Here is a 575,304-nt window from a genome sequence, read left to right as displayed (position 1 = left end):
TGCAATTTACGACCTGCTGAGCTGCCCGGACACCTGAGCAGTGCTGCGTGCAAGCCCTTTTTTCCTGCTTTTTCAACTGCAGCTGTGTCGTGCAAAGCAGCTGCGGTTGAAAAAGCAGGAAATAAAAGTCAGGTAAGAGCCCGGGAGGGAGGGTGGGCCACAACAGCAGCAGACATAGAACCGGTTCTATGCCTGCTGCTCTTCAGAACTACCAGTTCTACAGAGGTGGAAAGAACCGGTAGAAACCCACCCCGGCTCCTCCCCCTTCGTGCCACTTCTCTTCCCTGGCTTCACACGGGTCCCCCTGTCCCATCAGGGCCTTTTCTCCCTTACACAAAGAGTCGCTCAAACACAGACTGATTCAATGGGGTTTTATTGGTTTCCCTTTAACATCTCAAGTGCTTCAGATCATCCCACGGCGTAGGCGGTACACGAATGTTAAACCCGAAAAGCGGATGTGTGGCGAAACATCTACCTAGACACAGAGCCACCTTTTCAGATTCCTGAACCAAGGGTGACATTAAATGCTCGTCCGCTGGGAGAACTTTGGCAGGAATGGAGGGGAGGGGGCGTTTCTGCCCCTGACACCTTGACAAAGAGTGTTGAATATGCAAGAGAATACAGAGCCCTTCCAAAGCCCACCAAGGCAGCTCAGAGCCACCTCTCTTCCCGCAGTGTGGGAGGGAATTGGATTCCAGGCTGTTTAATGCATGCACACAAGAACACACAGCCTCACCCCCAGAGCCTGTCTCCTTCGGGGCATCTAGAAAGGAAGGAGCGGGGCATCGCCCAAGTCTTTCGGAAGCACTCAGCTTCGTGTTTTCATGCTTGGATTTGTTCCCAGATGCTATGTCTGGATCGAGGCCACAGTCCAAGGCTGTTTTCATGGTGATGGAGGGGGTGGGCGGGGAAGGAAGAGCCATGGGGGCCCAGCACCACTTTCCACCTTCTTGACAGGCCTCTAAATAGTCACCCTCAGAATCGTTCCCGGGGTCCTCTTGGCGTGAAGCCAAGCCCAGTATTCCGTCTTGGCAACTGAACGAAGAGGGAGGGTTCTTGAGGGCCCCCATGAATTCAGACCCAGGCCACAATCGGTTGGCCAAACAACTGGCAGTTTAGGATGCGGAACCCTAAACAGCCTCCAGTTCAGATCTAGGCTGCCCGTGGAGAGGGAGCACAGCGAGGGTTACTCTTTAGAAACAAGGTTTTGCTGGTTACGCCATCGAAGGGGAGGGTGGGTCACACATGCAGTCTCAATGTTACACCTCTGTACACACGGCATCTCCGGCGGTCCGATCCAAGGCCATCCAGGGACAGGTTGGGCTCAGACAGGAGTGGTTCGTCTGTTAGCGGGGTTGTTATGCAAAGATTCCTTGAACTCTTTAGGGAGGGAGTTGTGGATCTGTAAAAAACCGTGATCTCTCTCTGAGTTCAGCAAAGTCCCAATAGTCACCTTGGAAGGATCCCTGGAAAGAGTGAACATGGAGATGTCGGTGGATGGGATGGTGTTAAAGCCTTTGCCAATGGGAGACAGGTCCCTCGACCGAGGCTCTGTGGAGCGAGAGCTGGATCGCCGTCGGAACCGGTACCGATAGGTGGGCAGGCGGGCAAAGGTGGACTTCTTCAGGAGGGCCACGGAGTGAGATTTGGCCCGGATCTGGCGGTGCTTCTCGATGTACATGTGGACAGCAACAACACCAACCATCTCGGCAATGATGAAGGAGAGGGCACCAAAGTAGAAAGACCACCCGTAGGAATAGCTCTTCTTGGAGTCACTCTGCCCGGGGTCCCCTGCGTTGGCCGAGATGTAAACTATGATCCCAATGATGTTGCTGAGCCCTGAAAGGAAGAGCAGAGAGCAAGGCAACGTAAGTTGGGTCTCTGGCATCTGAAAAGAGATACAGTCCAGCTCAGCATCTGCTGCCACTTTCTGATGCTCTTGGTCAATGTTTTTCAACTTTGGCAACCTTAAGATTCTGGACTTCAATTCCCAGAATCCCCCAGCCACATCTCACATAGACAAACTGCAGACACCTTTCTAGTATCAGTGCTGTAAATAGACCTGTAGAGTTTCCCGTGAATTTACAAATTTCCATTATGTCATCCTTATGCTTCACCACTTAAGAGTGGCAGAATACAATCACAACCGGCAAGGTGTTCAACCACTGAAACCAGTGTGCATGGTGTTTATGGGTCAAGACAAGGAAATTCTGGGTCTATTTAGGATCCTTCCCCCATGCTTTCCTAGCAACGGAGGAGACCCCACAAAGTGCTTCTGTTCTGATGCCAGAACTCAGGAGAACTACCGTATTTGCCGGCGTATAAGACGACTGGGCGTATAAGACGAGCCCCCAACATTTCCACTCAAAATATAGTTTTTGTTATATACTCGCCGTATAAGACGACCCCCCACTTGGAGGCATGCTTTTCAAGGCAAAAAGTCGCCTCATACGCCGGCAAATACGGTAAGTTGTAACACTTGGGGTATTCTGGATATAATTCTTGATTGACACCCCCAACCCCTTTCCCCCAAACTTACAAAGCCACCAAAATGCTTTAGAGAGGCAGCTTCGCCTTTCTCAGGCTGGCACTCAATTCCTCTCCCTTTCTTTGTGACAGCCCCGCGTGCGTGCCATCGGGACTCCAAGGGTGGGGATGGACAGCTGCCAACTCTCTCTCTCTCTCTCTCTCTCTCTCTCTGTGTGTGTGTGTGTGTGTGGGTGTGGAGGGTAATTCGCTATCTCTGGCCTCCGCTCGGTTTTAAAGTCGCTTGGCCGGTTCCCAAGTCGCAGCGCGCTGGCCGGGAGACGCGGCGCCGGGTGGAAGCTCGGTGCAGGGGAGGCAGATCTTTCTCTTAAGCGGGGAGGGAGGAGGGGACAAGAGGAGGGACGGGATGGGACAGGGGGCGGGAGGAGGGCGCTCGCCTTCTTCCACCGCCCACCGGACCCTTTCTTCCCAAGGGGACCCTGGAAAGCAGCTCGGGAGCTGGGTGGCCCTGCCCAGCGGGGTCCCATCAGGAACTTCCTGAGGACATCCCCCCGCCCCCAAGCACAGCCCTCCCGGTCTTTCAAAGAGGGAGGGAGAAGCGGAGGAGCAAATTGCCGCCCCGCCCCGCTGCCCAGAAGGAGGGGCGCCACAGTCCACCCCCACCACCTTCTCCCCCCACTCCCTGGGCCATTACGCGCTCGGGGCTGGCTGGGCGAGCGGCCCGCCAGAGACCCTCCGCTCCACCCCCACCCCACCTCCAGATTGGCCTCCGCAGCGCCCGAGCCGGGCGGAGGGTGGGTGGGTGGGTGGGAGGAGGAGGAAGAGAGACTCCGGCTGGGCTTGAAGGGGCTTCGCAAGTTGCGGAGCTCCGCCCGTCGCTCTTGCACCGAGTGACAATGTATTTACCGGCGTATAAGACGACCCCCCACTTGGAGGCATGTTTTTAGGGCAAAAAGTCGTCTTATACGCCGGCAAATACGGTATATTTCCTGGTCCTTTTTGACCCTGGGAGCAGGGTGGGATGCTACTGGTTCTCCCCAGTTTGGGCGAACCGGTTGTTAATTTTATGGCTGGTTCGGTGACCTGGCAAATCCCATCCCTGGCTGGCTCCGCCCACCCCACCCTGCCCACCCCAGGAGTCCCCAGATGGCCCATTTTGGATTCCACGTAAGTGCAGGGCCCGTGTAGAGGCTTGGGGAGGGTGAAAAATGCTCCCCCCGGAAACTCCGGAAGGCCGGAAATGGGCCTGTTTCCAGCCTTCAGAGAGCCTCTGGAGCCCAGGGAGGCCATTTTTGCCCTGGAGACTTGAGGAAAGCCCCTCCCGAGCCCAGGGCGGGTGAAAACGCCCTCCCCGGTGGTGCAGGAAGCCGATTTGGCCACACCCACCCAGCAACCGGGCAGAGAACTGGTTGTTAAATTTTTTGAAGCCCACCCCCGCTGGGAGGGAGGTCCACCTATGGAAGATGTGGTCTGCATCTGTCTCGTACAAAACCTTTGAAGGGCAGCTACAGATCCCTCATGGAGAGGGAACTTCGTCCGTCGGAACCAAAGAAGCAATTGGACCTTTTTATCCTTTTGTTTTTAATATGGTATTAGCAATGGTCACCACCCATAATCACTCTATGAGAGAGCTGGGTAGTTCCTAAATATGATAAATAAATAAATAAAAATTCAAGTGACATCAAGAGGAACAGTGGGTGAGACGCTCTGCCCAAGGCCAGGGTGGGCTGGCATCTCCTGGATCTGTTTTTTTTAAATGTTGTATCTGATTTTTCTTTTAAAGAGGCCACAGACTTGGTTCAGACTTGGAATCAGAGGAGCAACAGGAAAAATGCAAGATGGATTTCAGTTATGAAGATAAGACGGTGTTTCATGGATGTGACCTTGAAGGTGTGGAAGCCCGTGATTAAATGTGTAACATGCATAAAAGGCATGTATAAAAATTCTGAAGGCAACATAAATATGATGTCATTCTTTCCGGCTCCTTTCATGACATCTGCACAGCTCCACATTTGGCTCTGTGAAATCACTGTTTTCTAAGTCTTGCAATTCAAAATTTGAGTTTATTTTTACTTTTGCAGTTTCTTAATCATTGAGCCCATAAAACTGGCCTCATGTAACAGTTCGATATCCTTTCCCTTGTCTAGCTTCGCACAGGCAATGTCCAAATGTGATTTCTTTACTTTATTAGATAAAGCCAGTCGAGGTAACTGCAGGCTGTTATTAGGGCTTTAGTGCTAAGAGCAGCCAGCGGTGGCTTAGGCAATAAACCATGGTTGAAATACATTATGACTTACTGTAAAGCACAAAAACAATAATTGTGGCTTGTTAAAACAAATCATAACTTAGTATAACGAGTGAGTCTTGTTTTCTCCGCCTTCTCAGTGGTGGTATGCTACCGGTTTGGCCCAGTTCCCCTGAACCGGTAGTAAAAATTACTACCCGTTGAGCCCAACCAGTAGTTAAAAAAAGCCTCCGACAATCAGTTGGGAGGATAAAAGACCCCAAAGCGAAAAGCGCACGGGAGGGTTGCTCCTGGCTTTTTGTTTCTTCCTCCTCTCAGCTGATTGGCTTGTTAGGTGCATACGTGCGCATGTGCACACACACAATCACCCAGCGAACCGGTAGCGACTAAGCTAGGATCCCACAACTTCCCCTTCTGTATCTTACCTGTACATTCTTTGGTCATCTGCTCTGATCCCCTGGTATTATATTTTTTATGGAAAATGCTCCAGCATGAAATCATCCTACTTAATGTTGCAAGGTTATTTCAAAGGGCCCTGAGCCAGGCTGGTGTCAAACGTGGTGAATTGCATAAAAATGGAACTCACCTGCGGAAACGAAGAAGATTCCTGCGCTCAGGATGACGTTGAGTTTGCTCTTGTAGAACTCACTGGCCGCCACGCAGAGCCCCCCGAAGAACAGGAGTCCCACGCTGAGGAGGGGGAAGATGCTGGAGGCTCTTACGGCACCTGGAGGGAGACAAGGAGAGGGTTGGGGGTCTGGAGAGGGCAGTTGCAGGCTGGTCCAGAGCGAGACCATCCCAGGGTGGCAGCAGCCTCTGCAGAGAGGCTAAAATGGCAGCGGTGACTTTGCAGTCAAAGCCCATTTTGCAGATGTCATGTGGGCTTCAAAAATTTTAGCAAAGGGTTCTCTGCCCAGTTGCCTGGGTGTGCGTGGCCATGGTGTGCATCGCCTAGTCGGCCTCCTGCACCACAGCGGGGGGACGGGGACATTTTTGTTTTCCCTGGGTTCCAGAGGCTTTTGTCAAGCCCCTGGGAGGGTGAAAAGGGCCTCCCTGGGCTTTGGAAGCCGGAAACAGGCCCATTTTTCACCTTCCCCAAGCCTCTGCATGCACCCTGCCCTTACCTGCATCTAAACCAGGCTAGGTGGAGACTCCTGGGAGGGGAGGAGAGGGGTGGGTGGGACCACCCAGGAGTGGGATTTGGGGGTTTTCTGAACTGCACAGAATCTTAGCTAGGGGCTCTCCTGAACCCCTGAAAACCCTCAGCAGCCCATCCCTGACGACATGGATAGAGACTTCGATTACGGCTACCAAGTAGACTTTTTCGGCCAGCGTAGAGAAACCAAATTGCTTGCTATCTCTTTCAGCAGACCAACCCAGCCATTGGGGGGGTATCAGCACATCACCTGTGTTGGGTTTGAGAAAAAGGCTAGAGGAGAGACACTGTTTGGATTATCTGCTCGGAATAACAGAATTGGAAGGGACCTTGGAGGTCTTCTAGCCCAATCCCTAGACCAGTGGTCCCCAACCTTTGTGGCATCACGGCTTGGCTGGTGGGGAGGGAGAGGGGAACTGGGCCACGTGAGTGGCAGGCCTGTGCGCGCACACACATGCATGCAGTTCACATCCTGCAAGCAGTTGGGTGGCGCGCACACACATGTGCACACAGCTCAGCTGCAAGTTGAGCTGCATGCCCGTGTGTGTGCGTGCCACCCCACCACTCATGTGGCCTAGTTGCAAATGAGCCACAGCCTGGTGGTGGGCTGCAGCCCAGGGGTTGGGGACCCCTGTCCTATATAATTCCAGACAAATGCTTATCCAATCTCTTCTTAAAAACTTCCAGTGTTGGAGCATTCACAACTTCTGGAGGCAAGCCGTTCCACTGGTTAATTGTTCTCACTGTCAGGAAAGTTCTCCTTATTTCTAGGTTGCTTCTCTCCTTGATTCATTTCCACCCGTTGCTTCTTGTCTTGCCTTCTAGTGGCAGCCCCTCAAATATTGGAAAACTGCTCCAACAGAAATTAGTTAATGAAGGTAAACATCACTAATTATTTCACTGCTTTAGAATGAATGCAGTGCTTAGCAAAGGGTTTAGGGTCCCTGTTTCAAAACAGGATTTGGACACACCCCAATTTGACTCCCCCCATGCGGCCCACAGTGTGGTTGCCCCACGTGTGGGTGAGACAGCCGTTCCTGACTGAGTCGCCCACCTCTTGCCCCCATCAGGATCCCTGAACTTACGCAAGAGATACTCAGCCGCATCCTGTTCATAATCAGCATCTTCTGGAAAATGATTGATCTGCTTGCAGATTCCTCGGAAGGTCCCTGAGGGGGTAAAAGCGGGGGTGGATGTAAGACTCTCGGAAGCACCAGGATGCTGGACCAGGCCAGCCAGGGCTGTGAAGGGCCCTGCATCTCAGGACAACATAGCCCCTCGGCCTGGCTCCAGGAGGGGAGAAAGAGGAGGCCGAGCTACCATGTGATGCTCTGGGACAAGGCACGGAAGCAACTCAAACTTTCCCCCAAATGCTCCCACATTTATGGCAAGTTCTGGAGCAAAGCGCTTACACGCACACCCAGCAGCCTCTGGCTGCGAGTAGTCCAGCAAAACACTGTTAGCACAATGGCTTCAAGGCAAGAAGTCCACGAAGCAAAGGAACAAGGCAACGATAAGGCAAGAAGTCCAGCAGACTCCAGACGTCAGCAACATCACACAAAATTCCATGAATTCAGCGCTTGTTCCTGACAAACAATCCTCCCCACAGTGTCTCCTTAAGTCTTAGTCCCCAGGTGTGCCTTGTGAAGAGGGGTGGGGCACTCTCCTCCTGAGTCGTCGGGTTGGCCTGTGCCATTCCTGACTTCTCTCCACTCTCCGTCCTCAGGGATCAGGAGGGGGTGGTCCTTGCTCATCGCCGGAGCTCCATCGCTCCTCATCTCCACTGCCTGCCCTCTCTCGGTCATCCTGTCCCCGTTCCTTCCTGCTGGCAAGCCATCCCAAGCCCCAGGGAAACCATGACGGTCTGGTCCTGCTCCGAAGCCCATGGGGCCACCCATCGACCTCCATTGGCTCCAGCCCCAGCTTGTCCTCCTCCGCGGACTCAGACTCTGGCGGGGCCATGACACACCGTCCATCCTCCCAGGCCATTCTAGAACCCTGCACAACGTTAAAGTCCTGCCATGCTGCTTTTTAACCGAGTTGGTCAAGCTCCAAGCCAGCCCAGCAGTTTGCACTGAGCGTTCTGTGCAAGGAGCCCCCCCTTGACGTTATTGCCCCCCTCTTGCCCCTTTAGCAGCCCTCGGGAGTTGTGCAGAGAATCACCCACCAGCAATGACAGACAGAGAAAATGGACCTGCAGCCACCACTGAAGGTGGGCAAGCATCCCAAACCCGTGTCCAGAATTCATTTAGCTGCTGATTTCTCATTCAAAATTTTAAACTCTTCTCCTGGAGAATCCTTTTAAAAGAGTTCTATAAAATTAGACAGAAAGCACTGACATACAGACAGATCCGGCCCTCCAAATCAGGGATCTCCAACCTTGGCAACTTTAAGACTTGTGGAGCTTTGCTTTGCTGGCTGAGGAATTCTAGGAGTCCATAAGCCTTAAAGTTGCCAAGGTTGGAGACCCCCCTGCTCTAAATCCCACCCCCAGGGTCAAAAGTCGATGCCGGGACCACATTGCCAGTAATTCCCAATCACCCCTGGTACAACTCATGCAATTCTTAGTCAATGGTGGTATGGGCTGTGCACCTTGAGTTTTACATTCCAGGGTTGCCTGAGGTGGGTTGAATTTAACACACTGTAAACATACATACATACAAACACACCAGTAATGGGATTCTACTGGTTCGGCCTGGTTCAGATGAACCGGTAGTAAAAAAAACAACAGCTACCGGTTCAGCTAAACCAGTATTTCTTTTTTATCCTCCCGACGATCAGCTGTTCTGATGATCAGCTGTGCTGGGATCCCCCTCACTGTCTTACTGCTTCGCCCAGGAGGCTTCCCTGAGGCCCAGGAGACCAAAAAATGGAGCATGGGGGGGGGGGGCGTGCTTACACGCTCCATATTTTGCCTTCCTGGGCCTCAGGGAAGCCTCCTGGGAGCAAAAACAACCCCCCACCCCGCCGGCCAGGAGGCTTCCCTGAGGCCCAGGAGGAAAAAAAGAAACTGCACGAAAAATGGCCACTCCCACCTAGCCACGCCCACAGAACCAGTAATAAAAATACGTGCATCCCACCCTTGAAACACACACACACACACATGCACACACACAGACACACACCTTGAGAGCATCACCTCAGCTCATCCCCTGCTGGCTGGGCTCCTTCTGGATTATCACCCCCATCACATACTCCTAGCTTTCCTGCAGGGCTGCTCCTCTGCTTAACACTGATTCCTTTATTTAAATTGATATTGCTGTTGTAACAGGATTAATCCCTTGAGGAGACAGCAAAGTTTGGCAATCTCTCCAAAATTCAATTGAAATTCGGTTAAGGAGGCTGAAAGCAAAGCGAGGCTTACCTCGCCCCCACACCTCCTCCCCCCTCCTCCTCCTCCTCCTCCCCCTCCTCCTCCTCCTCCACCCCTGAGCCACCCTAGTGCAGCTGGACCTAGCAAAGACCACCATGGTTGGTGCCCCTGGCCAGAAACCTCCCGGTATGCAAGTGTAGCTTTATTTTCAATAACACAAATCTCTAAGTTGCTCGCAAGCTTGAGCTGCTTCTCCTGGTTGTAACTTCTCTCCTTCTGTCTCCCCCCCTCACGGCAGATGGAATCGGCTTTTGCTGTGTAGGTAACATCTGTCTACTTGGAATCATAATCCACAAAAACAAAGACAATGACAAACCAATTCATGGATGTTCCTGATTTCCTAACTCTGAAGTGACCCCATGGTCACCTCTAACAGCACCTGGGATGACTCTGCCCTCAGGTTGTGACAGCTCCCACCTGCATAGACTCTCCCCCTCGGCCATGTTTTAACAGATTAACAGAGTTGGAAGGGACCTTGTAGGTCATCTAGTCCAACCCCACACTCAAGCTGGAGATGCCACACCATTTCTGACAGATGGCAGTCCAGTCTCTTCTTCAAAGCCTCCAGGGATGAAGCTCCCACAACTTCCAAAGGCAACTTCTGTTCCATTGGCTGGTTGTTCTCACTGTCAGAAAATCCCTCCTTACTTCCAGGCTATATCTTTGATTGATTGGTAATGGGTTCATATTTATGACTGTTGCTGGGTCCTGGGTTCATTGACAAGCAAAGTCAATGGGGAATCTAGATTCACTTAATGACCAGGCATTTGGATCTTTCCTTCCTCCTGCTGTATTTGCAGACATTATTTCTTGCTTGTTTAGTAAGGAACACTAGATCACAGGTTAACCATAAAAGATTGACAGCATTGGAAGGGACCTTGTAGGTCATCTAGTCCAACCCCCCCTGCTCAAGCAGGAGACCCTACACCATTCCTGACAAATGGCTGTCCAATGTCTTATTAAAAAGCCTCCAGTGATGAAGCTCCCACAACTTTGGAAGGCAACCTGTGTTTCATGGGTTGATTGCTGTCACTGTCAGAAAATTCTCCTTATTTCCAGGCTGAATCTCTCCTTGATCAGTTTCCATCCATTATTCCTTCTCTGGCCCTCAGGTGCCTTGGAAAATAGCTTGACCCCCTCGTCCTTTCTGTGGCAGCCCTTTAAATCTTGGAAGACTGCTATCCTGTCTCCCCTGGTCCTTCTCTTCCCTAGACTAGCCAGGCCCGGTTCAAATGCAGCATCCAAGCTTCCTGCATCAAAGCAAGGGACTCTCTAGGGCTGGAGGTGAAGACTGCCCTGTGGTGGGATCAGTTCTCTACATCTTGAGTGGTTGACTGACCCCATTTCTGGACGAAGCGCGAAAGGTCTTCCTGCGCATACTAATTGGGCCTCTTGGCCCTGGCAGCCTCGCGCTCACTTCCGTTGGAGTCCTGCTTCAGATCTTCCTTTCGGGCCATCCAATTTAACTTGCCCTTGGGCCAGGAGACAATCTTGCTCAGGCCTGCGTCCCATGATGGTGATAACAATGGACAAAGTTGCACAACAAACGTTCCCCTGCACAACCCCCTCCCCCCTGAAATCAGGCCAGCAAACAACCATGTTTGATCTAGAGATTGTGGCAGTCAGCCTGGAGCTGCGTTGGCAGAACTTAGAGGCCATCTTAGGATTGCTCTATAATTTAATAAAGGGAAAAAACCCACAAACAAATAAAGTGATCTTCCTCTGCTTGAATTCACTTATCAGTTTCCATTCCCCCATCCCTGCTTCCCAGTGGCCTTCTGCGCAACAAGAGCTAATTGCAATATCAGGAATATTGCCTTGTAAACAGTTAGAGTTCAGGCTACCTAGGAAAAAAAGTCTGACCACAAAGCAGCCTCCAAATTCAAATCTGATGTTTAGGCACACCTGGTGTCCAGTCCTCTCTCTTGAGAATGTATGTGGGGTTTGTTTCTTAAGGAAAAACTCACAGCCTGCTGCCTTCTTAAAAAAGTTTTGCTCGGGTCATGGCCCTCCGACAGCTCGTCTTCAGTTCTCTGCATTTAGGGATCTGCATTGATATTTTCTCAGTATTTCTTTTTATATCCTCACAGAAATAACTATCCTGCCCTCCTCCTCCTGCCTACACCACAGTCGCTGCATCCATTGACATTTTAGAATGCCAGCACTGAGCTTTGGGTTACGTTTCACATCTCTGATAGCTTCATTTTTTGTGAGTCCTTCATTGTGTCTCTGTTTAAGCAGTTGTCATAAAGGGTAGGGCTGTTTTCAGTTGTGGCAGGAATATTCCGTGGCAGTGCAGTGCATCATGCCAAAAATCTCCCCTCTAACAATGGTATAGGCACATGGTCGTAGCTAGTTTCAGTGAATCGTCTAGTCTAAAGAAAAGAAGGACTAGGGGAGACATGATAGCAGGGTTCCAATATTTGAGGGGCTGCCCCAAAGAAGAGGGAGTCAAGCTATTCTCCAAAGCACCTGAAGGCAGGACAAGAAGCAATGGGTGGAAGCTGATCAAGGAGAGAAGCAACCAGGAATTAAGGAGAAACTTCCTAACAGTGAAGACAATTAACTAGCGGAACAGCTTGACTCCAGAAATTGTGGGCTCTTCATCACTGGAGGTTTTAAGAAGAGTGTAAACAGTCACTTATCTAAAATGGTATAGGTTCTCCTGCTTGAGCAGAGGGTTGGACTAGAAGACCTCCAAGGTACCTTCCAGTCTATTTTCTATTCTATTCTATTCTATTCTATTCTATTCTATTCTATTCTATTCTATTCTATTCTAGCTTCTATTCCTATTCCTATTCCTATTCCTATTCCTATTCCATTCCATTCCATTCCATTCCATTCCCTTCCATTTTCTATTCTATTCTATTCTATTCTATTCTATTCTATTCTATTCTATTCTATTCTATTCTATTCTATTCTATTCTATTCCATTCCATTCCATTCCATTCCATTCCATTCCATTCCATTCCATACTACTCTATTCTGACAATGGAATACCAAGTGGCCTTCGAGAAACTTAACTGCCTGTTTTGCAGCTTAGTTGGTATTAAAACACCTAGACCCTAACGCCCCATTTATCATTCAGACAGATGCTAGTGATGTGGCTGTGGGGGCATCGCTCTTGCATTGAAATGAATAGGGTGCCCTACAACCGTGTGCCTATATACTTCCAAAAAATTCAACGAGACTGAACAGCAGTGGGCGGTCTGTGAAAAGGAGGCTGATGCAGTTGGAGGCATTTCCTGGGAGGGGGCAAAACACCTTTTGAGGTGTGGACTGATCATAAGAACTTGGAAGCCCTAAAGCCCCCTGGAGGCTGTTGCCCAAGCCGATCCCCTGGGCTAAATATTTTAACACTTTAAATTTCACCTTGTCTTACCTCCCAGGAGGAAAAAACTTCCTAGCAGATGCTTTGTCCAGAATGCCGCAAGGTAACAGCTGTAAGCCAGATGTGATCAGGCCAATCATTCCATCCTGCCAGCTTGCAGCACCAGTAACCACCAGGGTGGAAGCAAAAATGAAGACAAAGATGTAGAGAGGATTCTAAAGGCAGCACTAGATAATGACAAGTGGTTCCAAGACCACAAAGGTGAATGTACGGTGCAGAACAGTAATAGCCTGGGTAGGAGCCAAGTTATACATTTCCGAAAGTCAACGATGAGTAGTGGTAAAGAAAAGCCATGATTCTAAAACCGTGGGACATTTTGGTTTTGTAAAAACCCTACACTTAACCAAAGGGCAATTTTAGTGAGCATCACTTAAAGAAGACATTGAAAGCTATGTAGCCATATGTGTCTCGGCAAAACAACAATAGGGAACAACACCAGGATTCCACCAACCAGTGACCAGAGTCCAATGTCTCATGGAAGGAAATTTCTATGGACTTCATAGTGGAATTCCCCAAAAGTTTCAGGGAACACAATGATTTCAGTGATAACCGATCTATTTTTTAAACAAGTACACTTTGTGTGTTGTCAAAAAAATCCCTTCTGCACACACCCTGGCTAAGCTGTTTGTGCAGTATATCTATAAATGGCGTAGTATTTCATAGCAAATAATATCTGATTGAGAAATGCGATTCGCTTTAAAGTTCTGGCAGAAGTTTTAAAAACATTTAGGAACAACCCAGGGGTTTAGTTCCATCCAGAAACAAATGGAGGCTGTGAATGTATGAATGGGGCCCAAGAACAATTCAGGTATTATGTTAATAACCAACAGGACAACTAGATGTACCTCCTCCTGTTTGCTAAAGTGGTTTACAACAACTCCATGCATAGCAACACTGGTTTCGCCCCATTCAAAGTAGCTAAGGGACAGGATTTTACATCCATGCCTCAATTGCCCCTAGCCGCCCCTTCCATTGCACCTTTGAAGGATTATGGATTATGCAATTACAAAACACCTGGCCATTGATGAGAAAAATGCTAGAGGAAGCAAGGGAATCACATGAAAAACAAGTGGATAAAAAAACCTAAAGATTTTAAAATAGGAGATCATGTTTACCTGTCCATTAGATAGGTGCAATCCAAACAACCTTCCAAAAAACTGGGACCTAAGTATGGTCCTTTCCCTATTAAGAGGATTTTTAAGCCAGTGTCTGTTGAACTTGAGCTGCCTTAGATGTATTCACTGAATTTTTCATTGCAGCTGCCTTAAACCTGAAATCTTCTGCCCACTATGGCCAACACTGCCACCCCACCACCACCTGAATCTCTCATGATTGCGGATGAACAGCATGGAGCCTCTGTGGCACAGTGGTTAGAGTGCAGTACTGCAAGCTACTTCTGCAGCCAGCTGCCTACAATTTGGCAGTTCAAATCCCACCAGGTTCAAGGTTGACCCAGCCTTCCATCTGAGGTGGGTAAAATGAGGACCCAAACTGCTTAGAGAGGGCTGTAAAGCACTATAAAGCGGTATATAAGTCTAAGTGCTATTGCAATTTTGAAGTTAAAGACATATTAGACTCCCGTAGGCATTGTGGGAAACACCAGTACTTCGTTGCATGGGAAGACTTTCCTCTCTCCAAGACTATACGGGGGGATGTGAAGTACATTTGTGTCCAAACTCATAAAAACCGATTTCCACAACCGATATCCTGACCAACCAAAGTAATTTGTTTATGTAATCATGTGTTTGTTATTTTTTCCTTTCCCCTCTTTTCTCCTTTGCAGGCCCAATGCCCCTGTTATTGTGGGGGGTGGCATATCAGGTCCACCATCTTTGGCTTGGCATTTCACTGGTGTCCTCCCATCAAAGGAATGGGGGGAGGGGACAAATGGGCATGTGGGAATGGACAGAGAATGAAGAAAATAGTTTTGTATTGATGCACGAGAAACTCAGATTCCACCTGACTTTACTGCAACCAGCATCTTTTAGTAAAATACCTTTCACTTCAATCAAATGGAGTTGAGAGCTTTTTCTTTCCTAAGATATCAGACTGGGGCAGGTCTGTGTTCTGACCCACGCCTTTTTCCGATAAATCAAACACAAATTCAAAAGGAACAAAAAACTTGCAATGCTTTTACAAAATAATTAGCTGTGATAAGCACAAGCCTTGCCAAACTGTGCGAGACTGATAACAGACAAGAAATAATTTGCAAAATAAGAATCTTCAAATATAAACTCAGGATACTGGAATGTCCATGAGGCTGTAGTTTCAAAATGTCTTTGCCTTCTGCAAAGTACGCTTGTTTCACAGCTGGCTTTTATCTTCTTGAAGGAGGGACCATTACCTTGCAGCCTTACTCCCGAGTCACCCATGCTGTTGTAACTGCTCTTTCCTATGAGCAATCCTGTGTGCACATGCACTTGGCAGAGGCTCCTTGGGAACCTCCTCCTCATTGCTGCCAGCCCCCACAATCTCTGAAGGCAGCAGTCCACTCCCTAATGGTCCTGGCCCCTCATCTGAGTCCTCGCTCTCCTCAGCCGTCTTCACCTGCTGCCGGCTAACCACAACAGTCTGACATCCTGGGCTGTGTCAGTATATACTCGTATATACTAGCCTCTTCTATAACAACAAACCTATCTAATCAGCAAAACCCCAAATCAAAGCTTCATTTCTCCCCACCTGAAGCACAAAGTCCAGAAGTGGTTTCCAAGCAGAAACAAAGTTGATTGTGTTTTTTTCTGTAATCAAAACCATCCATTTCGCTACCTCTGCTAACTCCATCAACTTTTGCAGCCAGTCATCCATTGTGGGAATCACAGTATCCTGCTCTGGCTCTGCTTTCCCAATTTGGAAATCTCATGCTTCTTAGAGAATAAGCTCAGGGTGGACTTCAGGGTCAAAATCCAAGGTTAAAAAGCCATTCCAGGAGAGGCATGGGCTGAAGGCAGCAGAAAGAGGATCCATACAAATTCTCAGTCAGGACAGAAGAAGAGAACATAAAGGGATATTGGGCAAGAAGACATTAGAAAAGAAGGAAAAAGTCCCTAAAGGAGAGAGGCTTTCTGTTCTATAGTCACAGACACTCAGCTTATTCCTTCTTATTTAAACTGTTCCCTTTGTTTTCTAGTTTGTTCCATTGTAAAGACTCCCATAAGAGAGCTATGTTGCACACCTCCTTTTCTAATAAACAGTTTGATGGATGGTGCATTCATGCCTTGCATGCTGGAAAACAGTCGTAATATTTAAGCAAGCAAGCTCTACCATGACCCTTTGGGCTACAGAAGTGCTTGAAGACTCAGAGGACTCAGAGCCAGAGAACATCTCCTTCAAGGACACCCACTGAAGGGTTTGGCATAATTACCAAGAATTATAGAGGTTCTCCAGAGTTTGACCTGTCACAGTAACACCATCAGATTTTCCCCAAAGGTGGTTTTTCAAAAGGCAGCTGGATGTTTTTCCTTGAAGACATTTTGCTTCACACCCAAGAAGCTTCCTTGGTTCTGACTGAATGGTGGAAGATAGATTGATTTATATACTATACAGTCATCTGTTCATTAGCACTCTTTCTGAGAATCATTGAAACCACTGGAAGGTTATCTGTGCCCTCAGGATAACCTGAAAAGTGCAAATGGGTGTGGAGACTTATTGGAACTGCTTAAAGGACTGTGTTGTACACTGGAGAGTGATGATGTTGTATATCTCCCCTTCTGTTGTGAGAGGGCTGTACAATCTTAATGCAGATGGCCTCTTTGAATCAGAACTGAAGAAGCTTCTTGGATGAGAAGTGAAACATCTTCAAGGAAAAACCAAGTCTACTTGCCTTTTGGGACAACCATGACCTGGATGACTGAGAATCTTCTTGGACCATCAACTGTTGGTTCTTTGGATTTTGTGCTTTTAAGGAGGATGTTGAAAGGTCATGTGAAGAAAACCGAGAGAGGAGAAGAAGAGTTAAGTCTTCCTCAGTCAGCTCTGGCCCCAGTTATAGGAAGGGGAAACAAACTCACCAGCTGAAGAACAGGACCAGCTGGGACCAGTATGGGATTATGGTGCTGGGCATATTTCATTTGGAGCCAAAGAGGGGACTTCTATACTGCAATTTTCTTGAGAAAACATCTCAGGTCCCTTCTCCCTTCTCCCTCCCCTCTGAACTTCCCTCCCTCCTTCCGCAGCTCCTAGGTGTCATCGCCTGTGGTCTCTTCCATTCATCAACCTTGCGAGTGGCTGTGCCAATGGGATGGCACGAAGAATCTGCGAGTTTGGGAGCCCGACTGTGCCCTCCCCAAACACGTTGGCCGCCTACACCGAGAAGAGAAGCGAGTGGGATCCATCAAGTCACACCCACCCACCCACAGAGGAGCTCCTGAAGGAGCCTTCCCTCCATGGTGTTGCTTAGAAACCTGGTGAGAAAGTGCCAGAGAAAGGACATGCTGCAGAACGAAACTCATGCATAATTTTTAACAGAACCTTTTTAACTGCCGCTTCAGTCTGGCTTTCCAAAGTCTGCTCGTTATCAGTAAAACACTACCTGGCACCTCCACCAAACCCTGCACAATTCAGATTTACTGGGGCAGGTCTACAGTTCAGCTTCTCCAGAACAGTGGCCCACCTGAGCTCAGGTTTGGGCAACGTTGCCAGTCCTGAAGGCTGGCGTTTTTGCAAGACAGCGGGGTTTTTTGGGGGAGTTGGTGGATGGGGAAGGTAGGAAGCTACCTTTATGCATCTATCCACCCTTCCCACACATTTCCTCTATTGTCTACCACCTTCTTAATGAATTTCGCCAGAGCAGTTGGGAAGGAAGAAAAAATAGGGATGCACCTGCTGCTTGCTGACTCCCTGCAGATCACAGGGAGTGTCTGAGGGGAATAAGAGAATTTTGGGGCAACAGCAAGAGCGGGAGGCAGGAAGTGGGGAAACTGTCATCTGAAGCTTGTCAGCAATTATGTCCTCCTCTGGGACCTTTCGCACGCCTCTATTTTGCTCCCCAACATATTTAAGTTGACATGAGCTGTTTGTTACAAACTGTGTGAAAAAGGTGCCACAGGTGAGACCGGGCCCGCTCTGCAAAAGGCAGGGACTAATAACTTGAAGAGCAGAATATGCCGAGATTAAAGAAACTATTTTTGTATAAATAAAAGGAAAATGTTATCACCAAAGAAAAGATTTTTATCCATAGGAGCAAAAATATTCTGGTTTTAGTAAGCTGTTGGCTGCTCCTGAAATCATGTGGTTACATATTCACAGCAGTGGTGGGATTCAAATTTTTTTACTACTGGTTCTGTGGGCGTGGCTTGGTGGGTGGTGGTGTGGCTTGGCAGGCGTGGCAGGGGAAGGTTACTGCAAAATGCCATTCCCTCCCCACCCCACTCACCTGCTTTCCAGCTCCCTTCTCCTGTGCAGGGCAACCAAAGGAGACCCAGCCCATCAGCTGGGACTCAATGGGAGGCAGAGAAGAGATGGGGCAGGCAGGACCAGTCAGAGGTGGCATTTGCTGGTTCTCCGAATGACTCAAAATTTCCACTACTGGTTCTCCAGAACTGGTCAGAACTGGCTGAATACCACCTCTGATTCATAGCATTGGTTTATGGGGGCAAAGCTCCCCAGCTCCTCAAAAACCACCCCAAGCTAGTTTTGGCTAACATAACTGCCAGGGACCTTAAAGCATTGGTCCCTAACCTTTCTGGTTTGGTGGCCTGGTGTATGGTGGGTGGGTAGAAGGATTGCTCTGGTGAGTGGTAGGCATATGTGCACAGATGCCCAGCTCCATTTGTGTGCAAATTCATGTGGAAGCACTCGCCACTCATGTGAGTGGAGCTGTGCCTGCTACTCACATCAGTGGAGCTTTACATGCGTGCATTTCCCCTCCACTTGCGTGAGTGGAGCTGTGTGCGCACTGCGTGCTTCCCTGCCACTCATACTGCCCTGTTCTGGACTGGCTGTGGCCTGGGTGTTGGGGACCCCTGCCTTAAAGCACCATGAGTGCAACATGAAACAGTTAGTTCACTCTCCAACTAACCAACAGGAGCACAAAAAAAATGGCATCCAGTCTGTTTGGCTTTGCAAAACATACACATATTTGCAACTGGGTGGCACCAAGCCCCACCTCGGCCATCATTCTCCCGGCTTGTTTGTGAAGCAATAGAGAAAGTATTTTTTTGAACCTCTGAACAACAGAGAAGAATCAGGTGCTGGGACCAGGATGAGTCAAGAGCTCCAGGGAATGTATTGGAAAACCAGATGCACGTTGGCTTCCTGCTGAATTACAGCTGAGCAGGAAAGTAATGGGTTTAATTTCCTACGATTCATCACAATCACAACCCTGATTGTGTCATCCCAGGTCTGACACAAATTTCGTATGTTGGTTTCACTTCTTCTGCTCTTGGGGCAGCCCTGGGTCCCTCTCAGAACCAACCCACATCAAGGCTCCAGGCGTCCTTCTTCCAGATGTGGAGGGAGATATATGACAAGGGCAGCGCTACTAAGAAGAGCAACTTTGCGCACGGAGGGTCCCAACTTCCAGTTTGGTGTCTTGGTGGTTTGTTTTCCAAGAATCATGTTGGGAAACACCTTGATGACCTTTAAAAAAAACTGCTGCCAGTCTATATGTGTCCTTAGGTAGTCTCTCCCAGTCTGTTGTTGGCATTCATTTATCATGCAGAAGAACAAAGGAAGAAATACTTCAATTCCCATTATCCCCACCGAGGGTGGTTTTGGGGCATAGAAATCTGATGCAACTGGAGGGCTGCCAAATTGGGAAAATTTGCCCCACGGGGGGGAAGAAAAATCCAAAGGAGAGCCAAAACCCTAGATGGGAGCCAAGTACTACCAAAACTTCCCTCGGTCATCTAATGGCGCTCTCTGCTGAGAAGGCTTGTGGGAGCCTTTTCAACCAGAATCCATGCAAAAGCACCAATCTTGTTCTTGGGCAGTGGGCCAGTTGAATTCTTCCTTGTTCTGAGTTTAGAGGGAGAGACAAACTAAAAATAAGGATGAATTTTCTGACCCTGAAAGCCACGAAACCATTCCGGATGAATTGACGATGGTTCTGCTGAGACCGGAGCTAATGACTGTGGCAGGATGCAGGCAAGAGCCATTGAGGGGAGCCGCTTTTTGTAATTCCTTTCTGGACAAGGGGAGCACTTGGGATTGCCCACATGCGCTTCGTGCAGTTTGAAATGTATGGCTGTGAATGTTGGACCATAAGGAAGGCTGAGCACTAAAGAATGGAGGCCTTTGAACTCTGGTGCTGGAGAAGACTTTGGACTGCAAGGCCATCCAACCGGTCAGTCCTAGAGGAGATGAACCCTGACTGCTCCTTAGAAGGCCAGATGCTGAAGATGAAACTCAAAGACTTTGGCCACCTCATGAGAAGGAAGGACTCCCTGGAGAAGAGCCGAAGGCTGGGAAAGATGGAGGGCAATAGAAGAAGAAGGGGATGGCAGAGAAGGAGGGGGCTGGATGGAGTCCCTGAAGCAGTCGGACTGAGCTTAAATGGACTCCTGAAGATGGTGGAGGTCAGGAAGGCCTGGAGGAATGTTGTCCATGGGGTCGCAATGGGTCGGACATGACTTCACAACTAACAACAACAACTTCAGACAGTTGCTCCTTAGGAGGAGACTGCAAGCCAGTGGTCTAGGGCAGGTTTAAAACTTTGTGAGAGGAGGGGACACCATCTTGGCTCCAACCACAGCACTTTTAAGGATGCTGGATTTGCATACTTCCTTTTTTTAATCACTTGTGGAAATTGCTGTTAATATTTTGTAGCTGTTATGAACCTTTGGATTGGGTGAGTTTGCTTCAATTGTTAATGAAAGAAGTTTTAAATATAAGTTTAAGGAACAAGGAAGTTTTGGAATTAACAGCAAAAGAGTGATTAGAACAACGATTTCTGAAAGTTACAAATGGACTAAGGATTTGAAATAAGATTTCAAAATTAGTTATAAGAATTCTTCCCCTGGGAAAGTGCTGTTTTGAACTCTTAAAAAGTTACATAATAGGAAGAATTTTGAAGGCTGGATCCTAGAAGGAACCAGAAGGAACTAAAAATACATTGAAAGGAGAAAAACACTTTGATTTGATTTGCTAATACAGAGTGGAGCAAGATATTCAGCATTGGGTGTATTAAAGATTATTGGTGAACAATGGACTTAGAAGTTAATTTTAAGAGCGTTTGCTAGATAGATTGTGTTTAAAAGATGCTATGGAAGAGAACAAAGTTTTACATGTCAAAATTGACTGATTTGAAAGTGGATTTAGAAATTATAGGCTACAAGAATGATATGGAAAAAGATGCTACACTGGAGAGACAAAAGTCTGACTAATTAAAACATGTATAAAAAGGATATACAAATAGCAATCTTCCCCAAAAGGACCTGTAATTTTTCTAGATTGGATTTACAAAAGAGAGTTGTTAAAGCTTTGAAGAATTTTGTGAGAAGGAACAAAGGAAAGATGAAAAAAATCAAATTCTAAGACAATATTTGAAAAGATTAAAGATCAAGATTGTTAAAAATAAAAGGGAGAAATATAAAATTGATTCTTTTGATCAATATTAAAATAGATATGTTATCTCGGGCAACCTTCAATGGACTTTTGCTGATCAGAACTGAACGAGGCTTTAAAGATTAGTTTACAGATAAGACTGGATTATGGGAAAAGAGAACTTTTGTTGTATTTTAAGCTAAGGTGATAAGTTATACTTATGGTGAAGGGGGAAGTCAATTTTTATATATTTCTTTTCCTTTTCTATAACATTTTTCTTTCTTTTCTATTTTTTCTTTTCTGCACTTTTGATGTTTTCCTTTTCTTCTTTTCTTCTTATTAGTTTGTATTAGTTTGTATATTTTCAATTGTAATATTTAATATATTTATTATATTAAAAAAGAGAAAGCCATGAAGTAGTGAAACATCAGCCTGTCTCCAGGAATTCCTGTCTCCAGGAATTCACTGGAGAATTCAAGCAAAGACTGGATGCCATTTGCCTGCTCTGGACTGAGAACAGAAGATATCTGGGGTCCCTCCAACCACCTGAGGCTATAACTTTACCTTCACTACAAATGGCCCTCCACAAGGAAGGGCAGGCCAAGAAAGCCCCTCCACACCCTGCTGGGGATTAGAACATGGAATAATAGGGTTGGAAGCAGAGGTGGTATTCAGCAGGTTCTGAACAGTTCTGGAGAACCAGTAGCGGAAATTGTGAGTAGTTCAGAGAACCGGCAAATATCACCTCTGACTGGTCCGGCCCAAATCTATTCTCTGCCTTCCATTGAGTCCCAGCTGATTGGCTGGGTCTTCTTTGGTTGCCCTGCACAGGAGAACGGAGCTGGAAAGCAGGCTAGTGGGGTGGGGAGGGAATGGAGATTTTGCAGTGACCTTCCCCTGCCACACCCACCAAGCCACGCCCACAGAACCGGTAGTAAAAAATTTTGAATCTCACCACTGGTTGGTAGGGACTTGGAGGTCCTCCCTGCCCATGGCTGGAGATCTTACACCATTCTGGACTTTCTTTGGGCTTGATGGGATGGATACATGTGACCATAGAAAGGATAACAGAATAATAGAGTTGGAAGGGACCCTGGAGGTCCTTCGGTCCAACTCCTGTCCAAGCAGGAGATCCTATACCATTTCGGAGATGGAGCACCCAGAACTTCTGAAGGCAAACCATTCCACACACTGGTTAATTGTTCTCCCTGTGAGGACGTTTCTCCTGGAGAGACAGGACTGTGGCCAGCAAGCTGAGACCACAAGAGGCAGCCCTCAGGGGGGGGTTCCCTTGCTGCCCATCAGCTGGTTTCGTGACGGCACCCATCCGATTTATCCATGACATTTATCTTGGACTCTTAAGGAAGCGCCACTCCACCCTATTCATTAAAACCCTACAATGGTTCCCATGGCAACAGCTTAGTCATGTAGCATCCAGAAATATTCTCAGACTTTGCAGGAAACTCTGTGGGATGATAGTTAAGCCAAGAGAAGATTGCTTCCCAACTGGGCAAGCAGGCTCTTCAGGTCGGACTGCAGAACTGAGCCACAAAGACCCACAACAGCTGCCGGATTTAGGTCTGTCCATTGCTGCCTCTTGCTTGCCTGCAACACCACAGTTGTGCATTCAGATGTGACCCATCCCATTATCTGAACCAGAACAACCTGCTTCAATTCATCAGACCTTTTCTCAGGTACCACACAAAAGTTGGGCTAACCTAACCCTAGGAGTCACCCAAGTTTAACTCTTTTCCCACCATTTCAGAATAATCTTTTGCTGCCTTAAAAAATATATAATTCAAATTGAAGGTGTGCGTGTGTATTTGGGCAGAAAGAAGCAATGTTTGATTTGGTGTAAGAACAGCTGGAAAATATATTCAGAGGAAGGAAGGATGCATTTTAGAATACAGCCCTAATACAATTCTTCTTTTGAGGGGTTAGGGGTGAGTTCAAGGCTGTTCTTCTAACTGCTGAGATGGCGTCAAGGAAAGAATAATTGTCCTAATAATGAGGTGGAGCCCCCAATTGGAGGAGGCCACCAGTGTCAGTAGGCACTGAGAGTGCATGGAGGGAGCAGGCTCTCCCTACTTTACTTTGGATCTCTTAGGAGGGAGAAGAATCTCCTGTTTCTCATGTGTAGCACCTGCCTTACCTGTAGCAATAGCCCTCACCAGGCAGAGCTGAATGGAAGAGCTGTTGATGAAGACCTGGGATCCACATAGGAATTTATGAGTGGGTGGACAGATTTAAAGGCTATTTTTCTGGTTTGATGTCTACGTTCCTGATACTTTTAGTGTGGTTTGTACTCTGCCCTCTGTTTTGGAAATTCAGGAGGGAGAGAGAGAGAGAGAGAGAGGGAGGAAGGCAGGCAAGGGAGACCTTTCAGCTGCCCGTGGCTTTCATTTGCCCTGAAGGTGGAAAATATGAGAACATTCTGGAAAAGGAGGGAGCGAGAGAGCAGAGGTGGAGGCCTGGCGATGGAGGCACGGAGTTGCAAATGGCAATTGAAGCCTGTTTCATTCATGGCTTCTGAAGGGTGATGGGGCAAGGCAAGGAAGAAGGTAAGTGCTTCCAGGAGAAAGTGCATGTGGGAGCCAGCCCCAAGAGCTGCTGAGCTGGGGTATCTGGAAGGAATTTGAAGTGAGGAGAATCTTTCCATTATTATAAAGCCAGTGCATTCCTTCAAACCAAACAGATCTCCAAGAAAGGAAAGTCAGAGGTCCACGGATTGTTAAGATCTGTTAAAAAGAGCAATGAGGGAGGACAGGAGAGTTGGGGGAGGGGGGCTGAACCCAAACACAACCACAGAACCTCGGTTGGGATCTCTCTTTACCATCTCTCCCCCTCCCCCCCACATAATGTAAAGTGGGCAGTTCTGTCCACCTGGAGTCCCAGGTTCTTCTTTGTCCTCCCACGTGGCTTTGGAAGCCCTCACAAAGGTAATGGTCTGCTAGTCACATTTCTAGGCTCTATCATATCACAAGACCTAAAATGGACACCTAACATTAAAAACGTCATCAAAAAAGCACAACAAAGAATGTTCTTTCTGCACCAACTCAGGAAGCTCAAACTGCCCAAAAGGAGCTGCTGATCCAGTTCTACAGAGGAATGATGGAGTCTGTCATCTGCACCTCTATAGCAGTCTGGTTTGGTTCTGCAACCCAACAGGACAGACACAGACTTCAGAGGATAATTAGGACTGCAGAAAAAATAATGGCTACCAACCTGCCTTCTATCGAGGACCTGCATGCTGCATGAGTCAAAAGAGGGCTGTGAAAATATTTACAGACCCCTCACATCCCGGACATAAACTGTTTCAATTCCTACCTTCAAAACGACACTATAGAGCACTGCATAACTAGACACAAGGACAGTTTTCCCCTGAACGTCATCACTCTGCTAAACAAATAATTCCCTGCTTGTATCCTTATGATTTATACTGACTGTTTCCTAGTATGATTTGATTGCCTATTTGCCCATGCCTATATATAGTGTCTTAATGAATATATCTTTTCTTTTTATGTACACTGAGAGCATTTGCACCAAGACAAATTCCTTGTGTGTCTAATCACACTTGGCCAATAAAGAATTCATTCATTCATTCATTCATTCATTCCTTCATTCATTCATTCAGGCATGGACACTCCTTTTTGGTCCTTCATCCTTTTGACAACAGCTCACTGCGGTATGCCTTTACATACAGGCAAATGTAGGATTGCGTTTGAAGAGGAGGATTAAGCTCCCAACCAACAGACGAGAAAATGGAAACAACTCTCAACTTGAGACATGGGGTATTGTTGATCCACTGATGCAATTCTCCCTCTGTCTGATTCTACCCAATTTACATTGTATTTTGTGGAAATATTCTTGGAAGCAGGAGAGAGGTAGCAAACCTGGGCCTGGACTCTGCCTAATATTGTTGTGGAGTTTTTGAAGCAAAGAGCACAAGGACAGCAGTCCTTGGGTGCCTCCTTTACAAGAAAGTGGGACCCCGAACAATGGGAAAGCAAAGATATGTCTAGAAGTTGAGGGCTACAAGGCAGAAAATCCTAGTGGTCTGATTGTCTGGCTAGTTTTCGGAAGATAGGCAGGTCCTTGTCCCTGAATCTGGGATTATTTTTGTTGAGTTGGGATGGCAAGAGCTTTGTTTTCGGCAGGGAGGGTCAGTTTGGGTCTGATGAGGTTAGGCAAAGAGATGAATTGGTTTTGACCCTGGTCAGACCGAAAAGAGGTCTGTGTCTATGGCTGTGGGGGTAGCCTCCATTTTGATTGCTAGGGTTACGGTTTCCACTCCACTTCTCTCCCTGCAGGCCTGCCAGGTCATTTTGCTGGTTTGGTGAATGAATTTTCACCAGATCAGCCAAAGCAGGCCCATTCAAAAGTTATGTCTAGAGAACAGGTTTGACTACCGAGCCCCTGGGGATGACTAGAGACCTCTAGCTGGGACCTCCTCCTGAGTAAACTAGGGATTTCTCAAAGGACCCATTTGCTCCATGGTGCTTGACAACCTGACATCTAGAAGAACTTGGACAGGGGAGCCATTGGGAGGCAAGCTGGCTGTGTGCACTGAGGATTTAAAAATATGCCTTTAATTATTTCTGAAGTGGGGATGAACTTTATCAGTCACTAATCTTTGCCTTCATGAGTGCTCAAAAAGTAAATGATGATTAAACAATGATATAACATTTAAAACAGAACCAAGATGCTTGAATGTAAAATTTAAATCAATAAATTAAAAGGGGAAAGGGAAAAGGAAAGATTTGGGAAAACAGATGGGGTGTGGCCATTTTTTCCACTACTGGGGGGGCGGGGGGGTTCAAACATGGTTAGTCCTCCTCCTTCATCCCAGACAAAAGCCCTGGCTCAGGGACTCTTTAGCAGACTGGGGGGTGGGGGGCGGCGCACCCAATTCCAAGGGGTTCAAACCCTGAAAGAATTAGGGACAAACCCCCATTCTGCCAATCCAGGTGGGTAGGTGAGTGGACAGAAGCCAGGAAAATCAAGGCTGAGAGGAGGGAAATCTCCAGTTTTGGGGTTTTGTCCTGTATCCTCTTGAGAGGAGGGGAGCATCACTGAAACTAGATGTGAGGCTGACAATTTTTCTCTTGATTTTAAGGACAATCCTATGGGGTGTTGTAGCACTGTGTGTGACGGTGTGAGAAAGAGAGAGAGAGACCTGCAGCCGAGAAGAGAGCTGAGATTACCTTCCTTTGACATAATGATTTCCTTTCTCCTTCGCTGCCTTTCTGATCCTCTTCTATTCTGGAACCTTGAGATACAACATGAAGATTTAAATCCTCCAGGGATCAGGATGCTCCTTCTGGGAAAAGCCTTTCTAGCCCCATTTCCCCGTCTCTAATTAAGCTACTGGAGTAAGGGATTGTCCCCGTCTCCTCCTGGGTAAACCAGGGACTTCTCTGGAATAAAGGGGCCGCTGGCACTCACCCCGAGAATTCCAGGGAGGGCTCAGTCGGACCGGGGCTGGTTTAGAGACCTCCTGTGCAGTGGTGGGATTCAAAAGTTCCCACCACCGGTCCTGTGGGCGTGGCTTGGTAGGCGTGGCTGCAGGGGTGGGATCGTGCGACTCTCGCGATTGTGGGATTGTGTGTGTGCACACACCAAATGTGCACTTTGCGCACTCGTTAAAACAATAAAAACTAAGCTACTTCTGCTCTCAGCTGTTTAGCACATCAATCTGCTCTGCCACGCCAAACAGCGGAGAGGAAGGACCTGGGAGCAGGGGCAGGTGGGTCAGCTCAACTGCAGAGTGTCGGACAGGCTCGGAGCGAACCGGTTCTCTGCCAGCTGATCTTTGGCGCTACTGGTATGCCAGAACCAGTAGAATACCACCACTACTCCTATGTGAGCCACCAAGGCCCAGGCACTCATTACAGCAGGGGTTGCCAACCTTTTGGACCTCAGCGACCCCCAAACTCATAATTTTAAATCCCGCGGACCAGAGACCCTGGGAAAATCCCCCCAAAAAAGTCTGCAGGAAAATGTCTCACCGCCTTTTCCTACTGATCGATCATTCTTTATTTGGCATCGCAGGATACCGTCTCCAGCTCCATTCTTGGGGGGGAGGGAGAGAGAGAGACTTTTGGCTTCATGCAAGGAAAGCAGCAGAATCAGCAGAAGTCTTTCTTTCTCTCCTCCAAACTCCACCAGAAATGAATCTTTGTGAGACTTGTTGCGCCGGTGCAGCCTCTTGGAGCAGGATGCCTTACCGGGTCCCAAAGACTCATTTCTGGTGGAGTTTGGGGGAGAGAAAGGAAGACTTTTGCTGCTTTCCTTGTGTGCAGCCAAAAGCAGAAGAAGGAAGAAGCGGAAAGGAGCAGCCCGGTGGCCAGGCCAGGTACGTGGGGGGAGTGGGGCAAGTTCCCCCCCTCTGCCCTTTCCCCCTCCCCTCACTACCTCGTGTTGTTTGCAATGCAAGTGACACAATCCTTGTGTTCTTGTGGGCCATGTGGGTGGCGCAGCCTTGTGTTCCCGCACAGCCTGGATTAATTGCTTTGGGGGTGACATTTCTCTGTGGACCACCAAAATTGTCTCATGGACCACCAGTGGCCCCCAGCCCACTGGTTGGTGACCACTGCATTACAGGGATTTACCTGTTGACCTGATGACTGAACAAGCTCACAGCAGGGAAAACAGCCTCAGACAGCCTGGCTCGGAATCTGGAGTTGGTAGAAAGGGGGCTGGTTGTGGTATCATCTGGGTTTTTGCTAAGGACTGCCCAGTATTAGTTTTATTCCTTGTCTATTTTCATAAATTCCTTTTACGATCAATTGAGTAAATCAGTACTTTTCAACCTTGGTGAAGGAGTATAGTGATCAAACCAATATTTGCTGTTTGCTTCTGATATGATATACGCTGCTAGAAATCATTTATTAGGAATTAAGCTTTGTTATGTCAGGAATTAGTTGTCAGGAATTAATTCTAGATTAGTAAATTGTAGCCTTGATACTGGTTACCATTAGTACAAAGTTTGTTACCTTGCTTCTGTGTCTCGCTTCTGTTCTTGGCTTCGAAGCTTAGACACATCCTTGAAAATATAGAAGAAACTGTTACACAGGAATATCAGGTCCAATAGATAAAACAATCCGAGTAGGAAGTTTCCTGCCTCATAGATTCTGAATCCTGAAAGAATTCTGCTGAATAAACAACTTGGCCAGGGAGGGAAACCTCCCCCAGAGGAATGCTCCATAGATAAGGTAGACAGAGACGGGGACCTGAACCAAGAACGCTTTAAAGACCACGTTGGCAACAAATCTTTGTCTCTGATTGGGCAAACTTTGTTTCTAACAGGGTAAAATGTGTATAACACTCTGAGCCACTCTTGCTCTTCCTTACATGCATTTTGTCGGTATGTTTTGGATATAGTTTTGTCACCCAGCTTTTGCGTTGGCCATAAATAAAAGCTGATATTTTTGCAAGCCTATCTCGAGTCTCACTCCTTTTGGCATCTCAGTGGCAGGGGGAAACTTCTGGGACTTTACATTGACAACTTGAAGATGTCTGGACTTCAACTCCCAGAATTCTCCAGCCAGGGACACTGGAATCAATGATGCGAAACTGTTCTCCATTTACACACCTTCATCCTGCAATCACAATAGCCGCAGCCCTTGCACGCCCCCCCCCATTCTCTCCTGGCACTGCGCAACCCCCCTCTGCACATCCTTCTTCCCCAACCACAGATCAATAATCTCACTTATCACCCTCCTCACGAGAAAACGTTTACATCTCCCGCACTTCTCCCTTTCGGCTCGTTGGGTTGACGTTCCCTTCTTTTACATCTAGGTGAAGGCTTCCTGCTTTTCTCTGCCCATTTCTACTTGGCTTTTTTAAAGCATCAATTTCCCTCGGACTGCGCCTCCTGAGGCTGTGGGGGTGACAAAGATGCGGCCCGCTGAGGATAATTTAGAGCAATATCGCCCAAGATTTAGTGAAACTGGAGGTCAGCAAGGGAGCTGCTCCAGTCACTGGAGCACTTCAACAAAGCTGCCCAACTAATGATATGTTTGCATGACACTCTTTGATGATATTTATGTGTTGTTGGTAGCAACCAAGATTCTCTCAGAAACTGGTTTTTAATTTATTGCAAATGACCAGCCGTTAGGTAGCACTTGCAATCTGCCATCTCTGCCTTTTGTTTCTGTTTTGGGGAAAATTTATGTCACGCAACTTCAGTCCCAATTTGGTGCAAACCAATTTGAACCAAAGATGCTTTTCAAAAGGCAACTGGACTTGTCCCCCTCCCGGAAGACATTTTGCTTCTCATCCAAGAAGCTTCTTCAGTTCTGACTGAATGGTGGTGGATGGAAGGATTTATATTCCTTGCAGTCATCTGGCCATTAGCGCTCTTTCTGAGAATTGTTGAGACCACTTGGAGGTTTATCCGTGCCCACTACAGAGGGGGAGGGATACGACATCACCTATCTCCTGTTTACAACACAGTCCTTTAAGCAGTTCCAAGAAGGCTCCACACCCATTTGCACAACTCAGGTGACCCCGAGGGCACAGATAAACCTCCAAGCGGCCTCAACGACCCTCTAAAAGGATGCAAATGGCCAGCTGTCTGCAAAGAATATAAATCCTTCCATCCTCCACCATTCAGTCAGAACTGAAGAAGCTTCTTGGATGAGAAGCGAAAGGTCTTCAAGGAAAAACGAAGAAGGTCCAGTTGCCTTTTGAAAAGCACCTCTGGGACAACCGTGACCTGGAGGACTGAGAAGCTCCATAGACATAAACCAGTTTGAAGCAACTTCCAGCCATTGCAATCCCATCTTGCTTCCCCCCTCCCACCACCGTGCATCCTATTCCCTCCCTCCCCATCTTTTAACTATATCTTGATTGGGATTTCTATTTTTATCATTTTAAAGTTATTTGTTAGGTTTTAAATGTTTTAATCCAGTGTTGTTTGTTATGGGCAGCATAATCCATAACACCTTTTTGCCAGTCTGTTTGCCCTTTTTCAAAGAAATGGGTAACCTCCAATAACTCCACTGCCCTCCACTTCTTTCCACGCACCTTCTCACCTTCGTACCATATGGATTCTGCCTAGACAGATGGTTCTTGCTTGCTATACCACGACAGCCATTAGGAAGAGAGAAAATCTCAGAAGGGAGAAAGGCTAGGAAAAAGGTGAGACCACCGAGCTATCTGAGGCCCTAAGATGGGACAGGTGATGATATAGCCTGGCCTGGCTTGGACCAGAGCAAGGAGGCAGCCACAAGGCCAGAGTGGCTGGGTGGCCGGACTGTTTGAGATTCAAGAGCAGCAAACTGACCATTGCTCAGACTGAGAAACGAAATGAGAATCACTTTCTACCCATTTATATTTACTGAAAGCCTGATCTAAGTGTTTTGTTTGGGAACGGAATGACTTGCAAATGGCTTTACACATTTCTATATTTGCAGACTCATTTCCAGGTGCTATGTAACAATTACGATGTTCTTGGGTCAAAGCAAAACTTGATGACATCCTTTGTGGGTGTCTGAATAGCCTTCTACACAGTTCTCTAACCAACAAAGCATTTACACAATGGGTCTCTGCAAGTACAGGAGAACAGGAAAGGTCTGGGCTGGGAAATGGTCAAGTGGTCAGTCTGGAACTTTGGGCACTGAGACTCAGAGGTAGGACTGGGGCTGCTTCTTCCTTGACCTTGACAGTAACCAATGGGGGCCCAGGGGCAAGTGAGGAGAGCAGGTGGATTGACACGTGTGCGTGCGCGAACTTGTGTGTGTGTGAAAAAGCAGAAGGGGATGAAACCTGGTGCGTTGGGTATGTCCCTTTGCGTGCATAAAAAAAGGGAGAACTATAGGACTGGGTGAATGAACTGTGGGGGTGTATGAATGGATGAATGGATAACTTTCTAATATTAGCCGTCTTTTTAATGTAGAATTAGAAACAGTTTTAACATTTGACGGATGTATTTATATTTAGTTTCCTCCTTTTTATTGGTTTTTACTTTTTTTGTTAAGTTGGCTGCTTTCCCCCCCCTCCCTCATATATTTCTCCTTTTGCATTTGTAAAGATAATTAAATGCCCCCCTCCTCTGCAAATGCCAGACATTTACTGGTCCTCTAGTATTCTGCCTTTCTCATCTTAATAAAGAAAACAGTAGGATTTTCAATACAGGCAACAACCGCTGCCTCCTAATGTTGTTGAGCTGCCAAGGTGGGTGTACGTGTGCTGGCTTTCTGAAGTGGCTGTGGAGGACAAGAGACTTTTGGAGGTCTGTCATCAGATGTTGGTTTTGTGGGCACCAGGCAGAGGTGGCATTCAGCCGGTTCTGACTGGTTCTGGAGAACAGGTAGCGGACATTTTGAGTAGTTGGGAGAACCGGACAATCCCACATCTGACTGGCCCTGCCAACCCCCATCTCTTCTCTGCCTCCCATCGAGTCCCAGCTGATTGGCTGGGTCTCCTTTGGTTGCCTTGCACAGGAGAAGGGAGCTGGAAAGCAGGTTAGTGGGGTGGGGAGGGAAGGGGGATTTTGCATTAACCTTCCCCTGCCACGCCCACCAAGCCATGCCCACCAAGCCAAGCTACACCACGCCCACAAAGTCATGCCCACAGAACCAGTAGTAAAAAAAATGAAAATCCACCACTGGAAGAAAGACAGGAATGAAAGGAGAAGGAAGAGAGGAACACAAGAGAAGGAAGCCGAGGTGGGATTCAGCTGGTTCTGACCGGTTCTGGAGAACCAGTAGCAGAAATTTTGAGTAGTTTGGAGAACCGGCCAATCCCACCTCTGAATGGCCCCGCCCCCATCTATTCTCTGCTTCTCATTGAGTCCCAGCTGATCGGCTGGGTCTTCTTTGGTTGCCCTGCACAGGAGAACGGAGCTGGAAAGCAGGTTGGTGGGGTGGGGAGGGAAAGGAGATTTTGCAGTATCCTTCCCCTGCCACTCCTGCCAAGCCATGCCCACCAAGCCACACCCAGAAAGCCACACTATGCCTGCAAAGCCATGCCCACAGAACCAGTAGTAAAAATTTTTGAATCCCACCCCTGGCATCAGGGGTCTTCCCTTCAGGACAATCAAAACAAACAGTGACCCACCACATGCTTCAAACCCAGACCCCTCAACTGAGAGTCTTAATCTTGTTCCTGTCCACAGAGAATAACCATCAAGAGCTTAGGGACTGGCTTGGACAGGGTGACATACGATCTTCTTAGAAGGCACCATCCTTCTCAAAGCTCTAAGAAGGAACATGACCAACCCCAAAATGGAGAAACCAAGCAAAACACAACATATTGTTGACAGGGTCATATGGGGAAAAACTGGTGCCCAGAAAAATATCCCACAGTTTATTATAGAAGCAATGGTTTCTCCCACTGTCAATTCAACAGAGATCAGAGATGTGCGGACAAAAGCCAAGGTGGTGACCGTGACGATATGGTTGAAGCTCTGCTTGGCTGTAATGTCTGTTGTGACAAGCAGAAGTTTGATCATGTTGTCCTGGCACTCCCTTTCAGCATAGAACAGGGATGTCAAACTCGATTTCATTGAGGGCTGCATCAGGGTTGTGTTTGACCTTGGGGGGGGGACGTGGCGAGTGTGAGCATGGCCAGTTCGATGTCACTCCTGTTGTGGCGCCTGCAACCCTCTGCCAGTGAAAACGGAGCTCCGGCAGAGGGTTGCAGGAGGCCCTGGCAGCCAAAAATGGAGCTCCAGAGCCCATTTTCGCTGGCAGAAGCCCCACAGGCCAGTTCTTCGCTGTTTCCAGGGCAGCCCCACAGGCCAGATCTAAGTACCCCATGGGCCAGATTCGGGCCCCGGGCCTTGAATTTGACACTCCTGACATAGAGCATAGAATAGTGAGGTTGGAAGGGACCTTGGAGGCAGGGGTGGGATTCTACCAGTTCGCACCTATTCGCTAGAACCGGTTGTTAACATTCTAAGCAGTTCGAAGAACCGGTTGTTTGAAGAAATTACTGGGCTAATCCTGTAAGGAAGGCAGGAAGGAAACATTCTGGTGTTGCTTACAGAAACTGCCTCTCCGTTAACCCTTATTGCATTCTTGGCAGGACTAGACTTCCTGTCTCAGGAACGTCTCTGGAGTTTTTTTCCCTTCCTTTGCTGGTACTTTGCTTGTGTGGAGTGACCATTCAAAGTTACAATGGCACTGAAAAAAGTGACTTATGACCATTTTTCACACTTACGACTGTTGCAGCATCCCCACAGTCATGAGAGGCCAGGCGAGGAGATGCGTGCCTCGATGTGAGTGATGTTGAGTTGATCACGCCCAGCCAGTCACATGACCACCAAGCCACGCCCACCCAGTGACATGACCACCAAGCCATGCCCACCAACTAAGCCACGCCCACAGAACCGGTTGTTCAAAAATTTGAACCCCACCCCTGCTTGGAGGCCTTCTAGTCTTAACTCACTGTCCATGGCTGTTTTGACCAAACCCTGCAGACATCCTTAGCAGAGATACTTTAGGAGAGAGATATTCAAAAAATGGATGAGTGTACTAAGCTGCTGTAAATAACTATCACGAATCCTCCTCACTAAACAACTGAAGGCAGTTTCAAAATGGGTTTCTGAGATTCAAAACTGCTTCCAAAGCTGGATTTCGTTCCTTCAGATGCTTTAATTCCTTTTCAAAAGCTAAGATGACAAAGTCCTCTGAGCTTCTGCCATAACAGCTAATATACCTCAAAGACAAAGGCTGAATGTTTGATTCATTTGTCTTTGTGGAAGATCAAAGCATGTGAAAACTGTTTTGTCAAAGAGGTACATTTTCTGGGGAAAAGAGGAATGTTCTGATCAACCCTTTGAAGAAGCACTCGCTGGAAAAGGAAAGAATAACTGAAAAGAAATAAAGGAACCCTGAGCTGCCTGGAGAGATCTGATTACTTAATTTACAAATTAAAACAATACATTGATTATAAGATGTCCTGTGCCTGATTGCCTAATTCAGTGTTTCTCAATCTTGGCTACTTGAAGATGGGTGGATTTCAACTCCCAGAATTCCCCAGCCAGAACTGACCTAACTTGTGGTTTTCGAATTTTCTTTTCCCTTTCTCCCCCTCCCAGAATTTCCTCCCTTGCAGAGGAGGGAGATTGCTTGGACAAGCTGTCTCTTCCTAAACTGCTTTTCTTTCCTGGGAACCTGTGCTTCCCTGAAGGGTGCTAACTGCTCTGGTCAGCTCAGCTCTGCAACCTTGAGGAATTAATTAGCCCCCAGCCCCAGCTTGCACGGCTATATGAAACTGGCATGATCTTAGTCCATTTCAGCCCAAAGGCTTCCTTTTTATCCTACGCAGCCAGGCTAGGAGCCTGTTAAGTTTGCCAGTGCCAAGGTATTCCTTTCAATGTGTATTTCCCATGGCGTGTTTGCTTATTCTCTTCTAATCCCTTTCTCTTCAATGAATGGAAATACAAGCATTGATTTCCCTTTGCTTATTATTCCTGATTCCAAGGGGTGGGAAAAGGGGGGAAAGGGTTCTAAGATTTTCCCCCTTTTCCCAACTTCCTTGTGAGTCAAATTCCGGCACATGAACTTTTCTTCCCATTAGGGCTCACCCAGCTGATTGTGGTCGTATCCTCCTGACATTGTAGGTGGGGCAATTTCTTAATAAACCTTTTTAAAGCTTTATTAAAGTCCTGGCATCTCCTTTGGTCCTCCTTCATTATAAAGTGGTATTAATGCCTTGGTAAAGACCACACCTGGAATATTGCATCCGACTTTGGTATAGGGCCATGATGGTGAACCTATAGCATGCATGCCAGAAGTGGCATGCAGAGCCATCTCTCCGGGCACACCAGCTGTTGCCTGTTGCTCTTCTGGTTTCCAGTGTACGGCGGCTAGCTGGTCTTTGCGCATGCATACGTGCCAGAAACCGGAAGACCAGGCAGTCAGCACTCATGTGCATGCCGGAAACCAGAAGCTCAGCTTCCCAGTGTGCACATGCGTGCTGGTAAGCTGATCTTCCAGTTTCTGGCGCTTCCTCCTCCCAAGCATGTGTTTCCATTTCGGCACTCGGTGCCAAAAAGGTTCTCCAACACTGGCATAGGTCTTCCTGCTTGAGCAGAGCATTAGATGAGAAGACCTCCTACTCTGTTATTCAAATAATTCCTACACATTCTAGATTGTCAACATGGAGATTAACGGAAATACAAGAGTACCCTAAATTATTTATCCTTTCTAGAAAACACCCCACAGCAATCAATGGCCAAGCACTTCTACTTATGGTGTTAGAAATCCTCATCCTCCCACATGTGCACAACCCCCCAGTGATCCCTCTTGGATGCCTTGGAGTAGCCCAGAGTTGGTGCCATGTCTTGGGTTCAAGGGAGGGCCTGGCACCAAATCACTGCATGAAGCTGAGTGTCCAATGGGTCTCTGCCTTCAAAGTCAGACTCCTTGGTTTCTACACCAGACTGGCAAAGGAATCCCAGGAGCAGAGAGCCTTAGAATGGGGAGATGTGGGGGAATAGGACACCCTGTCAACTCATAAATCATTCCTATGCCTGTTTCTGAGTTGCCATAAGAAAGTGGGGGGGGGGGAGGCCTGAGGGACCAGTGTGGCAGATGAAGGCCAGAAGCACATTCCACGCTTATCTTGTGGAGATTTTAGCCTAGGCTACCGGATCTTCTGCCCTCGAAAATCCTTAATTGGAGAGTGAGATTGATGACATCCAGCCCTTGAACAGTTGGTGAATCTGATTTATGACACACCCAAGTGTGTGTGTGTGGGGGGGGAGACAGGGTCACAGGTGATAGTAAATTACGTGTCTCAGAGTTGGCTTCATATGAGTTAATGCCTGACATGTTGCTCCTAATAAATCTTTTGGATTCTTTTGAAGCTTGGCTGGAAGCTCATGATTTAATTAAGGCAATTGTTGGAACCCTGACACCCCCTCCCTACTTGGCCTTCCAGAGCCCATGTTGTCTGGATCAGCACACTGAACTTTGGCTCACAAGGGATTCTGAGAGGACCATACTCATCGGTGTGTGTGTGTGTGTGTGTGTGTGTGTGTGTGTGTGTGTGTGTGTGTGGTGGGCTGGTGGCCACCTTGGGAAGTTTGAAAATGGGTTCTTACAAAATGGCTGCCATCATAGCTATGAGGAGGGTGCCTTAGGTGAGGTGGGCAGTGCAGAAATGTAATAAATTAAGTAAGTAAATATAACCATTTATGGTTCTGGAAGGCAATTTGATAGCTTGTTCCCTGCCACCTGCCTTCTGCTCCTGGGCCCATCCCCTTTCAATGTTCGTTACTTTCTCCCAGCTTTGGGGGGCAAATGGGAATATTTCTAAGGATGGTTATAAATCCCAGTGGAAAGTTAGAACTAAAGATGATTGTCGAGGCTGGCAGTCTGCCTGCTTCCTGAGCGATTTAAAGTCTCTTTTAAAAACATAACGTATCAGCTGGGGCTGTAGTTATGGTGGCACCGAGGGATACATCTAGAGCTGCATCGGGACTACAGAGAATCAACTTAATGGGCAGTTTCTTTAACACTTCATGGATCCTCATATGATGTGATGGTTAAATATATTTCTGCAAAGTCAGACAGGCCAAGGAGCTCACAAGCACCACACGACATTTCTGTGGCCACATCAGTGATTCGGTTGCTTTTCTGACTGCAAATCTTGCCAAAGGTTCTCAGAGCCAGAATCTTTTGCTCTGAGCCTGCCTCCTCATGGGTAAGGCAGGAGCCCCCCTCCCCCCCGCTCCCCCCCAGCCTTCTCTGTCTTCCCCTCAGGCGCTTCTGAAGCTGCAGATGGAATGTTACAGTTGTTCTTCTCTTCCCTTTAAGGCTTTCCTACATCAGGAATGTGGGAGGATCCTTCCTTCCTTCCTTCCTTCCTTCCTTCCTTCCTTCCTTCCTTCCTTCCTTCCTTCCTTCCTTCCTTCCTTCCTTCCTCCCTCCTCCTCCTCCATATATGTCTGTCTGTCTGTCTGTCTCTATCTATCTATCTATCCTATCTATCTATCTATCTATCTATCTATCTATCTATCTATCTATCTATCTAATCTATCTATCTATCTATCTATTCATCTATCTATCTATCTATCTATCTATCTATCTATCTATCTATCTATCTATCTATCTATCTATCTATCTATCTATCTATCTATCTATCTATCTATCTATCTATCTATCTATCTATCTATCTATCTATCTATCTATCTATCTATCTATCTATCTATCCATCCATCCATCCATCTCTCTCTCTCTCTCTCTCTCTCTCTCTCTCTCTCTCTCTCTCTCTCTCTCTCTCACACACACACACACAATCTATATCTGTCTCTTTTTGTCTGTCTGTCTGTCCATCTCTCCCTCCCTCCCTCCCTTTCTCTGTTCTAATCAATCACTCGTCTATCTCTAGCATCTTGGAATATCCTCATCAAAGTCTGACGGGTTTTCAGCAATGTTGGTACCCTGTAAACTCCAGCGAACAGCAGGAGAGTCGAAACAAGAACAGCTGAGGAAAAACAGCTTGAAAATTTCACCCGTGGCAGGTGTGAGCCCTGGTCGATCTGCTGGGATGCCCCGTGCCTGGCTCCCCTGGGGCAGAGACCCCCTGCCCCAAAGAGAGGGAGCAGAGGTTGCCTCTCTCCCAGGTGTAGAGACCGAAAGCTATTCATTCCCCATCTGTTTCTCAGCACGAGCGAAGTTGACAGGCTTGGCAGAGGAGGGGGAAAAAAAGGGATTTGTTGCATCTCTGCATGTTTGTGTGGTTTGTGTGGTTTTGTGGCCGTGATCTGCAACAGCAGTGAATGGAGTCAAGAGCCCTTTATTGGGAAGTCAACTGCACAGGATTTGCGTGGTGGATCTCTGCCAACCACGGAGGTTGGCGAAGTGGCAACTGCAGGTCCTGCTGAGCATAAGGAGAATGGCTATCACGGCCATTTGCCAACGGAGGCAAGATGGGTCCCTCTGGCCACCGAAAGGAACCATCTGGAGAAGAGGAGAGCTGTGCCAGGCAGAGAGCACACCAAGAGTGGCAACTTGGAAGACCTTCGAGCTGGGAGGCTCTTCAGGCAGCAGCAAGAGAGTCACACGGTCTCTGAAATAATTGGGTTGATTGAGGGATGGAATTGGGTCCCCCTGATTCCCAGGAACCCAGGAACCCAGGGCTGGGCTATCTATCTATTTCTACAGGTAGTCCTCAACTTACGACCACAATTGGCCCAGAATTTCCATTGCTAAGCGAGACAGTTGTTAAGCAACTTTTGTCTCATTTGACGACCTGTCTTGCCGCAACTGTTAAGTAAATCGTTGCAGTTGTGAAGTCAGCAACCCGGTTATTAAGTGAATCTAGATTTCCCGTCGACTTTGCTGGTCAGAAGGTCGCAAAAGGGCTCCAGGAGGCTGCAACCATCATAAATATGAGTCACTTGGCAAGCATCTGAATTTTGATCGCATGGCAGTTGGCAAGACTGCAAAGGTTGTAAGGGTAAAAAACCATCGTAAGTCACAATGCCGTTGTAACTTTGAACAGTCACTAAATAAACTTGTAAATTACCTATACTGTCCTTCTAGTTTTGCTGATCCACAATTCACTTCAACTGCAGCTTGGTATCAGTTTACATATTCAACCTAAAACCTTTGCCCTGACATCCTTGACTTCAGGGGTGGGGTGCTAGAACCCCACGTTAATTTTACATCTGGTTCGCTGAACCAGGAGTTGCAATGACTGGCTGGCCCTGCCCATCTTGCCCCAGCCCTCCCAGGAGTCTCCACGTGGCCTGTTTTGGACCCCAGGTAAGTGCAGGGCCCATGCAAAGGCTCGGGGAGGGTGAAAAATGGGCCTCCCGCAGGCTCCGTTTCCGTTTCTGGCCTCCACAGAGCCTCCGGAGTCTGGGGAGGCCATTTTGAGGAAAGCCTCCGGAGTCTGGGGAGGGTGAAAAAGCCCCCCTCCTGCCATGATGCAGGAAGTTGACCATGGCCACGCCCACCCAGCAACCGGCCAGAGAACTGGTTGCTAAATTTTTTGAAGCCCTCCCCTGCTTTACTTCCAACCCTTAGTTTAGTGACCTTGTTGTAATGGCGCTGAAAAAAAATGGCTTGCAACTGGTCCTCGCACCCATGGCCATCACAGCATCCCTACAGTCCCCCGATCAAAATTCAGGGTGCTTAGCAACTGGTGAGTATTTACCGTGGCTGCAGCATATATGGCTGCCCTCTGCGGCCTTCCCAGCTGGCGTCTGGCAGTCAATGAGGGAAACTGGATTTGCTTAACAATTGTCTAATTCACTTAACGCAGCTGCTGGGATTCCTTTAACTGTGGCAAAAAGAAGTTATAAACTTGGGTGCAACTCACTTAACGACGGCCTGAACTTAGCAACAGACATTCCCAGCAGTCCCAATTGAGGGCATAACCCAAGGCCCTCATCTTTTTGTAGGCATTTTCCTAGACTGCAAGTAGGCGTTTTTTATGCGCCCATGGCTCTGCGTACTTCTCCAGGAATCCATTTTCATGGATCCTTTTTTTAGTTCCAATAGACATAACAAACCAGGTAATTCCTGAAGGCTTTTTTTGTGGGACAGGAGCCCCACTCCGGTGGCCAGTCAAGTGTCAGTAAGGATGCTCTATAACAGGGGAGTCAAACTCGAGGCCCACGGGCCGGATCTGGCCCACAGGGAGCTTAAATCTGGCCCACAGGGCTGCTGTGGGAACAGCAAAGGATCGGCCCGTGATGGCTCTGCCAATGAAAATGGAGCCCGCTGGCAGAGTTTTTAAGCTGCCACAGGCACCCCCAATGCTAATGACATTGAGCTGGCCACGCCCACTCTGGCCACGCCCCTGCCCTCCATGTTGAAACACAACCCCGATGTGGCCCTCAATGAAATGGAGTTTGACTCCTCTGCTCTATAAGCGAACCACTGAAAAGGACAACCTGACTTTCTATCTTAACCACTTGAAGTGACTTGGGGTTGTGACAAATGAGACAAATCCAGTGAGGGACCTAGTGGCTCAGTGGCTAAGATGCTGAGCTTGTTGATCAGAAGGTCGGCAATTCAGCGGTTCAAATCCCTAGCACCACAAAATGGAGTGAGCTCCCGTTACTTGTCCCAGCTTCTGCCAACTTTGGCTTTGTAACAAGATGAACACTGTCCCCCAGAGCCGGAAAACGACTTGCACGGCAGGGGATGCTCTGGAGGGAATGGAGTTATAAAGAGAAGCAGGAGCTCTGGCGGGAGTTCAGAGGGGGGGGAGGGAGAGGGGCCCCCACTTCCCACCTGCATGTAGGAGTCTGCGCTGCAGCAATGAATCATGTTCCCAACCTGGATTCTGTGGGATAATTACAACCTACTCAGGGCCGTTTAGAAAGTTGAAAACAATCTAGAAAAAGAAGGCATCAAACAAGAAACAAGAAAAGGACGGGCAGATTGCAAGATCGGCACTTTCCATTCAGGAATAATCGGGCTCATGAATCAAACTCCAGCCTCGAGGGTCGGGGAAGCCCCTCTTTCCTCCTCCATGATGGGCTGCAATGGGATGTCCTTTAGCCCCCCCCCTTCCTTGACAGAACTTATTTGCTGCGGAAAAACCTCCTGGTTTTCAGCTCCCAGCCTTGTTTGAAGTCTTGATCTTCCCTTTTTCATTCCCTATTTTTGTACCCTTCCCCTGAAGGAAGAAAAATCTCGCACGTATGCAGCTTTCTTCATTTCAGCTGCTTCCCTAAACTTCTGAACATTTATATGAGTCAGAGGATGGAGAAGCCTTCCTGGAAAAGGGGGTTTGTGGGGCCACAACTATTAATAAATCCTTCGGTAACAGCGCCCGAGGATTTCTGGACTCCCGACTGGTGTTCAGTCGGTCCAAGCAAATCTTTTAAGACTTTGGGAGGCTCCGGAAAATGAAAATAAATGAGGTCCTTTCCATTGATGGATCTGCTTCATTGTCATGCCCTGATAATTAGCTTACTAAGCAGAGTGCCCTGAGCTACCTTTTCAAAGGTTTTGCTATAATCCCATTATATTACATCTACAACATGACCATATTACAAGAACATCAGAAATGGTGAAAAATTAACTTTTATTAGGTATTCAGGAAGTGGTCAATGTAATTTGGACTTCCCAGACAGCAATATAATTATTAGAAAAAGCAAATGACATTAACGAGAAGAAAATATTACCTTAAAATTACCTTAGTTTAATTTTACTGTTTGTTTATTTATTCCATTTTGAAGTTACTTGATAGCAATTCTGGGCAGCTTACAGGTAACATAATTAAAAGCAAACAACATATATAAAAAAGGTAAACAATTGACTGGAGATAAAACAATATGAATCTCCTGTAGGCGAGTATTGTCCCACACGGCAGGAACTCTGCCTCTTGCGTCTTCCAAGATGACCCTGCATTCCCCAATGGGAGCTGGAGTGGACACACGCTGGCTGAGCTCACCAGACGGGGGGGTTCCTCAAGGAACCAGGCCCTCTTTACAATGGGGGCTGTTGGATCTGGGGTGGGGAGAGGGTCTTCCATTGGGCGAGGGCTCATTTTCAGATAACAGCACCTCCACCTGTGTCCCTACCCAAATCTTCCCTCTGGAAACATGCAGAAAACAGGCCAGGGAATGCAGTGGGCTTAGACCAAAGGTCCACATGCCTATATTTGCATGCAAACACAGAGGCAGAGAAGAATAACCTGGGAAGACCCTGGTGTCATGATTCCAGCAGTTACTCCAATTAAATCATGAGTCTCGAGCCAAACTTCCAAAACTGCAAAAGGATTTATTGGGAGTAAACATGCCGGCATTGCCTGGGTGTAGCCGACTCTAAAACACATCATTCATTGTCACCCTTGACCCTGGTTTTCCCCCACCCCTGGGTGTATCATAATTCATATTCTCCAATGGGGCACATCCATAGTCAAGAGTCATCAGTCATGCTCTCCAGTTAGAATTTAGTGCGGCAGAAACTTCAGTCACCTAGTTACTATCTCTGAAAAACTATTTATGGAATGCACTTTCACTTTCCAAGCTGCCGCACTGCTCCCCGCTCCCATTCTGTTGGCAACTCTAAAAAGACCATAGAAATATTTTATGAGTTGACACCTGGAAGCAGCTGCACTCAGGAGCAGGTGGCTCCTTCAGGATTCAAGGCGGTTGTAGGGCCAGATTGATAACATTCTACAGTGGATCTTCTACAAGAGGACTGAGCATCTCTTTACAGCGATGCTGCATAACTTATTATCTCTGATTCCATGGCACATGGTTTGGAATTATGGATATTTGTTCCAGAGAGGCAGATTTTCATTGAATGTAGACCAGAATTGCTTCTTACTGCCAGAGGGCATTCAAGAGTGGGTCCCTGAGTCTGAGAGACAATGGATTCCCTTCTCTGGATCGGTTTATCCAGAGGCTCTAAAGATGCCCTTCTTTGGGCTGTGGTCATCTGGAGCCCTACCTGCAGCCCGGGGTGGACTTAGTGGCCTCTGTCATTCTCTGATTTCTGAGAGTGGAGGTCCTGTGGGAGCCCACCTGTCCTTCAGGATCCCCAGGATTAAAGAAACTTTGGAGAACATGTCAGGAAATTCCTTGTGGTGACCCAGGACATGACACAAAAGTAAAATAAATTTTCTTTAATGCCTCCAACTTGGGCCTCAATGTCCAATTATCCTCGACTTGATATCAAACTCTTCCAAAAAACAGTCTATGAAGAAAATAAATGCAGTCCGAACTGTAAGTAAAAATAATTAGAAATAAAAAAAACCCAACACAAACCACACTGGAGTTATTAAAATGGCAGGCCAGGATGATAAATTGCAGACTTCCACATAATAACACAGCAAACACAGTTGGGAAGACGCCAAAACCCAGATAAGCCTCGACCAAGATAAAGCACGCTTTGCTTCCAACAAGGTGCTGTGTGCAAATGCCCTTCTTATATCCTGTTATCCCAGCTGCAACGAATGAAAGGTATCAGGGCCCTTTTCTCTCCCGTAAGCCATGTTGATCCCTTCTCCGTTCCTCCCTGTGTGCCCTAGGATGAAGAGGGGATGGCCCTGGGTCTTCCTTTGAATGCCCAGCCGGACTGTGCCCTTCCCCCATTTCTTCCACAGCCACCAGAGTCACACTCCCACTCCCTGTCAGCTCGTCAATCTCCCCCTCAGAGTCAGACTCCAACGAGGGCATGACATTCCTTGAATACTCCAAAATGCCCTCCATGTACCGACCATTCTGCAAGCAAGGCCTTTGCTGCCCTGATCACGAATGATTCTAGAAATCCTCGGGGGAAACCAAAGCAAATACAAATTTTATAGTTTTGTCTTTTCTTGGTCATAATCTTAAAGTCTCCCTTGAAAACACACCAAAAAATATCTAAGGTTAAAATATCTATATGTGAAGAAGAAATGGAGATTTTTCTTTGATGCCGTTCAAATTAATAGCAAAGACCGAATGACATCCCAAATTTGAGAACTTCATGGAGCTTTTTCTCCCATATCTACTTCTAGCCATTACATACATAACTTTGATTTGACTAACAACTTCAAAAAATCTTGAAAGTAATCGTAAAAGCCTTACCAGGATCAAAGCCGCAAAATTCTTTTACACTAGAAAGCAACATTTTCTGATCAGACATTTCAATTAGGACACCATGAACTTCTATGGTTTGCCCATAATTTGTTTCCTGCATAGAACCAAATTCTTTGATTTATGACCTTTATTGTGCCTGGCAATTACAGTTGTAAGTTGTGATGGTTGTAAGGCAGATCAATCCAATGTTATGACCCTTTTTTGTGGTGGTCATAAAGTGAACACAGTGGTCATAAAGCAAGCGTGGCAATCAGAAAGTGAATGCTGCAGTCATTAAGCAAACCCATTATTCACTATGAACCTGGTGTGCCAAAAACTGGAAGAAAATTGTGGTCATGTGACTATGGGGCACTGCCAATGGCTGTAAGCGCAGACTGGTTTTAGGGGGGGAAACGTAATCACTGAACCAGTAGTAACACTGGTTGAATCCCACCCCTGAGGATAACTAAGAAAATTGTGGAAAGAAGAGATAAAGAAATTGACTGGGAAGAGTGCAGAGAAGAGCAACAAAGGTGATTAGGGAGCTGAAGGCTAAAACATATTAAAGATTGGTTGCAGAATTGGATATCTCCAGTCAATCAATCCATCAATCCATCAATCAATTTATTACAGTCTTAGACCAGAGACCAGAATAGAATAGAATTGTCTAGTCTAGTGAAAAGAAGGACTAGGGGTGACACGATAGCAGTATCCCAATATTTGAGGGGCTGCCACAAAGAAGAGGGGGGCAAATTATTCTCCAAAGCAGTGATCCCCAACCTTTTTTATGCCGCGGCCCGGTACCGGCATCAGCTGGGCGCCGCCATCTTTTTGACGAAAAAGTGCTTCCGGTGACCTCACGGAAGCACTTTTTCATCAAAAAGATGGCGGCGCCACGCCCGTGAGCTTTTCGGGTAGAAATGGCTTTCTACCCGGAAAAGCTCACCGAAGCACTGGCGCCGCATCTTTTTGATGAAAAGTGCTTCCGGTGAGCTTTCTACCCGAAAAGCTCACCGGAAGCACTTTTTATCAAAAAAGATGGCGGCGCCCAGCAACCAGCAGCCTGGTAAGACTTGTTCCGCGGACCGGTACCGGTCCGCGGACCGGCGGTTGGGGACCCCTGCTCCAAAGCACCAGAAGGCAGGACAAGGGATAATGGATGGAAACTAATCAAGGAAAGAAGCAACCTAGAACTAAGGAGAAATTTCCTGACAGTGAAAATGATTAATCAGTGGAACGGGTTGCCTTTAGAAGTTGTGTTGCTCCATCACTGGAAGTTTTTAAGAAGAGACTGGAGAGCCACTTGTCTGGAATGATATAGGGTCTCTTGCTTGAGCAAGGGGTTGGACTACAAGACCTCTAAGGTCCCTTCCAACTCTGTTATTCTGTTCTGTTCTGACCATGTAATGCTGGAGGATGGTGTTTTATGGTGGTCACCATGGGGCCAGATTAAAGCCTTTGGGAGGTCCAGGTGCAGATGTTGCAAGGCGGGAAAAGGAAAGCCAAAGGAAAGCAAAACTAGTCCCCAGAACTACCTGGGAACACAGAAGAGGAGGAGCAGGAACAGGGGAAAGCTCAGCAGCATGAAAGATGAAATCAAACAACCACACACTGACAGGCATCACTGAATTGAAACGGAGTAGAATTCGACACCGGCCGTCAGAAGAGCGTTCTGGTTGCTCCTCGGGACACCGCAAAGGAAGGAGGGACAGGGCTGCTTTCATAGGAAGGAGAGAGCAAATTGGGGATCGAATGACCTCAATTAGACTTCGTGGACAACCTGTCAACATGACGATCATCTGAGTTTATGCTCTATCCACTGAGGTGGAAGAGGAGGAGGTTGATGATTTTGACGGTCAGGTTCAAGCTGGAATAAGATGCAAGCGAGATAACAGAATAGCAGAGTTGGAAGTCTCTGCCAAGCCCATAATTTCTGCTTTGCTAACAACCCAAACGCCGCCTTCAGACACGGAGATCGCCAGGCTGAGCACCCAGAAATGGTATGGAAAAGCTCAGTTGTAACAGCCAAGATATGTGGAGAGGGAAGGGAGGAATCGCTGGGGAAGAGATGCTTGTATGTGCAGGTTCCAAGTCAAGCCAAAGACGAGAACAAAGACCCACAATAGGATCTTGAACCCTCCAGTTTTAGTTCATCGGGAATCTCTTTCAAGTCCTGAACCTCGTAGATACAGGCCAGAGAGGGACAGAGTCCCCTAACTCTGTCTTTAGCCCAGATTTCTATTTTAGCCGGAACTCACTCCTACGTAGGGACCGTGTCAAGGTTCCGACTAATGAATCCCACCAATTCAGCTCTCCAAGACGAACAGCTTTCTCGACGAACTGTTTTATTGAGTACATCATTTCGGCACTCACGAAAACAAAACCAGCTCTAACTATTTCCCCTGGTTTCAGTACAATGAAAGAATAGATCGTTCCCTCCCTCATTGTCACAAGTCACACTGTCCAATTGGGTGTTCTGGCATCTCCCTGGCAACTCCTTCTAGTCTCTGGCTGACACCTGTGGAGGTGACCTTGGTTCCCACCATGGGACGATCTGTGGTTATTGCCTGGCCTGACATGCCAACCTCTGCCCCCTCCCAACTGTGTGGCAATCTGAGGAACGGAAAGATGGCTGCGGCAGGCCTGATCCGTTTCGAAGTTGACAGGATGCCTGTTACTAAAAAAGGGGATGGCCTCGTCCTTCCTTGGGGCTGACAAACTGCTGAAAACAGGCTGCCTATTGGAAAAATGCAGCTTCCCTGGTTCCTGGAAGCCTTGTGTGACTTCAGTGCTTCGCCGGCTCAAGAGAAAGCTGTCCGCCATTTTTAGTCACTGGCAGTGCACTCGTATCTTGGGGTTCGACCTCAGCCGGACGTTCTTAATCTGGAACGGACTGTAGAGAACCAGACAAAGTGTGGAACATAATCAAAGAGGTTGTTAAGGATGATGGTGAAACTGCCAAAGACCAAGAAACAGAAGAAAGCAAACTGGGGGGCAGACCAGAGGAGGAAAATTGCCAGGAAGAGAAGCCAAAGCCCAGAATGGCAAAGAACTCTGGAAGGAACTTAAAAAAGACTTTCAGAGAGTTGTAATGCAAGAGAATTTCAGAAAAGTGTGGTATTACAATAGCATTTGCAAAGGCATCAATGACGGAAACAGATATGGAACAAGAACTCTTGAACAAGATCTCCAAACTCAGAAGGGGGTTCCAATCTCAAATTGGGATGCTAAACTAGAGGAAGGTATTGGATAGATCATAACTGATTCAAAAAGATCAAAAGATAGAAGGAGAGTCTATGAAGATTCTCAGTTCATCCAGGTCATGGTTGTCCCAAAGGTGCTTTTTCAAGGGGCAACTGGACTTTCTGGTTTTTCTTTGAAGATGTTTCGCTTCTCATCCAAGAAGCTTCTTCAGCTCTGCAGGAGTGTACTGAAATTCTCTACAATCAGGTTGTTAACAACTAAGATACTTTATAAGATATTCCTTATTTACAAAAATGAGTACTAGAGGTTCTCTCTACTAAAAACAAAGTTATATCAGCCTTCCAGTCATTACCAAATTGGACGACCATAGAATTTGATGAAATATCTACAGAAATATGGTTCACAGGATAAGAATGAATAAGGGTTCTAATCAAACTATACCAGTGATGGCGAACCTTTTTGTTGTGGTGTGCCGAAAGTGCGTGTGTGCCGGCATCCACAATGCAATGTGCCCTGCGCCCCTGTGCATGTGCATGCAACACCTCCACCCTGCCCCCTTACTTGCACTGCGCATGCGTGCACCTCCAAGCTGATTTTCAGCCCATTTGAGGCTGTTTTTGCCCTCCCGGAGGCTCGAGGGAAACCTCTGCAGCCTCAGGAGGCCAAAAAACGGGCCTGCCGGAAATGCCGGATATACCGGAAGTGCCCGTTTTCAGACTCCAGAGGGCCTCTGGAGCCTGTTTGAGACTGTTTTCGCCCTCCTGGGAGGCTGAAAAACAGGCCCGTTTCGGCACTTCTGGTATTTCCGGAAGGCCCGTTTTTCGGCCTCTTGAGGCTGCAAAGGCTTCCTTCAAGCCTCCGGGAGGGCGAAAATAGCCTCAAACGAGCCAAAAATCAGCTGGGAGGTGCGCACGTGCGCAGTGCAGATAGGTTTGGCTGGGCTCGTGTGCCCGCACAAATGGCTCTGTGTGCCACCTGTGGCATGTGTGTCATAGGTTCACCATCACGGAACTATACCATTAAATCTGGAGAATGATGCATTGACCATCAGGTTGGGAAGAGTAAGTTAGCATCTAGTATCAAAGAAAGGAGGCCTGGCAGAGCAGGCAAGAACAATGCCATAATATTCTTAATTTCACAAGGTAGCAAAACAATCTATCGGAGCATCCAATGAAGATTAGAGCCCTGCTCAGAAAGGGAGACCCCAGTTCTTCAGTCTGGGTTTAGAAAAGGCCAAGGAACAAGAAATATTGTTGCTGATGCATGTTGGATTATTGAGAAAAGCATGACATCCGCACGGGCTTCACTGGTTATAGAAATGCCTTGGATGCACTGCTCACCTATGTGATGTGGCACATGGGAATCTTTTTATAGCAATAGCATTTAGACTTATATACTGCTTCATGGTGCTTTCCAGCCCTCTCTAAGCAGTTTAGAGAGTCACCCTCTTTCCCCCAACAATTTGGGTCCTCATTTTACCGGCCTCAGAAGGAGGGAAGGCTGAGTTAACCTTGAGCCTGGTGAAATTCGATCTGCCAAATTGCAGGCAGTTGGCTGTCAGCAGAAGGAGCCTGCAGCACTGCACTCTAACCTCCACACCACCGAGGCTCTTTTATCCAGGGGTGGGATTCCACCAGTTCGCACCTATTCGCTAGAACTGGTTGTTAACATTCTAAGCAGTTTGGAGAACCGGTTGTTAGAAGAAATTACTGGGCTAATCCTGTAAGGAAGGCAGGAAGGAAACATTCTGGTGTTGCTTACGAAACTGCCTCTCCGTTAACCCTTATTGCATTCTTGGCAGGACTAGACTTCCTGTCTCTGGAACGTCTCTGGAGGTTTTTTCCCTTCCTTTGCTGGTACTTTGCTTGTGTGAAGGGACCATTCAAAGTTACAATGGCATTGAAAAAAGTGACTTATGACTGTTTTTCACACTTACGACTGTTGCAGCATCCCCACAGTCATGAGAGGCCAGTCGAGGAGATGCGTGCCTCGAAGTGAGTGATATTGAGTTGGCCACGCCCAGCCAGTCACATGACCACCAAGCCACGCTCACCACCTAAGCCACGCCCACAGAACCAGTTGTTTAAAAATTTGAATCCCACCCCTGCTTTTATCCTCTTGTGAAACCTGTAAACAGGTCAGGGAGTCCCAGTCTGAGTGGAACCTGGTAAAGTAGATTTGACTCCAAGTTGGCAAAGCAATGAAACAAGTCTGTACACGTTTCATTTATGACCTCAATGCAGAATGTCTATGGTGGGAAGCTCAGATTATGAGCATGTTTTAAATCAGGAGGCAGAAATGTCAATAACCCGGATAGTGCTGCACTACTCTGATCGCTGAAAATGCCAACAAACTCTAGTAATGAAAATCAAGGAGCACGAGTATTAAATAATTAAAAAAAAAACAACTTAACGAATAGGTGGTACCTGGCTCAACCACAGTAACTGTGAGTAACTGGGAAAGGGATCTAGCTGTCCTACTGGATGGCAGGTAGTCCTCGACAATACATCCACAATGGAGCTCAAAATTTCTGTTGCTAAGCGAGACAGCTGTTAAATGCATTTTGCCCCATTTTATGACCATTCTTGCCTCCATTGTTAAGTGAATCACTGCAGTGGTTAAGTTAATAACACGGCTGTTAGGGAGCCAGTTGTTGCCAAATGTCTGAATTTTGATCATGTGACCATGGGAAGAGCAACAGCCTTTAGACTTATACACCACTTCACAGTGCTTTTACAGCCCTGTCTAAGCAGTTTACAGAGTCAGCCTTTTGCCCCCAACAATCTGGGTCCTCATTTTACCCACCTCGGAAGGACGGAAAGCTAAGTCAACCTTCAGCCAGTCGGGATCAAATTGCTGACTGTGGGCAGAGTTAGCCTGCAATCCTGTATTCTAACCACTGGGAAGGAAGGAAGGAAGGAAAATAGCAATAGCACTTAGACTTATATATACACCACAGTGCTTTTGCAGCCCTCTCTAAGTGGTTTACAGAGTCAGCCTCTTGCCCCCAACAATCTGGGTCCTCATTTTACCAACCTCGGAAGGACGGAAGGTGGAGTCAACCTGGAGCCTGGTGAGATTCAAACTGACAAATTGCAGGCAGCCGTCAATCAGCCGTCAATCAGCAGAAGCAGCCTGCAGGACCGCACTCTAATCACTGCGCCACTGCGGCTCTTAATGCTGCCGTGATCGTTAAGTGTGGAAAATGGTTGTAAGTCATTTTTTCCCCCAGTGCCATTGTAACTTTGAACATCATTGAACACTGAAAGCCAGGAGTGTGCTGCAGCTGCCCAAAATCCCAATGCAGTCCTGGGTGGCATCGACAGAAGGAATTCATTAAGATCATGAGAAATGATAGTATCACTTTATTCTGCACTAGTGAGGCCATGCTTGGACTACCGCATCCAGTTCCGGTTGCCACGATACAACCGGAGAAAGCATGCAGAGAAGAGCTACAAAGAAGATTTGGAGGCTAAATCATGTGATGGATGGTTGAGGGGGCAGGTATGTTTAGCCCATGGAAGAGAAGGCTTAGGGGAGCACGATAGCTGCCTGCCAGTACTTGGGGGGCTGCCACAGAGAAGAGAGGAGTCCTGCTTGCCAGATTCAGATACTGGGCCGTATCTAACAAAATGAAATTCAATGTAGAGAAAAGTAAAGTCCTACACTTAGGCAAGAAAAACCCAAAGGACACATATAGACTGGGTGAAACCAGGCTCAATAGCAGTCACTGTGAGAGGGATCTTGGAGTCTTAGTGGACAACCAGCTAAATAGGAGCCAGCAGTGTGAGGTGGCAGCCAAAAAAGCCAATGCAATCCTAAGTTGCATTAACAGAGGGATACAATCAAGATCAAGTGAGGTATTAATACCACTCTATAAAGCTTAGTAAGGCTTAGTAAGACCACACCTGGAATTCTGCATCCAGTTTTGGTCACCACACTATAAAAAAGATGTTGAGGCTCTAGAAAGAGTGCAGAGAAGAGCAACCAGGATGATGAGGGGACTGGAGGCTCAAACATACGATGAACGGTTACAGGAACTGGGCCTGGCTAGTCTAGGCAAGGACCAGGGGAGATATGAGAGCAGCCTTTCAATATTTGAGGGGCTGCCACAGAGAGGAGGAAGGGGTCAACCTATTTTCCAAGGCACCTGAAGGTCAGACAAGGAGTAATGGATGGAAACTGACCAAGGAGAGATTCAACCTGGAAATAAGGAGAAACTTTCTGACATTGAGAGCAATCAACCCATGGAGCAGAAGACGCCATCGGAGGTTGTGGAAGCTTCATCCCTGGAGGCTTTCAAGAAGAGATTGGAATGCTATTTGTCAGAAATGGTGTAGGGTCTCCTGCTTGGGTGGGGGGTTGGACTAGATGACCTATAAGTTCCCTTCCAACTCTGTTAACCTGTTATCTGCTTCTCTTGTCCCAGAGCAGGACAAGAAGTAATGGGAGGAATGTGTTAAAGAGAGAGCCAGCCTAGAACGGTGACAGTGAGGACAGTTAATCACTGGAATAGCTTGCCTACTGGAGTTATGTGTTGCGTAAGGTCTCCTGCCTTGGGACTAGATGACTTCTGAGGTCCCTTCCAGCCCCATCCTTTTATGTTCTAATGACAATCAGAACGGCTTCAGTGCCGTTGTAACTTTGAAAGGTCCCTCAAGGAATGGTTGCAAGTCTGTACTGAAGAACCATTTGACCATATCAGAAATAAGCATCATCCTTTCCTTCCTGACTGCTACACCTAGGTATGATCTTGTGAAATCAGTTAAGGAGGCCGGTGTTCTGTTTAATGAGAAACGCTACCTGCTGCTGCAGCTCTCTTTGGCGCTGTCTTTCTTCCCTCCCGCCTTTGGCTACAACTATCTTTACCAGCAGCTTCTGATCGCATTCGATGCACTGAAGAATTTGCTATCAAGAGGTGGAGAAGCTTCCGGGGGGAGGAGCAGAAGAGCCTGCCTGGCTCAGCTTCACAGAGGACGCAGCTACCAGCGGTTGGCTCTTCCTCCCTTCCTCCCCTCTCCATCCCTCCACCCCTGGAGGGAGAGAGGAAATGCTCCCATCGAAAGCATTACAAGACGGAGGAGGCTGCTTCGAGGGGGAAAGGGGAGGTGGGCCCTCAAGAGAGAGGGGAGGTTTCGAAGGAAGCAGGAGGAACTTTGCTGAGCCTTTCTGGATACCGCAGGGACCAGGAAGCCTCCATAGCAAAAACTGTCCTGCCCCTTTCTATTGTTCTCGTTCCCCCCCCCCAGGGGCTCCAAGGGAAGATTTGAACATCAAATATTGAACAGCCTCGCCTCCTTCTCCCAGCAGCAGCGTGGAAAGCTCCTTCACATTTGATGAGGGGGCAGAAAGAGAAATCCCTCTTCCAGATTGGGTGGGTCTCAGTGGAAAGCAAGGCAGAGCTGCCTCGGGATGGAGGGTCTCTAAGAGAGAAGAGCAAGTGGGCCCCAAGACATGCATTGGGGTGCATGCGCATTGCCCCTGGTTGCTCTTCTAAGCCTTGCCCCACCCGGAAGCAGAAAGGAGCAAGCAGGCCTGCTGTCCCTCACAAGCAATGGATGGAAACTGAAAATGGAGAGAAGCAACCTAGAACTAAGGAGACATTTCCCGATGATAAGAACAATCAACCCGTGGAATGGCTTGCCCCATCAGCAGTTTCCTATGGTCTTTATAGAGTTGCCAACAGAAAGGGAGGGGGAAAAGGGGTTTGAAAGAGCAGTGCAGCAGCTTGGAAATCGAAAGTCCATTCCATAAATAGTTTTTCAAAGATAGTAACTAGGTGACTGAAGTTTCTGCCACACAAATATCTAACTGGAGAGCATGATTGATGACTCTTGGCTATGGAGCTGTCCCATTGGAGAATATGAATTATGATACACCCAGAAGGTGGGGGGAAAACCAGGGTCAAGGGTGACAATGAATTATGTGCCTCAGAGTCAGCTACACCCAGGCAGTGCTGGCATGTTCACTCCCAATAAATCCTTTTGCAGTTTTGGAAGTTTGGCTCGAGACTCGTGATTTAATTGGGGGGAACTGCCGGAATCCTGACAGGTGCCACATCACTGGAGGCTTTTAAGAAGGGACTGGACTTGTTTGGAAGAGTATAGGGTCTCCTGCTTGAGCAGGGGGTTGGAAGAGTAGACTAGAAGACCTCCAAGGTTCCTTCGAATTCTTCTGTATTCTGTAAGTGATAGAGATGTCCCAGAGGCGATGGCCAGTACTGGAACTGTTTTTCCCATAAGGGCGCTTTCCCCAATTTTTGATGCAGTTTTAAAACCCCCAAAGATAACAATACATAGCCGAGTGAGCTCCAAGGCAGAATGCATAGGAAAATATATTTCTGCCCAACATATTTTGAAAATAATGATTGTTTTGATATGCCTTTCTTCTCTAAAAAAATGCAGATTGATACAAAAATTGTATGAAAGAGGAAAGCTCACAAACTATTCGTTTCAAAATAAATCACTGATTGGAAATGCTAAAATAAGACAAGAGGAAATGCAGTGAAAGGCTGCTGGTTCTGAGCAAATCCAACAGATAATCAGAGTTGGAAGGGACCTTGTAGGTCATCTAGTCCAACCCCCCGCCCAAGCGGGAGACCCTACACCATTTCTGACAAATGGCAGTCCAATCTCTTCTTGAAAGTGTCAAGAGATGATGTACCCATAATGTCAGCCTTCAAGATTTTCTCCCTTTGCTTTGCATCTTTCGGCTGTCATAAGTAACGGGGGGAGAAGGGGGGATATGGTTATGGGAAGTGAGCTGGAGGTGTTACAAAAAAGAACTGTATAAGCTGGGGGGGGAGGGTAGATTCTTGCTTAGGCTTCTATCCTATGCTATGCGCAGCTGCAACCCTTTATCAAACTATGTCAAGGTCAACGGACAGAAGCCTTATCACCACCTGGAGATGCCCACATGATGCTATACACAACTTTTAATTGGATGAGCCAATTGAACTATTGGGGGTGGGAACGTTGCCATCACTTTGTATATGTGATTTACACGCTCATTTTCTCAGATTCAGAATTCTTTTGCTGCTACCACTTGATTTCCAGTAAAAGATATCTTTTCTCTAATTAATGGAGTTTAAGTATTTCTTTCTTGGATTTTGAATGGAGCACCGCCTGACACATAACTTCCAAGGGCAACTTCTGTTCCATTGGTTGATTGTTCTCACTGTCAGAAAGTTTCTCCTTATTTCCAAGTTGAATCTCTCCTTGATCAGTTTCCATCCATTATTCCTTGTCTGGCCCTCAGGTGCCTTGGAAAATAGCTTGATCCCCTCCTCTCTGTGGCAGCCCCTCAAATATTGGAAGACCGCTATCATGTCTCCTCTGGTCCTTCTTTTTACTAGACTAGCCAAGGCCAGTTCCTGCTGATGCTGGGAGAGATTAACTTGGCGCCAGGTGAACTTGAGGCCTACATTACCATGTAGGTACATGAGCACATTTGAGGTATGCCTGTTTTAGAAAAAGCGCCAGGGAAGCAAAATCAGAATGACTCTATATCTGTGCAGAGAGTACAGGGCAGGCTCCATTAAAAACCCACAGATGTCCTAAAGCTGATCTTGGAGACAGCAGTAGCTCTCCTTGGAGTCACCAAACTCCAAGTGTCGGCAGGCAGGGTCTTAATCTTGCCTTGGATCATGGTGGAGGAAACCAATCAAGGAGAGAAGCAACCTAGAACTAAGGAGGAATTTCCTGACAGTGAGAACAATTAACCAGTGGAACAACTTGCCTCCAGAAGTTGTGAATGCTCCAACACTGGAAGTTTTTAAGAAGATATTGCACTGCCATTTGTCTGAAGTGGTGTAGGGTTTCCTGCCTAAGCAGGGGGTTGAACTAGAAGACCTCCAAGGTCCCTTCCAACTCTGATATTCTGTTAGTTCTCTGCGCTCCCTCCCCCTGCCTCAGTTGAGATTGTCATCATCCTCTCTCCCCTGGAAATCCTCCTCTTAATGGGTAGCCACTGCCCTAGAAAACAGAAATCACCTTCAAAATGATCTTGGCAGATTAGGCGAAAGGTTAAAAAACATGGAATCAAACTGAGCAGAGACAAATGCCAAGTTTATTCATAAACTGAATGTATAGGTAACTGAGAGATTCCTTTGTTTGCAAGAATTCTTGAAAAAAGAACTTGGAATAGTGGTAGATTGCAAACTGGACATGAGCCAACCATCTCTTGTGGTTGGAAAAAGCCACTGTAGGATGCATGAAATTATTGCAAATATAGCTCCACTTTGTTTTGCATTGGTCATACTGAACTGAATATTCGTGAATTCTGTTCACACACTTAAGAAAGCTTCCAATTTGACTGGGATGAGCAGTCAGGATGATCAGAGAAGAGCATTGTGAAGACATTGGGCATGTTTAGCAAGAAGAAGAGAAGAGAAGAGAAGAGAAGAGAAGAGAAGAGAAGACAAGACAAGACAAGACAAGACAAGACAAGACAAGACAAGACAAGACAAGACCAAAAGGAGTTATGGGATCCCTTTTCAAACACTTGCAAAGATATCCCACAAAAAAAAAATCAAGACCTGTCATCTCATAGTTTCAGACTGCAGGACATGAAACAATGGATTTAAGCTACAAGAAATGAGCTGAATGATTGGAAAACCTTCTAATCAGCAAGAGCAGCAGGAGGATGGAACCCATTAGCTGCAGAAGTGTTGGCCTTAAACACCTTTTCCAACTTTGCATCCCATAAGGCGAAACAGCCGCCGGATAGACCAGCCTGTCAATCTTTGGAAAGGTGACATATAAATGTAATAAACAAACACAGAATATGTTAAACAGAAAAAGAGACTGAGGTGCTTAATGTTGCTCTGGAAATTCTAGAAGGTAGAGATAAAGGGTTTGGCTCTGTGTTGGTCAGCAAAGGATCATGGGATCTAGATTATTTTTTCCCCAGGTTGCTTCCATAACCTACCAGGGATCCTTTGGCTGCATGCAATGAGATGAAAAAGTGCAGAGAAGAGCAATCAGGATGACTAGGGGACTGGAGACAAAAACATTTGAAGAACATATGAAGAATGGTTGCAGGAACTGGGACTGGCTAGTCTAGTGAAGAGAAGGACCAGGGGAGACATTAGCAGTATTCCAATATTTGAGGGGCTGCCAGGGGTGGGATACGACAGGGTTAACTACCGGTTCAGGATTTATGAGCTTCCCTGCCCGCTGTGAGCCACACACCTGTCATTAGCATGCTGCATGCCTAGAAGCAGCCTTTGAAACAGCCCTTTTTTCTTGTTTTTTTAACTGCAGCTGTGTTCGGCAGATGAAGTTGAAAAAATCAGGAAATAAAGAAGCGGTTCTATGTCTGCTGCTCTTCAGAGATACCGGTTCTACAGAGCTGGACAGAAACCCACCACCGTGGGCTGCCCCAGTGAGGAAGGGGTCAAGCTATTCTCCAAAGCATCCAAAGGCTAGACAAAGAACAATAGATGGAAACTGATCAAGGAGAGATTCAACCTGGAAATAAAGGAGAAACTTTCTGACAGTGAGAACCATCAACCCCTGGAACCGAAGTTGCCTTCGGAAGTTGTTGGAGCTTCATCACTGGAGGCTTTCAAGAAGAGATTGGAATGTCATTTGTCAGAAATGGTGTAGGATCTCCTGCTCGGGTGAGGGTTGGACGAAGTGACCTACAATATAAGGTCCCTTCCAACTCTGTTAATCGGTTAAAGATGCAATTGGAGGTCTTTGCTACACATCTGGAGAGTGCAACCTCAAAGGGGCAAAGGCTAAGATTTCCAACCCATAATCTGGATTGAGGCCATGGTATTTATTCCCCAATTGGCAGTCTCCTTGGAGACCGAATCACAGCATGCAGGGGGCCAGGAGTGATTCCCAAATGGAAGAGAACACCCCCTTTCCAGTCCTTTTCCTTAGCTGGGATCCATTGAGCAAAGAGGCAACAGCAGAGTCTCTTTTGGCCCAACTGGTGGTGGGAAACAAGCCCACACAAAACTCAGCTACTTTGTCCCCCCCCCTCCCCACTGATGGGTTGGCTGAGCCCCTGCCCCACCTGCTTGGCTGCTCCAGAGTGCCCAGGATGCAAGTCATCCTAGCCAGCCAGGGTTTGTGACTGAGGGTGGGGAAAGGATCCCGAGATGCTGGTCCTTTCTCTCTGGTGGCCTGATTGCAGCATCCAAAGCATCAAAGAAGAGTTTTTAGCAGAGATGGCTGAGGCTGGAGGAGAACGTGGAATCAATCTGGTTTGGCTTTTCCTGGCATCTTTCCCTCCTCCTCCTCCTCCTCCTCCTCCTCCTCCTCCTCCTCCTCCTCCTCCTCCTCCTCCTCCTCCTCCTGCCACTCAGACAGACAAGTGAAGATCAGATTAAATTACCCATCCATCTTCAGAGTCAGTTCAAGGCCAGCGTTGCCTCCTTCCCTTCTAAAGAGCCTTGATGTATGTGAAGCACGTGGGCACCGTCTCTGGCACAGGCCTGCTCTGGTGCCTGGTCTTTGGCAGCTGCGGAGACAGCGGCTACCTGCCTGCCTTGCACTGTGGCTCCCTCAGAGCCTTGGGCATCTCTTAGCCCTCGTGGCAGCTTCCCAGCCCAAAGAAGTCCCCTCCCCGCTTGGGTAAGGGGTGACCTGGAATGATCTCCAATCACAGGAGGGGGGGGGGGCGTGATTTCAAGTAGGAATAACTCATTCCTTGCCCTCCAACGCCTCGCTCTGTTGAGTCAAGGAGCTGAGCTGTAGCACAGGATGCAGGGAAAGCCACACTGGAACAGCAGTAACTATCCAGCCGATCTTTCCCAAGAGACAGCCCCAAGGTCCCCCCTTGGGAAGCAGGAGGCAAAAAAAGAAAGAAAGGTTGGCAGGCAGAGCTCCAACCCCAGCCACATGGACACCAGGATGATGAGGGGACTGGAGGCTAAGAAACGGTTGCAGGAACTGGGCACTGCTAGTCTAGGGAAGGGAAGGACCAGGGGAGACAGGAGAGCAGCCTTCCAATATCTGAGGGGCTGCCACAGAGAGGAGGAGGGGGGTCAAGCTATTTTCCAAGGCACCCGAAGGCCAGACAAGGAATAATGGATGGAAACTGATAAAAGGAGAGATTCAACCTGGAAATCAGGAGGAATTTCCTGACAGTGAGAACAATCAACCAATAGAACAGAAGTTGCCTTCGGAAGTTGTGGGAGCTTCATCCCTGGAAGCTTTCAAGAAGAGGCTGGACTGCCTTATGTCAGAAATGGTGTCGGGTCTCCTGCTTGGGCAGGGGGTTGGACTAGATGACCTATACAGTACAAGGTCCCTTCCAACTCTGATTATCTGTAACCTTCTGGATATTTTTGGCCATGTCCTGAAGACATCCCTGGTAAGTGGGATATATGTGCTTATTACGCCTGACCCCCAGCTGGCCCCATTCACTGGGCATAAGACCAGTTTCAAGGAATGGCTGGAGAGGGTCTTGCTTAACCAATCCCAATAGTTAGTGGCCACGAAAACACTATCTGAGTTCACCAAATCTTTACTAACAGATTTAACAGATTAACAGAGTTGGAAGGGACCTTGTAGGTCATCTAGTCCAACCCCTCCGCCCAAGCAGGAGACCCTACACCCAGATGGGCAGTCCAGCCTCTCCTTGAAAGCCTCCAAGGGATGAAGCTCCCACAACTTCCGAAGGCAACTTCTGTTCCATGGGTTGATTGTTCTCACTGTCAAGAAATTCCTCCTTATTTCTAGATTGAATCTCTCCTTGATCAGTTTCCATCCATTATTCCTTGTCTGGCCTTTGGGTGCCTTGGAAAATAGCTTGGTCCCCTCCTCCTCTCTGTGGCAGCCCCTCAAATACTGGAAGGCCGCTCTCCTGTCTCCCTTGGTCCTTCTCTTCCCTAGACCAGCTATGCCTGGTATCTGCAACCGTTCTTCCTATGTTTTAGCCTCCAGCCCCCTCCTCATCTTTGCGGCTTTTTACTATGGAGCTTTCCACTTTCACCTTGCCTGGAGAACCCCAGGATGCCCTTCCCAGACTTCAGTCAGGCTAAACCAGGTTGGGCAGCTCTCCTGCAGGATTCACCTGGTCCAACCCTTCAGATGGGAGCATGGCAAAGCTGGATGGCCACAGGCGCTTCAGGAAGATGGAGGTCACCATGCCTTTTCCCCCCCCCACCCCACCCCCCAAATAGCAAAACCCAAGTCTAATGTCTCTCCCACTCCTCCCGGCATGTTTGGCCCGCAGCAGCTGCAGCAGCAACAGCAGCCCTGAGCATCACTCTGTGGCATAATCCCAAGTGAAGCCTCTTTCCCTTCAAGGAGAGCCAGAGGACGGTTGGCCTCAGGGAGTCCCTCTCACAGGGAGCCTGACATGGTTTATAATCTGGAAGAGCTTTGGAACTTGGGTCTTAATGCTTCATCCTTAAACGTCTATGCACTATACGGTTATTTGTAATTTTCTAGAAAAAAGAAAAAAGGAGTTGCTCCAAAAAAAACCAAATAATTATTTAACACAGGGCACAATTTATCCTCGCAGCTGTTAGCACGTATCTCAAAGGGTGTGTTTGGTTAATGCATTCTAGGATTATAGCTTAGTAAAATGTGTTTTAATTTCAAATTTAATTTCTAAAATTCTCCGGATGTACCGGGTATATCTTTTCAATACTTTTGAGTGCTTTTATATGCCCACCGCATGTGGAAAAACGTACTTCTTCTATTTCACAGCATTTCCCACATTTGTTTCTGCATCATTTGTCTACCTTGGAAATTGTCTACAGAATGGTGTGCAATCTGTAAAGAAGTTTAATAGCAGTTTATAGAAGCTCGGAGGAAACCCCCAGCGCCAGCTGCAGAAACAACCCAGACTCACAAAAATGGTCCTTCATTGATCCCTTGTGAGTTTTATCTCACAAAGGCTCCAACCAAGATGCCAGTTTCTTATGAGGCCTAATCTGAGGGTGCTTAGACAGTTTTGAATGTTTTAAAGTGTCGTTTTAGGAATAGGTTGCTGAAAAACAGGTGGAATGAAAGGTGCTCAAGATTAAACCCTCATGGGGCAGGGAGTTAGGTGGGCACAGAAGGCCAGGCAGATGAGCCTCATGCGCCTGATGTTTTACTTAGGTTGAATAAGGCAGTTTTCTCCTCAACAAATCCAGAACCCCATTATTGAAGGGCCACTCTAGTGGTTGGAGTGCAATACTGCAGGGCTACTTCTGCTGCCTGCTGTCTGCCTGCAGTTTGACAGTTCGATCCTCACCAGGCTCAAGGTTGACTCAGCCTTCCATCTTTCCAAAGTCGGTAAAATGAGGACCCAGATGGTTAGGGATAACATGCTGGCCCTGTAAACCGCTTACAGAGGGCTGCAAAGCACTGTGAAGTGGTATATAAGTCTAAGGGCTATTGCTATTATGGAGATACTCGGCCTCTTGTCTTCTCCTCCAATATCTTTGGCCTGAGAGAAAGCATGAGGAACCAGCAACATTTAACATTTCCAGTCCTTTACCTACACTGACGTGGTGGCTCAGTGGCTAAGACGCTGAGCTTGTCGATCAGAAAGGTCAACAGTTCGGCGGTTCGAATCCCTAGCGCCGCATAATGGAGTGAGCTCTCATTACTTGTCCCAGCTTCTGCCAACCTAGCAGTTCAAAAGCACATAAAAAATGCAAGTAGAAAAATAGGGACCCTTTGGTGGGAAGGTAACAGCATTCCGTGTGCCTTTGGCTTTTAGTCATGCTGGCCACATGACCATGGAGACATCTTCGGACAGCACTTGCTCTTCTTTGGCTTTGTAACGGACATGAGCACTGCCCACTAGAGCCGGAAACAGCTAGCACATATGCACAAGGGGAACCTTTACCTACAGTGAACAGTCGATGTGGCTTCTCTTTATGGAATAAAGAGCAATGAGATCTACAGAACCAGGCAAACATCGTTCTCTGTAGCTGGATAGCAGTCTAGTGTCACAATACACCACACCATAACAATCTGCCAAGAATATGCCCCATGCCAGACACCCCCCTCTGCCCTAGAATCTCTTTGTGCATTTCTCAGCTTTCATCCCATCCTGCTTCTTCCTACCATTTTCATGCCAATCTTCATGAGTTTTCCATGCAGCCGTCATGGAAACCATTGTACACATCACAGTCGTCTTATGGTGGTACTGGCTGATCTATCGTATCAGCAGCTGCAAAAGAAGTTAGGTATTGGGATCTGCCCATCCGGATAAGATCCTGCCTCCTATGGTGACATTCAGCTACGTTGTGCTGGTAGAACTTCTATCCCTTCTTTGGTTTCCTGAGTTTCCTGCTCAACTAGTATCCATTCTGTGTCATGATTTGACAGCAGAAGAGAGCACTGATGGCCTGCTGTGGACCTCCCTACTGTGCAGCAACTCCTCCAATGCTTCACCTAGGCCATGTTGGCTGGGAAATCCTGGGAACCAAAACACACATCTGGAAGCTGCCCATGATGGATCAGGTGGAACCAGTTCCATGTCTCGAGCTTTAGTCAGGAGTCAGACTGGTGAAAAGGCCAAAGAAGAGCATCCCTTAGCATGTGTTCCTGTTGCAGCCTCTCTTCATTTAACAGATAATCAGAGTTGGAAGGGACCTTGTCGGTCATCTAGTCCAACCCCCTGCCCAAGCAGGAGGCCCTACACCATTTCTGACAAATGGGAGTCCAGTCTCTTCTTGAAAGTCTCAAGCGATGGCGCTCCCACAACTTCCGAGGGCAAGCTGTTCCATGGGTTGATTGTTCTCACGGTCAGAAATTTCTCTTTATTTCCAGGTTGAATCTCTCCTTGATCAGTTTCCATCCATTATTCCTTGTCTTGGTGCCTTGGAAAATAGCTTGAACCACTCCTCTCTGGAGCAGCCCCTCAAGTATTGGAAGACTGCTATCATGTCTCCCCTGGTCCTTCTCTTCACTTCATGATCCATGGCACTGACAAACCAGACCATGTCCTCTCTCCTATGGAATGGTGGCCCAGTTCCTTGAGGAGAGAAGTGGTGAGACTGTGAGAAGATGGTTCCAAGGAGAAGATCCTCAGGTATGAACGGCAGAGGGATGAGAATGTCCTTCGCTGGTCCTTTGCAAGCACCGCAGCTTTGCTTCCTCTCTCCTTCTGAAAGCCTGTCCAGTGTTGGGACATGGGCCTTCCTTTACCAAGATCAGTTGTAGGCATCACAATGACCTACTCTGAAACTTTCCTTCTACTGGGATTGCTATTTCCGGTTTGTTTTGCTGCAGTTCCTCTTCTCTGCTGCGGATAGGAAATAGCTCCAAAGTCCTAACAAAATGAAAGGCAGAATGTATCACTCATGTCATAAAGCTCTGTATGTCCCTGGCCTGCCTGATAGCTGAGAGTCTCTCCCATCAGCTATCTTTAATACCCAGAGGACAAAATACTTTTTGAGTAACAGGGAAATGATAAGCCAGGATAATTGTGTTGTTTGCTCATGGTGTAGGAAAGGAAAAAACCTTCTGGGATCACATACACGGAGCAGAGGCTTAAAGAGGACATGTGAACACTTTGTTTTGAAATGTGGTCTTTCTTGCAGCTTGCCCATGTTGGGCACGTCGTCTCGAAAGAAGATGTCAGAAGGAGTTGGGGTTCGTGAAGATCTTGGACCTGGAGTCCTGAAGGCCTGTGAAGGCTCTCCAAAAACAACGGTTCCTTTTTGGCTCCTTGGTTCTCTCTTGGTCTGCAGGAGGAGACTCCCTTGGTGCTCCAGGGACGCTGAGCTGCTTCTCCAGCTTCGTGCCACTTCTGTGCTCACAACTCTGAAGCTATGCAGGGGAGGGAGGTCACCCTGCGCCGGGCCCTTCATTTTCTGCCCGCCGTTTCTTCTGGCACCAGCAGATTTCAGTGTCAGGTCTTATCCTCCAATTCATCTGTAGATGTGATAGGGTAGAGGACAGCATTTGTATTGTCAAGTCTGCCAGGCTCGGCTTGGCACCTCACAGGCATCCTTCCATCAAAAGCGAGAAGGGGAGGGGGGAAAGGATAGAAGGGAGATAAAGTTGTGTGTGTACATGGTGGGAAATAGGGAGGGGGAATGACAGGTGGGGGGAAGACCAGAGGTGCTCAGCACCGGTTTGCACCAGGATCCAAGGCCAGGCATCCTGAGAAAGAATGCCGATTATCCCAAAACATCTCAGCGAGTTCTGATTGGCTGAAGATGGACTGGTCACGGTGGGAAGGCTGGGATGAGGGGAAACCTTTCCGTATCTTTTGAGTGCAGAAAATCCAGAGCTAGCTTGAATTTACTGCAGCAGCCAGCATCTTTTTAGTAAAAGGACCTTTCGTTTCAACCTATTGGAATCGAGGGTCTTTCTTCCCCAAGGGATCAAACCGTGGCAGGTCGGACAGGTATTCGCCATTGACTTCAACATGAGCACTCGGACATTTGTTTCCCGATGCAATCTTTTCCAAGGTGGGAAACGAAACCTGAACATTTTGAAGATTATGGGATCTCCTACCAGATTTCAAACAAAATGTTGCAAAATGTATTCTTCCCAGCCGTTAAGGCCGGCCTGAATCTGAAGCCTTGCCACGCCCCCTTGATTGTAGGTGAATCCACCTCACACATAAAATGATTAACACCTTAACTTCTGAGTCTGCAATGAATGGGATTCATGCCGATAGTGGTGGCAGTTAATGAAATGTGCAATTGTGGGTGTCCTTATTTAAATATCAAGCTTGGTGAATTCTCTGGTCCTTGTTCCCAAGGATGCAATTGGTCCAAGGATCTGAACTCAAATGGCCAAGGAGCCCTTCCCGTAAGAGCAATTCATTTCCCAGTTTGTGGCTTGCCATGATGCCTGAATTTCAGATGTTATAATGAGAGCTTAGATGCTATGTTTTCTTCTATCACACTGACAGCTGATTATTGAGCCATTGCTGAGTTCTGCCAATACGTACGAAGAGAGGAATTAGGCAGGACTCAGTTAGCAGGCAGGACTCTACTCTTAGCCCAGCATGACGCTGCTTGATCAAAAGGTTCAGTCCAGCTTCCTGCTGGTCCCTTACATCTCCCCTCCCTCTCTCCCCCACCCCTGCTTCCCTTCCTGAATGCCAAGATCTGTATCAGGTTGTGGCTAATTCTAACCAAGCGATGCTTGATAGCTGGGATTTTCTAGCATAGTCTGAGCCAGAGAATAGATCGTGCCTTATTCTGAGGTAGATGTGAGGTTTTCCTGTATCTATATCGGTGGTGGTATTCTACTGGTTTGGCCCGGTTCAAATGAACCGGTAGTAAAAAATGTTACTATTTGGTCAAACTGATAGTAAAAAAGCAGCTATTGGTTTGGCTGAACTGGTATTTCTTTCTTTCTTTCCTCCTTGAACGATCAGCTGTGCCGGGATCCCCCTCACTGTCTTATTGCTTCGACAGGTGGCTTCTCTGAGGCCCAGGAGGCCATAAAAACAGAGTGCGCAGAGCGGGTGCCTTAAAAAAAAAAGCCACGCCCACCCAATCACATGCCCATGCCCATCTAGTCACGCCCAGTTAGCCATGCCCACAGAACCGGTAGTAAAAATATTTGCATCCCACCCCTGATCTATATATATGAAAGCGAAATACCCCTCACGCATCATCACAAAATCTCCAGAACCGTAATGCTTACAAACTTGCAATTTGGCCCGTAGGTTCCTCTTGGCTTCTAGGGGCTCATTAAGAAAGGATTTTTTCAAAATGACTGTCAGAGCATTTAGAGGATTTCCTATATTATTATTATTATTATTAACACACTCTGATGCTAAGGCGTTCTACTCCCCCTCCCCACTGAAAATCTGTTCCCAATGGAAAACACAAGCAGAGGAGAGGAGTTTCAGTTTCACAGCACCAAGCAGCTTTAGTACGGAACAGTTGAGCTAAGCCACGCCCAGGCTCCTTACTGTCTCCTTCTTGCTCACACAGCAAATATGGTTTCAGTTTCCAAACAGCCCTCAACTCTCTCACACACTGACAGGACGCTAGCCAGATGAATACCGATGGATGCTGGTAGGCAAAGGCAGAATTCCCTCCCCCCTTATTTTCCTCCCCAAAAAGTAAACCCGACCATATAGTCTCGTAGCAAAGTACGGGTACAGAACTAGTATTATATCAAGTTAAAACTCAAATTAATATTTCAGTTAAATCATCGGGATCTTTAGCCCCCAAAGAGAGGCAACTACAAAACTAGGAGGAAGGAAGAGAAGGCTGAAGTACAAGGTCTCCTTGCAACGCCTTTCACCTTCTGTAGCAACTGGGTCCTTGATACCTTTGTCAACCTGAAAAATGATGACGTCAGTTGAAGCCATTCTCTCTCATGCTTACTCCTGCTTCATTTCTTGGTTGCCATTCATGGGACGGGGGGAGGGATGGGGGAACCTAGGGATGTGGTTCCTGAGCTGCTAGTCAAAACATCTACCAGCCAAGGCCTTGTCAACTGACACCTGTCGGAGCTGAGCAGGAACCTGTGCCTGAATTGATTGGCCCATGTGATCTAAAACAGGTCTCCAACGTTGGCACCTTTTAAGACTTGTGGAATTCTGGGAGTTGAAGTCCTTCAGCCTTAAAGTTGTTGCCAAAGTTGGAGACCCTTGTTCTAAGAGGTCAATGTAATCTGCAACTGATGTGGATGATCTACTTGATCGGAGGGGAGCTTTCTAGAAGATTGAATCGGGTTGCTGTTTGGAGACATCTTCAGGATCCTTCACATCAAGAACAAAAAAAGAAAAAAGAAACAAAACAGCTTCCTGCACATGATGATCAATTCCACCATACCCAGTTTCCTCCTGTGCTAGATTTCTACCTACAAGGCTGTTACTTTCTTAGCCTGAAGGGGATTTAACATTCCTCTCCTATAAGATTAAGCTAATGGTGATTACAACTACCCTGTCAGAAATCTTTCCACATATTTAGTCAACTGGGGGCAGAGACAGCTAAGAGTCTGTACTTGGAAAGGAATCTTAGGAAGATGAGCCAAGGCTGGCCCACCACTGACAGAATAAATCCGCCTTCTTAGTCAAAGACAGCCTCCCACAGCCCCGAGCTTTCTTCCTCCCAGGCGCTTCATTCAAGCAAAATGTCTGATTTAATCTCCAGTGTGTTGCAGCAAAAGCATTTTCATCAAGGACTTTAAGGGTGCACTGATTCCAGAATCTTCCCAAATTATCTGTCTGTCTATCTATCTATCTATCTATCATCTATCTATCTATCTATCTATCTATCTATCTATCTATCTATCTATCTATCTATCTATCTATCTTCTCTCTCTCTCTCTCTCTCTCTCTCTCTCTCTCTCTCTATCTATCTATCTATCTATCTATCTATCTATCTATCTATCTATCTATCTATCTATCTATCATCTCTCTATATCTATCTATCTATCTATCTATCTATCTATCTATCTATCTATCTATCATCTCTTCTGTCTATCATCTCTATCTATCTATCTATCTATCTATCTATCTATCTATCTATCTATCATCTATCATCTATCTATATCTATCTATCTATCTATCTATCTATCTATCATCTATCTATCTATCTATCTATCTATCTATCTATCTATCTATCTATCTATCTATCTATCTATCTATCTATCTATGTCTATCTATCTATCTAACCCTGCATATCTCTCTCTCTCTCTATCTGCATATCTATCTATCATCTATCTATCTATCTATCTATCTATCTATCTATCTATCTATCTATCTATCTATCATCTCTCTCTCTCTATCAATCTATCTATCTATCTATCTATCTATCTATCTATCTATCTATCATCTATCATCTATCATCTATCTATATCTATCTATCTATCTATCTATCTATCTCTCTCTATCATCTATCTATCTATCTATCTATCTATCTATCTATCTATCTATCTCTATCTCTATCTATCTATCTATCTATCTATCTATCTATCTATCTATCTATCTATCTATCTATCTATCTCTATCTATCTATCTATCTATCTATCTATCTATCTATCTATCTATCTATCTATCTATCTATCATCTATCTATCTATCTCTTAGTGAATAATCAGTATTCATCTTGTTATTAACCAAATCTGGCTTCCCTAATTCATGTTGCTTGTTGGAAACCTGCTAGTAAGGTTGCAGTTGGTGAGGACTTGACTCTAAGATGCTGCAACATGCCAGTTGCCCGGTGTCTGAATTTTGGTTATGTGATTGTGGGAATACTGTAATAGTCAGAAGTGCGAGGACTGATTGCAAGTCAGCTTTTTCAGTGCTGTTTAACTTTGAATAGTCACTACAAGTGGTTGTAAGTACAAATGGTTGTAAGTGGAAATGGTTACAGGAACTGGGTATGACTAGACTGGAGAAAAGAAGGACCAGAGGTGACATGATAGCAATGTTACAATATTTGAGGGGCTGCTCCAAAAAAGAGGGGGGTCAACTTAATTTCCAAAGCACCAGAAAGCAAGACAAGAAACAATGGATGGAAACTAATCTTGAGAGTAGCAACCTGGAACTAAAGAGAAACTTCCTAACAGTGAGGACAATTCACCAGTGGAACAGCTTGCCACTGAAGTTGTGGGTGCTCCATCATTGGAGATTTTTCAGAGACTGGACAGCCACTTATCTGAAATGGTAAAGGGCTGTGAGGGTGAACTTATAGCACGCATACCACAGGTGGCACGCAGAGCCATTTGCGCGGGCATGCGAGCCCCAACCAAACTTACCTGCACGGCACACGTGCATGCCTCCCAGCTGATTTTTGGCCCATTTGAGGCCCTTTTTTTTGCCTCTTAGAGGCTCGAGGGAAGCCTCTGCAGCCTTTGGAGGCCGAAAAACAGGCCCGTTTTGTCACTTCCTGTATTTCGGGAATTACCAGAAGTGACAAAATGGGCCTATTTTACGGCCTCCAAAGGCTGCAGAGGCTTCCCTCGAGCCTCTGGGAGGCTGAAAAAGGCCTCAAACAGGCCGAAAATCATCTGGGAGGCACGCAGTGCAGGTAAGGGGGCAGTGGGGGGAACCGTGTGCGCAAGCGCAGGGGATGTGGGGAGACCACGCACATTGCCTTTCAGCACAGGAGCCCCAAAAGGTTAGCCACCACTGGTATAGGGTCTCCTGCTTGAGCAGGGGGCTGGACTAGGAGACCTCAAGGTTCCCTTCCTGCTCTGATTCTGATGTTCTGTATATTCATACAGGTATGTTCACACACACATATGTAGACACACCCTTTCTTTTCATTTTTTAAAATATTTTAAATATTTTTTCACACTATTTGAAGGAACACATTCCAAACTTCATATCCGTCCATAAAGCTTTAAATACAGTTATTCCAAGGCCAATAACAGGATTATAAAACACCGAGGAAAAAGTGTGTTTGTGGATAGGAGATTCTCTTCTCAGAGGAACAGAATCAACAGTTTGGAGGCTGGACAAGATATCAAGGGAGTCATGCTGTCTCCAAGGAGCAAAGATCAAAGGTGCGACTGAGGCTTACTAAAATAATTCACCCCTCAATTATTATCCCTTTCTCCTCTTTCATGTGGGGACAAACAATACAACAAAGAGCCTGAAAACAATATCAAGAGATTATAAGTAGCTACGCATGAAAGGCTGCAACTGGGCTTTCTTGATTTTTTTTCTTTTGAAGACGTTTTGCTTCTCATCCAAGAAGCTTCTTCAGCTCTGACTGGATGGTGGAAGATGGAAGGATGGATATTCCTTGCCAGGCAGCTGGTCATTTGCATCCTTTGAGAGGGTCATTGAAGCACTTGGAGGTTAATCTGTGTCCTCAGGGTCACCTGAACAGTGCAAATGGTTCCTCCTAGGCAAGAAAGATTGATGGTGTTTTCATCTGTACTTCCAAGGAAGATCAACATCCAATGAAGAGAATGGAAGATTTTAGAAGTCATCCGCTGGCTTAAGGGATCGTGGTATCATCAAGAGAACTTTGGACTTCCAGACCACGATTTACATTACTTTCATGAAGGACTTTTGGCAGCAGATGGGCTAAAAGAACTGGAAAGAACGTGTTTGGAAAACAACTGGCTTGGCATATGTGAAGGGCTTTAAACTAAAATTGGAAGACTGGGGGAGACGATCTTTAGGACCAATCCCACGCATAAACCTAAAGTCCACTTGCAATCAAGGGGTGAGAAGGAAGGGGAACTCAGGTACAAAAGAGGGGTGTGGGAAGCAAACACAGGATCAATCAAAGAGGAACCAGATGCCAATTCACTAATGCTCAAAGTATGAGGAACAAACTGGGAAAACTTGAAGTCCCAGTATAGGAGGGCAGGTATGACAGGGTTGCCCTTTGTCAAACACAACCCTGATGTGGCCCTCAATGAAATCAAGTTTGACGTCCATGTTCTAGCAGGATTTAAACTGTTCAAAAGAAACACACCTAACAAAAGAGGAAGTGGAGATACATTACATGTAAGAACTGTTTCTACAGAAATGCACAAAACTAAGGATAACAGATAATCAGAACTGGAAAGGACCTTGTAGGTCATCTAGTCCACCCCCCACACCCAAGCGGGAGACCCTACACCATTTCTGACAGAGGGTAGTCCAGTCTCTTCTTGAAAGCTTCCAGTGATGAAGCTCCCACAACTTCTGAAGGCAACTTCTGTTCCATGGGTTGATTGTTCTCATTGTATGAAAATTTATCCTTATTTCCAGGTTAAATCTCTCCTTGATCAGTTTCCATTATTCCTTGTTGGCCTTCGGGGGCTTTAGAAAATAGCTTGACCCCCTTCCTCCTCTCTATGGCAGCCCTTCCAATATTGGAAGATTTCTATCATGTCTCCCCTGGTCCTTCTCTTCACTAGCCCGACCCAGGAACCGTTCTTCATATGTTTTAGTCTCCAGTCCCCTAATCATCCTGCTTGCTCTTCTCTGTACTTTTTCTAGAGTCTCAACATCTTTTAAATGTTGAGATAAAAATCTTCTTGAGTGCATATGGGTTTATATAAAAGGGACAAGGAATGATATTGCCATACTATAAGCCAAACAACCAACCAACCAGAGGAACTAGATGAACTGTTTGCTAATTGGTTAATTAAAGTGGGCAGAAAGTGTGCTACAGTAGTAATGGGGGACTTTCACTGTCCTGGCATCAACTGGGAGACAAAGGAGGTGATAGTTAGCAGGGAGAAAGCGGAGCTGCTTAATTCATTCTTTGCATCTGTCTTTATGCAAAAGGAAAAAAATAGTCCAATCTATCAAAAGCAATGCTGTAGAAGGCAGAATAGAAATACAAGCCAAAATAGGCAAGAAACTGGTAAGAGAATACCTATCCACTCTAGATGAGTTCAAATCACCAGGAGGAGAAGGATTGCAGCCCGGGGCTCTGAAGAAGCTGGCAAGCATGATCACAGAACCACTGAACAAAATATTTCAAAGATACTAGAGCACCAGGGAGCTACCAGAAGACTAGAAATGAGTTGATGTGGTTTCAATCTACAAAAAAGAAAGAAAAAAGAAAAAATGGATCCAAGAAACTACAGACCAATTGATGTCAGGCTCATCAATACCTGGATAGATCCCAGAAAAGATAATCAAGCATTTGTGACAATCAAGCACCCAGAAACAAATAAGATAAGTAATAGAAGCAGCACATGCTTGTTAAAAACAGGTCATGCCAGACAAACCTTACTGCCTTCTTTGACAAAGTGACTAAATTAGTGGAGCATCAAAATGCAGTGGACATAGTATACCTGGACTTCACTAAGGCATTTGACAAAGTAGACCACAGCCTATTTCTTGCTAAGGTAGAACAATGTGGAATAGATAGCATTACCACTAGATCAATTTGCAGTTGCCTGACCAACCACAGTCAGTGTGTAGTCCTCAATGGAGCTACATCTACATAGAGGGAGCAGGCAATGGGATACCTCAGGCCTTGGGGCCAGTGCTCTTCAACATTTTTATAAATGACCTAGATGAGGGGATTGAAGGAGTGCTCATCAAATTTTCAGACAATACAAAGCAAGGGGAAATTGCCAAAACTTTGGAAGATAGACTCAAGATTCAGAAGGAACTCGACAGACTTGAACACTGGGCCTATCCAACAAAATGCAGTATCTGCACTTAGGCAGGAAAAATCAAATGCCTAGGTCTAGAATAGGGGGTATCTGGCTCAGCAGTAATAACTGTGAGAGGGATCTAGGAGTTCTAGTGAACAGCCATTTAAATATGAGCCAACCTGTGTGCTACAGCTGCCAAAAAAGCCAATACAATCCTAGCCTGCATCAACAGAGAAATAGCATCAAGATCACAGGAAGTGAAACTACCGCTTTATATTTTTGTACTGTTGAGATCACAGTTGGAATACTACATCCAGTTCTGATCACCACAATTTTAAAAAAAAAATGCTGAGGCCCTAAAAAGAATTCAGAGAACAGCAGAAATAATAAGGGTTCCGAAGGCTAAATCATGAACAGTTAAGTGAACTTGTATGTTTAACCTAATGAAGAGAAGGGTTGGGGTGACATGATAGCTGTCCTCCAATACTTGAAGGGCTGCCCTAAGGAAGAGAGCATCGATTTATTCTCCATAACACCTGAGGGCAGGGCAGGAAGCTTTTAAAAGAGTGGTCCTACCTGGAACTAAGGAGAAATTTCCTGACAGGGAGAACAACTAATCAGTGGAATGGCTTGCCATCACTGGAGGCTTTTGAGAAAATTTTGGACAATCAATTGTCTGGAATGCTATAGGCCAGAATCTATTTTTCTGCTCCGGCTAATTTATAAAACATAAATCTGCGTTCAATTGCCCAGTAAACTTTATGAAAAAAGCCTACTACTTTATGGTCAAATCTTCTCTCTTTATTTTCTATCTTTCTTTTGTGGTTGTGTTAAATTGCAAATAGATGCTGATATTCTCTCAGTCGAATGTATTACAAAATTCATACATTCAATAACAATAGAACCAATGCATACCAACAGGTAAAACCAGCAAACACTATTGAAGTTAATTACAAAGTGCAGCTATTTTGGAAGGACCTAAAGACGATGCCATGTAAGGACACAGAACCGAGAAGCAGTCAGTTTTCTGAACTCTGATTTTGGCAGAATCTTGTGTCTCCCTTCTCCCAAGTAGTCCCATTCGAAGTTTTCCTCCTCAAGATCATTCTGGCTCTTATCTCAGCCAATCGATTTGCAAAGAAACTTCATTGCCTCGCGACGCTACTCAGGCTATTGACAATCCTGGGTTTTACACAAACAACATGCTTTACTTGTTGACCGAATCAGTTCGTTTCCTGGGTTGCACAAGATAGAATAGAATAGAGTTGGAAGGGACCTTGGAGGTCTTCTAGTCCAGCCCCCTGCTCAAGCAGGAGAACCTATACCATTTTAGATAAGTGACTGTCTCAACTCTTCTTAAAAACCTCCAGTGATGGAGTGCCCATGATTTCTGAAGGCAAGCTGTTCCACTGGTTAATTGTCCTCCCTGTTAGGAAATTCCTCCTTAATTCTAGGTTGCCTCTCTCCTTGATTAGTTTCCATCCATTGTTTCTTGTCCTGCCTTCAGGTGCGTTGGAGAATAATATGACCCCCTCCTCTTTGTGGCAGCCCCTCAAATACTGGAAGACTGCTATCATGTCACCCCAATTCTTCTTTTCTTTAGACTAGCCAAATCCTGCAGCCGTTCTTCATATGTTTTACTCTCCAGGCCTTTGATCATCTTAGTTGAATATCATGAATCATAACCTAACAAGCTGGCTGGATTTGCCGTCTCCTAAGCGGAAGAAAAGACAAGAATTATAGTGACATCCTTCTATGTGAATGCAGCTGACAAAGCAGGTGATCTCTGGCCCAGCCTGGGTATTGCTTCTTTGGGCCTCCGGTTTCCCCTGTTCTCAGCCCCCCAATGGTCTATTCTGCTCGAGATGCCTCCGATTCTTCCAAGAGACCCCCCACTTCTCTTCGGGAGACAGACTGGGCAAGAGAGGTTCATTTGACAAGAGCAGATTTGAAGAAATTCAGAAGGAATTCAGCTCAAATAATGGAATAATAAAATAATAATAATAATAATAAAGGAACAATGGATGGAAACTGAACAAGGAGATATTCAACCTGGAAATAAGAAGGAATTTTCTGACAGGGAGAACCATCAACCAATGGAACAGAAGTTGGAAGTTTGGAAGTTGTGGGAGCTTCATCCCTGGAAACTTTCAAGAAGAGACTATGGATTGCCACCTGTCAGAAATGGTGTAGGGTCTCCTGCTTGGGTGGGTGGGGAGGTTGGACCAGATGATCTGCAAGTTCCCTTCCAACTCTGTTAATCTGTTAATCAAATATTATTTTTCAAATAATGGTCTCGAAAACAGAACATTACTTTAGAGACAGCTCGATCTAATAGTGAAGGTGCCAGTCTAGAACCTGGGAGACGGTGCGTTCTAGACCCACCTTAGACATGAAAACTGGCTGGGTGCCTTTGGGCAAGTCTCTCTCTCTCAGCCCAACCCCCTTACAGGGTTGCTGTTGTGGGGGAAAGTGGAGGAAGGAGTATTAGATATGTTAACCACCTTGAGTTATTTATAAAAACAATAAGGAATAAATAAATAAAACAAACAGGTTGCCTTTCCATCCACAGGGAGCCAGAGCCTTCATATGGCTCCATGGAACTGCTGGAGCCCATCTTGGGAACACCATGCTTTAGGGCAGAGTTGGGGAACGATGGCGCCTTTATGACTTGTGGACTTCAATTCCCAGAATTCCTGAGCCAAATTATAGAGACAGCAGCAACAGGGCCCATGGCTTAGGGATATCGCATAATCACTTCCAGCGTGTAGTGGAACCCCGGGGCATAATATTCCCAGGTGATACTCTTCTTACTATGCCTGACTCTCACAGCCAGCAATTGTTCACAGACCTCTGCAGAACAGCAGCGGTATGTTGTAGTTGACGCAACCTCATTGGGGAAAAGTCTGCAGCCCTTCCTATCACCCATTTTAGGAATGAGCAGGGGCAAATGCCAGCTGTAGGAGGCTGCACCTCCACCTGGGAGGCTCTGGGTGCCAGCCCCAGCCAGCTTGTTTACGGAAGCTCAGGTGAGCCGTGCAAAATTCTGGCCAGCTCCCAGCTCCCCCTCGCTCTCTTCCTTCCACCAGTACCGCTTGCCCTGCTTTCTTCATTTCGCTGGAGGCAAACATGGCTTTCCAAGGATTGGATCAGTGAACAGGCCACGAAACAAGCTGGATTCAGAGGCAGAGAACAAGGGGAGGGGGCGCCACATCTTCTCATGACAGCCCCTTGCTTCAGCCCCCTGCCCTGTGGGCAACTGGCCTTTGCACTCCAGCCCCTGTCCTCGCCTGCCTTTTCTAGCTGTTGGCTTGGCAAAAATCCTTGTCCAGAGCACAGCTTCAGAGGAGACCTCAAAAGTCAGCAATCGTGTTACAGCCTACAATAGAAGAAGCACCACCCAGCAAGCCCAAGGCTGGGCCAACATCCTTGTCTGCAGAGCCTGGCTGGGATGCCAACGGCCTGCAATGCCCCCTTTGAGGCAGCTGCCTGGTCCTTAACAGAGACCCCCGATAGACCAATGGGGCAGGGAAACCTTGTGGTGGGACTGAGGGTACTTGCCCGCCCTGCCCATCTCCTTCGGGCCTTCGGGCCGGTCAGTGAGGGAGGCTGGGGCAGACTCTGACTTGGGGCTCCATTTAGGGAGAGCTGCCAGACCTGAGACGGAAACATTGGCCGCTGCTCTGGAGAACGTTTGAAAGTGGTTCCTAAATATCAAGACTGAACCGGGGAGGGAAATGTGGGAAGAGACGAATCCCCTTTCATTAGATTCAGTTTTAATTAAGAACATGTGCAAAACATTCTTGTTAGTCTCCTGCCAACCTTTGGGCAAGGAGAAAGGAGACAACTAAGAGAGCCAGGTTGGTCTCGTGGTGAAGCTGCTGGCCTCAAATGTAGGAAGTGTTGAGTTCTAGTCCTGCCTCAGGCATGAAAGTCGACTCAGGGACTTTGGGCCGGTCACTCTCTTTCAGGCCAACCAACCTCACAGGGTTGTTGTTGTTGGGAAAAATAAGAGGAGGAAGGAGTATTAGGTATGTTCACCACCTTGAGTTACTTATAAAGCGATAAAGACAGGGTAAAAATCAACCGATCGATCAATTAGATCCAAAGCTGCCCTGTGTTAAGGCACTGATCTGATTTCCTCTGGAGGCTCCTATCTACTTCCCTGGGAAGCCTCATCGGACTGCAAATCGGCAGGTATTCGCCAGTCAACAGCAAAGGTGGGTTTTCCTGCCTCTCCTTCCCAGTATTTCCTAGCGGCTCAGATTTCTGCCCCTCCCTCCAACCTGGTAGTTCCACTGTTCCTTGTTCTCCTCTCAGTAAATTTAAGCCCTGAATCTCCCTCCCTCCCTCTTGGCAGGGCTGGGCTCTTAGGAAACAGCCTAGGCATAATTGCCCACGACCCCATTCATAGCTTGGAAACAGAATTCCCACTGCAGAGAGCTCTCCAGCACCCCAAATTCCACCCGAGCATCTGCTTCCCCTCCTGGTTTCTTCCACAGAGTCCTCCCCTCTTCCTGCTCTTCCCCTGCTCCTTACGAAGGACCAGCCCTGTCTCCATCCACCCGAATGCGAGAAGACATTTGTTTCCAGCCATAAGCAAGTACCGATCAACAGCTGGCTTCCCAAATGACACGGTCTCTGAGCATATCTGCAGTCTGCCCATAAAGTCATTCAAGCCACATGCACAAACAAGGCTCTTTTCGGCCCCGTCTCCCCTCCCTTGCAAGCAGAGAAGCCTTTCCCTGGACCAGGATTATTCCTCACTGCAAAGTGCACAACATGGAGACTGGGGAAACAGCCGGAAGCCCCTGGCAGCCAAGACAGAGGCCATCTCTGTGCTCCAAGAAATAGTAGCCCTTGGAAGCAGGGAAAACTTCCCACCCCACTGCCTGACCCGTCTCAGCCACTGCTCAGCATGGGGCCTCGGCTTTGGATTCAGGCCACAGAGAGGCCTCCTCCCTCCCGCCTCTTGCCAAATGAGACCCAAGACTGAGTTAGAGCTGGTGCAGCAGGTGCGACTGATGCAAAGCCAAGGCTTAAGGTAGAAAGAGGTGTACTGGGGATCTTACGACGACTACGGTGCAGTGAGGTGTAGGGCTTGCAATAACAAATGTTGTTTGTAAGCAGGTGTGAAAAACGCAGCTGCACCCAAGGGATCAGTAAAGATCCACTTCTATTCCAAAGCATGAAAAGGGGAGAGAAACTAAGAAACACACTTATACCCCGCCGAGTCTAGTTGGAGAATGCTCAAGATTTTGCAACTCAAACTTCAGCCAGACCTGAAATTGAAAATGGCCAGATGTTCGAGCCCTGTTCAGAAGGGAGAGGGGCACCTGAGGCCCCATAGCTAAAGCTGTGGGGTCCTGGGGATGGCAAGGGACTCGTTGCCCAGGAAGCAACAGTTAGAATGAAGGACAGAATAACCAAAAGGTCCCAAGTGGGAGAAAGGGTGTGCCTCGGCTGCACATAAGCAGAATAGAGAAATGTTGGCCTGGAAGCAATCGAAGTTATTTCTTGTTGTGAGAGACCACAACAATCACAGATAGGCTGAGGACAAGCAGAGAGAAAAAGGATGTGTGTGGTTTTTTTGTTTTTGTTTTGCAGATGAAGAGAGCGCAAAAGCCAGACTTTCCTGCTCAACATTCGTAGGGGAGGGGAGCATTATGTCAACTCAAAACAGAGGAATCATAACACACTTTGTCTTTCCAGGCACACAAATGTATTGTGATGCTGACTGTAGCACTGATAGAGAGACAGCTGCTGTTTGTGAGAAAAATTACGATGGATCTAGATCAAATATGGAACTGCAGAGACACCACACTGTCAATATATTGCCAGGGCTCTAGTTTCCCCTGTTGCAACATATGGCTCTGTAGCTGGGTCACGAGAAAAGCCAAACAAAGGAAGCCGATCCTTTGAACTGTGGTTCTGGAGAGAATAGTCAGGAATTATGTTGGATCTCCAGAAGGACAAGCAAGTCAATACCAGATGGCGAAGTGAAATCTCACTGCTCACCAGAAGAATGAATAACGACGCTAAAGCTGAAATATTTGGGCATCACGTGTTGAAGGCGAGAATCCCAAAAGGCTGCGGTGCTTAGAAAAATGGAAGAGGCCAAATGAAGAGACCAGGGAGCTGATATTATGACCGGTGGTGGGAGCAGGAGCTTTCAAGAACTCTTAAGAAGTGGTTATGGATGGACAGTCTTGAAGAAATGATGCTCATCGAGTCACAAAGACTTGGAAGCAATCAAATGCCTGAACTACCCAAAAACTCCACCTACCCCAAAGAGAGCAGGTGGGGCAGGTGGGGTGTGTGTGTGTGAGAAGCAGCTGAACACGATGTGGGACCCAGGTGAAGTAGACAGGATCTATTAAGGACTCTGTTGAGAAAGAAAGCGACAAGTGGAATTGCCTCCTAACTCCATGGTGAGCCATTCTTATTCTTCGTGTGCTGCATCTCTAAAGCAGGTTTGATATTCAGCTGGTTCTCTAAAGCTGCCCATGGACTTTCATGCTTTGGCAAGTCATGAGGGACTGTCAGTCCCCCTCCCCAGCTAGCCCCCTACGGTGCTTCCTTCGCTGACTGTGGTCTGAGTGCCACCCCCTCCCCAAACATTCCTTTCTTGGAACAAGAGCCACTTGTGAAAGATGGCGGGAAGCTTTCTTTTCACGGGAAACAGAGACCTCTGAATGCTGTGGTGTTGGTCCATGGGAGGGGGCTGCCTCCATAAGAGCCCACGGGAAGGAGCAGCCCTCTTCTCCCACCTTGATTCCTGCTGCAGTTCCTGAGGTGTGTGTGGGTCTAGATGCATCCCTTCCTCTGTCTGGGGGGTTGGAAGACCAGTGGACAGAGGCAGGACTGCTTCCCAGAGGGGGATGTACACACGCAGGCAGGCACACACACATTGTACACACGCCTGGACAAACACGTTTCAAGGCTCAGCTTTGGGGAAGCTGGGGCTGCCTGGCTCGCAACAGACTTCCTTCCGAGGAACCCTGACACAAAAGACTGCAACCCGCTGTGCCAGGGGCTTCAGACGGAGGCACCAACCGGCCAAGTGGGGACTTGCTTCAGACCTGCAGACCTGCTGCTCCACCTCTTCACGCACTCTGCCTGTTGTCTGTCTTTGTGTGTGTGTGTGTGTGTGTGTGTGTGGTGCGTGTGTGTGTGTGTGTAGTGTTAGGACTGTGAGATTTCAAGTGGGTAACATGCAGAGAAAGGAACCTCTGGCTTTCCTTTAGGAGACGCCTATGGGGAGGAAGGATGGGAGGAAGGACCTCTAGCTCACTGCATTTGCTCCTCTGTGACTCCTTGCCGCAGCAGACCGGCGCCAAGGAGGAGCTACCCAGGAGCCAGGAGCCAAGTGGCCCCCGGGCGTCCGCAGTCCGCCCTCCCCGCGGCTGCAGAAGCTGCAAGCGCCCACCAGGCCAGCCTTGTCCGCACCCCGACAGGCAGCCTCCTTCGCGTGGCTTCGGGCTAATTTCGGCCGGACACGCGCGCAGGGGCAACAGGTGCAGCCCGGCCTGGAGCGCCCTCTCCGCTCCTGGCTCCGCCGGGGGGGTGCCGCCCGGCGGGACCGCCTCGCGCGGCGGCCGGAGCAGGTCAGGAGGCGGCCTGTCCCGCCCGGCGCCACCCACCGCCAGCCGAGCCAGGGCCGCCCGCATGCCTACCTTCCAGGCAGCAGGTCCGCCACAAGCCCGAGTGCGTCAGGACTTCCTCGTTCTTCCGGCTGGTGTCGTTGTCGCTGCTGGACTTGGTCCTGCAGACGCCGCGGGAGTAGAGCCAGTAGTCGGTGCCCACCGCGATGGTCATGAGGCTGAAGGCGGCGAAGGCGCCCAGGGTGGTGATCAGCATCTGGACGCCGCGCTCACACATCCTCATCGCCGCGCATGGCCCCGCGGGCGGGCGGGCGGGCAGCGCGCCAGCCGGCCGGCCGAGCCAGGCTGCGCTCAGCCCCGAGCAGGCGCCGCGCCGGCGAGCCGCGGCCCCGCTGCGGACTCCCTGCCCGCCCGGCCCCGCTGGGACGGGGCGCGCGGCTGAGGAGCAGCCCGGCGCCGGAGTCCCATCCCCGGGCGCGCTCGGCGGCGGGAGGGAAGGCGAGGGCTCCGGCGAGCGCGGCGCGCGGTCTGCGTGTGCCGGAGCCAGCGCCAGCCCGCCCGAGCAGCAGGCGGCGAGGGGAGGCGGCGGCGGCGGCGGCGGCGGCGGCGGCGCGGCTGGCGGGAGGAGGGAGGCAGGAAGCCCGTCACGGCAGCAGCGCCTCCCGCGCCAGCAGCCGGCCGGCCCCGGGAGCCCTGCGCAGGCGGCAGGCGGGGAGCGCTCCCGGCCGGAGGGTGCTGAAGCGGACAGCTCCCGCCCGGCCCCGCCTGGAGCCGCCGCCCCGCCCCTGCCGCCCCTCCCCTCCGCCGCCCCGCCCCGCCCCGCCTTTACCGCTGGGGAAGGGGCGCCGGGGGCTGGAAACGGGCAGGGAAAGACCCGGCGGCGCAGAAGCCCCCGGAGGGAGGCTGCTGATCCCCCCGGGACGTTCTCGCCAGGAGCCCAACCCGCGCCATCCCTTCCCCGGCTCCAAAGCTGGATCCATCCCTTGAGGCTGGTGTCGCTATCTGCCAATAAGCCCGAACACTCCCTGCGCGGCTTTGGTGGGTCGGGAGGGGGCTTAACCAACAGGTAAAGGGCCGGTGGCCCCTTGGGGCAGAGACGCCCACGGGCTGGAAAAGCGGAGGGCAGCCCCGGCTAGAGAGGATTCAGCCAAGGCTGCTGCAGCGAGCAGAAGCCCCCAAACTGAAACGGAGCAGGATGGAGTGGAGACGCTGCTCCAGGGGCTCCTTGTCCCACCTGCGTCCCTAGGAAGAACCATCAAGTGATGGAAAACCAGCCCGGGGTGGGGCTGCAGAGTCACAACGTCCCCCCGCCAGCCTGTCCTTTCCCTGGGTCAAGATTTGTGCGGTTGTTGATTATAGGGAGGTGAAGGAAGGGATTGGCACACGTGTTTAGCAGCAGCACTTCCCCATATTGTTTCCCAGCTCCCCCAGTTATTTCTGCCCTGCCAAGCCCCGGAGGAAACCAGTTGCCCAACGCAGCGAGAGGCAGGCGGGGGCAGGTCTGCCTTTAAAAGTCCAGGTTTCTGGAGCCAGGAAGAGCCAAGCATGCAGAACAGGAGCTGAGCTCCTCAGGCCGAGGGCTTTTCCATGAAAGAGGAATCCAACAAAAGGCTCAAACGGTGAGATAAAAAGTCTTGTGCATCTCTAGGAGAAAAGAAAAGGAGATTTCAGCGGAAGAAAGGGATTCCTGAAACGCCAAGACCTCCGTGGGCAAGAGGACCAAGGGCTCCCAACCCCAGTGGTCAATTCCTGCTATGGACAGTCATTGGAGGCTTGGCTCCCTGGAACACATTCTGATATTTGGATTTTATTGTCTGTCTTAGCACTAGATGCACCCCAAGGCTCTGGCAGTAGAATCAATCCCACCAAGGAGATCTTAGCAGCTCAGATGAGGGAGCTGGAGGCTAAATTTAGGGGGCTGGAGATTAAAACACACAAAGAAATTGGGTATCTCTCAAATGAAAAGAAGTGTCCCAGCTTCTGCCAACCTAGCAGTTTGAAAGCATGTAAAAATGCAAGTAACACCCCGCCGGAAGTCTTAGTTTTACATAAAATACTGGAAAGTGCGGAAATGGATATGCTTACGCTAGAAATGAAAGACAAGAAAACTCCGAATGTTACTCAATTTGGCATAAATGGTATGAATGATTAGAAAATAGATACAAGAAATAAGAAGAATGGATTAGTGTAATTAATATAAGAGACCTTAAGAGTATATATATAATATATATATATAGTAGATTTAGATATATATGGTAGATATATAAAATATATAAATATATAAGATAGAAATAATTATAGATAGAGATAATAGTTATTGGTTGATGTATATAAAATATAAGATGATTTATAAGATGACTCCATGTGTCGATGTCAAATCGCTGTCATAGATAAAATATGATTTATATTGGTGGAAAATATAATAAAAATTTATTTAAAAAAAGAAAATAAAAATGCAAGTAGAAAAACAGGGACCACCTTTGGTGGGAAGGGAACAGCATTCCGTGCTCCTTCGGTGTTTAATCCTGCCGGCCACATGACCACAGAGACGTCTTTGGACAGCGCTGGCTCTTCTTCGGCTTTGTAACGGAGAGGAGCACCGCCCCCCCAGAGCCAGAAACAACGAGCACGTACGTATGTGCAAGGGGAACCTTTACTTTTACCTTTACCTATCCAGAGGAGAGGACGAATATAATGAAGAGCCTGGAAGGAGACGCCCATGAGAAATGGCTGGTAGTCCTGGGTTGTTTCAGAGAAGGTTGCAGCCAGGGACCCAATAGTTGTCTTCAGCCACCCGAAGAGCTGCTGCCATATAGAAGATGAGAAACAGCTGCTGACAGTTGAGTTTAATTTACAAGAATAGAGGTTTTGGGAGGCCACTGAGAAAACCTCCCAGCCATAAGAGCTGTTTTGCAATGAAACGGGATGCCTTGAGAGGTGGTGGAGTCTCTTTCACTGGAGGGGTTTCAACAGAGGTTGAATGGTTGGGGGGGGATATAATGGGGGGTTCTTGCCTTGGATGAGAAGTTCAATGGGTCTAAGGGTCATGCCGGCCACATGACCACGGAGACGTTTTCGGACAGCGCTGGCTCTTCGGCTTTGTAATGGAGAGGAGCACCGCCCCCTAGGGCCGGAAACGACTAGCACGGATGTGCGAGAGGAACTTTTACTTATATCCCAAAGCACAACCATTCACCCCAATTCTCCAGGATGCCCAAAGAAACGCTACAGGAGGTCCTCTACTTACAACAGTTCATTCAGCGACTGTTCAAAGCTACAATGGCACTGGAAAAAGTGACTTACGACCATTTCCCATACTTATGACCGTTGCAGCATCCCCATGGTCATGTGATCAAAATTCAGATGCTTGGCAACTGACTCGTATTTGTGATGGTTGACCAGGGTCATGTGATCCCTTATTGTGACTTTTTGGCAAGCCAAGTCAAAGCCAGATTCACTTAACAAGTCTGTTACTAACTTAATGGTTGATTCAGTCAACAACTGTGGCAAGAAAGGTCACAAAATGGAGCAAAACTCACAACCACCATCTTGTGAGCAACAGAAATGTGCTCAATTGTGATCATAAGTCTCAAGGAACAATGGATGGAAGCTGATCAAGGAGAGATTCAACCTGGAAATAAGGAGAAAATTTCTGACAGGGAGAGCAATCAACCGCTGGAACAGAAGTTGCCTTCAGAAGCTGTGGGAGCTTCATCCCTGGAGGCTTTCAAGAAGAGACTGGACTGCCATCTGTCAAGGAATGGTGTAGGGTATACTGCTTGGGTGGGTGGGGGGTTGGACTAGATGACCTACAAGGTCCCTTCCAACTCTTCTGTTTTTATTCTGTTATACCCAGATGTGATTAACTACAATGCACATACTTTTGCTTCAGCCTTGATAATGTCAGTCTTACTAGATAGGCCAGATGGGAAGCGCAACCAATGAGCTTTCTTGGTGTCCTGTCTCCCAAGGTCATTCCCACACATTATTGGAGAGCATGGAAAATGAACGCGGATGGAGGATGTTGGGAAAGTCCTGCCCCAAATATCTGGGGTAGGAATGGTGTGGGTGCAAATTAGGCTTTTCTGGCACCTGACAGGGTGAACCTGTGGATATGCCACCTTTTATACACCTATCTATACTTGTGAACCATGCATATCATTCTCCTAACAATAAAAGCACTGTCAGAATTAGAGCCAAAGGGCCCGTGAGAAATCAGCAGGCTGGGGAAATATTAGTAAATGTAAAAAAAAAAAACACATCTTGCCCATCTCACACCCCGGAGGAGCAAAACCATCCCGACTGGCTCTTCGGCAGAGCCGTGGAACAATCCCCCCCCCGAGGATGGCTTCAGCCTCCCTTTGCTGCTGATTGGCTTGGATTATGACTCACCTAACCTTTTGAAACGCGCTTCTGCCAAAATCACTTTAGAACGGAAGATTTATTTAAAGCCTCTCTCTGTGTATGCATGATGGAAACAAATTATTTGCTTGGATATGGTCTTATGCACTATGTAAATGACATGCAGATATCAACGTGTCATTATTGTTGCTAAGTGTCTGGTAGACTTTATCCGGTTTGGCCCCTTCAGGTTCACGAAAGGCCCTTTGCCTTTAGTGGGAGGACTGTGGGAAAGGGAGGCTTGACTTCACCAGAGGGGCTTTCGGGAAGGAGGGTCTCTTCCCCAGCCTCAAATTCCAGCTTGGTTCTCAGGGCCAGGAAGAGCTGGGTGGGGGCTCCAGCAAATCTAAGTCTGGGTACCTTTTCAGTGGGAGTCATTCTCCCCTTCTACTCCCCTCACTAAAGGGAGAAACAGAATCACTGTCAGGTCTGTCCCAACTTGGACACTTAGGAAAGAAAGACCCTCGACTCCGTTTCCTTGAAGTGAAAGGTTCTTTTACTAGAGTCAAGTGGCCACAGCAAAAGCAGAGCTGGATCCCCACACAAAGGTTACAATTTACTCTTTCCCCTGGCCCTCCCTCCCCCCGACCAGCTCATCACTGTCTAACAGCATTTGTGTTTGATGTTATGGGAATGGTGTGGATATTTGGTGCTTCTCAGAGTAGTGTAGCATTCCATTCTCTCAGGCTATTTGTCCTTGGCCGCTGGCTTATTCCAGATCAACACCTCTGGTTCCTGTTAGTGTGTCAGCTTGTCTCCCCTCTCCTTTTCTCAACTCTTCCCATGCCCAACCGTTATACCTCCCCAATTGCCTCCTCCCTCCCTCGCACTTTATGGCAGGATGCCAGCAAAGGGAAGAAGCTGAAGATGGCAAGCCCGACAATGACAGAGTAACAAAGTTATGGAGATCTTCTAGTCCAAGCCCTGCTGAAGCAGGAGACCTTATACCCGTGGTGGTATTCTACCAGTTCAGCCCAGTTCGGGCGAACCGGTAGTAAAAAATGCTACCGCTTCGGCTGAACCGGTATTTCCAACGATCAGCTGTGCCGCACAATTTAGATTAGCTACAAAGCAGGAAATCATCAGATTCCTTTCTTTCTAGCAAATCTAAATCACGCGGCACAGTGGATCCCCCCATCGCTGTTGTACTTACCTCTCCAGGAGGCTTCCCTGAGGCCCAGGAGGCAAAAAATGGTGTGTGTGTGTGTGTGTGTGTGTGCTACAAAAGGAAAAAAACCCACCTAGCCATGCCCACCCAGTCACATGACCACCTGACCACGCCCACCTAGCCATGCCCACCTAGCCATGCCCACAGAACCGGTAGTAAAAAAAATTGAATCCCACCACTGCCTTATACCATTTCAGACAAGTAGCTGTCCAGAAGCAAAAATCCTCTAAATTGAACCTGGGTATCCACATTCTTCCTGATTTTTGCCCCCCTCCCCCAAGGTCATCCCACTCTCCTCCTCCATTCCTCCCTGGAAGTGCCCGGGTGTTCCTGCTTCTCAGGCAGATGGGATGGGATTCAAATTTTTTAACAACTGGTTCTGTGGGTGTGGCTTAGTTGGTGGGCGTGGGTTGGTGGTCATGTGACTGGCTGGGCGTGGCCAACTCAACATCACTCACATCAAGGAATGCATCTCCTCACCTGGCCTCTCATGACTGTGGGGATGCTGCAACAGTCGTAAGTGTGAAAAATGGTCATAAGTCACTTTTTTCAGTGCCATTGTAACTTTGAAGGGTCACTCCACACAAGCAAAGTACCAGCAAAGGAGGGAAAGAAAACTCGAGAGACGTTCGTGAGACAGGAAGTCTAGTCCTGCCAAGAATGTAATAAGGGTTAACGGAGAGGCAGTTTCTGTAAGCAACCCCAGAATGTTTCCTTCCTGCCTTCCTTACAGGATTAGCCCAGTAATTTCTTCTAACAACCGGTTCTCCGAACTGCTTAGAATGTTAACAACCGGTTCTAGTGAATAGGTGCGAACTGGTAGAATCCCACCCCTGTTCTCCAGCCCTTGCTTTGAATTCACCTGAAGAAGAACCGGGGAAACCAGGATTACGCACGAGTAAAGTACATCCTGCTGAGATGCTCTGATTAAGCTGATATTATTTGTTTGGTGTTTTTTTTTCAGTTTTTCTCTTAATGTGGAGGTTTTTTGTGATGTTTACTCTGGAGGGTTTATCTGTACAGCACTGTTACCAGCTGTGAGTGGTGCCCTACAAGTTGAACTTTACATAAGGTGGCACATCCTGGGAGACTCCTCGCCACCACACAGGGAGGGTGGGTTGATGGAGATGGACCAAGGAAAGCAAAGAGTTACAGTGGGAGGTTCAACAGAAACATCTTCAGTGGTGAGGGAAATGTTGGCCAATTAAAGTGGATCAAGAAAGGAATAAAACATAACTCTGATGGTATTTTTATTAAAATGTACCACTTAACTCCGCTTCTCACATCCCAAGGGCTCACACAGCCATATAGATTCACACAAGACCTTGAGGAGCCCCAATGCCAAAGGGAAACAGGCAATTACAGAAAGAGAAGTGATTCCCAGGGGGAAGCAGTTAGGGCCCAACAATTGTTAGCAGAGCTAACAACAATTTAATTTATTGTGGTGAAATGGTGGAAGGCAGAATAGCAGAGTTGGAAGGGACTTTAGAGGTCTTCTAGTCCAACCCCCTGCATAAGCAGGAAACCCTACCATTTCAGACAAACAGTTGTCCTATCTTTTCTTAAAAGCCCCCAGTGATGGAGCCCCTACAACTTCTGAAGGCAAGCGGTTCCACTAGTTTATTGTTCTCACTGTCAGAAAATTTATCCTTCTCTCCTTGATTAGTTTCCACCCATTGTTTCTTGTCTTTCCTTCTGGTGCTTTGGAAGATAGCTGGACTCCCTCTTCTTTGTATCCCTCAAATATTGGAAAGCTGCTATCATGTCTCCCCTTCTTTTCATCAAAGTAGACATAACCAATTCCAGCAACCCTTCTTCATACGTTTTAGCCTCCAGGCCCCTAATCATCTTGGTTGCTCCTCTCTGCACTCTTTCCAGAGTCTCAACGTCTTTTTTATATTGTGGTGACCAAAACTGGATGCCATATTCCAAGTGATCTTGGTCAATGGAAGAAGCTGCCCCACAGCAAGTCCTCTTCAGGAGGTCTCAAGAGAGGCTGGGTGCTCCGTGGGAAGAGATGTTTAGTGGATTCTGCTCTGAGCAGCAGCTGGAAGAAGATGATCTCTTTGGTCCCCCTTTGCTCCACGAATCAGAGATTTGGTTTCATGTATTTAGAAGGAAACTTATGTTGAAAAATTTTCCCACGTGCAAGAGTGCACAGTTCGGCTGCTACTCCTTGGATTGCAGGAGAAGCCGCTGATTAATTAATTCCCTGATTAACTCATCAGGGAAATGATTACGTCTATTTCCCAGAAGGTAGAAAACATCTGCTTTTCTCCTGGGGAAAGATCTCCAGTTTATAACTGCCCATGTTCCTTCCCTTCTCTCTCCCCTCCTGGTCCTTCCATTGTCTTACCTGTTCTTATTTTGTAAGCATGCGGGCAGCATCTCTCTCCGTTAATTGAAGGGAGCCAATTTGAGATAAATTCATCATGTGAAATATGAGATAAAAATACTAGAACTAACAAAAAAAAAGCCAGCTTCTTCAGCAGCTGTGCCGTATTGCTGACTCACCCAGAATTTGAGAATGACAGAAGATCCCACCCAACTCATGTTTATCCCAAGCAATTCTTCCGCAGTCTATTTTTGGAATGGTATCATTCTAAGTTCAGGGCTTTCCATGGATTCTAGTGAATTTTACCAGGTTTAGCACATTCCAGATGTGAAGACCCTTTCAGATTTTGACCCTGTCTTTTACGGAGTTGCTGGTTTATGACTTGCTACTGGGAGGAGGCTTAACTGGGGTGGGTAGCTGCAGATGTTCTGTTCTCGTGGATTTCTAGGAATAGAGGCAGCCCCGCTTTGCTATGGACTTCCTGAAGCCCAGAGAAGCCAGCTGCTAAGTAGACATCATTCTCTGGGAGATATTCCATGGCTGCAATGGATCTATGCCAGGGGTGTCAAACTCAAGGCCCACGGGCCAGAACCAGCCCATGGGGTGATTAGATCCGGTCCACAGGGCTGCCCTGGAAACAGCAAAGGACCAGCTTGCAGTGCCTCTGCCAGCAAAAATGAAGCTCGGGAGGGCTGCGTGTGCACCATCCCCTGAGCTCCATTTTCACTGGCAGAGGGTTGCAGGAGGCTGTTGCGGCAGAAAACGGAGCTCGGAAACCCATTTTTGTTGGCAAAGTGCTTGGGCCGCCACAAGAGCCCCTGACACGAGTGATGTCAACATGGCCATGCCCACCCTGTCCGTGTCTACCAGGCCCCCTGAGGTCAAACACATCCCTGATGCGTCCCTCAGTGAAATTGAGTGTGACAGCCCCGATCAAACTGTGTCAACCCATTCCCACAATGAAATGAGATGGGTGGAAAGAAATACGTTTTCCCTTTTAAAAAACCCTTCCTTCTTATTTTTGGTTTTACCACACAGCCAATAGGGTTGTTGTGCTGATTCCCTGTCTCCTGATACCTCAACTGATTTTTCAAAGCATTTCCAACATTTGATGTGAAGAGAGCATGAAGGGAGAAAGAAATAAGTATGTAAATATATAAGTAAGTAAGTAAGTTAGTTAGTTAGTTTTGGGGCATGACATAGTTCAAGAAATGCAAGAAATTTCAATTTTAAAAAGAAAAAATTATTTTTCTCTACTAACTAGAACTTTCTGGTCATTTGCAGGATCCAGGCCTTGGTTTCAGGCTGGGGTTCGATATAGAATTAGCACTGATTGTGCTTGTTGTTGTCTTTTGATGGAAGTGGGCTGGGGAATGATGTGTCCATTCTAGTGCTTTTTAATTTCTTAGCAGCTTTTGCTACAATTGACCATTCTATTATTTTAGACAGCTTTGGATCTCATCAATTAAACAGGGTTCTCTTGGAGTGACGTTTCCTGAGAGAGAGGCTTATCGCTGAGGGTAAAGGTTTGTTCCCCAAGCTTGTAGGTTGGCTTCCGAATGTTTTGTTACCAGGCAAGGTAACATCTTCATCTGCTGAAAATGTTACCTAGCTTGGTATTTACTTATTTGTTTGTTTGTTTTTTGTTTGTCAGACATGTACAAGATAACAAGTATAGGTATGAACATAAACACGAACAAAGGAAGTAAATACAAATAAATGGGGATAGTAAGACAGGGACGGTATAGGCACGCTGGTGCGCTTATGCACGCCCCCTTTAAGGACCTGTTAAGAATGGGGCGAGGTCCACGGGAGACAGCTTGAGGTTGAAGCTGTGAGGGGTTGAGGCTGTAACAATGGAGTCGGGTAGTGAGTTCCAGGGTTGATCACTTTGTGGCTGAAGTCGGATTTTCTGCAATCAAGTTTGGAGTGGTTTGCCTTGAGTTTGTAACAAAAACTTCGGAAACCAATCCAAAGCTTGGAGAATGAACCTTCACTGTCATCTACATCAGAGCTACAGATATTCACCACTATTGCACCACTAATGACATTTAGGGACTCACTAAAAGGTTCGTTGTTCTCCCAGGCTTGGTGAGGGGGCGGATGTAGAGTCTCCATCGCCTAAGTTGGGTGCCTTGCTCCATTGTTCTTCTGGTGGTCACTGATTTCTTCACATATATTATTTTACTTCTTATTTTAAGCCACCCATGGTTTTGCTCAGAACTTAGGCAGCTTCAGAACTGGATAAGCAAACAAACAAGGCCATTCCTGCTGTGCTTTGAGCAGCTCCTGATTTGGTCTGAAAGGTCAGGTTAAGTTTATTACCTGGAGTCAGCCAAATCTAACGCCAACCCTTTCTGCCTGCTCTCTCTAAACTTACAATTGTGCTCCTTGCCTTAGGGCTGGTTCTCCTAGATTCCCTTAGTGAAGAAGAACTTCAGGGCCAGTGAGTGGTTTTTGTTGATCTTTTGCCACAAAAAGATACCCATAAGTAGTTCTGCCCCCTCTATCTAATATTTTATTAACTTGCATGAAACATATTTATTCTTTGAACTCTTAGTGGCTCCTAACAGATGTTTCTTTAAAATATCCCTTTTAGGTGGACTTCAGCCAGAGATTTTTCTAAAGCTTATAGCAATGTCTAATATGGGATAATTGGGGCAGATACTCGCCCCCAAAAATGTTATTCCATTATCTGAAAAAATATAAGAAATAAGAAATGCATGAAGCAAAAAATGAAAATAAAGCTATATTTTACAAAGGATCTATGGAAAAAGTAACAGCCTTGTCACATGCAAAATTGGTGTTTGGTGGGAGAATCGGTGGACTGATTCGCCCATAAAAAGGCAGAACTTCTGCAAAAGGAATTAACTCAAGGTAAGTAACTGAAAATATTTTTTGAAATTATGGACAGTTTTAAATTTGTAGATATATGGAAACATAAAAATGGTGATTGCAAAGTATATACTGTACATATTTTTCTGAAAGATATAGAGAATAGAGAAGATTTTGGACTTCTAAAAAGCTTGTTATTTATATTGGAAAAGTAGAGATATTGCCAAATACTTTTTCAGTTCATAACGTAATAATCCTAACATACAAGAGCGCAATTAGAACATAAAAATGAGGCTTTGCTACAAATGGAATTAGTAATAGAGAACTGGGAAAATAAACTCAAAGAAAATTTTGACAATAATTTTGATAAGCACAGCATGGGTTGGTAGTATAGTCTTTATGAGAGGACAATTTATGCAGCAAAATAATAAACTGAAAAGCCAAAGAGAAGATGCAAACAATGTTAATGGAGGAAAAGATGAAACAGGAATAATTAAGAAGGCAAAAATGTCTAATTGAAAACTTAACTTTTATAATGCCAGCTTTCTATGTTAACAATAAGATAAAAAGAAATAAAATTGAACTTTATAAAAAAAGGATTTTTCAATTTTCAAACAAGCCAGGGAAATAGTTGACATATAAATTAAGAAAAGAACCTGAGAAGAAAATATTAAAATTATAAACTGGGAAAACTACAGTAACAGATCGTGCAAGTATGCAAAGAATATTCCACCAGCACTATACAAAATTGTATAAAGGAGAAGAGATTTCCTGGCATAAGTGGATGAATGTTTAAAGAAACAATCTTTTTCCAAAGATAATGGATAAACAAAAGTAGATGATAAATGGACCTATAACAGCAAGAGAAGTATGAAAGCATTCTAGCTTTTGTCTGCTCATTATGCATCCATTTTGAAGCAAGAAATTCAGGAGGATGGTAGCTATATATCATCAGATATTCTTAATTGGTTACAGTTATCTGAATTAATCTCAATCATGCCCTCCAGGTATGATGATGATGACAATCCAGTTATGTTGATTAGAGTCATAACATAACCAACGGCAGCTCTTGAATGGCCTACTTCTGGTAGTGATGGCGATGGGTTCTCCATCTTTGGAGGTTTTCAAGAAAAGGCTGGAGAGCCACTTCTTCAGGAGGGTTTAATATGTGTCCCTTCTGTAGGTTGAACTACTAGATGATCTTGGGGGGTCCCTTCCAACTCTACAGCTGTATATTAGTCTATGACAGTGTCCACCTTTCCAGCCCATCTGACTACAGAACAATTTTACTAGGGATTATGAGGACTTCAGGCCAACTCATCTCATTCTCCTTTCTCACTCAGCTTTAGAACAAGAATGTTTTGAGGGAGGCGGAGCTGGCGTCACGACGATACGGCATGCGATCTTGGAGATCTGAGATCGCAGCCGATATCTTTGTTCCTGGATGGTCCAAGTGGATCTAAACCGTCCCGAAGAGACGGTGAATGTAAAGAGCGCATCCTGTTGATCCCAGGGATTTTGCAAAGTCCCTGGTAGATCCAGGAGAAGCTCTTCTTGCCAGCGGCAAAGAGGCAGCCGTTAAAGCTGCTGAAGTTGGGACAGCTCCGAAAGGAAAGAGAACGGAAAGAGAGAGTGTGCCGGTTTGATGAGAACTTTTTCTTTACTTTAAGATTTGAAAGGACACCCTAAGGAAAAGAAAGAATCTGTAAAAGTTTTGACAGAAATGATTAAGCGGCGATTTTAAACAGGAATGTCAAAGTAATGGCTTTTTTTCATTGCTGGATTTTCTATACATGATCTTATATTTTGAAACTGGACTGGTTTTTTCTTTTTCATCTATTTTTTTTCTCCTTTTTGATTTTGTAACTATTTTAGGCTAGAGACTCCCATTTAGTTATTTCTTTTTTAAAAATATCTTTTTCTTTTCTTTATTAATTCTTATTGCATTTTGCTTGGAAAAGGAGGGGGAAAGTGAAAGCAAAGAAACTTTGTAACACTGCCAATATTTTATTTCTCTTGTGACCAGACAAAGCTGAGAAAGAAAGAACTGAGACTTTTTTTCAAGGACATTGCTATTCGATAAGATAGAGGGAAGAGCATGGGAGAGTATTATTGCAGGTGCTCTTCTGGGTTTCTATCAACAGCTGGAGTCTGGTGCTGAAGGTTATAGAAAAGAAAAGGTGATAAGTTTCTGGAGAAGAGTGTTATAACAAGAGCCTTGGATAACTAAACAAAGTGCAGTGTGTTTTCTTGATTTTTTTTAAAGCTGTGCTACCCCTCCTCAACAGTTTACGTTTTGAAATAGCTATTTGGACCTTTAGTTCTTTGGAACTTGTCTTTGCTTTTTTTTTCTTTACGCTTGTCTTTGGAAGTTATTTTTTTACGTTTGTTTTTTATTTTAAAAGAAAAGTTTTAGTATTAATGATTCCCTTCCTTTTCTTTTTATGGGAGTAGCCTTTTTTTTCCTTTTTCTCTTTTTGATTTTCTGGTATTTTTGTTTTTCCATCTACCTCCAATACTGGTCTTTTCTTTCTTTTTATCTTCCTGGCTTTCTTTTTATTTTTCTCTTATGCAGTCTTTTATATTTGAGACCTCTTAATTGGATTAAGGTGTTGAAGAACCTGAAGAATTTTTCCTTTTTTAAAGCTTTTTATTCTTCATTTTTCCATCTTTTTTAGGATTTTACAACTTTTTCTCCTTTGTGTATGTTTATGTTTTTTTCCTTCATTTTTGAATTTTCATTGTTATCTAATTAATCGATTGGATTAAGGTATACAAGAACCTGAAGAAATTCTTTTTTCTTTTTTTATTATTATTACTATTTGGTTTATTTTTTCCTACTATTTTTATTTGGAATTGCAATTGGTTACTTTACAATCGGATTAAGGTCTAGAAGAACCTGAAGATTTTGAATTGTTTGAAATGAGTAGGAAATTAACAGCTACCGGTTCTTTAACTTCTACTTCCTCCTCTCCACCATCTAGAGGACAACGTTCAATACAGACAATGTTAAGGCAAGAGAACAAACAAGAAAAAGAAAAAGTGACCCTGCAGATGATTATGCAAGGAATTCAAAACATTCAAACAAGATCAGAGAATATTGAAAAGAGAATAGAGAACATCGAACAAAGAACAGGGAACATTGAACAAAGAACAGGGAAACCGATGAAAAAGTCGAGAACATCCAACAAATGATGAGGAAGTATGATGAGAGACTACTAAAAATTGAAGAAGATAAACAAAGAGATAAGAAGATTGGAGACATTGATACCAGTTTAACTGTGGTTGAACAAGATAAAAGTGAGATGGGAGATGGACAGATCAGAATTTTATCTCAGATTCCAAAACATAGAGGAAGAAAAAGGACAAAATCTAGCTGAGATAATGATAGAAATATTGGCTGAAGCTTTGGAAATAACGGAAGAGAAGATGATGGATGGAATAGATGAGGTTTATCGAGTCTTCACAAGATATGCAATGAGAAATAGCCTACCAAGAGAAGTTCACATCAGATTTACAAAGAAAGCCATTAAAACGTAAATATTGCAAGTGGCAAGAGAGAAAACATTGGACAAAGAATATGCTATCAAGACAAAAGGAAGAACTGGCAGACCTATTGAAAATTCAGGTCACAAATAAGATCAAGTACTTGGGGATATACTTGACAGCAAGATGCAGTACACTAAAAGAAAATAATTATATCAAACTTAAACAGCAGATAACGCTAGATTTGGCGAAATGGGAAAATTTACAACTGTCACTAATAGGGAGAATTTCAACAGTCAAGATGAATATATTACCCAGAATTTTATATTTGTTTCAAACAATTCCAATTAGGCTTGGAAAAGAATATTTTGAAGATTTAAATAAAATTGTGTTGAAATTTATATGGCAAGGTAAGAAAGCAAGAATAAAGTTAAAACTTTTGCAAGATGCTAGAATAAGAGGATGATTTGGTTTGCCTAATTGGGAGTTGTATTACCAAGCTACAAATTTGATGTGGGTTAAGGAATGGATCACATTAAGAAATACTAGATTGTTGACATTAGAAGGACATGATCTGTTGTTTGGGTGGCATGCTTTTCTATGGTATAAAGGAACTAAAACACAAGGGTACTTTAGAAGACATTATATACGGGAGTCTCTGTGGTTAAACTGGGAGAAGATTAAAAGACAATGTTATTTGAAAATTCCAGTCTGGCTATCGACTATTGAAGCATTTTCTTATCCTATAATATACAAAAAGGAACAAACAGTTAGATATGGTGAAATATTGAATGAAAAGGGTGAACTTAAATCTATACAAAAACTAGAGGAACAAGGTATAAAGATGAATTGGTTTTCATATGCACAAATACATTCAAGGTATGATAAAGATTTTAAAATAGAAGGTTTCTATGATAAACTGACTGACTTAGATAAGATTTTGACAGGTACTGATGAAAAGGTGATTAAAAAATTGTATGGATATTTATTAGAAATTAAACTAGAAGAAGAACAAGTTAAAGAAACTATGATTGCTTGGGGGAAGAATTTTGGATATGGGATTGATCTAGAGAAATGGCAAAAATTGTGGTCTCAAAATTATAAAATGACAATGTCAACAGCATATAAAGAAAATTTGTATAAGATGTTTTACAGGTGGCATTTCCCCCCGACAAGAATAGCAAGAATGTTCAAGAATAAATCCGAAAAATGTTGGAAATGTGGCTCATATTACCATATATGGTGGACTTGTGCGGATGCTAAAAAATACTGGACTAAAATCCACACATGGTTGGAAAAAATGACAAAAAAGCATATAGACTTGAAACCAGAGATATTTTTATTGGGAATTTTACCTGAAATATATAGTAAAGATTTGAAATACCTGATTGTAAATGTATTAACAGCGGCTAGGATTGTATTTGCTAAAAACTGGAAAAATGAGAAAATACCATCACAGGAGGAAATTATTAAGAAAATATTGGAATGTGCTGAAATGAGCAGATTGACATTTGAAATTAGAGAACAGGATGATAAACAATTTTATAAAGTTTGGGATCTATTCTATCAATGGTTAGACAATAAAGTATAGTAATGAAATATGTAGACTTTTAGAAAATATTAAATATATAAAGATGTATTCTTTCCTTATTATATCTACAAAATGTTTTTAGGATAGATTTTGGATGATAATATGAATTGTCACAAAACAAATTAAGTAAAATATGATTATTTTCCAAAGCACAAATGAATAAAAGTATAGTCAAATGATTGATTAATAATGATACCAATGTATTTAATATTGGATTGAAAATATGAGATCATATACAATGTAATTGTAATTGAAGACTACGAAATGGAAGCACAAAACAATTTGTAAACCAACCGGCACACTGTATGTACATATATGGAAGATGGCCTGATGTTTTTATGTTTTGTTTGTTTATGTTTGTTTTAAAAACCAATAAAAATTTAAAAAAAAAGAATGTTTTGAGGGAATGAAATGAGAACACAATCTTAACAATTCTTCTGAATTACTTACAAACTTTGAACAGCATCAAGAATTCTGGATTTACTTTTAGACTTTACATTGTATTTGGTTGTTTCCCTGCCTCCCCCACCCTCGTCATGTAAGCCTGTTTGGAAAGCCCAACACAGCCCTTGTTGCACAGGTTTCCGGAGAACTCCGGGATGATGTGAAATGGATTGCAACATCTGTCTGCAACCACCAACCTGCTTCTCAAACTGTTTTTTTTTTCTTTGAAGAAATTGCTTTGGATATCTTTTACTTCTTTGGAACTGAGACTAGCAAGTTGTCAACCCTGAAGCTGACCTGACCTGTTGCCCCACTGCAGCTGAGGTACAGGGAGCAGGGAGTTGAGATGGACGGGATTTTGTAGCCAAAACAAAATACTTTCTCTTGGGAGCCAAGGACATTCTCACACCTGGTTGGAGGAAGGCAGAAGGATGCCACCTGGCTGCCAGTCCGCATCGTGTTTGGACCATGTGACTGAATGTTTTGAGAAAGTAGAAAAACTGACTTTTAATTAGATGGAAACCGTGGGAGTCTTCAGAGTCGGTTTTCCCCAGATTTGTGCCAATATGATAATTCCAATGAAGGTATTCTTTGAGGAATCGACCTGTCTTGGAGTCTTGCTTGCGATGGATTTATTACTTGGAACCCTGACATTAAACCAACTGTGATGTTGTTCTACGAACCTTCTAGGGCAGGGGTCTCCAACCTTGGCAACTTTAAGCCTGGTGGACTTCAACTCCCAGAAGCTTTGCTGGCTGGGGAATTCTGGAAATTTAAGTCTGGGGTTAAAGTTGCCAAGGTTGGAGACTCCTGTTCTGGGGTACCTGCTGTGGGAGGGGCTGTGTAGGAGCAACAGAGCATAAAGCTTCATCACTCAACTCCCACTAGGGTTCTCCCATTGGCCATTCATTTGATTCCCTAACTTTTGATTGAGAAACAGTAAATTCAGCCAATGGGTCAACTTCGTGGCTGGGTAGGACTTGAAGGCAGTCTTGGCTCCAGGCCAGCAGCACCTCAGTTTTAAGAGTGCTCCTTCCATTGCCCCCAAGCATCCCTGTGGATTTTTTCTGAAGGAAGCAGGTTGTCCTATAGATGAGCTGAAGGAACGGCAGCCATCTGGGCAGAAAGGCAAGCTCTACCCCACGGCAGCCTAAGCTGGTCTCAGTCTCCCTGCCTGGTCCTACCCAAACAGATGTCTTGTGCTAGAGGAAGTCAATGGGGAAGAGCTTCAGGCTTCATTAGTTGTTGCCTTTGAAAAAGCCGACTCACGCATTTTCAATTGCAATCATTAAACAGTGTCACAAAAGCCAAATATATCAGTTGGGACTAAAATCATGACAGCTGTCCTTTTCCTAAGGCTTTTTGGAAGCAAGCCATCCACGCTTCAATAGCTGGTGGACCTGGTCCACTCCACTGCTCTCTCCTATTGCTTTTCAGGTCCAGTTCTGGAAAATGTTAATGCCAGGAACATTTGAAGTGAAGGTGATAACGGAAGGCTCGTTATTCCATTTTTACAGTCCATTCCACTAAATGTGGTGTGCCAGAGCACCGGAAAAGTTGCCACCATTTTCAAGAGATTCCCCCTTCCAGAGAGAAATGTTGCATATGGAATTGCCATGTCCTGCCCTATTTCTTTACAGTTGACCCCACCAATCGTCCATCCCCCCCTCTCCCCCCAGCTAAATTGCAAAAGAGGCAGAGATGAGAAAAAGTTGTGAGACAGGGCAGACAGCTTTCTTGGAATGCTCCATGCAGTCCCTGTGCATCGCTGCATTTCTTTATAAAAGCTTTTTGTTTTGTTTTTGCAAACTTCTGTGTTTTCTTCTACAAATACAGTAAGGACAGCTAGCAATTATAAACATGACAAGTAAAATAATTGCAACATTTCAATAAAACAATGATGTCAACTCATAAAACATTCCTATGCCTGTTTTAGCAGTTGCCATAAAAAAGGGGGAAGGAAGGAAATCTGGAAGAGCAGTGCAGCAGTTTGAAAGCAAAAGTACGTTCCAACTCTCAAGATTGTAACTAAAATACTAGAGTTTTTGCCTGGGAATATATTTAATTGGAGAATGTGATTGATGACACCCAGCCTGTGAACGTGCTCAATTGGAGAATCTGGTTTATGAGACATCCAGGGGGAAGCGGGGAAAGAGGGTCACAGGGGACTGTAAATGATGTATGCCAGAGTTGGCTTCATACAGGGCAGTGCCAGTATGCCACCTCTAATAAATCCTTTGATTTAATTAGGGCGATAGCTGGAATCCTTCTCTTTCCTATGTCAGTCCTGAGACAGATTTTAGGGGAGTCTTCAGGGCTGCCACAGCAGTGTTAGGCAGGCTCTGGGAATGGGAGGTGGGAGACAGAGATAGTGAGGGATATGTATCATAACAACATTCTTTCCCATGGGAGTCAAGGACGTCCCCTTGGCTGAAGAGTTGAACGTGATCGGATTGGACCATGTGAGGCAGTTTCATTTCGAGGGGAAGAAATTTTGACTTTGGTTTGGGGTGGGGAAAATGCGGGGCTTTCAGATTTGGGTTTTCCCCAGATGGGCCAATATGGCATCTCTAATAAATCTATACCTTGAGGAAGAGGCCTGCCTCAGAGTTTTGATTCTGTTGGGGGTGTTACTTGGAACCCTGTCATCCCAGCTCTTTCCTAGCTTTGCTGGCTGAGGAATTCTGGGAATTGAAGTCCACAAGTCTTAAAAGTTGCCAAGGTTGGAGACCCCTGCTCTAGAGGCAGCACTTCAGATGCCTCTGGGGAAATGGTTTTCAGATGTAGGGGCATGGTGCCCTCCCTTGGCATAGCTTCCCTTACCTCTGGTCAGCCACCAAGTGTCCTTCAGCATGAGGGATACAGATAGGGTTCAGCAGACCTTAGCAACAGCCCTCCTAATGCAATTCTTTGGCCTGTCCATTCAGGGCCTCTTGAAGACATGGGCCAATAGGTCATTTGGGTGTCTCCTTTTCTTGGATCGGACAATCATTTGTCCAGGGTGTTACAAGGATTCCTGCTTTGAGCAGGGGATTGGACTCAGTCATCCAAGATCCCTTCTAGCCCTAAGACTCTATGATTCTGATTCTTACTGCATCATATCATACCAAATATCATACTCCTCTGTTATTTGTCCATTTAAATGGCACAGTAAAAATTGGGAGAACCCCAAGTACCAAAACCTGGGACTTTAACTGAGTAAGCTTTACGGCTAATCTTTGCTGCCTTCTAACAAGTCCCTGTGCTTTGGTTTATGGAAACATGACGTTTCATTTATTCTTAATTGTAATTATAATCATATATTGTTAATATGTATGCAAAGTTCACCATTCCATGGACAGACCCACCCAAGAAACAGTGTTGTGTCCTGCTTTGCTGGACTACAAAATCCCAACCATTCTGGGATTTCTTGATTTGTGGGCCAAGGAGAAAAATTGAATAGTGTGACATCCCTCCAAATTTTGTCCAGAGAAGAGTAAACTTTGCACGTTCCTAGCTCATGTTTTTATCATTTTGTCCTTTAATGACTCAATTAGATAATTACAATTCAGTAACAATTTTTGGCGAATTCTAGGGACAATATCCTAGGCTTTCAGGGGGTTCTATTCAGGTTTGACAGGTCCCCATGCTGTGAAATTATATTCCAAGCTGACACCAAATGAGTGGTTTACCAAATGCGCTCGATATCCACTACTGAAAAGTTGATTCAGATACGACCGAACTATCAGCTTCTCTTGAGGAAATACAACTTGAAGATCTTCATTGGAGCCATTTACATGGTTGCTTTCAGAGTCTCTGATGCTGTTACATCACAGCCTTCTTAAATCTCCTACATTTTTAGCCCAACAGGAGAAATCAGTTTTCAATTTGACAGGTTCACATAATATCTGAGGTTCTGGAAAGTTTACTAGTCATAAAAATGGAGAAGGTCAGCTTAGTTAATAACCCAATTGGCAGACCGAAAGTGAGCTCACTCTTCTTTAATGCAGGGGCCTCTTCTAGGGAGTCCAATTAAAGTCCCTCAAAATGCTGCTGTCCTGAGAGAGGGATGAAAGAAAAGAAGCAGATCTGGAAGTCTCCACCCCCTCATACTCACAGGTCAGCATTCAATTTGCTTCTCACCCCATTAATTTCCTAGGAGGAAGATGCAGCTGGCAAGTGGGTCAGAGCATTCCCATTGCAATCAAGTTGTGCCCGAGAGTCTTTCAAGATTCCTAAGAGGCAGGTTGTTGTATGTACTCACTATCCATGGAGGATGTGCTGAGATCAAAGGCAGCCTTTCCTTTGGCCCCTGAAATGGGCCCCACAAGGGGTAATGTACCACCCCACACATCAAAGACCTCCAGGCCTCTCTCATGCTTTGCGTGCCAGGACACCTGTAATCATCATCTTTGTCCAATTCCACCACCCTCACCTGATCCAAAATTCCAGTGTCCTTTTTTGGCTGAGAATAATGCATAATGGGATAACCGTTACTAACAGCAACCATGAAGAAAGAGGTTTGGACTAACGGTAAACAGTTCAATTAAGTTGCTGATAAGAATAATAAGAAATAGTATGGAAAACAGAGGTGTTCGCATCATAATGCCTCTCTATGAATCACTTGTAAGGCTGCATCTGGGTGACTGTGGGCCTTTCTGGTTGCCACGCCTCAAAAGGAGATAGTGGAGCTGGAGAAGTTTCAAGGGAGGTCAAGTTAAAGGGTCAAGCAGATGCAGCAGCTTCTTCATGAGGAAGGATGGTATCATTTGGGGCTTTTGAGTTAAGATACAAGAGAATGGTTGCGGTATACAAAATTATGCATGGTGTGGATATAGTGGACAAGGGAAGTTAGTGCCTCCTTTCCCAAATGCTACAGTCAGAGATCGCCCAATGACGTTGATATCCTGGAGAAGAAACCATTGGAGTTGAGAGGCAGGGGGATCTGATCCAGCATGGCACTACTTATCCTCTTAAGTTAGGGGTGTCACACTCGTTATAACTGAGGGCTGCATCAGAGTTGTGTTTTACCTCAAGGGGCTGGGGGAGGGGGCGTGGTCGGGATGGGCATGGCCAGCTTGACCTCACTTGTTGAGGCTCCTGCAGCCCTCTGCCAGAGAAAATGGATATTGGGGGGCCTGCGTGTGGCCTGCCCAGACTCCATTTTCGCAGCTCTCTACCAGTGAAAACAGAGGTCCCTGAGCTCCGTTTTCACTGGCAGAGCCACTGCAGGCTGGTTCTTTGTTGTTTCCAGGGCAGCCCCATGGGCCAGATCTAAGCACCCTGCACCCTGAGTGTGACACCCATCTTAAGGGTGTGAGACCACCTCTCTTATTTCAGTCCTGTCTCTCTTCATTACCCGTCATCCCCAGAGAGCTCGGTTTTCATTTTTGTGAGGGGGCAGGCTTTCCTGGCCTACCTCTGGCCCCCTTCCCCTCTGGCAAAGCAGCTCCCTTGGCACAAAGGCCAGCCTTTGGAAAGAGCCACATGGATCCAGCTGTATTATTTCAAGAAGCATAAAGGTGTAGTTACGGTATTGTTCATGAGCAGGAAAGCTGAAGGTTGCTTGGTCTTCTGGAGTGAGGACAGAGACAGCTGCGGGCATGTCCAACACAACACGGGCATTGAGGAGTTAATGCAGAGAGGCCACAGAGCCCCTGGTTCTTGGGAGTCACCATTGCCTAGTGATTCCCAGCAGCCACAGCTGGTCCTTGGGGACCAAGCACCCAGCCTCACAGTAGAAGAATGGCAATGGGACATGGAAAGAGGACACCAACGTGAACTAAAGATCACTGATTCAACCCATAAGCCTGCAGGGTTAGATAAAGCCCCGAACAGACCCAGCATGGTCTGAGGCTGCAGTAGTTTGGCAATTCATGGTTCAGAGCATGTGAATGTTAGAGGCCTCCTGAGAAGAGGACCTTTCTTGGACCTTCCATTTCTTAAATAAGGTAAATATGTGCTAGTCGCTTCCGGCTCTAGAGGGTGGTGCTCATTTCCGTTACAAAGCCAAAGAGCCAGCACTGTCCAAAGATGTCTCCATGGTCATGTGGCTGGCAGGACTAAACACCTTCAAAGGTGCACGGAGTGCTGTTACCTTCCCATCAAAGTGGTCCCTATTTTTCTACTTGCATTTTTACATGCTTTTGAATTGCTCGGCTGGCAGAAGCTGGGACAAATAACAGGAGCTCACCCTGTTACGCGGCACTAGGGATTCAAACCGCCGAACTGCCGACCTTTCTGATCGACAAGCTCAGCGTCTTAGCCACTGAGCCACCGTGCCCCTGTTTCTTACACTGTCCTAATTATTTTCTCTCTGCGGCCATTCAGGGATGTGCATGACCAATGTGTAGAAACGGCTGGACCACATTTCTCTGGGGCATCACCCTGCTTGTTCTACCTTGACTTTGAGATGTGGCAGTTTCTGCAATTCTATCTGAGCCTTTAAAGTGGCATTTCTCAACCTGGCCAACCTGAAGATATGCAGATTTTAGCCAGCAGGTTTAAGGCTCTTTTCCTGATTAAACAGAACCCTCTCCTTGAGTTTTGGGGAGCCCTGGAAAGGCAGCTGAGACCTGATACGAGGGGCCTGCATGGAATCTGTGGGTCTCATCCTGTAAACATACATCTGAGTGAAAAGAGCGTGTCACTGGGCTTTTAGCTTCTGAACATTATTGTCTGTTCCTTTGTACCCCAAAGTACCTCTGGTCCAGTGGTGGTATTCTACTGGTTCGGCCTGGTTTTGCCAAGCCGGTAGCGGCGATGAGCAGCGGAGACCGAACCAGTGCTCTCCACCGCTCTGCTGTTAGGCCCACCCACCCACCTGGGTTCCCATGCTCACCTTCATCCTCTGAATTTGAAGCGCAGCTGCTTTGCGCGGCACAACAGAGTGCCACACAGCAGCTGCTGAAGCAACCGGGAGAGTGCAACCAGGGGGTGAGTTTAGAACGCCTCTGCACCTGCGCAAAGTGCGTGTTTGGTGCGGTGTGCACGCAAAGTGTGTGCACATGCGCTTTGCATGCCCACCAAGCCACACCCACCGAACCGGTTGCAAAACGCTTTGAATTCCACCACTGCTGCTCTGGTCCAAAGCTTTCTGCTCGGAAGGAAGGCAGCCGCTGAGGAAGGAGCCACCTGTTTGTAGGGGCTGCCAAACACACCCACATTTGAACACCTTGCCGGAGTTTCAAAATGCAGCAGGCTGACATTTTAACGTTAAGAAAGAATGGAAACAAGAAGCCACCCATATCCAGCAAAGTGTTTTAACTCCACAGTAATATATTTGAAAATATGGTACATGCTCCCCAAATCAAGAATATCTACATAGAAGAATTCAAGGTGGCTTCAGGCAAAATGTGGAACTCATGAAAAAAAACACAACCCCACATGGGTGCTGAAGTGGCTGCAGAGCCTGGCCAGCCCCGACCGACTTCCTGGCTCCATTGGCAGCTGATTTCCTTCATCTCCCAAGAGCATCTCCGATGGGCTGGTGGAGAAAAGGAGGCTGGAGCTGCTCCCCTCCTGGTTTGGCTGGGTCACCTCGTTTGTTAAGAGCAGGAAGGTGGACTCTGCCTGCCAAGGACCGGCATTGCCTCCCTTTGGGCTGCACCTGTCACTCATCCCTGCACCCCCAATTCTGAGATATTCTTACAGGTATTCAAGTGAATTAAACCATACTCGTCTCAGTGGATTATTGTCAAAGGGTAGCGGTGCTGGGGAGATGGGCTCATGGTGTGGTTTTCGAGGGCGACTGGTTGCAAAAGGAGAGTCCCAAGACTGATTGCCATCCCAGTCCAACTTTCTGCAGCCCCCCGATTTTCATCTAGGCCAACGTGCCATCCTCCTTGTGGCTCGTAAGTCCTTAACTTCCCTGGGATCAGGTGGTCCAACGCCAGAAGTTCTCTCTTGCCCTGGTCTCCACTGAAATGGTGAAGGACCTTTGTTTCTCCATAGCTTTAGTAGAAGGAGGCAGAGCAGAACTACCTTCCCAGAATATTTACAAGAAATCTATTTTTCTGACATACACAGAAACATTAAGCCTTTGGATCAGAAGTGAACTTCAACACCAGTCAAACAAACAAACAAAGCAAGAAGGCACTCTAGGAAAAAAAACAGCCTGCAATTTGTCATTTGGACACAACACGAATAGATTTTCTTCTTTCTTTTTTTTCCAGAGACGCCTGCCTTCCTCTTTGGGCACGTTGGCATTTTTCAGCCGTGAAGAATGTTGGTACCAAGTAATACAAATACTGGCAAGATTCTAAAGATTCTCACTTGGAGAGAACACATATGGTTTGGTGTGACCAATTATGGAAAATGCTTGGAAAGAGTTTGTGTTGTTTCAGATGCCTGGAGAAATTAGTCAGCACCGAGATCCAGGTTGTATCAGATAAAATCACCCCAAATGTGCTGTCCGTCTCCTATGAACACACTTTCTAGCATATGCTCAAGTCACCAACGAAGGAGTCGGGGTGGGTGGGATTTGGTTAATTCTTCCAGAATGACTAAGACCATTTCAGCCTTGTGGAATAGGATTCCCCCCACCTTCCTCAGTAAATCAGGACCCCTCCCATCCTTTCGAATTGCTGCAAATTATTAAAGAGCTGATGTGGTGGCTGAGCTCTGGAGTGAGTGTGTGTGTGTGTGTGTGTGTGTGTGTGTGTATATGTGTATATGTGTATGTATGTATATGTATGTATGTATATATATATATATATATATATATATATATATATATATATATATATATATATATATATATATATATATATATATATAGTGTTGACTTAGTTGGGTATTTTCCCACGTCATTGTAGTTCTTTTAAAGTTGTAGCAGCGTTTCAGCAGAATCTCATCTGCCATCATCAGGCTTGATGATGGCAGATGAGATTCTGCTGAAACGTGCTACAACTTTAAAAGAACTACAATGACGTGGAAAATACCCAACAAGCCGAACACATAATGTACCCGCAAAACTTAAGAAAACATATATATATATATATATATATATATATATATATATATATATATATATATATATATATATATATATATATATATTTCTGAGGTTCTCAGGGTATTTGTATGTGGATCTTTGGTTATTCGGGTTTTCTCGCGTAAGATTGGAAGTATCTAGGCAACGTTTGATGAAGTCTCATTCATCATCTTCAGGCTTCTGTCTTCAGCTCTGTGCTTCTCAGAGTGAGAAGCACTCTGAGAAGCACAGAGCTGAAGACAGAAGCCTGAAGATGATGAATGAGACTTCATCGAAACGTTGCCTAGATACTCCAATCTTACGCGAGAAAACCCGATAACCAAAGATCCATATATATATATACACACACACACACACACACACACACACACACACACACATATATACATACATACATATATATATATACATACATACATACATACATACATACATACATATATGTTTTCTTATGTTTTTGCGGGTACTTATATGTATGGTATTCAGCTTTGTTCGGGTTATTTTCCACATCATTATATTTGTGCTTTTAAAGTTGTAGCAACATTTCGGCAGAATCTCATCTGCCAGAAGCCTGATGATGGTAGATGAGATTCTGCCGAAATGTTGCTACAACTTTAAAAGCACAACTATAATGACGTGGGAAAATACCCGAACAAAACTGAATACCATGTATGCATGTATGTATGTATGTTTAATTTTTACATTATAAGCTGTCCAGGGTAACTGTGGAGTGGGGCAGCCTCAAAACTGAAACAAATAAATAATAACATAAACCAAAGCTTGTTTTTAAAAGCCAGATTTAATCAAATACTGCAAATTACCTATAGTGACATTTAAATGCCTTCTTCTTATTTTATTTTCTCCTTTTTTGGCTTCTTTCTCCTGCCCCCAAAGCAGCAGAGCCCTAAGCTACACAACAAGTAAACCCATCAACTGTTATTAATTAGTGGTGGGAAGGAAATTTGGTTCTAAAGGTGTGTTCACAGCCACTAAAGAGGGAGATGGTCATTTTAGAAACAACTTTAGGACATAAAGTTCTCCACATTGACCGAAAATTTGGTTCTGCCCTGAACAACAGGGTTATCTGGTGTGTGTGTGTGTGTGTGTGTGTGTGTGTGCACGTGTGTGTGTGTGTGTGTGTGTGTGTGTGTGTGTGTATAATGTAATATGGTGCATAATGTAAAAGGATGAGGTTTTGATCCCATAGTTGTGGCCACCATGTTGACTTTTTGGACTCTTGGACACCTTGGAACAACAAACAAACAATAATATGGGGTCACAGCTGCAGGCATACGTGTGGAAGCTATGAAGCATGCTTAGCATTCCAAGACACAAACAGAATCAGGGTTTCAGTTTCAGAGAAATAGCAAAATACAAAGACAGAAGTAAGTCTGGTACTTTGAGGCCAGAGTCTTGAAATCTGACAGAAATACCCTGGCTAGAGATTCTGAGGATGCTAGCCACTCTTTACCGAGAACCAGTGGGGGTCTCTCCGTGGATTGGGGTGTCTCTACCATTTGGGCATACAAAGAGGAAGGGAGACTGAAAACAACCAGCCACCTGGTTGGCTCCTACCTGGGATCATGTGCACCATCAACCCCGGAAGACTAAAGACTGTGAGAGAACATGGGGTAGGTTCAGACGTACATTCGCGCGCGCGCGCGCACGCACACACACACATACACACGCACACACACGCACACACCCCATCCTGGAGTTCAGCCCTATGAATACAACAGTAGGAATATTTTCCAGGCGGCCTAAACATGAATGACAAACTCAGGATTAGTGTAGGAGAAGCCTGCAAACTCGTTCTGGTCCAAATTCATGATGAAGAGTTTGTCGGTGGGCGTGAGTTCCACGGGCTGCCTCGTGAACTCCTTATCGAAGTTGGAAGTGTCGTGCTTGTCTTTCTGTTGGGATGAAAAAGCAAAAGGGTTAAAAGCAGCGCCGGGGAAGGCACAAGGAGGAGCCCCCAGCAGAAAAGGGCCGCATCACCCAAGTGCTGGGGAAGGGTGAGGGGGTCCCACTGCCGTCGCCTGGCTAAGGAGCACCTCTCCAGATCAGTACTTACATGGAGGCTCTGCTGGTGCCGGATGAAGCCACCGCAAGGCTTCCGGAACAGCCAGGGGCCCAACACAGACGCAGCAGCAGCAGCAACGGAATGGAAGGGTCTCCATTTGCTGAGTGGCTCCACCCTGCAGATACCCTCAGCAAGTGGGGCCCTCAGGTGGATGCCCCTGTAATCAAGCTGAGAACTGCCCGAGTTCAGGGGCAGCGTGAGGAGCCACAGGGGGCTGTGATGAAGATGGAGCTGCTTGCTCCCCTTTCAAATTCATAGGGCCAGAACAACATTGTGGGGCTTACATGGTACAACGATCACAAACCAAATGCAGAGCTTAGAGTTGAGCACCTCGGGAATAGCTGTTCAAGGTTGACTCGGCCTTCCGTTTTTCCGAGGTGGGTAAAATGAGGAGCCAGATTGTTGGGGGCAAGAGGCTGACTCTGTAAACCGCTTAGAGAGGGCTGTAAAAGCACTGTGAAGCGGTATATAAGTCTAAGTGCAATTGCCCTCCCTCCCTCCCTCTCCTTCCTTCCTTCCTCCCTCCCTCCCTCCCTCCCCCCTCTCTTCCATGTTGGTGCATGGCTGGAATGCAGTATTGCATGCTAATTCTGCCAACTGCCAACAGTTCAATCCTGACCAGTTCACAGTTGACTCTGCCTTCCATCCTTCCGAGGTTGGTTAAAATGGGAATTGTTGGGGGGCAATATGCCAACTCTGTAAACTGCTTAGAGAGGGCTGTAAAAGCACTGCGAAGTGGTATAGAAGTCTAAGTGTTATTGCTATTACATAACTGTCAGTGAAATCCCCATTCTTTGGAGGTAAAGATACAAATCCTGCCAAGTTACATATCCTGAATCTCTGGCCAGATGTGCCGCCAAGAGATTGCTCACGGTTGGTTAGATTTGAATGCAATGGAAGGGGAAAAAAAAGATGAAGCCACACTAACCACATTCCAGGTGAATTAAACTGAAATAGGCCAATAAAATGAAATCTGATTTATTATCTATCCTAATTCCCAGCATTGCATCCAAATACCAAGAGCGGCCCTCGAGTTCCACTGATTTTCACAGGTCAACAATGAAAGGTTGACTTCCCAGCATCCCCATGAAAGAGCTTGGAAATTCAGCTCTCAGAAAGTGGCCTCTTTCATGCCGCCCCTGGTTTTTCTTCCACTCTAATCCCAAAGGTTCTTTTAATTTCTGAGTCATGAACTGTAATACAGAGACGAGAGGTGGTGATAGGGCCTCAGATATGCTCCTTGGAGATGCAGAAGACTGCAATGTTCCTCAACCTTGCCAACTTGAAGAGGTGTGGACTTCAAGTCCCAAGGTTGAGAAAAGCTGTGGGTGGTTCACAGAAAGAGGATGTTCCTGATTCAGTGGGGGCTTAACTCTGGGGCAGGGGGTGGGATTCTACTGGTTCGGACTGGTTCTACAGAATCGGTTGTTATGATTCTGCGCAGTTCAAGAACCGGCAAATCGTGCCCCTGGCTGGCCCCGTCCCTCTCCACCCACCCCTCCCTGCCCAGTCAGTCCTTATCGCACATGCGCAACATCTCTGACTGCGTTCTTCCCTGCCTAGTCACTCCTTAAGGTATTTCTTCCCCCCCCCTTGACTGGCAGAGCTAGGGGGAAGGGGTGAAAAGAGGGACCAGCCTAGAATTGTTATGTAGCCACAAACAAGCTAAGTCCAAACTCCCCCTTGAGTAATGCTGATCCTTATCTAACGCTAACCAAGCATGGACAGTTAGCTGAGAAGATCCCTGCGCCCAGGCTTTTAGCAATAAATCCGTTCAGATTGACCTAGTCTTTGATGCCTGACATTAACTTGGCATTTGGGATAAAGAGGGATGAAATATCTCACATTATCTCTCTTTTCTCGTTTCCTTTTCAACTGAAATAACCAGGTGTGTTATTTCACCTGCAACCAGCCTTGTGAATGCTTCCCATGCCACACTTCTTGCTGTAGCCACTTACCTCCTCTCGGGCCTGGAACCTGCAACTTCCCTCCAGCTTCCCCATTGGTTTTGATTACAGGAAATTACCTTGCCTAACAACTGTCAGAATCAGCAACCTGGGCTGCAGGAGCACAGTTGCTAAGTGATGTGGTGGTGCTTTAGGATTTCATCGCTTAGTGATGGAAATTCTGGGTCTCAGCTGCTCGAACTGGGTCAAGAACTACCTCTATTACCCCAATGTGGCCGTGTTTTGGTTCCCTAGTTAACTGAGACCCTCTGGGACAGGGGTCTCCAACCTTGGCAGCTTTAAGACTTGTGGACTTCAACTCCCAGAATTCCTCAAAGCTGGCTGAGGAATTCTGGGAGTTGAAGTCCACAAATCTTAAAGTTGCCAAGGTTGGAGACCCCTGCTCTGGGAAATGAAGTAGCAGGAACAGTGCCAGAAGCACTGATGGGGAAAGACAAAGAGGAGCTTGACTGATCATGAGGCTGGGTCTTTTTCTGGGCCTGCCCCTTGATGATAAGGGAGTTGATTCTCTGATTGCATTGTCAACCCTGGACTTTTCATTTTGGGGAGAAAGTATAACTTGTGAATCCCTCTGCAGTTTGGCCCCTGGTACCCCAACCAGATTCAGCCTGGTTGTTCGGATATGGAGGGAGGGGCTTCTTATTGTCCCATATTCCCAGTATGCCCAGGGAGCTAGAAGGCACTCCTTAAGGGATGGGTTCCCCAAGGTGATCGAGCTGCCCTGCCCAGGAGCTTTAAGAAACTATTATAGAGATTTTTTTAAAACATCACCAGTGCCTCCTTTTGTTCTTATTACTTCTGCCCCTGGATAAATTTTCCTTTCCTTTCATGATTTGGATTTTAAATTGCTTAAATTCTGCCATTTTCATTGTGACGTTGTAGCTGCCAAGAGTCAAGAGATTGGAATGGGACAAAAAAAAAAGAAAAACCCCAATCAAACAAAACAAACAAACTCGTGATACCAAAGGCCAATCAAATTCTGCTTTTTTCTTGTCTCGTCAGCAAGACACAAGGGAGATTTCATCACCAATTTCTGATGAGCGGAATTCTGTCTCATGGCTGTATTCAGGCTGCGCTCTTATTTGGCCGGTTATATAAGTGGGTGGTTGTTGTGTTTTGTGTGCATCTGTGAGGACTTTTTAGGACTTTTGGGTCATCATCAAGTAGTAAAAAAAATTGCAGGCCAATCAGCAACACATTTAAGAGAGTCCAAGGAAATCCACTCCAGGAAAATGTGCATCAGATACTAGCCCAGCTATATTAAGAGAGTAACCACAACACAATGGTTCTACAGGAAAGAAAAAGAACTTGAATTTTGTTGTTAATGAAAGGGCCACCTTAGCTGTGAGCTGGTACTTTTCAGATGTATTTCAGAACAATGATTGACTTCATTTGGAATCAATGCCAAAGTAACTAGGGTTGTTCTTTCTCGTTTGCTCTCGATCAAGCCAGCTTACATACTACAGTCTTGCTATTTTCATAGGTGACATGGGGGCAACACAGTGGTGGGATGCAGCCAGTTCTCACCAGTTCTGGAGAACCGGTTGTTAACTTTCTGAGCAGTTTGGTGAACTGGTTGTTGGAAGAAATCATTAGGGCAGAGAACCAGTAGTTAAGTTATTTGAATCCCACCACATACTGTGCATGGAATGGGACAATTCGCTGTGGCCAATTCACTGTAGCCACCTCACCTCAGTCAACTCTTTATAGCCAACTTGCCACAGGACAATGTAACCATTCAATTTAATTATTTAAAATAATTTTTTTTAAAAAGTCCTTCCTTTTGCATCCTCTCTTTGATGATTCTATTCCGCCATTTCTTCAATATTATGTAATTTTTGTCCTGTGGCAAGTTGTCTCGTGCTGAATTGGCCTTGGCGGATTATCCTGTGGTGAGTTGGCCGCAGCGAATTGTCGTAGACCCTGCTGAGCGACACAGTTCCCCATTTTGCTTTGAACATTTGTGTGAAAAAGAAGCACAGAGCTGCAGGAAAGAGAAAATTTCCCCTCAGCACAACCATGTGAGGTCCTAAAGCTTTCTACCTCACCCTTGCTCCACCTAGGAGAATGATCCACAATCTGGTGCTAGTCAGTTGTGTTATACAGACTCTCATCATGACAAGGGCCAGGGGAGTTGCAATCCAAGGCCCGAGACCGGGCAAGGCTGCTCTAGGCCAAAGAACAGCAGGACAGTGGCCCTTGTTATTGTAGGTGTGGTTATGTCAGTCATTACTGAAGGGTAAAGGTGGTTATTGATGAAATAATGTGGACATGAAGAAGCCGGAAGGAGAATGTTTCTGTCCTGAAAACTATGTTTCATCTGTTTCCTTAGAAGGGGCACAAAGAATGTATGACTTCTCCTGGATAACCTTCCCCATGGTTTTCTCATAGATACTCAAAGGGAAGCATTGGAGAAGCACAATTTGTTATTTGGATCTCTCTCCTGCTTCCTCTCCTCCATGAACCCTTTCTAATTGCCCCAAAGGACAGCTGTCTCCAAGCAAAGCTGTGGGCTGATGATGAGTCATGGGATGACCACATGCTGCCTGATGTGACAGAGAAGCGTTCAGGGAGGTGTGGGACCTTGGCCAAAGCTCCCACAGAAAACAGTGCTGTGGGCTTTGAAAGAGCCATTAAAAGAAGGTTGTGTTGTCTGTAAGCATCAGGGAAAACCGGAGGCACCTTCATCATTTGAACTGAGAAAAGAGTAGCCCTTCTGCTTTCCTTAGGCACCGTCAGAATATTTGGGAAGAAGTCAAGGTCATGCCATCTCCAGTGACGGATGCTTGGACAACCAACCATCCCACATAATCATCAAGTGTCGTCACTGACTTTGATGATGCATTTTTCAATTGCTTAAGTTCCAGAGTCCTGAGTTGATTGAGTCCTTGGATTGAGCAGTGAGAAGGAGAAGAGCATGATCACTTCAGACGTTCCCCACTTAGGAGGAGTTGGAAAGTTAAGCTCTTATCTGCAAGACCCAAGTTCTCCAGGTAAGTGTCACACAGGTCTTGTATTGCTCCAGAGTTGCATTGTCTCTGAAGGTCTTGAGCAGGGGTCTCCAAACTTGAGCAACTTTAAGACTTACGAACTTCAACTCCCAGGGAGCTGAAGTCCACAAGTCTTAAAGTTGCCAAGTTTGGAGACCTCTGATCTTGAGGAAACCAAACCAACTTCTCAATGGTGCTAGATTTTAAATTTTGAGTTAGAGGATAGCTTTTCAGGAATGGAGTTCAATTCCTGCTCAATGCAGGCAAGAACCCTAAAGAACCATGGAAAAATTCTGGGGTTTTCTATTCAGAATTTTTAACACTCTGATGCAGATTACCTAATATTTTGTAGAGTTGGAGTTAAAAAATCCCATATCTGAAATTTCAATTTCTTACAGAAATTCCTTTCCTTTTTGAAAAATTGAGGTTGACATATATTTCTAAGGAAGTATCCTAAATCTTGCTGAAAGTTCATTTTGAAGTTTATGATTAGATTTCACATGTCAAGGTCAACAGTTTTGGCCCTGATGGTTTCCAAAAAGTAATAAATGTAATGTTACTGTTAATGCTGTCAGATTTGAACATCTGAGCAGAGATTTTACTTCCAAATTATTCCCTTCTCATTGAAGACCTGTTTTAGAATAAATTGAGGTTCCCTCAAAATAAGGTTTACTTTTTATTTTATAACTGTATCTGGGGAAAAAAAGTTGCCAAAACATAAACAACTCAAAAGCAAACTGGTAGTTGCACACCCCACAAGCATGATGTGGGAAAGAACAGAAGAGAAATGTATGCATAATCCAAACTTTAAAAGATCTCTTTCTTTCTTTCTTTCTTTCTTTCTTTCTTTCTTTCTTTCTTTCTTTCTTTCTTTCTTTCTTTCTTTCTTTCTTTCTTTCTTTCTTTCTTTCTTTCTTTCTTTCTTTCTTTCTTTCTTTCTTTCTCTTTTTCTCAGAAACATAGACAACTTCAAATTCCAACAGAAAATATTTCTTATTCTATGAAGAACATTAGCCGGAACAAAAATATTTTACAGCTTCAGTCAAATTACACACAAACTTTTTGGATTTTAAATATCAGCTTAATTTTAGTAAAATACTAATTTTTTGACACAGATAAAGCACGGTGGGACATATGGAATTTGTTAATTTGGCAGCTGGACAAATGGCACCCCTTCCCCCCTCCCCCCCTCCCCCAAAATAGTTGCAAAGGTGCCACACAGGGTTGATATGAATTGAACATAAAAACTAACATGGAATGGTAGATACGAGGTTGACCATTGACTCCAAGATGGGAATTTTGATGGCCAGGCTGGGGCCTCCTGAGACAAAGTGGTCACGTTTTGCTTATCAGGGCAGGGCAACCTGAGCTAAAGGAACAATAAAAACTCCATAAAAACTCAATTCCAGCAGTCAATTCCCCCTCCCCAGGGGGACCCTTCTCATTTTCCTCTCTTCTAGCACCGAAAACCAAATCAGGGCTTCTGGCCAGCTCTGGAGGACCTTCCTGGTCTCCCTTTCCCTCCCCTGCAGCTGAATCCCACCTTCTACGGTGCCAGGTCACTTGGTCCAACATGGGCAGCGTTTCTCCATTCTTTCAGGTGCCCGTTTTTCTCTGAACCGAACAAGCCAGGAAGTATCTTTCGTCCTCTTTTCTTCCATCTGAGACTCTTGGGACTCCCTCTCCTCCATGCTGGGACCATCCAGGGATTCCCCCAGGAAATGTTCCCAGCTATCTACCACGATGTCGTCAGCCTTGCTGGGTGAGATCAGACAGCGTTTGTCTCTGCATATGATTTTCGGTTAGCCTTGGGAAGGCCAGATCCACTTCCAGGACTTCATTTATGTGTGACTTTATTAATGCGAATAAACGGAATAGTTAAGAAGAACATGAGAAATGGGCAATGACACAACTGACGGTGGGTGTTGTGGAATTCCTGGAGGGGGGCTGTGTAACTTCAAACATGGCCCCCATGGGGACAGAAGCTGCCTCCTCCTGCCTCCCTCACCCCATCTAACTGGCATGGATTCCTTCAAAGGGTCTGGAGGCTGTCCCAGCCCCCCATCTCAATCCCCTAGGATTCCTGGGAATAAGAATAATAAACAGCCTGGAGTATGAGCATCTACTGACAGGCTTCACGGATTAACTGAGGTTTGGGGACTAAATGCAGGCGGTACCCAAAGGCTTCTGACAGCCAGTTCTGAGTCATCGGGGTTTTTGCAGGTGCCATGGAAATAACAGAGAGGTGTCTCTGTCTGGATGGGTTTCACATCAAAGTCGCAATAAGACAAGGAGGCAGCGTCCCTCTAAGCTCGCGATTCTGCAAGGGACAAAGGAGCTGAGCCAAGTTCCATTTTGCAAAGCCAGACCACGTCCACTCCTTTTGCGGACTGCCTCCTTGGGAAGAAGCCAAGTGGGGCGGAGGAGAAGAGGGGAGCACCATCAACAGGTGCTCAAGATCCAGAGGCGTTTCGCTAACTTTAAAGGAAGCGGGTCTTTCCAACTCTGGCCTCCTGCTAAACCTCCAAGAGGACCTGATCTTTAGACTCACAGCCATAACACTCCAGGTGCTCTTTCTCCTCCCTTATGCCACGGATGCAACCACACTTGGTTGCAGCTCAAGTCTCTTGAAGGATGGTCATTCCAGTATCACCACAAAAGAAAGTAAAAATATCCAAAGCAAGACAGCTAATGGTTGCAACAGAGGATGCCACCACACAGCAGCCGGGACCAAATGGAGATGGCCATGGGTGTGCAAGGGGTTGGGGTTGGGGGGGGGGGGAGGGGGAGGATGGTCTACTTAGCTCTTGACTTCAGGCTTAAAATACTCAGAGTTAAGAAAGGTAAAGCCTTCAAATTCTGATTGGTCAATGTTCCTGATGACTTCCTGGTCAGGTGGAGTTAAGACAGGTGGATGGCGAGTGAAAAACCGGTCGAAGTTTTCAGCATTGCGTCCGCACTATGAAAGGGGAAGAAAAGAACTCATGGCAGGTGGCAAAAAGGAGCAAAGGAAAAAAACAAAACAAAAAAACAAACCTGAATGCAAAAAATTGGATGCAGCTTGTTATGTCCCTCTAGCAGCCTCGCCAACCCCCACCCCACAATCTGGGCTGCAGGCAAGTCATCCCTCATGAGCAAAATGAGAAGAACCCCAAAAGAATCAATGCAAAATCCTGATGGCCCCGGGTGACAGCAGGGACCAACCCAGGGTTACTTAAGTCATGGATATGCTGGGAAGCTGGAGACGGTCAGCTGGCCTCAGCAAGTAATTGCAGGAGGAGAATGGATGGCGAGGCAATTACTTGCACGGCTCTGCCGGGCACATGCAAGGCTGTACATGCAGAGCTTTCTCTGGCTGGTCAGAAAATAAATAGAGGCTGCCTTGTATTCTGATCCCATGCTGGTGCCCAGTTCACCAGGGCTTCCCATGCACAGAACCCCCAGAAAGTTTCAGCCAGGGTTGCAGGACGCTGAGCATTGAGCACCATGGTTGGTTTTCCCCCCTCTTTTATCTGCTTGCAAGCCAGCCACCCCACTGTGAACAGCGAGGGCATTTTGACATTGAAAAAGCATAAAGAAATTGAGCGGACAATTTTTCTGGAATGAAAAATTCTCCAGCCGTTTCTTCAGGGAAAGGTAGCATCGCAACCGTGCTGAATTTGGTGCCTCGGTGGGAGGAGGAGGAGGAGGAGGGCCATCCTGATGTCTTTCTTTGGGCTTTAACGGAGTTAAGGGGTCAGACTAGAAACCGGGAGCCGGGGAGTTCTAGTCCCACCTTGGGCGCAAAGCCAGCTGAGTGACCCTGGGCCCAGTCACTTTCCCTCGGCCGTAGGAAGGAGGCTCTGGCAAAGCACTTCTGAAGAACCTTGCCAAGAAAACTGCAGGGACTTTTCCAGGCAGTCTCCGAAAATCAGACACAATTAAAGGGAAGAAAAACATATTAGAGGCTGCAAAGCCTGTTAGGAAAATATTGCACGGAGAAGACGAGCATGTTTATTATACCCGTCTCTTCTCCCTCTGGTCATTAGTAAGAGCAATATATCACTCAACCCATAACAATTGCTCTGACACCCCCCCGCCATTTTTTTTTTTTTTTTTGCTTTGAAAGACATTTCAAATTTGCCTTTATAAACAGAATAACAATTGGAAGGAAAATGCAAGAGACTTTTTTTTGCCTGGCAACTGAAGGCAAACGGTGGGAATCCCATTTGACCAGACCTGCTTGAAACAGCCAAGCCGGAACCCCTTGAGAAACTCTGGAGAATGTTGCAAATGCACCCAATGAGGACCTTGGGTCCAGAGAACAAGGCGCCAGAAGGAAGGAAATGCTTCTCTAGCAAACCAATGCAGCCTCGTCTTATAGGTACAGACCTCCTGATCCAGAAAATCAGACATAAAGTGAATTGGATTCCCCGCTGAAACTTTTCCAGAGCAACAAGATACTAAAAACCTCCCAGTCACCCTGGAAATCGGTTTTAGGTTTTTGTGACCAGACAAGGATTCCGTGCTAGTCCGTGATTCAAACTCAACATTACACTGCAAGTGTGATTCTAACAGGTTTAACAGATTAACAGAGTTGGAAGGGACCTTGTAGGTCATCTAGTCCAACCCCCTCCCCCAAGCAGGAGACTCTACACCAGGGTGTCCAACCTTGGTAACGTTAAACCTGGAGGATTCAACTCCCAGAATTCCCCAGCCAGCTTTGCTGGCTGGGGAATTCTGGGAGTTGAAGTCCTCCAGGCTTAACGTTACCAAGGTTGGACACCCCTGCTCTACACCATTTCTGGCAGATGTGGTGGTCCTGTCTCTTTGAGTCTGGTCCCCTTTTGGGGGGGTCTGTTACAATTACAACCTTCTGGCAAGACAACAAAAGTCAAAGCAGCAGCAGATCCACCTGGCAGCATTTTAAAAGGATGGAGGAAATTCCCCCCCTGGGGGATGCCTGGTTTGAACCTAGAATTCCTTCTAGAAGGAATTCAAGTGCAATCAGCCAAACACAAGGAGAAGAAGCTCAAGCAGCCTTGATGCCACCTGGCAGCCAAAAAGAAAAAAAGAGTGAGCCATCCCTTTCTTTTACTTGCTAGAGAAGAATCGGAAGCGTTTGACTTATTTTCCCACAGCTGGGATTCTGCAACCCATAATTCCAGCGGCCGGATTGTGCCGCCTCCAGATCCTAACCATGGAAGCCGAGACGGGGTGCCGTAAATGGAAGAGACAGAGCAGCATTCGAAGGGCTGGTGGCGAGTCGAGGCAACAATGGGCTCTTCCTTTGTGGCTGCTTTCATCGAAGCAGCTGTAGAGGTTCCCTTGCTTGGCGTGAGGCTTCCGAGGAAAACAGTGGAGCGTCAAAGTTTCCCTCTTCCCTGCTCATGAAAGCTCACTCAGCCCCATTGGAAGCTCTTCATGGACGCTTTCAAGCTCCTGGATGGCTTTTTAGCTTGCATTGGCCGAGACAAATGGATTTGCGCCCTCCGTCAACTGAATGGTAGGAATCAAAAGCATTCAAGACTGACCCAAAAGTGTGGGTTTTTTCTCTCCAAAAGGCGGCTGGACTTTCTTGGTTTTGTCTTTGAAAACATTTTGCTTCTCATCCAAGGAGCTTCTTCAGTTCTCTTTGAGAAAAGAGATGGATCCTCATCCTTGGATGAGAAGCAATTTTTTTTCTTTTCATTTCATTTTTTTTATTTTTTACAACGTATCCATTTTTCAATTCAACAGTGTGTCATCTGGGTACATATATCTTGTGGACATATTCATATTTGAGATACATCACTTACTATAATGTCAATAGTTACATTCATATTAAAAACTACTCATCCTTATTTATCTTATCATTGTAATAATCTTAATGTATTTTACCTTACATTCTTTTAACTTCTTTCTTTATTTTCCAACCATTTATAAAATAAATCCCATATCATATAATATTCCGTTTCTTCTTGTTTTTTAATTGCCAACTTCATTTCTGCACATTCAAATATTTTCATAATCGCCTCTTCCTCTGTCGGAATCTTATCATTTTTCCAATTTTGAGCACAAGTAAAATATTTTCAAAGACAAAAACCAAGAAAGTCCAGTTGCCTTTTGGAAAAAAAGTACCTTTGGGACAACTATGACCTGGATGAGAATCTTTGTAGTCATTCATGACAAACCTTTGCAAACTGTCCAACCTCTTCAGGCCCTCACAGTTGCTGACTGGAGAAAGAGGATGTTGCCCTGAGCTTTTGGGCCACAACTACTACACAAAAATTCACACATACACCTCAGATTCCAAGAAGAGGCCAATCACAGGAGAACAACATCCTGAAACATGGTGTGATGACCTGGGGCATGGCATAAAGGCCACACAGTCAGATAATCAGTAGGAGTCCCTTTATTAGCTCCAACTTTGCCCCCAATGTCCTGGTTACCTTCCGGGCTGGAGAAAAACTCTCCCAGGAACAGCCTTTGGCTGCAGAGAATCAAGTCCAAAACGTGGTCAACAAAAACTATAACTATAAATCCAAACAAGGCAAGATGAGGTAATTATCTGGCAGGGCAAGAGAAGGAATTCCAGATGTGAAGGAACGGCAGTAATTCAACCCAGTTGGGAGGATGCCAGGAACACAGATAAACAAAGTCAACACAAGATAAACTCATGTTTGTTCCCAGCAGATGCCTCACTCAGCTTGCATCTCTTTTAAACTCTCTTCCCAGGTGTGAAGGGAATCAGGGCCCTTTCCTCCCACGTAAGCCACACAACCCACATTGCTCCCTTCTCCGTTCCTCCCTGCATGGCCTAGGATGAAGAGGGGATGGGCCTGGGTCTTCCTCTGAATTCTCTCTCCCTTGTTTTACCTCTCCCCTGTTCTGGCCGGCTGGACTTTGCCCTTCCCCAGTTTCCTCCAGAGCCTACAGAGCCACACTCCCACTCCCTGTCAGCTGTTCATCTTCCTCCTGGGATTCAGACTCCAACAGGGGCATGACGCTTGGTCGCTGCCTCCTCACCAGTCAGCCTGCTTGCAATCTCCCAGCCCAGCCAGCACCCATTCAGGACTCCCTTCTGGCATTTCCTTTGAGGGAAGCAGCTCCAAGCACAACCAAGACAAGAAGGTGACCAAGGGGGCATGGAAGGGGAGCGGGAGTGGTGGAAACAGAACCAAGAAACACAACATCCCCCTCACTCATATTATGGTGATTTCTTACCACATTTTCTGGACACTCTAATTTCCTTCTTCCTTTCCCCTGCTTCTCTCTCCAGAAATAGAACATATTCAATAGAGAGAAGCAGCTAATCTAAGACATCCATCTACGAGTCCCATATTTCCAAATTCAAATACAGCATTTGTAGTTCACATGATGACAAGCACAGCCTGGTTCCAGAGATGCTTCCTTGTCTTTCTTCAAGACACAGGGTGGCAATTTCAGCACCAATAGAAGCAGCGGTGGGCTGCAAAGTTTTTAACAACCAGTTCTCTGGCTGGGTAGGCGTGGCCAGTTGGTCATGTGACTGGGTGGGTGACATCACTCATCACACCAGCCCCGCCTCCCAGCCACTCGCCTCAAAGGAAGAGGGAGGATTCAGCCGGTTGGGGCTAATCCCATCACTGGCTGGCCCTGCCCCCGCCTGTTTTTCAGCCTTTTGGGGGGGGGGGCTTTTTGGGGCCATTTTCATGCCATTTTTGGTCCAGAAAATGGCCCGAAAAACAGCCTGAAAACAGTCCCAAAACCAGGCTGTTTTAGGGCTGTTTTTCAGGTCATTTTCAGGCTGTTTTTCGGGCTGTTTTTGCCAAAAACAGCCCCCAAACTGCCCCAAAACGGCCTGAAAATGGCCCCCAAAACAGAGTGAAAAACAGGTGGGGATGGGGCCAGCCAGTGGGGGGATTTGCCAGTTCGCTGAACTGCACCTAATGTCAACTACTGGTTCGCTAGGACCAGTGCGAACTGGCAGCATCCCACCTCTGCATAGAAGAGAATATTTGTAGTTCAGAGTTGAACTGTAGGGTCCTTGGGGGCTCTCTGAGCTCCGTGTTTTGCTTTCAGACATTTCACTTTCCATCTAAGTAGAACGGGGTTTCCTCTGACTTGTCCTGCTGGTGTTGATTAGTGTTCTTGGTGGTTGCTCGATTAGGGTGTTGTTTACTGTTGGATTTTATTTTGTCTGAGTGGGTTGTTGTAGCGGATAGCAAACACCACTCCCCACTAGCACCGATGATGTCACCGAGTTGGGTAATGAAACACCTGCAAGAAAACCACCAAGTTCTGAGAACACCAAGGATTCCACATCAACGTTTCCTTGGCTTCCTTCTGGCAAGGGATTTTGGCTTTTCCTTGACCCTCTTTTTAGCAGGAAAGCCTGAAAGAGGAACATCTGTGCGCATACACGCCTTCTGTGCAACAGGAAGGACTGGCATGTTCAGATGCCAGAGAATGTATAGGCCAGATGGTACTGAGGCAAAGCTGCCAACCAAGGCATTCTTCCAACCACTACATTCCTTCTGTCGGCCTCTTCAGTGTGGGGTGACAAAAGAAGATGGTTGTCAGAATTGCCAACACAAGGCAAGGAAATTCTTTTGCGCATTCTTTGGTCTTTCTTTCTGCTCAGTGTTGCAGGGATCCAAAAGACAGCAGGAAGCAGCTACGTTTGGAAAGGAAGGAAGAGTCCCTCCCCTCCCCCAGGTGCAGGAGGAGCCAAGCATCAAACCTGCCCCACGTTTGGCACTGAAAAGCTCCCGGCCCTGTTGAATTGGGTGCACTTGTCTTCCGAAGAAAAATACATTAAAAACTCTTTAATTATTGACTATGTAAAATGATTTACATTATAATATAGCTATCCATTCCTCCTTCTCTTGTTATTTTTAAACTGTACTTCTTTTAAGCATAGTCTTTTGAAAAAGCTGCTCTTCTGTGTTAAACAAAAGACTGCCGTGCCCAAAATATCTTTCCACAGGACTGGAGTCCCAGAAAACACGAATCTCTCCTACCCTGGCCAAAGAGAAGGAACTGGCACCTCTGTGATGTGATCTCTAAGTTCATTAGGACCAGTAAAACTGACAAGGGGCTCACTGCTTGCCTCGCCTTTCCGTTGGACTTTTGCCAACCCGCAGCTGCCCCCATGGTTTACCCAGGAGTAGAGTCCTCCTTGGCTCCTGGGTAGCCCCACCAGTCACCAGAGCTATGGTGAAAGGCAGAGGTGTATGTCGAAAGCCACCAACCATGGAAACCAACCAAGTCAGGGAAGAAGCCAGAATGATTCTATTTTTAAGTTGCACCGGAAGCTGAATTAAACCTCTCCCCTCTCCTGATGTACGTTTTGAGAAACGCAGGGATAATTACATCCACTTCATTTGCATTAGAGTTTGGAGGCACTCCGGAAGCCTGGAAAGTGGGTCCCCTTGTTCTGCAACATGGGAGGGGTGGTCCGATTTCGGTGGTCCAGTCCTGGAACGGATTCAACAGTCTGACCTGCTGCTTTGATCTCCAAGGCAACCAGGAAGCTGTGACGCTACATGAAGGCAATGGTGCACGTATACATTTAAAGAACACCCCTCCCAGCTTCAGAAGAGGGGCAAAGGAAGCCCCCCTCCCATTCACCACTCCAATCCCCATCTCCCTCAAACAGGCCAGGAAGGAAGGATGGGATGGTGGAAGATTTCTCTCCCACTATGATGATTTCAGCCTACAGCCCTGAGATCTGTTGGTGCTTTGTTGTCAAGGGCTAACCAAATCCAAGCTAGATTAGCTTTCAGAGAAAGGCTGCCAGTTTGGTCCAATTCAAAGTGGCTGTTTTTGACCTTTAAAGCCCTACATAGCATGGGACTAGTTCCCCGAGGAGCTGCCCCTTCCCAGTCACATCTACCCATCCCATCAGGTCTGGCAGGAAAGGCCTGTGGTGGGTACCATCTATGGTGGAGGTCTATCTTGACAGGATTTAGGGGACAAGCCTTTTCCTCCTCTGTTTGGAACATCCTCCCTCCAAAAGTGAGGTTGTGACCTTCCAGACAGCTCTTAAAACCTGAGGATCCGAGAGGGAGGCTATGCCCTGGCTGTCTTACATCGTATCTCCCCTCCTGTGATCTTGCTTTCTTCATTTTGTGCCATCCAGTTTGTTTTCACTGGTCTTATTGAATGTTTCAATCCCTGGTTCGCTGCTCAGAATCACTTTGCATGAGATGGGCAAAACTGATGGTAGTTAAGATAGCTAGCCAGCCAGATAAATCAATAGATTGATTTAATTCAATAGATTTAAATAGATCTTTAAATCAATATATTTAAAGAGATATAACAGAATAATAGGGTTGGAACGGACCCTGGAGGTCCAGAATTCCCCAACCTTTCTGGCTTGGTGGACCAGCGAGGTGGGGAGAGGGGATGGTTCCATAGAAGCAGGGGGGCAGCGAGCGTTCTGTTGGCCTCCTGTTAGTAAGAAGTTGGAGAAGAAAAACTCAGTCCTGTTTCCCATAAAAGACAACGCAGAGCGAGTGGCCTTGAGCAGCCAAGACAATTGTGAAAGTTGGAAGTTGCTCTCTGGGGCTGAGGCTGCTTTCTCTCCCATTCAAGTTCCTGCAGCCAATGCAGAATCATTAAGTATGAAATTGGATTCAAACCTATGCCATGGTGGCGCAGTGGTTAGAGTGCAGTACTGCAGGCTACTTCTGCTGACTGCCAGATGCCTGCAATTTGGCAGTTTGAGTCATAAACGGGGGAGAGGAGCACAGTCATTTGGGGAAGAAGTGCAGGAGGAAGAAGAAGGAGGCAAACAGGGGAGGGATTGGCACTGATAGGAACCAAACCTGTGAAAACTGGACTAATCCCTCTGCCCAAGGATACCTGGCCTGGGAAAGAATGGGAAGCTGACATCAAAGCGGTTCCCAAAACATCACCCTGGGATGCTACTGGACACTGAGGGACTAGTCCAAGGGAGGGGGGATCACAAAAGGGAAAAAACTTTGTAACTTTGCATGGGACCTCTTAGTTCTAGCCTGTTCTAGGCTGCTTTCACTGCAACTTTCCCTTAGTAAAAGAACCGATCACTTCAACCAAACGGAGTCGAGGGTCTTTCTTTCCTAGGGACCTGGCTGGGGCGGGTCTGACCAGGAGTTTTTCAATGTGCAGAGTTGAGATAGCTGTCAGCTTTCCCTTTGCACCATTTCCCGAATGGCCTCCACAAAAGCCAGAATGCCTATTGGGTTAAGAATATGGTATTTCTGGATCTCCGCAGAAGGTAACTCAGAACTTTTCTCTTTTGTGAAGGAGAAGTATCAACTGTGCTTTCTTCAATGGAAGATTAGAAAGTTCCTACCAGCAAGCCTCGGTCTCAGCATATGAACAGAAGTGGCAAAACAATGTGTTGTTTTTTTTAAAAAAAAAATAACTCAGAAAAAGCAGGGTGATATTTAGGGAAGATGCAAAGTGACTCTAGGCTGCTTCCTTTCCAAACTGACCTCTCTTTTAAGGAGTAAAATTACCTCCTTTTCAAGCAGAAGCAAAGACTTCTGTCCCCTATAAATATCACAATGAGCAGAAATGCCTGGAAATAAAACTGCCACTCTCGGTGCCACATTAATGTCCATACCAAACTCCAGAATAGTCCTCTAGAAGGAGGAGATTTATTTTTTACGGCTCAGTAAAGAATCACCTCCAGTATTTATAGCTAGGGGGAAATTGACTTGCATTTATTTACAGCTGCTGATATCAAGCTCAGAAAGTCTTTTTATTTCACCAGATCAGAATTTGCTTTCAATGCCAAAGATGTGCTCAAAAGTTTGAAAAACCAAAAAGTGACCCCTGCCACTATTTATTTTCACGTGTGTGTGTGTGTGTGTGTGTGTGTGTGTGTGTGTGTGTGTTGAAAAACACCACCAGGCCAAGAGCAGCCTGCCTGGAGTAGACCCCAGTCTTTCCTGAGAGCTGGCAGTTCTTGCGTCTACAGAATGTGATCCACTATAGAGCAGATCCCTTCTTTGCATCCTCTTCTCCTTAAGACCCAAACTGCAAACTAGCCTGGTCTGGTTGGAGTAGTAACTATTGGTGGTTAAGCATATTGAGACGGTTGAGGTTTAGTTCCAGGAACACAGAAGGGCAAAGCCAAAGAGTAAGGGAGTCCCAAGTAGAAATAGACGCAGGAGATGGATATGGAAGAGGACAAGTCGAAAGGAGAAGCGGGGGGGTAAAGGTTGGAAAACATTGCAGAGCAACAGGACATGAGAACCTTCAAAGAAGAAACTTCCCTTTGGTAGAACATACCACAAAGAACGGACCTGGCTAGAATTCATCTACTTACGGGCTTAGGTTTGGCTTGAAATTTTTTTTTAATTCTACCACAGTATCCTTCTAGACCAGGGGTGTCAAATTTGATTTCATTGAGGGCTGCATCAGGATTGTGTTTGACCTTGGGGAGACTGGGGGCCATGGCCAGCTCGATGTCACTCGTGTCAGAGGCACCTGAGGCGGCCCTTCCCTCAGACCCTCCCTCCCTCTCATTATAATCCTTCCTTCCTTCCTTCCTTCCTTCCTTCCTTCCTTCCTTCCTTCCTTCCTTCCTTCCTTCTCTTCTGTTTCCTTCTGTCTTCATTCTCCTTTCTTCTTCCTTCCCCTCTTCCCTTCTTTTTCCTTCCTTGCTCTCTTCCCATCGTTCTTTCTTTTTCTTACTTTTTCCTCTTTCCCTTTCTCCTTTCCTGTCCCTTCTTGCATGCTCAAATGCATTTCTCCTTTTGTTTTGTTTCGTTTTGCTTTTAGTTTGTTTTGCTAGCCCTCCACCAGCAAAAACAGAGCCGGGGGGCGTGCACACACACCCCGGGCCCCATTTTCGGCTGCAACAGCCTCCTGAAGCCATTTGCCAGCCAGTGAAAGCAGAGCCCGCTACGCCACCAGGCACAGCCTTCCCAAGCCCTGTTTTCTCTGGCAGAGGCCCTGTGGGCTGGTCCTTTGCTGTTTCCAGGGCGGGCCAGATCTAAGTGGGCTGGATCTGGCTGTGGGCGTTGAGTTTGGCCCCCTTGCTCTAGACCATCTTTCTGGAGTCATGATGTAGTCCCTCCTATCCAGAAGATCCACCTTAGAAAGTGCGGAAGGGTCTGTCCTCATAGCCCCCATTTTATGGGATGCTACAAAGTTCTCTCTTGCTCACTGTGCTACTCACACGGGCTACTCACTGGGTAGCTTAGGTGGACATTTCATCAGTGCACGGGCAATGCTCTGCTCAACTCTTATTTTCTATCTACAGTTTCCAGGGAAGTCGAAAGACTTTTAGGTTGATATATGAAAATAGTTTGGACTGAGCAAGCTAAAACTTAAATCCAAAATAAATATGGATACCTTTCAATAGTATAAAGCTCACAGTTAGATTTAGACAAGGTTGCTCTCCTTGGACAGATTTGGGACTTCTCTTCAAGTTAACCCTACATGGAGAAGCTTGGAGTGTGTCCTTTTGGCAGGGGACACGGCCATATCGAACTCCACAATGAGGCAAAGCCAGGGTACCTATCAGAAATATACCTTATCTAGCTCTGCTTATCATCAAAGTGATTAGAATGAAGATTTATATTGCAATATCATGATATAAACCCTGGTCATTCATAATTGTGTCCTGAACTGGACACAAGAAGGACACAGTTTGTGTTGCAATTTCACAACCCAACATTTTCCTCCTTTGGCCTCCCCCATCCCCCAATCCATCCAATAATTTTCACTAGGAGGGAGAGACGAGAAACAGAAGGGAGCCACCGGAAAACTTTCTATTCCGAGAGTCCATGTGCTCAGCTCTGGGCAACAAAGAGCTAATGCCCTGAATAGCGGCTGATTTCTCATTGTGTTTGACTGAATTATTGCTTCCTGCTGAGTAAGCAGAGGCTGCTGCGAAGACTGTAGAAGGAATATAAAAACTCCCAATTTCTCCGGAAAAAGGAAAGGGGGAGAGAACTAACAGAAAGTCGTCAGGCAAGTTCAACATGTGAGAGCTCAAGGAGAGGTTTCAGGTTTCTCTCCATAACACTCCTACTGAAAGCAAGCACAGGTAGGAATTCCATACACAAATCAGTACATTTATTGCACACACAAAAAAAGCTTACAAAGTTGTTAAAAAAAAGAATCCCAGTAAGTGTTGTACATGAGATGGAAGTGATACGGCGAAATTAAAGTTTAATTTTGGCATGTTTTCTTCTCCCTTCTAGTATATAAAGTGTGGTAGCTTTGAAGCCCTTCTCTCGATCAGAGGGGTGGTTTTCTTCTACGTCTCATCATTACAGGCTGTTTGCTTCTGGCCTCATCAGACTTGGTTTTCCCACCACTTTCCACCCCTTCTTCCTCCTTGGGAGAACTCAGTGCTATTGCATTCCCTTTCTTCTAGCCAGGCGTTTTCTCACGAACCTGAAAAATCCTCCTCTTCTCCATCTCCCCGTCTAGTCCTGCTAAAGCAGGGGTCCCCAATCCCAGGCTGTGGCTCACCAGCGGACCATGGCCTATTCGGAACTGAGCCTCACCAGAGGTGGGCTGAGGCATGCCTGCGTGTGTGCACAGCTCCACTCATGCAAGCAGTGCCCCAAAGGCTTCTCTTCTCTCTTGTGTGAGTGGAGCGGCGTGCGCACATGTAGGTGCCGGGCTGCTGCTTTTGCAGCCCAGTTCCTCTCTCCTTGCACCCAGTCGGGCGGCCAACCCATCTTTCCCAATGCTCCAAAAGCAGACCAGTCAGAGCAGAGGCTGAATGGGATGAGTGCACCCTGCTCAGCCTTGCTGACTTAGTGAGGCTGCCTGTGCAGGACACCTGATCTGCTCTTGAAGTGTCGGGCAGCCATGGCGAGGCTGAAGGAGCATGAGACCCTGTCCCCAAAGGGGACGATCTCATGCTGCTTCAGGCCTTTCATCTCTTTGCAAAAGCTTTTGGTGCAGAGAAGAAGCCTGGGGGACAATGAAACTGCACCCCTCTTCTCTCTTGTGTGAGTGGAGCTATGCACGCATGTGTGTGCACCAGCCCAGTTCCCCTCTCCCCCTCCCCAAGCTGCAAAGGTTGGGGGCTGCTGTCCTAAAGGAAAAACCATTCCTTGCTTCTCATCCCAGAGAAACAGGAGGAGACGGCAGGTAGCAGCCACCTCAAAACTTAGTAGTTCATATAACCACAAAGGCGTTGCTTGGGGTAGCATTTATGTCCTCTAATTTACCATTGCATTATGGTTGATGTGCTGAGGGACAATAATATTTGGAAGTTGATAAAGAGTTCTCCAAACTCAGAGTTGAATCTCTGTTGGAAATGAGATTGTTTGGGATGCTTTCAAGTCAGAAAACCTAACCGCGGGACAACGGGGCAATCTCTGCTATGGAAGGGAGGCCCCTACAAGAGATGAAATGAACCATCTTCATGAAAAGGTCAATGAATGACTATCCAGGACTTTGACATGTGTTAAATCAGCAATCTAATCCAAGGATGCCAAATCCCAAGGACTCTTATGGAGAGATAATGGGATGCATCAGACTGGCTGATTTGGTAATTAAAATTTTTGGCAAAGCAGCAGATTTGCCAAGAAGGATTCAGAAGGAGTCTTAAATAAGGTCCAGCTGGGCAGTTGTGATGATGCAACCATAAAACTTCCTTGCCTGGGTAGGAGGAATGTATAACTGGCCCCTCGGATGTCATTCTCCCTGATTCCAAGAAAAAGGGGAGGATGAATCTCTAAAGATCATCTATCTGAGCACCTAGGAAAGCATTCTGTGCTGCTACTGCATAAGGATCTGTTTGCTGTGCCTTCTGGTTCCCAGTGTATCACAGCACACTGTTCTTGGCAGATGTGGGAGGAAGGTCATAGGGACAAAATATTCAGACCTGCATGAAAGTCCATCAGCTTCCTTGCTCGGAACTAGGAATGTGGGTGAGTGAATGTTAGCCTCCCAGAGTTCTTGAGAGTCAGGAGGCATACAAGTTTAAATATTTCTCAAAAAATTTGAGGGGAAAGATAAAACCCGGGAATGGCTTACCACTAGAATATTAAAACAAGAACACAAAGGCTTGATTTTGGCTCCTCAAGAGCAAGCTATTCAAGGCCCCCAAACAGAAAAATCATCAAATGATTTAAAATACAGATTGTGGAAAGAGGCAGAAGAAACAGTAGATTATAGCCCGTGCAAGAAGATTGCACAAACTGATTATAAACAACACAACCCGGGAAAATTACAACTAAAAACAATACTTTCGAATTGCCATGTAGTTCTTTCAAGGAAGCAAGAGAATTGCATAATGAAATTGTCATGTGTAAAAACCCTGCCTCCAAATTAGTTCTTAATCCTGAACAACATATCCCTTGTCTGAGAAAGAAAATATCTTATTATGAATGTCCAGAAAGAGGTACACTGCCCCGAGGCTATAAAAAGGAACGGAGAAAGAAAAGGAAGGAACTTACAGCTTTGGGCTTGAAGGGAGGCTGGATTTCTTTCTGCTCGAGTTTGTCCCAATCAATATATCGGAAGAAGGCGTGCTCCTTGATATCCCGTTCTCCTTCCGGGCCACACCCCAACCGCTTAGCTGGATGCTTGGTCATGAGCTTGGAAAAAAGGAAGAGAACACGGTTCACCTGTCATCTTTCAGAATGAAAGCACCAGAGTCAATAACTATCATCCTCAACCCCTAAATATTTTCCACAATGTAATCCTGCTATCTGACCATAACAAAAACCTCTAAAGACTCAGCAAAATATTAGTGTTTTGAATCCTCAAGGCATTCCAAGGTGGGCAGCTCAACTTCAAGGAAAAGGTGCTCCATAGATGGGGTAACAACAGTAATTGGGACTGGAATTTCTTTCACTAAACAATGTGAACAATTCAACATCTCATGACCAAACCAAAATCAGGTAATTTCTGTTGCTGTTATTAACTGAGTCCCACAACAGCAGGTCTCCTTTGGGAGTCTCAGAGCACTGGAGTTTGCCATGTGTGAGTAGGAGAGGACCGGGAGCAACCTTCTTGCAAGCTTTGTGAAGGCCTCAGATGCATTGAAAGAAGGCAGCGCATGATTTGGAGACGTGTGCATGCAGCCTTGGGAAGAAGGCCCGGAGTGGCCAGCAGCTATCTCTGCTAGGGCCAGGCCAGGCCAGGTGAGACGCATATGGTCAACATATGGGAGGGAGAAGATGGTGAAAGTCAGCTGGAGAGACAGGGGCGGTGGGGGTTTTGTGCTGTGGTGTCAGGGTGGCTGGCTATGGTGTGGAGCTTGAAGTTGTACTCGTTGGTAGCAATGGTGGGGCCAGGAGCACTGGGCCTGGCACCTTCAGCAGTCTCAACTGGCAGCTGCTGCCCCTGAGCCTTGACGTCAGCCCCAGGGCCACCAGAGCTGCCCCCCACACTCACACATACATGACTGCATTTCAGGCACTTGGCAACTGGCTTGCAGCATTATGCAGTCACACAACTGTAATTTACAAGACATTTTTAACAGATTAACAGATTGTGGAAGGGACCTTGTACATTATCTAGTCCAACCCCACACCCAAGTAAAAGATCCTATACCATTTCTGACAAATGGCAGTCCAATCTCTTCTTAAAAGTCTCAAGTGATGAAGCTCCCACAATTTCCGAGGGCAACTTCTGTTCCATGGGTTGATTGTTCTCACTGTCAGAAAGTTTCTCCTTATTTCCAGGTTGAATCTCTCCTTGTTCAGCTTCCATCCATTATTCCTTTTCTGGCCTTTGAGTGCCTTGGAAAATAGCCTGACCCCCTCCTCTCTGTGGCAGCCCCTCAAATATTGGAAGACTGCTCTCCTGTCTCCCCTGGTCCTTCTCTTCCCTCGACTAGCCAAGCCCAGTTCCTGCAACCGTTCATCGTATGTTTGAGCCTCCAGTCCCCTCATCATCCTGGTTGCTCTTCTCTGCACTCTTTCTAGAGTCTCAACATCTTTTTTATAGTGTGGTGACCAAAACTGGATGCAGGACTCTAGGTGTGGTCTTACTAAGGCTTTGTAGAGTGGTAGTAGTACCTCTCTTGATCTTGATTGTATCCCTCTGTTAATGCAACTTAGGATCGTATTGGCTGTTTTGGCTGTCGTCACACACTGCTGGCTCCTATTTAGCTGGTTGTCCACTAAGACTCTAAGATCTCTCTCACAGTTGTTGCTATTGAGCCTGGTTCCACCCAGTCTACATGTGAACTTTGGGGTTTGTGAGGTTTGTGGTCCTTTAGGCCAGTTTCTGGCAAAAAAATGCCTCTAGGAATACATTGATTTGCTTAATGACTGTGCCATTCACTTAAAGACAGGTTCTCCCTGGAGAACCTGTTGTGTTACTGTAGTGTGTCATATCACTTCCCCTTGTTAGACACATTCCATTGACTGTGCCATTCACTTAAAGACTGACAAAAGTCATAAAATCTAGTCCAGTCAGATGGATGCCTTGACATATGACTTCTGGTTCCATTCTGGTTCCATCAGTTGAGGGCTATCTTTAATTCTCCTTTATTACAGGGCTACGATGTTAACTGAATCTTGCAAGTCTGAAAGTACAAATCTCCCACTGTCACTTTTTACCATCTGAATAGTTGGGATGGAACTTTGATGAAAGGTTTCTTTCTCTGCCTGTTACTTAGTTGCAGACTCTTCTCCCTTTTATCTGCTCATTTGGTTTAGGCAATATCTCTACTTCCCTCTTCCAAGGTTGTTCTTATATTCCGTCAGTTCCAGCCCAAGAAGACATCATACAATCCAGCCAAAGTTCACTTGTTTACTTGCTAACAACATAAAGAGAAAATCTTGCCAGACTAACCTATCCTACTCTAATCTAATGGATGAACCTAGTAGATTCTAGAGAGTGGCTATCCTAAACCTCTTCCTCTTCCCATGATTCAACTCCAGAGTGTGCTGTCTGAAGTCTCACCCCGTCTTTGGAAGGGGCTCCATTCTCCCTGGAGAACCTGTTGTGTTACTGTAGTGTGTCATATCACTTCCCCTTGTTAGACACATTCCATTACCTATTCCATTACAAGCACTGCTGCAACTTCCTGAAAGAATGGTTCTTAAAGTGAGGACTACCTGTAACTAATGGAAGATCCAGAAAGACTGGGGTTATCTGTATAAGGTGGCTCTTACGGATCAAAAGGCAGACTGGATTTTTGGCTAAATTGCAGTTTTCATGTAGTCTTTAACAGCAACACAAGTAAAGCCCATTGTAACAATCCAATCTAGAATGAATGAGGCTCCTAGAACTTCCTTCTCTGAAGTGGACAGAAACTCTTCTAGCCCAGCTGGTTATGGTTTAGCAGGTTACTGAACAATGTTCTGCTGATACAATATGGAAAGTGATGGTGTTTTGCATCTCTTGTCACCACATTTTAAGTTGGAGGATGAGTCAGAGTACAGAGAAGAGCAACCAGGATGATTAGGGGACTGGAGACTAAAACATACGATGAACAGTTGCAGGAATTGGGCATGGCTAGTCTAGGGAAGAGAAGGACCAGTGGAGACAGGAGAGCAGTCTTCCAATATTTGAGGGGCTGCCCCAGAGAGGAGGAGGGGGTCAAGCTATTCTCCAAAGCACCTGAAAGCCAGACAAGGAATAATGGATGGAAACTGAACAAGGAGAGATCCAACCTGGAAATAAGGAGAATTTTTCTGACAAAACAATCAACCCATGGAACAGAAGTTGCCCTCGGAGTTGTGGGAGCTTCATCACTTGAGACTTTCAAGAAGAGATTGGACTGCCATCTGTCAGAAATGGTGTGGGGTCTCCTGCTTGGGCAGGAGGTTGGACTAGATGACTTACAAGGTCCCTTCCAACTCTGATTTTCTGTTATCTGTTATCATAGGGCTCCATCATGTTCACTCTTGAATCCTGAAACCACTGACATTCTAGGTGTTGCTTCAGCTGCTTCATCTCCATAAATCAAGGAACCCTTAAGACGGGTACCCAGAAAACCATCTTATCCTGCACCCTCATCGTCTTGGTCTTGCAAAGCTCAATCAGGCACGTGGGAGGAACTGCCAGACATCTAGCAAATAGCCCCAGTGTTAGGCCAGATGTTGCAAAGTTGAATGAGATGCCCAAGGAAAACAATTTTGTCTGAAATTTCAGGAAACTACTCATAATCTTACATTTAAAATCCCCAAACTGTTATTTTACAGCACTGGGGAAATTTGTTTCTAGCCATCATCCGCAACTGGCACACGGAGCAGTTAACCATCATTTTAAAAGTTAGGATTAGAACTGGAAGGGCTGCTGGCCTCATGCCCACTACCCCTCAGCTACTTATCATTTGAACCCCCAGAAACTCACTTTCAAAAATTCTACACAAACCCTGGTGGCATTCCAAGAGGGGGGTTGTTCAAAGGGAACTAGAACATGGAACAACAGAGTTGGAAGGGACCTTTGGAGGTCTTCTAGCTCAACCCTCTGATCAAGCAGGAGACTTTATACAATTTCAGACGAATGGCTGTCCAGTCTCTTCTTTTTTTTTCCCCAAATTTTTTTATTGATTTTTAAAAAACAAACATAAACAAACAAACACAAAACATGAAAACATAAAACATCTTTTTTGAAAGCAGCTTGATCCCGGGTTACATCTCTTTGTACAGACACAAATTCAAGTTCATGCTCATTTTCATATACCGTTCCATATCTTATTATCATTCTACATTTTCTATATAGCTTCTCCCCTCTTTTAACTCTCTTAATTCTATTTTATTTATTTCATTTCAATTTAAATCATTATACTTATATCCTTTGTCTGTCCTGTTTCAGCTGTCTATTATCTTTTCTCATTAAAACAAAATTTCTCCTGTAATCACTGATTGGAATATGACGCCTTTATATCTTTCCCCTAAATTTATAACACTTAATATAATACATAACTTTCATTCAGATTCTGCTTAGTACATTCTAAAACTACGCACTATATTTTAAGAAAAGAAGAAATTATAAATGTATAATATAATTAAAACAACAATCCATGCCAGTTCAACTCTATCGTTAAAATTAATATTCATTTAAATCTTAAACATTTTACACATTACTTTTCAAATAAGTATCATGCTTCTATGGGAACACTTATAAATTTTGTGAAGTTACTTTCCCCCATTACACTTATATTTTAAAACATTGTGTCATTAAAATGTTCCCATTCCTTCCTAATTCAATTCTCTCATTTATTTCATTTCATTTATTTTGTTCAAAAAAGTTTCACTAAATTACACTGAGTATTTTATCCCATTTTTTAATCATATATTGTTCCAATTTTCTAACATTATTTCTAATACAAGTATAACAATACAATCTTATGTACCTTTGCAGAATCTCATTTTCAGTTATATTTTTACCTAAATAAGTCCTGTTTCTTTACATCTTGCTCCAAATCTTTGTAACTTCTCTTCCCTTCCTTCCTCCCTTGTTTCTTCACTCTACCTTTTTTACCCCCTTGTCTCTCCACCTCTATTTCCCTCTTCTGTGTTCCCCTTTTCTGTTGCTTTCTGACATTATATCCACTTTTCACCTTATTTTTCCCTTTTTTGGTTGTTTTTTTAGGTCTTAAATTCTTCATTCTCTTTCCCCACTTTCCCCTTTCTTCCCCAGATAAAGTTACTTGTTCATTAAAGATGGCTTCTTCTTTGTCCCAATCTTCTTGTTGCGTAGTCTTTTCTTGTAGTTTCTCATAGGTACAGATCGCCATTTCTAAGAAATGAAAAATGGAGCCAAAGGAGCCCTTCCCTTCCTGTTCCTCTTCTTTACATTTTTTAAATTCCATTTTCAGTTCATCCACAAGTGATGCCATTGTAAAAAAAATTTTAAACAACCACCCAATTGTTTTTAATCATTCAAATATAATTTCCAGAAGTCCCAAAGTCACCAAACAATCCAAATACACACAAGCTGTTTCATTTAACACTTTCTTCTTTTTTCACTTTCTCTTCCTGGGGTTACTATTTAGTTACAAAGTTCCAGTTAAAATGTATCTTTTAGAAGTCTTGTTACGATTTAACTTTAGATTCTTTTAAATTCCAAGCAGCCTCCTCCAGCCAAATCTTGCTCTTATTCTTTTCCTCTCCCTTCCCACTTACAGCAAAAAAAAAAAAAGTTTTTTAAGTGTTCAGAAATCTTTATTGTCCCCTTGGCATTTAATCCAGTTTAATTACCTGTTGGTGCCAAAGCGGATTTTTCCGATTTCTCATTCATCTGCTGTCAACGTAAGGAAGGAGAGTGAGAAAAAGAAACTTTCCCTTTTCACTTTCATTTGCTGCTTCCGAATCTTCTTTGGGAGCGATGTATCTTTTATAAGATTTAAATTCCAGGGTATCTCAGTTGTTGCTTCTTATCCCGGTCAGCCAAAACTTTCACTTCTTAACTTCCTCCTGCACTTTCTTTTCCGGCTGAGTGCTTCTTTGAGGCGGCCATTTCTGACCGCCGCTCTTGCCGCCTTCGGGAAAGGGAGCTTAGCCAGCTGGGGAGGGAAGATGTGGCTTCCCTCAACCCTGCTGAGATCTCCCCCCTCTTCGCACACCTCTACGGGGTGGCTTAGCCCCGAAGCCGAGTGGCTCGGGACGTTCCAGCGGCGAGCCCAGGCAGAAACCGCGCACGATCGTGGAGTCCTGCCTGCCGCCGAAGCCCTGCAAACCGGAAGTCCACTGTCCAGTCACTTCTTGAAAGCCTCCTGTGATGGAGCACCTGCTACTTCTGGAACCAAGCTATTCCATTGGTTGATTGCTCTAACTGTTAGAAATGTTCTCCTTAGTTCCTGGTTGCTTCTCTCCTTGATCAGTTTCCATCCATTGTTTCCTGTCTTCCTTTTTAGAGCTTTGGAAAATAGTTGGACCGCTTTGCCTTTGTAGGAGCCCCTCAAATATTGAAACACTGCTGTCATGTCTCCCCTAGTCTGTGATGACTCAGGGTGGGGATACAGAATAAACACAGTCACAAAAACCTGGTGAAGCCCCTCTTATTCCTTCACTTTGCTTCCAAGCTCCAAATATCCTTGACGGAAGACAAAAAACTCCCACACAAGCAGTTAGAAGATGGAGGAAAAAAACAACACAAACCAGGCAAGATAAGGGCTGGAGGACGTCCACAGATAACACACACTGGGAAGGACGCCAAACTCACAGAGGAACCATAAACTAGAGATATTTCCACGCTTTGTTTCCAGCATTCGCCCATACGCATATCCGTCCTCTTATTCAATTGTTCCAGCTGCAGCCCATGAAGAGGATCAAGGCCCTCTCCTCCCGAGTAGACCACATCTCTCCCTTATCCTCTCCTCCCTGCATGCCCTATAGGGTATAGGATGAAGAGGGGATGGGCCTGGGTCCTCCTCTGACTGCCCACCCAGCCTGTGCCCTTCCCCAGCTTCCTCCACAACCTCTGGAGAAACACCTCACCTCCACTCCCTGTCGGCTGTTCCTCCTCTCCACCAGGGGCATGACATTCTCTTCATTAAACTAGACATACCCAATTCCTGCAACTGTTCTTCATGTTTTAGCCTCTAGCCTCCTAATCATTCTTATTGCTCTTCTTTGCCCTCTTCCCAGAGTTTCAACATCTTTTTTTTTTAAAAAAAAAAACAAGTTTTTATTTTCAAGACAAACAATACATAAATACACATAAACACAAAACATAAAAGCATAAAAAATCTCTTTTCTGAAAGTTGCTTAGTCCCGGGTTAAAACTCTTGGTACAGACACAAGTTCAGTTTCATATTCATTTTACATATCATTTCATATCTTATTAGCATTTTCAATTTTCTATATAACTTCTCCTCTCCTTTAAATTTTCTCAATTTTTTTTCCCTCCTCTCAATTCATATCCTAATATTTATTATTCTTTGTCTGTTCTATTCCAGCCAATCATTTATTTTTCTTCTTTAAAAAAAAGAAGAAATACTTCTCCTGTACACTATATGGAGTATGATGCCTTTATCTTTTTCCCTTGTATTTATAATACCTAATATAAAATACATAACATACATTGGGATTCTGTCTGGTACATTCTAAAATTATACTATATAATCAAAAATAATACAAATCTATTCATTAGTATTGCTATTCATTCATATCTTAGATGAGTTTCAACATCTTTTTTATATTGTGTTGACCCGAACTGGATGCAGTATTCCAAGTGTGATCTTACTAAGGCTTTGTAAAGCGGCATTAATACTTCATGTTATCTTGATTCTAGTTCTCTGTTTATGCGACCTAGGATTACACTGGCTTTTTTGGCTGCTGTCGCACACTGTTGGCTCATATTTAAGTGATTCTCCACTAGGAATCCAAGATCCCTCTCACACTTACTGGCATTAAGTTTCACCTGATCTGTACCTGTACAGTTGATTTTCTTGCCTTACTTTTATCAAAACCTTACTTTTCATTACTGCAGATTTTTAAGAAGAGAATGGACAGCCACTTGTCTGAAATTGTATGGGGTCTCCTGCTTGAGCAGGGGGTTGGACTAGAAGACCTCTGAAGTCCCTTCCAGCTCTATTCTGATTATTATTAGTAGTAGCATTATCTATATTGAATTTCATTTTGTTAGTGATCAGGAGGTCGGTTTTGTACAGGGTTGTTGGTTTCAGTTGCATGCAGAACTGGCCGGTTCTGGAGAACCGGTAGTGGAAATTTTGAGTAGTTCAGTGAAGGTTAGTGGAGTGGGGAGGGAATGGGAATTTTGCAGTAACCTTCCCCTGCTATGCCCACCAAACCATGCCCACCAAGCCACGCCATGCCCACAGAACCGGTGGTAAAAAAAATTGAATCCCACCACTGGTTGCATGCACACTATCTGGAAGGATAATATGAACACAGAAATTCTGGGTTTGCCCAATGCTAAAATAAGTCCAATTTGCTGTATAATAAATCCTTGTTGTAGCTGATAGTGTGGATGAAGGTACACGGATGTTTGACTGACTTGTTCAGGCAAAGCTGATCAAGAGAAGAGAGCAATTCTGTGAACGAAGGTTGGAGCTTTAGTATTTCTGAAGGGGAGGGAGCGGGGCAGGGGGGGGAGCCTCTGCCTCCCCCTCGGAGGAGCCCTGTCTGAGCAGACCCCCCCCCTCCATCCTCAGCAGAGGCGCTGCCTTCCCCAGCAAGAGATAAGAAGCCCAGTCCGACTGCGGAGGAAATATCTACAAGTCTACAGCATCAAAGCAATTAAGTGCAAATGCTGCCACCCCGTTCAAAGAATAACGATCTGGTCTTGGAATCTCTTTTTATTAACACCGAGAACACGAAGGAATTGGCAGCCTCCGGCCCTGAAGGCTTTGGCTTAATGAAACAGCCGGTTCTAAGCAAAAGCGGAGAATGCACAATGGCTGTTTATCTTCCCCAGCCTCCATCCAGCCAAACCCTCTCTGGCAAGCGGGAGACGACGACGCAGCGAATCTGGTGAAAGCAGAAATGTTAATATCCTGGCAGTGGCGTTTGGCTTCCTTCCTTTCTGAGATGGAAGGCAGATGGTGGATCCAAAGGCTGGATAAGCCTCGGAGGAGACACCCAAGAGGGGACCAAGAAAAGCAGGCCGGCCTTCTTTTCAAGGCCTGTCGGAAGGAGCCACATGCCTCAGGAGAAGGAAAGGGCAAGGCTGAGAGTTCAGACCTGGCCAGGAAAGAGCAAAGAGTCTGCTTGCTACTGCGAGCAACTTACAATATGTTCCTCAGCCAAAAGACAGGCTTTAGCACATTGTGGTTCAATCAGAGGCCCAAGCTGATGGCCTCAGAGCGAAGGGGAAGCCTGCTGCACATCGGAAGGGGGCAACAGTTCCAAATCCTTTCATTTGTCTGCTTATGGAAAGCCTCATTTGGCCGAATGGGGGAAGCCCTCTGAAGGCAGAGGCAATAACACCAACCGGTGAGTAGATGTTGTGGCCTGTTGGCCGCTGACCCCTCCAGCAGCTGAATCAGAGGAGGAGGAGGGGTGTGGGAATCAGGGCCAGCATGAAGGCAACCTGAGAGCTCTGCGGGGAAGAGGAAATGGAGCTGGGAGAGAGAGAGAGAGACAGAGAGAGAGAGAGAGAGAGAGAGAGAGAGAGAGAGAGAGAGAGATGGAGGCAAAGCCTGGGCCGCCCGTCAGCCCTCAGATGGAGAGTCAACAGCCCCCATGTCTGGAGGTGGCTGATGAGAAAGAGGAGGAACATCTGGGTCCAGTGCCTGATGCGCAGATGCGCATAAGGCAGAGGAGAGGAGAGCAGTGGAAATCTATGGGCCGGTCCTTGGGATGGAAGAGCCACCGCTGCCAGCGAAGGCCCACCCAAGCTCTGGGGGTAAAAGGCAGGGGGCGGAGATGAATAGGGTGGCAGACAACTATTCTTCTCCCCTGCTGGACAGATTTGTTAGCCTGAGGTGAAAGAGAAACTTTTGGCTGGGACTGCTGGCACCCCTAATAAAGGAATCATTGATTTAACTTCAGAGGGTTTGTCGTGTTTGGGGAGCTGGGTCAGAACAGTAGAGCTTTGCACAACTCCAGGTCCCATCTAGCAGGAGCAGGATGAGGCTCGAAGGAAATTACAATGTGCAAATGACAGCCCTTGGCAAATTCGCGCATCCTTCTTATTTAATGATTCCCACGGAGCAGAATGAAGAGGCCGAGTGGATTGTAGCATCCGATTGCAGGGGGAAAGGCCTGATGGAAGAGGGCCGGGCCAGAAGTGCTGCCTTCTTCACGCTGGGGAGGGTGGAGAAATGGCCGTCTCCTTCTGCAGCCTGAAGAGGGTTCTGTGCTACTCCCCCCCCCCGGCGCTCTGTGGCTGTGTCCCTTGTCTCATACTGCACCAACCAGGCTCCCACACTCAGTGTCTCTTTATATACCCTGCAGAAGAAGCTCATTGGCAGAAGTCAGCTCGGTGGAATTAAACTAGTGCCATATGCGATGGAGGCGGAATGGCAAGTGGTTCCATTCCTGGATCTTCGTTGCCAAGCGCAGGGCTGCCTCCTCCTCCTCCTCCTCCTCCTCCTCCTCCTCCTCCTCCTCCTCCCATCCAGGAGGGAGGGACATGGTTTCAGAGGGCAAGACTTCTGCCCTGCATTGATGAACTTCTCAGTTGCTCCAAGAGGACCAGAACGAAGTTGTGTGTGGCTTTTCAGCAAACAGGAATTTCTCACATGGAAACACTGGTATTGAGGGGGGGGGGTGGTGTTTGCCAGGCGCAGCACATGTCAGGCAGCTTCGGCTGGTCTTGCCTCAGTTAAGCAAAGCTATTTCCAGCCAATTGAGACTCTGCCCGTGAAGAAAGAAGCCACACTGTTGGCTCCCTTTGGGAACACGCCAGTCAGATACGCGGCTACTCAACTGGCTGCAGCAGAGCCTGCCAGGAGGGGCCCCTGCTTCCTTCGCCAGGGAGCAGCCAACTGGCTGTTGCACTGAGGATGTGAGCACTTCCTTGCCTCTAAGATGGGAGGGGGGCCAGAGGGGAGGAAAAGCTTCTTGATGCTGCCAGTCCGTCCATCTGGAAACAGGTTGTTCCAAACGCCTCTGAAAGTCCCCACACAGGGGTGAGAGCAAGTGCTCCTGTTTATGTGTGACAAGCCAGGGGCTCTGGGGCAGCTAAAAAGAGACTCCAGAGCTGTTGTTCTACAAAGCATCTCTCCCTCTCTCTCTATGAAAATACAGTGCACACCTCTTTCACAGCCAACTCCATGTGCTAACAAAAAGGGAAGGTTGGGACCACTTCCACAAAGCTTGCTACTCGAGCTAATATACAGTCACATCTGTGGAAAAGGAACTCACCGTTTGAGCAGCATGGCAAGCCCTCCGGTGATTTCAGTAAGAACTCCAGATCCTGAGCAACGCAGTTTCTGGGGATAAAGACTTAGGAGGATTTAGAGTTAGGAGAGACTCGGTGCTCCCTTAATATTGTGTCCTGCTCAACCTGCAGTGCAACAGGTGTCAAGAACCACAGGACTGGGATCTGAAGTGCCAGGTGAGGGTTCGCCAGCCCCAATCTTCTCGGCATCTCCTGGTAGCTCAGGAGGCCCTAGGAAGATCTCAGAAGCTTCCGTGGTTGATCGGGGTCAGAGGTTTCCTTTGCTCAGAAGTAGCTGAGCAGCAGCCAAGCATTTCAGCTTTTCAAGCCCTCCCTCTGGAGGGGTCTAGAACCAGCTGGGCCTCAGGATGTGCACCCAAGTCCTCTTTTTTCTTTCCTGCTCTGGTTCCCTGTTCAGCAGCTGGAGGTCACCTCCTTCTCCTGGGGAATCGCTCCAGTCCTCTCTTGCAGCCAAAGTTGATTGCATCGGGCAAACCAACTTGAATGCTTTTGGGCCAACCACATCTCTCTCCAAGAAGCAGCGGAAAGATAAACCCGGTTGCTTTTCCCAGAGGCCAGCCTCCTTTTTCCCCCTGGGGCTGAGGGGGACGTGGTGGTGTCTCCCCAGGCCTGGAGGAGGCATGCAACCCCTGGTACCAAGAAGGCGCATTATAGGAAGAAATCCCTCCCCTTTTGTTCATTGGAGAACACCTGCTGCAGATGTTGCTCTGAATATTGCAGCCAGGGCTGCTGCCATGAGAAAGGAGATGGTGTGGCATCACCAGGTTTTTTTTGGGGGGGGTTATACTCAAGTTCACACTGTGAACGCAAATATAGCATTATGTAAGTGTGTGTCATATCTTCCTCCAGCCCAAAATAAAGGCAGCAGTGCGACAGGAAAAGGAGGGTGTCCACAGCCCTTGCCTGCTTCGGTTGCTTTCCATTCAGCCTTGGCATTTGCCAGAAGTGTGAAAAGCCATTACTGAAAATCCAGCAGATGTTTTAATCAGTCTTATCTCTTGCCAATTTGCAGGGAAAGGAAATAAAACTGATAGGAAAGTTCATCATGGTTATCTCTAAATCGCTCCCCCAGGAGAGCCAGGCGCAGCTTCCTGGAATGGTTTCAGACGCAGCCTGGCAGAGAGGCCGGCTCTGCCTGGGTTCCCACCCCCGACCCCCAGGACTCGCTGACCGCAGGGTCTTTGTGGCCCTCCAAGTAGAAGGGGGGGGGGGCTGAGACCTTGCCCACAGCAGAGAGGGAATGGAGGGGGTTCCCCCTCTTGGAAGCCCAGCTCCTTCTGTCCGAGGGAAGGGAGGGGCTGAAGAACAAGAGTTGCTTCCCTCCATTTTGCCTGGGCCAAGTTCCGGGACAGAGTCCCAAAAGGCCCCAGAGCCAAGTGAGCTGGGTGCAGAGGAGGGCTGGGCAAGATAGTGATAGCACTAGCGATAGCTCTAAGCAGTTCACAGAGTCAGCCTCTTTGCCTCCAACCGTCTGGCTCCTCATTTTACCCACCTCGGCAGGGTGGAGGGCTGAGTCAACCTTGAGCCCGTCAGGATCGAACTCCAGGCAGTGGGCAGAGTTTGCCTGCAATACTGGATTCCAACCACTGCGCCACCAGAGCTCATTCCTTGAAGGATGTGGAGACCTACAGCCTGTCCCACAGAGGGAAAACGGGAAGGAGAGGATGCCCATCTTCGAAGTCTAAAGCAGCGGTCCCCAACCTATCCAGTTTGGCAGACTAGCAGCGGGGGGAGGGGGGAGAGGGGATGGTTTTGTGTGAGTGGCAGGCATGCCCATGACCACACTCAACTCCATTTGTGCAAGGGGCAGGCGCGGGTGTCCGTCACTCGCAAAAATGAGGCTTCATGCACGAGCGCATGCGCCTGCTGCTCGTGCAAGTCCACTCACCCCCACTTGCATGGCGTGGTTCTGAACAGGTCGTGGCCTGGTAGTGGGATGTGGCCTGGGGGTTGGGGAGCCCTGGTCTAAAGGGTTGTCCCCAGGGCTGGGCTGCTGGGGGTTCGCAGGGGTTCGGGACAGCCCCTAGCTAAGATTCTGCGCAGTTCAGAGAACCTCCAAATCCCACTCCTGGCTGGCCCCTCCCCTCCCCTCCCCGGAGTCCCCACGCAGCCCGTTTTGGACGCAGGGAAGTGCAGGGGGCACGCTGAGGCTCAGGGAGGGCAAAAAATGGACCTTCCGGAAGTTTGGGAAGTCCAGAAATGGGCTCGTTTTCGCCCTCTTGGAGGCTCAAGGGAAGCCTCCGGAGCTATGAGGGCCTCTCCCTGCCATGGTGCAGGAGGCCGACTAGGCCACTAGGCTACCTACACCCAGCAACCGGGCAGAGAACCCTTTGCTAACATTTTGGAAGCCCATCCCTGGTTGTCCCATGGAGGAGGGCAGGACCAGAATCAGTGGAAGGAGATGCAGGTTAGCTCTTAGGAGGAATTCTTAGGAGAAGACAAAGGGTCATCGATCCCCCTCGCTGGAAGTCTTCAAACAGAGCCGGATTGCCTTCGATCTGAAATACTTTGGCAGGATCCTTCCTTGAAGAAGAGGTTGGGCTAGATTGAGATCTCTTCCCACTTTATGCTTCCATGACTCAAATGTAGCTTTGGCCAGAATATTTGCTTCCTCCCACGAAAAGCGAAACACGCATCTTCATCTACCTATCAATTGCTGCAGGTTCTGCACGGTCTGGGAAGGCCCCCCAGGGTCCGAGGTGATTTGGCAACAAAATTCCCACGGGGAACCTCAAGGCACCGAATTCAAAGAAAACCCAGACAGGCTTCTGCTGGAGGGGGACTGAAGGGCAGAGCTCTTTGCCCTGCGGTCCGGGAAAGAGAAGGATGGCTGCAGGGCAGAACCCTCTGTAGGCTTCGTCTGAGCAGAGCAGGACCACCCATCAGCCGAGGGGCTCCTCAAGGCCCCTCTGCATAGTCCTCCCCAGAGGAGCTCCCCTTACTGCAGCCAGGTGGGCCCAGGGAGTGATGGGCTCTGCTTGGTTAAATAGGTTTGCCCAGGGCCAAAATGCTGATGAGCGCTGATGAGTGGGGGGACTGAGAAAGAGGGCCATCTGGAGCAAGAGCCAACCACTGTGGGGTTCCCTGTGTTGCTTTTAGGAAAGGAGGCTAGAGTAATTGGACTGAGAATGAATGAATAAGTGAGTGGGTGGGTGATTGAATGAATGAATGAATGAATGAATGAATGAATGAATGAATGAATGAATGAATGAATGATGGAAGAAGCAACAACTAGCACTAGCACTGATAATATTACCTGGTTGGATAATGAAACATCTGCAAGAAAACCACCAAGCTCAGAGAGCACCAAGGATCCACCCCCCAATTTCCTGACCCTGAGCAACAAATATTCCCCTTTATTGGAGCAACGACTTGAATGCACCTCACTTTCTGAGAAGGTCAACTGCCCAACATCCCCACAAGGGGCCTCACAGGCCTCCCACAAATCCAGCCCCTGCAGAACAGCTTCTCCCCACCACTCCAGCCGGCCCCCGACCCAGCCTGGATGCCATGGTGCTTCAAAAGGGCCCCAAGTGACCTGCTCTTCTTCTGCAAAGGTCAAGGGCTTTACACCACTCAAGGGACACATCTGTTTTTCAAATGGGCCCCTCCCCAATGTTTCTGACCTGTGGGGGTGAAGGGGGTGGGGGGAGTGCTGGAAGGGATGCCTAATGGTGAGGAAGCCCAATGGTGGGACTTCCTCTGATCTTCTAGCAAGAGAAGGTCACTGTATGGAGGGCAGAAGGGAGAAAAGTGGCTGGATTTAAAAGAAGACCCAAGTCAGTCACACTGTGTTGGATTTCAATTACTTGAGGTTATTTCAGGATTACTTAGCCTTTACATTGTCAATTACTCAACGGGTGGAGTTGCAAACCTAGCGAGACCCCCTCACTACTGATCACAAGAGGGAGAGAGAGGGAGAAATCGGTCTCAGCTTTAGCTATTCCCTTCCAGCCTCTGTCCTGCCCATCTCCTGACCATTTTGGCCACTATTAGGTGAGACATTTTCTGGAAAATGCTAATTGATCTGCACGGTCCAAAGGATGGAGAGGAACATATTTCATTCAACAATGGAATTTCCACCGTAAGATTAGCCTTGAGCTGTGTTTTTTATACCCTCCAAGCTGAGCCAAGGAAATTCCACAGGGCCCCCACCCAGTGGTGGGATTCAAATAATTTAACAACCGGTTCTCTGCCCCTCGTGATTTCTTCCAACAACCAGTTCACCAAACTGCTCAGAAAGTTAACAACCAATTCTTCTGAAGTGGTACAAACTGGCTGAATCCCATCACTGCCCCCATCCCAGCCCTAAATCCAACTGGAGCCTCATAAAGTACTTCAGAGCCCCATCAGCCTCCAGAGGTGCCGGTTTCGTTTGCAACAGGATGCAGAAGAAGAGGACAGACAGTCGGCAGCCCAACGGAGCAGCTCCGACGGCTGTTGCAGCAGCCAGACTCTTCTCGTCTAGGAATGAGGCAAGGGAGCCAGGAGGCCCAACTTGTTCCATTCAGGGAAAGGGCTCGGTGGGAAATCCACGGCCCTCCTGGGTCACCCCATCATAGCTTCTGCTGCCTATCCACAACTCTGGCCCTCCCGTGCTGTGAAGGTGGGGAGAAACCTGCGCCCTCCTCCCCAACCCCAGGGGAGCTGTCGGCGTCGCTTACCCCCTTGCAGATGGCCACGGCTTCTTTGCTCATGGATTTGGGATAGGCCACGTTGTGCTCCATGATCGACTGGAAGAGCTCATCTTCATCTTCTCCTTCAAAAGGCGCCTGTGGTAATCGGGGAGCAGAAGAGGAAGTGGCTTCAGAGGCACCCACACTCTTTTCTCTGGGAAGGGGGCTCTGGGGATGCTCCCCCCAAAGGCAAACACGCCGTCCTCCACAGCACAAGGCTGGATTACCTGCCCTGCCAACATCTCATAGAGCAAGACGCCGAAGGCCCACCAGTCCACCGATTTCCCATAGGGTTGATAGGCAATTATCTGAAAGACAACAGAAACCACATCACCATTATAGCAAAGGTCCCCAATCCCTGATGCACGGCCCGTTGGGAACAGGGCCACACAAGTGGTGGGTGAGCATCTGAAGCTTCATTTGCGCATGTACGTGGTTGAGAGTGGAACCTGTCCCCCCCTCCCACTGCATGCTACCATGTGCAGCTGCCGTTCCAGGCAACCAAAGAGGTTGGGGACCACTGCATTATAGGACTAAGTCCATAGCCTTCTGAGTCCCACAGCTATGTGGTAGCAGTGCTTGGATAGGAAATGTGGATAGGAGGGGAACCGTGTCCATCTACGGTGATCAAATATCTGAAGGAGCCTTTTTCTGACTAGCCCATTTGATTAAAAGGCCAACGTTTTTCATGAGTTGCAGCTTCCAGTTCCAAGAAAGGCAAAGGAAGGCTGGTTGCTTGGGAGTCTTACACCATGGGAACCGATCCTCCACAAAGAAGGAGCTGCCGGTTTCTGAAAATGGCACATCGTCTTTCCACTGAGCATGATCCACCAGCACCTGCTCCCTTATCTCACTGTTTGCAGTCCTTATGCTACATATTTGTGGAATATTTATTATCTGACTTTCACAGCAAGTACCCACAGAAGGGAGTTTCCATGGAAATAGAATGACACAATCTACAAATAAAAGAATTCCACAAGAACAACAGGAGAGAACTATATAAATTTAACCAAATCTATACCTAACTTCCTCAAAGCAGTATTTCTCAGCCATGGGCATTATAAGACGTGTGGACTTCAATTCCCAGAATTCCCCAGTCAGCATGGCTGGCTGGGGAATTCTGGGAGTTGAAGTCTGCACATCTTAAAATGCCCACGGTTGAGAAACACCCCCTTAGAGCACCACCTCATTTCAAAGGATGAAAATATCATTAGGCCAGCTTCCACTGCTCGCATAAGAGGAGGCCAAGGGTTCCCACTCAGGAGGAAAGGTGTCCTTGAAATAGGATGGACTGCAATGAGGAAGCCAACCGATCCTACAACTCTACAAGGCTTTACTGAAACTTAACTGGGCCAAAACAGAGAAGCCACAAATGCAAATCGTAAGAGCTTGTGGTTTCTCTCTGTGGTGCATTAAAGCCTTTTTCTTGAATGTTTGAATTTCATACATCTGTACACGGATTGAAGTGTGAGGTTAAATGTGCATGTAATATTCCAATATACCACTAGAGATAATCCTCGACTTACAGTAGTTCATTTAATGACCATTTGAAGTTTCAACAGCATGGAAAAAAGTGACTTATAGTAGATGAAGCTAGTAAGAAATAAATTAATGCTAATAAATTAGAATTAGTACCATTTGATAAAACCACCCCAGGAATACTGCATCCAGTTTTGGTCACCACATGACAAAAAAGAGGTTGAGACTTTGGAAAAAGTGCAGAGAAGGGCAACTAAGAGTAATTAACTGTTCCAGGAACTAAGTATGGCCAGTCTAAAGAAAAGAAGGACCAGGGGTGACATGATAGCAGTCTTCCAGTATTTTGAGGGGCTGCCACAAAGAAGAAGGGGTCAAATTATTCTCCAAAGCCCCTGAAGGCAGGAGAAAAAGCAACAGATAGAAAGTAATCAAGGAGAGAAGCAAACTGGAATTAAGGAGAAACTTCCTAACAATGAGGATAATTAAACCAGTGGAACTTGCCTTCAGAAGTTGTGGATGGTCCATCAGTGGAGGTTTTTAAGAAGAGACTGGACAGCCACTTGTCTGAAATGGTATAGGGTCCCCTGCTTGAGCATGGGTTGGACTAGAAGACCTCCAAGGTCCCTTCCTGCTCTATTAGGATTTTGAAATGTTCCTGGTAGACAGTCACCTGGTCCTCCAATGGCTTTGGGACCACCACCAATCTACTCTCTATTCTTTCTAGGGAAGTACAGCCCACCGAGTGTTCCCAATTCTGTACCCAGGAATCTCCCAGGTACCTTGTCACGATTCACTTTCCGTGTTCTACATCCTGATACTAATTCAGAACATGCACCAATGGCTTCTCTTGGTTCGGATAATATACAGAAAAACAATTGTCATCTTTTCAGCCTATGATAGTCACAAAAACTCTCTCTGCAGACGTTAAAACCGCACTGCAGGCTGGAGAGCGTTCTGTGGCATTCACAGCATTACTGCCCCCCAATCCAAAACTCTTTAAGATTATCCAGCATGACGCCATGGCTGTGGGGGTTAAAAGCCCCCCAAACCAAGCAGAATTAATAGAGAAAACATTCCATCGCTCTTCCGCAGAAGTTCATCCATCAGGGCAACCGTGGCAGATTTTGTCCCCAAACCCTGCCTGAATCCAGAGTCAGAATAACGGATGTCTTCCCCAAGTGTCTAGAGCCGCAAGGACAGCCCATTCTCAACCATCTTACCTCCTCCCCAAACTAATTGTGACTGGGTAGTAATTGGCAAAATTCTCTGGATCCAGGGAAGGCCTCTACAAGAATGAAATTATTATGGTCCCTCATTTAGGGCGAGTAGATTTTGGAATGTAGAGCTGGCCTTTGGGAAGAGTAGAAAAGATTATTCAGTTCTGAGAAACTGGAATTCTCAAGGCTCTTCTCCAATATCAACCTGTTAAAAGCATCAACGCCTTTTCTGTCTTGCTTCAAAGCCCAACTTTATATTTCATAGTGACAGAAATCTATTGCCTGAACAATTCTGTTCTTGATAGATACAGACCACCACTTCTGAATATAACAGAATAACAGTTGGAAGGGTGCTTAGAGGTCTTCTAGCCCAAACTCTGGCTCAAGCAGGAGACCCTATATACCATTCTGGACAAGCGCCTGGCCAGTCTCTTCTTAAAAACCTTCAGTGATGGAGTCCCCACAACTTCTGAGAACAAGCCTTTCATTGGGTTCTCACTGACAGGAAATTTCACCTTCATTCTAGGTTGCGTCTCTCCTTGATAAGTTGTCGATCCTAAGACTGGCAGCTCTTCCTGCTTTATTTGTTTAATCCTCTAAGTCCGGGTCTCCAACCTTGGCAACTTTAAGCCTGGCGGACTTCAACTCCCAGAATTCCCTTGCTGGCTGGGGAGTTCTGGGGGTTGAAGTCCACCAGGCTTAAAGTTGCCACGATTGGAGACCCCTGCTCTAAGTCCCTTTTTTTCATTTTGCTCCTTGATTTTCATTATTGGGGCTTGTGAGTCCTTTCAATCTTCAGCTTTTCAGTGTAGCATCATTAACATAGCACATGTTATTGATTGTTCTTTGTCCAGTTTTAAAACCATGCTCACCTTCTTCCAAATCACATCCCTCGGTAAATACTCTGCTTAATATATGATTCTATTATGTTCCTTTCTGAGATATTTCTCATTCTGGGCTTTGGCTTCTCTTCCTGGCAATTTTCCTCCCCTGGTCTGCCCCCCAGTTTGCTTTCTTCTGTTTCTTGGTCTTTGGCAGTTTCACCATCATCCTTAACAACCTCTTTGATTATGTTCCACACTTTGTCTGGTTCTCTACAGTCCGTTCCAGATTAAGAACGTCCGGCTGAGGTCGAACCCCAAGATACGAGTGCGCTGCCAGTGACTAAAAATGGCGGACAGCTTTCTCTTGAGCTGGCGAAGCACTGAAGCCACACAAGGCTTCCAGGAACCAGGGAAGCTGCATTTTTCCAATAGGCAGCCTGTTTTCAGCAGTTTGTCAGCCCCAAGGAAGGACGAGGCCATCCCCTTTTATAGTAACAGGCATCCTGTCAACTTCGAAACGGATCAGGCCTGCCGCAGCCATCTTTCCGTTCCTCAGATTGCCACACAGTTGGGAGGGGCCAGAGGTTGGCATGTCAGGCCAGGCAATAACCACAGATCGTCGCATGGTGGGAACCAAGGTCACCTCCACAGGTGTCAGCCAGAGACTAGAAGGAGTTGCCAGGGAGATGCCAGAACACCCAATTGGACAGTGTGACTTGTGACAATGAGGGAGGGAATGATCTATTCTTTCATTGTACTGAAACCAGGGGAAATAGTTAGAGCTGGTTTTGTTTTCGTGAGTGCCGAAATGATGTACTCAATAAAACAGTTCGCCGAGAAAGCTGTTCGTCTTGGAGAGCTGAATTGGTGGGATTCATTAGTCGGAACCTTGACACGGTCCCTACGTAGGAGTGAGTTCCGGCTTAAATAGAAATCTGGGCTAAAGACAGAGTTAGGGGACTCTGTCCCTCTCTGGCCTGTATCTATGAGGTTCAGGACTTGAAAGAGATTCCCAATGAACTAAAACTGGAGGGTTCAAGATCCTATTGTGGGTCTTTGTTCTCGTCTTTGGCTTGACTTGGAACCTGCACATACGAGCATCTCTTCCCCAGCGATTCCTCCCTTCCCTCTCCACATCTCTTGGCTGTTACAACTGAGCTTTTCAATACCATTTCTGGGTGCTCAGCCTGGCGATCTCTATGTCTGAAGGCGGCGTTTGGGTTGTTAGCAAAGCAGAAATTATGGGCTTGGCAGAGACTTCCAACTCTGCTATTCTGTTATCTCGCTTGCATCTTATTCCAGCTTGAACCTGACCGTCAAAATCATCAACCTCCTCCTCTTCCACCTCAGTGGATGGAGCATAAACTCAGATGATCGTCATGTCGAGGGGTTGTCCACGAAGTCTAATTGAGGCCATTCGATCCCCAATTTGCTCTCTCCTTCCTATGAAAGCAGCCCTGTCCCTCCTTCCTTTGCGGTGTCCTGAGGAGCAACCAGAACGCTCTTCTGACTGCCGGTGTCGAATTCTACTCCGTTTCAATTCAGTGATGCCTGTCAGTGTGTGGTTGTTTGATTTCATCTTTCACGCTGCTGAGCTTTCCCCTGCTCCTGCTCCTCCTCTTCTGTGTTCCCAGGTAGTTCTGGGGACTAGTTTTGCTTTCCTTTGGCTTTCCTTTTCCCACCTTGCAACATCTGCACCTGGACCTCCCAAAGGCTTTAATCTGGCCCCATGGTGACCACCATAAACACTGCTGCTGCGCCAAAAGATCCTCAGCGCTTCCTCAGTGGCTGTCATTTAACACGAGGAGCCCATCATATGGCTCGTGGGGTGGTGGCGGTGGTTGCGGCCTGCTACTTAATGCAAACCATTACATAGTTTATTCATCTTAATTACATATTTCTATTCTAAAAAGATTCATGTATTCAAACATGAATGCAAATCACATGGTAATTGAAGTTAAATAGACAGAGACTCGATCAAGTTTATTGCCGGGAGAGAAGCTTCAGAAGTCTTCCTGACATCGCCAGTGCTCTGAAACGGGAACCAGTGATTCACAGGCAGCCTGGAGCAAGCTGGTCCTTCCCCCAAATGGCGGTTCTCCAGGCTTTGACGGGGGGGGGGGGGGGGGGGGTGGAGAGAGCCTCCAGAGAAGGCCACGGAAGTCACTTTAGGCCTTGCTCATCACCCTTATCTGCTTTGCAGCTTTTCTAAACCATTTTGCATTAATTGTCTCATAAAACACCCTAAAGAGCAGAATTATGTCAAGAAGGCAGTCAAATGATGTATGCAAAGCCGCTAAATCCAGGCAAGTATTTTAAAATAAAGGGTGCCACCTAAGTCCAGCAGCCCCCCCCCCTCCCCTGCCCCTTTTTCCTTTCCCTGGCCATAATCCAACTTTTGAGCCCTCGGGTGCTTTTCTCCAGAAAGGAGGCAGCGCTGGAGAGAGATCAGAGGGAAGATAAGTGGGGAAAAGCAGGAGGCCATCCTCGGATTCTCCCTCAGTTACTGGCCTCACACAACACCCTGAGCCAGCTGAGTTGGCTGCATTCACGCCACATGCTACGCCTGCTCTGCTTTCCTTTTTCTGTAGCTTTTTGAGTAATCCAGCTGGCTTCTCTTTGGGGTTCCTTCTGAGGCATGGGGACATCTGGCCAGTGGGGAGGCCAGGGTTAGTCTTCCGAAGAGCTCCCTGGTCTTGTGGTCCGTATTTGCCCAGCAGGAAGGTGCGTGTAAAGCAGGGGGGGTCAAACTCAAGGCCTGGAGGCAGATATGGAACAAGAAGAAGAACGTGGCCCAACCTGGGCATCTTTTAGAGGGCAGCTCCAGACCTCCTGGGATTGTAGCCAGGAGTAAGATTCAAAAATCCCAGCAACCGGTTTGCTGCCCAGTTGCTGGGTGGGTGTGGCCTACTGGAACTTCCGGGAGGGTTGTTTTTCACCTTCCCAAGGGTCCGGAGCCTTCCCTCGAGCCTCTGGAAGAGTGAAAACAGTCTCCCCCGACTCTGGAGGCCCTCTGGAAGTTGGAAACAGGCCTGTTTCCGGGCTTCTGGTACTTCCGGAAGGCTCATTTTCCCTCCTCCTAGAGCCTCCGCGCAGACCCTGCCTTTACTTGCATTGAAAATGGGCTGTGTGGAGACTCCTGGAAGGAGCAGGCTGGGGTAGGCAGGGCCAGCCGTTTGGTTCAAACACCAAACCAGATGCAAACCAGATGCAAATTTAACATCCAGTTCACCCAAAACCGGTCCAAACCGGTAAAATCTCCCACCCCTGATTGTAGCCCTGATGCAGCAGGAGGCATATGGAGTGGGGGAGGCTCTGTGGCCCCTTCATTAAACCTGAGATTTGCCAGAAAAGAACTTGGAGAGTAGACAGACAAACAGGTGTCTCTGCCTGCAGTTATACCAGAAATAAGGTGGAATTTATTTTTCGCCTTCTCCGTCGTCTCCAAGTGATGAGTCCATGTCCTATCTTTATTTTGCTAAAATTGCGGGGTGCAATTTCAGATCTTCCTCTTTCGTACATTGAAAAGCAAAATGTAAGAAAATGAGCATTTTGGGAGATGCAGCCATGTTGCCCAGCAAAGCACACGGCCAGTCCTTCTGTTCCAAAAGAGCATTAATCACCCTGGCAGGGCTCCCGTATTAATCTTGGCAGAACAAGGGAAAATAACACACATTAGGGATAGTAATTAAATGTCTCCCTGGGAAGGAAGGACACGCAAAATGGCTTAGCATCACTCGGAGAAAGAGCAGAACTATTTTCCTTGACTCAGATGTTCATACAGCTTTCATACAGATCTCACCAAAGTGATTTTTCTTATTGCCCATTTCTCTCCCTTGGAGGACAAGCACCAGCAACAATGGAGTTTTAATTAAGGTTCCAACCAATATTTACTCACTTAAGCATCTTCACCCTGGCTAAAAAATTAATCCCAATTAATCACAGCATGGCCCATGCGTGCAATGTGCATGCATGCAGCAAGTAGACAGCCTGGAAGGCCAAGCATTGAGGGATTGTGTATCCACCTCCGTTACTGTTGAATAAATAAGCAGCAGCGACCTCTCCGTCTGAGGCGCAGCCATGCCACACCACAGCATTCTTTGGGCTTCACTAAGAGGCTCTTCAAAGGCCTGAACTGAATTCACCAAATCTCATCAGCTTCTAATCAGCTTCTCTGCCCAGCAATCGGTTGGCAAAACTGCTCGCTCTCTTTCTTCAGCCATTTCCTTGCCTCCCGCTTACTCACACATCTGACACACGCAATGGCACGTAAGCCAGTTCTTGCCCCGTGGGCAGAGTCCTAGTCTCTGTGAGGCTGGAAGTGTGATTTTTTTTTCTTTACCAAAACTAACCTCCATTTCACATTATGCAGATTTGGGACCTCTCACCAGTTGGAGCCTTTGCTGAGAAGTAGCAACAAAAGTTTGTAAGACAGAGACAGGGAGATGCCTGTGGCTCACCTCGGGAGCAATGTAGTCGGGCGTGCCACAGAAAGTCTTGGTGGTGACTCCATCCCAGATATTCTCTTTGCACATGCCAAAATCAGCAATTTTGATGTGGCCCTCGGAGTCCAGCATCACGTTGTCAAGTTTCAGGTCTCTGGAGAGAGAGAGAGAGAGAGAGAGAGAGGAGAGAGGGAGGGAGGGAGGGAGGGAGGGAGGGAGGAGGGAGAGGGAGGAGAGGAGAGAGGAGAGGAGAGGGAGAGAGGGAAGAAAGAGAAGAGAGAGAAGAGAGAAAGAGTGAGAGTGAGAGAGAGAAAGAGGGATGGAGAGAGAGAGAGAAAAGAAAAAGAGAGAGAATGAGAGACAGAGGAAGTGTGAGAAAGACATCCCTGCGATCAGACCTTGAAGCTGAAATATGAAGCTTCAGCTCTATTCAGAAATGTATTCCATTGAGTGATATTTAGTTGGAAGTCGAATATAGGTAGTCCTTGACTTATGACCACTGGGACCAGAATTTCCATTGCAAAGCAGTTGTTGAATGAGTTGCGGCCAGTTTTTATGACCTTTTTGCCATTACTCCCTTTGCCTTTTTGCCACCGTTGTTAAGTGGATCAAGCATCCCCATGGTCACCTGAACAAAATTCAGGGCCTTGGCAACTGGCACGTATCTATGTTGGTCACAGTATCCGGTGGCCATGTGGTCAACATCTGCGAGCTCCACAGCTGGATTCTGACGAGAAAAAGTCCATGACTTCTCTCCAAACTTACTTAAAGACTACCGGATTCACTTAGCAACTGTGGCAAAAAAAGGTGGTAAAATTAGATGTGGCTCACTTTAACAATCACCATGCTAGCAATGGACGTTCTGATTGTAGTCATAAGTCAAGGACTACCTACATTGTTTGATGATGGCTGAGGGGGTGAGTGGCAGGCAAATGGTGGAAACAGGAGAATAAGTAGGGAATCATAGGCATTCAGAGATGCGTTTCCATAATTTTTTTTGGTCTTCTGTTGAAGCTTCTATCCCAGGGCAGTAGCTCTTTTGAATTCTACTGTATAGTACACTGAAGATGGTATTTAATTTCATTGTACAATGTGCAATGACAATAAAGTAAACTAAACTGAACTGAACTAAACTAAACTGAACTGAAGGGAAGTATGGAAAAGCCCAAGGCCCAGTCCTGTTCCTTTGAGCCTTCCCTGCCCTGGATGCCCAGGCCTTATCTAGCGAGCGAAGCCAGAAACAGGCCCATTTCTGGCCTTCCCAAACTTCTAGGAGGCGCGTTTTTCACCCTCCCCGAGCCTCCGTGTGCACCTTGCACTTACCTGCATCCAAAACGGGCTGCGTGGGGACTCCTGGGAGGGGTGGGAGGGGCCAGCCAAGAGTAGGATTTGGGGGTTCTCTGAACTGCACAGAATCTAAGCTAGGGGCTCTCCCGGACCCCTGCGAACCCCCAGCAGCCCACCCCTGCTCCAGATGCTTCCCAGGTGCCAGGCTACAGGGAGCAGAGCAGACGAGCCCCAAGAGTCCCTGGCTTGCCAATCCCCCCTCTTTGGCTCATCGGTCTGCTTGTGTCTCATCAAGGCCACCGAAGAGTGGGATGCCAAGGGAAGGGTGCCTCCAAGCCCTTCCACTGATCAAGACAACCCCAGTGGTGCTGCCCAGAGGAGGAAGGCTTTGGCTGGCAGTGGGTGTGGGCCACAGCAGAGCCCGGGGACTGTGAGGGCAAAGGTTGGGAAGTCATAGAGAGGAAAAGTGCCCACCTACCGATAAATGATCCCTTTGCAGTGCAGGAAGAAAAGGCCCATGGCGATCTCGGCTGCATAGAACCTGCCAGTCAAGAAAGGAGAGTAATGGAGAGGCCAGGAGGTGCCACCTCGGCCCCGGAACAGGAGGTTGACAGAAATCCTCTCTCTCTCTCACACACACACCCCCTCTGCCCTGGCACTGCCCTGGAGAGGCGGTGGGGACTTACACAGCGTGGGGCTCCTTGAATCGCCCAACCTGTTGGATCTGGTACATGAGGTCACCACCGTTGACGTACTCCATCACAAAATACAAGCGGTCCTGGGAGCAAAAGGGAGAAATAACGGTGGAGGATGCTGAACCAAAGTCCAAAGAAGCCAGCCAGAGCATCATGCCGAGCCTCTTGGGTGCCCTGCAAGCAACATTCTCTTCTCCCTTGGGAAGGCCCTGTGGGGCCTGGACCTCGAAGTCAAGGCCGCGGCTGCAGCTGTGCGATTGGAGCATGTGCCACGCATGTCAAAAGCGAGCACAGCTTTGATTGTGGCCCTCGCCTTGCCTCTGGTGACCTCCTCCTGCAGCCTCTCCTGTTTCCTGACTTTGCAGCCCACAGGAAGGAGCCCCCACGTCCTGTGGGATGCCATTCCGTGCGGCTGAGCCAAAGAAGTCGGGAGGACAGGTCCTCACCAGGACACCATCACTCTGTGGCAGCCTCTGCAATAGACAATTTAAATCCTGATGAAAGGAAGGATTTGGTTGCCTTTTTGGTATTAAAAAGTAAAAAAAAAATCCCTTTGACTTCCTTTTGTGGGATTAGACATATTGCAGGAAAGCACAGCTGGTACGAGAGAAGAGGGGAAGGAGTGGGGGGGGGGAGGGAGATGAGGACTTAAGTGGTGGGGGGAGGGAGATGAGGGAACCTTTCTAGATTAGAGGAGAGACACGGCAAAGCGGGAAGGGTGGATTTGGGGTTTGAGTTGTCTTTTAATTGGCCACCCTGAGCTCCTTGGCTCAGAGCCACCGTGGAGGGGATCAGGCCAAGGTTGTGTCCTGTAGGAATTTGCTTCCAAAGCAAGAGAGGCAGTGCCTTTGGGCCTGGTGGAGGCAGGGGCATCTACCCCTGGGGGTGGAGACAAAAAAGTCCAGGTGGCAGTCGCAACCATGCCACCAAAACCCTGCCCTGCCCTGCCCAGACAGCCAGAACAACGAATCAGTGGAAGGGCTTATCTTCGGAAGAGGCAGGAGCTCCAACAGTGGAGGTTTTCAAGAAAAGATTGGGCAACCATTTGACTGGGATGGCATAGAATAAGGGTATCCAACCTTGGGATTGTGGACTCCAATCCCCAGAATTCCCCAGTCAGCTATGTGGCTCCACAAGTCTTCAAGTTCCAAAGTTGAAGAGCCCTGGTCTAGGGTCTCCTGCTAGAGCAGGGGCTGGGACCCCAAGGTCCCGTCCAACTCCGTTACTTTGTTCTTCTGACCCCCTTTTTACACCAACTGCACATCACACGCATGTACACATGGAGCGGATGCCACGTGGCTGCAGGTACCACTTTAACGCCACCCTCCCACGGATGCCTTCAATGCTTAGGAGCCTCATCCAGAAACTCAGCCGGTGGCATCTCACAGACCCCTGGCATCTGTGGATCAGCTGGCAGCCTCTCAGGCTCCCGAAATATTGAAATATTAACCAATTGGTTAACCTCCCCCCCCTCAATACACCCCCCGCTGAGATGGGGAGAAGGTTCCTCTGCTACAACCTGTGATTATGTCCCTGGTCCGATTAGTGCTAAGCGCCGGGCAGGTCTGCACCTTCTAATCCTCTGCCAACACACTTCAGATTTCAGAAAGAGGCCAGGCGATGCAGATCTCAGCACGGCGGCCTTTCATCACCAAGATGGGAGAGTTCTGGCAGCTGACAGTGGGCTTTGCCAACTCCAAGGGCTGGGCTGATGTCTTGGGTAATCCTCTAAGCCTCCATTGTTGCCATCCAAGAGCTGCTGCCAAGGAGGGGCTGCTCTCCGCAAGCGGCCCCTCTGCTTTTATTAGCCGCCAGCTGGAAACGGCCGGAGAGGAAGCGCTTTGCACCTGGTGACCTTTGCTGCGTGGAGAACGGCTCGCTGCCTTGAGCCAGAGGTGGGGAAGCTCCTCCTTCGTGCCCTTTGCAGCCCCACCATTTCCTGCTGCCAACATCCAGCGTGTTAAATCGCAGCATTGCAGTAGCAAAGTTGGCTGCTTTGGGGGCGAAAAGGATCCCCCAAACTTAAATCACTTCTCCCGCCCAAATTGGGAAGGCTTCCGCCCCTCACTATGCAGACTCTCTGCTTCTCCCAAGGTCACTGCACCCTGATGCCTCCTGCTTTTGTAATCGTTTTACAAAAACATGGCCCATCTTCTGCAGGGAAGGTGTCAGCCTCCAAGAATCCTGGCTGTCTGCTTTCTCCTGCTCCACTTTATCGTGGTGGTTTTATACCTGTTGGCTGACGTTCTTTGAAAAAGGCGCCGTGAGGCAGGTTGGCAGATGAGTCACTTCCTTGCACTCCTGTTGGGCATATATAGAGCAGCCTTTCTCAACCTCAGCAACTTGTAAGATGTGTGGACTTCAATTCCCAGAATTCCCCAGCGATCTGTGGAAGTCCACATGTCTGAGAGTTGCTGGGGTTGAAAAACAATGATGTATAGAGAATAGGAAAGAAGACGGAAAGTAATCGAGGCTAACTGAAATGCAGAATAGAATTCATATCTGCAGATCACTCCATCCCTTCCCCCTGCCCCCATCCCTTGAGCCCCCTGCCCCCCCTGGCTTAGCCAGCCAGTGAAATTAGGCTGTTGGGATCAGGTAGGACTGCGGCTGTTAATCTGGCCTCCCTGCATAGGGTCCTTGGGGCTGGTGGGCTGGTGCTGAAGATCTTCAAACAAAGGGAATAGACAACTTTAATCAACTTCTCTGGAAACGGGTTCCAAGATGGCTCCAGAGTTCATGGCCACCATGTTCTAGCCTAGAAGGTTATGGGGCCAACTCAACACCATAGCGGCCCCTCATTAGACTTTTTGGATCTTGGGACAGTGAGGATATGATCCGCGATTGGGTAATATCAATCTCTTGATATGGTCATTCCATTAGTTTGACAGGAGCTTAGAGCCACCTCTGGAGCTCTGATGTATGGCTTGCCTGAGATCCTTCTCCCAGCAGGAGGGAATTCCCCTGGCTTTGGATCAAGTTGCATCTGTGTGTTTCTCTTTCTTGGCAGATCTAGTTGGGTTCCCTGGAGAAGGTTGAAGAAAAGATGGTTGGCTTACAGCTACAGGGGATGTGGGATGAAATGGACTATTTGGACCTCTCTTCAGATCACTGAGACAGTGATCCTCACGTTTTTAGATGACCTTTAGACTGGAGCGGAGGTAGTGCATCCATCTTAGCCTTTCTTTATCTTTCAGTGCCTTGATGATGGACCACCTTTGAAGTTTAGGAGTGGGAGTTTTACTTTATATTATTTCTCCTCCTTTCTCCATGGCCTAAAGCTCCACTCTCTCTGGGCTAATTGAACACCTACGTAAAGGCACTGAGCAGCGTCATCAGATAACACCATGCCAATAATACCCACTTATGCATCTTTAGCCTAGGCTGAGTAAATGAGACCATCAAGATTCCCTCCGTGTCTGGAAATTCTGGGTGTGGAAAAGAAGCATTCAGCTCAGCCTAACAAGACAGAGTTGCTGTGGGCTTTAGGACCCTGTGTGGGTGCTCTCCACCTTTGGTCATGGATGGGGTCACCATCCCTTCCACAGAACCGTTGTGTAACTGGAGCCTTCTTATACTTTTGGATCCTTTGTGCCCCACTTGTTCTTTTTTCTGAATTGGGAGTCCCTGACTGGTCCACTATGGTGAACCAAGATTATATGCGCTCATTTGGCCTTCCTGCCTTCTGTTGTCTTAAACTATCCACCATATCCAGTTATGCAGGGTTAATCCCCTTCCTTTTGGCCAGGAAACATGTCCTTTCTTTCTACCAGGGGTTTCTCGCTTCACCAGGACCTCCTACTCTGTACTTTTACTTTTCTCTCTTTCCTGACAGTCTTCCTTCCGTCCTTCCCTTATGTTTGCTGCTTCTTCTGTGTCCATCCTCAACCTCCCTGCTGCTGAACAGCCCCCATTGTCCAATCTCCAGAAGGCTTATCATTCTTGCTCATGTGACTCCCGTTTCTGCCAATGTCTTCTTTGGTCTTCACACCCTACACAAGGCAATTCTGAGCATCCAGGTTAAATTTCCAGCACAAGGAACACCCTCAAGGGGACAAGATTCTCAACTCAATTGGGGAACTTTTGCAGGGTGCAGGATGGAGGGCTGTGGGGGAGCTTACCATGGTTTGGAAGCAAGAATGAAGCTGTGTGAGGAAGGGGGGCTTTCCAGCCAGGGCCAGCACTCGCTTCTCCACCATGGTACATTCCACATCGTCATCTTGGATGACCACGTCCTTCTTCAGAATCTTTACGGCATAAAGTTCATCTGTTCCTTTCCTTTCCGAAAGCATCACCTGGAATCAGACAAAATAAGGTGTAAATGAGGATTCTGCCTGTTCATACACATAAGTTCAAGGCCCCAGGACCCCACTGTTTAGTCAGTCCCCAAGAGTCTATGACAATTCATCACGGCCAACTTGCCATGGCCAACTCATCACGCCCAAACTGCCACTGCCAACTCGCTGCAGGACAAGAGTTACACTAATATCAAAGAAATGGTGGAATAGAATCATTAAAAAAAGGACAAAATGAAATGTGAACAGCAAAAGGTTAAAATATATTTTTTATTTTAAATAATTAAATAGAATTGTTAAATTGTCCCACAGCAATTTGTCCCGTGGCGAGTTGTCCATGGTGAATTGGCTGCAGCGACTTGGCTGGAGCAAGTTGTCCCATTCCGTTTCCCAAGGAGGAAGCTGAGCAGGTTTGACAGCAGTCATAATCTGAATGAATGTTACTCGTGAACAAGCAAGAACAAGTGCAAAGAGGTATAGATTACATCTTGGAGAATAGCCCATCCCTTCCCCTGGCCCCACACTTCTGGTTTCAACAGACATAGAGAAACACTCATTCCTTGACCTGTGACCTACCCAAGAACACCTTTGAGCTGACCTGATGCTGAGAAGTCTCCACAAATGGAATGCAGGTTTTCCCACATAACCCTTTTTACACAGTGGCACAACCTGTGACTATTAATCTAATAGAAGAAGACAACCTGAATCCTGCCCAATGACATCCAAGCAGGAGGCTCAGGGGACCCCTCTGCAATCTGTCCATCCTCTGTGGTGGACTCATGGGCTGAGATCCAAGATTATAATGAGGATGATGATAATTTATTAAATTTATTATAGCTGCCCACTCCAGAAGACTGGAGACCTTTTTTCAAAGAGCAATGAATGTGATAGGAATGCTGTATTGTGTTTTTTTTTTACATTTTGTATGAGCAATTGCCTTCTCGTGGTGTGTGTGTGTGTGTGTGCGTGTGTGTGTTCCCTTTTCTTCAGTATTCTATAATTTGAGCAATAGCTTGAAATACTACAACCCCCAAATGATAAATGAAGGTATATGACACCCTCTCCCCACAAATAAAACAAATGATTTAACTTGTGTCAAGGTTGTGTAATAAATAACAATTGCACTTACTCTTAATCACTGAATATTTATTTCAAACACTTGCACACACCCTTGCAGCCTGATTGACAGCTCAAGAACTCCTAATTTAGAGAACTGGAACTATTAGTTTAACAAACCTTATTTCTCATTAAATCTTCTTTCCTGTCATTGCTAACCTTTGTGATTCAGGATTAGTTGCTGAAATTTATCAAGTTCTACTTGGCTTCCTCCTTATTTCTCTGGTGCCGGGCCAGAGGAATCGAGTTAAGGACTCTCTACCTGGTCAAAATGTGGAAGAAGTTCAGCTTAATTATATTTCACTGGGCAAACTTTAAAAGAGGAATCTGCCAAGAATCAATGTCAGGTCTTCAGCTGCTTCGTTTTGTTGGCAATGGGGAGGGAAGGAATTTGGGGAAGCTTGGGCTAGTGAGAAGATGATGAATTAAAGGGGGGAGGGAAATAGGAACCAGAGGTGTCAAACTGGAACAAACCAGCCACCAAGGACACCTGGCCTGGTAACCGAATGTGAACTACTTTGAGAAGTACCCAGCTTCAAAACGGTCCCCAAAACATCGAACTGGGATGCTGTTGGATACTGTTGAACTGGTCAAGGGGGGTGGGGAGGGTCAGGGAAAGGGGGAAATTGTAACCTTTCGTGCAGGAACACACAGATCCAGCCTTACTTTTGCTGCAACCACTTGTCTTTAGTAAAGAACCAATCACTTCAACGAAACGGAGTCGAGAGTCTTTCTTCCCAAAGGATCTAAGTTGGGGCAGGTCTGACAATCAGGATATTGCAGCAATCTACCCTTCTGCTTTGCTTAGATGCCATGGCTGTCCCTTCACTCATCCTGGCAGCAGAAGCCATGCTCCGGTTTCTAGGCATTTAGTTCATGCTGGCCTGGTCTTTCTGAGACATATGAATGGAGCCTCACTTAGCTGCCCTAATCTAGCTCCCTTTGGCATGGAGGAGAGCCCTTCTTCACATGGCCAAGCCCATGGATCTGATGTGAGACATGGATGGCACTGCTTTGGCATATAGGTGCAGTGGTGATCTGTGTAGGTCCTGCAAGTTCCTTGGAGATCATCTGAAGCTCTGTTTATCTGCTGCCCTTCAGACACCTTTGCCTCACAACCACCCCATGAGAGGACCTTCGCAGAAGGATGGCTAAACTGAGATCTCCGAAGGAGGCCCCTGACTGAGGAAGGCCAGGGATCAGATCCTTTACCTATTAATGAATCAATAAGTGCTCCCAGATCAACTGTAACTCAGGTGAGGCCCCCATATCCCTGAAGGTAAGGTAAAGGGTCCCCTGCCACATCCATGCCAGTCGTTTCCGGCTCTAGGGGGCGGTGCTCATCTTCGTTTCAAAGCTGAAGAGCCAGCGCTGTCCAAAGACGTCTCCGTGGTCATGTGGCCAGCAGGACTAAATGTTGAAGGCTCATGGAACGCTGTTCCCTTCCCACCAAAGGGGTCCCTATTTTTCTACTTGCATTTTCACATGCTTTTGAACTGCTAGGTTGGCAGAAGCTGGGACAAGGAACAGGGGCTCACTCCGTCACATGGCGCTAGGGATTCGAACCGCCAAACTGCCAACCTTTCTGACTGACAAACTCAGCGCCTTAGCCACTGAGCCACCGCATCCCATACCCCTGAAATTAGATGGCAAAATGGCCCATTTTGGCAGGACAATTTTCACTTGCTTTAGAGGTGTAACAAAGGATGGGAAAGCAAACAAGAGGTCACCATGACCAAAGGTCTCCATTTTGACTCTTAATTCCTCTTAAACAAGTGAAAAAAGGATGAAGCTATTCAGCCCTTCCAGCCCCATTCCCATTAAGAGCCATGGTGGAGCAGTGGTTACAACGCAGTACTGCAGGCTCCTTCTGCTGACTTCTGGCTGCCAGCAGTTCGGCAGTTCAATCCTGACCGGCTTAAGGTTGACTCCGAGGTGGGTAAAATGAGGACCCAGATTGTTGGGGGCAAGAGGCAGACTCTGTAAACCACTTAGAGAGGCCTGTAAAAGCACAGTGAAGTGGTATATAAGTCTGTTATTGCTAAGGAAGGAGGGAGGAAGGAAGGAAGGAAGGAAGAAGAAGGAAGGAAGCCATGTTGGTGCAGTGATTAGAGTGCAGTATTGCAGACTGACTCTGCCCACAGCCAGCAGTTTGAATTTCACCAGGCTCAAGGTTGACTCAGCCTTCCGTCCTCCTGAAGTGGGTCAAATGAGGACCCAGATTGTTGGGGGCCAGAGGCCGACTCTGTAAGCTGTTTAGAGAGGCCTTTAAAAGCACTGTGAAGTGGTATAGAAGTCTAACGGCTATTGCCATTCAGAGGGCTGTACAGTCCAGCAATTGGTCAGGAGGCTGAACTGGGCCCCACAACCAGGGCACAATTCAGCCTCCCGACCCGTTGCCTATCCTATCCTTCCTTGCAGTATATTTACCCTCATTCAGTCTCAGCTCTTTGCTGTTGTTAAATGCATGATACTCCCATCATTCTGCAGAGGGGGGGGGGAGGGGGGAGGGAGGGAGAGAGAGGGAGAGAGAGAGAGAGAGAGAGAGAGAGAGAGAGAGAGAGAGAGAGAGAGAGGAGGCCCTGTGGAGCAAATATCCATATCTTATTGGGAATCCCAACCTGGGTTTCCTCTTGAAGATGCAGCTTGATAAGAAGGTGTTTTTGTGGCCCAGAGGCTGCATGGAGATCCATAGGCATGCTTCATAAACTATTCACGAGGCCTCGAAGGCTCATGCGAAGGCAAACACAGCACCTTTGTCTTCTACATTAAAGTAGAAGTTGCAAAACTATTGTTGCAAAAGCATGTGGCTACTTTAATTGTCTCTGCCTGTCCTACAAGATCCAGCAGGGTGAGAACATAGAATAACAGAGTTGGAAGGGATCTTGGAGGTCTTCTAGTCCAACCCGCTGCTCAAGCAGGAGATCTTCTATCATTACAGACAAACGGCTGTCCAGTCTCTTCTTAAAAGCCTCCAGTGACCCACAACTTCTGAAGGCAAGCCATTCTATTGATTAATTATTCTGTCAAGAAAATTCTCCTTAGTTCTAGGTTGCTTCTCTCCTTGGTTAGTTTCCATCTGCTTTTTCTTATCTTGCCTTCTGGTGCTTTGGAAAATTGGTTGACCCCCCTCTTTTTTGTGGCAGCCCCCCAAATATTGGGATACTTCTATCATGTCTCCCCTAGTCCTTCTTTTCACTAGACATTCCCAATTCCTGTAACTGTTCTTCATATGTTTTAGACTCCAGACCTTTAATCATCTTAGCAGCTCTTCTTTGCACTTTCCCCAAAGTCTCGTCCTACTTTTTACATTGTGGTGACCAAAACTGGATGCCGTATTCCAGATGTGGTCTAACTAAGGCATTGTAAAGAGATACTAATATTTCAAGTGATCCTATCCCTCTGTTTATGAAACCTCGGATTGCATTGGCTTTTTTGGCTGCTGCCATACACTGTTGGCTCATATTTAAGTGATTCTCCACTAGGACTCCAAGATTCCTCTCACTGGTTACTGGTACTGAGCCAAGTTCCACCCAGTCTGTACCTGTACAAATTTTTTTTCTTTCCTATGTGTACAACCTTACTTTTCTCTATGATGAATTTCATTTGTATAAGGTAGGGTCCGGTATTCCAGTCCGTTGAGATCCATCTTCTGGGGTGTTGGCTATTTCTGCCAGCTTAGTGTTGACTGCAAATTTGATGAGTTTTGGGCAGTGGTGGGATTCAAAGATTTTTACTACCGTTTCTGCGGGCATGCCTTGGTGGGTGTGGCATTGCTTGGTGCGTGTGGCAGGGGAAGAAGGATACTGCAAAATCCCATTCTCTCCCCACCCCATTAACCTGCTTTCCAGCTCCGTTCTCCTGTGCAGGGCAACCAAAGAAGACCCAGCCGATCAGCTGGGACTTGGGAGGCAGAGGGTAGATGGGGTTGGTGGGGCCAATCAGAAGTAGGATTGGCCGGTTCTCTGAACTACTCCAAATTTCCACTACCGGTTCTCCAGAACTGATCAGAACCTGCTGGATACCACCTTTGGTTTTGGGTCCTATCAACTAGTCACCCTATGGGACCCAGAAGGCAGGGGTGGGATTCTATCGGATCAGACTGGTTCTGTAGAACCAGTTTTTACGGTTCCCAGTAGTTTGGAGAACCGGTAAAACAGACCCCTGGCTGGCCCCGCCCACTCCCGGAATCAGTTTTTGTTATTGCGCATGCGCAACATCGTGCGCGTGTGCGACATGCCCACCCACCAGGGCAGCCATTGCTGCCTGCCGTTCGCTGCAACATGAGCCTCTTCACTACTCTGCCTGCTCACAGGTTAGCCTGCGAGTGACGCTAGACCTTCCCCCACTGTCCCCAGGCCTCCCCGAGCCTCCCGCAACTATCTCTGGGGGTTCCCCAGGCCTTGGAAACTGGCAAAAAAACACTTGCTAAGCAACTGGCCATTAAACAAGGACCTGGTCATTAAGCGAGGACCACTGGTTTGCCAGCCCCATGACCATCTAGCCACGCTCAGTCAGCAAGCCACTCCCACCCTAGTCACATGACCACCCTGCCATACCCACAAATTAGGCCACGCCTATAGAACCAGTTGTTAAGAAATTTGAATCCCCCCACCCCCACCCCCGCCAGAAAGCACACCTTCTCTGACACAACACCTGCCTAAAGGCCTCCTTTGAAGATCCACTGGCTGTGACCCTGTTGGGTCCAAGGAGGCTGTTGGGTTCAAGAGTTGATTCTTCCCCCTGGATGACAGATACATAAACAGATGGTGCTTTGTTCCTGACATGCTGTGTGTTTGATCCTTTCACTGTTGCTTTTACGCAGTGACACAGTGACATTTCTAACCCTGTTAGATGCTCAGAGTCACTCATGAGTAGGCAGCTTTATAAATTGAGTAAGTAAATAATGAACCGCAGAGAGCTTCTGGGCTTCAAACTACTGTTGACATGCGCGTCGTCTAGTAGATTAATATTTTGTTTTTCCCTTTGTCCTAATTCCTTAACTCCAATCCTCCCTGCCTGGAAATAGTCATAGCTTCAGATGTAGAAAGAGACAAGATAGGGTTATTCTGCCTACCTATGTTCCATATTGTGTCATGGAATTTTGGGATGATCTGAACGATCTCTTGGGTTGATCTTGTGCCCAATATTTACCCCTAGTCAGTTGCCTGAGCCCATTAGGTCAGAACTTTGGACTGCCTTCACAAACTGACCAAAGACCAGCCAGCCACTTCTGAGAGCGTATAGTGGTATATGCCCAAGAATTGTAGAGCTGCCATCCTGAGCTTCAGCCTTGTTGTGCTACATGCCAGCCCGTCACAAACTATGCGGGGAGGGAACTGCTGGGAAGAGGAGGAACCGAAACGTCATGCTGTCCTGAGACGTTGGCTCATCGTCCCAAGGCCAGAGGCCTGGAAGGAAAACTGCAACTGCCTGCCAATCTAGCAGGGACTGTTACCAGAACAAATCCTTTGAATGTAACCAGACAATAGGGAGATAACAGGCGGTGGGGAGGAATAGGAAAGGGAAAGTTAACTAGGGAACCTTTGCGGGCAAACTTTTAATTCTGGCCTTGCTGTACTGTAACCACTTGGTCTTTATAAAGGTATCACCTTTTGCACAAATGGAGTCGAGGATCTTTCTTTCCTAAGAATACAAGTCAGGCAGGGTTGGGATTCAAATATCTTAACAACCGGTTCTGTGGGCATGGCCTAATTTGTGGGTGTGGCTTGGTGGGCATGTGACTGGGTGGGGGTGGCCAGCCAGGGGTGGGATTTGGGGGGTTCTCCAAATGGCACAGAATCTCAGCTAGGAGCTCTCCCGAACCCCCCTGCGAACCCCCAGCAGCCCTCCCCTGCCTCAAACTGGTGCTCAGAAAACTGAGGTGATTCCATAACCCTTTCCTCTCCCTGTCTAATAATGGGCTTTTTGAACTGGGACTGGAGAAAGGAAACAGTTTGGCAATCTCCCCCTTGTCCAAACTAGCTCCTTTGTGCCCGCCTGGGGCAGTCTTGGAGGAAGAAAACACCACTGGCCATTTCAAGAAAGGAGCCTGTCTTTTGCCCAGCAGACCAGCCCAGGTCAAGACGAACGAAGCTGCAATCCAGCTGCAGGTGCAGGACAGAGGCCAAGGCACATGCTTGGCAAGCGGAGTGGGGCCACTCAGCAGGGCAAGCCAGCCCGTGGCTCTCCTCCCAGGGCTTCTCTGGCCACTTCAAGCCAGTTGCCACGGCTTGTAGATTTATTGTAATAGACCCAAAACTGTAGCGCTTCCTGCCAGGATCATTTTCCAGTGTGAATCATATCAAAGGCAAAGGAAGCCTCCTGAAAGAGTGCCACCATCACCCTGCCAATTATTAAGACACACAGCTTCAGTTTGCTGGGACAATTGCTTTGGAAGGAAGCAGTGCCAGACCACCCCAGCTCACGTCTCGTTCCAATAGAATCGACACCTTCTCTGGAAATGAATTATTCTGGCACGCAGAGAATCCCCACCAGGGAAGCTCTGGAACCTGGTGAGGCTCCTCGGGATACCTTCGGGTCTCCTCTCAGCTCTCCCACCTGGCCCTCGGACTCCCCTGACAGGTGCAAGGTGGGAAATGCCCTCGGAGGAGCAAGGCAGATTCTCAAAGTGCCCTTCAGCTGCCTTCCACACCCAGAGCAGCTTCGGTTCGTTGGTTTAGCAATCATTTAGCAATCATTTGAAGTTACAACAGTACTGAAAAGAGCAACTTAGGTCTACTCCTCAGGCTTATGACCATTGCAGCATCCCTGTAGTCATGTGATCTAAATTCAGCTTGGCAAAAGGCAGAGCCGTGGTGGCACCGTACTGTTAGAGTGCAGTACTGCAAGCTACTTCTGCTGCCTGCCGGCTGCCTGCAATTTAGCAGATCTCACCAGGCTCCAGGTTGACTCTGCCTCCCATCCTTCCGAGGTGAGTAAAATGAGGACCCAGATTGTTGGGGGCAAGAGGCTGACTCTGTAAACCACTTAGAGAGGGCTGTAAAGTACTATAAAGTGGTATATAAGTCTAAGGACTCTATCTATCTTATCTATCTATCTATCTATCTATCTATCTATCTATCTATCTATCCATCCATCCATCCATCCATCCATCCATCCATCCATCCATCCATCAGCTGTGATGGCACAGTGGTTAGAATGCAGTATTGCAGGCTAATTCTGCAAGCAGTTTGATCCTGACCGGCTCAAGATTGACTCAGCCTTCCGTCCTTCTAAGGTGGGTAAAATGAGGACCCAGATTGTTGCGGGCAATAGGCTGACTCTGTAAATTGCTTAGAGAGGGCTGTAAAAGCACTGGGAAGTGGTATATAAGTCTGTTATTACTAAGGAAGGAGGGAGGAAGGAAGGAAGGTAAGAAGAAGGAAGGAAGCCATGTTGGTGCAGTGATTAGAGTGCAGTATTGCAGACTGACTCTGCCCACAGCCAGCAGTTCGAATCTCACCAGGCTCCAGGTTGACTCAGCCTTCTGTCCTTCTAAGGTGGGTAAAATGAGGACCCAGATTGTTGGGGGCGATAGGCTGACTCTGTTAAACGGCTTAGAGAGGGGTGGAAAGCACTATAAAGCGATATATAAGTCTAATTGCTATTGCTATTTATGACAGTTGCACTTTCCCATAGCCTTGTGATCACCTATCCCGGTGGCTTCCAAAATCAATAGGGAAAGCCAGATTTGCTTAATGACTGAATGATTCATTTAACACCCACAGCAAAAAAAGAAAAAAAAGAAAAAGGTCAGAAATCCAAGTGTGACTCACTGCCTCACTTAGCAACAGAAGTTCCATTCCCAAGAACGGCCATGTATTCCTAGATTCTAGCAATGGCTGAGCTTCATCCTTTAATAGCTATTTAAGCTCTTAAGTTGCAATTAAAAGCAGCGCGCCTGAACCTCTTCCTTGAATCCCCCTCTCTTGGGCAGAGGAATGCACAACTGTGTTCCTGCAGAGAACTCTGATGTGTCCATCGTGGTGCTAGGATGCCAGAGGGCTGAGCCAGTCTATGGGGCTGGCTTTATCGGGGCCAGAACCAGCTTCCTTAGGGCTGTCAGTTCTTAAATTAACTCTGAGTTGGGAAGGGCAGCCTCCCCCCACCCCAAGCACAGTTCTCCAACCTTGGCAACTTTACGCCTGGCTGGGGAATTCTGGGAGTTGAAGTCCCCCAGGCTTAAAGTTGCCAAGGTTGGAGAGGCTTGCCCTAAGGTACATGGCTACAGCTACAGCTCCCTTGGATTCTGTTCTAAATAGAGCTTGGCTTGCAAACAAGACAATTATTAGAGCTTTATTAATGTTAATCGTAGCAGCACTGAACACAATCAACTACTCTGACTATGAGGAATCTTACATCTGTGCATTGAACTTTTGTTTCCTGAGTGAAGAACTTCCCATTTGCCTTTATTGAATTTCATTCTTTTCTGTATATCTCAAGATTGCTTCAAGCTGTTATTTCCGTCTCTGAGAGCTTTAGCTAGCTGTGATCTTATATCATCCTATTCTCCCCCAGAGTCGCAAAAATCCTCGTCACAGATCAGCTCCTACATCAAGATAACAAACCAAAGAAAAACAGTTTCGTCTATCAATGGTGCGTAGTCAGATTGGAAATGAGGCAAATAATGTAAATCCTTATTCAATTGTGACCTAGCAAATCCTGAAAAATAAACTGGCAGGCGAGGCTCACACACAGCATGCTGTTGTACCACAGCAAATGGGATGCGCCAGAAAGCAATCTCTGGAGTGTAAAACAGAAAAATTTAAATTGACTAGACTTCAGAAACTAAAAGCCATCCCTGGAGGTCAGGCACCAGTTACCAAACCCTCTTCTGATGCACCCCCCGCTGCTGCTTATCTCCCCCACCCCCAGGTTGCATGTCTCTTGAGACCCCCCCCCACACACACACAACGCCAGGACAGTCTCTAATGCCTCTCTTGTCAGCAGGCAGGGCCATCCCACCCCCAGCCACCTGCAGCGTGGAAATGCTGCCATGGAGTGCAAAGCTGTAATTTCCGGGTGTGCAATATTAAATAGATATGGGAGGGCTTTGCCACCACTGTACATCTTTTAATAGGCAGGCCTTGTGCAGAGACGTGCCCGGGATCACACAGGCTGCCAGCCAAACCTTCTCCCCCAAAACGACGACGTGGCTTGGCATCGTTGGAGAAATGACTCATCCGAGAAGGCACACACACACACACACACACACACACACACACACACTCCTTCCCTTTGCAGAGCCTGCACAGCCCCCTCCCCAGTCCTGAGGCCCCAGCACAAAGGAGCAAAGTTCAGGAAGGGGTCAGCCAGCCTTCTCTTCCCCAAAGCTTGGCCCTCTTCTCCTTCTTCTCAATTTTAAAAACCCATTTTATTCATCTATTCTGTTTGATCTTCCATGTTCATATTTTTGTTACCATCTTTATCTTCATTAATTTTGAAACCTGTTAATACACTAAACAGGCCCAGTGTTTCATTTCCTGTCCAGAAAAAGGCTGCTCCTTCACATCAGCTGGGAAAACCTCGACGTTTTAATCTTGCAAAAACCTATGGCCAGATTGGGCATAACGTAGTACCAGGATGGGCATTGCCTCAGAGAGCTTGGTGCTCCCTTTTGCAGTCAGCAGTGGCACTTATGCCACGAATTGAGAAGAGGTTGGAAAAGCCAGGTTGCTCGCAGCTCAAGAAGCATTTTATAGAAAAGAAATAGCAGGCAAAGAGAATATCAAGAATTCTTAGTGTAGGAATATGGAAAACTTAAGGAAGTCAAGAGAACAATTGACTGCAGAGAGATTTAGATTTCAATGGTTTTCAGACACAGTCAAGAGAAAGATTTAATATAGATAAAAATAATAATAAAAATTGAACAACGTTAAGAGAGAATTCAAGATTGAACTATGCACAAATGATGAACCTGTGATTGCTAAAAAGTATTTGTTGAGACTTGAAACAGAAAAAGAACAACTTAAAGAGTGCAAGATAAAATGGGTAAGAATTTTGATTATAATATATGAATCGAGGGAGAGAATGTGGTGAAAGGATTGAAATTCACATTGTATTATAAGAGATTTTTTTTAATAAAATGATGCACCATTGTTATATGACATCAGAGAAATTACCTAAGGTGTATAATAGTACTTCTAGTTAATGGTGGTAATGTGAAAACATGAAAGGTCATTTTACTATGCATGGTGGACTTGTAAAAAAGCAAAAACATATTGCGGACAAATATAAATTACGATAACAAAAAAAATGTAAGGTCAATATTTAGATGAACCCAGGTTTTTTTTGCTGAATTTTATGGATAACCAATTGTAAAAGTCTCATGAAGATTGTTTTTGTATATGTGATTGCAGCAAGATAATTAATATAATTAATAATATATAATCAATAATTTGTAAAGAACGATTACAGGAATTGGGTATTTCTAGTCTAGTGAAAAGAAGGATTAGGGGGGACATGACAGGAGTGTTCCAATATTTGAGGGGCTGCCACAAAGAAGAGTTGGGGGTCAAACTATTCTCCAATGCAGAACAAGAAACAACAGATAGAAACTAATCAAGGAGAGAAGCAACCTGGAATTAAGGAGAAATTTCCCAATGGTGAGAACAATTAACCAGTTTGAAAAACTAGCCTGCAGATGTTCCATCCCTGCAGGTTTTTAAGAAGAGATTGGACAATCATTTGTCTGAAATGGTAGAGGTTTTCCTGCCTGAGAAGCGGGTTGGACTAGAAAACTTCCAAAGTCCCTCCCAGCTCTCTTATTCTTTTAATTATATACACAACACTGAAGAAATACTGAAACAGCCACAATGGAGGAGTGGATTCTGAAGATGACAGAACTTGCAGAAATGGCCAAACTGAGTTGCTTGATCAGGGATAAAACACTTAAGTACTTCTATAAAAATTGGAAGCCCTTTATGGGTTTCTTGCTGAAAATGAAAAAAGAAATGAAATGTTGATTTCTGAATTTGCTGAATAAAAAGGGTTGAAAATAGGAAGAAGGGAACTGCGTAACACAATTTAAAGAGGAAGGCAGGATAAGAAGCTTGTTTGTAACTACTGTAAAGAAGATTGATTTTTTTTTCTTTTTTTAACCTTTCCAAGTGTTTTTGCACTATTCAACATCTTTTTCTTAACTTATTTATTTCATGTGAATTTTTTTTACTTCTTGTAAAAAACTCTTAATAAAAATGATATATAGCAGGAAGCTCTATAGCAATAGCCCTTAGACTTATATACCGCTTCACAGTGCTTTACAACCCTGTCTAAGCAGTTTACAGAGTCAGCTTATTGCCCCCAACAATCTGGATCCTCATTTGACCCACCTCAGAAGGTTGAGTCAACCTTGAGCCGGTGAGACTTGAACTGCCAAACTGCTGGCAGCCAGCAGTCAGCAGAAGTAGCTTGCAGTACTGCATTCTAACCACTGCGCCACTGCAGCTCATGGCGGCCCTACAAAATGGACAGTTCATGTTCATGAAACATGAAGTGCCCATTCTGTAGGGATGTCCAGGACTTTGCCTCACTCCTGCCCTGCTGAGAATCTCCCTGGATCATCCGTTATGGTTGAGACCAGGCAGCAGTCTCCCAAGGAGACCTTTGCTCTGATTAATGAAGTCCGTGATCTTTTGGCAATCTCTCCCTCTCTGAGGAAGCAAAGCAGGCTGAAGACCGAACCGTGAGTCCCTCCCTTTCATGGTTCTTTGTTCACTTTTCAGTGAGCAGAGAAACCTTTGTGTACATGGACTAAACGTTTCTATCTTTTAACATTTCTCCTGGGAGGTTTGCAGATTCTGCAATCATAGGATCGAGAGCTGGAAAAGATCTTGGAGGTCTTCTAGTCCCTGCCTATAATCATTCCAGACAAATGGGTGTCCCATCTCTTCTTGAAAACCTCCAATGAAAGAGGGGTCAAAGGGACCATCTACACCAGGGGTGTCCAACCTTGGCAACTTTAAGACTTGTGGACTTCAACTCCCAGAATTCCTCAGCCAGCTTTGCTGGCTGAGGAATTCTGGGAGTTGAAGTCCACAAGTCTTAAAGTTGCCAAGGTTGGACACCCCTGATCTACACGAAGACTGAACAGCCCTTCTCAACAGTTTACAATACAGTCCTTTCAGAAGGAGGTTCCACACCCATTTGCGCAACTCAGGTGACCCCGAGGGCACCGATGAACCTCAAAGTGGCCTCAATGACTCTCAGAAGGAGTGCTACTGACCAGATGATTGCAATGAATATAAATCTTTTCAACCTCCACCGTTCTGTCAGAACTGAAGAAGCGAAACCGTCTCCAAAGCAAAACAAAGTCCAGTTGCCTTTTGAAAAAGCATCTTTGAGACTCTAATGATGGAGCACCCACAACTACTGGAGACGAGCCATTCCATTGATTAATTGTTCTACTGTCAGGAAATTTCTCCTTAGCTTTAAGGTTGCTCCTCTCTTTAATGATCTTCCACCCATTACTTCTTGTCCTGCCCTCAGATGCTTTGGAGAATAGCTTGACTTCCTTCTTCTCCATGACAGTCCCTCAAGTACTAGAAGAGAGCTATCATGTCTCCTCTGAGCCTTTAAGTTAAACATACCTATTGGACTTCCCTTAACTGTTCCTTAGAAGATTTATCCTGAAGATTTTGGGCACTGAGACAGAAGAGCCATTGAGGCCCATTCAGCCTTTGTTCATATGTCCTACTGGAAACTCCCAGTCAAGCCAACTTCCACCCAAGTTTCCATTCATGGCGTTTCAATCTCAAGACGTAGGCCTGCTGATATTCAACTGGCCAACAGAACCCAAACTGTGAAGCACCAGTTAGAACATTCTTTCTGCGATTGAGAGCCAAGCTGGCACCCAAAATCCTACAGAGCTGAGTGCAAATTGTAACCCAACTGGAAAAACAACTTTCTGAAAACAACTGAAAACAACAATTGTGACATAATATGGTTTCTGTTGTTTTGGCTTAGTGTAGTGTTTCTCAAATATGGCCACCTGAAGACGTGTGGACTTCAAGGAACCAAGGTTAAGAAACACTGCCTTAGTGTGTTAATCTGCCTCATGTTGTGAGTATTTGATAAACCACATTCAAGCAAACTATGGCTTAGCAGAAGGCTGGATCCCAGTCAACAATGAAAGAGAACCTGAATGGTTGCACACACCTTTCCGAAGCTGCCTTTTCCCAGCACCATCAGGAAGTTGAAGTCAGACAGCTTCATGCGGTCACGGTTCCCATTGTTGTCAAATTTGGAAATGGTGTTGGATGTCTTTTCTTCCGCAACTCTTGAGCCTGGGCCAATTCTGGCTCTCTAGAAAAGGAAAAGGCAATTAAATGAAGGCAATGGAAGCATTGGATTTGGCTAGTCTAGCGAAAAGAAGGACTAGGGGTGACATGATAGCAGCATTCCAGTATTTGAGGGGTTGCCACAAAGAAGAGGGGGTCAAGCTATTCTCCAAAGCACCAGAAGGACAGGATAAGAAACAATGGTTGGAAACTAATCAAAGAGAGAGCTAAAGGTAAAGGCATACGTGCTAGTCGTTTCCGGCTCCAGCTCATCTCCATTAAAAAGCTGAAGAGCCAGCACTGTCCAAAAACATCTCTGTGATCATGTGGCCGGCATGACTAAATACCGAAGGCACAAGGAATGCTGTTACCTTCCCACCAAAGGTGGTCCCTATTTTTCTACTTGCATTTTTACATGTTTTCGAACTGCTAGGTTGGCAGAAGCTGGGACAAGGAACAGGAGCTCACTCCATTACGGGGCACTAGGGATTTGAACTGCCGAACTGCCGGCCTTTCTGATCGACAAGCTCAGCGTCTTAGCCACTGAGCCACCGCATCCCTTTATCAAAGAGAGAAGCAACCTGCAATTAAGGAGAAACTTCCTAACAGTGAGGACAATTAACCAGTGGGACAGCTGGACACCAGAAATTGTGGGCACTGCATCATTGGAAGTTTTTAAGAAGAAACTAGACAGCCACTTATCTGAAATAGAATAAGTTCTCCTGCTTGAGCAGAAGGCTGGACTAGAAGACCTCCAAGGTCCCTTCCAGCTCTATTCTATTCTAAGCAGATGAAGACAAATCAAAGAAGTCACATTGTACATTCCAACATCCAGCGTGCACTAGTGATGGCAGGAACACCTGGAGATTTCGGATGGGTTGTTTGTTTATTTGTTCAATTTCTATGGCCGCCCATCTCAGTCAATGTCCACAACAGGCAGTCCTTGACTTATGACCACAATTGAGCCCAACATTTCAGTTGGGGTGAGACATTTGTTAAGTGAATTTTGCCCCACTTTATGACCTTTCTTGCCCCAGTTGTTAAGTGAATCGGTGCAGTTCATAAGGTGGTAACGTGATTGTGAAGTGAACCTGGCTTCCCCCACTGATTTCGCTCATCAAAAGGGAATCACGTCACCTTGAGAATCAGCAACGATCCTAAGTATGAACCAGCGGCCAAGCAAGTGGATTTTGACCACTTGATCACCGGGATGCTACAATGGTCGTAAGTGTGAAAAATGGTCCTAAGTCACTTTTTTCAGTGCCATTGTAACTTTGAATGGCCACCAAATGAACAGTTGTAAGTCAAGGACTAACCTGTACTTCTAAAACAATCTCTACAGCCACATGAAGACACCATACATAACTTCTTTTTTCTCTAATTGTGCTATTTGCTTCACAGCAATGAAGCAGCTTGGGAAAATCCTTCTTACCACCCGAGTTTCCTTGAGGAGAGAGAATTGCCATTGCTGGTGCTTTCTTATTACATCAGATTCCTCCCCCCTCTCTCTCTCACAAACACACACACACACACACACACACACACACACTTCTCCAAAAGAGTTGTTCACAGGGCCTCAGATGGGATGGAAGGGAGTGGCAGGGGACGGGGGAGAAGAACCCCTGCCAGTCCAGGGTCTTCCTTGGCAGCACTATAAGCCCTGAGAAACTGCACCCGGTTTGGCCCCGTGTTGGACCCGGAGGGAAAAGTCTTGTGGGGGCCAGGAGACAAAGTGCCTGCCCCAATTCATGCTCCCCACATAATGGACCCTTCGTTCCCCACCGCTGCACCTGAGGATCTCTCATTCCCTGGACAGAAAGAGAAGGAAAGAGGTCTGCCTAGATCAGCCCCCCCCCAAACTTGGCAACGTTAAGACTTGTGGGACTTCAACTCCCAGAATTTGAGACATCACTTGAGACTTTCAAGAAGAGATTGGATTCCCATCTGTCAGAAATGGTGTAGGATCTCCTGCTTGAGCAGGGGGTTGGACTAGATGACCTACAAGGTCCCTTCCAACTCTGATTATCTGTTAAGATCCTCAGCCAGCCGGCTGAGGAATTCTGGGAGTTGAAGTCCACAAGTCTTAAAGTTGCCAAGTTTGGAGACTTCGGGCCTAGATGTTGCCAGCACAGACTTTTAAGCCGGGTGGGGGTGGGGAGGGGGTGAGGACAGTGACTGAGGACCCTGGAGTGGTGGAAGGGGGCTTTACCTCTTACTGCTACTCCAGCTCCCAATCCCAATGGGTCAATTCTTAGCAATGGGAGGGAAATGCCCCCTTGCCATTCTTCCAAGGGTCTGCCCCAGGGGTGTGCTTCAAATATTTTTACCACCAATTCGGTGGGCATAGCTTGGTGGGTGCGCTTTGCATGCATGCACACACTTTGCACGCGCACCAAACACACACTTTGAGTCACCTCCTGCACTCCTGCACTCTCCCTGATGCTTCAGCAGCGGCTGCGCAGCAATTGCTGTGCCACACAAAGCCACTGCGCTTCAAAAGCAGGACATAAAGGTGAGTAGGGGAGCCCAGGTGGGCAGGTGGGCCCAACAGCAGAGTGGCGGAGAGAACCGGTTCGATCTCCGCTGCTCGTTGGCGCTACCGGCACGGCAGAACCATGCCAAACCGGTTAGAATACCATCCCTGCTCTGCCCCATGGGAACTGATGGGCATAGAGCAGCCACCAAGTCCAAGGAAAAAGGAACAGGCAGGGCTAACACATATCGGGCCACAAAAAACAGGGGTGCCAGGAGAGTAGATGTAAGTAGGGGGACCTACAGAGCAGGCTCTCTGAGTGATGTTTATTCACCCTTGCAGGCTTCACTGGCCCTGGAAATTCAGTGCTTCTTTTTCATTCCAGCTGCATCTTGATGATAGTGCAAGCTAGCTTCCCAATCAATCCTCAGCACCTGAAAACCTTTAAAAAAACCTGACTTGGACCTTTCCTATCACAGCCAAAAAACGCTGTTTCTGCATCTTTCGTTGAAAATAGTCGGGAAGAAAATATCATAGGCTCTGCCTGTCCTAGCAGGAACCCAATGCTGAACTGAACTCAGCGAACACTCAGCTTGCCAAAGAGACGGGGGGGGGGGGCTTCCTGCCTCTTGCCAGATCTCTCCACCACGGCTGGGCACTCAGGAGCCTCCTGAAGGGGTGGCAGCATCCTTCTTCTCCCGTTGAGCTGGGGGTGGGGAGCATAACTTACGGGGACATAATCCGTTAAACACACAGGCACATACAGATAGCCATCTCATAATTTATTCATTTTAATGTCTGAGAAATACGTGGCATTGGAGGCACCTACCGGGGTTCAGCCTAGTGTGAAATTCCATTAAGCTGAGTCAATTGGAGGCTCCTCCAGGCTCCAGCAGAAGCCCAGGAGGTCGGCTGGTGCTTCCCTTGGCGAGGGGTTTGCAGTCCTCCCCCAGAAGTCCCTCCTCCTCCTCTCCTTTTCCTCCTCCCCTCCCCTCTTCTTCCTCTTCTTCCTCCTCTTCTTTTCCTCCTCCTCCCCCTCCCCTCCTCCCTTCTTTCTCTTCCTCCTCCTCCTTTCTTCCTCCTCTCTCCCTCCTCCTCCTCCTCCTCCTCTTTTCCTCCTCTCTTCTTCCTCTTCCTCCTCCTCCTCCTCCCCTCTTCTTCCTCTTCTTCCTCCTCCTTTTCTTTTCCTCCTTCTCTCTTCTTCTTCCTCCCTCTCCCCTCCTCCCTCCTCTCTTCTTCCTCTTCCTCCTCCCCCTTTCTTCCTCCCTCTCTTCCTCCTCCTCCTCCTCTTTTCCTCCTCTCTTCTTCCTCTTCCTCCACCTCCTCCTCCTCCTCCTCCTCCTCTTTTCCTCCTCTCTTCTTCCTCTTCCTCCACCTTCTCCTTTTCCTCCTCCTCCTCCTCCTCCTTCTTCTTCCTCCTCCTCCTCTCTTTCCTCCTTGTTCTCTCTTCTTCCCCTATCCCTCCTCCTCTCTTCTTCCTCTTCTTCCACCTCCTCCTCCTCTCCTCCTCTCTTCTTCCTCTTCCTCCACCTCCTCCTTTTCTTTTCCTCCTTCTCTCTTCTTCTTCCTCCCTCTCCCCTCCCTCCTCCTCTCTTCTTCCTCTTCCTCCTCCCCCTTTCTTCCTCCCTCTCTCCTCCCTCTCCCTCCTCCCTCCTCTCTTCTTCCTCTTCCTCCTCCCCTTTCTTCCTCCCTCTCTTCCTCCCTCTCCCCTCCTCCCCTCCTCTCTTCTTCCTCTTCCTCCTCCCCCTTTCTTCCTCCCTCTCTTCCTCCTCCTCCTCCTCCTCCTCCCCTCCTCCTCCTCCTCCTCCTCCTCCTCCTCCTCTTTTCCTCCTCTCTTCTTCCTCTTCCTCCATCTCCTCCTTTCCTCCTCCTCCTCCTCCTCTCTTCTTCCTCCTCCTCCTCCTCTTTTCCTCCTTGTCCTCTCTTCTTCCCCTATCCCTCCTCCCCTCTTCTTCCTCTTCTTCTTTTCCTCCTCCTCCCCTCCCTCCTCTTCCTCTTCCTCTTTCCTCCTCCTTTCTTCCTCCTTTCTTCCTCCTCCTCCTCCTCTTTCCTCCTCTCTTCTTCCTCTTCCTCCACCTCCTCCTCTTCCTCCTCCTCCTCCTCTGCTGACATTTTGGAAGATGCCTGCTGATAGCATCCCTCCCCAGCCATCCCTCTGTTACTGAGGGCCAGTCTTGGACCACATCACTAAAGCTCTTTGCTGTCTCTTTTCCAGGCTGAATATGGTTCTGGCCACATGCCCAGATTTCCTAAGCACCTCACAGCCCCGACCCCACCAGCAATGTTGGGAAGGCGAACCCAGCCTTTATCCTAAACCCCTCGGCTGGTCAGTCATATTGGGACGCTTGGCAGAGTCCGGGGGGGGGGGGAGAGAGCCTAGAAGCCCAGGGTGGCCTTGGCAAAATTAACTCTCCTCCACCACAGGTTGGATGATGCAGAGAGGCTCCCCTCCCCCGCCCTCCCTGCCAGCGGCATCTGCCTTGAGTAAGCCGGTTGCTCTCGTTGCCTGTGGCTTTGCTCTCGCTCACGCCATTCCCTTCCAAATGTGCAGCCATTATTAAGAGTGTTAATTTCTCTTGAATGGAGCTCCTGGGCTCTTGTTTTTCCTACGGTGGTGGAAAAACTGTATTTCACTCTCTGTATCAAGGGCAGCGGAAACAAAGCCAGGCCTGCATAAGGCTGACAACACCAGGCTGAGATTGTAGGTGGGATGAATACGGGTTGGGATTGAGGGAAACCCGCCTGAGTTGCCTTCACGGTTCCTTCCTTCTGGGCCTTCTTGTTTCTCTTCCTCCCGCCTAAAACTCCTTCTCGGTTTCCTCTTCCTTCTCCTCAGAACAACTATGGGTGCCAAGGGCCACCCAGAGGTTTCCATCAGGGCCTCTGCCCTGGTGAGCCTTGAGGGCTTTCTGACTTGGCCCTTGGCCCAACTGGCGGGAGCAAGGGGTATCAAAAGAAGCCATGGCTGTGACCACCCACATAAAGCACCACCCATATTTTACAAGTATTGTGGTCACAGCCAGCCATCTTGACCCAAAGGCACTTTTTTTCAGGAGGCAACTTGGCTCTCTTGATTTTTTCTTTTGAAGACGTTTTGCTTCTCGTCCAAGAAGCTTCTTCAGCTCTGACAGGAGGGATAGTGGGGAAGGAATCTGCAAGGAATAAAAATCCTCCCATTGCCCGCTATCCTGTCAGAGGGGAAGAAGCGTCTTGGATGAGAAGTGAAACGTCTTCCAAAGAAAAAAAAGAAGGAAGTCCAGATGCCTCCAGAAAAAAAGCGCCTTTGGGACAACTGTCCTCTGGAGGACGGAGAATCTCTAAAGGCTTTCATGCACCTTGACATGTTTGGGCCCCGAGAGAGAGCGGGCGTGGGGCAACCGTTCCAAACTTGCAGCTGATGCTTCTAGCAAGCCGAGATAGTCCCATTTCCCTGGCTGAGCCAAATATCTCCAAGGGCCAGCCAAAACAGCTCCTGCCCCAGAGCCGCTTGGGGTGGGGTTGTTTTTTGTTTTTTGTTTGATATGACAGGGAGAAAAGCTAATTAAATGTGGAGGGAATAGTTTATCATGTTATTTGCATTTAAATAGCTCAATTCAGTTTCATTAAATTTAAATGAAAACAAATTTACTCTCTGTCCTACCTTGCCTATTCTTTTGGAGTATGGCTCCCATTGTTAATCCCTGTCACACATTTCCTGGCAACTGCCCCACTTTTACACGCAACTGGTCAGCAAAATCCTTGGGGTTGCCTGATTCTGCTTGTTCTGAGCCTGTGGCTTCTCTCTCCCCGCCCTTTTAGCTGGGAATAAGCTTTCCTGGACGGCAGGGAGATCAATCTGAGCAGGTATGCCCTGGACTGCCCTCCACACACCTTTGGGGGTTGCCACTTGTGGCCAAGGCAGCTTTATGCCCTGCAAGGAGGAATCTGACCCACGGAATCTCGGATCAGCCAGATTGCCTCAGCCAGGATTCCTGCTTCCTCCCCAGTAGGTTTAAATAGGAAATTATCCTGCTATTGGATACTCTGCCTTCCTTCGAGAGACCTCTAAAGCATCTTTCCTTTATTTCCCACCCCCAACCCTTTCATGACTGAGTTGGGCTGACAGCAAGTGATTCCAAGTCACCCAGGGGCTTTCTGTGGGGGGAGGGGTTAAAAATGGTCCCCCCTCCCCGGATTCTAGTGCAACACTTCAGCCCCTCCATCATATTCCCCCTTTCAGGGGGGATGTGTAAGATACAAAATACATTTCAGGGTTGTTTCAATTTATCTCCTTCCTTATAAATTTAGCAAATCATTTGCTGTCACTTCTAGTGGCCTTCTTGAGCTCCTTGCCAACTGTCCAGTTGGTGAATCCAGAAAAGGAAACTCCTGGGACATTATTTTACCAAGAGTATACAATTTTTACTGAATAAACCATATTTGGCACAGGAGAAGCAAAACCAGCTTTGGGTTTCCCATGCAAAAGCAAGCATAGTTAATTCTCCCTTTTCCCGACGGGGCCACCCACAGTCCAATATGTCCACCAATCACTTCTGTTCATTTTGTTATGGGAAACAGCCAGCCACGCTGGGACATCTGCTTGCTGTGTCCTCGAGGTGGAAGCAATGTCTCACGGAAGCCGACGGATGCTTGAATACCATTTCTCCCTCCCTTGCATTCCATCTACCCTCCCCTCCCCCCCCCCCGTTACTGCCAAGCTGCGAACGAAGTAAAATGTAGGTGAAAATGCGAGTCAGTCTTGACATGCTGACCCCCCGGAAGAAGGGTGGACCTGAAACAATAATAAACATACATACACATTATTACTTACAACCCAACTACTGCTGCGTTCCCTACTGGGGCCATTTGAGTGTTCTTAGTGTGAAACGTCTTGACTGCCCCAACATCTGGAGCAGCCACCCACTCAGCGTCTGCTAACGGGTAGCCTTTCCACAGTACTAGATATTGTAACTTTCCCTTGTGATATCTGGAGTCCAGAATGCTTTTGATCTCATAGTGCTCCTCTCCCTTAACTAGGAGGGAACGAGGAGGTGGTTCTTCGACTGGTCTCAGCCCAGATTCTGGAAAGGGTTTTAAAAGATTGTAATGAAAGACCAGATGAACCCACCTATTGCATTTTGGCAACTTCGGCTCCATCATCACCAGATTTATGATCCGGATGATTTGGAAAGGCCCTTGGTATTTGGACCTAACTTTTTGCAAGGTTGCCTCACGTTTAGATATTTGGTGGACAAATACTCCTTATCCCCTACTCTAAATTCTCTCTTCTCCAACCTGCTAACCTTTTTTAAATTTTCCATAGCTTTATTCAGCGCCTCACTCATGGTGGCCCATGTGCCTTTTAGAGTATCCATCCACCCAGCTAACTTGACTGAGGATGGGGCTTCCTGTGGGAGTTCTGGCATAGGCACGAACTTAGTCCTCTGACCACCTTGAAAGGGGTAAAACCTGTGCCTCAGTACACCGAGTTGTTATATGCCACCTCTGCGAAAGGCAGGAGCTCAGCCCAGTTAGTCTGTTAATAATTTACATAGCAGCGCAGGCATTGCTCTACTAATGAATTGGAGAGTTCAGCAATTCCATTAGTATGAGGATGATAGGCAGAGGTAATTCCCTGGAAGGAGCCTACCATTTTCAAAAATTCCCGCCAAAAATTTGAAGTGAACTGCCCCCCCCATCTGAGATAATCTGCTTCGGGACCCTGTGTGGTCTTTAGATGGTCTGTAGATGGTCTGTAGATGTGCTGCACAAACATCTAGGACCCGGGTTGAAGGAATCTTCGGACACACCACACAGTGTGCTTGCTTTGAGAACAGGTCGATTACTGTGTTCCCAGCACTCTCAGGCAACACCATGATAAAGTTCATGGATATCTCCTCCCACAGGTTAGCTGGGTGGGCTATTGACTGTAGCAAGCCTGAGGCTTCCCAAGTAGGCACTTCACGGAGGCCCATATGAGACAACTCCCCACATAAGTTTCTATGTCCTTTTTCATTTTTGGCTACCATCTTTACCAAATGAAGAGTCTTCACAAACCCAAAATGCCCTGCAGTTTCTGTGTCATTGCTCCACTTCAGGACCAAGGTTCTTTGGCAGGTTGGGACGTACAGTTTACTCCCATTCCATGCTAAGCCATCCTTTAACATCAGGCCATCTTTATATCTTTGGGACCACTCGTCTGCCCCCAAGGCATCTTTAGTGGTTGCATCGAAGAGTCTCCAGCCGGCTGCAGGGAGATTGTTCTCTGCTGTCTCATAAGCGCTGGGGCTGCGAGCTGTCTGGATGAGATAATGGAGTTAACTACTTCCTCTCAGGTACTCCCGTATGCGAGAGAGGGCATCTGCTAAGAAATTCTTCCCTGCCCCACCCCCCAGCAACTAATGAAGGGTGAAATTGAAATGATTCAAATACTGGGCCCATCGGTCTTGCTTAGGGGGTAGCTTCCTCGGGGTCTTTAACGCCTCCAGGTACTTGTGGTCTGTCGACACCTCAAATGGAATCTTAACTATCCTCTAAAAACTGCCTCCAGGTCAGAAGAACCCATCAAATCACGTAAGCCTCCTTATTCCAGATGCCCCACTGCCTCTCAGTATCAGATAACTTGTGAGACATGTAGGTACGTGGTTGCAACTCCCCCTTTTCATTCCTCTGGAGTAAAACCACCCCAACTGCTACACCGCTAGCATCCTCCTGGATCACAAAAGGCTCATCTGGGTTTGGGTATTTCAAGACTGGCTCTGCAACAAACAACCGCTTCAGTTTTTCAAAGGCCTCTTAGCAATCAATGGACCAATTTAGTGGCTGACTCGGTTTGGGTTTTTCCTCCCTCCCCATCTTGAGCAAGTTGGTGATGGGCAGGGATATCTGGACAAAAGTGTGGATGAACCGATGAACTGCCAATAATAGTTTGCAAATCCCACGAAGCTCCGTAACTGCCTCCTGGTCCGAGGGGCCTTCCATTCCAGAATTGCCCTTACCTTACCGGGTCCATTTCTACCCCATCCTTGGAGATGCGATATCCCAGGTGGTCTAGACTGGTCTTGTGGAAGTCAGATTTAGATAGCTTTGTGTGTAACTGGGCTTTACTTCTGAAGTACTTCCCTCACTGGCCTTACATACTCTTCCGTGGTCTTGGTATTCCATGAGCCACAATAAAATGGACAGTCTCTATGTGGATCCCAGCCTTGAGGCTCACTGGCTCCCTTAGGCAAGTTGTCGGTGCCCCTCCAGTAAGGGAGCCAGTAACTGGAAGAACCTCATGGGCTGCCTTAACTTCCTCAGCCTAGTTTCTCTACTGTCTGAAGGTTAATTAGGCACCAAGTGCACCCTAAGTCCAGCAAGGACGTGAACCCCCCTTACTTTTGGTGAGGGCACCAAAATTTTTACCCAGCTTGTCATAGGATGATGGTGCCATTGAGTCATTTTCCCCGTCGCTGTTGCTCTCGTAGAAGACCAAGCCGGGCTTGTTGTGGGTCAGAGTTCCCTCCCCTTTGCTGGATTGGGGAGAGACCTCCACAATGTGTTGAGCTGCCCGTGTTTTCTCTTTCAGCTTCACGGGTGGTTTTTTCAGCTTTGGCTGGGCCAGGGCTCACAGTGCAGAGGCTGGGCGTGGCACGAGGTAATTGGCCACTCCGTGACTTTCCTTCCCACATTGGATACACCCTCCTGGGCTCTGGTGGGGCTCTGGTGGCAGGGGAAAACACCCCCTCTTCCTCCATGGGGCACTGGGCATGTCGAGCATTCAGCAGGGCCAGTTCTCACACGCAGCTTGCTTCAAGTATTCCATCAGGTCAAGCTTCGCATTTGTGGCTAACTGGTACCATGCTTGAAGGTTGTGGGGTACTCCCCCCCCCCAGGATGAGCAGTTGTGATACAGCTCCTTGTTCAGTCCCTCGCAGAATTGATAGACCAGGAGAGCTCATGCCAATCTCTCAGGTAAGCCACCAGGCTACAAAAATCTTGGATGTACTCTCCCACTAGCCGCTTGTCCTGCTGTAGGGAGCAGATGTGGGCCTCTGCATGCTGGGCTGCTGTGGGGGGTCTTTGAATCTGTCTCACAGCGGCAGCTCTTGCAGCTCCAGAGCCCTCTCGTTGTGGAGAGACACCAGCCATCCTGCTGCACCCTCCTCCAGACTAGATGTAACAGCATTGACCAGGTACGCTTGTCCTGGTACATCACTCCATGGCATTCCATACAGTTCCAGACCTGGGTCAGGAAGTAGGCCAAGTTGTCGGGTTGCCCATCAAATGAGACTGCTAGGGGAGATGGTGGTGGGTCCTCTTGTATTAAGATGTACCCAGGTGGCAACCCCAGTACTGCCAGGGGTGCCTGAATGGGGCTGCATGAATGGGGCTGCTCCCGCCCCACTGGTGGGGAAGTGGCAGGGATGGGTGCCACCACCCTTTGGCTCAGCTGCAGGAGCAGAGGAGATGGGATAGGCAGTGGTCTCATGGCACTTGACCCCACTCCCGGGATTGCTGCCCTTGGTGAGGTGGCTCCCCAGACTTTCAGCCCGCTGAACTTCTCCCTCAGCTGTTCCTTTGATGAACTGAGATCTGTGGCTGGGAACTTCCACTCGTTTGGGTCATCCCACTCGTCTGCTCGTCTAACTTTTCACTTGCTTCCCCCGGGTCACCGTGACTCCATGGAGAATCGGTTGGTCCTCTGCTTCCACTGCCTTCCCTCCAGCCCTTGGGGCTTGAATAGAGTCCTTCTATGGCTCTTTCCCTCTTGAGTATGGGCTGTTGTTCCAGCTTCTTAGCTCTCTGTTTGGGGCGTGTGCCGGCTGCTTGCATCCTGGCTTCAGCTTGGGCTGCCGCCAGAATCTCTCAACAGGGAGCTTCTCCTGGCTTCACCTTCCGCCTCCTCTGTTTCTTTGTCAGATCTCAAAGCTGCCAATCTCCTGGTGGGGCCCAGGTAGGCTGCTACATTGACAGCTGCTTTAATGTCAACTGTCCAGTTGGTGAAAAAGAAATTCCTGGGGCATTATTTTACTAAGAGTATAAAACTTTACTAATAAACCACATTGGCACAGAAGAAGCAAAACCAGTGAAGCTGACGGATGCTTGAATACCATTCCCCCTCTCTTGCATTCTATCTACCCCCTCCGTCCCTGTTCTCAAAGCAAGCACACTTTGTGGTGTGTCCAAATATTCTTTCTCCCCAGGTGCTAGACAAGATGTTTGTGTAACCCATTTACAGACTACATAGGGTCCTGAAGCACATTACAGGAGGTGCAATTCACTTCAAAATTGTGGGACTTAGCACCACCTATCATTCTAGTACCAATGGGGCTACGGAATGCACCAACTCATTAATAGAGCAATACCTGCACTATTATGTAAATTATCAGCAGACTAATTGGGCCGAACACCTGCCTTTCGCAAAGGTGGCATATAACGACTCGGTGCACAGCAGCACAGCTTTTACCACTTTCAAAGTGGTCAAAGGGACTGAGTTCGTGCCCCTGCCAGAGCACTCATTAACTGAGTGGATGGATAATCTAAAAGCTGTGTGGACCTGCATGCCTGAAGCACTAAATAAAGCTAGGGAAAGCCAAAAAGGGAAGCAGATCAGAAAAGGGCCCTCCAAAGGGAATATAGAGTGGAGGATAACGTGTATTTGTCCACCAAATATCTAAACCTGAGACAACCTTCTAAAAAATTAGGTCCCCAATACCTAGGGCTTTTCCAAATCATCCGGATCCTGAATCCAGTGATAGTGGAGCTGAAATTGCCAAAATGCAATAGGTGGGTTCATCTGGTCTTTCATTACAATCTTTTAAAACCCTTTCCAGAATCTGGGCTGAGACCAGTCAAAGAACCACCTCCTCGTTCCCTCCTAGTTAAGGGAGAGGAGCACTATGAGATCAAAAGCATTCTGGACTCCAGATATCACAAGGGAAAGTTACAATATCTAGTACTGTGGAAAGGCTACCCGTTAGCAGATGCTGAGTGGGTGGCTGCTCCAGATGTTGGGGCAGTTAAGACGTTTCACACTAAGAACACTCAACGGCCCCAGTAGGGAACGCAGCAGCAGTTGGGTTGTAAGTAATCATGTATATGTATGTTTATTATTGTTTCAGGTCCACCCTTCTTCCAGGGGGTCAGCATGTCAAGACTGACTCGCATTTTCACCTATATTCTGCTTCGCTTGCAGCTTGACAAAAAAAGGGAGCGGGCGGAATGGAAAGCAAGGGTGGGGAAAGTGGCTTCCAAGCATCCGTCGGTTCTTATGAGACATTGCTTCCACCTCAAGGACACATCAAGCAGATGTCCCAGTGTAGCTGGCTGGTTCCCATAACAAAATGAGCAGAAGTGATTGGTGGATGTAACGAACTGTGGGTGGCCTGTAGAGAAAGGGGGAATTCACTATGCATGCTTTTGCAGAGCTGGTTTTGCTTCTCCTGTGCCAATGTGGTTTATTCAGTAAAGTTTTATACTCTTGGTAAAATAATGTCCCAGAAGTTTCTTTTTCCGGATTCATCAACTGGACAGTTGACACTGAGATGGAAATTGATCATAAAAAGAGGAGAGGTATGTTTCCTGTGAAATTTTGGGAGACATTTGTGTTGTTTTGTTGAGATTTCTGAGTATTTTTCTAGCTTGGGCCTAGCTACTGGACTTTCTGTTCCCTAGCAACCCGGGGGAGTGACGGCATCAGAGAGGCGGGACTAAAATACAAAATTAAAAATATTAGGGGTGAAAGATTGTGAGGAGGAGGAAAAGGAGGAGGGGGTAGGGGGTAGGAGAGGGGTGGTGTGAAAGCTGGCTAGGAGGAAGAGGAGGAGGGGCAGGGGAGAGGCTGTAAGAGGAGGAGAGGGAAAGGTGAAAGGTTGCGAGGAGGAGGAGGAGGAGAAAAAGGAGAATGAGGAAGATGCTTGAGGGTATGGATAAAGTGGACAAGAAGACATTTTCCCCTTCGTGAAAGAATCAGGACATGATCCATAGCACCACTTTGTTCAACATAAAAGAAATAAGAAAATTTACTTCACTGAAAGGGAGACTGGGAGGAGAAATGGGAGCTGGGTACAGTACCCAAGAGCACAAAAAACAGTTGCCCAGGGCTCCCTGGAGCATGGCTAGTAGAAAAGGCCACTTTCTGGTGACTTCAAGACCTCCAGCAATACCAGTAACTACTAGGGTGACAGCCCAGCCAACGGATACGGCACCAAGTTGAGGAGGGCTGGAATAGATTTTCTCATGTCCAAAGGGATGCTGGAGAAAGTTCAAGGATGGCACAGAGGGCTGGGCCTCCCAAATCTTTGGGGCCAGTAGGTATGCCCCGATGGAATACTAGAGGCACGTCACACAGGCACTCTCAACAAAATAGTTGCCCCATTGAATGCGGACAACTTCGAAACACCCATTTCTCAGAAAACAAAACTCTTTTATGTGCCATGGTGGCCCAGTGGTTAGAATGCAGTATTGCAGGCTAATTCCTCCAACTGCCAACAGTTTGATCGTCCCAAAGGTGCTTTTTTCAAGAGGCAATTGGACTTTCAGGTTTTTCTTTGAAGACCGTTTCACTTCTCATTCAAGCTTCTTCAGCTCTGACTGGATGGTGGGGAATGGAAGGATTTATACTACTGGCAGCCAGCTGGACATTTGCATTCTTTTAGTGGCTCATTAAGGTCACCTGGAGGTTTATCTGTGTCATCAGGGTCACCTGAGAGGTGCAAATTGGTGTGGAGCCTTCTTGAAAAAAGCACCTTTGGGACAACCGTGACCTGGATGACCGAGAATCTCCACAGACAACAGTTTGATCCCGACCGGCTCAAGGCTGACACAATCTTCCATCCTTCCAAGTAAAACGAGGACCCAGATTGTGTTGTCTGACTTTTTGTCATTGGAAAGTTGTCTGCAAAATTTCTCTGGGTTGGAAATGAAATGAAATGAAATGAAATGAAATGAAATGAAATGAAATGAAATGAATAGAATAGAATAGAATAGAATAGAATAGAGTAGAATAGAATAGAAAATGGAATAATAGAATATAGAACAGAACAGAATATAGAAAATAGAAATCAATAGAATAGAATAGAATAGAATAGAATAGAATAGAATAGAATAGAATACAGAAAATGGAATAATAGAATATAGAATATAGAATAGAACAGAACAGAATAGAATATAGAAAATAGAAATGAATAAAAATGAATAGAACAGAACAGAATAGAATCCTTTATTGGCCAAGTGTGATTAGACACACAAGGAATTTGTCTCCGGTGTAGAAGCTCTCAGTGTACATGCAAAAGCAACAGAATCACCACCGCCGCCATCATCATCATTATCACCACCACCATCATCATCCCAATAAAAAGAGGGGGGGGAGTTAGGAAGTTAATAAGGAGAGTAAATGATAACACTACAGCCATGCTGGGCACACAGAGACAGTGCTGTGAGAATTAGATGCTTACCAGAGTGGTGGCAGGAGGGAAAAAGCTCTGTCTCTGTGTCTTATATCTTGGCCTTGCAACGCCTCGTCCCGTGGGGAGGAGTGGAAAGAGTTGATGTCTAGTTTCTGAGGTCTCTAGATATTTTCTCAGCCCTCCTTCTGACCCGTGCAATACACAATCCGAACTATTCAGATATTTGCCCCATTAATGCCAAGGGCTCAACTAGCCAAGTAGACCCTGATCTGTTCCTCCTGGTGTGGCCGGGCACCTCCCAGAACGCAGGGCTAACCCAAGTTAACCTCTTGTGGCCTCGTGCTTGGCAAGAGCCATGAGAGGAGACTTCAAGGACTGGCTTCCCGAGAAACGCAACTCACCTCAAACTTCTGCCTGAATTCTTCACTGCCTTCTTCACCTTCAGCAGGGACAGGGACGTTGAAGTATTCTCCCTCTTCCTGGCTCAGGAGCTTAAACCTGGGGAGAGGAAAGGGGAATTGTCAAATGTGGTGTCTCCTGTTCTTTGCTTTAATTAGTTGTGCTCACGTTTAAAGAAAGGAATGATCCAAGCAAGGCAGAGCACAGGTATCAGAGGTTGACACTCAAACACCCAAGAACAGAAGTGGACGAGAACGGAAACCTGAGTGAGGACATTGGGATGTAGGCAATGCCTCTGAACCCTTTTCCCACGCCCAAAAACGCTTCAAAGAAGCAAACAGAACCCACAGAGAGGCAGAATGGGGCAAATGTCTCGTGCATGTTTTGATTTGCGGGTTGTTTTAAAAACGGGCAACTCTTTCTTTTTTAACTTTTCTGTATTTTGTATAAAATACAAAAAAAGAAAATGGGAAATTAAGGGAAAGAAAGGCAATGGGAAAAGGGGGTGTGTAAAATAAGAGGGGGAAGAGAAAAAGAAAGAAAAGGGAGGCATTGACTTCTAACTCTTCCTAGCACAGTACAAGATAAACACACTCCAACCCCAATGTTTTGCTTTCACACATTAACATATAACTAGCCATTTCTATAACACCAAATCTTTCTAATAAACAAAACCAAAACCAAAGTTTTGGGTTGTTGTTTTTTGGGAAATCGAATACTTTATTTAAAGAGGAAAATATGTTCTTATTTGGATATCACTTCTGGAATTTGTGTTTGTGAAGGGGGAAAAAAGGGCAATTCCTTCAAAATAGTTTCTGCCGCCCATTGCTCACTCCGGCTGCTCAAGATTGGGCAGCCGTGCCCACAGGGAAGGCCTGCATGACTCCAGACCAAGAGGGGATTTTCACGATTAAAAGGAGGAAGAAACGTCTCCTCTTTGAGGACGGGGAATGAGCAGACGAGATGGGATTTGCATCATGCACCGGCCTCTTCCTCTCTCCCGCCCTCTTCTCTGGGTACGTACCACGGCTCTTTAGAGATGAAAAATGAACGGGAGTTTTCCTCCTCGCAGTGTTTATTTAAGCCAAGTACTGTGACAAGGAAAATTACTTAGATCTCTACTTACTGGTTTTTAAAAATGCAATACGTAGCTGCTTACCATATATTTTACATGCTCTCTAATGTGCTCAGCTGGTGGAGCCAAACTGGACACAAGTCCGCAGGTGGCGAGGAAGCCAAATTGGGGGGGCTGACTGAGGACCTGGCTGGCAGCCAATGCCCAGAGGGGGCACATTGTCCCCAGCGGTTCTGAGACTCTGAAGGGCTCCTGACACCCCTGGCTGCCCGAGCCCTTATGGAATGGCAGCGCTGTGAAAGGGCACGGGTGTTGTGGTTCACCGGCAGCCAGTGCAGAAGACAGCAGAATCAGACAGTGGGGGCCAGTCTGCGAGTCTGGAGAGGACTCGGACGAGGGTCCTGTGTCCAATGCGGAGATGGCACCAGGACCATCTGGGAGTGGGGTGCTGCCTTCGGAGTCTGGCAGCAGCGAGGCAGAGGACCCAGGGGAGCCTGTTCCCAGTGCGTGAGTGAGCAGAGCTGCTAGAAGGTGAGAGCAGCTGAAACAAAAGGGGAGACTCGGGAGTAAGGCTGGGAGGTGATTGCCCCTCCCAGAAGGGATAAAAGTCAGGCCAAGATGACAAAACCTTTGCAGGAAGCAAAGTAGTTTGATCGGTTCAGTCATTGTTGAAGCTCTTTGTACTTTGGTTGATTTATTTTTTTGGGTACTTCGGTTGGTTTCTTTTCTAGTTAATTGGATACTTCTGTTTTTGGCAGCATTCCACAGAACTGAAAGGTGTGTGCTTATCTTGGGGGACTGTTTGAGATTAATTCCGGCTGGGAATGAAAACAACTCCCAGCATTGCAATAAAATAAGTCTTGTTTTTAAATTACGTTTGTGCATAATGATAGTTTACGAAGCCTGGGCCAGAACACTGGGCTGCACCCAAGTGGTAGAAGGCTTTCCCTTCCCTTCCTCCACCCCCAGTGCCTTCTCCCCCATAGCTTTGGCCAAGCCCACACATCCTGCTCAATCTGCTAGAGACTGGTGATGCCTGCTAACCATGCCAGCTTTCATTAGCTTTCACCCAGGCTGGATCCGGGCAGGGTGAAGCCCTAAGTTACAGGGAGCCATAAAGGCTTTTTTCTGGCAAGGTCTTGCAGAGAACAAGGCCACACCCCAACTGAACTTAATAAGAATGCCATCCAGATGAGTAACAAGCCCAGGTTGGCATGCAGAGACGGTGTGATTGCATGCAGAATCAAAGCGTATCTTAATCAATTACCAAAGGTTCATGTGAGCCACACAGAGGACTTAATTTATGGAGACCTTCATAAATGACATTGGAACTGTAGCAAATGAAAATAATTTTGAGAGGTGCTTAAAGCTATGGTTTGCTTAGCTTATGCTTCAATTCTGCCAAGTTTCCCTTTTTGTGGCTTGCCGTGAGGTGTGTGATGACAGACCTTTGTTTAGATTTTCATTTAATGCACTCTAATGCAACCTCAGAAAGCGGCTTAAAATCCCTCCCAAGTCTCCCTCCCAAGTCTCTCTCATTAACTGCCCAAGTTTGAGGGGTTTTGTCATTCCCTTGTTGGAGTCTGACTCTGAGGGGAAATTGAGCAGCTGACAGGGAGTGAGAGTGTGGCTCCAGTGGCTGTGGAAGAAATGGGGGAAGGGCACAGTCCGGCTGGGCATTCAAAGGAAGACCCAGGGCCATCCCCTCTTCATCCTAGGGCACACAGGGAGGAACAGAGAAGGGAGCAACATGGCTTATGGGAGAGAAAAGGGCCCTGATCCCTTTCATTAGTTGCAGCTGGAAGAACAGGATATAAGTGGGGCATTTGCACACAGCTCCTTGCCCGAAGCAAAGCATGCATAATGTTGGTCGAGGCTTATCTGGGTTTTGGCGTCCTCCCAACTGTGGCTGCTACGTTACCCTTTGAAAGTCTGCAATTTATCATCCTGGTCTGCCGTGTTAATTATTCAGTGTGGTTTGTGTTGGTTTTTTTATTTCTAATTATCTTTACTTTGGATTTGGACTTCATTTCTTTCCTTCGTAGACTATTTTTTGAAAAGTTTGATCTCCAGTCAAGGATAATTGGACATTGGGGACCAAGTTGGAGGCATTAAAGGGAATTTATTCTACGTTTGTGACTTTGTTATTTTTGTGTCACGCCCCAGATCATCACAGGTTTGGCAAATACACCAAAAGAATATTGTCACAACTCTGTCCCTGGATACCAACTACCACTTTCCATTAGCTTCATTAAACCTTCATTAGCTAGCATTTCAGCAAGGAAAAGAAATGCTAGGATATTCTGCTTCTTCATATGACAGAATAAGTCATTTACAACACCAAGATAATCTACGCGATTCAATCCTAGCATGATTTAATGTCCTAGTTTTACTGGGTCTGCCTATTTGGGAAGAGGAATCCGGAGCAATGCTCTCCCCACTCACCAAAGTGCCCTCTCTGTGCCAGGCAGCCAAGAAAACAAAGCGAGGGGTAAAGCCACAGGGCCAGAAGCAACTTTGGCACTTGCCACTCCTTGCCGCTGTGCCAGTACTTGAGTGAGGCAGCCCTAACTCAGCAGCAAACATCTGGGTGACAGCAGAAAAGTACGGAAATACATGGTTCGGTGTGAATTGCCTTTAATATACACACTCTTGCAAGCTGCTGATCTCACTGCCTTTCTGTGCACATTTTTGCAATATACAAAAATTACAAAATTAATATTAATTAACATACAATATGTCATTTTGTGAATACGTAAGTGCACACACCCCATAATACATGTTGTGCATCATTTATACTGCAAACCACATCACATTTGGAAAACCGAGGTTCAGATTAAAATATGCAAAATGAATAACATAGCATTAAAATATACACAGAATGAAATTCTCCTCCCCTTGCCTGAGAATCAACATGAAAAGTGCATCTCTTGATGAAAAGAAATGAGTGAGTTTACATTATTTATCCATCACTGGAAATCCCCAGATGTAGGAATCCATTTTCTGTTAAATTGTTCTTCACTAAGAGCAGCCAAGCCACAGTGGTGTTTCTCAAGAATTGGCCTGGCCAGATAGCATTAATTTGCCTTCCCTGCCCTGCCCCCCAGTTTAAAATGTCAATTCTGAACTTCACTTGAATAGGTACTAAAACCCTCCTGCCCACAAAGAAAAGGAGAGCCTGTCATTTCCTACATCTATTGCTGTACTTATATAACTATTCTTTCTTTCTTTCTTTCTTTCTTTCTTTCTTTCTTTCTTTCTTTCTTTCTTTCTTTCTTTCTTTCTTTCTTTCTTTCTTTCTCTCTCTCTCTCTTTCTCCCTCCATTGCTCTCTCTTTCTCTTATTTAGGAACTGCCCATCTTCCTCACAGAGGGACTCTGGGTGGTGTACAAGTAAATGTTAAAATCATTAAAAACTAAATCATCATCATCATCATCATCCTAGCCATTGTCTATCCCTGCAGGATGAAGGCCTCTTCTGCATGTTTTCAGCCAAAATGGTCCTGAGCTTTCTTTTGGCTGGGGAATTCTGGGAGTTGAAGTCCACCAGGCTTAAAGTTGCCAAGGTGTTGGAGACCTCTTGGTCTAGAGGACCCCAAGGTCTCTTCCAGCCCTATCATTCTATGTAATTCTACGTAGTGGGGGGCAGAGGTGTTTTTCAGCATGTTCTGACCAGTGCTGGAGAACCGGTAGCGGAAATTTGGAGTAGTCCGGGGAACCAGCCAATCCCACCTCTGACTGGCCCCACCCCAATCTCTTCTCTGCCTCCCATTGAGTCCCAGCTGATCGCCTGGGTCTTCTTTTGTTGCCCTGCACAGGAGAATGGAGCTGGAAAGCAGGTTAGTGGGTTGGGAAGGGATTTTGCAGCATATCCTTCCCCTGCTACGCCCACCAAGCCACGCCCACCAAGCCACGCCCACCAAGCCACACCCACAGAACTGTTCGTAAAAAAAAAATTTTTGAATCCCACCACTGGTGGGAAGGGACTCAGGGCCTTTTTAATAGTTCTCTCTCTAAGGTTGTTCAGCTCTTTGGAAACAAGAACTAAAGAAAGAAAAACGGAAGGCTTTTCCTGGAGGACAGAGATGAAGAAAAAGCAGGGAGATTTCACTTGGCTGAGAGTTGCTTGCCTGGCGATACTTTTTGGCTGGGCACCAATATCGCTTTGGGAGAGCATCTCCCGGGGGGGGGGGAGTCTCTTCGCCAACGAACTAATATTAGAGCAGGAGGCTGCTGAGGGAGCCCATTTGATGGAGAATCTGCTGTTGGTTCCCAAGGCTCCCTGGGAGGCAGAGGCCGGGTTGAACACCTGGTTTCTCTCCGGCACAATCCCTCCAGGAGGGGAGAATTCGTGGAGGGCAGCTATGAAACCACAGAGGTGGGGAGGTGGGCTTCCTAATCCTACCACGTCTTCTGGTTTTTCCCAGCCCACCTGAAAGCCCTTCAGACAACTATTCCAGGGCATCGCTCTTTTACAATTACATTTTCAGCTGGATTTACCTTTACTTTCAACATGGTGATCATATACAATCAGAATACTTACGTCCTTATTTAATTAAATCATTTACGAACAGGAAGGGTATCATTAACATTTTCTATTTTCCATCTTGATTGCGGCAGCTAAGATGGAAACAAGTCCCTGCATTACAATTTGGGGTTCATTTCCCCCACCCCCTCTAGAGAGGTTTTCCAATGTATTTGCCACCCTATGGAAATAGTCCGGTCTGTTCTTGTTCCTCAAGTTTATTTCTGACTGTTCTTACGCTTTAGGAATATTTCTAACATATAAATAGTTTTTAAAAAGGAAGCATTCTCATTTCCCCACCCTTAGACTATTACATTTTATCTTCATCATGGAAAGAAGGATGAAATACTGCATGTAGGGTGAAGATAGAGTCTCAGGACCTCTTCCAGATTTAGAAGGCAATGGCATCTGAAAGGGGGGGGGTCAAAACAAGCAAGAGCTCCAGCAGTGCAATCAACCCCCCATCCTCACTCTGCCCCTCTGTCCATGCACATTATGCTGATACATATATAAAAGGCGCTGGACTGAATGAAAAACTGCTGGTGACCTTCTACCGCTGCACCAGAGAGAGTATCTTAACTTACTGCACCACTATATGGTTTGCCAATTGCACAGGGGCAGATAGGAAAGCACTCCAGAGGGTGAACATCATTGCCCAGAGGATCATGGGTTGCCCTCTTCCCTCTTTGGAAGAGCTTTATGGCTCCTGCTGCCTTAAGAAAGTTCAAAACATCCTCAAAGATCCACCTCATCCTGGGCACCCCCTTTTTTTGAAGTATTACTATCTGGCAGACGGTACAGGATAATAATAAAAACAAGGACAAATAGGCTGAAAAACAGCTTCTATCCCAGGGCAGTAACTCTACTGAATTCTACTGTATAGTGCAATATTAATGCAATATCAGGGGTTTTCAATTCAATGTGTGGAGGGTGAAGGAGGTGTGTTTGTGTTTATTTTCATGGTCATGATGTGCACTGAAGATGGTGTTCGATTTCGTTGTAATGAAAATAAAGTAAACTAAATTAAACTGATGTGGGAAGCATCTTATAATTTGTCCACATATTTAGGAAGATTTTCTAAATAGTAAAAAAAAAAGTTTATAAATTTTAATCCCACATGATTTGCTTAATCTGCCCGTGTAGATTCTCAATCATCCAGGTCATGACTGTCTCAAAGGTGCTTTTTCAAAAGGCAGCTGGACTGTTTTTTTCCTTGAGGAAAATATTTTGCTTTTCATCCAAGAAGTTTCATCGGTTCTGGCAAGATGGTGGGGAGGACGGAAGGGTTAGTTCTGACAGGACCGAGGAGAGGGATCGGTTGGAAGGATCCTGTTTCTTTGCAGTCATTGAAAAAGTGTTTTACACTTTAGCTAAATCATTCCTATTTTTTTAGGATTACATTCTTTGGCTTTACACAGTGTCAAGATTGAACTGTTTTGCTTCTTTCCAACCTTTTCAACTTGCCAATGAATTGGGGGAAGGGAAGGGTGGAATGGAGTGCTGAGATTATGCGCACGGATCGTGAGAGCCTGGAAACCATCAAGGTCACCACTGCAGGTGCTTCAGAAGGAGATGGACTGTTCCCATAACAAAAGGGCATCTCATATAATTGGACAATGTGATCATCCAGAGACGGGGAGAAAGGGAAGCTCTTGTTTAACTAGGCAAGCGTTTGCACGAGAAAACCAGAGCTGGTTTTGTTTCTTCAGTGCCAAAATGGTGTATCCAATAAAGTTTCACTTTCGGGAATTTGAAGCTTCTGACAGTGTTTCTTTGTTTTGGGTTCACTAGTTGGATAGTTGACACATAGGTTTTCAGCATATACTTTTATTATTCTTTGGACTATTTATTACCAAGCAGTGTTTCCACTAAGGGGCTGCCACAAAGAAGAGGGGGGGGGTCAACCTATTATCCAGAAGGCAGGACAAGAAGCAACGGATGGAAACTAACCAGCCTAGAACTCAGGAGGAACTTCCTGAGAGCGAGAACAATTAATCACTGGAATAGTTGCCTGCTGGGCTCCTGGCTGCTCCCGCACGGGAGGTTTTTATGATGAAATTGGGCAACTATTTGTCTGAAATGGTATAGGGTCTCCTGCTTGAGCAGAGGGGTGGACTAGGAGACCTCCAAAGGTCTCTTCCAATTCTGTTATTCTGTTGAGATTGGATAATTATTAATTCTAGTAGTTCTTTTAACTTGTTCATTGGAAAATGAGTTGCTCCCTCCCTTTCAGGACATTGGACTAATTAATTATTTGCTTAAACTCTCTGTGGCATTCCAGATCCTCATGAGTTTATCTTTTACAGTGTTGGTCATGTAAATTCCAATTGACTGGCCCTAAAATTACATTTACTTGTAATTTTGGTTTTATGAACACAGATCTACTCTATAATTAAATTGATAATCCTAAAGCCTGGGGGTGGGGGAGGATTGCAATCAGAATTGCTATTCTTTGGGGCCTTAAAAGTACCTTTGCTTAAAAAGATTCTTGGTGGGCATTTTTTACCTTTTTGGTTGATTTCCTGTAGACATAAAGTATCTGGCTTGTTTTCCTTCAAGGTTTTATTAATTATTTTATGCTTAATTTGTGTCCATCACAGTTTCATAAAACAGCATTCGTTATTTTTCAAAAAGGGACAAGTGCATATCCCCAAATCACAGTATGGTGATTTGCATAATTTTGTACTCAGATACTGTCTTCTGGGGTTGTAAATAGGATGCAAACAGCCTTCTGTCGTTTCCCCTTAATCTCATAAATATACAGGCAGCCTTCGACTTACAAACCACAACTGAGCCCAAAATTTTTGTTGTTAAGTGAAACATTTGTTAAGTGAATTTTGCCCCATTCTATGACCTTTCTGTCAACTCATAAAATATTTCTCTGGTCATTTTATAGTTGCCAACAGAAAGGGAGGGGGAAAGGGGGTTTGAAAGAGCAGTGCGGCAGCTTGGAAACTGAAAGTGCATTCCATGAATAGTTTTTCAAAGATAGTAACTAGGTGACTGAAGTTTCTGCCACGCAAGATTCTAACTGGAGAGCATGATTGATGACTTTTGGCTATGGAGGTGTCCCATTGGAGAATATGAATTACGATACACTGGGGGGGGGGGAATCAGGGTCAAGGGTGACAGTAAATGACGTGTCTCAGAGTCGGCTACATCCAGGCAGTGCTGGACATGTTAACTCCCAATAAATCCTGTTGAAGTTTTGGAAGTTTGGCTCGAGACTCATGATTTAAATGGGGGTGACTGCCGGAATCCTGACACTTTCTTGCCACAAGTGAATCACTGCAGTTGTTAAGCTAGTAACACAGTTGCTAAGTGAATCTGGCTTGCCCATTGACTTTGCTTGTCAGGAGGTTACAAAACGGGATCATGAAACCCTGAGACGCTGCAGCCGTCATGAATACGAGACAGTTGCCAAGCCTCTCAATTTTGATCACGTGACCATGAAGATGTTGCAAAGGTCATAATTGTGAAAAACAGCCATAAGTCAATTTTTGCAGTGCTGTTGTAACTTTGAATGTCACTAAATGAACTGTTGTAAATCAAGGACAACCTGTATCACACAGAAGAATTCTTGAAAAATAAAGAGGAGAAATCTTTATTTCTTTCTCCGATTCCCCCTCTTATTTACTAAATTATGTATTAAATATTAAACATGAACCAGTATTCTGACCCAAACCCTTTTCCAATAAAACAAACACGAACCAAAGGGAACAGAAACCATTTAATGATTCTTACGAATCCCTGGTTAAAAGGCTGCTGCAAACTAATTAACTTTGATAAGCACACGCTTTGCCGAAACTGTGCGAGGCTGCCAAGAATAACAGATAAGAAATATTTCACAACACCAGCGTCTTCAAATACCAACTAAGATACTGCAATGTCCACGAGGCTGTAGTTTCACAACATCTTTGCTTCCTGCAAAGAACGTTCGCTTCACAACTGGCTTTTATCTTCTTGAAGGAGAGGCCATCACTTTGCAGCCTTACTCCCGAGTCACCCGTGCTGCTGCAGCTGCTCTTTCCTCCGAGCAATCCTGCATGCACGTGCACTTGGCACAGGCTCCTCAGGAACCTCCTCATGGCTGCTGCCAGCCCCCACAGTCTCTGAAGGCAGCAGTCCACTCCCTGATGGTCCTGGCCCCTCATCTGAATCCTCGCTCTCCTCAGCCATCCACACCTGCTGCCGGCTAACCACAACAACCAGTATTTCCATACGCAACGTGATTATTCTTCCGCATGATTCCCTCCTAAGTATTTATTCCTTTTTATTGGGATTCCTTTCCTCCTGAGTTGATCCTCCTTTCTAGTTGAGATCTCTTGCCGTGCTTGGTTTGTTAGTTCAAAATATACCAGCTCCATCTCATTCAACGTACAGTAGATGTAATTTTTTCTTCGCCTTTAAATTAAAAATCAAATCAGCGGCAGGTTTTCTAAGGAATCCATTCAAGTGTTTCAATTAACTTCTTTCTTGAAGACTTTTCAGTAGGCATTTCTTGATGAATGTGGACTTTGCAAGGTATCCTTTCATTGTCTTAGCCTTCTGCATAATAGATTTTTAAAAACCAGGAAGTAAGAATTTATTATTGCTCCATTTTTTTATTACTCAGGAATTTCTAGCACCTGGATAATCATATCTGGAACATATTTTCTGTATCCAGAGGATTCTGAGAATAAATAATTGCGTCGGTTTACTCCCACAGCTTATTTATCCTATTCGTTATGCAAATCTTTAACATTTTAATCCCAATGTTGCCATAGCAAAACTCATCTTCCAGACATATAATTCTGCCATATTAGCCCTGAAACCCTCTTTTGGCTGCCTGAATTAAATCTGAATTCCTTTCAAATTCCTTCATTTGCACGATCAGAAACACCTGAAGGCAGGACAAGAAACCAGTGGAAAGCTCCGACCTCAAACTAAGGAGAAATTTCCTGACAGTTGGAACAGTCAACCAGTGGAATGATTTGCCTCCAGAAGTAGGCGCTCCATCACCGGAGGCTTTTAAGATGAGACTGGGTAGCCATTTGTCTGGAATGGCACAAAGTTTCCTGTTTGAACAGTGGGTTGGACTAGATGACCTCCAATGTTCCTACAACTCTGTTATTCTGTAAAATGTCAACTTAGGAATTTCTTCTTGTACTTATGTAATTATGTTAAAAAATTACATTTTTTTTCCAACTCAGCCAGAATTTTAGTAAAGACGGAGGAACAGTTTCATTGCCTTCCTTATCTTACAAAACCTTCATATCACCATTACTGATTGTTTCTCCTGAGTTCTGTCCCCCCAAAAAATCTTTGCTTTCTTTTTTCTTCTTAGAAATGTAGTATCATAGATTTCTCCCTTTTAATTATTTTTCATTCTTTCGGACATCCTTGAACATTGAGCTCCGTCAGGAGAGGAATAAAATGTTTATTTCCCAGTGTAATTAAACTGGAGAGATGCAAGGCAGATCGAAACAAATTTATCCAGCTTAGCATGAAGGCTGCGTGGGTGGAACTGATCAAGCATAGATCAATTCTTTTCCATGTTGGATCCTCAGAATAAATGAACAAATCATCCAGATGAACTATCACCTATCCTAACCTAAAAGATTTATAAATCTTACACAGATGTACAGATTCAAAGATAAATCTAAAGGATTGTCACCCTTTCAAATTTTCCAGAAGAGATATTTATGGCTCTTCTTCATCCAAATTACAATATTGTGTGTTTTTTGACACTGGTAAAAAAAAAATACATGCTCTCTATAAGTTGTCCTAAGAATTCAGAGAACAGTGATTCCTAATGGTTACAGAGCCACAGAGGAACATGGAAATGGCCTTGACAAAGGTAGAAACACCAGCTCAGGTATGGAAGAGTTGAGTGAGTCAGAAAGAATGTTAAGATTGCTCTGCTTTGATTTTCTTGGCATAAGAGTAGCGGAGAGAATCTCTGTCAGGCTTTCAAGATACCTGTCTCGATCGTATTAGTAAATATATATGTTTAAAGATACCTGTCTCAAAGGTGCTTTTTCAAAAGGCAACTGGACTGTTTTTTCCTTGAGGAAGAACAAGAAAGGATGGGGGAGTATAGAAGGATCATATTTCTTTGCAGTCATCTGGTCATTAGTATTCTCCTTGAGAGCTCTTGAGGCCACTTGGGGGGTTTATCTGTGCCCTCAGGCTCACCTGTATCAGAGCGCAACTGAGTATGGAACCTTTTTGCTGAAAGGACTATGTTGTAGACAGGAGATAGGTGGTGTCTCCCCTTTGTTGAGGGTGGGCTGCTCAATTTTGGCCTCTTTTACCCCTCCTTCAAATGAACGGTCCTCTCCATCCAGAATGTGGACTTTGTTCCAAGAAAATGTCATACCCATTTGCACTCTGATTCAGGTGACCCTGGGGGCACCGATAAACCCCCAAGGGGCCTCAACGGCTCTCAGAGAGAGTGCAAACGTCCAAAAGATTGCAAAGAAATGTGATCCTTCCCTCTTCCCCACCATCCAGTCTCAACTATTAGTATTTTTCCTTCCATCCTCCTACCATCTTACATCAAAAAGCAACTGCAAGATGTGCTGCACAAGTAGACTAGATTTTTCCACCATAATGGCAGCAATTTCTAACATATTTCACGAATGTATTTTATTTATTGGCCACCCAACTCCAGCGGGGTTGCCCAAAGAGCTCCAAATGAATTTTGTGTCTCAGAGTTGGCTAGTTGTCAGGATTCCGGCAGTCACCCCAATTAAATCATGAGTCTCAAGCCAAACTTCCAGAACTTCAAAAGGATTTATTGGGAGTTAACATGTCCAGCACTGCCTGGGTGCAGCCAACTCTGAGGCACATAATTAATTATCACCCTTGACCCTGGTTCCCACCCACCCCACCTCCTGTATCCTAATTCATATTCTCTAATGGGACACATCCATAGCCAAGAGTCATCAATCATGTTCTCCAGTTAGAACTTCAGTCACCTAGTTACTATCTTTGAAAACTATTTATGGAATGCACTTTCTGTTTCCAAGCTGCCACACTGCTCCCCCTCCCTTTCTGTTGGCAACTTTAAAAAGACCATAGAAATATTTTATGAGTTGACACAAACACCCCCCTTCAGCTTTCCCCATTTCTTTTCTCACCCCTGTTTTTATTTAACCAGAGAGCCACCGAGGGCCCAAGAGACAAAGGCATCATACCAGCCATCCACTCCGGCTTTCTGCAGCTCTGAAATGCCAAAGGACAGAGATCCCATAAAGTCATTTCTGCTGGTCAGATCCCAGTCCCAGATCTCCACCGACAGTCGCCTGCCCTTGTCAGACTCTTTCAACTGGCTGGAAAAAACAGGGAGAGAAGGGGAGAGAACAGATATTAAGATACTATTTTCTGGGGAAGGGGCTGCTTTCACAAGCTTCCATGCATTTCACCCATGATCACCCATCATGGAGAAGTGGTGGTCTTCAAGGGTAGCCTGTGCCCTTCATGCTGACATTCTAAACTAGGGACCTCAAAACTCAGCCACTTTAAGACTTGTAGACTTCCATTCCCAGAATCCCCCAGATAGCTTTGCTGGCTGAGGAAATCTGGGAGTTGAAGTCCACAAGTCTTAAAGCTGCCAAGTTGGGAGACCCCTGGTCAAACAAATGAAAATGTTCAAAAATGTCAGTTTCTGATGCCACAGTGGTTATAGTATATTTTTCTGAGTTACACTGACTGGTACAGGAGAGAGGAGGAAAATCCCACTTCTTTATTCTTCTCTCTTAAAATGCAACTTTCCCCCCACCCCCACTTCATTAATTCTAGGAAATTGCAGGTAGTTAAAATCCTGCCTTGAGGCATCTGAACCTGCAAACTATAATAAATTAAGCAGGGATGGATGTGAGATGGAGACCCCTGAAAATCCCAGAAAGTTTAGCAACAAAAAACAGAAAGAAGATGGAGAATGGAATGATGGAGGGACATGTTAAATCTAGTTCTACTTTCCTGTGTGGCAGTAGATCTCTCTCTCCTCGGGCACCCTGACAGCTTGAAGCTCAGCATGGCTCCCTTCCTTGCCAGCACCGTGCCTCTTTGCAGAGAGGCAGCATTGGCACGGAGAGGGATTTGGGAATGGGTTCCGCCCCCACCAATGCTAGGCTGCAGCAGGCCCCATGCTGGGGGAGAAAGCTGAAAAGATTGCCAGGAAATTAAGACAGGGAGCAGAACTTCTTGGAAGCCTCCTCCTTTTGTAGTTCCATTTGGGTTACTCTTGTCTATGCTGTGAACAACAGAATAACAGAGTTGGAAGGGACCTTGGAGGTCTTCTAGTCCAACCCCCTGCTCAAGGAGGAAAGCCTATACACCATTTCAGACAAGTGGTTGTCCGATCTCTTCTTAAAAACCTCCAATGTTTTTGGAGTCAAAACTGTCCAAGATCTGCAACTGGACAAGTCTTTTCCTTCACCTGGCATGTGAATATGGGATTTTCTACCTGGGTCCTGTCTGAGTCATAGTCTCTTTCTGGTTACTTACACCGTGAAACCACAGTGAAACCACACATGAGCCACAGTGTCGCAGTACTGCAGGTTGACTGTTGGCTGTCTGCAATTTTGTCAGAGTGTTTGCAGCATGACTATTATTGTGAGACAACCCAGGGGCAAAACATAGCACACACAGAGGCATTGTCTTTTAACAGTGGTTTATATACAAGACAGCTATATACATACATACATACATACATATACATGGTAGGCAAATACCTGGCAAGCAATCAGTCTTCATTACTCTGCACGGAGAACCACAATGGAGACAGAACACAAGGAGAGAGAGGTACAACCTCTCATGGCCTCCTATATATAGACAGCTTCTTAAAGTGGTAAAACCCTATGGGACCCATCCTCAGTCTTAAAGCGGCAATAACCATGCTGATTCATCCTCATTGCATCAGCCTTACAACAGCTGATCAGCTATTAAATCTCAAGTTCTTGACAAATTTGGCAGTTCAAATCTCACCGGGCTCAATGTCGACTCATCCTTTCATCCTTCCGAGGTCAATAAAATAAGGACCCAGATTGTTGAGGGCAAGAGGCTGACTCTGTAAACCACTTAGAGAGAGCTGTAAAGCACTGTGATGCAGTATATAAGTCAAAGTGTTATTGCTATTGCTACAGTGGGGGATCTGGAGGAAGGGATAACTGGAGAGGTTTGTCCAGCAATTGACCTTTCTTGACTTCCTGTTTTAAGATATAGGTAGCAATAGCACTTATATACCGCTTCATAGTGCTTTACAGCCGTCTCTGAGCAGAGAGTCAGCCTCTTGCCCCCAACAATCTGGGTCCTCATTTTACCCACCTCGGAAGGATGGAAGGCTGAGTCAATCTTGAGCTGGCCAGGATCGAGCTCCTGGCAGTTGGCAGAATTAGCCTGCAATACTGTACTGCTTTCGAACCACTGGGCCACCACAGCTCTGGGTCCCCCAGGAATCACCCAACATCCAACCTTCAAATGTTGCATCTAGCAATACTCACAATTTGAAGGTCTCATTCCACTCAGGGTTCAGAGAACATTTGATGGTTTTAGTCTTCTGTTTGCTCTCGCTTTTTGGGTCAGGTATGAGTTTGAGCTTCACATATGGGTCTGACAAGCCATTGGGATCCATTGGAACAAGATTTTTAGCATCCCGTACTAAAACAGAAAGGAAAAAAAGACCCTAAATGGGCAACAATATCTATTTTCTCATGTATCTACATGCAGGAAAACTCAATGGGCTCAATTTGTGGTGACACGTCCTGCCCAGTGGTGGGATTCAAAAATTTTTACTACTGGTTCTGTGGGCGTGGCTTGGTGGGTGTGGCAGGGGAAGGATACTGTAAAATCTCCAGTCAGAAGTGGGATTTGCCGGTTCTCCAAACTACTCAAAATTTCTGCTACCAGTTCTCCAGAACTGGTCCGAACCTGCTAAAGACCACCTCTGGTCCTGCCACAGGTGAAGCACATTTAAGTCCTCCAGAATAATTACATACAACGTGGCTTATCTGCAGAAAAAATAAATACCCACCAGGCTGGAGAATCATTATTTTCTGTGCTGTGTTTGTGTGTATTCAGTACCATGGTAATTGACTCTCCAATTATCCCGCACTCCATGTGCTGGCAGATCTTTATATATTCATTTCTTTTCAGTTTTTATTTTTAACTCAGAATCTTTTAAAACAGAATTGTCTTTTGCTGCTCCTCTGAGTCACCCAGAGGTCTCTGGTCCAATTTTTAAAAAATCACTTCACAAGGACCGAAAAAAGAATCTTCCCACAGACTTAATCTGGCCATGTTATCTGTGCAGCATCCATCCCACTTAGGATGTCGGGAAGCAGTGACAGAGAGGGAAACTCTGCTTGTCGTCTTGGTCCAAGCCTGTTCTAAAAAGACACAATGTTCTCCTTAAGAAACAGCTGCTGGAGCTGCTCAACCATCCCTTAAGTGCTATTTATATAACGAAATGCAAATTAATAACATCCCCACCATTAATCTGACTTGGTCCAAGGAGGCAGGACTGAGTCCAGCCACTTTCAGCGTGCACTCAAGCATCTGTAGTAAGGAACACCCCATATCCAGAAATGTCAGGAAGGGGGAAGGAGGGAGGCTGCCATTTGGCTCAAAAATGTCATGAAGATGCCCATTCTTGAGCTATCAAAATGTCAATAGAAATGAGGAGCAACTTTGCTGTAATTAAAATGTGATGAGGCAAGGAACTAGAACCATCCTGGAATAAAAGAGATGACCATCACAACCTTCTAATAAATCCCTTGCAAGGAGTCTCGGCTGTATTTCACTAAACAAATGGACAATTATCTATCCATGTATATTAAGACAGGTGGATCTATTTATTCCCAACAGTGTAAAATGAAAGATTTTTGAAGGAGCCCAGAGGAAATGGGAAAAATGAATATAGTATCCCAATAATGCTTTCCCTTGAAAGAACAGATGGATAGATGGATGCCACTTTTTCAATATCAGCAGCTGGCAAAAGATGTATGCATTTCATGTATACTACATTGCACTGGAATTTTGCATAGCCAAACATGCTAATTGAAAGATTAGCCCTTTAATGACTTTTAGCAAATACAGGCAATCATTGGAGATTAGATAAAACTGGAAGGCCCAGATCAAATCTGTCCAAAATATTTGGGTTTTATTGAAGCCACAAAGCCCAGACAGCTGATGGAGGTCTATCAGCAGAAGCTGGATGCCATCTATTTGGGATGATTTCATTCGGATCCTTGCCTTGATCAAGAGTCTGGGTAGCTTTAACAGATTAACAGAGTTGAAAGGGACCTTGTAGGTCATTTCTGACAAATGGCAGTCTAATCTTTTCCTGAAAGCTTCCAGGGATGAAGCTCCCACAACTTCAGAAGGCAAGCTGTTCCATTTGTTGATTATTCTCACTGCCAGAAAATTTCTCCTTATTTCCAGGTTGAATCTTTCCTCGACCAGTTTCATCCATTATTTCTTGTCTGGCCTTCAGGTGCTTTGGAAAATAGGTTGACCCCTTCCTCTCTATGGCAGCCCCTCAAATATTGGAAGACTGTTATCATGTCTCCCCTGGGCCTCTTCTTCACTAGACTAGCCATGCCCTGCAACTGTTCATCGTATGTCTTAGCCTCCAGTCCCCTAATCCTCCTGGTTGTTCTTCTCTGCACTCTTTCTAGAGTCTCAACATCTTTTTTATAGTGCGGTGACCAAAACTGGATGCGGTACTCTAGCTGTGATCTTTGAAGATCTCCTCCAATGCCACGATTAATAAAAGCTCAGCCACAATGCACAGATCACATTGGGAAAGACACAAGCAAATTCAAGAGGCTACTGGCATCCTTAATGAGAAATGGCAGCGACACTATTTCCTGGAGAAGAACCCTCCCTTCAGAAAGGGAGAACGGTGCCCAAATGAGAGCAGAGCAGACAAATTTGCATAATAGAAGGCAATAACAGTTGCAAAAAGGATTACGGACATATACAACTGATGTAAATAAATTTTAAAAGACATGGGAAAATGCAAATAGCCAATCCCCGGAGAACAAAAGACTTGAAGAAAATCTGAAAGGGGATAATGAGATAGCACATCAGCTGAACACCGTCTGTGCACCAGTTTTCATTGAAGATGAAGGGCAGCCAGTATTCATTTCTCAACTGATTTTCTCAAGAATGTGTTTTAAGAACTCAGAAAATCCTTGTAACAACAATGAAGTCTGTATCTTTCCTGACAAATGAGAGCCAAACCCCTCGTGACAAAGCTGAGTAGGTTTCGTGGGAAGGAAAGTTGATAGGAAAACAAGCTCAAAATTCCAAAAAACTTGCTTGGGAATGTAATTTAAAACCCAGAAGAGGAAGAGCACCTCTGTCTTTTGAATCTTGTAACATTGTTTTGTTTTACAGTAGAGCAGGGGTGTCAAACTCAAGGCCCGTGGCTGGATCCAGCCTGCGGGGTGCTTAGATCTAGCCCAGGGGGCCCCTGGTCTGCGGTGTCTCTGCCAGCGAAATAGAGCTCCGTGGTCCCTGGCAGAGGGCTGCAGGAGGCCGTCTGAGCCGAAAACAGGGCCTGTGGAGCATGCAGAGCCCACCTGAGCTCCGTTTTCTCTGGCCGAGGGCTGCAGGAGAGCATCGGGATTGAAAATGGAGCTTGTGAGCCCGTTTTCTCTGGCAAAGCACTAGGGCCACCACAGGCGCCCCAGACACGAGTGATGTTGACCTAGCCATGCCCACCCCAGCCCCTGAGGTCAAACAGAATCCTGATGCGGCCCTTAATGAAATTAAGTTGGACACCCCTGCTGTAAGAGGCTTTTTTGAACAAAATAAATGCATTAACCATTGTTTGCCAATTTTGAAAGACTTTAGGGATTGAAATTAGAACCATGTGAAATTTTAAAAAATATCTTCGGAGACTAGGCTAGAAACCAGGAGCCCGTGAGCTCCAGTCCTATCATGGGAATGAAACCAACTAGATGAGCCTCACCAATCATTCCCTTTAAGGCCAACGACAAATCTCTTCCGAAATCTTGCCAAGAAAATGCAGGGATTTTTCCGGGCAATCACCAGGAGTCCACACAGATGATATATTCATTTTAATAGTCACAACTGATTCTAATCAGGAGAGTTTTTAAATTTTCCACCTTTTAAAACCCTTTTTAAAAAATTTCTCTATATAATTTTGTGCAATTATTGTGAAATATATTTTTGTTACTGCCTGACAAATACAGTCCCAAATACTTCACTGAATCCTTTGTTGTCTGGCAACCTGACTTTTTCTGTACAAAGCTTTCTCCTTCTTGGGATAAATGTCTCATTATTATCTTTAGTTTTTGTGCGTAATTTTATATCCTGAGAATTCACCAAAACCTTTAATTGTTTTCATCAGCTGTCTTATCACCCTTTGCAGCTGCATAATAGTTAGTACCACATCGTCCGCATAGCATTTTAATTTATATTCCTCTCCTTGAATCTTAATGCCTGATATTTGCTTATCTTTTTGAACCTTATTGGCTAAAATGACTAAAGCGATTGCAAAACACGGAGAAAGTGGACATCCTTGTCCTGTAACTTTGCTTACTGAGAAATCTGTAAAAAGCTTTCCATTAGTCATGATCTTTGGCCTTTGCTGCTTACACATTCATTTAACTCAAGCTTTAAATTTTTCTTCTGGATTTCATTTATTCAATACTGCAAATAGGAATGACCATTCCAAATTGTCAAAGGCTTTTTCTGATCTAAAAGAAATATTGCTGCTTTTTTCACTTCTTGCAGATTTTTTTCTATTCCTTTTATTATAAATCTGCCAGTGTCCTTGGGGTAACCTGCTTAATCTGGAATATAATTCTGTCAACCTTCAGCTATTAGCATAGCAAGAATTTTGTAATCAACATTTGATACGCAGATTGATTTTTATATGATGTGAGTTTTTCCAGATGATTGCTACCTTGTAAATCAAAGATACACACGCTTCTTTCTGTGTCTGTGGTATTTATTTTGTCTCTATCATTTCATTTTGGTTTAATCTTCCCCAACACAATTCCACTAGGAAATTGTGAAGAGCAGGATGAAAAAAGAGGATTGAAGCCTTAGAGTTACAGGAACATGGTTAAGGAAAATCTGTTTACTTTGAATGAGTTTAAACTCCAGAGACTGATGAATAGCATTCTAGGGTAGTGAAATAGCTTGCTGATGTATAGTTGAACTATTACATATTGCATTTAAGAAACCCAGGAGAACAGATGGATTTAAGTTACCAGAAGGCAAACTTTGTTTGAATTTTAAGAGCAAAATTCTGACAATGACAGCAGTTCAGCAATGGAACTAATTATTCGGAGATGGTGGTGAGCTTCCTGTCACTAGATACATTCAAACAGAGGGTGGACAGCAATCTGTTCTGGATGGTTTAATTCGGATTCCCAGAGGGAGAGTCGGGGTGGATTTGACAGCCTGAAAAATCCATTCCCATTCTACATTTTATAATTTCATTGCTTGAGAAACAATAATAGAATTAATTGTTAACAGAAGGAATCGTTTGTACCTCTTTACTGATGCCTCCACTATATGACTATTATGTTACTGCAGAGAGTTGTAGACCAGCATGGAAGTAAAACAAAGAAATGGAAGAAATGTACCTCAATAACTGTCTGGTTTGGCATAGCAACCAAACAGGACAGATACAGACTCCAACAGATAGTTAGAACTGCAGAAAGACCAACGACAAGCAGCCTGTTTTCCGTCTATTGCACGGGTCAGGAGGGCTGAGAAATATCTACAGACCCCTCACATCCTGGACATATTTTATTTCAGCTTCTCCCCTTGGGATGCCAGTATTGCATGCCAAAACAACTAGACACAAAGGTAGTTTTTTCCTCCATGCCATCTCTCTACTGAACACCTAATTCTCACAGCACAGTCCTAGGCCTAAAGATATTTACCCATGTAGTAGGACCGTACTACTATTATCATTCTCATCTTCTCATCTTTCTCATAGCTTCATCTTTCTCATCTTCCCAACTCCCTTTTCCTATTGATATTTATGATTTATCGTTTGTTGCATATTATGATGAACGGTTGTAACTATAATCTAGGATATATAACCTATCACAGTGATGGCGAACCTTTTTGTTTAGTTTACTTTACTTTATTGTCATTGCACCTCGTACAACGAAATCAAACACCATCTTCAATGCACATTATGACCATGAAAATAAACACAAACATACATCCTTCACACTCCACACATTGAACCGAAAACCGGCAACACCGCACCAGCACTGCATTATACAGTAGAATTCAACAGAGCTACTGCCCTGGGATGGAAGCTGTTTTTCAGCCTATTTGTGATTGTTTTTATTATTCTGTACCATCTGCCAGATGGTAATAGTTCAAAAAAAAAGGGGTTCCCAGGATGAGATGGATCTTTGAGAAGGTTTTGAACTTTCTCAAGGCAGTGAGAGCTATAAAGCTCTTCAAAAGAGGGGAGAGGGCAACCAATGATCTTCTGGGCAATGACATTAACCCTCTGGAGGGCTTCCTATCTGCCTCTGTGCAATTGGCAAACCATACAGAGGTTCAGTAAGTTAAGATACTCTCTCTGGTGCAGGGGTAGAAGGTCACCAGCAGTTTTTCATTCGGTTTTTGTTTCCTGAGAAGTCTCATGTAGTATATTGCTGGGCTCTTTTGACCAAGGGCTGCAATGTGAGCCCCCCAGGTCAGGTCCTCTTTTAGGGTAACACCCAGAAACTTAAAATTGGCCACTTGCTCCACTCAATCTCCATTGAGCAGCAAGGGCTGGATGTCTGATCTGTTCCTTCTATAGTCCACTACAGTCCACTCCTTGGTCTTATTGGTGTTGAGGACCAAGTTATTGTCTCCATACCACAAAAGCAACTGGTCCACCTCATCTCGCCAGGCAGACGCATCCCCCTGGAGATGAGTCCCACCACTGTTGTATCATTTATTTATTATTTATTTGATTTGATTTGATTTTTGTCAGTCGCTTACAAGATACAGGTATAAGAATAAACATAGTTTTGAATACATGAGATAGATACTTATAGGAAAAAGAAAAAGAAAAAATAGGACAGGGACGGTAGGCACGATTGGTGCGCATATTACTAGCATGAGTGGAAATGCAGTCATGCACATAAAGAGTATAGAGTAAGGGACTCAACACGCAACCCTGTGGTGTACCAGTGTTAAGAAAAAGGGCTGAAGAGGTCAGATTAGGTAATCTGTGAGTGGCCAGACAGGAAATCCATAATTGTTGTGGAGTGCCAAAAGCCTGCGTGTGCTGGCACACCCACAATGCAATGTGCCCCGCCCCCCTGTACATGCGCACGCAACACCCCCGCCCCACCCCCTTACCTGCACTGCGCATGCACGCACCTCCCAGCTGATTTTTGGCCTGTTTAAGGCCATTTTCACCCTCCCAAGGTTCTCTGCAGCCTTGGGAGGCTGAAAAACTGACCTTTTGGAAATACTGGAAGGGCCCATTTTCAGTCTCCGGAGGGCCTCTGGAATCCAGGGGAAGTTGTTTTCGCCCTTCTGGAGGCTCGAGGGAAGCCTCTGGAGCCTTGGGAGGCCGAAAACGGGCCCGTTTTGGCACTTCCAGTATTTCCAGAAGGGCCGATTTTGGGCCTCCTGAGGCTGCAGAGGCTTCCCTTGAGTCTTGGGAGGGCGAAATCAGCCTCAAATGGGCCGAAAATCAGCTGGGATGCACACACATGTGCAATGCAGGTAAGTTTGGCTGGGGCTTGTATGCCCGCAGAAATGGCTCTGCGTACCACCTGTGGCACGCATGCCATAGGTTTGCCATCACGGACCTATCACTTTGTTGTTTGTATGTACACTGAGAGCTTATGCACCAGAGACAAATTCCTTGTGTGTCCAAGCACACTCAGCCAATAAAGAATTTTATTTATTTATTTATTTATACAAACAGAAGAAGGCAGCAAAGGCTTGCCACTTCAGTAGAGTACCCAAGAAGACATGACCAGGCAATCACCAGGCATCGGATGGGACTTGAGGTAGGATTCTAATTTTACTGGGGAGTTCAAGAGGGCTGCACTGGAAGAAATGAAATATACATTGCAGAAATATGGCAATTTTTCTTAATGCAACACATAAGAATTGATTGCAATGACAAAAATTGACTTATGAACCTACAGCCTGAACATTGTCCAACAGCTTGACTAATTGTTGGAATTATGCAAATTCTTTGCTCAAACTGCATATTAGAAGAGATACTTATCTTGGTTAAGGGCCATACATAATAAATTTTAAAAAGTGGGACAAGAAATACGCTGAAAAATCAAAATGAATTTCAGAGCAGTTCAATTAAAGTGATTCTAATTGAGCACCTTTTCATTACCATTCCTTTGCAAGGGATCAGGCATTCAGATTTGTTGCACAAAGATAACATATTCCTGAAGCTAACATAAACATCCACAAACACTGAAATGCACCATTTGGGGAGACAAAACTTGCTTAACCCTGATTCAGTACTGTGAGCAAAGAAGGAAGAGTAAGGCGTAAAGAGTAAATACTGGGAGTTGCAGTCCAAACCATCTGGTTGAGGAAGGAGGAACTAAACACGGTTGAGGTAGAAGGGCAGGATGAGAGAAGGAGCCTCCCAAAATGACTCCAAGTAGAGAGCAAGCCTTGCTCTCTTTATGAATGCCTAGAGATGGCCAGCATTCAATTGCTCACTCCTTCAAACTATTTTCCCCAAATCTTCCAAAGGGAAGTTATATTTTTCCACTGATTGGACAAGTCCATGCAAGCTTTCTTCAAAACATTTTTGGAAGTGGTTTGCTTTTGCCTTCTTCCTAGTGTTTCATTTCTATAATAGAATAGCAGAATAACAAAGTTGGAAGGAACCTTTGAGGTCTTCTAGTCCAACCCCCTGCTCAATCAGGAGACCCTATAACCATTTCAGACAAGTGACTGTCTAGGCTCTTCTTAAAAACCTCCAGTGATGGAGCATCCACAATTTCTGGTGGCAGGCAGTTCCACTGGTTAATTGTCCTCACTGTTAGGAAGTTTCTCCTTAATTCCAGGTTGCTTCTCTCCTTGATTAGTTTCCATCCGTTGCTTCTTGTCTTTCTCTCTGGTGCTTTGGAAAATAGTTTGTCTCCCTCATCTTTGTCACAGTCCCTCAAATACTGGAACACTGCTATCATATCTCCGCTAGTCCTTCATTTCGCTATCCAACCATAGCCAATTCCTGCAACTGTTCTTCATAGGTTTTAGCCTCCATTTCCCTAATCATCTTTGTTGCCCTTCTCTGCACTCTTTCCCAAGTCTCAGCATCATTTTTATATCATGGCGACCAATATCTGTGGCAATACTCTAAGTGTGGTCTTACCAGGGCATTATAAAATGGTATTAACATTTCACATGATCTTGATTCTATCCCTCTGTTAATGCAGCCCAGGAGTTTCTATCTTAAAGCCTTTAATGACTACACCAAACTAGCTCTAACTTTCACTTGCATCCGACAAGGACAAGTTTATGCTTCTGTAGTACACCATTACAGCTCACAAACCATGCAGGTCGTCCCCCTTTCTGTCAGATCTCTGAGTTATATGGAGGTGACAGAACAGAGTTGCAGGGAGAAATGTCCTTGAAGTCAGCCCACAAGCATCACCAGTGCAGTCAAAGGGAGAATTAGGGGTCAGTCAATTCTAGAAATTTGGGGTGGAAAGATTAGCCCCTGTGCTCCTCAAACAAATACTTCAAAATAAATGTGCACAAATATGTATCACGGAAAACACATTTTCTTAGGACAGCCTCTTCCCGGAGTAGTTAATTAATGCATTTCTGACTTGCTTATCTAATTGCTGCATAATTTGTTCAGCTTGGCCCAATGTCTCAGTCCATCAACTCATTCAATTAGCAAGTATCAGTCTGTGCAATAAAAACAATCCCATGTGGGAAAGGGAGAAATTCACCTGAAGCAACCAGGAGAATTTGCCCTTCAGAATGGGACAGAGTAGTAGTACAATAATATCCCAGGAATACCCCAGTTATTCTACACATTCTGCAAAGGTCTTCACCTAAGCTAAAGCTCTATGGAGACCACAGCCAAGATCATCTGTCAGCCTTCAAGATGGGTGACAAAGTTTTCCTGTCCACCAAATACTCAAAAGTCGAAAAACTTGGTCCTAAATATGTAGGCCCTTTCACGATTGAACGGATCGTGAATTCTGTGACAGTCCAATTGACATTACCAAAAACTCTTCGATGAATTCATCCGATTTTCCATGTTAGTTTGTTGAAACCTGAACACACTTCTGGTCTGAGACCAACCCAGACTGATCCTCCTATACCATTGCTGATTGAAGGTGAACAACATTCTGAAGTTAAAGAAATTTTGGACTCTCGAAAATGGAGGGTCGCCTCCAATACCTTGTAGCTTGGAAACATTTCCTTCCTCCCAAGCTGAGTGGGTAAATGAGAAGGATGTTAGAGCCCCTAAGCTGATCAAAGACTTTGTATCCTGATACACAAAGTATCCTGATAAACCCTAGAAATGTATTTGATTGTTAATCAGTATCTTTTATGTTTTTCTTCCTCTCTTGCAGGACTAATGTCCTTTTTCTAGAGGGCCGAATGTCAGCCTTCAAGATCTTCTACTACTGCTTTGCATCTTTTGGCTGCCATAAGTAACGGGGAGGAAGGGGATATTGTCTGGGAAGAGAGCTGGAGGTGTTACATTCTTGTGTTGTGTAAATGAGGAGTGGGGGAGTATAAATTCCTGCTTTTAGGTTTCTATTACTCGCTTAGCTTTCCTTTCTCTGCGCAGCTGCAAACCTTTATCAAAATATGCCAAGGTCAACGGACAGAGGCCTCATCACCACCTGGAGATGTCCACATGATCATATTCAGAACTTTTAATTGGAAGAATCTTTTGAACTATGGGGGTGGGAACAACTTCATCACTTTGTATGTGTGATCTGCGTGCCTAAATTCTCAGATTCAGAATCCTATGGATGCTACCACTTCATTTTTCAGTAAAAGAATTCTTTTCTCTAATTTATGGAGTCTAAGTGTTTCTTTCTTGGATTTTGAATGGAGCATCGACTGACATCATCTTTGGTACAATGATGCTCTTCTGACAAAATGGTATATCATACCATACATACATAGTGGCATGGCTATATACTATACCATACATACTGGTATGGCCAGTCTAGAGAAAAGAAGGACTAGGAGTGACATGATAGTGGTATTCCAGTATTTGAGGGGCTGCCACAAAGAAGAAGGGATCAAACTATTCTCCACAGCACCAGAGGGCAGGACAAGAAACAATGGATGGAAACTAATCAAAGAGAGAAGCAACCTGGAATTATGGAGAAACATCCTAACAGTGAGGACAATCAACCAGTGGGACAGCCTTCAGAAGTTGTAGGTGCTTCATCACTGGAGGTTTTGAAGAAGAGACTGGACAACCATTTGTCTGGAATGGGAAATTGAGCAGGGGGCTGGAATGGGAGACCTCCACAGTCCCTTCCTGCTCTATTGTGGTTGATTGATTGATCGATCGATCGATCGACCGATTGAATAAACAGGACAGATTGTCTCAAACAGGGATTCCTGAAAGGACCTTTCAAGTTTATGACCTTCAGAATGGAAGATTAGCAGACAAAGAGTTGTCTCCACCAACATTTCCTCTAAGCTAGTGTTTCTCATCCTTGGCCACTTTAAGGGGGTGTATTTCAACTTCCCCATGGCTGGCTGGGGAATTCTGGGAGTTGAAGTCCACCTGTCAAGGTTGAGAAACACTTCACTAAACAGCAGAATTTCTGGCTTGGGCACCAGAAGGGAGGCTGCTCTCCAAGGTACTGAAAACGATTCCGAGTCTAAAGAGAGGGCAGTCCATGCTCTGCCTTCAGCCTTTGAGTGGCTGGAGCCCCCTGCCTCCAACTTCCTGAGGGCAAAACTACAACATTCAGTTGCAAAAATGGCATGTTATGGATTGTGTGGCTTCTATTTTTATTTCCCCCAAAATAAAACTAGATTCAACCTAGAAATTTCCTGACAGTGATAACAGTCAACCAATGGAACAGAGGTTGTCTTTGGAAGTTGTGCTTTATCCTTGGAAGCTTTCAAGAAGAGACTGGGTGGCCATCTGCCAGAAATGGTGAAGGTTCTCCTGCTTAGGCAGGAAGGGGTGGGGTTGGACTAGATGATCTACAAGCTCCCTTCCAACTCTGCTATTCTGACCAAGTGAAAAATGATCATGAGCCACTTTTTTCAGTACCATTGTAATTTTGAACAGTCACTAAACAAATGGTAAGTTGAGAACTACCTGTACATGGTAACTATACAACAAAATCCCATTGCGTCTTCCACCTCCAAACCTACAGATTTTACTTGAAATTCGAAGGCAGATGAGCCAGTTGCTGTGAGCATCCTCAAAAGAGTTGCTCTTGGCAGCCCCTGGGCTACAGGAGGAGGGACCCCCATCCCAAAGGCCAGATACCTTATTTGTGCAGCCTTAAGATAGCTGCTAAGCTGTGCATCATGTTCCCAGCAGTCTGAACGGAGCCTGAAGGAAGCAGCCCTAAACTTCACTGTCGTGTGCTGCCATCTGTGGCCCGAAATAGTCATTGCTGCATGAAGCAAAACATTCTTAATCTCCAATTCAAGGTCACCTCTAATTAAGTGTCACTTGGGACTAATTAAGTGGATAATCAAGGATGATATACTCTTTAACACAATTACTTACTATTTTTAGTCCCTCCAAGATAGCTTAAAAGTAGCAAAAGGAGAAATCTTTTGGCCCTCTCTAAGGGCAGATGGAGAAATGTATTTGATAAATAGAAACGATGTGTGGAATCAGGGGGGAGGGGCGGTGGTTTGGGGTCCCCCCCCCCAGAAAGGTAGGCAGTGCAGGCTCTGCTTACCCACAACTCCTCCCACCGCTTCTGAGCAACCCAGAGGGAGGATTGTTCAAGGCATTCAGGGTCACGTTTATAAAATAGGCGGCTGTAGAAATGGGAGGGAGGAGGGAGGGAGGGAGGGAATAGTACCCCAGTATCACAGGAATACTGTACATTAGAACTGTGATGGCATAAGATCACCGAAGATTGAGCCTGATGGCTATAGTTGGGATGGAGAGGCTTACTCTTTTTTTCAGATAGATAGGAGAGAGAGAGAGAGAGAGAGAGAGATAGATAGATAGATAGATAGATAGATAGATAGATAGATAGATAGATAGATAGATAGATAGATAGATGATAGATATGATAGATGATATATAGATATGATAGAGATAGATAGAGAGATGATAGATAGATAGATAGATAGATAGATAGATAGATAGATAGATAGATAGATTGAAAGAGAGAGAGAGAGAGATGATAGATAGATATGATAGAGAGATAGATATGATAGAGAGATATAGATAGATAGATATGATAGAGATAGATAGATAGATAGATAGATAGATAGATAGATAGATAGATAGATAGAGGTGATAGATAGAAATGATAGATAGATATGATAAATAGATAGATGGATATAGATAGATAGAGATGATAGATAGAGATAGATAGATAGATAGATAGATAGATAGATAGATAGATAGATAGATAGATAGATAGATATGATAGATAGACAGACAGACAGACAGACAGACAGACAGACAGACAGATAGATAGATAATATGGTACAAAGTCTAAATGTATAGATGTATATATCCATACATACATATACATACATATATACCCTGTTTCTCCAACAATACGGCCTCCCCAATAGGAAGTCCCAGCATGTTTTATAGGCATGAAATGAAATTAAGCCCTTCCCCATATTAAGGCCTATATCAAAACATGCAGTGGGGGCTTGCCGTTAGAAGTACTTTGTTGCATACTCGGATATGGTGCTGCCTGCATTGACCCGACACGAAGTGCACCACAACATCACACCCGCCCGAAGATGCAAGGGGGGATTAAGTCACCCCAAAAGACGACAGCCATTTTGGGGCTCAAAAAAAAAGACCGCCTTATTATATAGAAACATGGTACATATACATATATATATATATATATACATATATATATATATATATATATATATATATATATATATGGTATTCAGCTTTGTTCGGTATTTTCCCACATCATTATAGTTGTGCTTTTAAAGTTGTAGTGACGTTTCGGCAGAATCTCATCTGCCATCATCAGGATTCTGTATTGTGTTCATCTGTGAGTCAGACTTTCACAGCCGTTTCTGTTTTAAATTTGGTGCTAGCCATCTGCTGTGCCAGAATGGTTTTTTCTTCATCCTGATTGGTTGGGAGTTTTTAGTTTTTTTTTTAATCTTTTTTTTTATTTATTTATCTGTGTTTATTGGTCTTGGAGTTTGCTGTGTTCTGCTTGATTGGTGTTTCTAATATCTTCTGTCTGTTTTGTGGCTTTTTTTTGTCTTGATTGGCTGGCAACATTGTGTTTCCTGTATTGGAGGCTTTTAGTGCGGCTTGGCTCTGAATAAACGGATAGCTATCATTTATTAGGAAGCTAGGTTTCATCTGGGTGCCTGGTTGGGGTGTGTTTGAGCTGGAGGTATCAAGGGGAGTCTGTTTGTGCCCAGGTGTTTGCTTGGCTTGTGGTGTGGAGATTTTTTTGTTCGAGAGTGCAGGCTTCCAGATAATTGACAGTCTGGTGGAGTCATCTCTTCTATTCATGCTTTCAGGTCTTTTTTCAATCTCTATGGCTTCTTTGATAATTCTGTAGCTGGGGTTTTCTACAGTGGCTAGGGTTTTGGTGCCATTGAAGTCGATGCTATGACCTGTGGCTTTCATGTGTTGGACTAGTGAGGAAGTGTGTTCCAGCTTTTTTACTGCATTTTTGTGTTCAACTAGGCGGGTACTTATTCTTCTCTTGGTCTGTCCAATGTATGTGGCAGGGCATGATGCACAGGGGACTTCATATATGCCTTGGTTTTCCAGGTCAATTTTATCTTTGGGGTTTCTTAGGGTGGCTGCCTCCAATACAAGAAATAATTAAAAAGGAACATAGCACATTATTGTCCTGCTTCCTGTTCAGTGCTGAAGCTTTCCCTTGGTTCCCTTGCACATTTACTTCCATCAAAAGCCACAAAACAGACAGAAGATATTAGAAACACCAATCAAGCAGAACACAGCAAACTCCAAGACCAATAAACACAGATAAATAAGTAAAAAAATTTAATTATTATAAATGTGCTATAAAAATTTAAGTGAAGAGGAATATGAAAGAAACATGAAAAAATTATGGAAATATTATAAGTGTTCCTAGAAGTATGATACCCTATTGAAAAGAAATGTTAAAGATGTCAAAGATTATAACTAACATTAATGATAGAGCTGAATTGGAACAGAATAAGAATTTTATTTATTATTGTTATATATATATTTTCTCTTTAAGAACTTAGTGTGTATTTTAAGAATGTACCAAGCAGAATTTAACTGGAAGTTATGTGTTATATTGAATGTTATAATTGTAAAGGCATAAATTGAAGTTTAAATAAAAGTTGAATGGATAAAAATTAAAAGATACAAAGGTGTCATACTCCAATTAGTAACTACAGGGAAAAAATTTGTTTAATGAGAAAAGAAAATATGAAATTGAAACAGGACAGACAAAAGTATGAATATAATGACTAGAAAGATATTGAAACTTATATATATATATATATTATATTATATTATATTATATTATATTATATTATATTATATTATATTATATTATATTATATTATATTATATTATATTATATTATATTATATTATATATATATATAATTGAATTGAGGAAGGAATGGGATAATTAAAAGTAAGATTGAGAGAACTAAGGGAAGGGAAAAATTATTGAGAAAATGTTAAAATAGTAATAAGATATGGAATAGAACACCAAGATGAATATGAAATTGAATTTGTGTCTGTATGGAGAAGTGATAACCTGGGACTATGCTATTCTCAAAAAAAGAAATTTTATTTGTATTATGTTTTGTGAAAACCCAAATAAAAATTTTATTAAAAAAAAAAAAAGAATGTGCTATGTTTCTGGAGTTGTTTGACATGTGTGTGGATAAATGCATAAGAAATATTTGTGCAGATGTCAGAAGCCTGTTTGTTGGGGGTGTAAATGTATGTGGGTTGAGTTCGGTTTTTGAAGATGTCAAGTTGTAGGCTGAGAATCCAACTGATTTGCGGCAAATGTCAAATAGATTCTTTGAGGCAATGATAATTACGAGTCAAAGAATGAATTGATCAAAGGCCAAGGAAGTTGGCAGAGAAAACGGCAGCGGATGGCTGCAAGTTAAATGTAAATGGCCCACCTGGTAAAGCAAGTAACGAATTTGCCTGCATTGATTGAATGTTTACTAAAGATGAAGAAACAGATGAAGAAAGTTTACAATGTTTACAGAAAAAGAGTTGAAGGAGGGTTGGATATATCAGGAGAAATATGAAAATGTGTCATATGCAGTGAAAATGGATTGCTTGGCAAGAGAAGATGGGAGAGGTTCAAGAATTTGTGGACAGTAAATGAAGGTGAATTGAAACAGTGATTGAAATGAGTGGCCTTAACTCAGAATGGGCTACTATGGCCCCTTCATTACCGTGAACTTCAACTCCCAGCATTCCTAAGTCAACAAAGCTGGTTCAGGAATTCTGGGAGTTGAAGTCCACTGGTGGTAAATGGGCCATATTTGCACACCTTAAAGGAAAGAAGTTCACGGAAGAGGCTGATCATTGATAATATGGAGAGAATAAATGTGGGGTGGATGGAATGGCAACACAAATCTAAGAGGGAAGAGAGAAAGGACTGTAAGGAAGGGCCACACCTGGACAGATGCAACTGGATCCAACTGATGTCTTTCCAGGACAGAAAGACGTGGAAAAAAGTGGAAGGGCTGTGGTGAACAAGAAAATTGTCACCCATCTCATTTCTCTAATTTGATTTAATTTAATTGTCCATGGCCACAAAATGTATTTAAAGGGGGGGTCCAAGGTGAAGAAAAGATTGAGAATCACTGCTCTAGACACAACCAGTCTGAGGGACACAATAAACACACACACACACACACACACACACACACATACACACACACACACACACGGAGCAATGAAAAGGTAAAACCCTCCCATCTCCCTGGATTTGTGGGCCAACTGAAGGAAGGGGGCATTCAGGACAATGGTGCCCAGCTGCAGGCACCAGAGATAAGAAGTGAAAAATCCTTGAAAAAACACAGCATGTAAGGTTTTTAACAATTCTATTGAGAAAATATCCACAAGACATTAAAAGAACCTCAGCACAAATTCTCTCTGGGACCCAGTTGCAGGTGCCACTAACCACCCACAGGGTGTCTGAAATGGTCTATGACAATTCACCACCGTCAACTCACAGCAGGACAAAAATTAGCAATCGCCATAGCACGTTATCTGTCAACCCTTTTCTCTCTGGATGGACCTGTGCAGCCGTCACCCAGGAGCACGAAATCCCTTGCAGCAGGAAGGGATCCGGTCTTCTTCCCCTAAGCCAGACTTACCGAAAACCGTCAAGACCTCGTTCTCAATGTCCGCCTTGATATGTATCCGGCCTCGGCGCTCAGTGTGGTCTGTCCCACAGAGGCTTGGCACATTCATCACGCAGCGCTTGTGCACGTTCATCATGCAGGCTGGGGCAGAGAGAGAAATGGTGTCAGCCAAGGGGGGGCTGCTGGGGGTCCGCAGGGGTTCAGGAGAGCCCCTAGCTAAGATTCTGTGCAGTTTGGAGAACCTCCGACTCCCAGTCCAGGCTGCCCCCCCAACCCCCTCCCTCCCCGGAGTCCCCATGTGGCCCGTTTTAGATCCCAGGTAAGTGCACAGCATGCGCTGAGGCTCAGGGAAGGCAAAAAACAGGAAGTTCTGGAAAACCAGAAATGGGCCTCCTTCTGGCTTCCATAGAGCCTCCGGAGCCTGGGGGGGCGTTTTCACCCTCCCAGAGGCTCGAGAAAAGCCTCAGGAGTCCGGGGAGGACAAAAACACCCTCCCATCACCACCGTGGTGCAGGAGGTAGACTGGGCAACACCCACCATGGCCACACCCACCCAGCAATCGGGCAGAGAATCCGTTGCCAAACTTTTTGAAGGCCACCCCTGGTGTCAGTCCCAAACGGAAGGCCAGCGAGGGCGTCTCAGTGGGCCTCCATGTGTGGGGCTGCCCTGAGAGACCCTCTGCTCCTTCCTGAAGACAAGGCCGGTGGGGGGAGGCTTGAGGGCACCCCTCCCATCTCTGGAGGGCTGGGCCAGGGAAGCAGGTGTGGCTTTAGCTGCCGTCATGCCCAAGGCCAGGAGAGGAACCAACAGGGCGGAAATTGGCCAATTCAAAATGAGGAAGATTTTCTGACTCTCCAGGGCTACCAAGCAATGTAAAAGCCTCCTGGAGTCACTGGGGCTCCATCCACTAGAGACAAGAGTGGGTAGCCAAACATCTGGGATGATCTGAGGATTCCTGCCCTGGACAGACCAGGGGCTCAACTAGGTTTTCTGTAAGACATACAACTTATCTAGGATTCTGCCATGCTATTTTGGCATCCTGGGAAAATGCTCTTTAAATCTGGAGCCCCTCAGAGGGCTAATAGGGACTTCTTTTCATTGCATTTCCTTCTGTCTGTCTTTCCAAATGTTTCCTTCCCAAGAAGAAATACTTTTGAGGGGAGGGGGTTGAAGGAGGCCATGTCCTCCCACATTGTACCTTGTCAGACTAATATTTAAGAGCATCACCACAAAACAACTCCTGTTAACTGGGGTTCTGTGTTGTGATTCCTCAGCAGCCTGTGCAGATGGCAGCAGAATTGGACAGTGGAGAAGAACAGGAACCAGTCTGGGAGTCTGGGGAGGACTCGGACGAGGCTCCTGCATTCGATGCAGGGATGGGGCCAGGACCATCTGGGAGTGCTGCCTCCAGAGCCTGGCAGCAGCGAGGCAGAGAAACAAAGGGAGCCTGTTCCCAGTGCACGTATGCACAGAGCTGCTAGAAGGCGAGAGCAGCTAAGACAAAAGGGGTGACTCAGGAGTAAGGCTGGGAGGTGATTGCCCCTCCCATAAGGTATAAAGGAAGTGCAAGGGTAGAGACACCTTTGCAGGAAGCAAAGTTGTTCGTTCTGTTCAGATTAAACCCTGAAGCTCTGTGTGGACTTTGTACTTCGGTTAGTTTTTTTCCCCAGTTAATGGCACTTTAATTGTTGGCAGCCATTCAAAGGAGAGAAAGGTGGGTGCTTATCTCGAGGGACTGTTTGGGACTCATTACCAGCTGGGAATGAACAATATAATTGTTCCCAGCATTGAAATAAAACAAGAGTTGTTTGCACTAAGCGTCTGCTTAATTATGGTCTCAGGAAGCCTTGGTGAGAGCATTCTCCCTGCGAAGCCCCTGGGATTTCCTAAACACCTGGGACATGCCAGGGGTGCAGCCTTTCTCTCCGCCCCCCCGCCTGTTCCCAGGTTTCTGAATGCCTCTCTCTGGGACCTTCGGCTCCAATGGGAACACGAAGATTCCTGGAAAACAAGCTTTAAGGAAGCTGTGATAGGAATCCTTCAAGGTGTATTTTTCTGAATTCCCTCACCTGCCATGTGAGCACAGGCAAAGATGTGCCCTATTTAGGAGGCCGACGGCCCTTCTGGTGCATCCTTCTTGCTTAGGATCCACATACCAGAGGGAAACTCTTTATCCCTTCCTTGGTCTCTGGCATCTCAGTGCACTAAGGTAGGTGGCTGCAATTCATAAGGTGGGCACTAGGGGGCTCCCTAAGCTCATATTTTGTGACTGCTAGCCCATCTTTTCGGCAATTGGGAGTTTTCAACTTAGAATCAGAGAATCCTAGAAGGGACCTTGGAGGTCTTCTAGTCCAACCTCTGCCCAAGGCAGGAGTCTTTGTACCATCCCGGACAAATGGCTGCTCAATCTTTTCTTGAAGACCTCCAGCGATGGAGCACCCACCACTTGGGAAGCAGGCCATTCCAGGGGTTAATTGTTCTCACGGGCATGGCATTTCTCCTCAGTTGCAGGATTGGGTGTCTGTTTGATGGTCTTCCACCCATTACTTCTCCTCCTGCTCTTAGGTGCTATGGGGGATACCCGTCTTCTGTATGGCAGCTCTTCAAATGTTGGAAGACTTATGCCACCCCTGGTACTTCTCTTTTTAAGCTTAGACATACCCAGTTCTCACAACGGTTCTTCATATGTTTTAGCCTCCAGCCCCCTAATCATCTCTGTTGCTCTTCTCTGCACTCTTTCCAGAGCCTCGGCATCCTTTCTGTACAATGGTGACCGGAACTGGTACAGTCTCACCAGTACAATATAAAGTGGTACTAACACCTCACCTGATCTGGGTACTATCCCGCTGATGGTACAGTCTAGGACTGCATTGGCTTTTTGGCAGCTGCAGCACACGGCTGGCTCATCCCACAGTGATTGTCTACTAACACGCCTAGATCAGAGGTGGGATTCAGCAGGTTCTGACCAGTTCTGGAGAACCGGTGGCGGAAATGTTGAGTAGTTCGGAGAACTGGCCAATCCCACCTCTGACTGGAGAATTTACAGTCTCCAAGCCACGCCCACAGAACCCGTAGTAAAAAAAATGGAATCCCACACTGTCCTAGATCTCTCTCACAGGCCTACTACTGAGCCAGGGTGCCACCTATTCCGTACCTGTGCATTTGGTTTTTCTTGCCTAAGTGGAAAACCTTACTTTTCTCACCACTAAACTGCCTTTTTGCATGGATAGGGCCCCCTATTCCAGTCTGACAAGATCCTTCTAAATCTTTTAAACTGCTGGCTATTCCCCCCTAGCTTGGTGTTACCTGAATCTGATGAGTTCCTCTTCTATCCTCTCATCTAAAGAAATTATGAGAAACTCAACAGGTAAACATGACTACCTGCTGCCCAGTACTCTTCAAGAGGGCTGCTCCAGCTTAGTCAGTGACCGGAGTCCCGGTAAGACAGTCTGTGGCTCTATGGGGAGGGAGATGCTTTGCCATCCCCCAGAAGCCTGATGCGCCTTTGCTCCACACATTCAGTGCAGGAAGGAGAAGGCTGACACACACCAGCCCCATACCTGCACAAAGGAATAGCAGGGGGTTGTGAACCCAAGGGTGCTTTTTCCAAAAAGCAACTGACTTTCTTGGGCTTTTTTTCTTGGAAAACATTTCACTTCTCATCCAAGGAGCTTCTTCAGAGAACGGAAGAAACTTCTTGGATGCAGAAGCAAAACATCTCAGAGGGAACAAAAAAAAAACACCAAGGAAAAGTGGGGGAAACCCAGTGGGCCTGGATGACTGAGACTCTCCACAGACATGGGATTGGGAAAGGACCGGTGGGGGCCTGCTACCGGTTCCCCCGGATCAGTAGTAAAAAAAAAGGCCTCCCTCCAATCGATCGGCTGCCAGGAGAAAGAAGAGGGAAGCGCAGGAGTGGCCCCCCCACCCAGCCTTGCACTTTTCTCTTCTTGATCCCCTCAGCTAATTGGCACCACAGGCCTCAGCTGGGGTGCGGAAAGCTGTGCCTACTTGTTAGGTGCGCACGGCGTGCGATCACCAAAGTGGTAGTGGAACACTGCTGGAAAGAACCCCCTCACACAGATGTTGCCGTGCACACGGACTCCTCACCAGCAACCGGTAGAGAGAGACAAGGCTGGCGGGGGCTTCCTTGCATTCACCCCTCCCCAGACCTGTTTCCCCTGAGGCAGCTCGGTTCTCTGCTCATTGATCCTTTTCTCAGGATGCAGTCAGAGCTGCAGCTGGCCAGGTCCACAGCTCCCCCACGCAAGGACCCCCTCTCTTCCCTCTCTCCCACCTGCTCTGACAGGCTCCCAAGGACAGGTGAATGGAGCCGGGGTTTCCCTGGGACCGGAGCTCGCTGGCTGGGACTTACTGTCGCATTTCATCCCCTGGTGGATAAGTCCGTACAACAAAGAGCCGCAGTGATCGCAGAAGGTTGGGCTGGAATAGGTGTGGATTTTGAACTTGTGTTTGCTCCGAGGGTCCTGGAGGGAGAGAGAACAGTCAGGTGAGGTGAAGTCCCCCTCAGCAGATTCTGCCAGCTCTACAAGTAACTGCCTGCTAGCATGCAACATTACTATCACGATTGCTATTTGTGCTGGAAACCACGGCTGCGCTTTTTCAATCGCTCTCATTCGATTGGGTACAAAATAGATGGTTTTTCATTTACTTTTCCTGAAGAAGGAGGCCTGGTCAGTGACCTTTGCGTGGGTGCCATCTCCTCTTGCCGGGCTTCAGTCCAGAATGGCTGGAATCTCCCTGACTGGCCCCAGAAGGAAAAGCACCCCTTGCCCTAGGAACTGTGGCCAGCAAAGGAGGCCACAGGGGAGGGGGACTGAAAAGGCACCCCCATAAAGCCATTCCAGTGTTATCGGTGACTGAGCCCCAAAACATGGTTTGACATACATTGGAAAGCATCTTTAAAATGTGGAGGAAACTCTTTTTGCCATGGAAAAAATGCTGGGGGAATAATGAAAGTCCTGATCTTCACAATTATCTACCTTGCATTTTCAATGTTCAAGGTGACCTAGAGGTGGAGCTCTCCCCTCAACCATCACCAGGCTGTGAGTTCAATTCTAGGTATTTCTCTCTCTAGAGAATAGAATAGAACTGAGAATAGAACTGAGAATAGAACTCCGCATTGATGACAGGAAGGGCGTCCGGCCATTGAACACTCAACTCCATTCAGTTGCCTAGACTCCAGCCCACAATGGATTATGGGGGTCATTAAAAGGAGATGATGATTTTCATCATTCCAGGCACTTTCTCTGCAAGTGGCAGAGATTCTTCCCAGGAGCCTGATACAACCTCACAGTAAAGCTGCTCTCTAAAAAGAAAAAAACTCCAGGGACGGAGGGGTGAAACCAACCCCTCCCCTGCCCCCCCACTCAGCCTTCACTCAAGACTTCTGTCAGGAAGCAGCAACCGCACCCAGCTTGTGACCAGTTAGTGGGACTCCACGCCTGTTTTCACATGAGCTACCTGGGAGACCCCCTTCTGTAAAGGGGAGCAAAGACACTGCTGCACCCCAGAACTTCAACACCGTCCAGATTTCATTCCTCTAAAAAGCAAAATACCAGTGGAAAAATCATTTAGTGCCTATTTACAACACTTAAGTCAAGTTTCTTTATTTCAGTTATTGACCAGCTTTTAACCTTGAAGAATCTAAATTTTCTACCAGGCAGATTGTCTATTGGGGAGGTGAAAGGCAAAAATCTCACACCCATCACTTCACTGAGCACTTCCTTAACGCAGACAGTGATGTGGGCTGAGGTCCTCTGACCCAACAGGCACCAGACTATCCATCTTTCCCCAATCGGCTGCCTTCCAAATGCTTTGGACTACAATTCCCATCTCCCATGTTTTAGTCCAATATCTGGCGCACATGAGCCCAGAAAGACATCCTGCTCATTTCTTCTTACAGTCCGATTTTATATGACCTGATAAAAAGGCACAAGAGAGAAGCAACAAGAGGAAAGGGAGGCAGCCAAGGTGGGGCCACCTCAATGCCTTCTGAGAAGTGAATGGTCAGTGTAGGTGATGGTTAGCAAAGGTATCTTCAGGACAAGGTCCATCAAGGTTTCTCTCTAGTTCAGAGGTCCCCAAACTTGGCAACTTTAAGACTTGTGGACTTCAACTGGCTGAGGAATTCTGGGAGTTGAAGTCCACAAGTCTTAAAGTTGCCAAGTTTGAGGACCCCGGCTGTAGTTCCTACCAAATGGATTGTGCCAGCACCCTGCTTGAGCCCACAGCAGAAACTCCACTGCAAGAGAGTGGATAGCCATGTCTCCGGAATGGTCTAGGGCAGGGCTGAAAGTGCGGGTGTGCTGCAGGATGAAAGTGTGTGTGTGTACACACGAGAGCATGCATGCATGCCTGCACCCATAATGCAATGCACGCATGACCCCTCGTGTTCCCACGCCCCCCTGCACATGCGCACACATCTCTCGCACGCGCTCCACCCCCCACGCACGCATGGCAGATACCCGAAAATCAGCTGGCTGGCGGGAGGGTGTGCGTGCATGCACAGTGGAACTGAGCTGAGGCGACAGCTCTCTTGCCCACAGAGATGGCTCTGCATGCCGCTTCCGGAACCCGTGCCATAGGTTCACCATCATGGGTCTGGGGTCTCCTGCTTGAGTAGGGGATTGGGTTAGAAGACCTCCAAGATCCCTGTAAGATCCTGCCTCGATAGTCTTCCCAGGAAGCAGAACTCTTGAAACAAAAGCCATTTCAAAAGGAAGCTTTTACTGGGGGATTGTGATAGCAAGAGATGGAGGCAGGAACTAAGTTTTCCCGCTCAAAGTGTTAGATTAAACCTTTGCAGACAGAGCCCCTCCCAAAGTCCGATTCATCATCCAGCCAATTGGGAGGTGCAAAGATGTTATGGGAAACTCAGGCTGAGAAGGGGATAAACTCCGGTCTCCAAGGCAACGCTGCTGCTCTCCTCCAGAGACGAGATAAAGCAGCTGGCTCAAGGCACATTCCTTTCCCTCTCCCAAGATTTTAATCCCAAAAATTAAAGCAAAGCAAAGCAAGAAATAGAAACAGAAACCCCATACAGCAGAGGTCTCCAAACTTGACAACTTTAAGACTTGTGGACTTCAACTCCCAGAATTCTGGGAGTTGAAGTCCACAAGTCTTAAAGTTGCCAAATTTGGGGACCTCTGCCATACAGAGACCACCACCCCCAAGCCTCCCCCTCCCACCAGAAAGACAGCATCCCTATAGGAATCTATGGGGCCTGACAATCCCTTCCCTTCGGTTATTCTATCATTCTGCTTGTTTAAGGAAGATGTTCCTTCACAGGGATACAACCTATCTGTGAGGTGGATTCATGGAAAGGGACGGGCTGATTGAGCAAAGCAGCCCGAGAGCAGGCGGAGGCCAACATCAGAGGCTTTGGACTAGGACGTCTGTCTGTCTGTCCCAACCAGCCAGCCAACAGCTTCTCTGTTCTGGGAACCTAAGGAGGCCGGTATGAAGGAGAGTGGAGTGGAATCCTTCACCTGCTAAGACAGGCTCAGCAACCTTAAACACTCAAAGAGCCATTGGAACCCATTTCCCACAGAAAACACCGGGAGCCACAAAAACCTTCCCATGCCCGACTATTTCCTGAGCGGCCACAAGACTAGCATATATAGTTGAATTAAATGTTCTGTTTTCTTCTGAAACTTTTCTTTTCTTGAATTTACCCATGGTTGGCCTACTGGGAGTAATTTGACTCAATAAACCACGTGCCGGCATGTGTCATGCATATTGGTGGTTGTGACACATATTTTGAGCAACAGGGAGCCACAGCAGAGGGATGAAAGAGCCACATGCGGCTCCAGAGCCACGGGTTGCTGATCCCTGTGCTAGGATGTTCCTTGTAGAGCCGAAGGTCCAGAAAGGAGGCTGGAAGTTGCATGTCTACAACACTCCCACTCCTGAAGGGGCTACATAGATTATCCCCCCTCCCCCAATTCAAGGCTTCTTTTGTGGGGAAAATTCTGCCTCACCTGGTTCTTGCAACGCAAAGCGGAAGGGAGGGCAGAAACCTACCTGCTACCATGTGGCAAAACAGGCCGCAGCTCAGTGGTGCGTTTCAAATATTTTTACCACTGGTTCGGTGGGCGTGGCTTGGTGGGCATGCTATGCATGTGCGCACACACTTTGCGCACACGCATGCGCCAAATGTGCACTTTGCGCAGACACAGAGGCTTTCTGACTCACCTCCTGCAAGCCTGCACTCTCCCTGTCGCTTCAGCAGCTGCTGCATGGCCCTCTTCCGTGCTGTGCAAAGCAGCTGCGCTTCAAATTCAGAGCATAAAGGTGAGTATGGTAGCTCAGGTGGGCGGGTGGGCCCAATAGCAGAGGGGTGGAAAGAACCAGTTTGGTCTCCGCTGCTCATCGGCACTACTGGCTCGGCAGAAGTGGGCCAAACCGGTAGAATGCCACCACTGCCACAGCTCTAAGGCTTTATGAGAAAATGAGATTCTGAAGTGGGATTAGCTTGAAGACTAAGAGGCAACTGAAGTGATGGGATCGAATCCCAGGGCTTTCTTGTCAACGAGTCTGGGCCGACATAAATCAGGGTAGCAAGCCCTCCAACCTTGGAGAGACGGAGCTCTAATGGAATTTCACCTTCTCAAAGTGCGGAGTGGCGATTCTTTGGGCAACGGATTTGGCAAAGTTAATTGCTTCAAACTCTACAGAGCCTTCAGTCTAAACAGCAACCTTGCCTCCAATTCATTAATGTTCCAGATGCTCTTTTTAATGGCTGGGCTGACAACTGAGTAATGAGAAGCCAGGAAAAAAAAGTGGGGGTTAACAACAATTAACCTCTTCTCAGAAACCATCAAACACTCTAAATCACTAATTAAGCTACAGTATTTGGAGAAACATTTCTGCTTCCAAGGAAGATGACAGTTTTTAAGAGGCTAAGCAACACGGGGCACTTCAGTGGAGGATCAAGGATTAAGTTTACGATGGGCTCCTTCACCCTTCTTGACCTCTGGGCTTCTTGTAAAAAAAGGTGAGCCAGGTGGATTTAGTCTTGATCTAGGAGGCATTTCAGATGAAGTCTGAGTAAGACCACACTTGGCTGCATGATCACCATATTATAGAAAAGATGTTGAGTCTCTGGAAAGATTGCAGAAAAATGCAACAAGGATGATTAGGAGGCTGGAGGCTAAAACATACGAAGAACGGTTGCTTGCAGGAATTGGGTATGGCTAGTCTAGTGAAAAGAAGGACTGGAGTGACATGATAATGTCCAGTATGTCCAAGTGTTCCAATATTTAAGGGGCCAAACTATTTTCCAAAGCACCAAAAGGCAGGACAAGAAATAATGGATGGAAACTAACCAAGGAGAGAAGAATGCACTCGAGAGCTAAGGAGAAATTTCCTAATGGTTTTTATTTGAAAGCGTTTTGCTTCTCATCCAAGAAGCTCCTTCAGCTCTGACTGGATAGTGGGGAATAGAAGGACTTGTAAAAATATATATTTAAGGAGTATCAATTCTTCCATTCTCCACCATCCAGTCAGGGGTGAAGAAGTTTCTTGAATGAGAAGCAAAACGTCTTCAAAGAAAAACCAGAAAGTCCAGTTGCCTCCTGAAAAAGCACCTTTGGGATTTCCTAACAGTGAGAACAATTAACCAATGGGACACCTTCAGAAGCTGTGGGTGCTCCATCACTGGAGGCTTTTAAGAAGAGACTGGACAGCCACTCGTCTGAAATGGTATAGAATTTCCTGGTTGAGCAGGGGGTTGGACTAGAAGACCTCCAAGGTCCCTTCCAACTCTGTTATTCTGTTAAATATAGTCCAGCAAATGGATAGCAATCAGCAACACCACCTGATCAAGGGGCCAAGGTTGAGCCTCCAGTTCCCAATAGCAAAACGAGAGCTGATTCCGTAGTCTGGGCTGTATAAAAAAGCCAATTATCTAGGTCAGTGGTTCCCAACCTTTTTTTTGTCCCGCACCCCTAAAGAAATTTCACTCGAACCTCGCACCCCCTTGAAATTTATATTTTGCTCAAGGATAAATTATGCGAATTCTGAATAATATTTTATCAAAAAAAGATTGTTACTTTATTCTTTAATATAATTACCCGGACTTTTCTCGCACCCCCTGGAATATCGTCTCGCACCCCAGGTTGGGAATCCCTGATCTAGATGAACAGCTACCTCCACTGTACCGGAGGAAGGGCTTGTAGCGTAGTTTGTGACATAGGTCTCTGTCTTTAAGACTGCCTGCCCCCTGAGCCCTGTTGATAACAGAGTGCGAGACTGTGGTTTGGAAAAAAAACAAACTAGGGATATTTTAAAGCATGTTGCAATATAGTGTAGTCATTCACTGTCCTTCAAAGCAAAGATTCCCTGAGGCAGTTTACAACTATAAGTTTGGGAATGACAGCCATAGTAATAAAAAAGGACAATAAATAAGTCAGAAAGGCACAAAATACCCAGGTCCCTTTTGAACCTCCTGTCCTTAGTGCTGGAAAAAATGCAGAGAGTGGTTGCTTGGCCAGTCCAGCCATACGTGGGGGGCTCCAGGGACTGCAGGAACACAGTCTTTCTTGGCTTCCAATGGGTTGCTTTGTTCTGGGGTGGTGGGAGATGAATCAGAGACAAATAAGTTGCTCTCAGCAGCAGAAATGACCTCAGGGTTTCCTTGTCCATTTGGCAAAGATAGAGCCACAAGTTGCTGAGTCCCAGCAGAAATGAAAGAAGGGTTGGCTTGTATCTTACAACAAGGGAAGACCAATACGTGCCAATGTGCATTGCCCTAATAGGTAACCTCAACCCACCCATGGAAACCATGTGCATATTAAGATAATCTGTTGCATTCATTCGTTACGTTTGTAGAATTGTAGGGTGTGATTGGTCATTGGAAATCTTCTATCATGGCTTCTGGAGAAGGCAAAGTGAACTGAAGATATCTCCACAAAAGTAGACTTATGAATATTACTCAGTGAGTGGACCCATTTATTGGAAACTCTCCAGATATGGAGAGGCCAGGAGATTGCCTACATGTGCTCCAGATGTTTGGTCCTCACAAGGAGACCACAAGACAACAGTTTTCCACACCTTGAGCGCCAGATGACGATAATGGGTCAGCTATCTTGCTCACAACGATGGGAGAGATGTTTAAAGGACACCAAGTTTGCACTTTCTAATCATTTTTGGAAATGGCGTAAAAAGCATCTCAAAGCTATTAGAGGCCTTCAGAACGACAGAATAATTGGGTGAGTTTTATCTTCAACTCTGAACAAAAGACAAGTTAATTATAAGCTTAAATAATTTGTAATAAATAGAAAATATTAAGATTTTGATGTACAAAAGTTATAAACAGATTAAGGATCCAGATAAATTTGGAATATTGACGTCTACCATAAGATTTTGTAATTAATTATTTTAAAAAATGCCTTGCCAAGGGAAACAAACTTATTTTGGTTATTCTGATTATTGCAAGTCAAAACAAAGATAATTTACTTTATGATGTTAGAAACTGAGCACTAAAGGGAAGTAAAAATTCTAAATGGAAGGGAAAAAAATAAACAACAAGCCTATTCTTAATGTCAGTTAATACTGGAGCTTACAGAACCTTATAATATCCAAAACATTAAAGAAGATTGTTGAAGAATGGAATCAGAAAGCAGTAACTACAATATCAACATTGTCAGTGATGACGTCTGCTTCTATGGATAGACTGTGACCAAAGATGTTAATGAACCTTGACAGTCGTGGAACAAATTTTTCTGGTAAGACAGAGAAAGTACGAAAAGAGAGGCCACTGCTAATGACAGGCCAAGAGAATGATTTGAAAAGGATGTTGTACAGGTAGTTGTTGACTTACGAGCACAATTAAGCCCAAAATTTCTGTTGCTGAGGGAGGCATTTGTTAAGTGAGTTTTGCTCCATTTTACAACCAGTGGTGGGATTCAAATAATTTAATAAACAGTTTCCGTCCTAATGATTTCTTCCAACAACCAGTTCACCAAACTGGTCAGAAAGTTAACAAACTGGTGTGAACTGGCTGAATCCCACCACTGTTTACGACTCTTCTTACTTCCGTTGTTAAGAGAATCAATACAGTTATTACATTAGTAACATGGTTGTTGAGTGAATTTGGCTGCCCCATTGGCTTTGCTTGTCAGAAGGTTGCAAAAAGAGATTAGATGGCCCTGGGAGGCTGCAACCATCATAAATATGAGTTGGTTGTCAAGTGTCTGAATTTTGATCCCATGACTATGCTCTAGAAAAAGTGCAGAGAAGAGCAACCAGGATGATTAGGGGACTGGAGGCTAAAACATATGAAGAACAGTTGCAGGAACTGGGCCTGGCTAGTCGAGGGAAGAGAAGGACCAGGGGAGACAGGAGAGCAGTCTTCCAATATTTGAGGGGCTGCCACAGAGAGGAGGAAGGAGTCAAGCTATTTTCTAAAGCACCTGTGAATATTATCAAAGAACTGGGGCGAGGAAAGGGGTAAAAGGAATGCGGAGGCCGCAGACTTCAATCATGAGAATTCAGGCCCCACCAAAGACACTTTCTGCAGGTGTCATCCCAGACACAAACTATTCACAAAACAAAAGAACGATTCATAATTGGACAATGTGACCTGTCCAGTGGGAAGAAGGGAGAACTCTGTTCTTTATGCAATATTGTGCGGAAAAAGTTAGAGCAGGTTTTGCTTTAATCAGTGCCGGAATGATGTACTCAATAAAGCTTTGCTTCTAGGATTTCAAAGTTCCTGAAAGTGTCTACGTTTGTTGGGTTTGTTGGTCGGACTGTTTAACAGGAGTTCCTTTAACAGTTCCATGTAGGACTCAGCCTTCAGCCCCTTGCTCTATATGACTTTCTTTTTTTTTTTACACAGAATTATTATTAAAGATTTTTACATGAGGGAATACATAAAGGAAAGTTAAGAAAAAGAAAAAAAGATAAAAGGTGTGAGAGACAATACAGATAAAGAAAGGAGAAGTGTATTAAAGAAGCGACTTCTGATCTTCTTTATGGCAGCTACTTATTATCCTCCCTCCCCCTTTAAGATGACATTACGTGGTTATATTCTTCCTATATTCAACCCTTTTTAATCAGCAAATCCAGAAATCAACTCCCCCCCCCATTTCCCCATTTTTAGCAAAAAGACCTTAAAAGATTTCCAACCTTTAAAAAATGCTTATTCTTTTTATCCCTGAGCAAACAGCTCAGTTATGCCATTTTTGCAAATGCTGACACCTTCATAATCCACTCCTCCGTCATGGGTTTTCAATTATTTCTCTTATTATGTAGATATATTCATCATGCTGCAATTACCATATACAAAAATCAACCTTTGTGCGATTTTTAAATTGGTTTTCCATAAGTCCCAATAAAAAAAAGTTCCGATTTCATCTGAATATTTATCTTTAAAATGCTTTGTTAACATCTTACGATTAGTATCCAATTTTTGTTTCCTTTTTCACAAGTTCATTAAGTCCCATTACATTTTTCATATTTCCAATACTGGCTAAACTTAGTTATACTAAACTTTATACATCCTAGATGATTTATTTTTACTGTTCTAGCTATATTAAATCTTCCTCTTAATTGTGCATATGAAAGCCATTGAAAACCGAATCCCTCTGCAGGAAATTGTTTTCTTGATTTCTCCATGTTTCATCCTGTATTATTATGTACTAATAAACCTTGACATGTTAATCTTTTTTTGTTTTTCCTGCTGTTTTTTTTTCTATAAAAAGCTTTTTTCCTGAAAACCAATAAAGGATTTTTGGACACAGCTGGAGTTTATTCCACATTCTTAATAAGGTACTTCTAACTTTATAAAATCTAACATTAACTTTAACTTTATCGAACCATAAAAAGCTGTGTTAACAAAACCACAGTCTTTCTAATTCCAACTTTATCTTCTTTCTCAACAACATCCACTCTTTCATCCAAATTAAGGACGAAAAATATGAAATAATATAGAATTCATATTTGTAACAATGCCAGGGCATTTTACTTTTTTTCTATCTGAAACACAGTTTTAGCAATCAATTCTTTTTAATAATCCATCTCATACTTTTTGTTAACCTTTATTTTGTCATCATTAATTTTAAATCCATCTCATTTTTATATAAGCATGGTGGCTCAGTGGATAAGACGCTGATCTTGTTGGCTGGAAACCCAGCAGCCCACATTCGAGACCTGAGCTCCATATGATGGGGTGAGCTTGCCCCAGCTTCTGCCCACCCAGCAGCTTGAATACAAATGTGAGTAGATTAATAGGTACCACTTTGGTGGAAAGATAACAGTGCTCTGTGACACCATGCTGGCTGTCAGGATTCCGGCAGTTGCCCTCATTAAATTATGAGCCTCAAGCCAAGCTTCAAAAACTTCAAAGGATTTATTAGGAGCTAACATGTCGGCATGACCTGTATGAAGCCAATTCTGAGACATGTAATTCACTGTCACCCTTGACCCTGGTTTTCCCCCACTCCTCTGGGTGTATCATAATTCATATTCTCCAACAAACACATTCATAACCAAGAGTCATCAATCATGTTCTCCAATTAGAGATTTGCCGGGCAGAAATTCCAGTAGCTTAGTTATAATCTTCACAAGATAAGAATGGAATGCACTTTCGGTTCCAAACTGCTGCACTCCTCCTTCAAATTTGTCTCCCGCTCCCCTTCTGTTCATGGCAACTCTAAAACAGGCATAGAAATGTTTTATGAGTTGACACTGGCCACATGACCTCAGAAATGCCTTCTGACAGCACTGGCTCAATGGCCTTGAAACAGAGATGAGCACTACCCCCAGAATCAGCAATAACTACCCTGAGTAAAATATGCAGGGGAACTCCTAGGTGGCTTACAATAAAGCAAATAAAAAGACACATAATATAAAACAAAAGTAAAACAAAAGTAAAACACACAGCAGCTGGGCACAAACTGTTCCATGCAACCAGGAGACAGGCAGGCACTAACCCAAACCCAGATTTGAGCATAAAGCCACATTTTCAAGGCCTGAAAGGCCAATAGGGATGGATGAGATGGATGAGGCCAGTCTTAATTCCAACAGGATGATGTTCCAAAGGACAGGAATCACAGCAGAAAGGACTCTCTTTGTGGGCTTCACCAGCCACACTCCCTAGTCAATGCCCTTCCTGCCAGATTGGATAGGACAGATAGAAGTAACTGGGCAGAGGAGGTAACCAGGTCCTAAGCCATGAAGCCCTTTAAAGGTGACAACCAGCACCTTGAATTGCACCTGGAATCCAATGCAATTGTCATTGGGTAATGGGCCATATTAATTTTCATATCTAAAATGTTGCAAGACATTTTTCATCCTGTTAGGGTAATAAATAAAGGAAAGAAATAAAAATATATTATAGAGAGAGAGTAGAGAGTTACTCTATAGGCATGTCTTATATTGATGTTAGGCAGTTGTTTTCCTATGTACATAGAAGAATTTATCTCTATAGGCATTTCTTATCTTGCTGTTGTGGAAAATATTTCTCTAACCTTTGTGTTGTAAAACTAGCCTGCAATTAGTTACATCTCTCTCATATGAAGACACATGATTATCCCATCTAAATCAATCTGAATGGAACGTACTCCCTGGGAACGTAACTCCCTACATCTGGAGCAATAGACACCTTTTGAAGTATGCTGTTAATAGCCCTCTTAAATGGTCAATTGTGATCGATTAACACACAATAGGAGAAAGGATACTGAAAGATAAACAAGTGCCAGAGGACATTTGTCTTTTTTCAGGGAAGATGTAAATCTAACTTAGAGTGTTTTACAATGCAATTACTCTACTTCTAAAAGAATCTTAAGGTATAAGAAGAGTTACTTTCGCCTATATGCTTTGTAACTTTCCTCACATATCTGTGTGTATGAGAGGAGAGGAGAGGACTTACCTTTTTAATGATCAATAAAAGTTAGATTTTGTTCTTCAAAGCCTCTGCTTAAGTTCATTTTTTGGCACAGCATGATCTTAAGTTATAGCTGAACTTTACAATCCTATCATTTACAATCATAAGTATTTTATAATCAGTACTCAGAAAAGAAACCAGTCCATAATTTCAACACGTTGGGTCTCGAATTTAGGAACTTATATTCACCCCTGTCCAACGACCAACTTTTTCATACTCCTCATTGCATTATATAATCTCTGCAACATTTGCCACAAATCATTTGGATACTCAGCAACAGCACAGCATCGTCTGCATATAAAGCAAACACACACCAGTGTCCATAGCTAACACACCTTAGCATTCCTGGAAGCATTCATCCATCTCTAGAGACATTAACCAGCCAAGGGGACATCACACATCTTTGGTTTATTCCAGGGCTCTCCAACCTTGGCCACTTCAAGATTTGTGGACTTCAACTCCGTGGCTGGCTGGGGAATTCTGAGAGTTAAAGTCCACAATTCTTAAAGTGGCCAAGGTTGAAGACTCCTCTTTTACTCCCTCCTCACTGCTGAATCATTTGGCCAGTGCTCCTGCTTTGCTTTTGTCATAAAGAATTCTGATCACATTCAGCAACCGACCTTTCTCTGCTTGTTGCACACAAAAATTCCATAATTCAAGCCTGGGATTATTTGCCATGCATCGGGAATAGATTCTGGGGGTGCAGAGTGCCGTCAGGCATCCTGTCCCTGTGACAGGGATCCTCCATCCTCTGGCTCAGCGCTGACCTCTTTTTTTCAAAGCGAAGAGAATCTGATCACAATGCAAACCGATCACACGCCTCTGCTTTCTAAATAGCCTCGAACCAATTTCAGTTCAGATTCTGTAAGGACAGCCCCATGGTCTCCTTTTGCCAATATCTGGAACCTGGCCCAGCTCCAACCCTGAAAACCCGGATGGCCTGGATTTCATGGGGAGGAGAGAGGGGTGTTCCTTGGCACCCCCTCTTCACATAGTGCTGCATAGGCATAAGTGGAGGTGGGGGAAAGCTCCTTTCCCCCCCAAGAGACAGCAGAAGAGATTCCCCACCCACACTCTGCCCCACCTGGTGTCCCTGAGACTGGTTTGCTCCCCTCCTTCTTCATCTGCCCCCCCCCTGCCCCCAGTCCCTCTCCTCCCTTGCATTCAGACAACCTTCACTTGCACCTGGCCTGGCTGCCTCTGCTGCTCCCTGCCTGCATTTCCATGTTTGCTGCAGCAGCATTTATTTTATTTGCCAAACGCTTACAAGGTAATAGGTATAAGTATAAACATGAGTAAGAATACAGGAAATAGGTACGGCTAAATGGGGACAGTAGGACAGGGACGGTAGGCACGATGGTGCACTGATGCAGGCCCCTTACAGACCTCTTAGGAATGGGGTGGGGTCAATGGAGGTTAGTTTGAGGGTAAAGGAGTGGGGGTGACAACAGAATCAGGGAGTGAGTTCCAGACATTGACCACTCTGTTGCTGAAGTCGTACTTCCTGCAATCAAGTTTGGAGTGATTTACATTGTTTATATCTGTCGTGTGCTCTTGTGTTGTTGTGGTTAAAGCTGAAATATTCATTAACTGGTAAGACATTGTAACATATAATTTTACGTACTGTGCTTGTCCAATCTTAGCAGACAAAGTTCAAGGATGTCGAAGCCTAGAATCTCAAGTCTAGCATTGAGTTCTGTCTCTCGCTCCAGCAGCAAAAGACCGGCAGAGGCCGGGAAGGGGGCTGCACGATGACCCTCTGAGCTACCACACATCTATCAGGAGCCCAGGAGCCCCATCTTTAGCGGCTGCCAGGATCAGAGCCAGGGATGAGGAGGGAGCAGGCTGACTGCGGCTGCCACGGCCAAACCGCTCTGCCCTCCGAAGATAAGCAGGCTCAGTCCTGGATGGAATCGCAGGGCTGCGGATTAGACTGGGGAGCTGACCAAAGATCCTGGAGGGAACCACATCCATTGCAGTCCTCCAGAGTCCAGCTTAGCTGGAAAGAGTGTAGACTAGAGATAAATTCCAGACTGGAAAGGAAAAAAACTCTTCTAAACACGCCTCACAAGAAGCTGTTGCTAACCCCTTCTACCCGAAGAAGGCAGTAAGGAAAATGTACATTTAGTTATCCATATATTAACAGCTGCTAGAATTGTATTTGAACAAAATTGGAAGAGAGAAGAGATAGATACCTACAGATGAGAATGTGATTAGGATAATATTAGAATGGGCAGAAATGAATAGATTAATGTTGGCGATTAAGGAGAAAGAGCAAACTGAATACTATATAGTATGGGATCTATTTTACCAATGGTTAAATAATAAAAATGGAAGTTAGAAATAGGGAAACAAAATAAAGAAGATACGTTAAAAGAAAGAAGTAAATATTATGGCTAGTATGTTGAATATTATTAGGTTAATATTGTAGAATTAATATGTGGAATATTATTATTGTTAAAGATTGCAGAATCAATATTAATTCAATGAAGGATGTTGTAATTTTGATCACTGTTTAACAAAGATATTTGTACCCAGACAACACACTGTTCAACTGAAGATGGAATGATTGTATTTTTAAAAAAAATTCAAAAAAGAAGCTATTGCTAACCGAAAAGGAGCCAAATTCTCCTAGCCAATGTGAAAGAGAAACGATGCTCAAAGTTTCGCCCACAATTGTCCTTGGATTTCATATATGAGCCCCCTTTTAGGTCCCTCTTTACAGCTGGCTTGGAAGTTAGAAACGGGGGAGGGGGTGCCCCAGTCCTGGTGGGCTGGCAGAGACGAGCCCTCAGACTGGCTGAGTTGGGCATCCTTCGGCTTCCCTGCCCTGCATCTGGGCATCACCCCAGTAAGAGAGAGATTTGACTCCCTCTAAATCGGGGGGTCTCCAACCTTGGCAGCTTTAAGACTTGTGGACTTCAACTCCCAGAATTCTCCTAACCCCTGCCATACAGAGATCCCACCCAAGCCTCCCCCCTCCCACCAGAATGACAGCATCCCTGACAATCCCTTCCCTTCGGTTATTCTATTATTCCACTTTGCTGGCTGGGGAATTCTGGGAGTTGAAGTCCACAAGCCTTAAAGTTGCCAAGATTGGAGACCCCTGGTCTAAATGCTTCTCTGGCCTGGCTGCCTTCCCAGCGGGCTGTCAATCAAAGGAATAGAAAAGAGCTTGGCCGTCTGCCCCGCCAAGGGGTTCTCGCAGTCCTGGAGTTGGGTAATTCAGTGGCTATTTACGCCCATAATTCTGGATATGAAGAAATCACATGGCTGCCTGGGATCTGCCCCTGGAAAACCCGTGGGGGAGGGGGGCTTAAGTAGCCTCCCATGAAGGCCATGAGGTGTGATCCTGTTGGCAATGCAGCCTTTACTCAGGAGAAAGCCTTTCGGGGCTCCCTGGCTCTGGAACCGCTCTGGAAAGGAAACCGAGCAGACTCAGCTCTTTCAGGGCTCCCCGCTGCCCAGCAGATGCCCGGCACTGGGCCAGGCTGTAAAACCGCTGCTGGACCAGCCGCTTTGCCTGCAACCCGAGGAAAATGTCACCAGGCAAACTTCCCTCCCTCCCCAGCTTCCCAGGAATGAAGAGCCAGGGGGACTGGCTCCTCCCAGGTGGAGGCAGGTGGATGGCAGCGACCTGGCAGCACCCCCAATCATCGCTTCTCAAGGGAAGTCAGGATTCCAAGCTGGTAAAAAATACAACTAATGTGCATTAAATGCCTGGAACTAAAAGGCATCTAAGAATAAAATGGGTGCTGCTATTATCTATATGCAGAGAGAGGGGGGGGAATGAGGGAGGGAGGGAGAGGGAGAGAGAAAGAAGGAAAACTGAAGTGCTTTTAATAAAATCATATCATATTATCCAAGAGATAGTTGAGGGAGGGAGGGAAGGGAGGAAGGAGGAAGGGGAGGGAAGGGAGGAAGGGGTAGAGAAGGAAGGAAGAGAGAAGGGGAGGGAAGGAAGGAAGGAAGGAAGGAAGGAAGGAAGGAAGGAAGGGAGGAAGGAAGGAAGGAAGGAGAGGAGGAAGGAAGGAAGGAAGGAAGGAAGGAAGGAAGGAAGGAAGGAAGGAAGGAAGGAAGGAAGGAAGGAAGGAAGGAAGGAAGGAAGGAAGGAAGGAAGGAAGGAAGGAAGGAAGGAAGGAAGGGAGGAAGGAAGAAAGGAAGGAAGGAGAGGAGGAGGGAGGGATGCTGTATGTTTATATGGACAGGATCGAGAAAAGCCCGAATCCTGCTATGGAAACCAGCCAGACTCTGGACACATTTTAAGGCACAGCAATGAGCTTGGTGGCATTTCGGGGGTTTTTTTTGAACAAGCTTTCATTGTGGAATTTGTCTCATATTAACTTCAAATAATGTTGAAGGTATTTGTTTTATATGTGGAGAGGGAAACCATGGGGGGGGGAGTGTGGGGGTGGGAAACGACCAAGAATTTGCAAAAATGCATCCAGGTGCCTCTGCTTCCCCAGGGAGCTCCCTGGTCCTTCTCTTGGCAGGCACAGAATGCTTCCTGGGGCTTCCCCTGCTCGGGGTGCATCCGCTAGGCAAGGATACCACCAGGTGCCCCAACCTCAGGCAAGGTCGCACGGGAACCTCTGGGCAGGTGCGGATCCGACTCGGCCTCGGAATGGGGTGAAGAAGGGCTTCCAATGCTCTGCCGCTCCCTCCAGGTGAAGCCCCCGGTCCCCCTCCAGGCTGCTGGGGCTGCCTCTGGCGCTTGGGGGCCCTTTGGCTTGGTGCCCGAGGGCTCCCGCACAGCCTCCCTCGGGGCCAGGAGAAAATGGGCCAAATGATTCAGAAGTAGAGATTGGCTGTACTGTCTCGATCTGAAGGAGAATCCTGCCCCATCCTTGGGGCCTTGCACAGATGTACAGGAAGGAGCTAAACAGCCGAGGCCACATTTCCCTATCAGGATATTGGCAAAGGAGGCCCAGGAACTGAAGATCTTCCTTGAGGGGGATCCAGTAGGATTCTGTTTTTTTAACAATCGGTTCTATGGGTGTGGTTAGGTGGGCGTGGCTAGGTGGGTGTGGCCATGTGACTGGGTGGACGTTTCTTCTTCTTCTTCTTCTTCTTCTTCTTCTTCTTCTTCTTCTTCTTCTTCTTCTTCTCCTCCTCCTCCTCTTCCTCCTCCTCCTCCTCCTCTTCTTCTTCTCTTCTTCTTCTTCTTCTTCTTCTTCTTCTTCTTCTTCTTCTTCTTCTTCTTCTTCTTCTTCTTCTTCTTCTTCTTCTTTTTGCAAAATTTGGACAATAGCATCATGGAATGCCATGTTTAAAAGAGCCCCAACCTCTGCCTCTCCCCAGTTCTATCCCCACATATGCAAAAAATAAACATAAAAGGTTCCCCCGAGTGCAGGAATTTGGCTGCAAAGAAACATTTGGGGAAATCAAGGCCACAGCACCAGCCTGGAGAGAGGCAGCCAAGTCAACTCCAAAAGTCAATTATTGGACAGCATGTTAATGAGATGAAAGCTGGAGGCTGGCTGGCCTCTTTCAGGGTCCAAGACAGCCCCCCCTCCACCATCACCCCAGGTGTAGAAAGCTCTCCTTGTTTGGGGTGGGATGTCACTTTTTTTCATTAAGAAATAATACTTTGGAAATGACCATATTGGTCATTAGTTTCCCTGCATATTCCATTGGAGGGAAACTAATGCCCTATTTAACTGGATGGTTCAGTTTTAGTAAGAAGCAGATACAGGCATGTCTTAAATGAGCCTTGAGATTTATTTCTCTGTCTTTTGGACAGAGAAAATGAATGCATAATCAAAAGATTTATTATGGTTTACCCCTGGAAACCCAAACATACGTCTTCAACTATTTGGTGGAATTGATTAATCTAGATCAGCTACGGATAACTATAATGAATCGTGGCTTCAAATTATCAATATATTTATGTTTACGAAGTACATTTTGTGTGTTTTTGCTGCTTATTTTCAATTTCCTTCTTTTGTAATTTTGTTTATTCTTTTCCTTCATTATTTATACTTAGTTCATTAATTAAAAAATGAAAAACAAAAAAAGTTAAGTCTCCTTGGGCAATTAAATCAAATGTCAGGAGACCCATTTGGGAAGAAAACCTCCCTCATAAAAGATATGCAGGAACAGAAGTGAAAATAGAAGCTGCTGACAACATCATTTCCTTTGTGGAGGAAACCACCAGGAACAACCACCAAGAACAAATCAATCAATTAATATCCTGCCTTTATTGTTTTTATATGGATTCAGGGATGCTCCCAGGGTCCACCACCACCACCACCCCATTCCAAAGCTTCACAGGGAAGGTTTCACTCATTCTATAATGTATGCAAACACGAAGTAATTTATGGCCTCTAGACTCCACCAATTTTATTAACCTCAAGAAATCTCACTATATAAAATTATGATACTCTAAAAAGAGGATTGCCTGGTTATTTGTTTAATAATTAATAAATAAGCATAAAATACTAAATGTCTTACTTTAATATTTGATAACTGTATTTCTGCTTCACTGGGTTCCTTTGTAATATAATCCACATCAGTGTATTTCATTTTATGCAATTAAATACATAAAAAGTCCACCAGATTACAGGAACACAAGCGAGCAGTCAGACAAGGAGATCCAAAGTCATTGGTAGCCCCACATTGCAATGAACAAGGACATACTTTTGCAGTTACTAAGATTGTTGGCTGAGCAGGAACAAAAATAGCCAGGGAAATGATTGAAGCTGGGCCCCTTGTCAGTCAATAAGAGCGCTGATTTACCAGCAGCTTATCAAGTACTTAGGAGCCCAGCAGGGCTTGGCAGCACAAGGAAACAACAACTAATGACTTAATAGACAGCCATCAACACACCAAGGAACAGCTAAAAAGCCACAGACAGCCAAGCATCACATAAATACTATACATAGAATAACACACATTCGGGTGAGAGATAAGTTCCCTGAGGATGGTGTCCAGCATAAATCAGAAGACACAACCTCCGGCCCCAGTGACCAACCCAGATGGAATTCTGCAAAGAGACCACAGTTTCCCCAAAGGCTCCATGGCACAAAAAGGCGAAGAACCCCTAATCTGGGATGGTGGGTGATGGTGGATGGCCTTCCTGATTGTCTCTGCAGGAGGCTCTCTTGGAGATTCAACTTGTCCCAACATTTGGGAGATTTAAGAAAGCAATCAAAATTGGTTTATTTCAGGAAAGGAACAACTGCAACATTTTCCTTTTCCGTTATATGGATGTTTATGGTTCCTCAGACTTCCTGGGTCGGTCTTCTATTTCTTTCTCATTTATCCCATATATATACCGTTATCTTTATTCATCACAGTTATATATTTCTGAGTCAATCCAGTTTACCCACAAGACTGTAAAACTGCTTGGAGATGATTAGCAACTGAAATGGTATAATATAAATCTGATAAAACGTATGAAATACTGCTTTATAATGCCTTGGTAAGACCACACTTGGAATATTGCATCCAGCTTTGGACGCCACGATATTAAAAAGATGTTGAGACTTTGGAAAGAGTGCAGAGAACAGCAACAAAGATGATTAAGGGACTGGAGGCTAAAACATATGAAGAACTGTTGCTGGAATGGGATATGTCTAGTGTGATGAAAAGAAGGACTAGGGGAGACATGATAGCAGTCTTCCAATATTTGAGGGGCTGCCACAAAGAAGAGGGAGTCAAGCTATTCTCCAAAGAACCTACAGATGGGTCAAGAAGCAACAAATGGAGAGAAGCAACCTGGAATTAAGGAGGATTTCCTGATAGTGAGAACAAATAACCAGTGGAACAACTTGCCTCCATCAGTTTAGGACCTGGAATAAAACCTAGCTTATTTTCTTTTTCCTCTCTGCCTCTGATGACTCAGCTGTACTGATGAGGCAACACTTCTGCGGCTTCTGAAGGATTTACGTCTTTCATAAATAACCGTGACAGAGTTATGGACATCCGACTCAAATTGTTGTTTTTCTCTAGAAGGGTCCCTTGGGAAGACCTCCCATTAAGAGCTCCTCTGTCCCGTAATCAAATGAAGTCGAAGGAAATAACCTATTATGATCCTGTCCCAAAGCTCTTTGTTGAGAGTTTATTAAAATACACATTACATGGACTTAAAACACTTGGGAGAAGAAGCTAAGCTGCCTTTTAAACCACTTCTGCTGTCCTTGGGCTACGGGAGGGTGGGCCACTTCAGAACTGGTCAGAACCGGCTGAATCCCACCTCCTGGGCAGGAAGGGCCCTTCCATTTGGCCTTCACGACAGCAGGTCCAAAATCCTCTCCGAAGGATGAGAGGCCAGGCAGGCCAAGGGGAGCCTCCCCTGAGCAGCCATGGCTGGAGCAGAGCCCTCCGCTCCCTCCAAGAACACGGCTGAGCAGGGACGGAAGAAGGAACAGCGGCTCCTGGAGTTCCAAGAGGGCAGCTCTGTCGTAGGCACGAAGTGGGGCTCCACACAGCGCACGGAGGAGAAATAGAGAGGAAGACAAAGGCTTCCCCTGCTCCATTTGTCTTCTGTCTCCCCTCAGTGATGCCGCCAGGAGAGAGAGGGAGGGAGGGAGGGAGGGAAGGAAGAGGGAGGGAGGGAGGGAGGGAGAGGAGAGGGAGGGGAGAGGGAGGGCGGGAAGGAAGTAAGGAAGAGGGAAGGAGGGGGAGGGAAGGAAGGAAGGAGAGAGAGGGAGGAGAGAAGGAAGGAAGAGGGAAGGAGTGGGAGGGAAGGAAGAAGAGGGAGGGAGGGAGAGGGAAGGAAGGAAGGAAGGAAGGAAGGAGGGAGGGAGGGAGGGGAGGGAGGGAAGGGAAGGAAGGAAGAGGGAAGGAGAGGGAGGAAGCAAGAAGAGGGAGGGAGGGAGAGGGAAGGAAGAAGGAAGGAAGAGGGAAGGAGGGGGAGGGAAGGAAGGAGAGGGAGGAGGGAGAGGGAAGGAAGAGGGAAGGAGAGGAGAGAGGAAGGAAGGAAGGAAGGAGGGAGGGAGGGAGGAGGGAAGGAAGGAAGAAGGAAGGAGGGGGAGGGAGGGAGGGAGGGGGGGAAGGAAGGAGAGGGAAGGGAGGGAGGGAGGGAGGAAGGGAAGAGGAAGAGGAGGGGAAGGAAGGAGGAGAGGGAGGGAGGGAAGGAAGGAAGGAAGGAGAGGAGGAAGGGAGGGGGAGAGAGAAGGGAAGGAAGGAAGGAAGAGGGAAGGAGAGGGAAGGAGGGAGGGAAGGAGAGAGAGGGAGGGAGAGGGAGGGAGGGAAGGAAGTAAGGAAGAGGGAAGGAGGGGGAGGGAAGGAAGGATGGAGGGAGAGAGAGGGAGGGAAGGAAGTAAGGAAGAGGGAAGGAGGGGGGAGGGAAGGAAGGATGGAGGGAGAGAGAGGGAGGGAAGGAAGTAAGGAAGAGGGAAGGAAGGAGAGGGAGGGAGGGAGAGGAAGGAAGGAAGGAAGGAAGGAAGGAAGGAAGGAAGGAAGGAAGGAAGGAAGGAGAGGGAAGGAGGAGGAAGGGAGGAGAGGAAGGAGAAGGAGGGAGAGGGAAGGAAGGAGAGGAAGGAAGAGGAAGGAGCGGGAGGGAAGGAAGGAAGGGAAGGAAGGAAGGAAGGAAGGAAGGAAGGAAGGAAGGAGGAGGAGAGGAAGGAAGGGAAGAAAGGAAGGAAGGAAAGGGAAGGAGGGGGAGGGAAGGGAGGGAGGGAGAGGGAGGGAAGGAAGGAAGAAGAGGGAAGGAAGGAGAGGGAGGGAGAGGGAGGGAGGGAAGGAAGTAAGGAAGAGGGAGGGTTACAGAGGAATGACTCCAGTGAGTCCTCTCTCTTCAATAGGGGAGGGGGCAACTGCTAAGACTCTTTCCAGGATCTGGATATCGGATGCCCACGAGAAGGAGGGAGCAGCATTTACCAGGCAAGAAGAGCGCATATAAGGCTAACTGGTCATTAGCCAGAACCGTTGACCCGGCAGGGTTCCCAACTGGTGGGGCGGCTGTCCTGGGGCTGGCCAAGTCCAGAAGGAATGCCAAAGGGGCAGATTTGCTTGGAATCGCAAACCGTGAGCCGCCCATCAAGCAGCCCCTCTCGAGGCGAGGGAGGTGCTGCTGCCCGTCAAACCGCTTTCCAGCCCTCTGGCCACTGCTATCAAGGACATCAAGGGCCTCCTTGGAATCAAACCAGAGTCAACTGTGCCCTCTTGGAGAGTTACAGACAGCAGTCACAGCAAAGGAATTAAGTCTGATTCATTCCGGTTCCCAACCAATGAACGGGGGTTGCTGGGGGCTTTGCAGCATTGCAGGGAAGAAACATAAGCGGTGGCGGGGGGGGGTGGGGGGAGGCCTTGCATATAAGCCTCGCTGAAAGAAAAGGCTTTCCTTTCCATGCATGTAAAAGCGCCAACCTCACACCCTGTTTGTGGGTTCACTGTTCAACGGGTATTGCGCAAGAGCATACCATCTTCCCCTAGGACACCAAGACACAGAACATAATAAGAGTTGGAAGGGACCTTGTAGGTCATCTAGTCCAACCCCCTGCCCAAGCAGGAGACCCTGCACCATTTCTGACAGATATCAGTCCAGCCTCTTCTTGAAAGCCTCCAGCGATGAAGCTCCCACAACTTCTGTTCCATGGGTCGATTGTTCTCACTGTCAGGAAATTCTTCCTTATCTAATCAGTAAATTCATCATCTGAAGGCATATTGACTTGGAAATTGAGCTCAAATGGGTGCTGGGCTAGGAGGAGACCCCATTTCTAAGGGGTCAACCCTGAGGCTGTACCTCCAGACTGTGCATGGTAGCACCACAGGAAGCGACAGTGGTGAAAAATATGCTCTCACATTTCAATGCCGCCCCTCAGGAATGGGTGATTATTTTGACTTGCACAAAATCTCATCCTTTACACGGCAGAATTTGTACTGCTTTGTACAAATAATTAGGGAGTAACCACCAGTTCTGAGGTTTGACAACTATCAAAAGGAAACATTTAAAAATAACTCTTTAAAATGAAAGATGAAGCTGTTTTGTTCTTAGAGTGACATCCTCTGTCAAGCCAAATATGCTCTATTTAAAAGTATAGATAGATTTCTTGAATTTGACTGATTAACAAGGGTGGCTTCCTTGACATATTTTGACTTTTAAATCAGCTAAAACTGGATTTACAAGGCAGTAAAATTAGTGTTCTTAAAGTTCACAAAAAAAGTTGAAGTAACGATTTGAAAACTTTGTTTATGGACAAAGCAAGTTGACAAGAGAAATATTACATCTTTTTTTTTCAACATTAACTGAGTTACAGAAGAAATATGGTGAAACTAATACATGAGGTATGATTTCTGTATGAACTTGTATAAAACTGAAGTGAATATTTTCCTCCAACCGATGCTGGAAAAATATACATTAACAACCCATTTATCATTAACCCCCAAGATGAGAAAAATACCACTGACTCTATCAGATGTAAATTCATTAATTGATTTTGCCTGTGATATTGCCTTTAAAGGAAATGTTGGAACATTGAATATTCACATCTGTATGAAACTGCTATTTCTTGATATGCAAGATATAAATATGACATGGTTTTTCTTCTTTCGTTTTCTATAAGTACTGTAGAGAAGGTTTGTTTCTTTTGCTCCAATTAAACTGGACTTTTGTATGTAAGTATCAAAAGGAAAACAGGAAAAAAAAAAACCAGTTCCCAATTGTTATATAAAGTTGGAGAAACTCTGCTAAGCCCTCCTCAACCAGTAGCTCTCCAGCCTCATCTATAAAAAATTCAGAAAAGAGGAATCCACTTTTGCTTTAGGTCTCAACTTTGGCAGCTTTGAGATGGATGGACTCCAACTCCCAGAATCCCCAGCCAGGAAGCTAGAAGTTGGAGTCCATTCATCTCAAAGCTGCCAAAGTTGAGAGGTGTTGCTGCCTTACAAAAACAGTTCCAAGCCTCAGAGAGCTTCTACCAGTAGCAAATTCCTCCTGATCTCTTTGCAGGTTCACCCCCCATGTTTGCTTGACCTTAGGATCAAGAGAGAAGAAATCCATCTTCTCTTGCCCTTTTAAAAATTTGATTTTTATGATTTTTATTTTCCTTTATGACCCACAGTGGCGCAGTGGTAAGTGCGCAGTACTGCAGGCTACTTCTGCTGACTGCCAGCAGCCTGCAATTTGGCAGTTCAAATCTCACCAGGCTCCAGGTTGACTCAGCCTTCTGTCTTTCCGAGGTGGGTCAAATGAGGACCCGGATTGTTGGGGGCAAGAGGCTGACTCTGTAAACCATTCAGAGAGGGCTGTAAAGCCCTGTGAAGTGGTATATAAGTCTAAGTGCTATTGCTATTTTCCTTCCTTCTCTCCTTCTCTCCTTCCCTCCTTCCTTCCAGGTGGTTAGAATGCAGAATTGCATGCTAACTCTGCCCACAGTCAGCAGTTCGATCCTGACCGGCTCAAGGATGACTCAACCTTCCATCTTTCTGAGGTGGGTCAAATGAGGACCCAGATTGTTGGGGGCAAGAGGCTGATTCTGTAAACCACTTAGAGAGGGCTGGAAAGCACCATGAAGCGGTATATAAGTCTGCTATTGCTCTTTGCTCTCCTGCACTTGATGGTCTTCTTGTCATTGTATCTCCCATATCTTGCAAGTCGCCCCTTTTCATCCATCTATGGGCATTAGCACACAACTTCTCTGAAGTAAGGCGGGCAGCTATGAGCAAGGAGACCTTCTTCTCCCCACCAAAGCCAGCCCTAACCCACCCTCTGTGCCCCCAAACCAGCATGTGGCTTGTTCTGCCCTCTGAATGGTGGGAGGGGCACTTCAGAGACTCTCGGTTGTCTTCCCACATTCAGATTTGGAACTTGTTGTCAGGCTCCAAAGACCAAGCAAGATTCTTCTAAGCAGTTTGTTTTATTCTTCCTCGCCTCTAGACAGAGAACTTACCAAACGGAAACAGACTGTTTGTACCATTAAATATACTCTTGAGAACTCTTGGGGGAAGAGCCATCTTGACTCTCTTTCTCCCACACAAGCTATCCGAGCTTTGTTTCAAGGGGTGTGATTTAACCGGTGTAACAACCGGTTTGGTGAGCGTGCGCTTTGCGCACATGCCGAGGATTTGCTACTGTCCTCCTCCTGCAATCCTGCACTCTCCCTGTGTGTTAAATGGCTGGTGCAGGGCCATCCGCTGTGCCGTGCGCAGCAGCTGAGCTTGAGAACCAGGAAATAAAGGTGGGAGGGCCAGCAGGTGATCATCGGAGTGAACTGGTTCACTCACAGATGATTGTCGGAGATACCGGTTCAGCCGAACCAGGCCAAACTGGCAGAATACCACCCCTGCTTTGCTCTCTCTTGGTCTTCTGGGAGGCCTCCTTCCACCTCCCTCCTGGGAATGAAGGTGGCATTCCACCCCACTAGCAGGCCAACGGGGAAGGGAGCAGAAGAGACTCCCCCAGAGGAACTGAGCAAGGTGGCCTCACCCCGAAGGTGCCCTGGGGGTGAGGTCAGCAGAGGAACTGTCATCTGATGACCCAGAAGCATCTTGACATTGGAGAGTGGCAGCATCTGTCTCCAGGCCAGGAGGTGGAGAGAGAGAGAGAGGAGGAGGAGTGTGCATGTGTGTGCATGTGTGTGCAAGGCCAGATTCAACTGGAGTCAAAAAACGCCATGGCCTTCATTCACAAGACAGATCCTTCAAGTGCCAACCATCCCGACACCCAGGACAGAGCTCCGGAAGCTCTTGCAGGATCCCCTAATGATCTGCTCAAGATGGAGGATCAAGTAAGCAGGAGGGGAAGGAAGAGAAGTGCCTTGGGGGAAGTCTCCTCCCCACAACTTCCAGGTGGGAAAGCGACAGAGTGGTGGAGGCTGCCTTCAGTTGACCAGGCAGCCTACCTCGGTCAACCTTTTAAAGACCTGCTCCATATCTGCCTGGCAGCTGGCCTGGGAGGACAATCATCTGGCTGTATTTTGGTCTGCTCATCACCAAAGAGACTAAAAATAGAGGGAGAACAGAGGCTCATCAGCACCTCCCCATCAATCACAGTGGCAGCCTCTGAAATTAACTCTCCCCCACTAACAGCACATTGCTTCAAAGTGTGTGTGTCTGTGTGTGTGTCTTGCCTTGCTTGGTGCCCAAAATGTGGATTCTCTCCAGATTTTCTAAAGACTGCTGAAAGCAGAATCGGTATTTTTATTGTTAAATTAATTGCTGGGTTTCTAGCTCAAAGGGCCTCGAGGTACCATTTATAGATATGTATAAACATTTGGAGTATGACAGGAGAAAAATGGGAGCATTTGGCTCCAAACTAATTTTACATTTCCTTCTAAACTTTCAAAACTCTGAATGTTTAATTTGCCTTTTTGACAAGTTTTGAAATTGGGCCCTTTTCAATTCAGCTCTTTCGTTGCTCTCCCAAGAGCACTCCTGGATCAAACCATCCGTTGCATATCATCATTCCTGGCTCTATCTTGGGTTGTTTTGGCCATATTCTGCAGACCTCTCCCAAGCATGGCAGGGGGGGTTCCACAGGAAAACGGCCCCTGAGCAGAGACGATTCTTTTGGCATGAAAGGATGGGCAATGCCTTCCAGCCTGGCGTATATTCAGCAGTATTTTGAAAACCAAACCCAGAATATAGAAAGTATATCTGGGGACCACAAGCTGCAAAGGGGTTAAAGGGTCTGGGGGCAAGAATATCACAATGATGCCCAGGCCATGTGATCAAAGCCCCTCCCCCTCTGATCTTTTAAACCAGGCTTTTCTGGCTGGGGAATTCTGGAAGTTGAAGTCCACAAGTCTTAAAGTTGCCAAGGTTGGACACCCCTGGTTTAAACATCAGAACTCCACTCCCTTTGCAGACACCCCTGTAAATTAAGATAATTTTCCTGAGGTGGGAGGCCTGAAATGCATCAGGTGTCCTGATCCCGGACAGGCCTCGATTCTGTTCTCCAGGCTTAGCCTTCCCTTCCTTTTTGTAGATGGGCTAAAATACACACACACACAACAAGCACACACGCATGGCACTTAAACGGAATTAAGGACACCAGCTGCAAAGGCTGTGCAAGGCCTGAACATTCAAGTGTGAAGTGAACTTTCTTCCTGTTCAAATCAAACCACATGAAATGTGCAATTTTGATTATTAATTCTTTTTAGATCTCCAAATGGAGCCAATTGGCTTTATACCCACGTACACTCTGCCTTTAGATGGTGTAAATCACACACCCACTTTCCCTCCATGGAGTGTGACCCCCAAAGCACCCCCTGAGTATCCCCAGCTGGGGAATGGGCTCCATGGGGTCAACCACAACCCTAGGCTGGCCCTCTTGGTGTCACCCCCTCAACCGTTCCCTACATCCTTCCGGCTAGCTCTGCTGAGTTTACTCACGTCGGAGGCAGGTCCCTTGTCGGCCCCTGGGCAGGAGAAGGTAACAAACTCATGGCACCTCTTGTGGACAACGAAGCAACAAACTGCAACGAGAAAAGTGAGGGTGCAGGTTAATAGGGGGCTCGTGAATAAGTCTTCAGTCCGGCTTAGGGATAATCCTTGGGGTACCCCATGTTATCCCTGCCATTTCTTGCACTCCACATCCTGATTTTGCATTTAATGTGGATTTGTAAGGCAGAAGTAATTTGTTTTCCCGTCTTTTAAAAAAATAAGATGCATTTGTTTAACTTACGGATGTAACAAGATTCTCAACTTTATGTGGAGTGTGGGGTGGTGGTGTAGAAACAGACCTTGCAAGATTTTTCTCATGAAGGATTCTGCAGAGAAAGCCATTCGTCTCTGTGAATTAGTGGCCAGTAAAGTCAGGCTCTGCAGGGGCCTTTGCTAACTCTAGTGACCATGGGCCACAGCCAAGATGGATGGGAGCTGGAATCCAAAACACTTGGAGATTGAGGAAAAGGGCCCAAGGGATGCGATTAGATCAAGTGGTTGGTTTGTCTGCTACTCTAATCCAAACAACAGTCTTAGCAGATTCATTTTAATCCAGATTCAGCCCTTTGTGCCCAGGAACAATGAGGAAACAAGAGGCAGAGACTGATCTTTATCCAGGGGTCCCCAAACTCCGGAGTGAGTCCGTCACTTAAGACAATGGCACAAACATCTGACTCTCCTTCTGCATTTAACCAGCACTGCAAATCACTGATATGTCCAGGGAGACCTACAATTCCTGGGTGGTTCATATTCAGAGCAGTGGTGGGATTCAAAATTTTTGACTACCGGTTCTGTGGACGTGGCTTGGTGGGCGTGGCAGGGGAAGGAGACTGTAAAATCTCCAGTCAGAGGTGGGATTTGCCGGTTCTCCGAACTACTCAACATTTCCACTACTGGTTCTCCACAGCTGTCAGAACCTGCTGAATCCCACCTCTGCTTCAGAGGCAGAGCTAATCCCCAAGTGCCACAATCTGTTTCTTCTGACAAACTGGTGTGATGGTATCAGCGATTCTGTTCATCGGGCATCCAGATTCACTCCACCCTTGCAACGATGGGTCTGCGGGCTTTTTACCACCCATGTTCAGAGCAGAAGGACAACCATACATATCTATTTATTGAGTTCAGTGGTGGGATTCAGCCGGTTCTGAGCAGTTCTGGAGAACCGGTAGCGGAAATTTTGAGTAGTTCGAAGAACCGGCCAATCCCACCTCTGACTGGCCCCGCCAACCCCATCTCTTCTCCGCCTCCCATTGAGTCCCAGATGATCGGCTGGGTCTCCTTTGGTTGCCCTGCCCAGGAGAACGGAGCTGGAAAGCAGGTTAATGGGGTGGGGAAGGAAGGGGGATTTTGCAGTACCCTGTCACACCCACCTAGCCACACCCACAGAACCGGTAGTAAAAAAATTTGAATACCACCACTGATTGGGTTTATATGACCTCTCCCCTCAACCATGGAAGGGGACTCTGGGTGGCATGCAATAAAACAATACATTATAAAACCACTTTTATAAATATTATAAAATATTTGGTAAAACCACTAAACCAGGGGTGTCAAACTCAAGTCCCACGAGCCAGATTCGGTCCACAGGGTGCTTAGATCTGGCCCATGGTGCCTCTGCCAGAGAAAATGGAGCTTGGGAGGGCCACATGTGTTTTTGCTCCGATTTCGCTGGCAGAGGGTTGCAGGAGGCTGTCGCAGCCGGAAATGGAGCTCGGGAGTCCATTTTCTCCGGCAGAGCACTCAGGCCTCCAAAGGCACCCCCGACATGAGTGACACTGAGCTGGCCATGCCCACTCTGGCACACCCACCCTGGCCCCCTGAGGTCAAACACAACTCTGATACGGCCCTCAATGAAATCTAGTTTGACACCCCTGCACTAAACCAAAAGCAATTACACATAAATAAAAACAAGATCGCAACAAGATTGTTAAACATGGTGCAGCCAATGCGCGCTGGCTCCCTTCAGCCAGTACTGTAGGCAAAACATCAGTCAGGGAGGAAAATGCATATAAATGTGAAGGCTGAATACATAAAAATTGAGCTTGGCTCTCCCAAGTTTAAAGCCGTAAAGACCCCTCTTGCAAATGCCAGAATTGGCACTGCCAGCCCTCTTTGGGGCCCTCCAGATGTCTGCAAAGGACTAGCAGAGCCACCCGGGGCAGTTTGGGAGCACGTGGCCATCTCAGCAGTTGATCGATAAATCGATCAAGCCGTTCTTGTTGTCAGGCTGACTGTGGTGGATGAAGGGAAGCCATTTCGTTCCCAAGGGAGCTCCAGCTGCACCTGGCCAGAAGGGACCCCCGGCTGCAGCCTGAACGGTTCGATCGGCCCGCAGACTTTGCTGGATAGGCGCAAGGATGCAGAGGTGTGCCATGCAGAGGCTGCCTGGCACTGCATCTCCTCCTGCTGCCCCTGGACTTGCCGGCAGCCAAGCAGACGCCAGTGGGAAGAGAAGAGAGAGCATGTCCAATGGGAGCAGATCAGCAGAGCAGAGCCTCTGTGGCGCAGTGCTTAGAGTGCAGTACTGAAAGCTACTTCTGCAGCCAGCTGCCTTCAATTTGGCAGTTCAAATCCCACCAGGCTCAAGGGTGACTCAGGCTTCCATCCTTCCAAGTGGGGTAAAATGAGGAGCCAGATTTTGGGGGACAAGAGGCTGACTCTGTAAAACGCTTAGAGAGGGCTGGAAAGCACTATGAAGCAGTATAGAAGTCTAAGTGATATTGCTCTTGCTATTATAGCATCCACCCCAGAGCTGGTCAATTCTGTGGTGGCTTTTTTACATGTGATGCTAAATAAGAAAACCCATATGGCAGAACCCATATTCCCTACTTCATGTAGGGAGGGAGAGACCAAGGAGGAATACAAATTTGCCCCATTCACACATCTCTGATTGGACTGTGACTGGTACTCTTACCAATACTCCACCCAGGGAGGCTGTTTTTCCCTGGATCATAACTGTATCCATCCAAGGTGCTTCCTTGATGCCAAGAGCATTTGTCCCAAAACTCCCTTGGCTCTTGGAACCTTAGGGGACAACTAGCTAAATATGAGCCAACAGTGTGCAGCGGCAGCCAAAAAAGTGACTCCACCCTCCACCTACCCACCCCGGCATTTGCTGCTCCTTGGGGAAGCCCAAAGGGTTGAAAAATGCACAGGGCAGCTCCCCCCCCCCTTCCAAGACAGCCCAAACTCTACAGGTGCAAAATACATCCAAGGCATCTCAAGTTATCATCAGCTTTTCTCTTGGATAAATTACTGGGTTTCTTTCCTTCTCAATTTCTCAAAGAGAAAGGCAATCTGCTTCACTGATCTCCCTTCCCCCTCCTCACCTGAGCCTGCCCTTCTCAGCTTGGCCAAGCTGCCCTGGCCAAGGGGGTGGAGGGGGGGGTTGTTCCCATTTTGGGAAGTTTTCATGGCTTGCTAACATAAATTACCTTCCCTAAAGTATCAGCTATCTTTGAAGCCTGGGCGCCTTCGGGTGGTGAAAAGAAAGCTTTTTTAAAAAAAATCTTCCTCTGGTGGTTCATCAAGTGAAGATGCCATGAGGAAGCTGCTACTGGGTGGATCACATCTGCATTCACACACAAACAACACACACACACACACATTGTTTTGAAGACCTTTGTTTTCCCAATGCTTTTTACTTTGGCGAGTCTTGGGAACATGTCAGTTTTGATTCTATCAGAATGTCTTAGCAATTCTGTTTGCACTGTTCTGTTTTTATTTATTGATGGTTTACATCCATGTAGTGAACAAGCAGTTTTTCCAAGTAGAATTTGTTCCAAGCGGAGAACAGGCTGGTTGAAAAGAGGAGTGGAAGTCCGTGTTTTTTCTCATAATTGTGTGCAAAGGCCACTGAAACTGACCAAATGAATTTCCTCTGGCCTCCTCGCATTGAAATGTAGGAGCCTGATGTCCTCCTTCCTTTGGACTACTATTTTAAAAAAATGATAACAGATAATCAGAGTTGGAAGGGACCTTGTAGGTCATCTAGTCCAACCCCCCCAAGCAGGAGATCCCACACCATCTCTGACAGGTGGCAGCCCAGTCTCTTCTTGAAAGCCTCCAGCGTTGAAGCTCCCACAATTTCCAAAGGCAACTTCTGTTCCATGGGTTGATTGTTCTCCCTGTCAGAAAGTTTCTCCTTGTTTCCAGGTTGAATCTCTCCTTGTTCAGTTTCCATCCATTATTCCTTGTCTGGCCTTCAGGTGCCTTGGAGAATAGCTTGACCCCCTTCCTCCTCTCTGTGGCAGCCCCTCGAATATTGGAAGACTTCTAACCTGTCTCCCCTGGTCCTTCTCTTCCCTAGACTAGCCAGGCCCAGTTCCTGCAACCGTTCATTGTATGTTTTAGTCTCCAATCCCTGTGAAATCAAAGCAAAGAAAAGGGAAAGGAAGGGAAGCCCCTGAGAAGCATTTCCAAGTTTGCTCCCTTATACAGTCATGAGTGTCCCCAACCACCAGGGCAGTGGCGGGATTCAAAAAATCTTACTACTGGTTCTGTGGGTGTGGCTTGGTGGGCGTGGCAGGGGAAGGATATTGCAAAATCCCCATTCCCTCCCCACCCCACTATCCTGCTTTCCAGCTCCCTTCTCCTGTGCAGGGCAACCAAAGAAGATCCAGCCGATCAGCTGGGACTCGACGGGAGGCAGAGAAGAAATGGGGTTGGCAGGTTCTCCAAACTACTCAAAATTTCCGCTACCGGATCTCCAGAACTGGTTGGAACCGGCTGAATCCCACCTCTGCACCAGGTCATCCAGAGGCAGAAAAAAAGAAGGAACGGAAGCAAGGAAACGTTCCTGAGGGATGGACTGTAAATAGGGCACCTCCTCTTTCAAACCCTGGAAGAGAAAGGACTGGTGGTGGGAGGTCCTTTGTTCTCTGCAGAAGACAGAAAGGGAGGATACCAGCCCCACTGCAGGATATACCGAAATGCCCTCTGACCAGGGAGGCTCCACGTACCACAGCCAAGTGGGAGAGGTGGGCTGAGGGGAGACCCCGGAGGGAAGGAAGTTATTGGGGGGGTAGCCAGCTAGGATGCTTCTGTCTGGGTGAACCTGTAGAGACAAGGGGGGGCCTCAGATGGACAGTCCATGCAGGAATTCTCTCACTGCCGAGAAATGAGTGGGCTTATTGGAGAGACAACAAGAACGGTGCCCCATTCGGACACATGTGTTTGCAATAGCCTGACAGTCTAGTCTTGATCAAGTCATTGTATGTAATTACTCTACCATTGAGGCAGGCTATGTTTTTCGCAGACCGGTCCGCGTTCTTTTGAATCGCATATCTACTACGTGGAATTGTGGGAATGGGCTCTCTGGGGCCTTCTCTTGGCGGACAAGCTAGTCCACCCAACACTGTAGGCTAGGGACTTCCAATCTTGAACTTTAAAATGTGTGGACTTCAACTCCCAGAATTCCCCAGCCAGCATGAACAATTCTGGGACTTGAGATCCACACATCTTCAACAGCAGTGGGATCCTATCGGTTCTACTATCGGTTCTACGGTCGTGCGTGCCTGCCCTTCCCCCACACCCGCTGAGGCCAGCAACGTCAATCATGAGAAAAACGGGGCAGGGGCGCCTGGGAGGGCCAATCCTGCGCTTTTCTCTCCTTTCTCCTCTCAGCTGATCGTCAGAAGCTTTTTTTTATTTTTTACTACCAGTTCGGGCAAACCGGTCCAAACTGGTAGCACACCACCGCTGATCTTCAAGGTGCCAAGATTGGGAACGCTCTGCCAGGAATTATCCAGAACCAAAGACAAGATACAGGAGGAGGAAAGAAACAAGGTAATTTACAACATCAACGGTAACAGTTGCAACCATTGCTAGTGGGACAAACATCAGTCAGTTGAAAACCAGAATCCATGAACACCGGCTGGCGGTCCATTGCCACCCTGCCGAATCTCTAACCTCTGCCCACACTGACACCGAACAGCAATTGGGGCAATACAAGAGTCATCGGCCACGCTACCACCCGCCACGCCCATGAGTTAATCGAAGCCTGGCACCCCACAAGCAATTGCAGCAACAGACCTATTGACCTACAACCAGCCTATGAACCCCTTGGAATTGAAATCAACCACACAGCCAAGCAGAAACAGCACCGACCACCAACCATCCCACACAACCCCACAACCAGCAGTTCACCTCCCAATGACCCTCACCGGACCTGACCTCCCCATTTGCAAGACCCATCACAAGACCTTCACTTGACGTGTCCCATACCTGACCCATCACAAAACCCTCGCCTGACATGATCCTCACCTGACCTGACCATCACAAGTCCTTCTGACCACACAAAGTCCTTATAAGCAGAAGAACATGGATGCAAACATCCCTTAAACTCTGCTGAAGACGCTACCCAGCCTGGTAACGAAACACCCGGAAACCAACCCACAAGCTCAGAGAATGAACCTCCACCCTCCTGGAAACCCTTGCTATAGGCTCCAATACACCTGGGATGGAAGACTGAATGGACTTGCAACAGATGAACCACTTCCTGATGGTCAGAGACTACGAACAGACCGTTAGGGTGAAATTCATGCAATTTTGACCTGCCTGAGATACGCAGGTCAAAAGATCCTCTAGTGGCCTCCACAGGGTCATGCAGCTTTCATCAGAATGACAAAACTGTCTGCCCATTGCAGGTGTGTCTGTGGTGCTGCTCAAAGAGACGCGGGGGGGGGGGCAATTTGGGACATGACATGGCTGCTTTCATCAGCCTGGTTGCCCATTGTTGGGGACCTCCTGATGAGAAGCCTCTGCATTTTCTTTTCTTTTCCCTTGTTTTTCTTTCTCCGTCATTCATTCTGTTTAGTTAAATAAGAGAATTGCTTTTTAAACAATCGGAAAGTTTTTTTTTTTTTTTTTTTGCTGCAAGAATCAGACCACCCATCTCCAATTCTGGATCCCCAATGAGCAGCTGAATTCTCACAAGTCTTGGTTTCTGCTTGGGGTTAAAAGCAAAATCCTCACCTCTGCTGAGGAAGTTCTTGAGGTCTAGTTGTGCCCTTAAGTGGTTTTAACTCTCATGGTGCCTGCAGGAAGAGCCCAACAAATACCAGAAGCTGTGTGGATGCTTGGGGGTGGTGGTGTCTAATCTGCTGCTGTTAAGCATATAAACAGTTTTATCTGTTGCACATAAAAACCAGGCCGAGTTTCTGTCACGCTCATGGATGATATCTTGACTTTTTTGACCATGTCCCACGAATGCCCCATTGTGGGGTCCAGGAAAGCCGTGGTGGTTTTCCCCAAATGGCAAAGACTTTTATCCCTGTCAGGGACCTCCTCCTGTCCTGAGAAGCTGCTTCAGAGAACCTGCGTTATTTGGATATCTATTTCATCTATTTCGAGGCTGGCTTTTTGCTTTCTGCTTTCTGCAGAACCACTTCCTGTTTTCAACAGACCATCTCAGGTTTGCCTTTGGGAAAAAGCAGCCACCCACGAGACCAGCAGGTGCTTCCTTTGGCCCACCCAGCCACGACCGGTGCCTAGTGGTGCCCCGAGCCTGCTGCAGCCAATGACGCCAGGCGGTATAGTATCAACGGGGAGGTAGGAGAGCCCCAACCCAGCCAAGGGTCCCCGCTGGGCTCAGCTGGAGTCCACCAGGCAGCCAAGAGCAAAGACCTTGCTAGTGACACAGCTAACCCAAGTGCAGAGGCCCAGCGCTGCCCACAAGCTCTGAATTCAAGCCTGGAAAGGAAGCCAAAAGCCGAAAGCCAAAATAAACTCAGACAGATCCAGCTGTTGGCCAATCAGCAGAAGGCAACGTGGTTCACACTGGCAAAAGAGACGCTCCTGAAAAGCCCTGGGGCACACTTGCCCACTGAACATGGTGCAGTGGTGGTATTCTAGCGGTTCGGCCCGGTTCTGCCGAGCCGGTAGCGGTGATGAGCAGCAGAGACCGAACCGCTTCTCTCCGCCGCTCTGCTGTTGGGCCCACCTGCCTGCCTGGGCTCCCACACTCACTTTCCTCCTTTGCTTTTGAAGCACAGCTGCTTTGCGCGGCGCGACAGAATGCCACGCAGCAACTGCTGAAGCAACTGGGAGAGTGCAGCCTTGCAGGAGGCGAGTTGGAATGCCTCTGCGCCTGTGCAAAGTGCGCGTTTGGCACCCGTGCGCGTGCAAAGTGTGTGCACACGCACAAAGTGCACCCACCAAGCCACGCCCACCGAACCGATGGCAAAACTTTTTGAATCCCAGCCCTGACATAGTGGCGTTTACTGCAGGAGAGGCCATTGCGGGTGGGCAGTGTCAAGAAAGCAGTCGGGTGGCAGAGGAGGACAAAAGATGGCGGAAAAGATGGGAGCTGGGAAGAACTGGAGACCTTCCTCCTCCGTCTCACTCTGGTGGAGACCCTAGCCAGGTCCGGCCCCATCTCAGGCTGCAGCCTTGCCCAACATGCTTTCTGGGTTAACCCAATGCGGGGAACTCCTAGTTAATTAAACAAGCTGAGCCCACAGCACAGATAGCTTTGCAAACTAAGATGATTATTAACTAAATGTAATGTGCACTCTCCATTGCATCCAGTAGGGCTAATGAGTAGGTTTAAGACTGTTGCTTAAATGATATGTTGAGGTAAATAATAGCCGTAGAAAGAGCTCTACTCCCCCCCATTGGATACATCACCCCCTTCCCCCAGATGGTGTCGTGAATGGGTAGGAAAATGAAGGAGGACCACCTGGTGGCCTCCTTCTCATCTCTTCACCTCTGTGTTATGTACATAAAAGGGATAAGACTAGAAGGACCCAAAGCCCCTCCCTTGGGGACCCTCCACAGGGCTTGTGTCCACCAGCTCTAGAAAGGTGGGGTTGGTTGATTTTTTGGGTTGAGGTATTTTTCAAGAAGGTATTTTTTTTTTCCTCCCGATGATCAGCTGTTCTGATGATCAGTTGTGCTGGGATCCCCCTCGCTGTCTTACTGCTTCCCTCAGGAGGCTTCCCCGAGGCCCAGGAGGCAAAAGGGGGCATGCGGAGGGGGTGTGTGTTGTTGCTCCCCCTATGCCCCATTTTTTGCTTTCCTGGGACACAGGGAAGCCTCCTGAGGCCCAGGAGACAAAAAAAATGGGGGAGGAGGAGGAGGAGGAGGAGGAGGAGGAGGAGGAGGAGGAGGAGGAGGAGGAGGAGGAGGAGGAGGAGGAGGAGAAGAAGAAGAAGAAGAAGAAGAAGAAGAAGAAGAAGAAGAAGAAGAAGAAGAAGAAGAAGAAGAAGAAACAACATCCACCCAGTCACATGGCCACACCCACCTAGCCACGCCCACCTAACCACACCCATAGAACCGATTGTTTAAAAAAGTTGAATCCTACTGGAGCCCCCTCAAGGAAGATCTTCAGTTCCTGGCCCTCCTTTGCCAATATCCTGATAGGGAAATGTGGCCTCGGCTGTTTAGCTCCTTCCTGTACATCTGTGCAAGGCCCCAAGGATGGGGCAGGATTCTCCTTCGGATCGAGACAGTACAGCCGATCTCTACTTCTGAATCATTTGGCCCATTTTCTCCTGGCCCCGAGGGAGGCTGTGCGGGAGCCCTCGGGCACCAAGCCAAAGGGCCCCCAAGCGCCAGAGGCAGCCCCAGCAGCCTGGAGGGGGACCGGGGGCTTCACCTGGAGGGAGCGGCAGAGCATTGGAAGCCCTTCTTCACCCCATTCCGAGGCCGAGTCGGATCCGCACCTGCCCAGAGGTTCTCGGGCGACCTTGCCTGAGGTTGGGGCACCTGTTGTTATCCTTGCCTAGCAGATGCACCCCGAGCAGGGGAAGCCTCAGGAAGCCTTCTCTGCCTGCCAAGCGAAGGACCAGGGACCTCCCTGGGGAAGCAGAGGCACCTGGATGCATTTTTGCAAATTCTTGGTCGTTTCCCACCCCCACACTTTCCCCCCTCCCCTTTTTTTTTTAAAGTTCAGGAAGGTTGAAAGGCTTGGTGGGCAAGTGAAGGGTGAAGAGAACCGGGAGGCCTGCAGACAAAGTCCTCATTGTGTAATCCTCCAGCCTGATTCGTCAAATGTCACCACCACCCCGGTCCATCTGGACACACACACACACCCCACCTCGCATTTTCCCAGGGCTTCATCTGTCTCCTCTATTTCTTGTTTCCACAAAAAGGAAAAAATTGTGCAGGGGGAAAAGAGGGCATGTTGCATGCTTTGTTTGGACTGGCGAGGGGGAGGTCCTCCTTGTGGAAACTCCCCCCCAAATGTTATTTCCTCCAGGCTGAACAGACCCGAGTGACCGATGCCACCAAAGGGGATAATTTCTCCTTCCTTCATATCCACTTTCTCGATGCCAATGGGCAGGTCCAGGACCCACTGAAAAACGCCGCTTCCCCCAGTGCAATGACACGCAAGCCAAGAAGTGATTCCGATTCTCCACATTGATCCTATGTCCGATTGAAAAGAAATCCAGACATTGCAGCAGAGGCTTCCATGCCTTTGCTGGACTTTGGGAGAAGCCGCCGCTGCTGTTTTCCTGCCCTCCTGTCAAATCCTGCAAGCAGATCCCAGACTCCGGACTAGTTGCCAGTCTAAAGCCGGAGGGCAAAGAGGCGGGGGTGGGGGGGTGGGGGAATAAGGCTGGTTCAGAGTTTTGCAGCATTAATTCAGTGGCAGAAAAATAAACACTGTGGCAGATGCTTCTTTTAACGCCTTTATAAACATAATAAGTAGGTTTTACAAACCAGTTGTAGATTTCTCCACCATGGAGCAAACTCAGACAGAAACATGTTGCAAGTAACTTCAGTAGCAACTCAGGAGCTCAGAAACAGGCATCAGTTTCACTTTAGTTCAGCAGGCGAGCATTATACACAGCAGAGGAGAGAAGCAGTTTCATTTTCAATAGGCAGACTCAGAGCTCAACTGAGCTGCAGAGCTTAAAATAGAGCCATGCCTAGGCTACTTCTAGTTTCAGTTTCCAAACTGTCCTCATTGGCTGACCTTGTTACCATGCTCTAGTCCAGTTCATGAATATACTCTGACAAGGCTCTTGTTCTTTGCCCCCACCCCCACCCCCGGCCTTGAGAGCTGCACCATTGGCGTTCCTGCAGTAGCTCAGAGGTGGGTCTGCACAGGTCAGGCAACGGATCAGCCAGATGTTCCCAGAACCCCACTTCATGGAAAGGAAGCCCCCCCATTCTTTCCTCCTCACTCTCTGCAATGGAGCCTTGCAAAGAATCCCACACTCTCCTCTTTCTACAGAACATAGAGTAACATGGATGGAAGGGACTTTGGAGGTCTTCTAGTCCAACCCCTGCTCAAGCAGGAAACCACATAGTATTCCAGACAAATGGCTGTCCGATCTCTTCTTGAAAGCCTCCAGATTCAGGCCTTGCTTGCTCGCTTTTGGGTCAAGAAGGGGCAGGAGCATCTTTCCTTGCTGCTTCCCTGGAGGAGAAGCCACAGGGGACCAGCCAGGGGTCCCAGAGCTCCTAAGCAGCATCCCCGCTTCCTCCCCCAAGAGGTCAGCCATACAGAGGGCACCTGCTCGAGAGAATCGTGGGCCCTCCTCGGGCTTTGAGATGGGGGGGGCGCTACTTTTGCAGAGCCTCGGGGCTGCCTAAAGAGAGGGAGCTGGGGAGGCAAGGAATGGCAGTCCTTGGTTCTGGCTGCAGTCCAAAGGGTTCTGGTTGCAGTCCAAAGGGTCCTGCAATCCAAAGGATTCCAGTTCTGACATGCTTCTTTTCTCTGGGGTATTTCTAACCCATGAAACGGTTGAGAGCCTGAATGATTTGGGGCTGCCGGGAAACCATCTTTCATCCGTTTGGCCTCTTCTAACAGTGCAAACCTGTTGATTGCTCATCAGTCTTGGGGACAGAACGGCTTCATTTCAAAAACGTATCATCTACTCTGATTTCAGGGTGAAAGAAAGAAGCCTCTTGTCCCCTGCTGGACTATAACTCTCCCCCTCCCAGCCCTTGCCCACTCTTCGCCCATCTCTGCTGTCCAGAGAATTGGCAACAGCCCCTCCCCAGCTGCAGCCAAGAGCAGGCCCGCCCCTGAGGTCCCCCAGCCACCCCTTCCCCTCAGCCATGGGAGAGGCCCAGAGTAAACCCTCAGGACAGCCAGTGGAGAAGAAGCCGGGCGGAGGCCTTTGGGAGAAGATGTCATGGAGGACAGCCAGTTTGCCTAGGAGTGAAAGCAGCCGGCGAGAAAGCAGGCGACTGTGAATTCTAGCAGAGGTGGCATTCAGCAGGTTCTGACCGGTTCTGGAGAAATTTTGAGTAGTTTGGAGAACCAGCAAATCCCACCTCTGACTGGCCCCGCCAACCCCCATCTCTTCTCTGCCTCCCATAGAGTCCTAGCTGATCAGCTGGGTCTCCTTTGGTTGCCCTGCCCAGGAGAATGGAGCTGGAAAGCAGGTTAGTGGGGTGGGGAGGAAATGGGGATTTTGCACTGACCTTCTCTTGCCACGCTCACCAAGCCACGCCCAGAGAACCGGTAGTACAAAAAAATGAATCCCACCATTGAATTCTAGTCCCTACTTTGCCATGAAAGCCAGTGATTTTGGGCCAATCACCAGGAGACGGTGAGTTCTAGTTCTGCCTTAGGCATGAAAGCCAGCTGGGTGACTTTGGGCCAGTCCCTCCCTCTCTTTCAGCCCAACCCACCTCACAGGGTTGTTGTGGGGAAAAGAGGAGGAGGAACGAGAATTACATTGTATGTTTGTCACCTGGAGTTACTTATAAAAAAATAATAATAAAGATAGAATAAAGGTCCAATCAGTAAAATAATACTAGCTGGGCTGTGCCACTCTTCCCTCTCTGCCCCCAGTCTGCCACTCCTGAATAACTGGCACAGCCAATACTTACGGATGAGAGGGCCCAGCTCAAAAACCCTGGGGTGGGCTTCTGCGGGTTCTCCCCCACCAGTGACCCCGTGGTCGCCTGTGTCTGTGGCTGCCCAGGGACCAGCCCTTGTCCTGAGATCTGGTGACCACCTGGGACAGTGGTGGGATTCAAAAAGTTTTACCACCGGTTTGGTGGGCGTGGCTTGGTGGGCGCGCTTTGCACGCACGCACACACTTGGCATGTGCGCACGCACCAAACACGCACTTTGCGCAGGCGCAGAGGCATTCCAAGTCACCGCCTGCAAGCCTGCACTCTCCCGGTCGCTTCAGCAGCTGCCGCCCAGCACTCTTCTCTGCCGCGCAAAGCACCTGTGCTTCAAAAGCGGAGGATGAAGGTGAGCGTGGCAGCTCAGGTGGGCGGGTGGGCCCAACAGCAGAGCGTCAGAGAGAACCAGTTGGTCTCTGCCGCTCATGGCTGCTCCTGACTTGGCAGAACCGGGCCGAACCGGTAGAATATCCCCACTGACCTGGGAACTCTCCCCCAGGGCTGGATGGCATCCCCGCCTTCTCTTCCGTCCGACCTGCCCTCCCTTCCCTTCCTTCTAGCCCTTCCTTGCCCTCCCTGTGAACTGCCTTGAATTTGCACTTAATTAACAGCCTTTCATTTTAGAAACCATCCAGGCAGCCCAAGGATTTCAGGGGAGCCCCTTCCAACGCTCTGCCCCCAGCTCAGCCACGCCTGCTTCAGCTCGGGAGCCGCCCAAATGTATCTGACAGGATGGAATCTGGGACAGCAACTGCAAGAATCGATTAGCCGGCATGAACTAATTGCAGGACACCTTTCACTTCGGAAGAAGCCGTTGGACAGTTCTGGGTTTCCTGCCCTTCCGTTGCTGCAGTTCTCTTCTTGCCTGGCCTCTTCCCAGGGGAAGCATGAATTCCCAGTCCGAGGATGAGGCAGAAAGGCAGCGGCAGAGGCAGCTGGAATCGGAATGCCACAGCCCAGCGAGACATATGTGTGTGTGTGTGTGTGTGTGTGTGTATGATAAAGTGTGATTGTTTTGTCTAGCAGCCACTTCCATGACTGGCAGCCAAGGCCAGCAAAGAATTTTTACATGGAAGAAACCGCCAAAAACAAGGATTTGAGGTGAGATGGCTCAGAAGACTGTGTGATGGGAAAACAACCAATCCAAAGCCCAGGCGGAGGGCAAGGAGCAAGTTTAGCGGGCTCTAGGGATGGAGACCCTCTAGAAATGCAGAAATCCACTACAACAAACCAGATCCAACTAGAGGAGAGGCAACTGATTATTGTTTGTTTGCTTGTTTGTTTGTTATCTATTTATTTAACAGAATAACAGAGTTGGAAGGGACCTTGGAGGTCTTCTAGTCCAACCCTGCCTGAGCAGAAAATCGCATTCTATTCCAGACAAGTGACTATCAAATCTCTTCTTGAAAGCCTCCAGTGATGGAGCCCCCACAATTTCTGAAGGCAAATCGTTCCGCGGGTTTATTGTTCCCACTGTCAGGAAGTTTCTCCTTAGTTCTAGGTTGCTTCTCTCCTTGATTAGTTTCCACCTTTATATTTATATCCCACCTTTATTATATTTACAAGTAATTCAAGGTAATGTAATACTCTTTCTTCCTTCTCTTCTCCCCTGTGAGGTGGGTGAGGCGGGGGGTGAGGACTGGCCCAAGGCACCCAGCTGACTTTCATGGCTAAGGTGGGAACTGACCATCTCCTTCCTATCTTGGTGCCTTAACAACTACACCAAAGTGGCTCTTACAATTAATTATCCTTGCCTCTATTTTAAATTTTATATTCCATTTATGTTTAATATATGTTTATAATATTTTACTTCTACATGGCCTAGAGCCTCTATGTGAGGCAGTTTCTAAATATGATGACTAAAAAATAAATAAAAATTTCCCTTGGAATTTTAAAAAACCTGTAATGGCAGCTATCACATCATGTCAGGGGTGCATTAAAGTACTGGAAGAGAATTTAAACCCTACTCCCTCAAAACCCACACAAAAATGGTTATTAGACAGCCAGGCCATAAAGACTGCAGATATTCTGAAGCACTGGCCATTCTGAATCATAAAAGAGCACCTGAATTTGGCCCAGAAACTGACAGGCTACCGATCTAAGCTTCTTTTCACTGTAGTTCTGGGGTCTTCTGAACAAGCCTGGTTGGGCCAATTAAAACTGCCAATTTCTCCCCAGCAGAAGCTTTTCGAGTTGTGCCAAATACAAGCTGTGTTGAAGGCACTTCAAATCCAGGCTGGCGGGTAGCTATGAACGATGAGCTATGATCCCTATGAACCTACGCTACAGAGAACCGGTTGGTTGTATAAGGAATGACTACTCATCCACAGGAAGATGGAGGACCTATAGACAGCTGTGCTTCCAGGCAGCTAGTAATGAAACCTCCCAACTCAAATGTAGTGTTTCTGAACCTTAGCACATTTTAAGATGGGTGAACTTCAACTCCCAGAATTCCCCAGCCAGCCAGGCCTCTTCAAGTTGCTGAGGTTACAGAAACACTTCTGCCATTTGGATTTTCTTACGTACACAGGCAAAGTGTTTGATCAGAGCAAGCAACTCCCCTCCCTCCAACGTAACAAGACTCAACCGAAGAACTGGACTCTTTGGGCTGTAGGAGCTTCTGGAACCATTTTTATTTTGAAGCGGTCCATAGATTGGCCTCTCCCTCTTGCACAACTCTTTCAAAGTGCCAAACTCTTTCGAAATTATATTTTGGCTGCCCCCCACTCTTCTGACCTGGCCTCTCCCCTACGCCGTCATGTTTCTCCTGGGTTAATTATCCACTTTTGCACATTTAATCCGTAACCTCCCCACCTTTCAGGCTAGAAAGAATGGAGTGGGAACCAGGGTTTTGTGGGTGGGGGCGGGGCTCTTTATTTACACTTGTGTAGCAACCAGCCGATCAATGCCGAGGGCAGGGAGGGGGTGCCTCCCCCTTTTTCAGCCATTCAGCATGTTGCCTTTGAAATAGACAATAGGGCAGCAATGGGCAAGGTACATTTCCTTGGCCTCCCCTGCCACGGCTGCGTTCATTAGCCACGGAGCAGGTGCCCTGGGTTAAGGTGTGTGGGAGGGCAACCAGTTCTTTAAACAATCAACCCCATGGCTCCAACGGTTTCTGCCCTTTGCAGAATTTTGCATCGTGCAATTTCTCCACAAAAGGTGTCCGGCTGGCATGTTTTCTTTATGCCACACACCTCACCTGCAAACAGCCTTTTGCAAAGCAGTGCCAAGGCACAATGCACCTTCAGCTGTGGGCTCACTCTCCCCCCCAGGGGAGATTTTAAATTACACAGGAGCTGGGCAAAGAACTGGCACTTTTAAGCCCTGGCCAAGGAAAGTGGGTGGAGCCCTCAAATGCAGGACAGCGAGCCTAACACAGCAAGCCCAGGCCTCCCCAGCCCAGCGGGGAGTGGGGTGTGTGTGTGTGAGAGTAGGAGGCAGAGATCACCCACCACCACCAGAAGGGGAAACCACATCAGCAAGGGAGCGGATGGTATTTCAGACTGAGAAATTCTTTCAGGGACTGACCAGGGGAAAGCAAGGAGAGGCGGATACACAGAAATAGGATATGGAGGGAGTCATATTCTGCACCGATTCTGCCTTTCAGGGGAGGCAAAACCCACAAGCTTTTTGGTTCTCTGGAGACGCCAATTCATTGATTGCTCCCCTCCTCCAGGTTCCTGGTGCTGCCGGCTTGCCAGCTGCTTCTACAAAGGCTGGAGGAGGGGAATTCTTTCGAATGGCAGAGACAGAGATTACTGGCATGGGGGCAAGAACCATGACCACCATGGGACACCCCCCCACACCGCATCAGCCTCTACCCCCCATCCCATGGCATGACCCCTTTCTCCAATTCGTCCACTACGCTCATCCTAACTAGGGGTGCAGGGGGCTTCCCAGGTACAAGCAGTAGGGATGTGGGGACCCAGAAATGCTGTTTCTCTGAGGTGACCGCCATCTTGGAGTGGTCTTGCACCAAAGGTCTGGCTGGTACCAATTCTGGTGTCTTCTCCTAGAGTGGCCAAGTCAGAGATTTTCTGCAGGGTGGACGGTAGCATCCCCTGGATTCCTGATTGACCCCAGCACAGTTGTCAATGTCCTTAGCCCGTATTGTTGAGTTTATGGTTTGATTCTTATTTTGCTGTCCGAATGCCTTATTGCAAGCTGATGAAAACCAGTGTTACAGAATAACAGAATTGGAAGGGACCTTGGAGGTCTTATAGTCCAACCCCCTGCTCAAGGAGGAGACTTTATACTATTTCAGACCAGAAAATGATCTAAAATTTTAAATTAGAAGATGCAGCCTTTTGGAAAACAGCACTAGCACTTAGACTTATATAGCAATAGCACTTAGACATATATACTGCTTCACAGTGCTTTTACAGCCCCTTCTAAGCGGTTTACAGAGTCAGCTTCTTGCCCCCAACAATCAGAGTCCTCATTTTACCCACCTCGGAAGGACAGAAGGCTGAGTCAAGGATCAGTCAGGATCGAACTGCTGACAGTGAGCAGAGTAAGCCTGCAATACTGCATTCTAACCACTGCACCACCACGGGTCCTTATAAGCAGAGGACTCTTGAACTCATTGGGGTTGGCTGCCCTGCTGGTATTCGGGGGGATTTTGTTGGGTTTTGGTTTTCAGACAACTCCAGATGGGGCAGAGGTGGAAATGTACCGTAGTCTGTTTGTCAGAAGGAGACGGGGCCAGAAAATGACCCCTGGAGCCCAGAGCTGACTCTTTCATGTTAGCAGACGCTCTGCAACTGTAAGCTTTCCATGTCTCCCGGACTTCTCTGCACAAGCTTCTTCTCACCCTCCTTCTACATTCAGAAGAACACCCCCTCCCCCTCCCCAAGTGATCAGCAGGAAAGGAGGAGTCCCTGCATCGCTAGGAGATCCGCCCTGCTGCTCTTCAGAGCCCCCCTCCGCCTCCCAGCCCACCCTGCTCGGCTGAGTTTCTCTAACAAAATTAGAAAGAGGAAACCAAGAAGCCTCTTTGTCTCTATCGCCACCAGCAAAAGAGTTGGAGGCCCTTGGAAGGAAGTTCCTCTACGTGTTATCAAGGGCTATTTTAACCCACAAGGTTTCCGATGCTTCTGCTGCAGGGCCAATTATTTCTTCCTTCAAGGGAAGGGCGAAGTAGCCCTCCCCCCCCCCAGGCAAGAAGGGCTGAAAAGCCGCCCTCTGGGAAGGGAGCTGGCCGTGCCTGGCCAATGATGGACCCCCTCACGGAGGCCCCTCTGGCCTCCTGCACCAAACCCCAGGATCTTTCTCCACCCTTGTGCCACACACGCCCACATGCCCAGACACCACAGGGTCCGTGCAAGCCACCCTGGGCTCCCACATGACCCAGAGGCAGCGCCAGACAAGCATTCGGTGGCGCAGTGGTCAGAGTGCAGTACTGCAGGCTACTTCTGCTGACTGCTGGCTGCCTGCAATTTAGCAGTTCGAATCTCACCAGGCTCAAAGTTGACTCAGCCTTCCCTCCTTCCGAGGTGGGTAAAATGAGGATCCAGATTGTTGGGGACAAGAGGCTGACTTTGTAAACCACTTAGAGAGGGGTGGAAAGCACTATAAAGCAATATATAAGTCTAAGTGCTATTGCTATTGCCCTTCCTTCCTTCCATCCATCCATCCATCCATCCACCCACTCATTGTGCGCAGTGGTTAGAATGCAGTATTGCAGGCTAACTCTGCCGACTGCCCGCAGTTTCATCCTCAGCAGCTCAAGATTGACTCAGCCTTCCATCCTTCTGAGGTGGGTAAAACGAAGACCCAGATGGTTGGGGGAAATAGGCTGACTCTGTAAACGGACTTTCAAGCGGTATAAGAAGTCTAAGGGCTATTGCTCTTCAGCCCCAGCAAGAGAGGCATTTCTGTATCTTCTGAAAAGCATTTCCCTTCCCTCTCTCCCTTCAGGCGCCTGACTCTCCCCCACCTGCCCTGCTGCAGCTCCTTGCATCCCAAAAGGCGAGAGGGGAAGGACCTGGTCTGCCCTGGAGGACATTTTCTCCAGTAAAGGCCGCAGGCACAACCTGGGCTGGGCCTCCTCCATAGGTTTGCAAGAAGCCAGCATGGTGTGCGTGCGTGCGTGCGTGCGTGTGTGTGTGTGTGTGTGTGTGTGTGACTCTGCCTGGAGAGAATCACCCCGTCTGGCCATCCAGCCCCTCTTCCAGCCAGCAGCATCCCCACCTTCTAAACCTCACATCCGCCTGCCTGGGCAGAGTCCAGCAGGGCAAAGCCAAGCTCTGCTAGAGGGAAGGCATCACCGGGGCGGGGGTGTGTGTGTGTGTGGCTGGGGAACCTCCCCCCCCCTCCAGATGCAGCTGCCAAGCCCTTCCAAGCTTCCTCCACTCTGGCTCCCTTCAAGGAGCTCCCACTCACCTCCCGCTGCTTCATCTCCCCTATTTAAATCCAGAGCTTCACCTCCTTTGAAAAACGGCATTCAGCCCTTCCGTTAAATCAGAGGGAGGAAGGGGTGGAGGGGAGGAGCGGGGGGAGAACCTGATCCACTTTATTCACTTTGCAAAATTATCTCCTTCGATATTACTCCCCCTCTTGAGCAGCAGATCCACCTGACAGTCTCTGACACTTGGCAAGACTGGCAAATTATCATCCCAGGAGAGAAGAAAGGAGCCCCCCCCCCCTCCTTCCTCCCGCCATTAATCCTGCTATTAGGCTTTTTTCTCTCCGGCTTTGACAATAGGGAGCACCTGATTTAGAACCCAACTCGAGGCTGGGGGGTGGGGAGAGAGAGGCTGTTGCCGGGGCAACCCCTGGCGATGATATGTTGCCCCTCAAAGAGGTCCAGAAGTTGCCCCATCGCAGGGGGGTCACCTTCCCAGCAGCCAGGAAGGGGCAGGTGGGGGACTGGCCCAGGAGAGTCAATCCACCAGCAGCATCCCCTGCACGTTTGTGTGTCTTTGTGTGTGTGTGTGTGTGTGCATACTCAGTTATGTCCTGCCAGACCTCCAGATCTTGGTTGTCCCAAAGGTGCTTTTTTCAGGAAGCAACTGGACTTTCTGGTTTTTCTTTGAAGATTGCAGGAAATACGACTTCAGCCACAGAGTGGTCAATGTCTGGAATACTCTACCTGACTCTGTGGTTTCTTCCCCAAACCCCAAAAACTTTAACCTTAGACTGTCTACTATTGACCTCACCCCCTTTCCTAAGAGGTCTGTAGGGGGTGTGCATAAGTGCACCAGCATGCCTACCGTCCCTGTCCTATTGTTTCTTTTTATTTTTCTTACATGTATCCATGTATTCATAACTATGTTTTTACTTACACCTATTATCTTGTAAGCAATTGACAAATAAAAATAAATAAATAAATAAAATTTCGCTTCTCATCCAAGAAGCTTCTTCAGCTTCAGAGCTGGTGGAAGAAAATTCAAGAAGGAAAATGAGTGTGTGTGTGTGTGTGTGTGTGTGTGTTAGGCTGGGGCTGTAGAGGAAGAAAATCCTGAAAAAGTCCCCAGTTACTTATTAGGATTTATTACAGAAATTCAATAGAAGTCAAGGAAACCTGTGGTGATAATCATCCTCCCTGACAGAAATTGAAGAAAGCAAGTTGTTCAACAATAATGTTGAATCCGATCCATCATGATGTTTCACTTCTCATCCAAGAAGCTTGGTGAACTGAAGGACTGAAGAAGCTTCTTGGATGAGAAGCAAAACATCTTCAAAGAAAAACCAGAAAGTCCAGTTGCCTCTTGAAAAAAGCACCTTTGGGAGGAAAGGAGAGATCCAACCAAGACGGCTGCCAATAGGTTGCTTGGCCTGTTTCTTGCCTTAGTCGTCATCGCAGGGCAGCCATGTTAGTCTAAGGCAGCCAAAAGACCAAAGGAGTCTGAAAGCATCTTTTCTGACCCAGAATGCTTCTGTCTTCTAGCAAAATGAGTTGGCTGGAAAGGTGTTACCAGACTCCTTTGGACTTTGGGCTACTTCATCCTATCCTTTGTTCATTTCTCCTCTACAAGAGGCTCGTGGCGTTCAAGGCAAAAAAACCAGGCAGAGAGAAGGCATTACGATTCTGTAAGCAGAGCAGGAGAACAGAGGTCCCGGATCCGGTGACTCTTTCACCTGGACATCCAGAACAGAACAGAGTTGGAAGGGACCTTGGAGGTCTTCTAGTCCAACCCCTTGCTCAAGCCAGAATCCTACATATCATGCTGGACAAAGACCTCATATAATTCCGGACAATCTAGCTATGAAGACAAAACTACCGGGGGCAGGGGGAGAAACATCAGGAGCCCCAACTTTTTCTAGCATGGTTTAAAGAAGACACGAATAATTAACAAGCCCCCTCTAAAACCCATTAGATGGACCTCTGAATGGATGCAGGATCACAGAAAGGACAAGAATAACTCTTTGCTCCATTTGAACACAGTGGGTCCTGTTCTTCTGAAGATCAGTGGGAGGTGCTGAGGACTGTCACACAGGTGATTAGGGGGCTGGAGGGTAAAACATCTGAAGAACAGTTGCAGGAATTGGGTTTGTCTAGTCTGATGATTGTCAAGCCCGAACCTGACATATATGTAGCCATTTTAGTTAGCCTTGTTATATATTCCTTTTCTTTCTTTCTCTTTGCTGGTTATGGGGGGAAAGGTTTCGGGCTTGCCACATTCCTAAGATGGGAGGAGTGGAGATAGAGAGAGTTGTTTAGGCTAGGTGGTTCTCCTTCCTGTGGGAACGAAAGCTGACCCTGCTGAGACCTGGAGGTGGAGATGAAGATACCAGGCAATCGTTGATTTACTTCTATTGGGGAATGTGACTTTGGGTGGCTGTTTCTAACTTCCAATATTATGATGTGTAATTCCGAGTTGTGTCAGATCAGGAATGACAACAGACTTTGCCAATTTGATGCTTTCCTAAATAAAAAAAAATTGTTTTGGAACATGGACTTTGCTCTGTTCTTATTAAATGGATTTCATCACTTGGAAACCTGACATTGATAAGAAGGACTAGGGGAGACATGAATGCGGTGTTCCAATATTTGAAGGGCTGCCACAAAGAAGAGGGGGGGTCAAGCTATTCTCCGAAGTATAAGAAATAATGGATGGAAACTACAGTATCCGAAGAGAGAAGCAACCTAGAACCAAAAAGGAATTTCCTAAGGGTGAGAAGAATCAACCAGTGGAGCAGCTTGCCTCCAGAAGGTGTGGGGGCTCCATCACTGGAGGCTTCCAAGAAGAGGCTGGACAATCGTTTATCTGAAATGGTATAGGGTCTCCTGCTTGAGCAGGGGGCTGGACTAGAAGACCTCCGAGGCCCCTTCCAACTCTGTCCTTCTGTTAGAGGGCAACTCTCTTTCCAGGCTCACTCTAATGCAAAGGCCACGCCCCACCTCGGATGGATTTGCTGCCATCCCTCCTTTCCCTGAAGCCCAGGCTGCCCTCGCTGAAGGCCACCGTAGCTCCCTTGGCTTTGCCACAAAAGACCCAACAGCTGCTTTCTGGGGTGGCAGGCAGATTCCTCTCAGCTTCCAGTTCAGGAATAACCAGCAACCTTCTGCATGCAAAGCAGGGCTTCTTACCAGCCCAGCAGGAACACCAAGTAGAAGAAAATCCACGGAAAATGCAGCTTGGGGGTCTTGCCTGCCTCCCTGCTCCACCCAAATTGTTGTGGCTGCAGGCTGGTTTGGGTGGGTCATTGATCTGACACGGAGCTTCTGCCCTGGAAAGTTGCTGAGGGGGGGGATTTGTGCAGAGAAGAGAGGGAGCCAAGGAGGAGGAGGAGGAGGAGACCTTCGTGATGGACACAACAGCGTCAGTAAATCTGAAGACCTCACCAAGCCTTCCTCTATAAAGGGTTGACCAGAGAAGCGATCCTTAAGAAAAGGTCCTGTTTAATCCAGGAAAAGCCCAGTTGGTCCTCCCTCCATCTGCTGGTTGACTCCCTCACATTATGTGAGTGTGAGGGCTGTCTTGAAACAAGGCCAGTTTTGACTAATCTCCTTTGATTTACTTGTTTTGCCTACATTTCTTATTTCTAGTCCACTCATCTCCCTCAAAAGGGGGGACTCTTGCCTCGCCCTTCCCCTTCTGTGCCCCAAAGACCATCAGGTTGCCTTAGGTGGAAGGGTCTATCCGTAGCTCTGATTACAGGCTCTTGACCCTGAGACACGGCCTGATATTTAGTTCTGGGCCTTTAGCCTCTTGATGTGTCCCGTGGCAGTCTGGGCAAAAGTCCACCCTGGGCAGTTAGACTCTCTAATCTTCTGCCAGGTGCTTTGTTTGGGTAGCCTGGTTGGCTATCTAAACACAATTGCCTTGGCTGTTTCAGAACCTACAGAGTTCTCATTCAACCTGGCTACCCCAATTTTGCTTCCCACAAGGACTGTTGTTTGACCCTGGCTTCCTTATTGAGAGCCACATACAGTAATAGAGAGACCATGATTATTTAAAATACTAAAAAGCAAAGACATCACTCTGCCCACAAAAGTGTGCATCATCAAGGCTACGGTTTTCCCAGTTGCAATGTATGGCTGTGAACATTGGACCCTAAGGAAGGCTGAGCGCCAAAGAATGGAGGCCTTTGAACTCTGGGGCTGGAGGAGAAGAGGCGATCCAACCGGTCAGTCCTAGAGGAGATCAACCTTGACTGCTTTTTAAGAAGGCCAGATCCTGAAGATGAAACTCAAAGACTTTGGCCACCTCATGAGAAGGAAGGTTCTCGCTGGAGAAGAGCCGAATGCTGGGAAACATTGAGGCAAAAGAAGAAGAAGGGGACGACAGAGAAGGAGGTGGCTGGATGGAGTCCCTGAAGCAGTCGGCCTGAGCTTAAATTGACTCCAGAAGATGGTAGAGGACAGGAAGGCCTGGAGGAATGTTGTCCATGGGGTCACAATGGGTCAGACACGACTTCGCAATTAACAACAACAAAATTATTTAAAGCATCTATAATCCATTTCCCTGAGGATCAACGAACATGAAACCCAGTCAGTAGCTGCAAGAAGCTTCAGCTACCTCTCTGTTGTACCATGGACTTCTGTTCAACTATATTAATACTGCATACCTAGGCAATGTGGGTGCAGGTAGTCACTGACTTACAACGTTCACCAGAAGTTGTAATGCCACTGGAAAAAGTGGCTTACAAGTGATCCTCACACTTACGACAATCTCTATAGTTATGCGATCAAAATGTGGGCACTTGACATGCATTTATGATGGTTGTGCTGTCCCACTGAGTGTCCCAGGGTCCCATGGTTGCATAGCACTGGAAATTCTGATCCTCGTTGTGGTTCTAAGTTGAGGACTGCCTGCATACTAAGCATCTCATTCACCAATAAAGGAGAATATTTGTAGCTCAGGGTTGAAAGAAAGAGGGGTCCTTGGTGTACTCTGAGCTTGGTGGTTTTCTTGCCGACGTTTCATTACCCAACTAGGTAACATCCTCAATGCTAGGAGGGAGTGGGGTTTGCTTTCTGATTATGTATGAGTGGCAGTAAACAATATCCCAATCAAGGAGCTATCAACTTAGACAAACAATCAAGCAGTAAAGCAGTGTCTAATCAAGGAACTACCAAGAAGAAAACAACCCTCCCACCAACAGGGCAAGCCACTTGTATCTAAACTGAGAGCAAACTCTACTCCCTTCTAGCACTGATGATGTTACCTAGTTTGGGTAATAAAATGTGTGCAAGAAAACCACCAAGCTCAGAGAGCACCAAGGACCCCTCACCTCATTCACCTTCATCAGTCATACTGTCAACATACTTTAAAAGGTAAAGATCCCAGTGACTAAATCCACAGAAAATATTGGAAACATTTCTGTCTAAGCCAGTCTGGTGAAATGGTTAAGATGCTGGACTAGAAACTAGGGGACTTCCTGTCCACCGTCTGCTGCAGAAGCTCACTGGACAATGTTGGTCCAGCTACTCTGTCTCAGCCCGACCCACCTCACAGGGTTGTTGCTATAGAGAAAATGGGAGGTAGGAGTGTTATATAGTATATTGCCTTGAGTTATTCAACTTTCTTCAAATTCAAAGAAATACTGTAACATATCGAAGAATGAAGGAACCATTTGAAACTTCTAGAGATTGTATATGGAGGAGGACCACAAGAGGAACCTACCAGCCTCTTGAACATCTGCTCAATCTTTCTCATCCAACATTCTGGGCGAAGGAGGTTAAGATCTGCTTGATGCATTATCACATTATACTAAGCTCAATTAATATTAATCTTCGTTAGGTTTGTTATGGCTCATCCCAGTCTACCAATCCAATCCTTTGCTTCATTGAGCCCAGAGAATTATTAATTAAGTCACTGGCTTAACTATATTGGTGACTCCGGATTGCAGGTGGAAACCAAGAAGAATTTCAGTGGCAACATTTGTGCTTCTGCAGTAAGTGAGAGTGTAACTAAACTGAGGTGTATTGACTACTCAGTGGAAAGTCAAAAAAGAACATTGCTCCCAAAATTGATGAGCTTCCTTGGGTCAAGGTCACACTCAGACCAACACAATAAATCTTCCGGCCAGCAATCTTTCTCAAACTTGGCAATTTTAGGATGTATGGACCTCAACTCTCCTGCTGGCTAGAAAACTGTGGGAATTGAAGTCCACCTGTCTTTTCGTGGAAAGGAGTGATACATTATTTCTTGGAAATGTGAACTGGTAGTCCTGATAATGACAGATCAGCTTCTATGTAATATCTCTCTGTGTGAGAGATGGACAGATAGACAAATTGGGGCTTAAATCGTGGGTTTTTTCTTTTGCCTGTTCATTTGCCTGGAACAAACTCCTAGCAGCCCATTGCTCAGGCACCTGGATGTGGTTCACACACCATTGTCTTCTGTAATCACAGGGCCCTTGTCTCCTGTCTTGCCAACTTCACCTTCCATATATTTTCTAGATATATTTGGCCCAATTGGCAAAAGAAGGCTCAGGACAGTATGGGTTGGAAACATGTGGAAGAGGCCTTCAGTGGATAGACAATGACTAAATGATGGTGGTGATATTTTCTTGATATACAGGCTCAAACATTGGAAGGAAACACAACAAGCTTAGGACTTACCAAGAGAGAAGACTTATTAGGGTTTATTACAGAAAAACAAGGCAATTCCATAGAAGTCATGGAAACCTGCAGTGATAATTGTCTTCCCTGATAGCAATTGAAGAAAGCAAGTTGTTCAACAATAATGTTGAATCCAATCCATCATGACGTTTCACTTCTCATCCAAGAAGCTTGATGAACTGAAGGACTGAAGAAGCTTTTTGGATGAGAAGTGAAATGTCTTCAAGGAAAAACCAAGAAAATCCGGTTGTCTTTCGAAGAAACACCTTAGATACAACCGTGTTTGATAGTATTGAAGGCCGCTGAGAGGTCAAGAAGAATCCATCACCGCTATTAAGGTCTACCTCATGTCAACCTTTCTCTGCTCATTGTGTCCACAGAATGCTGCCCAGCAGCCCTGTTTAGCATCACCCACTCCCATTTTGGTAAAGGGGGCTATTTTCAGGTTCATTTTCAGGACCCTGCTGAAGAATTTGGGATATGGGGCAGAAATGGCATTGGTTGGGCTTTTGGATGACTCTGGCAGGAGTGGGAGAAGGTCCCTTCTCAGAGACCTTCAATACCATCAAACATGGTTGTATCTAAGGTGTTTCTTCAAAAGATAACTGGGCTTTCTTGGTTTTTCCTTGAAGACATTTCGCTTCTCATCCAAGAAGCTTCTTCAGTACTTCAGTTCATCAAGCTTCTTGGATGAGAAGTGAAACATCTTCAAGGAAAAACAAAGGAAGTCTAGTTGCCTTTTGAAAAAGCATCAGTCACTCATAGCCTGTTCATCTCCATTATGGACTACTGCAATGTGCTCTGCATGAGGCTGGCAGAATGCAGTGGTGTGAGCAATTTTTTTGGCACCCCTAGAGTTGTTCGTGTAACACCTCTGATGCACGAGCTGCATTGGGTGCCAATTAGCTTTTGGGTCCAATTCAAGGTGTTGGTTATCACCTTTAAAGCCCTTTGTGGCATGGGAGCAAGGATCCTCAGGTTACCTGAGGAACTGTCTCACCTTAATTATATTGTCCTGTCCCATTGGTTAAAAGAATTTCAACTAGTGAGGCCCAGGAAAAGACCCCTCTGCCATGGCCCCTGCCCTTCGAATCATTCTCCCTCCAGAGGAGCATTCAGAAAGAGTGTGAAGACCTGGATCTGCCAATTGGCATGGGGTGTGTGTGTGAAAAGGTGCTAGGCCACCCTGGGGGTGTTTTTAACTTCCACCTTTTTAACTTTTTAATTATTTAATATGTTCAGCTTCACCTTTTTAATTCTGTTTTAACTTGGTTCTTATCTACATTTCTATATTATGAGATGTTTGCTGTATTATAAACTGCCCAGAGTCACAAGTGAGATGGTCAGGGTAGAAAATGTGATGAATAAGTAAATAAAACAAATAATAGAGACACCAAACAATGAAGAATGTCTCTCTGTGTTAAAAATATCCAGCCCTGCTCAACAACACAACTGAATGAACTTGGCAGTGCTCTAGACAGCATCCAGGTTAAATAAATGGAGGAAGAAATAAAAGCTCGGCCGATACTGGTGCCAACTACTGATCACCCAACTGAGAAGATGTAAATAACGCCTTCCAAAAGCAAATTGTAGATCTTTCAGAGAGGCATGAAATAGTAGTGAAGGGGGACTTTAATTACCCCCAACATCTGTCAAGAGACAAGCTCTGCCAAGCGTGCTCCTCCAGGAAATTCTAAACTAACTTGCTGACAGCATTCTCCTTTGGCAGCGGGGAGGGGAAAGGCAGGATTTCAACTTTCCAGGGCCCGACAAACTGCAACCCAGGAGACTGGAGGAACAAGATAGTGGTCTGGCTGAATGCCCTGCCTCTCCCTCATCCCCCTTGCAGAGTGGATGAAGAAGCGCTGAATAACTGGAAGAGGGCAAACACTGTTCCTAACAGAAAGGAGAAGGAAGATTCAGCCAAATAGGATTGCAATTGAGGTGGACCAGTTGCTTTCGTGGTGTAGAGACAATAACTTGGTCCTCAACGCCAATAAGACCAAGGAGCTTATAGTGGATTATAGAAAGAACAGATCAGACCTCCAGCCCTTGCTTATCAATGGAGACCGAGGGGAGCAAGAGGCAGTTTTAAGTTTCTGGGTGTTACCCTAAAAGAGGACCTGACCTGGGGTGCCCACATTGCAGCCCTGGTCAAAAGGGCTCAGCAGAGATTATACTACCTGAGGCTTCTCAGGAAACAACAACAGAATGAACAACTGCTGGTGACCTTCTACCGCTGCACCAGAGAGAGTATCTAAACTTACTGCACCTCTGTATGGTTTGCCAATTGCACAGGGGCAGATAGGAAAGCCCTCCAGAAGGTTAATGTCATTGCCCAGTGGATCCTGGGTTGCCCTCTCCCCTCTTTGGAAGAGCTTTAGAGCTCCCGCTGCCTTAAGAAAGTTCAAAACATTCTCAAAGATCCATCTCATCCTGGGCACCTCTTTTTTTGGCAGACAGTACAGGACAATACAAACAAGGACAAATAGGCTGAAAAACAGCTTCTATCCCAGGGCAGTTGCTCTGTTGAATTCTGCTGTATAGTGCAGTGTTGGTGCAGTATTGGGGGTTTTCAGTTCAATGTGTGGAGGGTGAAGGATGTTTGAGTTTATTTTCATGGTCATGATGTGCACTGAAGATGGTGTTTGATTTCATTGTACGAGGTGCAATAACAATAAAGTAAACTAAAAAACTAAAACAATAGGATGGCAACAATATTGGGGAAGATTCCCCAGCAAACAACTAATTGATATGGTTTAAAAAAACCTCCCTTTTTAAAACCCTGCAATCCCTTAATTTGGGGTAGAGATGGGACGGCTGTATGGAGCTGAACATTTACCAGCCGGATGCCCTTCCTCGTGCCAGGCAGAGTTCGCAGCAGATATTTTTTTCATGGCGCCCTAGGAGAGAAACACCTGCCCCAACCTAGCACTGAACGCTCAAACTTCAAAGTGGGAGGTGAGCGTCTTCACCACTAGGCCACCACACCACTCAACTGATTGAGAGAGTAACCCACCATAAAACCAGTGCAGCTCTTTTTCTCAAATCAGCATGGATTTGACAAGCAAAAGTCTTGTAAAATTAAACTTATTTCATTTTTAAAAAATCTGATCGCTACCTCAGTCTAAAAACTAAAACAGTATAAATTAAAACAGAGCTAAGAGCCAGTTAAAACTATATGAGAAAATAGAAAGCTCTTTGATGTTAATTGGGCAGCAGCTGAGCCTTTCCTGGGGTGGGCCTTGCATAAGAAAGGTGCCCCCATAGATGGGGCTCTCCCCAGAGCTCGCCTCCTTTGAGAAGAGGAATGTGGAGGCAGTCTCACCGGACAGCCTTAAGGTCTGGGTAGGTACATACAGAAGATGCTCCTTTGGGTAACCTGAAGATCTAAGACCATTTAGGGCTTTAAAAGTCAAATCAACACTTCAAATTGGGTGTGGAAATGGACCAGCAGCCACTGTAGATGGTGAAGAATCAGAATAATGTGGGGCCTTTGGTGCTGTTTGCTTGTAGACTTTCATTACCCAATTAGATAACATTACCAATGCCAGTGAGTGTGGGGTTTGTTCCCTGTTTATTTCTAGTAGATTCCCCTAGCAGTGTTGGGAGGGTGTGGTTTTCTCCTTAGTAGCAAGAGCACTAGCCCTTAGACTTATATACCGCTTCACAATGCTTTAAGCCCTCTCTAAGTGGTTTACAGAGTCAGTATTTTGCCCCCAACAATTTGGGTCCTCTTTTTACCCACCTCAGAAGGAAGGAAGGCTGAGTCAACCTTAAGCTGGTCAGAATCGAACTGCTGGCAATTGGCAGAGTTAGCCATGCAATACTGCTTCACAGTGCTTTACAGCCTTCTCTAAGTGGGTGTACAAGTCAGCATATTTCCCCCAACAATCTGGGACCTCATTTTACCAAGGATGGAAGACTGAGTCAACCTTGAGCCAGTTAGAATTGAACTGTTGACAATCAGCAGAGTTAGCCTGAAATACTGCATTCTAACTACTATGCCACCATGGCTCAAGTAGTAGTTCCTTGATTAAGTATTATACACTAATCTTTAAAAAAAAACCATAATATATTGAAACACTGACAGAGCAAGCTACCGCATATAAACAGGGAGCAAACCACACACACCCTCACACGGTTGGTGTTACCTAGTCAGACAATGAAACTTCTACAAGAAAACAACCAAGCACAGAGAGCAGCAACGACTCCAGAATTCAACTGTAAACTATAGAGATGATCTTGTATTGGAATTGGATATCAACTAGTACCGTTTACCCTAACCCTGCAATGGCAAACCTATGGCACATGTGCCACAAGTGGCACACACAGCCATTTGTGCTGGCATGCGAGCTGCAGGAAAACTTACCTCACTGCGCATGCACGCTCCTCGGAGCTGATTTTTCGGTGGGTTTGAGGCTTTTTTGGCTTCCCAGAGGCTTGGAAAAAGCCTCTGCAAGACTTTTCAGGTCGAATAATAGGCCCGTCCTTAAAAGCCTTGCAGAGGCTTTTTGCAAGCCTCTGGGAGGCTGAAAAGGGCCTCAAACCAGCCGAAAAATCAGCTGTGAGGCACAGCTCAGCTAAGGGGGTGGCGGGGGGGTGGATTGCACGCACATGTGCAGGAGGCATGGGGAGGCACATTGTATTTTGGGTGCTGGCACGGGAATGCACGCACGCTAACGCGCATGCAATTTTTGGCACAGGAGCCCAAAAAGGTTATCCACCACTGCCCTAACCTAATATACATCACAGTTTTGTTGTGGTGAAAAATAGGAAGGGGACACTGTGTTTTGAGCACTTGAAAAAAGGATGGGATATAATAAGCAGATAAATAAATAGAAGGAAAATGCACAGGTGGCCATATGGAAAATGTTCATCAAGAGCTCCTCATCAAATGCTATTTGATACCTCAAGGTTCAGTGCTGGCATTGTACTTTAACTTTATCATTAATTACTTGGAAGAGATGAGGAGGGGCTTGTCCAAGTCATAGATGATGATCAGTCCAGATTTATCACACATTGCCTCAGTGCTGAGCATTTATTGTCATGAAAGGACAAAGGAGTGTGAGAAGCAACAAACCATATAGACTGCAAGATTTTTTCATTAATAAGACATGATAAAATATTTGTGAGAATCTCCCTTTGAAATGGTCAGAACCACCCAGCTGGTTGGAATATTATCAAATAACCAGGGTAACTTTAAAAGAACAATGAAACCAAGCAAGAACACTTAGAGACTTGATGGAATTTGAAAAACTCACAGCACAAACCTTGAAGTGTTTGTTGGATCTTGTTTATAAATACTTGATGAAGAATGACTTGGAAACTAAAGAAAGCTGTGATCAAATGGATGAAGAATTGTGCTGTCCTTGGTTGTTTTCTTGCAGACATTTCATTACCCAAATACCGAAAGAGCTTTCCCAGTTTATATTCTAGTGGCTTCCCTGTCAGTTGGTGGTCTTGGAGATTTTTTGGTTGGGCTGTTTACTGCTGGCTTCGTTTACTTTTCAATTGTTGTCTGATGTTGATCTTGATGTTAAGCTATGCTCATCTGGATGTTTGATTGCTGGTGGGAAAGTGTTTTTGTCTCCTTTTTGTGCTTGTTGATTGTTTCTTTTCCACAGTATGTAAATGTTGTTTATGCCTATGAGTCTGTTGATGATTGATTTGTCAGAGTGCCAGGCTTCTAGAAATTCCCTCGCATTTTTGGATTTGGCTTAGTCTAGGATGGTCATGGTTTCCCTGTCAAAACTATGGTTAGGTCTGTCCATATGTGGCCAAATTAAAGAGTCTAGGAAGATTCTCAGTCATCCAGGTCATGGTTGTCCCAAGAGGCAACTGTTTTCAAGAGACAACTGGATTTTCTTGTTTTTTCTTTGAAGATGTTTCACTTTCATCCAAGAAGCTTCTTCGGCTCTGTGAAGAAGCTGAAAAAGCTTCTTGAATGAGAAGCAAAATGTCTTCCAAATAAAAAATAAAAAAACCAAGGAAGTCCAGTTGCCTTCAGAAAAAAGCACCTTTGGGTGAAATTAAATAGTTTTCATCAAGTCTTCTGCTAGTTTTCTGTCTGTTCGTTCTGCATAGTGCTGTTGCAGTCTTTACAGTGTACACTGTACATGACTCCTGTTTGTATAGTAGATTAATATACATCTTAGATAATTAGATGCAATAATTGAGATGCAACAATAGAAAGAATATTAAATTCACAGCAAGTATTATACTGATTAAGTTGGGCAGTTCGTTTTAATAAACGTTGTTGGAAATATAAAAATTATGTTAGACCATTTTTCCATATTTGGTAGCAATGTTGTAAAACTTACTGAGTTTTGAAAATAATTTACTGTATAATGAAGTGAAACAACAAGTGAAAGAAGCAACGGATGGAAACTAATCAAGGAGAGAAGCAACCTAGAACTAAGGAGAAATTTCCTGACAGGGAGAAGAATAAACCAGTGGAATGGCTTCTTTTCAGAAGTTGTGGGTCTTTGTCACTGAAGGCTTTCAAATAGAGACTGGACACCCATTTGTCTGAAATGGTATAGGACAGGGGTGTCCAACCTTGGCAACTTTAAGACTTGTGGACTTCAACTCCCAGAATTCCCCAGCCAGAAAAGCCTGGTTTAAAAGATCAGGGGGGGAGGGGCTTTGATCACATGGCCTGGGCATCATTGTGATATTCTTGCCCCCAGACCCTTTAACCCCTTTGCAGCTTGTGGTCCCCAGATATACTTTCTATATTCTGGGTTTGGTTTTCAAAATACTGCTGAATATACGCCAGGCTGGAAGGCATTGCCCATCCTTTCATGCCAAAAGAATCGTCTCTGCTCAGGGGCCGTTTTCCTGTGGAACCCCCCCTGCCATGCTTGGGAGAGGTCTGCAGAATATGGCCAAAACAACCCAAGATAGAGCCATGAATGATGATATGCAACGGATGGTTTGATCCAGGAGTGCTCTTGGGAGAGCAACGAAAGAGCTGAATTGAAAAGGGCCCAATTTCAAAACTTGTCCAAAAGGTCCAAATGTCCAAATAGAGACTGGACACCCATTTGTCTGAAATGGTATAGGACAGGGGTGTCCAACCTTGGCAACTTTAAGACTTGTGGACTTCAACTCCCAGAGTTCCTCAGCCAGCTTTGCTGGCTGAGGAACTCTGGGAGTTGAAGTCCACAAGTCTTAAAGTTGCCAAGGTTGGACACCCCTGCTATAGGATCTACTGCTTACGCAAGGGGGTTGAACTAGAAGACCTTAAAGGTGCCTTCCATTATTCTATGTTCTAAGTTTTAAAACCTTAATTTCCTTTCTAACGTCCTATTTTTTTTCCTTTATACTGTATATTATCATTTCCACAACGTATGTTGATTTTGCTGCATATACGGTTAAGTGTTACAAGAATACTTCTCACTTCCTGGTGGAAAGCGCACGCTGTTCTTTCTGCAGGAGACAGGCTAAGTTTGAGGAGGGTATTCGAACATACCATAAATCTGTCATAGAAAATAATTCAATTTGGAAACCATTTTGGGTTTTGGATTTGGATTTGTATACAGGCTTGTACAGCGTCATAAATTTGGGGCTTTTTTAAAGTCTTCAGTTGCTCATATAAACATCATTGTTATTCTTAATTTCATTTTACGATTTATAGCATTGCTATTGATGCTGGTGGAGTACTCGAATTTTAACAATCTATATAGCTTTTATAATGATATAGCATATTCAGTTACTTAAAGCTGTTAAAGCAACATTTTAAAAATATTAGCATGTAGTTATATGACACATGCTAATATTGGGGGGAGGACTTGCTTTTCTTTTCCTTATTTTTTATCCTTTTTTTCTTTCTCCTTTTAATACATATGCATGTGTATCTATTTGCAGAAGATACAAAACTGGATGTGACAGAAAACAAAAACAAGACCGAAGATAATTTTAGTAGGGTAGACAAGTGGGCTGAAAGATAATAAGATTAAATTTAATAGAAATAAAGGCTTCATGAATCAAATGCAGAGGTTTTGGATATGGGATTTGGGTAAAAGCATACGCAGTCTTAGAATTGGAGTTGATTACAAACTGAGTGTGAATCAGCAGTGTGAAATGGCTGCTAAAAAAGCAAGTGTGATTTTGGGCCATATCAACAAATGGATAGATTCCAAGTCAAATCTTGATAAGCTCTATCATGTTATTCAGTGGTCAAAATCCCCTTCTCCAGTGTTGTGTCCATCTCTGGGTATACCTCATTTAGCAAAGATAGGCCAGGCAGGAATTAGTGGTCTCCAAGACAGATAGTCATTAGGTAAGCACTCACTAACCTCTTGGGTTCAAGGTCACCCAAAATTGGGCTAAGGAATGATTGGGAAAGATGACAGAAAGTCGGTTTGAACTAAAAACCCCTAAGGCAAAGGTCTCCAAGACCTTTTAAGAGTTGTGGACTTCAACTCCCAGAATTCCTCAGTCAGCTATGTTGTACTGGCTAAGGAATTCTGGGACTTGATGTCCACAAGTCTTAAAGTTGCCAGGGTTGGAGATCCCTGCTAAGGCTACCCCTGCTGAGTCTGTCACCTGCACCTCTATAACTGTCTGGTTTGGTTCTGCAACCCAACAAGACAGACACAGAGTTCAGAGAGTAATTAGGACTGCAGAAAAAGCAAACCACCTGCCTTCAGTCCAGGACCTGAATACTGCATGAGTCAAAAAGAGGACTGTGAAAATATCTACAGACCCCTCACACCCCGTACATAAACTGTTTCAACTCCTATCCACAAAATGACACTATAGAGCACTGCACACCAGAACAACTAGACACACAAGGACAGTTTTTCCCAAAAGCCATCACTCTGCTAGACAAATAATTCCCTCAACACTGTCCAACTATTTACAAAGTCTGCACTACTATCACTATTAATCTTCTCATCACTCCTTATTGCCCATCCCCTCCCACTTGTGACAGTATGACTGTAACTTTGTCGCTTGTATCCTTACGATTTATATGGACTGTTTCCTAGTATGATTTGAGTGCTTATTGTACCCTATGACTATCATTAAGTATTGCATCTGATGATTCTCGACTCTTGATGAACGTCTCTTTTCTTTTATGTACACTGAGAGCATTTGCACCAAGACAAATTCCCTGTGTGTCCAATCACATTTGGCCAGTAAAGAATTCTATTCTATTCTATTCTATTCTATTCTATTCTATTCTATTCTATTCTATTCTATTCTATTCTATTCTATTCTATCCTATCCTATCCTATCCTATTCTATCCTACCCTATTCCCTATTCCCTATCCCCTATTCCATTGTATTCCATTGTATTCCATTGTATTCCATTGTATTCCATTCCATTCCATTCTATTCTAAGCTACTTCCACCTTGGTACTAGCAGTGAGCTATCAATTTTTATATTCAGAACATTTCTCTCTGCAATAAAGATTATGCTTCAGCCATGGTTTATCTGTGAATCTTCTGCCAAGCCAAGTGGAAAAAAAAATCATGCAAACACCAAGCGGTGGTGCTTCATGATATCTGGGAATTGTGCCAATTCAAGGTCAAGAGAACATTACAGACCTGGAGAAACCATAAAAATTTAAAAGACAGGGAAGAATGCTGCAAGCTGATCCTTAGAAAGAGAAATAAAGGGATATGTGCACGTTTAGCATTAGATGAGTGAGTGGGGACATTTTAGATGCCTGAAGAAGAGTCACATAGAAGTCAGGACCTACTGTTATTTCTCGTGCCTGCATGTTGTTATGGTGAAGGAAAAGATTTCAGCTGAATTTTAGAAAGGCATGCCAACAGTAAGAGCAGCTCACCCATGGAACCAATGGCTCAGAAAAGTGTGGAGCATTAGACACGTGCAAGTGGAGACTAGACAGCATTCTGTCAGAGAGACTTTAATTTGGATTTGTCCCTAAATACTTCCTTCCAACTCTGGTTCTATGAAGACTGGGAACATTGAATGACATAGGGGGAAGGGTTCTTAATCTGGATTGTGCCTCCTCCTCCTCCTCCTCCTCCTCCTCCTCCTCCTCCTCCTCAAGATAGCTCAACCTATTCTCCAAAGCAGTGGTCACCAACCAGTGGGCCGGGGATCACTGGTGGTCTGCAAGAATATTTTGGTGGTTCACAGAGAAATGTCACCCCCAAAGCAATTAAACCAGGCTGCATGGGAACACACGGCTGTGCCGCCCACATGGCCCGTGGGAACACAAGGCTTGCGTCGCTTGCATTGCGAACAACATGAAGTAGTGAGGGGAGGGGGGAAAGGGCAGAAAGGGGGAATTTGCCCCACTCTATTCATGCACCTGGCCTGGCCACCGGGCTGCTTCTTTCCGCTTCTTTCTTCTGCTTTTGGCTGCATGCAAGGAAAGCAGCAAAAGTCTTTCTTTCTCTCCCCCAAACTCCCCCAGAAACGAGTCTTTGGGACCCTGCAAGGCCTCCTGCTCCAAGAGGCTGCACCCACGTGAGTTTGGGGGAGAGAAAGAAAGATTTCTGCTGCTTCTGCTGCTTTCCTCTCTCTCTCTCTCTCAATCCCCCTGAGAACGGAGCTGGAGACGGTATCCTGCAATCCCAAATAAAGAATGAAAATGGGGTGGGGATTTCCCTGCATACTTTTTCTGGGATTTTCCCAGGGTCTCTGGTCCGTGGGATTTAAAATTATGAGTTTGGTGGTCCTGAGGTCCAAAAGGTTGGTGACCCCTGCTCCAAATCACCTGAAGGCAGAACAAGAAGCAATGGACTATAGAAGGAGAGATCCAGCCTAGAACTAAGGAGAAGCTAAGACTCCACTCCTGAGCCTAATTTCTTCACAGAAACTACCTTCATGCCTTTTGGCTTGTTGAGCTCCTGCATTGTGTGAGGCTGACAGCCTTTGTGCTGTGTTTTTGAAGGATTAGCAGTTCTGGTGGGAACTACGGTCCTTAACTGGAACCAGAATTTATATTGCCAAAAAGGTTGTTCCGTGAGTCAGAGGTCTCCAACCTTGGCAACTTTAAGACTTGTGGACTTCAACTCCCAGAATTCTCCAGCCAGCTGCCGTGAGTCATTCCCAACCTTATGACCTTTTTGCCACTAAGTGAATCATGTTGCCAGACCTGCCCCAGTCTGATCTCTTAGGAAAGAAAGACCCTCCCCTTCATTTCGGTGAAGGGATGGGTTCTTTTACTGAAAGATGCTGGCTGCAGTAAAGTCAGGCTAGAACTTAATTCCCTGCATTCAAACGATACAGAAAATTTCCCCCAGATCCCAGCACACACACACACACACACACACCGTGACCAGTCCATATTCAGCCAATAACAGTCCACCTAGGTGTTTTGAGAACACTGAGGTCTTTAAGGCAATTTACCTTCTTCCTCAGAGTGCCTGGCCTTGGGTGCTGGCACAAATGAGCATATAAAAATATGGCACAAATAAGCGCATAATCGTGCCTACTGCCCCCGTCCTGTAAATTGTCCCCATTTATTCGTACCTATTTCCTGTATTCATAGTCATGTTTGTTCTTGTACCTATTATCTTGTAAGCATTTGACAAATCAAATAAACAAACAAACAAACAAACTGGTTCCAAACTCTCCTGCTCTTCCCCCCTCCCAATTTTCCATCACATGCACACGTAGTTTGACTGCCCATTTGTCCCCTCCACCATGTTCCCCCCAGTCTTTGATGCATGGCGGACCTGACACAGGTGGTTGTTAAACAAATCCAGCTTCCCCATTGACTTTGCTCGTTGGAAGTTGGCTAGGAAGATCACCAATGGTGATCACATTCCTAAATCCATGCTGTTGCTAAGTGACTGGATTTTGATCATATGACTTTGCGGATGCTGCATTGGTTGTTAAGTGTGAGGATCAGTTGTAATTCCCCTTTTTTCAGGGCCATTGTTACCTTGAACAGCCACTAAATGAATTGGTTGTAAGTCAAGAACTACCTGTATTTTTCCTTGGGGGAGCCTCAAAGATAGATAATTGTGTTTCTGCCATCCAACCTTGGCAATGCAAACTGGAAGTGTCCTCTCTCACATCCAAGGTGAGCTAAAGAATCATTTACAGGTAGTCTCTGACTTACAAACATTTATTTAGTGGCCAACGTTACGACGACAGTAAAAAAAGTAACTTATGACTGGTCCTCACAGTCTTACTTAGCAACAGAAATATTGGGCTCCATTGTGGTCGAAAGTTAAGGATGACTTACGACCCCAAAGGCTTACATGACAAAGGGCTGGTTATTTGAAGGACTACTTGCCTCCCATAACATCTGCCTAGCAAACATCGTCCTGCAGGCTTGGAGCATTCCGGTTCCTTTGATTAAACAGCCTCATCTCTCAGGACCCCCGGAAGCCCCCCTTCTCTGTAACAGCCCCTATCCCTCCAGAATGAGGTCCTCCCCCTCCAAAATCCAGACGGCCTCCACTCTGCTGTGCTTCAGAAGAGCAGAGAAGATCTGACTTTTCATCCAGGTGTTCAGCAAAGGAGAACAAGACCCCCTGCTTCATTGTGCTTGCCACCTTTTATCTCTACCTTTTATCATTTTTATTTGTAATTTCTTTGTTTTTTTGTGAGCCATGCAGAGTCCTTGACTTGGGCAGCATACAAATTACTATTGTCCTTAAGGTTGCACAACAGTTAAATCTCATCTTGGGGAAAAAAATAGAAGGGAGGTGACTAGTCATTTAGCAGCTGTTCAGATTTATGGTGCTGAAGGAAAGGCAGTTGCGACCAGACCTCCTACTTATGTCGGTCACAGTGCAGTCGCATGATTGCAACCTTCTTGGCCAGTTTCTTACAAGCAAAGTCAATGGGGAAACCAGCAGGAGGTCACAAACATCGACCCACGTCCTTCCTTAACAGTGACTTGCTTAACGGTGGCAACCAGAATTGCTAAAATTGTTGTTGCTAAGCAGTGCAGTCACATAATGTCATGATTTATGACTGCATCACTTAAGGGTGGACATTGCATCCCTAATTAGCATCGTTAAGTGAGGGCCCTGTAGTGCAATAAGCAAGCAAACAAGCCTGCAAAAATTGGTTTCCTTAAAGCTTTAGTTAGCTGGATGAATATCACACTTTCACCCTGAAGAAAAAAATGGCAGTTAAAAAAGACATATAATAAATTAAAAACAAATATAGTGCTACAAACTTGAGGCAAACTCAAAAGCAGTGTCTAGGTGTCATCTAAAAGCAAGGATTAAGACCCATAACCAGTCTGGAAAAAGACTAATCCTTCAGCAAGACTTCAGAGGTTTTGGGCTGGGAAGCTGCCAACTCCTTGAAAGGAACTCAGGGTCAAGAGTAGGAAAACAAAGTGACCAGGCAGTGCAAATCACCAGACAGTAGGTTTACTGTATGCTAATGCTCTCTACAAGAATCTGAACTACTAACAGTCAAAGCAACCTGGCGGTAGATAAGAGTCAACGGAATTCAAGGTGGCTGGACTTAGATCTCTTCTGGGCACGAAGGGACTCGAGACCGATGATGTGTTTGACCCCCTCCCTCAGGCTCTGCCTGGTCATCTCCTACACTCAAGAAGCAACCAGTATATGATAATATTATTAATGGATTATATAATTTGATACTTATTTGTATAACGTAATGAGGCATATAGATATAGCAAAAAAAAATGATTATATTTGTCTATGTATTTGGCTAAATGAAAATATGATGGAAAATATAATTTGGATAAATGTGATGAAGTCAGAAGGAAGGATGTGCATGAAATACATAGATATATACAACAATGGCAAAAGTAATATGAAAAGGGGTGAAAATAATGGATGATATCAATTAAGATGAATTTGTGGAAAATTAATGGAATGATATGATTTGATAAAATTTGCAAATATGACGAATATAAGAATATAAGATTAATGAATATAGAGAATGACTAACAATAAAGAAAACAATATAAAGCAATGTATGAGAATATAAAAAGGGTAATAGATAATGATGTGAAATTAGACAAGAAAGCTGTATCTATGATTAAGGTCATGTTTGATTTAAAATGTTAAAAGCCTGGAACCACACTGTTCACCTAAAGATGTATTTAAAGAAATAAAAATTTTAAAAAATCATTTGGGGAAAAAAAAGAAGCAACCAGTCCTCACCTTTCCATATTGGTGCGAGATGATTCCAACACCTTTTCTAAGACTGTACAACCTCAGTTCCAACAGTAAAGCAGAGAACTAAGGGCTGAAGATCAGAGGAACTGGGAGATGCATGAGAGTGGCCTTCCAGTGCGTGGACTTCCCCAGCCGCGAATCTGAAGGGTGACTTTTGAGGAAAATCAGCAAGGAGCCACAAGGGCAGGAAGAGGCAAGACTTGCCCAAAAGGGGTTTGACCTATGACCCTTCAAGAGGTCAACACTCAGGCAGGTATTCGTAAGGAGTCAAGGCCTTCTAACCTTTTTTTCAGTTTAAAGGATTTTGTCAGAACATAAAATTGGACCAAAGAACAAAAGTTAATATTTCCCTGAAGGAAAAGTCTTCCTCGAGTTTAATAATCATGGGGGTGGGAGGGGGAGCAATATGGCTCTGTATTTGCCATCTTTCCAGGATGTTTTTCAGTTTCTAATTTTCATTTTCCAGTGGTCTCTCATCCCAGAACTAACCAGGTTTGTCTGTCCCTGTTTGCAAGATCAGGTTGGCCAGATGCTGCCCCCTGTTATGACCCACTCGATAAACGTAAGGCTGACAGGGGTCTCTTGGATGCCCCCACCAAGGTGGATTCCTGGATATATTTGAATCCAGTAGCTTATCCTGCAGGCTTATGATCTTACTTCTGCCTTTAGCTTACTCTGCTTTCTTCTCTATTTTGAGTTTGTATTTGTCTGAGCTGCAGAACATTTATTTATGAGGCAGCCACATAAATAATCAGAAAGGTTCAAAACTTACCACTTTGGTGGCCCTGGCAAATTATTGATCCACCCTTCAATGAATTATGCTTAGGAAAAGTCGGCTGAAAGGGACTGTGGGATCAAGCTCACCCAATCTAGTAATGGAGGACAAGAACGGCAACAGAAATGAGGCATTACCAAAAGCCCTCGGGCCAGGGGTGGAGTGGTCCTCAAGCTTAAGGGTCATCGAAGAAACACCTGTATGACACAGCAGTACTGTGGGGTGTTGGTGGGAAGCAACAGGGGAGAGACGGGGCTTTGCTTATCTCCCCAGTGAATCAGAATGTCATAGTTTAGGTTCATTTTAGTCTTTAATGTCAACAGTCCAGACAGACAAGCCAACCCACAGAAGAAAGCAGCTTGCTGGCTTATTTATTTATAGAAAGCCCACTTCCACAAAGGACCTGCAGTGGTTTACAGTCAGAAAGCAACAAACCACCAAAAAATTTCATCCGCTATCACTGGAGGCTTTCAAGAAGAGATTGGACTGCCATTTGTCAGAAATGGTGTAGGGTCTCCTGCTTGGGTGAGGGGTTGGACTAGTTGGAAGGTCCCTTCCAACCCTGTTAATCTAATATCTAATATCTAACTAACTGAAAGTAGCCCTTGTATCAAGACCCTGCAGAATAGAGTTTGCAAGTTCTTTGTAAAGATTGTTGTGGTCCGCCAGCAGCCTGCGCAGCTGGTAGCAGAGTCGGACAGTGGGGAGGAACATGGGCCAGTCCTGGAGTCTGGGGAGGATTCAGACAAGGGATCTGTGTCCGACATAGAGATGGGACCAGGGCCATCTGGGAGTTATGTGCTGACTCCGGAGCCTCCAGAATCTGACATCAGCAAGGCAGAGGAACAGCGGGAGCCTGTTCCCAGTGTGCGCATGTGCAGAGCTGCCAGAAGTCAAGATCAGCTAAGACAAAAGGGGCGACTCAGGAGTAAGGCATTTATCACAACAGTTAAGCCTGGCAGTGATTAAATCACTGAAAAGATTGAGCCCAAAGAGACTTGTCCAAAATGGACTCTGCCTTCTGCCGAGGCACTTGGTCAGGATGACTCTCAGGAATGTATTGGGGAGTCTTTGTGATGAGACACCAAAGCTACGGAGAAAAGCCACTGGATCCAATACTAAAGTTCAATGCTATGACTTGCAAGCATCTGGCTTACTCCAGAGGAGCTTAGCTGTCTGACTTGAGGAATCGGGCAGGCAGATCCAGAGCAAGAGCTAAAAGATGAGACTCAGACTGGATGAAGGACAATCTCTAGATCTGTGTTTCTCAACCTCATCGACTCGAGGATAAATGGACTTCAACTCTCTAATCTCGTAGCCAACATCGATGAGTGCACTTCAATTCTGGGAGTGAAGTCCCCTCATCCTCAAGTTGATGAGGTTGAGAAATGGGCCCTACCCAACAAAATGAAATTTAATGTGGAGAAAAGCAAAGTTTTACACTTAGGCAGGAAAAATCAAAGGCACAAGTATATTTTAGGTGAGACCTGGCTCAAAAACAGTAACTGTGAGAGGGACCTTGGAGTCCTAGTGGACAATCATTTAAACATGAGCCAGCCGTGTGCAGCAGCAGCCAGAAAAGCTAATACAATCCTGGGTTGTATAAACAGAGGCATAGAATCAAGATCACGTGTACACCACTTTATAAAACCCTAGTAAGACCACACCTGGAATACTGCAACCAATTTTGGTCACCATACTACCAAAAAAAATGTTGAAACTTTGGAAAAAGTTCAGAGAAGAGCAACTAAGATGATCAAAGGCCTAGAAACTAAAACATATGAAGAACGGCTGTAGGATCTGGATTTGGCTAATTTAAAGAAAAGAAGAATTAGGGGCAACATGATAGCAGTATTCCAGTATTTGAAGGGCTGCCTCAGAGAAGCAGGGGTCAAATTATTCTCCAAAGCACCAGAGGGAAGGACAAGAAGCAATGGTTAGAACTCAAAAACTAATCTAAGAGAGAGGCAACCCGGAATTAAGGAGAAACTTCCTAAAAGTTTGAACAATTAACCAGTGGAACAACTTGCCTTCAGAAATCATGGGCGCTCCATTACTGGAAGACTAGACAGTCACTTGTCTGAAATGGTGTACGTTCTCCTGTTTGAGCAGGGGACTGGACTAGAAGACCTCCAAAGTCCCTTCCAGCTCTGTTCTATTCTTATAATTCTTCTATTCTGATACTCTAGATAAACAAGACAAGGAACAGGGGAAGACAAGGGAGGACCAAACTGGCTATGACTAAAGCTTAGTTAAATGAGAGGCGGGGTTGGATGACATTTCCTTATTACCTGAGGGCAGAACAGGTGTTGTGCAGGCCACTGGATTATGAAAACTGCTAAGGGCAATTGGGCCCAACAAGGACCAGTAATTGAATGCAACATAAATTTTTATGTATTTATTTATTATTATTTTTATTTGGTTTGTCAATTGCTTACAAGATAATAGGTATAAGTAAAAACATAGTTATGAATACATGGATACATATAAGAAAAATAAAAGAAACAATAGGACAGGGACAGTAGGCACATTGGTGCGCTTATGCACACCCCCTACAGACCTCTTAGGAAAGCGGGGAGGTCAATAGTAGACAGTCTAAGGTTAAAGTTTTTGGGGTTTGGGGAAGAAACCAGAATCAGGTAGAGGATTCCAGACATTGACCACTCTGTTGCTGAAGTCGTATTTCCTGCAATCAAGTTTGGTGCGATTAACCTTGAGTTTGTATCTATTGTGTGCTCTTGTGTTGTTATGGCTGAAGCTGAAGTATTCATTGACAGGTAGGACATTGCAATATATAATTTTATATACTATACTTAGATCAAACCGCAGGCGGCATAGTTCTAGGTTTTCTAGTTCTAGAATTTCAAGTCTGGTGGCATAAGGTATTCTGCAACGAGTAGAGGAGTGGAGAACTCTTCTTGTGAAATATTTCTGGACTTTCTCAACTGTATTAATATCAGATATGTAATGCAGGTTCCAGACTGATGAGCTGTATTCAAGTATTGGTCCAGCAAATGTTTTGTATAATCTAGTTAGTAGTGTAATATTACCAGAGAAAAAGCTGACGTAAGATTAGGTAGATTAAGCATGTTTTGTGGGGGTTGCAAACAGAACAGAAAGACACCAATGCAATGGGAGAGAGCATTAGAAAATGGCTTTTAGGCCAGTGGGAAATGATGGCAACCTCTTTATAGTCTATAAAGCAAAACACACCAGATCTAGAAATTTGATGTGAAGAGCCAGAAAGGTCCAAATTCAACTGGAACACAGTTGCCTTCCAGAGGTGATCGCTAAAGAGTTCCACTCAGGAGGAGAAATGAGGAGAAGGGCAAGAGAGGGAGAGCATCCTGCCTCTCTCAGCTTCGCCATTTCATTGTCATTATTTATTGTTACTTGACAAAGCACCACATGTTGCTTTAACATCCCTTTTCATGATCCTGCTGCAAATCTTGGACAGAAGATTGCTGGCATGTAAGAAAGCCATTCCTTTCCCTTTCAAGTTCTGCAGAATGAAAATGAAAGGACATTGCAGAATTCCTCATGGGAGCAACTCATTTGTCCAAACCGTTGATGTTTGAGGGGGTTGTGAGCTCTTCCCCCCCCCAAAAGGGAGGGGTCTGTAGAGCCTCATGTGGCCCATCCCGCTCTACAGGGTGGTTTGCATGAAATGTAGGATGAGTGGCAGATGAATGTGTTTAAATATCTCCAATGCGAGAAGCATTTTTCTGCAGGGTTTTATCACTGATGGCTGATTGGGAGGCATGCATGTTATTGTTTACAGGACAAGCACATAAGAACGTGTCCTGAAAATGACACTGAACATTGTAATACAACACACACACACACACACACACACATCTGCAGCATTTGCTCAATGTGTTCAACTTGGGTAGTACCAGTTTTACTTAAAAATGTAAAACTTATTTAGTTGACCAGTTTGATCTCATGGTAAAACCACCAAGCTAGAAAATGTGAATTCTAATCCGGCCTTAGCAGGAAAGCCAGCTGGGTGACTTTGGGCCAGTCCCTCCCTCTCTCTTTCAACCCAACCCACCTCACAGGGTTGTTGTTGTGGGGGAAAAGAGGAGGGGGAGGAGGAAGATATGTTACATAAGTTCACCACCTTGAGTTATTTGTAAAAATAATAAAGGCAGGATATAAATAAATAAACGCATAAATAAAATGTGACTTAGTGTACTATCCAAATTTAGCTCCTTTGACTACTTTAGGGTTCAACATATTGTACAAACCCAGAATATGAGTTTATTCAGTAACCATTTGCTATGTAAATGTGGCCTTTGGACCATTTTTATAAGGAACAAGGGCTGGACATTCTCCTGTCAATAGAATGAAAACAAATTTGCTTTTCCTTTTTTCCCCCTGGATGGACACAACTGACCAAAGTTTTATGTTGGCATGCTGCATGAAGTACCAGGCCTTCACATGAAACCATCCCATTATAGGTTTGTCTTAGCCTAGCATGCTGTGTCATCATAGGAGCAATGTCTTGCGAAGCCAGGTTTAGGGTTTAGAGTGTCATATGTCAGATCTGTGTATTTGCCACTCTTAAATGGAAGAAGAAGGCGGGTTGATACAAGTAATCCTTTTTTATGTAACCTGAATATCTTAAGTCTTGTATTGAATCTGTATAACTTGCACATGAAATACAACTGGGGGCTGGAGCCCAGATGCCTGGAAACTTGTCACCTCTTGGAGAGATAGCAAGAGGAGTGGAGGCCATAAAAAGTCCAGCTCCAAAAGAAACTTCCTGGGAAACTTTCCTCAACTACGTTCCCAGAAAAAAAAGGGGGGGGGAATTAACATGTTGTTGCTTCTGCGTATTGGCGAAATCCACACCGACTAAGGGGGGGGTCCTAACTCCCTTTATCTAAGCTGCAGGCCTGGAGGCATATTAGACCCTTCTTTGAACATCATCTGGATATCTTCCTTTTCAATAAAGAATTCCTTTTGAAGTACCCAGTTTTCAAAAGTTCATTCTTATTGTCTGAAGGGGGGAGAGTCTGGGCCTTACATAAAGCAGGGTCTGCAATAGTGATCAACCCAGAGAAGAAAAACATTTTTTTCTCCTTCCAAAAACTTCACTCTACCGAGGGGACCCTGCAAAAGTGTCTGGACATAGCAACGAGCAAGGGGAAGCCGAATGCTGGGGAGAAACTTCCACAACTACCCAGCCAGACCCCAACCGCTTTCCACCGCATCAGGGGCTACCTGGGAAGAGGTCTTTCCTAGCATGGCTCAGATTCCCCCCCACCGATGAACATGCCTGTGGCCAAGCACCTAAGGTCCAGCTCATTGCTGGAGTCCACAGAAGGCCACCCGAAAGAATTGGCCACGTTCACGCTGAAGACCAAGCCAAGAGAGACCTGGACCAAGACCTTCAGAACAGCCAAGCCAGTCCCACATTGCCCTCCTCGGCCCTTCTCCCTGCTGAGCGGCCCAGCCAGGAAGAGGGGGCCTGGGGTGGCCTCTTGGCTGGAGGTCCCTACCCCAGGGTTAGCAAAGGGCACCCAAGGGGGGGGAGCCTGCTTTTGGGGTTCCTGTTCTGTAGAGGGAGCAAAGTGTCTTGTGTGCATTGGCACAGCACCTGTGCGCCATAAGCCAGGCTGCCCAATGTCCGCTCAGATCCCCCCACCAAGTGACCATGGCTGGAGCCTGCTGAAATATAGGGAGTCCTCAAGTTACAACCAATCATTCAATGACCATTGCAAGTGACAACAGCACTGAAAGAAGTGAGTTATGTCCATTTATCACACTTATAAAACGAGCTGTGGTGGCACAGTGGTTAGAATGCAGTATTGCAGGCTAATTCTGCCCACTGCCAGCAGTTCGATCCTGACTGGCTCAAGGTTGACTCAGCCTTCCGTCCTTCTGAAGTCAGTAAATGAGGACCCAGATTGTTGGGGGAAATAGGCTGACTCTGTCAACCGCTTAGAGAGGACTGTAAAAGCACTGTGAAGCAGTATATAAGTCTAAGGGCTATTGCTATTTCCTCCCTCCCTTCCTTCTGCTCTGCCCACTGCCAGCAGTTTGATCCTGACTGGCTCCAGGTTGATTCTGCCTTCCATCCTTCCAAGGTGGGTAAAACGAGGACCCAGATTGTTGGGGGAAAGCTTTGCTGGCTGAGGAACTCTGGGAGTTGAAGTCCACAAGTCTCAAAGTTGCCAGACCCCTGCCTCAGAGGTTAGTCCAGTTCAGCAGCGCAGATGGATGGGTAGGGGCCCTAGCCTTTCCCCCCTCGTAAACAAACCCACACCGTGCACATATTTGCATGCACATTCACAAGAGAATGCCACAGGCCTCAGAGCCAGGGACCTTCAGTCAAACTCGGGGCAGTGCTTAGTCAGAAATAAATGTCCACATTGTCTGGGTTTTTTTAAAAAAATAAGATGCTGTCACAAAAATATTCATGGATCGCAGAGGGGTTTTCATGCTCCCACCCCTTCTGTTCCCCGAAGAGCTCAGATTCTTCAGTCAGTGGAAATATCAACCGCAGCCTGTTGCAAAACCTCCAGACGTAACTTCCCCTTTGCTTTGCCAGAAGCTTTAAGTTGGGCAGAAATTATTTGCAGGGGTTTGCATCTCCGGCTGTCCCTCGGTCGGCTTGTGGAGCAGCAGGATAACTTCCCCCAAAGGGGCTGGAAGAATTCCTGAAGTTGGACACTCTCTGCTTTCCCTAATTTGCTCTGGAATGCTGGCATGATGCTCCGTCCAACAGACCAAGACCCTCAGTTTTTCCCTCGGGCCCCATCTCTCTCTGAAGACTGTCAGAACGGGGCCAAATTTAAGGGGGGGAGGAGAAGCTGGTAGGAAAAAAAACTCACAAAGGGAAAGGGGGAGGGGGTTAAGCCGGGACTGTGGAGGAAGAAAGTCCCCAGTGCTTCCCTGTGAGTGGGGCACTTAGGTAGCAGTTTGGAATTCCCCACTGCTGAAGAAGCTTCTTGGATGAGAAGCTAAACATCTTCGTGACTGAGAATCTCTTGACTTCTTCGTGACTTTTAGCTACGCAATTTGGGATGGACACCCTTGGAATGGTGTGGGAGGAGGAATGAACTTTCATAAGAAAAACTGCAGGCTACGAGAACCAGGAGCACCACTCAGGTCACCCTGAGGACACAGAGAAACCTCCAAGCGGCCTCAATGACTCTCTGAAAAGGATGCAAACGACCAGCTGTCTGCAAGGAGCATCAATCCTTCCCTTCCCCACCATCCAGTCAGAGCGGAAGAAGCTCCTTGGATGAGAAGCAAACCGTCTTCAAAGAAAAACCAGAAAGTCCAGCTGCCTCCTGAAAAAAAAAGCCCCTTTGGGACAGCAGTTGGGAATGTTGGGGGTTCCCTTCTAAGCCCCTCCCTCCCAAGCACGGGATAAGAAGCCCACAGAAGGGGGGGAAAGAAAAAGACCCTCTAACCTCAATAGCTTCTTCGTTGCAGAGAAGAGAGTGCAGGCAGCACTCACAGCCACAGCTGCTAAGCCAAGAATGGTGGGCAAATGTATGTTACTACCCAGGATCTGCTAATCAGCCCTCGAGGAAGCTCGATGAGCATGACAGGCGAGAGATTTCTCTTGCAAGATCCAACACACGAGCCAGCAGATCCTCTCAGCAACTCCCCACAACACCTGCCTGGGTGGGAAAGGATCCAGGGGAAGGGCCCATCCGCCAGAGGGTTTCCCTAAACTCCCTCAGCCGAGAGAATGCGGGGTTCCTCCTGTCCTTCGGGTTCACATGGTCTCAAATGCACAACGTTGTTCACCACTTGATCAGAGCCTTTTTTGAGGGGGGGAGTCCAGCTAACCCCCCCCCCAGTGAAAGAATTCCCTTCTGCAAACCCTCCAGGCCCTGGACTTGATTTTTGGGCAGCCACATATTGATGGGGCATGATTGAGGTCCCGGGGGGGCAGATGGAAAGAAACCCCCCAAAAAACCAAGTTTTCGCCTCTTCTCACCATCAGCCTTAAACAGGAGCCCAGTTTTTGTTTTTGATAACCAAAGTTATCAAAAGAGGAGCTTCAACCCTCAGGAGTCCAAGCAGCTTTTCAAAGGTTTCTGCAGAATTAGTCTTTCAGCGGGAAAAGGGAAAGCCCTGTGGGATACATCTGGAATAATTCTTTCCCTTATAATGGATTCACACCATTCACACAGACTCATTCCAGTGTAATCCCAGGACACACCCAAGCCCCATTTCTTCCATCCAGCTCTACCAATGGGCAGGGGGCAAAGCCTGGGCATCCTTGTGGTTTTAGAGAGGATGGGAAGACTGAATGAGCCTTCTCCCCCTGGGCCCCTCTCTACCTCCTTCTCGACTTGCCGCCAGGCAGGAAACCCAGGATCAAGACTGATCTATTCTTCAAAAGCCATTTTTCTAATTGCTAAATATGGGAATGAGGCCTTTCCTGGCTGGGAAATAAAGCTCGGACTAAACTTAACGCTGAAAGATGCTGAAAGCACAAAACCTTCCCCTTAAAGAAAGTCAGCCTGGGAAGATGAGATTCAAGGTGCCTGATAGAGGAGCGTGGGGATGCATTTTGCTTTCCTTTCTCCAGTCAAAAATAGCCCACCCAATTTAAACCTGCTCTGAGCCGAAAGGGAAAAGGTGCAGATGAGCCTGCTCTCTCTCCCTCTCCTCCTCCTCTTCTCCAACTGTCCAACGCAGCCTCGTGAATCTGCTTTTCATTGCAAAAATAACGCAAGGAGAACGTTGCATTTATTGAGGCTTTGAGAAGGCAGAGCTTCCGATTTACGGAAGACATTCACTTCCGCCTCTTCGTGGCTGCCTGGAAAGAGAAACCATGAAAGAGAAAGGAAGGAGGGAGCGATCAAGGAGCCACATAGCTCTGCCTTTCCAAGGGAGGGCAAGAGAGCAGCACCGAGTTTGTTTCCACTCTTGCGTTATAGAAAGAGCCCTGTCCTGTTCAAATGCCAAGGATCTCTGACGTCAGATGAAGCCGTCTGGCTCAGAAAGCAGTGAACTCCCTTGCAGAAAATAAAATCCACAGAAGGGAGACAGTGTGGCTGGCTCTCTGCTTGGGGCCCCCCACTTCCACTTGAACCAAGCCCTCTTCTCCACAATCAAAAGCTTCCCCACTCTGGTTTGTTTAGCAATGAATAACCGCACCAAACTTGATTGCAGGAAATACGACTTCAGCAATAGAGTGGTCAATGTCTGGAATACTCTACCCGACTCTGTAGTCTCTTCCCCAAACCCCAAAAACTTTAACCTTAGACTGTCTACTATTGACCTCACCCCTTTCCTAAGAGGTCTGTAGGGGGCGTGCATAAGCGCACCAACGTGCCTACCGTCCCTGTCCTATTGTTTCTCTTATTCTTTTATTTTTATTATATGTACCCATTTCATGTATTCACAACTATGTATACACTTATACTTATTATCTTGTAAACAATTGGCAAATCAAATAAATAAATAAATAAATAAATAAATAAATAAATAAATAAATAAATAAATAAATAAATAAATAAATAAATAAATAAACCAGAACTGATTGGATTCACCCAAGTCGCCGAAGCAAAAGAAACCATGCTACTGTTGAAGTGTAGGGCTCCACCAACTCCATCTTTCATGGGCTCCTGGTAGCAACATGCAAGGGCTCTGTGGGAGCCAAAGGTTCGATCCTGGGTGCACCCTGTTCTTGGCAGGGTCAAGTCCAGCTTGAATCTTGGGGACTTCACAAACAAGGCCTGCTGTTTTCTGGACAATAGGAGAGGAGGCCATTGAACAATGGCCCAGGGGGACAAAGGCAATATGGCAGTCACTTTGCTTGTAACAGTTTCCCAATGTATGCTTAAGTTAAAACAAAACGACCAACTTTTGACAGTGTGAGGGACTTCTTGGCACTTCCTTCTGAAATTCAAGCCCCATCCTGAATTTTGAATCCACCTGTAAAGAAACGCTACAGCCAGTTACGTCTCCTGTTCCCTTTCCTCCTACGCACTAGAGGAAAAGCAGCTTTGAGGTTTAAGGGATCTGGAGAAGGAAGGATGCTGTCCTCCCTTTCAGTGTTCACCGTGGCTCCCCCCAGCCCACTTCCCAAAAAAGGCTTTTATGGGAAATCAAAATGCACAGCTCCATGGACTAGTGGACTTTGGGATGCACTTCCCAAAATTGCCAATAAATTATTGCACACCCTGGCTTAGCACAAGAGCAGGAAGAGCCTAGAGTAACAGTTCCGTGGTTAATAACTCTGCCCCCACCTCCTCCCCGGACCATGAAAAGCTACAATCAACTGAGGTTTGTTGAGACAATTGCAGGTTAGACTGCCTGAACTTCACATGCAAAGGTTCCATCTTTACCTGCCAGATGGGGAAAGCTGGGGGAAAATAAAATTGCAAAAATAAAAAATAAAAATAAAAAATCCCAAGCAATTCCTATATGTCCATGATGGCCCAGATCTGGTCTACTGTGAAGTTCACCATGTGGGCAGATGGTTTTGGATTCATCACAGGAGTGGCGGATGGGGAGGAAGAGGGGGAAGAATTTCTGCCCCGCAAATCTCTAGTTGTAGAACATGATTGATGACTCTTGGCTATGAACATGTTGGAGAATATGAATTATGATACACCCAGAGGCTGGGGGAAAATCAGGGTCAAGGGTGACAGTGAATTATGTGTCTCAGAATCAGCTTCATACAGGTCATGCCGACATGTTCGCTCCTAATAAATCCTTTTAAGTTTTTGAAGCTCATGATTTAATTAGGGCAACTGCCGGAATCCTGACACTCAGATCTTTTGAAGTGGAGGTATCTGGAACACGCAAGAGCAGCAAAGTGGTGCTGTACTTGGAGAAGGATTGCACAGAAAATTCTGTTTCTATTATTGCCCGGTCTCTTCTCAAAGTCCAAAACTCGGGTTTCCTCGCTGCTTTGCCTTTCCATCTGCACAGTGTTAAAGCAATGCACACAAGGGAGACCAGCAGCCTCCAACTTCCCTCTCCTCGTCTAGGGGGTCTGCAAAGGGTCCCAACTGCTTGACCTCAAGTGGAGCTCCAGATGCCAAATAGACAAAGTAAGACAGGGTCTTCTTCTGGCATTCCAGCAAATGTAAGGAGAAGCCCCTCTCACTGAGGCAGACTGGGCCAGGGCTGACCTCAACAGCCCACTCCTTGCTCAGGTTTCTTCATCAGACATAAGGAGGCCTCTCCCTCTTCAGCCTGACCTTGTGAGCTTAAGGTCCCAGCTGAATCCCCCGCTTCTTCTACCTTCAGTTCTCGGTAGCCATGGCCATCAGCCGGGGTGGAACAGGATTAAACTTTGCTTAGCTTTCCATTGTTTGGCTGCTTAATATGTTGTCCCAAGCAGGGAGCTCAATTAGTTTACAATTCAATAGAATTGTATAAAGTGGGGGGGGGGAAAATAGCTCAGCCGGCAACCAATTTTGGTGCGCTCTGTGGAATGTGGTTGCTGGGTCTTAGGTGCAGCCACCTTCACAACTGACTTCCATTTGGAGGAGAAGACAGAACCTCCTGGTGTTGTGGTTCGCCGGCAGCTGGTGCAGATGGCAGCGGAGTTGGGCAGTGAGGAACAAAGGGGACCAGTCAGGGAGTCCAGAGAGGAGTTGGATGAGGGTCCTGCATCCGATGCAAGGAAGGGGCCAGGAACATCTGGGAGCCTCCAGAGTCTGGCAACAGTGAGGATCCAGGGGCACCTGTTCCCAGTGCACATGTGCACAGAGGTGCTAGAAGGCAAGAGCAGCTGAAACAAAAGGGGCGACTCGGGAGTAAGGCTGGGAGGTGATTGTCCCTCCCATAAGGGATAAAAGTCAAGCCAAGATGATGAAACCTTTGCAGGAAGCAAAGTAGTTTGATCGGCTCCGAGTCATCCTTAAGCTCTGCGTAATTTGGTTGGTTTTTTCTTGTACTTTGGTTGGTTTCTTTTATAGTTAATTGGATACAATTGTTTTTGGCAGCATTCCACAGAACGGAAAGGTGTGTGCTTATCTTGGGGGACTGTTTAAGATTAGTTCTGGTTGGGAATGGAAACAATTCCCAGCATTGCAATAAAATAGGTTTTGCTTTTAAAACAAGTTTGTGGTTAATTATGTTTGACAACGCTTGGGTCAGAACACTTTGGCAGCTCAAGGGGGCTCTGCTGATGGACCTTGGGACTAGAAGATTGGACAAAGAAGTTGGCTGAAGCTGTTTCACAAGCCCAGGATATGCTTGCAGATGGGAATGACATTTCAAGAGAAAGGGCCATGGAGAGGATCCCCTCCCACTGGCAGCCCCATCCTCAGGCCTTCTCCCCTGAAGGGAAGACCCAGCAACCGCATTCCACAGAGCCCCCTGAAACTGGTCACTGGATGAGCTATTTTTTCACTTCAGACAATCTATTGACTTGTAAACTAATCAAGCTCCCTGCTTGGGACAACGTATTAAGCAGCCAAACAAAGGAAAGCTAAGCAAAGTCCTGAGGTCCATCAGCAGAGCCCCCTTGAGCTACCTAGGAGGGTCTGCCCAAGACCCACACCCTATCCTTGCCCGAGGAAGGACCCATCCTCCCTAACACAAAGCAGAGCCAGGAGGAGTGAGGAGAGGCACGGTAGTCCTGCCCTCACCCACTCACCATGGAGTATCTTCTCCGGCAACATTGAATTGTTAACTAGGGCACACAAAACCTTTGCCAGACCAATTCTCGAATACAGCTTGTCCGCCTGGAACCCACACTGTATATTGGACATTAACATGACTGAGCGAGTCCAGAGGTATTTCTTGGGAAATAGTTCTCCACTCCTCCACTCACTCCTCCCCTATGCCTCCAGGCTTGAAATTTTGGGCTTGGACAATCTAGAACTGCACCGCCTGTGGTCTGATCTAAGTTTAGTGCACAAAATTGTCTGCTATAACAACTTGCCCATCAATTACTTCTTCAGCTTCAACCACAATAATACACACAGGTAAACAACTGATACAAACTCAAGGCAAACCGCTCCAAACTCGATTGCAGAAAATACGACTTCAGCCACAGAGTGGTCAATGCCTGGAACGCCCTACCCAACTCCGTGGTTACAGCCTCAACCCCTCCGAGCTTCAACCTCAAACTGTCTACCATGGACCTCACCCCATTCGTAAGAGGTCCTTAAAGGGGGAGTGCATAAGCGCACCAGGGTGCCTACCATCCCTGTCTTACTGTCCCCATTTATCTGTATTCACTTCCTTTCTTCATATTTATGTTCATACCTACACTTGTTATCTTGTACATGTTTGACAAACAAACAAATAAACAAATACTATTTCTTCCTTTGGTCAAAGAGGACTATTCTTGGGCATCGTCAAGGCCTGAGGAGTCTGCTGGAATAGAGTGGGGAAAAGTAAGTGCTAGAAGTTGGGAGAAGGTGTTTTTCCAGACCCTGTTTGGGAACAGCAGTCGGCAGCCTCTGTTCTGATTATAGCTCCAAATATGACTGGAATGAAGTTGGTCCTTCCAGTTGACTTCCGACAATAGCGGTCCCCAACCCTTTGGGCAGCAGGGACCAGCATAGTGGAAAGCTATTTTTCCACAGACTGGGTGGGCGTGATAGCGGTCCGTGGCCTTTGGGTTGGGGACCCCTTGTCCTATAAAACAGAAGCTGAATTTCACCAGCCCCACACTTACGCCCCCTTCTTTTCCATTCTTTTCAATGGTAGCCCCAAGGCAGGGCGTCTTCTCTAGAACCGTGATGGCGAACCTATGAAATACCAGAAGTGGCAAAACAGGCCCATTTTTCGGCCTCCAAAAGCTACAGAGGCTTCCCTCGAGCCTCTGGGAGGCCAAAAAAGGCCCGAAAATCAACTGGGAGGTGCACACATTTGCAGTGCAGGTAAGTGGGTGGCGTGGAGGGGGTCGTGTGCGCATGCGCAGGGGGGGGGGGGTGGGGCTGTGCAAATTGCCTTCTGGGTGCTGGCATGTGAGCAAGCACACGCAAGCAAGAGCGCAATTTTCGGCACAGGGGCCCAAAAAGGTTAGCCACCACTGCTCTAGAATCCCTTTTAGGGCAGCAAATTGGTCTTGGGGGGTGGGGGGTTGCTTCAGAGCCACAGAAATTGCCTGAAGATAAACCTTGATTCTGCCCAAGCAGAAGAGGAGAATGAAAGAAGAGAGTCCCAAAGGGGCTTGGATGCAACTGGACTTCCTTGTTTTTTTTCTTTTGAAGACGTTTCACTTCTCATCCAAGAAGCTTCTTTAGCTCTGACTGGATGGTGGGGAATGGAAGGACTTATTCCCTTTCCCACCATTCTGTCAGAGCTAAAGAAGCTTCTTGGATAAGAAGCGAAACATATTCAAAAGAAAAAAGAAGAAAGTCCAGTTGCCTCTTGAAAAAGCACCTTCGGGACACCTAGAACCTGGAGGGCTGAGAATCTCTACAGAAAAGAAGAGAGCACCAAGGGCCTATTTTTAAAACGTCCCTTCCAGAAGGACATGTTGGTAGAACAGATGCCTGTGGTCAAAAATATCACCTTTCTTTAAACAGCTAAATAGATTTAGTCCCAGGATAAAATATGAGCAAGATATAAAGGACTTCTCTCCCCCTCCCTCCCTCCCACTCCCTCTCCCTCCCTCCCTCCCACTCCCTCTCCCTCTCCCTCCCTCTATCTTCCTCTCCTCTCCTCTCCCTCTCTCCCTCTCCCTCCCTCCCTCCCTCCCTCTCCCTCTCCCTCTCCCTCCCTCCCTCTATCTTCCTCTCCTCTCCTCTCCTCTCTTCCCTCTCCCCTCCTCCCTCCCTCTCCCTCTCCCTCTCCCTCCCTCTATCTTCCTCTCCTCTCCTCTCCTCTCTTCCCTCTCCCTCCCTCCCTCCCTCTATCTTCCTCTCCCTCCTCCCTCCCTCCCTCTATCTTCCTCTCCTCCTCTCCTCTCTTCCTCTCTCCCTCCCTCCCTCCCTCCCTCTCCTCTCCCTCCCCTCCCTCCCTCTATCTTCCTCTCCTCTCCTCTCCTCTCTTCCCTCTCCCTCCCTCCCTCCCTCCCTCCCTCTCCCTCTCCCTCTCTCTCCCTCCCTCTATCTTCCTCTCCTCTCCTCTCCTCTCTTCCTCTCCCTCCCTCCCTCCTCCCTCTCCCTCTCCCTCTCCCTCCCTCTATCTTCCTCTCCTCTCCTCTCCTCTCTTCCCTCTCCCTCCCTCCCTCCCTCTCCCTCTCCCTCCCTCCCTCTATCTTCCTCTCCTCTCCTCTCCTCTCTTCCCTCTCCCTCTCCCTCCCTCCCTCTCTGTTCCTCTCCTCCTTCCCTCCCCCCCAATTGCCACTGATTTTCTGACACTTTCTAGATTCATTTTTTCTAACATTTTCTTTATTTATTTGGTAAATGTATATAGTTCCCCTTCTCATATATGTATACAGGCTATATATACATGAGCAGTGTACAAAGTTTAAAAACAAAAAATCAACAAAATAATCAAATCCATAACAAAAAAATCATTTTTAAAAAATAGGGGGAGGGGAAAGCCATCAAACCACCACAATCTCTGGGAGAGGACAGTCAGTTTCCCTGCTAACACAGCTACTCAGTTCAACATCTTTAGATTTAAACCAGAACCTAGTTTGACAGTATATATAGTGAAGGATGTACAGAGAAGCTCAAAACGTAAATGTTTGATCCTCCTCGTCCCCAAATGGGATCTCCTGGGCAAAAGCATCTTCTGACTAACCCAGCAGTGTCTTCCTGGCTGTTTCTAAGGGTGAGATGCACAGGAGTTTCTTCTCTTTCCATTGGGGTGTTTCCTGGATCCAAGGCCAGCCTCTTTCCCAGCCCTGATCTCAAGGCAGGGTGGCAGATGCAGAGGCTGAGCCAGGCACAGGACAGGGGGGGGCGTGATGGAAGCACGCCCCCCCCCCTCCCGCGACACCCCTTGACCCCTTCAAGCGGCTGTCGCAGACAGAAGGATCGAAATGCAATTCTCTCTTGCAAATGCCACTGACAAAAATATGTACCAGATGCCTATTCTAATCTATCAGTATTTGACATCCTAGCGATACATTTTACACTCGGCGAGGTTTTTGATCTTGGAGGAATAACAACTCAGAATAAAAGTAACACCGGCTTGTGAGTGTCACACATTACGCCCTGTCATGCCTCAACGCCTTGGCCTCTGAAGTTCAACAGGCCCACATTTCAGAGCCAGCTGCAAAAACCTCTCAGGCTGTTTCCTTTCAAGCCCCATCGCAGACTGACTGCCTCGTTGCCCACCAGGACGGGGCATCGGCTGCAGCCAGGACTCCCCGCCTCTTCCCAGCGTTTGCAACGAAGCATTTGAAGGAGGGAGCTTTTGGGCTGCCTTTCAGGGGGTGGGAGGGTGAAGCCCCCCGTCTCTTGCCCTTGACTGGGGGGCAACGTGTGCTCCAAGCCAGCCATGCCAGATACCAGCACAGCAACCCTCGAGCCTGGTAGGCGCCTTTGCCAAATGTGGCAGCAGACATCCTTTGCCCTTGCTGCTGGCACCCCAGATTCCCCTGCAGCTCCTGGTGAATTTGGGGAAGGGAGGAGGTGTGTGAGCAACCACGGGTAGGAAAAGCCATAATCCCATTTTTAAGGTGAACACTTATGTAACTGTTCAAAGCTGGATTAAAATATTTGCTCTGCTCCCCTGCGACCGCTGCTTTTGACCCAAGGAAGAAAATGGGAATGTCATTCAGCGGAGCCAAGTTGTTTGAGGTGAGTCAATGTGTCTGGAAAGGAAGAGAGACAGCAGTGCACAAAGAGAGATGCCTCCCACTCAAAGCATGGGTGAGAGAGGGCAGAAGAGCTGGCAGTTCACAAGTTTGTGCCCAAATTAGTCACATCGAATTGCAGAAGGTTCTGCAGTCAATCAGATGTGGTTACTACTTTATCTGATGGAACCGAAAGTCGAATCCTTTCAGAGCGAAGGCTGAGCAGGAGACACGTTTCAAGGAGTCGCCAAAGGGCCCTCAAAGCAATCAAAGGAGGGGACTTCAATTCTTCTTCCCAAACTGTGCATTGGTTTGGCTCATCTCCTTTCTCAACTAACGTAACCGAATCACAGGATAACAGAGTTGAAAGCAGAGGTGGCATTCAGCCGATTCTGACCAGTTCTTGGGAACCGGTAGCGGAAATTTTGAGAAGTTCGGAGAACCAGCAAATACCGCCTCTGAACTGGAGATTTTACAGTCTCCTTCCCCTGCCACACCCACCAAGCCATGCCCACAGAAGCGGTAGTAAAAAAAATTGAATCCCACCACTGATTGAAAGGGACCTTGGAGGTCATCTAGTCCAGGGGACGCCAACCTTTTGGACCTCAGAGACCACCAAACTCATAATTTTAAATCTCGCGGACCAGAGACCCTAGGAAAATCCCCCAAAGAAGTCTACAGGAAAATCCCCCCACCCCATTTTCCTACCGATCATTCTTTATTTGGGATTGCAGGATACTGTCTCCAGCTCCGTTCTCAGGGAGAGAGAGGAGGGGGAGACAGAGAGAGAGAGAGAAAGAGAGAGAGACTTTTGGCTCCTTGCACGGAAAGCAGCAGGAGCAGCAGAAGTCTTTCTTTCTCTCCCCCAAACTCCGCCAGAAATGAGTCTTTGCCAGGGCAGCCTCTTGGAGCAGGAGGCCTTGCAGGGTCCCAAAGACTCATTTCTGGTGGAGTTTGGGGGAGAGATAGAAAGACTTTTGCTGCTTTCCTTGCATGCAGCCAAAAGCAGAAGAAAAAAGAAGCAGCCCGGTGGCCAGGCTAGGCACGTGGGGCGATTGGGGTAAGTTCCCCCTCCGCCTTTCCCCCTCCCCTCACTACCTTGTGCTGTTCACAATGCAAGCAATGCAAGCCTGTGTTCCCGCAGGCCATGTGGGCGGCGCAGCCTTGAGTTCCCGCACAGCCTGGATTAATTGCTTTGGGGGTGACATTTCTCTGTGGACCACCAAAATTTTCTCATGGGCCAGCAGTAGTCCCCGGCCCACTGGTTGGCAACCACTGTTCTAATCCAACCCCCTCCTCAAGGATGAGACACTAGGAGTGTCAAACTCAGGGCCCATGAGCTGGATCAACTGTGGGGTGCTTAGATCTGGCTGTTAAATTAGGCTGCCCTGGAAACAGTGAAGGACCAGCCTGCAGTGCCTCTGCCAGCAAAAACAGAGCTCAGGAGGGCTACATGTGGCCAGCAGAGGGTTGCAGGAGTCTGCCCCAGCTGAAAACGGAGATTGGGAGTCAATTTTCACTGGCCGAGTGCACCACGGGCACCCCCAAGACGAGTGATGTCAAGTTGGCCATGCGCCCCCTCCAGACCCGCTGAGATCAAACACAACCCTGATGCGACCCACAATAAAATTGAGTTTGACACTCCTGCACTATACAATTTCAAACAAATGACTGTCCAGTCTCTTCTTAGAAACTGCCAGTGATGGAGCATACACACTTTCTGAAGGCAAGCCATTCCACTAATGAATTCTTCTCTGTGTCAGAAAATTTCTCCTTAATTCTACCGTAGGTTGGATCTCTCTTTGATAAGCTTCCATTTATTATTTCTTGTCCTGCCCTAAGGTCCTTTGGAGAATAATTTCACCCCCTCTTCTTTGTGGCAGCCCCTCAAATACTGCAAAAATGCTATCCTATCACCCCTACGACTTCTTTTTTCTAGACTGGCCAAACCCAAATCCTGCAACCGTTCTTCATATGTTTTAGTCTCCAGGCCCTTAATCATCCTGGTTGCTCTCCTCTGCACTCTTTCCAGAATCTCAACAACTTTTATATAATGTGGTGACCAAAACTGGATGCCGTATTCTAAATATGGTCCTTCCAAGACTTTATAAAGCGGTACCAATACTTCATATGATCTTGATTCTACCACTCTGTTAATGTAGTCTAGGATTGTACTAGCTTTTTTGACAGCTGTTGCACACTGCTGTTCATGTTTAAGTGATTGTCCAACTAGGACTCCAAGTTCCCTCTCACAGTTACTGTTTTTGAGCCAGATTTTGCCTAATCTGTACTTGTACTTTTGGTTTTTCCTGCCCAGGTGTAAAATTTTGCTTTTCTCCTCATTAAATTTCATTTTCTTGAATAGGTCCCATTGTTCAAGTCTGTCAAGATGCTTTAGGATCCTGAGCTTGTCTTCTGGGGTGTGGGCTATTCCTGCCAGCTTGGTGTAATCTGCAAATTTGATGTTCCCCTTCGATTCCCTCATCTAAGTCATTTATGAAAACATTGAAGAGTACTGGTCCTAAGACAGAATCTTATGGTAACCCACTACTTCCTTCTATTTCCTCATCTAAGTTTAAATATAAACATGATCTCAATTCATATTTACCTAATGTAACTGAAAGTCAAAGTCAATTCAGAGTGAAGACTGTGCAAAATATATCTCCAGAAGTCAACAACATTTCCTGATAGGGGACGAATTAAGAGGAATTTCAATTCATTCAAAACTGCACATGCAGTTTTGGCATGCGACACATCCTTTCTCTCTAACATTATGAGCAATTCTGCAGTCTCCCTTGGTGGAATTCAAGGCCACTTGCACTCAGATCATTTATTTTTTATTTATTTTTTTATTTGATTTGCCAATTGTTTACAAGATAATAAGTATAAGTGTATACATAGTTGTGGATACATGAAATGGGTACATATAAGAAAAATAAAAGAAGAATAAGAGAAACAATAGGACAGGGACGGTAGGCACGTTGGTGCGCTTATGCACGCCCCTACAGACCTCTTAGGAAAGGGGTGAGGTCAATAGTAGACAGTCTAAGGTTAAAGTTTTTGGGGTTTGGGGAAGAAACTACAGAGTCGGGTAGAGTATTCCAGACATTGACCACTCTATTGCTGAAGTCGTATTTCCTGCAATCAAGTTTGGTGCGGTTTACTTTGAGTTTGTCTCTATTGTGTGCTCTTGTGTTGTTATGGTTGAAGCTGAAGTATTCATTGACAGGTAGGACATTGCAATGTATGATTTTATATACCATGCTTAAGTCAGACCGAAGACGGCGTAATTCAAGGTTTTCTAGTTCTAGAATTTCAAGTCTGGTGGCATAAGGTATTCTACAACGAGTAGAAGAGTGGAGAACTCTTCTTGTGAAATATTTCTGGACTTTCTCAATTGTGCTAATATCAGATATGTAATGTGGGTTCCAGACTGATGAACTGTATTCGAGTATTGGTCTAGCAAATGTTTTGTATGCTCTGGTTAGTAGTGTGATATTACCAGAGAAAAAGCTACGTAGGATTAGGTTAACAACTCTTAATGCCTTTTCGGCTATGTAGTTGCAGTGGGCTCTAGCACTTAGATCATTAGAGGTGAGTATTCCAAAATCTTGAACACTAAATCTTGCACGCTAAACCCCTAACTCTAGACTACAATGCCTTACATGCAACTACCCAGGTGGAGAGAAGGGGGCTGCCCAAAGAGGCAGAGGTGGCATTCAGCAGGTTCTGATCAGTTCTGGAGAACCGTAGCGGAAATTTTGAGTAGTTCAGAATCCCACCTCTGACTGGCCCCACCCCCATCTATTCTCTGCCTCCTGAGTCCCAGCTGATTGGCTGGGTCTTCTTTGGTTGCCCTTTACAGGAGCTGGAAAGCAGGTTGGGGGGAGGGAAAGAATGTGGATTTTACAGTACCCTTCCCCTGGAGTGGGGTGGGAATAGAGAATTTATAGTATCCTTCCCCTGCCATGCCCACCAAGCCACGCCCACCAAGTCATGCCCACCGAACCGGTAGTAAAATTTTTTGAATCCCACCACTGCAAAGAGGGCACAGTTCCACGCTGGACCACTCCTCACTACATTGGTGCCCAAGATGTCAAAATGTCTTTCTATCTCCGTTGAGTCTCCGTTGATCAAATCTTCATGTCAAAATTCTGCTCTGGGCTTGGTAATGTTCTGAGAAACGAAATATGAATACCAACCAGACGTGTACAAGGGGCAGTTCCCCAAGCAAATTATTAAAACTCTGAAAGCTTTAAAAGCATTAAAAGCTTTTTAAAAAGGCTTTAAATGCTTAAAGCAAGACATCTGGAGCACCATGAAAACCAACAGATTCACTGTGGAAACGTGGCAGCCTCAGCCACAATGGAGCAGTTAGTATATTTTAGCTTTGCTCATTCAAGAGGTCACACTGCTATTCTGCTGACGACACGGGTATTTCGAAAGCCGGTCCAAGGGAGCAGTGCAGGGAAGGAAGGAAGGAAGGAAGGAAGGAAGGAAGGAAGGAAGGAAGGAAGGAAGGAAGGAAGGAAGGAAGGAAGGAAGGAAGGAAGGAAGGAAGGAAGGAAGGAAGGAAAAGAGAGGGAGGGAGCGAGGAAGGAAGGAAGGAAAAGGGAGGGAAGGTGAGAAGGAAGGAAGGAAGGAAGGAAGGAAGGAAGGAAGGAAGGAAGGAAGGAAGGAAGGAAGGAAGGAAGGAAGGAAGGAAGGAAGGAAGGAAGGAAGGAAGGAAGGAAGGACAGAAGGAAAAGAGAGGGAGGGAGTGAGGAAGGAAGAAAGGAAGGAAAAGGGAGGGAAGGTGAGAAGGAAGGAAGGAAGGAAGGAAGGAAGGAAGGAAGGAAGGAAGGAAGGAAGGAAGGAAGGAAGGAAGGAAGGAAGGACAGAAGGAAAAGAGAGGGAGGGAGCGAGGAAGGAAGGAAGGAAAAGGGAGGGAAGATGAGAAGGAAGGAAGGAAGGAAGAAAGGAAGGAAGGAAGGAAGGACAGAAGGAAAAGAGAGGGAGGGAGGGAGGAAGGAAGGAAAAGGGAGGGAAGGAAGGAAGGAAGGAAGGAAGGAAGGAAGGAAGGAAGGAAGGAAGGAAGGAAGGAAGGAAGGAAGGAAGGAAGGAAGGACAGAAGGAAAAGAGAGGAAGGGAGCGAGGAAGGAAGGAAGGAAAAGAGAGGGAAGGTGAGAAGGAAGGAAGGAAGGAAGGAAGGAAGGAAGGAAGGAAGGAAGGAAGGAAGGAAGGAAGGAAAGAAGGAAGGAAGGAAAAGATTGGAGGGTTTATAGAAACAGCAGCAAATGAAGGAGCTGCAGGAGAATTTGCCTCCTAAAGCTTGAACTTGTTGCAGCCTAATGATGCAAACCAGAAGAACCATCCCATCCCATTGAAAGCAATGCTAGTATGCCAGAAGTCGGATCTGATCTATTCTCTCAAAAGAATTAACTCTCCTTTTCTGAAGAAGACATGTCTCCAAATTGCTTCTTCAGCTAATATGGTAGAACATCTAACAGACCCCCAGAGGGAGCAGGAAGAACAGGACCATCGAAAGAAACTGGCCAGCCCACAGGAAGGAGACTCAAAGGAACTCTGCCTTCGTGACATGGGATCTAAATCAATCAGCTTTCCAGATCCTATTGCATTACCCTACTGGCAAGAAAGGCCTTTCCACAAATCGAATTGGTTTTTATTTTCTGAGCTTGTCCACCTTGCAGGGTTTGACAGCCAGCATCTGCTGAGGTCCATTTGCTCCATCTCTGCTTCTGCCATTCCCAGTCCTAAACCAGAATTTGTCACTGGCTTACAAGTCCTGGCTTGTTGGACACAACACAAAGTAACTGTGTTTGTACATATCCCGTCCATGTTGCTCATTTCTCCATCTACGTTGAGGAGAAAGCAAAATGGAAATGAACACAGCAGGTGCAGATGAAACGTAGCTTGTGCACAATTCGATTTAATAAGCTAAAATTTCACGAGCCATTGGCTACTGAATAGAATAGAATAGAACAGAACAGAACAGAACAGAAGAAAACAGAACAGAACAGAATAGAACAGAACAGAACAGAACAGAACAGAATGGAGGAAGGAGAATGAAATGGAATAGAATAGAATAGAATAGAATAGAATAGAATAGAATAGAATAGAATAGAATAGAATAGAATAGAATAGAATAGAATAGAATAGAACAGAACAGAACGGAGGAAGGAGAATGAAATGGAATAGAACAGAACAGAACAGAACAGAACAGAATAGAATAGAATGGAGGAAGGAGAATGAAATGGAATAGAATAGAATGGAATAGAATAGAATAGAATAGAATAGAATAGAATAGAATAGAATAGAATAGAATAGAATAGAATAGAATAGAATAGAGGAAGGAGAATGAAATGGAATAGAACAGAACAGAACAGAATAGACTTCTTTATTGGCCAAGTGTGATTGGACACACAAGGAATTTGTCTTGGTGTAAATAATCTCAGTATACATAACAGAAAAGATACATTCATCAAGTCAAGAATCATAAAGTACAACACTTAATGATAGTCATAGGGTACAATCAACAATCCAATCATACTAGGAAACAGTCAATATAAATCGTAAGGATAAAAGAGACAAAGTTACAGTCCTACAATCACAAGTGGGAGGGGATGGGTGATAAGGAGTGATGAGAAGATTAACAGTAATAGTAGTGCACACTTTCTAAATAGTTGAACAGTGTTGAGGGAATTATTTGTTTAGCAGAGTGATGGCTTTTGGGAAAAAACTCTCCTTGTGTGTCTAGTTGTTCTGATATGCAGTGCTCTATAGCGTCATTTTGAGGGTAGGAGTTGAAACAGTTTATGTCCAGGATGTGAGGGGTCTGTGAATATTTTCCCAGTATACAGGTCCTCAATTGAAGGCAGGTTGGTAGTAATTGTTTTTTCTGCAGTCCTAATTATCATATGAAGTCTGTGTCTGTCCTGTTGGGTTGCAGAACCAAACTGGCAAGCATTTTCGGGTACGATACTAAATCAGGCTTTTTAAATATACTTTGTTCAAGAAATCATTGGACAGATTTATACTTCATGCTAAGCCAAAACCATAAAACCATGTTATCCAATCTCATTTGAAAAGCAAGCTTTATTAGTGATGGTCAGTATATACATCTAAACCAGGGGTCTCCGGACTTGGCAACTTTAAGACTTGTGGACTTCAATTCCCAGAATTCCTCAGCCACGGGAATTCCCCCAGCTATACTGGCTGGGGAATTCTGGGAGCTGAAATCCACAAGTCTTAAAGTGGGCATATCTGGAGACGCCCGACATAGATCAACCATTCCCTCAGCCTTTTGCTAGTATGTCCCACGTGTGGACTGCAGAAGAAAGAGGATTTCGTTTCAAATGGGGGAAAAGGCCACAGACAGAATTAAATTCTTATGTATAGAATTTATAAATATATAAAATTTTTAAATATATAAATTTATATTTATGTATATAAATTCTTATCTATAGGGCACTGCACACCAGAACAACTAGATATAAGGAAAGTTTTTTCCTGAATGCCATCACTCTACTAAACAACTAACTCCACAACACTGTCAAACTACTTAGTAAGACTGCATTACTATTATTCTTCTCATACTTCCTAGTACCCATATCTTCCCACTTATGACTATAACTGTGTTGCTTGTATCTTTACAATTTATATTGTTTTATTTGTTTCCCTAGTATGTTTTGATTGCGTATTAGTAACCTATGTATGATTTGATTCCTTATAATAACCTATGATTTAACAGATAATCAGAGTTGGAAGGGACCTTGTAGGTCATCTAGTCCAACCCCCCACCCAAGCGGAAGAACCTTCATCATTTCTGATAGATGGCAGTCCAGTCTCTTTTTGAAAGTCTCAAGTGATGGCGCTCCCACAACTTCCGAGGGCAAGCTGTTCCATGGGTTGATTGTTCTCACTGTCAGAAAGTTTCTCCTTATTTCCAGGTTAAATCTCTCCTTGTTCAGTTTCCATCCATTATTCCTTGTCTGGCCTACAGGCGCTTTAGAAAATAGCTTGACCCCTTCCTCCCTGTGGCAGCCCTTCAAATATTGGAAGACTGCTATCATGTCTCCCCTGGTCCTTCTCTTTACTAGACTAGCCAGGCCCAATTACTGCAACTGTTCATCATGTTTTAGCCTCCAGTCCCCTAATCATCCTGGTTGCTCTTCTCTGCACTTTTTCTAGAATCTCAACATCTTTTTTATAATGTGATGAACAAAACTGGATGCAGTACTCTAGATGTGGTCTTACTAAGGCTTTATAGAATGGTATTAGTACTTCCCTTGATCTTGATTGTATCCCTCTGTTAATACAATTTAGGATCGCATTAGATTTTTTGGTGGCTGCTGCACATGGCTGGCTCCTATTTAGCTGGTTGTCCACTAAGACTCCAAGATCCCTCTCAGAGTTACTGCTATTAAGCCAGTCTATATGTGTACTTTTGGTTTTTCTTGCCTAAGTGTAGGACTTTACTTTTCTCTACATTGAATTTCATTTTGTTAGATATGGCCCAGTGTTCTAGTCTGTCAAGATCCATCTGAATCTTGAGCCTATCTTCTAGGATGTTAGCTATTCCTGCCAGCTTAGTATCATCGGCAGACTTGGTAAATTCCCCTTCTACTCCCTCATCTAAGTCATTAATGAAGACATTGAAGAGTCCTGGGCCTAAGACGGAACCTTGCGGCCCCCCACTGCTTACTATCACTAAGTGTTGTATCTTATGATTCTTGATGAATGTATTTTATTTTTTCTTATGTATACTGAGAGCATATGCACCAAAGACAACTGTCAGCTCATAAAATATTTCTTTTTAGAGTGGCCAACAGAAAGGGAGAGGAGAGCAGTGCAGCAGCTTGGAAATTGAAAGTGCATTCCATAGATGTTTTCAAAGATAGTAACTAGGTGACTGAAGTTTCTACCGTGCATAATTCTAACTGGAGAGCATGATTGATGACTCTGGGCTATGGATGTGTCCCATTGAAGAATATGAATTACGATACACTGGGGGGTGGAATCAGGGTCAAGGGTGACAATGAATGATGTGTCTCAGTGCCGGACATGTTAACTCCCAATAAATCCTTTTGAACTTTTGGAAGTTTAGCTTGAGCCTCATGATTTAATTGGGGGTGACTGCCGGAATCCTGACAGCAACCAGACCACAATCCAGTGACTTCTGAATCCCTTCCTCTGCAGAAAGAAAAGGAATTCACGCAAGGGGCAGGTGAGCAAGCAGAATCCGGTAAGAATGGGAAGTTGGGGTTAGTCTATGAAATAAGATAGTGAGGGCTAAAGGAAAATGGGAAATCTCTAAAAAAAGCTGTGACAGATACACAGAGAGGCACATTCAGGAAAGGATAAGGATGGCCGAGGTGATCTCCAGAAACAGTGGGATCAATGATAGGTTAAAGCTCAGAATGAGATGAGGTTTGGGAGACACACCCAAAGCAATAACGAGGGTGTTCTTGAGTAGGTTGCTTTGTGCAATAACAATTAAAATTTCCAGCCATAATCATTACATTGGTATTAATTCTCAACTCTTAACTTACTGCTGATATACATAATATATCTAATTCATATAACAAACCTCATCTTAACTTGTTTACTTCTATAAACATATTTTCTACTCTAACTTTCCTATTTTTCTCTAACCATCGATAGAACGATTCCCAAGCCCCACATCTTTATTGTGTGCATTGCAAGATGCTTTAAAAAGGGACATGGCTTTGATTAAGTAGTTCTGACCAAAACCCTTTTTCAACACACACACACACACACAGAGGGATGTCCCTGGTGAATCAGCAACAATGACAATGAGAAGGAGGAACCTTGTAACTCCTATTTTCCATCTCAGAAACCACAAGTCTCTGGCTGGTCCTTCTTAGGGCATGGAGGAAAGGAGAGAAGAGCAGTGGAGGAAAGAGAAGGAGAGGCTCAGAGAGCACGTCAGTGAATGCAGCTCTCCCCGAAGGTAGGTGGGTTACATCCTCAGCCCCTGAGGGAAGAGCTGACTCTGAGAAACGAGGGGAGAGCAGCTCATACTTAGAAGAAAGACCAGGCAGACTTCAGCAGTCACTGAAATGCACAAGGGAATTGAGCAGGGAAGCATCTGCAGCTCCTCATCTGGATAGGAAAAATATAAGGCACAAATCTAGGATAGGAGCCAGGTGGCTTGGCAGTAGTCCATGTGAAAGGGATCCAATGTCTTCACCAGTTAAACATGGGTCAACAAGGGGGCTCAAGAGGCAAATGCTACACTGGGGGCAGCACCAAAAGGGAAGCCTGGCCTTGGGAAGGAGGCCTTGAAGATTGGACAGCTCCCACCACTATTTTTTGCTCCATACTTGAAAGAGGTTCAGCAACCTGTAATTGCAATTGCCCCCAACTCAAGGAACCCCACTGGAGAAAGTCAAGAGTACAGAGAAAAGCATCTAAGATGATTAAGGGCCTGGGGACTAAAACAGGAAGAACAATTGCAGGATTTGGTTATGGCCAGGCTAGAGAAAAAAAGGATGAGGGCAGACATGATAGCAGTCTTCCAATATTTGAGGGGCTGCCGCAAAGAAGAAGGGGTCAACCTATTCTCCAAAGCACCAGAAAGCAAGACAAGAAACAATGGGTGGAAACTAATCAGGAAGAGAAGCAACCCAGAACTAAGGAACAACTTCCTGACAGTGAGAACAATTAATCAGTGGGAGGACGCGCCATCAGAAGTTGTGGGTCTCCATCACTGGAGGCTTTTAAGAAGTGACTGGACAACTATTTGTCTGGAATGGAATAGGGCACAGGGGTCAAACTCGATTGCATCACAACATTTTTTGCCGTTGCAGAGCTCGGGTGGGCACGGCCTGCGCATGATGCATCCAGCCCACAGGCTGCCTGTTTGACACCCCTGGGTAGGGTCTCCTGCTTGAGCAGGGGGCTGGCTAGAAGACCTCCAAGGTCCTTCCAACTCTTGTTATTCTATTAAGAGCTTATTGAGGGAACCAAGATGGCAAGCAAAGGAGAACGCTTGGTAATTGCAAAACAGTGAATAGAGCCAAATAACTCAGAGGTTAAGGCCCATGGAGAGTTAGGACTCTCACACACTGAAGAGATGAAATAAGGGCCCGGGTGGCTTTTTGTGTCAATTAATTAGGGCTTGCAAAGTGGGTTAGTTTCTGAGAGCAGTTGAGCTAAACAGGTAAGAGGCTAATTACTGGCTCAGGTGTTTTAGTGGATACTTGGCCATGTCTCCTCTCCAGAATGAGTTTCCCCTCCCCCGAGATTCAAATGGCCCCCACCCGACTGGAGCTTTGGAGGGCCTTGAAAAACTGGATCTTTGCCTCAGCCTTTGGAAGCGTCTTTTCTTCTTTGCTCTGATCTGGCTCAGCCATTTCTGCCATTTTATTGCTTTTTTTAAAAAAATGCTCTTAACTATTTGTAAATTGCCCAGAGTTGTTGGGAGTCAGGTAGCAAATGCAAGATGAAGATGAAGATGATGGTGATGATGACGACATGACAGCCTCAGCCCCAGATACAGCCAAAGCCTGAATTTACTGCCTGGGTTCCCACAATTAAGTGCAGCCAGAGAGTTTCTGGCTAGGGCAGAGGTCCCCAAACTTGGCAACTTTAAGACTTGTGGACTTCAACTCCCAGAATTCTCCAGCCAGCATAGCTGGCTGGTGAATTCTGGGAGTTGAAATCCACAAGTCTTAAAGTTGTCGAGTTTGGAGACCCCTGGGCTAAGGGATCACAGCCAAAGTCTCAGCAAGTTGGGTGAATTAAGACAGCACCTTAACCCTTTGGACAGAACATGTTGTATGAGCACTGTAATTGCTTTGATCCTGAGCTTTAGGGCTATAGGAAGCCTGGCACTGCTGGCCCTTGGCTGAGCACCCTGGACCTAACTGCGATACCCCTCCAGTGCCCAGGCACAGCAGAGCCGATGTCCTCTTCCTGCTGCGTGGAGCTGTGTTACATGAAAAACCCTGCCTCATTCATGGTGGGTGGGAGAGAATCTTGCCAAGGAGAACTGTTTGGGTGGATTTCCCCACTTCTCTCGGAAACCAACTGTGTCAAAAATTGAAGACATTGCGTATTAGCAAAGATGCGGCTGTCAAACTGCCAAGACCAACAAAATGAGCATTCCTGGAGAACTAACTAGCTAGTGGACTGGGTTCCTTGAGGATTTCTTTTAGTTTGCCATCAGGTGCTTTACAGGACAATGAATTAAGGGGTTAGAAAAGGTCTGTGTGGCTGCTCAACCTCTACCCCAGGGCTCTCTTCTTAGCCCAGACCTGGTGCTCCATGGGAAAATTCAGCTACAGCATAGAGGAAGAAGAAGTTGCAGTGGTAAGATCCTGAGATTGTGTATCTCCTCCTCTTGGGTAGCCCATGGAGTTCTCATGAGTTGCAATGATCAGGACAAGTTTGGTTCTTGCAAAGGTTTGAGCCTTGGACTTCAACTCATTGAAGTCCACAAGTCTTAAAGTTGCCAAGTTTGGGGACCCCTGCACTATGTGCTTAGACCTCAAAGCATTGTTAGAGACCCACACACCCACTTTACAGTCGGTTTCTGTTGCTCCCTTCTGGGAGGAGGTTCCGAAGTATTTTTAACAGGACTACCTGACTCTGGAACGGCTTTGTTCCCTACGCCATTCGTCTGGTAAACTCGCAAGATTCGTTTCTCTCACCATGGACATGTACACATCTGAACTAGACTGTGTTTGTCTCTCCATGTCATATGTGGGTACATGGATAATTTTGTATTTATTTATTTATCTTGTCTGAAGGCACCCACAACCAAGGGGAACAGGGAAGAGAAAGGACAACCAGGGAAGTGGGAGGCTCCGTTGGGGCTTTGGGGGCTTTGGTGGGTCGGGGCGCGTCAGCCCCGGCTGCCCGGGGTGGGTTCTTAAGGGCGCCCCCGTCCTTCCAACTCTTGTGGGCGAGAAGAGGCAAAATGGTGGTGGCCGGTGCCGGGGGTAGGTAAGGGTGAGTGAACAGGTGCCGCAGGGTGGCGGGGCCCCCGGTAGCCCCCCCCGGGGTGGTGCGGGCCTTGGTTTTTTTTTTTGCTTTTTTTTGCCCGGTGGGGTCAGAGCGTGAAGTGAGTGTGGAGATGCCAGCAGCCTCAGCCCCGCAGCCAGCCTGATTCGCCTGGGTCCCGGGCCAGAGAGCTGGTAGGCAGAGGTCCCTTGGCTTTTGCCCTCTCGCGCGCTGGCTGGTTCTGGGCCAAGCTTAGTTGCGAGTTGGACCCCGCTAAGGGATCACAAGTCTCAGCAAGTTGGGTGAATTAAGACAGCACCTTAACCCTTGGACAGAACATGTTGTATGAGCACTGTAATTGCTTTGATCCTGAGCTTTAGGGCTATAGGAAGCCTGGCACTGCTGGCCCTTGGCTGAGCACCCTGGACCTAACTGCGATACCCCTCCAGTGCCCAGGCACAGCAGAGCCGATGTCCTCTTCCTGCTGCGTGGAGCTGTGTTACATGAAAAACCCTGCCTCATTCATGGTGGGTGGGAGAGAATCTTGCCAAGGAGAACTGTTTGGGTGGATTTCCCCACTTCTCTCGGAAACCAACTGTGTCAAAAATTGAAGACATTGCGTATTAGCAAAGATGCGGCTGTCAAACTGCCAAGACCAACAAAATGAGCATTCCTGGAGAACTAACTAGCTAGTGGACTGGGTTCCTTGAGGATTTCTTTTAGTTTGCCATCAGGTGCTTTACAGGACAATGAATTAAGGGGTTAGAAAAGGTCTGTGTGGCTGCTCAACCTCTACCCCAGGGCTCTCTTCTTAGCCCAGACCTGGTGCTCCATGGGAAAATTCAGCTACAGCATAGAGGAAGAAGAAGTTGCAGTGGTAAGATCCTGAGATTGTGTATCTCCTCCTCTTGGGTAGCCCATGGAGTTCTCATGAGTTGCAATGATCAGGACAAGTTTGGTTCTTGCAAAGGTTTGAGCCTTGGACTTCAACTCATTGAAGTCCACAAGTCTTAAAGTTGCCAAGTTTGGGGACCCCTGCACTATGTGCTTAGACCTCAAAGCATTGTTAGAGACCCACACACCCACTTTACAGTCGGTTTCTGTTGCTCCCTTCTGGGAGGAGGTTCCGAAGTATTTTTAACAGGACTACCTGACTCTGGAACGGCTTTGTTCCCTACGCCATTCGTCTGGTAAGCTCGCAAGATTCGCTTTCTCTCACCATGGACATGTACACATCTGAACTAGACTGTGTTTGTCTCTCCATGTCATATGTGGGTACATGGATAATTTTGTATTTATTTATTTATCTTGTCATGTTTATGTAATGTATATTGGAGGTGGTGACCTTTGAGAGCTGCATGCAACGAAATTTCATTTTAATGCATGCCGATTCATGTACATTCCAAGTGACAATAAAGTTAGTCTAAGTCTTGTGGGACCTCTCAGAACTGGTGCTGTGTGGGCTTCCGGTTTGCGAGGCCGGCAGCGGCAGGGTTTTGCGATCCCAGCGATCCCTGCCGTCAGCTCACTGTTAAGGTTCTCCGATCCGTTTGGATCTGGGGGATATAACTGACCCTGCAGGGGGCAGCTGAAGACAGGGGGATCTGGAGAAGGGGGCAAGGGGTGTCGCACCCCCTCCCCAGCCAACAAAACCCCTTTTCCCGAGGCGAGGAGCGGCGGTCAGCAATGGCCGCCATGAAGAAACCTGCAAACGGATAAGATTGTGCAGGAGGAAGAAAATCGGAGAAATTGTGAGAGTGTTTCTGGACGGGATAAGTTGCCAAGGGATAAGAAAGTTTCCTGGGGCTTGGAAAATTGCTACGGAGAAGGGCGCACAGAATTCAGAATTCTAAAAGGAAAGTTTTTTTTTTTTTTCTTCACTCTCCTTCCTAACGTGACAGCGGATGGAATAACAAGAGAAATCTGAAAATCTAGGTAATTAAATACTGAAGAGATAAAGATTTCTGAATGATTTTTTAAAAAAAAAAGACTTTAAAAATTTTTTTTGCTGTGAGTGGGAAGGGAGAGGGAAAAATTGGATTAGAATTTGAAAATAAGGAGAAGACTGCCTGGATTTTTAAAGAGCTATAAATACTAACAAGGCTTCTGAAAGATATATATTAAATGGAACTTTGTGATCAAACTCCAATCCCAGAAAGAGAAAGTGAAGGAGAAAGTGCTTAAAAGAATTAACCTATTTGGATTGCTTGGTGATTTTACTACTTTTGAGAATTATCTCTGATTAAAAGCACTTGGGTGGTTGCTTGGGAAAACTTTTTCTCTTTATAATGGCATTACTTGTGGACAGAAACTTTTATATCAAAAATATGAGAAAGAAAAGCAAGAAGGGAAGGATGTTTTTGATACTCTTTTTCAGTATTTAGAAATGGCGGTCTACACTTATGTAAAATTGAATGGACAACAGGACGACTGGGACAAAGAAGAAGCCATTTTTGATGAACAAGTGACTTTGGCTGGGGAAGGAAAGGAGAAAGAGAAAAAGGAAAAAGAGACTTTAAGACCTATAAAAGCAATCAAAAAAAGAAAAAAACAAGATGAAAAAGAGATATTATGTTAGAAGACAACAGAAAGGAGGAAAGCAGAGAAAAAGGGAGGTGGAGAGGCAAAGGGGTAAAGAGGACAGAGAGAAGAATAAGCAAGGGAGAAAGGGGACGAGAAGCCTCAATAGTAGAGAGCAAGATGTAAAGAAACAAGAGTTTTTTAGAGATAATGGGTAAACTTTATTGATAAAGGGATTCTAAAGGTACATAAGATTGTTTTTTATATTTGTATTTAGAAATAATTTTAGAAAGTTGGAAATAATGTGTAATTTAAAGTGTGATAAAATGTTTAATATAACTTAGTGAAACTTGTCTTAAGAAAAGGAAACATTTTATGAAATAAGGATTTGAGATATGATGTGGGGGGAAATAATGGTGGAAAATATAAGTATTCCCAAAAGGCATGTTATTTAATTGAAATGGATAAAATGGTTAAGATATAAAGGAGTTGGAGAGAAAGATACAAATGAATGTCAATATTAATTAGATTGTGTTATTTCAGTGGAAATTTTTTTTTGAAAGAGATTTGAAGTAGGAGAAGCAGGAATACCTTAATGAAATAATGATTTAAAATGTGTGACGTGGGGGAATAATTATGGAAAGTAGGTGCTCCCACAAAAGTATGTTAATTAATTGAAAAGTAATGTGCTAAGTGTTTATGATATAAAAGAATATGAATATTAATGAATAGATTAGTATTGGTATTGATAATATTGTATAATTTTAGAATGTACCAAACAGAATCCCAATGTAAGTTAGGTATTTTATATTAAGTATTATAAATGTAGGGGAAAGAGGTAAAGGCGTCATACTCCAATTAGTGTACAGGAGAAGCTTTTTTTTTAAAGAAGAAAGATAAATCGATAGCTGGAAATAAACAGACAAAGAATAATAAATATTATGATTTGAATTGAGATGAGATAAATAAAATAAAATTAAGAGAATCTAAGAGAGAGAAGAAGCTATATATAAAATTGAAAATGGTAATAACGATATGGAATGGCATATAAAATGAATATGAATTTGAGTTGGTGTCTGTACAAAGAGTTTTGACCCGGGATTAAGCAACTTTCAGAAAAGATGTTTTTTTATGTTTATATGTTTTGTGTTCTTATGTGTTTATGTTTGAATGAGCTAATAAAACCTTGGAGAAAGGTTAGAAAAGGACAATGGAGAGAAAGATAGAAGAAAATAAAGCAAGTTAGAAAGGGAAAATATCTGATTGTAAGGAAATGTGTTAATGTTGTTAAACTTTCAAATAATTTTTAGAAATTTTTAGAAAAAGGTTTTATGTTTATCTTGTATGTTTTGTATGCTTTTAAAAATTAATAAAATTTGTTTAAAAAAAAAAAAAGAAAAGAACTGGTGCTGTGTGTTCTCTATCGGAGTATCTTAGTTCCCCTTGCGGTTCCCAGAAAGAAAAAAATAGCCTAATGGCTGCACACAGTCCCATTCACTTCCTCCTCATCTCTTAAGGCAAAACTGATCCGAGAATGACTAAATCCCTTGGTCTGGAAGGAGAGACCAGAGTGGATCTGCAGGAGAGAAGGAAGAAGCCACTGTTCGATCGCAGTTCTCTCTTGGAATGCCAAAAGGTCCCTTCACTGACCAATTGACAAAGTGACAACACAGAATAACTGACCAACACTGCTTGTTTCAGAAGAGAGGCTGATCTCGGGCTGTTATTGACTGTGTTATATTGACTGTTTCCTGGTATGATTTGATTGCTGATTGTACCCTATGACTATATCATTAAGTGTTGTACCTTATGATTCTTGACGCTTGACGGATATCTCTTTTCTTTTATGTACACTAGAGCATTTGCACCAAGACAAATTCCTTGTGTGTCCAATCACACTTGGTCAATAAAAGAATTCTATTATTCTATATCTAAAGACAATACCAGAGATGTTCCTGGGGCACAAGAAACCAGAGCTCTCATCTTTGCAACCCACAACTTTCTGATATTGAGACAAGCACAGGATGCCCTGATCTTATGAACCATGGCAAACCAAATGGGGGAGTATTTTCTTTTGGTTTAGTATATGTTGTGTGAAGCCAACCACTGCAGCTTCTAAACTATGATTAATGGCTTCTTATTAAATGTGAACAGTGGCATCAACAAACTACAGTTGGATATGACGTATAAAGCCAACCAATATGTTTGGCTGGAAGATGGAAGGTCTGTGAATACACGGCCCCTCTTCCAAGAACACGCATGTCCTTCCTGTGCAAGGGGCCAGCCTTCCTAGCCCCCTCTGCAACCAGCAGACAGGAGCAATTTGGTGCCTGGGAAGTCTGCATCTCCTTTGTTAACCCCCAATCCTGGCTAGGTTCACCAAACATCTTGAGCTAGATCAGGTGAAGAGCTAGCAGATGCCTACATACAACATACCAGGTTTGGCTACTGTTAAGTTAGACTTGTTATGGATTCTTGTTGTGGCTTCAGCATGTTGTCTTATTCCAGCTTATTTGGTTAGTTCATAGTTCGATGTATGGTATGAACCCTAAAAATGGAAACGACAGTGCTCAGGTTCAGCCTAGGTGAACCGACAGAGGCACTGTTTCTCCAGAAAGTCACCGAAAAGGGACTATGTTGCTAAACCCTGATGGAGGAGAGCCTTTAATGCTGCCTCCAAATGCACTGATTAACCCTCAAATCAAGCATACTGTATATTGGTTCACACCCACCGTCAGCCTTAATAGCTCTAAAATGGGGATTGAAGCGCCTTGACTTCTCCTGAAAGGAGACCAAGGAATAAACGGTTGGAAAGACATGTTTGATGGAATAGCGTACGGAATTCTGATGAGGCAACGAAAGAGCCACCCCCCAGGGCCCCCGCTTTCTGCCTCTGCTGGTTTAATGAGCAAGAAATGAGTAAAGGGTCTTGCTGGGAGGGGGGGGAGAGGAAGCGGGAGGTTAGAGACCTGAGCACCGCAGAGCACCTAAAAAAAGAGGGAACTGAGGAAGGTCATTTAGACCAGGGGTCTCCAACCTTGGCCACTTTAAGCCCGGAGGACTTCAACTCCCAGAATTCCCCAGCCGGGCTTAAAGTGGCCAAGGTTGGAGACCCCTGATTTTAGACCTCCAGCAAAGAAACCTTCTGGGGAGAGTTTGCTTGCTCATTCCAGGCTTTCGCTGTTCTAACCACCGGCAGGTTTTCTCTGCTCCTGAGAAGGAAGAAAAGCCTCCTCCACAAACAAGCCAGCGGCAGAATGTTTTTAGTTCCAGATCAATGTCTAATTGAATGCCTATCAATTCTACTTTATGGCCGACCGTGAATGCCGCACCAAAAGAACGCTTAAGAAAGAAAGGCAGCTAGCAACACCACAGCCCCGATTCCCCATCTGGGATTGTGCTAGCATTGAAACACACACACACACACACTCCCCACTCGCCTCCAAGATCAGGACTTGGGAATTCCCTGTCCCGTGGGCTTTGAGGACAAATGGCAGAAAGAGTGGGCCAGGAGCCATGCCAGGAGGGAGAGGGCATTCAACCTCTGGCAGAGTCAACAAAACAAGAGAAAACTGGGATTTTCTCCTCAAGGAATGTGTGGTATGAATCCTAAAAAAACCCTCCTCTGCCCCCACCCCCGATCTTGACAGCTGTTGCTGAGACAGCCCAGCGGTCAGGATTCCAGCAGTCACCCCCAATTAAATCATGAGCCTCGAGCCAAACTTCCAAAACTAAACAAGATTTATTGGGAGTTAACATGTCCAGCATAGCTGGGTGTAGCCGACTCTGAGACAAATCATTCATTGTCACCTTTGACCCTGGTTCCCCCCCACCCCACCCCCTGGGTGTATCATAATTCATATTCTCCAATGGGACACCTCCATAGCCCAGAGTCATCAACCATGCTCTCCAGTTAGAATTTTGCGCAGCAGAAACTTCAGTCACCTAGTTACTATCTTTGAAAAGTTATTTATGGAATGGACTTTCGATTTCCAAGCTGCCGCACTGCTCTTTCAAACCCCCTTTCCCCCTCCCTTTCTGTTGGCAACTATAAAACAGCCCCAAAAATATTTTATGACTTGACACCAAAAAGGTCTGGCCCAGGACTGCATCCCATCTCTTCTAAGAGTCTGCCAGGTAGCCTTGGCTATAAGTGCACAGGTGCAGGACACCAGATTTCTAAGCTGGGTTCAGGTCCCAAGGGAGCCTCCGGATCTGTCATGGGCCTGGGAATGGCACAACCTGACCAAGCCTCCATGTTCAGGGGCGGCAACTGGAAGACTCAGAGATGCAGATACCGCACATGGTGGTTTTATTTTACGGTCTTTAGCCTTCCTTTCCCACATGCTGGAAACCAGATCTCCATTATTAAATTATCTCCAGTTCCAGGAGCCATGGAATCCCAAGAGGACACTGCAAGAATTATGTCTTTTGCACTGCAAATCCCAAAAGTGTATCTAAGAGCTTCACCTGTAATTAATTTTCTGACTCTCCTAATCAATACCACCAAGTCTTCAGAGCCTGCAGCGCTGCTCTTTCTGAAGCGAAGGCACTTTTGATCAGTTCACCAACTGCTGTTCATCGGAAACCGCCTCCTATGGCCATGATCCCCCCCCTCCATCTCCGAGATGGCTCAGGGTGGACCTCCTGGCCAAACAGGGTTTGAATGGGAGATGCTCTGGGTGCTCTTCTGCTCGGCCAGTGCATTTGAGGCCTCCATGTGCTGGGGAGGAGCCTTCTCAAACGAGAGAGTCCCCCTGGCCTGCTGGAGACCGTCAACGGCTACAGGCAAAGACAAGCTCCCATGTGAGCATGTGTGTGTGCACAAGCGTGCACACACAAACACACAGAGCTACCAGCCAGAAGTGAACGGAACTTTATTTCAACCCAGGCAGAAAATGCAGCATTTGGGATTATGGTCTTGACTTGTACAAATGGCTATTGGGGGCAGGCAGCACACAAAAACTGCATAGGCTGCTGCATGTGCTGGCTGACACACACACACACACACACCCCTCACATCTGCCTTCTGAAGCAGCTGCTCAACAGGCCTCAAGGCAGGACTTGGGAGAAGGTGGCTTAGCTGGGAAAAACAGGAGAGGCAGGAGGGAAGGGCCGAGTGCAAAGCAGATGTGTGACCTCTTAGAATCCTCTTGGCCTTCTAATCCTCCCCCCCCTCCCCCGCTGCCCATGGGATCCTATACAGAATTGGGGAATGGTGCCTATTATCTCCCCCCATGGGCCTAACGTTTGGATCTACCTGCCCAAAGACAGTAGCCACCCCCTCCCCTGTCTTCCACTCTCGCTGGTGGGGCTGGATAATCAAAGCCATCCAGAAAAAGGAAGCCCTAAAAAGGGTTGGAAAGAAGCTGTGCGGATCAAGGGGGCCCATCTCTAATGTGAGAATGCACCTCAGATCCATTGCATTCTCAAAACGACCCTTTTCTTCTCGAGCATCCTCAGAATTAATCTACTCCAATACAACGACCCTTTCAGGTCCTTGAGGATCGCATGAAATCCAGCTGTGGAGCATCTTCAATAAACTCAGTTTTGTACACACATCTCCTGAATGCTTTGGCTGCACTAACAGGGCTTGAGTAATACAATCTGGACTCCTCGGTGGAAAAGAGCCTGAGGAAGACCTCCTGACCAGAAAGGCAACCCGATGTTTACTATCCAGTTGCAACAGCATCCCGACTGCCTTCGTCCTGCAAGTAAACTGATCCTGGCAAAGGAGGAATCCTATCAAGAAATGAAAATCTTCTGTAAGCTAAATCCTGCATGATCTCAGAGGATCGGTTTGCCTCCCGGAGTTCTCCATCACTGGAGATTCTCAAGAAGAGACCTGACAGCCATTTATCCGGAATGGTGTAGGGCAGCGTTTCTCAACCTTGGTCAACTCAAGATGTTTGGACTTCAATTCCCAGAATTCCCCAGCCAGGAGAATTCTGGGGGTTGAAGTCCACGACTCTTAAACTTCCCAAGATTGAGGAACACTGGCGTAGGGTCTTCTGCTTGAGCAAGGGGTTGGACTAGAAGACCTCCAAGGTCCCTTCCAGCCTTAGGGTTCTATCTTTCTATGTTTTCTTCAAAGGAACTCAGCTAAATGGCGACAGCAAACTCAGATGCTACCATCCTAACCCTGTTGACCTTTCTTTGACCTGCTGCGTTCAATCCATCATGGGGGAGGTGGGGTTTCCACCTGGGTCAATACCGTAGTGGAGAGAAGGTTTACATGCCCGAGAAGACGATGTCTGAATCCGCCATGGCATTTCCTGGCCATGGCACCCAGAATCCCCCTTGTGTGAAATTCCACCCCCTTCACCTTCTTTGCACAAGAGAAACCACAGAAAACACCACCATTTCTCCCTTCACGGCATAGTTTACCTCCCAGCCAAACAGCTTTCGCAACTGGCTAACAGAAGAAAATATTCACATTACACACAAACAAATCAGAGCAGCGGCCAGAAAAGAAAAGAAAAGAAAAGAAAAGAAAAGAAAAAATAACTCCAGCCTCAAAAGAAGTAAACAAGGTTGCAAATCAATCCAGCATGTTATTAAAACAAGAGAAGTTTTGTAATTTCATATTTCAAACACGGCCATGATTTAAATTGTGGCAGGATCCCAGTTGGCCCCTGGGAAAAGGTTGCAACCTTTTCTGTACAGAAACGTGTTGAGCATCCACGGGAAAGGGGGCTGACTGGGGGGCACATCCAATTCACCAGGCCCAAAGCCTTTACCTACAGTGGGAAAGGACCCCCCCCCTTCTGCCTGGGCTCCCTCTCTCCCAAACCGGAGCAAACCATCCGTTTCTCCTCCAAGAAGCCAGCCAGGATGAGGAGCAACTCCTTGGGGCAGGCTGCCTCTTCCTCCTCCTCCTCCTCCTCCTCCCCCACCTTCTGCCCCCAGAGGACTGACAGAGAGGGAGGAAGCTGCGGGGGGGGGGGGAGCACCTCAATTGAGCTAAGGCAGCTTCTTCTTCCGCTTCCCCTTCAGCAGTTACCAGCCACCCCCACATCCTGGAGGCTGACAGGGGGTGGGCATCCAGGGCTGCTCAGAGGCTAGGCAGCTGGGGAAGGGAGGGGAAGGGGGGGGCTGCCTTTCTGAGCTTCATCCCAGCTCTCCAGCACCCATCGTGTGGGGTGTGTATGTGAAAGGGCTCCCTTTCTGAGTGGAAGAAGGAGCCGTTCGGCCGGAAGAGGCAGGCCCTCCCTGCTCGGCCTGCCAGAGGCCAACTAAAGAAGAGATGCAGAGCCCTTCGAAGGCGAAGGCGGAGAGTTGCTCGCCAGAGATGTGGGCTACAGAGAGGAACTCGCTTGGCGTCTCTGGTGGGCAGCATCCAGGCTTGCAAAATGGCCGTCCCCCCACCCAGAGCAGGGTCTCCAACCTTGGCCACTTTAAAGACTTGTGGACTGTGAATTCTGGGAGTTGAAGTCCACCAGTCTTAAAGTGGCCAAGGTTGGAGACCCTGACCCAGAGAACCTCTCCTCCTTGCCACAGGATCCCCTTGGACAAGCAACCCAGTTGGCCTGGGGGAGCCCCAGGTGGTGGAGACGGACAAAGTCAGCCACAACCAGAATTCAGCATGCGGCAGGATGCAGGCCTCGTTCCTGGAAGCCTCCCTTTGCTTTCAAACAACGAGGCAGCCTTTATGGCTAGGCCAGATCCAGAGCAGGGGTCTCCAACCTTGGACACTTGAAGACGTGTGGACTTCAACTCCCAGAATCAAAGTCCACACATCTTCAAGTGGCCAAGCTTGGAGACCCCTGCCTTGCTGGCTGAGGAATTGTGGGAGTTGAGGTCCACACGTCTTCAAGTGTCCAAGGTTGGAGACCTCCGACCCAGAGGACAGCGTCCTGCATGCCGCCAGGTTCTGAGCCTTCCCATGGGATTCGCCCACAAGACAAAAAGAGAAATATCTCGAGCTTGTAACTCACCCTGGCACTGGAAGCCTTGTTTTCCAAATCCCCTGCGAAGGAAAGAGAGAGAGATAACACCGCGTTAGAATTCATTCACGTGCCAACACGCTCCTCTTTAATGTGGCTTCCAGGTGAGCCTTTAACAAGGCTCAGCACAAGTAACACACACACACACACAGAGAGAAGCCAAAACCCACATGTCATCGAATGAGGAGGAGGATGACAAGATGACAGCCAGAGGAAGAAGCCACAAAGGTGGCCCTGGGTCCCTCTGCCGAAGAGGTCCAAGCACAGCTGTTGTGCTGGACAAGGGCAGCCTTCCCCAACCTGGCACCCCCACAGTTGTGTCTAAGTTCCATCCAGCACGGCTGCTGACCCAGCTGGCTGAGCGGTCATTGGGAAGGCCTGAAACGGACCCCAGCAGGGCAGCCACCACTGAGAAGAGGATCAGGGGAGTATCCTTTGGTTCCTCCTGGGGAACTGAGAGGAGCGGAGAGGGGACAGGCTTAGATAGGATAGGACTCCCATGCAGGGGGGGGGGGGAGGCTGAGAAGACACCACTGTAGACCCCTGCCACGAACTAGCAGACTTCAGCATGGTCCAGCGTAGGATATCCTTGAAATCTACACTTGGCTGTGGGGATCATTGGTCCTGCACTGGCCAAGAGATCCTGTGGACGGATTTAGCATATGCTGGGGAGACCCCAGTTAAAGGAGTCATTCGTGTTCACCCTTCTTCTCCTCCCCCCCCCCCCAAATTGCGGGTGATGGTAAGTGAAGATTTGGCATAGGGTTAAAGAACAGATATTCTTACATGTTTCGCCTCTCTCTGGTGACCCAAAACTCTCTTTTCCCTCCCCCTCCTGCCACCCGCCATGAGTTTTCTCCATCATGTTCTGTTTGGGGGGGGGGGTAATGTTCAGGACCAGCACAGAGGGCCTCCAGCTTCCCCTCCAGCTTGGCCCAAGAGACTGCGGGGAAATCTTCAAATGGAGCTGGGTTGTGGGAATCCAACCCGTGGCCATCACGCTTGGCCACAACACATCCGTTTGCCCCCCAACCCCCGTAGCTTACGGGAATGCAGCCCTTCCGACTTCTTCGCCTTGCATTGCGGCCCCGAGGACATCCCCCACCCCGGCCCATAGCTGGGGAAAGTTGCAGGGGCCCCGAAGTGGGGCGGGCTGTCAAGGGGAGAGGGCCCTTCGGGAGCGGCTTCCCTCCCCCATCAGCCCCACTTTCAGCCCGGGCCATCAGGCGCGAGCTGGCCTCGGACACGGAGAGCTCCAGGTTGGGGAAAGCCCGGCTAAGGCAGCTAACTGGGAAGGCGGCTCAGGTTTCGGGGAAGGAGGACGGGGGGGAGCGATGGCGGGCAGCGGGGGGATACCCGATCAGCGCGGCCTGAGAAGCGGGGAGCCAAAGTTGCCCGCTTGGCCACGCGGGCGGAGGGGAAGCGTCGGGCGGGCAGCCGACCAGGAGGGGCGAGCGGGGGCTGGGGGGGCGATGAGCCAAAGGGCGACGCCGGCGCCGAAGCCGTCCGACCGGCCGCGGGTCCGGAGGGGCGAGCGAGGGTCCCCCCCACCGTCTCCCCCGCCTCCGGGCGGGCTCCTCACCAGATGAAGTCGGTGCAGTGGCTGCAGAAGGTGGGCTGCTTGAAGAAGCGGGCGGTGAACTTGTGGTTCTTGACTTCGTGCACGTTCTTCTGGCGAAGGGCGCCTTTGCGGGCGAAGCGGACGAGGGTCTCCTCGCCCTCCGGCCCGGGGGGAGCCGGGGGCTCCGGGACCGTCGCCGTGGCCGCCGCCGCCGCCGCCGCCTCCTCCGGTTCGGTCATGCTGCCGCTCCTGCCGCCGCCGCCGCCGCCGCTGCTGCACGGATGCTGCCGAGCTGCCTGGCGCGGCCGCCGCTCCGCCCGCTGGTGCTGAAGCTGCGGCGGCGACACCTCTGGCCGCCACTGGGCAGAGGCAGCGCCGAGCCTCTGGCGCCCGCCCCCCGCCCCGCCCGCCGCCCGCCCCGCGGCGGCCCCCGCCCGCCCGCGTCTTCCAGCGCCCTCGCGCGGCCCCGAGCCCCCTGGGCCACTCAACGCCCCCGGACCGGCGCCCCCCAGTTCAGCATCCCTAGAGGAAGGCCAGGCCAGCGGAGATGAGAAGAAGGCGGCTTGGAGAGCGACCCGGGAGAAATCAGCAGAAGGGGGCCGAGGGTGGGTATGGAGGAAAAGTTGGGGTTCCGGTGGCCCCTGCAGGAATGGTGCCCGGACAGCTTTCCATTCGGGGCCCTCCCCGCCAGCCCCTTTGGGGGTGCCCAGTCTGGGTGGCCCAGGAAGCGCCCTAAGCTGCCTTCTGGCTGGGTTTGCATTTGATCCTGCATGGAGAGGATCTGAACTCAGGACCCAGAGGCCAAGGATTGTGTGGATGCAGCCAGGAGTCAGGAACAAGCCCCCCTGTGGAACCCAAGGATAGGATGGGTGGGTGGATGTGGCCAAACAGTCACGGTGGCAGCCACAAGATTATAATCAAACGTCCCCCCTGATTTTGATGTGCATCACCCATGTAACTGGGTTTCTTCAACTGCAGCCTGTGGGCCCCGGGAACCTCTAACAGGGGCCACAAGGCCGGTCCCTTTGCAGGTGGGTCCCCAGAAGCCTCTGCCAGCCCCCCATTAAAGGGAAAGCAGGATAGTTGTTCAAAGGGCCACTGAGATGCTCTTTGGGGTTCACAGCAGCCAAATCGGCCCTGGAAGTATTTCTCAAGCAGGGCTGGACTCTCCGGCCCATAAGTCACAGCCGGCAGCAGAAGGGCTACATCTCAGCCACAGCTTTTCTGCTTTGCTTTCCCCCCCTTGCTAAGGACGGGTGGGAGGGGCGCCCAAAGGCCTCCCAAAGGGGGTCTGTTGTTGCTGCCAGTCAGTGGTCAGCCTCCTCCGCAGGCCCCCATTCCTGCTGTCCGAGTTGGTCCCTGAGCTCAGCAGTAAATCTCCCTCTAGCACTCAGGAGCACAAAAGAAGCTTCCAGGGCAAAGGCCGGACACGGAAGTCACTTTCCCAAGGATGCCACATCTCAAGTCTCCCCTCTCCTGCCTTCCTGGCTCTGCCCAGAGATGGAGGGCCGTGGCCTCCTCCCCACCAGGCCCCGAGGCTGAGACCAGGTTGGCCAGCCCAGGTGTAGCATCTCAGCAACTAATGACGCTGCACAACATAAAGAAACAAGCCGAATTCATTGTTCTATAAGTTTCTCTCCCTCTCTTTTTCTCTCCCATTCCCCCTCTGTCTTCCTCCCTTCCCCCTCTCCTCTCTCCCTCTCCCTCCCTCCTCTCTCTGTCTCCCTCTGTCTCTCCCTCTCTTTCTTTCTCTTTCTCTCCCCCTCACCCCTCTGTCTCCTTCCCTTCTCTCTCTCCCTCCTTAGCTTCCAAATAACATATTGTTGAAAAATATATTTCCATAGTGCAGCAGTACAAAATACTTTCCAAATAGAAGTTTGGGTATTTTTTTTAAATTGTTTAAGAATGAGGGCCATGGCAGAACAGAAAAACTCCGCCAGTCAAAGGTCTTGGACCTGAGATCCACCCGAGGCTCCTGGGGAGGGGGTGGGGGGGTGGAAGTAGGCTGAGAAACTCGGCTTTCTTCCAAAATGGAGTGCCAGCTTCCTCCCTCCCCCTCCCCCTCCTCTGGCACAGGCAGTGGCCTTGCAAATGGCTTCCCTTCTGTCTGGTCACCTGTTCAATGGGCACCAGTGCAGCTTCCTTACCAATATAGATCTTGATAAACTTGGTAGATTAAAAATAAATCGAGTGGAAATTAATATAAATGATAATCGGTGGTAGTCATTAGTGCTTCCAAACGGGCGTGCCAGTTCCATTTGTCTAACCAAGGCAGCATCTGGACTGGCGCGCGATAATGAGGGAATCATTTCACCAGCAAATCTCCTCTGCTACGATGGGACGATGTGCGGATGAACCATTTAAGCGAGCAATGAGTCTCTCCTGGCTTTTCCAGCGGACGGCAACATACATGCGTCTGGCCAAGAGTCAAACCCCTGGACTGCACAGAAGGCAGAGTCGTTGCTGAGGCTTTGCTGGGGCGTAAACTGGGCCCCCGTCCTCAGAGACAAGAGGCCTGTATTTTTAGGGTTCTGCATGAAGGGAGGGCCGTGGGGTCCCCAGGGATGTATGGATTTTCTTGGTAACACTGGAACAAAACATTGAAGGCACAACTAGTGCAAAGACACACTGCAAAAGCTGAAGGGGCTCCTGGTTTGCTCCTCTTTGCCCACCAATCTGGGGCTCGAGAGGGGGGGCAGTGGGGAGAGAGAGAGAGAGGGAGAGAGAGAGGGAGGGAGAGAGAGAGAGAGAGAGAGAGAGGATAGAAATGCCCTTTGAAAATCCCAAATTTTGCAAAAACCAAATCCTGAGATCATTGAGGGCTGGTGTTTTACAAGCCAGTGATTCTATCCTTGTTCACAGCAATTGTGTGCCAGATTTTAACAGGTTTTAATAGACTTTTGATCAAGAACACCTTGACCAAATGGAACAGGCCAGCCTCATCCCTTTTTACAGGTGACCCATCTGGACTTTTTGGGGGGGGCTCCCTGTAGATCAGAGGTCTCCAAACTTGGCAACTTTAAGACTTGTGGACTTCAACTCCCAGAATTCTCCTGCCAGCTATTCTGGCTGGAGAATTCTGGGAGACGAAGTCCACAAGTCTTAAAGTTGCCAAGGTTGGGGACCTCTGCTGTAGACAGTCCTGAAGCCAGCCAAGGTGAATGAGGGATGGGTAGGAAGAGTCGACTGACACCCTTTGATCAGAATCCCAAAACTGGGCGCAACATCCGGAGGGGTGTGTGTGTGTGTGATGGGTACTCAGAGCAGCAAAGACAGCTGGGAAAGTCTCTGCTGCCATCCCATGTCCATCCTGAGTTTTGCAGCTCAGATCTAACCGGCCTCCTTCTTTGCCTGAAGTTTCAAAAGTTCTGGTTAGAACTTTCCTAATCAGGTAGGTGATTTCCCTTTGGGAATCAAGAGGGGTTGTTTTTAAATCAAGATTATCAAACCACTCTGCCAGAAGATAGAAGGCCGGGGATTGAAGTCATCCTACAGCATTATCCCAGAAAAGCATATTCATAGACGCAAGAATTTGACAGCTCAACTTTCTGTGTGGGTGTAAGGTATAGTTTGAGCCTGCAAAATATTCTCCCCCCCCCCACCCCCATTGATCCATGAAAGAAAGCAGAGCCAGTGGGAGGGGGAAGCAGACCCAGAATTCTCCTTCAAGGAGCAAACGCTGCTGCTGTGCTTGAAAAAGGGCTCTTTCTAGTAAATGTAAACATTTTAAATGAGTTTTAAAACCACCCTGCTTGCAAATTCACCCTGCCAGCCGCGAACAAAAGCATTTTGTGCAGGGACTTCTGGATTTCCAGTAAGAAGAGCAAAGACCCGTTTGAATGTTTAATTCTCAGGCTGCGAGCTGGGCCGTTGTGTGCAGGTCCACCCCGTGTTGCCTATGGCTCATTTTCCTTTCTTCACAGCCAGTTCCCCTGCCCTGCCCCCAGCTGCTTTGCCAGAGTATTTGTGGGCCAATTGCAGCTTAGGAATTTGCAGATAAACACTCCTCCACTTTGGCTTTCTGGAGTTTCAAAGACCGTTTGCACAGAAGGGCTGAGGAAGAAGCCATTCATCAGCCTGGGACGAGGCATCATCAAGACCAGCAGGAGACCCAGGGGTGGGATTCTACAGGTTCGCACCTATTCACTAGAACCGGTTGTTAACATTCTAAGCAGTTTGAAGAACCGGTTGCTAGAAGAAATTACTGGGCTAATCCTGTAAGGAAGGCAGGAAGGAAACATTCTGGTGTTGCTTACAGAAACTGCCTCTCCGTTAACCCTTATTACATTCTTGGCAGGACTAGACTTCCTGTCTCAGGAACTTCTCTGGAGTTTTTTTCCCCCTTCTTTGCTGGTACTTTACTTACCTTTGACTCTTCAAAGTTATAATGGCACTGAAAAAAGTGACTTATGACCATTTTTCACACTTACGACTGTTGCAGCATCCCCACAGTCATGAGAGGCCAGACAAGGAGATGCGTGCCCTCGATGTGAGTGATATTGAGTTGGCCACGCCCAGCCAATAACATGACCACCAAGCCACATCCACCCCATCACATGACCACCAAGCCACGCCCACCAATTAAGCCAGTTGTTAAAAAAATCGAATCCCACCCCTGAGCAGGAGCTAGGGACACTCCGAAGCCTTGGCTGCTCTTTGCAGCCTGCAAGGTCAGAAGAGACGCAGGTGAGCTCTCTGCTGTCTGCAGGGGGTCTTCCTGGTGCAACCTGCTGGCCCAGAGGGTTTTGGGGTGGGTGATAGAGAATCCTTGATGATGAGCAGCTCTGCAGCTTGGGGCCTCCTGGATTCATGGGCACCGCGGGAGCCCAGCTTCTCAGCGGGATGTCCCGAGAGACAATTTGGAAACTGAGGTTGCTACAGAGTGCCGCAGCCTGATACAAACATCTCCTTGGTGTTGGGGGCATCCATCAGATTCCAGGCTAGTGGTGGGATTCAAATTTTTTTACTACTGGTTCTGTGGGCGTGGCTTGGTGGGCGTGGCTTGGTGGGCGTGGCAGGGGAAGGATACTGCAAAATCCCCATTCCCTGCCCACCCCACTAGCCTGCTTTCCAGATCCGTCCTCCCGTGCAGGGCAACCAAAGGAGACCCAGCCGATCAGCTGGGACTCAATGGGAGGCAGAGAATAGATGGGATTGGCGGGGCCAGTCAGAGGTGGGATTTGCCGGTTCTCCAAACTACTCAAAATTTCCGCTACCGGTTCTCCAGAACTGGTCCGAGCCTGCTGAATCCCACCTCTGTTCCAGGCTCAACTGGAGGTGCTGGTTGTCACCTAGATGTCCCTTACAAGGCTTGGCCAATGTGTCCTTGCAAGAGTCTCTACTGGCCAGGGCCGGCCTGCACAGTCTATTTCTCAGTAGCAGCCTTCATGTTACAGAGCCCCTTACCAACAACCCCCCCCCAGGGAAGGGAAGCCCCCCCCCCTCGCTTGACGTTACTCGATCGTATGCTGTGATTTTGTACCGTTATGTTGCTGTTGTTATGAAACCACCTGGAGCTGTACGACGTTAGGGTGGTCTTGAAATCTGGCAATAAGCAAAACCAAGGAATTGGAGGCCTGCGGTTAAAAAAAAGGGACACGTAGTCCAGCTGAGGTACAGCTCTCCACACCTTCCTCCCTTGCAAGCAATCATTGCTTCCAGCAAGCCCTGCAGGCAACGGCATCCATGGCCTTTTGTTCTTTGAACCTCTCGCCTCTCCTTCTGATGGTCTCGTCGACGCCATCCAAGCATCACTTTCTTAGGCTCCCCTTGTTCACAACCGTTCAGTTCGTCCTTCAGAGGGTGGTTTTGCCACTACATCCATGCATCTTCAAGACAACCAAGACTTCTCTCAAAACGCTCCCTCTTTTATGCTTGACTCTCTCTTTTTCTCCGTCTCTCCTTTCTTTCTACCACTTGCATGTCTGCAGTCTCCCATCGCCATCATGCTGAACCAGTGGCTTCTCCAGCATGCCCAGTTCTCACTACCAACGAGGGGAAAGTTCACATGATCACAGCCTTTTTGGCTTTGTTCCTACAACAGACCATAGGTCAGCCACAACGTTTCTACCAGCACTTGAAACTCTTAGATCCCCTCCATCCCTTTCCCATCTGTGGGAAGCCCCCCCACCCCTTAGAAGAATGGAATATTTTGAGAAATATTTAAAAAGGCAGGATAAAATATTTCCCCTAAAAGAGAAATAAAAAAATCTTAAGGGAGACAGAAACTCAGAGATCCAGCTCCCTACCCCTAGCAGATATTTTGTGCCCATTAAGAAAAACAGAACCATCCTATCTACAAAACAAGACCTTCAGCTCGACTTCCGGTTTGAAGGGCTTTGGCGACAGATAGAAATCCGCGATCGTGCACGGTTTCTGTCTGGGCTCGCCACTGGAGCGCCCCGAGCCGGCTGGTTTTGGGGCTAAGCCACCCCGTAGAGGTGGTGAAGAGGGGGGAGACCGCCAGCAGGGTCGAGGAGAGCCACATCTCTCCTCCTCAGCAGGCCATTACTCCCTTTCCCGAAGGCGGATGCAGCGGTGGTCAGAAATGGCCACCACAAAGAAGAACTCGACCGGAAAAGAATGTGCAGGAGGAAGATAAGAAGTGAAAGTTTTGGCTGACCTGGTTAAATTGTAAAAGCAACAACCAAGGTACCCTGGAATTTAAACTTACAAAAAATAACATCGCTCCCAAAGAAGAGTCGGAAGCAGTGAAGGAAAGTGAAAAGGGAAAGGTTTGCCTTTTTTTTTCTTCTCTCTCCTTCCCTATACTGACAACTAAGAGACTTAAATAAGAAATCAGAAAAATCCACTTTGACATCAATAGGCAATTAAGCTGAAAATAAAACAAAATGCCAAAGGGATAATAAAGATTTCTGGACATTAAAAACTTTCTTTTTCATAAGCAGGAAGGGAGAGAAAAAGAATAAGGGCAGGATCTGGAAGAGGGAGGAGACTGCCTGGAATTAAAAAAGAATCTACAGTAAAACTTCAACAAGACTTCTAAAAGATACATTTTAACTGAAACTTTGCAACTAAATAGTAACCCCAGGAAGAGAAAGTGAAAAAAAAGAGCAAAAAAGAAACAGCTTGCATGTATTTGGATTATTTGGTGATCTTTGGATTTTTGGTTATTATATTTGAATGACTAAAATCAATCGGGTGGTTGTTTAAAAATTTATACAATGGCACCACTTCTGGATGAATTGAAAATGGAACTTAAAAAGTACAAAGAAGATGCACAAGAAGGGAAGGGTTCTTTTGGCTTCGTTTTTCAATTCTTAGAAATGGAGATTTGGAACTATGAGAAACAACAAGAAAAGATTGCAAAACAAGAAGACTGAGACAAAGAAGAAGCCATCTTTAATGAACAAGTAATTTTATGTGGGGAAGAAAAAGGAAAGGGGGGAAAGAGAATGGAGAATTTAAGACTTAAAAAAACTACCAAAGAAAAGAAAAATAATTTGAAAAATAAGTATAATACTGGAAAGCAACAGAAAAGGGGAATACAGAAGAGAGAAATAGAGGTAGAGAGACAAAGGGGTAAAAGGGGGAGAGAGAAGAAGAGAGGGAAGAAGCAAAGGAAAAGAAGTTACAAAGGACCGGAGCAAGATATAGAGAAACAGGACCTATTTATGGGTGAAAATCTAACTGAAAAAGGGATTCTGTAAAGGTACATAAGATTGTATTGTTATATTAGTAATAGAAATAACTTTAGAAAATTGGAAACAACGTATGATTAAAATGAGGGATAAAATAGTTAGTGTAATTTAGTGAAATGTTTGTGAATAAAATAAGTGAAATAAAATAAATGAGAAAATTGAATTAGGAAGGAATGGGAACATTTTAATTAGTTAATGTTTTATAAAATATAAGTGAAGGGGGGGGGAATTAACTCTGGAAAGCTTATAATTGTTCCCATAGAAGTATGATATTTAATTGAAAAGTAATGTTATAGATGTTAAGACTTTAAAGAATATTAATATTAATGATAGAATTGAATTAGAATGGCATGTTGTTTTAATTATATACATTTATAATTTTTTTCTTTTTTTAAGAATACAGTGTGTATTTTAAGAATGTATCAAGCAGAATCCGAATGGAAGTTATGTATATATTGAATGTTACAACTTTAGGGAAAAGATATAAAGGCGTCATACTCCAATCAATAACTACAGGAGAAATTTTGTTTAATGAGAAAAGATAATAGATAATTGAAACAGGACAGACAAAAAATATAAATACAATGATTTGAATTGAGATGCGATAATTAAAATAAAATTGAGAAAATTAAAAGAGGGGAGAAGCTATGCAGAAAATGTAAAATAGTAATAAGATATGGAATAGAATATAAAAATGAGCATGAACCTGAATTTGTGTCTGTACGAAGAAATGCTGCTTTCAAAAAAGATGTTTTATTTGTATTTTTTTTCTCTTTGTGAAAACTCAAATAAAATTTACAAAAACAACAAGAAGACCTTCAGCTCCAGGGTGATGGGATTAAGACATGACCCTTCAAGACATAATAGGATTAACCCACGACCATCTAGCAGAAGACGCAGAGCTCACTGCATTCCACAATCTCCTAAGGACATTGGATCACGTTCAGAAACTTCAACCAAACTTAGCTCAGACAAACACATAGGATTTGTACTTTGCCTATAGAGCCAGCTATGACCCCTACATAGCCGCTACATGGCCCCATGGGAGCTGACAACAGCCAATAGAAAATATGTTCTTGCACAGGAACAGGAAGCTCAAGTGCAAAGTCCAAGAGAAGGTATAAAAAACCCCAGCTCTCAACTCCATGTGGTCAGCTGCCCAGAGCCACAAACTCATGTGGTTCTGCTTCATCATTAAACCATCTTCCCAAACAACCTCCATGTTTCCAGTGTCTTTCTCCGGGCTTGGAACTGAACCAGATGGATATTTCTTCCAATACATCCTTGGTGTCAGGTTTCCAAGTGATGAAATCTATTTAAAAAGAAAAATGCAACGTCCATCTTCAAAAAGATTTATTTAGGAAAGCATCAAATTGGCAAAGTCCATGGTAATTCCGGATCTGACAAAACCCACTGACACTTAGTCAACTTCCTACTAAGTACAGAAATTCACACAATGGCCGATGCAGAGGGCGGATGGCCATGGGTCCACAGCAACCACCATCTGAATGTTTCTGGGCAATATTTCAGAAGGTAAGCTCCTCCTCCAGATGGGGGAGTTAGTTAGAAAGCTCCATGGGTTGGGCCAGACCAGGAATCAAAACAGAATAGAAGAAGGCCTCTTTCAACCATTGACCTGACAAAATCAATGAACATGCCCAGGACATCACCAAGAGTCACCCTTGATTCAAGGGAGACCTCACCGTTATATAAAACCAAGAGAAGGATTATCAGAACTGCCACCTCATGCCTCCACTTTGCATTCATTCAATGCCAATCTGCCATGAATTCTGGGGAAAGGGAGCTAGATGGGAGGGGGGACAGTTCACCGCTCACTAGACCTTCTGGAGACACAACTTCAAGGTCAGACAGCTGGGAACAGTCTGCAGCTGCATACCAGTGAGTACACAGTTGAAGAGACCATTCCCAAATTCCATCCATTTGGCTATGATTGGACATTCCATCCATTTGGCTATGATTGGACAATGGGAGATTAGCAGCGGGAAGTGACTTGAGGCAGGGGGGGGAGTTAAAATGGGAGATTTTTGGTGTGTGAATTTCTGTTCTCGCTTTGCTCTACTGTATTTCACTTGACTTTTAGTAAACTATAGTTTTTTCACCAAATGGAGTCAAGGATTGTTCTTACTTAAAGGTTTGAGATTAGGAAGGACTGGCAAGGATTTTGGTTCAAAACTGCACCCAATCATATCATTGGATTCACAGACCATTGGGGCAATGGGGTCCACAGCTGTCCTGCGCTGGATTCTTCCCCCCAAAAAGGAGATTCCTAAATCTTCCTCCCTTCTACAGCTGCAAAAAGCAGGGAGGTCTCTTAAACATTATTCAGAGTTTTGCAGTGATAATTCAACGCCAGAAAAATAAACACAGATGGCTGATGCTTCATTTAACGCCTTTATAAACATATTAAGTAGATTTTAAAAACCAGTTGTAGATTTCTCCAACATGGAGCAAACTCAGTCAGAAACATGTTGCAAGTAACTTCAGTAGCAATTCAGGAGCTCAGAAACAGGCATCAGTTTCACTTTAGTTCAGCAGGTGAGCATTATACACAGCAGAGGAGAGAAGCAGTTTCACTTTCAATAGACAGACTCAGAGCTCAACATAGCTTCACAGCTGCAGAGCTTAACATAGCTGCAGAGCTGCAGAGATTAATATAAAGCCACGCCTAGGCTATTTCTAGTTTCAGTTTCCAAACAGTTCTCATTGGTTGACTTAGTTGCAATGCCTATTCATTGGCTGACCTTGTTACCATGCTCTATTCCAGTTCATGAATATACTCTAACAAAGCAGATTGCGCTGCGTACTTAGTGTACACCTGCAACAGGCCTACCTTTGGAAAACTGCCATCATGACAATCCTCCACACAGAAGCCAAAACGATGCAAATTGCATGAATTCACACACCTGCTCTATGTTCTACCAGGATTCCAATGGAACATTAAAGTTTTACACACATGTTGCATATTAAGAAAAGTTTTCAAAGAGTAGGAAGAGCTGGACCAAGCAGGTAGATTCATTTGTAAGGAGGTAAGATGGACCATCAATCTACAAAGACACAAAGCAGAGAATATTTGAGGAGATTCAGTTTAATTTATCTTAATCCATCAGCCAGAGTGAATCATGCAATTTGGTCACTGCATGAGACAAGCTCTTTTCCAAATGGGAACGTGGCCATTTTTCATTTTTCTCCAACTTCAATTTATTTCTTTGGCTCTGTGACTCATTTTGCTTTTGCCTTTCTTTTCATTCTTGCTCAAACCAGAGCACGGTTGTTTTGAATGAAGGGTGAACTCATATTTACGGGCTGATTAACCTAGTTTTCAAACTAAACTATTTTCTGGATGGGCACAAAACATCTACCTATAAACTAACCAAATGGGTTCAGTTTGGATGAGGTGCTAAGCCCGAGGCTCCAAACCAGATGTCTTTCTAGTAGAGCTGAACAACAACTCCCAGCATCTCAGCCAGTGAGGGGAAGGCTGGGAATTGTAGTGCGACGACGACATGAGAGGCTGTGTCTCTTTGGCGAAACTGGCCCTTGTCCTAGTGATGGCATCTTATGGTATCGTCGTGACGTGGATGTTCCTGGCCAGGAAAGCTAGATCTAGACCAGCCTGCCCAGATTGCAGCCTCAGGCCTTCTGCAGCTGCAACCATCGCAGTAGTTTGGCTCTGAATGGGCAGATGTTCACCTCTGGGGCTAAAGAAGGGGGGGCAAGAGGAGAGGAGGAGATCAGACCACCAGCAGCCTCTCTACCAAGGGCAGGCAAAGTGTGTTAACAGCAAGACAAGAAGAAGAAAGTATTGATCCATCTAGAGAGGCTTTCTGACTCAGAAAACAGCTTCTCTATGACTTTTTTTTTGGGGGGGAGGAATCAGATAAGGATGAATAATGAGGCCCAGGGTAAAGTTACACCCAGGGGAGGGGGGAGGGAGGAAAGGAGGGAGAGGGAGGGAGAGAGGGAGGGCAGGAGGAAGAAAGGGAAGGGAGGAAGGGAGGATTGAGAGGAGGGCAGGAGGAAGGAAGGAAGGGAAGGGAAGGGAAGGGGAAGGGAGGAAGGGGAAGGGAGGGAGGAAGGAAGGGGAGGGAGGGAGGAAGGGGAGGGCAGGAGGAAGGAAGGAAGGGAGGGAGGGAGGGAGGATTGAGAGGAGGGCGGGAGGAAGGAAGGAAGGGAAGGGAGGGAGGAAGGAAGGGGGAGGGAGGGAGGAAGGGAGGGGAGGGAGAGGGAGGGAGGAGGAAGAAAGGGAAGGGAGGGAGGAGGATTGAGAGGAGGGGGGAGGAAGGAAGGAGGGGGAAGGAAGGGGAAGGGAGGGGGGAAGGGAGGGAGGGAGAAAGGAGGGAGAGGGAGGGAGAGAGGGAGGGCAGGAGGAAGAAAGGGAAGGGAGGGAGGGAGGGAGGGAGGATTGAGAGGAGGGGGGGAGGAAGGAAGGAAGGAAGGGAAGGGAAGGGGAAGGGAGGAAGGGGAAGGGAGGGAGGAAGGAAGGAAGGGGAGGGAGGGAAGGGAGGGCAGGAGGAAGGAAGGAAGATATTTTTCCCCACAATCATTTACCAGAATTTTCTGAATCAGGTTTTTCAGAGGTCCATCAGCAGAAAAAAGTTGGTTTTCCCTTGTCTGCTGCTCCATTGCTGAGTCAAAATGGACTCGCAGCTCCTCTTGTTAAGACAAACAGGGCAAGAGAGCAACCAATGGAGGCATCAAAAGCCACCAACCTGGGCTCAGGCCCCAGGGCAACACAGCTCTCAGATAGGTTTGCTGTACAGAACCAGCTGAGTGAGAGAAGAAGCGGGTGGGTGTTGCCACCCCAGCAATGAAGGAACGGGCCAATTCCTGGGCTGAGTCCACAGCGAAAGCGGAAGGCAGGCGTCAGGCTCTCCGGCTGGCAAAGGAGTCCACGGCAGGCCACTGTCCCCACCAGAAACTCGGAGGGAGGGTTCTCTATCAATCTGGCAGAGAAAAGGCAAAGGGGCCGCGGATTGTACACTTGCAGAAGCCAAATTCCATTCAAAATCATCTGAAGCGAAAAACAAGCCATTGTCTACAAATGCCTGACCCTGTTTTCAGTGTTATTGGGAAGCTTCAAGAAAAGCTTTGCAAAGGAATTTTTTTGGGCTGGACGTTGGCTAAAGGCTACAGCAATATTTCTCAGCCTTGACTACTTTAAGATGGGTGGACCAACTCCAAGAATTCTGGGAGTGGAAGTCCAGCCATCTTACAGCAGCCACTGATTTACAGATATGAAATTCCAGGCCAATGCAAAATCCATCCAAAAATTGCACAAAATACTGTCGTGTGAAGAATGACTGTTCAGGGACAGTTTTTGGATGGGCTTTACATTGGCCTGGAATTTCATATCTGTAAAGCAGTGTTTCTTAACTGTAAGATGGCTGGACTTCCACTCCCAGAATTCTTGGAGTTGGTCCACCCATCTTAAAGTAGTCAAGGCTGAGAAATATTGCTGTAGCCTTTAGCCAACGTCCAGCCCAAAAAAATTCCTTTGCAAAGCTTTTCTTGAAGCTTCCCAATAACACTGAAAACAGGGTCAGGCATTTCTTGAAAAGGATCTAGGACAACTCACCATGGCCAACTCACCGCAGCCAACTTAGTCGTGTCCAACTCACCATAGCCAACTCACTGCAGGACAAGAGTTGCACTAATATCAAAGAAATGGTGGAATAGATTCATTAAAGAAAGGATAGAAAAAGAGGGACAAAATGAAATGTGAATGACAAAAATTAAAATATTTTTAAAATTATTTTTAAAAATTGAATTTTTGTTGTCCCACAGCAACTTATCCCATGGTGAGTTGGCCACAGAGAGTTGGCTGTGTTGAGTTGTCCCATTCCATCTCTAAATGTCCATCAAACAAGGAGCTTCTCTGAGCTTCTGCCCATCTGTTTGGCAAAGCAGTGCTGTATTTCCTCTCAATTTCTTTGCTTTCTGATAGATCTTTGTCACATTCACACCTCCTTTTTCCAGGGTACATTTCAGTTGTTTTTAGTGTGAGAAGACATAAATAAGAGGAAATTAAGTGCTACAAAATGTTGAAGAAGCTTTCAAACATCCATGGAAGCAGGTTGATTGCTTGGAGCAGCAGAAATTCGAGAGGAGCTGGTTTGGAACTTGGCTATTGCAGAGATCAACGGAATATAACATGGTTTCCTAACTTATTCAACTTCCAGCCCTTTTGTTTTCATTCCCCAAAGGGAGAACGCTGGGATATTAGCATAATTCTGTAGATTAAAGCTACTCTAAGCCCCCACTCCAACCCCCAGGCTGAGCTGCAATTCAAACCTGCAGTTCTCATTGTCAAGCCTGCATTTATAGCCAACGGCAGGAATGGGATGTAGGTGTACTTGGAGATAAGAAATTAAAACAGATAAAAATATAACTCAGTTCAAAATGTCCTCCACTCTAAGCATTAATTCCAGTCTTTAAAATGCAGATTTTAACATTTAAACTCACAATTCAGTAAAAGGCCATTCATTTTTAAGAACTTTCAATGCGTATCAATTTAACCTTTTTTTTTAATGCAGGGTTTTGTCCTGCCATTTATACATATTTTCTCCTCCCCACTTTTTCTCCCTACCAACCCGACTATTAAGAAGAGAACTCTGCAGAATCACTACACTTGAAGTCAAAAATATCCATTGAAGTAGCAGAATGTGGGTCTAGTCAAAGTGTGTTCGTTGTTGTGGGGTGGGAGTGGGAACTGCAAAAGGGGTAAGGAGACCACTAGCAATGATGGGGTTATGGGAAGCATTGACCCAGTAAGAGGGAGCCAACAAGCCCCTCAACTCCCTGGCCATGATGCCAGGGGGAACCCCCACAGCTCCTTCCTGGAGCCCCTGCTGGCTGGCATTCAGGGTGGAGGGTGACTTTGCAGGGAGGCTGAAGAGCCAGCTGAGGGACGGGGTGACTCTCCTACCGCTGGGATCCAGGTGCCTGCATACCTGTCTGCCATGATGCTTGCAAAGTGACTGTCGGGGGCACAAGAAACCATAACGACATTGTGAGCGGATCAGAGCTGTTTCCTTATTGTTGCTTGCCTATTTACAAGAATCCAGCTAGACTCTCTTGGGAACAATCAGATAAGGGCTTCAGGGATTTTCTTTCTTTCTTTCTTTCTTTCTTTTAGTGGGGGAGTGTGGGGGGGCTCACTTCTTGTGCCTTTCAAATGTTCCCTTCCATTTTCTCAGGAGCAGCTCCTTAGCACTAAGGAGAAATTTCCTGACACTTGGAACAATTAATCAATGGAACAACTTGCTCCCAGAAATCGTGAATGCTCCAACATGGAATAATTTGAAGAAGAGGAGAATCATTTGCGGTTGTTTCCTGCATGGCAGGGGGTTGGACTAGAAGACCTCCAAGGTCCCTTTCCAACTCTATTAGTCTGTTAAATCTAAGCAAGTGGAAGTCAGGGGGAGCAGAACTTCCGGAAGTGCCCAGGAGATGCCCATATGCAGATTGCAAAGCCCTGATTTCACTTCATCCTCCCGAGGCCTTCACTTTCCTTGGGAGAGGGATGTTCCCCAAGAACCCTGGACTGTCGGAGGACCTTTTCAGCTGCCTCCAAGCCGATCAACAGCAGGGCTGGAAATAGCATGCTCTGTCTGTTCACTGGGCGCATCTTTTTCTTCCAGGGGTTCCCTGGACCCTGTTGTGATGGGGCTCAGAGGCCTCCAGGGAAAAGAAAGTTGGGGCAGACTCAGCTGCTGCTCAGTTGAAGCAAAGATGAAAAGGACCCTGTTGTACAGCTGCCTGACAGACTTAGCGAAGGGGGGGCCAGGAGAGAGGGGCGGGGGGACCCCTCAAACTTAGCAATAACACTCTCCACTCCAGGGAGGAGTGAATAGCCAAAGGCCTTTCCTTAATGCTCCCTAATGGCCAGAGGAAGCTTGCTCTGCTTGAGAGCCACTTGGCTGCTAAGTCTCTGGCCCCTCTCCTCCCGCCCGCTTGGTGGGATGCAGGGGAATGTGTGGAGGAGAAACCCAGCTGATTCTCTGCCGATGGCAGGACCAGCCACCAATTCTTCTGCTCTGAGCGAGGCTTGTTCAGCTGTGCCAGGGCTGCTTCGGAGACCGGATTCTGTCTGGGGGAGGGAGGCTGCCCAGCTGAGATCTACAGGGCCTCAAGCCCCCACTTCCCCCTCCTGCCCAGGAGCAGGGGTGGGCCGCTGGGGACTAGCAGGGGCTCGGGAAAGCCCCTAGCTAAGATTCTGCAGGGCTCAGAGAGGCGCCCCCCCATAACCTCAGAAAGACAAGCAGCCAGGGAAAGCTCTTAATAGGCTTAATTGAACTTCTGGGCTTTGGGCCAAGAGCATTTCACGCCTGGTAAAAGTGTTGCAAGCTAGAGAAACAATCCACTCAGCATTTGCAGGGGAGAGCCATTGAGAAAATCAGATAAGAGAGCCACTAGCCTCCAAGGAGATCCATTCCCAAATAATAAGAATCGCATAACTCACCAGAAACTCCAAGGTCCCTCTTGCAGTCACTGCTATTGAGCCCGGTTTCACCCAGTCTTTTATTTAAGTATTAAATGCACAAAATAATAAACAACTTTTTGGAATATATCTTTTTTTAGGTAATTAGGGCAAAGAAGCAACATCGAGTTGGCCACACCCACCCAGCCACGCCCACCCAGCCAGTCATTAGGGCAGAGAGCCCCTTGCTAAAAAATTTGAAGCCTTCCCCTGTCCAGGAGACATCTGGTAAAAAAATCCATGGGTGAGCCGAGGGGGCTGAACAGGAAGTGCTGCCTGTCTTCCTTAGAAGGGAAATGCCGGACAGATGGATGGCCCAGCCTAGAAGAGGCTTTGAAAGGGGATCAGAGGGGATCCCGTCCAGCGCCAGGAAAGGCAATTCTGCCAAAGCTGTTCAGTTAGAAAAGCTGATTCCTGCCCAATTGATCCTCATTAGGTCAAGGAATGTTTCAGGTGCCAAAGGGGGTTTGGGGAAACATCAGTGCTGTTGCGAAAGAATGGCCAAGGAGAGGTAGGGTATGAGAGGTCATCTAAGGTCAGGAGGCAGCAGGCACAGGGAGCATTTGGACCCCCAGACCTCGGTGACATCTCCAAAGGAAGAGTTTGGGGCAGAGAGCACCCTTCCGAGGGACCCAGGAAATGACCTTCAGTTTCCAAGATGCCCACCCTTGAAAACTTAACTTCTCTTTTTCCCTAACCTCTCCCCTCCCCTCCTCCCCTCTCCTCTCCCCTCCCCTCCCCTCCCCTCCTTTCCTCTCCCCTCCTCCCCTCTCCTTGCAGGAGTGTTTATAATGCAATCTGCCTGTTGCTCTTTTTTTTTTTTTAAGTGCTGGGAAATTTTATGCCTGACCCAGTTCTGCAGCGACACAAGCTGCATGGAGCTCTTAGGAAGAGAAGGCATCTGCCAGGGGAGACCAGCAGAGGAGAAATCGGCCTCTTTTGTTTCCTGGTCGAGAGCCTTTAGAAAGATCATCCCTGGGATCGGTACTTAAATAAGGGAGTTAATTACTTAATTGCCTCTTCTTTCTAAGAAATGGAGAGGTCAGGTGTTAACCATCTGAAGTGGGAAACCCCTGCTTAGAGGGAGGCAGCCTCTTCACCAAGCAGCCGCATCGCTCATCGGCAGGGAGTCCCCGGGGGCATGGGGGAAAGCGCAGGAGACGAGTCACGGGGCATAAAAACCCAACCATGCCCGAAGCCTGAGGTGGGGCCAATTGGCACCTTTCCCTGACAAGTGACACGGTCACAATATCCGGAGACTCGTTCCTGACAGCCCTTTGGGCCACTCCATAGCAGAAGTGGGATTCAGCCGGTTCCTCCATCTTTTCTAAGTGCTTGTGAACTGACCGCTTGGTCATCCATCCCAGAGTTTTGCCTGGGATCAACACAGCATAGTGCTGAGATACACCGAAATGGGACAGCATCCCTGCCCAGAATAGGACTCCATTGTCTAGTGAGATTCCTTAAATCTAGAGAAAAGAAGAATTAGGGGCCACATGGCAGCAGCATTCCAATATTCGAGAGGCTGCCACAAAGAAGAGGGGACCAAGGCAAGACAAGGAACAATGGCTGGAAACTAACCAAAGGGAGAAGCAACCTGGAATTCAGGAGAAACTTCCTAATAGTGAGGACAAGAGGAACCAGTGGAACAGTTTTGCCTGCAGAAATCATGGGTGCTCCATCACTGGAGGTTTTTAAGAAAAGTCTAGACAGTCACTTATCTGAAATGGTATAGGTTCTCTTGCTTGAGAGGAGGGTTGGACTAGAAGACCTCCAAGGTCCCTTCCAGATCCATTCTATTCTAAGTTGAAATGGGCTTATGGGGAAAACGTTGTAACCTGAATTAGAGGAATCTGCCTAGAAATCCAGACCTTGAATGGGAGAGCCAAAGGAGAATTCCAAGGGAAGGGGCATCTATCTGGGGCACTCCCACCCACCCTCCCAAGCCGGGCACCCACTTCAAGGCCCTCTGCTGCTTTGCCTGGGGGGTGGGGGTGGGGCCCCAAGGAAGGCCCATGGCCTCTCCGGGCTTCCTTCAGGAGCTCCTTCCTTTGCATCCTGGGCATGGCTACCCACCTGACCTGGGTTTGCACCCTCATTTCTCTCCGTTGCTTTTTTCTCTTTTTTTTTGCCCCAAACTTTCCCCACCAGAGCAGCGTTTTCAAACATCACAAAGCCCGACTTTTTCATATTCATGACTCTGGCATCTCCATAGCAACAGAAGCCCTTCATAAAAGAGGAGGCAAGAAAAAGACTAATAATAGGCCAGAGTCCCAAGTGGAGAGTTGGCGGAGAGGAAGCGTTCCAGGTTGGAGCTGCTTGGCAGGAGCTGGGGGCTTTCCTTTGGGTGGATCAGCCTGTGTGGGTCCCCGAGGGAACCCTCGGAACAACGTCTGCAGGGAAGCCCCAGAGATTCCCTGAGGGTGGGAAGGAGAACCCAGAAAACCAGGCCCTCTTGGTCCAGGAGAGCTTCTTGGGAAGACCGCAGGGATTTTCCTCCTACAACGTCCTCCTGCATGGAGAATTTGGGCTGGAAGGCAAATTCCAACTTGACATTGGGAACAGTCAACTCACTGTCCTCTCCTTCAGTCCTTTTCTTCAGACCAAACACACCAAGTGACGTGGCCTTTTTCATGAGAAGTTGCTTCGACCTTTTGATCATTTGGACTGCTCTTTTCTGGCTCTACGGTCACCTTTTTTTAAAAAAAGGTGGCCACCAGAAGTGGACACAATACATAGAATCAGAGAGTTGGGAGGACTCTGAGAGGTCATCTAGTCCAACCCACTGCTTGGTTCAAGAACTACTAAAATATTTCAGGGTTTTAGGAGATTGGCTGTCCAACCTCCTTTGAACATCTTCAGTGAATAGAACAGGCCACTTTGTGGTTAGCTTATCATCTGCACCCCCTTCAGCGGAAGACTTCAGTTAAAAGCTGGAATAAGTGTATAACAGGGGCCAACTAATCCCTGGGTTTCTTCAGGACTAAGATTTTAAGACAAGAATGGGACCCTACTTGCCAGCTCTTATTGTCAGAAAATTCCTCCTAACAACTGATCTGAACTCTGCTAAACAAATAATTCCCTCAACAGTGTCCAACTATTTACGAAGTCTGCATTATTATTACTGATCATCTTCTTATCACCCATCCTTTCCTACTTGTGACTGTATGACTGTAACTTTGCCGCTTGTATCCTTACGATACAAGTTTCCTAGTAGGACTTGATTGCTTAGTGTACTCTGTGACTATTAAGTGTTGCACCTGATGATTCTTGACTCTTGACAAATGTATTTTTTCTTTTATGGACACTGAGAGCATTTACACCAAGACAAATTCCTTGTGTGTCCAATCACACTTGGCCAATAAAGAATTCTATTCTATTCTATTCTATTCTATTCTATTCTATTCTATTCTATTCTATTCTATTCTATTCTATTCCATTCCATTCCATTCCATTCCATTCCATTCCATTCCATTCCATTCCATTCCATTCCATTCTTTCTGATCTGAATATAGTTTCAACCACTGATTCTGGCCTTTTCCTCTGGGGTGGTGGAGAACAAGCCCCTCCCTCCCCTGAATTTATTTGACTGCCTGGATTTATTTGACCGAATTGACCGCTCTTTAGGATTCTGAAGTCTGTCGTATGCATATCTCCCCTCTTTCTTTTTCCTGTCAGCCAAATATTTATTGCTCTTCACAGGACTTCATTGTTAGTTCTCCAGCATCCTCCAGCATCTCTATGTCCTTTTTAAAGTGCCATGGCCAGAACTGGACATAGTACTCCAAATAGGCCCTAGCCAGGCAGAGCAGGATGGAACCGTTCCTTCTTGTTATCTGGACTCTCTGTTCCTATTAATGGATCCCAAAATAGCAGTTGCTTTTTTAGCAGCTGCCTCATGCTGTTAGCTCGTGTTCAATTTTTTGATATACCAGAACACTGAAACCCTTTCTTTTGTTCTCCTGCCAAGCCAGGTCTCCCCTGACCGATGCTTGTGCCTCTCATGATTATCTCTCCAGCCGCAAGATGCTACATTTCTCCCTCCTAAACGTTGTTCTGCTTGCTATGGACCCCTCATGGAACTTACCTGCATCCTTTTCTGATCTTCTCTTTCTTCTCTAAAGGGCTCCTAGTTTTGTGTTGTCTTTAATTTTGATAATCTTCTCCTCAACCCTTTCATCCAGGTCCAAAATCATCCCTGGGTGCAGGATGGAGGAGTCGTGCGGTGCTCCACCAGAGCCTCCTTTCAAAGATAATGTGGAGCCATTTATGACTGCTCTACGAGTGCACTTATTCACCCCATCATGAATCCACCTCACAGCCAGATTATCTAGCCCACATTTTACTATTTTATGGGTGAGGACATTATGAGAGATTTGTTCGATGCTTTGCTGAAGTCAAGGTACATGATTTTCTGCTGCATTTCCCCAGCCTATTATGCAAGTAACAGAATCAGAAAAGTGGATAAAAATGACGTGGTGGCAACAGCCCACATTAGCTCTCGTTAATTGTTGTATTCCTTTCCAAGTGCTCACATATGTGCTGTTTAATGATCTGATTAAGGACCTTCATCCATATAAACATCAAGCCTTCTTTGTCCATTTATGGGAGAAAAGGACAACTGTTCCCTTCAGATGTTCTGAGATGAGTTCTTAAGGATCACATCAACGCCATCAGAGGTGGGTATTCAGCCGGTTCTGACCAGTTCTGGAAAACTGGGCAGCGGAAATTTTGAGTCGTTTGGAGAACCAGCCAATCCCACCTCTGACTGGCCCCACCAACCCCATCTCTTCTCTGCCTCCCATCGAGTCCCAGCTGATCGGTTGGGTTTCCTTTGGTTGCCCTGCCCAGGAGAACGGAGCTGGAAAGCAGGTTAGTGGGGTGGGGAAGGAAGGGGGATTTTGCAGTATATCCTTCCCCTGCCACGCCCACCAAGCCACACCCACAGAACCGGGAGTAAAAAAAATTGAATCCCAACAATGAATGCCATGATCGCCTCCACTAATTCAATACCCTAGAGCAGGGGTCTCCAACCTTGGCCACTTTAAGCCTGGAGGACTTCAACTCCCAGAATTTCCCCTCCCAACAAATTCTGGGAGTTGAAGTCCACCAGGCTTAAAGTGGCCAAGGTTGGAGACCCCTGCTCTAGGGTATAATTTGACTGAATTCATTTGCATTCCCTTAAATTAGCTAAGTTTTTTCTCCTCTTCTCTCCATGGCTATCTTGAGCTGCAGCTCCCAGCCGTGGCCAGCGAGGACTTCATTTCTCCTCTGGGAGAAGACAGGCATAAAATACCAGGCGAGACACACGGCCCTTTGGGGATTAGCAGCTCACCTCTCACCAAACGTCCCTTGCTTTTTCGTTTCTTTTTTGGATGTTTCCAGCTTTGTGTTATTGTGCTGGGCATTTTTGACAAGCCTTGGTACATTCTGAGCTTTAATTTTTCTGACAGAATTCCTGCATTTCTGTCACTGTCTTGCATCTTCTTTGGTTCTGTTTCCTGTATATATCTGGTGTTTTTTTTTTCCTTTTCAGCATTTTTGAATTCCGTCTGGCTCTCCGCACAGGTCTCTGTTGAGGTCTCTCATGGTTTACTTGTTTTATTTACTTGTTTATTAAATTTATATGGTGCCCACCTCAGTGTCAAACGACTCTGCTCCTTGCTGTCTCCTTCTTGCTCACACAGCAAATACTGTTTCAGTTTCCAAACAGCCCTCAACTCTCTCACACACTGACAGGATGCTAGCCAGATGAATACCAATGGATGCTGGTAGGGAGATGCAGACTCCCCCCGCCCTTATTTTCCTCCCCATAAAACTAAGCCCGACCACATAGTTTCATAGCAAAGCACGGTTACCTTGCTAGTAAGTACATAAAAAACATTAAAACCATTTATTCTTCAAGAGAAATATCAGGCACTTTCAGGATTACATTGGACAGGATTTCACATCCTTTCTGGACACAATTCCCCTTCAGAATCTATTTAATTATTTATTTGGGTTTGGGGCAGCTCACAACATCAAACAAACAAACGGATTTGAAAACACCCAGAGAGCAGTCAAATAAATAAGATAGCATCTGTGTATCTGATACAGGTAATCTTCAACCTATGACCACAACTGAGCCTAAAGTTTCTGTTGCTAAGTGAGTTTTGACCTGCTTTATGCCCTTTCTGACCACAGTTGATAAGTGAATTACGTGGGCATGCCCTGCTGCTGCATTCTGGACTTCTGAATGGTCTTCAAGGGGAGCACCAAGGAGAGCACAATGCAGTAATCAAGATGAAAGATGAGAGGCTTTCAGCAAGGTGTGCAGGTTGTAATGTATTCCATCAGGAACCGTGACTCAAAGAATCCCAGTTTGCACATCACTTTCAAATGGGAAAATGCAACTGTGTCCGAGATTAAAGTTGTAAACTCTCTGAATTGGGAGGAGAGAGTAATATTCACAACTGAAATTGGTTACTCCCCTTTCGGGCTTGCACAGGATCTCAACAGCATCATTTGGCAGATTCATGGTTGAGTATCATCCTCAGTGTACCCTTCAGTGGTGGGATTCAAATTTTTTTACTCCCGGTTCTGTGGGCATGGCAGGGGAAGGAGACTGTAAAATCAGAGGTGAGATTTGCCAGTTCTCCGAATTACTTAAAATTTCCACTACCGGTTCTCCAGAACTAGTCCAAACCTGCAGAATACCACCTCCGGTACCATTGATACCAAACCGTCAACTGGCAGATGACAGCTTCATGTAGATATTAAACAGCAGAGGATCTGTGTGGTGGCCAGTGATGGGATTCATAAAAAAATTTACTACCTTTTCTATGGGCGTGGCTTGGTGGGCGTGGCAGGGGAGGGTTACTGCAAAATCCTCGCCCCACCCCACTAACCTGCTTTCCAGCTCCCTTCTCCTGGGCAGGGCAGCCAAAGGAGACCCAGCCGATCAGCTGGGACTCGATGGGAGGCAGAGAATAGATGGGGGCGGGGCCAGTCAGAGGTGGGATTGGCCGGTTCTCCGAACTACTCAAAATTTCTACTACTGGTTCTCCAGAACTGGTCAGAACTGGCTGAATGCCACCTCTGGTGGGGGCCCTTGTGGCTCCCCACAAAGGAGGGCCCAAGGGAGCATCTCTGGCCTATCAGGAATGACTAGAGCCACCACAAAGGAAGAAGCAGAACCAACTTAAAATGGGGCAACCAACCCCGTGGCACCCAGCTCCCAAGCTTTGATTCTGATCCAGCTTGAGTTTCATTTAGTCCATCTGCCCTTCCGACATTCGGTCGCAAGGACAACTTGTTCCCAAAGTTCTCGTCAGCTTCATTCTTTCAACCAATTTTTCGCTGAGGGTGAGGGGTTGCTTTAGGGCAGCAGACCCCCTGGTTCCATGTTCATCTGGAACCAGACAGACGGAGCACTCAGCAAACGAGGGTCAGAATCCGTTGGAACAGCCCTTCTAAGCAAGTCAGAGGAGTTTCCAGCACATATCAAGAAAGTTGGAACTCTCCCCTGATCATTAGAACATAGAACAGGAGAGATGGAAGGGATCTTGGAGGTCATCTAGTCCAACTCCCTGAACAGGCAAGGGAATCTATACCATTTCAGACAAGTGGCTGTCCAGTCTTTTCTTAAAAGCCTTCAGTGATGGGGCACCCACAACATCTGAAGGCAAGTTGCCCCACTGATTAATTGTCCTCCCTGTTCGAAAGGTGACCAACCGTCCTCCTTTAGGGAGGACAGTCCTTCTTTGGTAAGTTCTGTCCTCTCTCGAAAAGTGTCCTCCCACATGTCCTCCTTTTTGATATTTGAAGACTAATCTGTAAATCTCCGTATTTGATCGATGCTGAGCCGATCCGTTGTGTGTGATGTGACGTATTTGTATTTGACATGATGATTCGTCAAGGCTCGGTACGATGCGGCGAGAGGCGATTATGAGACGCATGCGCTCCACACAGGAGAATTGTTTTGAGGGAGTGTGCCATGCGCAAGTGGCTTTGTTTTTCTTCTTCAATTTATTTGTGTCCTCCTTCTCATTGTACAAAAGTTGGTTACCTTTACTGCTAGGAAGTTTCTCCTTAATTCCAGGTTGCTTCTCTCCTTGATTAGTGTCCATCCTTCTTGTCCTGCCCTCCGGCGCTTTGGAGAATAATTTGACCCCCTTCATTTCTGTGATAGTTGGAACACTGCTATCGTGTCCCCACTAGTCCTTCTAGACTGGCTGCACCCGATTCCTGCAAGCTTTCTTCATATGTTTTAGTCTCCAGCCCCCTAATCATCTTTGCTGCTCTTTTGGGGGCTCTTTCCAGGAATCGTATCCCTCACGGCAAGTCTGGTCATTGGCACAGAAAGTCCTCAGGTGTCTCTTTCACCTGTCCAGGCAATTTATAGTAAACTCCCATGACAATATCACCTACACTTCACTATCCTTTTATTGCTACAGAAACCCTATTTTTGTCCCATTTCCTTCCAGATCAGGCTGTTCTGGGGGCAATTTGGCAGTTCCAGAGGTAAATTCTCCAAATTGGAACCAGTTAGAGGTACTTTGGGAGAATCCTGACCCCAAAGAGGCCTAGTTAAAGCGGAACACGCTGGGCAGAAGACCTGCGGATTCTGCAAGTGGGTGGTACTTCTGTATCATTTGCTGGAAAGTTTGCTAAAAATAGGGAAACGGCTGGGGAAAGTTTAAGGCCTGTAAATGCTGGTTTTAAAAAAGGAATGGGGGTTATTGCTGCCGCTGCAGGAAATAAGTTTCTCAAAGGAAAAAAAAAAACAGGAACATTACTTCCAAGGCTCTGCTTCTGGAGACTTTGTTATATGGAAGTTGCAGGAATGTCCACAGGGAGCTCAAAAAAGTCAAGATGGCAGCCACAACCACATCTTTTTCAGGTGCATTGCATGTCTGAAACAGAAGGAGCCCTTTCTGATTGTGGCAGCAGAGAAATATATTAAATAAAAGAGAGAGGTGTGATGTGCATTCAAAGGGATGAGGCTTTGATTGTGTCGTCACAGCTGCCACCTTCACCTCTGCCACGTCCTGCCTCAAAAGTAAGCGTCATACCCCCGTCGGAGTCTGAATCTGCAGGGGAAGATGAGCTGGAACAAGAGCCAACAGAGATTGAGAGGGCGGCTCCGTTGGCCCTGGAGGAAACTGGAGAAGGGCACAGTCAGTCCGGACAAGGTTTTTCAGGATTACAAAGACTCGCCAATGGGGAGGAGCAGGAGAGAGAGAGCTCAGGCAAGGAGCAAGGACCCCCGTCTCCTGATCCTAGAGCACGGGGAGAAGAGAGAAGGCGAGACCAATGCAGACTGAGCCAGCTACGAGGGAGGAGAGTGACCCACCCCCCTTCACAAGGCATACCTGGGGACTGGAGGTGCCAGTGGGAGGGGCATGTGTCAGGAACAAGCATTGAAACTGTGGAGCCTTGTGTGTACTTGCCAACACCTGGAGATTACTGTGCCTCTGTCTTATGGGCCTTGCCTGGTTTGCCAGGCTTACTGGATTTCTTGCTCTTGATTACTGTTTGGCTAAACCTAGTTTACTGGACTGCTGGCCCTGGTTACTGTTTTGCTTACTGGACTACTTGTTCAGAGTTTTGCCCCATTAATTCAGCACCAGAAAAGTAAACACAGATGGCTGAGGCTTCATTTAACTTCTTTATAAACATATGAAGTAAATTTTACAATACCAGTTGTATATTTCTCCAACAGGGAGCAAACTCAAACAGAAGCAGACACTGTTACAGGTTCAGAGCAGAACAGCAACTCAGGAGCTCAGAAACAGACATCAGTTTCACTTTAGTGCAGCAGGCAAGCAAGCAAGTTAGTTTCATTTTCGCTAGACAGACTCAGAGCTCAGCTTAGCTTCAGAGCTGCAGAGGTTAAAATAGAGCCACCCCTAGGCTACTTCTAGTTTCAGTTTCCAAACAGTCCTCATTGGCTGACTTAGTTGCTATGCCTATTCACTGGCTGACCTTGTTACCGGGCTCTATTCTAGTTCATGAATATATTCGGACACTACTGGCAGCCAGAGGCTGCTGAAGGTGCATGTGAGAGCTTTGTTCCAGGCCTTGTAGCAAACATGGGGAGGTTTGGATGCAAAGTTGGAGCAATAAAGGGGGATTAGACCTGTCCTCTGGCTGTGTTGCTTTTGTGCCACACTCTGGGCCATCACAGTGAGTTGTAGATGGTGGAAACGTGGCAGATCAGAAGTGAGTGTGGGAAACAAGAAACTGGAGGGCCAGGAATAAAATGGGTGCTGAATTTCAGATAGTCCTTGACTTACAACCATTGATTTAGTGGTTGTTCTTCTGGCACTTGGCAACCTGCCTATGTTTATGACAATTGCAGCCTCCAACTTATGACCGTTGCAGCATTGGATCACATGATCACCCTTTGCGACTTTCCCAGTTGGCCACCAACAAGCAAAGTCAAAGGGGGAAACTGGACTCATTTCATGACCGTGTGGTTCACTTAATAACTGCAAGGATTCGCTTAACAACTGTGGAAAAAAAGGGCCACAGAATTGGGTACTCCTTGCTTAGCTACGGGAAGGCTGGCCCTGGTTTGTGGCCGTAGGATGGGGACTCCCTGAAATGTGGCTTGAATGCAAAAGAGAAGGACCAGGATGAAAGAAACCCACCGAGATGGTTTTGCCATCCTCCTAGAAGGCCTGGGCATCCCATTGCAGTCTTCTGACTGAAGAGCTGAAGAAGCTTCTTGGATGAGAAGCGAAAGGTCTTCTAGGCCCAGGAAGAACAAAGAAAGTCCAGTTGCCTTTGAAAAGGACCTTGGGAGAAGGAATGCAATTACGCCACCTTGTGTTTATGGAGAAATGGATGAGTGGATTGATTGATGTTGTGCCATCAAGTTGTTTTTGACTCTTAGCAACCACATGGATAGACTTTCTCCATGGTGATCTACCCCCGGCCTGGCCTTTCAGTGCTTCCAACTGTGCTCTCATTAAAAAGAGGCAATTTATTTTTTATTTATTTTTTATTTGTCACGCAAGTATTAGATAACAGGTATAAGTATAAACACGATTATGAATACATGAAATGGATATGAATAAAAAGGAAACATTAGGGCAGGGACAGCAGGCAGGTTGGTGCGCTTATGCACGCCCCCTACAGACCTCTTAGGAAAGGGGTGAGGTCCATAGTAGACAGTCTAAGGTTAAAGTTTTTGGGGTTTGGGGAAGAAACCACAGAGTCAGGTAGAGTATTCCAGACATTGACCACTCTGTTGCTGAAGTCGTATTTCCTGTAATCGAGTTTGGTGCGGTTTACCTTGAGTTTGTATCTATTGTGTGCTCTTGTATTGTGGTTGAAGCTGAAGTAGTCATTGACGGGTAGGGCATTAAATAGATTATTTTCTGTACTACATTTATGTTAACTACATTTATGTTAACACTGAGCAGCCCTCTGTCAACATGATGACAAGAAGGACTAGGGGTGATATGATACCAGTGTTCCAATATCTCAGGGGCTGTCCCAAAGAAGAAGAGGTCAATCTATTCTCCAAAGCATCGGTCGCCAACTGGTGGGCCGTGGCCCACTAGTGGTCCACGAGAAAATTTTGCTGGGCCGCAGAGAAATCTCACCCCCAGAGCACCCCCACAAAGCAATTAATCCAGGCTGCGCAGAAACACAAGGCTGCGCTGTCCACAAGGCCCATGGGAACCCTCCCCGCCCACTCATTCCTTACCTGGCAAACTTGCCTGCTAAATTGCTATTTTTCCTTTTTCTGACCATCAGCTGTTCTGCTGTGCTGAGAGATTTAGATTAGCTAGGAAGCAGGAAATGGTTGGATTTCTTGCTTTCTAGCTAATCTTTAGATCTTTGGCAACCTATACTTGTGACCCTCATGTAATAATTCAAGTATTCGTTTCCTTAATATGTTCAGTATGACCACCCTATCCCCCCATAGTATACATCCCTTTAAGATCGATAGTTCTGTTTGCCTATTTTGAAACGGTTTGATAGTCTCGTCGCTTGCAGTCTCTGGCCACCCTTTACCTACCCAGTTTAAAATCTGCGCCAGGTTTCTGTCTCTCGCGGTTTTACTCTTCTAAGTAAATTAAACCAACTAGCAGTACCTGAACACACTTGTAAGTGGATCATAAGCTTCCTAACAGACAGGAAACAGCAGGTGAAGCTAGGTGGAATCACATCTGATACCTGTACAATCAGCACAGGGCCCCCCTAAGGCTGTGTGCTTTCTCCACTTTTCTTCTCCCTATATGCCAATGACTGCATCTCAAACGATCCATCTGTTAAAATACTGAAGTTTGATGATGACACAACAGTGATTGGTCTCATTCGAGACAACGACGAATCCACCTACAGACAGGAGGTTGTACAACTTGCCTCGTGGTGTAACCGGAACAATCTGGAACTGAACACACTCAAAACCATAGAAATGGTGGAAGACTTTAGAAGAAACCCTCCCATACTACCACCTCTTACAATACTAGACAACACAGTATCAACAGTAGAGACCTTCAAATTTCTAGATTCTACTAAATCAAATGACCTAAAATGGACACCTAACATCAAAAACATCATCAAAAAGCACAACAAAGAATGTTCTTTCTGTGCCAACTCAGAAAGCTCAAACTGTCCAAGGAGCTGCTGATCCAGTTCTACAGAGGAATGATGGAGTCTGTCATCTGCACCTCTATAGCAGTCTGGTTTGGTTCTGCAACCCAACAGGACAGACACAGACTTCAGAGGATAATTAGGACTGCAGAAAAAACAATTACTACCCACCTGCTTCAACTGAGGACCTGTATACTGGGAAAATATTTACAGACCCCTCACATCCCGGACATAAACTGTTTCAACTCCTACCTTCAAAATGACGCTATAGAGCACTGCATATCAGAACAACTAGACACACAAGGAGAGTTTCCCCCCGAAAGCCATCACTTTGCTAAGCAAATAATTCCCTCAACACTGTTCAACTATTTACAAAGTGTACACTACTATTACTGTTAATCTTCTCCTCACTCCTTATCACTCATCCCCTCCCACTTGTGACTGTAGGACTGTAACTTTGTTGCTTGTATCCTTATGATTTATGTTGACTGTTTTCTAGTATGATTTGATTGTTGATTGTATCCTATGACTATCATTAAGTGTTGTACATTATGATTCTTGATTCTTAACTAATGTACCTTTTCTTTATGTATACTGAGAGCATTTACACCAAGACAAATTCCTTGTGTGTCCAATCACACTTGGCCAATAAAGTATTCTACATTCTACAAGTTTAATAGAAAGTTATGTAGTTTGTTAATCAATTTTTCATTGGAGCTCAATAAACCACTTTTGATACAACTATGACCTGGATGATGGAGCATCTTCATAGACATGTGTTCTCATTACTATTGTTAACTGAGTTTATCCACTTTCGTGCAAGTCTTCTCTTTCCATCCCACTGTTGGAAGTTAGAACCCACCGCTCTCCTAGGAAAATGAAATATTTTAGGATATACTAAAAAGACAGAATATTTCCCCTAAAAAGAAAAGTAGAAACTCAGAGAGGCAGAAACTCAGCCCCCCCCCCTCCACCTTTGCTAATAGACCATTACTCTGGCCTAGGCCAGTCTATTCTACATAACAAAGATCTCCTCCAGGTAGAGCTATAATAGGAATTACCGAAAGCCCTTTCATGACATCATCATCCAGCAAGGCTCAACCAAGCCTGGGACTCAGGACAGCCTACAGAGTTGCCCCTGCATGGCCCCATGGGAGTCTGACAACCAATCAGAATACAAGCTCCAATTCAAATCCCAACAGAGGGCATAAAACCAGTGGTGGAATTCAAATAATTTAACAACCGGTTCTCTGCCCTAATGATTTCTTGCAACAACCAGTTCATCAAACTGCTCAGAAAGTTAACAACCAGTTCTCCCAAACTGGTGCAAACTGGCTGAATCCCACCACTGCATAAAACCAAGGGACTCTCAGCATCTCTCCCCTTTTTTTTTGCTCAGGAGCTCCAAGCCATGTGGTCCTGCTGTCCACCATTAAACCATCTTTCCAAGTAATCACCATGTTTCCAGTGTCTTTCTTCCCCACTTGGAACTGAACCCAGAAGGACATTTCTTCCAACACCACCATTACAGTTTTTCCCAGGGAGCTATGACATTGCACAATGTTTCCAAAGTTGCATAATTTGAATATGTTCCTTGTGGCAATTCTGGGTTTTAGTGGAATGTGGAAATGTCCACACATGATAAGGGGCATCAAGACACAGTCGAGGGAACTGTCAGATAAAAAGCAACTCAGCCTGCAACGGGAAGGTGGGTGGAGCAAGAGGTTCAAAAGAGGCCTTGGACTGTAAAGAGGATGGAGAAGTATTGCAAGATTCTGTTAAAGTAACCTTATAATAAAGCAGAATTAGCTCAACTGTCTGGTCTAGTTAGTAGACCCTGTTTCCTGTCTGGTCCACTTAGTAAGGCTGACAGTTGAATTGTTTGATGATCCATTGCTCTGGTTTCTTGGTATTCTCTGGAGTCTCTCCAACACCAAAGGTTGAAAGCATCAATACTCTTCCTTTCTGGTTCTTTTCTTTTCTCCAGCTTTTGCTTTCCTGCAGTGCCAGAGGGAATATCAGAGCTTGCACAGTTCTGATCTCTGTACATATAAAGACACATCAGAGGATTTGAATATCTTTTCCAAAACCTTCATGGTTTTTCTACCAAGATCTAATCTGCGGTTTATAGAGAAAAGACAGGACATGAGAGAGAGAGAGAGAGAGAGAGAGAGAGAGAGAGAGAGAGAGAGAGAGAGAGAGAGAGAGAGATAGATGATGGATGGATGGATGGATGGATGGATAGATAGATAGATAGATAGATAGATAGATAGATAGATAGATAGATAGATAGATAGAGATAGACAGATATATAGATAGCCTGATAGATGGATGGAGAGAGAGAGGGAGGGAGGGAGGGAGAGAGATTCTCTGCACTTCTTATATTATGGTTTAGTTCTCTATTAAGGATTCAGAAGAAATTTTACCCTCTCCTTTCAAATTCTTTTCTCCCGTTTCCTCTAATTTTATATAATTGTTTTCCATATTTCCAGTTAATTCAATAACCCTGATATCTTCTTCTAGCCCCCAGGAGCTATTGACAAATTGCTCTAGCTTTTCATCTTTTAGTATATCCTCTTTGCAACCAGAGCACCCATGTGTTGATTCTCACCATTTGTGAAGCCATTTATCACCAAATTTGCCCCTCTGAGCATCTTCCTGATCTCATTCCTCATTTCAGGATCTGTCATTTTGCTTAGGGAGATAATAGCATGTTTCCAGAATTAATTATTTCTGAAGCCTGGATTTGTTCCCCAGATAGTTCAATATTCTATCCCTTTGTCTAGCTCAATTGCTGCAATGCCTCCTTGGCATAGAGAGGATAAATGTGGCCCCTCCTCCATTCTAGCTTAAGCCCTTTTGACCAAGCTGATTGATGATTACATACCACCAAGCTGGTGTTGACTATAACGATGACACAGATAGGTTTTTCCTCCAGGACTTCTGACTAGGCGTGACCATATTTCCTGATAATTTGAGGAAAATGGTATTCTACAGGGAAAGAAATGTGGCCCTTCAGATGTTCCTGCATTATAATTATGTGTCCTTTGCCATTGATCATTCTTCCCTAGAGCTGCTGGGAGTTATAATTCAACAACTGTTGTTGGAAGACAAAGCAGTGTTCAACTTCAACCCTGCAACGGTCTCTTGAATCCTCCTGATTTTCATAATATCTGTGTTCTCTTTTCCAGTCATTACTCCTGGTTCTCCTAGAAGGCATAGCTCAAACTATAGAAACAAGCTTCCATTTCCCCAAAAGGAAGAGAAAAATGAAAAGGGAGAAGAAACCACACTGTGTGAGCATCCATTCCAGATGAGACAATCCGAGCAAATGGAATTAGCAATGCTGTAGAGAAGCAACTAGCAAGGAACAAAGGAAAGCAATTCTTTGATCAACCAAGGAGAAAATATGGACCATGCTTTCCAAAAACAACCTGCAGATTTTTCCAAGAGGCACGAAATCCTGCTGAGGAGGATGTTAATGGCTTGCCATGTGCTGGGATTAAATTCTACCAAGGGGAGTCATTCCAGGAAATTCTAGATTTGTCTTGCTTACAGTTTTCTCCTTCAGAGAGTGGAGAAATGCAGACATTTGACTCAATGTGGCTAAATATATACCTTGGACAAAAACAACTGAATTTAAAGAAAACTCAAAGCAATAATGGCTGCAGCCAATAATGACACTACATTTTAAGAAGGATTCAGAAAACCTGGGGTGGATTTAATTTCTCTTTTGTAGTGTATTTGTATTATCACAAATACTTTTATTCTGCTCAAGGTTTCATGAATTTTAACTGCAGATATGGGAAGTTTAAAAAGGTTGACGCAAACACAACACAAACAATATGCTTTAAAAGCAGGTGGTTGTTCAGCCAATATAACAATGAACCACTCAGCCCCTCAAATGCCACTCAACCAACACAACCTTCCTGGCAGGAAGCTGACCCAGCTGCACCTCCGGACGGGTCCAGGAGATGGAAGCCACAGGAGACCCAGCTTGCTTTCAGGCCCACATCCCTCTGACTAATGGACCTGAAGCATCCTTTCCCTGCAGGTACACAAGGACAGGTGGATTCGCCCAAGGAGAAACTGTGTACGTAAGGACCTGAAGCCAAACCACTTATGGCTTTATGCCAAAATCAGAACTCTGAATTGTCCGTAGAAGCGATCAGTGCAGTACCCAAAGGATGGCTTAATCACTACATAACTGACAACTGGGCTGCTGCATCTTGTATTGATTGCAGCTTTTCAGGTGACTCCAAAGACAATTCCATGTGCAGCTCATCACAGCAATGAAGCCTGGTGGTAATAGATAAGCATCCCTGTTGCTAAGGCATTCTGGTCCAGTTGGGCTTGCAACTGGCACATTATTATGGTTTGTCTCACAGTCAGCCAGATGTTCGGACTGGATTTGGCATTTTTGTCTGCCTATTGAGTCCTTTCCAAGAACCTGGGATAGGCAGATGTGGATATTTGGTGGTGTTAAAGGTATCTTTGTAGGATGCTGTTTTGAGTCAAGCTGCCTTCTGCAATTGACTGGTGGCAAATTTGTCAATGCCAAAGGTGTTCAAGTGGTGCTTCAGGGTTTTTTTTATTGCACCCAAAGCACCTACGACTGTTGGTGCTACTTTTGCTTGCCTTTGCCACAGTCATTCTATTTCTATTTTTAGGTCTTTGTATTTTTTTTTTATCTTCTCCACTTCTTTCTCTTCTCTTCTGCTGCCTCCAGGTACTGCTATGTAGATGTTGTTGTTTTGTTATTGTTGCTGGTATTGTTGTTATTATTATATTATTTATTTACTTACTTACTTGCTGTCCATCTCCTATCCATCGATACTGAGCAGTTTACAGCATAAAAATGTTAAAGTATTAAAAAGGCATTGAAAAAAGACTAAGAACTACAATCCTAGAACACAGAAAATAAACACAGTTTGGGAAATGACCTCTTTTTTTCTGCTGTTCCAGCAGGAGCTGCGGTCCAAGTTGTGGACCTTCAGGGAAGAGAGGAACCTTATCCTAAGCCAACACTACGACCATCTCAGAGACAGGATGTTTCTGGAATAATTGTTTCTACCAACTTGCTAAGATTCAGTCCGAGTCTGTTTCTACCCATCCAGGCCCAACGGATTAGGACTTTCAACGCATTTTGAGTTGGGTCTGTGATAGACACTTAAGCATCATTCTGTTGTGGTTCGCTGGCAGCTTGTTTGAGATTCATTACCAGCTGGGAATGAAAACTATTCCCAGCGTTGCAATAAAAAAAGACTTGTTTTTAAAATAAGTGTGTGCATAATTACGGTCCCGGAAACCTTGGTCAGAACACATTCCCAAACCACTGAAAAGCAGCACCTAGCTTCCATAGATAGTCTACCAGGATACCAGGATTGATGGTACCAAACCTATAATAGGATCGGGAGGGGGTGGAGTTTCCACTCTCTAGATCCCAATATACCAACCTCTGGAATGAATATTGTTTTTTTCCATCTCACACCTGAATCTTTGGAAAAAAGTGAAAATGACAGTGAGAAAGAAATGGCCAAGTACCCAAATAAAATAAATTGAGTTTTGAAGGATCTGGAAATGCTTAACCTTGAGACTGAGTGGGGAGAGAAGAGCACTTTTCAAATAATGCTTTCATTCATGTTTAATCCATATTTACATTCTTTCTAGCTTAATATCACTTGATGTCATCCAGAAGAAAATCAAGACTTACATCATTATCAATAAGGGACAAGATCTTCCTAGCACAGATGAAGTTACCTAATTTGGGTAATAAGACACCTGCAAGAAAACAACCAAACTCAGAAAGGACTCCTGAGCTACAAATATTCACTTCTATTGATATATTTCTAATTCCAAAGCAAAGAAACAGCACCGTGGTCTTTAGTCAAGGGATTTTCCAAGGCACCTGAAGGCCAGACAAGGAATAATGGATGGAAACTGAACAAGGAGAGATTCAACCTGGAAATAAGGAGAAATTTTCTGACAGGGAGAACAATCAACCCATGGAAGGGAAGTTGCCTTCGAAAGTTGTGGGAACTTCATCCCTGGAGGCTTTCAAGAAGAGACTGGACTGCCATTTGCCAGAAATGCTGTAGGGTCTCCTGCTTGGGCAGGGGGTTGAACTAGGTGATCTACAAAGTCGCTTCCAACTCAGTTAATCTGTAATCTGTAATCTGATTTCAGAGTCCAACAGAATGTTTAGGAAGAAGCAGCTTGAGATGTAATCACAGTTTGACAGTTGGAACAAATATCCCATAAGGTAGCACCCCTGTCCCCTTTGGATATGTTCAAGGGGAGAGAGGGATAAACTACCATCAAATCCCCTCCTTTAACCCAGATATCTGCCTCGAACAGCAAGCTGGACTTGATGTTCTCAATATCCTCTTCCAACTCTAAGATTCTAGGATGTGGCCTAGTCTCCCTTATTCTAATTCATAAAATTATCATTGCTGGGTTCACAAAGCATGTTTGAAATATGGAGGTAAAATGTAATTGCTCAACATGCTATGCTTGGTTTATGTTAAGCATGATTGGATTTTATGAAGCCTGCTTTGTAAATTTGTGTATTGTCCAGATGTCCAGAAAACAGATAACCAGCATGCTGGGTGAATGTTTTTGAGTTTGCCCTGCCCCACTTCTTCCCAAGGGTCCAACTCCTGTTATGTCTCATCGATTGATCTGCCAGATGATTCTTAGCTTTTCATTCACCGCCCCCTCTTTCATTTCCATTCTCTCCATCTCTGGCCTTGGGATGTCTTCACTCTTAGTCTGTTCATGCTAGACTGACTCGGAAGCGCCTCCCCCCCCCCTCTGTTCTTCTAAAGGGAAACAAAAGCAATAGAGGATTGGGGGGGGTGAGGGGGAAGCAACATAAAGTGACAGGGGACGATCAAGTGTTGATGACGTCTTATATGACACTCTGCTGAAAATAAGTGACTAACCAGTGGCTGTTCCGGAGAAGGACAACAGCTCCAGAGAAAGGATTAGTCAGGAAACACTCCTGAAGGCCAGGCTGACTGACCACTAGTTCCTCTCCCCCCACCCATGCACTGTTTGGTAGCATTCAGAGGAGCATGGCTGGAAACAGGATGGCAGCAAGGCAGCTCGGCCGTGGTCCAGCTTGACCGGACAGAGCACACCAGGAACTAAAAAAGGAGTTCCCGGTTGACCTTTCTGACTGCCAGTCCTTGATAAAGTAACCATGGCTCAGGATCAGGGGTGGCATTCAGCAGGTTCTGACAGGTTCTGGAGAAGCAGCAGTGGGAATTTTGAGTAGTTTGGAGAACCTGCCAATCCCACCTCTGACTGGCCCCACCCCCATCTATTCTCTGCCTCCCATCGAGTCCCAGCTGATCGGCTGGGTCTTCTTTGGCTGCCCTGCACAGGAGAACGGAGCTGGAAAGCAGGTTAGTGGGGTGGGGAGGGAAGGGGGATTTTGTAGATAACAGATAATCAGAGTTGGGAGGGACCTTGTAGGTCATCTAGCCCAACCCTCCCACCCAAGCGGGAGACCCTACACCATTTCTGATAGTCCAATCTCTTCCTGAATGTCTCCAGTGATGGCGCTCCCACGACTTCCGAGGGCAACTTCTGTTCCATTGGTTGATTGTTCTCCCTGTCAGAAAATTTCTCCTTATTTCCGGGTTAAATCCCTCCTTGTTCAGTTTCCATCCATTATTCCTTGTCTGGCCTTCGGGTGCCTTGGAAAATAGCTTGACCCCCTCCTCCTCTCTGTGGCAGCCCTTCAAATATTGGAAGGCTGCTCTCCTGTCTCCCCTGGTCCTTCTCTTCCCTAGACTAGCCAAGCCCAGTTCCTGTAACCGTTCTTCATATGTTTTAGTCTCCAGTCCCCTAATCATCCTGGTTGCTCTTCTCTGTACTTTTTTTAGAGTCTGAACATCTTTTTTATAGTGTGGTGACCAAAATTGAATGCAGTAGGTGTGGTTTATAGAGTGGCATTAGTACCTCACTTGATCTCGGTTGTATCCCTCTGTTAATGCAATTTAGGATTGCATTGACTTTTTTGGCTGCTGCTGCACACTGCTGGCTCCTATTTAGCTGGTTGTCCACTAAGACCCCAAGATCCCTCTCATTGTGGTAACCTTCCCCCAGGAGTGAGGAGGGAATGGGGATGTTGCAGTCTCCTTCCCCTCCCGTGCCCATCAAGCCACGCCCACAGAACCGGTAATGAAAAAATTTGAATCCCACCACTGCTCAAGATTGCCTTTTGCAAAGTCAATAGAATCAAAGTGACTCCACCTTTTTTGGCATCTTATGATAAAAAACGTAGAACAGCCTTGAAGCTGGAGCAGGCCAAGTCCTTGTGCCACACAAAGGTCGCTCAGACGCCACTGGGAAACTCACAAATATAGAGAGAAAGATGATCACCCTCTACCATGGTGATCCTCATAGCTTTATTCAAGTCCCCCCTGTGATTCTTTACAGATTAACTGAGTTGGAAGGGACCTTGTAGGTCATCTGGTCCAACCTCTCATGCCTAAGCAAGAGACCCTACACCAAGGGTAGTCAACCTTTTTATACCTACTGCCCACTTTTGTATCTCTGTTAGTAGTAAAATTTTCTAACCGCCCACCGGTTCCACAGTAATGGTGATTTATAAAGGAGGGGACAAAACCCCTACCGCCCACCATGAAAGCTGGAACGCCCATTAGTGGGTGGTAGGGACCAGGTTGGCTGCTCCTGCCCTACACCATTTCTGACCGCTGGCAGTCCAGTCGCTTCTTGAAAGCCTCCAGGGATTCTGAAGAGAATATCAAAGCCATGGGGAGGGGTAGCTAAGCTGTTGACCGGGGATGCTCAAGTCCAAGCCCACTTCAGCCAAAAAAGTTCATTGGGAGATTTGGTTTCAGTCACTCTCTCTCTCATTCAATCCTCACAGGATCGCTGTTGTGGGGATGAAACCTAAGCTACACCTCAACAGGGTTGAACTGTGGGGCTCTTGGGGCTCTCTGAGCCTGGTGGTTTTCTTGCTGACGGTTCATTACCCAAACTAGGTAACATCCTCAGTGAAAGGGAGGAGGAGGAGGAGGAGGAGGAGGAGGAGGAGGAAGAGGAGGAGGAGGAGGAGGAGGAGGAGGAGGAGATGATCAAAATGACTGCTCATTATTTCTCCAGATCCTCCATGAATTAGTTAATCATCCTTTCCTATGTTGGGGATCATCACTAGGCTTGCTAATAGCGACCTCTACAGTTTAAACTTCAGCTCTGTGGTTTGACTCTCAAAGGCCATGTAGTCCAACCATTTACACAGGCAATCTGTTCCACAGCTTAAAGAAAGCATGCCCTACATTTGCCAGCAAATGTTTTGTTTCATTGTGCATCAGTGCTAATTGGGGAGTTGGCTCTTGAGTAATTACAAGAGCAAACTTTTGCATAATTTGAGCATCTCTAATGAGGTAGCATGCTGCCTCTCCTTTCTTCCAGCACATGCTTCTCCTTGAGTGAAGCGCATCTTGCACATCTGTTGGTTGCCCAGCTAGGACTGATCTCTGCAGAACAGGCCCTTTGCAACTCCCCCCCCCATTTAGAAAATATGCTGATTTTCACCTTCATTGGGCAGAACCCACAACAATGGCTCCTGCCCTCATCACTTGCCAGCTACACCAGGGGTCTCCGACCTTGGCAACTTTAAGCCCGGCGGACTTCAACTCCCAGAATTCCCCGCCAGACTTTAAGTTGCCAAGGTTGGAGACCCCTGGTGTAGCTGTAACTAAACTACTGCCGTTCATCTTACATGGGGCTTTTAAGCTGCCATTGTTGCACAGGTATTACCAAACCCACAGGCTTCCCTGCCCTTTGGGCCCCACATATATATTTCTGGGTGCAATTCAAAGTGCTGATTTTGATTTATAAAACTGTGCATGGCTTAGCATGTAAGGAACAGAAGTTGCCTTCGGAAGTTGTGGGAGCTTCATCCCTGGAGGCTTTCAAGAAGAGGCTGGACTCCCATCTGTCAGAAATGGTGTAGAGTCTCCTGGTTGGGCATGAGGGGTTGGACTAGATGACCTCCAAGGTCCCTTCCAACTCTGATTATCTGTAAGGGACCTCCTGAGCTGCATATGTGATCTTACTTTTCATTGTTGACTGTAGCATTTTTTCAGCTAGACACATGCTCAGAAATCAGGTCACGGATCTGGCAGAAGTTTGTAGAGATCACCATTCACTCTCACTTCAGCCCACATGCTTGCAAGCTCTGAATCAGGCTTGGGCGTAATGTTATGCGCTGTGAGAGAACGGCAGCACCAGCTGAAGAGGCCCACGATTGTCACTGTACAAGGACTCACAGAAAAGGCATGAGGTAAAATGGAGTGTACAAAACGATGTCCTGGGTCCCAGAAGCGATAAAGCCAGGAGAAGAACGCACAGCCCCACAACAACACCCTTTGTCAGCCAGAAAAGGGAAAAGCCTGCAAGGTGCTCATTTGGGGCAGAAACAGCACCAAACACCGCTTTCTTTTCCATTTTTAAATTGCTTGGTCCTTTTTGTCAAAGACTGATAAACACACGCTGGAAGACCAGTCTAGACCTGTGATACTGAACTGATGTATCTAAGCAGTTTACTTAATATTTGATCAGGTATTGTGTGAATAGATGCATCTCCTGGACCAGCTTTGTGCCGGCTGCAGTAGCCCATGTCAAAGAGAAGGCAATACCCGCATTTTTACTCCCGGTTCTGTGGGCGTGGCTTGGTGGGCGTGGCAGGGGAAGGATATATTGCAAAATCCCCCTTTCCCTCCCCACCCCACTAACCTGCTTCCCAGCTCCATTCTCCTGTGCAGGGCAACCAAAGGAGACCCAGCCGATCAGCTGGGACTCAATGGGAGGCAGAGAAGAGACGGGGTGGGTGGGGCCAGTCAGAGGTGGGATTGGCCAGTTCTCTGAACTACTCGACATTTCTGCTACTGGTTCTCCAGAACTGGTCAGAACAGGATGAATTCCACCTCTGGTCTAGTCCAACTCCCTGCACGGACAAGAGAATCGATACCATTTCAGTATAGTGTCTGTCCAGTCTTTTCTTAAAAGCCTTCAGTGATGGGGCACCCACAACTTCTGGAGGCAAGCTGTTCCACTGGTTAATTGTCCTCACTGGTAGGAAGTTTCTCCTTAATTTCGGGTTGCTTGTCTCCTTGATTAGTGTCCATCCATTGCTTCTTGCCTTCTGGTGCTTTGGAGAATAACTTGACCCCCTTCATTTTTGTGACAGCTGGAACACTGCTATCATGTCCCCACTTCTAGACAGGCGGTACCCAATTCCTGCAAGCTTTCTTTGTATGTTTTAGTCTCCTCTTCCCAATAGGGGCTCCTAATCATCTTTGCTTTTCTGTGCTCTTTCCAGAAATCGTGTCCCTGGGCAGCCAAAGAAATCATTAGATAGGGCACCTCACCAGTCAGAGTGTCAGGAAGTAGACATTCCTTGCTTACATCACCTGCCACCCTCTTAGCTAAATGTCTTTCACTGGAGCTGAAGCTTCGTATGCTTCCCCAAGCTTGCTTGTAATTGGTAGTTTGGGGAGAAGGAATGTGGGAGAAAAATGGAGCTGTAGAAGGAAAGAGGAAGGACAGCTCCTGGGAGTTAACCTCTGGTGACCCGACAGCCATCTCCTTTGGTAAACCTATCGAAGGGTTTTGCCACTGCTTTTTCTTCCCCCAAAAAATTGTTTTTGTAGGAAGCCACAATGTAATTGTGGAATGGGGTGAAAGCACACCCCTCCCTGACTTTACAGGATGAACAATTCGGGCCCAGAGCAGCGTGAGTATTTTTAGGTGGTGGAATTGGCCAGCAGGGTGGGGGGAGGAATTAAAGGAGAGCAAACGTGATTGTGTCCATCCTGGAGGGCAGGAGGTGAGGAAGATTCCTTGTAATGACTAGCAGCTGCTCAAGAACCAGCATCACCTGTGAGGTATCCCCATTGGGCATCCGATGCTGTGCCACGATGCTGTAAACTTGAAATAGCCAGCTAGGATTTTAGTGGACGGGAGATGAGCAGATAACAAAATGTCCCCTGTAATTGCTCGTGAAATATCTTTGCACCATGACCAGCAGGATGAGTCCCAACCCCTGAGCATTGCAGCCTTTCACAAAGGAGCCATCCCATAATGCCATGATCATTTCTGATTCCCAAGAGGCCACCTCGGTTGGCAAGCTTCTTTGCTGTCCTCCTTCACAGCCTCACCTGCTTCCCATTTGACAAACAGTCGGCTTAATCCTGCCATAAAAACCCTCTAGCCTGCATCTGCAGCAGAATTCCCCACCCTCAGGCCAGGAGGCTGCCCTTTGCCCCAAGAAGAGTCTGCCTCTCTTGCCAGCAAAGGGGGTGAACAACCATTGCCAAGTTTCTCCCCTTTCAAAAGAAAAATGAAAATTCAGCAACTGAAAATATCTTCACCACCATATCCCCACTCCATCGACTTATTTTCTACCTTGTTTCCAATTTTTCAGGGTAAATTATATCATCATATGAAACAAGGGTCTCCAAACTTGGTAACTTTAAGACTTTGGGACTTCAGTTCTCAGAATTCTGTGTGTCTTGGTTTTTGCAGCCTGACAGGTTGATTATCACTTCAGCCCGGTGGTGTCTGGAACCAAAGAGGGAAGGTCCTTGATCTTGTCTGGCTTCAGTTGAGGCTGAAACTGTTTCCCCCCCATCCAGACCTCACTGCCTGCAGGCCCAGGAGAGCCCCAGGAGCAGCATCTACCCAGAGAGGCCCGGCCCTGGCTGGAAACCAACCTTCTCTTGGGCAACCTAATAGCATTTGTCTTGTTTTTTGCAGCCCTGTTGCACAGCTGCCTCATTTGGTTTGCAGTCAGAAGAGACAAGGTGGCCAGAGAAGCCGGTTGCTGAATTATTTTAACTCCCTCCACAAATTATCTGAATTATCCTGTTTTCTGGGTACGCATAGCACAATTAACCTCTTTTCTGGATTTGCATAACCTACTAACCTCTACACACAAACTCTGCCACCTCTCCCCAGATGAAAACAAACATGCAAATGACACTGCTGGTTGTTTAACAGCGAGTGGGAACATTTCCGTTATGTTTTTCTTCTCCTCACCCCCTCCCCAAATTCCCTCTTCCCTTTCTGTGTGTATTTCTCTCCCTTGTCATTCTCACCTTCTTCTCCCTTTGGAGGGGCAGCACAAACCATAGGAACCTTGCCTAAACCCTGTTATCTACTTGTCATTCTTCTCGGCAGGGGAGCCAGGAATACAGCAGAACTCACACATGGAGGCCTTTTTTGTATGTTGGGGGCGGGGGGGGAATGAGGGGCTTCGTGCAAGGAAAGCAGCAAAAGTCTTTCTTTCTCTCCCCCAAACTCCGCCAGGAATGAGTCTTTGCCGGTGCAGCCTCTTGGAGCAGGAGGCCTTGCAGGGTGCCAAAGACTCATTTCTGGAGGAATTTGGGGGAGAGAAAGAAAGACTTCTGCTGCTTTCCTTGTGTGCAGCCAAAAGCAGAAGAAGAAAGAAGAAGCAGCAGAAAGAAGCAGCCCGGTGGCCAGGCCAGGTGTATGGGGTGAGTGGGGCAAGTTCCCCTCCTCTGCTCTTTCCCCCCTCCCCTCACTACCTCGTGTTGTTCACAATGCAAGCAATGCAAGCCTTGTGTTCCCGCGGGCCATGTGGGTGGCGCAGCCTGGTGTTCCCACACAGCCTGGATTAATTGTTTTGGGGGGTGCTTTGGGGGTGACATTTCTCTGCGGACCAGCAAAATTGTCTCGTGGACCACCAATGGTCCCCAGCCCACTGGTTGGCGACCACTGGACTAGATGATCTCCAGCTCTGTTCTGATCGAGATTAATTGATTGATTCCTTGAAGGTGTCTTGGAACTGTAGCCACCTTGTAAGCAACTGCCACAAAAAGACTGGCCTACCTCTAATTTTGAGGGTCAACCGGGGTTTTCTTTTTCCTGACACTGACAGAAAACAGATCCTGGAATTAAATCAAGGTCCAGCTATGAAACAGATTAGAACCGTGTTTCTCAACCTTACCAGAACTCTCCAGCCAGCTTTGAAGCCCAGATCTCTTCAAGATGCCAAGGTTGGGAAACACAGCACTAGAAAATGGGCATAACCAGGAAAAAGCAATGGAGCTTTCATCAGTGGACACCTGCAATGTTGACTCCTCCCAGGGAATTCTGGGAAGTGAAGTCCAGCCATCTTAAAGTTGCCGAGGTTGAGAAACAGGGCATCCGACAGTTATGACAAGGTTTCCACTGGCTTCAAGCAACATAAGTACAAATTCTATCCTGCACAACTCTGGCATCACTTTAACAGCAAACATACAACGGTCACAGAGGGCCCACCTTCTGGCTGGGCCCTCCCCAGGGCAGATCATGGAACTGACCATGCCTAATTGCAGCCAAGTATACAGGTGAAACTCCGAAGGGCTAAAAGTGCAGGTGTGCCAGCCAGATTTGACCTGGAGGGCATGCTGCCATATCGAGTCACCACAGGGGTAGACGATCCAGGTAGAGTCCCAATTCAGCAAAATCATGGAGCTCCCAAAAGGAATATAGCAAAGCAGAAAAAAAGAAAAAGAAATGAGGGAGGGTTTTCTAACAAAGAACAAAAGGTGGAAGAGGAAAGCCTTTTGCAACCAGAAAGAATAACAGAATAACAAAAGAACAAAGTTGGAAGGGACCCTAGAGGTCTTCTAATCCAGCCTACTGCTCAATATAGTCAAATGACTGTTCAGGCTCTTTTTAAAAGCTTCCAGTGTTGGGGCACCCACAACTTCTGAAGGCAAGCTGTCCTGCTGGTTGATTGTTCTCACCGTCAGGAAATTCCTTCTTACTTCTAAGTTGCTTCTTTCTTTGTTCCGTTTCCACCCGTTGCTTCTTGTCCTGCCTTCAGGAGCTTTGGAGAATAGGTTGAGCCCCTTCCTCTTCTTTGGGGCAGACCCTCAAATATTGGAACCCTACTACCATGTCACCCCTGGTCCTTCTTTTCACTAGACTAGACATGCAACCTTCCAGGATCAAGCAAGAAAGGACCCTCCAAGATCTCTCTGGCAGGAAGGCCGCCAGCCTAGGGGGGGGAGTAACAAGCAAGGGGACTTCTAATTACTTCCAGGTGATCAGAGCGATACATTTCGTCCACCTTCTCACGGCCAACTCACCACAGCCAACTTGCTGAGGCCAACTCACCGCAGGACTAGAGTTACACTAATATCAAAGAAATGATGGAATACCATCCTTAAAGAAAGGATGCAGAAGGAGGGACAAAATGAAATGTAAACGACAACAATTTAAAATAGTTTTTTAAAATCTATTTTAAATAATTAAAGTGAATGGTTAAATTGTCCTGCAGCGAGTTGACTGTGGTGAGTTGGCCGGGCCAAGTTGTCCCATTCCGCTTCTGCTGAGAGCTTTCCTGCCGATGCTGCCAAATGCTCGCCGAGGCCTCTCCTGGGATCTGGAGGTCTGGGGATGCACTTCCTGGTCGGGGGTTGGAACCAGCGGTGGGATTCATTTGTTTTTTACTACCGGTGGGTGTGGCTTGGTGGGCGTGGCAGGGGAAGGATATACTGCAAAATCCACATTCCCACCACACTCCAGGGGGAAAGTTACTGCAAAATCCCAAGCCCTCCCCCACTAACCTGCTTTCCAGCTCTGTTCTCTTGTGCAGGGCAACAAAAGAAGACCCAGCCGATCAGCTGTGGGCGTGGCTTGGTGGGCATGGTGTGGCTTGGTGGCTGTGGCTGGGGAAGGAAGGATATACTGCAAAATTCCATTCTCTCCCCACCCCACTAACCTGCTTTCCAGCTCTGTTCTCCTGTGCAGGGCAACCAAAGAAGACCCAGCCAATCAGCTGGGACTCGGGAGGCAGAGAAGAGATGGGGTCACAGGTGGCATTTGCCAGTTCTCCGAACTACTCAAAATTTCCACTACCAGTTCTCCAGAACTGGTCAGAACTGGCTGAATACCACCTCTGGTTGGAACTCCGTGGAGTCAGGTAGCCAATGATTCTCCGGACAGGTGAAACATGCTGCCTGGTGGGCAATGGAACCCTAACCCCTCCAGACAGGAAGTTTTTGGACTTTCCGGTTGCTCGGCTGGGAAAAACTGTGCCTCAGCCTTGGAAGAAAAGCAGCCAGGAAGCCCATCGGATCAAATGCAGCCAGATGGCCGGCTTCAAAGCACTCCTGAGGGATTGAGGGGAGTGGAAAGGGTGCCCTGGGAAAGGGCTGTGCTCGCCATTGTATTTTGCCCATCAGGGCAGAGGAGGGGCCAAGCAGCTTAAAACCCTAATCCTCCCAGACTGTTTCATCCCTGCCTCGAAATGTTATTTCTGTGACCCACAGACAAGCCTGAGATGAGCCACGTTTGTCCATGGGGATACAGGGAGAATATCGAGGAAATGGAATGGAATGGAATAGAGAATAGAATAGAATAGAATAGAATAGAATAGAATAGAATAGAATAGAATAGAATAGAATAGAATAGAATAGAGTAGAGTAGGGTAGGGTAGGGTAGGGTAGGGTAGGGTACGGTAGGGTAGGGTAGGGAAGAGAAGAGAAGAGAAGAGAAGAGAAGAGAAGAGAAGAGAAGAGGAGGAATGGAATCAAATGGAATCGAATGGAATAGAGCAGTGGTCGCCAATTGGTGGGCCACGGCCCACCAGTGGTCCGTGAGAAAATTTTGCTGGGCCGCAGAGAAATCTCACCCCCAGAGCACCCCCACAAAGCAATTAATCCAGGCTGCGCAGGAACACAAGGCTGCACCACCCACATGGCCCGCGGGAACCCTCCCCGCCCACTCACTCCTTACCTAGCAAAATTGCCTGCTAAATTGCTATTTTTCCTTTTTCCGACCATCAGCTGTTCTGCTGTGCCGGGAGATTTAGATTAGCTAGGAAGCAGGAAATGGTTGGATTTCTTGCTCTCTAGCTAATCTTTAGATCTTCGGCTCTGCTTTTAAGCAGAGCCAAACCTCCCTTAGGACTGAAATTTCTATTATTCAGTGCTGGTAGCCGATGGCAAAATCAAGTGAATCTTTGATTCTGCGAGCAACTCAATCTGCCTGCGTGCTTTGCCTGATTTTGGGTAAAAGTTGCTCTTTTTTATAAAAAATTCAATATTTACAGACATGGTGTGAGTTAATTTTGTGAGTTTGCTTGCTAGCAAATTTATGAGTTTGCTTGCAAGCAAATTTTATGTGACAGACTCAGCTAGCCGATGGCAGAAACACAGATCTCTGAATGAATCTGTGATTCTGTGAGCAACTCAAGCTGCTGCCTGCTTTGCCTGCTTTGGGTAAAAGTTGCCCTTTTTTATAAAAAATTCAATGTTTATATAAATATTTATAATATTTACATACAAGCCATGCCCAGCCAGTCACATGACCACCAAGCCACACCCACAAATTAGGCCCCGCCCACAGAAACAGTTGTTAAATTTGAATCCCACCCCTGCCTCTGTGTGTTTGTGTGTGTGTGAGAGAGAGAGAGAGAGAAAGAGAAGAGAGAGGGAGGGAAGGAGGGAGGGATAGAGAGAGGTTAGATCAGATCTCTCTCTCTCTCTCCCACCAATGTCAACAAGCCACCGTCAGTCAAAATTCATATTAGTGGTCCCCAGGATTTAAAATTATGAGTTTGGTGGTTCCTGAGGTACAAAAGGTTGGCGACCCCTGGAATATAGAATAGAATATAGAATATACCTCTTGCGTTTGTAGGACATACTCACTCCTGGTCATCTTACTGAACTATAAGTCCATTTTATAGGTTTCCCTGATACACTGAGCCACACCTCATTTTGGCTGGCTGGCTGGTTGCCTTTCAACCTGAGGCAGAGACGCCCTTCCTGAAGCTAATGGAGAGCCAAGGTCACCTGCTAAAAGCTCTAAAAACCAATTGCTACCTGAAAGAACCTGACATATTCCTGGTTGTCTTTCTTTTCTTCTGGGGGTTAGAAGGGCCGTCTTTTCTTTTTCATTCATTCAGGCATCGGTGACAATTTCCCTTTTAGCTGCAATGCTCTTCTTTGCCGTTTCAGCTCTTTGCGTGTCCAGGTTGATGGATAAACATAGTTTGGGCAAGATGAAAAGAGCACTTAAGCACACTGGCAGGTGCTCGAGTCTCCCAGGGTAGATCAAGTTGCAGATGCAGAATTGTTGTTCAGTGGGCTGTGGAACTCTTGATGTCTCCCACGGCTTCCTTGTTTTTATATAATGATTTGCAAGGACAATTCAATTTGGATCTCTTTCCAAGAAAGCAAAAATCATTTGAGACACACCGAGAGAAAAATGGGACAACCCTTCCTAATAATGAGGACAGGCTGTAGGAAGATGCTGGCAAGATGGGTTGCCATGGCAATGCTTTGAAGATGCAGACCCAAAAAAACCTCAAGTGAAGCTCCTCCCTGCGGGATCTCCCTCAGCTGTGGTGTGTAAGCAGACAAAAGAAGGGAAGGACAAGACTGAAGAAATGGGAACCTGTCTTATGTCCAGTGCTACTAGACTGGAGTTAGGCTGCGATCTGGGTGAACTGACAGCTTCACACCTTCAGGTCTAGGGAGTACCAGGCCACCTGTTTCTGCCAGGGGCCTCCAATCCCAATTCAAAGAATGGCTTTAAACCAGTGGTGGTATTCAGCCGGTTTGCACTGGTTTGGGAGAACCGGTAGCAAGGATTTGGCATGGGTCGCCAAACCCATAGTAACTTCTGGCTGGCCACGCCCCCAACCCATCGCCTGGTCGCTGCTCACTCACTTGCCCCACCCACCTGATGATAGCTCACCCCGCCTGCCTGACGCTAGCCCGCCCAGTCACTCCTTAAGGTATTTCTTTGTTTTCCCCCTCCCAACAATCAGCTGTTCCTACAATCAGCTGTGCCAGGATTCCCCTCGCTTACTTTCTGCTTCACCCAGGAGGCTCCCCTGAGGCCCAGGAAGGCAAAAAAAAAAAAAAACCCTCCAACCCCCCTCCATTTTTTCCTGAGGCCCCAAAACGAAGCATGGAGGGTGCTATGCCCCCCCCATGCTCCATTTCTTCCTTCCTGAGCCCCAGGAAAGCCTTCTGGGAGCAAAAACACCCCCCAGGAGGCTTCCCAGAGGCTCAAAAGGCCCCAAAATGAAGTGTGGGGGTGTGTGCTGCATCCCCCCGGTTCAGTTTTCTGCCTTCCTGAGCCCAAGGGAAGCCTTCTGGGACCAAAAGCACGCCCCCCTCCCCAAGAAGCATGCCTGAGGCCCAGAAGGCCCAAAAAAAGGGGGAGGGGTGCTGCAAAAAAGCCACACCCACCTAGTCACATGGCCATTCCCCCTAGCCACACACCCCTAGCCACACCCACAGAACCGATAGTAAAAAAATTTGAATCCCACCACCAAGGCCTCGGATCCTCCAAACCAAGATAACTCTCCATTTTGGATGAAGTTGCAATGTTGGGTATGATGGGAAGGAGGAGATGGTGGCCGGAGTGTTCATTTTTTAGCCCAGCGTATTATGCAGAAGGGGACAGTGTGGTGGCTCAGCGGTTCAGATGCTGGGCTTGTCAGCTGGAAAGCCGGCAGCACAGGTTCGAGACCTATGCGCCACTCAACTGGGTGAGTGCCTGCCAATCTAACAGCTCAAAAGCAAGCAAATGCGAGTAGATAAATAGCTACTACTATGGTGGGAAGATAACAGCGCTCGGTGACACATGACCATGGACACCGTTGGCTCAATGGTCTTGAAACAGAGATGAGCAGCGCCCCCTAGAGTCAGCAACGATTAGCAGAGTAAAATCAGCAGGGACTCCTTTCCTTTAAAATTATACCAGAGATCTCCAAATTTGGCAACTTTAAGACTTGGGGACTTCAACTCCCAGAATTCTCCAGCCAGCTATGCTGGCTGGAGAATTCTGGGAGTTGAAGTCCCCAAGTCTTAAAGTTGCCAAGTTTGGGGACCCCGTATTCTGCAGACAGCCAATGATTACAAAACTCTGGCTTTCTCTCCCTCAACAAACCTTTACAAATAAATCACCTGCATTAAAGGCACGATTTGTTTTATCGTGATTTGGTGGACAAACCGCACTGAGTGAGGTTTGACTTCTACTGAAAGCCATCAATCTTCTTTTACAAACCACAGTGTGTGTCAGTTGACGCAACCCAATGCTGTTAGCAATCACTCCTCGGTTCCATCACAGCTGAGCACCATGTGTGAACGAATCAATGAGCGCCTTCTTCTGCCTGCTAAGGATTCTCTCTCTCCCCCCCCTCTTCCTTTGCTCTCTTGCACACTTCTCAGTCAGGGCACACCCTTAAAAAGCAATTCAGAGAGTTTGTGCAGATAAATAGCCCCCTTTTTTTTTTTGTTATCCTTCATGCTGTTCAGCAGCAAAGAATTCTTGACGAATACTTCCAGAACATAAAAATGAAGCATCTGTTTACGAAACTGTGAGCTGGTAAGCCCTTTTTTTTATTCATCCATTATTCTTAGAGGCCTCTTGGAAGTAGCTCTAGTCCTCCACTCTAGTCAAAATAACAAAGGGCCTCTCCCCTCCATTCCAGAACCTTCTTTCCATCAGCAGCCCCCTCCCCTTCCTACAAGTTCTGCTTCCTCCCTTGCCTGCCATTCGCTGCAAGGAACAACAGTAAAAGCCACCACCACCACTGCCCCCCATGCAAGCAGGTTGTCTTCTGCAGCTACGCACCAGCAACCTCAATCCAGCAACCGATATTTTAGCATGGCTTATTAAAGAAACATCTGTATTAGCCAGCGGAGATAAAAGTTTATTGCCTCACACGGCAGCTCAACAACATTTACCCTTCGGTGATTTATATGCCATGTTATAGATAAGGGCAGGGCTTAAGATAAGGGTCACCTTATTCTTATTGCATTACTAAGAGGGCTCCTCCTGCTTTATTGATTGAAAAAGCTCAGAGAACAAAGAATTAGCTGCAGCTCAGTAAGTTCCTCCAACTGCAGATGTGAAGAGCTTTTCTGTTCTCGCAACTGAAGGGCTCCCATCCATCACTGCTGCGGGGATCTGTGGCTTGGGAGCGCTGAGATGTTCCAGCTTATCTGCTGCCCCCACCCTCACAAAGGGCTCCCATCACAGCCGTTGGGTGGGGAGGGGGGTGTGAGACAAATTCCCAGCCAAGCAACCTGGAAAATGTCCTCCTTCATCCAGAGGTCAGCAACCTCCAAGTGGCTTGGAGCTGATCAGACATGCTAAGTCACAAACTGCGCTTAACCAGCCTCCCCACAGCTGTGTTCCTACTCCAGGAAAAACATCAAAATAAGCATCTCACATTAAGGGCCACTACATTGGTGTACTTTTCTTGGTTTTCACTTTATTATAGTGGTTTGTGAGCCCAGGCGCAGGGTAGGCTGTGCTAGCCTTTCCAGAAGTGTGGCACAGCTGTAGATCTGCTTGGGAGGGGGTGGGTTGAACAATGCGGGGAGCCAGGCATTACTCTGACCCCCCAAACCAAACAAACAACACCATGGCTTAACCCAACAATCCGTGGCTAATTTAATAGACAATGCTTAAGGGAACGGTGCTGGTGTAATAGGGGTATAGTCAACGAGGACGCCCATCCGCCGCAGGCAGAGCTAATTTGAGGCTCAACATTTCACCCCAACTTCCACAGTCCCTCCCTTGCTGGGGTGCAACACCAGTGCAACGCGTCCCCGTTGTCTGTCTTCAGTTCCGCGTTCAGGTCTTGCAAAGCAGCCGCCGGGCTCAGTGCTGGGCGAGGCGGGCAGGAAAAGACCCAGCAGGGCAGCCCCCTTAACCGGCCGCAAACCGAAAGACCCCTCCCCCCAAGGGCTGCGTGCCAATCGGGATCCAGGCTTCTCCCGATCCCGCAGGGCAAAGCGCAGCGCAGCGCAGCGCAACGCGGGCTCCTTCGGGCAGGGCGATTGCCCGTCGAAGCCCACCCCGCCGCGCAGCGCGTCTTGAAGGACGACGGGGAAAGGTCGCTCCGGGGCGCCCCGTCCCGGGAATTGGGGGAGGGGAGGTTGCGGCCCGGAAAGCGGCTGGGAGGATGTCCCTGCAAGGCCCGGGACCAGCGCGGGGGTTGGGGGGGACATTTGCGGCCAAAACCGGCGGGAGGGCTGGGGGCGCCTGCGGGCAGCCCCGCTCGAGGGCGGAGGGCGATGCGGGGAGGGGCTTCGGGGCGATGGGGAGGGTGGGAATAGCCGCTCTCTGGGCCTGGGAAGCCCCGAGAGCCCCCAGCATCGCCGCGAGAGAGCTGCGACCCCTTCGCAGGCGGGAATCCGGTGGGACGAAGCGCCGCTGCGCCCGTTTGCCGCCCGATGGCTGCGGGGCTGCGCGGAGGCGGCGTGGCCGGCGGGTCCCTCCGCGGAGCGCCGCCGCCGGAGATGCCGAGCCGAGGAGCGGCTTCCTCGCTCCGGACGGAGCTGCCGAAGTGCCGGGCGAGCGCCTTGCAATCGCCGGGGCCTGGGTTGCTGGGCCGCTGCTCGAGCCGGGGCTGCCCAGGGCCGCTTCGCCCGACGCTCCTCCGGCTTCCCCGCTTCGGTCCGGGGATCTGCCGGGGCCGCCGCTTCTCCGCCTTTGTCTTTCTTCTGCGAGGCGTCGTTTCCCAAAAATAAAAATAAAAAAAAGGGGGGAGGCAGAATCGCCTAAAGTCTCTTCCCCGGGCGAGGTTGGCTGCGGCTGCCTGGGGTGGCGCGGGGAACGGGAGGCGATGCTCCTCGCCGGGCGGCGGCTCACTTGAGGAAGAAGCGCGTCTTGCTGTCCCCGAGCAGGACCCTGGAGGGAGAAAGGAGGGGAGCCGTGAGAACCGCTCGCCCTGCAAGAGGCAGCCAGCCCGGGGACTTTCCGGCTCCTGCTTTTCCTCTGCGGAGGGGCAGCCTGTACAACCCGGGTGTCCAACTTTGGCAACGTTAAAACAACCTGGCCGGGAAATTCTGGGAGTGGAACTTCACCAGCCTTAAAGTTGCCAAGGTTGGACCCCCACGCTGGGCCCCGTGCGGGCTTCCTCTTTCACACTCCCCACAGGCACCTCTTAAGGCAGAGGTCCCCAAACAAAGCTGGCTGGGGAATTCTGGGAGTTGAAGTCCACAAGTCTTAAAGTTGCCAAGTTTGGGGACCCCTGTATGAAAGGGTTGATGCTGTCTTGGAGTCCAACCCAAAGGACTACTCCGCCCCCCTGTTGCTGGGATGGCCAGCTGACCTCCATAACATCCTACCCTGCATTCCGGAAAGAGGAGCGGCCTGCTCTGGAGCACTTGAAAGGAGCTGCAGCAGCTCCACTTGAGAGCTTCTGGCTGCACCTTCCTGAGGCTGCACCTTTCTCCTTGCTGCCCTTCTCTGCAGCCCTTCCACACTGAGGTGACAGACTTGGCAGGGAGTGGGGAGGACTTCTACTCCAACCTCTGCTCTGGACATTCTGGTTGCCCAGTCTCCTCTTAAACACCTCCAGTGTTGGAGCACCCACAATTTCTGGAGAAGAGTCGTTCCATTGGTTAATTGTTCTGTCAGGAAATTCCTCCTTAGTTCTAGATTGCTTCTCTCCTTGATTAGTTTCCATCCATTGCTTCTTGTCCTGCCTTCAGGGGAAAAGGACGACCCTCACCCTCTTTTTTGTGGCAGACCGTTAGATGTTTGGGCACTGCCATTATGTCACCCCCAGTCCTTCTTTTCATTAAAAGAGGCATATTCTTAAAGGATTGCTGGTGTCTGCAGCATATGATCAAAAAAGTCAAGATGGCGTCCACAGCGGTGCATTCAAAGCTCTTGCTATCTTGAGTTTTGTTGATGACACCCCTCTGAACGGCATTTTGTGGAACTTGGGGGCAGTGTATTAACTAACCCACCCATTTTCCTGCCCCCTCCTCATCTTTAATAATGCAGAACCCAGGAATGAACCTCATGGTGCCCCCCGCCCCGAGATCCACTTCTGATGAAAGTTCTTTGGGATGCTCACATGACTGTGCAGTGTTCCAATATCTCAGGGGCTGCCCCAGAGAAGAGGGAGTCAAACTATTCTCCAAAGCCCTTCTAGGCAGGACAAGAAGCAACGGATGAAAATCCATCAAGGAGAGAAGCAACCTGGAATTGAGGAGGAATTTCTTGACAGGGAGAACAATTCATCAGTAGAAAGGCTGGTCTCCAGAACTTATAGGTGCTCCAACAGTGGAGGCTTTTAAGAAGAGACTGGACAGCTGTTTGAAATGGTGCAGAGTCTCCTGCTTGAGCAGAAGGTTGGACTAGAAGATCTCCAAGGTCCCTTCCAGCTCTGTGATTCTGCCTTTTCCATGCTGAACCTAGTTCACATTACCCATGATTGAATATCATTTATGGCTAAGCCTGCTGCATAGACCTAGCCTGCCTGGTTAGTTGATGTTACCCAAGTCAGACACTGCCTCTCCCCGTATCTCACTAGCACAAGGGAAATGATGGAATGACAGGGAAGGAGTCCTGGGGGTGTAAGGAGAAGGTCCCCATGACCCTAGTGGGCACAGGGTCGCCTCTGGCTTTTGAATGGCACAGAGGAGCCAGATTCAGAAAAGTTGGCACAGTCGAGCAAAACCACATGTTACTTCTAAGCATACTTGCAATTAGATTAATTACAAACAAACGTGATTCCTTCCCATATGTTGCCTTATTTATGCTTTCTGTCACTCTGAAAACTTTGGGAGACCAAACAGAAGCAGATGAGAGGCAATAGGCAGCTTTGAGGCTTTGTCCATTCCTGACGTGGGCCAAGACGTCACAGACTCGGTTCTCGGGAGGGTGAGTCTTTCCTGGCCTGGCCTGGACCTGCCAAGACTAAATGCAGGACTTCCTGCATGCCAAACACTTCTCCGTTCTTGTTCTCAATGAACCAGGGATCCTTTAACATCTCAGACAATCTGAGATGTTCCATTGACTGTTACTGAGGAATCCCTGCTGATAGACTCAATTAATCCTGAGTCCTGCTCCAGAATCCAACTAGCCCAGCCGGGCAACCCCATGAAGTGGCATTTGCCCTCTGGAATGAGATTCTCTCCCCCGCCCTCTCCTGCCAGACCCCATACAGCTCCCCACCCCCAGGGCATTCTGGAAGGCCTTGAAAACCCGCCACGTACCTTATCAATGCGCCCACCAGAAGCGCAGCCCCCATGGGGCCCACCCAGTACACCCAGTGGTAATCCCAGTGGTTGGCAGCCACTGCAGGGCCAAACGCTCTGGCCGGATTCATGCAGGCTCCAGAAACGGCTCCCCTGGACAGAGAAGGAAGATGGACAGAATGAAACCGCCAGGAAGGTTTCCATCCCGGGCAAAGCATTCCCCTAGAGACGGTCTCCTTTGCTGCCCCTTTCCTCCTCACGGAGCGCAGAGTCCATTGGCAAGGAATGCCCCCACCCTGAGACATTGGCCAAGGCAGGCCCACTTCCGGTTGGGCCAAGAGGCCAACGCATTCAAGTCTCCTCGGTGTGCACCGAAGTGGCCTTGACGTGACCAGGACGTGAGCCTCCAGGGACAAGCGAAGGTCTTCGGAAGAGCAGTGCTTCAGTTGGTCTTTGGACAAGCAGCAGGCAAGCACCGCAGGGCGAGGCGTATTTCCTGGGTGACTAGAAACAGGAACCCCCCAGGCCAGTGAGTGGGCAACGGTCACGTTATTCTTCTGTTGTTCTAAAGAAGCAGACCTCCCCAGGGATTTGGCTGTGAGGCACCAACGATTCCCGTGGGGGGATGGGACACCCTGACGTGGATCTGTGAGGGGAGATGCCGCTGGGTAACGGGCCCTGTCTGTCAGCTGAGCCAACATCAGGAAGGGAGCCCCCCCGGGATTCCAGGAGCCCTCCTTGGGGGCCGCCCTCTTCCCTCCGCTTGCTGATCTCAACAGCTGGGAGCACAATCGCCTCCCTTTCTGGTTTTGATCCCTTGGTGGGTGTGGGAGTTCTTCTCCCTGGTTGCTGGTGGGACGGGATGGAAACCTCCTCCAGACACAACCTCATCGGTGATGGAGAGAGGCTGGGTCCAAATGCTTCTGGGCATGAAGGGCCCAGGCGGGCACCCCGGATCCTACTAGCAGAGTGCCAGGGACAGGCCAGAAGAGCTGTTCCTGCCCACCCTAAAGCCCCCCACCCCCCACCCCAGCCACAGGGCTCTGTCCCCCAGGCAGGCAGCGAAGCTCTCCAGCCTCACAAGGGAGCTGACCAGCTAGAGTGGATAATGAGGGCATTCTCCTCAAATTCAGGCTGCACATGGCTCCTTCCCTGATTTAGGAGGATGCCCAGGCAAGCTCAGGAGGACCTTTATCTCCTTTATTTTGAAGTCCTAATGGACAATGGCTTAAAGATGGGTCTGAGGTGTGTGGCAGCAGCCAGAAAAGCAAACACAATCCTAGGTTTCATTAACAGAAGGACCTGGGAGAACCTGCCAGCCTTCTGTCCAACTCACCCAGCCAGGATGTCCACAGTGACAGTGAGGCCAATGCAGAAAGGTGCCAGTGGACTCTTGGTCTTTTCATTAATGGCCCCCATGCAGACAGCCATCACCAGCAACATGGTCATCACAATCTCCCCCACCACAGCAGCTGGGAGCTGGGGATCCGAGGTGATGGCCGTGAAAGCTCCTCCTGTGGCATTTTCATACCTCTCCCACACAGTGGTCACCTGAGACAGACATCAAAGAGGAGTTATCCCAGACTGATAAACCTGGATTAGCCAAGCATAGAGAACCTTGGTTCAATAGCAGTAACTGTGAGAAGGATCTTGAAGTCCTAGTGCACAATGGCTTAAATACGGGTCTGCAGTGTGTGGCAACAGCCAAAAAAGCCACCACGATCCAACAGTAGGAAACAATTAAAATAATGTGAAATATTAGTACCGCTTTATAATGCCTTAGTTAAGACCACACTTGGAATATGGCATCCAGTTTTGGTCAGCAGGTTGTAGAGACTCTGGAAAGAGTGCAGAGAAGAGCCAGAAAGATGATTGGGGGCTGGAGGATAAAACATATGAAGGAATTTGCAGGAAGTTGCAGGAATTGGATATGCCTAGTCTAGTCTAGTGAAAAGAAGGACCAGGGATGACATGATAGCAGTCATCCAATATCTGAGGGGTTGCCACAAAGAAGGGGGGGCGGTTCAACTTATTCTCCAAAGCCCCAGAAGGCAAGACAAGAAACAACAGATGGGAAATGATTAAGGAGAGATCTAACCTAGGAGAAATTTCCTCACAGGGAGAATGAGCAACCAGTGGAAGGGCTTGCTTTCAGAAGTTGGAGGCTTTCAAGAAGAGTCTGGACAGCCACTTGTCTGGGGTGGCATCGTTTGGACTAGAAGAGCCTGTGGGAGTTTGAGGCCTCATCTGGTTCACACTGGAGGCTCAGGAGTCCTTGAGGTCCTTGAGACCGAGTGGCTGCTTTGACAAAGATTTGGGATTTCTCCTTGGCTTCCCATTGAAGGCTTGCAGTTTCAGGTGCCCCCCAAGCATCCTGAAACCAGAGACAGGGATGTCCTCCTCCTACGAAGGCTTGGAGAGGAAGGCCTGATCCGGAAAGGCTGCAGCAAGTGACTTTCAGTTGGAGGGATTTGAAGACACAGCTGGAACGGGAGACAGACGTCCCTCCTCCCAGCCTTCCTTGCATCGCCTTTGGCAAGTAAGGAGGGTCAGCAGGAGGACATGTTCAGAAGCCAAGCATCTCCCAAGATATCCACTTTTCTGCCCACCCTATTAGCTTCCATTGGTTCTTTTCAGCAGGGGGGGGGGTTGCATGGGGGGGTCTGCCATGGGCCAGGCACCTCCTCCTAAACCCTATGAGACTGGACTGAAGTTGCCATAACTAAAGATGAAGCAGCCATGTAAGCAGAGAGGGGGGAGGAAAGCCAGAAATCTTGTCTGAAAGATTCTTCGGGGTGGTAGATAAAGAAAGAAATAATTTGGTAAAGAAACAAAGGAAAAATGTCACCTGAACAAAATAAAGGAAGTTGAGTACATGGTAACCCACACAAACACACCAATCCCGCTACCAGCTACCATACGTGTAAGGAAACAAAGCAAGAGTAGCTGCCAGTCTTGTCAATCATAGGAGAAAGGACTTTGGGGGATAAGAGGGGTCCTGAAGGCCCCCCCACACCATTCTTTGAGTCATGTTTGGATCCAGATTGGGCAGCTTCCGTCTCTCTGACTAATGCCTGCCAGCCTACTGGAGGAGGCCATGTGTAAATGTGCACGAGTGTGCTTATGTGCGTGAGGAAAAGCAAATGTATATTGTAAACAGTGAAATGCTGGTGTTCCTTTAAATTCACTGGGTCTTTGTGTATTTCAGAGAACCGAATGTGCCTCAGTGTTCAAGTGATTTGTGTGCGTCCTTCATTATTTCCTGGCTGTTGACCAGAGTTTTGTGCCTTGTCTGTTCCAGCCACACCTTTCTGGAATTCCCAGGTAGAAAGGTGGGGGGGGGGGCAGGGGGGGAGGTGGCAAGATCTGCATCCCTCAACAGGCTGTGAGTGAGTGAGTGACCATAAGCTGAGCCTGGGAGCGCAGGGAGCACCACCCAACATCTGCCATAGCCTCTGCTCTCCCTCTGCAATGGTGTATGTGAGAATGGCCTTGGGAGAGAGGGCAACAACCACCAAGGGGACAGATAAAAACCAGCTGAGCCCAGAGCAGGAAAGTGAGCAGGTGTGAGAAACATTTCAGAAGGACCCCTCCCTACCTTCTTAGGCTGTCAAAGGGTCCAGGGAAAAGATATGCAGTACATTCAGACTCGCCATATTCCGTTAATGTAATCTTACAACAGAGTTAGCTCATCTGGTTGTACTTCCTGTCTGGTGTATCTTGTAAGGCTGGCACCTTGTACCCCAAGTGCCCTCCCCTTCCCCGCCCCTTCCCCATCCTCCGCCATACCTTAGCCAGGCCAGCTCCAATCATTCCCCCGCACAGCTGGGAGATCCAGTATGGAATGACCATCACCATGTTCAGCCCACCAACGAGCCAGGCCCCCAGGGAAACGGCCGGGTTGTAGTGGCCTCCACTGCAGGCAGAGAGTGGGAAAGAGACATCTTTGGTCAGAGGATGCCCCCATTGCCTGCTGGCAGGGAGCAAACCTCGCGAAAGTGAAATCAAGGGTCAGAGACGTCCACAGGTTTAACAGGTCGCTTTGAGACATTTAAGAGTCAGCCTGGTGCTGATGACCTGAGGGGGGCAGCTGAAGTTCCCCATTTACTTCCACGTAAATATCCGGAATATGTTGTTCCCGGGATTGATTTTTGTCATCATATTCTCTAGGTCAGGGGTGTCAAACTCGCTTTCATTGAGGCCCACATCAGGGTTGTGTTTGACCTTGGGGTGCTGGGGTGGGCGTGGCCAGGATGCTGCGGGGGGCACACATGGTGGCCTGAGAGCTCTGCTAGCAAAAATGAGCTCCTGAACTCCGTTTTCGGCTGGGACGGCCTCCTGCAACTTTCTGGCAGTGAAAACAGAGGTTAGGAGGGCTGTGCGAGCTCCGTTTTCCCTGGCAGAGGCACCATGGGCTGGTCCTTTGCTGTTTCCAGGGGGGCCTGCGGGCCAGATCTAAGCACCTCGTGGGCCAAATCCGGCCCCTGGGCCTTTGACACCCCTGTGCTAGGTGTATGTTATAGGAGAGAGTCCACTGCAGTGTTACTCCAAGGTACTTTGAATGGGGATCACAGGGGAGTAACTTGTTGTTTAAGCAGACGTTCGGCCTCTGCCTTGCCTCTCTGCATAAATGGGCATAGCAGCCTCCCCTCATGTGGCTGCAGGGACCCACAAAAAACTGCAGATCGCAACCTGACCGGCTCTAAACTGAGGGCATATATCGGTCCAGTATCTGATTATTATTGTTTTGCTTCAATGGTGAGATGGCCTAGGCCTTGGTATTTGAATATAGATCTTTTTAACATCTACGTTTTATTGTGTTTTACTAATCTAGGTGAAATATTAATTCTAGTCCATGTATGATTATGCCATACAGTCAATCAATCAATCAATAACACATGCCTGAAAGAAAGAAAATATTCAGGGATGGGCTGCTACAGGTTCTCCCCAGTCTGGGCGAACCAGTATTGAACTGGTAGCTCATTTTACGGCCAGTTCAGTGAACTGGCAAATCCCACTCCTGGCTGGCCCCGTCCACCCCACCCTGCCCCTCCCAGGAGTCCCCATGCAGCCCGTTTGGGATCCCAGGTAAGTATAGGGCCCACGTGGAGGCTCTGGAAGGCCAGAAAAGGGGCCCATTTCCAACCTCCAGAGGGCCTCCGGAGCCCAAGGAGGGCGTTTTCACCCTATCAGAGGCTCAAGGAAAGCCTCCGGAGCCCGGGGAGGGCAAAAATGCCCCCCCGCCATGGTGCAGGAGGCTAACTAGGCCACGCCCACCATGGCCACACCCACCCAGCAACCGGGCAGAGAACCCTAAAATTTTTGAAGCCCACCCCTTTAAAGGAATGTAGAGGAAGAGAACTGATGTTGCAGCCCTGTCAATCAGTGTTTCTCAACCGTATCAAGTTGAAGATGGATGGACTTCAACTTCCAGAATTCCACAGCCAGCAAAGCTGGGAGTTGAACTCCATCCATCTTCAACTTAATGGGTCTTCCTGAATTCAGCTGACCTCTCTTCCTCCTCCCGTTGTGTACTCTAGCTTCCTCCATCGCTCCTTCATGGCTAACTTGCCTTCTTGACCACATCCCCTGGCCAAACCACACGGCTGCCCCTTCCTTCACCTGATGTTCCCCAAGATGGCAATGGTCAGTCCCAGCGCCAACCCATGAGCCAAGGCCGGCTGCAGCCTCCCGGTGCCATCTGAGTTCTCGATGACCGAAACGCAGCCAATGTAGATGAAGAAGGCCGAGCCCACCAGCTCCCCGATGCAAGGCTGCAGGTAGCGCTCGTACCAGTGGGGCTGGGCTGGGCCACGTTTAGTCTCCACCTCAGGCTCTTTGAAAGACATCCGTCCAAATTCTGCGTCGGACATGGCTGGCCGATTCTGGAAGACAAAGATTATGCCCTGGTATGCAAACATGTTCCCTGCCAGCCCGATTAGGTGGGTAGAGGTTGACCCTGGAATGTGACAATGGGGCCTTAAATCTGACTCGCTTGTCATTCCCCACAAGGCCACCTTGTTCTGGGCTTTGGCAGAGCTGTGTCCCCATTGTCCTATTTACCCACCTCTGGTAACAGGCAGGGAAATCAAACCTACAACATCTTGTCAACACTGCAGCCAGCCAGACTGGTCAGGTGAAGATCTCCCCTCTCCTTCTTTCTCTCTTCCTCCCTCCCTCTCTCCTTCTCTCTCTCTCCTCTCTTTCTCTCCTCTCTCTCTCTCTTTTCTCTGTCTCCTCTCTCCACTCTGTCACCTCCTCTCTCTCTCCAGTGTCTCTTCTGACTCCTCTTTTTTTCTCTGAGTCCTCCCCCCCCCTCTCTTTCTTCCTCTCCTTCTTTTTTCCTTCCCTTCTCTCTCTCCCTCCCTCCCTCAAGAACAGAGCACAGAAGTCCAAGGTGGAACCAAACAGCCAACTGAAAAATCCCAAAATTGGGCCGGGCGGCTGAGTTCACTCCAAGGTTGCCCCAAATTTGTTTTCTGTTGTAACGCAAAGGCACATATTCAGAACCCTTTTGTAGGCCTCCAAAGAGGTAAGACTTTTCCCAGGAGAAAAACTCCACAATGGCTCTACGATTCCCTGGTCCTCTCGGAGGGCTCGGTTCACATCACACCAAGACAGAAAGGGAGCTGCCTCGTTTTGGTTTCGGGTGCTGAATGAACCCAGCTCAAGGGTTCAGTTCAGGGCTGAATATGCTGTTTGAAGGTTGATTCTTTGGAGAATCCAGGCAAGATGGTGAGTGAACTCGGCTGTTGAATGGCACCTGGGCAAGGGCTGTTTTGTTTGTTTGTTTAATTGCTACGCTGCTCATCTTACCCAGGTGACTCTGGGGAATTTACAATGTCATAACAAAACCATATGAACACGCAAAAGCCCAGATTAAAAGCAGAATTAGGAACAAAACATGCAAGTAACAATAAATATCAAAGTTAAAAATTCCAAAAGCTAAAAAATTCACAAGGAAGTCCAAGCCGCCAGCTATCCTCGGGGCTGCATCGCACCTTTAGACCCCATGCCAATCGGCCAAGCCAGGTCTGAACCCCCAAACTAGAGGGGCTTGCCTCACTTCTGGGGGTTAGATGTTCCGAAGGGCCACAGCAGAGGAAGACCTTCCCCCTTGACCCCGCCAGCCAAAACTCCTTGACTGACGGGATACGCAGATGCCCTCCCTGCTTGACCAGATGGGCCGGGTCTTTGTAACCGGGATGCGAGAGTCTGGTGAGATTTTGATGAGCTGCTGCTTAGAAGGGGCTGGCAAATAACGGCAGAGAGATGAACTCGGCGTTTCTCAATCTTGGCAACTGAAGATCTACCGACGTCAAGGTTGAGAAAGACTGGATTAACTAATCGGTGGTTGAGAACATGAAGAGATGACAGCACAACAAATAGACCTAATACCAGAACTATTTTTATTAGGCAAACTACCAGGGAAATACAACAAAAGAACTGTATACTTAATGGTACATGTGATAACAGCAGTTAGAATTACCTATGCACAAAATTGGAAAAATGGAAGTATACCTACAGACGAAAAGGTAATAAAGAAAATATTAGAATGTGTCAAATTAGATAGGTTAACGAGGGAACTCAGAGATAAAGGGGAAACCGTATTGCACAACATGGGACTGATTGTACAAATGGCTACGCAGCAGATGCAGAGATTAGAAATTGAATAACGAAAGAAGATTAGCAAGTTGGAAATAAATACAGATGCATAGAGATATATAAGAATATATACTGTAAGCAATATTACTATTGGACTATACATGACTATAGATTAAAATGTACAGAGTGATAAATGTATAGACCGTTATGGTATAATTATGAAAATAATGGATATAACTATGACGTACAATATCATGTATTTAAAAAAAAAGACTATGCTGTATGACTATGAGAATAATGGTCATGATTAGGGTGTATAATACTATGTATATTGAAAAAGGATCTGATACAGCCAGTACACTGTTGTTGCAAAACTGGAAATACGATGTAGAATAAAGGAAAATGTATAATAAAAACATTTATTTAAAAAATATAACATGACATTTGCCTTTATGGGCATAAGGGAACCCCAGAAAAATCACACTTGCCTTCAAAACTCAAATTCAGTTCAAAACTCACCTTCTTGGCTATAACCTAAAACGAGTTTTGGGCATTATTGAGATGTCCCAAAGGTGCTTTTTCGGGAGGAAACTGGACTTTCTAGTTTTTCTTTGAAGACATTTTGCTTGTCATCCTAGAAGCTTCTTCAGATCTGGGGTGGGGAATTCAGTCAGAGCTGAAGAAGCTTCTTGGATGAGAAGCGAAACGTCTTCAAAGAAAAACCAGAAAGTCCCATTGTCTCTTGAAGAAAAGCACCTTTTGGGACAACCATGACCTGGAGGACTGAGAATCACCATAGACATTGCTGAGATGATTACTTCACTCCACCACCCATCATCCACTACTACATCAAATAAAATCCACCATTTTTCAAAGTTCTATATAGTGCTGGGCAGAAGCTTAGAGCTGATTGCACATCAAAGCACGCACACACACATGCACCACCACCCCCATGTTAACAGCGCAGAAAAGCCACCTCCAAACAGCACCCTTTGCACCCCTTCCGGGAATCCTTTCCCCTCCTTGCTCAAATATGCAGTACTAGACACCCCACAATAGTGTGGGAGTACAACAGCCATTTTCTCGGGCAACGATTTAATCGTTCTCTGCTTTTGGGGGCTGGATAACGTCACCAGACTGGAACTGTAGTGGTGGCCCCCAAGGCTTCTCCTGGCCCAAGGGTTTGGGGGCTCTATTGGACTGAGAGGGTCAGAGCATTCTGGAGCCCAGATCTCTGTGGGTTTGGCTTCCTAGGAGCAAGCAGAGCAACCCCCTCCCTGGGTCTCAAGGGACTCGAGGAATCAATGGGGCAGGAGGTGCTTGAATCAGTGAGGACTAGCATCTTCAGAGATACCCTCACTGAGTGGATAAGCGGTTGCTTTTGAAGCTTCGTTTCTTGGCCCACAAGCTTCTTCTGATCTACCATCTGGTTTGATCCCTTTTGCCCAAGGCAGCCTCACGGGGAACCAGCTGCAAAACTGAGAGACACAACGCTAGAAATACTGTATATAAATTTGTATACATATCAAAATAAAATATTGGCTTTGGAACATCCTACTACTCCCACAAAAAAGAATCTGCACCTGACATTTAAGAACTGAAAACTATTCTTCAGTGATTATTATGTAAGAAATGGACTTTGGAATGAAGATCCGACTTAGAAGAATTTGATCCAGCGCCTTCTCTTCTGTCCAAGGAAGAGCTCAGGGCCAGTCCCTACTCAAAGGTGGAGGCACTTCCTAAAAGTTAGAGACCCTGTGCTCCATCACTGCTCATCAAAGAGAAACAGAGGCTTAATGAAAAAATGAAAAAATATTCCAAGAATTTTTTCTTAATGAAAAAATATTTCAAGAAAAGAACGAAAGGAGCTTCTTGCTTTTCCAATATTCTTTTTATGCAACTCTCTGCTTTTACACTTTCAAAGATACCCTATAGACCAGGGTCTCCTCCAGCCTTGGCCACTTTAAGTCTGGAGGACTTCAACTCCCAGCTGGCTGGGGAATTCTGGGAGTTGAAGTCCCCCAGGCTTAAAGTGGCCAAGGTTGGAGACCCCTGCTATAGACGACAAGATTTTTCATTTGTGGTCAGGCAGATTCCTTCTTAGCTACTTCAAGTTTTTGGAAACCAAAGAGGAGAATCGGGCAGGGGGGGGGGCTTTGTGGAATGGTGGCTTGCCTGTCCCCCTTCTGCATGGAACCCTCCTTCTCCTGGAGACCCCACCCCAACCCCAACTGTTGCGGGACTCACCCAAGCCTCTTTGCTCCTGGCTGCAGCTGCCCGACAGCTTCACCCTGGAATTGCAGCGGCTCCTGACCAGGCTGCCCACGACTCCTTTGGCTGACCGGCCCCTTTGGCAGGAGCAGCACTTTTCTTATCTCCCAGGAATATTGGCACCCTCCCCACTGATGGGGGGGCGTGGGAGAAGGGTGACAAAAGTGCAGTCAGGCCCAAAGGGGAGGGGAGGGCAGGGCAGGGAGGGGCCGTTCCAGCCAGCTGGGGAAGAGGATCTATTTGCTCTTCAGGGCTGCCGAGTTCAAGGTTTCATTCTGGAAGCCTCTGCCAGCTCTGGCTGCCAGCCTGGGCGAAGTATGAGGCGCGAATCCATCAAGAGCCGGCTGAGGAACGCGCCTTCCTCAACACAGCGGTGCCTTTTGGGGCAAGGCGGTCACTGCATATACGCGAGGGAGACATGGAAGAGGTGGCACCCCCAGTGCCCTCAAAGCTTCGCCTGGGCCTTTCTTGGACGCGGCAGAGGCAGTCAGCCCCCTCTGATGGGTGGACTTTGGCTCCCAGGATTCCTCAGCAGCCCATCCAGGCATGAATTCTGGGAACGGTCGTCGTATCCTTTGGGAGTGCGCCAGCATATAAAGCACTGGCCTTGAGCATGTACAGAGAGCTTTTGCATTGAGCCTGTCCGGGATTCAAATTGGCTGCCTCTGAAAGGCAGGCAAACCCAGTCCCTGCTGTTGCATAAAGACACCTGCACTCGCATGCAATTAACGCCTCTGCCATGCCAAGCCTGGGCAGAGAGCTGTGCTCCGAGGCCTCCTCCGCTCAGGTGCTCAAGGCAGAAGGAAAGGTGGGCAAACCGTTCCTGCCAGAGGCAACAAAAGAGGGGTCCTGTGGACTTCGTGCAGCAAGGGGGAGCAGCCTGTCTTTGCTGTGGGGGGGGGGAGGTTTCAGGGCTGCAGAGATGATATCTGCAAAGGGCACCAAACAGCTGGAAACAGAGGCATCCCCAAGGTGGCAGACAAGGCGCTGGTTGGAGGGTTCTCTCCATCATGCAGTCTCCCCATTGCGGTGGCTCTCGGCCAGCCTTTCCCAGGCAGGCCCCTGTCAGAGCTGCAGGGGCCCAACTCCCTAAGGCTGCAATGTGGGCACAATGGGAACAGCCAGCGCACCTGTTGGGGCAGCCGGATTCCAGGCAGATTGGGGGGGTCATTCAGATGATATTTTATATAATGCGGTTCAGTCTCCTCGTTGCGCTGCGTCTCACGACCAGCCGATGCCAAAAGAGGGAGAGATTTTGAGCAATTGGTAAATGTTTAGTTAATCAGCAGACAGTCATGGCATGACCAGACATACCCCGGAAGGGGGCTGCTCAGATCAGCAGCTGTCGGTGAGCAGAACTTCTGGATTTGATGAGGAGAGGCTGGATGTGCCCCCTCCCCCTTGGAAGACCAAAGATCCTCCTCCCCCCCCCCACTCTCAGTCACCAACACGCCCTGGGAGCCTTCGGGCCACCCCTGCTCTCTGGGGGGAGCCATCGCACAGGGGTTCTGGGGTGGGGGGAAAGCAGGGGAGGGGGCTGCCGTCTTCCCCAGAAGCTCCTGGAAGAAAGGCAGACGATCAAACCTACGGAATGAATAACGAAGCAAAATAAAAAGAAATGTCTGGAAGTAGTAAGCGCAATGAATTCCCTTTGCTAGGTTTGCAAGGATTTCAAAAAAACATTTAAAAGCCAGAACTTCTGATCCTTGAGCCAGCAATAAAACTAGCAAGGTTTACCCAGGATTTGCTTGCTTCTCTCTCTCTCTCTCCTTCTCTCCCTCTCTCCCTTTCCCTCCCCCTTCTCTCCCTCTCCCTCTCTCCCCCTCCCTTCTCTGTGTCTTCCTCTCCCTCTCTCCTTCCCTCTCTTTCCTTCGCTCTTTCTCTCCCTCCCTCCCACCCTTTCTCTCCCTCTCTCTTTCTCTCTCCCTTTCTCAGTCTCTCCCTCCTTCTCTTTCTCTCCTTCCCTCTCTCCCTCCTGTACACACACACACACACACACACACACACACACACACACACAGGGAGCCACTTGTTGGATTTCAGTCAAGAGCTGTTTCTAGCTATGTTACTGTTAAACTTTCAGGATGTATATATACCCTTTTTCAGGTTCTTCTCCAAAGCTTCTGCCTACTTCCCACCCCACTCGGGGAACCTAAAAAAGAGTATACATCCTGAAAGTTTAGCCATCACTTCACTCTTCAGTATTTCACTTGGAGTCAGAGGTTTGAAAGAAGTAACCGAATAGCAGAATGACAAAGTTGGAAGGGACCCTGGAGGTCTTCTAGTCCAGCCCCCTGCTCAAGCAAGAGACTCTTCACCATTTCAGACAAATGGCTTTCAGATCCCTTCTTAAAAACCTCCACCCACAACTATATTACAAGTGAACTAAACAATGAATTAAATATAACAAGTACTTAATTTCAATTAATTTAATTTCATGTATCACTCGTTAATTAAAAATATAGAAGTGGGATGGAGTTGACCAGCATGGCTCTCCGAACTGTGGAGTGATGGCAGGAATGGCACCCTCAAGCCACAGGGAGCCCAATGTCATCTAAAAATGAGGGGTTTGTAGTGTTCCTCCACACTCTGGACCAGAGGTCTCCAAATTTAGCCACTTTAGACTTGGGGACTTAAGAATTCTCAGCTGAAGAATTCTGGGATTTCAACTCCCAGAAATTCTCCAGCTGAAGAATTCTGGGATTGAAGTCCCCAAGTCTTAAAGTGACCAAGTTTGGGAACCTCTGCCCTAGAACATGGCTGACTGGGGAATTCTGGGAGTTGAAGTCCCCAAGAGTGGGGGGGGGGGGGGGGGGGAAGTGGAACTTAAAGTGGCCAAGTTTTGGGACCCCTGCTCTACACCTTAAAAACAAGGCCATTTTGATTCCTGGGAAATGTGGAGAGAGGAGCAGGACCTGGAGAGCTGGAATGTGCCACTGCCATTGCGACACAGCCTGGGCTAGGCCTTCACACCCGGTACGTAATCCCCTTTGGGATAGGACAAGAAGATGACAGGGTGTTCTGAGCATGGCACCTTTGCGCTTCAGGGGTTGAGTAACCTCTACTTGGCTTTATCAATGTGTTGGGTAATTAAGAGACCTTGTTTATAGCCGTTGTTTTTCTGTTGGCTGAAGGTACAGAATCCCACAGATGTCTTTTACGACAACGTTTTGCAAGGCTCAAGGGACAGGGAGGAAATTTCCACTTGCTCCCTTCAGCATGAGCCGCCTCGCTGGATCCTGGCAGCAGCAAAGCCCCCACACACACACCAGGAGTGGAGGGGTGGGGAGAAGGGGAGTAGACTTCTGTGGTGCTTCTCCTTCCTCAGCTGATGGGAAGCTCTGCAGTATTGTTGGAAGTTAAAACTCACCCCTCTCCTAGAAAATTGAAATATTAAAAAGACAGAATGTTTCCCCTAAAAAGAGTAGAAACCCAGAAGCAGAAACTCAGCCCCCCCACCACCACCTTTGCTAATGGGCCATTTCTCTGTCCTAGGCCAGCCTATTTTACATAACAAAGATCTACTCCAGGTAGGGCTATAATAGGAATTGCCCAAATCCCTTTCATGACATCATCACCCAGCAAGGCTCAACCAAGCCTGGGACTCAGGACAGCCTACAGAGTTGCCCCTGCGTGGCCCCATGGGAGCCTGACAACCAATCAGAACACAAAGCTCAAATTCAAATCCCAACAGAGGATATAAAACCCAGGCACACTCATTCCCTTCCTTCTTTGGAGCTCCAAGCCCTGTGATCCTGTCCACCATTAAACCATCTTTCCAAACTGCCTCCATGTTTCCAGTGTCTTTTTCCCCACTTGGAACTGAACCCAGAAGGATATTTTCTTTCAACAATATCAAGTCACCACCAGCCGGTCCTGCCGTTGGGCAGAAGAAAGCAGCAGCTCAGAGGGCAGTCACTTTGGGGGAGGGGGGCAAAGTGGCTGGCACCATTGTTGATCCCCCTTGGCAGGCCCAGCGATGCCCTGACAAACCGCAGGGTGCCTTGTGGCCCCTGGACACAGGCAAGGAACGAAAAAGCCGTGCTCTCGGACTACAAAAGGGCAGCCACCCTTGTCCCTAAACAGCCTTCCTGCATCCGGTGCCTTCTGGGTGCCCCAGACCGTGACTTCCTTGTTCCCCACCAGTATGATTAACTCTGGAAGACCAAAGGGACCTGCAGTCCGCTAACTAAAGCAGGGTTTCTCAATCTTGGCAAGTTTAAGATGGGTGGACTTCAACTCCCAGAATTCTTCAGGCAGCATGCTGACTGGGGGATTCTGGGAACTGAAATCCATGTATCTTAAAGTTGCCAAGATTAGAACACCAAATTAGAGGAATCCTGGAATTCAGCTCTTGAAGACCCCAAGGCATTTCAGCTTCACAAGATATCTGCAAGGGTTCTCGTGCAAAGCTACCTTCAAGCTATGATCTGGTTGTAATCAAGGGGAAGGGACATCAGGATGAAGGTTTATCTGTCTTGAGACTGAAACCAAGCCCTGCCTTTCCCCTGCAATGCCAGAGGAAGCAGGAAAACTTCAGCTCTGGTCCTTCAAAAGCACCTTCCTCCTCTCTGTTCCTAGTTGCCATCCACCATCATGTCAAGAAAGGGCCACTGTCTTGTCCTCATCGGTGGCTGCAGGGAAATCTGTTCAGGGCTCTGGGCCTGCAGTAAGCCATGGGATGCCCAAACACAAGGGAACCCCTTTCTTGACCAGGCACCCCATTTTTCTCCTTTTTTGAACACTTCCAACCAATCGGAGAAGTCTTAGCATTGAGGAGAGGACTCGGTGCGTTCTACGCTCCCTCTCCAGGTCAGTGGTTTTCCTGCTATCTTTCCAAGCAGGAGTCGTTTTCTGGTAAAAAATAAATCATCCTGACCTTCCAAGGCCAATGGAGCTGTGAATTGCCTTTGCTTTGCATGGTCCAAGGAGGTTGTCAGATGGAGCCAGGTGTGGTGTTTGTGAGGCAATTATTCTGGGAGGCTTTCAAGATTAATATTCAGCCCTGCAAGCTCAGGAAACACTTGGATTTCTGGAAAATGTTTTATTACTAGAAGATAACATAACAGAATCTTGAAAGCCTACCAAAGTAATTCTCTAGCTCAACTTAAACCTAGTGTAATTACAGCAGGGCCTCTTTCCCATGCTTTTCCACTTCCCCGACCTCCAAAATCTCTTCAGTAACAATTGTTTTGTTGCCCCCTCTCTGTTCTCAAGGGCTGTTAAATCCTCTATCCCAGCATGTGGCCATGATTTATGGTTGCCAAAATGCTCGTCCCAGACAAAATGGCAATGAGTTTCTGGAAACAGAGTCAACCAACTCCCGCCTCTTGACCTCAGCATGAGAACGCAACATCTGGGTAAACCAACCCTTCCCTTAAACAAACCGTGAGAAGCCAGCCTTATGCTCTGGGGTAGTTGGGGAGGAGGAAGGCAGCCCTCCTGCACTTCCATAGCCCCTGTGTGCTGAAATTGACAGGTGCCACTTCTCCCAGGCAGGCTGAAGCTCCTGTTCAATTCCCTGCTAGTGAGGAACATCTTACGCCTTTTCTGTCATAACCTCTGGGGAGCAACAGGCAACACTAGCTCAGCTTCTGAGCCAAGGGTCTTCAAACTTGGCAGGTTTAAGACTTGTGGACTTCAACTCCCGGAATTCCTGAGCTAACATGACTGGAGGAGGAATTCTGGGAGTTGAAGTCCACAAGTCTTAAAGCTGTCAAGATTGAAGGCCCCTGTTCTAAGCCCAAGGAGTCCTCGTGACCAGGTATGACTACCCTCTTGTTAGTGGCCAAAGCCAATCCCAAGCTGCATCTCTGGCTCTTCTGAGGACCTAACCCTAACCCTGGGGCTTTGCTGGCCTCTCCCATGTCCACCTCCCTCCCTTGACCTTTTTCCTCCAGTCAACCTCTGGGTTGCCAGCATTTCTGCCCACCCCACCCCTCTCAGGAATTCATAGCCAATTCCTTCATTTTGGAGACCCACTAAGCAGTTAAATAAAACCACCCCTTTCCCTAAGAGTCAGAAGAAATTATAGTGTGAAGGAAATGCTACTCACAAACAGCTACTAAGTGAAGCAAAAACTTGAGCCTTCTCTCCAGCCTTGAAGCAGCTAACAAGAGTCATCCAAGCTACTGGGAACTGTCTAATTAAGACTCTGGCTTTGTCCCTCCCAGCATCGCCACAGCCACCAACCTACTTGGAAATTGGTCTCCAGCTGTTCTTTTGTAATATTTTGGCTTCCAGAGGGGAAGGGAGTTTTTAAAATCATTGTTCTTTGAAATGGGAGTTCATTAAGCATCCAGGAGCTCACCAGGGACTTCCAAACCGGTGGCTTGCCATCGTGGTCTGTCTCACATCTTACTCTGGGGCATCCTGGGGGCTCATTAACTAGCTCAAAAGAGGTCAGAGGCTCTTGGGAGTTTTCACACCTGACGCCCAGGTGCTCGGAAGAGCATATTGGAAGAGCAACTTCTAAATACAATTGTAACAGGGAAGAAAAGACAATGTAGCAAGTTTTAAAATAAAACATATAATTTTCTGATCAGTGAGATTCAGTGGTGAACATATGTGCTGGGATATCTGTGGAGATTCTCAGTCCTCCAGATCATGGTTGTCCCAAAGGTGCTTTGTTGGTTTTTTCCTTTGAAGATGTTTCACTTCTTCTCCGAGAAGCTTCTTCAGCTCCAGTGAAGAGGCTTCTTGGACGAAAAGCTAAATGTCTTCAAAGAAAAACCAAAAAGTCCAGTTGCCTCTTGAAAAAGCACCTTTGGGACATGCATTATGATACTGTTCAAAATATCACATATAAAAAGAACCTAAGATTTCAGGACTGCGGTGCTGTCTTGTCCTACCAAGTACATAGTCATTTCCCTAGAGCTGAGCTGAAGTCTTCTCCACCCACCCTTTGGGCATGCTGTGCTCTGGATATACAGTAGTACATGTAGACTTGAATAAGGCGTTTGATAAAGTAGACCACAGCCTACTTCTTGGTAATATGCGGGATAGATCGTACCACCATCTGATAACGGGCTGACCAAGCAGACGCAATGTGCAGTCCTCAAGGGAATTACATCTACATGGTGGAGAGCAGCATGCAGTGGGTAACCCAAGGTTCTGTGTTAGGCCCAGTTCTCTTCAACGTCTTCATAAATGGAATTAAATGAGGGGGACAGAATTTGCAGAGGACACCAAACTAGTGGGAATAATCAATACTTTAGAGGGTAGACTCAAGATCCAGAAGAATCTTGACAGACATAAACACTCCAACAACATGCAATTCAGTGGCGCAAAAAGTAAGGTCTTATACCTAGGCAAGAAAAAACAGGTGCACAGGTATAGAATAGGTCAGAAGTCTCCAAACTTGGCAACTTTAAGACTTGTGGACTTCAACTCCCAGAATTGTCCTTTCCTCAGCAATCATTATATAGATGTAGCTTCACTGGCTGAGGAATTCTGGGAGTTGAAGTCCACAAGTCCTAAAGTTGCCAGGTTTGGAGATTCCTGGAATAGGTAGTACCTGGCTCAACAGTAGTAAACATGAGAGGAATCTAAGAGTCCTTGCGGACAACCACTTAAGTATGAGCCAGGAGTGTGCTGCAGCTGCCAAAAAGGCCTGAAGGTGGGCTGGAACCTGGCAAGTCCCACCCTAGTCCAGAGGTTGAGCCATCACATGGACTTCTCAATATTAGTGGTTCAGCTGCTGTCCTGAATCCTCCCCATAGCACAAGGATACAAGCAAGGCAGGAGTTCTTCAGCTTCCTTGCCGCTTGAGTCTTCAGAATGGCCACTGTGATTGGCCACTTAATCTAACGAAGATCAGGAACAAACCCTGGCATGTTTATTTTACCAAGATTCTCGCAAGGTTTTGCCTCCAGAAAAGAGGGTGAAGGACAGGAAGAACTGGAAACATTTTGATTCTGGAAATGAAGAACACAAAACCCCAATTTGTTTGTTTTCCTTGCTGAGATTAAGACGAGGGACAACCATTTTCAACTGCAAGAGAATGGAAGCTCCGGGACGTTAGAAAACTCAAGGGAGGGCTTCTTTGGGAGGTTCTGGGACAGTCAGGATGGCTCCCCTGGAGGACCACAGGCCCATCGTGACCAGTTTTCTTCTGCAATGGGCCACCCCATACACTCCTGTTTCATGGGGGGGGCAACAATGGCACCCAAAGAATGTGGACAGTGGGCATTAGATCTACTTCAGAGTAAGAGAGGATTTTTGTGTTAGATGAGTCATTGCAGAACTTTCAGGAGGTCGTATTTGGGTAGAAGTCATTGGCCAATGGCAAAATATTGACATCTCCAGACCGGCTTCACAGTTCAGGTTGAGACAAGGTCTTGGTAACCATAGCTGGTTTAATGAGCCAGAGTGGTCTGGTGGGGCATAAATGAACACATTGAGAAGGTTTATACATGAAGATACAGTGTGCAGTTAGACTTAGCCTACTGGCTGGACTCAGTCAATTCTAGTTGAGTCAATGACCTACACATAAGCAAGCCATGGGTCAGGGCAATGTGTTTGCCCCTCAGTGTGAAGTGTGAATCCATCCCAAGCTGCTCTTCACCTGTACAATGATTGCTGAGGGAAGGACAAGCTTAGACACTTAAAACTACCTGATCAAGAGTGCTGTGTCTCTGCTGCCAATCTTTGCCCCATGGCTGGCTGATTGGCGTAGATAATTGGGAGTGGGATCCCAGGGGGGAACCCTCCAGTGTGAGGATGCTCGCGTACTCCAGAGCAGGGGGCTCCAACCTTGGCAACTTTAAGCCTGGGGGACTTCAACTTGAAGTTGAAGTCCCCCAGGCTTAAAGTTGCCAAGGTTGGAGACCCCTGCTCCAGAGTGTGCATCCCCAAAACATTCACTGGAAACTGCTACAAAGTCTACGTTGGTGTTCCTCAAGCTTGGTAGCATGAAGACTTAGGTGGACTTCAACTCCCAGAAATCCAGCTTTGCTCTTGGGAGTTGAAGCCCATCCACCTGAAAGTTGCCAAGAGTCAGAAACACTGATCTAGATGGTCCTTAGAAGAAAAACGAATACGGATGTGGGGGGGGAAACTTGGCCGCTCTGACCCGAAGAGGAAACCCGTGTCCTTTTGTCCCTTGAGTGACATCTTTACTTCTTCGAACTTGCCAATTAAATTCCAGATTTGAAAGCTAGCATAATGGTTGACATATTCCTCTTTTCACCAAGGTGCTTCAAAGCAATAAAGAAAATGCAAGGCTCACCTGACTGCGTCCTTATCTTTTTGAACTGTGATCTCCAGCAATTATTGGCTGCGCAGCCCCAACAATCCAAACGTTACATAATCTCTACAAAGTGAGCACGTTTGGAAATATCTCAAGGAGCCAGCGTGCACATTTTATACGGTGGCTATGAACATTTATATAAGATATTATAAAAACCAACTGATTTTACACAGAGACCAGTGGAATTTTCCGAGCACAAGCTGTGAGCCTGCTATTTCTTAGGAAGCAAAGAGGCAGGGAAGAGCTGAGAGGAAGCTTGGGGGTCTCCCACCTGATGGGAAACGCAGCTGCTTTTGACAAGAAGACATCAGGGGGGATTGGTGCCTGAGGTTGCATTAATAGAGGGATAGAATCAATCAATCAGAATAAAGCTGGAAGGGACTTTAGAGGTCTTCTAGCCCAACCCCCTGCCTGAAGCAGGAGACTATACCATTTCAGACAAGTGACTGTCCAGTCCGAAGCAGCCTGGAATTAAGGAGAAACTTCCTAGCAGTGAGGACAATTAACCAGTGGAACAGCTTTGCCTTCAGAAGTTGTGGGGGCTCCATCATGGGAGGTTTTTAAGAAGAGATTGGAAAGCCACTTGTTTGAAATGGTACAGGGTCTTCTGCTTGAGGAAGGGGCTGGACTAGAAGACCTCCAATGTCCCTTCCAGCTCTATTCTGATTTATTTAAAAAATGCATGAAGTGTTTTTTGTTTTTTGCTTTTCCTTTTCTCACCACAAGACTAAAACTCAACATGCCCTAAGCAGCCAGGATGATGATGTGTGTGTGTGTGTGGGGGCATATAGGCACCAGGGAGACTGTAGCTTCCACCTGCTTCAAGCCCTGGAGATTGACTGCACAACTTTGGGCTGGCCATTCTTGCTCACCCAGTCCACTTTACAGAATTGTCGCAGGAAAGGGAGTCAAGGAATAACCATGGTGGAACTGTGCACTATGCACGCAGCCTTGATCTCCTGAATGAAAGGTAGGATATAACTCTTAATAAATAGAGAATGGCCCAAGGTGTAGGACAAGCAAACCACTCGTAAGGGACCCTCGCTCAAAAAGCAATCACTCAAATGTCACTAAATGCTAAACTGAGTGGCCAACTTGAGCAGCCCCTCTTGAATGGTGATTTCAAACTGAGACCTGCATTGCCAAGTGTGTTAAATATGTTACGCCTCAACCTGAGGCCTGGCAGGTCAAGAGAAAAAGATGTTGGCTACATCTGGTGGAAGGATGTTTATTCTGAGTCAGACCAAAGCGGTTGACTAGAATCAGGGGCCTCCAACCGTGGCAACTTTACAACTTGTGGACTTCAAGTCCCAGAATTCCTCAGCCAGCACATTGAGGAATTCTGGAAGTTGAAGTCCACAAGTAAAGTTGCCAAGGTTGGAGGCCCCTGGACTGCATTGCTCTCCAGAAATCCCATCAAAGCTGCAAAAAAAAAACAAAAAAAAACCTTTGTACACCACAGAGATGGAACAAGTGTGGTTTGCAGGAGCAGCACACCTAACACGCAGAAAGGGCTTCAGTCACACCAATGCTGTCACCCTCCTGACTTTGCTGACCACATCTGCAGACTCCCCCAGATGTGGAGCCCTTGCTAGAGGCAGCAGCCTTGTAAGGGCTGGCTGTGAGGCTCTTCCTTCAGCCCCCTTACAAGGCAGATATTGCAAACTCCTCCCAATGCCAAAAGGGCCTAGGCTGTCACAAATTCCTTGCATCGCAAGTTTTTATCGGACTTTGTGTCAAGCCCCAGTTGTCCTTTTCTAGGGGTAATCCCCAATTTCTTGTCACATTCTGCTCACTGATAAGGGGTGTTATACAACCTACACTTTTACGACATTTTATTATCTAGCATCAAAGTTTCAGCAGGGGATCCCCACCCAGCAAGATTTAGGATGGATTGGGGATACGCATAGTTGCATTGGATGCATTTCGGTTCCCTTTTTTTTCTATTTTATTTGCTGTCTAAAGGTGGTAGTAAATTAAGCTGAAATTTCCTGCCTCTGGGTGCAGATCATAGAAACAGCAGGCGTCTGTATCTGTGCCCACGGTCATATATGCCATGTACAGTGTGTGCGCGCGCATCCTTGTCCTCCCTCTACCACGGGAGAGGACCTGCATGTGGCACTGCAAAAACAGCCATACACAACTCCTCCTTCCTCTGCTGGTCTTTTCCCAACAGTTAGATAATCTTTGGTGGCTGGGAAGCCAGGCTGAATTGGGGCAGGGTGCTCTGCAGAATAGCTGTTTTCCAGAAGCCACAAGCGCTTCAGCATTCAGCTGCTGCGATCGCCTATTTGGCAGCAGCCTTAGTGGGGGTGGAAGGGGCGGGGACACAGAGAGAGAAAATCCTCCAAGCAAAAGGTCTCCCGCAGAGAAGCTCACTCCCTGCCCGAGTGGCTGGGGAGTCCCCGGCTTCAGGGATATTGGGGTGGTTTTCCAAGGGGGGGGAGGCAGGGAAAGCCAACCTCCCCACAGAGCCTTGGAGGATTTGAAAGGAGGGACGCACGAAAGCCCAGCAAAAGCTCTCCAATCAAAGGCAAAAGGGAAAGTTTCCACAAGGGATTCGAGGCAGGCAATCAGGATGCCAAGCCAGGGCATGTCAAGGGCACCCATGCTTTGCCATGGTAACCCAAATCCCAGTTTTCTTTCGCTGGCACCACAGAATCCCCCGCCCCATTCCACCTGTTTAATTCTTTCAGGAACAGGCCTGGGGTCGTCTTCAGCTTTGGGGCCCAGCCGGTGCGGCATTCTGAGGCTAAGGAGTCTCCAAGGAAAGCGGAGGTAGCCAAATGAACAGGGGAGGCAGACCCCTCCGCCAAGGCCTGCGGTGATTTTGTCTCTGGGGAAATATCTATTTTATGCTCTTCCCCCATGGAAATATTTGCCCTTCCCAGCTTGGCGAGTGGGATCCAAGGCTCTTTGGTTGCTGTGGACACCTGAGCCCCATTTAGTTAGGAGGGGAGGTTCAAGGGAAGCCGTTGGGGCAAGGAAGCAAACACTCTGTTTTGCCCCATAAAATATGGAGAAGTGAAAAAAGATTCAGGCACTTTGCTTTCAAATGGGCATTGCCAATGAAAAGAACATTTCCAGCTTAGGGCTGAACGGTGGGGTCCTTGGTGCCGTTGGTCGTTTTCTTGCTCTTTCATTACCAATTAGGTAACATCACCAGTGCACTGGCAATTAATATCAGCACCAACAATGATGTTACCTGGTTGGATAAATGAAACATCTGCAAGAAAGCAACCAAGCTCAGACAACACCAAGGATGGCACAATATGGCCTTGTGATTTTGCAGCTGGAGAAATCAATCATGGCAGTTTCTACTTCAGCTCCTGGGTCAGCTTCAGCCTTTATTTGGGGAGGGGGAGAACACCTTTTGCAAGAGGCAAAACATCTGCTAAAAGCAAGCAAGAGCCCCCATTCAGCTCCATGATTGCTCCTAAAGGGGATCTTGGTAGGGATAGAAGAGCTGCTCTCTGGCAGAGCTACAGCTTACCTTTGCAGGCCACAGTTGGCCCACTAGATCAGGGGTCTCCAACCTTGGGCACTTTTAAGCCTGGCGGACTTCAAGTCCGCCAGGCTTGAACCGCCCAAGTTTGGAGACCCCTGCACTAGATTTCAGGGCAGACTCAGCTTCAAGCTGTGCACCCATCACCTCCATGATTTGGAAGCACCGGGGAAAGTGGGGGACCTCAGTGCTTGATAGTTCCTGGAGCACCCAAAAATGCACCAGAAGGCAAGACTAGAAACAATGGATGGAAACTAATCAAGGAGAGAAGCGACCTAGAACTAAGGAGAAATGTTCTAACAGTGAGGACAATTAACCCGTGGAACGGCTTGCCTTTAAAAGTTGTGGGTGCTTCATCACTGGAGGTTTCTAAGAGACTGGACAGCTGCTTGCCTGGAATGGCATAGGGTCTCCCCCTTGACCAGGGGGATGGACTAGAAGACCTCCAAGGTCCCTTCCAATGCTGTTATTCTGTTCAGGTTCCTTTCAGCAGCCCAGCTTAGCCATTCCTGCAAAGCAGCCCCTTTGCTAACTTCTTCCCCATTGATGTCCCTAGCCAGGACTTTAGTTATACCCCTTCCAGGCCATGCCTCCCACTGTGGCCAGAACAGGTGTGACCGTGAGCACCGTGCACCTCCCTGGTAGAAGCAGGTAAGGGCTTCTATCTCATTGTAGAGGCCAAGGTTAGAAGGTAAACAACCCAGCAGAAAATATGCAGTATCAGCTGTTCCAATAAATGCCTGAAGAATTTGGCAGCTGTTGAACCATCCCAATAAAAATAATTTATCAGCTTTCCTAACCCTTCCCAAATATTTCTTTGAAAGCAAAGGTGAGAGCAGATCAGGGAGGGAGCAAAGGGCGCCTCCCAGGAGGGGCAAAGGACAGGACTTCACCTTGTCAAAGGTGGATCCCAGAGGCAGACTGAATGCCAAGCAGCTCAGGCTCAGGTGCACAAACGCCTGGGCCAAGCGTGGCCATTGCTGGCAGCAGCTGAGCTGACAGCCTTCGCAGGAGGGGAGTGAAGGCCTCCAACTTCTTGGCCTGCTGCCACTCCACTCTGGCCTTTGGCGACCCCCAGCTAGAGATCCCAGATTAGCAGTTGACAGACCATCCTCCTGCAGCAGCACCTGCTCCACCCCATGGAAGTGCTGCCCCCTTGCAGCCCTTGGGGGGGGGGGACTGCTAATTTAGACCAAGTGAGGCATGCTGAGGGGGAGGGAGCAGCACGCCTTCTAAAGAAGATCTACCTACAGATGCAGCTGTCTGGGATGAGAGGTTTCCGTTGTTCCAATTCATTGTTCTGATCTCCCTTGCTTCCCATCAGTTCCCCTACAGGCCGTGGCACTGGGTGACACTTGCTCTGTCCTGATGCAGCAAACTCCCAGGAAAACACCTGCCTCACTGCCTCTCTGCATGAGGCACTGTACATCCCGGTCCATCAGGGTTAACTGGGAGAGAACTTGGAAAATGGGGAAATGTTTCTGAAGCTGGTTGAAATCTGAACGTCTCAGGCAGAGGTCTCCAGAGCTGGCTGGAGAATTCTGGGAGTTGAAGTCCACAAGTCTTAAAGTTGCCAAGTTTGAGGACCCCTGGGTTAGGGACTCAGGTGCTAGTTCACTTGAGGTTAGTCCCTTTCGAGGGCCACAGAACAGGGGAGCAAAGCACTTTTGGGAAGAGTAATGCTTGTTTAAACGATCTGAAGACAGGAAGAAGAAAATTGGGTCAGGGGATCAAGCACAGGACAAAGTCAGGGAGGAAAATTCGGGGTGGGGGTGGTGGTTCTGCTTCCCAGCAGAGAAGGGAAATAACTCCCTTTCCGTTGTGGTAGTGCCACCTGGCCTTTTGGGCATAAGCTGCACTGGAGTCTTGTTCAATCAAATGATCATTTAAGTTGTCAGAAAAAGGCATGACACGGCTTTACAAAACTTCACCATTTATTAACCTTCTCAGGGTCAGGAGCGTGTCTCAATACAGCCACCAGAAGCTGCAGCTCAGAGCCAACAGGATTACACACACACACACTCACACACCCAAAATGAGGGTGAGAGTTTCCCAGCTCTCTTTTGAGGGAAAAGAAGAAAGGCAAGTCCTACAGAGAACACCAAGGCAGAAGAGGGTGAAAATGCACCGGGAACAACATTTCTGGAAGTCAGAACAATGCAAGAGGCCAGGGAGAAGGAAGGCCTCTAAGAGTTGCTGACCGCTAGCAGGGCCCCCTCCCTTGCCCCAGTTGAAACCCTCAGCCCAGTTCTGAGGCAGCCAGCGGGACAAGGACTCTTGGACGTCTAGGAGAAATCCAAATCCCTTTCTATTCAGAATAAATTATTTTTTTAGGGAAAAAAACCCTACAAAAGGGAGAGAGACACTCGCTCGTTTTTCGGCTGCTCACAAAAAGAGTAATTTATTCAAGAGGTTGTCACGTGCCACGAATGAGGGGAGAGGCGGGTGCTTGCCACGGCTCCAAGGCTCATGTTCACCTGCGAGCACCTTCATGGGAGCAGGGGGGGCAGCGGATGCATGCAGAGGCCCACCAGGAGGGGGCAGCAGGTTCACCTGGAGCTCCACTGGAGCAAATGCGTCACAGAGTAATGTCTGCAAGGCCTGTAGAAAGAGGGGAGAAATTGGGGCTTTCACACTTTCGTAAGCAGAAAAATCTGTCTCCCCGATCAAAGAGCAAAATTCCAGTAACAGGAAACTGTCTGTATCTGGGCAAGCCCTCTTGGAAGCCCATCCAACTCTCACAAAAACTTCCAGTTCCTCCCAATGCAGACCGAAAACCCTCATCTAAGCAGGACACTTGCAGTGGGCAGACACTTTACTGGCTTCTGCTGGCTAGAAGACGGCTTTTGTCAGGGGAATCCCAGGCAGAGGCTGGATCTGAGGGGAGATGGTTGAGATCATCCACATGACTCCGGACAGCCGCACCTTGTGAGCAGACCGCAGAAACTGCCATCTTTAAGGCTGGTTTATAAATGGAGTGGCTGGGAGTGGGGATAACATCAAGCTTACACTTATTAAATCTTAATCACCTTTTGGCATTATTTTATTTTTATTTTATTTTTTTGTGCATTGGAGCAATTAAAAGCCATCAGACTAGCAAGGTTTTACTGGACTCATTGGCAAGTTTCTGTGTCCTTAAAAGAGTTTGTATAAATTTGATTTTAAATGTCTTTAAAAATATATGATTTTTGGACTATGAAGCAAAAGGATGCTGCTTAGTATATGGATTCTGAAAACTTAACAGATTAAGAGGTCAGAGGGATTTGGAATTATAGTTTTGAATTACTTAGAAGCTATTTTTTCATGGTAAATGGAGATTTTTTTAAAAAAACACCTATTGAATACCTTAGTGCACGGACATGCACATGATGAAACTGATAGAGCATGTCCTTAAGGAAGTTGTAAAACAAGAATAAGCTGCAATGGATGGCAATGAAATTAAATTGAAGGGGGATTTAAATGTAATGCAAATGAATCTGATGGATGATTTGTTCCCTAAAGGAGATGAATAGATATTAAATCAGGAAGCTGATTTAGATAACTTTTTTCTTCTGGATATACAAAAGAGCTCTGCTAAGATTTGGAAGGTCTTTTTTAAAAATGACAACAAAAGGATAAATTGTACTTCTTCACACAAAAGAAATCTGTTCTGAAGAATTATTGCTTTGAAATAGATGATCAGCAAATTACCTCTGGGCCTCTTTGTGAAGGGTTTAAAAAACATTTTTAAATATTTGAATAAGGTTTATAAGATTGGCTTGTTTGACCAGAGTTACAGGAAGTAAATAGTTATATTTGCCCTTATTGGACTTTTGCTGACAAACATCGATTGACATACCATTTGATTTTGTTTTCTTTACCTAAGAGGTGAGAGATTATTTAGAGACAAGTCACAACCAATAAAATTACTTTTACCTGCTGGGATGAAGGGGAAAACTGCTTCTTTTTTATTTCTCTTTCCCCCTTTTCTTGCATTTTTCTATATTTTTAATACTTTGTATTTATTTATATTTTTCTTTTCATTTATATTTCTTAATAAAATTATTTGGGGGAAAATACTGACTTAAGCCAAGACACGTGTGGCCCAGACACAGCAGCAAGCAACAAGTGTGTTTTCCCAAATGCCCTTGGTCTGGAAAGGCCAAAGATCAGAGGGGACCATACCTAAATTCTGGGAATCCTTGATAGCCCAGCACAGGCAGTAATGTTGCATGAGCTGCTCAAATGGTTCCTTCTCATCCAGGAACTCAAGGGCCTCTATCCTGGAAGAAAGGAAGACAAGACAGATGGGAGCAGATACAAGCCGTACTTAGAGAGAAAGGAGATACCAGGATGGATTAGAGCCAGGGTCAAATTCCTAGCTAGGTCCAAAGCTCACAGGGAAGCTTTGAGCCAGGCCTCCTTGCACATATCAGCCCAACCCAAAATTAATTATTCTGATGAGGGCCAGTCCAAGGAGCCCAACAGACAAGTCTGGTGGTGCCTCTGAACGGCTATATCACAACCTGTGAGTTGGGGAGCCATACTAATAGAACAATAGATAACAAACTCAAAATTCTGAAATTTGGTTTCCACTCAAAACCTATTCTTAAGTTTTATACTACAGTATTTTCTTCCATCAGAGTTTTTGAAAGCAACTAAGAGTAGGTAATTGATATGCCCTCTGTGAGGGCTACAGAGTACCATAAAACCAACATAGCCAAAGTTTTGCTCAACAAAGCCCAGCCTGTGTCCCCATGGTTGAGACATTTCAAATTAGGGTTCAAAGGAAGCCGTTAAAACACACACCCCAACATTGCTGTATTTGCCAAACACCTGGGTCAAAGTTTTATACTGGTTTTGTTCCTTTTTTCTTCCAGCATTTTCATGTTTCATTTCCTCACCAAAGTGGGTAGCTGACATGATCTGAGTGTTATGCTACAGAGCACCCCAAAATCAATTTGGCCCCATTATTTTCTATTAATGTAAGAAGCATCAATGGATGCATTAGTGTCAAGTATGTATGACTTAAGTTATATCCTATCCATCATCATCCTTTCATCAAAACGTGTTTTCCAACTCGCTCTCTTACCTAAGAAACCCATCCAATGTTTTCAGTCCATTAAGACAAATACAAGTTCTGGGTTCTCTGGGTATATCAGACACCCACTGTTGAAGGAGGCAAGAGATGGGAAAACTGGGCTTGAAGGAACAAACGGCAAAAAACTTTGGCAAAGGCTTGGATTGTGGATGTGCAAACTCACCAATTCAGGAACAGAACCCTGGAATGTTCCGTTCCCCCTCCAGACCTTGTTGTTCCGGGGGCAGTTTCCTGAAGTTATCAGTGAGTTCTGCACATTCCTAATTTGGGGCGAATATAACAATGTTTTTAGATGCTGTGTCTGAATCCTGATTTGACATTTTGGTACCTCTTAAATACTAGGATAACCAATTAAGGCTTACTGGAACAAAAAGTATAAAAGTATTATTACACTTTGGTGCCAGCTGAGGCCCCATTGGTTTTCAGGTGGCCTGCAGTTTTTGTACTCACTTTTAGGTGGGTGCAAAACCTTGGCTTGCTGGAGCAAAATGCTACAAAACCAAAGAGTATTTCACAACTAATTTCCACTCCACAACTCTTTGCTTATAGGAAACTTCTGGACTTGGTCTTCCTTGCTTTTTAACATCTACATGGATCCTCTGTCTCATCCAGATCAATGAATCGGCAGCGCTCAGGAGAATTGGACATGCAATCTGGAGACACTCCTGGACCCAGAACGGTTCTCTCTGGAGAACACGCTGAGCTCCACAGGCAGGAATGCTTTCAGTTGCATTCAGTTCCGTATGCCAATCAACCTCACCTGGCAAAAGCAAATGGAACCTCTCTTACGCACACTGGTTAACACTACACTGCAGGATTCTTGTGTTCTAGGTTTGGCAGTTTTAGGAAAGGGGGGGAGGAGTTTAAAAATACTTCAATTTTGCAACAAATAGATTATAATTTACATGGAAGTAAATTATCTATTTACTTCCAAATTCAGCCCCTGCTTTGGAACAAGGCTAGTTCAAGTACTATAATCCCTCATTCCAATCTGATGTTGGGACTTTCAGATCAGCATCAGATGCTTCACTGTGGCCTGTCCTTTCATATGCTCAGGCTGGGAGGGCTTAAGGGCACAGTATCTCCAGCTATCTCCACCAAGTATGTGGCTCATTCGGTGCCATCTGCCATCTGTTTCTGCTGTAAACAAAAATGCCAGGGATTGCCCTAAAATGCATGGTAAATATACAGTTTTGGATATAGCAATAGCAACAGCAATAGCCCTTAGACTTATATACCTCTTCGTAGTGCTTTACAACCCTCTGTAAGCGGTTTACAGAGTCAGCCTCTTGCCCCCAACAATCTGGGTCCTCATTTTACCCACCTCGGAAGGATGAGTCAACTTTGAGCTAGTCAGGATCAAACTAGTGGCTGTGGGGACTTAAACTGCAATTCTGCATTCTAACCACTGCTCCACCACGGCTCTATAATATATAAACTATATAGTATAGTGTAACTCTAACACTGTATCATCATCATCTTTGGGGTCTTTGTCATCATTATCACCTTGGTTCATACCATAGTCGGACAAAGGCCTCTTCGCTGAAGGTGAACAGCATAGTTTACTGGGCTGCTTCAGGGCAGGTTAGCAGAAATGTAGGGTTCCCCCCCCCCCCAAATCTAGGGTTGAGTGAGAGGGACTAGCCTAGAGTCCCCCAGGGGATTTTCTGCAGGGAATTTCCACAGCCAAGAAGGCACTAGGCTTCCCTCTTCCTAGCCTAGTACCTTCACTGCCACCTATTACCAACTATTCTTGTCTCCTCTTTCCCCCCCAACAACCCAGTGAAGTGGGTTGGGCTGAGAGAGTCACTGACCCAAAACCACCCACCCAGCTGACTTTCAGGCCTAAGGCAGGAGGACCTCACTGTCTCCTCGCTTCTAGGCTATAGCACCTCCACCACTGCTCCAAACTGGCTCTTACGTGCTTTACATGAACATATATAAAAACATACAACTGTGTTGTGTTCTCTCTTTCTCTCTCTCTCTGAATAAAAATATCAAGAAGAGAAGCTTACGTTTTGGTCTCATCTGGTGGCAAACTCTGATAGACCTTCAGCATATCTAGACCATTTACTGTTTCCCAGCCATGTTGCAGGAACCGTTCCTTCTATGAACGAAATGCAGGAGAAAAATCTGTTAAAGGCAGATTTTCCAAGACTCAAAAAGAAGATAAATCACTCAAAAGGTTATCCGCCATTCAGCTTAATATCTGAGCTGGGCAAGATAGAACAGGCTGCCAAGCAGTGGGTCTGAAAGTTCTTAGGAAAGGATGTGAGTACCCAAAGAATTAACAATCTGAAGGATCTGGGATGGTTTTTAGCCTTGATAAAACTTCCAGGGCAGCAGAACTTGGTTCAACATCATGAAAAATAGAGTTCAACAGGAAGTAGCATTTAAGGGAAGGCTGAACTGGCACCTCTCAGGGTCAGTTTAGATTCCTGCTCTCTCTCTCTCTCTCTCTTTGCAGTGAGTTAGACTCAGTGGTCTAAATGCTCCTGACCAATTGCATAGTGCCAAGGACAAAAATGGTGCAGCTCTCAGACTACAAGGGCCACAAGGCCAGTCAGTTGGGTTTTAAATAATGTCAACATTCTCAAGCCTGGCACCTCTCCAAAAACAAGGCCTGTTATGGCAGTGGCACCCAACCTTTTGGTTGTCAGGGATTGGTTCTGCGGGCGGCGTTTTTCTTTGGCCGGGAGGGTCGTGGTTTTGTGTGCTTGCCTGGATCCCTCACGTGCGTGGAGGAGCCTTCACTCTTTTGTACGGCCCACTTCCTGGTAGGTCGCAGACCGACCCCTGGGTTGGGGACTCCTGTGTTATGGGACGGAACATGCAGGGCAAAGTACAGGGTGAAGTTTGGACCTGAATGGAGGCACTAGCGTTTGGATAAAGCCCCCCTCTTTTATTGGGGGTTTACCAAGCTGAGTCCCACCGTCCAGGAAATCTGACCTGGGTTTCCAAAGATCTGCAAGCGTCTGCGCCAACCAGCTCGCACTGCTTGCTCTGCAGGTTCTCAATCATGATCTGTCCAAAGCGATCCAGCATATTCACCTGGAAAAGACCCAGGAAGGATACCGTCTGCCTCTCCATTAAGAGCACAAATGAGCATCTAAGAGACTGTGCCCGCTCCAGCAACAGTCTGGAAGACGGAGGGGCTTTGGGGTTCACTTCTCTGAAATTCATTAAAGCTGCTCCAGCTTTTTAGGGTTCAGTGTAAACCCAAAAGGGCATTCCAGAGCCAACTTGCTAAATTTAAGACTGCTCTTAAAAGAGTAGCATCTTTCAGGTCTGTCTGGAACCCTGGAAGTCCTGGCTGCTCCAGCAGGTGGTAGAAAGAGGCAGTTAATGTGCAACATTCAAAGGGTCCACAATGCTGCTATACCCATGTCTTTGTAATCTCTGCCCAGAACTTCCCTTTCCTTCTTAGATGGACCCCTAAAAAACAGATTCTCACAACTCTCGGCTGGAATAGCAAACGCACCGGGCACTGTGATAGTAGGCACTGAAGCTACAGTTCTCCTAGACTTGTGATTTAAAGCAGACAGCAATATCCAATGAGGGCTTATGCATCAGCACTTCCTGCTAGGTAGAATGCCCTGAAAGCTCAATCAATGCAAACAAATGGCCAAATCCAGTTTCTCAGTTCCTGATGAGACTGAAAAAGGTCATTTCTTCCCATTCCAGAACACACAGCAGTGGAATCCCAATACTTGGAGGAAATCACTGTTCTCAGTACTTTCTACTTGACTCTGCACAACTGCTGAATGTTGTACAGATTTAAAAAATAAAGTAATACAAATGATGCCTGCAGAGCAACTTCGATTTGCAAAGGGGTCAGTCGAATAACACTGAAAATTGGAAACATTTCCTATGTTGAAAGCCAACAATTTTATAAGAAAAGGGTTTGGCACAGTGCATCACTGCAAACAGTGCTTTTATTTCCAGCTATAACTGCTTTCGTACCCAAAATTGCAGTATCAAATCTGTCACTTGCATTTTTCCTAAGAGCAGTTTATCCGTTTCATAAGGATGCAACTTGCACCACTGTTAAAATGCCAGCATGTTAAGACTCAATGGGTTGATATTTAATAAAAAGTAAGATTGTTTCCAGGGCTGTGTCTCTGAATTCAACCACCTCTGTTTCAGAAGCTCTTCTTCTCAAGAAATAATTAACCCACTTTGAGAAGATCTCTGCTCTTCTATTGTGGGAAGCAATGCAGAAATAGCAAAACTCAAACACAGACAAGAATAAGGTTCTGCTGGGGGCGGGGGGGGGGCGGTTTTAGAACCTCACCAAGCCCTAACCTGAAGCAGCCATGCCCCCAAAGGAGGGTGTTTCTCTCTCCCTTTCTCTAGTTCACTCCTGGTTTGGGCAATGACGTGGGCCGCGGAGGAGCCCTGGCTTACCTGCTCGTAGTTGATAAACATGGCAGACCGAAAGGTGGTTGCCACCCACTTAATGAGGCCACCTGAATGCTCTGTGGTCATGTAGATCAGCACACATTCCGTCAACAGGAGCGTTGGCAAACTTTTAAACAGGGAAACAAGAGCAAGGATTGAAAGGATTCAGGGTTCCCCCCCCCCCCGCCCCCTGTCTTCTATTCTAGGTACTGCAAGAAGTCCTGAAAAGATTGTTTTGTGTGTTCAGAAAAATACCCTTTATACCAGGGGTCTCCAACCTTGGTAACTTTAAGATTTGTGGACTTCAACTCCCAGGATTCTGGGAATTGAAGTCCACAAGTCTTAAAGTTGCCAAGGTTGGAGACCCCTGCTTTATACAATTTTAATTTATTCAAATTAGCCACCACCTGACTCTGGGCTGTGCACCGTAAAGCAATCAATCCACCAGGGCCCACAACCACCCAATGCCATCAGGGTGGGAGCCACACAGAGATTCCAGTGCCCATCTTACTCTGGGTCCATGTGGCATTTCTTCAGCTGTTCCTCCAGTTTGGGCAGGTCTCGAAGATCACCTCCAACAATGGCATATCGGCTGGTATCCAGACTGTGTGCATCTGCAGAGGAATCAGCAGCGAGAACTATTTTTAAATGCTCCCCAACTGAGGGCAACAACCATGTCCAAAAAAAAAGTAAGGAACTTGTCTTGGAGTTTCTGTCCCCGAGGCCCTTTTTTTCTCCATCTATTTTTTTTTTTTTTTTTGGGAGGGGTAGAGGTTGGCAAACCCTTTTAACAGCCAATTCCTTCCGAAGGGCTACTTGGGGAGCAGCCTCAAATGTCCACATTTGGATAAAGCCAGCCACAGATCCTCTGCTTTCAGAGGCAGGGAGATAACAACATTAAATTAGTTTAGGGCAACAACATTGCATTTCACCATTTTCAGAGAAGTTCATATTGATGGCAGCTGAGAAAGTTTACAGGCTTCAGCTTTGCAAACAATTTGAAGAATTTCAATCTCAAGTCCAAACGATTTGGAACCACTTCCTCTCATAAATCATGTAGGTCTCCTCCACAAAACAATTGGTAAACATTTTCCTATGTTCTGCCCCCCACCCCCGATATACTGTATATGTTACTATCAATGAGTGAAAGTAGGCATTTTATGGGATACCTAGGAAATCTATAGAATGCCAAAAATGGGACATCAAAGAATGAAACACTTCACATTTCACACATTTCCTAGACATTCTATGCAATGCCAGACGGCAAACCGTATAAAATACTCTGCTAAAATCCCATTCTAGCCTTGCTTATTGCAAAAAGTTTGTCAATACTGGTCATTTTCTCTTGTTTCTTTCACTGAGAAAGTTCTGTATTTTATTTTGTATTTCTTCCTTCATTTTCAGATATGTATTAAAGTAAAAGATTAACCCTAACTGTAATCCAAACCCAAGCTGTTCCACTGGTTAACTGACTTCACTTTCAGGAAGTTTTTCCTTAACTCCAGGTTGCTTCCCTCTTTGATTAGTTTCCAACCTTTATTTCTTGCCCTTCCCTCCATTGCTTTGGAGAATAATTTGACACCCCACTCTTCTTTGTGGCAGTCCCTCAAATACTGGAACACTGTTATCATGTCCCCCCAGTCCTTCTTTTCTTTAGACTACCCAAACCCAAATCCTGCAGCCATTCTTCACATATTTTAGTCTCCAGGCCTCTGAAAGAGTGTCATCAAGCAGAAAGCAGGTCCCAAACCCATTCATGGGCATTCTCCTGCATGACTTCAGGGAAGAGAAGCCGAGCTCAGACCCTGCGTCCTTTTAGCAACTGCAGGTACAAGGAGAACTTGCTGAGGCTTCCAGTTTGCTCGTCGTCAGACTTAGAGCGGGATCCGCAATTGTGCACGGTTTCGCTTCGAGCTAATTTGCTAGAGCAGTGGTTCTCAACCTGTGGGTCGGAACCCCTTTGGGGGTCGAATGACCCTTTCATAGGGGTTGCCTAAGACCATCGGAAAACACATATTTTTGATGGGCTTAGGAACCGAGCCATAATTTTATGGTTGGGGGTCACCACAACACGAGGAACTGTATTAAAGGGTTGTGGCATTAGGAAGGTTGAGAACCACTGTGCTAGAGGGTCCCAGGACCAGAACCACCCTGGAGGGGTGGTGAAGACAGGGGGAATCACCTGGAAGGTAGAGGGGAGCCGCAACTCCCCTCCCTGACAGGAAAAACCCCTTCCAAAGGCAAGCTGTAGTGGTGGTTCTAAAATGGTCACCACAAAGACGAAGAACAGCCCGGGAAACTAAGACTGTGCTGGAGCGGAGAAGCAGCAAGCGGAGTGTGAGCCAGGCAAAATATGTGGATTTTGAGGTACCCCAGTATTAAAAAATAAAGGACTATATTGGAGGAAAGCGTGTGGAAGCAGCGACCAGAGAAAGTGAAAAGGAAATTGGATTTTATAAAATTGGCTTGAATTATTCTATTGGATTAACTTTGAGGAGAAAATTTAAAGGAAAATATTTGAACACAACAAAGGTTTAGAAATTAAACTGGACAACTACTAGATTATTGGCATTTAAAGGGCATATCTAAATGCTGAAATTGAGTGTGTTGTAAAGAAAAGAAATAATAGCTAATGACTGAAATTAGCGAACTTAATAAAAGTACTATATTTAACAAAGAAAGTTAAAGACTCAAGAGTGCCACCTGATGGTACAGGAAAACTGTACCATCATTTCAGTGACTTTTTTAAAAAAGTGCTTTGTCTTTCTAAGAAATTGGACTTTGGAACTTAAAAAAGAGTAAAAGAAACTCCATTAAAAACACTGGAAAGTGATATTAGAATATTAAAAAGGGGAAGATATTTGAAAATATTGTCAAAGAACCAACCGATGACTATGGGAAACAGTAGGAAAAGGGCCAACTAGAAGACCTGGAACAAAGTTTTAAGGACATTGATTGTTGAAGATAAACTTAAAAGACACTGGCTGAAATAATATATTGGACTCTGGGACTGAATATATCTATTAAGGAAAAGGAAAGAAAAGAAAAAAAGGGGAAGATATAGAGGAATTATTTGTTGAAATATGATTGGACTTGCAAGACATAAGGGAAATGATGAAAATCAAACTTGAAATGTGTAATTACGTATTACAGAAATTAGAAATGGCGATTCAGCTTGTAGAACAACTAAGTAAACCAGAGGAGGAGGAGTTCAACAAAGGGGAAGCCAGCTTTGAAGAACAAAGGGAACAACAATTATTTAAGCAGGGGAAAAAGGAATTAAAATTAAAAATTTGTGGTCTAATGTGGTAATAAAAGGGAGAATGGTTCGGAAAATGAAAAAAAGGAGAGGGAAAAAGCAGAAAAGGGAAGTACAAAAGAAAAATCGAAAGAGGGAGGGAGAAAAACTTAATAATTGGAGTGAGAAATGGAGGGGGAAAAGAATGGGGAAAAGGGGAATTAAGAGAAAGGACCAGAAAATAAAGAAAAACAGGAAGCAAACAAGGATGAAAAGAAATTACATTGTTAAAAGAGCGAGAGATAATGGATGAAAAAAAAAAAACAATAGGGAAGAAGATTCCGCAAGGTAGTATGTTGTGATATGTAAGAATAAGTATTTAAAATCGATAAGTATGTAACTGATATGGTTCCCCCCCCCCTTAGTTTCTCTTTCTCATTTTTTTCTATTAAAGGATTATTGCTACATTAGACATGGAACTTAATGAAATAAATATGGAATTGGGAATTTATAATAAGAATATAATATATTAATTGATGATTAGCGATGTATAAGAAAAGGGGGGCAAGTGTTGAAATAAGAACTATTATGGGAAGATTAATATCAGTTGCTATAATTGATTAGATTAATACTTATGTAATATATAGATGATTTATAAGGTGATTGACAAAATGTAATGCGGAATCCGACAAAAATATATATATTTGTGTTATATAGTAAATAGGGAGACTGGTTTTAAGGTAGAAGGAAGGTGGCTAGCTCGAATTATCAACTCAGAGGGCACAATTTTAAATTAATAAAATGATGATAAAATTGCAAATGTAACAGAAAAAGATAACACAGGAAATGAGATGAGAATTTTAGATAATATTGTAAAATAAGATGAGACTATCCTAAGGAAAATGAAATAAGTTATAACATGAATTGGAATTGGATAAGTTTAATATTTAATAAGGATAATTGATATGAAATTGAATACCTAAAATGAATAGGTAACTACGGCCATGTTTGTATAGAGATGTGAAACCTGGAACCATACTGCTTAAGAATTTTTTATTTAAAAAACAAAAAAACAAAATTGGGTAGGAAATTGAATAATGAAATTACTAGGTATGTTTAACTGATATGGTAGTTGGCATTAGGAGAGAGTATTGAAATGTTGAAAATAAGCAATGAAGGATTATGATTTAATGTGAGTATGTGTACTAAGAGATATGATTGGTATTAAGTTGGCCTATACTAAAATGTATATTGATGCTACACTGTTAATGTATTGTTGTGTATGTGTAGATTGAAATAAAAAAAAAACTTGACTATAAAAAAAGCAGGAAGCAGGTTCCAAAGCCCACCTCAGACCCTGCGTCCTTTCAGCATCTGCAGGTACAAGGAGAACTTGCTGGTTTTGTGGCAAAGAGGGGACTTGAGGGCAGTGAGCCCTGAAAGCCAAAGTCCCATGGAAGGACCAGAAAGCAAAAGAGGATTCCCAAGGGGATTTGATTCCAGTGCTAATCTTGGTTAGACCCCGGAGAAGAAGAAACTCCCCAGTACAAATCACCAGTATCACTATCTCCAGTCACAATGGAAGTGATGCCATTGCAGGGGTGAGCAAACAAATCAGATCAAAGGTTAGATCAAAATCATGTCTTTCAAAACAACCCAGCTGACTGGATCCTAAAAATAACGAAGGTCGATGGGACAGACTGGTTCAGAATTTCACAAATCCATAGGGTTGGTTTTTTTTTTTTTTTTGGTAGCACTGAATTCCTATTATTTTCTTGATGGGGGAGATGCAGGTCAAAGAAAACAAGGGAAGAACAAACATCTTCACTTATCCCCACGGAGGAAAGGTGAGAGAAGTCTAGAAAAGCTGCCCTGCTCTAACAGGGACTCACCTATGAGAACCGTCTCCCCTGAATGGCTTTCCATGATCGGTTTGGAGAGAGGTGGTTTTGATCTGTAAAGGATGGACAGAAAGGGAAATGAGAGCCTGTGAGTCACCATCATCATTCCTACACCAAAACCAGAAGGGGCCTGGACTTTCTGAAAACAAGCCAAGGGAGTGGGCTGCAGGATCACCTCTTGCAGTGGACTAAGTAAGCAAGTAAGAGAAACAAAATATAGAGGCTGAGAGCCACTTTGAATCAAAGGGTCCTTCCTGGAGCCAAACACACGCAGGTGATGCTGGACAGGAAAGGTCACCGTCAACAGAGATGCTTCCAAAAGGAAGAAAGACGGTGCAATCCTCCTTGTGCAGAATCAATGCATCCATTGCAAATCTGCATGGCACAAATTACAGGTAATCCTCAATTTGCAACAACAACCAAGCTGAACATTTCTGTTGCTGAATGAGACAGTTGTTAAGTGAGTTTTGCCCCATTTTATGACCTTTCTTGCCACAGTTGTTAAATGAATTACTGTGGTTGTTAAGTTAGTAAGACAGTTGCTAAGTGAATCTGGCTTCCCCCGTTGACTTTGCTCGTCAGAAGGTTGCAAAAGGGGATCACGTGACCCCGGGACATTGCGACCGTCGTGTGAGTCAGTTGCCAAGTGTCTGAACTTTGATTGTATGATCACGGGGAGACTCCAATGGTCGTAAGTGTGAAAAACGCTCGTCACTTTTTTCAGTGTTGTTATAACTTTGAACGGTCACTAAATGAACAGTTGTAAGTCAAGGACTACTGGTAATTCAAATAATTCTTTAAAAGTACTTTTGGACACCCTGAGCTTGTTTTGAAATCCCAGGATCATATATTTAAGGACATGCACTCTTTTTACCAACACAGACAACGTTCATGCAATCTTGCCGGGTGCACTCTAGGCAACTTTTATCCATTATTTATTAAGGAATTTATTAAGGAATAGGCTCCCTGGACCAAGACTTGGCTATAAATCTCTGTTCGCTAACTAAACATTGCTTAACTTGGCCTGAACCTATCAGAAATCTTTACATTTTATTTAAGAGGTATATGTAGTTTTAAGACTGCTTGTTTTCTAGATATATTGCTGATTACTATAGCAATATTTTGGTCTGTCCTAATCCTTAAATCCAACAACATATGAAGTTTTTTTATAAATATAATTGTTTGACTGATTGCATTTATAAGCTAAGGCTATCCTATTTAGACATCTTACAATAATTCAGGTACGCATATAGGACATTATGATAAGCTTCTGCATAATTATCTGTGGTCATTTTTGCATGTCTCTATTTTTTATTGCCTTCTCTGGCAGCATGATGCAAAGGATTAGGATTATCTCCTTTGTGTGGGAAAGGAAGGATTTCCTGTTACTTGTTTTGATAACAGACTGAACTGAGTAGCATTGTTTGCTTTTAACTGTGTGAGAACTTGCTCTCACAATTATTTGATGAAAGGAAAATTCCTGCTTCTCAATTGTTGAAAACAATCTTCTGCAAAATAATCGTAGCAGCTTTAAAGGCCACCATTATGAAATTATAACTAAATTTCACCTATTTTCAGATTAAAGGAAAAAAAACCATATCCACTTCTAGTTTAGGTGAGAGCAGCTACAAGTCTATGAACTACCGCCTGTCCTGACAAAAAGAAGGGCACCCTTTCTTGCGTTTTGGCAAAACTGCAACTACTATGCTGAGCTCATGCTTTCCATGCAAACTGGAGACGTGAAAAAGGCAGAAACGTACAAAAATTCCTTCATCAAACATTCACAGTAGTACAGTCACATCTAATTAACACTAAAAGCACAATTTGTAGGATAGCAGATAATGTTTTACATATACTCCCTCGTGTTACTTCATATTTTCACAACAAAGCAAAGTAATTAAAATATAATAATTTAATATAACTTCTAGTCATTTTGCTCTAACACTCTACTCCAAAAACAAATGCATTCATTCAGTTGTTCAAACATAACACAGATTCCAGCACTTACTTGATGTAGTGAATTTTTCTTGACACTATAGATGGAAAATCAACTTCAAAGTATTTCAAAGGAAGAAGATTCTCATCCTGAAAAGGGCGGGGGACACACATAAATTCCAATATTTTCACTGAGGGCAAAAGAAACATCCCATTGCTTTGCTTTAGATTCTGACTTTTGTGATGCCAAGGCTGCTAGGCTAGGATTCTGTAGTCATAGTTAAGACATGTCTTTCTCCTACTCATAACTATATTCCTAAACCTAACCCCCCACCTATACTAAGCAAAAAAAACTGGAAAAAAAGATGCAAGCAATGACCCGACCCCAATAATCTGCTAGAGAGAGGTTAAATGAGCTGATTTACCCTCTTCCTGGCAATCCTATTCAAGAACATTGATGTATTAGTAAGACAAAAAGTAGACAGACTTCTGTACACTCTGCAGATCATGAAATGCTCAGCCACGTCCAAGCTGAACTGGCTGCATGTTATATTCTAGAAACCATTTTCACGATTATACATCAACTAAATGCTTTGTAAGTTACAGAGTGTCCTGCGAATTAGAATGAATAGCTGAATTCTCTGGAACATAAATCAGACTTACATTGTTCTATTGTAAGATAGAAATCTGGTGTCCTTAAGATATTTTGGATACCAAGCCCCATAATCCTTTGACTTCATCTATATAGGATGGAGTTGGTGACAGTTGACATCCAAATTATCTAGAGAATACCAGTTTGCCTAGCTTCATTATATAATCAATGAAAGTGGGGGAGAGAGGGACAAAGTCTTTTAGGAATTATTATCCAAGATCACACATGAGATAACATAAGTTTTTCACCTTTAATTTCCAAAACAGAGTATCCATGCCAGCACCAAGATTTATAATTTGGCAATTGCATTTTGTCTTTTCTAAAAAAGCCTTAAGTAAACGACCAACTCCTTGGACCCGAGCATAGTACCCTTAGAAAAAGAAAGCAAAAAACAAAAACAATTAGTTGACAAATTTGAAAGCATTTGATAATGATTTTGATGGTTAGCTCTCATCCACCACCCACCTCTTCCTTTTGCTGTATGTTCATGAAGCAACACAAATTGCCCCAACACATTTGTTTATAACCTACCACGGCTGATTTCAGGTGCCTTCCTTTCTTTTGGATGGCCTACAAAATATTCGATGTAAGGGTCTTTCCAGTAGCCAACACTTACAGCATACCTAACCACAATAAGAAAAACAGTGTTTTAACAAACCCCATTCCATTGAAAACAAAATATTTTAAACAAAACATACACTATATGAATATCAGTCTACATTAGAAGAGTAGGTTTTATGCACTTTAAATAAATTAGGCTAATTCATACTATTATTCCATGTTTAAGAGATGGCAAAGAGGCTTTTCAAAATATTTATGACTTTCAGAAGCAGCTGCTGCTCTCAAAAGGCAGTTAGGAGCGGAAAACTGGACCATCAATCCAGGAGAAAACCACTGGATCAAAACCAAGTTTGTACATATCTGGATGCAAGGAGTTAGCGTAATAGGATTAGATAAAATATCTGCTTATGGCAGAAATCAATATTAAAGCATCCCCTATAAATATTCACCCAGCTTCTGTTTAAAGACATTAAGTGGGGTGCCCCAAACATGGCACAATAGTCGAGGCTACCATAGTGCTATTGAGAATAGAATGATTACTTTGTGGAACTATGATTTGGAACATACAAAAACTCCTTAATTGATGCCAGCTGAAACTACAGGTAGTCCTCGACTTACAACAATTGAGCTCAAAATTTCTATAATCAACATTTGTTAAGTGAGTTTCCCATTTTATGACCTTTCTTGCCTCACTTGTTAAGTGAATCACTGCAGTTGTTAAGTGAATCTGGCTTCCCCAATGACTTTGTCAGAAGATCGCAAAAAGTGATCCCGTAGTCCTAGGACACTACAATGGTCATAAATATGAACCAATTGTCAAGCATCAATATTTCAATCACATGATCATGGGGAATGCTGCAAAGGTTGTAACTATGAAAAATGGTCCTGTCACTTTTTTTCAGTGCTGTTGTAACTTTGAACAGCCACTAAATGAACTGTTGTAAGTTGAGGACTACCTGTACCCTTGTCATTTTTGCAACCAAGTCATGCTACTGAAGCAGCTACAATTCTAGTCTCCCCAATGCAAATAATAAAGAATACTCTTCTAGATGCCTGTAGAGATTCTCTGTCATCCAGGTCATGGTTGTCCCAGAGGTGATTTTTCAGGAGGCAATTGGACTTTCTTGTTTTTTCTTTGAAGATGTTTCGCTTCTCATCCAAGAAGCTTCTTCAGCTCTGACAGGATAATGGGGAACGGACAGATTTATATTCCTTGCAGATAGCTGGTCATTTGCATCCTTTTAGAGGGTCCTTGCAGCACTTGGAGGTTTATCTGTGTCTTCAGGGTCATCTGAGTGGTGCAAATGGTTCCTGTAGTCTGCAATTTTTTTCCTCTGGAAATCCATTCCTATGCCCACACCATTCAAAGGATGTTCGTCCCAAATTGTATAGCTAAAAGTCTTCAACCCCCACCCCAAAGGATGCAAATTACCAGCTGTTTGCAAGAAATATAAATCCTTCCATTCCCCACCATCCAGTCAGAGCTGAAGAAGCTTCTTGAATCTTCAAAAGAAAAAACCAGGAAGTCCAGTTGTCTCCTGAAAAAGCCTCTTTGGAACTCTTCTAGATGGCTGGAGAAAAAGCAAAGACCCCCTTAGGTCCAACTCTCCCTGCAGCCATTAAGCTGTGGAGTTTGCTCTTCTCAAGGTGGAGATGGGAATGGCCAAACCTTGGAGGAAAGGCAGGCTTGTAAATGAAAGTGAACAGCCAGTAAGCCAGGCATTTGTCTGATTTCTGCACTCTTGCTGCAAGTTTTATTCGGTCAACAAACGACGGTTTGGCACTGGGCCCTTTCCAGATATCTGGGAACAGGACCATCCACCCAAATGTCACCTCAAATCAGGGCTTCCTTGAGCTGCAATTGATGGAGCTTACAGAAAGCATTAAATGGGATTACAAGTGCAGTTTGCTGAGCCAAACTGCACGGCATCAGGCGTAACATATTCTCTGGCCCAGTTTGAGACTCCGTGGATCACCCTGTGGGGGGATTTGGGACCACCCTGGCTAGCCTTCCTTTACTCCTGAGATCTCCTAGTGCAGGGGTCTCCAACCTTAGCAGCTTTAAGCCTGCTGGGCTTCAACTCCCAAATACAAGTTAGGCGGAAATGATCTCGTAGACAACCCTCATTCTGTCAAGGACCTAGGAGTACTCATCTTAAACAATCTAAGCCCCAGAGCTCACTGTAACAGCATTGTCAAAAAGGTTTTAACCTTATTTTGCGAAGCTTCTTCTCCGGCAGCCTTGAATTGTTAACTAGGGCACACAAAAATTGGTCTTTGCCAGACCAATTCTTGAATACAGCTTGTCCGCCTGGAACCTCCACTGTATATCAGACTTTAACACAATTGAGCGGGTTCAGAGGTATTTCTCGAGAAGAGTACTCCACTCCTCCACTCACAGTAGAATTACCTATGCCTCCAGGCTCGTTGGGCCTAGACAATCTGCAACTGTCCACCTGAAGTCCGATCTAAGCATAGTGTCAGGATTCCAGCAGTTGCCCCAGTTAAATCACGAGTCTCAAGCCAAACTTCCAAAACTTCATAAGGATTTATTGGGAGTTAAGATGTCCGGCACTGCCTGGGTGGAGCCGACTCTGAGGCACATCATTCATTGACCCTGGTTTTCCCCCACCCCCTGGGTGTATCATAATTCATATTCTCCAGTGAGACACATCCATAGCTAAGTCATCAATCATGCTCTCCAGTTAGATTTTTGCAGGGCAGAAACTTCAATCACCTAGTTACTATCTTTGAAAAACTATTTATGGAATGCACTTTTGATTTCCAAGCTGCCGCACTGCTCCCCCCTCCCTTTTTGGTGGCAACTCTAAAAAGACCATAGAAATATTTTATGAGTTGACATAGTTCACAAAATGGTCTGATACGTCTTGCCTGTGAACAACTTCTTCAGCCTCAATCACAATAATACATGGGCAAACAACCGCTCCAAACTCGATGGCAGAAAATCTGACTTCAGCCACAAAGTGATCAACGCCTGGAACGCCCTACTCGACTCTGTTGTTACAGCCTCAACCCCTTGCAGCTTCAACCTCAAACTGTCTACCGTGGACCTCACCCCGTTACTTTTTTTTAAATACATTTATTTTTTTGTTTCTATATACACATCGTTGTGTGAACAGTGTGGTTCCAGGTGGTTTTCCATTTCAAAACAAACATGACCAGTTTCACGTTGAAATTGTTAACTTTCTTAACAACTTGTTAACTTAGTAATTTGATATTAATACAGATTTACCTCACCCCGTTCTTAAGAGGTCCTTAAAGGAGGCTTGCATAAGCCCACCAGCCTGCCTACCGTCCCTGTCCCCATTTATCTGCATTTACTCCCTTTGTTCTTGTTTATGTTCATACCTATACTTGTTACCTTGTACATGTTTGACAAATAAATAATATAATACAATAAAATAAAATTCTGGAAGTTGAAGTCCTCCAGATTTAAAGTGGCCACGGTTGGAGGCCCCCGTCCTAGGGGTCTCCGATCCCGGCCTGCGGGTTCCAAGCCCCTTTGGCTTCCCAGACTCGACCAGGCGCTACCGCCCGCCCCGATTCAGCGGGCCGCGCCGGGCGAGAACGGAGCCTCCCCGCGGAAGGCCCACCCGCCCGCCTTCGCCCTCCCGGCGCCGCTCCTTCACCGCTTGCAATGGGAGGCGACGTCGCAGGTGCTCCGCACGGCCTCGTCGAAGACGTCGGTGCCCAGCAGGTCTCGGGAGGGGCCAGCCATGGCCGGGCGCGGGGGTGGCTCAGCAGACAGACGCCAAAGAGGAGCGCGGGCCGCCCATGCCGGGCCGACGCCGGCGAGATCCCCTCAGAGCGCGACGTCGCCAGCACCGGCCAGCAACGCGCTCTCCCATTGGCCGGGCCCTTGGGAGGCTGGACGACGCCCCTTTCTCTTCCTATTGGACAGGCTGTTGCCGATAGGGCGATATCGCGTGTGGTGCAAAAAGCAAAGTACGCCGGGAATTGTAGTCCTCTGCTGAAAAGGATTGCGTTGTCTGCTAGAGCAGGGGTGTCCAACCTCAGCAACTTTAAGACTTATGGACTTCAACTCCCAGAATTCTCCAGCCAGGGAGTTGAAGTCCATAAGTCTTAAAGTTGTCAAGGTTGGAGACCCCTGTGCTAGAGGACGGAAACAGGCCCTCGGCAGGATGGGAATTGCAGGTCTTACTCGCGAGGGTTGGGACGATCGAGAAAAGGACCCAACGCTCCGCGTATGCTGAGGTCCGCGTGTTGCTCAGTCCCCCATTTTCGTCATCCAGTCACATTTGTATTGTATATAATATTTTGTCGGTGTTTCTCAACCTGAGCAACTTTAAGATGTATGGACTTTAATTCCCAGAATTCCCCAACCAGCCTGGGAATTAAAATCCACACATCTTAAGGTTACTCGCATTAAGAAACGCTGCATGACAGTACAGTCTATACATGAAGGTTCGCTGAGGGTCACGGCTGATGGGCTGATCCGCAGGGTGGGTCATCAAGTCCCACAGGAGACTGACGTTGCACGTCTTGTCCGTCATTCCATCTGGCAGGAGTAAGATCTGCCTTTTCTGCCGTGGTTCCCCGCCTCATCCCCACTCAGCCCATCCCTGCTACCCTTCTGGAAAGCATGTAAAACATATTTTTCCAGCAATCTTGTAGATCCATGGACATCCTGCAAGGTGACTGCAGATGTTAGGGGGCTGTTATTTTCCCACAATCTTTTTGTAGCATGGTGTGGGAGTAGGAATGGATTTCCAGATAAAAATTGCAGAGTATTGGAACCATTTGCACCTCTCAGGAGACCCCGAGGACACAGATAAATCTCCAAGTACTTCAGCGACCCTCTAAAACAAGGATCTTCAAACATGGCAAATTTAAGACTTGTGGACTTCAACTTCCAGAATTCCTGAGCTAACATGACTGGAGGAGGAATTCTGGGAGTTGAAGTCCACAAGTCTTAAAGCTGTCATGTTTGAAGACCCGAAATGTCTTCAAAATAAAAAAAATACAAAGAAAGTCCAGTTGTCTCTTGAAAAAGCATCTTTGGAACCTGGATGACTGAGAATCTCTACAGACTTCTTGCTACATGCTTTTATTTTTATTCAAATTCCAGAGTTTTAAAGCTTATACTGCTTTAACTGTTATTGTGGTTACACATCGAGGTGGGCACCTATAAACATTTGCTAAATAAACACGCCATGGTTCACTGAAAAGGTCCCGTGCAACCTGCCTTTGCAGAACCAGCCTGTCTCCTCTCGCATCCGTTATTTGGATAACTATTAATTATTAATATAATATAATAATATAATTATTTGGTTGGTTAACTGGCTAAGGAGGGTCGGGGAGAAGAGTCAGGTCAGGGGAGAACTTTCTCCACGTGATCCCCCCCTTTCCCCCCGCCTTAGAAGCTACCCTATCTGCAATGCTGCAAGGGCGGGCGACCCTCGGTCAGAAACAGTCGGAGGATCAGATCCAGCTTGGGCAGCCAAGATCGTCCGCCATCTCGACCTGCTGGGCGGGTTTCCCGTTCACGAGTGCAGCAGTGCAACTCCCCCGCCCAAGAGAAAAGCACCCCCCGGGCCGTGGAAGGAATGTGCGGCCCTGCTACTCCTCTCTCCCTTCCTAGCGCTAGAGCAGGGGTCTCCAATCTCGGCTACTTTAAGCTAAGCTGGCTGAGGAATTCTGGGAGTTGAAGTCCTCCAGGCTTAAAAGTTGGCCAAGGTTGGAGAGCCCTGCTCGAGACTCCAAAAGCGCCGGACGCGGCCTTTATACCCTCTGACTCTCTATGGCCCTGACGGCATTTCCGGGCGCCGCCCTATGCTCCGGAGCAGGCAGGTAGGGCGGGGCGGTGACGCGCCGGCAGCCGGAAGTCGCGGCGCCTTCCGGTGGGGCCGTGAGGTGGAAGCCGGGTCTGGCGCTGCGGGCTACGCTGGCTAGGCGGGCCGGGTGTCGGGCGCGGGAGGCGCGGGAATAGCGGGGGAAGCGACGCCGCCGCCGCCACCATGAAGAAGCAATTCAACCGCATGAAGCAGCTGGCCAACCAGACAGTGGGCAGGTGAGGGCGCCGGGGCTGCGAGGGCCGAGCCCGCCCGTCTCTCCCTCTGGGCTGGGTTGGGGGGGAAGGGGCCCCGGCTCCCACACCAGGCCCAGGAGGAGGCTTCGTGCCTTCCCGCCGGGGCTCCAGGCGTTGCTGTGGGAAACCCAAGAAACTTGGGGCCCCGCGAGTTGGTCCCGGCGGTCCCAGCCGAGAAGTCGGTTCGTGGGCGCCCCTGCCCTGGTCCCACCCACTTGGGCGGCGGTGGCCGTGGGGAGCGAAGTGGGGCTTCGAACAGGCCAGGCTGGATGAAGAGGTGGTGGTGGGGGGATAGTTGGTGTGTCGTGCAGACAGGTTGGAAGCGAGAGTAGTGAGGGAACATCCAGGAGAAGCGATCCTGTCTACCGGTGTGTACTTACTTTACCTGCCTTCCAATTGTGTGTCAACCAGGGGATGATGATTCTGGTAGAAAAGATCCTTTTTCGGTGCTTGTTCACTGGGGGGTAGTCATAAGGGAAAGCAGTTGCTCGGCTAAATTGTGTCCAAGGTCTTTTAAGGCTTCAAATGCACTTAAACGAAAGACACCAGGGCAGGGGTCCTCAAACTTGACAGCTTTAAGACTTGTGGACTTCAACTCTCAGAATTCCTCCTCCAGTCATGTTAGTTCAGGAATTCTGGGAGTTGAAGTCCACAAGTCTTAAAGCTGTCAAGTTTGAAGACCCTTGCACTAGGGTATTGTATAAAGTTGACCTAATAGGAACATCTTGGGCCAGTACTGGTTTTTCAAAGCATGTGCAGGAGCTCAACATTGCAACCAACAATGTTGAGGCAACTAGGGCTGGTGTATTGACAGTGGGGCAATTAAATGCATTCTATAATTAGTTGGTCTTTCATCAGAGCAGTTTGCCAAACAGGACTTCGGACCCACAGAAATCTGTATTGTCAAATATTTTATTTTTATTTCAGAAGACACTTGAGCTGGGTAATCTTATTTGCATTTTCAGTTTCCTGTAGCGCTGCAGAATATTGTGTACTACCTCAGTCCAGTATTTCAGCCTGCTGAGTAGACAGGTTGTTAAATACAGAAATCTAAATTAGAGGAAGTGGGAAATGTGTGGACTCAGATGCCTTGACCTTGTTTAAATGGAGAGAGCTAGATTGGTGCAGTGGTAAAGGCCTCCACTGTAGAAACCAGGAGATTCCGTTCTAATTCTGCATTAGGCACAAAGTCAGCTGGATGATTTTGGGGGTAGTCCCTCCTGTCTCTGGGTTAGAAAGGAGGCACCATGTCCAAAAATGTTGCAAAGAAAACTACAAGGACTTCTTCAGACAGTTGCCAAGTGTTGTGTTTGTATTGAAGGCAGACAGACTTAAATAGACAGTGTGCCTATAACAGATAGCACCTGGCTTAGTTTGAAAGAATCAGACCTGATTAGTACTTGCATGGGAGATAATCAGGAAACCAAGCCTTTAGATTAGATTGGAAACCTAAAGAAAGAGGAGAGTTTAGAGAGATGGGCAGCATTTTAAACTTGACAAATAAGCAAAATAATGGCAATCTCTTTCTGTAACACTGCTGAGAAAATTGCATGTAAATCACCTGTTGAAAATAATAGACTTTCCACTGCACTAATTGTTTTTAGATAAGTCTTTCTTTTCCAACCAAGTTGAAGATAACATGTAAAGAATTTATATGACTCCCTAACTCAAACAATGGGACTCTGGGCTGCTTACAGAGGAAACAAACCAAGATAAAAGCAACAGAGCAGGAAAAGGAGGTGGGGACAATAGTTCCAAAGGACAGGTGCCTCTATGGAAAAAGCACACCTTCCAGGTCCCAACAGGTTTCAAGGAAGAGACCCAAAATTTGTCCACCATATATTAAAGCATAAAGGCAAGCAGATGGCCTTGGGGAGAAGTGATCCCATAAATAACCTGATCCTGGGCCTAAATAGCTTATGAAGTGTACACTGTACTGTATATGAAATGATTTCAGTGCTGTGAGTTCCTATGTAAATATTTACGATTGGTGTTCTAGTTAAAAGTATTTCAACAGTAGCAGTCTAATTTGTAAAAAGCTATTAATATAGCAATTTAGAGAGTTTCCAAATAGTAAAATAGTACAGATAGTCCTCGACTTATAACAGTTCATTCAGTGACCATTTTACCATTTTTTCAACAGCACTGAAAAAAGCGACATGACTGTTTTTCACACTTAATGACCACTGCAGCATCTCCATGGTCAGGTGATCAAAATTCAAGCACTTGGCCACTGGTTCATACTTACGACCGTTGCTGTGACCCAAGATCATGTGATCCCCTTTTGTAACCTTCTGACAAGCAAGGTGGATGGGGAAACCAGATTCATATAACAACCGTATTACTAACTTAACAATTGTAGTGCTTCACTTAACGGTGGCAAGAAAGGTTGTAAAATGGGGCAAAATTCACAACTGCCTCACTTCGTAAGAAAATGTTTCAGCTCAATTGTGGCCATAAGTCAAAGACTACCTGTAGCTCTGTTACTGCAGATAGCAGGGCCGATACTGATAGCCCTGTTGAGAAGGGATGGAGGAGAAGCAGCGAAAGAGGAAGGACACTTCGATTCCCACCACGGGGACGAATGGCTGCAGAAGCTTATGGAGTTGGCTGAAATGGCAAAATTGACTATTTTGATTAAAGAAAAGAATATTTGTGCGTTTGTTTCCATATGGAAACCGCTTTTGAACTTTGTGCTTGAAGTGGAAAAGAATGAAACTTTGGTTTTTGGTTTGACTGATTAGATTGGTTGATGCTTATAGAAATGGCTGGTTTATATTATTATGAAAACGAAAAAACAAAAAGTTGTGCTTTGATGTTAATGCTTTCATTCTACTGCAACAGAGGAAGTTGGAAGTCAATTGCCCCCCTTCCCCTCCCCCACTGCTTTCCTATTTACTTTTGTATTTTGTATCTTATTTTATTTTACAACTCAAAATGTTTGCTGATGAAGAGTGATGGAGGAGGAACTTGAGGCGGGGAGCTCCTGTTCCAAACTTCAGTCTCTCAGTCACTTTCCAATAAGGGGAAAGGGTAATTTTACTGTCTGCCTCCAGCCACTTGTTTTTCTGTTTTACAAGTAACGTTGTCTAAACCAGGGGTCTCCAATCTTGGCAACTTTCAGACTTGTGGACTTCAATTCCCAGAATTGCTCAGCCAGCTAAGCTGGCTGAGGAATTCTGAGAGTTGAAGTCCACAGATCTTAAAGATGCCAAGGTTGGAGATCCCTGGTCTAAGCTGAGAGCCTACCTTGAGAGCTTGAATATAAAATGAAATTTAAATTGAATGAATGTTGAAATCATACAAATGATACAGATACAGTATTCCATTTGAGCAAAAGAGGTGGAAATCTTGAATGAATGTAGGAACCAGAATGAAATATATATATATATAACTTAACAAAGTAACCTTTGATTGCTACAGTCTTATGTAATTAAGGTAGGGTTAGGGAACCTTTGCCTGCAGTCATAAAACCCTTCTGTTTTGAGTTTAATTTATTGAAGGCATTTAGTAGAAGATATCACTTTGCATTCATTTGTATTAATGCATCTTGGCCAAGAGAATAGTGTGCGCTTGTATATTCTTATGGATTTGTAAGTAAGCATATTCAGGATTAAAAGAAGACTTACAAAAATTTATTTCAGCTTTAAATAAGAAATCGAGTTTTTATTAGCATCAGTTTAGTTGCTAAAACAGAAGCACTAACCATTCTCCCTTGCCCTCCCACCCGTTAGGAGAAAGATCTTCAAATAAACTAACTCTCAATGTGCCAAATTTGGGGAGCTTGGAATACCTTAGAATGACCTGAATAATTTAGTTTTAAGTGAAGCTTATTTCTGCTTAGTTATTGTGCTGACAAGATCATCAAGAAAGCCCATTGTTCCTTCTCAAATTAAGCTGCTTGAAATAAGTTGACAATGATGTATCCAACAGTATCTCTCCATACCATCTGTAATGACTTTGTTGCTGACAGGGTGTGGAAAAAGTGGGGTTCATAAAAATTTTGAACAAAATGAATGAGGGCAGACTGCAGGACAACTTTGCAGAACCTGTTTCACAGCTTCCATGGGTCCTACAAGAGGTCCTGGAAACTGGTAATGTCTTTCTTGTTACCACAGAAGATGAACGAGCAAATCCGGACTGTCAGTGGTGGTAAAAGGGAGCACTGGGCTTCCCATTTTACAGGAATGTTACAAGGGATGTGTTGCTGACCCCCTCCTGCTCTTCAACCCCATGTTTGGTTCTAGGAGGTTGGACTTCTGGTGACTTTGGTCTTGTGGTCCTCTTGGTCAGTACCAGATAATGTACCTAATGCACACAATTTGGTCAGAGATAAGTGAAGTGGCCCTGGTACATAGAACCATATATTTATTATGTGGTGTAGACAGGATGCTCTATTTTTGTGTTTTGGGTCTTTTAGCAGCTGCAACTGTCTCTGTGTGAGAAGTGGATGAGTGGGATGATTCTCGGGAATAAGTTGGCTTTGACCCAGGAAAAAAACTCTTTGACTTTTGAGGTGTTGGCGTATGAGAACATGTTGGGGTCTCTAATTGTGAACTGCCCACTTTGCTACCTAGAAGATCCCATTGTGACCATGTGATTTGTATTGTTGGACAGGTATTTACCATACTTCCAACTACAGATTTCAAGATCTGCGGAGGACCGGCAGTTTTTGACCTTCATTTGCTTTTTCCCAGATAATCTCTGGCTTGACTTGTTTTACCTCGTAGTAACTGGCTTTTGATCTCAAAACAAAGGGCGCTGCTATTAATCTTTTGCTTTAGACAGGTCACTTCCTAGTCCCAGTGAGGCTTTCTGCTTCCAGACAGGTGACTCATTACGTTGATCCACACTGGGCACTTTGTGGAAGTGGATGAATTCTGATGGGGCTGTGTGGATTTTCTCAGCAATCTGGTAGACCGTCCCATCGGGTTCTCGGTCAAATTTTGGAATTCAGAGGCAGCCAAAGACCACATGATTGCTCCTGAACAAGGTCCTGGAAGTTTTTCAATGAACTACATCACTCCACTTGCCCATGACCAAACTGTGTATAAATGCAGTTTTATTAAAACGATCTGGTACTGACTGAGAGTACCTGAGACCAAAGTCACCAACAACTTACCTCAACACATCAACAGAAGGGAAATCAACAGAAAAAATGGCTGGTGTGCTAGTTGAGGAAGCCTAGTAGTGAATCTGACCGAATGGAATCTTCCACATGTGCAAATATGGTAGCTGGGGGAGTTATGTGTCCCCTTTAGGACAGGGCATGTTGCGCCTCTGCCCCGCAATCTACATCAGTCTCCAATTTGCTTACAGCTTGGTTCAATGCATGGTGTCAGTCCTCCCAGACAGAAACAGAGCCAGATTAAGGAATTCTACTTTATTGTAAGGCTACATTAACACAATCTTGCAAGCCTGAACTTCACTTTTAACCACCCCATCCTTCAAGGGTGGATCCTTCCTTAATTTCTTTCTCCAACCTAAGTGACTGGAGGCTTCTGCCTCTTTCTTCTCCCATTGTTTCCTAGGCAGCATCTTTCCCTGTTTCTCCAAGGTCAGGCACACAGACCACTACAATGGAGTTGTTGTTTTATCTTTAAAGCCCTACCTGCCTTGAGGCCAGGTTATTTGAAGGACTCCTCTACGGTTACACATATCCATTCTGGCAGGAGTGGCATATTATAGTTCCCATTTGCTAAAAAAAAATCCATTTGATGGGATGACCCAGGAGAAAATCCTTTTCTGCTGGAGTAGCGTATCTAAGGAACATAACTTCCCTCTGAAGTGAATTAGCTTTGACTCTCTTGTCCTTCTGGAAATCCCTTAAAATGTATTTTTTTCAACAGCCTTGGGATCCCTTGGGAACAAGGAGCCCATAAGATGGTTGCATTGTCTGTGAGATTTTGGTGCATTCTCCCATGATCTTGTGTATATTTTATTGTTTCAATTGTTATTTAAGATTTGTCTATTGTTCCTATACATACTTTTATTTGATCGATAAAGTGCTGTTGTCAGCTTCATTTTCTGCAGACAGAGCAAGCCTGTTCTGAGATGCTCAATATGTCTCTGATTTGAGCTGCTGAAGGGATGGATGGAGATGGTATTTCTCTGTAGCAGCCGCTTCACTTTGGAATAGTTTCCTTCCAAGGTTTAGTTAACACTTTAATATCATATAACAAACATGGAAAAATAATTTATTCCACAGAACTTTTGATTTATAATTGTCCCTACTGAGATTTTTGAACTTATGAGTATTACTATCTGTTTGTTTTATTTATTAATGAGGGTTTTCCCCCCCAAAATGGCACCAGGAGTATAGTTGGAGCCACAGTTTTTGTTTGTATGAGGAAGTTGGAGAGGTGTTCAGAGATGCTGCCCTATTAATAGCTGGTTGTGAAATGGGGCTGAAGAGATCAGTTGGGATTGTTGCCGCTATAATTGCTTCCTTTCTGCATAACATCTGCCTACCTGAGCTCCTCCACTCCAGGGTGACAGCAGAGTTCCCCAGGGTGACTTCAGTCTGCCTCCTCTAGTAGAGTTGGAAGTGGCGCAGGTGTTCATGGCTACCCATGACACTCATGGACCAGGCCAAAGACTTTGAGGGCATCACACACAATGATGGTGAAAGTTTGGACTTGGTCTTCCTGTCAGGACAGTGGCGACATGATCTGGAGTTGGGTAGACTATTATTAGGGTCAGATCACTTTCTGGTTGCCTTTGAGTTTTTCAGGGCTGCTCGCTCTCACAGGGAGGTGGGATTTATTTGATCGTTGGTTGACAAAGGGGCTGAGGGAGAGGAAATAGATTGAGATGCTTAGAAGGAGTGAAGCCAGCTGAGCCCAAGGTCGAGCCGCTGTTAAGGCCTCCCTTATGGTGATATCAGTTGCCGCTTTTCAGCCTTTATTGCATCTGGCAATAGGTATCCAACAGCCCTGTTCCAATTGACCTGGTTTCTCCTTGGAAAGGGAGCCAGAGACTCATTGGGAATACATTGTGTATCTATTGGAGAAAGTTGCTTGGATTTGCTCCAGGATAGCAATAGCAATAGCACTTAGACTTATACAGTGTTTCATATTGTTTTACAGCCCTTTCTAAGCAGTTTACAGAGTCAGCATATTGCCCCAAATAATCTGGGTCTTCATTTTACCGACCTCAGAAGGATGAAAGGCTGAGTCAGCCTTGAGCCGGTCAGGATCAAACTCCTGGAGCGAACAGTGTTGAGACTAGAAAAAGTGCAGAGAAGAGCAACCAGGATGATGAGGGGACTGGAGCCTCAAACAAACAATGAACGGTTGCAGGAACTGGGCTTGGCTAGTCTAGAGAAAAGAAGGACCAGGGGAGACAGGAATGCAGTCTGCCACAGAGAGGAGGAAGGGGTCAAGCTACTGTATTTTCCAAGGCACCCGAAGGCCAGACAAGGAATAATGGATGGAAGCTGAACAAGGAGAGATTCAACCTGGAAATAAGGAGGAATGTTCTGACTGTGAGAACCATCAACCCATGGAACAGAAGTTGCATTCAGAAGTGGTGGGAGCTTCATCACTGGAGACTTTCAAGAAGAGTTTGGATTGCCATTTGTCAGAAATGGTTTAGGATCTGCTGCTTGGGTGAGGGGGTTGGACTGGATGACCTACAAGGCCCCTTCCAACTCTGTTAATCTAATCTAATCTAAACTGCATTCTAACCACTGCACCACCAGCCCATGATGGACTCTGGCTTTGAAGTAGGTCTTATGGAGTTGACTAAAGCACAGTCTCACAGTGTTGCCTGAGATGAGGTTCATCCTGATAATCCCGAGGGGTTGGAGAGTATTCTAGGGCTATGAGTTCAGCCACTTGTTGCGTTACATCCACAAGTATTATTGTGGGCCGTCTCTGAAGAACATGGCCCAGAATATTACACTACAAGCCATTATGGGTGGGCCTTGGTATGGGTGTGCCTTGGTATGGGTGGGCCTTGGTATGGGTGTGCCTTGGTATGGGTGGGCCTTGGTGGGTGGCCTTGGTATGGGTGGGCCTTGGTATGGGTGGGCCTTGGTATGGGTGGGCCTTGGTGGGCCTGGGTGGGCCTTGGTATGGGTGGGCCTGGGTGGTATGGGTGGGCCTTGGTATGGGTGTGCCTTGGTATGGGTGTGCTTTGGTATGGGTGGGCCTTGGTATGGGTGGGCCTTGGTATGGGTGGGCCTTGGTATGGGTGGGCCTTGGTATGGGTGGGCCTTGGTATGGGTGTGCCTTGGTACACCCATACTTCCCCATGCTTTGTAAGCTGCACTGGCTCCCAATAGAGTTGCAGGTACAATTCAAAATGCTAGTTGCCCTCTAAGAAAGCCCTTCATAGGCCCATCTCTCTCCTGTTATCTTTACCTGCCAAATCATGCCCAGCAGAAGAGGCAGAATCCCAAATATTATTTTAAAAGGTTAACTAGGAGGGTCCATGAAGCATGCCTGTTTGTGTTGCTGCCTTTGCCCTAACCCTGCTGGTCTTTCAGAAAGCCCTTAAAACCTGGCTATTTGCTGAGGCAGAAGTTCGGTGTCACATTGACCCCATTGCTGGGTGACAACAATCCCCGCAGCCCCAGTTGCCGTCATAGCCCCAAGACACACGGGCCGGTCATTAAGCAGGAAGCAGCAGAAGCCCCAGGGAAAGGGGTGGGGATGGGGGGTTGCTGGGGGGGCTTGACACAGGCCAGGCACCAGAGCACAGCAAGGCTGGGGAAGGGAGCCCCAGCGCAGCACAAGGAGAAGGGAGCCTGGGGCCTTTATCAGGTGGGTTTGTGACCTTCCCTGTTGGCCACCCCACTGATTTTGCTTGTGGGGAGCTGGCAGGGGAGCTTGCAAATGGCAGTCGGGGGACTATGGGGCGCTGCAACTCTTATGAGTACCAGTTGCCAAGCTCCCAAATCGTGATCATGTGACCCAGATTGATCTGTGAAGGCTGGCACTTTGGGGACCGGTCATAAAATACCACTCGTCACAACTTTGGACAGTCACTGAAAAAACGGATAGTGAGTTAGGATCACCTGCAGCATGAAGTCTGAGCGGTGTTACTATTAAACTGGATTATGGGTGGGGCGGGATTCTTCCCTTGGTTTCCATCCTTTTTGGCTTTTCTCTTTATTATATTTGTATCTCTACTTTTTGTTTTAGTGATATTTTTAACTGCATCCATTATCCAGAAGTGAGATAAGCACTCCTATAAATTGAATAAAATATTTTATTCTTACTTGTATCTGATTGTTTTTATACAAGAGTATGGGGACATCCCCGTTCTTCTCCCCCCACCCCCATTTTTTCTCTCTTTAAAGATCATTTTGTTAATTGTGTATCCTAAGAATGTAAACTAATAATTAAATGTTGACTTTAAAAAAGTAGGGCTGCAAAATGACAATATAGACGTTTATAAAATTTAACTGCATCTTTTTGTGTGTGGGGGGAATCTCAAATGTATTAATGCAGCATTTAGCTAGTGAGAAAGGATAATAAACCAGGATTTCAGAAATACGTTGTAGTTTCTTGGGAGACAGAAAGTTGTGCAGCGACACAGAGTTTAATGATGAAAAGAAGCTGATTCAGATGTTGGTAAAGGCATGGAGGATGTGACCGAGATTCTTCAGAATATTAGAAACTCTTTGTAGGAAGCTAAGAAGATGGGACCATTTGTATAACCAAGTATATGAGAGAGGAGGCTAAAGGTTGTTGGCTGCTGGTGTCCCTCAAGTTGGTAGCAGTGGAATCTGGAGCTCTCCTGTTTATCTAGACTTCAGTGGCCTGGATCAGTGTGGACTTCAACTCCCAGAATTCCCCATGCTGGCTTGGGAAATTGCCACGGGTGAGAAATGCTGAGCCAGATTTTTCACCGACAGCAGCTCATTTGTTGTGACTTAAAAGCTGCACCCCCCCCCCTCCCCCAGCTACCTGCACACAAGCTTGGTTAACTTCAGTGGACTTAATCCTGAACAGACATAAATATCTCAGCTCTTGGAACAATTTCTGTTGATTTTTTGCAGTATGGTAACCCAGCCATACTCCTACAATACATTTGGTTTTGACTGAGACACGCTTAGAGAGTGAAAGCAAATCTTAGCTTACTGGGACCCTTTGCTTTGCTTTTATCTGTGATTTAAAAATTGATTGTACCACCCTGGAGATCTAAATAAATTAATTTAGTAAGAGTGGAGGTGTAATAAAACAAGATTTCTCTACATATGCAAATGGTATATAATTAGGATTTGGAATTAGAAAGCTCGACAGGTTCAACCCCATTTCTCTCTCTCTCTCTCTTTTTTTGGTAAAAAGTATAGACAGTCTAACTCAGAACCTGAAGTCACTGAGAAGTACTGAGATTGGCAAGATGTCTCTCTTTTCCATGCTGTTTTCCCAGATAAAATTGTCCCTTTGCTCTGCATATTTAAGTAAAAAATGCTGGGTGCTCAGCTGTTGGGCTTGCACTGGGAGTGCTGAATTCCCCCTAGCAAGAAAATTTATTGGGTGACCTTGTGCTAATCACGCTCTTAGTGTAAGCTTTCTAGTTTAATACAGTTACTGAGATTAAAAGGGACCGTGGGCACAAGTTTGAACGCCTTGCATGAAAGTTTGGATATAAATGCAATCATTACAGAAAGTTTTGTGGACAATATTTTTCTTAAATGTATCCATGTATTCATAACTATGTTTTTACTTATACCTATTATCTTGTCAGCAATTGACAAACCAAATAAATAAATAACTCTTCTCCATTAGGAGAAAATGCAAAGAAAAGGAAACAAAACCTTTCATCTTCATCGCTTACAGTAGCTGTTTCTTACAAATTTAAAGATTGCCGTGTCTGAATATTAAAGTTAGCTGGGCTGAAAGATGTTCCAGCAGATGTTTCAATCTCTATGTATTTAGGTACCAAGATGAAGAGCTGGTGGAGTGTTTTATTTGAAGCTTTAAAACACTTCAGATGCCAAGTTATCAGATTTGGCATGGTGTCAGCTATTTGACTAGTTTTCCTTCCCCATTTTGTGTGTGATCTGACAGTTCTATTTGTAATTTGACCAAGGCTTGATTTGGCTTGTAGGGCATTGTTTTTCAAAATTCATACCTGATAACGTAATGACAGATTTTAACTCTGGGCAAAATGCCTTGTTTTTGAGACCCTTCAAAGAACCCATGAAGAAAAAAAACCCTGTTAAGCTTCTGTTTCTGCTTGGATTATTTCATTGCACTTCAATATCTTGTCATGTCTATTTTTCATGATCTTCCTCTTTCAGGATGAGATGCCATCATACAAGTTCTGAATTGACTGTGACTTGTTTAAAGCTTCGCAGGGCAGGAGGAAATGGAAATGAACCTGCACATTTCTAACTTTGAATTTGCTCCTAGAAGAACATTTGAGTGGTAGGATTTGGTAGTCAGTTGATGCTAGAATCAGACTGCATATGTGTTCATTCCCCCTTTTTAGCTGTTTGTGTGTGTGTGTAGCACAGAGAGATGAGGTCAGTCTGAATCTTACCTGGAAGAGGAGACCTTACTTTTATTAGGTTTTCTTCTGGCAATTGAGAGCTGAATAGTCACATTTGATTTCAGCTTTTGGGCTTTTTCTCTTCTCATTTAGCTACATCAAAAGTTTGCCTGACTGCTGATTAATTCCATTGTTGCCTTCTCAATATTTTTTTTAAGTTAGCTATTTTGTTAGTTCTGATATATTTGAAGCAGCTATCAATTTAACAGCTAGTAAGTTCATGAATTTCCTGGAGCCATAGTGTGATTTTAACAGGTAGTGTGATCTTAGTCAAGTTCCGGTCCTTTGAATAAACAGTGCTTAAGTAAACCATGATGGTTATAATGTACAAATTTGCTTCTGCATTTTAAATATTGGATTAGGGCTAGTTTATAGTGCACGATGATAATGAAAATATGCCCATAAATTCTAAGTATTGCTTTTGTATTTACATTGTACTGATATTCTGTAAGTAAAAAAAGGTAAAGGAATGCCTGCAGATTTTACTCGGCTAGTTGTTGCTGACTATAGGGGGCGCTGCTCATCTCTGTTTCAAGATCATTGAGCTGATGCTGTCTGAAGACATTTTCCAAGGTCATGTGGCCAGCATGACATCATGGAGCACTGTTATCTTCCCACCATAGTGGTACTTATTTATCTCCTCGCATTTGTTTGCTTTCGAGCTGCTAGGTTGGCAGGTGCTGAGGTGAGGACAGGAGCTCACCCAGTCGAATGGCGCTTGGGTCTCGAACCTGCGCTGCCAGCTTTCCAGCTGACAAACCCGGCATCTTAACTACTGAGCCACCACGCCGCCCAATATTATGTAGACCTACTGTATAATTGGCTTTAATAAAGTGTTTGGGAATATCAAAGCCATTATTATTTAAAGCTACTGAGCAGCAGAAGTACTGTATGTGTTGATTAAGTCCTGGGGCTGAATATGTTCAGCAAATTCCATGCAAATTCCTTCTGCAGTTTTCCAATTACTTAGGTTGTTTCTAATGCAGGTTTTGCCACAACCTTACCAGAGGCCACCTGGTTGATCCTTGCTAATTTTAACAGTTCAGTTTCTCCTACTACTATAAAGAGTGATGCATGTGCTGCGATTGCAGCCAAAGCCCAGAAAAAGCTCCATTTTATTTAAGTCACGGTTTTACCACAGATCCTGTTGCTGCCAAGGAACAAAATGATTTTTAAAAATCTTAATTGTTGAAAACAATGAAAGGTAAATACTGATTCAGTATACTCAGTTATGCAATTTTACAGTAAAAGTGAAATTGTTTCCATAATTATGGAAAGTTTGAGAGGGTGGGAGTTTTTTACTATTATTTTTGATTTACAAAATTTATGAAAATTTATATTCATCTACATATTCTAATTTTGCTAACATTTATTAATAATACTTAAATCTATTCTAGCCACCCACTCTCATGCACAGTTCTTGCAATAATGCAGTATACCATGTGCTTTTTTTGAAGTTATGTTTCAGGAGGCAAGCTGTTTAATAGGAATAATACTGTTTTCCTGGTGAATAATTAAATTTAATTTCTTAAAAACCACTTTCCAAAAATTCCTTATTATATGGCTATTGTCAGTGAAACAAACGTTCCTTTTATTCAGGACCTCCTTCTAGCACTTTGGAGAAATTACTAATAAAATTGGAGAATGTTCACAAGCTATAACCAATTTATTTAATAATCTAATTAAGGAACTTGCCCAGTAAAGACATGAAGCTGACAGGCCTGTAATTTCCTGGTCCTCATTCTTGAATATTGGGTGATGTTTGTCTTCTCCAGTCTTCTAGGACCTCACCAGAGATTGTGAGAGTGATTTTGTCTATACAGGTAGTCCTCGACTTAAAACAGTTCATTTAGTGACCATTCAAAGTTACAATGGCACTGAAAAAAGTGACATGAACATTTTTCTCACTTACGATCTTTGTAACATTCCCATGGTCACATGATCAAAATCCAGATGCTTGGCAACTGGTTCATACTTATGTCTGTTGCAGTGTCCCGGAGTTGCGTGATCCCCTTTTGCGACCTTCTGACAAAATCAAGGGGACAGCCAGATTCTCAGAGTCTGCCTGAATAAGTCCCTGCAGTTTTCTTGGCAAGGTTTTTTTCCAGCAGTTTGCCATTGCCTTCTTCCTAGGGCTGAGGAGTGACTGGTTCAAGGTTTGGCTTGTGTTCAAGGTCTCCCGGTTTCTAGTCTAATGCTAAACTCATCTTTTTAATATGTTGTCCTGTTGAATAAGCAGCTGAACAAACAGAGTAAAATTGAAAAAAATTATAATTTGGAGAAGGAGCTAGGAATGAAAAAAAAAATCGTGTATACTGGTGGGAGGATGTGGTATTTCCTTATGTATGAAATTTTATTAGGCCAATCAGTTACAACTTCTAATCTTTTTAATAAAAGAGTACTGTACAAAGATTCAGATAGGGGGAATATAGCGAAGACAAATTAAAACTATCCAGAAAATAAAGATTAGGTTAGCACCCCTAAAAGTTGGTAAAACATAGTATTCATGCTATTATATATAAATGTGTATATGAAATACTGTATAGCAACCAAATTATAATATAGCATACTCACTTCTATACAATTTGATCTCCCACTGCCATCGGAAACACTTCTGTTTTTATTAAATCTTTTTGTTAAAAAAATTAAAAGTTGTAATTTACTGCCCTATATAACTACATATATAAGGCAGAGATCCCTTAGTGTCATTGTGTTATTTACAGTTGTCACATATCTTTTTAGCCTTTAAAGCAATTGAGCCAAGTAGCTGGAACGAAATTGTAAACAAAACAGTAATCTCAAAAGATGCCATCGATTGAGCTTACGTGATGCAGTAATTCATGGTTTGTTTGGTCAAAACTTGCGAACTAAACACAGGTGCCTGGACTTATACAGCACACATCTTGCCATCCACCAGCTTAGAAACGTGATTGCTGAGGTTTCTATTCTATTACATTTATTGGAGATTAATAAAGCAGAATATTAGTAGCTCAGGGTTGAAATGAGAGTTCTTGGTGCTTTCTAAGCAAGCTCTGAGAGTACCCAGGACCCCTTACTGGAGTTTGTGGTAGACTTTTGTCTAAATACAGACAAGATTGGATAATCAGCTTAAGCCTGTTGTGTTTACTTACCCATCCAGGGATCCATTGGGGTAATGGATTATGCTGATACTGACCTCTGAAATTGGTATTTACAGCTTTGCCTCCCACAGCAGTTTCATGCTGATGTAGGCAGATGGGGCAGGTGAACTCTTGGTATCACTGAGAAGTTTGTCTGTCATTAAGAGTTGCACAACCAAGTGATACTTAATTGAACCATCTGCCTTTCAGGATAGTGATTTCCCGTGGTTTTTGCTTGTTGAGCAAGCAAATAGGAAGAGAGCCACTCGGCCAGAGGAATGGAATAGAATAGAATAGAATTGAATTGAATTCTTTATTGGCCAAGTGTGGTTGGACACACAAGGAATTTGCCTTGGTGCAAATACTCTGTGTACATAAAAAGAAAAGAGACATTCGTCAAGAATCATCAGGTACAACACTTAATGATAATCATAGGGTACAATCAGCAATCAAATCATACTAGGAAACAGTCAATATAGATCGTACAGATACAAGCAACAAAGTTACAGTCATGCAATCACAAGTGGGAGGGGATGGGTGATAAGGAGTGAGGAGAAGATTAACAGTAATAGTAGTGCAGACTTCGTAAATAGTTGGACAGTGTTGAGGGAATTATTTGTTTAGCAGAGTGATGGCTTTCGGGGAAAAACTGTTCTTGTGTCTAGTTGTTCTGGTGTGCAGTGCTCTATAGCCTCGTTTTGAGGATAGGAGTTGAAACAGTTTATGTCCAGGATGTGAGGAGTCTGTAGGTATTTTCACAGCCCTCTTTTTGATTCGTGCAGTATGCAGGTCCTCCATGGAAGGCACGTTGGTAGCAATTGTTTTTTCTGCAGTCTTAATTACCCTCTGAAGTCTGTGTCTGTCCTGTTGGGTTGCAGAACCAAACCAGACAGTTATAGAGGTGCAGATGACAGACTCAATAATCAGCTGCTCCTTTGGCAGTTCGAGCTATACATGCTTAATCTGGCACCAAGGGCCTGTTTCTCAGAGTATCTTGACTGTGGGCCCACTTGAGGTTTCTCTTTGGATCTCAGCCCCTCTGCAAACCGTGGCTGTGAAACCAGTTATGACACATAACACATAACTATGATAAAATGTAGAGGCAACAAGGCCAGCAGCCAAAAAGGCTCCCATTCAGGGGCTCACCCAGTGTGACAGGTCTTGCCCAAAGATGCTAAAGGATGATGGGAAGGTCCTTTAAGATTAGTTTCCCTAGATGGGCCTGTTTTTGTAGGAGGGGTCTGTTTCCCCTGAACCATACAGGTAGTCCTCAACTTGCAACCATTTGTTTAGTGAATGTTTGAAGTTAACAGCATTTTAAAAAGTGACTTAATGACCCCTTTTCACACTTATGAACATTGAAGCATCTTATAGTCACATGATCAAAATTCAGATGCTTGGCCACTGGCAAGTACTTACGACAGTTGCACTGTTCCATTTGTGACTTTTCCAGCTGGCTTTTGACAAGCAAAAGTCAATGGGGGAAGCCAGATTCACTTAATAACTGCATGATTCACTTAACAATTGTGGCCAAAAAAAAGTTTAAAATGGGGCAGAACTAACTTAACAATTGCCTCGCTTAGCCACAGAAATTTTGGGCTCACTTGTGATTGTAAGTTGAGGACTACCTATAAACACTTTTCACATAACTGAGGAGCTGGTTACAGTAATTAAGGTACTATTGTAAGTGAAATGCATTCTGCACCTATTATTTAAAAAATAAATGTTTGCTGCTTTCCAGAATAGTGATTGTTCAAGACCTTTGATTCTAGGGTCATTCATTCAATAGTCAGCCTGGACAATCTAAGGCTCAACCTCTGTTGTTTGGGAACTGGGAGTAGAGCATACAATTGCATGTGTTATTAGGTGCTCTGTGATGCCATAAACCCTCTCTGACATGAAGCTGCTTGTTTTCCTCTCACATTCCATAACCCTAGAGCTAAGAGATTTCAATTAAATGACCTCTTCTGGAATTAAGGGATAAGACATAGCGAGAAAGCACTAGGAAGGCACTCTAGCGTGCTTGTAGAATCTGATTTACAACAATACCGAAGGCTTTCTGAGGCTTTTTTTTAAAGTTGTAAGTATGAAAGCAGACAGGGATAAGAGAGGCCTTTGAAAACTACTTATGACCTCTGTTGCAAACCAAGCTGAGCTGAGATTTTTTTTCAGAGGTAGTACATACTACGTTAGCTCAAACCTGCTCAAAAATAGGAAACAGGAATGGCATCACCCATGAAAAGAAGCAGGAAAATTAAGCCTTCTGCAAGAAGTGCATTGGCAGCAGTTTGACTTTATAGCATTCAGTACAATCAAAGTAGGATGGCTGGCTGTGAATTCTGGCAGAGTGGACTGACTAGTTATACTGAAAATTATTTCCAAAGGCATTCATTTGTACAACTAATAGTTTTGTAAGCCGTGCCCATTTATTTTCTTTGAGAGATAGATCTGATTCAGTGAACAGGGGAACTAACATAGAATTAAAATAATAGAGCTGGAAGTCTCCAGTCTACAACACAGTCCTTTCAACATTTCCAGGAAGGCTACACACCCATTTGCACCATTCAGGCGACCCTGGCGACACAGATAAACCTTCAGGTGGCCACAGTTACTCTCTAAAAAGAATGCAAATGTCCAGCTGTCTGCAAGGAGTATAAATCTTCCCATTCCCCACCATCCAGCCAGAGCTGAGGAAGCTTCTTGAGTGAGAAGCGAAACATTTTCAAAGAAAAAACGAAGTCCAGTTGCCTCCTGAAAAAACACCTTTGGGAGAGCTGCAAGGGTCTTAAAGGTCTTCTAATCCAGCCTCCTACTCACGCAGGAGACACAATACCATTCCAGACAAGTGGCTATCCATTCTCTTCTGGGTTCCACTGGTTTATTGTTAATTGCCTTCCTTTGTGGATTTAGAGCTGGAGGCATATGTGGAACTTTATGAGACAGGACCCAGCTAAAGTGATGAGGAGTCAGAGTTGCCAAAGTTTTTAAAGGATGTGCTTTGCAATCTCATGCCATTAGCACTTCCAGAGGAAGAAACCAGTCATTGGGATAAAAGGGAGAAAGTGGAAAGCACCCGGTTCAAGGGTTGGTCTAGGACTGGGGAGAACTACGTTCAAGTCCATCTTCAACTTTTGCAAACTCTCTGTTTTGCTTACCTCACAAATTCCCATTTTGTTTGGGAAAATTGGTAGAAGGAATGCTGTTGAGCCCCTGTGAGCTCTTGGAGGGAAAGCATGCTGGGTGAGGAATTCTAGGAATTGAAGTCATCATTTCTTAAAGACTTTTTGAAAAACAGTGTTTTAACAAATAATAAATGAATATCTGTAACCCTGTTGTGGGGACAACGTGAAGGGGGATTTCCATGAAAGCTGCCTTGAATTCCTGGAGCACTTTCAATATAAATAAAATCAGATATATAAAGAAGGATGTATATTTTCCTTTTCTATCCATCATTTCTCATCTGTTTTAATACTTCAGTTCTTATTCATTTTTCGGCTTGCCTCCCATACTCCTCTCTTGGATCTTTGTCCCTATCAACATCTGTATCTTCACCATTCAGACTGAATATTTCTCCCATCTCTATCCTCCTAAGCTGCCAGGTCTTCAGAATATCCCCCTCAAGCCCCTATGTCCCTTTCAAAAGTATCTTCCAGGTTATCCGATTCCATTTTTAAATCTCTTGGTTTATTTCATCAGTCATTATTATCTTTTTCATCTCCCTCCCATCTTCTTGCTTTGTTTCCTGGTTTGTCCATTCTGCCTTTTCTTCCATTCTTTCTGCCGTCTCCTCTCTTTCTTGGACTCTTTGATCTTCATTCATCATCATCAGTTGTAGCATATTTCTATTTTCCCGTGTACACCTTGCATTAGGCATAGGGCAGGGGTCCCCCACCTTCAGTCAGCACCAGTCCCCATGTCAGAAACTGGTCCGCACAAGCAAGCACAGCCCCATCCACAGGATGCAGGCAGCACACAAAACCACGCCCCCTCCCCTCCACGGAACAGGCCCGGGTGCCCAAGAGCTTGGAGGCCACTGGGTATAGGCTCTCCCACTTGAGCAAGGGGTTGGATTGCTCGACCTCTGAAGTCCCTTCCTATCCTGTCATTCTATGTTCTGTTAGGCACAGTGCCAGGTGTTGCAAAAAGCAGAATGGATAAAAGAAGGAGCTGTTGTGGGGGAAGCAGCAGCCACAAAGCTTGTCTGGTTGGTCTTCCAGAAAGAAGAGGCCAGACAGCTGGCTTTTGGCGCTCAAATTGGCTGCTGTCTGGCCTTGTGACGGTTTCACTTTGCACTCAGCTTCCTGGGCCCTGCTGGTATTTTTAAACCGAATAGTACCTAGTTCTGCTCTTTAGTTTACTTAAGATGAGAGATGGAGTTGCTTCCTGAAATAAGATGTCAACCCTCATGCTTGTGTCTATAACTTTGAGTGCACCCTTCCCATCTGCATCTCTTAGTTTAGGAGGCTGTTGCTTGATGGCCCATTTTACTCGCCATGTTTCTCCCCAGCCCTGAAAAAAGCTGCTACTCCTCAAAAAGATGACATGCCTTCCTCACCCAGTGCCATCAGGTTCTGTTCTTGCTCAATTTTATGACCTTTGAGTGACTTAATGTACAATTTGGGATTTTTCTCTTTAGCCCAAGATACTTTTTTTAAAAAAATTATTTTACCTTTACCAAGATTTGAACAAGCTTTGTGAAATCATGCTTTCACATTTACTTTTTCTCAGGCATCTCCGCTGACTCAGTCAGTATTCTGTTTGCAAAAGCATGCAGTGATTTTTGATTTGATTTCTGTTTTCTAGGTATCACTCAACCCACCAGTTTTACAACATTAATAACCTTTCTGTCCAAATTCACAGACAACCCCGTACTTCAGTTTCATATACAATACAGAACTGATTGGGAAAATGACATTCACTTCCAAAAGTGAAGGCATGGAAATGTCTCGATCCAGTTCCGCTTACGGAGTCTCTTAAGGGGCTTCCATACCACGAAGTTCTTTTGAATAGTGTCTTGATTGACCTTCCTCTTGGAAGAAGATAATGGGGAACAAAAACGTTAGGGAAATTCTGTTTCGTTACTGTAATGAAATGTATGCAGATTACCCTTGAAAACAATATATCATAGACCACCGATTCTAAATACTACATCCAAAATCTTGTATTACATTTGGTTTGTGATACAAATCAAGTTGCAGATACTTAAGAATCCTGAATGATCTTTGTTTGATTGTGGGGTGGTTTTTTTTTTCCACACGAGCCTTTTTACTGGTCTTCTTCAGTTTCTGCTATTTTGAGAATGATGGAAGCTGAACATCGGCCACTGGATGGGAGAGTCCCCAACTAGTGGTCTTCTCCATTGCAGTATAGATTTGGAAGGTCCTTTTGGAAGCTCTCTGAGTATATTTTGAAAATCTGGGTCAGGCCAAAAATCCTATTTTCCCACAATGTTGATCCTGTGACATTCCTATTCCCTGCTTAGCTGCTGTATTTCCTGCAGTTACTCAATGGATTCTATAAGGGGAAATTGTTTTAAATCAAGGGAATCATATTGAATGCCCAATATTCAAGATGCTCTTAATTCTCAATTCGACCTTTGGGTTATTCAGTGTGTAAAGAAAAGACTTGCCAATTTGTTGTTCAGAAAATCCAGTGGGTGATATTATAACCGAAAGGCTAAGAAGGGGCCGGTCACATGTTTTTCATTGCAGGTGGCAAAATCCCCAAGTAGGACTTATTTTATTTATTTATTTTTATTTATTTTATTTGTCAATCGCTCACAAGATAATAGGTATAAGTATATACATAGTTATGAATACATGAAATGGATACATATAAGAAAAATAAAAAGAAACAATAGGACAGGGACGGTAGGCACGTTGGTGCGCTTATGCACGTCCCCTACGGACCTTTTAGGAAAGGGGTGAGGTCAATAGTAGACAGTCTAAGGTTAAAGTTTTTGGGGTTTGGGGAAGAAACCACAGAGTCAGGTAGAGGATTCCAGACATTGACCACTCTGTTGCTGAAGTCGTATTTCCTGCAATCAAGTTTGGTGCGATTAACCTTGAGTTTGTATTTATTGTTTGCTCTTGTATGTTGTTATGGTTGAAGCTGAAGTATTCATTGACAGGTAGGACATTGCAATGTATGATTTTATATACCATACTTAGATCAGACCGAAGATGGCGTAATTCAAGGTTTTCTAGGTCTAGAATTTCAAGTCTGGTGGCATAAGGTATTCTACAACGAGTAGAGGAGTGGAGAACTCTTCTTGTGAAATATTTCTGGACTTTCTCAACTATGCTAATATCAGATACATAATGTGAACTTCTGAAGCCCTGCAGGGAACATTCAGCTGTTTAGATGAAGAGGCTCCCATACCCCTTTTTCTTAATCTGCCATTTGCGTAGCTTTGTGGCCTGTGTCCAGTTGCCCCTCTTTATCTTGGTTTCTGCACAAAGCTTCAGGTGTTTCCATCTCTTCCTGTGTCTCCTCCCTGGCCTGGCAGCAAACCAAGTCATTGTACTGTGGAGAGGAGAGCACCTTCTCCTCTGAAGCCTGGCCTCCCCTGGGCCAGAGGACTTTCAGGGCTGAAATTCTCAAATCTAGTAGCTTCACACTCACACAGAGAGAAAGAGGAATGAGGCTATGGCTGTGAATATGGTTTAATATTCACTGTTTTTCATCGTAGGTCTTCTGTTTGGGATTTTTGTTTTCAGCTTGTAACCCCTCCATTAGATGCAGTTTCGTTCAAATCATCTTCTAATGTGTACTTCCAAGATACACAACACACACACAAAATAAGTATATACATTGTGATTAAAAGAGGGAGGGGAGGGAGCAGGGTGCGCAAGAAAGGAGGTGGGATCTACTATTGGTCCACCAATCACCTCCAGCATAATACTTCGTACTAGGTCGTCAGGCCAATCAGCAGAAGGTCAATGAGTTGGGAACAGATCTCATCTGGAAGGGGAGGGGCAGGATGTTCCAAAGGGCCTCCATCTTGGCAGAAAATGCTCTTAACAGATAACAGATAATCAGAGTTGGAAGGGACCTTGTAGGTCATCTACTCCAACCCCCCGCCCAAGTGGGAGACCCTACACCATTCCGGACAAATGGCAGTCCAATCTCTTCTTGAAAGTCTCAAGTGATGGCACTCCCACAACGTCTGTGGGCAAGCTGTTCCATTGGTTGATTGTTCTCACTGTCCGAAAGTTTCTCCTTATTTCCAGGTTGAATCTCTCCTTGTTCAGTTTCCATCCATTATTCCTTGTCTGGCCTACGGGCACTTTAGAAAATAGCTTGACCCCTTCCTCCCTGTGGCAGCCTCTCAAATATTGGAAGACCGCTATCATGTCTCCCCTGGTCCTGGACCTTCATCACTGGAAGCTTTCAAGAAGAGACTGGATTGTACAGTCTCCTGCTTGGGCAGGGGGTTGGACTAGATGACCTACAAAGTCCTTTCCAACTCTGTTAATCTGTTACCCTGCCAGCCGGAATTCCTTGACTGAAGGGATCCATAGCATGCTTCCTCTGCCAGGATGAGTCTGGCCTTCTATTGGGATATCCTGGTGCTCTAATCCAAGCATTAACCATGTCTTGGCTGCTTAAAATGTTGAGATCAATTGTGTGTTGCTATCTAGCTGGACTTATTGCACTTGGCCTTATGAAAGTACTGACTTTAAAAAAAACACCAATTACTGTGGGCACAAATAAACGTTCATTTATTCTTCCATCTCAACCAGATTGACAAATGACTTCTCCAGCGGTTCCATACAGATGTTAAACAGCAGGGACAAGGAATCAACTCCTTTGAGGTCCAGCAGGTGAGGGCTCACCAAAGTTGTCTTCTACTTCTGTTGCTACCAAATAATGTGTAGCCTTAAGTTAGATGCTGGATAGTGATCTTCTCAAGCCCTATGATTCCAACATTCAAGTCTGCAGATGCAGTTCAACAGCCACCAATTGAAAGCAAGTTCTTTCCACCTGAGCAGAAAAGAAACCACCCAAGCAGCCAAGGAACAAAAGATCAGCTCCTAATTGACAAGATGATTTTGGAAAAACTGCAAGAGAAGGAAGACCAACTTGAATGTAGCTTGGATTGATTACAGGAAGGCTTTCGACACCCTGCCATATGATTGGATAATCAAGTGCCTAGAAATAACACGAGTCAGTATTAATATCAGAATATCTTTGTATAAAGAACAGTGGCACAATGGAAGACACAGTTGCTGGTCAATAGTGTCAGAATAGTGTTTGTCATTGCACCGATTCCTCTATTGCCATAACTGAACAAGTCAGGCCCTGGCTAACAATCAAAAAAAAATCTGGCAGTTTATTCCACCTCCTTTACAGGGGTGGGATTCTACCAGTTCGCACCTATTCGCTAGAACCGGTTGTTAACATTCTAAGCAGTTCGGAGAACCGCTTGTTAGAAGAAATTACTGGCCTAATCCTGTAAGGAAGGCAGGAAGGAAACATTCTGGTGTTGCTTACAGAAACTGCCTCTCCGTTAACCCTTGTTACATTCTTAGCAGGACTAGACTTTCTGTCTCAGGAACTTCTCTGGAGGTTTTTCTCTCTCCTTTGCTGGTACTTTGCTTGTGTGGAGTGAGTGACCATTCAAAGTTACAATAGCACTGAAAAAGTGACATGACCATTTTTCACACGACTGTTGTAGCATCCCCATAGTCTTGAGAGGCCAGGCGAGGAGATGCGTGCCTCAATGTGAGTGATAATGAGTTGGCCATGCCCAGCCAATAACATGACCACCAAGCCACGCCCACCAACTTAGCCATGCTCACAGAACCAGTTGTTAAAAAATTTGAATCCCACCCCTGCTCCTTTATATGGACGATTTGAAGCTGTATGGAATAAAACCCTCGGAAGTAGAATCATTGCTCATCACTGTCTTTATATACAGCCAAGATATTCACCGAAGTGAAGTTTGGACTGGACAGATGTGCCACTGTCACCATCAACAAAGAGAAAAATAGCGAAAACTGAAGCAATCAAGATCTCCTGTGGAAATAATATCAAGAGTCTGGATGAAGACAAACACTATAAATATGTGGTCATCCTTCAAGCTGACAAATTCAGATAATAGTGAAGTCAAGAAGAAGGTTAGAAGTGAAAACATACAAGAAATACCATGTACCTGCAAACAAGAACCGGTGAGACCACAAAATAGATAAAGTAATAGAAAATGAAGAAGCTAAAGGCCTCTGGGACTTTAGGGTTCAAACACACCTGCCATGTAACACTCCAGACTGAACAATTTGCCAATAAGAATAGAAAAGTCGTAGCGGTATCTAAAGACAGCAGAAGAGAAGAGAAAGAACTGGGGGAAACCACAAATTACAAAGACCTGCAAATAGAACGACTGTAGCAAAGGAAAGCAAAAATGGTCCCAGTAGTGATAGGTCTGCCTTGGGTCCAAATCAACTGGAGCACCACTCTTGAACACCATCCGCACTGACAAATTCACCGTTGGTCGATTGTAAAAGGCAGCTTTCCTTGGGACAGCTGACCTGTGACATGCCTGTAGCTCTGTGAAGGAAAAGGATTTGCCTGTATCCTAGGTGCTTGGGAAGGACTCGAAGGGTGGATAAAAACGCCAAATCCAGCCTAAACGTCTGGCTGACTGTGACGAACCATAATAAAATAATGAGAGCCTGTTTGATGTGGTGGCTAAGGTGCAGGCCTAGAAACCAGGATGCGGAGAATTCTCGGCCTCCCCTGGGTAAGCAAGCCAGTTGGATGACTTTTGGGCCAATTACTCCCTCTCAGCCCAACCCACCTCACAGGGTTGTTTTTGCGGGCAAACTAAGAGGCAGTATGAGGTGTGTTCTCTGCTTTGAATTGACTGCATGTAAAAAGAGGATTAAACTAACAGTCGTAGTCACAGTAGTAGCAATATAGTGTTACTCAGAACAGGACGCAGCTACAAGCATCTACTATTAAGATCCAGGGGCTGCTGACAGCAAATAAATGAGCAGGGCTGCAAACGTGTCTAAAACGGAAGCCCTACAGTCTTGAAATGAAGACAGGGTGACAAGTGGAGTCTTCCTCAAAACGCTTATTCCCTCCCTCTAGCCAACTAGAAGGGAGGAAGAGGAGGACTGTTGGGTCTTTAGTGCTCTTCCAGTTGGGTTATTTTGTTGCCGCTGTTTCCTTACCCAGCTAGGTAACCTCATCAGTGCTAATGAGCGTGGGGTTTGCTCTCGTTTATTATATACAAGTGACTTTCCTGTCAGCGTGGATAGGAGTGTTCCTGGTGGTTCCTTGATTATGCTGCTGTTTGATAGTTCGCCTGAATTGGTAGCTCCTTGACTCTGGGGTGTAGTTTACTGCTTGATTGTTGGTCTAGTATTACTTTTCTGGCTGCTTATTTGACTGCTATTATTACAGGTAGTTCCTGACAAGAAACTGTTTGTTAAGTATCAGTAATCACAACATTAGTTTTCTAAGAGTGATTCTTGAGTTGCGATACCAACAGCATCATTGATTAGGAGATGTAAGAGAAATTGACCACACATGATTTCCTGCATTTGGATGAAGCCACATCTGATGTAAAAGCCTAACTAGACTTAGGTTAATTCTGTAAACTCTTCAGTTAAGAATGTATGGTTCCAAGACTGAATTCTGGAATGATGCAGAATACATGATTCTGGGTGAGATGGATTGATATTTTCACTCTTTTAGCATTGGATCAGTTCTGGCACATGTATCTGGCAGCTTGGTTGCTTCCTCCCTTTCCCAGATACTTGCTAACAGACATTCTGGAGTTCGACCAGTCTAGCAGCTGGGTGGTTTCTTAACCATGTAAGCAGCTGATCAGTTGGCTTTTCTGTATTTGCTGGGGAAAGCCTCTTCATATTTACAGAAGAGGTTTCTGTATGCTGATGCGTCTCTTTCTCTTTTGATCTTGCAATAGGCACACCTTATTTGTACTCTTAGCGATTACAAAAATATGCGGGGAACTTCCTTGGTGTTTTAACAATTTGACTGTTTCCAAAATAGCATATTATGGATGCTTGTGCAAGTCAACCACTTGTATGAGTTTGAGACTGAAAGTTACATGCTTTTCTGATTAGTCATTCTTAGAGGGAAAGAATTCTCTGTCTTTTACCCTTGCAATGTAGCCTGTGCTCTTCTTCTTCCCAACATGTTTCTTCAGATACGTTCTCCTGGGTTTCAGTGGGTTGCTTTCAGGACTCTGTGCTTGTGATTGTACCCTTGGATAACACTCCAAAGTATGCTTCCTACACATAAAATTAGATCTGTTGGCTTCCTAACTAAACATACATCATGCAAAATGTTTTTTGAAAGAATGGCGGTGCTTCCAGAATCACAAGAGAACTCTGCATTGCCTTGTGAGATTAACCTAAAGAGCTTGGCCACCAGAAAAACTTGTTTTTAATGAACTGCCAGCGAGATTATTGAGATGTTCTTTTGCTCTCATACAGATGGAATTTGACGTCTGTACGTCAGTTCTTATAAACATTTTCATTCCAAAACAGGTTTTACATATTTTTGAAAGAGGTTAGAGTCTGAGAGAGATTATTTCTGAGAAATTTAACTTTGGGTTAAACCTTCTGGGGAAGAGGAGGACAGTGGATGTCCTCAGAGCCAAGCCAAAGGTTACTTTGTTGTATTGAGCTCTGAAGAGAGACCTAACTTACTTTCCAGAAAAGTTATAATGGCTGTATTTCGTTCTATCACAATCCAGCCAGTGTCGTAATTCAATGGCAGCATTGTATTATTTGATAATAATCTTTTGTGAGGCTTGTCTCCCTTTTGAGAATTACACTTTCTATAGTCTAATTTTGCATTGCAGGATATTTGCTAACCAATACTCTTGAGGGGAAAAGTAGTGGGAGGTCATAAAATCTAGCACACGTGGTGATGGCTGATAGCAGTCCCTCGGCTTCCTCCGGGATCAGATGCAGCAGTGAGTTGATCAGAGGCACTGATGGAGTCAGTGAAGGAATCGGGTGGGAAGCTTCCCACTTCCCAGACTGTACCCTCCCTCAAAAAAGGGTTAACCGTCTGCCATATTCAGTTACTTAAACTGAATATGGCAGGCTGTTGTGGTTCACCGGCAGCAGGTGTGGACAGCTGAGGTCTCTGAGAGCGAGGACTGAGGGGATGAGGGGCCTGCATGTGATGCAGGGCTGGGGCCAGGACTATCAGTGCTGCCTTCGGAGCTTGTGGAGTCTGGCAGCACTGATGCAGAGGACCCTGAGGAGCCTGTGCCTAGTGCGTGTGTGCGCAGGGCTGCTCAAAGGAAAGAGCAACTGCAGCAGCACGGGAGACTCGGGAGTAAGGCTGCAAGGTGATGGCGCCTCTCATAAGGGATAAAAGCCAGCCCTCAGGGGTTGGGTTCTTTGCAGGAAGCAAAGAAGTTCTTTCAACTCCAAGTTCCTGTGGAAATCCTGTCTATTCTGGTTTGTTTTTGGAGACTTTTGGTTTTGGATATTTCCCTGCAATTAATCTTGTGTTCTTGGCAGCCTTTCACAACCTTGAAAGGGCTTGCTCTTATCTGGGACAATTAATTTTAATGACTCTTTGCTGTGAATGAACAGAATTCACAGAGTCTCATTAAAAAGGTTTGCTTTTATATGTATTTTGTGTTTATTTTATTTGAATAAGGCTTGGGTCAGAACACAGACAGTTAACACTTTTTTGAGGGAGGGTATCATGTTGCCTTCCTTAAGTTAGGTCTGTTGGGCCCTGTCATGAAGAAACCCACCCCATGATCTGGCCACTTTCTCCCAATCTTCAGTCTTCCCTTTTTATGGATGATTGTCAAGAAGGTAACAGGGCATCAGCCACATAGGATGCTAGAACAGGGGTATTGTGTAGATTCCTATCAGTCCAGATTCAGGCATGGTCAGGGCATTAAAAGGACAGGATTGCTCTAAGCAGTTTTTGCCAGGACCTCAATTTTGAGTTGTGTGCAACACCTGGTCCTATTACGCTTCTGAGCAGTGTTCATAACTATCAACTGTAGTAGCCTTGTGGGTCACTTGCAACGGCTGGAGGCTGGAAGCACTGAGTTATGGTGGTTCCATGCCTACCTGAGCAAGCGGTTTCAGTCAGTAGTCACAGGAAGGATATGCTATAATCTTTGATTTCTCAGGGGGGTAGGGGAGGGGTTCCATAGGACTCAGTACTTCCTCATACAATTGAACATCTGCATGAAACCTGTTGGGAGGGGTCACCTTGTGGCACAGCATTTAGAATGCAGTATCGCAGACAAGCTCTGCCCACGGCCCGGGGTTCAACCCTGACAGGGCTCAAGGTTGACTCAGCAGCCTTCCACCTTTCTGAGATCAGTAAAATGGGGACCCAGATTGTTGAGGGCAATATGCAAATAATGCCAAGACTGTAAACCACCCAGAGAATGCTGTGAAGCGCTAGGGGTCGGTATATAAGTCTAACTGCTGTTGCTATATGGGGTGACATTAGTATGCTGATGCTGTCCAGCTATACATTGCCAGTCCAGGTCAAACTGGACCTGCTGTAGAAATCCCCAACTGGAGACTGTCAGGGTCTGAATGAAATTGCTGTGTATCAACAAACATCTCAGCAAACAGATAACATCATTCCCTGGAGTTACTCTAGATAGGGGAGGAAAAATGGTTCATGACTTTGGGTACCTCTGGATTTGCGGCTCCCTTTCAAGCAACAGGTGGGAGCTGCAGACTAGCTGAATGAAACTCTTCCGCAAGAGTTTTTCCACAAGCGTTCTGCCACCATCACCCTGTTACTACCATGTACAAGAATTTAGGAATACAGTGCCTTTGAACACAAACTTAGGACGATGGGTCCTTCTGCCAGGAATATTCACCTTTGGTTCTTCTCCCAGCTGTCATGGTTCAGCAGTGAATTTTAGCGAAGGAGTTGACATTAAACAATTGGAAACCTGAAACCCATAATTCTTTTATGGGTACCATACATACATTGACTTGATTTGTTATAATATAAACTTGAAAATGAAATAAAAGCTTCTGCTGTGCTTGATATATATCATTTAAGGACAGGGTGCTGACATTTTAAAACACTCCACTGAACCAGAAATACTTTGCTGGGAGTTCTCAATTTTAAACGGCAAAAAGATGGAATTACTGAAAAAAACTCCAAAGTGCTAATATGGTTGAATTTTTAAATTTAAGTTTCTGTAATGGGCAGTGGAGGAGAGAGAAAAAAACACTCAGCCTGGAAACAAGGAGCACAAGTGGAATTCAGAGGCTTCTCTGAAAATCTGCTGGTTCCCAGGGAAATTGCAAAGTCTGTACATAAACAACTTTAGTTGGAGCTATCTGGAAAGTTAATAGAAAGAAAAATATTCTCTTGATTAAGTGACACAAGATAAAGATTTTGCAGAATCTGTTGTTTATGTATCATCTGTGATAGAAGCATATTTCTAGTTAAAATATATCTTTGGTCTATCCTACTTACATTATCCTTAATATGTGTACAAAAATGCTCAATGACTTTTTCTTCTTTTACAGAGCTGAGAAAACGGAAGTCCTCAGTGATGACCTGCTACAGGTAATTGATTAATGGTTGTGTTTAAATTCTTGTAATAAGGCTGCCTTTGGGGATTTTGATTGCTGCTTTTCGAAATGTTGAGTGGGAAAAGCAAATATGTCATTTCAAGACCGAAGAGGCTTTTTTCAAATTGCCCACCAGTGGAAACAGGGTTCAAAAATGTTAGTCTAAAGCTGGTGAGAAAGTGAGAAATATCTTTTTTGAATCTCATCAACTTATTGTAGAGTGAAATATTTTGGTGCTATTGGAGCATGAAGGTATGTATGTCTCTACCCATTTGGGAAAAATGCATTTGCAGATGTATGTTGCAGTGAGCAACTTGAAATTTTGTTCTTCAGTGTATGTTTTTTTCCTTTCAAAAATGTACTTGTGTGTTCCCCAGAGGAAGGTTGTATCATAAATATTGTTCTTCTTTTCTTTTTATCCTCTCATTTACCACTTCTCATTTTCCACTTAACCTTGACCAGGATTTAAGATGTAGACTCATTACAATGCCAATACAATACAGTTCTAAGTAATACACCCATAGGAAGCAGAACTCTGAGGCAGATAGATTCCTGAAAGAACAATTTATTAGATACATCATATTGGCACAATTGATGAAACTTTGAAAGTTCCCGCGGTTTTCACCAGATTAAAAAGTGAAAGTTTCCCCTTCTCCCAAGTCATCAGTCCCATTGTCCAAACAGAGGTGCTGGCCCGTTGCTTAGTTACTCCACTCCTCCTCTCCCCAGCAGCCTGTTGGAATGTCCTTGGTTGCCACAGGAAAACCTTCTGTTTTGACTACAAACCCCCGCTATCTCTCCCCCCCCCCCCGCCTTGTCCTTTCCTTCTTCCTTGTGGCAACCCTGAAACCTCAAAGATGGCCTCAGCCAGGTTCGCTTCAGGATTGACAATTCCTTTTTCTGGATAAGTAGCAAAATGTGATATATAAAAAATGTACAAGTAAGTAATAGTGAACCAAAGAAATTACAGGTGGACCTTGTTTAACAATTACTTGCTGAATGAGCACTGAATGAGTGGTAGTTATGACTTGTCCTTATTTACAGCTGTCGCAACTTCTTTGTAGTCATAACATCCTGCAACCTTCTTTGCTTGCTTCCAACAATCCAACAAAATCAAAGGGGAAAGCCAACAGGAAGTCACAAATAGTTCTTTCTGCTACTTTTCGTTTTCAGCTCACACTCCTCTGGCACTCATTTATTCTTTATCTCTTCACTGGTTTTTCTTGACATGCCCAACTCTGACTTTAATATCGTAACTAGGTAGAATCATATCTTTATAGGCAGCTATTTTTGTTTATTTGAACAACACATATTTCACAGAAAAGAGCAAACTACCTTTCTGCTAGCACCTGCACATCTTCAGAATTCTTCATTTATTTTCTCACCATAATAAAACTTCTGCCAACATGCAGAACAATTGCCTAATTAACAACCTGTTTACACCTAAAATCCACGCACGCAGACCAGATCCTAAATTTCCCAAGCAACCACCCAACTGCACACAAAGACGAGCTACATCCAGACCCTTTTCAAAAGTGGCAGGACACAGTGCAGCACCAAGTCATTAAGAAAATCAGAAGAGAAACACCTTTTGATGTTTTCCTCCACAATGACTATCCCAAAAAGTTTCATAATCCAATCCTTGTCATCCAAACCCCGACAAATTACACAGCCGAGCACAACACAAAATACAAGTCCTGCCACACATCAAAGGAACATCCGAAATGGCTGCCAGAATATTGCAGCCTGCAAACCCACATTGACACTCAAAAAAGGGCTACCTCAAGTCAAAGACAAAACAGTACAGGAGGAAGACAACAGCAACGTAGTATACAAAATCAATTGCAATAACTGTAACCAGTTCTATGTGGGACAAATAGGAAGGCAATTGAAAACAAGGGTTCATGAACATCAACTAGCAGTTAAACGCCACAACCAAAAATTCCTGATCTCAAAACACACTGATAATAAACACCACCAGTTTGATTTGACCAGCCATGCCAACACCTGCCACACACGTGAATTTATGGAAGCCTGGCATTCTACCAAAGTTGAACACTACCAAAGTATATTTATCCAGTATATATGTTTTCTTAAGTTTTCACGGGTACTTACATGTATGGTATTCAGCTTTGTTCGGTTATTTTCCCACGTCATTGTAGTTGTGCTTTTAAAGTTGTAGCAATGTTTCGGCAGAATCTCATCTGCCATCATCAGGCTTCTGAAGCCTGATGATGGCAGATGAGATTCTGCCGAAACGTTGCTACAACTTTAAAAGCACAACTACAATGACGTGGGAAAATACCCGAACAAAGCTGAATACCATACATCCAGTATATATGTATGTATTCATACGCTGGATCTAGATCAAGACCATTCAAACATCCAAACAGCAAGAGAATCAATCAGTTGTTCAGAATTTAAATATAGCTCCAAACGAACAATCCATCACACGACCAACTGGCCACACTGGCACACAAGACATTTATTTATAAGCTAGGAATAGGACAAGAAAATCCTGCTGATGCTGTTACCTAGTCTGGTAATGAAACGTCCGGAAGCTAAATTAAAACAAGCTTGGAGAGCAAACCACTGCCAAAATCTAAAACCTGAGCTTACAAGTATTTTCTGTTATTTCAAAAATCATCTAATTGCTGTAGTTTATCACCATTACTTGTTGAGTTGCCATTGTTCATTTTTCCTGTCGAACTCAACTGTATTGGTTTTTCATATATTAATGCTGATCCATACTCCTTATTCTACGTAATATTCCCTGCAAACCATTTAGATCCTCAACCCATAGCATAGAATCAGCTGCATGCATACAAGAGTACACACCTATTTGCATCCCCAACCAGTCTGTTTCTTGTGTCATCATAAGCATGTATTAAACAAGTATTTATGTAGAATTTATTATAAATCTGTAAATAAATTAGACAACCAAGAGAACATCAGAGATCCTTGCCTTATTCCTTGCTCAATGCTGAACTATTTTTGAAACATTCCACCTATTCCCACACAAATTTTCTTTCCATCACATTCCATTCTTGCTCCATTCAGCAAAGAACTTTCAACTATATTTTACATAATTCAAACGCATTCACTTTATTATATGCTGTCTCTAAGTCAGAAAAGGTCCAGTAAACTTTCTTTCGCATACTAGCATTTTCCTCAGCAATTCACTGAAGAGCAAAAATCCACAATATTCTTTCCAAATGTTGCCCATTGCATAAGGGCACAACGTTTCCTGTTTCAATCACCTCTCATTACCTTATGATTAGATACATCAGTCTGAGATATTATTCCATATCTAACCTCGCAGTCATGCAGATTTGAATAGAATATAAATGTGAGCTGAGATTCAGGAAATGCAGAAACCTTTATCAAGTCCAAACTTCCATGCGTTCCCTTTCATGCACGCCAAAATCTCCAAGATGCATCTAAGGTTCTGCTGAGAACTAGCTGAACTTTGGAAAGGAAGAGTTGATGGGCAGAGCTTCCTTTACAGTCCCGCCAGTTGTGGTTGCACATAGAGGGTGACTTTCTCCCACACCTCAGATATTGCTGCAGATTCTGGATATTGTCTTTACTGGCACTCAGATTTTTCACTCTTTCTTCTAAAAGACAATCGAGGTAGCAACTCCTTCTGGAAAACCTGTCATGTACCTGTCTGCCCATAACCAGAAATGTGAATAAGCATGCATTTATATTTTTCATATTGTCCGAATAAAATCAGCACTAAGAAACTGTTCCAGTAGCAGTACCAAATATATGAGAGGCCGAGGCATATATTTGGTAGGATTTTAATTGGGGATTAAAGCATTAATCACTTCTGTTATATTTCTTAAGTATTTCCATGCAGTAGAAAGAGAAGGCAAGCTTCTTTTAAGACTCCAGGATCATCAAGTTCCACACTGACAATTCTCTTCTATTTATTCATTGCATTTATTTACTTACTAGATTCCACATTACAAATTTGGGGATGTTTACTTTATAAGCATGAAGTGAAAGCGTTAAGCTCTTTTCTTTAAATAATGTTACATTTCAGCTTTCCTTTGTGTATTTAAGTTAGGTTATGGTCTACCCAAATCAGAGGAGCAGGGGAAAAATAACAACAATGTCAATGTCCCTGTTTAAATATCTGCATTTTTTCTCAAGTCTTCCCTGCATTCTCCTGTTTTGTTGCCTTGGTAATCCCAAGAAATATTTGGAGGCGTGGAGATGGAGGGAAGCCAGGAATTCTTCTCTCCAACTATTGGCAAATGTGTTTTGCAGGCATGGCTTTGTTGGTTCTGTGACGCCCAGGCGGAATTGCTTATTCATCCACTTGCTGGGCAGAAACTTCCAAGTTTTGTCTTAGGCCCAACTTCACGCGCTGTGCTTTTTGCCAAATGTTTCTGTTCTTTGGCATATTCTCCCAAGTGTGTTCATCATTTCCAAAGTCCTTTCCAACAGAAAGAAGTATGTCATATGTTTCCGTAAATACAGTTAAATGGCTTATTGCTCTCAAACATAATCTCTGCAAAACAACTCTGACTAAGAGGCCTTGGGAGCTGCAAGGGACCCCTTCCCCCAGGCCAGTTGGGCTCCCCTTCTGGTTCTTTGCTCGTGTATGGAATTGTGCCTCTTTCGGTGACCAGTTCATAATATGGAAGGAATCATTATCATTTTCCTAGCATTATATGCTGACTCGGTAAACCGCTTAGAGAGGGCTGTAAAGCACTATAAAGCTGTATATAAGTCTAAGTGCTATTGCTGTTATCATTCCTGCAGGTGCGGGATGTGCTTTTTGGATTGACAATTTGCTGGTTTGTGACTGCAATAAGAATTTATTGTCTTGGACTGATAAACACCATCTTGCACTAAAGGTCCAATAAAATAAAAGCATTTGTTCAGCAATAATTTTAAATTTTAATTGGAAGCCAAAGTGTCAGAATTAAGTAGTTCGGTAGAGTTTTTTTTTTAACTTGTGGAGTTCCTGGTGCTCTCTAAGCTGGGTCGCTGGCTTGCAGACATTTTATTACCCAACTTGATATCACCCATGCTAATCAGTGTGAAGAACATTGTTGTGCCCTGTGAAGAGGGACAGTTGTGCCGAAGAATGAGGGGTGTTCACTTTAACTTCCTTCTCCAGTGGAGTCCCCTGGTCTTCAACTGAGAGCTGTGGAAGAAGCTGGACAGGAGGCTTGGATCTCACTCCACCTTTCTTTGCGGGAGGGGGGGGCGGGGGAATGACTGTGATCCATTTGCTCCCCCGTTGCAGCATCTGGCTCTGCTAGTGGGGGGGACCCAAAGCTCCAGTTTGGGAGGAGTCTTGCAACACGAGGCCCAGCCCCACCTCACGACCCACAGCCAGTTTCCTCTTCTGCCCGAGCTGCGTTGCTTCCCTGGGCCATAGCTGCATTATCCAGAAGAGTGATTTCCCCGGGGGTGCAGGTGCCCTGGAAGCTTCTCGGAAAGGACCGGCTGGCAGATGGCAGGGCTGAGTCTCCCCATCTCAGCATCCTCAAGCAAGGGCATCACTGAGCTCAGGGGCCAGTGACTTATTTATTTATTTATTTTATTTATTTATTTGATTTGCCAATTGTTTACAAGATAATAAGTATAAGTGTATACATAGTTGTGAATACATGAAATGGGTACATATAAGAAAAATAAAAGAAGAATAAGAGAAACAATAGGACAGGGACGGTAGGCACGTTGGTGCGCTTATGCACGCCCCCTTGTATACTTGTAGCAGTGGCCTGAGTTCCTGAGAAGTTGCCAGGTTTAGAGAGCCCTGTTCTGAGGCAATGTTTTTAAAAAGGCATCGCTTTAAAGTCTTAAGGGGATTCCTATATTGGCAGCTGAACCATAGTTTTTCAGGTTTGTTCAAATGAAAATGTTCCGAAAGGCTTCCATTTCACCTTCCTCACTCATAAAAACATAGCAGGAAAATTAAATGCAATTTATATGTGGAGATTCCCAGCCGAACTTGGTGAATGTGCTTAACTTCTCAGACTTTTGGGCAAAAGTTCCTTTAAGAGAATGTGTGTTGCTTATCAGTTGTGTCTTGCCAACAGCCTCTCTTTTACAGCACGGGTTCTTCTACACAAAGATTTTATTGTATGATTATTGTATGATTCCTCATTCATGTGGTTTTTGGTAGACTCCCATGATAAAGGCCAGATTCATGCATCATGGGAAGCCATAATAATATCATTGGCTGGCATGGATTGTAAAGTAACATGTTGCAGGAATCCTGCCACGGCTAACTGTGAAGTGTGAAAACAGTTCAGTAAGTCACTAAATTAATACAACATGTGAAGCCAGCCCCCTTTTTTACTTAGAATCCTTTCCTCTATTACAGCTTCCATTCCCACCCCACCCCCTCAAGGAAAACTAGGCTGCCAGGAGCCATTCATCTGGAAGCGATCAGTTTCTTAATTAAGAATTTCACCCCTCACCTGGCAGTTCTCAAAGTGCAGGTTCCCATGTATATGTCTATGTTATTTTCCTTTTTTATCTGTGAGTTTACGATATTGATACTGTTCTCAACAGTGTCACAGCTGCCAGTTCTTTAGCTGTTGTTGGCCTTCAAATCCATCCAATTCTTCCCAAAAGCCTAGGTGTCATGTATCAACGTGCTATATATGTGGATCCAAGCAGTATGAGATTTTGTAATTGAGATTTTATGATTTTGTAAATGTACAGTTGTTCTTAGTGCTGTCTAAGATATGGCAGCCAGAGTGCTGATAACCACCGGGACCATCATGGCTGGATTATGCCATAATTTTTCAGTTTTGAATATGTTGTGATCTTCCGTTCTTGTATTCTGCTATCCTCTGATGTTGCCACATCAATTATCCACACTTTCTTCTTTTCAATCATACTTAAATCTAGTTGTGTTACGTAAGTCATTCATAGGTTTTATTGCTATTCACCTTCTCCTCTAACTTCGGTAAAAATTGACCTTGTGATGTTTTCCCTTCAGATGTTTTGAGATTGCACCCAAGAGCCAGATCACTTTTGCTTCTCCATTTTCCAGCCATGTTTTTGTTATTTCCATATTCATATTTTGTTTCTGGTACATTCAATAAGTTCCAATATTTAACATGCACCGTCAGTGCTTGTTCTTGGCTCTTTTACATAAACGGGCAAGGCATGCATTTCATTCTTTGACTGTTTGACATGAAGTAAACCTATGCCTCAATTTTCTGCAGGGCAGGTATTAATCTATCAATATCACTTCAGGGACGTAATGCATCGTGAATAGTCTTTAGCTTTCTGGGTTTTTAGCCCAAACTGTCCAGTTCAGCTTGTGCCCGGTTAATAATTCCAGCAATGTATTGTATTACAGGTATGGCTCAGGTATTATTTACATAATGACCAGTTGATTAATTTAGCAACTTGGTCGTGTCTAGCTTTGTAGTCAGTTTGCGCGATTCAATGCATGGTGGAGAACCTACTTAACACACCTGCTCCTGTTTTTCTTCCAACAACAACTCTTGAGACAGTGGGTGACCCAAAGCCACCCAGCCGGCTTTCATGCCAAAGGACTTACAATTGTTCGTTGAACGACATGCCTTGCTTTATCCTGTCCTGTTTGCTCTCCGGCTAGATCGAGCGGCGTCTGGACAACGTGAGGTCCGTTTGCCACAATTCCTATAAGCGGCTCGTGATGTGCTTGCAAGGACAGTATGGAACCGAGGCTGAAAAGAGACACGTGAGTAGCACCTGCCTGTAGTTTCCCCTTCTCCAGCCCCTCCCTGTTTCCTCTCTTGCCCCTGAATGGCGGAATCGGCCTTGGTGTTCTTTTTTTTTTTATTTACTTCTTTTTGTATTGCTCTAACATGCAAGAAAGAAGAAGAAGCCATCACAAAATACGAAGCCAAAATTAATGAATAGAGAGAGAAACTCCTGAGAAGAGCCTCTGCCATTTCCCAGTTGCTTTGGTTGGGCTCCCAGCTTCCTGCAGGGTGAGCCCTGTAGGCCCTCACCCAGCACAGCCTCTCCTCCACAGAGCGGCTCCCTTCTCACCAGATGGCGGTTCTGGCACCCCGTTTCTGATTCACAGAGCAGCTTGGAGGGCCCAACAGAAAGGCCTGCCTTCCTTTTCACGGCAACCCACGGCTTCCCCAGGAGAGACTGTCAGAGCCTTTGGCAGCATAACTACCTTTATGAGATAACCCAGGAGCAACACACAGCATACAGAGACTTAGACATTAACAGCGGTTTAATATACCACAGGTATATACAGATAATATACACGTGGTAGGCAAAATACCTTGATAAGCAAGCTTTCTTCTTCCTAACACACAGAGAACTTCTGCACTGAATACTGGCCACAAGGAAAGAGAACCATGCCCTCTAATGGCTGCCTTTTATATACACACCTCTTAAGGGGAACTTTACTCTCCAGCCTTAAAGGGAAAGACCCGTACTCTGCTGAATCCCTCTTGTTACATCAGCCAGACTTACATCAGCTTCACAGCACCGTGCAGCTACTCACTGCTGGTCAGTTCTTAAATCCTAATACCTTAACAGAGACTGCAGAACGTGTACTTTTCATGCCCCACGTGGTCTGACCTCCCTGCCTTTCTCAGGCGGACGTTTCTCAAAGTCTCTGTCCAACCATCAGACCTGAGCTTTCCTTCCTGCGTTTGTCCCCTGATTTCTCCCTCAGATGGTGCACATGAGCTGGCAAGTGCCACGTTTCCTCCTGACTGTTAGGAGGTTTGGAAGAGCTAACCTTGCTAGGTGCTGCCTTTCTTTTCCTTTGCAGAAGAAGCTTCCTCTCACGACTTTCGCTCAGAACATGCAGGAAGGTGCCCAGCAGCTCAGCGAGGAAACGCTACTGGGGTAAGAGCTGGACCCCCTTCCCGGATCTGCCCGTCCTCCTCGGCCTCTTCGCAAATTGCGATCGTGCCATCTCTGAGGGCCAGGCTCGCTTTTCCCCTTTCTGCGATGTAAGCTGTCCGCTTCTTAAAAAATTACAAATTGCTGAGGAATCCATCTTATCGTCATGGATTCTTAGAGGAAGAAGCTGTTTCCACGTGGGGTTTAGCAAAATGGCAAGTGGCTCTAAGCATTGCGTTTCCCAAGGACAACAAGGTGCCTCTCCTTTTAAATGAATAAATAAAAATCTGAAATGCCACCAGGCCATCTTTCCTATGGTCATCCCTTCACTTTAGAATGTCCTCTGAGGCCCTTTAGGTGCCCCGCCAGCAAAGACTCTGGATGAAAAAGGGGGGGCAGGGGCTGCCTTACAAGTGGACCTTTCCTCAAGAAATTGGACTGGCGGTCATTGGCTCACATTGTGGGCCCGCTGTTAATAAAACCCGTTCTGTTTGTGTGAGAGTGAAGTTATTGTAAAGTTGCTGGTTATTTACATGGTTTTCCTCCTCCTCTTATTGGTGGTTGCTTTTATATTTATTGTTTTAGTGTTTTCCATTGTAATTTGTGTCATGGAGGTTCAGCCCAGCCGGAAAAGCAGCTCAGCAGTCATAAGAGCATGACTGCATTCCCACTCACAGTAGTAATACTATTACTAAATTTGCAGATGATAGAACAGTGGTGGGACTTATCTCCAGGGGGCATGACTCTGCCTACCAAGATGAGGTGGACCAGTTGCTTTCGTGGTGTGGAGACAATAACTTGGTCCTCAACACCAATAAGACCAAGGAGCTTATAGTGGACTATAGAAGGAACAGATCAGACCTCCAGCCCTTGCTTATCAATGGAGACCGAGGGGAGCAAGTGGCCAGTTTTAAGTTTCTGGGTGTTACCCTAAAAGAGGACCTGACCTGGGCTGCTCACATTGCAGCCCTGGTCAAAAGGGCCCAGCAGAGATTATACTACCTGAAACTTCTCAGGAAACAACAACAGAATGAACAACTGCTGGTGACCTTCTACCGCTGCACCACAGAGAGTATCTTAACTTACTGAACCTCTGTATGGTTTGCCAATTGCACAGGGGCAGATAGGAAAGCCCTCCAGAAGGTTAACATCATTGCCCAGAGGATCATGGGTTGCCCTCTCCCCTCTTTGGAAAAGCTTTAGAGCTCCCGCTGCCTTAAGAAAGTTCAAAACCTTCTCAAAGATCCATCTCATCCTGGGAACCCCTTTTTTTGAACTATTACCATCTGGCAGACGGTACAGAATAATAAAAACAAGGACAAATAGGCTGAAAAACAGCTTCTATCCCAGGGCAGTGACTCTATTGAATTCTGCTGTATAGTGCAGTGTTGGTGCAGTGTCGAGGGGGTGTGTGTGGTTCAATATGTGGAGTGTGAAGGATGTGTGTTTGTGTTTATTTTCATGGCCATGATGTTTGATTTCATTGTACGAGGTGCAATGACCATAAAGGAAACGAAACTAAAGTGAACAACCCTGAGGGTCTTTCTCTTTGCTAAACAGCAGCCCAATTTTCTCTTGTCTCTATACAGGTAGTCCTCAACTTACAACCGCAATTGAGCCCAGAATTTCTTTTGCTAAGCAAGACAGTTGTTAAGTGAGTTTTGCCCCATTTTATAACCTTTCTTGCCACAGTTGTTAAGTGAATCTATCACTGCAGTTGTTAAGTTAGTAACCCGGTTGTTAAATGAATCTGGCTCCCCCATTGACTTTGCTTGTCAGAAGGTCACAAAAGGGGATCACATGACCCCTGGGACACTGCAGTCGTTATAAATATGAGCCAGTTGCCAAGCATCTTAATTGGATCGTGTGGCCATGGGGATGCTACAACAGTGATAAGTGTAAAAAAATCATCATACATCACTTTTTTCAGACTATAACTTCAGTCACCAAATGAACTGTTGTAAGTCGAGAACTACCTGTATTCTGCACACTTTTGAAACCCAGAGGGTCAGAAACGGCTTCATCTTTTGTACCCCTACAGCCATCCCCTTGGGATGATTCCAGCTGGAGAGAGAAGCTGGGTTAGCACAGAGTCTGGATGGCTCCTTTAACCCTCTCTTGGAGTTGCCTTTTTCCACAGGCACCTGTTAGAATGAAGGCTCTCCCTCCCATCCATTAACACCTTCCTGAGCTCCTTGAGAAACGGTTGGAGAATTGTAACACGTTGAGGTGCTTTATTTTGCCGGGGGAAATGGCTCCTTCCACTCCTTTGAGCAAACCAAATGAAGCCAATGATGGTTTTCTTCGCTTGTAGGAAAATGCTGGAGACTTGTGGAGAAGCGGAGAACAAACTTGCAATGGAACTCTCTCACCACGAGATGCAGGTTGAAAAAGATGTTTTGGAACCACTGAATCAACTCAGCGAGGTAAGTGGCTGCAGCTGTCACCATTGATCCTGACCCGCTTTCTTATCAGGAAGAAATGAAAATGAAATGAAAGCAGCAACGTTCAGTGGGGTTTGGATAAATATAATGGTTGTATAATTAGTGTCAAATGTTGGTTTCCTGTTGTCTCTGCTTGCAGATGGAAATCCCCAATATTCAGAAACAGAGGAAGCAGCTTGCTAAGCTGGTCCTAGACTGGGATTCTGCAAGAGCTCGGTAAAGTACAACTCTCCTGTTCCTTTTTGTGCTCAGGAAGTATCGGTCCCCTTCCTTGCAAGCACCTCTGCTCCAGAGTTGATCTGAGGGGTCCTTGATGCTCTCTGAGCTTGGCTGCTTTCTTGCAGATGTTTCATTACCCAAACTGGGTAACATCATCAGCGCACCTAATTTGGGTAATGAAACATCTGCAAGAAAGCAGCCAAGCCCAGAGAAACCAAGGACCCCTCATTTCAACCGTGAGCTACAGATATTCTCCTTTATCAGTACTATAGTTGATCTCCAGCCTTCCAGAGTTTGTCATCCACTCAGTACCTTGGAAGGGGAGAGAGTCTGCCGTGTCTCCTCACTTAGCTCAGCTGCCCTGGAGATTATCAGCTCCCACCCAGAGTTGAAGTATCTATCGGCATGCTTGTGGAATGAGTAAAAGAAGGTATGCCAGTGGGATGGATTTTACACAAATATAACCAATGTTGTTCACTAGGACAGCATCAACTCTCCCGTAACGTAGTAATCTGGCACAGAAGACAGAATTGAATTGAATTCTTTAGCGTCGTTGTACATATATACACAGTATACATACAACGAAATTCACATAACACCAAGACACCCGACTCAATATGCGCACACACATGGCAATCCCCAAACACCTCAGTAGGTAGCCTTCTGCTCAGGTAGCCAAGTGGAGAAGAACCTATGGGCTCCCAACTGAATTCCAGTCCCCACAAGCCCTCATCCGTCAGCCATACCATCTCTGTGCCAGAGTGCAATAGAATGGATCCTCTACTTTCAGTGATGTTGTCATGCTTCGAATAGGAGCCCATGTACGTCAAGATAGTGTGGCTTTCTAGGTCCCATATCTATCTGGCATGCAATTGGCATGACATGTTTACTTAGTTGGAGTTACACACCAGACATCTTCCCCATAAGTTCTGTCTTGAGGATATATTCAGCTCATGGACACTATTTCTTCATTTCCTGCTTGCCTCTTCATAATTAGTTTCATTTGAATATCCTGTTCTGCAAAAGATACTGCTCTGCACGGAGAACAAAGCTTCACTATAGAAGAACAGGATTTGGGCATGGTGGTTAGGAAGACCATTGATCCTTCATAAGTGTTCACCCCCCCTGGAATTTTTTCTGGATGTTTGCTTTCTTTTATACAGGTGGAACCAGGCCCACAAAACCTCAGCTACTAACTTCCAAGGGCTCCCATCTAAGATAGATTCCCTCAAGGAGGAGATGGATGAAGCTGGAAATAAAGTAGAGCAATGCAAGGTGTGTTCTTAAGTGAATTCTTGCTCCAATCTCTGATGGAGAATTGATGGGTGCTTGGAGAAGTTTTACATTTCCCTGCCTAATAAAATGGTGATTCTTAATCATCCAGGTCATGGTTGTCCCAAAGGTGCTTTTTCCAAAAAGCAACTGGACTATCTTGAGAGTTTTTTTCCCTTGAAAACATTTCAAAGGAACTGAAACTTCAAAGCAACTGAAACTTAGAAATGAAGAAGCTTCTTGGAAACATTGTCAAAGGGGGAAAACCCCCCAAGAAAGTCCAGTTACCTTTGGGACTCCCTAGTAAAAACACCCAGGACAGAAGGTCATGCTCTTGGTTTTCAGGAGAAGTGTCACCAACAGGATTTTTCATCTCGAGCTTATTTACTGAAGTCTTTTATGCCTTTCACAGCAGCCTAACAGGTGAATTTCATTCAGGTCGGAGGAAGAGGTTCCTTGCCTTACTAACACCAGCTCTGGTTTCCTAGGAAACTCATTTCAAAGTGAAGATAACTGTTCTTGGTCTCCTGAACACAGTCTCTAGAATAGTGTTCCTTAATCTTAGCAATTTTAAGACTTGGGATTCCTAAAAGTCCACACACATCTTAAAGAATTAATAAACTATTTATTCTAAGAATAATGAATCTTAAAGCATTCTGAGAGCTGAAGTCCAAGCATCTTAAAGTTGCTGAGAAACCCTGCTTTAGAACTAGTATGAAGTGCATATCAAGGTTGGAAGTTGGAAGACAAAGATTATGAATATTTATTTGTATTATTATCGTTAGCATCATGTAAAAAAGTATATTGACCCAGTATATTGTACACAACATAAGTAAGGTTGTTAAAGGAAAACTACAAATAAAACATGTACGTATGCATGTATGTTGGAAGCAGCTTTTCAATCAAGCTGAGTTATACCGCCCAGAGCCCCCCACCCTTGAAGGGAGATGGGCTGTCCAGAAAGAATGAAATATAAATAAACAAAAACACCCCCATTAGTCCTTCTGCCTACTTAGGTTTGCTGTCCAAAGTTTATTTGAATTGCTGGAATTGGATGCTCAATTCTCCTCTTAACTTCCTTCAGAGCTGCTTTTTTATATAGTTCTCCCAGAATTGGACTCGCCCTCAGTTAAGAGTGACATTGGTCATCCGCTCAGTTTTTACACGTCTCTCCCCAAAAGAGACAAGTCAGGCGATGGATGGATCTGTGAAGGCAACTGAATGGCTCCAAGTCTGCCAAATGTGAATTGCTTGGCAAATGTCCCCTCTTGATACCAACGATTCCTTTTGGAATCTAAGCAGCTGCAAACATTGCTTTGATAATTGGAATCCAGGGAGGGGTAAGAATCTTACAGTGACAACCAAGCTGTCCGTGGATCATAAAAGAGCCAAACAGCCTTAAAATTAGAAACTACACCCACAGCAGTGATCAAGAGTAGCCAATCTACTCTATCGAACAAAGCCAGTGTTCTTGAGTTTGATTCAACACATTACCATTAAAGTCTCCAATGTATTTCTCCATGAAACGGAGGGTAGACAAGCCATTTGTCCAGATGAAGAAAAAATACAGTGGCTAGCAACAAAGATACAAATATGAACCATTTTGAATTTTCAATATTTCTGCATAAATATGACCTAGAACATGGTCTGTCGTCCACACAAGTCCTAAAACTAGGTAAAGAGAACCCAGATAAATGAGTTAAAAATGTTCACCTGTTCATTCATTTCTTGAGGAAAATGATTCAGAAGTACGTATTTGTGTTTGGCAAAAGTACGTGAACCTCTCTAGGATTACCAGTTTATTTGAAGAGGAAGTTGGAGTCAGGGACGTTCAGTCAATAGGATAATAATGAGGTGTGAATGTGAGAGTTCTGGATATTCACTATCAAAGTCTGATCTTTACAACATGACTGTGTGGAAGTGTGTCATGGTGTAATGGAATGTGAGAATGACCTTGAGGGAAGAGGGGAAGAGTTGCTGCCCAGAGAATGATCAGACAAAGAAAGGGAGGGGCAAGTGGCTTAACAGCCAGAGAAAGGGAAAGAGAAAGGAAGGATCCACCCTAATTGATTGGGCCATGAAAAGAGATGGTAGGAGAGTTGTACTTTCAGATTGGCAAGATTCTGTTAATTATAGCTTTACAGTAAAGTAGAATTAGCCCATCTGGTTGTGTTTCCTGCCTGGCTTACCTGGAAAGGGCTGACACATGGCTTGAACTAAGGAGATTTCTGAGGACCTTTTGAAAAACAGTTGTTGATGCTCACCAGGCTGGAAAAAATTACAATATTATTTCCAACGAGTTTGGACTCCACCAATCCATTGTTGGGCAGATTATGTATAAATAGAGGCAATTCAATACCTTCCCCAGGAATGGTCAACCAACCAAGATCACACCAAGAGCAAGATGGTAGTACTCCAGAAGATCTCAAACCCAGGGTAACTTTATAAGGAACCAAAGGCCTCTCTTGAGCTGGTGACTGTCAGTGTTTATGACACCACCATCAGGAGAATGCTAAACAACTGGGGGGGGGGGTCAAGGTTGCAAGGAGGAAGCCATGCCCCTCCAAAAGGATATTGCTGCTCATCTACAGTTTGCAGAAGGCCATGTGGATGATCTAGAAGGCTATTGGAAGACTGCTCTGTAGGCGGTTGAGACCCAAAATACACATTTAGTTGTTGAATGGCAAATCTCCACATTCCAAGATAAGAGCCTTATCTCAACTGTAAAATGTGATGGTGGCAGCATGTGTTCTGCTTTCTGTGTCAAGGACGCTAGAGAACTGTAAAATGTCACCAAACGCTAGAGGAAATGTCATAGAGAACTGTAATTTGAAGCTCAAGAGAAAGTGGGCCATGCAACATGACAATGATCCAAAATACCCAATTGGGTATGATCAAAGAATTGTTAAAGCAGAAGAAAGCCAATGTTTTGGAATGGCCAAGACAAGGTATTGTCCATAATCTTATAGAAACAGGCAGTTTGTGCAAGGAAGCCCACCAACATTCCTGTTTTATATTACAGAAATATTGAAAGAAAATTCACCAACATTTAAGCATCACTGCATGCTTACTTTTATCTGATTTTTAATAAAGTATAGTGTGTAGCTTTGTTTATACTTCTTGCACAAATTATTTGGATCAAGTAAAAATGATAGAAAGTTTTAAGCCAATACTGAATCAGTTTTACAGTATTTATTGTATTGGAGGTAATGGACTTTGATTATATATATTTAAAATAGGCACATGAGTCAATAATGCAAGATACGGAATTTGTTTTTTTCTGAAAGGGAAGTTTAGGTAAGGTCATTGATTCCTGGACCTTACGCTCATCCTTACGCACGATGTGGTCATTTTCACGAATAATACAAAGGATCCAATAGGTTGTGGGTTTGACTCCATTTTCATGTCCTAACTTCATTATCCTGGAGACCTGATTTGCCTGTTTAAATTTACTCAGCCAGATTTCCATGCCTATCCCAGAGGCTGCTGGGTGAGGCAAGCGGTAAGACGTGTCAAATTTTAATTTCCAAACATTAGGGGTGACATGCCTTGGGGATTGTAAAGATATTTTTGTTACTTTAATATAATTTAGCTTGGTAAGTAACTACATAAATCTCATAACTTTTTAACCTTTTGTTTGTTTCATCTGAGGCAGTGTCTTATGTTGCTAACTTGCCTCTTCTTTTTTGTACACCCCTTCCCAAAATCTCCAGGACCAACTTGCCGCAGATATGTATAACTTCATTTCCAAAGAAGGCGACTATGCAAGACACTTTGTCTCGGTGAGTAACTGCTCCCCAGGTAGCACACCTTGTTCTGCGACATACATTTTACCTGCTTAATCCTTCTGTCTGTGTGCTATTCTGTTCATTTGGTGCTAACTTTTGTTTTAAAATATGGGTTTTGTTCTCAGTTATTAGAAGCCCAAGCAGATTACCATAGAAAAGCATTAGCAGTCTTAGAAAAGGTGCTCCCCGAAATCCAGGCCCATCAAGGTAAAGTAACTCGATGCTCTGCCTCCTGCTTTGCCTGTGCCATCTCTGCACTCTTCCTCCTCCTCTCCCTTCCAATTTACTTCGCCCCCTTTCCGCATGCTGTCCTTCTTGAATGAAAAACATGGGAGTATTCTTAATGGTACTTAATCTTCCCAAATTATCCTTTCCCTTTTGCAGTTGCCTCCCTGAAACCCTCCCAGTTCCCTCTTAATCCACTAACCAATCCCTAGGAACTCGGGTCTGAAGCTCCTCCAGAGCATTACCATTCCTTGGACAGGTGAGGCATGACAGCTCACTCCTTGGCCAGTTGTGGAGCCATCGTGTCTCTCCCGGTACCTGGTGCTTTTCCTCAGTCACCTTATTTGGGAAAATGTGAAGTTCTTGGCGAAGTCTGCTCTGATCAGCATCTCTTCCCAGAGATGTTGGATCATAGCCTCCTGCTTGCAAATTTTTTTGTGCAGAGCCCTTCCCTTAAAGATTGCGCATGACTGCACCTGCAAAATAGCCTCCTCACACATGGCTGCTGGAAGGAGGCGCCATTGAAACCCCCCAAAGACCAAATTCCACAACAATTTAGCAGATCCTGCAGGGAAGAGGAGGAGGGGCTGTTTTACTTTGAAAGGGCCTTTCAACAATGGAGGAATTCCACAAGTATCCCTGTAAACAGCTGGTTAGCTGAGCTGCATTGTCCTAAGAAGGCTGAATTGTTTTGCTATCTGCTTTGTTTGTTTGTTTAAATTTATATGCCACCCATCTCACTCCGAGAAGCAACTTGAAAAATATACTAACGGCAGCTAACAAGAAAAATGGCAACAAATATCAGATATGATATTCTTTCCAATTAAAATCGAATTCGATTTTTTGGGAATGCGAATCACAGCGGAGCCCGAGCGGGCGGTGCGTAGCGACGGGCGGCAAGGCGAGCGGAGGGGCCGCTGAGCGGCAGAAAAGCGGAGCTGGGCATGGCTTTCTTGGCGCGCGGTGGGGGGCCTTTGGCCATCTCTTGGTTTTTTTTTTTTTTTTCAGAGGGGAATATCATGCCTGAAATATGAAATCACATAAAATTCAAGTAAAATACCTACTATTTCGTTTCTCAAGGTAAATTAGTTATGGTTGTGGCTAGTTAGCCCCGAAACAACATGAAATCTTTTAAATCTTAAAAAACAAAACACTCCTTTAAAAAGCCACTGATGAAAGCTGTAGGTTTCATAAATTCATCATGAGAAGCAGCTAAGGAGGGAGGGAAGTTAGTCTAGACCAGGGGTGTCCAACCTTGGCAACTTTAAGACTTGTGGACTTCAACTCCCAGAATTCCTCAGCCAGCAAAGCTGGCTGAGGAACTCTGGGAGTTGAAGTCCACAAGTCTTAAAGTTGCCAAGGTTGGACACCCCTGGTCTAGACAGTGGCAGATTCTGACCTCCAGGGATGGACTTCGCGGTCCTTTTGATCCTGCCAAGCAACAACTCCCACCTTCTGACCTCATGGTTGGGGCTGCTGGCCTTTGTAGTTCAGCAACATTACAAGAGCACCAGATTTTGGGGCATGCTGTGCCCCAATGCAGAAGGTTGTGATACAGGCCCAGCCTTGCAGAAAGCGCTGCTTCAGGGTCGAGTTTCTCTCAAGTCATCCAATCGGTTCCATCCCAGCCTATTGGAGAGATTTAATTCAGTGCTGCATGGAGCCAGGCGGCCTCTGCGGCTCCTTCCAACTCTGCTTTGGAGTGGGCCATCAAGTACTCACCATTGTGTCTGCAGGGGGTTGAAGACAAAAGAGCTTTGGGGAAGCATCCTCTGTTTCGGAGAGCTTTCAGACTTCTCCTTTCTAAGTTCTTCCTGAATAACTAACAATCTGCTCAGGCGCCTCTGTCTTAACCTTTTGATTGAGAAGAGAATTGAATGGTGTTAAATTGTACTTAGTAGATTGGAGAGAATTGAAATTATTTCTGTGGGCCATTTGGCAAAACTCACGTCGCCCTCCAGATTGTTGAATTGAGAATGTATGTATGTATGTATGTATGTATGTATGTATGTAGGTCTAGGTGTGTTCGGGTCTTTTCCCGTGTAAGATTCAAAGACCCGAACACACCTAGACCTACATACCTGTACCCGTGAAAATCTACGAAAACAAATATGTATATAATATATACGTAGGTCTAGGTGTGTTTGGGTCTTTTCCTGTGTAAGATTAAGAGTATCTTGGTGACGTTTCAGCGAGGTCCCACTCGCCATCCTCAGGCTGGTGCTTTCGGCTTCGTGCCAGTGCAAGCCAAAAGCACCAGCCTGAGGATGGCGAGTGGGACCTCGCCGAAACGTCACCAAGATACTCTTAATCTTACACAGGAAAAGACCCAAACACACCTAGACCTACATACCTGTACCCATTCAGCAGCTCCACTCAAAAGTAGTTCAAACAGGTGGGCACATGCATGCACACTTGCAAACACACACACACACACACAGGCAGACACCCCTGACCCAGAGCCTCAGAACAAGACCTGGGCTTCAGAGCCTTGGGCGAGACCAGCAAAGTTGAGGTCATCCATAATTGGAGGTGGCTGGATTGCCAACAGTGGTATTACAATATTGCAATGGAAAAAGATGTTGAACCGCTTTCTAGGAGCCCTGGTGGCACAGTGGTTAGAATGTAGGAAAACTCTGCCCACTGCCAGGAGTCATCTGTCAGAAATGGTGTAGGATCTCCTGCTTGGGCAGCGGGTTGGACTAGATGACCTACAAGGTCCCTTCCAACTCTGTTAATCTTTTGAAGAGTTTGATCCTGAGCGGCTCAAAGTTGACTCAGCCTTCCAAGGTCGGTAACATGAGGACCCATATTATTGGGAGTCAAATGCTGACACTGTAAACCACTCAAAAGAGTGCTGTGTAAAGCACTATGGAGCCATATCTAAATCTAAGTCCTATTGCTATGCCTGATTGGACAGAATTGTCACCAGCTCTTTTCCTGGGAGGAAACTCTGATCCCCGAGAAACCACCTTTCCTTTTAAGAACAGCTCACCCCCGGCCACGTAATTCAACCAAGGGGTGGATCTTCCTGGCTTAGCGACCTGCTCTCACTCCTGTGGCAACCCAAACTGCTTTTAGCATCCCTTGCCACAAAGACCTCAAAAACTGAGAAGCCTAGCAAGAAGGTTTAATTACCTGCTTAAAATACCTGATAATTGGCAGCCTGCCTCAATCCTTGTTGCAACCAACATCACTCTCGTTTTACTTCTTGGTCCCAAATCCCATGTTTTCTAGCAACTGGGTTACCTGGGTGTGTGAATGATGTTTCTCTTTGGGTTCGATTTTGCTTCCTAAGCATGGTGGTGGCGGCGGCATTCTGGCCCTCACCCAAGCAGTTCCGTTGGAGAAGCCCAGCCCCGCATAGCAGTCAACCCTTGGCGAGCTGGGAGCCGCGGCCAATCCAGCCCCCTCGGCCTGTGTATGGGGCCTTCTAGGTTGATCACTCCCAAGGAGCAGACGTGGCTTCTGGTTCTTCCCGGACTCTGCAATCAAATGGTTCAGATCTTCTTGTAGGATGCCTAATGATCTCTCGTACTGCAGATCTCTCTCTCTCTCTGTGTGTGTGTCTCCCCCACCCCCACCCCTCCACCCACAGTGGTGGTTTCCTAGCTGTCTGGCTGACTTTTAATTCTACTCCTCTAACTAGACAAGTGGACTGAAAAACCAGCTTTCGGGACTCCCCTGGAGGAGCACCTCAAGCGTAGCGGCCGAGAAATCGCCGTCCCCATTGAGGCCTGTGTGATGATGCTCTTGGAAACAGGCATGAAGGAAGAGGTGGGTGAGGGGCTCACTGGGGTGACTCTTCTCTTTTCGTGGGTGGGGGGTGGCTGGAAGAACCCCAGGGGCTTCTCTTGCACGTACAAGACAGGGCAACTCTGGTGGTAGCAGTGCCCTGCTTGTTTCATCACACCTTTATTATTTTACAAATAACTCAAGGTGGCAGACATATCCAATGCACTTTCCTCCTCCTTTTTTTCCTACAACAACAACCCTGTGAGGTGGGTTGGGCTGAGAGAGAGTGACTGGCCTAAGGTCGCCCAGCTGGCTTTCGTGCCTAAGGTGGGACTTGAATTCACGATCTCCTGCTTTTTAGCTCGGTGCCTTCACCACTAGACCAAAGTAGCTCCCTCTCCCTGGCCGAGAGGCTCCCACATGTATGTGCCTCCCTAGGCTACCTTCTACTCATCTGAGATGGCCAGCTTGGCATGTTGGCTGCCAGATTTCCTGAAATGCCTTGAAGAGGGCTTGACGGAGGTTTTGCAGACACTTGAGCCTAATGTGGCTGAGTTGTCCTGCTCGTGCTGGCCGAGTCATTTGGAAGCAGCCTGAATCTTTTCACTTATTTGAGTCATTTTAGTTTTCTTTCTTCCCTACACTTCTGGTAGCAAACCGTTGGCCCAGACTGGTCTGATGGCTCCTGCATACCTCAGGCTCCCTGACTGGAAGGGTTGTGCGTGTATCCTTCCATCATCCAGTTGCCTGTCCTCTCCCCCACCCCCACCCCAAAGGAAGAAAAAGCTGGAGGAGAACATGGAGCCTCCTGGAGGGCTTGAGTAGCTAATATGGGTCCGTTTACAAGATGGGGTAGAGGAGTGAAGTTTACTTCCGTTTATTCCAAAATTGCTCTTTTGCTATGTTTTGTAGCAGCAGCAGCAGTGTGACTTTCACACTTCCCTTTTGTCTTGTGCTTCGTATCTGGGCTGATTTGTTTCCCCTTCGGGCTCATCCATTTGTCTTCCCAAAAATGGGAGCAGAAAGCTGCAGGTTCAACATCATGGTTTGGTATTCAGGAACTTGGTCCCTGCCTCTGTCTAGGTTGGCTGTCTTTCAGCCTCGTCCCCAGGAGATGCCAGAATGGATGCTTCCCAAGAGCCCACAGTGCGAGGGCTGCCTTCTCACCGCAGTGGTGGTGTGGGAAGGAGCCTAATGTTCCGTCTCAGATTATAGAAACTTTGGGGACTGTTGGCTAATCCGGATTTTAGGAGGAACATACCTGAACCGCAACAAGAAGGGGCATGTAGGATGTCCGAGTTGAATCAGAGTTCATTTGTGAAAAGCTGTCAGCTTTGTGGCCATAATGGTAGCATCCATTTGTTCTGGGGGGAAACACGCTTCGGTTTTGGAGCACAAGCTGTTCACAGAACATTCCAGGAAGAAATAGGGAAGAGTCACTTAGTTGAGATGAGTTTTCGAGCCGTCTTCTGCCGTAACGGCCCAAGAAAGACACAACGCTCTCCCAGCTCATCCTCCGGTGTCTGATTTGCTCAAAGAAATGGCATCACATTCCATCAGGAGCTTGGCGGCCCCAGCTCAGCATGTCCCCAAGTGGAGCATGAGCTCAGCCAAACTGACTTTGTAGCGTCAGCATCTTGGAAGGGAGATCTTTTTTCATGAAATGGGGAGTTAAGTATGGTGGTTTGACATTGAAATGAGACACAGGGAACTGTCTCTGAGAAAATGCCAACCCTGAGAGAACTCAGGTAGCAGTATTTATTGAGAAAAAACACAAGCAAAAATACAGTATGCATATTCAGAAAACAATGACCTCAACAGGAGATTACTTCACCAGCATGAGAACACACAATCTTGGAAAGTCCCAGATGTTACCTTGCTAGGGTGAGATCATACAGCCACGGAAAGTCTCATGGGAAAGTTTGGAAAGTCCCATGAGAAAGCACAACTGTGTATCTTGTACCTTGAACTTTCACCCATTTTCCTATTCCTTCTAAACTGGCAGAATCAAAACAGAATGAGGCACTCTGAGCAAAGATACTCCTACCCCCACCAAGAATGCCCACATCTTCCTAGACTTACTGCTAGTTATACAAAGGCCTTACAGAAAATGATAAAATGATCAATAGGTTATATTACCACATTCCCTCCTTTTTTATTTATTCAAAGATAGGGGGTGTTTTAGTGGCATAGTACACAGTTCCCTCATGACCTGATCCTTCACGCCGGAAGACTGAGGTACACATTTGTAATAGATTAGGAATACATTGAATAAAACAACATAATAAGATACATATAGCAATAATAATAACAACCCCTTGCAATAAGGAGCGAAACCATGATCCATCAGGAAGCCAGGACCACAGACTGTCCCAGAATGATGCATTAAACCCATCGGCTCCAGATTGATGCTGAGCAATACGATCTTCCATGTCCTGAACAGTTTTTGTAATGTTTGGCTCATAATTATGTATAAAAACACAACAATGTGAATGAATTAAAGCACAAACTCCTCCTTGAGCAGCTAACATAATATCTAAAGCATATCGATTTTGCAAAGTAACTGTACGAATTTCAGACATTTCTACATTAATCATCTTAATATTCTTTATAGTATCATTAAACATAGCAACAGTAAAATTATTTAAAATATGAATATCCCTATAGTTCATAGCAATTCCCAAAGGCGGGATAAGACCTCGGGAAATTTGTGTCCATAGATTACCTCCCATGGTTAGGATCTGGAATTGCTCTGTTGTAGCACAAGACAACTGTTTTCTCCAGGTTGCATTCTTTATTAAATCTTTTTCCTCAAAAGGCACTCCATGCAATGTTAGTCCTTCTCCCACTCTCCCAGGAAGGTGCATACACAACCAACAATTGGTGATGTTCAAGTTTTTGGCAGTTGTGCGCAAATCTTTAATGTAATTATTATCGGTCCACAAATCATCACCCAAATCTCCGGCACGCTGAACATGCTGTCGCTGCTCTCTCCGCACCTGAGCAGCCCAGGACAGATTAGGCAGAATCAGCAGGATCAGGAACCACAGATGCGCCATCCTGCTCCTCCGAAACTTCCTTCACAGGTGCCTGCGAATGATCAGGCCGAACACACCGACCAGGAACCCAACGAATTTGACCAAGATGTTCAACTGCTGCATAACCACGTCCCCACGTTATCAGCTCAGCAGGAACCCATGCCGGATCTGGAAGGAACCGCACCAACACCCGAGGTCTCACCGCATCTGTAGAAGGAGAAGAAAAATGCCTGCTGGCCGCGCCGCAGGGGGTTACCAGACAAATTTAAAAAAATTTAAAGTATATAAAGCTAGATTTAATTGATCTTGAATCGCTTGGAAGCCCCAGGAGCTTCCCTCCTTTTTTATTTAATTTAGTCAACATGGTCTTGAGCGTGGCATTTGAGCAACAAAACACACATTCACACGCTGCTCCAAACATCCTTGTAACAACAAAAGCAATCTTAAAATATCAGGTGATATTCCAGGAGACAAATAAGAACCTGCTACAAGGGTAACAAATTATACACATACAATGAATCCACTATTAAATTAAAATCCTGATTGTGAAAATTTTGAAAAGCCAAAACTACAGCAGCAAGTTCTGCCTGCTGGGCAGACTTCTGCTCTGAAGTCACTTTTGTATGCCAAATTCCAGATTTATCTTTCCAAACACAAGCACCAAAAACTTTCCCTCCATCAGTAAAAACTGTAGGAGCATCTGATATGCCCAATGGTATCCTTTCTTACATTTTGGGCACACTGATTTTAGGACGAACACCCTGTCCCATTGATCTCTTATTCTGCTGACTTTGACCTCCTCCAGGAGCCCGACATTGCGCTTTAAAATGTCCAGGCTTCCCACAATTGAAACAATTCCCCTTTTGAGCATGTCCTGTTTGTAAAGCCAGAGCTAAAGTTTCCATGTTAAAAGACTGACTCCCAACCTTCCTACATGCATTAATCAAATCTGCGATTTCTCTCTCCCCACTTGCTATAAGTGGATTTAAAATCTTTTGCAATCTGTGTTAGCTTGTTCTACTGCTAACTTAAAAGCAACTCTTTCTGGGCGAATTGATTATCAATTTGTCTTTCAATAGCCAATTTCAGTCTGCTAATGAAATTTTCATAGGGTTCATTGTTCCCTTGTTTGATGTTAGTAAAGGTCTTCTCACCACCTTCGCCGTCAGGGGAGAGACCCTATGGCTTGAAAAATTATTTGTGGGAGAAGAATGAACCCTTCCTCAGGCATACCATCTCTCTGTTGTTCCACTGTTGTAAAATTACCAGCTCCGTAAAGCTGATCTGGGGTAACATTTGCTGTTCCCCTCTGGACTGCCAGCTGTCTCCATTTCTGATCTAACACCAAATATTGAGCTGGAGTTAAAATCATATTCAACAGAGCTTTCCAGTCAGCCGGAATCATTTTATTTCCATAACCAACTGCTTCTAACAATGCCTGGAGTATATGGCGTTCTAACACCATATTCTTTTGCTGCTTGCTTAACTTCCCTCAAAATTCTGAGCTGTAAAGGCTTCCACTCCATCGCCATGGATTTAATGCAGCATCCATGACAATTTCCACTGGATTAAGTTGAACTTCTACTCCAAACTCCACCAAATCATCTCCTGATAGTTCCCCTCTATTCTTTGCTTCTTGAATAGCTGCAGTAACTGCATCCACCTGAACCCTTAAAGGTAAACTCTTATCCTCTGACAAAGTATTTCTAGCGCCGGACAGTTCCCCAGATTTATCTGGAGGTGCCATCGGCGGCAACAAACGTCACCGCATGGTAAAGCGGCAAACCTTCTTCGGGGGTGATAGGGCGGTTGTTCATAAGTAGCTAATGCATCCATAATCACTCTCCAGGTTAACAAAATTGAAGAAGGGGCACGGGGTTCCTCGTGCAAAAATTTCCCTATCTTTTTCCAGGACTCTACTTTAATACTACCTCCCTCCGGATATGACTTAATATTTTCCAAACATACTGTAGTAAATCCTCAATTTCTTTCTTTCCTACAGCACAACCCCTACTGCCAATTCCAAACCCAAAACTATTCCCAATGATCCCTCTCAATTCCCTGATGTGCTCTTTCTGAGCCTTCGAGAGATCTCCCCCCATACTCACGAAAAGAATCTATCTTCGTCCAGCGCGAAGAAGATGAGGGCCCAGTCGGCGTCCGCGACGATGAGTATAGGATGCGGGAAGCGATAGCTTTCAAGCTATCACGTCGGGGTCACCATTTATGGTGGTTTGACATTGAAATGAGACACAGGGAACTGTCTCTGAGAAAATGCCAACCCTGAGAGAACTCAGGTAGCAGTATTTATTGAGAAAAACACAAGCAAAAATACAGTATGCATATTCAGAAAACAATGACCTCAACAGGAGATTACTTCACCAGCATGAGAACACACAATCTTGGAAAGTCCCAGATGTTACCTTGCTAGGGTGAGATCATACAGCCACGGAAAGTCTCATGGGAAAGTTTGGAAAGTCCCATGAGAAAGCACAACTGTGTATCTTGTACCTTGAACTTTCACCCATTTTCCTATTCCTTCTAAACTGGCAGAATCAAAACAGAATGAGGCACTCTGAGCAAAGATACTCCCTACCCCCACCAAGAATGCCCACATCTTCCTAGACTTACTGCTAGTTATACAAAGGCCTTACAGAAAATGATAAAATGATCAATAGGTTATATTACCACATTAAGCAGCGTAGATCCCAGTGAAGAGGGATCCTGGCTAAGGGAAGGACGTATTTCCTGTCCTCCCCAGGGCTTATTCCGCATCGCTGCTGGAGCCTCCAAGCTAAAGAAGTTGAAGGCAGCGCTGGACTGCTCCTCCTCACACCTGGATGAGTTTTACTCAGACCCTCATGCCGTGGCTGGTAAGTGGACCCAGAGAGAGAGTGGTGAGTGAGTGAGTGAGAAAGAAAGAGAGAGAGAGAGAGAGAGAGAGAGAGAGGGAGAGAGAGAGAGAGAGAGAGAGAAGTCAGAAGAGAGACTAGAGCGACTGAGACTGATGCTTGGTTGCTTTTCTCCATTGTTTCTCTCCCACTTGCTGAGTTTGCTCCAGAATATTCCTGCTTCTTCTCCAAAAGGTTGAGCCAAGTGCCATCTATTTAAAACTTAGTTTTCTGCCATTTAAAAATCAAGTGTAGGGACCAAATGATAGAAAAATATTTTTCAAACATGGTTTTTAAATCATTGACGTGGGTTTAAAAGAATGGGCTTCACCTCAACTCCTCTGGGCAGGAGATAGGTGGCCCTCCTGGGTAGCTGCACTGATCGTGTTGTCAACTCAACAGCTGTTTGGATTCCTTTGTAGCCTTAGCTACTGCATGTCCAGCCTGCTTTGCTTTGACTCTCCCTGCTTATCTTTGCTTAAGGGGCCCTGAAGTCCTATCTGAGGGAGCTGCCGGAACCACTGATGACCTACGCCCTGTATGAAGAGTGGACCCAGGTTGCAAAGTAAGGCCGGTTTCTCTGGTTTTGCCTTGAAAGGGCTTTGGAAAGTTGTGCTTGAAAATCACTTTCTTGATTTTCTCCTTGCATTTCTTTCAGGGTTCTTTTTAAAGCAACGATGTTGTGCTTTCATTTTGTTTTATTGTGTTTTTTTTCTGGTTTACTCTTGTAAGCTGCACAGTGTAGCCGCATAAAGCAGAGGTCTCCAAACTTGGCAACTTTAAGCTGTGGGGACTTCAACTCCCAGAATTCTGGGAGTTGAAGTCCGCAAGTTTTAAAGTTGCCAAGTTTGGGGACCCTTGGCATAAAGAGACGGGTGGCAAATAAATTTAAATACAAATAATAAATAATGCTAACACTTCTGTCTCAAGCCTACATTGACCAATTGGTATTTTGTTTTTCTCATACTTTTCTTATGCATACAGGGCGAGATGAGCAGCAAATAAAGTTGATAGTAATAACAATAACAGCAACAACAACAACAATAATAAAAACAGACTGCTTCTGCATTAGTTTTCTGCAAACGTTAATATTTCTAAGCAGATAATTAGGATCTTCCCGTTTTAGCTATTTCTTCAGCAACAGCTGATAGCAGCTTTGCAAGTAAAGCTCTGTTGCACAAAAGTGCAAGCCTATCCCTTTGAGGTGAATCTCAGGAGAACATTTTGTTTTCCCTCAGCATCCAGGACCAGGATAAGAAACTACAAGACCTGTGGAGGATTTGCCAGATATTGCCAAAGCCTAACCTGGCCAACTTCAGGTAAGTCGGGTGCTCAGAGGTTTTCCAAATGGATCTGTCTTCCCTCCTTGGCTTTAAAATGGAGAATTCCAGGATTCAGAAACTCAAAGAATGTGTTCATTGCAATATTATGACCTCCCTTGGAAATGGAGCGTTCTGCATTGTTTGCCACTTTTAACTTTGCAGTACAAACTCTAGTCTAGAGAATGCAAATCAAAGAAGTCACTCTACCAAATGGCAGTTATGCTCTAGGACATGAGGCAAGGGCTTGACCTGGATGTACCTGATGCTGTATACTGTTCTAGAAGAGGGGTATCAACTTTGGAAACTTTAAGACCTGTGGACTTCAGCTCCCAGAATTCTCCAGTCAGCCTGGTCTTAAAGTTGTCAAGGTTGAACACCCGTCTTCCAGAGGCAGGGGCTCTGTTCCTGAGCTGCCACACGGTCCCTGTTTGGCCCAATTCCCCGTGCAATAGAAAGGAATCATACAAATATAAAGAGAGTCCTATCATCTCCAGTATGAAGGAAAACCATTTCATTCACTGGTGGCTGCCCAGCCTCTTCATAAACATCTCCAGAGATGGTGAACTCAAAACCTCCACCTAGGGAACTGTCACTTAGAAACACTTCAACAAGGATTCCAGCAGATGCTCCAAAGAGTTTCCCACTCTTATTTGTGTGCTCCTGTCCAGGCAAGAATTGAAATTCACAATGCTTTTGTGGAATTTTTGTACCATATTTCCATCTAGGAGACAGTCTGAGCTGGGTATCTTGAGCTTCAGTTTTCCTGTGACCAACGATGCCTTTGGTTCTCCATAAAGCCTAACACTGATTATTCCTTGCAGGTATTTAATCAAATTCCTTGCAAAACTCGCACAGTATAGTGACGTTAACAAGATGACTCCCAGCAACATTGCCATTGTGCTGGGCCCAAATTTGTTGTGGGCCAAGAATGAAGGGTAAGTGTTGAATTCTAATACAGTACTTGAATTGCCAAATCAGCAGAATCGAGCTAGTCACCACTGGCCGTCCTCCTTGTCTTTAGCAGCTCTTCTTTGAACTGCAGCCAGGAGCCCTTGGCTAAGGAGCAAATCTTGAATATTTGTAGGATTAGATTTTTGCCTCTTTAACGGAAAAGGTCCAGCACAAATTAAATCACTGCATAAGAAGCCAGTCCTGAGTATTTCTGTGTCATTTCTTTCGTTTTTGCAAAAAAGATTAAAGGAGATTTTTATTGTTCAGTTCTGCAAGTCCTAAAATTAGTTAAAAACTTGAGCTTGTCGAGGCAATGCAACTCCACAGATTTTCAGAATGCAGGAAGAACGGAGGCCAAAGGGGACACTTGAGGGTGCATATCCTGTGGCCTAAGAGCAACACAGGGGAAGGCTCTGTCCCATTGGTCTCTGGAAACCTCAGGCAGCATCTTCACAAGGGCTTCTCCTGAAAGAGGTCCTCAGAGGGAATGGACTTTAAACCCCTCAATTGTGCCCACCAAACAGTTGGCAGCCACCTAGACATTCCACCGGGCACCCCTAGACCCCTGTATTTGACCCCATTGAGCAGGATTGATTAGATCTCATCAGCTTCCTTGATTGCTGAGAACATCTTTAAAGCCACTGGTCTTCCCCCCCGCAGCTCTCTTGCAGAAATGGCAGCAGCAACTTCAGTGCACGTGGTTGCCGTTGTTGAACCCATCATCCAGCACGCTACCTGGTTCTTTCCTGAAGGTAAAGAAAATGCTTTTCCTTCTCAGCATGCAATCCCAGTTGTTCTTCTTAGGAGAGCTGGTAGGCTAATGGTAGGAGTGCTGTGCTGTTTGCTTTTGATATTTTTGCCTCCTTGTAAAAGCCCATGTAAAGGACTGGAAAGAATGAGCTTGGAAACATCTTTTGTTTTTAAATATATTTTTGTTGAACATTTAAAGAGAAAATACATAAAAATGGAAGCAGGATAAATAGGGGGAGAATCCCTCGTGAAAAAAAAACCAAGGCATTTACAGTTAATAGAAATTACCATTTTTCAATGCATCATTAATTAATTTTAAGTAACTTAATATATTACATTTTTAAAATCTAAAAATTGTTCTTAAACTATTAACAATATAAATATCAAGAGACATAATGAACATTATATAAAATGAAATGGTAAACTACAATGAATTCTGCCCATGCTGCTGAGAATAAATATGTATTTAATTTAGAAGTATTTACATAGAGAAAAACCAAAAAATTATCAAAAACCACGAAATAATTTGCAATTTGAATCAAATTCTATGTCAGTTTTACTTTTAAAATAAGCTTATTCTATATCTTTTCCTACAATTTGGTGAGCCATTTTTAGAAGGGACAAGACATCTTTTCTAATAAAAGCCATAAAATATCCTCGCAGCAATTAGTAGTATGTACAAAGCTAATCTGGGCTATTTTACGGGAATATATAAAAAATGCTGCAGTTGAAAAGGATCACTTACTCATCTTTTAAGATTTACTTCATTCTGCTATGAATCATTTTCCAGAATTGTTGAGCTTTATAGCAATGCCAGTTGTAAAAACAGGATCGAACCTGATCTTTATACTTTCAACAATTTGTAGAAAATGAATTATCCACTACGTGTATCATGATTAGGTTAATATACAAGTTATAGAAGGTCTAATACCAATTTTCTCTTGTATAACATTTAAATTTAGTATTCTTCCATTGAGATTTTCGTTGTTGCATTTCTATTACTGTACCTAAATTCTCTTTAACTTGTTTTAGTTTCTGAGTCATGTGAGCTTGGAAACGTCTTAATATCTGCACTCAGCTACTGGCTAATTCTCTAGAGGCATTCATTCTACTGAAACATTGAACTTACAGCTTTTATTACAAGTTTTGGGTGCCACTCTAATTTTTTAACTTGCAGGTTGTGTTTGTTTTATTAATTTTTATGTCACTCATCACCACACTTACTTATATACCACCCCACAGTGCTTTACAGCCCTCTCTGAGTGGTTTACAAAGTCAGCCTCTTGCCCCCAACAATCTGGGTCCTCATTTTACTGACCTGGGAGGATGGCAAACTGAATCAACCTTAAACCGTTCAGGATCGAATCCCTGGCTGTGGGCAGAGTCAGCCTGCAATACTGTATTGTGCACTGTGCCACCCAGGGCTGTAAGGTGACTGGGTGGCTTACAAGGTTTACAACAAGCAGAAAAATATAATTAAAACATTAAAACTAAACAGATGAAGATGTTAACTCTAAACTGGAACCAGAACTAAGAGACGAGCAGGACAAGATCTTCTTACTCTGTCAGCCACCTCCAGCTGTGAGCACCTTCCCATTCGTGGCCCCAGGTCAACCAGCAAAACAAGTTTTAATTCTTTCCTGAAGGCCCAAAGGGAGAGGGCAGTTCTCACCTCCAGTGGTAGATGGGGCCACAGCAGAAATGGCTCTACTTGAACTCGCTGCTGGAGTTCCTTAGCAGCTGGGATCTGTAGCTGGTCTCTTCTGTGGTGGCACCAGTGGGACAGGCTTGTCCCATTGGGGAAAGACGGCTCCTCAGATACCCTGGATCCATGGCATGTAGGGCTTTAAGGTAACAGCGAACATCTTGAATTGGATCCCAGAAGCAAACCTGTAACTGATGCAGCTTGCACATTGTTATATGTGCAGCACCAGTGACTCCGGGACTGTGCGTGCTGCTGCATTCCCATTGTGTTGTATTGCTTTGCCTGACTCTTTTAGTCTGAAAAGGGAAATAAAAACGAACTTATCTTAATTCTTGTCTTGCAAGCAGAAGCCATAAGGTATTTTTATCCTCTGAAATTTAAGTTCTTGGCCTGAAGGCGATGTTCCTCTGAACCGCTTGGGTTTTAATGTTTATTGCTGAATTCGCAGAGCTGGATTTCAATGTGTCCGGAGCATTTGTGGGGCAGCCGGCCGTGAACTCCAACCACCTTCCTGCAGGCAGTGACTATGATTCAGGGACCCTGGAGCGGAAAAGGCCGGTCAGCATGGCTGTGATGGAAGGGGAGCTCCTGAGAAAGGAAAGGTAAAAGGAGCGTTTCTTCCCTTCCTCCACCCTATTGTTGGTTTAGCACCATTTATTGCTGTTTAACTTAAGTTAAAGGTGTTTGAAGTTCTTTCAGAGTTCACAAACCTGGGTTGAATCTTGGCACATAAGAAACCAAAGATTTCTTTGTCTAATGAATGAAAACAAACCAGATTGTTATTAGGAAAGAGTCCTGTTGGCTCGTTGGCACTCATTTCTAAGTTAGTTGGCACTCACAACAGTCTTGTGCCTCTGAAAGTGATTACCTTCAAGCAGCCAATCAGAGAAGTTCCATCCAAAGGGGTTCAGAGCAGGGATCTCCAACCCTGACAACCTTGAATTCTGGGAGTTGAAGTCCCCAAGTCTTAAAGTTGCCAAGGTTGGAGAGCCCCGTTTAGAGTATTAAAAACTATTGGTGATGCTCCTTTCAATCACCAAGCCTGGGAGGCACAAATGAATCCACTTGAGTACCAAGGTCCCCGTATGACCCCAGCTGAGGGTGCCAGGCCCAAAGGCGGCATTCCAGGAAACCTGGAAGCTTCTTTAAGAGGGCAGCTGCTTAAAGGAGCCACCAAAGGGCATCTGACGGGCCTCCTTAAGGTATTCTGCAGGCGGGCCTTGCGTGTGTGGACGGGCTTTCTGGAAGCCTCTGTCAGAGAGGAGCTGGGCACGCCTGGGGCCATGGCCAGCCAGCCCTGAGTGGTGCCTTTCCCCTCCTTACTGCAGCCTAAGGAAGATCCAAAGGTAATGTACGTGCTGTTCTTTCCTCCTCCTCACCGTGTTCCATGCATGATAGAAGCCCGGGGAAGATCTCACGCTGTGGAAGCAGCAGGAGCGGCTTCCCCTGGGGAGCGGGCATAGGGCCCGCAAGAAGGGGTCCCTGCTGGCAGCCCTCACGATAAATGGTTACAGGCTCCTCGCCTCCTGTACCAAAGTTCGTTTGTCAGGCCAGCTGCCTTTCCAGAAATTCTACCATGTCTTTGGAACACCAAATTTCAGTCTGGAAATTTGCTGCGCCTTTAGTTTGAAGAGTGGTTGTTAGCACATGTTGTTTATCTGTGTGCTTTGGGCTTCCCTGAACGCTGTTGTATCCTGACTTCCAATGGGAGCCACTTGGCTTTTCCTTGCCTTACTAGCAGCTAGACCAGGGATCTCAAACTCCCAGCCCAGAGGCCACACCCGGTTGAAGTCCAGGGATCCTTAAGTTGCCACGGTTGAGAAGCACTGAGTTACAGGCAAGGCCTGCAGCCGCTGGCTGGCACAGATGGCTCTGGCCACATTCATCTCGGATGCCGAATCTCCTGCACCCCCATCCTGCCTCAAGGCCCTGCCTCTGCCACTACCTGCCCAGGTATCCAGAACAAAAAGAGGTACCCTAGAACACAGTTGGCAAGACCTCTCCTGGGAGGTGCCCAGGGCGGGAAGTGAGCTGTGACTAGCTCCTTGAAATGCTGCCTTTCAGTTGCCCCGTGCTATGGGGAAGGGTCAGGGCCTTTTTCCTTGCCTCCTGGCCATACTCCATGCACAAACCCACCACTGCATAAGTGAGCCCCACCCCCCAACCTGAGCAGCCACTGGACAGCCCCACAGCTGTCTGCCTGCCCATTAGCCAAAATGAAATGCAGAGAAATGGCTGTAGGGTGTGTGTGTGTGTATGTGTAATTATGTTTAGTGGCATATGTGACCCTCTTTCTTCATGAAAGACTTAAAAAAAATCAAGTATGCAAAATCTTCGATGCCAATTTGAGTTTGAGGTCCCTGAGCTAGACAAACATTTGTTCTACATGATCTACGTTGGATTCATCAGTAACCTAGTTTTTATGTTTTTGTTTCTGCACATTAACAAGGGTTGTGTATATTCTGGACTTTTACAGCTTCCAACATCTAAAACAAGAAAATGAATAATTAAGCCTCGGGTATTAATGCCGGATTGTTTACCCTGACCTATTTTAAATCATTTTGCTGCCAGTAAATCTGGGAAAGGCAAACCGATTCTACAGGCACCAAAGTCTGAGGTGCAGTTTATGCCTCCCTTGTGACTGAGGACAAGAAGCCCAACTGTTTCTTGGTGCTGAGGAAGCTCGATTGATTATTTATTAAACGTATCTGCTGCCCATTTCACTATCGAGTGACTCTTGGACGGCTTTCTGCTGTTGTTGTGGCTGCCATTGTGATTGCTGTGATCGCCACTGAATACACACAGCCCTGCCATTAATATTTAAGTGCCGATGCATGTCTGTGACTTAACCGGGGATGTTCTCGGCTGGAGTGTCCCAGGCATTTGGACCACAGGGGGATGATACCAAAAACGCCCTGTAGGTGGAGCTGCCTGGCAGCCAAGGAACTCTGCAGGATTTCCAGGGGAGGGAAATCTTTTCAAACCACTGCAGAATTCCTGGGGCTTCTTAACGGGGGATAAAGTGGGCACATAATAGTCTGCCCGAAGATAGAATTTGATATATTGTGTCTCTGTATCACTCTCACTCTCCATCTCTGACACACACACCAAAATGGACGTTGAATGATCGATCTTGCTGGTCCTCAATGCCTGTCACACTCCTCCTAGCTGAGCCAGAACGTGTTGCATTTTTCAGACTCTGGCTGGCACCGTTTGTGTGCTCCTTGCTGCTTATCTGCATGGCGAGCAGCAGGGACTCGCCTTCCATCTCCCCAGGTAGTTACGTACACTGACTCTTTTTGTGTTTACGTGTAGCCCGTCTGCATGGAGTGTTTACTCTCTCTCTCCTCTGTAGCTTTGGTGTCAAGGTTATGGACTTCCAGGCAAACCCCCGGAGAGTTGGCACTGTGAATAGAAAGCACACAGCCCCAGCTTTCCAGCCACCGCTTCCGCCCATGGAGGCTGGCCCGCTGGCCCTGGCCGTCACGGTGGAGCAGTACCCGCAGGCCCCTGGGGCTGAGCCCGGCCTGGCGGGTGCTCCCTCTGCCTGCCTGCCTGGCTCAGCAGAGCATTCTCACAGCCAAGGCACAGAGGACAGCAGGTAAGAGGTGGGGGGGCTCAGAGAGGCAGGCTCAGCGCGGGCCACGGTCCTGCTCTTCTCTCCCTGTCGTCAGTCCCTCAAAGCTCAAAGGAGATGCTTGGCAAGGCTGGCCTGCTTGGTTGCCCCACGGAAGCAGAACCATCGTGATCCTCCTGCCTTAAAGCAGGCAGAGTCGCCCTCCTGCTTCCCTCCCAAGGTGTTGCCCAGAGGTCATGCCAGAGCCCGCCCAAGTCAGGGGAAATGCACAGCTGCACGGCAGAGCCCAGCTGAACCCAGCAAAGGTAGGGAACTTCCCTCCTTGCCTGACCTGGAGAGGTGGTAGCTTGCTCTTCTCTAACCCACTAGCTAGAACCTGTTTGTCTCGTCTTCGTAGGCTGTGTACCCTCCCAGTCAGTCTGCCACAGTGTTACTGGGCTTCAGTTCTTCCTTCCACGGGGATAGGTGGGGAGGTTGACCGGCGGTGCATGCACCTTCTGAGGAAGCTGGTTTTCTCCACTGGAGAAAGAGAGATCTGCTCCTCCACCAGTTTGTCTCTGGGCCCAACAGCCCCCTTGCTGGGCAGCCTAGGAGCATAACTTTGGGGAGAAGGTATGGAAGCAGCTGCTCAGAGAAGCCTTGCTATTCTGAACAAGCTCCCCAAAATAGGTTGAGCAAAGACCAGGGTGTAGGAATGGGCAAAGCAAGAAATGTTGGTTGCTAAAGTCAGTGCAAGGGGTGAGGTTCAAGGACTGGTGAGTAGCTGAAGAGACGCTTGTTTGGGTTTCTGGGGAATTGCAGTCTTTGGCACAGAACCTTCATGGCACATCTCAGAGGAACTAGAGGGACGTCGCTCTCGCATCTTTTAAGATCCCTCTCCTAAATAACTCTGCGGTGGTCGCAGCTGGTATGGCTAACCTCGGTGCTCTGCTGCTTTAAGGACTTCAGAGTTTTTTCCCTAAGCTGTGGGGATTCTGTGGACCCCAGACAGCTGGGTCAAGCAGGCCAGCAGTGGGCTAGGTGCCAAAATGGGGTCTGCCTGCACTTTGCACCTGTTTAATGCAAGCAAGGGCCCCGCATTTCATGAGGAGCCTTAGGGAGAAGCAGCTTCTGGCACCCCGCAGTCGCCTTTGATGCAGGTCTCTCTCTCTCTCTCTCTCCTTGCAGCTCTTCCAAGCCAAAGGACTCAACCACACCGCCACCCCCCAGAAACGGTGGACCTGCTCAGCCTCTCAGTAGTGCCAGCCAGTACTCGGTTGGGCAGCCCCAGAGCACCGCCGGGCCCAGCCCACACGCCCTCCGGCGAGGTTTGTCCTTCACGAGCTGCACTGGCACCCTGGTGGGCTTGGGGGAGGGGGAGGGGGGACTAAAGCTGCCAGGTCTTTCCTGGGGAACAACTTTTCAATCAAGAGTTTGCCCACTTCGGGTCAGTAGGGAGACTGGGGAGGAAGGGATTTCAACACTGGCCTTTTTTGCCCGCCCCCACCCCAGTTTTGGTCACCTGGCAGGAGGGCCAGAGAGCATGTTTTGCATGGCCTTGGCTACTTGGGCTATTCACACCACCAGGAGAACGCAGAACTTGCTCCCAAATCAGATAGTTAAATCTGCCTGCTTTGGAGTCTGAAGTTGTGTGATCAACTCTTTGGGGAGATAAGATACATTGTAGGAGGAGCAGAGCTGATAAGGCAAGCGAGAACGCCCTGCCTCAGCAGAAGAGTACGCCAAAAGATGTATGTGTTTATTTGGCAAATGTTTGTAAGCACCCATGTGTCATACACAGCACTCTGATGCAAAGGGAAAAACAACATGCACAAAAATACAACAAAATAACCCAATTCCTCTCTCTGGAACTGATGGAATGGGTACATTAGATTATGTACCCATTCAGACTAATTTTGGCTAGGGAGGCCTAGACAGGCTGGGCAGGCAGGGATGGTTCCGCCTGGAGCCACAGAGGGCAGCAGGGGAGAAGCTCTGTTTTGTGGCTCTCTGCTACCGCATAATATGCTCTGAGAACAGTTTGGGTGTCCAAACTTTGCAGCTTTTCGTCTTGCGGACTTCAACTTCCAGGATTCCTCAGGTAGCCATGCTGGCTGGGAAACTGTGAGTTGAAGTTCACAAGTCTTAAAAGTAATTAAGTTTGAAGACCCTTCCTCTTAGAAAATGGAAGGCCTGCAGGCATTTTTCTAGGAGAGGACATGAAGCATCCCTCTCCCCAAAAGAGGCTGCCAGGCTGGGTCTTACGTGTTAATACAACCTCCATCCAGTTTCAGGATCCCCACGAAGCTTTGGTGTTTCTCAGACCGGGGCCAGAGGTCTTTTTCAGCCTGGGTGCCAGCACTTAATGACAACCCATGAAGTAATCGGAGGTGTCATGCTCGACTATAATCTCAGCCATGTCTTTTCCTTTTGCTCTCTCTTTCAGCCGTCAAAAAACCTGCACCAGCCCCTCCAAAGCCAGCAAACCCACCTCCGGGACAGCCGGGGACCCCAAGTCCCACTCCAGCCCCCAAGCCCCCCACAAGGAGCCCTTCTCCTCCCAGCCAGCAGTCAAACCAAGGAAGCACTCAGCCTTCTGCTTCCCTGCCCCAGATTTCTGCCCCCCGGCGATACTCGAGCAGCCTCTCCCCGATACAGGCTCCCAGCCACCCGCCCCCCCAGCCCCCCACGCAGTCCGTAACACCACCTCCGCAGACCAAGGCTGGTAGCTTTGGACCTTCCCCGCCTGGCCCAGAGGGTGGGTCAGAGCCACTGTCGCCCACCCTCCGCATACCCCCACCCCGCCCGACACGCCCCTGGAAAAGCACAGCACCACCTGCCCGGCCGCCCAGCCTTCGGCCCAGGACATTCCACCGGCTCAGTCACCTCCTCCATCTGGCACACTACCAAGGCCCCGGCCAGTGCCCAGACCTCGCAACCGTCCCACGGTGCCCCCTCCGCCTCACCCTCCTGCTCCTCATCTGTCTGCAAACGGCTCTCTGCTGGGTCCTCCGGCAACGGCGTCCCACATCGTGACCGGTAAGAACCCTCTTGGCTCCTCTCAGGCATGTCTTCCAGCCTGGGCTTGGATGGAGCAATGCTGTCCCCCAGTGGGGGCGGCCAAAGGAAGCCCCCCCTCCAAAGCAAGCCAGCTACAGCTGTCAGCCAGCCCTCTCTGGGGAGTTGCAGGGCTCCGTTTCTGTCCCCTGAGATTGGCAAAGTCCATGGACGAGATGATAAAGGCAGATTAACTGGATTCGTAGCAGCAGCTAGTCTAGATAGGAGCGTAGCGCATCATTTCAGAGAAGAAAGAGTGGACATGTTGGAGCACATGTGGAATACCTCAGCCCATTTCAGTGTTCAGTCAAGGTTTTGGCTTCCTTTAACTGAAGAACAAAGGCCTCCTCAACAGTCGGACTTCAGCCATCCTAATTTTGTGTTCTGGGCTTTTGCCTGCCATCCTTTGCTAGTCCCCATTCCTCCCCACCAACAATAGCAGTGCAGCCTTCCCTCCGATTTTACTCTGCCATTAAAATTATTTTTCTTCACACTGAAGAACATTCCAAGATGTCAGATTTCCTTCCTGTGTTGTTATAGCGGCACAGCCAATGATCAGGAGGATCCCAGATCAGGAAAGGCAGGTTTTAGCCTTTTTTTCCTCTGTGGTTTCTTCTTTCCTTGCTGCCCAGACCTGGGCTGGGGGCCTTTTCATGCAGGCTGTGTTCAGAAACATTGAGAAAAATCTCAGCGCTGTTTGTTAGATGGTGGGAAGATTGGCTGAATTTTATCATACTCAGATTGTAAATGGCAGGTGGGGAATGCCCCTTTAATCTTTTGATTTAAGCCCTGTCCCTTGCTAGCTAACAAAGTAATTTTCCTGTTGGTGCAGTACATACGTGACCCATTTATTACAGATTGCATCAGTATTTTCAAGCTCTTTTTATTTCTTAATCTGGATTGGGCGCTTTTTAATAACGCTTAATGTTAATTTTAAGCAGCTTTTTAATAACGCTTAATGTTAATTTTAAGCAGCATATTAGGACAAAGTCTTGACTTTTGGCAGAATGAAATAGCGCATGCCCATCTCTTAATTTTAGCAGACTCTAACATATTGATCCACAGAATCCTTGCAGAATTGTAAGGGCCACTGGAACCAAACAAGTTTCAGCTGCCAAAATAACCCTTTGAATCCTTTAGGTTGTAATATATCTGCAAATAATATTCTAATTGAGAATTTTATTAAATAATCTAGATGTTTGAGCTGCCTTATTCAATAGGAACTGAAATTGGAAATGGTAAGAGGAAATTGAGGCCTTCCGATTGGCCAGATATGTTGCAAATGTTGCCTAATCATGGATGCTGTTTTTGTTTCTTACTAACTGGTCACCATAACCTGCCTTGCTTGCACCTGGACTAATCCTGCATGTGAAAGGAGTGATGCTTGTCCATTGTTTGTAATGTTGATCTCCATTTTAATGCATTCCCTGGATGTGTCCTGGTCTACTGCCACTCCCCGATCCATATTTGTCAACCTTTCATCAGCAGACACTGGAATGAATTTCTGCTTTTCAAAATCTTCAGAGCTTCATAGCATGTCCAGATAGAAGTAAAAGGTGCACACAGAGAGGCACATGTAAACTGTTCTTCCCTCCACTCTTGTGCTGATGAATTTTCAGTCTGAGTTCTCTCCCACAAAAACACTTAAGTGCAACCTTGCCAGTCCATGCGAGTCCTGGCACTGGTTGCTGTTCCCTGATAGTGTAACAGGGCACCTCCGTTGCTGCACAGGGCTTAAACATGCAGGGTAAGAAGAATCTGAGAGAAAGGCCTCTTGTATGAATTGGAAGCTCAGGTGAATTCTTAATAAAATACAAACTCAGTGTGATCTTGGAATAAGCAGCCGTTGCCCCAGGCAAGTCGGTGTGCATTCTTTTGCCCTAATCGCAGTATTGCTAGCCAAGAGCTCTGGCAACTGTGACGTCTAATCTTTTATGTGTAGAGAGACTCAGCTCCAAATATTGCCTAATTTGCTGGAGGTGACCTTAACTTAGAAAGAAGATACAGCAGCCAAAGCATCTTTCTGGTGAAGAGCAGATTAGAGCCTTTATCGTTCCTCACCTGCAGACAAAAATCTTGCCAAACTAGAGCAACCAGTTGCATCATGTAAGATCATCTCAAGAACATCTAGGGAGGAGGTGCCTTGACCCTGTTCATCCCAACCAGACTATCTAAACCAGGGTGTCCAACCTTGGCAATTTAAGACTTGTGGACTTCAACTCCCAGAGTTCCTCAGCCAGCTTTGCTGGCTGAGGAACTCTGGGAGTTGAAGTCCACAAGTCTTAAAATTGCCAAGGTTGGACACCCTGATCTAAACGTAGTCCCTGTCTCTTGGTCCTCTGGCCTGCAGCCTCTCCCTCCTGGGAATCCAGACAACATTCCACCACACCAACAGAGGCTGAAAAGCAGGCAATTCGGTTGATCCCCAGCTCTGCCTCATGCCCCATTGTGCGCTAGTGGCAACCCTCATCCAGCCCATGGAACTTTGGGGTCCTTAAAGCTCTTCCATTAAGAGTCAAGTGAGGGCCCGTCCAGTGCCCGTCTAAACTTTGCACGTCTGATTGTCAGGAACAGAACTTACTAGGGAGAGCCGTGACTGGATTTACATCTCCGATGGTGAAGAAATGCACAAGAGCAAGTGCAACTCCATTTTGCAGTCATTCTGCGTTGAAAGGGAAAGGATACCTTTGACTCATCACACTGGGGCTGCACGCCTGTGGAAACGAAGTCCCACCTGCATGTCAGATGTCTTTTCACCTTTTCATTGAGGGAGGGGGGAGAAGAAGGTGGTTGCCAGTGTAAAACCAGTCTAGCTCTAGCTAATGTGTGCTCATGTTTCTTGGATTTTGAAAAGGGGACGAGAGCTAGGTAGCCAAGACAGGCGAGTCCCACTCTCCCAAATTGTTACAACATAATTGTTTGTGTTAATGGGTTCTCTGCCCACTTCCAGGTCCCATAGAGTTCTACTCTTTGCAGATCCACTAAAGCCCCAGGCCCAACCACCTTTGCCCAGAATGTGGCAAATTTAGACAAATGAACAAAATTCTGTTTTCATTGACCTGTTTCTTCAGATTATGCTTCCCTACTAAAGCAGTTTGTGCTTTTCCAGAATTACCAAAGTTTATACTAGTCGGGTCCTGACAGTTGGACTTCCAGCTTGTGACAAATTGGTTTCCATGAATGACATGAAGAAACTTTGGGTGTCTGCAGTGGTGGGATTCAATTTTTTTTACTACCGGTTCGGTGGAGGTGGCAGGGCAAGGATACTGTAAAATCTCCAGTCAGAGGTGGGATTTGCCAGTTCTCCGAACTACTCAACATTTCTGCTACTGGTTCTCCAGAACTGGTCAGAACCTGCTGAATTACCACCTCTGGGTGTCTGAGAATAAAGCTCTATGTTTTTCAGGAGCTCTGCTGCTCAAATTTGAAATTTTAAGGTGAAGGTATATCCTGTCACCTCTGAGAAGGTCAGGCTCCTTCCACAACAAAGTTACTAGCCATTATGGCTCACACGATAAAAGGACGTTGTTGGGGGATTCTGAAGTCAGACGCTGAATTGTAATGCCTGCTCTCCTTTGAATTCAGTCCTTTTAGCATCATAATGGCAACCGAGGGAGAGTCTTATGGATCAGCAGTGAGCCCCGAGTTTACCTTTCAGCATTTGTACTGTGTGTGTTTGATGTCTTTTCTGTACAGATACCAGTTCCGAAGTCAAAGAGCAATCACGGGGCATCCCTGGCGTGGAACTTCCTGCCACAGAATTGGTGACTTCGCCGAATCAGAATTCACACAACCACCTTGGGCTTGATCTCGATCATGATACTGAAAGCACTGCTTTGTAAAAAAAAGAATAAAATCACTCCAAAGCAGCCTTTTCTATCCCAATGAAAACCTAACCAGTCCAGGATTCACAGTGAGGAGCTTTAAAACAAAGAAGAAGACAAAGTAGGAATGGTACCACTGCCTGCCTCATGTCTTCTGAGAAGACATGTGATCGTTAAAAGGAGAGTTTAATGACCTGTATCCTGAGACCAAGCTGCCTAAGCTAACATTGGGTGTTCTGGCTGTTGCTAAACCTTATATGAGAAGCTTGATTGCTGCTGTTAACCAAGACGGCCCTTGCCAGAAAGTTCTGAGAAGAATCCAAAGCAATGCATGTGTAATGGAAATCATAACCCTTTCAAGACCTCTGTTGAGCTCTTCTTCTTTGTCCGTATCAAAGAGACGCATGCAAGAGACGTGCTATCTCCGATACGCTGCAGACTTTGTTAAAAGTATGAACCAAAAAATTGCTACAGGTGCAGAAGATGACTGCTGGTTATCGGTCACTTTTCTAAATGGTGGATAGATGTATTCTTGTGCCTTGATGGACGACACTGTAGAAGGAAATGTACTGTCTCTCTAACCATTTCAGTGCTATTCTTTTTTAAAATATGGTTCTTTACCCCTTTTTTTTCATAGATATTTGTATTAACCCTTCTGCTCTGGTTTCTGTAACTTCCATAGGCAGCTGCTGTCTAGCTGAACTCTGGATAATGTGTATTGCTATAAATGAGTTGAACTTTGAAAGTTATTTTGGATATCTTGTTGGGTTCATCTGCCGAGTAAAATTATTCTCTTTTTTTGTCACTGTAAAACCAATTTATTGTAATTTTCCTACCCAAGAACTGTATTTTCCCCCTAATTCACCAGTGAATGAAATTGCTTGGGAAGTGAAGCAGTGTCACCCCAGAAAAAAAGAAAAAGGGAATAATTTGGCAAGAACCTGGGAGATGCTCGGATGTATAGACCACCAAGAAGCATTTGCCTCTAATTTCTCCCATACCCAATTACTTTTAGTTATAAGGGGTCAAGACCCAAAGAATGAGAATTTCAACAACTCTGGAGAGTCACTAATCTCTCAGCCCTGATTTGAAAGAATGCCAGCACACTCCTCTCCAGTCCTCCTGACAACTTTATTGCTTGCTTTGTTTTCCCTCCGCATGGATGAAGTTCTCAGGCCAACTCCATCCCAGGACTTTGGGATTTGTAAATACATCTTTAGACACATTGATAGGTAGCTTCTCTGTAGGATTTCATGTAGACATATGAGTAGGAGTAGGCCATACTATTTCTGGGGAGGAGAAAGGGAAGTGGAAGAAAAAGGAAACATTATTTTTCCAACACTTTTACAAGCAATAACCAGAAGAGCACCTGTATTTTCTTTGGTGCATGCACACTGTGTGTGTGTACGTGTGCACTCTCCCTCCAGGGACTCCAGGAACTAATCAGAGTGTGCATACATGTTGCCTTTATGTCTCGGGTTGGCCAAAGTGTGTGTGTGTGTGTGTGTGTGTGTTCACTCTATAGGAGTGTGCCGAATGACCAGGAGGCTGAGAGTGGGCCTCTCCAACCTTCCCAGCTCCTGCCCAAAGCTCCCCCCTTCAGATGCATTTGGATGCAAGTTCTCATATATTCTTTTTCCATTATCCCCAGGAGCCTACCTATTACAGTCATAAATCATGACGGTTGTAAACTTGGTCATTATGTGACCAACCTGATTTTACAATCTTTTTTGTGGCAGCTATTACACAAACCCATTGTTCCCTATGGGGCATTTTTGCCAAAACCCAGAAGTGAACCACCTGTTTTCATCAAAAACATAAATTGCAGTCTTGTAACTTAGGGACATTGAGGATGGCCATAAATGCAAGCTGGTTGTGAAGTGCCCAAAATTCAGCTATATGACTGGGGGAGGAGGGCTGGTTGTCAGAACTTTGGAACCGAATCATGAGGATCTTCTGGGAGATCCATGGTAGCTTTTTATGGTGGCTCAGCGACTAGTCCTAAGGCAGGACTACCAGTATCACGCACAAAGCTTTTTTCAATATGGTTGGGCTAAAGGTTTGGCTCTCGGCATTTGTAATTATAGCTTGTCCTCAAGACTCATGGAGCCTGCCCATTACGGTTGCATGTCTTGACAGCTGCTAGCTGCATGGTGGAGTTCTTGAAGTGGGTGCCATTTTGTCTGGGGCTATGTGCTTTTTAATTCACAAAACAGCAACTGTGTTTGGGTCGCCGCTGCACAGCCGGGGATGGACTGTTTCATTTCACTACCTTTGCAAGGTCGGCGCAATGCTTGTTCAGAAGCTTTCACACAGCTGTGGAGACGTCATTGTTAAGGCAGCAAAGGGATCCATTTATCTGGCAGCCACCATTTTTCTTCCCCGCCCACAAGCAGGCAGCACAAAATGGCTGCCATGTTCGTGGCCCAGGGATGTCATGGGCTGCCTTCCTTCCATGGCACGAAGTCCGGAGAGCTTCAAAAGGTAGGTGTGAGGGAACAGGGCCAAGCACTGTATGGTCCTGGTGGGGTGGGATGGTGGGGAGAGAAGCCCTGCAGCATCCCTGTAGCTGGTTGTGAGGGAACAATTCCAGAAGTTGCTGCCATTTTGTCCCTCCCTCCTTCCCCAACATGAAGAAATAACGTGGGGCGTGATTAGCATGTGTGGAGGAGGCCCAAGCGGAGGGGTGGGGTGGGGAGGGCAGTGGGTGCTGCAGTGGCCCTGTGGTGGGTCATTAGGGCGGATGACCACTGGGCCCCCGCAGCCATCGTAGTTTGAAATGGTCATATGTAATTTAGGGGCATCTCTTGTAACTGTTCATTGAGCAACCTTGTTAACGATTAAAATAAGTCCCTTTCTTACGCCGTGATCTTTGCATCGAACATTTTCTTCGGAGGCTCCCTTTTCTCCATCCACCCACCCGATTTTAACTGAAAGATGTTGGGGTCTTAAAAACAAGCTGGGGCAGGGATGGAAGGATAAATGGAATATATTGCCAAGATCATCTAATTGTGTTTAAAATAGAGGCCTCCAAACTTGGCAGCTTTAAGGCCTGTGGACTTCAACTCCCAAAATTCCTCACCCAGGGTGGGTTTTCTTAATGGCTGGCTAAAGAATTCTGGGAGTTGAAGTCCACAGGCCTTAAAGTTGCCTATTTTGGAGGCCCTTGCACTTAAGCTGCAAAGCACCAGCTTTCCAAGCATAAACCATCTATCTCTCTACGTCTTCAGTTTCAAGTAGAATCTACAGCTTTCTAGCAAAATGGTGACTTGCTTGGTCCCAGTGGAGCCCTGTGGAAGCTTCCTGTCGACCAGGAGCTGCCTTGGAGCCTGGCCGAGGAGGGAGACTTTCCTTTTGGGCTGGGGATTGTCTGGTCCACCTTGGGGGGGCTCCCCTCTGGGCAGAAGAGCTACCTGAATCCATTTGTGGCTGCAAAGGCTTCTTGTACATCTTCAGAAATTCTGCCGGGCTCAGACATTCTTGGCTCCTGCACAAATACTGGATCGTTTCTGCTGGGATCAGCAGCTCCGGCACAGCGGTGTGGAGGCACTCGCTCAGGTCTTTGTTGCCCATCTTGAGAGGCGAAAGGAAGCACAGCAGATTTAATCCCATGGCATTTGTTCTGGAATGAGTGTGTGCCTTGACTTACTTGGTCAGGCTTTTCTGTTTTATCCAATGCTGCTCTTAAGACTGGCCTTTCAAAGCTCGGCCTAAAATAAACTTACAGATTGAAGCATAGGGACTGGGAGCTGAAAGGAAGCTCCCAATTTGGATTGTGCAGAATTGACTTAAGCTTAGGTAACATCTATATATTTTCTGGGATCCTATTTTTTAAAATAATCCTGCCCGTAAACAAAACACAAGAGAACCCAGATTCTGTGTCTCCATGACCAGGATACTGGCTCTTTCAAGAAAATCAATATTTTTAAATGAAATCACATTAATGCATCAGAGCCCCTAAGAACGATTACAAGTAAGAAACTAAAAACAGAGTCCCCATCATGCCCTTGGCACTATCTCATGTATGTCCCCAAGTTCTTCCCTACATGTTGGCATTGTTAACTTAGAATATGTCAAAATTGGAACTGCAAGCCTGTTAACTAGCCAAAACACAGGAAAGAACTGGCTTCTGAAGAAATGGAGGAGACATTCAGTATCTTGACCAAAGCAGGGAGGTGTAAGCAAGTGAAATGCCAAATTTCTTGATTATCAGGATTTGGTGTGCTACTTATGCCATCTCAGAGTCTTGGCAAAAAGCTGGAGAGATCTTCTGGCTACAGAAATGTACATTTCTACCAACTTTGTCCCAAATGAAGGAGATCCACTGTTGGAATGCATTATCCTTATGTGCAGGCAAGTCTACTTTGGATCAGATGCTGGTCCTGGGAAAATGAACCTGATGCCAGAGAGATGAAGGGATCTGCTCTCACCTTGAGTGTTGCAAGATACACTCCCATCTTGAGAATAAGTGTAAGACACTCAGTAATAACTTCTTCTGTGGTTTGGCTCTGGGTAACATCTTCCAAAGTTACAGGGACTTCCAATTTGGTGGCATTCCACTGTGAGAAAAGTCTGGTGGGGATGTTGTGAGACATTACCATTATCTTAATATCTCGTAATAAAGCCCTAAAAGGGAGAAAGAAACCCTATTAAACCCATAGGTCTCTGCACACACATTGTGCACACACTTGCATCCATGTTGTATCAAAATCAAGATATTTAAGGCTTGTAGCTACCTACCAATGAGGGGTCACATCAGAGGCACTGACTACATTGCCCAGGGGCATGGGAGGTTGCCTCCCAAGTATTTATATAGCGCTTCCTGTTCTAAAACTCCTGAGGTGGTTTACAATAATTGTGAAAACAAGATAAAAACAGGATAAAAACTAAGTGGAAACAATCTACAAGAAGCTTCTCAGCAGCTGGGGAAAGGCAGTATGAAAGTAGAACTTTTTCAGAGAACCTAACAACTAGTTCCGCAAGACAGGATCCTTCCAGTGACGACCGAACCCCCTTTCTCTTCCAGGTTTGATGCAGGATGTTTTTATTCCAACTGGATGTTGAACCTTCAGTAGGTTGTCATGTGAGCTATCCAGGTCAAGGGAGAAATCTAAACATTTCTCTGAATTCTCTGCTCATAAATCCTCGCCCTGTGAATCAGACCAAGCCTGCTCCTGATCCCACCACAGGTCTTACGGAGTTCATAACCTTCCTCTCCTGGCTGAACCTCCCAGGTGTGCTTTCACCTGTGTCTGAAAATAGGGTTGAGGAATCTGATGCCCTCCAGAATTTGCTAGATGCCAATGCCCACCCAGGACACTCAAATTGCCTAGGAACTGTAAATTGGTGGCCTTTGATTGGCTACAGCTTCCCCACCCCTTAGATAAGGTGACATTTTCTCCATCGTGGGGTCTTTGCTGCTCTCCCTGGATGTTTTGTTGCAGACTTTTCATTACCAAGCTATGTAACATCCTCAGTGCTAGTAGGAAGTGTTCTTCCCTATCTTATTCACACACCCAAATGCTGGGAGCGATGGAAGGCTTTTCTTTCCATTGGTGTTGCTGGGCCTTCTACTTTCTGCTGCTGCTTCTCTTAGTTTAGTTTTTTTTTTTGGCTTTGCTTTTAGCTGTTTTAAAGCCATCAACCATCTGTGAGTACTGGTGAAGAGGTTATGGGATGCTCTGTTTATCAGTTTGTACCTTGCAATTCACTTACTATAACTGTATTTTTAAACTTTACTTTTCACCTTGCAATTTTGTAATAATAAAAGCACAGATAAATATATATAAATACATGTTCATTCGGTGCAATCTTTCAGCCAAGGGCATCATCCATTCTTCAGACTTTCCAACTTTCCAACTGTGTAGAGAGACTTGGGCATCTTCCAGAAGTCCCTCTGCCCTGTGGCTGAGATGCCCCCCCCCGGCCTCCCCTCAGCTCTCCTCCCTGGTGGACTTGCTTGACTTACGCTGCTCCCTGATGTTCAAAGAGGGCCAGGTCCATGAGGATGTGGTAGAGGGTGCCGCTGGAGGCCTGAGGAGAATGGAAGAGCATCAGGATATGAAGTTCTGAAGGTGTTTCCACTCAATTCTGCTATTCTGTATTGGAAGTGATGTTTTCAGAAACTTCTGGTGAGGGATTTTCTTAACTCTGCAGGTGACCAAACTACGTTGTGCCTGTAATACTCAGTATGTTTGATTATGGATTGATGCTTAAATTGGATGTAGGTTTTATCGGCATTTCAACTAAACTACACAATTCAGCTAAAGGGTTTTTCATTTTCTTCTGATACTCTTAAATATTTGCTTGACCTACCTCCAGAATGTGGAGTATGCTCTGGGAGTAGATGAGAAGGACCCCGGAGGCTGCTTCCCCCAAATGGGATCGTGAAATCTTCTGGAAAAGCTGTTCATGATAGTCTTTAAAAAGGAAGTGGGAAAGATCAATAGATCAGCTCAGAATCCCCCCAAAAAGCAGATGGGGTGGGAGGAAAGGTAGGAGTCCAGTGCCTGCTGGTCGGGGCTTGTTCCCAGCTTTCTCACTGGTGTCAGCAGGATCTGCTGCATCTGCCTATAGGCTGTGGAGGAGACAGAGTGTCATGCCCGATGATTCAGAGATACACAATCATACTAATGGATTAATCGGTTTCAAAAAGCAATTTCACAATTGGGCATGTGATGAAAAAGGGCAGTTATGAATTGGGTTAGCTTTCCAGGGACTGCTAGAATAGCAATGCTGGCTGTGGTTTCTGGGCATTGTGATTAGGCTATAACTGGAGGGCCACAAATTCCCCACCTCTGCTGCATTTGAACAAATAGACTTGACAAACTTTAGGTATTGGTTTAAATACGATTTGTTGAACCCTGTGATAAATCTGCCTTAAAAGCCACCTGTAGTGAATAAGAGGGGGTGGCCTTGAACGGAGGGAAGATCCACCAGCAAGGAAAGGATGAAATAAAGGAGGCTTGAGCCCAGGCCAAAAAGGGGGATTACAAAAACGCCTCAGACAGCCTCCCCCTCCAATTTTCATGAAGACAGACGAAGGGAAGTTCTGTCATGCCTCTGGTGGAGACTGACTCTGAGGGAGAGGAGGAACAGCCGACACAGGGAGGAGAGGTGAGGTGTGGCTCCGGAGGCTGTGGAGGAGGCTGGGGAAGGGCAGAGGCTGGGTGGGCAGTCAGAGGAGGACCCAGGCCCATCCCCTCTCCGTCCTAGGGCACGCAGGGAGGAGAGGATAAAGGAGAGACATGGTCTACTCGGGAGGAGAGGGCCTTGATTGTCCTCCAGCCCTTATCTTGCCTGGTTTGTGTTGCTTTTTTTCCTCCTCCTTGTAACTGCTTGTGTGGGAGTAATTTGTCTTCAGTCAAGGATATTCAGAGCTTGGAAGCCAAGTGAAGGAATAAAAGGGGCTTCGCCTGTTTTCTGTGACTGGGTTTGGTTTGTATCCCACCCTTGGGTCATCACAAGTTCATTCAGACTTGCAAGGCACTGTTACTACAGTTGTTCTGATCAAAGTAGGTGTAGGTCTACACCAGGGGTCTCCAACCTTGGCCACTTTAAGACTTGTGGACTTCAACTCCCAGAGTTCCTCAGCCAGCTTTGCTGGCTGAGGAACTCTGGGAGTTGAAGTCCACAAGTCTTAAAGTGGCCAAGGTTGGAGACCCCTGGTCTACATGGTGTCTGTTTCTTAGTCTGGTCTACCTGATAGGGCGGGATTCAAAATTAAGGTTATTACCAGCATTGTCTTCACAGTGACAAACACTGGTCTTCAATGGAGATGAGAGAGTGAGATAGGCAGACCTCCCCCCAGCCAGACAAGGCTCATGAAGGCCTCCCCATCTGGGGAAATCTGGCCAGCTGGGGAGCTTCAGATTGCTGTGGAAGAGGACAAGCAGAGATTTCATTAAGAGTGCTGTGGAAGAGGGCAAGCAGAGATTTCATTAAGATCTTGGAACCTTTCCCTCACGAAGAGCATCCAGGGACTTCATGGCCTTTAACAAGGGAAGCTCTGTCTTTCGAAGGTCATGGTGAGACTGACGGCAATACCTGTGATTTCACTCTCACTGGCATCTTCTTGCAGCATTGCAACAAAGATCAGCCGGTGAAGCAGAAATTTCTGTGGGGGGGAAAAGCGCCAAAAGATTTAGCCTCCGTACTTTAGGGCTTGGTTTTCCCCACTATTTGAAACTCTGTCAAACAGTCCAATGTTGCAGAAATAATCCATCACTTATCTTTATAAATATTTTGGTATGTCTCCCCAAAATCCATCAAAACACAGGATATAGAAAAACCAAAACTCTAGAAAGGATAGAGAAAAAAACAAAACTCTAGAAAGAAAGCCGGGTGCTCAAAAGGGAAAACAAAGAGCTTAGGAGGCAGAATCTGGAGATTCAACCCTCTCTGTCCTCAGCACACTGAACCATTAAGGAAGCAGTTGGATTTTAGTCTAAAGTTACAGCAATTTGTAGTGAGTTTATAGTTCCGGGCATGTGCCATGCAAATCCAAGCCAATGGCAGACATGCCTGAATAGGAGAGGGCCAAAAAAGTCAAGATGGTGGTTGCTACCACATGGATGAAGCCCCAAGAGGTGGCAGCCATCATCTTTGGTGTTTTTTTTTATGTCCTGCAGATGTTCCTGCACACTGGATTAGGTGGCTGCGCCCTGATTAACCTGAGTCAAACTCAGCCAAAGGCTGAATCCAGACATAATGCTAGGCCATAAGCCATGTTCCATATACACATGGTTTTACATGCTCTAATGCAAGAGTCTCTAAACCTGACAACTTTTAAGACGTGGACTTAAAGCTGCTGCTGGGAAATTCTGAAGTCCACAAGTCTTAAAGTTGCCAAGTTTGGAGACCCCTGCTCTAACACCTTATAATGCGAGCCTTGTGATCAGATCAGAGGTGTTCAGGAAACATTGCAGCCCCCTTTGTCTTCTTCATTTGTGCAGAAGCAGCTGGACACAACTGTGTTTTGGGCCAGAGCAGGGAAAACGAAAAAGAACAAATGGCTTTTCTGATGGCCACTGACCAGCAGAAAAGGCCCCAAGGACATCTCCAGAGGGTGAGAAAAACCCGGCTGAAACCGGTCAGAGGAACCTTCAAGATGAGAGTAAAACAGGGCAAGGTAGCCAGGGGAAACTTGGATTCCAGGCATGGTTTCCCTCCAGGATTGGTCCTCCAGTCCAGCCGACAGTCCTGGGATCTCCAAGTGGTCTCCCATCCACAGACTCAGTGGGGCAGCCCTCTCAGCCAAAATATGGCCAACTGGGCCAGCTCTGCAGAACCCTCCTGGCTAGGTTTTGACAACCCACCAAGCTGTGGGGTTCAGTAAGTGCAATACGGTTTGGCCCGGTGCCAAACCGAAACCCACCAACCCTCTGAGGCTGTGGTGCCAGGGCCCAAAAGGACTGCCACATCTGGAAAAAGAGGCACTACCCCCCCACCCCAGGACCACTGGCCTCCTCATACCTTCATCTGCTGCCGCCGCCTCTCCTCTAGGGCACTAAGCAGGGTGTTTCTGGCCACTGTGGGCATCACGTCAGCCATCCTGCTATGGCAGACTGTTCCAGAACCTTCAAGGAACCAACCCGCCAGCCTGGCATGGCAGTTATCTTCTAAGCACCTCCCTGGAATTGGCAGTTGGGAGCCTCTGGCTCACCTGAGCGGCCTGGAGCTCTGAGCAGGAGGAAGATGGGAGGCCAAGGAGACCATCACCCAGTACACCAGAGGGGCTTCTGCTGTGAGGACCTTAGCCTGTGGGCTCCTGGGGAGAGAAGCCCACCCCAAAGAAGCCTCGCCCAGGGCTGGGCAGCTCTTCAGGTCAGAAAGGGGTTCCAGAGCCCTCCCCCTCTACCACCACCACCACCCCCAAATATCCTGCCTTGCAACCCCAACCCTTTGTTTCCTGCCACCTGGAACAAACAAAGGATTTTGCTTTTTCTACACAATAGACTTTTAGATACTTTTGCTACCTGGAATTTTAGGTAGGTGAGAACTTTTGTTTTGTATATCATCTTTATTATTATTTTTTATAACAATTAAGATGGCAAACTTCTCCAACACACCTTCCACCTCCTACTTCCCCCACAACAACCACCCTGTGAGGTGAGCTGGGCTGAGAGGGAGCGACTGGCCCAAGGTCACCCCACGGCTTTCAATGGCTAAGGTGGGACTTGAAACTCACAGACTCCTGCCTTTGCTTTCACCACTAGGCCAAACTGGCTTTTTCCACAACTACACAATAGACAATAGTATTCTGAAAGCCCTTGAACCAGAGGTGGGATTCAGCAGGTTCTGACCAGTTCTGGAGAACCGGTATTAGCGGAAATTTTGAGTAGTTTGGAGAACCGGCAAATCCCACCTCTGGCTGGCCCCGCCAACCTCATCTCTTCTCTGCCTCCCATCGAGTCCCAGCTGATCGGCTGGGTCTAAAACACACAAACTAGAAGCCCACCCCAAAGAAGCCTCGCCCAGGGCTGGGCAGCTCTTCAGGTCAGAAAGGGGTTCCAGAGCCCTTCCCCTCTCCCCCCAATATCCTGCCTTGCTTGCAACCCCAACCCTTTGTTTCCTGCCACCTGGAACAAACAAAGGATTTTGCTTTTCTACACAATAGACTTTTAGATACTTTTGCTACCTGGAATTTTAGGTAGGTGAGAACTTTTGTTTGTATATCATCTTTATTATTATTTTTTATAACAATTAAGATGGCAAACTTCTCCAACACACCTTCCACCTCCTACTTCCCCCACAACAACCACCCTGTGAGGTGAGCTGGGCTGAGAGGGAGCGACTGGCCCAAGGTCACCCCACGGCTTTCAATGGCTAAGGTGGGACTTGAAACTCACAGACTTCTGCCTTTGCTTTCACCACTAGGCCAAACTGGCTTTTTCCACAACTACACAATAGACAACGTATTCTGGAAAGCCCTTGAACCAGAGGTGGGATTCTGCATGTTCTGACCAGTTCTGGAGAACCGGTATTAGCGGAAATTTTGAGTAGTTTGGAGAACCGGCAAATCCCACCTCTGGCTGGCCCCGCCAACCTCATCTCTTCTCTGCCTCCCATCGAGTCCCAGCTGATCGGCTGGGTCTTCTTGGTCGCCCTGCACAGGAGAAGGGAGCTGGAAAGCAGGTTAGTGGGGTGGGGCGGGGATTTTGCAGTATCCTTCCCCTGCCACGCCCACCAAGCCACGTTCACAGGACCGGTAGTAAAAAAAAATTAATCTCACCACTGCCTTGAACACCCTTTCAGGCTTTAAGAAAGATGCAAACCCAAATAAGATTTATTGTTATTAATTATCATTAGAATGGGTTAGAAAAGGTTGAGAACCACTTTGCTATGATATTGCTTTGTTATATTCACTTAACAGTGAGATGGGCAGCATATATATTTAATTAATAAATATTCACCTACAGAGAGAGGAACGTAGTCCCATCACTGTACTGGGTTGTCATGTACTAACCTTACAAGTTCTAATTTGTGGCAATGATTGTTGGTCTTTTAGGTGAGTGTGGGCTACAGGCAGTAGACCAGAAATGTTCCTAGATTATCTTTTAGGGAAGATTTGCAATCTACTCTAATTTCCAGAAAAATATTGATTGAAATTGAACTGTTTCCAATTTATTTTCACATTTTGACAAATATGTCATTTTTGTTTGATTTTTGAACAGTAGTATGGTATTTATATATACTGTACATAATGCTTACAATCAAATGTTTAAAAGTGGCAAAAGGCATATGTATTTAATGTTTACATATACCATTCATAACAATGAAATGAATTACATACATAGAAATTGTCAGAAACAATTTCTAACCATCACATGAAAAATAAGTTACACAAAAGGATTATCGTGATGCATAGTTAAATAATCTATTGGGAAATGCAAAGTAGATTATATACTTTATGACAAACTCAACACACTTGTTGATCTCTTGCAGAAATACGGTGCATTTGATATTGGTTCCTTTGTATAATGGCCACAAGAAAAACAACAAGAATGGAGAAGAACATCACTACCTGCAGAAAGAGAAATTACACCATATTTCCTTCAGTGATTATTTGATACCAAGGATGAAAGCCTTTGGGTAAATATTAAGGAAAAGAAATGATACTGCTATAGTTGTGTACTACAGGCCACCCAATCAAACTGTGGAAATAGATGAGCTCTTTGCTGATCAGTTAACCAAGGTGTGCAGGACATATACCACAGTAGTAAAGGGGGACTTTAACTATCCTGATGTCAAATGGGAAACAAACTCTGCAGTGAATGGCAGATAACATTCCTGATATGCCTGGCTGACAACTTTGTTACCCAAAAAATAGAGGAGGGAACTAGAACTATTCTGGAGCTGTACTGGACTTCATTCTTATTCATAAAAACAAAATGGTTGAGATAGTAGAAGTTGTAGGAACCTTGAGGGAGATTGACCATGTCATACTAAAATTCAACAACATAATGCAAGCACAAGTAAATGAACAAAGTCAGACTAGTATTTTATACTTTGAGAGAGAGATGACGTAAACAAACTAAGAAAAGGAAGGATTTCATGCAGGAAATCCTACAAGGAAAAAGTTCAGGATGCTTGGGAAATGCTGAAAAATGAGATAACAAAGTCTCAAATAAAAACAATACCACAGTGAAAGAAAAACAAGAGACATTAGAGCAAGAGTTAATTAGGACTGGAAATAAACTGTCCTGCTTGCAACCCACAAATAATTGATATTTTTAAGTTCACTCAAGTTCAAGAGATAATAGCCTGCAAACCAAAACCAAATCTCTGATGTTTGTCTGAATGAATTGCTTTGAAATAGGAGCACACAGAAGAATAGTCCAAAGTCAGACCAAAATTCCAAGAGCTGGGTCAGGGTTGTCAATCAGTCCAAAAGTTAGAGGCTCACAGATTCTTACACAAATAGGGATATCATTCAAGATTCAGAGATCAGATAATGTTTCCACCAAAGGGAACATGAGTCAGAGCTACTTCTTAAATCAGGCTACAGCCAGCTGTGATCAGTGAAAAAAATACTCTCTTTCTTTGAGAGGCGCGGGGAAAAAGAAGTGGGGGGGGGGGGTTCCCAGCGCCCCGCCGCCTACCGCCGGGGGGGGTGCACAGCGTGGGTTTGTGAGAATAAATTCTTTCTTTAAACTAATAGAACAATGTTGTTCAGTCTCCAGTCTGCTTTCTAGGAGTCCTGACATCATCAAAATCAATCGACTGCTGCCACTGCTGCTCTCACAGAACAACCTTGTTCTTAGTTTTGTATCTCCTTAGGCTAACATTCCATGGTTCAACTGGAACCTCTTCCTCTTAGTCCAAGTTGTCCAACTCCTGGGAGATAACAGGAACACATCTAATATTTAAATGATACTAATAAAGGACAAAGTTAATAAAACCTAGTAACTGAAATAATATTAAAAATTACCAAATGTTATATAGATGTTGAGGAAGAGCCTTCTGATGTTTTTGTCAAATCAGGACTTATTTCATTTCCCATTCTTTACTGAGCCAGTCAGGCAGATAAAAAGTTGTCGTGGCGACACTTTCCCACTACAACACCTATTCCTGGGTATTGAAGAACACAAGGAAAATAAAGCATATTAACTTATACATTAATCACAGGCCATCACATAGCATAAAGACGAGCCTTGAGAGTTAACAAGGCTGATACTACATGGCACAAAGCTATTACAGAATCTAGTTGTTTTCTTTCGGATATTGTGAAGCCTCCTCCCAGAAGGTAACATGGAAAACAAGTCATGGAGTGGAAGTGTAGCATCCCAGACAATCCTGCGGACCCTGGTTGAGCACGGCTTATATGCCACGTCCTGGATAGAAGGAAGTGAGCTAATAATATTTTCTGCCTGTTCTGACCAAGGCTTCCTGAGAATTAAGCACACGCTTAGTTAAAACAACTCTTGTTTTATTTCAACGCTGGGAATCATGTTCATTCCCAGCCTGTAATGAGTCCCAAACAGTCTCTCGAGATAAGCACCCACCTTTCCTTTGAATTGCTGCCAACAACTAAAATGCCAAATTAACTATAAAAAACCAACCAAAGTACAAAGTCCACACCGAGCTTCAAGGATTAATCCGAACAGACCGAACGACTTTGCTTCCTGCAAAAGTTTCTCTACCTTTGCATTTCCTTTATCCCTTATGGGAGGGGCAATCACCTCCAAGCTTTACTCCCGAGTCGCCCCTTTGTCTCAGCTGCTTTTGCTTTCTAGCAGCTCTGTGCACACATGCACTGGGAACAGGCTCCCCTTGTTCCTCTGCCTCGCTGCTGCCGGACTCCAGAGGCTCCAGAGTCAGCACCTCACTCCCAGATGGTCCTGGCCCCATCCCTGCATCGGATGCAGGACCCTTGTCCAAGTCCTCTCTAGACTCAATAGTACTAATAAGGGATATTGCTATTTGTAACCAACCTTTCTTAGGTGTCTGAAAGGTGCTTTTTTGAAAGGCAACTGGACTACTTTTTCCTTGAAGACAAAGAAGATGTTTTGTTTCTCATTCAAGAAGCTTCATCAGCTCTGAATGGATGGTGGGGGGATAGGTTCTGACAGGATGGGAGGGATGGAATTACTGTATTTCTTTGCACTCTGTTAGCACTCTCTCTGGGAGCCCTTGAGGCCACTTGTGGCTTTATCTGTGCCCTCAGGGTCCCCTGAATCAGAGTGCATATGGTTGTGGGATCTTCTTGGAATTGCTGAAAGGACTGTGATGTAAACAGGAGATAAGTGATGTCTTATTCCTCCCCCTCTGTTGATGGAGGCCTGTTCAATTTTAATGCAGATGGAGACTCTTTTACCCCTCTTTCAAACCAATTATCCTCTCTATCCAAAATGTGGAGTTTGCTGTCTTGAAACGAGTGACTTTTGTCTTTCAAATGCTTTTGGATCACCAAATCTTGTCCTGATGTTTTTGTCCTGCTCAATTTGTGTTTGGGTGTTTTATCCTTGGGGGAGACAAGCTTCTGCCTTCGTGTATTTTGGGGTTTAAACTGTACGTGTATGTTGTATTGATTGAAAAACCTTCTGAGTTTTTCAAATATTCCTACAACATATGGAATGACAACATTGCTTCCTTTGTTCTTCTCTTTCTTGTCTGTAATGGAGGAACTCTTGCTATTATTACCTTTATTGTCAGAATACAATATGTGTACAGTGAGATTGGCTGAGCCTCCCTTCGTGCACACACCCCAACACAACTGACAGTGAGGAGAGAAGTCCCTAATCCAATCCCAATCTCATTACACTAAGTGACCTTGTTGCACAATGCGCCGGCCCCGCAAGTCTATCGTACTATGTTGACATGGGGTTATTTTCCGTTCAGGAGCCTGACAGCCACAGGTGGAAACTGTTCTTCAGCCTGTTGGTGAGGCTGGCTGTGCTTCTACATCTCCTTCCCGATGGCAAGAGAGTGAAGAAGGGCTGACCGGGGTATGAGTCGTCCCTGAGGATTTTCCTCGCTCTTCTAAGGCAGCGAGCCCTAGCGAGGTCATCTAGTGGTATCAAGGGACAGCCCACGATGTTTTGTGCTGTGCTCACCACCCTCTGTAATGTCTTTCTATCCGTGGCTGTCAAGCCAGCATACCACACCGTCATGCAATGTGGGAGGACGCTTTCTATGGTGGATCAGTCGTTGTTCCACTTTATTCTTTCGCAAGACCCTGAGAAAATGGAGTCTCTGTTGGGCCTTTCTGGCCACCTGGGTTGTGTAGGCTTTCCAGGTAAGATCTTCACTGAGGTAAGACTCCCAGGAATTTAAAGGAGGAAACTCTCTCCACATAGCCCCCCTCGATGTAAAGTGGGGTGGGTTCCTCTCTCTTCTTTCAGAAGTCTAAAATCATCTCCTTTGTTTGGATTTGCTGAAGGTCTACTTAGGATAGCCACATGTTCTGAGGGCTTCCTTGACGTATTTTAGTTCTTTTTCGTGTCTCTCTTTACTGCTCAGCAAACTTTCAGCCTAGTGGCATAGGGTTCTGATCACTCCCATTTTGTGCTCCAGTGGTTGGTGAGAACCCAAATGCAAATACTGTGTGTGTTAGTTTTCTGTAACTTGTTAAGGTATCTTGTTAAGGTATCTGTCTTCCTTAGAGTGCACTGCACAACCCAGGAAAGCCAGACTGTTTTTCTTACTATTTTCCCATGTGAACTTGATGTATTTGTCCACAGAGTTTATGTATTTGGTGAAGACTTCCACCTCCTGTTAATTAATCTGTTAATCTGTTATCCTGTGTTTTAATCTTGACCCAAGAATCATCCACATAACTATCCCAGTGAGTGGGTGGAATTCCTGTGAAGCAGTTTAGGGCTTTGGTTTCTACCTCTTCCAGGTAGAGATTGGCCACAATACGGGGCACAGGTGAACCCATGGCGCAGCTGTGTTTTTGTCTTGTAGAAATCTCCATTGTATTTTAAATACAACGAAGTCCTTGATCCACTCCCTGTTTGCAGCCTCCAAGGCCAAACGTCCACACACTGACTGGGTTTTCCTGCACCATACATGGAATACACCTAATATTTAAATAATAGCAGTAATAATCATTCAATAGCCTTATAATTTAGTTGAGGAAAAAAAGATTAAGAAAACAGGAAAACCAAATTAATTCAAATACATTGTTGTGCAAGGAAGGATGGCTGACATCCTTCTTGAGGGTAGTTATTATGGTATTCCATGATTCTGGGAGGATGTTATCAGCAGAGGTGGTTGCAGCCTCTAAGTCCTCTCCTCTTCAAGCACATTTTCATGTAGATTTATGGACAAAAAAGAATAAAACTTAATTGATGGATACATTAATAATAATAATACTTTATTTGCGGTCCTAGACCAAAACACAAGTGCAACATAAGAAGAACATGGGGAAATTAGTCATGAACAATTGGTCACCAAAAACTTGACTAAGGGGAATTACAGCGTTCTCCTCTGATGGTTAAGCTCTTAAAAAAATTTGGAAACCTGAGAAGTGATGTATGAGGAGCCATCCCCTAGACCAGGGGTCCCCAACCACGGTCCGCGGACCGCACGTCCGTGGAACAAGTCCTACCAGGCCGCTGGTTTGCTGGGCGCCGCCATCTTTTTTGATGAAAAAGTGCTTCCGGTGAGCTTTTCCGTGTGAAAGCTGACCGGAAGCACTTTCATCAAAAGATGGCGGCGCCCAGCATGATGCCGGCCGCGGTGCCCAGCTGATGCCGGTACCGGGCGCGGCATAAAAAGGTTGGGGATCACTGCCCTAGACCATATAAGAACAAATTACTAACACTGTGTCTAGAAGGGTCTGTTTCAAGGAGAGACAGTAACTTAGATCTGCCTGCCTTATACATAGGGCAATATAAAAGGACACGCTCCACAGTTTCAACCTCAGCTCTGTCACAGGGGCATAGCCGCTCGTTAATCGGGGGATGGATACATTATTTTCTTAACACTAATGATAAGCTATAGGTTTCCCATGATATAAGATCTCCTTGGGCAAGAGTTGGGCTAGAGCAGGGGTCTCCAACCTTGGTGACTTTAAGCCTGGTGGACTTCAACTCCCAGAATTCCCCAGCCAGCTTTGCTGGCTGGGGAATTCTGGGAGTTGAAGTCCACCAGGCTTAAAGTCACCAAGGTTGGAGACCCCTGGGCTAGAGGACCTCCAAGGTCCCTTCCAGCCTTATGATTCTTGGATTATATGGAATACAGTGGTGGGTCTTAAAGCAGTTCCACCAAGATTTCCCAGGCCTTTCAGTGCCAGAGGGTTTCCTCAGTCATGGTAATGCCACTCTCTTAGGAATGAGCAGGAGCAATTCTCCTGCACTGGTGCAGAAAAATGCAAAGGCCGGCCAGCATATAGAGCCCAAAGATGACCAAAGTGGCAATCCCTGGGTGCTCAAGAAAATGCTTTAGATTGGTACTGGGTGGCTACATGAATCCATGGGGTTCCATTTCTGAAAAAGAAAAATGGGTGGAGGAAGAAGAGAACATTTCTGGTTTTAATGGCTGGTGGTTCTCTTCCAGGGCCAACCATTGCAAGGTCAAACCCCCAAGCAGAAAATCAAACCTGAGAGAAGCAACCAAGTCCTGCTCATCTACAGAAATCTCTCTCTCTGTCTGTCTCTCTAAAAATATCTCCACTCTACCCCTCAACAAAGGCTTGATCTACTCAATCTTTTGTAGTCTCCATGGCCCCACCCAGAAGTTCATAAAAGGAAATGGGACCAACAGTAGAAACCGTGTATCCAAGTGACTTAATGGAGTCACAATAGCTCTCCCTTTATTCAACCTCTTGCTGCCTCCCTCTCTTAGGAATGAATGTTTATTTATTTTTGTTTATTTATTTATTTATTTATTTTCTCAATTGCTTACAAGATAATAGGTCTAAGTAAAAACATCGTTATGAATACATGGATACATATAAGAAAAATAAAAAAATAAAAGAAACAATAGGACAGGGACGGTAGGCATGTTGGTGCGCTTATGCACGCCCCCTGCAGACCTCTTAGGAAAGGGGTGAGGTCAATAGTAGACAGTCTAAGGTTAAAGTTTTTGGGGTTTGAGGAAGAAACCACAGAGTCAGGTAGAGGATTCCAGACATTGACCACTCTGTTGCTGAAGTCGTATTTCCTGCAATCAAGTTTGGTGCGATTAACCTTGAGTTTGTATCTATTGTTTGCTCTTGTGTTGTTATGGTTGAAGCTGAAGTATTCATTGACAAGTAGGACATTGCAATGTATGATTTTATATACTATACTTAGATTGGAACAATGGCGGCGTAGTTCTAGGTTTTCTAGGCCTAGAATTTCGAGTCTGGTGGCATAAGGTATTCTGCAACGAGTAGAGGAGTGGAGAACTCTTCTTGTGAAATATTTCTGGACTTTCTCAACTGTGTTAATATCAGATACGTAATGTGGGTTCCAGACTGATGATCTGAATTCGCGTATTGGTCTAGCAAATGTTTTGTATGCTCTAGTTATTAGTGTAATATTACCAGAGAAAAAGCTACGTAAGATTAGGTTAACAACTCTTAACGCCTTTTTGGCTATGTAGTTACAGTGGGCTCTAGCACTTAGGTCATTAGAGATGAGTACTCCAAGATCCTTGACAGAGTTTGGATCATCAACAAGGTCTTGACTATTCAGCCTGTACTTTATTTTCTGATTATTTTTTTTGCCAATAGAGCATTTATTTGTTGAGATTTGAAGTTGCCATTTGTTTGACCATTCTGATAAGTAGTCAAGGTCTTTTTGAAGGGTAGCAGTATTGTCTGTGGTGTTGAATAGCTTTACATCATCAGCGAAGAGAACGCAGTTGCTCTTAATATGATCACAGAGGTCATGTATTTAGAGTATAAAGAGAGTTGTTCCTAGAACACTGGGGGGACACCACTGTTGACAGGTACAGAATTTGATAGGACGCTCCCAATTTTGACCATTTATTAATAGTAACTATTTAGTGGCATGCAGCTAATGGGAATTCCATGGGATCTTTGTGATGCCACCAGTAACTAGCCATGCCAAGAAAACCACAGATCAAACTCATGCTCAGACATTGCAGGCTAAAAATAATATATTTTTGTGTTCTTGCCTTTGTCATGATGCAGAGACATGAGTATAAACCATAGGATTCCAAGAGTTATGTAACTGTCTTAGAAGTTACCATCCAAATCCTGGTTAAGTCCCATATGTACCTATGGACTCTGCCATCAAAATAATATTCTTTATTCATGGTAAAAACTTAATTGATCCAAAGCATGTCTCACAACTTCATCTGCTATTTTCAAAAGGAACTTCATGTATAAGACATGAGGTATAGCCTAAAATAAAAGTCCTTACATGTACTTAGTTTTTGTTCAGCTACAGAACTAAAATCTAAATCACAATTCCCATTTGGGGCATCCACATCATTTCACAAAGATTTCAAGGTAGGATCTGTACAGTCAAGCAACACAGATGTATTCAATAAGTACAGTACTATAATATGATTCTTTACACTTAATCTTATTCTGCACAAGGACTGCATGGAGCATTTGTAATTGTAAATGGCTCTTTATAAATGCCCTGGTTGGCAAAAGGATTGTGTGACTGTCATGACAATGAAAGGTGACAGGGAGCAAATGCTGGTGACTGAGGAAGAACATGTGTGTTTCAATCCACCTCCTCTGGATCCTGCTGCCTCAATGGTAGGACCCACAAAGAATTCAGGGGGAATAGAAAATTTCCTGATAACTTTCCCAAATAGGGGGGCAGGTCAAGATCCTGATCCCCTTCTCCCTTGCTGCCCCAAATTTACCTTGGGATGCCACTAACTTACTTAGTCAACATGTGACAAGTCCAGAATCTACAATGCTTTTTAAAACAGCTGGTCCTGCAATGCAACAACAACCTGTTCCAGATACTGATAACGAGCGGGGGATATGTTTCTTTTTCAATGTCTGATCTTCATAACTGGAAAAATAATGTTCCTATTTTTATACTGTTTGTATAACTCGTAACCCTCTTGGGCAAATGTACAGACCCTTAAAGGAGAATATTTGTAGCTCAGGTTTGAAATGAGAAGTCCTTGGTGCTCTCTGAGTTTGGTTGTCTTCTTGAAAGCATTTCATTACCCAACTAGGTAACATCATCAGTGCACAGGCCCTATTTGGCATCTTGATCATGCAGGAAGAATGCCAACTGGTTGTGGAGGAGAGACACCATGAGGTGCAAACCCTGGACAAGAGATGTCCTCTTCCTACATGGAATGGAATCCGGAATGGAATCCCCACATAGCTCTTGACATGGCTGAGAGCTTTCCTGACTCATCTGTTGGGGGCGTTTCAGAGGGGTGGGGTGCTTGAACAAAAGAACGTATCTCAGATTTATCATGTTCATCAACAGAAATATGAAAATCCCAGTGCTTTCTTTGAGCACATTCATGCAGCCTTTAAAACTTATTCTGACCTGGAAGATCCAGCCGTCTCATGGTTAATTTGATTTTATTTTTTTTTGAAACAAATTTTATTGATTTTAAAGACAAACAAACCATCGTTAACCTTTAAATACATAAAACCTCTCCATTATTAACTTTACAAGTCAAATAAAATATTATTTTATACAACATAATTCTGCTTTTCACCATTTCAATATAACCATATAGATATCTCTTAACAAATTTCTCATTATTTCTCTTTTCGTATTCAATTTCATTAATTATTATTAATTTTCTATATTTATCCAGTTTATAATCATCCTCTTCATTCCTCTCTGTCTTGTTTAACATTATTCTCATCCAACATTCCTCCGAGGTTTTATTAATTCTCAAAGAAAACATAGACACACAAAACACAAAAATATAAAACTTCTTTTAAGAAAGTAGTTTGGCCCCAGATTACCTCTCTTTGTATGGACTTCAATTAAATTCGTGCTCATCTTATATACCATTACCTATCTTATTTACCATTCTATATCTTCTATATAACTTCTCCCGCTTTTCACTCTTCTTATTTCTATTTTATTTGATTCATTTTAATTTAAATCATTATATTTATATTTTTTGTCCATTCTTTCCAAATTATCCATTTATCTCATTCCCTACAGCAAGTAAAAAAAAAATTTCTCCTGAAATCACTGATCAAGGTATGATGCCTTTCTATCCTCCCCCTAAAAATATTTAAAATAACACCTAATACCCAATCTGATTCTGCTTAGTACATTCAACCTACTAACCTCTAAAGAGAGAAAATAATAAGTCCATAATAATTAATATAATTAAATAATAAATCTAAATTTTAAATCTTATAACATTCCAATTGTCTATTTCAAAAAACAAGTGCTACAATAATGAGTTTATAATAAGATCAAAACAACAGTAAATTAAACTTTTTAATTAAACTCAATATTTTAAACATTCCTTTTAATCTTTTATTAAATTTTAAAATCTATCATTACTAAACATTTCAATATTTTAATCTTTTATTCTTATAACATTCTAGTTTTCTATTTCTAATACAAATACTACAATACCATCTTATGTACCTTGCAGAATCTTCTTTTTTAAAGAAATTATACATTACCCTTTATCCCTAAACAAAATTCCTTTTTTCCCATCTTGTTTTATACCTTTGTGGCTTTTCCCTCCCTTTTCCCTTCCTTTCTTATCCCACCTAACCTTTTTTCCTCCCCCTTTAGCTTCCCCTCTCTGTTGTATTCCTTTCTCCTTTTGCTCAGTAGCATTAACATTGAGTTGGTTTTGCATCTTATTTTTTCCTTTCTTAAGTATTTTTTAAGTCTTAAGTCCTTCATTTTCCTTCCTTTCTTTCTCCTTTCTCTCTTAACTAAATTTTTAGATTCATTGAAGATGGCGTCTTCTTCTTCTTCTTCTCCTTCCATTTCCTCCATCTGTTGTTGTATTTGATAATTAACAAGCGCCATTTCTAAAAAAGAGGAAGGCTTCTTTCACAGCGTCCTTTCTTTCTTCATATTCTCTAAGTTCATCAACAGATAAAGCCATTCTTTATTCTTCTTCTTAAAACAGCCAAAATGTTTCAAAAGTTAGAGCAATTCCCCAAAGTTCCAGAGAGAGTCAATCAGTCCAAACAATACACAAAGTTCTCACTTTCTCTTCCTGGGGAGGTATCAAAGGGAAAGGAAAAAACCTCCAATCTATACTTTAAAGCCTTATTGCAATTAATTTCTGGTCTCAAGATCTTCAAGGCATCTCCTCCAACAAAATCTTTATATATATAATTTGTCCTCTTCCTTCCCACTTATAACAAGAAGCCAAGTTTTTACCTTTTATAAAAAAAAACAACAGGTTTCTCAATGGCCATTTGTTGATTCCATAAGGAAGGAGAGTGAACTTTCCCTTTCAGCACTCAATTTTGCCGCTTGTAATCCTCCTCTGGAAACAAAGTGTTGTTCAGAAAACCATAGTTCTCAGGATTAAACGCCTCTTAAAATCCTGGGTCAGCCAAAGAAACTTTCTCTTGACAACTTTCTCCTCTCTTCCTCCTGCTCAGTCTTACCCAGCTGCCGGCTTCTTTGAGGCGGCCATTACAGACCACCGCTCGACCGTCTTGGGAAAAGGGTTTTGCCAGCTGGGAAGGGGTCTGCAACACCCCAAACCCCTCACCAGCTCCCCCTTATCTTCGGCTGCCTCTTCGTGGCAGCCTTAGCCTCCAGATCCGTGGATCGGAGGCACCAAAGCGGCTAGCGCGGCAGGGATCGCGCAGGATCGCAAATTCCTGCTGCTAGCGAAGCCGACAAACCGGAAGTCCGTTAATTTGATTTTTTATTGGTCAAAGCTGTGATGATATTAAAAGGAAACTGCAAAAAGCTGATGGAGCGGCTGCAATGCCAACATCTAGTTAATATAGTTAATAGATAGTTAATATAAGGTCTATGACGTCTTTGTTAACAGAGACAAAGTGTCAGAAAAGACAGATGAACACAGGTGGAGACAGAGTGCCATGTTTCTTACTGATGCATTAAGACAGTAGGGGGCGGTAGTGGGTCTCGCGCAAGAGGTGGGCGAGGAGGGCTTAACGTTAGAGAAAGGTGGGTGGGGTTCATGCCACTGGCCAGCATAAGAATCGATGTATTTGCAAAAAGAAGGGACACTGGAAGAAGGAGCGCCCAGAGAGAGTGGAGGGGAAGGAGATGGGCACGACAAAGACTGAGGGGACTTGGAGCTGTAAGAGGTGCTGCCTCTACCATTCACCAAGTCCCTGGTGGATATGAATTGGGGAGACTCAGTGTAACCTTTTTAATAGACGCAAGTGCTAAACCTCTGACTGGGGCCGCTATCGTAACTCCCCCCAAAATCCCTCAGCTCCAACCAATGGAATGCAAATTAGAAAGGAAAAGAGTCGCACCCTAGTTTCTATACATGCCAGGGTGCCCCATTCCTTTGTTGGGAAGGCTCATCCCAAGCAAATTGCAAGCTACGGTAGCATTTGAAGGAAATGAAGTCATGTTGAAAATTCCCAAACATGAGGCATGGAGAACCATGTTGCCTCTTTTTGAACAACCATTGACTCCCACGGACACCCAAATAATGGCAGAAATCATGGATGCAGTGGCCACTGGGATGTCAGGCAGGGTGAAGAATGTCCAGCCAGCTTCAATCACCCTGAAAGATAGAACTATACCACCCTCCATCCTGTAAACCTGAGGTGGTGGTTGCAACTCTTCATCCAGAAGTTTTCACAATATAAAAGAAGGTCAGTTCCCTTTTAATACAACAATTTAACCTGTCAAGATGGTTCCTTCAGATTTATGCAGGATCTCAGGGAGTTTAACAAGGGTACCATCACCCAAAACCCCAACCCTAATACCTTCCTTGCAATGTGGTCCTCTCAAGACAAGTATTTGTAAAGTACTTGATCTTTTTTTGCATCCTGGTAGCTGAAAGTTGTCAGAAGAGTTTTGCCTTTGAATTGGAAGAGCTGATACAAGGACCAAAATGTAAATGTATTGGATGGTGCTGCTCCACAGCTTTCACAATAGCCCTACTAGTTTTGGAACTGCATTAAAAAGTGATATGGGAAATGGTGCACCCCAATGGTGCCTGCAGTCCTTCAAAATGTGGATGGCATTGGGGAGCCCGCTGAAGATAACTGAAAGAGGCCCCCATTGGCTTGCTGAGTTATCTAGCTCCGTGTAGCTATAAGGGGTCCCAAGAAATGGCTCAGTTGTTCCAACTTTCTGTAAAATACTTGGGTTTTATGTTTCACAGAATCAAAGGCAGCTACTCAGGGAGAGAACAGAGGCAATCAGCCATGTGGCTGAACCCAGGACCTTCAAACAGCTTTGGGGATTTGGGGGAATGTCTGGGTTCTGCATTTGGATCCCAGATTATGGCCTCATTGTGAAACCGCTTTATGAAGCCACAAAGGAAGGACGCTATGAGCAGTTTATCCTGGAGTAAAGAATGCCATCAAACCTTTACCAGAATTGAGAAATGAATGTCAACCACTCCTGCATTGAGACTCACCGATTTTACTAAGCTCTTCTGCTTGTTTGTGCATGAGTAGTTGGAAGTTGCAGTTGGAATTCTGACCCCAAAACCTGAGTCTCAGGATGGAAAGTAGCTTACTCCTCTAAGCAAATAGATCTGGTGGCATTAGGATGGCCGGCCAGCCTATGGGCTGCAGTTGCTACTGGTTTCCTTGACTTTGGGATGAATGACGAAGGTCCAAGGTCCACATGTAGTGGTGGAGCTTTTGGAAGTGGAGCCCACTGATTGACTGGAAATAGGTTGGCTCCCCCTTTGGAGAATCCAAACGGAGAATCCATTTGATAGAGAGTGCAAAGTTAAACCCTGCCACTCCTTTACCCCAAGTGGAACAGGAAGTAACACATGGCTGCATGTAAATAATTGATCAAGTTTACTCCAGCAAACCTGACCTGAAAGATCAAGCCATTGATAAACCCAATGAGGAGTTTTATATAGATGGTAGCAGTTTTGTGTGAAATGGGTGGAGGCTGATTGAAAAGAAAGTTGGTTTATTGATGAACAGAACCACCCACAGCATGTGATTCTGAGACAGCTGACAAAACGGAGCTGGGAGTAGGGTGGGTTTTATACCTTCTTTGGGCTTTGTATTTGAGCTTCCTGTTCCTATGCAAGAACATGTCCTTTAATATTCTAATGGCTGTTGTCAGATTCCTATGGGGTCATGGCTGGCTCTATAGGTAGAAGGGGAAATGTAAATCTTAGGTGTTTTCTGAGTTAATCTTGTCAACCTAATTGCTTATCTGGAGTTTCTGTTTGTCCCAGTCTTTCTGAATGGATTACCAAATCTGCATTTCTAAAAGTTGGCTTCCTCAGCTTCTGCTTGGGACAGGGAGACTGGTGCTGGTTTCTGCCTCCCTTAAGATTTTTTTCCCATTTCTCCTTTAGGGGAAATATTCTATTCTGCCTTTTTAATATTCCCCCAAATATTTCATTCTCTATGGGGGTGGGTGGGTGCTGACTTTCTGCAAGGTGGAGGAAGAGCTGGATATGTAGTAGTCACCTTGTGGGATATTAAAGAGGTCCACCTTCTTCCCCTTAATACTTCCACTCAAAAGTACAAGCTGATTGCCCTCATGAAAGCCTAACATTTGGCTCAGGATAAGAAAACCAGCACTTGTACAGACAGCAAGTAAGCTTTTAGAGTTTTGCAGGCACATGGAGCTCTGTGGAAAGAAAGAGGACTGCTAACTGTGAAGGGTGCAAGGATCAAACATCAGAAGAAACTTTAGCCTTGGTAAAAGCAGTTGAGGTGCTTCTGCTGAAGTAGCTGTAATACATGTTAGGGCCCATTCCAGGGAAGGCACACAACTAGCCAAAGGAAACAGGAGAGCAGATGGGACAGCCACGGCTGTTGCACGCCAGGCTTTGGAGAGAAACAGCTGCCTTTAATGCCCTCCTTTGAACTTCCTGATAGACCAGTTTACACTCAGCTGAAGAAGCCTGAGCAAAGTTGAGGAGAGCTACATTGACATCTGGTGGCTGATAAGGCTTACTTCATTCTACATTTCTCCCAGGAACTGTAGTTAGAAATGTGATTAAATATTTCCACGTTATGACTCACATGGAAGAGAAATTCTTGGGTGTTTACACAGTGTGGTTGTTTGTATGCCCAGGAGTATATATGGTATGGACGCTGCAGGGGTAGCATGAGGATGTGTGAGGTGCCGACCCCAAAGGGGGCAAATAAACCCTGTGTGGAATTCAGATATGGGGAGCAGCCCCAGGGCATTTTTTAAAAAATTGATTTTCTATTAAATACATTTCTTAGTGCTCAATAAACATTGTGTTGTCTGGGTATTTAATTTGCTTAACAATACAAATTTATATTCTTAATCTCCACTCCTTTTTTCCAACCATTTGGTAAAATAGATTCCATGTTTGATAGTATTCTACATCTTCTTTCTGTTTAATTTTCAATGTCAATCTATCCATTTCTGCACAATCTAGTATCTTCTTGACTATCTCTTCAACTCACAGTATATCTTCATTTTTCCATTGTGCGAATATAATCCTTGCTGCTGTTAAGACATGTAATACTAAGTACATACTTTTCTTATCATTTTTTTTCTGGTAGTATACCTAATAAAAACAATTCAGGTTTAAAATCTTCATGCTTCCCTATCATCTTTTTTAGCCACCTATGTATCTTTGCCCAAAATTGTTTTGCTTTTGCACAGGTCCACCACATATGATAAAATGTGCCCATTTTTAAATTACATTTCCAATATTTGCTAGACATATTTTTAAATGTTTTAACTAACCTAGCCGGTGGTAAATGCCATTTATAAAACATTTTATACACATTTTCTTTATAAGAGGTTGCCATTGTTAATTTATAGTTTCTTTCCCATAGGTTTTGCCATTTCTCTAATGCGGCTTTGCTCCGCATTTGGAAGGCTGCCCACTGGGTGGTCGAATGCATCAAGAAAGACACCAACGCAGGTTTTATCTTGGATGAGCTGCCCCGATCACAAGTTCGGGAAGTTCTTTTATTAAAAACACATAGTGCTCCGTCATAAGTGGTGAATTCTATCCAATCATTATGTTACATGAGCAGAAATATTAGTGGACACATAGTTACATCCAATTACAGTGCATGGTCAGTGTGAAAGGTGATTGATGTCTGTTCCTGGTACGCTTTCAGCCTACGTGAGGCCTTAAGGCCTTGAGGCCTGGTATGTACCGAAACTATACAAGCTAATTTATTACTGCACTCTAATTCTATGTTTTAGCCAAAAAAAAAATCCCATTGTACCATTGTATCTTTTATTTGTTCATTATCCATTTTCAAATTCAGTAAGAAGTTATATACCTTCCTAATTAATTTTTCATCAGTTCAGTAGTATTTGGTCAAAAGGTATTTGTCCTTTATGAAAGCCTTATTTTTTAAAGTCTAAGTCATACCTAGATTGTATTTATAATTGCACCGGGGCATTTTTGAGAAGTTGATGTCACTGAGCTACTGAGAAACACGGGACTCTGTTTACTGAAACCTTTTTCTAACTGGATTGAGGCCTTCCCCAACTAATAATGCTAGGGAAATAGGACAGGCTTTATGGGGAAAAAAATTATACATAGGTTGGAATGCCTTGTGGGCGGTGTAATCCTCCTCAGACTGTGGTCTGATTCTCCCTCGAGCCGCTCGGAGCATCCAGACTGTGGGATGTGCTTCTGAGTCCTCTTCTTTCAGGCTGAGCTTTAGACGAGGAAACGCTCCGCCCCTCCCACGTGGCATCGCGCAGCGTCTCCCCAGTCTTTTGCTCAGCCTCGAAGAATCAGGCTGCGTTTCAAAGAGCTCCTTGGCTGTTTTCACTGAATCCTCCATTTCTCCGTCCCAATAAGGTTTGCCTTCCTTCCTCCTCCTGCGCAAAGGGTCCGGACTCAAGGAAAATTTTTTCCTGTCCTCGGGGCGAAGTTGCGGGCTCACAGCGCTTTTAGCGCGACGCGCCCCCCCCTTATCAGATCTCGTCGCTGCCTTCGCGTTGCCCGTGGCACGCGCTCCTTCGCTGGATTCCCCCCACCCTAAACGCCGACCGGGAGGGCTATCGCCCCTAGGGCTCTAGGCGCGCCGAGCTGACCGGCCAAGCCCTCCTTTCCTTTCCGTCCCGAAGGTGTCCCGGCAGTTCAGCTCGCGGCCGCCATTTTGGCTCCGCCTCGTGGTCGGGCGCCAAAAAAATTTTTTCTCTAATATTCAGCTGCGGTGAATTGGAACTCCAGGCCTAGGGTTAAAGCCTAGCTGCCCATTTTGAACTGCCTGGCTAGTCTTGGTTAGTGCTTGTTGGCCTCCCGCAGCCCTTTCGGGGCGAAGTTGCAGCCCCCCCCCTCCGGTTTTTCTTCTATTGTCTGGAGGCTGGCTGCCAGAGGCCTCCTCTTCAACTCTAGGCCTCAGGCGTTATTCGACTGATTCGGCCGGTACTGAGAGATATACATTCAAAAAAATAATAATAACTATAATAGAATATATATTTGATTCAAATACAAAAGGAATAATAACAAAAAAAGAAATAATTTTTGGTACAGAAATTTTTTCTCTTAGATATTAAATATATCGGAGTACCTGGATATTCAGCTGATATAAAGAAAATAAAAATAACTTAAAAAAGGACAAAAACAGGATTACATATCTAAATATATATATTTTTCTGTTATCTCTGTACAAGTAAAATTCCAAAAGGGGAGCGGGCCAGCCTCATCCTCACCCGGCCTTATCCAGGCCTGATCTGGGCGAGCCAACCGCCCTTATTAATATCTATTATTCAATATGGCAGACGACAATTCCTCTAAACGTCCTTCATTGAAGGCTAAGGCAAAGTCCCACTACTTGCGCAGGCAGGACAAGGAACCTAAGGGCTCTAGAAAGGACAAGGAACCTTCCAAGGCCTCTCAACGTGACGCCTTAAGGCGCCACAAGGCGTTAGAAAAAGAGTTCGACAGGCGTTCAAGGGAGTCCCGCTCGGAGCCGTCTCTACCTCCTCCTCCACCCCCTACCTCTATTCAACCTCCCCCCAGGCCTTTCTTCCCTACCTAGGCGCAGTTCGCCCAGGGTCTGCCGACCCCCGGTCCTACGATTAGTCTGACACCTGAAGCCACCTTTACACCCACGGCTGCTGGTCTGCGCCAGGATGAACCTTCTACATCTGAGGTTCCACCTCACATCAGGGCTTGGATGGAATCAGCCATCCGCCAGAGTGTTATAGAGGAACTACAGCACATGTCCAGATCAGGCTTCTCTCCTCGAGTCTCCGAGCACGACTCCTTGTCTATCAGATCCCTTCCACAACCGGTCCCCCGGTTGATCAGGTACTCTCTCAGAGGGACAGCCCTCCTCCGGTTGGGGCCCAGGTTGAGGAGGAAGGGGACTTTGGGGACTTCGGGGAGGAGGATGAGGGTTCCCAGATGGGATCCTCCCGCTACAGTGAACCTCCCTAGAGACTGACATCATGGAGGGGAGATGTCCGAGGACGAGGGCACTTCTCCTGACCAACCCACCTTTGGGGGCTCTTCAAACCGCACATGTTCAAGTCCCTCCTCCTTAAGGCCAAGAATGTCTCGGGCCTTCTTTCCCAGGCCCCTGCTGACCTCCCCCATCCCAGAGGGCCCAGAAGACTCCATTTTCACCCAACCAGTGGTTGAAGCGGAGGTCATCCCATCCCCACCATATTCGTGGATCTGGTAGCAAAGCAACTATCCTCTACAGGGACCCCTCCCACACCCTCTAGCCAAGACAAGAGATTCTTTAATCTCGATTCGGCACTGTCCAGCCTCCTGAACATTCCAGAGGTCGATGACCCCATTGTGGGTCTAGCTTCCTCCTCCACACCTAGTGAGGCCCTAGAGGCCTTGAAACCTGAGGACAAGCGGGTGGAGCTGGCCTACGCAGGGCACACCTATCCGACGCCTGGGCCATTAAGTCAGCTACCGCCGCCTCTTTTTCACTAGGTCCTCTATCCGCTGGCTACGCCAGCTCAGGGAACACGTCCCGCTTCCAACCTGAGGGCGCACCAGGACATTGCGAAGCTAGTGGCTGCAGCCGAGTTCTCGGCTGACGCCACTTACCAGTCGGTGAAATTCTCTTCCAGGGCCATCACGTCCCACGTCACGGCTCGTCGCCTGCTATGGCTCAAACACTGGCAGGCGGACGTAAAGAATAAGGTCAAGCTGGCCACTGCCCCTATTTCAGGAGACAAACTGTTTGGCCCGGCCCTCGAACCCCTGCTGGTCGAGGGTCGCAGTAAGAGGAAGTACTTGCCTTCCCTTTTTCGAAGATCGGAGACCAGGGGCTCCCAGCCCTTCCGGAGGAGCTTTCCCGCCCTTTCTACCAACCCCCTTCCCGCCCAGATTCCCCGACCCCTTCCTTCCGATCCCAGGATCGCACGGACTCGGGCGACAGAACTAGGCGCGGGGTGGTTATAAGAGACCCTTTCGGGGACCGGGAGGAAGGCCCTACCGCAGAAGGTAGAGCCTCTTCCTCCCCCCCATTGGTGGCCGCCTCAGCCACTTCGCCGCCCAATGGGATAAATCCACTTCCGATGCATGGGTTAGGGACACAATAAGGTTTGGTCTCGCCCTCGAGTTCAAATCCACTCCCCTGATCGTTTTTCCCATCCCCCTCCTCAGGGGATCCCACCAAACGTGCTCTAATGGATGCAGCCATCCATCACCTGCTTGATATCCAGGCCATTCAACCTGTCCCTCCGGCTCAGAGAGGAAAGGGATTTTACTCCCATCTCTTTGTGGTGCCCAAACATTCTGGGGGCTGGAGAGCCATCCTAGACCTGAAACGGCTCAACCGTCACCTTATCCAGTGCAAATTCAAAATGCACACCTTGCAATCCATTCTCCTAGGCACCAGGCGGGGAGACTGGCTGTCCTCCATAGATCTCTCTGAGGCATACCTCCATATTCCAATCAGGCCCTCTCATCACAAATTCCTTAGGTTCTGTTACAATGGCCTTCACTATCAATACGTGGCCCTACCCTTTGGGCTGGCCTCGGCCCCCAGGTCCTTCACCAAGGTCCTGGCGGCCCTGGCGGCCCACCTCAGGAGCATTCCCGTCCGCCTCCACTGCTACTTGGACGATATCCTTATTCTATCCCCGTCCAAGTCCCAGGCAGTCAGGGATACCAGGGTCACCCTCTCAGCCCTACAGGCACACGGGTTTCTAGTCAATTGGCAAAAGAGCCAACTTACCCCTTCCACCCGAATCAACCACTTGGGTGCCATAATTGATTCGGTCTCAGAGAGAGTTTTCCTCTCCCCAGAGAGGTTCCTTAGCATTCAAACCCTGGTCAAACAGATTAGACGTTCTAGGAGGGTGGCCTTGCTTGACCTCTCTAGATTGTTGGGCAAAATGGTGTCATGCATCTCTATTATTCCCTGGGCCCGCTTACACAGCAGGTCCCTCCAGTGGTTCCCGCTCCCGTTCCAAAGATCCGGAAGAAGCAACTCGAAGGTCAGAGTCAAGGTCCCTCCAAAGGTCCTCATGTCTCTCCTCTGGTGGACCAATCCCGCCATCAACAGAGGCCACCTCTTCGCGGAGCCTCAAAGACTCACCGTCACTACGGATGCAAGTCTATCCAGTTGGGGCGCTCATCTCAACTCACTCTGGGCACAAGGCAAATGGTCGCCGACCGAACAAAGATGCAGCATCAACTGGCTAGAGCTCCATGCCGTCCATCTGGCTCTGCGCAGCTTCCCCCAGATCCGCAGTCGTCACGTTCTCGTTCTCACAGACAACGTCACGGCCAAGGCCCATATCAACAGGCAAGGGGGCACCCAGTCCATTCAGCTGATGAAGGAAGCCGAGCGCCTTTGCCGCTGGGCAGAGGCCAACCTCCTATCACTAAAAGTCGAACACATCTCCGGAATAGACAACACCCAGGCGGACTGGCTGAGCAGGGCCACGGTGGACCAAGCAGAATGGCGACTCCATCCATCCCTATTCGAGGAAGCGTCCAGGATATTCGGCCTACCGCTGGTGGATCTATTCGCTTCCCCATCCAACACACAACTTCCACGGTTTTTCTCCCGGTATCCGTCTCACGGGTCGGGAGAACCACAATGCTCTGCGCTGCCCATGGCCCCCAGGGCTCCTATATGCCTTCCCTCCGCTCCCGCTAGTGCCCAGAGTCATTCAGAAACTCATTCAGGAGAGGGCAGACCTTCTCCTGGTGGCTCCCTATTGGCCCAGGCGACCGTGGTTTGCGGACCTCCGCAACTTATCGGTAGCGCCCCCATGGCGGATCCCCCCGGACAGGGTCTCCCTCTCTCAGGGGCCCCTTCTACATCCGGAGCCTCAATGGCTCCAGTTAGCCGTCTGGAAGTTGAGCGGATCCGTCTGACCAGCGAGAACCTCTCAAGCCAAGTCATCGACACTATTTTGGCCGCCAGGCGACCCTCCACTACACGAATTTATGATGCCACTTGGAAGGGGTTCTGCAAGTGGTGTAGTGGGTCCCAGGTTGACCCTCTCTCCCTCCGTGGCTCAGATCCTGGAATTTCTTCAGGAAGGCCTTCGCAAGGGGCTTGCACCTAACACCCTGAGACGGCAAGTCTCTGCCCTCTCTACAGTGGTCTCCTGTGATAACTACGGCTCCCTTTCCCATCACCCCCGGGTTAGATCCTTCCTTAGGGGTGCCACCAACCTGTGCCCTCCCACTGTTCACAGGTTTCCCACATGGGACCTCAACAAGGTCCTAGTTTCTCTTACACGTCCTCCGTTTGAGCCTTTGAGGGATTCATCTCTTCAGTTCCTCACCTTTAAGGTAGTTTTTCTAGTAGCCATCACTTCTGCTCGTCCGAGTGTCGGAATTAGCAGCTCTGTCAGTCAGGAGCGATCTATGCGTGTTCCATGCAGACCGGGTCGTCCTGACCCCACTTTCCTACCCAAGGTTAACTCGCCCTTCCATAGATCTCAGGAACTGGTTCTACCAAATTTTTGCCCTAGACCCTCCGGGAACAGGGAGGTTCTCTGGCACACCCTAGACGTTAGAAGGGCCTTGCGTATATATATTAAGCGCACTCAATCCTTACGAAGGTCGGAATCTCTTTTCCTATCCTTTCAACCCAAGACGCTAGGGCTCAAGGTTTCTCCTTCCACTATCAGCCGCTGGATCAGGGCGACCATTGCCAGGTGTTACCTTTCCCATTCTCTGCCTGCACCTGGTGGAATAACTGCCCATTCCACCAGGAGTGCAGCCACTTCGGCGGCCTGGGCCACACAAGCCCCCATCGCTGACATTTGTAGGGCAGCCACCTGGGCCTCTCCGTCCCCGTTTATCAGGCATTACAAGATAGATACGTATGCCTCAGCGGAGGCCTCCTTTGGCCGGCGGGTCTTACAGAGGGTTGTCAGTGATCCGGAGGGGCCTTCGGGCCAGACGGAGTCCCACCCATAGGACAGCCAAGCTTTGGTATGTCCCACAGTCTGGATGCTCCAGCGGCTCGAGGGAGAATGGGGCGTTGGTTCTTACCTGATCGCCCCTTCTAGGCGAGCCGCGAGGAGCATCCAGCCCCACCCTAGTATCTCCGTCTGGTGGGGACTCTTGTTTCAGCCAAGGAGCCAATAGTAGATTAGAAAGGATCAATAACTTCTCTTCTCGTTATCGCAAAAAACTGGGGAGACGCTGCGCGATGCCACGTGGGAGGGGCGGAGCGTTTCCTCGTCTAAAGCTCAGCCTGAAAGAAGAGGACTCAGAAGCACATCCCACAGTCTGGATGCTCCTCGCGGCTCGCCTAGAAGGGGCGTATCAGGTAAGAACCAACGCCCCATTTTCATTTCCAAAATTGTTCGAGATGTAGCGAGCCTCCAATTTGAACATCACCTGGAAGTTGCATTCTCCTTATCGCCCCCAAGTCAGCCCATTTCAAATGTTATATGGTTGGCCTTATTCTTATACCTTTCAATTCTTGTGTGGCACTACCCCCAAAAGGGCCACAAGAGTCCAACTCCCTCTGTCCCTTTCTCCCAAATAACTTGGGGTCTTTTGGTTCACAGTCACTGATCTAGCATCTCGGGATCTCTTATTCTGATCGTTCACCCAGTCGCCTCTACTCGCCAGGCTCAGTTCACCTCCGCAGTCCTCCTGGTGTGTCTGGCTCTGGTCACTGGCTGGCTCTCTCACGGCTCCCTCGCTGGGTTAGCTTCACTCTTTCCCTTCCTCTCTCTCCTTGGATCGGCTTTGCACTCTCACTCTCTCTCTCACTCTCTCACTCTCCTGGCCCCTGCTGGCCCCTACTGCCTCCCATGCAGCCCCACTAAGCAGGGACCAGGTGGGGTGGTGACAGGGTATGCTGGAAAATGCTTACCTTTCTCTCCCTTTTCTCCTCACTTCCTCCTCCTCCTCCTCCTCCTCCTCCTCCTCCATTTGCTTCTCCCCATCTCCACTGTCTCTTTCCCCTCACACTGCTCCTCCCTTTCTTCGCTCTATCTCGCTCTGTCTCCATCTCTCCTTCTTCCTTTCTTGATTCTCCTCCTAACCATACTTTGTCATCCCCGTCCTCCTGGGCTGCCCCTTCCCCCCTAATTTCCAGTCGGTCTCTGTGGGGTGCCATGCACTCGATTGGGACCCCAGGTCAGCCATGCCACTCAGCAGGAGCTCTGGGACTCACTCCATTGCCCAGTTGACCATGTGATCGGGACAACTGTGCAATCAGCGCAACTCAGGTGGAGCTCCAGGACTTCCTCTGCCGCCCAGCTGATCACCCCCATCAGTGCTGCCCTCACCTCTGCCCAGCTGGAGTCCCGGGATTCCCCCCCTAGCTGATAGCGCTGATGGACGCTGCTCTCCCCACTACCCCCCCACTACACTTAGATTCATAAAAAGGGTGAGGGGATTGTCAAAAACTATGTGGCCCAGTTGTCTGCTTCTCTGTCCTCTCTGCCTACTTACAGCTCAACCAGCCTAGTGGATTGGACCAGCCTGTTCATCCTCCTGAAGCTGAGGATTGGGTTTGGGGGAAGTCCAAAGGATGATCCCTCGCAACCTAAGTGGAGAGAACCCTACCATGTTGTTAACAACCTACAATTCTTCCTAGATAGTGGGAATCAAGACTTGGATCCACCATACCCGAGTCAAACAAGCTGCACCATCTGACCACACCAGAGGATACAAGTCTTCCTGCTGAACAGTGGACAGTGCAAACAGACCCATGAATGACTTGAAATGGTTTTTTGCAGGAAAGTGACAGCTTACTGTCCTGATGGGTAGCAGACTGGTTAGGGAAACGTTGGCTTTTTCTGCCAACCGCCTAGCGCAGGACCCTTGGCATCACCTCCCAGTGGTAGTTGTTTTTTGAGAAACTAATTGGCAGGGCATCCACATTAGGTATATTATCCAAGTTGTTGTGTATCCTTCTCCATTTTGGATTTATTTTTGTAAAATAAATAATGACATGATTAGTTTTAGTTTAGTTTAGTGATTAGCCCATGGACTATATAAAAATACAGAGTTCCAAACACACATTACTAATAAACAAAATGAAATTGGAGTAAAATACAATAATTTGATTCTTTCCTGAAAGCCCAGGAGTTGTACTAATTCATCCTCTTCAGTTAGCCAGGTTTCCTGAATGGCTATTGAATCAAATTTAGATAAGAAACTCACTATCAGCCATTTCTTTCCAGCCAGCTATGTTCCAAGTCACAATTTGTATAGGACTCCTGAAAGCAAGATATTCTGACTGGGTTCGTTGTCTAGGGAATAAAGGGACCGAATGTCAACTTGTTTTTTGAGCTGGATCAATTTTCACTATACTTCCTGTGTGAACACAATTATTGTAAAGTTCGGTGTTCCTCCTCATGTTGTAATTGTTGCTCTTCTTTATTTTGATTCCCCTGATTTTGATTTGAGTGACATTTCTTCTAATGAAGAAGGACTCCAACATCCTTCTCATTATCTAGTTGTCATAATGGATGGTTAATTTGGACTTCTACTGTTATATTGTGCTGCATATCCTTTTCCTTTACATTTTTGCTTTGGGCTGACACGCCTTCTCTTTTTATTTGCTGGGGATTTGGGGCTTTCAGAAATTGAGCCTGATAACAATTTCACAGAAGTGCAGCTAGAGAGGAACAGAGCGTTCAGACTTTCTGTTGAACCAGTTACCAATTTCAATATTAAATTAATTATTCTGATTTTTTTAAAATCAGCTGTTGATCTCCTGGGCGAAGGGTGGCAAATGGTGGGTTAATTCTTCCTTGTCATCCATAAATTGTGACTATCTGTTAAGTAGATCTGAGTTCTCTTTTTTACTATCCCTATCTTGTTCTATCCTTGTTAACAGAGGGATTCTTTCTTTGGCCATTAATGTTTTAGAATTTCCAAGGTTGGAGTCAGCCTTCCTCGCTGTCCTGGCTCTCTGCCTAGACTTTAGAAGAGGCTGGATTTGGGTAGTATAACACCCGTATTGGCCAAACACAGTATGTTCTTAGAAAGGTTTCAAGCCTGAATAACATAGAAGGGAGAACCATCTGCCCAAAGATTAACAATATTCTTTTACAACCATGTCTGCTGGGGAGCCAAGAAATCTGCTAGTTCATTAGTGTGCTGCCCCACTCTCTCTCTCACACACACACATACACACGTAACTGTAGTTTAGTGAGTTTATTAATGGTCCCCAGCAATTCCCTTCACCAAAACTCAGAACTATCTCAAGTAAGTCCAGCCACAAGCAGGCCAAGATTAGTCCACAAAGCAATGGCCCTATACTCAGTAAAGCAATTGAAAGTTGCTCAAACAAATAACTCCACCAAACAGACTTAAATCCACCAGGCAAAACTTAAATACACACATGAGAGCTCACTTGGCAAGAAAAGTTCAGAGTCTCCGAGGCACAACTCCAAACACGGTGCAGCAGAAAGCACGACAAGCAAACAAACAGCTAGAAAAGCAACATTGATCCCAGCAACACCTCCCTCTGCCTGCTGTGATAGCCAGCTTTCTGATGCAACCCATCAAGATGGGTGGGGCCTTCTCCTCCTGAGTAATCTGGCTGACCTCCGTTGCTCCTGCCTTTTCCTCTGTCCTGTGTGTTTTTGGATCAGTGCAGAAGGTAGTTCCGCCTCCTCTTCACTGGCTGGCTGCCACTGCAAGCTTTCCCCAGATGAAGCCTCCCCTAATTCTCTTTCAGCCAGCCATTTAGAGCCATTAATCATCTCAGTTCCTGACGTGCCAGGAATGGGCTCATCTTCCCTTGAGCTGACCTCTGAGGAGGAATCTGAGGAGTCACCCACGGGAGACATCACAATTAGAATATACCCTGCAGTGCAAAAGTTGGGAAAGAGTGTTCAGTATTACTCTTCTGTTACTCCACCTGGCCCTACATCAGCAACTTTGAGTAGAATCTATGTCTCTGTAGAACTAGCCTTTCCTCTGTGTCTTCTCCATCTTGTAGCCTCCAATCCATATGAGCTGTCCATGAATTAAAAATAAATTTTGGAGCAAGGGCCTTGCTATTTACTTCCTTATTATTAGAGATATAGTTTCTCCTTAGAGGCCTTAATTCTTCAATCTTTTTATTTATTTGCTTCCAAAAGCTGATCAAATATAGCAATAACTGTTTGCTGTCAAGAGGCAATTCTTAGCAACCAAATCCAAGTCTCCTTTAAAATTGCTCTTAATACGGTATTATACTATATTGTTTCTCCCGCCACCCACCCCCCACCTCCTAATGGAGCCTCATTTTCCACAGAAAGGCAGTCATCCTCCTCCCAATCCCAATCTTTTGCCAAGTGTCAGGCAGTGGCCAGGTGCCAGAGAAATGGTTCTTTGAGAATCAGTGAGTAAAGAGATTCCAAGCTCTATTGTGTATCCTTAGCAGGTAAATTAAATACAGGAAAACATAAAGTACCAAGAATTAAATTAAATCAATATTTAATTATTACTGTTGTTTAAAAAAAAAGATAGAACATCATCATCTTTCCACATAGGAAACACTGTGAAAAACACAATTTCTTCATTTCTGTATTTGCAGGATAAGACCCACAGAACAGAATCTCCATAACCCAGGATTGAAATGTGGCGTCCTTGGTGCACTCTGACCTCAGTTCTTCGCCTGCAGATGTTTCATTACCTGACATCGTTGATCTTTAACGTTGTCAGTGCCAGCGGATGGGACTTTGCTCCCTATTTATATGCAATACAGGTAGTTCTCGACTTACAGCCATTCCTTTAGCGACTATTTGAATTTACAAAGCCACTGGAAAGTGACTAACAACTTGTCTTCTCACTCACAACCGGTGCAGCATCCCCATGGTCATGTGATCAAAATTTGGCTGTTTGGCAAACGGCATCTCCTTGTGACGGTTGCAGTGTCCCCGTGTCATAGGGTTGTCGTCTGTGGGTTTCCCTGTCCCCTTTTGATAAGCAGTGTCAGTGGCGGAAGCCAAATTTGCTTAACTGTACAGGTGATTCACTTACCAAACATGGCAAAAAAGGTAATAAAATGGTGACTACCTAACAATTGCCTTGCTTAATAACAGTGGAAATTCTGGTTTCAGTGATGGTCATAGGAGAGGACTCTAGTGTTGGGGGCATGGTCTTCCGCTTGGTAGTACCTTGCTTAGGGTATTATTTTCTACTTGATTATTTGGCATTAATCCCTGCTTCTCTGGGTGTGGGCTGCTGGAGAGGATGTGTTCCGGTCTTTTTCTTTCCTTAGCCTTTTTTTAATTGTCTCTTGTGAATGGTATGTAAATGTAGTTTATCTGTATGTGTCATTCATGGCTGGTTTGTCTGAATTCCAGAAATTCCCTAGCATTTTGGGGTTTGGTTTGATCTAGGATGGTCACAGTTTCCCAACTGAAACTATGGTTGTGTCTGTCCGTGTGTTTTAAAACATTAAGGAGTTTTCATTGTGTCTTCTGGTTGCTAGTTGGTGTTCATGGATGACCTCAGCTGGTCTGTCCTACATAGTGGGTGTTACTTCACATGTTGGAGATGATTTCTGGTTTTTCTTCTTACTTAATTGGTTTGTGTTTTACGTGATGCACCATGGACAACCTCAAGGAGCAACTGGAACGAACTATGACCCCAATAAACACAAAAATGCTGACAACCTCCCTTAAGAAAACATCTCTAAGACAAAAAAGGGAAACAAAATTCCAAACCAAATTACTCCAGCTAAACTCCAGAAACAAAGAGACAAATGAAACCAAATGGCAGTCAACATGTCCAACTTGCCACTAGCTACTGCAGACCACAATATGCTCAGAAAATCCTCAATAATAACATAGATAAGGCTAATCAGTCAGAATTTTTTGCAGCTCTAGAACCAAGATTGAAAACCACAGGACTTCTTGTCCCGGAGATCCAAACAAACAGAAGGCAGACAATCCTGCTAGACCAGAAGAACCCAGAACAGGGCCCACTCAATGCTACCAATAGCATTTATTTTCAGTAGGAAATGAATTATTTTGTAACTATACAATGAAAAGTGGAATCAAAATACAATACAGTAAATAAACAATAATAAAATAGAGAATTCCCAAAATAAATACAGTAGTATTTGTCAAAAGAATATAAAAACCAATGTTCTACAATATATGGCATTATAATAATATACCATTTAAATATTACAATTCTTTAAAAATATTGTTTACTATACAATGTTGTTCAATAGCATTTTTTTTCTCATTTGGTGTGAGATAGATAGAGTTGAACGGCAAGGCCCTGAAGCTGTGAGTCAGAAAGAAAAATAGGGAGGGGGCTTCATCTGTTTGAGTTGCTCAAGACCTCAACCCTTGTAATGGTAATGTTCTTGGCATGGCATCAGGTGCAAGGAACCAGATCAACTCTGTGAATCAGCCAGAGCACTAACTTTAGATAGGAGAGAGAGAGAGAGAGAGGAGGGAGAGGGAGAGATAAATATAGAAATAGATGAGAGATAGGGGTGTCAAACTCAAGGCCCCCGGGGCCAGATCTGGCCCGTGGGGTGCTTAAATGTGGCCCGTGGGGCCATCCTGGAAATGTCAAAGGACCGGCCCGCAGTGCCTCTGCTGGCCAAAAACAGGCCGCGCAGGGGCCCCTGCATGGCTCGTTTTGGGTCTCCCCAGCCTCCAAAAATAGGCCACGTGGAGGCCATTTTCAGGAGAGAGAGTGCTGCAGGAGATCATGGAGGCTGAAAATGAGGCGCGGGGGTGGGCGCAGCCATGCTGCTCCCCATTTTGACCAGTAGGGTTCTGCAGGAGGCATCCATCCTGTCCCCCCCCTCCCCACACACACACACTCCCCTCCCCTCCCTCCCCACCCACCAGCCTGCGGAGGAGAACTATAATGCTGATTCGGCCCTGAAAGAAATCCAGTTTGACCAGAGACGGAGACAGAGACACAGAGAGAGATACTGTAGATAGATAGATAGATAGATAGATAGATAGATAGATAGATAGATAGATAGATAGATAGATAGATAGATAGGTAGATAGGTAGATAGATAGATAGATAGATAGATAGATAGATAGATAGATAGATAGATAGACAGACAGACAGACAGACAGACAGACAGACAGACAGACAATCGATCTTGGGCACCAGCAGAAAAGGCTTTCCTACTCCGACCGGTGATGCTTCCTCCTTGGATGTGACTCCCTGCTGTCCAGCTTCTTCACTGCCTCCTCCCCTTCAGCTGGGGATTCGACCACGTATGGAGTAACTAATACAATAGGGACCTCCTTAGCATCCTCAAGCAGTTGCTGCTGCTCTGATTGTACAGACTCTTTCTTCATAACTGTGAGATGCACAGATGTTACCGCATCAGCCCGGGGCTCAGGCTCCTCTTTCTGTGGTTGGCAGATTGTCCCAGAAGAGCCAGTGTTTCTACTAATTTCAGCTTCTGCCAGCGATCCAACTCCTGGGGATAAAACAATATTTTCTCGACTGTTTTGAAAAGCCCGTTTATTACAGATGACCATTACGCCACTCACTAATAATAAAAATGAAGCAATATAGCCAACATAAATAGCAGCTCCAATCTCCTGGTACATTGGGGAAGTAGGCATTTTGAAAGACTCGGGAAACCTAATGTCTGCATTAATAAAGATGGAATAAGTGTTCCAGGAAATGGGAATTAAGATTATGATTCCTGTTAGGAAATTAATAAGGCCTCCAACATTAAAAAGAGTGAGCAAAAAAGTTTTGTGTGTTATGGTTCTGACAACATTCCACAAGGCAAAGCTCATGAACGTTATCCCCACGGCTCCCACGATGCAACACAAGCTCAGCAGATCTTGAGCCAGAAAAATTTCATTGGGCAGCATCTTCAGGTCTTCAGTGAAGTCCTCACAGTGGATGTATCTGTTTTCTGGGTGAGTGCTGTGCAGATAGCAGGCTCTCCAGATTCCGATCCATAACAAGCCAGGATACAAGTTGTCCTTACTTTTAACATGCCACACTCTCCAGTGATCAGTGGCTGTTGAGGTAATACACAGGATCCATCCTAAGATACTAAGCAAATAACCACCAAACTGGGCCCTATTAATCCAGACCGACCATTTTGTAATCATGGATTCTGTTTCACTTGGTATTTGCTGGTTAAGTGATTTATTGGTCATGTATATGAACTTTGAACTGTTGAAATAAAATCAAAACAAAATAATTCAACATATAGTCTATGTATGCTATTATTCTGACACTTGTACACAAATACATGAATAATCTAGAGGTCTAAAGGGCATTCATCACTGATTCTATTGGAAGTAAATTTCTCCAACTGATTTATTAGCAGTATATGTTTATTTATTAATCAAATTTATATGCCACCCATTATACTATCTAAGTGACTGAATGGTTTACAAAGGATAAATATTGTTTTTCCCATTCAAATCTCTGAAAATATTGAAGTTGCTTATAAAAAAGCAGGGGATTTAAAAGGTTTAAATCAAATATGTTGGCATTAAAATAATACTCAGCCAATTGTCAAGGAAAAAGCAAGACGTTACATTAACAGTTAAAGAACTTCAAGAGATGTCTACAAATGTCAGATATGTTATTGTGGAACGGAGGCTAATATTTTTACAGAATTGTCAGAAGACATGCTGGTCTGAAGAAACTACGTTGTATACATTTCTAATCTCATGAGCTAGACCAGCAGTGGCTAACCTTTTGGGCACCAAGTGCCCAAAGCGCATGCGTGCATGCGCATCCCCAAAATGCAATGTGCGCGTGTCCCTGCACATGCATGCACATCCCACACATGTTCCCCGTGCACGGGCACATGTCTCCCCACACATACGTGTGCACCCTGTGCATATACCACCACCCCGTGCATGCACAGCAGAGTCCCAAAGACCAGTTGGCTGGCAGGAGGCGCGTTTGCAGAGCTGAGCTGGGGCACCTCTGGCACCCGTGCTGTAAGTTCGGCATCACAGAGCTAGGCTGGAGCTTGAGAATTGTATGCAGGAAGGCCTCTGCTATGCTAAAAAATGGTCTGAGCCCAAATTTGCTGATATAATAGTTACTCTAGAGACAACCCCTAGGAACCAGTACCATAAAAGGTAATTTGTAAATAATGGCAGGGGGCGATAGAATTAGAGGAATGGGAGATGTCATCAGGGGTGGAGATCATGTATTCACTTTAGATGCTTTGGATAGGTTCTGACGTCATGAGGACTAAGCCAAAAGGTGGGAGGTAAATTTGTTAACAGCAATGGGGAATATAAGGTAAACATATTGATGATTTAGAGCAGTGATGATGGTTAACCTTTTTGTCATCGCATGCCGAAAATGTGCATGTGTGGCGCATGCGTGCCTACACCCATAATGCAATGCACGTGCACACACACACACACACACCTGTGCATGTGCGTGCACCTTCCCCCACACACCACGCCCCCCGCGCATACGCAGCCGATACCCAACAATCAGTTGGCTGGCAGGAGGCACGTGCGCATGCTCAGTGGATCTGATCACGGCTCACGTGCCGGCAGAAATGGCTCTGCATGCCACTTCAGCACACATGCCATCGGTTCGCCATCACGGATTTAGGGTGTCTCCACTGTAGCTGCGTGTGCGTGGTCCACCTCTTTGCAAAGTGATGACTAAAATTGCATTGTTTTCTCTTGGAAGTTTTGGCCAGTGATATTTTTATTTCTAAACTAGATATCTTATGAATAAGAAAACTGACGAAATCCTGCCCCCATCAACATACTGTAGTTTAATTATTATTTCTACATACTACAAATTGAACAGGATATATTTTTAAGTGTTAAATACAAACCCTACTTAGAATAACAATAACAGTTCACATAAATGGAAGCCACCTACCTTGTAGCCAGAAGATTTTCATTACTCCTCATTTGAAAATATCTTAGACTATGAACTATGTTAGTGACTGTAAGTTTGCTGAAACAAAACAAAACAGAATAGTTTAGCTTTCACTTAGATAGTTGCATGTGCATGTGTGATCCCTGAGACCACACAAGCAAGATTATGACACAGTAGGAACAATTTCCTTTGGATAAATATCTGTCATAGTTGTCACAAATAGTTCTTCTAAACTGTACCAATGTTTTTCAACCTCAACAATTTTCTACCCAAACATTTTTATTAGGTTATAAACTATTATAAAATGCAAAATACTAAATAAAAGAGCAGTGAAAAGGATGGGAAAGGGGGAGAGAAAGCAGTGAGGAAAGGTAGGGGGGAAAACTCAACAATTTTAAATGCAGTATAGTTTGATTGAGCTGGTATTGCCGTAGCAGATAGTTTGTGCAATAGCACTGGAATTATACACTGCTCAAAAAAATAAAGGGAACACAAAAATAAGACATCCTAGATCTCAATGAATGAAGTATTCTTATTAAATACTTTGTTCATTACATAGTTGAATGTGCTGACAACAAAATCACACAAAAATTATCAATGGAAATCAAATTTAGCAACCCACGGAGGTCTGGATTTGGAGTTACACTCAAAATTAAAGTGGAAAAAAACACTACAGGCTGATCCAACTTTGATGTAATGTCCTTAAAACGAGTCAAAATGAGGCTCAGTAGTGTGTGTGGCCTCCACGTGCCTGTATGACCTCCCTACAACGCCTGGACATGCTCCTGATGAGGTGGCGGATGGTCTCCTGAGGGGTCTCCTCCTACACCTGGACTAAAGCACCCCCCAACTCCTGGACAGTGTGGTGCAATGTGGCGTTGATGGATGGAGCCAGATATGATGTCCCAGATGTGCTCAATTAGATTCAGGTCTGGGGAACAGGCGGGCCAGTCCATAGCATCAATGCCTTCGTCTTGCAGGAACTGCTGACACACTCCAGCCACATGATGTCTAGCATTGTCTTGCATTAGGAGGAACCCAGGGCCAACCGCACCAGCATATGGTCTCACAAGGGGTCTGAGGATCTCATCTCGGTACCTAATGGCAGTCAGGCTACCTCTGGCGAGCACATGGAGGGCTGTGCGGCCCCCTAAAGAAATGCCATCCCACCCCATTACTGACCCACTGCCAAACCGGTCATGCTGGAGGATGTTGCAGGCAGCAGAACGTTCTCCACGGCGTCTCCAGACCCTGTCACGCCTGTCACATGTGCTCAGTGGGAACCTGCTTTCATCTGTGAAGAGCACAGGGTACCAGTGGCAAATTTGCCAATCTTGGTGTTCTCTGGCAAATGGCAAACGTCCTGCACGGTGTTGGGCTGTAAGCACAACCCCCACCTGTGGACGTCGGGCCCTCATACCACCCTCATGGAGTCTGTTTCTGACCGTTTGAGCAGCCACATGCACAGTTGTGGCCCACTGGAGGTCATTTTTCAGGGCTCTGGCAGTGCTCCTCCTGTCCCTCCTTGCACAAAGGCGGAGGTAGTGGTCCTGATGCTGGGTTGTTGCCCTCTTACGGCCCCCTCCATGTCTCCTGATGTACTGGCCTGTCTCCTGGTAGCGCCTCCATGCTCTGGACACTACGCTGACAGACACAGCAAACCTTCTTGCCACAGCTCGCATTGATGTGCCATCCTGGATGAGCTGCACTACCTGAGCCACTTGTGTGGGTTGTAGACTCCGTCTCATGCTACCACTAGAGTGAAAGCACCGCCAGCATTCAAAAGTGACCAAACCATCAGCCAGAAAGCGTAGGAACTGAGAAGTGGTCTGTGGTCACCACCTGCAGAACCACTCCTTTATTGGGGATGTCTTGCTAACTGCCTCTGCTTTCCACCTGTTGTCTATTCCATTTGCACAACAGCATGTGAAATTGATTGTCAGTCAGTGTTGCTACCTAAGTGGACAGTTTGATTTCACAGAAGTGTGATTGACTTGGAGTTACATTGTGTTGTTTAAGTGTTCCCTTTATTTTTTGAGCAGTGTATTTGAAGTAAAAAGTGATATACCCTCAATTGGTGATCACAGACAGATAATTGCAGCTGTCTCTCACAGTCTCCAATGCCGAATGACCAGCATCTCTTCTATTCTTCTCTGAAACTTCCATTTTCAACTGTCACTGAGCATTCCAACTGTCACTTCTCAACTGACAAACCACAGAATTCCAATGACCAATCTCAATGAACAGTTTCCATCTTTCTTTCAAATTAACGCAGACATTTATATACAAACAAAATAAACTAATTCAATAGATGTAAAATGGTATGCTAAATGTCTTCTTCAGGTCTTCAAATTAACAGAGTTGAAGGGACCTTGTAGAGCATCTAGTCCAACCCCCTGCCCAAGCAGGAGACTCTACACCATTTCTGACAATTGGCACCAAGCGATGAACCTCCCACAACTTCCGAAGGCAACTTCTGTTCCATGGGTTGACTGTTCTCACTGTCAGAAAATTTCTCCTTATTTCCAGGTTGAATCTCTCCTTGTTCAGTTTCCATCCATTATTCCTTGTCTGGCCTTTGGGTGTCTTGGAAAATAGCTTGACTCCCCTCCTCCTCTCTGTGGCAGCCCCTCAAATATTGGAAGGCTGCTCTCCTGTCTCCCTTGGTCCTTCTCTTCCCTTGACCAGCCGTGCCCAGTTCCTGCAACCGTTCTTCATATGTTTTAATCTCCAGAACATCCTGGTTGCTCTTCTCTGCACTCTTTCCAGAGTCTCTACATCTTTTTTATAGTGTGGTGACCAAAACTGGATGTTCTATCTTGCTTGACCTTCAATCTGCCAGTTTGAGCTAGCTTTTTATCTCCACTGAATTCCCTTCTAAAGCAATTTAAAAGTACAAAATGTTGCAAAGAGATGCTTTACAACAAACCAAAGGGATCAAAATGTATAAGAAAGAGCTGAAAAGAAAGAAGAAAACAGTGAAGAAGAGAAAAGTAGGCTGGAGGTGTACACTTTGGCTTATAAATTTATTCTAAATAAATTTCCAAATAATGTATAACTGTCTGATTTGGTACAGTGACCAAACAGGGCAAGTATGGACTCCGACAGATAGTCAAAACTGCAAAAAGAACAATAGCAACGGCACTTAGCCTTATATACCGATTTAAAGCTCTCTCTATGCAATTTTACAGTTAGCATATTGCCTCCAGCACTCTGGGTCCTCATTTTACGACCTTGGAAGGATAGAAGGCCGAGTCAACCTCAAGACAGTGAGAATTAAACTGCTGGCAGTCAACAGAATTAGCCTGCAGTACTGTGCCAGCATGGTAACCAGCCTGCCTTCACAGGAGGGCTGAGAAAGTATCTACAGACCCCTCACATCCTGAACATAAACTGTTTCAACTTCTCCCCCCAGGACGCTGCTATAGAGCAGGGCATCCCAAAACTAGGGACAGGGGCAGTTGAAGAAGCTTCTTGGGTGAGAAGCTAAACATCTTCAAACAAAAACCAGAAAGTCCAATTGCTTCTTGAAAAACCAGGGCCTGGATGACTGAGAATCTCCATAGATAAATTTATCACCATTCAGTATTAAACAAATGGTGATTTGTGGGCCATCCACATTCCTGGAAGAGGTTAGTGACAAGCCCATCCTTCTGATGGAGCCTCTGGAAAAGTTGAATGGGCTGAGAGGCAGATTCTCTTTGGAAGGACTTGAATATCCCCTGAAGTCCCCACTTTGGCCTTGCCCTACAAATTTCCATCTTGGGCACTCGAGAAGCCATTGGGCTAGATCTCTGGATCTGTCGATCACCAGAATAGCTGCGCATGTCCGGATTGACCTCAATTCCAGTGTGACTGTAAAGGGAGGGCCCTAGACCAAGATTTCAGAGAAAACCTTTAGGCTCCTCACCTAGTGGAAGGAACAGCAATGTGTCTACTGAGCGAGAGAATCAGATGCCCAGCTAAATTTTCCTAAAAAAGTGATGATTTGCCCAGTAAGAGAGGAAGATGGGCCAAAAGTACAGGACTTCTTGTACTTTGGGATGAAAATATTAAAAGGTATCCCAGCAACTTTCAGGTAGCAGATGAGCTCTCGCAGTGTCTTTCTTTTGACACATCTCCTCTTCTGGAATGGGAGCAGTGGTGGGATTTTTATTACCGGTTCTGTGGGTGGGGCTTGGTGGGCGTGGCAGGGGAAGGATATACTGCAAAATCCCCCTTCCCTCCTCACTCCACTAACCTGCTTTCCAGCTCCGTTCTCCTGGGCAGGGCAACCAAAAAAGACCCAACCAATCAGCTGGGACTCAATGGGAGGCAGGGAAGAGATGGGGTTGGCGGGGCCAGTCAGAGGTGGGATTGGGCAGTTCTCCGAACGACTCAAAATTTCTGCTACCGGTTCTGTAGAACCGGTCAGAACCGGCTGAATCCCACCTCTGGAATAAAGCAATATGTAGAACTAAGTAATCAGTGGAACGACTTGCCTCCCAAAGTTGTGGGCTTTGGGCAATCTTGGTGCGTTCACCCACGCCCAGCAGACGAGACCGGCCCCTGCTTCAGGTGGGTGTCTGAGTGGGATCCGTCCTGCAGCCAGAGAAGCCTCACTCTTTCCTCCAGCTACAGACGCCCCGCAGACTCAGCTCTCGCCCGTGGCTCTCCTGGGGCTGACCGCAGCAGCCTCCAGTTTCTCCTTCGGCTGCCGCAGTGCTTCCCAGCATCAGACTGGCTATGCTCCAGAACCCAGGATATCAAGCCACAGGGGAGCCTCCGCCTGCCCCCCACAGATTTGGGTGGCGATGGCCATGGCAGGGCAGGCGTCATGGCGGATGTGGCTGCAGGTCCCAGGCGCGGGAACTGCTAGTGATGGCTGCCTCAACTGCTGGGCCCAGCGGCAGCGCTGACGCCTTCACGCCCCACCAGCACGCTCGAGGGGACGGAAGCAGTGGTGGGATTCAAATTTTTTGACTACCGGTTCTGTGGACGTGGCTTGGTGGGCGTGGCAGGGGAAGGAGACTGTAAGATCTCCAGTCAGAGGCGGTATATGCCGGTTCTCTGAACTACTCAACATTTCCGCTACCGGTTCTCCAGAACTGGTCAGAACCGGCTGAATGCCACCTCTGGGCAGAAGGCAACCCACCCGGTGTGGCTGGGGCTCCCAGGGAAAGGGAAGGCCGGCAGCAACACCCACGAAGCCGGTCTCGGAGACATGCCCAGCACTTTTTCCAAGTCACTTGAAAATGCCAAAAACAGTGAGACTCGAGAAGAGACTTGCAAAAAGAAATTGACTTTATTTATGGCCAGAAAAAAAGATCTGGGTGCACTACGTCCAGGACCTACAGATGCAATCAATGCGTGTTAGGAATACTCACACTGAGGGGAAGGTCTGGCTTGCTTTTATATCCTGAAACCATCATCGTCTTATTCCCTAACTCCGGCCTCCTAACTTCCTGCAAAAGGATGCCTTCAATGCAGGGGTGGAACGCTACAGGTTCTGCCCAGTTCTATAGAACCGGTAGCTCTGAAGAGCAGCAGACACCAAACCGGTTCTGTCTTTGCTGCTGTTTGGCCCACCCGCCTGCCCGGGCTCTTACCTGTCCTTTATTTCTTGCTTTTTCAGCCTCAGCTGCTTTGCGCGGCCCAGCTGAGGTTGAAAAAGCAGGGCAAAAGAGGCTTTTCAAATGCTGTGCACCTGCACGCGTTTTTCAGCTGTCCGGGCGGCACAGCTGAAGGGTTTTTTACACACACACACACACACACACACACAGCAAAATGTAGTCACAGAAACGGTAGTAACACCGGCTGAATCCCACCCCTGCTTCAACGTGATCTTAAGCTTGGGGAATTTCCTTGGTCCCCCAATTAGCCACTTTAGCGTCCGGTGCTGCTACACAGATTGCCCTGATACACAGCCAGTTCCTGGACAGGAAAAGGATTTATGGATTTAGGATGGAATCAGATAACCGAACCATTTGTCTGATATGTCTGAATACAGGAAGGATAACGAAGGATAGAAGAGATTGCGGGAGAGAACATCGCCCATTCACAAAGGTCAAGTAAATGCTTGAATAACAAGCCCCCCATCAATGCTATCATATATTCTACTTTTATTTATTATATCCTTATTGGTATTTCCCTACACTATAATCCCATATTTTTTAACACAAAAGGTCCATAAGCAGGTTCCAATCACCAATATATGTAGGCAACATCTTTAGTAACCCCGGTTGTTAAGTGAATCCGGCTTCCCCCGTTGACTTTGCTTGTCAGAAGGTCGCAAAAGGGGACCCTGGGACGCTGCAACCATCATAAATACAAGCAATCACTTGGCAAGCATTCAAACGTTGATCGTGTGACCATGGGGAGGCTGCAACAGTCAGAAGTGTGAAAAATAGTCCTGTCACTTTCTTCAGTGCCATTGTCACTTTGGTCACTAAATGAACTGTTGAAAGTTGAGGACTATCTGTACTTTCCAGAACAGCATTTCCCAGCATCGTCACGGTGAAAATTTGCTATTTTGAGTTCTCCAAGTGGGAGAATGCACAACTTCGTGGGTTAATTTGTGTTTATTGGGTCGCCCCTCACATTTCATAGGCTGAGGTTGCTGCAGATGAGACCCAGATACTGACCCCCCACCGCCCCCCTGCCCATCCAGGCTCTGCCCTGGGTGATACCTTTTAATGTGCTTGGAAAGCCACAGGTAGGTAGTTACCTGCCTTAATTAGTCCTCCTGCTGCTAAAGACCATCCTGGGCAGTTTGGGTGCATTTGGGCAGCAGCCATAACCGCAACCAAGGCCCACTTGGACCACCACCTCTCCTGCAGAGGCTAGGACCCCCTGCCCTGGAATTGCCTTGCAGCCAACCCATGGCTGGTGGGATCCCTCCCCAGGAAGGACCTGCACATCCTGAGGACACATACTAAGGGCGTCACATACTACTGAATCTTGGGGAAAGTCTTCCGAGCAGCTAGGAATTTGGGGTGGGGGGTGTTCGCTAATGTTACACCTGCATTGCCTGCTTAGCTGGTGCTGCCACTTAACACTCCCCCCCCCCCCTTCCCCATTCCTAGCAGCTCATAAGTCTTGGCTGACCTCATACAAGAAGAAGCTGGGGTCAGTGTGGCTTAACATGCAGAGGGGGTTGGCACAGCTGGGAAGTCAAAAGACATGGGGTGGTCTGGCTGGCGGGGGGGGGAGGCAGGCAGGGCAACACTTTGGACAGAGCTGAGAAGCACCTGTGGACGGAGGGTTAGATTAGGAGTTCAGCTACAGAATTCTTTTTTATTGGCCAAGGATGATTGGACACCCAAGGAATTTGTCTTGGTGCAAATGCTCTCAGTGTCCATAAAAGAAAAAATACATTCGTCAAGAGCCAAGAATCATCAGGTACAACACTTAATGATAGTCATAGGGTACAATAAGCAATCAAATCATACTAGGAAACAGTCCATATAAATCGTAAGGATACAAGCGACAAAGTTAGTCATGCAGTCACAAGTGGGAGGGGATGGGTGATAAGGAGTGAGGAGAAGATTAACAGTAATAGTAGTGCAGACTTCGTAAATAGTTGGACAGTGTTGAGGGAATTATTTGTTTAGCAGAGTGATGGCTTTGGGGGGGGGAAATTCCCCTTGTGCCTAGTTGTTCTGGTGTGCAGAGGATCCTGGCTGCATTTAGTGCTGAGATAAAAATTATAAGTTACTCTTTTATAATAGAATTCATATAATTAGACTAGAAGATTCTCTTTTGCTCTTTCTGATGCTTCTTGTTAACTTTTTTCTCTTTTTCTGCATAGACACCTCCCCCCACCCCAAAACCTAAAATGTGTTCAGTCACAAGTACACGATACATTGTTATAATCTTCTTGGAGATGGGAAGTTCTGCTAGGCAACAAGGGAATATCCTCCCAGAAACCCAGCAGCCAAACCAAGCTAAGACACTGAAACAATGTCATGCTGACCCTCCAGCTTGTCCTTTAGCATCTAGAGAATAGTGGGTGGGGGTATGTGTGTGTGTGGGGAGGGCTTCTTGGGCATGGCTGTTCTGGGCAGGGGTCTAAAAAGTATTGCTTGAATATGGAGGCTTGCTCTTCTTGTACCCAGTCCACTTGGGAAGGGACTTGAAGGCCCGTTTGCAAACGCTTATTTTCTTTAATAAACCTTTGAATGGTGAACCAGACTTGTTCCTGTGTTGTGAGTATTGAATAATTGGGTTCTGACATGTCCCAGTGAGATCCCCAATTCAGCCCAGGACCCACCAGAACTTCTCCGACAGCCGGTTCCAAGAGCCCCTTCCACCGGGTGGGAATCTCCCCCGGGGAAGCCAGCCTGAATTCTAACCCCCCAGATCAGCGGAAAAGAAGGGCCGGGCCAGCCCTCCTGCGGGCGAGGGGGGGGGGCGCTCTCGGCCTGCTCGTTCTGCGACCTCCACCCCGAGCTGCCAGCCCAGGCCCTCCGCCCCCGCCGGCCGGGCTCCGTCTTCCCGGACTCGCCAACCGGACCGCTGGACGGCCCCGAGGGTGCGGCGCTTGGGGCGGGGCAGGCCAGGCCCGGAGGGGGTGTCCGTGGAGGGTCAAGCCCCCCGCACCATCCAAGCCCGGGCGGGGGCGAGGAAGGCGCGCGCCCGGAGGGAAGCAGGAGCGGCGGCGGCGGCGGCGGCTTGCGCGCGCCCTCCTGCCCGCGCCCGGGAGGCGGTTCCCGGCCCGCCCCTCCCTCCCGTGCTGCTTAGCGGCGCGGGAGGCGGGTTGGAGTTTAAATCCTGCCGGCCAATGGGCAGCGCGCTCGGCCGCCCGTAACGCTCCGGCTCCGGCTTCGAAGGCTCCGGCGGCGGCGGCGGCGAGCGAGCGAGCGAACGGACGGGCGGGCGAGGGCGGCGGCGGCGGCGGCGGGGATGAGCGCGGCGGTGCCCGGCAGGAGCTCCCGGCCGGCGGGGGTGGCGGCTCCCGGGCGGGGGCGGCGGCGACGGCGCAGCAGAAGCAGCAGCCGCCCCAACCGGCGGCGCCCGCGCCCTCCTCCTCCTCCTCCTCGGCGTCGGAGAGCCGGGCGGTGCCGGAGGTGCTGGTGGACCCTCGGAGCCGGCGCTGCTACAGCCTGGGCCGCTTCCTGGGCAAGGGCGGCTTCGCCAAGTGCTACGAGATCACGGAGGCGGAGAGCCGCGAGGCCTTCGCCTGCAAGGTGGTGCCCAAGGCGCTGCTGCTGAAGGCGCCGCAGAAGGAGAAGATGACCATGGAGATCGCCATCCACCGCAGCCTCCAGCACCGCCACGTGGTGGCCTTCCAGGGCTTCTTCGAGGACAGCCACTTCGTCTTCGTGGTGCTCGAGCTCTGCCGCCGGCGGGTAGGCAGGCGGGCGGGGCGGGAGGGGCCCCGGGGGTATGTGTGCCCCTCGCCGGTTCTGCTCCTGCGCTTGGCCGGGAGGGGGGGAGGGGCTGCCCTCGCCCGGCCCGCCGGTGGCCGGCGGAAGCCGCGGCAGTGCCCCCTCCCCCGGCTGCCGTTAGACTCCCAGGAGGAGGGGGCGGGGGCTCCGGCCTCCCCCATTTGAAAGCGAGCGTTTCGGCCGTCTCTGTCGCGGGATCGGCTGCTCCCTTCTCGGCTTGGATCCTGCCTGGCGCTCTCCGAGGGCCAAGCGGGGCTCCTGGGTGCCTAAACGCTGAGCGTCGGCAAACGGGCTGCGGGCTGACCTGGGGGAGAAGGGAGGCGACCCCGGGCTCCCCCAACCGCTTCTCTTCCCGACTTCCATCTTGAAGCCTCTTTTGGGCTCCTCCCTGCCCCCCCTTGCCTGAAAGCAACTCGAGCGGGAGTGATGCCTTGTGCAGGTGTGTCCATGCCTCTCCCAGGTGAGCTTTACAAATCAAAGAAAACCCCTTCCTTGGGGCCAAAGACCAGCAAAGGAGGGCATAAAAGACACAAGGGACGTTAAACTTGCATGCAAAAAGACCCAGAGACATAGAAACTACCGGGAGAACCTAAAACCGAGGGGTAGTTGCAGTCCGTAGGGGGCTGCAGGGGCACCTGGCAAACCAGATCTGAGACACTCTAGAACAGGGGTGTCCAACCTTGGCAACTTTAAGACTTGTGGACTTCAACTCCCAGAATTCTCCAGCCAGCTTTTCTGGGAGTTGAAGTCCACAAGTCTTAAAGTTGCCAAGGTTGGACACCCTGCTCTAGAATAAGACACAGGATCTGGTTTATGGCAGTTGAATCGGACGCAGCCCCTTGCTTGGCCCCTTTTCTCATTCCGACAGCCTGGGGGGGGGTCGCATTCCTACTTGGAGTGAGGACCCTTCATGGAGCAGGCCTTTTGGATGAAGCAGACACCAGTCAGCGAGGAATCTCCTGCACTGAAGTCTAGGGGGGGAGTCTCCAGCCGTGTCCACTTTTAAGCCTGGTGGACTTCAACTCCCAGAGCAAAGCTGGCTGGGGAATTCTGGGAGTTGAAGTCCGCCAGACTTAAAGTGGCCAAGATTGGAGACCCCCCTGGCCTAGGAAGAGATATAAAGAGAGGTGGTGTGGTGGGAGAGGGGTTTCCAAGGAAATGTTGGCGCACTGACCAGTGGCGGAAGGATCACCCCTCCCAAATATCTAATTGGTCCTCTGCGAGTATCTTCTTCCAGCCAGCGTCTTGCTCAGAGTTTGGGGATGGGGTTAAGGAGACTGATCAGGATGAATCCTCCTCCTGAGGGGTGGGATGCAGAGCAAGGGGGGAGGCCACCCTCCCCCAGAAGCCCAGATTGTTCTCAATGGCTCCTGGAGGGATGAGGTTTCTGGGCTCTGCAGCGGGTGCCCACCTGGGCAGGTTTTCTATCCTTCGGCCAGGGCGCCTCCTTCCAGGAGGGGGGTCCCTGCAGAGGTTCTGAAAGAAGGCTTCCTTGGGGGGGGGGGTGCAATGGTCCAGCTGTGGCTGGAGCCAGTTCTTTGGCAGCTTTGCAGGAGGCGCCCGGAAGAGCCGAGTCATCATTCAGTTGGCCTGATTGAGCCAGTGTCCGGCTGTTTCCCATGGCTTCCTCTTTCCTGCACGCCAGCAGTTGCTGGTGGTGTCTTTTCTGCTGGAGGAGATCCTGTGCTGCTCCTGGTGTAGAATTGGATACCTGGGTCTACTGAGTGGTAGCAGGAGCTTTTTGGCTTGGAGGGGGTGAAGGGGTTGTACTTCTCCAGGGGGAGACTCGGTTGGGGTCAGGGCAGCCTGGAGGTGACCTCAGGCCACTAGTTCAGCTGGCCTTTGGTTGAAGTGGGGATAGCAGGGGTTGGTACGGTAGCAGGAGGCCATTTCTGATGGAAGGCATTTCACTGGAGCGGGTTTGGGAAGGGGTTGCTTGCAAACTTAAGGATGACTCTGCAGGGGGGCTGATCCCCCATTCTGGAGGTGAATTTGGCTGGAGGGTCACTTTCAAGGACACCCTTCGGAATTCAGCCTGAGGACTGTTTGAGCTAGGGAGAAACCTGCCAACTTTGATCTTTGGATTTTTGAGCCCAGGGTTCTTCAGGATTGGGGAGGGGGAATTTGTGCTTTTGAAGAGGGTGTCCTCACTGGCCAGGGGGCCATACTTTGGCTTGTCCAGTGCAGGTAGAAGTGGGGTGGGGGCTGTTTCTCCTGGGGCAGGAGAGCCCCCGGTTTTGGAGGCAGGTGAGGCTCAATCTCCGGACTGAGTTTCTGTATTGAGGGGGCTTTGCAATGTTTGCAGGGCAGTTTCTTTGGGGCCTTGGGATTGCCTGGTTTTCCAGAGTGGAGCTCACGGGAGTCCCTGCCAGTATCGCTTTCACAATCATTGGCGAGGGAGTCGTGTGCTTTCTGTGCGCCTTTGAGGAGAGGCAGTGGCCTGAGAGGGTTTAGGGCGGGGGGGGGTCTCCAACCTTCGCAACTTTTAAGACTTGGGGGCTTCAACTCCCAGAGTTCCACAGCCAGCATGTTGGGCAACCCCCCTGCCCTGGTTTAGAGCGGGGGGGGGGTCCAACCTTAGCAACTTTAAGCCTGGCAGACTTCAGATCTGAAGCGTGGCATAGAAACTCTTTGCTGTGAGAGATTCCTACCTCGCCAATGAATCCCAGGTAAACATATTGAAGTCGAAGCTTACTAAACATAAAGGTGGTTTCATAACATTATTGGGTACCTTAGGTTTCTTTATTTTTTTTCTTTAAAATTCCATGTCTAAATCAGGTAACCTATATATGAGAGAGAGACTCCCATTACTTTTTAGAAGAGTAAACAAGCTAAGTTTATATGGGCCTCCTGACTGTATTAATATACTATAGTACAAGGGTCTTCCAATTTTTCAAGTTTAAGACTTGTGGACTTCAACTCCCAGAATTCCTGAGCTAACATGACTGGAGGACAAATTCTGGGAGTTGAAGTCCACAAGTCTTAAAGTTGCCAAGTTTGGGGACCCCTGGTTTAGGGGCTGAGTTAGGGAGGCTTACAAGCACCACGCCTGCTTTGAGTTTCCCCAAAGTTTCTGAATGCTTTTACGAGACCCTCCCTACAGTGGGGAGGGAGGCACTTGCCTCTTCTGACCTCAGCTCCTCACAGTGCTGTCCGGAATGCTCTTCTCTCCCCCCACAGTCCCTTTTGGAGTTGCACAAGCGTCGGAAAGCCCTGACGGAGCCTGAGGCCCGTTACTACCTGCGCCAGATCATCCTGGGCTGCCAGTACCTGCACAGCAACCGCGTCATCCATCGCGATCTCAAACTGGGCAACCTGTTTCTGAACGATGACATGGAGGTGAAGATCGGTGAGTGGGCTGCGGTCTCATTCTCTGGGCAGGGCTGAGTGGTGGGGTGGGACCTCCCCGGCCCGGGAGGGGTCTTGGGCCCTGCTGCCTTTCAGGCCTGGTGGCTCGGTGGCCGCATCCTCTCCAGGATGCTGAAGCAGCCGGCAGGGAAGGTGGGGCTGTTGCCCAGTTGTAGGCAACACTGCACTGTGGTGGCGCAGTGGTTGGAATGCAGTACTGCAGGCTACTTCTGCTGACTGATTGCAATTTGGCAGTTTGAACCTCACCAGGCTCACAGTTGGCTTAGCCTTCCATCCTTCCCAGGTGGGTAAAATGAGGGCCCGGATTGTTGGGGGGCAAGAGACTGACTCTGTACACCGCTTAGAGAGGGCTGGGAAGCGGTGTGTAAGTCTTAGGGCTGCCCAACTCAAACTGTGATTCTGGATGAGATGCAAAAAGGGAAAATGGGGTGGGTTGGGGGACATAATTCATACAAAGTCACTGATTTAAACATTAAAATGGGGAATAGAACCATGCTCCACCTTCCCATAAAGTGGGTGGGTGGGTGGGAACCGCCCAATTTTCACCACCTTCTTAAAGCCAACCAGCGGGAGATTGTCCCAAAGGACAGGGGCTGCCCCAGAGAAGGTCCACCTACCTCCTGAGGCCCTTAGAGGCCTGGATCCAGTGAAGGGCCTGGAATGTGATTCTCCCAGAAGCTGTTGGTGCAATAGGTAACTCAATTCCATGCCGGGAAGATCTTTATGGGTGCCCAGAAGCTCTTTGGGTGCCAGTACAGCTCCCATAACTACCACCCATTCTGCACCAGCTTCTTCAAGAGCAACCCTGCCCAGATTTGGGGCCCCACAGACTCTCCATTTCCAGCATCTGTGGGGCCCTAAACCCATAGCCTCCCGAGTCCGGAGAGAAGCTTTGCCGGGCTAGCTGGGGCAGAGATGTAGCGGACATCGCCTAGAGGTGGAATAGGATCAGGGGGCACGGGCTGGGCTGCTGCCTCCTCCTCCACCCCCAACCTGAGCCAGTCTCAGAGAAAGGCGGAGGAGCCCCGTCAAACCCCGCTGGATCTCCTGAGCTGGTCTAGAAGGAGACCCTGGTCGATGGCCTGAAAGGATGCCGAGAGATCCAGGAGAAGTAAGGAGGACTCTCCCAACTTGGACCCTACAACTAAAGTCTCTGCACTTATCCCACTCTGGGACCTGACTGGGGGGGCTCCAGATAATCACCTGCTTCCAGGACCCCCTGGAGAGGGAGGGAGAGGGAGGGAGAAGACCCAAAGGCTTTCCTGGTTTCCCCCAGCAGCCTCCCAGGTCAGTGTGGTCCAGTCCAAAGCTGCTGTCACCAAAGTCTCAGCCTTGCTCAACTCAGATCTGTTCGGCTCCCGAGGCAGCTGGATTTAAGAGTCCTTCCTTTTGGGGGTGGGGGGCGGAATGTCATGGTGAACTGTGGGTCACCAGGGAGCAATCTGCCCAGGGCAAGGGGCAGAGAGTGGAGGTCTCCAACTCCAGATCCTGTTGCCACTGCCCCACAACGGGGCTGGCCTAGGGGGCGCGCACACACTCTGCACCTGGGAGTTGAGGCCACGGTGGCTGTGAATTGCAGCTGCATTGGCCCAGGGAAAATGGGCCGTTCATGGTCTTGCCACCATGAGCGTGGGCACTGCCAACCCAAGAGGCGGCATCAAGCGGGGTGGACAGGGAAGCTGCCACTCTAACCCTGAAGGCCCAGCCCCAGGAGTGGGATTCTAACCCGCCATCTGTGGGAGGGGTGGGGATGACCTGACCACCCTCTGACTCCTCCAGAAAATGCTAGTGCAATTATCCAGCTGGGTCCCAGCCGGTGCTTCCCCCCCTCTGTCCCGAGCTGTGTCTCGGGCATGCACATCAGGGTGGGGGCACTCAGAGACCTTCATAAAAGGCCAGCCTGGCGTTTGGAACACCGGCTGGAGCCCAAGCCCACCCCAGGACCAGGAAGCGGGGATGGAGCCGGGCTGGAATGCAGGCCTGGTGGGAGGCGCAGGCTCACGTTTCCCGGGCCTGATTCCCGCCGTGTCGCCTGTTGCCCAACAGCTTCTCTTCTGCTGGGCGAAGCGCTAAAGGAGCTAAGAGGCCAAGAGCTTCTGGCTTGTCTCCTTGGTGGGAAAAGCCCAGCGTTGCAATCAGCACAGCAGGAGCAAAGGCCCATCTTCAGAACTTGTCCCTCACTGGCCCTGCGGGTGATTCCTGGAACTCCTGAAATATTGAGCCCATCATGGCTGCCCTTGGATCTTTTTTTCCCCCAAAGAGAGAAAACAGATGTTGGGATTCAAGGGCTTTTCCAAACTCGTAGCTGTTTGCGTCTAGGAGCCCTCGGAGGCTGCTGGGCCGGGGGGAAAGGGGCTTTCCGGAGCTGCGAGAGCCAGGCTGGCCTGTGGCTTGGAGACCCTCTTCGGGTCTATAGCTCAGGCACCTGGGAGAGGTATCTGGGCGGCTCCACCTGCTGGGTTTGGGTGCCCCCCTAGCCAAGCTGGACTCAGGAGCCTGCCCCTTGTGTCTCTCCAGGTGACTTCGGCCTGGCCACCAGGGTGGAGTACGACGGGGAGCGGAAGAAGACCCTGTGTGGGACGCCAAACTACATTGCCCCCGAAGTGCTGTGCAAGAAAGGGCACAGCTTTGAAGTGGACATCTGGTCCATCGGCTGCATCATGTAAGTTGGGGGTGCCTGAAGACAGGTGGAAATCCTAAGAGGAAAACTACACACACACACACACACACACACACACACACACACACACACACAGCAGAAGGGGCCTTGGGGAGGGGAGTCTTGTGCACGCCCCCAGTTCTGCAGATTGGGGAATGGACAAATAGGGGTTCAGGGGGACTCTGCAGACCTTGTCCCAGAGGGGCTTTCTCTCAAAGGCAGCTGGACTTCCTTCTTTGGCTAGAAGATCTCTTGCTTCTCATCCAAGAAGCTTCTTTGGTTCTGACCGAATGGTGGAGAATGGAAGGATTTATGTTCCTTGCAGTCATCTGACCATTCACATTCTTTCTGGTGGCCTCAGTGACTCTCAGAAAGAATCCTAATAACCAGATGACTACAAGGAATAGAAATCCTTCCATTCTCCACCATTTGATCAGAACTGAAGAAGCTTCTTGGATGAGGAGCAAGAAGTCTTCTAGCGCAGTGGTCGCCAACCGGTGGATCAGGAGAAAATTTTGGTGGTCCGCAGAGTAATGTCACCCCCAAAGCAATTAATCCAGGCTGTGCCCACATGACCTGCGGGAACACAAGGCTTGCGTCACTTGCATTGCAAACAACGTGAGGGGGGGGGAGGGCGGAGGGGGGAAACTCGCCCCACGTGCCTGGCCTGGCCACCGGGCTGCTTCTTTCCGCTTCTTTCTTCTGCTTTTGGCTGCATGCAAGGAAAGCAGCCAAAGTCTTTCTTTCTCTCCCCCAAACTCCACCAGAAATGAGTCTTTGGGACCCTGCAAGGCCTCCTGCTCCAAGAGGCTGCGCCAGCAAAGACTCATTTCTGTCGGAGTTTGGGGGAGAGAAAGAAAGACTTCTGCTGCTTCTGCTACTTTCCTTGCATTAAGCCAAAAGTCTCTCTCCCTGAGAACAGAGCTGGAGACGGGATCCTGTGATCCCAAATAAAGAACGATCAATCGGTAGGAAAACGGGGTGGGGAATTTTCCTGCAGACATTTTTGGGGATTTTCCCAGGGTCTCTGGTCTGTGGGATTTAAAATGATGAGTTTGGTGGTCCCTGAGGTCCAAAAGGTTGGCGTCCCCACAAGGGGCAAAGCAAGGGAGTCCAGTTGCCTTTGAGAAAAAGCCCCTTTGGGGCAACCATGACCAGTTGAGGGTCTCCATAGACACCTGCAGGGCTTTCTCTGTAAGAAGGCGGGGCTCCCCAAAGAGCAGAGACAATTCAACAACCTCAGCTTATAACCTGTGGCTGCTTGAAGTCCCTCCGTGTGATTATCGGGCGTGACTTCTCGGTGACAAAAGCCACGTTGAGACACCAGGGACTTGGGAGGCCCATCAGCTGGGTGGCTCAACAGGTGGAACCCTTCCTGCATTGTGCCTGGGGGGTTCGGGTGTGGCTGGCTCTCGTGATCCGGGAAGGGGGAGCAGAACTGGCTCTGCCTTCTGAAAATCGCCACCTCTGGTGGCACTGGAAGATGGGCACTGGGCATCTTGGCTTCAGAGGGGGCTTTATGGGGGGGGGGAATGGTCCTGAAGCTGTTTCTCCTTGCAGGTACACCCTCCTGGTTGGGAAGCCACCCTTTGAAACCTCCTGCTTGAAAGAAACGTACATTCGGATTAAGAACAATGCATACACGATTCCTACGGTGGGTCCTTTTTGAAGGCCCCAGCTGCCCGTTGGGGCTGGGCCGGCTTTGCACTCCTGGCCCCACCATCCGGGTCTGCTTGGCGTGAATGCAGAACACGTGTGTCCTTGCCTGCTCTTCCCTCAGCCTCAGGTGCCTGGGACCCTCAATGAATCGTGGCTCTCCACCTGCCCCCAAGTCTTCCTCCTGTGGCTGTGGGAGCTGCACTCCTAACAGATTGTAGTTTGGCAACACTTGGTAGCTGCTCCCTTTCAGTCCTTTTCATTTCAATGCCTGAAATCTTACGTTGCCCGAGTCACTTTACAGCAGGGGTGTCCAACCTTGGCAACTTTAAGACTTGTGGACTTCAACTCCCAGAATTCCTCAGCCAGCAAAGCTGGCTGAGGAATTCTGGGAGTTGAAGTCCGCAAGTCTTAAAGTTGCCAAGGTTGGACACCCCTGCTTTACAGTCACTTTCTAAGCGGTTTGCAGAGTCAGCCTCTGCCCCCCCCAACAATCTAGCTCCTCATTTTGCTTGTTGAACTTTCAGGGATGGTTGAATTCTGGCTTTTCTGCAACTCATTTTGCTTTGCTTGGAATCCAGGCTAGCAAGTTTAGTTCAGTTTATTGTCATTGCATCCTCGTACAATGAAATTCAATACCATCTTCAGTGTCCAATTTATGACCATGAAAATAAATACAAACACACCTATTTCACATTCCACACATTGAATTGAAAACACCTGATGTTGCATGAATATTGCACTATTATACAGTAGAATTTAACAGCCCTGGGGTAGAAGCTGTTTTCCAGCCTTTTTGTCCTTGTTTTTATTATTGCCCTGTACCGTCTGCCCAGGATGAGATGGATCTTTGAGGATGTTTTGAGCTTTCTTAAGGCAGCGGGAGCTATAAAGCTCTTCCAAAGAGGGGAGAGGGCGACCCAGGATCCTCTGGGCAATGAAATTAACCCTCTGGAGTGCTTTCCTTCTCTGTCACTGTGCAATTGGCAAACCATACAGAGGTGCAGTAAGTTAAGATGCTCACTATGGTGCAGCGGTAGAAGGTCACCAGCAGTTTTTCATTCCTTTGTTGTTTCCTGAGAAGCCTCAGATAGTATAATCTCTGCTGGGCCCTTTTTTGACCAGGGCTGCAATGTGAGCACCCCAGGTCAGGTCCCCTTTTAGGGTAACACCCAGAAACTTAAAACTGCCTCTTGCTCCACTCGGTCTCCATCGATAAGCAAGGGCTGGAGGTCTGATCTGTTCTTTCTAGAGTCCACTATAAGCTCCTTAATCTTATTGGTGTTGAGGACCAAGTTCTTCTCTCCACACCAGGAAAGCACGAAAGTCCCTGGGCCGTAATGCTTTTGGCACTACTAGCTTCATAGCCTCATCAAGGGGACAGACATCGGTAGCGGGATGGCAGTGGTGGGGAATTGTGTAGGAATGGCCTGTGGACCTTCTGCCCCTCCAGCACATCAACCCCGTGGCTGCGAGTCTCATCCAGAAGATGCTGCAGCACGACCCGACCGCCCGGCCCACCATCGACGAGCTGCTAAATGAGGAGTTCTTCACGACGGGCTACATCCCTTCGCGGCTGCCCACCACCTGCCTTACGGTTCCTCCCCGCTTCTCTCTGGCGCCCAGCAGCCTGGACCCCAGCAGCAGGAGGCCTCTTGCGGTGGTGAACAAGGGTGAGCTGGGGGGAGGGGGCGAGGTTTGGGGGCTGGGCCCACCCTGGGCCAGGCAGCTTCTGACTCCGGCCAACTCTTCTTCCCTGGCGCAGGACCAGAGAGCCCCGCCCTGGAGAAAGTGCCCGAGAAGGAGGACAAGGCTGGCACCCTGCTGGAGCCCGGACACCTCCAGCCATGCTACCTGGCCGACCTGCTGCAGCAGCTGATGCGAGTCAGCACTTGCCGGCCCTCGGAAAAAACTCCCATCAGGCAAGGTGAGAGGCGGCTGGCTGGAGGCTGCGCTTTTGAGCCAGCCGACCCGGGTGGCCGCCTTCACTCGCATCTCTCTCGTTCTCCCCAGAGGAGGCTGAAGACCCGGCCTGCATTCCCATCTTCTGGATCAGCAAGTGGGTGGACTACTCTGACAAGTATGGCCTAGGTAGGTAGGTGGTCTCGGGGGAGTGGGGGTGGGTGGGTTAAACAAGGGCACTCTGGAGGGAAACACTCCACAGAAACAGCCCCAACACCCCCAGCTACATTTCCCCCTAGGAGGACGGTTGGTTTTTCTGCATTTCGTGGGACAGAGCAGAGACCCTCTTGGTGGGAGGGCCAGTTTGCACCCCAGGGGCCCTAAAACACACGAGGGACAGCAGATGTGTGGAATCGATGCTGGGTGAACTGAAATTCAGAGTATTGTGATTTGGTCAGATGTGAATATAGAGAGAATTTCTCTTGACAATTTGTCAGGGTTCAAACTGACCCCCCTCCCCAACCCAGGAAAAAGGGGGCTCATTTTGCACTATTTAGGCTGATGACAGGTTTGCCGGAACCACAGCAATTTCTCTCCGTTTTTGCTTCCTTCTTTTTCTGGATTGAGTTAAAAGAGATTTAAAGGATGATGTCCTATGAAATCACGCTTAATTCTTGCTGATATTTTCCCCGCGACGATCTGTGCCCCACCGGCTCCTCCGGGCGCCCCCCTGGTGCTGCGGGGGCCTTCCCACCCGCCAGGGCCATTCCTCCCGTGCTTCCCAGCTCCTGAGGAACGAAGGAGGGCTCGGACGGCCACGGGGGCAGCAGCCGTATCGTGGGTTGCTGCGTCCAGGCAGTCCTGCGGGATTGCGGCCTGATCCAAGGCAGCTGAGGATGCGCCCGCCTTCTCTCCCGCAGGCTACCAACTGTGCGACAACAGCGTTGGGGTCCTTTTCAACGACTCGACTCGCCTCATCATGTACAGCGACGGAGACAAACTGCAATACATTGACCAGAGCGGCTCTGAGCTGTATTTTGACGTGCTCTCGTACCCGGATACTTTCAGCAAGAAGGTGGGGGAGAGGGAGGGGGTGTTGCTCCACCCTTGCCTCAGTTTCCCCTTCTGTCTCTGATGGGCGGGAGGGGAGGGGAGGGTCCCCTCCGTTGCAATCTCGAGTCTGTGCTTGAAGGGGCATCCTTACTTCCATCTGGACTGGAGGAAAAGCCGAGGTCCAGAGGGGGCGGGGGGGTGTCGTCAAAAGGCTTGGTGGACAGATGCTCCCGTCCAAGGGATCGCCGGGGCCAGGGGTGCAGGGGAGGGGGCTCCTGGCTTTTTCCTGGAAGGCGGCCTTTGAGGGGGCTTCTTGTGCGGTGGCTCAGCCCCTGCCCTGCCCTGCCCGGCTCACCTGCTCTGCTCCGCTTTCCCCAGATTAAGCTGCTGGAGTATTTCCAGAACTACATGAGCGAGCACTTGCTGAAAGCCGGAGCCAACGTGACTCCCCGGGAAGGGGACGAGTTGGCACGGCTGCCTTACCTCTTGAACTGGTTTCGCACCCGCAGTGCCATCGTCCTGCACCTGAGCAATGGCACCGTGCAGGTGAACTTCTTCCAGGTGAGGCAGACCCCTCGGTGGGGGTGGTAGCAAAACGCTGGCCTTGCAGGGGCCCTGCTCAGACTGCAGGGCTTCAGTGGCGGAGGGGGGAGCCCTTCTCTCTCCTCCCCCAGGTGCTAGCGCTCTCTCTGGGGACACAGCAGCACTGACCCCCCTGTCCCCGTCCCCAACCTCCACCTGGCTTCCCTGGGAGGAAAGGAGGCAGACCAACGGCAACGTTTCTGAATTGGCACTGGAGTCCTTGCAACCCCCAGTCCTGGGGGCCTCCTAGCCGGAGCCCCGAGCCCCTTCTTAGAACGGGGGGAGGGGGGCACATGCTTTGCCACCAGGCACTGCTGCCCTCCTGGTGCTAAGCGAGCCCGGCCTGCTCTCCTTTCTCGGCCACAGGACCACACCAAGGTCATCCTCTGCCCCTTGATGGCCGCCGTCACCTACATCAACGAACGGCGCGAGTTCCACACCTACAAGCTGGCCCTGATCGAGGAGTTTGGCTGCTGCAAGGCGCTGGCCAGCCGCCTCCGTTACGCCCACACCATGGTGGAGAAGCTGCTGTGCTCTAAATCGGGGGCTGCCGCCACCGCCAAGGCGCCAAGCTAGAGCCGGGGGAGGCTCCGCTTGGCTCAGAACTGCGTGGCCCCTCCTGGAGGCCCCTCCTTGGCCAGGCCGCACCAGGCCCCCGGCTGCCTTAGGGGCCCCTTGGCTACAAAAGGACGAGAACTTAACAGGATGCCTTTCCTCCAGATCCTGATGGTTTCCCCCCTTTCCCTCTTCTGCCCCCCATTCAGACTAAACTGTTTTATACTCACTTTGAATAAAGCCTCTGGCCGTTGCCTTTTGATTCGGATTTAAGCCGCCGTCCGGATTCCTTCTGGAGCCCCTCTCTGGAGGGGGGAGTGCAGGCTCCTTGGCCAGGCGGCTGCAGGCCTGGCTTAGAGGCTGTGCGGCTCATTGCCTTCTGGTGAACTGGGCCTTGGCTTGCTCTGCCTTTGGTGGCCCTCCTCCAGCTGGGGCCCCCAAGGCCCCCCACAGCCAGCCAGCCCTGTGAAGAAGGGGGAGGGTCGGGCCGGGCAACCCTGCAATAAAGTTCGTTTTGGCTCAAGAGTCCCCAAGCCGGAAAACCACATGTGTCCCTGGCTGAAGGAGCTCTGCCCCCCATCCCAGCCCACCAGATCCCTGCACTGACATTGCCCAGGCAGTGTGAGTTGAGGAGACGAGGGGGAGCGGCTCTGGTCACCCCCAGGCCAGGTCTTCTGGGGGGCACGGTTCTGAGATCCAGCAATGTGGGCTCCCTGGGCTGGAGGGTTTCTCACGATTGCACCCGAAGCCCCCACAAGCGGTGAAGAGCAGCCTGCAACTGAGCTTCCCCAGGGAGATCCTGGGTCATTGGAGGTTGGGTGCACCCACAGGAGACCCCCAAATGATGGAAAGGGGCTTGACGAGGACTGTCAAACGCAGGATGGGTGGAGGGCTCAGGCAGTGGGGGCCCTTGGTTATGTACTCCCCACCTCAAGGCATTGTGTGTGTCCACTGCTTGGACAGGGAGGAGCCAGCCACAGCAGTCCCTGCCCCACGCAGTTCTGTGGCCTGCAGTTCCCTGTCCCATTGCTGGCCCTGACAAGCATTTAAGGTCACTTCATTTAAGGCCCTTCCCGGTTGAGGAAACTCACCTTCCCATCCATTCATTCATTCTTGCTACCTTTATTGTCAGAGTACAATATGTGTACAATGAGATTGGCTGAGCCTCCCTTCATGCACACACCCCAACACAACTAACAGTGAGGAGAGAAGTCCCTAATCCAATCCCAATCTCATTACACTAAGTGACCTTGTTGCACAATGCGCCGGCCCCGCAAGTCTATCGTACTATGTTGACATGGGGTTATTTTCCGTTCAGGAGCCTGACAGCCACAGGTAGAAACTGTTCTTCAGCCTGTTGGTGTGGCTGGCTGTGCTACATCTCCTTCCCGATGGTAAGAGAGTGAAGAAGGGCTGACTGGAGTATGAGTTGTCCCTGAGGATTTTCCTTGCTCTTCTAAGGCAGCGAGCCCTAGCGAGGTCATCTAGTGGTATCAAGGGACAGCCCACGATGTTTTGTGCTGTGCTCACCACCCTCTGTAATGTCTTTCTATCCGTGGCTGTCAAGCCAGCATACCACACCGTCATGCAATGTGGGAGGACGCTTTCTATGGTGGATCAGTCGTTGTTCCACTTTATTCTTTCGCAAGACCCTGAGAAAATGGAGTCTCTGTTGGGCCTTTCTGGCCACCTGGGTTGTGTAGGCTTTCCAGGTAAGATCTTCACTGAGGTAAGACTCCCAGGAATTTAAAGGAGGAAAGTGGCGGGGGGCATGTTTGAAGGGATCCCCCCTCCCAGTGATGGGAGCACCAATCTTACCTGTCCTCACAATTGGAACCCAGAGCCTGACAGGAATATTTTGACCTGTTTTTTACACGTGAGGTGTGAAGGATCAGATGATGGGATGTATGTTCCTTAAGCAGCCTTGCTCCTTCCTGTCTTCTCTACATAAGGGGGTCACGGGGGGTTGCTGCCTCAGACAAAGTTAAAACTGCTTTTCTCTGCGGAAGGAGGGGGTTGCAGGGAGTGGGGGGCTGCTTTGAGCTGCTCTGCAATTGGAAAGGGGTTGGAACCGCACATTCTTAGTAAGGCAGAAGTTAACACCTTAAACCAGGGGTCCCCAACCACCGGGCCGCAGACCGGACCCGGTCCGTGGAGCACTCTGTACCGGGCCGCAAAGAAAAAATTTTTTTAAAAAATGGCGGCTTTCTTCGCCTTCGGTGAATGCTGCTGGGATCGGGGATCAAGGACACAAATGAGAGAAGGGGAGGGAGGAAGCAACCGAAGCCTGTCCTGCTCTCTGGCTCAGCGGCTTCGGTTTCCTCCCGCCTCGTTCCTCTCTCAGTCGCTCTCTCGCTGCTCCACCAGCCCAGGAAGAAACTGCTTCAAAGAAGCCGGGGGGTGGTGGTGGCCTTTTCCTGTCGCCGCAGCGCCTCCGAAGCGCCCGTTCACCCTGCCCGCCCGCGGTTCAATCCACAGTGCTCCGTTCTGCCTGCCTGCCTTCGTTTCTGGTGAGAATAATAACTATTCGCCTCTTTTTATCAGCCGAAGCTGCTCCGAAACGAAGGCAGGCAGGCAGAACGGAGCACTGTGGATTGAAGCTGCTGGCGGGCGGGGGGGGGGTAAACGGGCGCTTCGGAGGAGCTGCGGCGACAGGAAAGCCACCCCACCACCCCGCTTCTTTGAAGCAGTTTCTTCCTGGGCTGGTGGAGCAGCGAGAGAGCGACTGAGAGAGAACGAGGCAGACACCTGAGGGAGGGAGGGAGACACCTGAGGGATGGGGCTGAGGGAGGCAGGGCCGAGGCGCCCTGAACTTGGTGGTTTGCTGGCAGACGCGTTTATTACCCGACTAGGTAACAACATCAGATGTTACCTAGTCAGGTAATGAAACGTCTGCCAGCAAACCACCAAACTTCGATTCTTCTTCTCCCCCCTCCCTCCCCCCGGTCCTTGAAAAAGTGTTTGTGCTTGAAACTGGTCCCTGGTACAAAAAGGTTGGGGACCACTGCCTTAAACCACTAGCCGGGATATTAGGGACGAGAATAGCTTGCTTATAAGAAACCCCCAAAACCGCATGGCTGGCACATGAAACTAGGACACTTTGCCATGACCTGGGGTGAAAAACAGATGACAGGCTATTTAGCTATGTAGGGGGCTGAGATCCAAATAACCAAGCAATACGATCTGTTATGCATGCAGATCATTAGGGGAAGGGCAGAGGGCTGAATGTGACCAGCCCTTGACTATAAAAATGGCTGTAAGATTCTAATTGGGGCCCTTGGTTGGCTTTTGACCCTCAGGGTCTTCTATCTTGGTACCAAAATAAAAGTATATTGTATCACACATTGTGTCCCGTGATTTATTGACTTCAACACCAAGCAAGAGCCAGTTTTGGGGACAACAACATCAAGCTGTCTCCACAATCCATTAAAATTATCTGATTAAAAAAATAACAGTCTGATACTGCTGTTCACGTTCAAGTTTGGTCTAATTCTGTCTAGTACATCACATGGTGGCTAAAGTAAGGCCATGCTTGGACTTCTGTGTAAGTGCAGTGAATTGAAAGGCAGTTATGACATGTCACCTCACATCTGATTCCCCCAAATTTCCTTCTCAGCGCAACTGTCAGGTTCCAAGTAATAAAGGCTGACCACACCTTTGGCTGACGGGGAGCCCCTGCCCGGCCGTCCCTCCCTCCCTCCCGCTGCTGAACAGCCCGGATCCTTCCTGGCTGCAGAAAATGCCCCCCTTCCTGATGCCCCCCATCCAGCACACCTGGCGTCCTGCTTCCTTCCTTCCTTTCTAGATGCCGCTTTATACAGAAGACTTTTTTTTTTAAGCAGTCGATTTACAGCTTTCTGCTACTAAGCCCCTCCCACTCCAGAAGGTTTCCAAGGCAACGGGAGATGCTTCCACACTCATGATGAGCCTGGGAATAAAATGCCACGGGGCAGGGGATGAAGGAGGGGGGGTGGCAGAGCCCAGCCTGACCTCCTCTGGCTGCCTTTAGAGGAGACTCCCTTCCCTACAATGTCCACAGCCGGCTCAACAAAAGGTTGCTGGTTACGCAAGGCGCCACAGTGCATCGGCAGTGCAGCCCACGGGGCCAGTTGATGCACCCCCACTCTCTTCGGGAGAGAGAATGAAGGGAAGGCAGCAGATCCTCAGGGGAAGCCCCCTACCCCCCCCAGCTCCCCTCTGCTCTCCTCTGCCTGAGGCCTCCCGGAAGCCCCAGGAATTAGCTTTGCCCCCCCGCACGAACACCTCTCCCCAGGGAGCAGGCGGGCGTGGATGCCGTGTGCTGGTTGGTCCCTCCAGAGCAGGGCAGGCGGGCTGACAGGTGTCGGAAGGCGGGGGCTGGCGAGCGTCCTTTCTTGTGGCAAGGTGCTCACTCCCCCTGGCAGTAGTATCGCTGGAAGAGCCGCTCGGCCGCGCACAGGCGCATGGCCCGGTGAGTGTGCAGCAGCAGGCAGGGAAAACGGTCCAGGAAGTACTGGACGAATCCGTGGGGGAGGCTGCCCAGGGCCTGCTGGACGTTGCTGGGTAGTTCGTAGTAGTGATGCTTCTGAAGGAGAAAGAGTCCGGATGCCAGGGCCCCCAGGGACTCAGAGACAGAAGGGGGACAGGAGGGAATGTGCCAGTCAGGGGCCCCTCAGCCGCAGAGGGCCTGGCATCCCCCAAAGAGCCCAGCCAGGGTTGGCACAGTACCTTGTTCCTCATGGCGCGCAGCAGGTCACGGACGGAGCTGCCCTGGTATCTCCGGAACTTCCTGAGGTCTGCCGGGGGGGGGTCATCAGGGCTCCTGCAGTGCTTTCCCTCCCCCAGGCCACAAAGCAGCCCTGAGAGGGCGAGCGCCTACCTGCCTGCAGTGGGGCAGAAAGGCGCAGCTGCCAGTTCCCGCGCCCCACCGCCAGGCTCCCGGCCTCCAGGGCGCTGACCAGGGGCCCGTCTGCCGGCTCCTTTTCAAGGCGGTCACTGACGTCCTGCAGACGGGAGAGAGCGTGGGCAGTTGGGCCGAGTGCGACTGCCAGGGGAGTTTCCACCACCCAGGACTCACCTGGAAGAACTGCAGCTGCTTCTCGGGTCCCCAGAAGAAGGGGTGCTGGAGCACCTGTGCGGCCGAGGGCGCAGGCGGGGGTCACTGCTGATCATGGCTTCTATCAGGTCCCGCCCTACTAGGTGGCCTGAGAGAGCAAGCAGGCAGGGACCTTCAGTAGGCTGTCCAAGGATCTGCCATTGGTCCGAGGGCAATTTGTCCCTACCTTTACCAGACCCCTGCAAGGTTGGCTAGCATAGCAGCAGGGTGAAGCCGAGGGGAAAGGGCTCGGCCACGGCTGAGTAACAGATGAGCAAGGAGCTCCAGGGAGGCACGGAGTCATCCCAAGTCCTGCCAGCCGAGAGAGGCTTAGTGGAGCTGGTTGGAGACCCAAAGCAGGCAGGGTGGAAGGAAGGGGCCTTCCCCACAGGGCCAAAGCATCCCACGGCACCCTACTTACTGTGAGTGTCCTGCTGGAGCCTCAGCAGTTGGTAGGTGCCCGCCAGAATGTTGGCCTGGCGATGGAAGCTGTGCCCAAAGGGATGCTGCCCGTGGGACAGGACGTAGTAGAAGATGCAGCCGGCGGAGAAGATGTCCACCCCGCAGGTCTGTTACGAGAGCAGGAAGCCATGGCCAGATGCTGGCGCTTCCGTGAGTCTTGGATGGCTCAAGGTTAGATTTCTATCCTGCCTTTTCCCTGGCCCTCTATTTCCCCTGGGGTGGCACCCTGGGAGGAGGGCAGGGCAGGGGTGAGGCCCCCAGAGTCCCCAGGGAACTGGGACTCTCCTCCCCGGGAGCCCAAAGGCAGGGCGGTCGGCCGTACTCACTGGGCTCTCCTGTGCGTCCTCCCTGAGCATCTCGGGCGCAATCCACCCCTCCGTGCCAGGGATGCCCGAGCCGAGGCTGAAGCTCTGATGCCCCCCCTGCAGCTTCTTGCACAGGCCAAAGTCGGAGATGACCGCTCGGAGCCTCCCTTGCCCGTCGGGGGCCGAGATCAGGATGTTGCAGGGCTTCAGGTCACGATGAGCTGGAAGGAAAAGGTGCTCAGCACAAGCCCAGCCTCCGTTTCAAGGGGAGGGGGAGGCCACGGCCCCTTGCTGCAGGGGGAGGGTCTCACCTATGCTGAGCGAGTGCAGGTGGGCCAGTCCGGACATGGTCTGGGTCAGCAGGGAGAGCGAATCCATGCCCTTTCCAGGGAAGACGGAGCTCTCCACGTACTGGCGGGGGAGAAAGGGGAGAGGGCAGGGCAATCCTTGCCAGGAGACCCCGCCTCCTGCATCAAGCCTGTCTCCCCCTCCCCCACTCACCAACCCCCCAGCTATGCAGCCTTCAAGCCCACTTCAGGAGATGGACCCCTTTCGGACGATCGGTTCTGCGTTTGGGAGGAGACACTTCCAAACCACACTTGACGTACTTAAGCAAAAGTTAATTCTAGCCCTCATCCAGACACACTTGGATTTCCCGTCATTTTTGAACATTTGGACAGATGTAAGTCGGGGTCTCCATGTTCAGAACAGAAAGTTCCCAGCTCAGGATGGCTTCTCAAGGGCAAGAAACCCAGGCAGAACATCTGGAGCCAGATGGGGCCAGCAGGCTGGAGGGAAGTGGTGTGGTTCGCCAGCAGCCTGTGCAGACGGCAGCGGAATCGGACAGTGGGGAAGAACGGGGACCAGTCCAAGAGCCTGGGGTAGACTCAGATGCAGAAATGGGGCCAGGACCATCTGGGAGTGGGGTGCTGACTCCGGAGCCTCCAG

At 46.4% G+C, this 575,304-nt stretch overlaps 9 protein-coding genes and 1 long non-coding RNA gene across 15 annotated transcripts in view; 2 read left to right on the top strand and 8 right to left on the bottom strand.

The window, feature by feature from the left end:
- Positions 1 to 357: 357 nt before the first annotated feature.
- CACNG3 (calcium voltage-gated channel auxiliary subunit gamma 3) lies at positions 358 to 79,038 on the bottom strand. Its single transcript, XM_026684388.2, has 4 exons — positions 78,444 to 79,038; positions 6,974 to 7,057; positions 5,319 to 5,459; positions 358 to 1,839 (listed from the first exon to the last, which is right to left on the bottom strand). Exons 1-4 carry the CDS (start codon positions 78,652 to 78,654, stop codon positions 1,325 to 1,327), a joined length of 951 nt encoding a protein of 316 aa, XP_026540173.1. The 5' UTR covers positions 78,655 to 79,038; the 3' UTR covers positions 358 to 1,324.
- A 22,818-nt stretch (positions 79,039 to 101,856) lies between these two features.
- LOC148129635 (uncharacterized) lies at positions 101,857 to 103,260 on the bottom strand. Its single transcript, XR_015745202.1, has 2 exons — positions 102,594 to 103,260; positions 101,857 to 102,563 (listed from the first exon to the last, which is right to left on the bottom strand). It is a non-coding gene; the product is annotated as an uncharacterized LOC148129635 (long non-coding RNA).
- A 1,125-nt stretch (positions 103,261 to 104,385) lies between these two features.
- On the bottom strand, positions 104,386 to 332,959 carry PRKCB (protein kinase C beta). 2 transcript variants are annotated; one of them, XM_087973105.1, is made up of 17 exons: positions 332,610 to 332,959; positions 331,019 to 331,050; positions 250,185 to 250,267; positions 223,368 to 223,479; positions 219,005 to 219,133; positions 201,974 to 202,130; positions 199,667 to 199,801; positions 186,889 to 186,985; positions 171,522 to 171,668; positions 157,074 to 157,247; positions 152,944 to 153,035; positions 152,736 to 152,798; positions 150,986 to 151,124; positions 143,233 to 143,313; positions 142,994 to 143,101; positions 127,010 to 127,150; positions 104,386 to 105,518 (listed from the first exon to the last, which is right to left on the bottom strand). In XM_087973105.1, exons 1-17 carry the CDS (start codon positions 332,825 to 332,827, stop codon positions 105,366 to 105,368), a joined length of 2,061 nt encoding a protein of 686 aa, XP_087829231.1. In that variant the 5' UTR covers positions 332,828 to 332,959; the 3' UTR covers positions 104,386 to 105,365. The 2 variants fall into 2 exon arrangements, with proteins under 2 accessions (XP_087829231.1, XP_087829230.1); XM_087973104.1 differs by lacking the exon at positions 104,386 to 105,518 and adding an exon at positions 111,309 to 113,604.
- A 50,008-nt stretch (positions 332,960 to 382,967) lies between these two features.
- AQP8 (aquaporin 8) lies at positions 382,968 to 396,362 on the bottom strand. 2 transcript variants are annotated; one of them, XM_087973102.1, is made up of 7 exons: positions 396,206 to 396,292; positions 393,843 to 393,874; positions 391,976 to 392,238; positions 390,143 to 390,269; positions 387,690 to 387,904; positions 386,372 to 386,506; positions 382,968 to 384,050 (listed from the first exon to the last, which is right to left on the bottom strand). In XM_087973102.1, the coding sequence occupies exons 3-7, from the start codon at positions 392,224 to 392,226 to the stop codon at positions 384,008 to 384,010; spliced, it is 771 nt and encodes a 256-aa protein (XP_087829228.1). In that variant the 5' UTR covers positions 392,227 to 392,238; positions 393,843 to 393,874; positions 396,206 to 396,292; the 3' UTR covers positions 382,968 to 384,007. The 2 variants fall into 2 exon arrangements, with proteins under 2 accessions (XP_087829228.1, XP_026539385.1); XM_026683600.2 differs by lacking the exon at positions 393,843 to 393,874 and having other exon boundaries at positions 396,206 to 396,362.
- A 14,995-nt stretch (positions 396,363 to 411,357) lies between these two features.
- On the bottom strand, positions 411,358 to 430,596 carry LCMT1 (leucine carboxyl methyltransferase 1). 4 transcript variants are annotated; one of them, XR_015750845.1, is made up of 13 exons: positions 430,403 to 430,596; positions 426,723 to 426,814; positions 426,440 to 426,561; positions 425,613 to 425,689; positions 423,596 to 423,657; positions 418,977 to 419,079; positions 418,472 to 418,592; positions 417,014 to 417,115; positions 416,080 to 416,171; positions 414,515 to 414,824; positions 414,228 to 414,324; positions 413,149 to 413,246; positions 411,358 to 411,585 (listed from the first exon to the last, which is right to left on the bottom strand). XR_015750845.1 is itself a non-coding variant. In XM_026683566.2 (11 exons), exons 1-11 carry the CDS (start codon positions 430,489 to 430,491, stop codon positions 411,563 to 411,565), a joined length of 981 nt encoding a protein of 326 aa, XP_026539351.1. In that variant the 5' UTR covers positions 430,492 to 430,596; the 3' UTR covers positions 411,358 to 411,562. The 4 variants fall into 4 exon arrangements, 2 of the variants coding, with proteins under 2 accessions (XP_026539351.1, XP_087829227.1); XR_003372274.2 differs by lacking the exon at positions 414,515 to 414,824; XM_026683566.2 differs by lacking the exons at positions 414,228 to 414,324; positions 414,515 to 414,824.
- A 2,011-nt stretch (positions 430,597 to 432,607) lies between these two features.
- ARHGAP17 (Rho GTPase activating protein 17) lies at positions 432,608 to 504,377 on the top strand. Its single transcript, XM_087973097.1, is given in 22 exon segments — positions 432,608 to 432,804; positions 461,969 to 462,008; positions 469,614 to 469,718; positions 470,778 to 470,854; positions 473,166 to 473,277; positions 473,435 to 473,511; positions 474,678 to 474,789; positions 478,500 to 478,568; positions 478,700 to 478,781; positions 482,449 to 482,576; positions 488,334 to 488,445; positions 488,947 to 489,028; positions 489,702 to 489,782; positions 490,607 to 490,720; positions 491,397 to 491,488; positions 493,640 to 493,793; positions 494,520 to 494,537; positions 496,547 to 496,792; positions 497,936 to 498,075; positions 499,194 to 499,528; positions 499,531 to 499,786; positions 503,501 to 504,377. Coding segments are annotated over 22 exon segments (2,631 nt in total). The 5' UTR covers positions 432,608 to 432,751; the 3' UTR covers positions 503,647 to 504,377.
- Positions 504,378 to 504,631: 254 nt separating this feature from the next.
- TEX47 (testis expressed 47) lies at positions 504,632 to 538,468 on the bottom strand. Its single transcript, XM_087973100.1, has 7 exons — positions 538,421 to 538,468; positions 511,675 to 511,744; positions 509,944 to 510,047; positions 509,597 to 509,661; positions 508,059 to 508,254; positions 507,042 to 507,201; positions 504,632 to 504,917 (listed from the first exon to the last, which is right to left on the bottom strand). Exons 2-7 carry the CDS (start codon positions 511,709 to 511,711, stop codon positions 504,880 to 504,882), a joined length of 600 nt encoding a protein of 199 aa, XP_087829226.1. The 5' UTR covers positions 511,712 to 511,744; positions 538,421 to 538,468; the 3' UTR covers positions 504,632 to 504,879.
- Positions 538,469 to 544,658: 6,190 nt separating this feature from the next.
- Positions 544,659 to 545,654, bottom strand: LOC113425844 (claudin-34-like). Its single transcript, XM_026688122.2, has one exon. The coding sequence runs from the start codon at positions 545,610 to 545,612 to the stop codon at positions 544,659 to 544,661; it is 954 nt and encodes a 317-aa protein (XP_026543907.2). The 5' UTR covers positions 545,613 to 545,654.
- Positions 545,655 to 556,247: 10,593 nt separating this feature from the next.
- PLK1 (polo like kinase 1) lies at positions 556,248 to 568,777 on the top strand. The gene is made up of 10 exons (XM_087973095.1): positions 556,248 to 556,700; positions 559,920 to 560,088; positions 562,626 to 562,770; positions 564,328 to 564,421; positions 565,877 to 566,096; positions 566,189 to 566,350; positions 566,437 to 566,514; positions 567,246 to 567,400; positions 567,757 to 567,939; positions 568,327 to 568,777. Exons 1-10 carry the CDS (start codon positions 556,584 to 556,586, stop codon positions 568,534 to 568,536), a joined length of 1,533 nt encoding a protein of 510 aa, XP_087829221.1. The 5' UTR covers positions 556,248 to 556,583; the 3' UTR covers positions 568,537 to 568,777.
- Positions 568,778 to 572,683: 3,906 nt separating this feature from the next.
- The window catches only part of ERN2 (endoplasmic reticulum to nucleus signaling 2), a 22,235-nt gene continuing 19,614 nt past the window's right edge, over positions 572,684 to 575,304 (bottom strand). Inside the window, 8 exon segments of the mRNA XM_087942337.1 lie at positions 572,684 to 573,079; positions 573,223 to 573,290; positions 573,374 to 573,497; positions 573,572 to 573,636; positions 573,639 to 573,698; positions 574,011 to 574,158; positions 574,378 to 574,577; positions 574,668 to 574,767. Coding sequence (XP_087798463.1) covers positions 572,903 to 573,079; positions 573,223 to 573,290; positions 573,374 to 573,497; positions 573,572 to 573,636; positions 573,639 to 573,698; positions 574,011 to 574,158; positions 574,378 to 574,577; positions 574,668 to 574,767 — 942 coding nt within the window. The 3' untranslated portion in view covers positions 572,684 to 572,902.

This window comes from Notechis scutatus, chromosome 12 (genome assembly GCF_049901735.1).
Source record: "Notechis scutatus isolate UNSWTSFEM ecotype Mainland chromosome 12, rNotScu1.2, whole genome shotgun sequence".
Classification (NCBI taxonomy): Eukaryota; Metazoa; Chordata; class Lepidosauria; order Squamata; family Elapidae; genus Notechis; species Notechis scutatus.
Note: the sequence above shows the minus strand (reverse complement) of the source record. Positions and strands in the feature narration are given on the sequence as shown.

Coding starts and splice junctions, on each gene's coding strand:
- AQP8 (XM_026683600.2), bottom strand. CDS start 392,226: ATGTCCGACGCAGAATTTGGACGGATGTCTTTCAAAGAGCCTGAGGTG. Junction 390,270..391,975: donor GCCATCTTGGGGAACATCAG/GTGAAGGAAGGG, acceptor CTCTGCCTGCAG/TGGAGGCCACTACAACCCGG. Junction 386,507..387,689: donor ACTGTGGACATCCTGGCTGG/GTGAGTTGGACA, acceptor TTCTCTGTCCAG/GGGAGCCGTTTCTGGAGCCT.
- PRKCB (XM_087973104.1), bottom strand. CDS start 332,827: ATGACCGAACCGGAGGAGGCGGCGGCGGCGGCGGCGGCCACGGCGACG. Junction 157,248..171,521: donor GAAAAGGCAGCTTCGGAAAG/GTGTGTGCAACC, acceptor GTCTGATTCCAG/GTGATGCTTTCGGAAAGGAA. Junction 151,125..152,735: donor TGCAAAGGGATCATTTATCG/GTAGGTGGGCAC, acceptor CTCTCTCTCCAG/AGACCTGAAACTTGACAACG.
- PLK1 (XM_087973095.1), top strand. CDS start 556,584: ATGACCATGGAGATCGCCATCCACCGCAGCCTCCAGCACCGCCACGTG. Junction 556,701..559,919: donor TCGAGCTCTGCCGCCGGCGG/GTAGGCAGGCGG, acceptor CTCCCCCCACAG/TCCCTTTTGGAGTTGCACAA. Junction 567,401..567,756: donor CGGATACTTTCAGCAAGAAG/GTGGGGGAGAGG, acceptor CGCTTTCCCCAG/ATTAAGCTGCTGGAGTATTT.
- TEX47 (XM_087973100.1), bottom strand. CDS start 511,711: ATGCTGCAAGAAGATGCCAGTGAGAGTGAAATCACAG. Junction 509,662..509,943: donor GCATACTCCACATTCTGGAG/GTAGGTCAAGCA, acceptor CATTCTCCTCAG/GCCTCCAGCGGCACCCTCTA. Junction 504,918..507,041: donor GCAGCCACAAATGGATTCAG/GTAGCTCTTCTG, acceptor TCTCCTCCCCAG/AAATAGTATGGCCTACTCCT.
- LOC113425844 (XM_026688122.2), bottom strand. CDS start 545,612: ATGATTACAAAATGGTCGGTCTGGATTAATAGGGCCCAGTTTGGTGGT.
- CACNG3 (XM_026684388.2), bottom strand. CDS start 78,654: ATGAGGATGTGTGAGCGCGGCGTCCAGATGCTGATCACCACCCTGGGC. Junction 7,058..78,443: donor GCGGACCTGCTGCCTGGAAG/GTAGGCATGCGG, acceptor TTACCCCCTCAG/GGACCTTCCGAGGAATCTGC. Junction 1,840..5,318: donor AATCTTCTTCGTTTCCGCAG/GTGAGTTCCATT, acceptor TCTTCCTTTCAG/GGCTCAGCAACATCATTGGG.
- LCMT1 (XM_087973101.1), bottom strand. CDS start 430,491: ATGGCTGGCCCCTCCCGAGACCTGCTGGGCACCGACGTCTTCGACGAG. Junction 419,080..423,595: donor AGGGGAGACGGTTCTCATAG/GTGAGTCCCTGT, acceptor ATTCCTCTGCAG/ATGCACACAGTCTGGATACC. Junction 412,857..413,148: donor CAAGGATTCCCAGAATTTAG/GTATGGTCCCCT, acceptor TCTAAATAATCT/CTCACCTCTTAGGTAAAGAA.